Raw genomic sequence first — 525,348 nt, forward strand, 5'->3', positions numbered from 1 at the left:
TATGTAAATGTCCTAGAATTAATATAGTATTTTAGATTTTCATGAATGACTCTTATGTCTTCAGAAATGACTGCCGTTTTTTCAAAGCCTCAGGCTCCCACTAAAAATGAACTCCATAGCATTCAAAACAAACATCTCCATACCCTTTGGCATTCTGAAGAATTATTGCTCTATTGCTAATTAAAAAATGTAGGATTTCAGAGAGGTTGGCTGAAGGGAAGAGAAAAGACTAACCTAAAAATACTCCGGACCCTGACCCTAGACATGTATGTAGATATAGAGATGTACAGATATAGTAAACTCTTCAGTTCCTTGACATATGGAGTAGTTCATTAAATCAGCTAATTGATAATAGATCTATTATTCGTGTTTTCACCTAATGAACCAAATATGTTTTGCATTAATTTACTAGACCTTCCTTATTCTCAGCACAAAGCAACGACATCCAAGCCAATGTTGGATCTAAATATCGTTTAGGGATGTATTTCAGATACATTCCTAAAGTAAGCAAGTTCTTACTAGGTGAGTGTGAATTGTGTTATGAGAAAGAATTTGTGACTGGGAAGAGAGAGGGTGTTAATATAAATAGAACAACAGATTTCTAACAGCTTTTCAGAATTATTTTTTCCATATCTTCAGAATGGTTGAATTCAACAGCAATTCTTACTGGGATACAAGGACAAAACAAATGTGAATTTGGATACTTTATGTTACTATCACTATAGTGATATAAGCTAATATTTGTTTCATACTAATTTCTTATATTTTGGTCATTTTTCTATACATTTTCAAAACCTCGAGTCTAAGTGATTAAAACTTGCTCAGAAAGAACTATTTTTCATTGAATATGTTACATAAATTATAATTCAGAAGTAAAATCACATTTAATTACTCCTTTAAAAAAAACCCACTGGAATAGTTATTTAGATTTTTGCATTAGAGCATTAGGCAATTACACTGAGATCCAATTTTCATGCCTGCAAGGAAAAGAGATTAAAGCCTTCCCTTATTTCTATGTGTATTTCAATAATCAGAGTTCTTAGTGAATCTGTGAAATAGCTAATATAAATATATTAGAAGTGAGTAACTCATGTCCTTTCTTCCAGAATCAGTCATCAGGGGTCACATCATCCTTGTGATCGTAGGAGGCATTGCTTTTGTAGTTTTCAGGTTTTGTCTCTATAGTATTCAGTGAGGCAAAATGCACTCATTCACCCAATATACCTGGAAGAAAACTAATTCATTCTTGCCCCAAAATTTAAGATCAAGAGTGCATGTTCAATATTCCTAGACATTACAGGTACAGGTAGCATTCGTAACAACAGATTTCTGAGTTCCTTCTTCAGCCAATTAGTTTGTTTCTTTATTCTCTGGTACACTTTTGCAGTGCAGAGATGAAACTCAGATTGTATTTTCTGATGATCAAAGCAAAACGTCTACTTTAACATTTTGTATTAGTATCTTTCAAATCCTCATCTTTCAAAAGCTAATTAACACTTTATATTAGTAAAACAATCACAGTTCATTTAGACATGGCAATTTTTATCTTAAAACTGTACCAAAGTTACTTATTAATTCCTTTGACAATCTCTGTTTTGTAGATGCTGGTTCTGCTTTTCCTTAAAATCAGAGAAATTATTCTTTGTTACTGACATCTCTGTTCATTGCATTTTTGTGGTGTCATCCCTTTAACATGTGAGGAGTCATTACTTTTTCTTTTCTCTTTTTTTGGTATAGATGTATGTTTTTAATGAAAACAGACCAAGAACTTTGTGTCACTTCCTTCTTTGGCCATCTTTGTGCAGTTACTTTTTTTTATTATGAAGAAGAGTCAGGCAGGAACAGTAAAGAAATGGAGATCCCTCTAAAACTGTCACTGAGTCCCACCAAGACAATCAATGAGCCAGAACAATTTTTGGAAGAAAGGGAAAGCACTTGGTAGCAATACCATCTTGCAAACATATAAATTTGTTTATCTGTTTTGCACACAATTTTTATACAGTTGAGAAATGAACATCCATGATGTGCTCATCTTAATCTTCAGAATTCAGTCCATCATCAGCTGATATCTGAATGAGACAATATACTGGTAACGCTGAACAGATGGAAAGGATCTTGTATAAACTCCCGAAGAAACGTCAACAAATATACAATACAATTCTAATTGATAGCCATAGCTTTCTGAGGCAGCCTCAACTCATTCAGAACATCTTTTAGCTAAAGACAAAAAGTAGAGATGTTGCTCTACATCTACAGGTTGGCTTTTGGAAGCAAGACTACCAAATTTGCTGCTTGCACAGAGAGTAACACAAAGAAGTCCTGACAAGAGCAAGCTCATTAGCATTAGAGTTACAGACTAATCAACCATTTGTTCCTGATGAGATCTGAAATCTTTGGGAAAAGCTCTCTTTGAGATTTTTTTAAATCAATGTTTATCAATATTAATTCTTTGAAATAAAGAAAACTTTCAAGTCTATTTATATTTGGGAACCTATTTTCACGTTTCTGTCTTTTAAAACCTCTTTCTATATCTACTGTGATGGAGATTTTTTTTGCAAAGCTGCATTTATTAAGATGTTGCAGTTGACTGGAAGGGATGGAAGGAAGTCAAGCAGAACAGAAATGAATCTGACTACCAGGGAACTCTCCCCGTCAGTGAAGGTGAGTAGGGAACTGTGGATAAACAATAGGGCAATGGGGAAGTTTCATTAGAAAACATGGTGAAAAGAGAAATGGGTGAGACCTTGGAACTGTGGAAACCCACCCCATATTTCAAGAGCAAGAGATGACTTAGCTCTTTTTTCTACAGGCCAGACATTGACACCTTTTAGAGCAGATGCTGTGCTACTGTCTGTGGGAGTCTTGTTTGTTAAGGACATCTGGATTTTACCTTACAGTTTTACAGATTCGATTCAGCCTGGGCATGAATGAGCTTAATTACTGTTGACATCAACGAGGTGAGACTTAACATAGTGCATGGCTTAATTGGATGCTGGGATTTGCATTTCCCATGTTAGCAGACACTGCTCAGTGGCACACAAGTGTGCTTAGAATATTTTCAAGCATTAACCTTAGGTTTGTGTGTCTAGTGCCTAGAGTGTCTAGCATAAGTGGTTGTACATTCATAACTAAATTAAGAACCAGCTTGGAAACTGAAGCTTTTTCTTTAGATTTCTACAAGGACAGGAAGCACATTTATCTATTAGAAGTCCTGTACTACAGATAGAACAAGCAGCTCTCCAGTCTATGAATATCCTAAGATACCAAGGAGTATCTTAAAAACCTACAGTCCTCTTCAGTTCTGCCCTGAGTATCTCTGATGATGTGTATTCCCTCAAATCTCAGTAAGAACCATAGAAAGAAACACAAGAAGTTTGCATTGCTCAGCCTTGAAGAGTGTAGCTTAACTGCATAGATGGAAATATTTGCAAGTCATAGTTACCAGCTTCACTGGAAGGCACAGATGTCTGCTTAATGCATCACAGCAGAGATGGCAAGACTCTGTATAAAAAAAGACAACGTAAAAAATAACTATGTGTCTTCTAGCAAAAAAATCACTGTGGCAGAAAAAGCACAGCATAGCCAAAGACATAGATAATTGGTTAGGTCACTGCTTTTCTGCTCATTATAAATCAAAGCCAAAAAGAAAGCCCTGTCTGGCCATTCTGTGCATTCCATGGATATGTTTATTAGGCTTGGTGTCTCTTTTGTGTGGCCTCTCTTCCTTTGCATACAATTTGAGTTCTAACACAGCACAGTCCAGGAAGCACAAGGACAGGAACAGAAGAGCTGGGCTCCTAGCTAGGATGAAATCATAACACATTTCTTTGCAGTTCTTGCTCCATTTGTCAGCCATTGTGAAGATTTACTGCCCATTCACCTTGTGAGCTGCTGTTTCACAACTCAGACACAGCTGTTCATGCTGCCATTATGATATTGCATTTTGTCACATAAATTGGTATGTAAAACTGATAGTGGTAGAGATAGGAATATGAAATGGAAGGACAGACCAACACAGACTGAGTTCTGATTAGCCAGCATATACTTGCAGCCTCTAACAGGACCTCTCAGAGAGGAGATCAGATATGATTGGTGTCCACACATCTTTCCAACATGACATGAAGAATGAGATCAGGCAGCCCCTCAAAACTGTGTGCCTTCCACTCAGTGTCTGGTGGAAGCTAGATTTTTTCTGTCATAGGCACAGGACTGTAGTGTCACTTGCTAATCACAACTTTTCTGAGTGCTCCTTGGCATCTAGAACTTCCCAGATGCCTCCGAGAAATGTGCACATACGAAAGCATGCCCCTTGTTAAGCAAGAAAAAGGAGGAGAAATGCAGATGCTCTCTTCCAGATCCCTAGGATCCTCAGCTGGGATTGTTTCACTTGCATCCAGAGTTTGATGGAGATCAGGTTTATGGTAGAGCCACTCTGAGCTGAGTATACTACAATCCGATGGTGAGAGTCCTAGCCCGGAGAATCAAGAGTCACGTCATAAAGTAATGAAGTGAAGGCTGTGAGTATTTACAGGCATCACAGACATAAGGGATCTGCCCATACTCAGATGGAAAGTTTGGGGCAAAACTGGATGGGATCTGGGACTGCTCCATCTCATCTGGTGTCTCTCCATGTGACTGTGCTTTGCTCTGCTGAATGCACCAAGGCAGGATAATGTTATCCTGATTTCTGGTGTTGTCAATGTCAACAGTAATGCAACAGATAAATGTTGTCCTTTGGGATATCTGCTTTACCTGTCTGTACAGCAGCTGGTCTATGAACTGAGGTTAAAATTCTGGAAAGAGAAGCCTGCTAATTGCAGAGTCATCATCCTTTGGCAGAGTTCTGCATGTCATTGTATGAGTGCTAAGCATAGATAAGAGAAATAGTAGATCTGTATCCTGGTAATGCAGTCAGCCTGCACCTGAAACTCACAAGAATACATTTAATTTCCAGTTTAAATAAGTTTCCTGAATGCTTTTGTATCTCAGTAGTACCCAGAAGAGACCAGTTACCCTCATGGTCCCTAAGAAATAGATCTGTTGCACAGGCTGTTGGCAGACTTTTACAGATACAGGATCACAGAATGGTGGGGGTTGGAAGGGACCTCTAAAGATCATCTAGTCAACCCCTATTAATTGCACCAGCGATTCACTATTTGAGAGAAGGGTTCTCAGGTGCTGGATGAGGACTACTAGCTCTTCTACTGCTATTTCAGAACAGAGTTACGTGCCTAAACAGTCATGAAGTCTGAGATAGAAGCAAATGAACAGCACTGACAAAACAGGGACGTGAAGGGAGAAACCTGGGATCTGTTATAATTATTTTTATGTCTAGGTATCTTTCTGACCCTATGTTTACTTTTACTTAATAAAGACACATTCATGCTCCCATAACTGAAATTATGTCAGTGTTGTTAAAAGAATTTCTCTCATTTTTGTAACAGTCATGTTTGTCAGAAATATTCTTCCTCCTTAGAGATGACAGTCAAGTATTTTGATACCTTTATCATGATGTTTTCTTAACAAGTTTTCAAATAGATTTCTTGTGGATCATTTCAAAAAGTTTAATTTTTTGTTGTCTTTCTTTTCCATGGAGCCAAAAATACCCCTGCAAAATCAAATTTTGCTTCATCATAAAATGCCAGCATCCCTTTCAGATTTTTGAGACACCAATTCTCTGACAATTTCTCTGTTGTAGACCTGATTTCACTTCCTGCTTGGTGTTTATATCAATGTAGTATAAACTGAGCAATGTCTGTAATCAGCGTTTCAGTGTTTTCACCAGAACACAGCAGGTCTCTATGTGGGTGGCAGCAGGGCAAGGAAAGTCTGCAGGAATGCTTTTTTGGGGACTTACTGTTGTCAGCAAAGATTTAGCCTAGGGGCTGTATGGATGGAAAAAGCAGCTGGACACGATAAATTGGAGAGTGAATTGTATTTTCACAAGCTGTTCTCTGTTGGTCACAGAGAATTTCATGCTAAATATCTGCTGTTAGCAGGTCACTGAGCTTGGCAGTACCTGTTATTGCTTATTCTTGTATCCTATTTTAAACCATTGAATGAGAAGCTCCTAGATCCATGGAGGTCATTTAGCCCCTTCTGCAGGAGGTCTCCTCTCAATTATAGATATGTTTCCCCTTACAGTAGTAAAGTTACTTGTCTTTACTGCTTTTGATGTCATTTCAACTCCCACGAACCTGGATGAATATGTTATTTTCACAATTCAGAATTGATATTTTGAACAGACTATGATTCACTGACTAAACAGTACCCAGATACTTCATTTATTTAATAGCGTGTGCAACTCTGCAAGCTCATTTCTTTTCTAACCTGCTAGAGTTCTCCCTGCTAGTTTGAACCCCAGTTTTTTTAAATATATGCAGTAACATGACAGTCTGATACTTTTTAAGCATTCCATGACACTGACAGAAGTCTCGTAATCCCTACATAATACCAAGACTTTGTCCCAGGTTTATGACTAATGACAGAGTGTTTATTTTGCTTGGCATTGGGAGTAAGGTTTTTGCTCCCTCTTTCCAATCTGTGAGAACATTACATACCAATGTGATGGCAGAGTCTCATCTGAGTCCAAGCATGTTCAATGGCCATGTTGCACTTCTCAAGCTCTGGCTTTCATGGATCCATCACCAACAATGCTTTGGCACAGGCATATACATATGCTCAGAGTGCTTTGTACTGCAGGAGGCCAATATTACTGCACAAGCTGTATAGGCAGTGATTATACTAGTAAATTAGACAGAGGGGAGTATTCTTGGACATGGAAATCTGACAGACTGTACTATGAAACTATTTGAACAGTCCCTGGTGCAATTTTAGCCTGTGCATATTACCAGTTTCCCAAAAGCTCCAAAACACAAGTTAGAGTAGCCCAGGGACTATTCCTAAAATGCAATGTGTATGGAGCCATTCTGCTTTGGAGGCAAAGAGAGTCAATTAAAACACAAAACACTTGGCTTCAGTGCCTAAGAATGTTGCCAGGCACACTCAGCTGCAAGTGCAGCACTTGTATAGGGTACCTTCATCCAGGCTGGGTTTACAACTTCCTAGCCTTGCACCTTAGCATCACAGTGGATAAAGTCTGGTAGCAGACCAAACTGGTGCCAGTACAAGAAGCCCCATGGTGACCAGTACCAATGGTTCAATGTGAGTTGCTCAGTCTGATAAAAGAGTGAAGAGGAAACATTTGTATTGTCAAAGGAGTTGCAAAGTCCAACAAGTTGCAACAGCTCAAACAAGAGAAATAAACTTTCTTAAGGAAACCAGAAGCAAAAACTTCTGATTCATTCTGGCAATTAAATCTCATCTGTGAATTTTTGCTATTGTAAATTCTTTTAAAAGCCAGTAGATTTCCCAGTCAAACATAGCATCATTTCCCCTAGTCTTACCTATTTTCTTCCTAATTATTTCTAAAGAAAGAAACTGCAACATCTCTGAAAATAAAGCAGGCAGCAAGTGGTCAGACGTGGTCTGAGGTTAATCCTGCAAGGTGAAAGTGTGAGAAATTGTTTAACACTGCAAGCAATGGAAGAGAAAAAGCAGGTGGCCAGCACCAAACTGGAGTTAAACTAATAAAACAATAACGAAGAACCTAGGGGATAAAAGGTATGAAATGAGTATTAGGAACTCCAGTGAGTGAAAAATATCAAAAACAATGGTACTAGCTTAGCAGCAGTCACTCACAAAGGCCAAGATTATCATACAAAAGCATTAAATCAGCGAGACCAAAGCTCATAGGAAAACAGCAACACAGGGGTGGGCTATTGGGAGGTGAAAAGGTGGTAAAAGTGGAATATAAGGTAGAGGAAGTGATGTGGTCATGGTTGTTTGAGACATCCCTGTTTTGCAGTATGGCTTCTCTTTGTTGCAGTGGAGAAGGGAAATAAGGCTCTATTCTGCCCATTCCATATATGTCTGCCTTGATTCCTCTGTCAGGGACACCGTGGAGAGGATGGAGGACAGACAAAAACCCCAACATCCAGTGACTGAGCAATCTGCCGAGTGCAAAGACTGACAGAAAGTGATGCAGAAATTCTGGGCAGAATTCAGTGCAAAAAGCAGAAGTGAACTGTGGTGCCATGTTATTAACATTATCAGGGATAAATTTGCCCTGGTTTTAACAGTTTGGGTTTTTTGAAACAGTTTTTATTTTCTTTGGGAACAAAAATGTAGTCAAAGTAGGACATCTAGTTCCAGTAAAAAGAGAAGTAAAGCCTAAATGATATGTTCTCCCTTCCAGTAAATAAGATTTTAGTTACAGAGTACACACTTCTTGATGCATCAAAAGCTATTCAAGAATAGAAAGTACACAGGTGCACTGAAGTGAAATCTCTGATTTGAGTTGTTTTTGTGCTGCAGGCTAAGAGATTTGGAGCTGTGCCATGTAATTCAGTGCATAAATACTAAACCTGAGGTATTAGCTCATAGAAACAGAGGCTGGGTTGGACTCAGGCTCTGCAGGTCTGTCTCAGAACAAGTCATTACCCACACTATACTAGGAAGACAGCCTCACTCCACAAAACATCCAGCACCAGTTGTGGTTTAATGCTAGACAGCAGCTAAGCCCCACACAACCACTCACTGCCTTAGTAGGATGAGGGTGTGAATTGGAATAGTAAGAATAAGTAAACTCCTGTAAAGCAAAACATGTAATTCATTCCCCACTTCCCATGGGCAGCCATTCTCCACTTCCCAGGTGTCATGGTTTTAGCAGAAGACCTTTTTGCCTGGTAACAGGGGGAGGGAGTTTCAGTGCAGGCCTGGTAAAGAGTTCTCAGATTTCCCACTGGCTCTGAGGGAGACATATAGAGACCTCGTGCCAGAGGAGGTGAGAGCTGAGGACTCTGGGTCAGAGGGAGGGAGCAGTTTAGACCCCAGTCCAGAGGAGATGAGCTGGGGTTGCAGTGCCCTGTGGAAGTGGCCTGTGCAGGGCTGCCTGGTGTGTGGGAGAAACCAAGCCGGAGCAAGAGAGGGCTGGTGAGGAGCACTTCTGAGGAGTGAGATAAGTGGAAAGAGACATCAGAAAGGAGTGACTGCACCCCTCATTCCCTGCCCCTGGCACTGCATATGGGGTGAGGAGATAATGATAGTGGGTACAGGGCTCTGAGCCCAGGAAGTGAGGAGGGGTAAGGGAAAGGTGATCTTAAAGAGCTGGTTGCACTTCCATCATTCACCCTACTCTGTATTATTTTTCTGATGGATATTTCTGTTTGTTATGGTTTAGTTCAAGGTGGATTAAAAAAGTCTCAAGCTCTCACCTCCTCTGTCACGAGGTCTCTGCTTCTCGTCACAGGCTACAAAGATGTCTCTGGTCCAGCATTGCTCCTTCTGTCTTTTCCTGGCTGCAGGGTCCATGTGGTTGCCTCCATCTTGCCCTTCCCTTCCATCTCCCTCACACACTTGAAATGCCCATGCTTAAATAATGATGGCAGAGGCACCAGATTGGCCCAGTCAGGATGGAGGTAGATCTGAATTCAAGAGCTGGGAAAGACTAAGAACCCTTTACTGGGTCTGCACTGCAGCCCTTTCCCCCTGTTACCAAACAAGAGTGGCTCCTTGTTAAACCATAACACCAAGTGTTCAGCCATCCCCAGGAAAGCAAGGCTCCATAATGTGTAATGGTTGCTTAGGAAGATAAAATACCATATGAATGTTCCCCTCTTCCTCCTTCTCCCAGTTTTATATGCTGAGTATGATGTTGTGTGGCCTACAACATCCCTTGGGTCTGGGGTCAGCTGTGTCTCCTCCCAGTTCCATGTACTCCAGCTCACTTGCTGATATGTTGGGGTGAGGAGCAGAAAATGGCCTGATGCTATGTCAGCACTGCTCATCTGTAATGAAAACACCTCTGTTTTATCAACACTCTTTTCAGGGCAAATACAAAACACATCACCATATTAGCTGCTATGAAGGAAGTTAACTCTATCCCAGCCAAAACCAGCACATGCTCCACTCCTTATTTGATACCATTTATACCACAATCATGTCCTACATTACCCATTATATCCCTAGTAGCCACCACTACCCTTACCATCCTTTGCTGTAATATGCAGATATCCCTCCCTTAGTCTATGACCATCCCTGTGAAATATCTGTAAAAATCCATAAATGTCCACAAAATATCCACTTAGTTATTTAGTCCATGACTTGGTGGTCTCTCAGGACAAGGGTGGTGTGCTGCATGGAGTAACCTGGCACCAAAGCCAGCTCCGGTTGGGTCACTGCTGCACTTTCACTGCTTCTTGTAAGACCTGTCCTCCACTGGTTTGAGTGGCTCCTGCTGTAGTAATTCCTATAACATGCAACCCAAATCATGGGTTACAACATTTTAAAGATATTTTTATTACAATTTCCACCCCTTGTCCCTTTGAACGAGATCATGGAGTTTAACATTAACCACATACTACAGTTGCCTAGGAGTTTACCTGCTCCAAGTGATGCCTATGAGCCACAGTCTTTCCAGGGGTATATCTACTGCAACATAAACTTATCCTTAGACACAGTTGCTTCAGAAGTAAACTTTCTCCAACGTGGCATAACCCATGGCTGCAGTCCCTCAAGGGGTGCACTTGCTCTGGCAGGGGCTTTTCCGTGGCCACGATGCTTTCAGGTGCTTCAACATGACCTCATGGACAGCCACCGATGCTTCAATGTGTGTGTATTGCAGCATGGACTCATCTATGGGCAGAGATGTTTTGGAGTGTCCTGCTGCTGCATGGACTCACCCACAGCTGACAGTACCTTTGACTCAAGCCACACTGGAGTTCCAGCCTATCCATACAGCAGCACAGAGGCAGCAGCAATGCCCTGGCCATCTGCCAGCCCAGTTATCAAAATGTTCTGAAGCGCAGTAAAGGAAGATGACAAGCACCAAGGAGCACTGTCATCCAAGACTCATACACATGTCAAGGAAATTCTTTCCATATTTTTTTCTTTTAACAAGTTTGATATTGGCCCTTAGTCAATTCCACATTACAAGTGAGCCAGAGTCATCATTTTCCACTGTCTGTATCTGACACAAAAGATGGCATTTGATTTGAGATTAACATAACTGGCTTTAGGTACTGGCTTGTAGGTATTTACCCATGTGCTGCTTGAATGTGGTCAGTGAAGATGAAGGAGTCAGTGCCAGATCATAACTTTTCAGTGCCTTTGGAGATGTTGAAGGATATCCTGATGAGCCTTCAGCTATAGGATATCCTGATGAGCCTTCAGCTGTAGAATCAGTATCATGTTTAGCATCTTCTTATGGATGTGCCTGGTAACCTCAGGCCTTTCACAGGTGTCAGCAGAGACATCCTGTTGTATCTAGTAACAGGACAAGGGGTAATGGGATGAAGCTGGAACACAAAAAGTTCCATTTAAATATAAGAAAATACTATTTCACTGTAAGGATGAGGGAGCAGTGGCACAAGCTGCCCAGGGAGGATGTTGAGTCTCCTTCCTTGGAGGTCTTCAAGACCCACCTGGACATTTTCCTATGCAACCTGATCTAGGTGACCCTGCTTCTGCAGGGGAGTTGGACTAGATGATCTCTAAAGGTCCCTTCCAACCCCTACCATTCTATGATATGAAGGGTAGGCAGACTCTGCATCAAATGTCTATCTGAAGATGACCTGAACAGCTTTCAAAGCTCCACCAGCTTTTGGGACTGGCTCTCCATTGGAGCCTAGACCTTGGATCACAGACAGGCACAGATAGGTCTTTTTTTCTTTTTCTTTTTCTTTTTTTTCCCAAACAATAAATACAAAGTAACATCTAAAACCCCCTCAGATAGACAAGGTGTCTACATGGAGATTAGATCTTTCTGAAGACCTGTAGGTGACTCATGCTTTCTTGGAGATGGGAAAACCTACAGAGACCCAAAGAACACAAGAAACTCATATTTAAGCAACTCAGTTGAACCTCTCTACATGATTGCCTACGGTGAGATTTTGCAACTGGAACAAGGAAAGATGTGTTTTTCCCAGATATATTACAGATCTCCTGCAAGATGTTGGTCAAGCAGGTTTAATTTCTACTTTTTCATTTCTCAATTTATAAGGGGCAATAGGAACCCTTCTCAGACTTAGCTGAAGAAAAAGATGAGACAGAAGTTAAATCATGAAAGTTTAGAAAGTTATATGACATTTTCATGTGTTACATTGCCAAGGAAGTAATTGTTAGTCTTGAGAACTTAAGCATATTTAGGGGGTTTATATCCTATTTAGAGACTAGTAACAATTCTCACAATGATCCTCCATTACTGTCTTGACTTGTAGCAACACAATTTCTTAACTCTACCCTGGAAAAAAAGAAAACATAAAAGAAAAATTAAAAAACTAAATGAATGGTGACAACTTCTCATTTATCTTCTGGACACATTTTGATTTTTTTCCTTTGTCTTCCCTTTTATAGTGATATTAATAATCTTTCCCACTATTGGTTCACCTATTTCATCTGTATTGATCCATTGTGTTAAGGAAGATTTGTATAAACACTTCCAAACAATCACTGTGTTTCTTGTTAACCCATCTGTGATTTGGAGGTAGACATAGACATAAAGGCAGTTGTAAAAAGCATTTTTACTGACTTTTAAAATGACTGATCCAGTGACTTTGGATGGAGTTTTTACATTAGGGATATAAATTTGCTTTTTTTTTTTTAGAAAATATGTATTATCTATATCTGAACCAGTGACCAAGGCAAAAAAGATCAGTAAGAACTTCAGCCTCTATCTGTGGGTCAGCTGCTGTTAGGACTGAAAAAGCACAATGTGTTTGTATTCACAGGCTAATTATGAAGATTTGTGTCTGTTTCTAAGGTACTCACAAGAAAAAGTGTCAATCTCAACCTATCTCACTTAAAAAACTTATCTGTATGTACCATAAAGCTTTGAAATACAGTTTCAAGGCCACACTGGACCAGATTTAAATGATCAACCATGCTTCAGGATCAATTTACCTTGTACAATACATGCTCTGTAGGACTCATCAGGTAGTAAAAATTCTACCCTAAAGCAAAACACCAACACCAGAGCACAGGTTGCCATCACAGATCAGGCCTTTTCTCCTTGCATCTTCATGATCACGTGTACAAACCAGCAATCAAATGTGAAGTGGTATACTTTAAATCAGCAACACCAAAACAAAGGAAAAATACAGCTTAGATCTACCAGGCAGCTTAGATCTACCAGCATTAAGAATAAAGCAGAAGTCAACATTGTGGTATGAAGATAAATAACAACAATTCAATGGACTAAAGCAGATAAAATACGAAGATGCTTTCGAAAGCTGAGTAGCTTAAAGTTACTTCTTCAGCATTACTATTTGTTAAAGAGATATATGGAATTTGATATTAAGCTAAAAGGATGGATTTCAAGGAAATCTGGATAAATGGCTGTATCCAATTAAGGGGTTCTGATTGTTCTGCAAGAACAGAGAAAGTGCTTACACAGTACAAGGGATGTGGCATCCAAAACAACATGAGACAAATACAGTGGCATCCTGATAAGAAATACACTGTAAGTTTGATTGAGACTGATTAATGCAGAATCTTAATAGGAACTTTAGAAAGTCACAGCACTGGAGTACAGCCACCCTGACAGAAAGGAACCTTTTCTGCCTTCATATGAGTGTAGCACACTTGGTTTGTGCACACGTGCTTCTGACTAAGACTGTTCTAAATCCTCTCACCTCTCACTCAAGGCTGCTTAAAGCTGCTGTCTCTCAGGACCACGTCCAATGTGAATCCTTGGTCTAAATTACTGCAGCTGCAGAGAGGCAGATGCAGTTCAACAGCCATTTGTTACTGCTCAAGTTAAAGTCAGATATTTGGTTTGTCATCACGATGGCTGCTAATAAAAGGTATTATCCTAGACTAAGGAAAATAAAAACAATACAGGAAACACTGTCTGAGGTCTAAGAGCAGGTCACTGCAGTGCAGTGATACAGACAAAGCAGCAGGTCCTGCCCTTCATCACAACTAATTCTTTCAGACACAGAGACAGGCTGATTAGTTTATACAACTTCCTGGCCTAAATGTAGTGCTGGTATCTCTGCATCATTTTCCACTGCACAGGGAAGACACTGCCTGTAGTGACTTCACTCAAAGAAAACTAGTTCAAGCAAGGGCATTCACACTAGAATATAGCATGAACTCTCATGAAGAGATTAGATTGACATCAAGCAAAATGGGTGGGTGAAGCCAGTGTCTGTCTGTATTTGTGGTGCTGCATCCCATTGACACCCCAGCACATCATCCAGGATGATCTGAGCTTCAGTTCACCAGCAGCAGCTTGGGGAGTCAGACAGCAGCACCCAAGCACATCTACACTATAGTAGTTGTGACTGTGGCATGAAGACAGCTTACTTGAGTTGGGCTCAGTTGCTGACAGCACAGCACTTAAGGCTCTGTTGAGCCCCAGGCAGTGAAGGGCTACAGCATTTATTAATCTTCTTGAGTGTATTTTCAGTTTGTAAAGAAATCCAAGCTCCTACATCCCTTCAGTAGCACCTGATATATCTCACCAAGGACTTCTGTGTATAAATATTCCTAAAAGTCACAACATGCAGGACTTGGATCAAAACCTGAAATACACTCGAAGCTAAAAATATTACAAGTCACTTCTAGAAATTAGCACCCTTCAAGAAAGACCTGAAACAAGCTGCTAATTCTCCCAGACATTAATAAACTATTCTTTTTTTTCTGTAGTGAGACAGACTTGATTTCCTAAAGAATATCAATCCCCATCTGTCTTTAACTATTAGCTGATATAATGGATTTGACAGCAGATGGAATCTGTGCCTAGGAAAAGTGCTGACACTTTCCTGAGAAATGAATAAATCTTCCGTTTACCAAACACATTCTCTACATAAATAGAATGTCAGTCAGTAAAAAGGATGTGCTCTCCTGGGAAGACAAATAGTTGGTTCTGTTCCTGAGAGTAGGAATATAGTTCAGAGAATGGTACATTCATTTATTTCACTTACAACCATGGAAAGCTGTTTTCTCAAGTGATATCTATCTACCTTGGCTTAATCCATTGGAAAATAAAATTCTACAATGAACAATGGCCCAGATAATGTTCATTTGCCCTGTGAGTGCCCCACACAGTTTTCAGAATAGGACCAGACTCATTTCTTATGATGTTGTGCACCTATTTGTAGTGGTTTCCATGGGCTTCATCTTTGTTTTCACCGATTCTAACGGTCACAATCCCTGTAGCATTAGCACTGGTAGAAGCTCAGTACTGAATGTTGAACAGCCCAGATGTTAAACAGTTCTGGCTTGACTTTGTTCTACTTTCTCTCCTTTGTCTAAAGTTTCTTCAGATCAACATAAACTGTCTGAATAGATGGATGTTCTCAAGGTCTTAGATGCAAAATCAAAGTTAAGCCAGTTGGGGCCACACTAACAGCACTCTCAGTTGCAAAAGGATTTAGATGAGCTCCAAGACTTATCTGGCAGCATTCAAATTTGTTTCAAGCATGACTGAATAGTATTGCACTTAAGGCAACCTATTGATAGTTATTCCTCTGAGCTTTCCATGAAAAACAAATGAAATTATGCTATTCTAGGGTATAGTTATAATTTTCTTACACGTCTCTGATGTATTCTCGAGATATTACGTAAACATAGTTCCTTCTCAGTTAATACACCCTTTGCTTTGTCTTTTTCTTATTCCAGGAACATAACTTGAAGGTAAATTAACTGTGAGCTTCTCTCTGTGTCAATCAGTGAATCGAGAGGAAGAATAATTTTGGTCTTCTAGCTATCTCTGTGTGGAATTATTGCTCAATATTCAGATTTTATATTAGCAATTATAATCCCATCTAGCTCAGGGGAATTTCAGTAACTTTCAGTAAATATGAATGCAGTGCAATTACTCAACTAAAAGAGTAAACTGAATCTTGTTTACAAGAGGAGGTTGCATTGGCAAGCTCATCTATGGAAATGAAATTAAATAGGATTTCAGGTTAATTTTTTTGGTACTTCAGTTGCACAATTTTCTAGAACATCTCTTTTAAGAATAAGAATTTTGCTTGACTGGTATTAATAGAACAAAGCTAAGTTTTTTTACATGCCATGTGTAATATGACTAATAACCCAAAAGTGTGATCTTTACTGATAATAGAGAAATTTAGAGCTCAGTAAGAAAAAGGTCTGGGAATTCTGTGTATTTAATCAGCAATTTTCTCCTCTTTTTCATTTTTCTATATTTCATCCTCTTCTTTTCATTAATCTAGGCTTTTATTTAAAACTCCCACTGGTTTCATTAGGAGTATTTCATTGAGAGTATAAAGAGCAGTGATATTTTTAGAAATGAGCTAACTCTTTTCACATCACATGCAGAGTACTGAAACTTAATGTCATCCTAAACTGTTAATAAATTCAGACCATTTCTTAGTACCCCTTTGATTTGCATTTGCTTTCACAGGTCATGCAGTCTAATAACTGAAATACTTTAGCAAACTCTGATAAATGGACATTTCACCCTTTAAAAAAACAGGGCTATGCTATATGTGGTGTAATTCATCTGAGTTCTTGATCATTGCTCTAGTCATAGTTTGCTTTTTCTGGTCTTTCTTTTACTCAGAGGAAGTATGGCTTTGAATTTCACCATTCATGACAACATGTGCCAATTAGCACATTAGACCTGTTAAAGGGGTAGAAAGGGTATGTAGACATAAGCATCTTGTTCTAGTCCAAAGACGAGAGACAGAAGTTGGAGTTTTACAAAATTAAATACCCCAAAAAATGGTAAGAAACAAGTTCTGAAGGTTAAAAATGTGGTTTTTGTCTCTGTTTAATTAGAGTTTCTTCCCATCTAATGCTCTATGACAACCTATGAGGAGGAGATAAAACTGGCCTGATTCCACTCTTTTGATGTATGTGAAGCTCAGATAAGTTCATAATGGGTTGAAGAAAGGCTGCAAGACCTGGGGCTGTTTATCCTGGAGAAGACTTAGGGGTACCTTATCTATGCTTCTAAATACCTAAAGGATGAGTGACGAGAGGATGAGGACAGTCTTTTTTCTGTAGTGCCCCGTGACAGGACAAGGGGTAACAGGCACAAGCTGGAACACAGGAAGTTCTACTTGTACATAAGGAGAAACTTCTTTCCTGTGAGGGTGACAGAGCCCTGGCACAGGCTGCCCAGGAAGGATGTGGATTCTCCTTCTCTGGAGGTTTTCAAAACCCACCAGGACTCGTTCCTGTGTGACCTGATGTAGGTGGACCTGCTTCTGCAGGGGGAGCGGACTAGATGATCTTTAGAGATCCCCTCCAAACCCTACCATTCTATGATTCTGTGACTTTGAAAAAGATAACAAAGAAATTATCCCACTGTTCCTTAAAGAAGGAGGAAGAAAGCAGCAGAACAGCTACCTGCTTCTGTTCCCTCCAGCATGATAGCCTCTAATAGACAGAAGTTTGGAGTGGCTGGCAAACATGGAAGTTGCTCAGTCAGCATTTTGTTGCCTTTTAAGCATTACAAAACAAAGCATAGGTTAGAGAAGAGAGGAAAAGTACAGGAATAATAGTAACCTAAATTAGACCTGACAGATAAGGCACACACTAGATGTGCATGTACAAAGCTTACTCCCTGTTGGTTCTCTTTAGTGATACTTTGTCTGAACTGTTTTGAAAATTCTGAGATTTCACAGAGCTGTTTATGCTATATTGAATCTGCCCTAGGAAGGTCTGCACAACAGCCTATTCTAATTCCTAACAACCCTCTCAAGTGAAGAAGGTTTTCCTAATCTCCAGTCTATAACTCCACTGGTGCAACTTGAGCCCTTTTCCTTGTCTTATAACCCCTTACTGGGGAGAAGAGACCAACACTCACTTCACTACCACCTTCTGTTAGGTAACTGTAGAGAACAGTTTGTGTTCTCTCAGCATGCTCTTCTCTAGGCTAAACAATTAGGCTGAGGCTCCAGACCCTTCACCAGCTTTGTTGCCCATCTCTGGACACACTCCAGCACCGTAGTGTCCTTCTTGTGGTGAGGGACCCAGAAATGGACACAGTATTCAAGGTGCAGCTTCATCACTGCCAAGTACAGGGGAACAATCACTTCCCTGGTCCTGCTAGTCACACTATTTCTGATATAAACCAGGATGCCATTGACCTTCTTGGCCACCTGGGCACACTGCTGGCTCATGTTCAGCTGCTGTCAACCAACACCCCCAGGTCTTTTTCCTTTGGGCAGCTTTCCAGCCACTCTGCCCTAAGCCTATAGCATTACCTGGGGTTGTTGTGGCCCAAGTGCAGGACCCACCACTTGGCCTTGTTGTACCTCATGCAATTCACCTCAGCCCGTTGTTACAGCCTGTCAAAGTAACTCTAAAGTACCTTCCTTCCCTCAAGTAGATCAAGACTCCTACCCAGCTTCATCTATTCCCCAGCTTCTGGTTTTGTTCCTGCTCTAAAAATCATTACAAGACTTCTGCCTGGAAAGATCTCTTTATGTAAGAACTCACTTCATGCTCAGGTAATTTCAGTGAACATCAGTAAATCTATGAGAAAGGGTATGAGTGACCGCCACAAGTAGGCAAGGCATCATCCTTTCACTTGTCACAGGTTAACAGGCACTAAGTGTGCTCATGGATGGTAAACTCATTCTTTCAGCATCTAGGAGAATAACTGAGAGATCTAGATATTAAGCTGAGTTGCTAAGAAACATAAAGAATTTTAAAGTATGCAGAGTTACAAGGCTAGTCTAAAGTTAGACTAATACTGTGTAGCATCTCCATGGCAACCAGGAGTGAACGGCATGTGAGGTGAAAGTAGAGGGGAAGACAGAATAATAATCAGCAATAAATAAACCTGGACAGGGCTTAGTGTGATTGTATTGTCAATGAGTTAAAGACTGCTGCTGCCCTGTTGTAGTTCAGCTAGGCTGCTGGAGGAGACATCTTCTCCTTGCAGGTCCAGAGGAAATGATGAATGGCATTTTAAAAATAAGACTATAACTGTGTCTGTTAACTACTGGAAGGGTCAAATGAAGGAGAGAAGATGACCTGCATGCATGCCACCTATCAAAGCTCTCTCCTTTATTACTTAATATCTAGAAACAAATTTCCACAGCAGATCTAATAATTGTGCCCCCTTGAAGTCCTGATCTGTTTGCTATGTTGTTTCCTCTAAAGCACACTGTACATAATTTTGCCAGTGCTTATAGTATTTTACATATGTGAACTGCCTCTAAAGCATAACTTGGGTACAAAAGTCATCTTCCAATTACTATCTTACAGTATTGCATTTTATCTGTCAAGGTCCCTGACTGAGGAGTTGTCATATAAATACCCTATGGACTAAGGGGTTGGTGACTTAGGCTTTATGGGCCAACATCATGGTCCAGCAGCAGAGCTAGCATTTTCTATCCTCAGATTCAGAGACCAGTGTCCATGAGCTAGTACAATGTCTCCTGACATGCTGAATGTCATGAGCAAAACTGTCCAGAGAAGTCAATAAAAAACCCACCAATGCCCCATTGCTGAGGTTCACTCACTCACAAAAAGTCTGACTTTGTGCTCTTTAAACTCAAGAGAAGTTTATAAATTTATTCTCTTGTACTAAATAGTAAATTAAGGAGCTTTTGAAAAACTCTTCAGTACTAGAAAACACTGACCCTAAGATTTCGCTTGAAGTCTTCCTGATTATCTTCACAAGGACTCCCCGATAACACTAATGAATGATTTGAAGTTAACATTGGGCACTGCAAAAATATTGAGGTGAATATTTACTCAGTCATCTTCAGTCATGTGCTTCTGAAACTTGGATTTACCCAAACAGAAAACTGAGGCTAGCTGACTCTCCCAACTTGACCAGCATGGATGTAAGCATATGCATGAAGTTACCTTCATTTTCTTTGGGTCAAACCAGGTGATGTTTATTTGTGTTTCACAGTTGAATGTCACTATGAAGTAGAGATCTGAGCTCTAGGCTGTCTTCTTATTGCTTCTCACACAATGCAGGCACGAGTCCTGTGTGGCAATCTACATGGAAACACTCTCTAGTCATCCTGAGATGAAGTGCTTAATATGTTCCATCTTTATTTCCTATGCTTTTTTGATGAGCATTATGAAGGCAGACAGAACAGATACAGTATAATCACCATCTGCTCTTAGATGAATAAAACACAGTCTGTTGAGAGCTGTGGGTACCAAAAGCTAGTGCTCCTGAGCATCTGAGGCATTGAGACTCCTACTTTCTGGTTGTGAAACGAGAAAAGGGTCTAGATAAGCTCAGCAAAAGACCCTTTTCAAGTACTTGTTGCAGTCTACAACATTAGGGCACCTTAAATTGAACTCTGATTAAACATGGATGTTTCCAGGACATGTATCTACACCTGACCAAATAACTTTAACTCCCATTCAAAGTCACTACAAGGTGCCAGAGCAGGACCACCTAGAGTAGGTCACACAGGAACTCATTCAGATGGGTTTTGAATGTCTCCAGAGAAGGAGACTCCACAACCCATCTGGGTAGCCTGTTCCAGTGCTCCCTCACTTGAACAGTGAAGAAGTTTTTCCTTATGTTTCTTTGGAACCTCTTATGTTCCAGCTTGTACTCATTGTCCCTTGTCCTACCACTGGACATCACTGACAACAGCCTGGCTCCATCCTTCTGAAATCCCTGACTTCACTGACTATACTCACTATATCTCCACCAAGTGTAATGAGAGGCTCCAAGTACTTCCCTCACGGAGTCAATGTATTTCCTTTCACTGTACCTATTAAAACAATAATGAGATACTATTTTACCTAGAGACTGGGATTTATAGAATGCTCTGTTCTCTGTTCTTTAAAATAGAGAATTTAGCTCCCAACTCCAAATGGGAGTAATCTCCAACATTTTTGGCAACTTGGCACCTAAGCAGGTTCAATAAGGTTTTCCTGCCCTGATTTCATGATATTAGAATTTTAAAAGAGGTGACAAGTCATCCATTTATAGGACAATAAAATCTTTGCTTAATGGTTCACAATAAGACTGAGGCAGATTAGAGATATGACTTCGGTGTCTTGGAGCCTATAGATGTCCTACAACTGCTCTGTCCTCTTCCTTACTGTGTTGTACCCTCTTCAGTTCAGTGACATTGGGAAAGCTGTGCTTGCTGACAGATGAACACTTCACTGGCTCCTTCTTACCTGAGGCCTCAGTAGAAGGAGGAAAAAGGATAATTGTGAAAATATTTAGTTCAACTCAAAGCTCACATAAGTGAACAAAAGTGTTTCAATGAGCTATGGACTGAGCTCACAATGTTCAAGCAATAAAACACTCCAATGTTCACATTAAAAACTAAGTGGTCCATGATGTCACGTGTGAAAGTTCTCTTAACACTGTAGAATTGATCTGTTCTATGAAGACAGTAAAATATTTGTTATAACCAGAAGATCAAGGATGTGTGACTTTTTAATGTTTCAGTCTTAAATACTTTCCCTGAAATGATTTATATTTTCTATGTTATAATCTACGTTTCCCATATTTCCCATTTAACATGTTTAATATGCTATTAATGCTGATTGATACAAATGCTTAAGGAAAAAAAAAATCACCCAGGAATGAAAGTAAAAAGGACAAAAAATTCTTGAATTGAATTATTCAAAAAGCTCTTATTTTAATGTAATGGAGTAATTATGCTAAGTAAATAAATTACTTAGAAAAGTGCCTAATTATGTTTACTGATTAAAAGTTTAAATCCAGAGAAGCTGTCATTATAAAATTACTGCATAATTTCATTATTATTTCAAGACTTGAAAAAAAAAACCAAACCCACCACAAAACTGGAGTTGAAGTGTGAAGAAATAATTCATCGACTTCCATGAGGTTTCAGACAAACCCTAGTGCTCCAGGTTGTGAGGCGAGATGCTCTGGGACTTGTACTACAGGCTAAAAATAGGTGATTTATTACTCTTAAAGGAATTTTCTTAAAAAAAATTGGTGGAAGAGCAGGATGCTATTTTAAAAAGTGGTTAGCTTTTAAGTATTTCCATCCTGGAAGCTTTATCGCCTGAAGATCTTCTATGTGATACACAGAGCTGGCTAATTAGCGGAAGAAACAACCTGCTATTTTAAGCTTGTGAGGATTGTTATCAAAATATTTCAAGCCATTATTTGACTCTCAATATTTTAACCTTGCAATGATTTTCTAACTGAAAAGCATAAGTTATAAAATTCAGTTCCCTTGAAGTATTTTTTCCTGTTTAAAATCTTTACTTTCAATATATTCATTTCTCCAGTGTAATCACAAGCCGTTATCAGGAGAAATGTCGTTCCCTGTGTCTGGTCCTGTCATCTTAGAATCATAGACCCATAGAATGGTAGGGGTTGGAAGGGATCTTTAAAGATCATCTAGTCCAACCCCCCTGCAGAAGCAGGGTCACCGCGATCAGGTCACATAGGAACATGTCCAGGTGGGTTTTGAAGACCTCCAAGGAAGGAGACTCCACACCCTCTGGGCAGCCTGTGCCAGGGCTCCCTCACCTGAACAGGCAAATAGTTTTTTCTTATGTTTAAGTGGAACTTTTTGTGTTCCAGCTTCATCCCATTACCCCTTGTCCTGTTGCTAGCTACTATAGAAAAAAGGGATGTCCCAACCTCCCAAAACCCATCCTTTAAATGTTTATAAATGTTAATAAGATCACCCCTCAGTCTCCTCCAGACTAAACAGCCCCAGTTCCCACAGCCTTTCCTCATATGAAAGATGTTCCAGTCCCCTGATCATCTTGGTGGCCCCGTGCTGGACTCTCTCCAGCACTTCCCTGTCCCTCTTGAGCTGAGGAGCCCAGAACTGGACACAGGACTCCAGATGAGGCCTCACCAGGGCACAGTAGAGAGGGAGAACAACCTCCCTTGACCTGCTGGCCACACTCTTCTTGATGCATCCCAGGATGCCATTGGCCTTCTTGGCACATTGCTGGCTCATATCTAGCTTATTATAAATCAGAACTCCCAGGTCTCTCTCTGCAGAGCTGCTCTTCAGCAAAGCTGCTCTTTGCCTTTGCAAGAGGCTTTATACGGATTAATTATCTGCCCATCACTCTATTTCCATTGTACTTTACTCAATCTGTGTTTAAGGGTTGTTTTTCTCTCTTTTTTTTTTTTTTTAAGAAGTTTCTTCTTAATTTGGAAGCTGCTGCTGCCACAAGCCATTCTTTCACTCAGTTGCATTTCCCAGGTCTGAAATTCATCCTGGCATCTGCTCCCTGAAACCTGAGCAGATGGAAGAGTCCACGAGGGAGTATCTGTGCCAGTATAACGTAGCTTTATCTTTCTGTGGTAAAAGTTCTTCAACACTTAAACTCAACCCCAGATAAACCAGTAAGAAAAATCTCCAGCAGTTAAGGGAAGGTATTTTTAAATGTATACAGTGGGATATATGTCTTGTGAGGGAAAAAAAAAACCAAGATGATAGTGGTTAAACCACAAAGTAGAACTGTATTTTCAAATGCATTTGTGGCAATATTTAAGTAATTTTCTTGTAACTATTTTGCAATTGTCCAGCTAATAACTTTGTTGCAGATGCTCTTGAATCAGGAAGAATGGAGTAGAGTTCCTATACACACTTTCAGGAAAATGCGAGTAAAATAGGCAGTTGTCCTGCATAATCAGGAATATAAGGACAACTCAGTGTAAATGTAGGCAAGGACACAGTACACCCTGTAAACAGAGAGGAAAGAAATTAATTATCTGCTGGTTTGCTCTTTCTTGCAAAGAGAACCTGTGACACTGAAATAAACCCAGAGAAGTATGAATCTTCTTTGCACCAAGGACTTGCATGGTGAATCATGTCTTCTAATGCGTGATAACGTCTGAAGGTCCCTTTGGGATGAGCTAGCCCCATCCTGCCAAACACGTGGGTTTGTTCTTTTTTTTATTCATTAAATATGAATCTGTATTGCCTAAAGACCCAAGTAAAATTCATTAGTTAGGGAGAGAAGCCCAAATGCTGTCTGCTGAGATAAGCAGAGTGAGGGACATCACTTTTGCATGATGGCACTACTAAAGAAAAAATAGCTTTAGTGATTACATTTCAGCTGTTTAAGGTTTCCATTTCTTTTGGATGCAGTACAATACCAGCCTTCACATGGAGACTGATACTGAATCCTGGGAGTGAAAGGCTTGATGAAAGAGATCTGTCTAATTGATAAGAGCATTCCCACTTTAGATTCTCTCAAGACTACTTTTTTTTTAATGGTTATTGTTCCAATTGAGCAAACAGAAAAACAGTATTGATTTTACTTCATGCAAAATACAACATACGAAAACATCAACAAACATCTACAAGTCAAAATGCCTTCACTTCATGACTGAACCATTGGCAGCAGTATTCAAGCCAGGCATTAATTTCCCCATTATGTATTCCTTGAATTTCTTGACTTCTTAACAGCTTGCTTTTACAGCTTTCACTGATTTATTCTATCCTTGCATAATGAAATAAGCATACATGCCATATTTTCATTGACTAAACATCCTTCTGTCTCACTTGACTGGTGGTTAGTGCTTAAACAGTAGTATCCTCGAAAGGAAGAATTGCTGATCTGAACAGCATGTGTTACACTCCACTGTGGAGAAGCCAAAATACCATACAACACTTGAGAAACATTTGTTGATATTCTCTTAGGACCATCCTTCTTCTGCTGCTTCTTGGTAGTCATCTGCAATTTTTTTAACATATAATTGACATATTTTGATCAGGAAGAACTCAATGACTAGAAAAGTTCTGGAAAAGGGAAAAGGAAAAGGGTTTTTAATATTGTCAAAGAATTAAAACATATCCCAGTTCCATGAATAGGGTTTTGTTATTAATCTAAAAACCTATTCATAGATTTTTTGCATTTATAGCTGAGCAATTAGACTGGAACACTGGATGTTGTTCAGCTGTTGTGTTGACTTGCTGTGAGAGTTCAGAAAAAACACCAACATACAGGTGTAGACAAAAGAAGACTAAGAAAAACTTGGTGAAAGCACTAGGATTTCCATATTTCTTGTGAGTATTTAATAGAAATATAATGAATCTATGTTCCTGGGTTTTTTATTGGTCACATTGATGTCATCACAAGTAATTTTCTACCTGGATTTGTCCAGCTATCTGTGTTTATTCTGGCTATGATAAAATGTGTCACATTTTGTTCATCCATACTAAAAAGTGACAGATATGAGAAGATTTAAGAATACAAGGTGTTTACTGTCTGAATAAGGAGACATTATTCTATCCACTGAATTTCATAACCTTTAGTATTCTAAACCAAAGGATGTTATTTATTATTTCCTAAATGACATGCAGAATTCTCACTCAAAAGCTTTATCCAATAAATTGTTGCATATTCTTACATATTAATGATATTCTTACAATGCTCATCTAACAGGAAGATACTATTGCCACACCACCTTCCACTTACCCATCTACTAGTTCATCTATCCTTGGAAAGGTGGAAATATATCTTTTATGGTCATTCACCTAAAGAAGGATGAAAATACCTGTCCACATGGGAAAAATCTTCAGTGGTGTGAAAAATTTTATTCTCATTTCAATACTTGAAGTCACATGAGATGAATTCCACCACAGCTGCCTTCATGCTTCTAGTCTGTTGCTGTATCACAAGATTAGCCATCACAGATTTACCAAAGTCAAATCGTGCCAGACTAACCTGATCACCTTTCACAACAAAATTCTGTCTTCTATTGACATGGGGAGCAGCAATGAAGATAAATTGGATCTTGGGTATATCCACAGGGGCATTGCTAGCAGACATTGAGATATGATCATCTCACATTGTACTTGTCAGTTCTGGAGTACTGTGTTCAGTTCTATTCCCCACAATTCAAAACAGATATGGACAAACTAGAGAGAGTCCAATGATGGACCATGAAGATCATAGAATGGTAGGGTTTGAAAGGACCTTTAGAGATCATCTAGTCCAACCTCCCTGCAGAAGCAGAAGATGATCAAGAGCTGAAGAACTAGCCATATGAGGAAAGATTGAAAGAGTTACATCTTTTCACCTTGGAAAAGAAATGACTGGGGGACATAATCACGGTATTCTAGTAGTTATAAGAGCAACTACGAAGAGGATGGAGGCTCACATGGAGCCACAATGACAACAGGTTGCGCTGAGAGGTTTCATCTCAACGTAAGAAGTGAATGTCTTACAGTGGGAACAATCAGTAGAACAACCGTCCTAGGCATGTGGTAGAGCCCACATCACTAGAAGTTTTCAAGATGTCATTGTAGAGGGTGCTAGATAATCTCATGTAGACTCTTTTTTCCACAAAAGATTGAACCAGATGATCTTTCAAAGTACTGTACTATTCCATGATTCTACAATATGACTTTGCCTCAATCCCTCATAGTCATGATGTGAAACAAAATTCTGACCTACTACTGTCAAATATATGCAATCCAGTTAGGAAGTCACATCTCAGTTGATGACCAACAGTAATATACCATACCTTGACTTTACCTGAAAATTGTGAAGCTGTAGGGCACATCCAAAAATCCTTAATGAATTTTGCCAGATCATTCTTTTGAAAATAGCCAGTGGCTGTTTCCCCAAGTCATTTCATTCAGTGTAATTAATGACTCTAAATTTTTGAAGATGGATTAAAACATTTACTAAGTAAAAAGAGAAGGATCGAATTCTCCTAATCATCCTACAACTGAACAAGCTCTGTAGGGCTGATACTAACAGAAAACAAGCAAAGATAAGTGTAAAACAAGTGAAGTGGTTGGAAAAGGATCCTTATAGTTATTTTCCCACCTGATCCTAATATAAGCAAGAAGCCCATCTGTGTGAGGAACAGCTGAGTGAATCCCACCAGATATAGGCATGGGCAGAGAGGGAAGCTAATCTGTTTTGTGTTACAGATGGCTCTTGCATTTTTTACTATTTGAGGTATCATATTTTCTTATGTCCCTGAGTCTCCAACATCCCAAACCTGTTTGTTTATTGTTGGGGCTTTTTTTTCATTTAACAGACACTTCCCCCTCTATTTAATTGGGGGAATAAGGTCTTAAACCAGGAGCTTTGTGAAGCTGAATGAATTTGTGTCTGTGGAGGACTCTTAGGCACTGTGAGGAAACGTGTCTTAAAACCACAAAGTATTTTTTCTGTTACAGTCAAACTCTCAGCAACGTGACACAAGAAGGAACGGTAAGTGTGAACAAATCTGCAGTTTGTGAATGATGCAGACATTTACTGACTGTGGCAAGCAAGCCCTGGGGTCTGCTTCATCCACTCAGCTACAGAAACAGTCACTCAGTGCTAATTACAGCTTTTCTCCTTGGCAAACAGGTGTGCTGTGCCCTTCTTAAAATTCAGCAAAGACGGTGGCAGTTTATTGCTTTGGTGCCAGCACGTTGCTGCGTTGGATTCCACAATGTAATGACATACTGTGAAATGATTAAGTGGAAATTAGTGTGTTTGCTTCTCCTCTTCCATTTTGTGCTTTGAATAAAGGCAGTTTCCCAGTTTTTACTCAAAGCTTGAAGCCAAACAAAGTGATGCAAGGTTTTATTGGCTTTAGCAGGCTTTGGTTCAGCTTTTTAGCACCAGGTGAGGTACAGCATTGGCTGCAGTGCCTTGTATCTGCTTCCAGAGTTAGGTCAGGATTTGTGGCCAGGTAAGGATTGATGTTTCTTCATAAAAAAAAAAAAACAAAACCAAGAAAAGATGCTGAAAGATATATTCATACAGAGATTGGATAACTGTGAGCAACACCAAAGATACCCCCTGATAACATCAGTGTGACATCACTGGGGACTGGGGATCCAGTCTGCACTCAGACCATTCCAACTTGACCAGTAAGGAAGTGGTAAGTATGCAGGAACCAATCCGTCCTCAGACTTTTGTGTTTACAAGGAAAAGACTCTTATCATTATTAATCCTCTTTGGCACTGGTGACTATAATTGTGTGGTCCCCAAGCCCTTATCATAAGGGAACTGGAGTGGTAGCAGCCCATGACCTGCTCTCACAGGCTCCATATAGAACAACTGAGAAAAACAAGTTTGTTTTTATTTGGATCAGATTTCCTATGTGGAGGTCTACACTGACACATTGTTAGGGCTCAGTGATAACATGAGCTGTAAACACTCCTACCTTTACTTACAGAAGAAATGAGCAGAAGTTGCTCCCTTAAATGAAATCTGTATTAGTTATCTTACTAGATGCTCTCTATGGCTGGACATTTTCCTAGTACACAATAGGGTGGCAAACGTAAGGTTAGCATTCACAGATTTTGTAAGTGGGATGGAAACTGCCACTGAACTAATGACTCATTTTCCCTTGCTGCAGAACATAGACAGGAACAGCAGGTGTTTATTTTTCCCCCCTTCTGCTGCTGTATCATTTAGAAAGAAATATGTGCTGAAAGAATGGGAAAATAATGAAAAGATAAATTCTTTGGACATGACACAGCTAACTTGTGATAAGTTGATGAAGAGCAATGAAAGCATCAAAACTTCTAGAGCAAAAAAAGTTTATAGAGAAGTTTAAAAGAGAAAGCTTTCCTTTCACATTCTTTAACTAAACTAAACATAATCACCCACAACCCTCCCAAAATGATGCTGATATTTACCTTACAGCTGAGAAAAAATAACAGAAATCCCAGATGAGAGAGGGGACAAAAGATTTAGTGACTCATGTAAGATCACTCAGGAAATCTGGTAGAGGTGCCGTGGGGTTGCTAAGTTCTATGCTATCCACGTCAGTGCAGGTGTTACACATGCAAGCAGGGCACTACACAGACCTCTTTGGAAATGTTCTGGCAAAATATTTTATGCTGGAAATCTACCATTTGTTGTAACCTTTCATATGACTACAAGAGTTTTGCTGAAACTTTGGCTAGTAGAGTTTCTTCAGATCCAAGATGGAAACTCCAGTCAAAACCAGAGTGGGAAACAGCTTTTAGCCAGTGTCCCAGAGCCCCACAGTGCCTTAAGACACAGGAAAATCAGACCACATTCCTAATTCAGTTAATATTCCACCACTTACAAAGGATGAAACGGCTGTAAGAGGAGAGTAAGATATGAAGTATGAGTGCAAATTTTCATATCACAGGTCCTTGCACTTAGCCATCAGCTAGAGATTGTCCAGAGAGCTCTTGGTTTTGGTTGCTTTAGCTGATCAGGGCGGGGTTTTTATGTTTTCAGTTTAATATTGTTCTTTATACAGAAAAAAACCCCCAAAACATTGTCCTGAAAGACTGAAATACAATTTTCTTACTTTCAACTTTAAACAAATATTTCCCAAGCAGTGATAGTTGTGTCCTACATTTCTTCTCCAGGTTTAGTGTTAACAACATGCTTAAAGTCACACATGAAGGAAGGTATATTGGACACTAAGCATGTGCATGCTTTGCAAAGTTAAACCTACTGCATATTACAAACAAGCCCTGTTTGGGCAGCTCGCGTTGCAGATGTACTCACTGTGTACAGCTTCTGACCACTCAGCCCTCAGCAAACAGTGCCTGTGCATCTTCGTTGCTCCTGCAGAAAGCTCAGAAGAGCTGAAAGCTTGGATAAATTTCCCTTCCTCCTGAATGTGCTGTGTCATGGGGGTTTATATTGTTTCCAGTCTCTAGATGGTAATTTCTTTTCCTAGGTGGAAAAACTTCCGTGATTAAATCAACAGATGTGTTGTCTGTTGCTATTGTGGTTGCTGTTACCTCTTGTTTATGAGCTGGGATGCCAAAGTTCCAACCTCATTTCTCTCATGCATTTTCCGCATCATTAACTGTTTAAATTTCCTGTGCTTGGATGGCTGCTACTTCTCACTATCAATTCCCTCCCGACGTGGCTGTGTTAAAATGCAGAAACTGTTATACAATCAGAATAGGAAAAAGACCAGATGGCATCAATAACTGCTAATATTCCCCCATGTTTATGCTCCAGCATGTGTCTGATAGATGGGGTAAGTGCTAGCCATTGGTATTTTGTTTGTGTCATCATTTGTTGAGTTTGTTTTTTAATTAACCGTATGCTCCCGAGGAAACCTTGAAAGCATAAGGACATTTCACATAGTTCCCTAAAACACATCTGCAATGCACCTTGTAATTGGAAAGCTTTTTGAAACAGAAACCTTTTTTCTTTGTAAAGAGGAAATATGTCCCATGAAAAGGAACTGAACAGGTTTCTCTTCTGAGTTTCTATTCCTGCTCCTTCCCCAATTGCTTTATAATGAAGAGCCATCACTTCACCTGTTTATTGATTTCCAAGCTGCACAGTCTCTAAAGCTGTGCTTACAATATGCTTTTTTTTTTTAATCCAAACATGAGAAGAATTGTCAATATGATCAAACAACAATGGGAGTCACTTTCACTGTTCAATTTCCTCAGACTCCTAAGACACTTCTTAGATGTTTATGAAAGCAATTCAGGATGCAGACTGTCACACACTGCCTCTCTGTGCAGTCAATGAAGAGAAGCAGTCGCATCCCTGAAATCTGAGATTCACAGTAAATTACTGAATATGCCATCCTAGTTATGCTGCTTCACTATTCATGCAGTCAGCTTCCATCTGGCAGCCTTAGGTAGCAGGTTGCTGCATTTGCCCCATGGTCTCACCACTGTACTCATTGTACTCTTTCACATGTCCTCAGAGCAAAGAGATGACAGTCAGGGTAATGGGATTATTTCTGTGGTTTGTGACTGCTGGCCATTCTTAGAGGGAAGGCAGCAACACTTTGTCATGGCAGAGGGGAAGGCAACTTTATCCAGATTTTACTGGTTTGATTTTAACAAAAGGGTTGGAGCAGCTTAGTTTTAGAGGGCTTAATGGAGACCTGAAAGTACATGGCTTTTAGGGCAGGATTTGTATTTCTTAACTTCCCCAAACTTCACTGACTAAATTTGGTACCCAGCAATGTAATAATTGACATGTGAGCAAGCTTCTTGTGTTCCTATTATAGTTAACAGAAAACAAGTCCACAGAGTCAATGAAGCATGGGGTGAGTCATTTAACCAAATGTAGGTACCTACTTTAGGATGACATGAATCACACCCTACGCTTCATTGGTTATCTATAAATCCAACAACTTATCAAGATGCTGATGCCACCTTACATTGTCTCATATGGTAGCTTAATTAGTGCTCTTTGCCTCCCACCTTAGTTTCCTGACTTGTGAAAGAGAGATCATATAATCAGCCACCTAGTTTGCAAGAGATGAAGATAATGAGTTCATGTTTGCAGAGTGCTAAGGAAATATCAAATTCGACAAGCTGTGCCTTAACGATATAATCTTAACCCATACTGATGCAGACATACTGTTTACTTATAGACAGCAAGAGAGCCATAAGCTCTCATTATGTTAGCAGCCCTTTGGGGTCTCTCCATGGCTTTCAAAGTTAGATATTTTGTAAATAGGAAAGTTAGGGCAGATATGTTGGAAAACTTGCCTACAGTAAAGCAGAAGGTTAGTAGCTGAGCTGGGGCAGTGAATTTTTGCATACAGGTCCTGTGAAAATTGCTAACTGTCAGCTATAAAATAACTCTGCCTTCAGCAATGTGCTATTCCCTCACTTTTTCCTGAGGGAATACAGCTGATTTTTCTGTCTTATTTTCTGTCTTGGCTACCGAATGCCTAAGAAATGTCTTTGAATCTTTCAGGATTCAAAGAGTTAGATAAATATTATTAATTATCATAGCAAGTCAGGTAATTTGTGCCAGAAATTCTGCAGTGTTCACGTATATAATGAGTCAGGATGTTTTGTAACTCATCAATCTTCAGCTGATATTTTATGGCTTTCATGTGTCAGAAGGAATAATTGATTATGGTTGCTAAAAGCATGGCTCAGTACAGAATTATTGCTATAATCTATATATTATACAAACATCTTCAAACAAATTTTGGCTATAGTATTTCATCAAGGCAACTGAGTAAGATAAATCAGTCTCTGCAGTTACAGTTGAAATTCATTGTATCGAGACACCAAAATTGTTCTCTTATTCTCTCTGACAAAATTTTCAACAGCAGATAAATTGCTGTGTCCTTAAAGTTGAGCTAAAATACTGTAGACATGAGATAATCTCTGATGTGATAAAGTCAAATGATAAAACTTTTCATTATGGCCATATATATAAAAGACGACTGGACAGGATAATCCTTTTAGGGGAGTAACGCTACCCTCATAGATTTAATCTGTTCAGTAGGAGCCTGGTTTGCCCTTCTCCTTCCCAAATGAAAATTACAGTCAGAAAGGCTAAATTGCACAGCCACATACATCTTTCATGGAATAAAGAAGGGCAATAAGGATAGATTGTAAAAATACATCAGGAGTAAAAAACAAAAGCCCCAACAACAAGGAAGAATGAGTGAAATAGGAAGAACTACTAATAACAATAAACTTAAATTAGCCTTCATTCTTCAAATACTGGTTAAATTCAATTAGAATCTTCCATCTTTTCTATTTAAGAAGAGGGTAAATGTCTAAGAATAAGAACAGGTTGAAGAATAGTTTGATAAATTAGGTGTATTCAACATAACAAGATATTGAACACTCAGTAACAATGATTGAGTACACCGTCAGCAAGTTTACAGATGACCAAGCAGAGTGTTGTAGTTGATTGGTTTGAGGTAAGGGATGCCATCCAGAGAGATTTTGACAGGCTTGAAGAGTGGGATCATGTGAACCCACGAGGTTCAACAAGGCAAAGTGCATGGATGCTGCACCTGCATTGGAGCAACCCCTGGTATCAATACAACATAGGGGATGATGGGCCTGAGAGCAGTACTGCTGAGGACTTGAGAGTACTGGGGGCTGAAAACCTGGACATAAGCTAACAATGTGCTCTCACAGCCCAGAAAGCCAATGGTATCCTGGACTGCATCCACAGCAGCCTGGGCAGCAGGTCAAGGCCTCCCCAAAGCCTGCCCCTCTGCTCCAATGACACTTCACCTGCAGTCCTGCATCCAGCTTTGCGGCCCTCAGCACAGGAAAGACACAGACCTGTTGGAGCAAGTTCAGAGGAGCAAAGTCTTGTCATTGAACAAGAACAGTCAAGGCTGGCAGACCTCTTCTGCAAAGAGAGGCTGAGAGAGTTGGGGTTGCACATCCTAGAGGAAAGAAGGCTCCAAGCAAACCTTATTGTGGCCTTTCAATATATAAAGGAGCTTACAAGAAAGATCAAGGTAGGCTTTTTACCAAGATCTGTGCTGACAGGACAAGGGACAACAGCTTTAAACTGAAAGACAGTAGGTTTAGATTGGATGTAAAAAGAAACATTTTATGATGAGGATGCAGAGACACTGGAAAAGGTTGCCCAGAGTAGATGCTTCATTGTTGGAAGTGTTCAAGGCCAGGTTGGAAGGGGCTTTGAGCAACCCCGTCTAGTGAAGGATGTTCTTGTAAGAAGGGATTGGAACTGGAAAATCTTTAAAAGTCCCATCCAGCCCAAACCATTCCATGATTCTATGTTTTTAATATTGATTCCTGACACAAAATGCAAATTTGGATTTGAAGTGATCTTCCATGTATAACATATGTACAAAGTCACTCATTATTCCACTGTAATTAGTAGTAGGGAAGCCTGAACTAGAATTCAGTGACCAGCTCTGGGCACCACACATTACAAATGTTTCTGAAAAATCTAACAGTGAAAAAGTTAAAAGAAACAGGATAGCAAGCAATGTGGTAAGCATGACCTATGAAAGAGTCAGAAAGAAGTGAGACTAGGGGAAAGTATGACAACAGTCTGAAATATGTAAAGAACTTATATTTCATGTTCTCTGTGAGAAGAGCAAGAAGAAATCGGGTATAATTTGTGGCTGCAGAATGCCATGTATGAGGATGGTGACATTGAGTGACAAAGCATGCTGTAGGCTCTCCTTCACTTTATGACTCTAAAATCAAATCAGACAGGGTCGGCATATCCAAATGAAGATATTGTCTAAACAGTCACTCAAGGACCCAGATGGGTTACACTTGTGTTCCTCAAACATTCTCACTGTTTTGTGTAGAGGGAGGAGAGAGGGCAAGGGCTAACAAATGGGCTTTACTTATAAGAAGCTATAACTGGATCCTGTACAGCCTTTCTAAGTTATACAAACAGATCATTTCTCAAAGCACTTTTTTGCCCTATTGATAGGGGTCCTAGTATGGAAGTTGTCAAAGGTAGCATTAACAGGTGAAAGGCACTAACAAAGAGAGGTTGGATTAACCCAGGTTTGGACCATCCCTTCAGTTGTCATCCAGAGGCTTTTCCTATAGCACAGAGAACAGGAATGTACTCTGAGTAGATTTTGTCTGTAAATAGGACTAATCAACTGGAGAAGTTTGCTTATTTAGACATTTTTGTAAAGACAGGTTTTCATAGACATTGGTGTACGTTTGGCAGCCAGTTGATGTTCATTTCCAGTGGAACTTGGTGATTTGTCATGGGAATACATTTATTCTGCTTTAATCAAAGGCCACTGGAGAAAGCATATCCTTAGCCAATATCTCAGCACCAGGTTCTTCTCCAAGCGTTTTGCTCTGCCTCGAAACCCACATCTGCCTCCTTGCATCTCCTCAGGAGCTTCTGTGTCACCTGCCAATAGCTTCCCTTCTCTGGAACAGCGCCCTCCTTGCCAGAACCTATTTCTGCTCAGCTCTTCCCCAGTCCAACTCTCTTTCAGGCCACATCACTGCCTTTAATCTCAAACAAACAGAAACCACAGCTATCCTTCTCTCACTATCTTCCAGCCTCCAGAAACCAGGGATTCAGAAGGGGCTAATTGTATTTGGCATCTTACTGGACTTGAGTGGCATTGAGGGAAAGCAAGTGTGATTCAGCTAAGGGCTATTTGGGTATCTCAACAGTTACAAAAAAACTACTTAGCACAGGAGTGTGAAACAACACTTCTTTAGGAAAAGTGTGAGCCCCTTGAGGTTATTTATTTAACTACATGTTCATCAAGTGCACTGTTGCCCAGAAGTTATTTTGCTTTCACACCTCTGATCAGAATGAGGTCAGTCTCTGTATTTCCTTCCTTCTTAAAGGAATTTGTTCATCTTGTAATGTTTATGCTGAGTTTTAACAGTGTTCCTTCTTTTGATGTTGTTTCTTTTGTGACACAATATGATCTTTGGTGTTTTGTATGAGGTGCATCATGACAAACCAGCTGTGGATCTGGCTACTTGGACAGGAGAACACACGGGATCAAAGCCAGTATCTCTGCTTCTCTCATCCCTACAAAGGGCTGTTCCCAGTTTTCCACTCATACTACCTTCTACCTAAAACCATTAATAAAACCTCTTGTCATCTATTTCCTGGCAGAGTATATCTTAAGATTTCAGTAAATTATATTAAACCCTTTATGATGTGAAAAGGACCAGAAGCCTGGTCTACTTTCTTCCTTGTTTTCAACTGAAACAGACCATCCTTTCATTGAGAAAAAAGACAGACTTATACATGAATTTGAAGAAATAAAAGCCAGATTGACAGTAAAATCCTGTCTCATTTATATGGGAGAAGACATGAGAAAAAATACTATTGTGTTCAGTGGCAGCTCCCTGAGGAAGCTGGAGATATGCTTTGTAAGAATTGTGTGGAAATAGACTAAGCCCTTGGAAGACAAGTTTTATGAATAAAACTGGGGATCGAAGTCCATTTTTGACACATCTTCTTAAGTTCAGTAATTTTGTGGGTCTCATAACCCAAGAATAGACTGTCATACTGACAGGCCTCCAATGGTCAACTTGACAAAGTCCTTCAAATCTACCTGCTTACTTCATATTTGTGGTACCAGATCCTTATCAGACCCATCTAGATGATAAAGTCTTTATTAGCAATAAAGCTTTCCATTGACAATCGGTGCAGCAGTTTGGTAATTCTTGCTTTTCCTCCTAGCTGAGGAATTCAGAGTGCTTCACACTCTAACTAATTAAGCTCCCTCTTTGCCTAAAGCAAGGAATATCATTAAATAGACTGGGCAAGAGATCTGCTCAATGCTCTGCAGTACTTTTGTGACAAATTCACAATTTCAACGGCTGGGTAAGGTTTAATCACCAAGCTCAGTGGTAAGACAACTGTAGATCTCAGACAAAACCTTTTTAAAAGCCCTTTAATTAGGATGAAAAGAATGATTGCCCTAATCAAGAGAGACTGTGGACGTCTCTCCTAACATTGTCATCAGCAACTGTCAGATCAGAATGTACTTTCCTTGAACAACGTTTCCTCTTGCAAAGTGTTATTAAGTGAAGAAATTCCTAGGAGCAGAATATGTCTAAGCAGCATCTCCACATTGCTTAATAACATATTCTGCAATAGCACACACTAATATATTCTCTTCTTGTTGGAAATACAGAAGTATAAAGTAAATAAATACCCCTGCCTGAGCAAGCTAACTCATCTCAGGACTGAAACCACTCATGGGGAAATCATCAGAATGACTCCAAAATAGTTCAGACCCCAGTGGTAAAATCCCAACTTGTAAAATCAAGAATAAAATCCACACCATAGTCTGTACCCTGTTGGATTAAAAAGGAAACTTTCAATGGATTTCAGTAGGCTACAATTAAATTGAGAGAACAAGCCTATCAGTCATAACAAAGTGTTTTACCATGGAGCAGCAGCACACAAACGACTGCTTGGCATAGCTGCCCAAATCTCTTCCATGAAATTGTATAGAAGGGAAAAGGTAGAAGTGCCCTCAGGCAGGAAACAAGAGAGAGCTGCTTTCTGTCTTACTGGCTTCAGTTTTCCACAGACAAAGCAGGTGAGTACCTACTGAAAGATTAAACATCTAGAAAACAGTCTGTTCTCTTCATACATGACATTTTGTCTTTTGCCTACTGTTTCTACGACCTGGATAATGAATGTTTGTATAGTGATATGGTCCAAAGCCAGATTATGGAGGCGAATCCTCTGCACCAAGCCTCATCAGAGGCATCTACAGTCCCCTGACAATCAGCTCTGACATGGTTCTATTTCCTCTGGTCTTCTCCAGTTAGTTGTCTCCCATTGCCAGTGACTGAGTGACTGAAATCACTTTCCTGTGCTCCTGTGATGTGACAGGTGGCAGGGGGTATTTCTGCATTCACTGGGCCAGCAATGAGCAATGTACAGTTAACATGATGGAGTTGGGCATAGAACTCATAGGGCATGTAGAGCACTTACCATCTCACAGAAACCTAGAGCACACCAGACACCATTTATCTTGTCCAGGCTAACTGGAGAATATGTTAATATCTAGGCAGTAAGCATCCAAGCACATAGAGGAAAAATTTGAAAAAACCCAACAGCTTCACTAGGAAGGCAGAGTGATTTGACATTTTGCACAGTTTGTGCACAGAAACCAAACAATGAAATTGTTTCTACTTAAATTTTAGAGGAAGAACAAGCCAAAAGCTTTATATTCCTACTAAACTCACCTCTAGCTGATTATTTTTCATCCCCACTCCTTCCTTTGTTTTTTCCACCTTCATGTTTCTTTCCTCACGTGTACTGGAAATGTTCTGGGACCTTCTCCTCAGTTATTCATAGGGTACTGAGCCATGGGGAATAACAGCCTACATAGTATCCATATGGAACTACAGCCTTCATTTCTCTGAGTATTAACTTAGCACACGTTATTAATCTTACTACTCTCATGAATTCTCAAGTGAGTCTAAAAATTGCAGGTTTACATATTAAAAAAAACAAACAAAAACCCCCAACAAAACAAAAAACCCAATATTCACAACTTTTAATGGCTCAGATGAAAAAATGATTGCTCCTGGGGTAACTTCCTATTGAGGAAGCTGAGAATTAGGAACAGACCAGAGGACCACAAGTAACTGTGTTACAGAAAATTAATGAGCTCCCAGTCACCTACCAAATCAAAGTAAGTTTTTTTCTTTTACTATCAGTATGAAATTAACTCATTTAATCTGTGCTTGTGCAAGTTTCATTCTCCTTTCTGCAAATATGCAAGTAACTGCTTTTTACAGGCCAGGGAAAGTGATTTTAGAGATACAGTTTGTTCATGGCTGTATTTATGCTGGTAATAATTGTGCCCATTCAGGATCAGCCTGAGAAAAAGGTGTTACCTGACTCAGCAGCACAGCTCAAGCTTTGAATACACAAAATCAGTCTGTAAAGCTAAATATTGGTAAAAATAGTCATTAATTAAGTTCTCATAGCAAGTTTATTTGAGGAAATGAGAATCTGTTTTTCAATATGCAAAAAAAGCCAGGAAAAGTGGCTAAATTAACACATTATTCATATGCATTTCTCAGATCTAATTGCTGCCCTCTTTACTTGTCTTTTATATGCAGGGAAGTCTAATGACTATGAATAAATAATATACCCTTGGAAGAATGGTTACATAGTTGCAGATTCCACTACCTCCAGTGCAGAAAGAGGTCATAGATTAAACTTTATAGGCTGTTGTTACTCCACTCTCTTTAGGACAACAGTTTAAAGACATTTTCTCATGTGCTGGTGACAAAGGCCTAGAGAACTTGGGAATGAAATCCGCTCCTAGATAATAATTCATGTAAAGTGCAGTGGCATTTCTGAGAGGGGCAAGTCATTTCCCATCCAATATCACACTTTCTAGGTCCCAGGAGAGGTAGTCACTATGGTTTGACAAGGACTATGTGAGAGTTATGCTCAAGTTACATGTGAGCCATTTCAATATGTCACCTCTTCTGCTCATCTCACCTGTTTTCACCAAGTTACACAGCCTGGCAGTTCCTTTGAAGTCCTTTTGCCTGACTAAATACTGAATTCCCTGGACAGCTGTTGACCCATTCATACAAAAAAATAAAAATAACAACAAATTAATTCTGGAAGGATATAATGTCTTAGGGAATGTCATTACAATTTTGTCATTAAGAAATTACTGACCTACACAATTTATACTCTGAAGCGTAAGCGATATTGTAGATGACCTAACTCATATTAGATACCAGCATGGGAGCTTGGCATCTCTTTAACTGATGCATTAGTATGTGTCAGATTCAGACATCCATCTGAAATTACTGGCCATGATTAATATAATTAATTATCTATTATTAGTGGCCCCCATATTTTGGTTGGACCCTTTCAGAGAGGGAGTTAATTAGATCCATTAGCTGAAAAGCATCCAGACAGTTTATATCTAAAATGATTAGGAGGTAATAAGACACATTTCCTGCTTTCACAAATAATTCTGTGTATGAGGTTGTAGAAAAACAATGAAGTCTGCAAGCAATAAATTAGGGCAATATTAAAGCTGTTGACAATTACACAACAAAATAGAAATACAAATAGAACTTGGAAAATTGTCCTGGCAAAGAGTTTGTTATCTCTGAGCAATACAGCTGCTAGACTGATGCTGTTCACCAACTCAGAGAACAGTTTGATCAGAGGAATAGGGGTGGAGACAACATATTACACACTGATTACACAGTGTTTTTATTTCTTAAAATTACTTTTTGTTTCAAAATTAAGTAACTTGAAAAGGATGGCTAAATCCAAATCAAAATGATACCGTTTCCTTGTGATCATTCTCTTCTCCGTGACACAAAAAGGGGACAGAAAGTGGAGTTGATCAAAATCAAATCCAAAATGAAGTATTTTTCTTATTTTTTCTTTCTTAAAAACAAATATACATCTAATCTAAAATTACTACATTCTCCTACCCCTCCTTTTTTTGGCTATTCAGACCAACAACAACAAAAAGTATTTGCTCTGTCTTAGGTGTGACCCCAATAGAAATTTTTCACACTTTGACATAGTCCATATGCTGCATTTTATATTCTAATGAGAAGCATTTCAGACAGAAGATGATTTCTCCAATGTATTATGAATTTCACCAGTTTCTGCTGTGCTGCTCTGAAATGGCACACTGTAACTTATCTGTGAAAAAGAGGAGGCAAGATATGAAGGGGTTACTAGATAAACACAAGCAAGAGTTGCACAAAGGTTATGCTGCCTTTATGAGCAACGTAGTAATGGCAATACACTGATACTGATAATTTTATGATAACAGAATTATGTCAACATGCACATCTTTTTAAAAATCACATTCACACCATGAAATAATGAAGCAATACCTCACTTTGTGATGTCCCAGCTGACATGGCCACACTATATACTGTAGGGCAAGGTATTGGCTCAGGCCTGAAACCTATATACAACATCCACATGACTACTGACAGCTCCAATGTATTTAACTGGTGGGGATCTCAACAAAGGAGACATGAGTTTGTGTGCCTGTGCAGAGCAAAATGTAGGCTTAAGAGAACGGTATTGCACAAAGCAAGATCAGTAAAGGTTATCCTTTGCCAAGATACAACTAACAAGACAATACTATTTCTTATAGATTTGAAAGCTAGAATATGGTTATTACCTATAAAGGACTTTCTGTCTTCCTCCTGCAAACCCTTTTTGTGCCCAGCCCATCTCTGTCTACCTCAGGAGAGCCGGCCAAACCATCTCTGAGGATTATCGTGCTGCCACACGATAATTGCAACACATTAAAGCCTTAAATAAAGATGTGTCAGTATGTAGTTGCATGGACATTTGTCACATGTTCTAACAAGTTCTATGTCTTCATTTGGGGACTTTGCTGTCTCTGTCCAAGCTCACAGAAGATCAGACTAACAGCAGACTGGAGAAAGGTTTTTTTTTTTTCCCAACACATAATAATTAAATATTTTAAATTTGTTACTATTATCTTGAAAATTGGCAGCATCTTCTCTTGCTAGTTTGTACAAAACCATTCTCCTAAACCTTTGTTGTGTTTTGCTACTGTTTCCTGCTACTGTTAAGGCAGTAAATGAGGAAATATTTTTGTGTGGTTTATAAAGTTCCAGTGGAGATGAGCCCAGCCATCACTGAGGCCAGAGCTACCCCTGCATGAGACAACGTGTTGAGGCTAATAATTCCGGGGTTTAATGGCTTACTGTTTGCTAAGGACATGACATCATTGCACAGTTGGGATCAGCACTCAAAGTATGAGACACGCTGCTGCTCTTTTAGACCAAGCTATTCAAGGTCAGATTATCTAGCAGAGTATCCTGTCTCCAACAGGGATCAGCAAGAGGATACAAAGGGAGGAGGATAAGAAAAAGGCAGGCATGCAGTGATTCCTCTCCAGGACGCTTTGACAGCCTCCAAATCACTTATGACTCACACAGTTCTTGGAGAGTTGTGTTTGCTTTTAACAGCCTTCAGTAGATCTGGACTCCATGAAGTTACCCACTCACTGCGTGTAAACTTTTAGCACCCATATCATTCTAAAACAGGGAGTTCCCTGTACCCATGGGCTCCCTCACCAAAGGGCCTGCTGTCACACTCCAAGAAGTTCTTTTCCTTCCTATTGCCATCTAATAGCTCAGACTTTAAGTAATCTGCAATTCTAAATCAAGGGAAACAAGTTCCAGATAACCAATAACTTTTCTTCTGAAAACCAGAGTGCTCAGCATATTTTTCTCTCTGTCTATATCCACATTCATCAGCAGCTCATCCACCCATCTCTTCAGGTTGTGAGACAACTGACTTTTTGTTTCCCAAAGACAATGGACCTGTTTCCTAAAGCAGGATAACAAAATCTGTCAACTCATTTGTCCATCTGCCAATCCTCACCAGCACTATGTTCCTTCTGGCTTCACTAGAAAAGAGCAACTTCATTTTTCCTGCACTTCCACATTGACCAGAAGAGAGGAAAGGTCAAGGCAGGTCCAGCCAAAATTGGGGCTATAACTACCAGTGGGACTGCTTAGATGGTCTCAGCAGTCTCCTTAGTCAGTAGCTGCCTCTTCTGATGCCTGTAGTGAGACCTGTTTACTTTTCCAGAACAGCTAAGACCTCCATCACAGTTTAAATGCCTGCAGAAAGGTTGATTTTAGAGATGTTTTTTCCCACCATTTTCTGCTCCTAAATTTGCAGCATGATAAATATTTGAGTACAAATGATTTTTTTCCTCCTTTGCTAAAAAGTAAACTGGAAACTTCCTGTGAATGAAAAACAATGTAGTGTGGTGATTAAAAATAATTATAACAGATGATTCATGAGTCTACAGCGGTTTTTGCATCAGCAAACAGAATAGGTCAGGATAGATGGAAATAAGTACATTGAAGTTTAACTACCAAATCTTCCAAGCCCTCATTACCAATCCCTTTCAAATGAAGTCTTTTTTATCATAGATTACCCAGCTGTATTTTGCTTTTCCATTTTTTTTTTAATTAAAAAGTGAAAGAAGAAAAATGGAATGAGTACTCAAAGTGACACCTCCCCAGAACAAAGGGCTCTCCAAAATGTAAACAATTAGAGAGGTCTAAGATAAGTACTCACACAGAGAGGAAAAAAAACACTGAAGAAGGAACTACTGTGCCAAGTAAAGACTTTGACAGCTTTTACTTATTAACTGTTTCTCTGAAACTCTTGTAATTCATCAACTTTTTAACTTAGGGACTTATAGTAAGCTTCCATTAATATAGTAAGCTATTGCCTATGTTCTTCTGCTGAGAGTTTCCAGTACTATTTAAGGTAAATATTGAGTGGATGGGAGTGAATTAAATGTTGGCTAGAATACTGGGCTGTTATCTATTGTTTCCTGTTCTCTAGTACTTGTGAACAGGGAGGAAGAAAAGATTTCTTCCTTTGAATGAGATATCTTTTCTTTCATAGTCTTTCCTAGGCCTTTTTCTTTCTTACTTGCTTTTTTATTCATTACAAAATTACTTGCATCCTGGTCAGCTCAGAGAGAAAAAGACATCCTATCCTTGACAAGTCATTGAGGTGGATGTCAAAGAACAAGTGGGAGCACAAACAGAAAGAAGTTAAGTGATTTCCTTAGGATTGTGTCAGTAACAGATTCAAGAATACTTATTGAGGACCAAATCTTGACCTTCCTCTGCTGGGAAACCAATTGATTTGATATAATAACCGAAGAGCAGCTGCCTTATCTGAACCAATTCTCTTTGCTCAAGTGGCCAAGAAGGCCAATGGTGTACTGTCTTGTATTAGAAATAGCCAGTAGGACCAGGGAACTGATTGTCCCCCTATACTCAGCACTGGTGAGGATGCATCTTGAATACTGTATTTACTTCTGGGCTTCTCACTACAAGAAGCTCATGGAGATGCTGGAGTATGTTCAGAGATGGACAATGAAGTTGATGGAGGGTCTGGAGAACAAGTCTGATGAGGAGTAGCTGAGAGAACTCGGGTGGTTTAGTCTGGAGAAAAGGAGGCTGAGAGGAGACAACCTGAAAGGAGGCTGTAGCAAGGTGGAGGTCAGTCTCTTCTCCCAAGTAACAAGTGATAGGATGAGAGTAAATAGTCTCAGCTTGCACCAGGGAAGGTTTAGATTGGCTATTAGGAAAATTTTCTTAACCTAAAGTCTTACAAAGTATTGGAATAGACTGTCCAAGGAGGTGGTTGGGGTCACCAACCCTGAGGTATTTAAAAGATGTGGACATGTGGTGCTGAGGAACATGGTTTAGTGGTGGTTGTGTCAGTACTGAATGAAGGGCTGGACTCAATTATCTTAATGGTTTTTTCACACCTAAACAATTCTATGACTCTAAATAAAGCAACATGCTTGAGTTGGGTACTGAATTCAGTTAATACAGGCCCAAAAGAGTGATCAAGGAGCCACGTAGAAATGACTGAAAGGAAACACAGCTTATCACAGGACAATACAAACCAAGGAAAACTGAACATGCATCCTTCATGGAGCTTGTATGTTTACTTTTCTCCTGAGCACAGATTATTGAGTAGGGCTCACACTGCTGTTGCCTTCACCCATATCCTGGATGCAGCTTGATGCTTACAGTATTCACCCAGCAACTTCCAAGACTGAAGTCCCTCCCTTACAAAGAGGATTCATGGTCTCATTTAGCTTGGAGGAGATTGAGGGGTGACTTCATTAATGTTTACAAATACATAAAGGGTGGGGTGTCAGGAGGATGGAGCCAGGCTTTTCGCAGTGATGTCCAATGACAGGACAAGGGGCAATGGGTACAAGCTGGAAAGTAAAAGGTTCCAAAGAAATATAAGGAAAAACTTCTTCACTGTTCAGGTGAGGGAGCACCGGAACAGGCTGTGCAGGTGAGTCGTTGAGTCTCCTTCTCTGGAGACATTCAGAACCCACCTGGACGAGTTTCTGTGCAACCTACTCTCGGAGGTGTGTGGCAGGTCTGTTGTGGCAGGTCTGCTGTGGCAGGGAGGTTGGACTAGATGATCTTTTAAGGTCTTTTCCAACCTTTATGATTCTGTGTTTTCCCACGTATTTAGCCACCAGGATATACTAAGTGGACAATACTGTCATGGTTCAATTAAAGCTGGGTCACTGTGTTTAGCCCACAGGACGTGGATTACTCAGCTGAGTGGTTCTTAGGGTCATGTCCCTCTTTTTATGGACTGTTTATACACTTTACATTGGACAACTGTTGACTGTCTCACCACTGCAACTGTTCTACAGTCTGCCTATTAAAGTATTTGCTCAGAGTCAGAGCAGGTTGCATGCTAGAAATCTCCCAATTAGATCAGTCAAGCCTTTCTTAGGAGTTAAGATTGCAAAGAGTACACAGCTAATCTCGATACTGAACACAGAGTGGACTGAAAACCATTACTCTATGTTCTCCTAGAACTCAAGGATTCTCTGGTATCTCATTGCACTGCTTTTTTGTGAGTTTTTCTACTGGTGGGTTGATAGAGTGAAAGAAGATTACCTGGAAGCCAGAAGAAACACATTGTTATGGACACGAGTGTCATGATGGTCATTCTGCTTCTGACCTGCTACAGCAGGGTTGTCTAGCTCTGTGCTTATAGGACTGCTCTTCATCCAATAGCTAAGGCTAGCCCAGGCATCTCTGCAGGGAAATACTGCCTATTATAAATACACATATATTGTTGCTTGCATTCAGCCTGGAACCACTCTTACCTTTCTCTATTATATCTTAATGTTCCTATCACAGTTTTCAATGGGAACCTCTAAACAGGAGTCTAAAAATTTCTTTCTGCTTCTGGGCTGTCTCTATTTCTGGGTAGAAAAGCTACAGGAGGGAATTGTAAAATTGTTATTGGTGAACTGCCCATACTCAGTGCCTCTGGTACCTCTAAAGTTCTCAGATGTGGCAGAAGAAATTAGGCCTGGAAGGTGGATCGAGCCAGACTCAGACTTGGGAGTTCAGCAGAACTTGTAGGGTCAAGCTATATGGGCCTCAGGAGATGAGTGTGGGAGATTTATAGTCAGGGTAGTTGTTGGCTCTGGGCATCAGGCCAACCTCATTAACTGAGACACAGTCAAAGAAGATGAACTCAGAGAGTACAAACCTTCCACTGCAAACCATTTATACAGCAGTATTGTACTCATTTTGTTAGTGCTGGTTTCCCATTCCCTTCCAGTGTAAACAATCAGTGCTTCTGTCTCACGCATCGCCTGGATTTCATACTCCTTTTCACCTCTTGCACAAGCCCTGCCATTAGTGACCATTCTCTGTTAACAGCTTCTGTGCTCATGCCAGTAAGAGAGGCATTTTAGTTTGGTGTTGGATGAAGTTATTCCTGGACACAATTTATAAAGGGCTCTGTCATGAAAGACAAGACACTATCATTAATTATTTAGGTCTATCTCTGTACTTTTTCCAGGTTCCATAAATGCCTCTTTTCATAAAGTGCTTGAAAAACAACCAGCTTAATAAATAAATTCAAGTTGAGGGGTCTGCACCAGTTCAGCCTACTCTTGCTACCAAATCTCTGGATCAGTGCACGGGAAGTGCCTCTGGAAATGTCTCTTCTCCCACCAGCTGCTGTCCTGGTTTAAGAGAATAAATCAGGACAATAAGGCTTTATTTCAAGTGCCCACCACATCCCTTTCTCCCTTCCCCAAATAGCCCTGTTTAACTTTCAAGTCACAACATAAAAAAAAACAAATAAATGCTTTCTGTGCTTACCCTACAAGCTTGGGAAGTCTACATAGAAAACAAACACATGAGCATATAAACTCCTTAAGCACGTACATAGATCTATCTTTTTAGAGAAAGGCTCATAAAAAGCATGTATACAGTTATTTTTTGTTGGGCTCAGCACCGTGAAGACAAACTCATGGATTAAGATTCAGAAATCACAAAATTACTGCTTTTATTTTATGTACTGGCACATGCACCTGGAACAATTTTGTCAGAGCCCCATAAGGCCATTATCGTAATGGTGGCTGGGCAAGAAAACACAAATGTTTCCAAGGAAAACCAAATGCTAGATAAAATGTCTTCATGTATATCAGGATGATCAGGGGACTGGAACATCTTTCATACGAGGAAAGGCTGCAGGAACTGGGGCTATTTAGTCTAGGAAAGAGAAGACTGAGGAGGGATCTTATTAATATTTACAAATATCTAAATGGTGAGTGTTGGAACACAAAAAGTTCCATTTAAATATAAGAAAAAACTATTTCACTGTTGAGGTGAGGGAGCCCTGGCACAGGCTGCCCAGAGGGGTTGTGCAGTCTCTTTCCTTGGAGGTCTTCAAGACCCGCCTGGACATGTTCCTATGTGACTGGATCTAGGTGAACCTGCTTCTGCAGGGGAGTTGGACTAGATGATCTCTAAAGTCCCTTCCAACCCCTACCATTCTATGATTCTATGATTAGAGTCAATATCCTGCTTAATCATATAGCATTCATGTTTCTTGCATTCTCTCTGCTTTCTGGTGTTTGTTTTGGGTACAATGACTGCTTCAAATCCCTGCCACGTGAAGTTCAAAAGCAGGTTGTGCGCAGCTGACATTAGTTAAAAGCGGTGCACCATGTTCACTTTTACGTAGGGATCACAGCTAAGTTAGAGGACGGCAGCAAGTTTTCAAGAAAGTGGAGTGTTCTATCTCCATAACGGCAGAGCTCTAGACAGCCTACGTATTCATAACAAAGAAACTTTGAAAGTTGTTTAAAGTAGTGATTATAACCTTCCTGGAACTTAAAATGGATGCTCAGAAATTTTTTATGCTTTGAAGCAAAAATCTTGCTCCATTAACATGGAGCACTCTCACAGGCCACTCTCCCAAGGGCACATAAGCACACCTACACAGTCTAATATTAAAGCATCTGTGCTTTGTTTTGTAATAAATATTGTTGAGAGTAGCAACCACTTCTATTTCAGACTGGAGGCACTCACTAAACAAGGCTGAGGAGCATTGATCTGAGCTACTTAGCTAATCGATACTTCTTTTGTATGCTTCTCTGGAAATCTGTGATCCTCCCCACTCCAGTTTCATTTCACCAATTACACCAAGAAAGGCTAAGCTTCAATTTAGTTTTATAAGCAACTTGATCAATAAAAAATATGTTTTCACCACTTCTTCAGTTCTGGCAAAGTTTAGAAAGCCATCATCTAAGTAGCAGAGTCCATAGTTGCTTCTAAGGACTGCTTCTCTTTTTGATGTCTCCTTAAAACAGCATGTTTGTAATAAGAACTCTTCAAGGAAATGGAGAGGTAATGCAGAGAATATATTCATTACTTTTAGAAGGTGATAGCACACACTGGCATATTTTGCAAAATAGTCTGTTGTGCTGAGTAGAAGGATACAACATTTTGGAGTTTTCCTACTACACACTGCCTGATCAGGAAGAAGTAGAGGGGAGCCTTCCAACAATGGGGAGAAACAAAAAAGGTCACAGGCCTTAGTAGTCACAGGGTACTTCAATGACCTTAATATCAGTTGCTGAGGTGAACAGCTCTGATGTTGGCACAGTCAACAGTGGAGAGCTCTAGTGAGGTGCATAGAGGACTTTCTCCATCGGGGGAACCTCAGAGGAGCGGTGAGTCCTGCCAGGAGCCCACAGCTCATGCCACAGAAGCTGATGAGACCTGGGCTGGGCCAGGAATAACAGTGGGCAAGCGCTCACATCTATAAAAGAAACTCCTGGAGCGTGCCTAAACTTGGGAGTGCTGCAAACAGAGGGAAAATGCAGCAGTCTGCACAGAAGGCCCTGTAGCTCTGCCAGCTCAGCCAGGCAGCAACAGTATCCACTGGGCAGGAGGCCATGGCCTCTCTGAACAATGCACCCATAGCAACTGATACTGCCTGACAGCGAGGGCTGGCAGCAGGGAGCACCTTTCTGGCTGCCATCTGCTCTGTGGGAGCAGGTGAGTAGGTTGAGCAGTATCAGGGAGTCTCAGAGAGGAAACTGTACCCTGCCGTCCCTGGGACAAGCCTGTCAGGCAGAGAGGACACGTGATAAGGAGGATTCTCTGTCCTCTCTCCACCCAGCAAAACATGGTGACTTAAGGGTCAGGGAGCAACAAGTTCCTACCTGGCGCAGAAAGGCACATCTCCTCTGTGACTCTCTCATCTTCCCAGCTGCCCTGGCATGACAGGGACAAGGCTCTGCCAGTGGAAGCAAATAATAATGAGGATGGTTCATGTATGTTGGAAATATTGCCAAGGTTAAGTTGGTCTATGCCTTCCATCAGAACTACTTCCTTAAAGAAAAAACAGACAGGTTACGTAGGAGACTCGCTTCTGAGGGAAGACCTCACTCTCTACAGCTCTCTGAAAGGAGCTTCTGGCTTCTCCTAAGTAACAAGCCTCAGGGAGAAATGGCCTCCAGTTGCACCAGGGGAGGTTCAGTTTGGATATTAGGAAACATTTCTTCACTAAAAGGATTGTCAAACATTGGAACAGGCTACCCAGAGGCCCAGAGAAGAGGTTGAATCCCTGTCACTGGAAGCATTTAAAAGACATGTAGACATGGCACATGGGGATTTAGTTTAGTGGTGGACATGGCAATGCTGCATTATTGGTTGTACTTGGTGATCATAAACATCTTTTCCAACCTAAACAAACCTATGATTCTATGATCCTATGAACAGAATACCACATATGTTGACCTCATCACTTCCTAGGGAAGTTTTCTTCCTCCCTGGGGACTCAGTTAAAGATTGTGACACGTAAACTTCCTACCCCGGTACATCTCCCAGATTTTTACCCTTTATTGCTTTTTTCTGTAGGCAGCACTGCAGTTGTATTTAAAGTCCAAGGTTGATCAAGGGAGACTTGAGGGCCTTGGGATGACTGATTAGGAGACAAGGAGCACAAGTACTCTTCTCCTCTATCCTTCATGTTGCAGGAAACGGTGAGGGAAGAAACAGGAAGGGCCCACAGATCAATAACTGCCTCTGAGCCTGGTGTTACCAGCAGAAGTTTGGGGTTCTTAAACAGGATTCAGTCTACATAACACCAGTATAGCTTTGGATAATCTGGTGTAGCTGACCCTATTTGAGTTAGTCCATTGGACTAGATGATCTTGTAAGGTCAATTCCAAAACCAGCCAGAATCTGTAATTCTGTAAAAAGCCACAGAGCTAGCAAGCAGAAGAACACATGTCCCTTTCCCCAGAGATCAGATCTGTTTCCCAAATGTCCTGTAAGCCACCAGCGGTACATTCTCTGCTCTCTGCATTACTCACCTCAGCTTATGCTCAAGCCACTTGCACAGCCCAGTAACTTGGAAGAACTTGACAATTAATTCTGAGGACTTAAATCTAGGTTATTCTCCAAGGAGAAACTCTAAGACTATTAAAAATGAGACAGCCAATGGATGGATGCTAATATCCTTGCTTCTAGTAAAGGAGATTTTACCACTTTAGCAATGATGCCAGATCCAGTGACCTAGAAGCATTCTTCTTTCTCTAGAATTGAATGTTTAATTCTCAGCCAGCTACCAAGAGCTCTTTTTGAGGATGATACATGGTCTCAATTCAGGTTACTTGAAAGGAACTAAAGACATTGCATTTTGACAAGGGATCTCTGAATTAGAAATTTGGACTTAGCTGTCATAGGGATGCCCTATAGCAAGAAGCTTACCTCATATTTCCAGCCTTGGCATCTTGCCTCCTCAAATGTTTGTACTTTCCACTCCATGATATTTGGTATGGACACCATTCCTGCACTGGCATACAATCCAACCATAGCTTTATATTTATTATTTCTTAGTGTCCTGATACCCATTCTTGTCCACAGCAGTTGCATAAAAAGCCAGATCAACAGTGGAAATGAGACTAAATAAAGGGTCAGAGGATGAGAAGGAAGGCATGAGCCTTCCATCTTCACTTAGTGGACTGCAGATAAAGCTGGTCAATTCCCAGTAAAGCACGAAGCTCAGCCAAATGCAATCAATAGGGCAAAGCAGAGCATACAATATATCCTTGATTTTCAAGTCTTTAAATTTTCCTGTTTTCATGGCACTGAATAGTTTGTGTTGGCAGATTATTTCTTTTGCTTGCTGAAGATGGCAATGTCTTTGGTTGATTATTTTTCCTAATTTCATCCTAAGCCTTTATTCTTTTCAAGCTTATTTCAATACTATTATGAAATTAACAACTCATAAAGAGTTTTAAATAAAGAGAAGGTAAATCAAGTTTTCTGTCTGGCTTTTCCAGGTTGAACTGGGTAGTTGAATAATATTACAGCAATGCCACCTTTGTGAAATTCAGATAAACTGTAAAGAAGACTAAGAAATGCATGCCTAGAAAAAAATATGAGGATAGATGGTTCTGCAAAAAAGAAAGAAAGAATCAATTTTAAATTATATCTCATTATTATTAAAATAATCTATCCTTGGTTGAGTGAAAAGAAAAGAATAATAATATTTTAAGAGCTAACTCTCTAAAAAGAAATTAAGAATTCCAAGTAGTCCAAATATAACTGCCTTTGTTCAATTATATTATGTTTTCCAGGGCATAGAGAGCACTCACCATTCTTATGTCTTACTGTAAGTTTCATCATGAAATATATTTGAGTGATGTTACTATAAAGCTTACAATTTACCTTCATAAAAATTGAAGATAACCTGAATCATAATGAAAAGGAAACAAAACACAAATGTTGCAACTATAGACCAAATATGGAGATACAGACACTGTTTAGTTCCTTATATGTATAGAAATACTTTCCAAAACCCAAAGGGATTCCCTAAATGTAAACTCAAACAATGTCCAATTTTACTAAAATATTAGGATAATTTTTACAGAACTTTAAAGAAAAGTAGAAAGCCCATTCCACAGAACAATGAATGATTCAGACATTTCTTTTTCTTCTGAGGCTAATCCTAAATCTTTGTCTTTTAAACTTTTCCTTAAGAACTAATAAACATGTTTTTTTTAAAAAAAAAAAAAAACAGGAACAACTTTGCTCCAATCATAGAATCATAGGATGGTAGGGGTTGGAAGGGACCTTTAGAGATCATCTAGTCCAACCCCCCTGCAGAAGCAGAGTCACCTAGATCAGGTCACATAGGAACGTGTCCAGGCGGGTCTTGAAGACCTCCAAGGAAGGAGACTCCACACCCTCCCTGGGCAGCCTGTGCCAGGGCTCCCTCACCTGAACAGTGAAATAGTTTTTTCTTATATTTAAGTGGAACTTTTTGTGTTCCAGCTTCATCCCATTACCCCTTGTCCTGTTGCTAGATACCACAGAAGAAAAAGGGATGTCCCAACCTCCTGACACTCACCCTTTAGATATTTGTAAATATTAATGAGATGCCCCCTCAGTCTCCTCTTCTCCAGACTAAACAGCCCCAGTTCCCACAGCCTTTCCTAGTATGAAAGATGTTCTATACCCCTGATCATCTTGATGGCCCTGCGCTGGACTCTTTGCAGAAGTTCTCTGTTCCTCTTGAGCTGAGGAGCCCAGAACTGGACACAGTACTCCAGATGAGGCCTCAGCAGGGCAGAGCAGAGGGGGATGTCTTACATTCTTACATTTTTACATTTTGATTAACAATATGCACATTTGAAATCACTTACTTTGAGGTGAAAAAGTCTGCTATTTTGAAAGCATCAGTACAGAATGAGAAAGTTATGAAAATGTGTTATCTGGGAGACAGCGAATGTCTCCACAAAAATATATATCTTCAAAATACTTCAAAATGGAGCCATTTTCCAATAGTGAATTGCTTCTGTTGATGATATCCAAACTGGCTGAAATTTCTGTCTGTGACAGACTGTTTGCTCACTTTCCTTGTCTCCTTTGTACTTGCAGTCCCCTTTTCAATATACTGCTTGTCAGAATGAGTCAGAAAGTGTTTCCTTCCTGCCTCATGCTTAAAAGACCATCATTGAAAACCCCATGGAAATCCAAATGGTATTACTCTTTTGCTTCTGATCTGAATCTTAAAGGAGGAAAGAGATAATTTACCCATCGTCTTGCCTCAAACTAAAATTAATTATATGTAATTATAGATAAATCAAGAGACATTTGTCATTTTTTAACCTAAAAGCTTCTAGTGATTGAGATATCAAAACTCTTTAGACAACCTGTTTTCTACTTTGTGATTCACCTATTGCATCATTATAAAGTTTTAAAGAGCATCTAATCTTAAATATTGGAAATTTCCTTTAGTTGGAGTTTAAATCCAACAGGTCTTTTGTTGGTCCTAATCATCTCACCCAATAGATTGCTACCGATTCCTCACGATGGCCTTTTATACGTGTGAAAACTCTTACAGTGTATCCAGTCAGTCTTCTTCTTTCAAGAAGCTGTTATTAGTTCAATTATTCCTTGTTATTCATGGTTTGCAGATGTCTGATCATCATATCTAGGCTGTCATCATCTAGTCCAAACTAGTCTACATTTTCTTGAGGTGTAATGCTGTAACTTGGACCTTGAACTTCAGAGTATGTGACTCAGGTTATTTATTCTGAGTATCTATCACAGTATCAGCACAAGACTTTGTTGGGTTTTCTTGGCTGATGGGGTTTTGGGGACAGATTTGTTTTGTTTTGGTTTTTTTTTGTTTTTTGAATAGCATGGCATTGTTGGATCTTAGCAATGCAATCTAACTTATCAGTGAAGAAAAGGAGGGGCTTTTTTGCTCTCCTCAAATTCTCTGAACTTTTCTGAAGTTTGCAAAATGTTGTGAGAGACCAGTGCTTCAAAATCACATCACATGGTCTGATATGACATCTAAAATTTACTCTTTCTTCCTATAGCATTCTCATTTATGCAAATGCATTTGTATTTGCAGTTTTTCCACTCTGGGAAAAAAAAAAAAAAAAACATAATACCACAAGAAATTGCACTAAAACCTTATTAGAAATGCCCAAAGCTATGAATGGGTCTGGTAACAAGGCAGGCAAAAGAAGCATAGACTAGAAGTGACTAGAAGTGTTTTCTGTATAAGAAGGTTTTGAACACTAATAACCTAGAAATCTTTACACACATTATGGGGAATGATGGCAGGGATTCTAACCCCTGTTTGTACATAGGGAATCCAACCATCCAGACGTGTCAACAGCTATGCTGGTTAACCACTGGAACAGCCTGGTAAGCACCATGGAGGTTTCTCCACCACTAAGCAATGCTCATGTGAGATTTTGTTTCTTATTTCCCATGAAAATGATGACTGAATGTGAGGAAAATATAATTCTGGCAATCCTTTGGGCAGTGGTGGGCTGAGGCTATGATGAGGTTATTGCAGTCTCCTTTCTAGTCTTTTCATGTACCATGGAGAAGATGCTGGAGAGGTCTCACTCTGCGGGAGCTGATTTCAGGAGCTGTGAACAGAATCCAGCAATGAACTTAGTCTTCAAATATCTCACCTTGAATGAAAAGGCAGGGTGAGCTAACAGAAAGCAAAAAACTTCATTTCTCAGCATTCTCAGCTCAGCCTGGATTTCAACTCTCATCTTTACCTGTCTTTTTAAAGTAAGCAATTAACTTAGGAAGGGAATGTCGTCTGTAAAGGGCTGGGGGCAATAAGTCTCTGGTCTTGGTGGGACATCCCTAGCACAGGTGTGGACATGGCCCTGTGCTAACCCAGTTATCAACATCATAGATTACAGGAGCTGCATTCACCAACACTGAAACTCTCCCAAAAGGTGCCTTGTAAATCCCTGCCTGTAAAGCAAGCACTAGCTGAATCTCTATAGCTTTTGAGAAAGGAATAGAAGACAAGAAATAATTTAACTACAAACTTAAAAAATTCCCCCTCCCACCACCTCCCTAGGATAATGAAGAATGTTTTTGAGAGGCTTCTCATTTGATTTTTTTCTGTTTTGGCTGCTGTTTGATGTGATATGGTTCATTTGATCAGCATATGAATAAGAACGCAGTAGAAAAACATGACTTCGGAATGAATAAGATTGCCCAGCTCTCCTTGGGCAGGTATGACCCTTGTCTGAGCAGAGGACAGCTCAACCATTTGCTCAGCAGTGCCAAGTCTCTCTCTAAATCATTCAAACACAAACAGAACATTAATTGTTGCTGAGATCTAACAGAAAATTAATTGTTGCTGAGACCTATGTGTAAAACACTGTGGAAAAGAAACCAGAAGAGAGGCTGTGCCATGGAACTGTAAATCAGCTCCCACCCTGCTGGCACATGCACACTAATAGACTATAATGTAGGGATCACCTCTTGGCAGGACTCTGGTCTCATGGACAGAGTGTGATGAAGTGATCCATCATCAGCATATCCTTCTTTGATGGATGGCAGGATGGAGAGAAGTGATTTGTGGATAAGAGAGGGGTGGTGAAGAAGACAAGAACTGCTCCAGAGAGCTTGTTTTTACCTCCATGTCTTTACATTAGCATAGGAATGTGTAACTATTTCCCTTAGAAGATGCTTTGAGAGGTAGTGGGTGACTTGCAGCCTATCTGAAAACTCAGAGCTGCATTTTGTGTCAGTCAGAATTGTGCTGCTGAGAGATGGAGAGACAAGCAAAGGCACAAGATTTGAAAACACAAGCATCAACCATGTCACTCTGGGTATCCCCAAATCAGTCTGTGTTTCTGTATGTGTAATCCTCTGTATCTGTAATCCACTGTCAGAGGGAGTGGTGTCTTAATATCTCAGAAAGGTTTATGAAGGTTAGGTCATTAATATTTGTGAAATGCTCATGCAATCTAGATGAAGAGTTACACAAATATCCTGAAGAAGCCTAAGTAGGGCAGGTTTTGGCTGATATTCATTCCAGAAGTCTGGCACCAGACATTTAAGAATATAGCAAGAATATGCAGGGGAGAAATGAATATATATAAAACTGCTGATCACGTAAGGTACAAGCTGACATCTCTGGAAGTAAACTTGCAAGGCTTTGTTGGTTTGCAGGCAGAAGCCACTACTGCCCCTGCTGCTGCTCATGTTTTTGCCATGCAGTGGGAGCTGATTAAAACAAGTTTCAGAGCTCCAGGTAAGGAATCATCACCTGGTTCTTCAGCAGAACAAGGGAAAACTGTTCATTCTCAAAGGTCTCTGAGTATTCGAAGTCTGTAGACTTCCTGCTGTGGAGGTGAGTGTTTGCACCCTGAACGTACCCAGATGAGCAGCACGGGACAGGGTGTGAGCGAATCACAGATGCCAAGCATCCTGTCCATCTTATGGTGACGGTAACATTCCCATCACCCTTTTTGCAGCTGCATGGACAGAAGAACAGTCAATAATGTCAATATTTCACTGCAGCTGCAAGGAGAACCATTTATTTTCTAAACATAATAAGCTGGTGTGGCAGCATGATATTTTCCTTGGAATTCACAGCTCACAGAAAATTCTGAATATTCCTGTCCACTACAGCCTAATTCAGACTGAACATATTTCTTAGAAGAACTGGGAATGCTGCTCATCCACCAGTTCTTCCAGACAGCACCAGGGAAGCTTTAAAAAACAAACAAAAAAAAAGACAACCCGTCCAAAAAAAAACCCTCCAAGCAAAAACAACTGAAAGAAGAATGTAACAGGATAATTTTCTTGTTTTGCAGCAGCACAAGAGGGAAGCCCAAGGGAATCACATCACCCTCTGTCTGCTGCATGAAAAAGATAGTCACAAGGGTTCAAAACATCAGTGGATGACAGAGACCTGTGACAACTCCAGCACTCTTAACTCTCCTGAAACAATCAAGAAAGTCTAGAGCCACAGGCATGGGCAATGCATGCACACAGGTTACACTTCACAGAAGCCATAATGCTGGAAGCAAGGGAATAAAAAACACATGTATTGCATCAGCACTGAATAGAGACTTTGGGCAGCAAAACACACAGGAAGAAGCAGGGAGGAGGCAAGACTGAATGTTCTCATCCAACAGTCATTGTAGAAACAAGACTGACAAACGGATTGGACATGAAATGTAAGTGGATTTAATTATCTTAAAGTCAGGCTCAGCAATATCAACCAGGTGGACTGATAATTTGCTGACCATTCCCAATGACTGTGAAGGCTGATTTCAAAGATGCCAGCCATCCTGGACATTTTACTGTATAATGCTCTGGGTTAGCAGCTGTCAGAGAAGGAAAATGAACTAGCATCCATTGACTTTTTCAGATCTGCCTATGGCTGTTAATTTTCATCCCCTTGAAAGCAAATGCCTTGTTACTTTTTCAAATTGTTCTGGCTCCAGACAGCTTATATGTGTATGAAAAATATATCCAAGTGATGAGCCAGATATTATGCACAGAGATGCAAGTATAATCTACTAAATCAGATAAAAAAAAGTATTGAAACATAACTTGCCTTTAGAGTAACTGGTGTATGTTTATTAACGAATATAAAACACAATTAACAATTACATAGAATGTAGAAGCCTTTTCTGTTTTGCTTCTTAATTAGTCCAAGGAAATTTTAACCATGAAAGAAATTTACCTTCCAGTCTTATTACACTGGAATTTTCCACTGCTGTGTTGAACACTGAGAAAGAAAAAGCTATGTTGTAATTCTGCAATGATCTTCATCTTAAATAATTCAAAAGGGAAGTTCACTGTATGCCTGCAACTCTGATTACAGTGAAAGACAGTGACACTAGACTGCCCACTGATTTAAAAGCATCTGCAGGCACCTTGTTTATAATTAGGGACTTGAAAAAAACAGTGCAGGAAAAATTGTTCCTCAAATATAAAAAATATTGAGGCTGTAGAGTGACAAATTAGGAGACTTTTAATTCAATCATAGCTATTTAATGACCTCATCGATCAATCATACTTCATGGCAGTGACTCATGATATCATCCGAACCCCATCTATTGAGTTATGGCTTTGTTATAAACCCCACATTATCCATTATCCTTATATTAAATATACACCACCTTATTACAGTAGTGCTCAACAGCACTGCCAGACTTGAGGGGTTATCAGTTTTCTCATTACAAATTCAGGTTTTCAAAGGATTACAGATCAGCTATGACAATATATTCTGAGTTTAGCTCCTCTGTGCAATATTAGGAAGGGGAGGGTGGGATTGAGATCTGGCTGCTAGCCTTGGCCTGGCAAAAAGCTTGTGCAAATCCTTGCTGCATGCAGGTTATACAGACAGCCTTGCCTAAGTGATCAAAAATATGGCTGTAGCGTTGGGTAGATGACAGATCAGAGGGACCTGAACTTGCTCCTGGCACTGGCTAGCAGCATCCATGCAGGGCTTAGTGAGTTATCCAGGATGAGACCCCTGTCATCAGACGGGGAAAAGGTCCAGCTGAGGCACCTCTGCTGCAGAAGCAGTTTCATGCTGCCTGTCTCTATTTATATAGGAAGGATGAATGTTGGTTGTACTGTTTATTTCCTCTTTGGTAAGAAAGTCAGTTGATATTAACAGTCCTTTTGCAGAAGATGAGTTAGTAAAACATTGTGGTATTTTCAGTGTAGCTGAGCCACTTGAGTGCTTTCCACCACTGTGAGGAATTACTGTCAGGTGAGATGCAATTAGTTTAGGAGGAAAAAAAGTGGCTCTTAGTGATTTGGATACCAGAAAATGGCTCTGTGTACTCCAAATGGGTCTAGAAAATAGGGCATAGCTAGGGAGGGCACTCCATGTCTGAGCCACAGCTGGATGACCAGGGAAGAGACTCATGAAACTAATTCCTTTCTCCTTGCAAGAGGGCAGCTGTCAACCAGCTCCAAAAAATCTCATTTCACTGGTGGGTGAGCTCCTAATTCCTCAGGTATCTGTGGTGCTATATAAGACTTGTGTTGACATTAGCTAATGTCAGGGAGCAGTGGGAGAGAGAGGCTGCTCCAGGAGGGACACAAGCCAAGGAGAACATGCACAGGCTGTTGTAGGCACCCAGAAGATCTCGGGCTGTAACGAGAGAGGTGGAGAGTACAGAAGAGGCAGGCATGGGCTGGGGTGAAAGGAGGTGCTCATGTTAGCAGACAAAAGTGCACGGTGTAAACAATTAGTGGGAACAAAGCATCATCCATACTGAGTATGCAGTGATCTTGTCCCCTCAGCAGTGGTGGGCTGAGTGATCCTTGCGGACGGCCTGCTGATGTTGCCACTAGCGGCAACACATGCAGTGATCATGCTCTCAGCATCAGGGAACTGACCCACAGTATCAGAATGGGACTGGGGTAGTGACAATGGCCAGCTCTAATGATAGCCCCAAAGAAGATGAGGTGATAATTCAGGTCAAGTCCATCAGAGCTCAGTCACCAATAGCAGGACATGGGGACAGTGACAAACTACTTTGCCCTCTGTTTCCTTTCTGCCCCGTGAATGCCACCAGTCTTGTTTTCTAATGAACTAATAATACACAGCAACACGGCCAAGAATCTTCTGTTTTCCCTCCTGCCCTAGGTCATATCTTCTGCTCTTGTCTTTGATCACACAGTGTGTGCATGAACATGTTGACAGCATGTTAGTGTTGTTAATCCCCTGTACCAAGGAGTTTTGTCATGGCTAGTGGACTTGAATGAGGCCCCAGTAGTGCAAATTGCTTGACTGAGAACACATGGGCTGTACTGAAATAGCTTCTACCATGCTTTCCAAAAACAAGGGCTGGAAAGAACAGGGTTTACTCTTGCTTAGTACACTGATGTCTTCTGATAACGCCTCTGCACAACCTCCATCTGAACTGTCTCTCCACTTCAATGGAAAAGCACATTACTTTTTTTCCGAAGCAGAGTGATTAATTAAACTTATCTAAATCAATTTAATTCCTCTTTAAGCCTTTCCTCTATTTTTAGAACATATAATTCTGGTACTGTGACATTTTAAAGCTCGCTGGCAGTTCTGGGGTAGTCTGCTCTGAAACATCAAGGTGAATTGGCAGTGAGCAATTTGATGACGTTTCAAAAAATTCTTACCAAGATACTTAAGTCCCAAGCAAAAGAACATTTTAAACTCCTGTCCCTGTCACAGCCATGAAAAGATCAGCCTCATCTGCAGAAATGCCTAGATGCCAACCTCTGTACATGGGATCAAAAAACAGATGTACAAGGAAAATTCTAGTGATGTGTTCATTGCTTTTCATAGAAAAATGTGTGGATGATAAACAGGTAAAATGGATGTCTATATATGTATATATATTTTACCCATAGCTGCAGCCATTCATTTGTCTTTAACCTGAAGTGCTCATTTCATGAAACAGTAATCATTTGCCATCAAAGAGAATCTGTGATTGCCAGTAACATTCAGCATCTTATCCTGATTTTTGAGTTGTCATAAATATGTATCCATGCACCTGGTGCATCTAAGTAGACAGGGTGATGAGTGAGTTACCTGCTCACCTTTACTGATCAACTGGGGAATCCTTCCCAGAGAGTGAGCAGTTTTCTTCCCTGAAGGCATCATTAGTAAAATTCTCAGAACTTTGCTATATTTGAGATCAGACTGAGTGGCTGTATTGTTCTATTTCATCCTAAAAATGTGTTGTGGTTTTTTTTAGTCATTTCTACCACATCCTTCTACTTTTAGTAAAGAAAAAGCCACAGTGTGTACTCATTTGGTTGTGCTATATCTAGTGGAAAAATGTATTAAGGTGAGAAGGAAAGAACAAAGCTTGATTACCTGGGGTCATTTGATATCACCTCTAATTAACAGAAACACCATTAGTTGTTCTCCCTTGTATACTTAGTACATTTGACAATATGGGGAAAAAAAGAAAGCTAAAGCTGTTTCCATGAATCACACCTTAAGGCACGACTTTTCTTTAAGGACACGTTCCAAAAGCCATTACTGAATCTGCATCTACTTTTGTAAACTTTGGTGCAAATCTGAGAATTTTCCAGTTTACTTCCAGCATCTGATTCCAGTATGAATTGGACATCAATGTTCTGGGTAAAGGAATTCGACTCCAACACATACACACCTTTATTAGATGTCTGCCTCCAGAGGTGACTGGTTGGTTTCAGCAGAGGCTATGGCCATTTGAGATGCCCCAGGAGATCTTGTCTGGACTCCAGGTGTTGGGCCAGGAGGGCACAGATAGGCCATAGATCTGCCAACCCCATGTGGTTATCTGACAGGCAGCAGTTTAGGTATCTGAATAAAGCTTTAGATCTCTGCTGACCATGATGGGACGTGAAATGTCTGACTTAGATGGACTAGTCATGAGCTGAAGCCCTACTCAAATTTCTAACTTGGCTCTGGAGAAAGCAACCCTGACACAGTGTGCACAGGTCTCTTCAGACAGTCTTAGGGACATATGAGATGTTCCCCATTCACTATTCCAGTGATGGAAGTAGAAATAGTGAATGTTATAAGCAGCCTGGTGCCACTTTCAGGGGAGCAAAAATACTTAAGGGTGAATGCTGGGCAGGGTTAGAGCCTGGGAGGCATTTCTTTCTCAAGTATAACATGGCTCAGCTAGTTCAGGACATAGAGAGGGAACCTGCTCTCAATACTTTTGATTCCAAATTATTTTGAAGGCAGGAAAACATTCATGATGGACAAGGGATGATGTTAGAAAGAAGCAAGCTTTGTTACCTGACACAGAGTAGGATTAATTTTACAGACCTTCTAGATTACATTTCTTCCCTGAGAAAGCCATTACAAAGAAAAGCTTCTCAGTGATGTATACAGTACAGGAATAAACTGAAATGCATGTTTTACCAAGTAGACCCAGTAGCACTTCCTCTGAACTGCCTTTAAGGATAAAAAGAGATGCTACACTCTTTTCTGGACCTATATAGTCACACTCCGCAATGCAAATTCACCATGACAGCCAGACATGCTTAATCACCATCACAAAAAGCTGTGATTGCCACATATTTATCCCCTGCTGACAAGACAGATTTGGGTCCTCTGGTTACTGAATCCATTGCATAGTCTGCTTCAGCAAGATAAGGAAAATGCAGGCAGGAAGCTTAAAACGTGCTGCTCCAATTATCCATCCACTATCACCCACTGGATAATTGTTACTTCTGTGAGGCTCAGGGCTTGCCAGGGAGCAGAGAAGGGACAACAAGACAGATACTTTTTGGATCTGTACTGAAAGACTTAAGGCTTGCCAGGGAGGGTAAAAGGGACAACCAGACAGATACTTTTTGGATCTGTACTGAAACTCAGATTAATTGCCACGCCAAGGAAAAAGATATGTAAAGCACCCAGTGTGTATGTTTAATTACTCATGAGTATACATTAAAGAGTTTAATTGGTCCTCTAAATAAATATTTGGACAAATACTTCTCATTGTGATAGATTATGTAACTGGCTCATAGGAAGCCAAACTATAAGGATTATTACAAGCCTGAAATCATTCAGCTCCATCCCTGACGTTTCTTTTCAATTGTGGAAGTGGTCATCAAATCTGGAATAGCATGAAGGCATCCCCACAGACAGATATTTTGCACCCATTAGACAGCATATGAAACAAAGATCCATGACTTCTCCTCTAGTAGCAGAAGCAGGCAGAAAATTATGTCAGAAAGTTGCGTTTACTGATCACAGCATCTTCCCTTTGGGGATTCCTGGTGATAGAAACCATGGAGTTGTGTTTCAGTCTGGATCATGTGAACCTAATCTAGGCTATACTATTAGTCCTAGAAGTGAGTTGCATCTAACCTTACTTAATCCTCTACAAGTCAAGCAATCAGTGTTACTTTCTTGCTTCAGCTTCTCCTAGCAATGATAAAGGGGCCCTGTGGGCACAATTAATTCTTTCTGGTTTAGGATGTATTATACCATATCTGTATTCACCTTGGTGCACTTTGGGGCAGCAACTGCAACCCTTTCCAAGGCAAATCAGTAATTTACCCGTCTCTTCAAAGGATGGCATAAATAGGCTTTGTTTGGCTCTATGAATATGAGTTTAGAAGACAAATACAAAATTTTGTATAGTTGAAAGTTTAATGGAGAGGAATGGGCAGAGCTGTTATATAACTTATTTAAGTACCTTCCCTGGTAGATTTTTATGGGAAGTGAGTATTTAAGGATGATGATGATCCTGGTGAAATTTCAGAAGGATCAAAACACCCTAAAGGAAAATTTTGACTTTTCAATATGCAACAACACAGTTATTGTCATCTTTGAAGCCCAATTATGTGTAAAAAACTGGACCAGACTGCAATAAGCAAAAAAAAAAAAGCCTGTCGTGCCTTACTCTCTGTCTCTCTTTCACCTAAACAGAGCTCAACAACTGGACAACTGTGAGTATGCAAAGTATGGTTTGATCTGCTTAGCACCAGAGATTGACTGAAACAGACACAAAAAAAATAAAGGAGAAACAATATCTCTTGTCAGTGTACCCAAAAAAATTACAATTTGTAGCTTTGAGGCATTCAAAGGTTGCCATGGTGATCCTGTGGGGAATTGCAACAGCTATAGGTGTAGTTGAGGTTACAAATTTAATTCCATACCTTTGGATTCTCATATCTTTGCCTTATGAATGCTGTCATTGAACTAGGCATGTATGCTTCATTGTGAAGCCATCAAACTGAAACTCCTTGCACCTCTGTTACAATTGCACGGTACTTGAAAATAAAGCTCATCCACAGGATGAATGTTTTATGATTGATTACAACCAGCTGGTGACTTCCTTATTTTTTTATATTCATACAATCATAAAATCATAGAATGGTAGGGGTTGGAAGGGACCCCCAGAGATCTTCTAGTCCAACCCCCCTGCAGAAGCAGGATCACCTAGATCAGGTCACATAAGAACATGTCCAGGTGGGTCTTGAAGACCTCCAAGGAAGGAGACTCCACAACCTCCCTGGGCAGCCTGTGCCAGGGCTCCCTCACCATCACGGTGAAATAGTTTTTTCTTAGATTTAAGTGGAACTTTTTGTGTTCCAGCTTCATCCCATTACCCCTTGTCCTGTTGCTAGCTACTATAGGAAAAAGGGATGTCCCAACCTCCTGACACTCACCCTTTAGATATCTGTAAATGTTAATAAGATTTCTCCCCAGTCTCCTCTTCTCCAGACTAAACAGCCCCAGTTCCTGCAGCCTTTCCTCGTATGAAAGATTCCCCTGATCATCTTGGTGGCCCTGTGCTGGACTCTCTGCAGCACTTCCCTGTCCCTCTTAAGCTGAGGAGCCCAGAAATGAACACAGGACTCCAGATGAGGCCCCACCAGGGGAGAGTAGAGGGGGAGAAGAACCTCCCTTGACCTGCTGGCCACACTCTTCTTGATGCATCCCAGGATGCCATTGGCCTTCTTGGCCACGAGGGCACATTGCTGGCTCATATTTAGCTTATAGTCAATCAGGACTCCCAGGTCTCTCTCTGCAGAGCTGCTCTTCAGCAGTTTGACCCCCAGCCTGTCCTGGTGCAGGGGGTTGTTCCTTCCCAGATGCAGGACTCTGCACTTGTCCTTGTTGAACCTCATGAGGTTCCTCTCTGCCCAACTCTCAAGCTGGTCGAGATCCTGCTGAATGGCAGCACAGCCTCTGGGGAATCAGCCAGTCCTCCCAGTTTGGTGTCATCAGTGAACTTGCTGAGGGTACAGTCTGTCTCCCCATCCAGGTGGTTGATGAAGATTTTGAACAAGACTGGCCCCAGAACCGATCCCAGTGGAATTCCACTGGCCACAGGCCTCCAACTCGACTCTGTGCCATTGATCACCCCCCCTGGGCTCTGTCATTCAGCCAGCTCTCGATCCACCTCACTGTCCACTCATCCAAGCCACACTGCTCGAGCTTTCTGATGAGGATGTTATGGGAGACAGTGTCAAAAGCCTTGCTGAAGTCAAGGTAGATGACATCTGATGCTCTACCCTCATCTAGCCAGCCAGTTATACACTCATAGAAGATTGGTGTCAATTTGGTCAAACAGGATTTCCCCTTGGTGAAGCCATATTGACTCCCCTTGATAACTTTCTTATCCTTCATATGTTCAGTGATAACATTCAGAATGAGTTGTTCCATCACTTTTCCAGGGATGGAGGTGAGTGTGACAGGCCTGTAGTTTCCTGGGCCATCCTTCCTGCCCTTTTTGAAGACTGGTGTGACATTACCTTTCTCCAGTCTTCAGGCACTTTGCCTGCCCTCCATGATTGTTCAAAAATGATAGAGGCTTAGCAATCATATCAGCCAGCTCTCTCAGCACTCTAGGATATATCCCATCAGGACCCATTGACTTATGAGCCTTAAGCTTGGCCAACAAGTCTTTAACCTCTTCCTCTTCCACCCAGGGCAAGTCCTCTGCTGTCCTGGTCATCCTGTTATCTTTGCCGGACTGGGCTTCCCGAGCGTTGGCCTTGGCCGTAAAAACTGAAGCAAAGAAGGCATTCAGTACTTTGGCCTTTTCTGCATCATCGGTCACCAGGGCACCCTCAGCACTTAGCAGCGGGCCAACATTACCCCTCACCTGCTCCAGACATTTTCCATCTGGATTAGAGGAGTACAAAAATACTGGATTAGACTAGGAAAATACCGTTTTGCTTAAAAACCAATTCAGATGAACCTATAAACAACTTCAAGAAGCACTTGCCTTTAAAAGGTACAATTATACCATCATGTAAGTATAGGGTTGCAAATTTAACTTCTGCATGTATTTGCTAAACTGGGTGTCAGAGCCTATAAATGTCACTTGCATATCATTGAATTCACAGCTGTATACCTTTGCAGCCCCAATGTGCATAAGAAACATTCCCAAAACCACAGAAGACCCAACAAAAACAGAGAATCAGTGGCAAACTAGTGCAGCAGTTACATGTACTTCTGAGCACAAAAAGGCCCCTTTGTGTACATCTATTCCACTGTTTCTATTGTCACAGTACCTGCCAGCTTGGTTTTAGTTGAAATATAAAATTACTCTATCAAGAGTCTGTAACTGTAGCATCAAACACGGGAATGAACCAGGGTTATTTCAGTAAAGTGCTGTCAGTTTACTAGGGGAAAAGCTCCCCTCTCAGGGTCCTGAGAAAACTGTCTCATTACCATGATAACAGAAATCAGTTCAAGGAGAGAAATTACCACAGAGTGGGCTGTTTTCTTTAGTGCTCTCAGTGAAATTTGAGGGAAAGAGAAAAGCAAAAAGAGAGGTGAAAATAGACACAATTAAAGGAAGACTCCATGAAAATCTAATTAGATTACTATTAGCACTAAGCACTGAAAATGCCCAGTGGTGGTTTGATACCGTGATCTGCTTAGAATCATTTCAGGGTGGGTTTTCTCAAAAGATGGGCTAAAATCACAAGACAGTATCAGTACAGGCTATTAGAAAACTCAAATAGCTACCAAACAGCTACCTTAGAGAGTTTGGCTCCTCTATCCACCCTCAGGTAGACCACCTATTGCTCCTAAGTTTGCTTTTCTCTCCATGTGAACAGCTCTATACTCTGCAGTCTTTCTGGTGATCAGTACAGCTAATGAGGACTAAACCAACATGCTAACAGATTATACTGACAGAATAGTTTTTAGAGCCTCATGCTCACGACTCTTATCAGGCTGTGCTGAAGTTTACTCAACTTTCAATGCTCAGAAATTATGGAGAGAGGCAAATGGGAAGCAATAGGTAAGTAAGACGATTTACCACATCAAATTTGTAGTAAATTGGTTTCAGCATAATCACTGTCTCCAGCTCTATTGGATTTACAGCAGCACCAGTGAGAATTAGAGCAGGGTTCAGTCTCACATCCTGGCTGCATTGGATGTGGACGCCCACAAAGCACATACTCATGTCTCTCACATAGTTTCAGACTACTATGACTATACCATGATTTGAGGCATGTTGTTTATAATACCTTTTCAGCAGGTTTCAGAAATTCCTACCCTAAGGTCTGCTCAGTGACAGACATCAGTTGTAATCATTAACTAACATTATACTTTTTTCTTCCAGTTTTGATTAGGTCAAATGAGCAAATTCAACACATGATCTGGTGAGTACAGGTAAAATCTAAAGGTTTATCTCCTCAGAGATATAAACCAATTAGACCCTCAGAACTGGGAACTGGCTATTGCAGTGGCATTGGACATGAGGTCTACTCTTAAATAAAGGTTTGAGCACATAGGACACCAAAATACTTTCCCTGTCTCTCCTCTAGCCTTCTTTTAACAGAGGAAAGAGGACAGTAGGACACATTTCCATCCTGTGCTGTCTCACAATCATATTGCAAATATATTTTTCTTGATGATATGCAGGTGCCAGGCATATGCACAGCTCTGAATATACCTGCCTGTGACAAAGCCAAGACCTTGTTCGTAGACTGTCAGACCTGAATACAGTAGGGCTATCACATCCATTTCCTGATGTGGATGCTGTAATATATGAGCATCTGTGACATTTAAGAACTATTTTAAACCTTACAGTAAGTTCTTTTCTTTAAATTGAATTTTACATTGTGCTTTTTTTTAAATTGATGAAGTTAATTTTCACAAATTTACACGTTCAGTGGAGAATTAAGCTGAGTGCCAAGAACAAGAAGAACTTTACAGAGCTATTCATCACACCGTGCTAGCATCAGCCGCCATACAACATTTTCATGAAACATGAAAATAGAAAGCTTAAGACATTAGTCCACCCTATATGAGTGTGATATCCTGAACTGACACAGAGATCCTTATGGACAGAGATTTGACTGCATGGTCTGTGCATCTAATTGATTTCTTGGAAGATCACAATTGACTAGATCAGAAATTGAAATGATAGTGTAATAAAATACATTTTTTACTTTGCTTTTCAAATATCTTGGAGGAAATTCATTCTGCTTCATGACAGGCATGTGTACAGGTTTTGTAAGAGGCAAGACATTCAAATTACTACCATGCACAGTGCTTAAGAACATTGAACAATTCTTTGACACCAATTTCCAGTCTCGGCTTTCCTAACTGTCCAGCCTCAGCTAAGCCCAGGCTCAGCTCTGGTCAGAGCTGACTTAGCTTTAAATACATCTCTACACTTCTCAGTCTGGCTGGCAGCCAGGCCCAACTTATATAAGGAGAGATACTACTGTTGTTGCATTCTGTTCTTTCCAGAAAGATGAGTCAGTAAGTCCCCTTGTTTTGTGGTTCATTTGCAGAATTTTTGCATAAACGGAAGTTCATCCTCATTACTTTTGGAAAAGGACATTAAACTGACTTTTAATTTCTCTTTAGTTGATTGACCATGACTGTTCCTGCCTTAAACGAAAATTGGGAGTGCGTGCTTCAGGCACCTCGTTTCTTTTCCTGGAGTTCTAACCCACTGAAGCAATCAAATGTATATCTGGATTTGATTTAGGGTTCTCTCCAGGCACACACAGAGGCAGGAAGTCCCTGTTCACTGGAGGATGGAAAATGTGACCCATATCTACAAGCAGGGCCAGAAGGATGATCCTGGGAACTACAGGCCTGTCAGCCTGACTTCAGTGCCAGGGAAGCTCATCCTGAGTGCCATGCTGAGGCACATACAGGATAATCAAGGGTTCAGGCCCAGCCAACATGGCTTTATGAAGGGCAGGTCCTGTTTGACCAATCTGATCTCCTTCTATGGCAAGATGAACCACTTAGTGGATGAGAGAAAGGCTGTGGATGTGGTCTTCCTGGACTTCAGTAAGGCCTTTGACACAGTCCCTCACAGAATCCTCCTGGAGAAACTGGCTGCCCACAGCTTGGATGGACCAACTTTGAGATGGGTGGAAAACTGGCTGCATGGTCAGGCCCAGAGAATCATAGTGAATGGAGTTAAATCCAGTTGACAACCAGTTACCAATGGTGTTCCCCAGGGCTCAGTGCTGGGGCCTGTTCTGTTTAACATCTTTATCAATGATCTAGTTGAGGAGATTGAGTGCATCCTCAGTAAATCTGATGATGACACCAGGCTGGGCGAGTGTATAGACCTGCTTGAGAGCAGAAAGGTCTTTCAGAAGGACCTGGACAGGCCAGGTGAATGCGATGAGGCCAATTGAATAAGGTTCAACAATGCCAAGTGTCAGGTCCCACACTTGGGTCAAAACAACCTCAGGCAATGCTACAGGCTTGGGACAGACTCAGTTGACATTTGTCTTGCAGAAAAGGACCTGGGGGTGTTAATCGGCAGGCACTGAACATGAGCCAGCTGTGTGATCAGGTAGCCAAGAAGGCCAATGGCATTCTGTCTTGTATCATAAATAATGTGACCAGCAGGAGGAAGGAGATGATTGTCCCCTTGTACTCAGTGCTGGTGAGGCTGCACCTGGAATACTGTGTCCAGGTCTGGGCGCCTCACTATAAGAAGGACATGGAGATACTGGAGCATGTCCAGAGACAGGCAATGGAGCTGGTGAAGGGTCTAGAAAACAGGTCTGATGAGGAGTGGCTGAGCGAGGTGGGGATGTTTAGCCTGGAGAAGAGGAGGCTGAAAGGAGATATGATCACTCTCTACAGCTACCTGGAGGGGAAATTTAGTGAAGTGGGTATCGAACTCTTCTCTCCAGTAACAAAGGATAGATCATGAGGAAATGGGCTCACGTTGTGCCAGGAGAGGTTTAGATTGGACATTAGGAAGAACTTTTTCACTGAGAGGGTTATTAAGCATTGGAGTAAGCTGCCCAGGGGAGTAATGGAGTCACCACCCCTAAAGATACTAAAAAGATGTATAAATGAAGGACTGAGGAATATAGTTTAGTTTAGTGATAAGTCTGGCAGTGTGAGGTTAGTGGTTGGACTCAGTGATCATAAAGGTCTTTTATAACTGTAACAATTTGATGATTCTATGATTTGGTCACACACACAAATCCGCTCATTACAAGCTATTGACTGGACACAAATTTATTACCTTGATGATCCTTCAAATCCCACATGATTATGATTTCTTTATTATCAAACAAAATGGTCAAATTTGATGTAATCTTTGTGGTCAAGCACATGTAATCCAAGAATGTTTTTGGCCCTAACTGTTTGCTAGTGTTTGATGCTTTATACCAGAAGGCAGTGATGTTCTTTTGCATCTACAAAAAACAAAGAATAGGTGTACCCATGTGTGTTGATGCTCAGATCCCTGGCTGGAGTCTCTAGACCCTATCCAATTCAAACATGTACTATTTGAAATACAAAAAATACTTATTCATATGGGACAAGAGGTTGGGCACATCTTTAATAACAGTATGAAAACCACCTCTCTAGAATTACCAGCAATGCTTGCAATAAATGGCATACCTATGAACACAGTTATCTCTGTCCTTTGCCCAAGGAACTATAATAGCTTACAATCCTGTCTATAGCTAATGTCTGTGCAGTTGAAGATTATTTTCTTTGGTTTTACCATTTAAAAATATCTTGGCCTCTCTCTGCGTCATCCTGTTCTCCCTTTCATGCTGAAGCTGTCTATATGCAAAGAATTGATCCAGCATTAAGTACAACTGAGAGAAAGAAAATATCTAGGAAAGGAAAAGATTGAAAGACCACCAAAATATTCCCTTGGCTACTCCTAAATCTATGATGTTAAATATTACAAATATACTAACTTTTATCCTATACATTTATAAGAAGGAAAGCTGTGGAAGTTTCAGGGTAAAACATCTTGAACAGAAGGAACGTTATCTGCTGGAGATCAGAGAGGTTTGGCAACTCATACCAGTGTCAGGTATATCAATAATAAAACCCATTTATTCATGATTCTGCTATATTGCTCAGGCGAGAATTGCTTTGCAAATACCCTAAGCTTTGGTTTATCTTGGCTGAGTACCTCTGGAAAAGAAAGGCCTTAATTTTCTTTTGCAAAATCTGTTAACTTTGGTTCATTTTAGTTTTCTTGGCTAAGGCATGTCATCTACTGATGAGACAAGTTTTTGGGCACTAGTGAAAAGTGGACCTGAATGAATCAAGGTGTTAAAAGTCTTCCATGAATCATAATGTTTTAACTAAGAGTGAGTCATGCCAGTATGGAAGCAGCTGTACTGAGTACCACCAGTTTATTTGTCAAAAGAGCTCCCGGGAGGAGAGTGTTATCATTCTGGCATCTCCTTGGCAGGGGCTGGGAGCTTTGGGCAGGAGGGCCATGGCTGGTCCTGCCAGTGCCACACAGGAGGGGCAGCACAAAGGGGCATTTCCAGATCTGGTGGTGGCAAACTGCTGAAAGAAGCTATCCACCATACTTTTTGGATGCAGCTCCTTGTCTAGCATCTAAGAAGGAATCCCAAGACCTGCACTTTTCTGAATTCCGTATCAGCTCAGTTTCTCGCTGCAGCCCTAACTTCTATTAACATTGTTGGAATGCTGGATATCACTCTTGATCCTGACAAGAGGTGCTAGATTGTAGCAGCTTTGCATGGCTCAGGCATTAGAAGTACACTGGAATCTTTCTGATAAAGTCAGATAGTGCTTAACTATTCCTTCATCCTTCTCCTTCAATACAAGCAAGGCACTATGTAACTACTCCAGACAAGATGGATCCCACCTAGCTGCATTTATTCACTCTGTGTGCCTGGGCACAGGCAGCACACAATGCAGACCCAGGAAAAGCATGCTGGCTTTTCATCCCAATTATATCTTCACTTCCAACCTGAAAAGGCTCAAGTATGGATCACAGAGTCCAGAAAGCCCTACGGGCTTTGTCAATGTCTGGCAACAGATCCCATCAACCCTCTGAAGCCAAGCTGCAGTCTTTAAAGACACCTGCCCTGATCACAACTCCAGGGTTTGCTAAAGGGGCTTCATAAGGTAGTCATGTGACTCTCATTTGAAATACTCATCATCACATAATGACTTTCAGATGTTATTTCATTGTTCTAGAGTAAGACTGGAATAGTTAGGATAACCCAACTGATGGTCTTCTGATGTTCAGCCACTGGCCTCAGGACCATCTATGTCCAGAGCTAACTCTATGGACACATCTTTTTTTACCATGTAAGAGCCTACCTCCCATCCCAGGCTGCAGTTTGTGCTTGCTGTGTTTCCACTGACCTGCTCAGTATGAGTAGAGCCACCTTCCACCTAAATGATTGGAACTGGTTAACTGAAGACTCAAAGGAAAGTAGCTCACTAGATATATTATACCAATCTCTCCTGTTTTGTCCAATCCCAAACTGATATGTCTTGAACCACTAAGATTTCTGGTCTAAGCCTTCCTGTAAACCATTGCTGAAATATGTGCAACTTCTCTCTGCTTCCTGGGCCTTTGCCTCTTGTGTGGTAAGCCACAGCCTACTCAGTAAGCAATCCTTTCTGAGTCTGCTTGAGATGGATCCACAATTAATTCTTCCCTTTTTGTCAATGCAGCTCATCCTTGCATCTTGTAGGCTTCTGGTAATCAACCCTGTCATTCTCCACTGACCTCAGTCCAGAATATGATGCTAATTAAGCATCCTTTTATAAGAAGCTTCTGTTTTAAGACTGTGAAAAGAGAATATCTCTAAGCTATTTTTAGCAGCTAGCATCCATTCTACTGTTGGCCTTTACATTGCTTGAGCAGCTTGATCCAAAGCTTGTTCTAACCATGTTACCAGCTGCTCTCTGACATTTCTCTAGTCCCTGTTATTGATTAATATGTCAGTGGCAGTCATGTTTCTTTGATTTCTGTAAGCAGCAAATCTTAAAATGAATGAGCAAAGAAAGCCAGTGCTGTATCTTAGTATTGGAGGTGGTTATACATAAAAGTTTAAGATGTTTTGCTTTAACATCCTTCTGTGTTTCCAAATCTTTCTGCTTTCTGTGCAGCTATAGTTGTTTGTTCCTGATTCTTGTTTTGTAAAGCAGTACGGCCACTAGTAGAATAACCCCAGGATGAAAGCCAAATTTGCCACTGCCATCTCTACCAACAGAGAGGTCACCAAACAAATGGTCTAGAAGCAACTTGAAGAAGTTAACTAGTCTCCTGTCATATAGCTGGCAGTATTGTAGTTCTGATATGATTTGTGACAGATGAAAGAGATTTGTTGTCTCATCTTAAAACCTTTTGGTGAGTTTAACTGTCCAACTCTTAGTATTTCTCCTAAAGTCTAACCCTAACCTCCCTTACTATAATTTAGAATAATCTCTCTTGCCTGTTCCCAGGCAATACAGTTACTATCTCATTGAAGCTGGAACATCTAGATGGTTTTGTGTTTCACAGATAATTCTGCAATTTTACCCTCTCTAACATTAGCCTTCTCTGAAAGGGGATAAACATACAGAATGCATCTATTCTTCTTTGCTCTCCCTCAGCAAGCCCTGGTGAAATCTTATCTGTATATTTCTATTCAGATACATCTTCATACATCTGAGCAGTTAATTTGTGCAGTTGACTGTGCATCTTCCTACTTTTTTATTTCTTCCTGATCTACTGTTAGACATATTTGCTCAGGAGGACAGAACACGTCAACAGAGTTACATGAGGTATGGGAATGGCATAGCAGAGTTTTGGCAGACTTGCATATCTCTTTCTTGGTCTAAAGCAATGAACCAATGATGTGATGCTGCTATCAGACAGACTATTTATGTGCTGCAACAGTGCAGGCAATGGTCTATGTATCTTCCCTTCAAAGCTGACAGGAGGTTTTATGTAAATGACAAGAAATGTTGAGTAACTTCTTGAGGCTTCTTGCACAGTTCTCTGTTCATCTACAAGTGTCCCTAAAATTCTTATTTTTACATCTTCAATGGTTCAGAACAACCTCAAAAACAGTTTCAATAGTCTTCATGTATTCATCCAGCAGAAAGCAGCAGTCAGTGAAGCCCTGCTTTCATGGTACTGTCATTTAGAAGAAGTGGTGTAACCTACTTGCACAATTTCTTCCTTCCTAATCTATCTATGCACAAAGCAGATTCCAGTTTCACATATACATTAATAAACAGAATAAGCCAATGATCATTCTTTGACCCTAAGGCCAAGCAGCACAGCACTGCTGTCATCCAAATGGATAAACTCCCCATCACCAACAGAGGATAAAGAGGATGGCTTTATGGAAAGTGCCAAAGTGACATGGGTCTCTGCTGGGGATATAACAGAACTGTGACAAGGCAGTGCTCATGAGAGAGCTGACTGACACCCATCAAGGCCCAGTCCATGGTAATGATTAAATAGTATAAACCACTCCTGGTCTTTACTTCAGCTAATCCTAATCTCTGACTAACGTATTAGATGCAGTTAGTAAAATCTTTGGGTCTAGCCCAGGCTATGAAGGAGTGATGCATCAGATTTTAATGATGTGCACCACTTTTAGATCAATTGAATTATTTTACAGCACTTGAGCTTAAATATCTGCTTCTATAATCTAAAGGAAGAGAAAGAAGGTAAAAGGTAAAACATCTATCAAATCATGGTTGAATCAGAAGGTCAAAATTGCTTGTTGTGTGACTTAAAAGACTAGCACCATACTCTATCTAAATCCAGTTTCCAAGCCCACTCACTCTCCTCATCCCTTGCAGAAGTTTGCAGTTTAGTTAAATTTAGCTGCAAGAACTTCTCTTGCAGGCTAGTCTTCATAATTATATGAAGTCATTCTTTGATTAGGAGTGTAGAAAAAAATGAGGATGAGTATCACCAGAGTAAAAATAGAAACACAACCTAAATAGTGAAATGAGTCATCCCGGCAGAAGCATGTAAACCAAAAGCAACAGGAAGGAAACCCAGAATAGCTCTTTGTGAGATAAAATATTGTAGTGGCTGAAATCTATCCCTGCAACTATCAGAATAAGCTATAGGAGGATTGACTTACTTCTTACAATATTTGTAACAGGTTTTTTTTTTAAACTGTAGAAAGATTTTAGGAAAAACAAAACTAAAATTTCCAGATTTTCTGCAAAATTAAAACATTATGCAAAGAATAGAAAACAAACAATGGCAACTTTCTTCACTTACTTATAACAAAGATATTACCGATCAAACCACAGTCAATATTTTGTTAGGATTTAACAAGTTATTTTCTCCTCTGATAAAAACCACTGTATGAAATAGCAACAGGTATGATTTTTACAGTGGTTACAAACCCTTTAGCTATTCACCTTCTTGTAATAAGCTTCTTCACTGACTGCTTGACAGGTATGGGTAATTGGTGGATCATTCAGGAAACTCCACACAGGCAGAATGCCATAAGACACATTAATTCCTACTCTTGCTGCTTGGTTTATCTTTCCTGTCACATTCAAAATTTTGGCAATCCTCAGTGGAAATTGTTGATCTTCATATAATTATGTATTTTTCTTTAAATTTAGCATTTGCAACACATAAACAAGCGTCCTAGCTAAGGCATTGCTAATACAGTCCCACTATAGGCTTTCATTTAAAGGCCAGCAGTGTGTAACACTAAGCACAATATTCACACTGCTTTGTCATGAAGTCTTTATTACGCATTTTTGGAAAAGCTCAGGTTAATGTGAAGAAACCCTTTTGTCACCACTCTGGATCATTACTGATCCATTAATTAAACAAAAATTGCAAACAGAGAGTGTCAATATTAGGTATCCGTGTCTGTTTCCAATTTAAATTTAAAAAATAACCCAAGCAGCCTCCCTGTGGTGAGCTCCTAAATTTTCCCTCTACACTGGCACTCTATATTCATTTTCCATCATTTATGACAAGTCATTTCTGTATCCATTCGGGAACTCCTAGCTCAGATTTGTGAACAGTTCCAAAGATCCACCTTCCACAGTACAGAACTGTCTTTAGTCTACAAAAGAGGAGACTGAGGGGGGATCTCATTAATATTTATAAATATCTAAATGGTGGGTGTCAGGATGTTGGGGCATCACTTTTTTCTATTGTATCTAGCAACAGGACAAGGGGTAATGGGATGAAGCTGGAACACAAAAAGTTCCATTTAAATATAAGAAAAAACTGTTTCACTGTTGAAGTGAGGGAGCCCTGGCACAGGCTGCCCAGGGAGGACGTGGAGTCTCCTTCCTTGGAGGTCTTCAAGACCCTCCTGGATGCATTCCTGTATGACCTAATCTAGGATAATCTGCTTCTGCAGGAGATTGGACTAGATGATTTCTAAAGGTCTCTCCCAACTGTACCATTCTATGATTCCATGACTTTGCTACTGCTTTGCTTTTCAGTCAATAGTGTTTCACTCTCCATAAGAACAACTTTCTTCTAACTGTCATACATCAGATCTTTAAAGAAAAATAGCCTACAGTCTAGTTGTGAAGAGAAATCATCAACAAAATCATTGCTGAGCGTTGTCATTTACATCAGAGGAAAAAGGTATATACTTTTCATTGTCCCTCTGGAGGCTGATGCACAAGAGTGATGAATTAGTTCAATAAAACCTCCAGTGGAAAAACCCTGTTCTTTAGCTCAAATGCAAGATCTTGGGGTTTTCAAAGCCTAAAATATAATTCTGACAGTTTAGGTTGGAAAAGTTTCAAACAAATAACTTCAGTTCAAACAAAAAAACCCCCACTACCTCATATGTATTTAACTAATTCCCAAGTCTTTCCTTAGAGTGCAGTTTGTCAGCTTTGGTGTTTTTTAATACATCTGAAGCAGTAGTACAACAGCAACTCCCCATTCCCTCTCTTGCAACAGTGCTCATCTGAGCCTGTCTCTTGGTCACCTTCACTTTGCAACATGTCTCGGTGACTTAGCCTGTACAGATAAATTCAAATCCTTTAGAGCATGTGCTGTCAAGGATTTGAATAGGTCTAAAACATGTCTGATAATGCAGATTCATCTCTGACCTGCAACTGATAACAGTAGATCTAGTTCAGATTCCTGCACCTGCAGATTAGGTTATTAGTCACAAGTATTTGATTATGGGTACCCATGATTAATAATAGATGGAAATTTTTGGCTCATCTGTGTGTGCCTCTGCAAAATTATGATCTGCTTTGGAAAACCTGGTCCTCTGCATTACCTACATGTGCTGCTATTTAGGGCTGCAGGCAGTGCTGTGACAGTATCATGTTGCAGAGGTCAACAGAGCTCACTGTAGCCCTGGGATATGCAGAGGAGGAGAAGGAAGAAGGCTATGGTTAAGCTTCAACAATGGGAAAAAAAAATCATCTTTTGAGAGGGTTTTTAAGATTTTTGAAATTCAGCTTCCCTCCTAGGGAGAACCTTAACCCCACCTTCTGAAACGCTCCATGATTGAGATCTGTGGAGAGGGAAAGGGGTATAAAAAGTCAAAGTATCCATCATTCAGAAATCTAATTGTTCCTTTCAAAATGGATTCATAGCTGTTTCTCTCTTCTGAAATCACTGAACATAAATTTTAATGCTTGTACAGGCTAAAGTTTATGAACATAACAAAGAATAACCTCGATTTTACTAAAAATAGAAAAAATTAGAGGTTTCTTCAATCTTTTAGCTCTACTAAATAGCAAGAATTACAGAAAGATCTACTGGTGTTCACATAAAGTGAAAAGACTGAAACAAAGCCTGTATGTAACACTGCCCTGGGATTTTATCCTTCTTTGGTGAAACCATGATGAGTAAATCAGTGCTGGGGTTAGCTCTCTCTTCTTTGTATTTCTTAACACCTCCAGGGTGGAAAGATACATTCACCAGGAAGACTTAGAGGAAGCATATATTTTTGAGGTTCTAAACAATATTAAATATTATATATGGCATTGCTGTTGTGATACATGAGGCACAAGGTATGCCTGGAGGTGACAGGTTATTGCCTTGTTTTTTCTGCTTTGAAGAATTTCTCATGCATTCTTCCACGTCCAGCCCAGAATATCCACCAGAGACTCATACAAGGCACTTATGGAGTCAAAAATATTTTGTCAAAGATTTCCTTTTATCCCACCTAAGAGACTATAATTAATACCTCTTGAAGACTTCAGCAACAAGGTTCTCTGAATACTAATTCCATAGAATCCCTCACAAAGTGCTTTCCCCCACTGATACTTATCATTGTCTTCATTGTTCACTGTGAGGTGAGGGAGCCCTGGCACAGGCTGCCCAGGGAGGGTGTGGAGTCTCCCTCCTTGGAGGTCTTCAAGAGCCACTTGGACACATTCCTATGCGACCTGATTTAGGTGGACCTTCTTCTGCACGGGGGTTGGACTAGATGATCTCTAAAGATCTCTTCCAACTCCTACCATTCTATGATTCATTTTTGCCTTGGACTATTTTCATCTCCCACTCTTCTGATGCAGTTATGTTCAGGTGCTGTTTAGGTAGCAATAAGAAGATGATGATCGTATTTGATTTCTTAATACAAGAATAAACCTTTGAAGAAACATAGCATTGTGTGATACGAACTATTTTTATGATTTCTGACATGAAGTAATAGAACTTCTTCACTACTTCCACATGCTTCACAATAGTTCCTAAGACACCACACACTGGGTCCTGGTAGCTTGGAACTGACATGAGGTCCATGAATCTAGAAAAAAGTCTTACTCAGGGGCAAAAAGAAGTGCAAATAATAACAAGTAATATATGACCTACTTGATTCATTTCCCTATATCAGGAACTTGAGCTACAATATTTAAATTTTTATTAAATTCATCAGAAAATCAGAGAATTTATAATAAACCTCAGTAATATGAAGTCCCTTCTAGAAAGGCAGACACATAACTAATCAGGAAATGTGAAAATGCTGGACTCTTGGATGTAATTAAATATCAGTCAATTTATTGTCAGTCTGGTATTTCAAATCTAGGAGAAGATTGCTAAGGACAAAATCTCACCTTAGGTGAGATTCTCCATAAGGATGCCACTCCCCTTGACTATCCTTCTCATTATGAAATATCTCTTAATGTCTATCCCAAAGTTTTCTGTTCATAGTTTCAAGCCATTTCTTCTTATCACATCAGCCTCTGAGAATTATCTTCATTGTAGTTATCATTACTCTGAAGCTATATATAAAATATGATCACATCCTTCCAGAACCTTCACTGTAACAGAGTATATAAATGCACCTTCCTCCAATATTTTCTCTAATACTTTTATATTTTTTGTTTCCCTTTATACTTCCTTGCTTCTCTGCTGCCTTACTAAATGATGCCATTCTTTCAGTGACAAAACCTATTTTTCTACCAACATCAGAAGAAAATGAGCAAAGAAAAAGCATTTTTAAAAACTTTCACTTTTTCCTTGACAAAGTCAGAAAGATTAAAGGTAATATTCTCTAGTTTCTTTTTCTACCTGTGGCTGTTCTTATCTTTTGACCACCAGGAAAGATCATAAATTGTCCTGAGTTACAGAGGTTATAACAGTAGTCACTGTCTATAGCAGCCATCTGTTTCATACTCATTAAGTTTTGTTTCACAGAACATTTTTCCAGGGAAAATGGCACAAAATCTAACAAAAATAAAAATCATTGTGGGAAAAACTGAATAGTCCATGGATACTCCTTGCAGTGTATCTTTCAGACACAGGTTCAGCAAAGGTCTGTAGTAACAACGTTGGTGCCATCAAAGATGAAAGGATATCTCTATGTAAGAAATATTCCCTGCAAAGCTACTTTCGTCCATGCAAATGTGTAAATTTGTAGAATGAACTGCAGATGGAATAATGCTTCCCAACATTTCCCATAGAAACTAATTTAGTTCCTAATGACCCTTGACTAAATTAATAAACACTGTGTTTTTGTCTTTATTTTCATTGGCCTACTTGGTGGAATGGGTATCTTTGAATCTTCTCCTTATGCTTTGCGTTTTGATGTGGATTTGGTTACTAGCTTTGCCAGTATTTTTGTGTCCTGATATAATTGATTATGAAACTATTGTTATCTGTCTTCCCTGTTTTTACCAAATGTCACTATGACAAGTATCCATTACTTTTTCCTCTGTAGTCCAGATTACTAGTGTAAATAATACATATTTTAATATGTTTTGTGTGCTCTGGTAATCACGTTGGAGAACTTGTGTAATTTTCTGCTGATTCTGAGACCTCATTGTCTACTGGGGACTGGAATCTGTTATTATGACAGGATTTGGGGGTTTTCTTCTATTGTCAGAGAGGAATGTGTGGATGTGGAGCATGAAGAGAAACAAGAAAGACCAGATAATTTGCCTATAAATCTTGTTCTTTTCTTACCTTCTGATTTCTCAAATCCATAAGAATAAATAAATTTCTGACATCATGTTCATACTCAATTCAAAAAGAAAAAGTCAGGACTGAAAAAAGAACGTTTCTTTTTCCACATCCATAATCCTTTCCCTCCCCTGAGCACTCATGAGGCTTCACAATACATAACAGCTGATGCTGTGTACTCTATTTACTGTACTCTCTTCTGTGGCAACTATCAGTTCATCTGCAGAATTCATAAATGGGAGGCACATAACATTTGTCACTTTGATATATAAATGCTAACTAATCATGAGGTGAGCTGGAAAAAAATATCCCTTCACTTGGATGGCTGTGTACAATACTAAAACTGAGAAAGGGTCTTAGGCTTTGAGGAAACTGACTTTGGTTTGGCTGTATGATGTACTACTTTGCCCCATTATCACAAGTACAAATCTGATATCAGTGAACCCTCACCCAATGCCTGTTGCTACAGCAAAATAGTGTGAAAATGTGTAGAATGAGGAGAGAAATGAGGTTAACACAGCTGCAGTCAGACCTTGATTCAGCACTGCCAAAAGTAGCCCTTTAATTACTTATGGTAGGGTGTTTAGTTTAGATCTTTAAACATTTTGCAATTGTCTAGTACTAGGCTTTATTTGTTGTATTGCTAATACTGATCCTGAACTAGAGTTAACTGATTGCCCCTTAATTAAGTGTCATTAAGACATCCATAAACAGCTTTGATCCTGATTCGAAATAAACCACACAAATTGAGCAGTTTTCTCCCCTTCAGCAGGAATCATAGCTCATTTTATTATTCCAGGAACAATTACTCATTATGAAACAAGTTAGTAAGATAGTCTGGTCTATTGTATGGTGTGGTATGTTGCAGTTAACTCCAGTAGAAGGTAGAGGCAATTTTCTCTAACAAAAAGGGAACAGAATTTCAGCATTTCTGTAATTGAGGGATAAGTAGTGACAGCCACATGGGAGACCTGAGCTCTTCTCAGTTCTCCTGCTCATTTTCTCCAGCATCAATAAGAGGAGAATTTGCTTCTTCAAATCCTGAAATTCTGAGCTTTTGTGTTTAAATACAACCAAGGGAAGGCAGTGCACTTTGCTAAGTGTTGTACAACACCTAACTCAGTGAGGGTCCGGCTGGTTTTGAGGCTGTCCAAATGAATTGAAGCAAAACTACTGAAATTGTACCATTTTCTGACTACCATATGGCTACCTGCAATTCAGACAGATATAAAGCAGTATGATAGAGAGTTCAGAGGAGCTACCTCCATCTTTTCTCTCTCTGGCTTTCTTTGATGTGCACTAGTTAAGGATACATCTATTTATAAATATTTATAGTCTTATAGAGAATATAAATATTCCCTTTTATCTTGCCACTAACTCTTGTCCTGGGGATCTTGGTTGACAGGAAATGTTTCATTAACACTTCCCATTAGTACAGAGACATCAGGCTTCCCAGAAACCCTTTTTTAGGTTTTAAGGAGTTTTATGAGGCATTTCACAGCAGGTGAGAATAAAACAAAAGAATCCAAAATTGGGGTTTTTTTTCCAAACTGTGGCTGTGGGAATTGCTTATTTTATTTTCTTTCACTAAAAGGTTTGTTTTGATATTGCTTGATTGTCAAGAAGATGCTGAGCATGGTCTGTGTGCCCTCAAGAAAGTAAATGGCTTTGTGCTTTGTTCTGAGAAATGCTGTCTTTTGGATTTGAACCAAGCAGCTTCACAGGAAAAACACTGCTTTCTTCTGCCAGGCAAAGATTGCTTTCTTCTGTAAACAAATATCATGGTTGAAATTCATCTGAGTATGGAGAAAGATAATGTCTGTGACTTTGCTCTTCTGAAAGCCTTATACAGAATGCAAAATAACAACTGCACTCTTCTCTCTTATTTAGTTCTGAATGTCCTTTTCACTTCTCAGAAATATTAGTTATGAAGATAGCTTTAATTGTGTCCCTAAGTGCATTTCAGATCCTTACTGTTGAGTTTTGACTTGAAGGATGTAAAGTCTATATGATCCCACAGTGGATTGTGACTCTTGCTGCCTATACATCCATAGACATTGTAAACAGGATGCCAGATGGGAATATGAACCCTGTCATCAGTGTCCTCACAGCCCTGGAACCCAGAGGAGCTAAAATGTTGGAGGATTAATCAATGTTATGCACTGCATGGAGGTGAAGGATGGGAGGATGATCCCACACAGCTCCATGAGCACTTGGCCTGGAGTGGATGTGACTGTCCCAAGAACAAGCTAATGGTTGGTAAGAGTCAGGGGCTAGGGGATGGCACAAGTGGTATCACCAGACTTTCAACCACAGTAGTGAGTTCAGAACATTTAATGATTAGAAGCTTGGAGCAGCTCACAGAAGAGAGCCTTAGACATTGCCTTTCCTCTGTTAAAATCTTTGCATTCACCTTTGATCATCCTACATTCAGAGGACAGTACAGCCCCCAGTGCTCACCCCCCAGACTCAGAGCGTCAGACTGATCATGGGCAAAGCAGTTGTGATGGCAAAGGAGTTGTGAGCCACTCTGTTCTCCTCAGAGACCATGAGGCCTGAGGCAAGGGGGACTCCTTTCACCATTCACTAATGAGTGTGTCCTGCTCTTTAGACACAGGATTCAGCTTTCCATTACTCCCATAAGGCACCTTGTAGTGCATGTTATCAAAGGTCCAACTGGGGAGACAAAGAAGGCAGCAGGTACTGGAGTGTCACATGTAAACCACGGGAAGAATTACAATAAAACTTTTCTCCAGAAAAGGGATGGTAACACAGGTGCTGACCTACTCTGACAAGCCCTTGTCACCTGAAGGAAGCAGTAGGGTTATTTGTAGAAGAGCTTAAGGCCAAGGTTTTGTGGGTTGGTTTCACTCCAGAAAGTTTCACACCACATGTGCAGTGATGATGTTTGGCTCAACTGACTAGACTTTAACCCATAGACATTTCTTTGAACTACTTGTAACATAGATGGTAAAGATCCACCACAACTCACTTCAATTTACTGGTCAACTTCCATTGAGCCAAATTACTCATAAACACAGCTGTAGCTCGCAGTACCTGTGTGCCGAGGTTTTTTCAAGCCAAGAGTCCAGATCTTTCAGATAGCTCAGTGGCCTTTAAGGATTTGGAGCAGGAGGTCATTTGTGCCATTGCCGAGCTCAGAATGACCACATGAAGCCAAGAGTTCAGATATCTGTGATCTGTCACAACACTCAACTTTGTAAGCATTGTTGCCTTTTTATATAGGTCTAATTCTGATCTGGGTTTCAATCATCTCATGTCAACAGAAGTCTTGATTTACATTTACATTGATGTTCAAGACCTAAAAATACACCTTTTACCATATGTTCTGTTGAGTGAGAAAACAGGCTGACTGGCACTTTTATTACTACATTCTCCATGGTCTGACGAATAAATTCAATACACCTGTCATTCATGGAACAGCATGATGGCAAAACACAGTTTCTCCATGAGCATTCTCACAGAAAGGAAAATGTGGATGGAAAGCAAGAAACTTCAATTTTGTAGAATGTCACTACTCTATAACAAATGTGAGCTGGCAAGCATCTGCTTCTTAGTAGAAAAGTATAGTATTTTGTTGGGACTGGGGATAGTTTAATATCTGTGATAAATCATCTGTAGGAGATAGGGAAGAAGGAAAAAATTGCTACAGAGCTCATGCAGAGAAGCAGGATTGGCTGTTCCTGCTTTAGAATTCAGAGCAGAACCTCTGCATTCTTGTTAACATCAGGAGCTTTAAGAGATCACACCTCAGTAGCCAAATTTTGTTCCATTCTGAATCTTCACCTTGATAATTTTTTTTCCTTCTTTAGACAAACAAAATAGATCCAATTAAGCTCTTGCTAAAGGGCTCACATGGATATCTGTAGACCAAAGAACATGGAGCAACATGAAGATGAGACTAGAAGCTAAATGGAGGCAGCTGTGGCAACAAGTCAAATAAACAGAACAACCTTTGACTGCCCAAACTAGAAAAAAGCAGCTCATACCAACACAAGAGACATAGTCTGCTTTGCCATATTCTTAGATGGTACAGTAAGAAGCATAAATAGAAAGACAAGCAAAGGTGACCACAGACCCAGAATAAATATGAGATCAGTGAACCATTCCACACTTAAAAGATCTCACCCAAATGACCTTGGCACATTGAAAGCCAGTAGAATCTATGCCTTGTGTTAAGGACTGACAAAAATAACTACAAAGACTTGAATCTAATGTGGGAATGAAACTGTCCTTTTCCTTATGTACATGTCCTTCACTCATGCTTAGGACCCAGATTACAGACCTAGTGTGGCTTTGTACTGTACAGTCCTGAATCTTGAATATAAGAGGGAGTAAAAGGTGAGGATACCTCTAAAAGAAAACAAGCTATGTCACATTATGCATTCCGGCCATGTAGTGGTTTCTCCCTCACAAAAGCAAGAAACAAGAAACTGAAGCTGGCTGAATCCCTTACTGAATATTAACTATCAAGAGACATTATAAGACTTAAGTATTTCCACAGCTTGGTGAAGGCACAGATCTGGTTCCAGGTCTCTCTGGAGAAAAAAAGCATGCTATCCCATTTTATATTTCAAGAAATCTTTACAGTAGGGCCAAAGGAATACAAGTAAACTTAACTGTTAGGATTTTTTGTTTGTTTCTTTGTTTATTTTAAGAAAATCAATATGTAGGAGTCTGTGGATGTTATGCAACTCCATCAATCTTAGGCAGCTTTTAGGTCATAATTTCCAATCTATGAAAAATTCCCTAAAGGTTGCCCCGAGAATTCTTTGAGTACTTCCAGTTCTGAAAAAATCCTGTATTTCAGAGGAACAAATGCAAGTCTAATAGAGTTACAGTCATGCTGAAGAATTTTATTTGATTATTCTTCAAATTGACAAGAAGAGACTGAATTCTCAGCAGCAGATACCTCATGACAGTTATCACACAGAAACCTTGGCTGAGATTTGTCTGGGCTAAATACTATAACACTTTCATTTTAGGCAATTGTCCCTCAGAATGGGACCCAAAATCCAGAGCTGGAGCTCCTGAAGGGAGGAAGACTCTTTCTACTGCAGCCTGATACAAACTTATCATGTCAGAGCTGGCCTTGAGGACCAGTAGTGTAACTCCTGGGCAGGGGGGAAGAGGTTACTGAGCCCCTCAGTGTGCTAAGGGCCATGGCACCTCTCTGTGGACTCAAGCTTGTGAGCTACTCAAGAGGAGCATTCCTTGAATTTGGTTTCCTCTCCTGACTTTTATCTGCTCTTCTGAGAAATATCTCCTTCTACCCACAGAGGCAAGGGCTTGGCATACTCAGCTGCTGTACTGGTTTGCCTGGGGCAGGTTTTGGTAGGAGTGGGGCTAAAGGGGTGGCTTCTTTAAACAAAGATCTGCCAGAAGCTTCCTCTGTAGCTGACAGGGCTATGGTCAGCCAATTCTGAGGTGGACCTACAGCTGACCAAGGCCTGGGCAATTAGTGTCTGAGGTAACACGTCTGTGAATATCGTATTTGAGAAGGAGAAGAAGTTGCTGGGCAGTTGCTAAACTGCAGCAACGACAGGGAATGAGAATGTGAGGACATCTCTGCAGACACCAAGGTCAGTGGAGAAGGAGGGGGAAGAGGTTCTTAGGCCCTGAAAGAAAGACCCCTCTGTCCTTTTCTCGACACACAAACCTCTCATATTTCTCTCTCCCTGCCCAGTTTAGGAAGAGGGAGTGATATTATGACTTGGTGGGCACCTGACATGCAGCCAAGGCTAAACCACCATAGCTAGAAAATGGGAAAGCCAAGCATTAGTAAGATCACTTCTCAACCTCACGGAATTCAAACCTATGTTCCCTGAGAATATCATAGAACCATAGAATGGTCAGATTGGAAGAGACCTTTAGAGATCATCTAGTCCAACCCCCCTGCAGAAGCAGGTTCACCAAATTGTCAGGTGAATAGGTTGCTGCTGGAGAGTATCTGACCATCCTGTTACATCACCTCCTCATCCAGTGAAGTGACTGCAGGATTTATTGAACCAGAAAGAGAAAGTACAGTCAAAGGTTTAATCAATAAGACCATGTACAGATAATTTTGTTATAATAAAGGAAATCCTAGGGCTCTGGTCTGTGTTTATGTAGGGAATTTTCCTTTTTTTTTTTTCTATTTTTTTTTTAACTTATAACTAATTTCCCTGGTTTCAGCTGGGACAGAGTTAATTCTCTCCCTAGTAGCTGGTATAGTTGTGGTTTGAGTTCAATGTGAGAATAAAGTTCATAATACACTGATGATTTTAGTTGTTGTAAAATAGCTTTTATACTAAGTCAAGGAATTTTTAGGTTTTTTATGCTGGAGGAGCACAAGAATTTGAGAGGAGACACAGACAGGACAGCTGAACCAAACTGGCCAAAGGAATATTCCATACCATAGGACATCATGCCCAGTACACAAACTGGAGAAGCTGTCCAGGATGGCTGGATCACTGCTCAGGGACTGGCTGACCATCAATCAGTGAGTGGTAATTGCATTGTGCATCACTCTTGTTATCTTCCTTTTCATTATTATTATTATTATTATTATTATTTTATTCCAATCATTAAACTGTCTCAACCCATGACTTTTCCTTGGTTTCAGTTCCCCTCCCCAACAGGGTTGAGGGGAGCAAACAAGTGGCCATATGGTGCTTAGTTGCTGGCTGTACCTCATTCAGGAGGTTTGTCCAGCAGATGGGTTGCCCCTGTGAGGATCCATGACCATATGTGTTTATGCTCTATCTCTTCACTAGCTGTGGGCAACAAAGACATCTTCAGAACACCCGACTGAGATCTGGGAAGGCCACTTACACACTTGGGGTGGGTTCCACACTGTGGTCTGGGTCCTGGCCCCAACTGTCCAACCCAAGTACACCATCAAAATTGTACTTTGTCTTTCTTCATCATGTTTCCAGATTCCCTTCTCATAGAATGAGGAAATGTGTGTGGGGTGCCTGTGCCCAGAGAATGTCAGTGGGGCCTCCGGGCAGTCTCTGAGGAGAAGTCGGGGCTATCCAGGTCGGTCACAGCCAGTCTCAGTCGGCCCCAGCGGCCCCTATGCAGGACACAGCTTCTGGTTTTGTTTTGCTGTTACCCAGGGCTGACTCACCACAGCACTGAGGGAAGCAAGCGAGGCACAGCCCTAGTCCATCTTTACATGCAGCTAGGATGTGACCAGGAGATTCATCTGAGCTGAAGAGACTAGAAATATGAATTGCCTCCACATTTTTGAAATCCATCAGTAGGAGAGATGTAGTTCAAACTGGCCCAGAAAAATAATGAACAGCCTTTCTCACATTCACTTTGAGAAGTTTCCTGATAAACACCCTTCGCAGAAGTGCTCTTTTGTCAGAGCATGCTCATCCAAATTCCCCTCTATTCCTATGGTTAGTAAGGTATTTAATTTTTTATACCAGATCATCCTGAAGACACCAAATAAATGCTGAAAAAGCTGCATCAAGGATATTATGAAGTTCCTCCTGCTCACAGCTTCTTGTGGGACTTCAGAGCATTGGAGGATCTTGCTCCATGTTCTCAAGGTCTAGGCCACCAGATGTAGTGGTTTCTGTTTCCTGCTTTGGAATGAAATAGGAAGTTGTCCAAAGCACAGAAAACATGGTGACATTTCTAAGCTAAGAAACAAGCCAATAAATTTTACTGATGCCTTTGGAAATTACTCCACCAGGACCTTTCAAGCTTATGTCACATGTTTTATTAATGGATGTGCATTTCAAAAGCTGATATTACTCCTGCTCCTCAGTAGTTTCCTAACACACTCTCCATTGCACTTCCCCTAGTTCTCAAATGCATTTTGCCTTTTGGGTGTCTTGGGCAGAATATTCCATTAAGGGCTGGCAACTTGGAGCTCTCCTAGGATGGCATCGCTCTTGCCAGTGCCTGGCATATTGCTTAGCAACACCAAGGAACATTTAGTGCACATCCTGCTATTTATGTTTCATGCTTCATATGTTGACTTTCCCTCCTGCCTCCAAGTTCCTTGGATGGAATTGCTGTATGTGCAATGCCCCAGTAGTGATGGACAAACACAAACCCCCTTTCTATCCCTATGAACTAAGGAGGGAAAATATCTCACCTGCTGTGAGAAGCCTGATAGCTCTTCCTACTAACTGTCGTAGAAAATCGCACACCACCTGATTAATATCAACTATATGCACATTGTTAAAGTAAAACTCTATTCACAGCTTCAGGAACTACAATAAGCCTTTAAAATTGGTAATGATTCACCTAGAATGTTTTTAACACAATAAGACACTGCATTTTGTACAAGGTCCTGCCTTCCATTACCCTGCTGGCACACTAGAGAAACCTCCCTGTCTTTTAGTGTTCCTCGGTTTCAGTGGTACAGCTGTACCTCCACACTGGTATTCCTCCCATGCACTTCTTTCAAGAAACATGTTGACTGGGAAACAATCGAAATTGCTGAAGGCAGAAGTGGCTAAAGGTGACCAAAAACACCAACTCCTACAAGCAACTGCTGGCTGGTGTTTGTTAATAATTTTGTTCTTCCAGCTTTTCTACACCTAGAGTGCACACCAACAGAAAGGCCAGACTGGCACCGTAATGCACCATGCTACAATCCAGTAGCTGCAGTATACACAATAATAAGGTATAGGACTTTTTGGCTAAGGGGCTTCACATTTTAAATACATGATTCGTTTACAATTTTTTAGAAGAGCTCAAGTACTCAAGATATGTTCAGAATAGAAATTCACCTGCTGGACCCAATCGAATATTTTTCAGGGAGGAAGGAGAGAGAAAATTCTAGCTAAATTTCTTCATGGTGAATTAAAATGTCTAGTAGAGCACAACACCTATATAGATGGAATATAAATACAATGTGGAAATATAGGGGAAAATAACAATGACAATTGTCTGAAATGTGCTGGGCTAGATTCACAGAGGTGTGTGAAAACCTCTTTTTGATCTCATTTCCTCTAGCATCTCTCAGATTTCACTTTGGGATTTGGGGCTTCAGTCTGGTTTTAAAGAACTATTTCTAAAAGCAGCTGAGCCACATTCTGGGAACCATTCCCAGCATTAAACATGAAAAATAAACTATGACCGTACACCTGATGCACTACTTCAATTTTCCTTATGCATTTGACTGGAAAAAAGATGAGAAAGAGCATCTCATGAAAAATTTTACATGATTTAAGAGAGCCATCTGTAGAATAAATATATAATTTTGGACACTGTGACTTTAACACGATGAATCAATTTGAAACGATGCAATTGGGGATGATATCTGCTAAATATCACATTTCTGGAGAAGAATGGAAAACTTTGTGGGAGAAGAAATAAGCATATTAGTTTAAAAAGTAGTATAATTTGGAATATAGAAAAGTTTAGATTAAAATCATATCAATTACCCTCACATAAAATGTGTCACTGACAGTACAAAATAAATGAAAGCACAATAGTGGTGAGAAATCTATTATGAGTTCAGGAAACAATTTCTCACAGTGTTCAGTGCTGTGAATCAGAGTATATGCACACGAGGCATTTCAGATTTTCTACAGAAATTGCAGTGAAATTAGACATTTTGTCAATGCTTCTTTCTAAGTTTTCAAGGCACAGCTAACTGAAATGGCTTCAGGATGCAGATTAGGTTTTTAGTTGTTTGGACGCTGTCTTGAAAGAATCAACATAGATTTGAAAGCTATGAGAAAAATAAGGGCAAAGGAGAAATTGCCATGTGTATCTACTGTTCATTACTAAATACAGCCATACTCAACAAAACTCTAAACTAGCAGTAACATCCTACTCAGGATACGAAACAAAGTTGGTGAAAACAATGTGAACATATTTATTAGTAAACATCTTTGCTTTAACTTCTGCCAGTGCCTGCAGATACAAATGAGTAGACCAAAGAGGCCAGGGAGATTGGACTAGATGATCTTTCAAGGTCCCTTCCAATCCTTAAGATTCTGTGATTTTGTGATTGTGTTCAAAACTCATTCACTTGTGGAAAGGGGCAGCTCACTCACTATTATCGCCAAGTGCTGCAGTGGGGGCTTGGGAGAAAGGGAAGTCTCCTTGTTTATAGCCCCATGAGTGATGGTGACTTATACACCTCTGGTTTATTTTGCCAATGTTCTACCTTCTGGCAGGATGAGGAGGCCAAAATAGCTGTTTGAGCAACATCATCTTCACAGCAAGGTATTTCATCCTGAGTGAGTGTGTCCAGCAGCTCCCCACAGAGATGTTGCTGCTGATGTGCAAGACTCATGGTAAAACTACCTGACTACTTGTTGGCACTTCTACCTTCTTTAGAAACAAAAGCCTTTGTTCTCAGTTGTACTTTGATGTGGGAGTATCAGTCCTGAACTCACGGTTGTCACACCACATGGGAAACAAGGGGATGTGTTGGCCTTTCTTCTTGAATAACAACTGAGTCAGAAGTCCCATAGTAGTCACAGAGCTCAGAAATCCATGAAGTAGCAGTCATACACAAACAGTGACTAGGAGCAATTCTCATTAAAAAAAAAAAACAAACAGGTAAGAACAGAAGGACATATTCCCAATTACTAGTGCAAGCTCAGTGGAAAAGCCTGAAAAGCTCAGCCCCTGATCCAGCTGGACATTACCATCACATCATCTTTCGGGACAGGAGATTTCTGAGGCTGAAGATATCTGAAAACAGATGAAGTTCAAATTTAAAATTTGAATGCTGCAGGCTACTATCAATGGTACAAATCATGTGCAAGCTACCAGTAAAGTTAATGGGCAAGGATTTTAAGCCAGGTGTGGAGCTCTGGTATTCAGAAAATATGGGTCAAGGTGGTACAAGCCTTCAGGAAATCTTGTGCATCTTCAAGTCTCCTGGACTAATATTTTAAAGAACCTGATTCTGACTTGCTGGTGCACATAATGTTCTTTCCTTCAGAAGACTGCAGAAAGTGCAGATTGTTTTTAAGACAGACTCACTGTTTGCTGGGGTTTTTTTTCCAGAAGAATTCCAAATATCTGCTGACACCCTCAGGCAGAAAGGTAAATTTTCTTGTAATTTTAAAAGAACATGCTTCTCTCTCTCAACAAAAAATAAAAGCTAACCCCAAAATCAAAACAAAACACCCAAAAGAAACTCATCCAAAGCCACTCAGGAGGAGGAGTTTGCTCATTTCACCCAACTCAGCTGCAGAGATATCCAAAAGTATGTCACCTGTAATATCATGTGCTCAGGGCTGTGGATAACTGACCATAGCTCCTGTTCTGAGCAGAGTTTTATATGAACCCATAACTTCTTCTCTCACTAGACCATAAATACTCTCAAGGTAAGCAGAGTTCAGGAGGCCCAGTGAATGCGTTATGAGCTGCTGAAAGCCAAGCAGTAGTTGCCATCATCTCCAGGAGAAAGAGAAGCCAAGAAGCAAAGAAGCAGAACGGCTCCATGTTCAAATAGCTGTGACAGGGTTAATCTGATCCTGCAATTTTGACTCTGGCCCTGGGCACCACAATGGTCTGACCATATATCATGGTGATGACACCCATAGTCCTGTCTTCAGCTTCCTGCTGCTGAAATTGTTCTTTCTAAAGCGCCAGCTCTGTGTGATTAGGTGAGAATTTAAGTACCTGTTTAAAAATAAGTTTCTTCATTTGCAAAATTAAGGGGGGAAAAAAAGCAAGATATTTATTTCAGTCTCATCTCAGATTGGTTTCTTCCTTCTTGGGTGAGAAATCTGGCACTTTTGAGGCTTGTTTGGAGACTTCAGCATCCTCATTTCCGTGCTCTTCAAGGCTAGAAGCAGACAGCAGGTACACTGTGCAGTTGTGACAGGCTTCCTGTGCCATGCCATTTTCTAGGTAAGGAAAGTACATGTTGCCATACACCAAAAGGTTTTCCATTTTGCTGTCATCCTGCATGCAACAGAAATTAATCCAGTAACCAGACACACCAGAGATAGTGTCATACTCTCTTGTTACCACCACGGAAGACAATTTGAAAAGGTCTTTTTAATGAAAACATAACACAGTGTAAATAGTTTTTCCTATCCCTGTTTGATATATATCTCTTAACACTTGCTCTGGCTTGGAATTTTACTCCAAGGGTAGCATCTTGCTCAGAGGAATAAGTGTCAAGTTGCCATGTGCAACAACCATTGACTCGTGAATGACATAATACTTTACAGTAAATGCAGGCTTCAATAGCAAAAGGTGCACAGGAGGTGATGAGGGAATTGTTACAGGACACCAGGAGAAACACTGTTTTTTTGTTCTAGAAGAGCTGTGATTCATGAAAAGGGAAGAAAGAGTCAAATGTGAGGTCAGGAGGATCAAAGAAGAGCTGCAGTGGAGCTAAACCACTGCAGGACAAACAGGAGCATCCAGAGGGAAATTCCAGTGCAGAAATGAGAAATGGAATATGTTTCTACAGATTGAACACTTGCAACCAGCCATTACAGCTGAATATCTCTCCTTATGGATTCCAAAGGCTCTTTGTGGGTTTTTGTAGTTTGTGTTCGTTTTTTTTTTCACAGTGACCACTAGATTTTAAAAGACATCCTCCTCTGAACAATCTTTTGTCTTTCCCACACAAAACCTCCTTTTCCCCACTTGTAAGGAACAACCCAGAGAGAATCATCACAAGCATCAACAACCAGTCTGAGCACCTTGACCGTGTACATCAGGGGATGCGGGAAGACAACACAAAACAGAGGGAGAAACCTTGGATATTTAGGGGAACTTTTTAAAGGACTGAGCTGATTTTCTCCATGGAGTTGCTCACTTGGGGTTAGCTGATGGCAACTCCTTATAGCACACTGCCTTTAAGGAAGAGATGCTCTGAACTAACTCAGTTGCCAGAACCAGTGTAGCTGCTTTCTGTGATACCCATTATCAGCCCAGAGACATGTTTATCCTAAGTGTATGAGCCAGAACTCCTCTACTGAGCTGAGGTTTGCATTGAGACCTTTGTCAGAAGAGCAGCTACAGTGAAGCTGCTCAAAGACAACTGAGACTTCATCTGGGATTAAGAAGTGAGAAACACTTCAAAAGGAAGAAAATCTGAATGTGTGAATGAGAAAAGGGGTAAGACTGAGAGAACCAGGGTCATGAGGCATCATTAAGTATCTACATGAAGTCCAAATGTAATCTTAATGGATTTTCCCTTTGCCAAAGAAACATTCAAACAGGACGGCAAGCACTGCCACATCCCTGCAGCTGTGATTGATGTGAGCCATTCAACTAGATGGGAAAAATTTCTTGAGCTGAACAGATAGAGCTGATAGCAACTGTTGGGGGAGGACACAACATTGAAAGATTAGGTCCAAGCTACAACTGAGACATCATTTTGTGTTGGTCTGAAGAACCCTGCAGTGGTATAAAAATCAGCCTATTCTGCAGTCGGTAGACAAATATGGGACCTGTGGGAAAAGAAAAATGTGGGAACATTGTAAGGGGAGGCTCTGTGGGAAGGTACAACAGTGAAAAGAATTGCTTAATAACATCCACAAAATAAATGAACTAAAAATCACCAGTAGGATGATTTGGAGGGCTCATTTGCAGAGAATTACTTTTTAAAACTTTTGCTCCTTTCAGCCAAACTGTGTTTCTGACTCTCTTTGGTTCAGGAGGAAGGGTAGGGGGGGAGGGAAAGAATCTAACAGAGAAAGAGAAAAGAAAGAGTAAAACCAAAGCTTAGAATCCAAAATGCAGGTTGAAAGGTTAATGAATGCAAATAAACTCAACTGGGGTGCTGCATATTGAAAACTAGCAATCATGTTGAACAAGGGAATAATTAAGGAAGGACGAACAAGGAACATACTGGGCCATGGTAAAAGTACATTTAGACTCACTGATGTAAGTCCAGTGCTTTTTCATGGAGACACAAACAGTGCAAGCATAGTCCACATTGGGAAAATATGATCTGCCACCTTTTTCTTTTTGTAATGAAAACATTTCTGCTGTTCTCATTTTTGTACAAACAGCTGTTGATACAAATATTGCTAATTTTATACAACCAGTTTTAATCCATTATCTTCTTTCCATGTGCACCCAATGCTAAAGATGAAACTGCAATGCTCTACAAAGCCTCATTTCTAATTGCCACAGTGCAAGGTCTAAGGGTGGTAATGGACACAGGACAAAACAATAGCACTCATGGACTGTTGTCTATGTTGACCCTATAAGCCAGACTTATAAATAGATGCCATAAAACACAGAGAGAAGTTTATTGTAATTGAAGAGATTGGTCAGCAGATTTGTGCACAACTGTTTTACATCATAGAGTGAAAAACTTCTCACAGAAAAAGGTTTGAATTTATGCTAAATAAGACAGCCAAGTATATTGCACCTGAATATAAGTATCTGGCAGTGGCTTTCTATGATGCACGTGGGCTGCATTCAGTTTCTAGGTGAAGCTTCATTTGTTCTAACATGTGAAATCATAAAGACAATTTGTTGACAGAAGTGTGTGAGGAAGTTGTAGCCTTCCCCATTACCACCACCTGGGGCACACACTCTGCACCACGCCATGGAGAGTACACACTGCTACAGAGCTCAGCCCTCCTCTTCCCCACTCCTGGTTAAAATGTTTTGGACACTTCCAGCCAGGGCAATTATCTTTATACTCCCCTTGGATATTGCAGTATGACATTCAAGGAATATGAAACCTTTCTTTTTCTTTAGCAATCATGCTAAAAGCACTTAAGTGTAGGTCAAGTTAAGATAAACACTACAACTCCATCACTGAATGGTTCTCATAAAAAAGGATCATTTTCTCAGTAACAGTTAGACAGTATCCCTGACATCTTCCTTCTCACTGCTTCTTTCATTCCATTTTTTCTTACCAGTATAAAAAGAACCGACCCAGACAAACAAAAAACCAAACCACACTTCTGATATTATTGGAGATCCCTGATCTTAGGATTTTATGATAAGGCTTTTTGTTATTTGCCCCTTACAGTCTGTTCACTTCTTAACTGTAGGTTGTGACCTGTCACAGGTGAAGCAGCTTTCATTAGTTTTTAAACTGAAGGAAGCTTCTCAGGTGAGTATTTTTAATCTGAAAAAAAACCAAAAACCAAAAAACTGGACCCCTGTAAAGTTGTTTGGCCTGGGATGTGTTTTGGTGCAAGAGACAATTTGAGACCTCGTGAAAGGCTCAGAGACACAGAGGCTGCCAGGGCTTACATGTCTTCTAAGAGGTCTGGGGTTTATCAGACTGCATGCTGTCGACTTGCCATAATCAAGAAAATGAGATTTTGGTTTCTATTTGTTTATTAATTGAAGTATTTCTAGGAAAGTCTGCTACCTAAAAGAGTATCTACCCAAAAAGTTCAGTGTAAAATGACTCATTTCAGGAAACAGCAAATCCCAGGAAAATTGCATTTTACTCCTTCAGAGCTCAATACTAGTGAGTTTTAGAATCTACCCTGTCATGGCACATGTTTAACACCCAGTTCTGACCTTTGGTAACAGTTTAGGTCTCAGTGCCATGAGATTCCCAATGCATGAGGATACCATATAGTGATACAAGAGAAAAAAACATATAACTTGTTTCCCTTTTTATTTTTAATTACCACAAAGGAAGCAAGAGAGGTATTTGATGATTTGGCATCAGTTGAAAAAGACTGTCAATACAAGGAAAGACAAAGATCCACCTCAGAGCTCAAGATGTGCTTTGTAGCAGGAAAATCTCAGGGCAAAACCCCCGCTAAGAGAAAGGCAAAAAGAACAAAGAAAACAAAGCTATAGTCTGAGGCTGGTAAACAGACTCGTAAATGTGCACATTGCTTCCAAAGCAAGGTGGTTGAGGCAAAAAATATTAGGATCATTGAAAAAAGATTAAAGGCTGCTCTAGGGGAATTGGAGTAAGGAAGGCTGGACAAGTCTTGATGGGTTGAGGGACCTTTACTCATTCCCAGAATGACACTATAGGTCCTTCCTAATAAGCCATTAAATGGCACTGTTGAAATTACATGGTTTCAAGGTCTGAAAGGGGCTATTAGTCTTTTCTCAGTGAGCCCAGTAGTAAGTAGATAGACTTAAAGACACCTGCCTGAAGCAAAGTGTTACTTAACACATTACACAGAGCACCTTTAAGGAGTTTACTTTTTTAAATGGTGAGGAGATGGTAGAATTGCAGTCCACATAAGCAAGAAAAGTCCCAGCATGGTGTGCAACGTCTCCAAGAGTAAGCAGCAAAACAAGCATTTTTTAGTTTATTCTTTCTTGTACAACTCCCACGGCAGTAAAACAACCCTGAAAATGAATCAGCAGTATTACCTCCCAGTATCAGCTATCTACTGCCTTAGCAAGGGAGGGCCACAGGGGGTGGGGAAATTCTCCTTTCTCCTGGAGAGTTAAGAAGTGCATCTGTTTTCCTTTCTTTTGTGCAGAACATACTGCTCTCTGTCCTCACCATGAGGCAAAAAAATACCTTAACTAACTAACAAACAAAAGCAACCTCAAAAGCCCCAATAAAATCAGAATTTAATTCTCTAATAATAAATGAAGATCTCAGACTGTTAAAGAGGCTGGCAGGGGAGACTGTGTGGAGAAAAAAGTCCTTGAAGTCCTAAACTATCAACTAAATGGAACCTTTTTATGTAAGTTCTGGAAAGAAGCTTTATTAAATGATTTGCTTTTACTTCAGACACAGCACTTACCTTAACAGAGTTGGGTAAGAAGCTTTCTACTTCTCCTTCTGAAAACACTGTCTTGTGTAAAACCAGAAGTGCAGGAAGATCCAGAGATTTAGTTCTGTCTTGGCATTTTGACATGGTTTACTTGGTTCAGAATGAGTTTTCAGCTACAGATGCAGTTACTACAAGCACAGTACTGGGTCCAAGTGCAGGAGCAGGACATTGCCAGTCCCCATCACAGCAGTGGTGCAAGAGCTGTGAAATACTGTGTGAATGAGGACCTGTGCATGGCTGACAATTTGCTGTGGATGTGCTACTTTTTACCTAGATCTTGAGATCTCTCCAGTGTTGCCTTAAGTATAATTACTGCTGCAATTATCATCCTGCTTTGCTCTTCTGGGTCTGTCAACTCTTCTCACATCCTCTTTCCCTATAGTAAATCCCAGTTTATCCTCCTAATCTTCAAAAGTTTCCAGTTACTTCTGTCCTATCTGTTTTTCTTATCAGTTAGCAGCTAGGTAGGCTCCTTCCTTTGCTCATTAGGTGGCTGTATTGTTGATTTAAATCCTCCTCCCTGCTCAAATTTCCTTTCTGATACCTTTCTTGTGTGAGATAAATATAATTTCAAAAGTTTTAAGTCTGTCAACCTATCTGCAGCTCAGCCTCACCTCAAAACCCACTTTGGCTTAAAGCAGCAGCTGCCATGAGAAACCAACAGAATTGCTGGGGCATTGTGACCAAATGCAGTCAATTTGTGTTAATTCTTCCCATTATCTCAAACCTTTCCATGACTGCTTGTTGTTCATTTCCTTCTCCTGTTATAATTTTTTAAAAAATGAGGCAAGTTCTCAGTTCCTGAAGAGGAAGATTGCTGTGCAGTGGGATGAGACTTAGCCAACATTCAGTCTGTATAGCAGGAAGGGAAGAGACTTTCATGTTCAGGCTTGTTAGAGGAAAGCTGTGGACTCTGGCATTGAAAAACTTAATAGACATGCAAAGAGGTTTTCACAGCTGTTAAAAAAGCAATGCTGGGACATTTAATATATCTTCCTTGTAAATTATCTCTGGGTTGCAGAAGGGCTAGAGTATTTGTATAAGACTGTGGTCTGTTGCATCCGCCTGGGAAACTGATTTTATAGGTTCCTTGTGAGCCGTACTTTACAGTATCAAAAACCTCACACTTGCCTTTCCCTGTTCTTACAACCTCGGCTTGCTATTTCTTAATGTTCCCCTAGCTCCTACCCCTTCCCTGCCTGCTGTTCTCAAATATGGTTATTAATAGGGGCAAAGGGTGAGCAGAGCAGTGGATCTAGCAGCTGAAGGAGATTGCTCCTCTGACACCATGGTTTTGTATCTGTCTCAGGCTAAGAGCAAGGAAGAGCTCTGGAGATGGATGATCTGCACTCACCCACTCCTGCAGCCCTCACCCTTTTGTAACTGATGCATGTGGGCTGTGGACCTGGAGGGAACAGATCAAATCCCACATGTCAGTATGAGGCAGAGTCACAGTGAGTGTTCCTTAAGAGTAGACACCAAGAGTAATCACATCCTTTCTCAGCCATGAATGGCCACACTGAGAGTTTCTCCTCACTGCTGCTACCTGGATGCCCAGCCTGGCTGTAGGCAGGCTCTGTCAGATATGATCACCCTATATTAGGCAAAGGCACCTGACATGCTGCTCCTTATATAGGCTGCTTCCCTCCTCTGCCTCTTCTGATAAACTCACCTCAAGCAGTGAGGGAGTTTGATGCAGAAGAGGAAACAGGAGACCTGAGATGAGGAACAGCTATAGAAATAGCAGCTCCCTGGGTCTAGGGAAAGCTGAGGGTTTGGGGAAACTGCAAGGTTTGTGCTTTCGTAAGGGTGAAGTGATGAGATGGCCTCACAAAGGCCACCAAAGGAAGGACTGGGGTAGGTGATCATAAGAAGTTTTATACTGTGGTGCTCTTTGATGGAGGAATAGTTTCTAACTTTGTTGACAATACAGATTCTCTCCAATACCCTCCAGAGCGCCCACCCAAGCTGGAGTGCATGGTTCTCTCTACTGAGGCAGATGCCTCTTTGGGCAGTAGTCAGATGGGAAGGGGAGAAGTCACATTTCTGCCAAGCAATAAGATAGTCCCAGTGTAAAGATCTTCTCAGCTATGTACAACAGCCTGAACCTCTTTGAATCTGCATCTTATTCCCTGGGGTTTTTTTGGAGATTTCCAATGTCATCTTTAGAGAACCTCATTTCCCATTTACAAATTGGGATTAATTATTTCTTCTTTCCTTCCTTTCTTATGAAGATCAACTTGTTAAAGTCTAAGTTGCTGAAATCTACAGTATTATAATCATACATACATTGGAAATCAGATAGACTCACATCAATCCTAAATGTTTGGGTTCATATGGATTTTACGTTGCCTTCCAGTTATCATAGAATCATAGAATTTTAAGGGTTGGAAGGGATCTCGAAAGATCATCTAGTCCAACTCCCCTGCCAGAGCAGGACAACCTAGCTTAGGTCACACAGGAACTCATTCAGGTGGGATTTGAATGTCTCCAGAGAAGGAGACTCAACAACCCATCTGGGCAGCTTGTTCCAGTGCTCCCTCACCTGAACAGTGAAGAAATTATTCCTTGTGGTTCTTTGGAACCTCTTGTGTTTCAGTTTGTACTCGTTGCCCCTTATCTTATCATTGGACATCATTGAGAACAGCCTGGCTCCATCCTCCTGACACCCACCCTTTAGGTATTTGTAAATATTCATGAGATCACCCCTCAATCTCCTCCAAGTTGAAGAGCCTCAGCTCCCTCAGCCTTTCATCATAAGAGAGATGCTCCACTCCCTTAATCCTCTTTGTGGCCCTGATCTAAGACACCATTGACTACAGGTGCACTAGGAACCCTCAGGAAATCTCACTGGTCTCTGTGATACCAAATTTTGTCCCATTCTTTTGTTACCATCTCAGAAGTTGAGCTGCGTGTCATTGGAGATCCAAGTTTCAAGCCTCAGAGAAGACTTAGAGACAGGATGGCATCTACTATTGCTAGAAAGTTCCATCTTCTCTTATCAACATTAACTTCTGATATCCCTCTATATAAATGCAAGGGTCTCCCTCAGCAACAGCCACCCAGCCTACATTTTCAGGCTCTAGAATAGGTACTAGATAGCAACAACTTGGCTATCTTTCCTGCCAGTGCTAAAATTTCAAATATTTATGCTGCTCTTCATGTAGGTTTAACATCACTCATTGTGGCCATACTGCTGCCAGTGAAATAACAGCTACATGACTTAGAAACCTCCATTGTGGCTCCTTCAATAACTGTAAAAATGTGCAATTTCTGCATGTGAAAAAAAATTTCCTTTCTAACAAAAGGTTCAAACTGCATCTTCTTAATGTAAGTAATTTGTCTCACGAGAGCCATCTCACTAAGTGAAGGGGACGGCTGATGGAAGTACATTTGTTCATAATTTACTTGTTCTGTTTCACACTGTTCAGCAGTTGTTATTATCTAGTTCTTCAAAATTACACATTTTAAACTGAAGCTCTAGCACAGCTTTAGTTATGCAATTCCCAGTTCTATTTGCACGTTATAATTTTACTGTGGTCTTGTTAGAAGTCCAGCTGGTAAGAGATTAAAAGAAAACTCATATACTTCTGCTCACCAAATCCATTGGCACAAGCATGCTCTGACTCCCCTTCTTAGCCGCCATACCTACCTTTTACTAGAAAACTTTGAATTCAATTTGTGGCAGCAAATAGATTCTACTCTGGAAAACTGATGATTGCTGCCAAGAAGCCACCAACTTGTAATATTTTCAACATCTGCAGAAACTGGGTTATTAGATGTTACATTGATAAATAAGTCTGCTGGCTATTAAGGTCTAGATAGCCTTTAAATGAAGGGTGTCCACAACAGAATGATTGGAATCTGAAAACTGAAGAACATGTTCTCTTTTTTTTTTTTGAGATGTATTTGAAAACATAATTCAGCATGTGCTAAATTAATGATCACAGGCATGGATCAGATGGTTGGTACAGGAAAAAGAATCCACACGCCATGTGCCTGTTTCTGCTGTGATGTGTTGGTAATTAGTTTAAATATATCTGTTACATCTGTTGATTTTTGGTTCTACTTTTGAGTAATAATCCAATCTGCATCATTATTTAAAAAACAATTTAGCTCCATGCTGCAGCAAAATGTATTATAATACTGTAAATAAAACAAAATGAAGATTGCCCAAGTCCCAGGACTTTAACAACATAAATTAATTGGACGGATAGCTCATTTTAACACATATATGAAACATTATTTAAGCTGGCAACCTGTTGGGTTTTTTCATTCTGTCATAAGTAACCTTTAAGATTATGTAACAGCTGTAAATAAAGCACTGAAGCAATTAATGGTTGAGAGGACTGACAAAAGCACTGTCTTAATTATCCAGCTTTGAAACTTAGGAGGGCTTTGTTAATTCAAAATATGGTTTGAAAAAAGGCAAATTTATCTCCATGAGAAAAATAATTTGTTACTCTTTGTCATATGATTGCTTTTTAGTTCATAAACACCAAGTTAAGCATTGTGCCGGAGCCTGGTTGCCCACAGAGACCTCAGATCTGCAGCGTTGGCCATATGTAGAGCAATGCTCAAGCACCTGGGGTTGCGTAATCACACACAGGTGCTTTCCTGAGCTGGAAATAGCTAAATATGTCCATACCCAAGTGATCTTCACCTTTTTGGCAAGATCAGCTTTGAAAATGTTCCACTCTATTTTAGCAGAAGAACTCTTTTGACAGTGCTAAAATGCCTCACAGGCTCAGGCTAATTTCGGAGCTGTTTTAGTAAAGACCTTCAAGCCTTAATGCAAAATTGGTTTTCCACATTCTTTATCTGTGCATCTCACATATTATTAGAGCTACGTCAAAAACCAAAAGCGTGGTAAAGAGTCTAACCAGTCTAGTGTTGATTCTGTGACCTGACCTGTCAGGGATTTGCAGGTTGGGGTATAAAGTGTTGGATTTGATATTTAAATCAGTGTACTGAAGGGTCTCTAAGAGGGCTATCCTCCCCTGCAGGTTCTCCTGCCAGAGGTGAGATCCTCAGAGATGCAGAGTTTCTGTGGAATCACAGAATCTTAGGAGTTGGAAGGGACCTTGAAAGATCATCTAGTCAAACTCCTCTGCCAGAGCAGGACCACCTAGATTAGGTCACACAGTAACTCATCCAAGTGGGTTTTGAATGTCACCAGAGAAGGAGACTCCATAACCCATCTGGGCAGCCTGTTCCAGTGCTCCCTCACCTGAACAGTGAAGAAACTCTTCCTTGTTTTTCTTTAGAACCTCTTGTGTCTTGTGACACTCTTTACATATTTGCAAACTTTAATGAGGTCACCCCTCAGTCTCCTCCAAACTAAACAGCCCCAGCTCCCTCAGCCTTTCATCATAAGGGAGATGCTCCACTCCATTCATCACCTTGGTGGCCCTGCACTGAACTCTCTCCAGCAGCTCCCTGTCCTTCTTCAACCACGGGCCCAAAACTTGACATGATATTCCAGACGTGGTCTCTCAAGGGCATAGTAGAGGGGGAGGAGAACCCCTCCTGACCCTTCTAATACATCCCAGGATGCCATTGGCCTTCTTGGCCACGAGGGCACTTTGTTGGCTCATGGTCATCCTGCTGTTCACCAGGTCCCTTTCCCCTACATTACTCTCTAAGAGTTCATTCCCCAACCTATATTGGCACATAGGACTCTTCTTTCCCAGATGCAAGACTCTACACTTGCCCTTGTTGAATTTCATTAGATTTCTCTCTGCCCAACCCTCCAGCCTGTCCAGGTCTCTGGATGGCAGCACAGCCTTCTAAGGTGTCAGCCACTCCCCCCAGTTTAGTATCATCAGTAAACTTGCTGACAGTGTCTCTGTTCCTTCATCAAGGTCATTAGTGAATAGATTGAACAGTACTGGTCCCAGCACCAACCCCAGAGGGACTCCACTAGATACAGGCCTCCAATTAGACCCTATGCCATTGATCACAACTCTCTGTCTTCTTCCCTTCAACCAGGTAACAATCCACCTCACAAGCTGATCATCCAGCCCACACCTTCAAGGGCACTTCCCTCTCTTGGGGACTGGCTGGCATCAGAGTGCTCTCACCAGGTAGGTCTTCAGCAGTCCAAATATTTTGCCTTTGAACAGTATATTGTGCCTCTCCTTTTTTCTCAGCTAGTCAAAATTGGTGAAGTATTAACAAAAAGGATCATTTAAGTGGAATTGGGCTGGCACATACGCTTTACACCTTAAATGGAGCCAGACCAGAAATTATATGCCTGCCATTAGTTTATGGAGTTGTGGGAGGTATTTTAAAAACACAGTAAAATTCTAGTTGACCTCAGTAGCTCAGAGTTTAAAATAATCAATATGGATTCAAAATGATTTGTTTTAGAAATTGAAGAAATATATCAATTGATACTGTAAGAAAGCCAAGATCTTTTTCCCAAGGAATAAAGGGGAGAAACAAGGGAAACATGTTCAGAGCATAGGGCAGTAGCAGAAATCAGAAATGTTTAAGAATAATCTTTAGGTTGTCATATCCCTGAGGACTGCTGTAGAACTGGTCTCATGTAACTGAGTGGAAATGCCATCTTTCCTGAAATAATCTCAAAAAAAATGTCTGTTTTGAAAAATCTGTTTTCTGAGGGGGGAAGGAAGTGGAGCAAAAATGGAGTTTCACCTTAAACCTTCATAAGCAGCTCTTGTGTAAGAATTCAACCTAAATATAAAAATCTGCAGAGTGTATGAACATGGGTGAATAAAATATTTATTTTTACCTTCCCAATAACAGAGTAGGCTTTTGGTAAATGTGCTCATAAAGCATTACTTCTAAAACTATTGAAAATTTTATATGAGTTTGATACTAGAGGGATTTATATTTCCATCAACATTTCAGAAGCCCAAACTACTAATTTTCTCAATAGATATTTGATAGTCTTCTCTTGGCTGTCTTAAATTAAACATTTCCCTCCGATGTTTAAGAATGTATATCAGGGAAGAACTGCTTTTTTGTGGATAGAGAGGAGCTTGCATCTAACTTTTATGAATTTAGGACAAAACAGCAAGCAATCCAACTTACTGCAATCTCAGCTTGTCAGATTCACAGAAAAAAAAATGAATTCCATTCTGGCTGCTGGATTTATCTTTCCTATAGATTTGAATAATTGGAAAAGAATTCTCAAGATGCAGTTGCTTGCATTGATTTCATGTCATTTTCAGAGCTTCATGGTGTGGAAGTACCTTATTTGATGGGGAGATGGATCACTAGCTCATTAGTTAGGAGTGGGTCTAGAATATTTTGACCCTTGGCAAAATTGCATTGTCACTTCTGGATGTATCAAAAATGGACCTGTGTTATTCTCTGTTATGGCATTACCGCTTCACATTGCTCTATGAAAGTAGAAGCAATCTACCTAAAAAACTCTCCCCTGACAGATTTTTAATTTTGTTCCTATGTAAATAATGCACGTGCACAGGCACTAGTGCTGCTGTCTTTAACTATGAATAAACCTGGAGCTTTCGGCTCTGAAAGTACAAATCCACACAATCTCCGCAAAAGTCGCAGTTCTGTCACACACTATTAAATAACAGGCTGCTATAGTCATTGCTACTCACTACAGGGAGGGCAAATTTGCCTGCCTTAAACACTGTTTACAATATTGAGTATGGAGGTGTTAGCAGACAATGTAGAGCTCTCATTTGATCAGCTTTAAAGGGCAGGAATCAAGCATGGCATGAAGACAGGTTTGCAGGTAGCTTTGCTTGCAAGCCTATCTGCCTCACTGCTGATTTCTCTGGCTTTTCTACAGTTGGTAACTACCATAGCTGTGTTATTCACAGCAAAATGGACAAGAAGGAGCAATTGCAAATGAAATAAAGTCTTCTCTGTTTTGCTGAACATTGAGACTAATTGTTCTACACATGCTGACCGAAAGGCTGTATCTTTTTTGGTGTGTGAAGTACTGAAAGCTTACTTAAATGCTGCACTTGTGCCTCGAGTGATCCAGCTGGAGACACTACGTGCTGCAGTGGGGAAAGCAAAAAAATGCTTTTTACTCAAGTCTCAAAGTGATGAAATCTCAAGTATAGGGGAGGCTGTCTTCAAATGCTTGTGTAATAACCCACTACATTGATATTCTGTCAGAGCCTTCCACATGCAGAAGTAAAACAAATAAATCCTCTCACAAAGGAGCAAGCCAATGTCAATACTATATACAATGTTTGCAAGGTCATCTCCATGCTCTCTCCAGACAGATCTGTTTATAACTGCTCTGTTCAAAACCAAAGCCTGCTGTTGATTTCCATGTGTTGACAGCAGTTACTATCATACCAAAACTCAAATAATAAATTGCACCAAGCATTCTTCAAAGGGAGATCTGTATTCTTCAGGGTTAACTCCAGAGGAGAGGAAAGCAATGTCAGTATGGAGGCAAGCATTAAAACACATGCTAGAGGAGCTTCAAAGATCTCCTTGGCTCTGGGAGGAGAAGAGTTCAGAAGTCTCACTGCTTGTGTTATGCCTGTTCCTTTAGCTGTCATTTATGTTTTCTGTACCTTTTATGGTATTCTTCTGCACCTAAACTGGAATAATCACTTACCATAACCTTTTAGGATCTCTCTGCCCCGTTCTTGTACTTTCAAACTATGTGAAGGGGACAAAATTGAAGTGATGTGCTGCCCAAGGATGAGTAGATCTCCTATCAGTTTCTGGATAACTGTATCTTACTCAAAGAGACAGGTTCACTCAGTGAACATACAGATTAAAATATTTGTCTATTCAGCTAAGCAGAGAGTCATTACTTTCACCATCACCCTGGAGGATGCTAAATGAAATTTCCAGCCTTAGAGGTGTCCATTCCATGGGAAGGGGAGACAGAAACAGAGTATAGGGTCTAGTAATAGGGTATAGTAATTCAAGAAGGCAGTTGATCCCACTACCAATACAGCAATAAGCAAGTGACAGGAATCAGCTTTAAATTCTGAACCATCCCAAGCACATTTTCCTATCAGTGAGAGAATAAGCAGTTCAGACAGAGAGCAGATGTTTAGGCTGTGGTTGCTTAGTTTGAAAGAGAAAAAGTTGTTTTCCTCTGTTGCTGTCGATAAGGTCGAGTTGTTTCATTCTTTCATGTGAGAGAAAATAAAAGCTGTTTGCAAATGCTGCCTCTAACTTGTGGTGGCACCCACCGGTCTGCGGAGGAGAAATGGCCAGCCAACTGCAACATATCAACCAAGTAAGGCAAAATGGGCTAAATTATCAACCTCTGCTATATGGAGGGACTCAGTGTAGCCTTGCCAGTCTTCTTGTCTCATTAAATGAAACTAAATTAAACCAAACACCTCTGAGGTCTAGAAGGTAAAAAGGTGTGCAACAGAGATCTGTTTATGCTTTAAATCTGGCATGAAGTGCAGATAAGAGGAGTGTGCCTTTGCAGCTGAGTTTCATTGATGTGTGAGCTAGTATTCATATCAGGTTTTCTTTTAAGGATACTTGAAGGACTATTTTTAGCTTTTACTGTGATCTTACTTCATCAGATATTGCATGCATAATGCATCATCAGCTACAAAAATTTTAATCATAGCATAAATCAGCTAAAAGATCATGCAAAAATCAAAGTCCAAATGGCTTTGCTTGAGGACTTGAGTAAATGGATTCTAGTTTCTAACTCCTAAATTCAGAGAGGCTCTATGTGGGATGCTTCCCAGATGAGTAAGTGATTGGGGACTGTAAGTTGCAAGGCTCCTCAGGTTCAGTCCAAAAATACGAAACATCATACTTCAATCTGAAAGCAGTTTTTACCCTTACAGTTTTTGCTTAAGAAAAATCAAGATCAGAATTTGGGTCTCTCATCTAAGCAATTCAGACAAAGTACAGCTCCTGATTAATAGCAGAAAACTACTTGCTAATCACTCACAAATTCCAAACCAAGGACAGAAAACTTGCAAAGTCATTTCAGTGCAGTCTCCTATGACCCAGCAAGTAAACCCTTCACAGGCACAGGAGGCTCAAATACTTCCAGTTTCATTTCCAGCAGCAAAAAGTAATTACCTGAGGCTATATCCTGTTATTAATGTGTTAAGGAAATAGAATTAAAATCAGATACCTTACAGAATAGCAAAGAGCACTGAAAGGGAATTAACAGACTTGGTTTTCAGCTGGAAAGACTTTTTCCTCATTGTTGCCGGTTTTGTTACAGACAACCAATTTAATGTCGCTTGACACCTTTAAAAAGTGGGTCAATATATTATTTGTGGGGGCAGATTTGAGGGACAGGACATATTCCTTGTCCTTGCAGGTTATGTGGTTGTGACAGCACCAGCCATTTCAGCTAGATGAGGCTCAACTGTGAAAGCAGATGTCTGCTCCTTGTTTCATCCTCTCTGCTTAGCAGAGACGGGAGCAGCTCATGACATACTCTCTAAAGGGATGACCTGGGCTTAAAAGGAGGGACATAGGGATTAGGGTAGATCTTGCTGCCTAAATATCTACTCTAGCTTGGATGGATGAGCTAGATCCAGACAGCAAATCAGCAGCTGGACCTCTCCATCTTAATGGGACAAAGTCGAGTGAAGGTATCATTTAATGAGGGTCATAACTAGGACAGCAGGAATATTTTTTCCCGACCTCAGACTCTTTCCTTCACCCAATGTTTTCTCTTTTACAGGGAAAAGCTTTCTCCCCCACAACCTCTGCAATCTGGAAGAGCTTTTTGTGTTTCTCTGGTTCATGATTCTGTCACATTTTATCTTCAAGTTATCTCTTTCCTTTGATTAGGCCTTTTATTTCTCTTTCCCCTGGGTTACTCATCTCTGTTTCCATAGTATATAATTGAGCTATTGAATATTCATTATTAGTCCCTAGAGTCACATAAAGATCTCCAGAGCATGATAAAATCCTCTTGGGTGTGTTTTGGTTAGATTAGAGCCAAAGAACTAAATGGAATCGGGAGATACAATACCTCCCATTAGTTTAAAAAGAATTGGAGAGGGAATATTTATCCTTTCATACGGGAAAGGAGGGAAGGAATGGGTTGGGGGGTGAGAGGAAGAGGAAGGGAAGGAGGATGAAGAAAGCAGCCAGGCAGCTAGAAAGAAGGAGGAAGCAGACTATTTCAGTCCAGCAGGGGAGTTGGACTAGGTGATCTTCAGAGGTCCCTTCCAAGCCTTACCATTCTGTGACTCTGTGAAATCCCTGCTGACCTGACATCATCAGGTTTACTGAGGGTATTGCATCACAACATAGATATTTTCAAACCAGCAGGAGTAAAAAATTCAAACTACTAATTTCTTAATCAGCCAAATATACCTGCCAGAAACAAGCTCCACTCTGCAAGCAGGGTAATAGTGCTAGCGCTGCCTCAGACAGTCCAGCCAGTAACATGAGAGGAGATGATTTGTGCCTGAGCAAAGCATCAGTGTCTTATTTCCCTAGTTAGAGGCATGATTTAACTCCTTGGTGATCTCAGCCCCATCAGGGCGTGAACCTCTGGCAAGGGAAAGCTGCATGCAGCCTGCTACCCTGCCTGCTTTGAGTCCTGTACCAGCAGGCTGATTGCTCCAGGCTGGGTACAGAGGCAGCATTCATAGAGGGCAGTTCAGAGCATCTAGAGATTCCATCCTCAGTACTGACTGTTTGATCCATTACTGATGAATTCCCCATCTGACATTGCAGTTTATTAGCTGAATGAACAGATCAGGAATTAGAAAATTAAATTTATAACCTCAATTAGAAAAATCAAACCCATCTCTTTTTTTTTTTTTTTCCCTAATAAAAGGATCTGCATGATAGATAAATTTCAACAGTTTTGGATTTGTCAGGCAGATGCTGTGTTTGCCTGTAGTAAACATTACTGATATTCTCATTTAGCAGGATTTCAATGTGACCTTTTTATACTTTGCACTACATGAAATACTCCCCAGTTAGCAATCGGGACACTAACCTAGATCTACATCCAGGATATAATGAGTATTTAAAAGCATGAATGGGAGAGAATGAATGACTCCAGCCTTTCTAGGAGGGTAGAAGGGCATATTCCTGAGCACTATGCAACTGGACCAAAGCTCCCCCAAGTGCTGGATAAAATTGAACCTGATCTTTCTCTCCACTCTCTATTGCAGCACTGACACCATTGCAACCTTCTGATGTCTTTGCCCAGGCCCTTAGTGCAGGCCATTTATCCCGTCATGGATTTGTGCAGCCAGCTAGTGTGTTACATATGCTACATTTATGTTGAATTCACCAGGAGGATTTGCAGACAGTTTCTTACACATGTATACACAAAGCTGACAGTGAACCTTTGCACTTACCAGCACAGACATGCAGTATTTACGTACTGGGAGGCAGTGATGGGGTGTGTCTATAATCATCTGTCTCTATACATAGTCAAAGTGTTTCCCAACACTTCAAGGCTGCTTCTCATGCTGTAAAAAAAAAATAAAAATGAAGCTTAGGATACATTTTCAATTAAAAAACACATCAGAGTTGTGTTATAAAAGTCATTTTAATTGCAAAACAGTGCCTTGCAGATGATGATCCGTCCGTACAACATTTCATTTGCTGCCTTAGGGAGTTTTCAGAAACATTGTGTTTTAATGAGTCACTGTAATGACTCAAAAATCAAGCAGAAAAATATACTTTATGGAAAAGACTACTTTCAGTAAAAAGCTACTTTTAATTGGGAACATGAGATTCAGGAAATACAAAATATCTGTTGTTTGTGTAAAGGTTTTTTACAAACCTAATGCAAAACTTTTCCTTGGTAACTGCTGTGTTAATGGAAAACATAAACCCTGTCCCAAGAAAATAACTGCTATTCTTGTATTTTGAATTAAAAAGGGAAACCATTTTCAATTAGTTTCTTGACCATGTATGTGCAGCATTTCTCTTTCAAAACAAACAAAATTAAAATTATTAAATGACAGGAACAAGTCTCCTAAACACCGACAATGCACATGGGCTGGTGCTGCTTGGTTTGAGCACCTTTCCCTCATGTCATCATTGGCTGTACTGTGTCTGGTCTCAATTTGAAGCTCATGACAGAATGAATACACTTAATTTAATGAAGCTGTTTAAAATGATTTCTTGTTGAGTCATATGATTTCTACAAAGTGAGCACACGTACTGCTGAGCTTTCAAAAGACTGTAAGAGGAAAAGGCAAACTGGTAAGAAAAGATGTGCAAAGAGCAACATAATGGACCATAAGAAGGGCAGAAGAGAAGGAAATGAAAGGATACAACCACTTGCCTTACTGAGAGATATCACAGTAATCAATTACTGGGACCATGGGACATTGTTTTTACAACATGGACCTTCTCCAGGCTGAGAGAGAAGAAACAGTCAGTAAGCAGGAAAGGGTTTTCTCAAATTAACATATTTCACATGTTCCATGGCATCCTTTTGGATGTAACTGTCTCTCCAAATCTTCTGTAGCAACCCTAATGAAACACTCTAATAAAACTGCATGATACAAAACCCCATTGTGATTATCCTACTACTTGTTTAGCCCTTTCATCTGTAATTTCTCTGACCGAAACTGAACATCTAGACATTTAGCCAGTCTAAATGTCTAGGAAGTAAAGCACAGAGTTTCACAAAATGGCTTTATTGTTATATTTCTGTACTGCACCAGGTGTCACTATTTAGTGAAATTAAAAGTAGCTTGAAAAAAACCTTGGTTTTTGAAATTTTCATTATGAGCATTTTTGCAAAGATCAACTCAGACAACACAGCTTACAGAAGGCAGCAAGGAAAGCACTTAACTGTGTACAAAGTGGCTGGGAAGGAGATCAGGAGTCAGGATTCCTTCCTAACCTAGCAGGATAGCTGAAGCATTCCCCAGTGTTTTTGAATTGAGTTCCATTAACTTACTTTAATGAAAAACTGCATCAGTTTGATCTTTACTTCAAAATAATCTGTGTTAAATTGAAACTAGTAGAGAAAAAGACTATTGATTTAAATGAAAAAAAAAAAATGAGACATCCAGGGAAAATTAAACATTACTTGAAGCAATTTTCTGATTATTTTAAAGAGATAATTAAACCCACAATATTTTTGAATCCATGCATTAGTAGTCACAAGAAAGGGATCATTATGAAAAGTGCTGAACTTGTTACAGAAGAAAACAATAAAGGCACAAAACCTGCAAGTCCTGAAACTTATGAATTGGAATTTCTCACAGCCATCAACTCTCTGAATGAGTTACAATTAGCTTCATTTTTCACCCAAATGAAAATAAGTAAAAGATATGCTGGACTATTATACATAGGGAGTTGTATAGGAATGTATTATGGAAATGTAATGTGTGGTGTTTAAGTAATGTTAAAGCAAATCAGGAAAGACATAGATCCTCCCTAAACAGTTTGGTAGAGGAAGGGTGGATCTGTCTCTCTCTGATCTCACTACACACAAGTGGACCCAGGGAATACTTACTTGTTGATGACAAATATCCAAATATGCAGCACTCAGGGTAGATGCTTCAGAAGGTGGCACTGTGGAGCCGAAGCAGATCTTCCCTGGGAGCTGAGGGAAAAGAGCAATCTGCAACTCTGGCAAGATTTACACATTTTCTGAACCATAAAATATGGTGCATCGTGCAAGACATGAAGAAGGTCAGGAAGGTATGGGAAATTTTATAAAAGGACTAGAAACTCAAACTCTAGTGACTTCTCATCGTTAAACACTACGTAATCGCTGGTCTATTAGCTAAGTGCAAGTCCTAATACCCCAGACATGTTCCAGTTTGGATAATTAAAGCCTGTGTAACTTAAACCTCTTCCTAGCTAAGTGCTCTATGTGTCCTCCTTTGTTAGTACACTTGCTTTCCAGGTTTCCCTCCTGTTTGCATCTCTTTGTTTTGAATTTCTTTCCCTACACATGTGTTAGCCTGAGTCATTTTTTCCATGCTGAGTTTCATTTTGTTATTTTCAGCTGAGCTTTGAATGAGTGCTCATGTGCTCATGCTGTAAAGCATTGCCAATCTTGTCATACCATCTGCTTCAAAAATTAGAAGAGAAGTTGAATCCCTTAATGGGATGAAATAACTGTACTTTAGGAGTTTTCTTTATGGGTTATGTTTTTTGTTCACTTGTTCATAGTTCCATCCTTTATAGCACAGTAATTTAAACACCATTGTGTTCTTTGCTGTTATGTCTTTCTGAAAGTTTCATTTTGCCTAAGACTGCTGACACTATACAATTCAATTTATTTTACACTTAAGCCTTTACAGTTTTTTTCAACAAGACCAAGTGCAAGGCCCTGCATATAGGTCAAGGCAATTCCAAGTAAAAATACAGGTTGGGTAATAAGCGGATTGAGAGCCACCTTGTGGAGAAGGACTTGGGGGTGTTGATGGATGAGAAACAATATAAGCCAGCAATGTGTGCTTGTATCCCAGAAAGCCAACTGCAACCTGGGCTGCATTCAAAGCAGCATGGGCAGCAGGTCAAGGGAGGGGATTCTGCTCCACTCCCCTGAGATCCCACCTACAGTGCTGTGTCCAGCTCTGGGGATCACAACATTAAAAAGACATAGACCTGCTGGACATAGCCCAGAAGAGGCCATAAAGAGGATCAGAGGGTTGAAGCACCTCTCCTGTGAGGAAAGGCTGAGAGTCTTGGGATTGTTCAGCCTGGAGGAAAGAAAGCTCTGGGGAGACCTTAGAGAAGCATTCCAGTCCCTAAAGAGGCTGACAATAAAGCTGGAGGGGCATTTTTTATAAGGGCATGTACTGACAGGACAAGGGGTAATGGCCTCACACTGAAAGTGGGTAGATCTAGATTAGATAGTAGAAAGAAATCCTTTACTGTGAGAATGGTGAGGTACTGGAAGAGGTTGCCCAACGAGGTTGTGGCTGCCCTATCCCTAGAAGTGTTCAAAGCTAGGGTGGATAGGACTTGGAGCAACCTGGTCTAGTGGAAGGTGTCACTGCTCATGGCAGAGGAGTTGGAACGAGATGATCTTTAAGGTCTCTTCCATTCCAAACCATTCTGATTCTAAAAACACAAGTACTAAGGAAGAACGGCATGTTTTATAAGATGATAACTAGGTGGCACTTCTACTGATATTAAGGGTTGCAGAGATTTTTCTGTTATCCCCTAAACAATAAAAGAAAATAATTTTAGTATTCCTCCTTTAAAAATCCTTGCAATTTTTACTTAATCTGAACTTTACCCAGGTTCTTTTGTATATCCAGTCACTCCTGCTTTCAGTAAATTAGATCTGAAGGATTTTGAAGAGTCAGTGAGTATGTGCTCATCTACCTCCATGGCAAACAAACTGAAAGCAAGTTGAAAAAGATCTGAGAGAAAAAAAAAAGAGGCATAGGAGCCTAATTAAAATGTGGCAACAGGAATGAGTAAGAACAGTTTCTCCCATGAGCACATCTGAGCAAGAACTTGTTACACATCAGTTATAGTTCATATTCCTGCTCATCTCAGCAAACTATCGGTACAAGTGAGCACATTGGTCTGTGAGAATTAGACATGATCAGGAAATCTCTTTTTTTTTTGCTAAAGAAATGAGCATGTGTAATACAATTAAAAGTTATACTTCCTGCAGCCCTATGTATGTGTAAGAGTGGAGGTTTTGGAAAAAAGAAAATAATTAATTAATTTTTCTAGTTTTATAGTGACTGCCTTGGACCTGGTTTATCCAGAGGACAGCATTTTCTTCATCTGAGGGAGAATAAGGGAGAGAGCAGAGCTGACAGAATCCTTAATGGCCTGGGTCTTTCAGCAAAAGGGCCACCAGGAAATTGTCAAATCTGTAAATAAACAGAAAACCCTTTTTTTTCCCTCTAAGATTGAGGAAGAGCAGAGCAGTTGCAGGGGATTCAAGAAGAGATGAAGATTTCAACAGTTGTGGGAAGTAGATACAGCAGCTGTTGACAGATTTTTCTGTCTGAACCACAGCTGCAAGCTGCTATTGATGGGGAGCACCACATGTCTTGCAGTCCTCACCATCTGATAACTATGTTTATCTTCAGTACTTTAAGCTTTTTTCCTTTCACTGATTTTTGCCTTCTGCTGGACTTATTGGAGCTGCTCTGGAAAAAAGGAAGATTACTGTAGTTTAAGTGTAGCAATATATACTAGAACAGAGATGGAGAATAGCTAGAAGTGAGAAAGTAGGAGAAGTCTGTGTTGTTTCTCAAGCACATGAGATGTCTTCAATTAGCTGCCACACAAAACACTCCTAGTGAGCACTGCCTTAGCCCATCACCTTTGGACAGCCATGCATTTTTCTATTCCCTGGAGTTGAGATAGAGAAGAAAAAGTGAATCACTAAGCAATTCTTTTCATCCTACCTTCTTACTTTATGAAAACAAAACAAAGATTATAGTTACTCATGGGCACAGATCCATTTTAAAAGAATCTAACAAATGCGGAATAAATATAGCAAGCTCTTATGGCATCACCTTCCTTTGCAAATCACTCTCCTTGTATTTGTTTCAAAGGATAAGGTGGGAAAAACAGGATTAGTAAATAATTGTGTCTATTAGGAAGGATTTGACTACTGCATCAATTCAAGAAACAGGTTTTTGGATTGGGTTCTTTTTAATAAAACACTCATTCTTCCTTGAGCTGATCTCATCTCCTGAGCCCTGAAGTCTTTCTTTCATAGGCAAACTTCTTGTTTCTGTGGGAGTTTTGATTGCATAAGGACTGCACATGTTCACAAGATTTGAGTTACTTTTAATTTTTTATATTCCTCTTTGAGATTAATTATTTATATGCACTTTTCAGAAACTTTCAGGCTTAGTGTTACTAATTTAACATATCTCTTCTTCTCTGAATCCTTTGGATATTACATGGCTATGCAGTTCAATTAAATGAACAACGAAGATACATTTTTTCATTCTAATTAGTCATCATATTTTTTAATAGCCTATAAAATAAAAATACCAAAGTAATTTATTTTTCTGTGATAATGATCAAAAGTTTGGTACATGTACTCTAAGCCATTTTACTTTTAAAACATAGATCAACCTGTGGCACTTTATTATGTTGTCTACACAAGACTATAATGCACAGAGTTTGAATTCCTGCAGTTTCATGTGTTTTGGTAACAGAAAACAAAATCTGATGAGGCCACAGATTTCATGTTAACTAAAAGCACACATTGATGTTTTCCCAATGGTAGGCTCTATACTGACAGAAAATATTACTTAATACTGTTCCTTAAATGAAAGTCAGCATAGAATTCAATGCTCAAAAAAAAAATATGTTGCTGCAAGTATTTTCTCAGAAAAAGAAAGTTATGAGGACATAGTCAGCCAGCAGGATGATTAGCTTCAACATCAGGTCCTCAAAGTTTTGATCTCATGCTTCCTTGCAAAATACGAGCCATACATGAATCAATTTACTTCTGAATTTGAAAATCTGGATTATGTCTATAAATCTATAGATACTATCTCATGATTAAGTTGGGTTTTTTTTTTATTCTGCGTGAGAGCAGTAAATTGCCTGAAAATGACTATTTATGCCAGACAGTCTGTAGCGATACCTGTTAACCTTTGCTGCTAAAAGAGAACCAGCTCTTGACAAAATTACATAAAAATAAACAATAGGTATAAGAGAGCTACAGAGCTGCTGGAGAGCAGTTCTGCAGAGAGAGATCTAGGAGTGCTGGTTGAGAATAAACTAACCATGACCAGCAATGTGCCCTCGTGGCCAAGAAGGACAATGGCATCCTGGGATGCATCAAGAGTGTGGCCAGCAGGTCAAGGGAGGTTCTGCTCCCCCTCTACTCTGTCCTGGTGAGGCCTCATCTGGAGTCCTGTGTCCAGTTCTGGGCTCCTCAGCTCAAGACTGACAGAGAACTTCTGAAGAGAGTCCAGCACAGGGCCACCAAGATGATCAGGGGGCTGGAGCATCTTTCATATGAGGAAAGGCTGCGGGAACTGGGGCTGTTCAGTCTGGAGAAGAGGAGACTGAGGGGGGATCTTATTAATATTTATAGATATCTAAAGGGTGGATGTCAGGAGGTTGGGACATCCCTTTTTTCTATTGTAGCTAGTAACAGGACAAGGAGTAATGGGATGAAGCTGGAACACAAAAAGTTCCACTTAAACATAAGAAAAAATTATTTTACTGTTGGGGTGAGGGAGCCCTGGCACAGGCTGCCCAGGGAGAATGTGGAGTCTCCTTCCTTGGAGGTCTTCAAGACCTGCCTGGACATGTTCCTATGTGACCTCATGTAGGTGACCCTACTTCTTCAGAGGGGTTGGACTGGATGATCTCTCAAGTTCCCTTCCAACCCCTACCATTCTGTGAGTCTGTGATTCTAAGAGATTCTCCTATAGTTTCTACAAACCTCTGATTTTTTTTTTCTAGAGTTGTTTGGTTTTTGTTATTCATATTTTAGGTGCCTGAATAACCAAGAATCCATGTTGGAGTTTTGTGGTTTTTTACTTTTTACATGCAAATAAACTTTACAAGTTCTCTAAAAAGGCTCCTGTTTATTGAGAGAAGTTTTTACTTTAACATCTGTTGAGGAAAAGTTTGGCCCAAGACAAGGATCATTTTTCATACCACAATAGTGAAATTAAAGGAAAATAAAATCATATAAAGTGGGCTAACATCATCAGAATGACTGAATTATATAAAAAATACAGTTCCATGAAAGGCTGATGTAACACATTACTTTTATGATGGCAGTAGATAAAATTTATGAGATTCCTATCCCTGCTACTTCTACCTCCTTAAAGCATCTGAAAATATGAGTTCCTACCTCTCTTTAGAGGAACAGATTCAGTTGCCCAATCCTAGATTCCCTTAAAATGCTGTACTGGTTTTGGCTGGGATAAAAGTTACAGCTCGTATGGAGCCATGTTTTGGATTTGTGACCAAAAGTGTTGTTAACACAGGGATATTTTCATTATTGGTGAGCAGGGCTTGCACAGCGTCAAAGCCTTTTCTGCTCCTCACTCCACCAGTGAGTGGGCTGAGGGTGCACAAGGGGTTGTGAGGGAATACAGCCCAGACAGCTGATGCCAACTGACATCAGGGACATCCAAGACCATAGGACATCATGTCAACACATAAACCGGGGGAAGAAAGAGGAAGGGGTGGATCTTCAGAGTGATGATATTTTGTCTTCCCAGGTAACAGTTACACGTTCTGTAGCTCTGCTTTCTCGGAGATGGCTGAACACCTGCCTGCCCATGAGAAGTGGGGAATGAATTCCTTGTTTTGCTTTGCTTGTGTTTGAAGCTTTTGTTTTACCTATTAAACTGTATTTATCTCAGTCCATGAGTTTTCTCACTTTTACTCTTCTGATTCTCTCTCTCATCACACTGCTGGGGAGAGAGTGAGTAGCTGTGTAAGGCTTAGCTGCTGGCCGGGGTTAAACCATGACAGATGTCCTGGTGTATCTGGAGCACTCCTGGGATGTCAACATGCAGAGGTCTCCAGCAGGCAGTTTGCCCAGAGTGGACAGGTCTAATCTGGGGGCTGTAAATGGCAACATTTTACAGGACTCATAATGGCAGATTGATCCTGTACCCTTCAGGGATGGCAGAATGATTGTACTTTTACACATTCATAATAGCAAAATATTGTGTGTTACTTGTCTCCAATTGTCATTACATTTATCAAGGGGTGTGGAGGAGGGAGGAGAGGAACGTTGTAAGGATCACATTGCAGAAAGCAATCCCATCAAGAGGTGTCACTGCATGTTCACTTTAGAGTTAAGTTTTATCTGATTCGTTCAACATCTGATCACTCAACGATCTGATTTGTTCAACATTTTCATCAATGACCTGGATGAGGGGACAGAGTGTACCCTCAGCAAGTTCCCTGATGACACCAAGCTGGGAGGACTGGCTGATTCACCAGAGGCTGTGCTGCCATTCAGTGGGATCTCGACCAGCTTGAGAGTTGGGCAGAGAGGAACCTCATGAGGTTCAACAAGGACAAGTGCAGAGTCCTGCATCTGGGAAGGAACAACCCCACACACCAGCAGAGGCTGGGGACTGACCTGCTGGAGAGCAGCTCTGCAGAGAGACACACGGGAGTCCTGATTGATAATAAACTAAATATGAGCCAGCAATGTGCCCTCGTGGCCAAGAAGGCCAATGGCATCCTGGGATGCATCAAGAAGAGTGTGGCCAGCAGGTCAAAGGAGGTTCTCCTCCCCTTCTACTCTGCCCTGATGAGGCCTGATCTGGAGTCCTGTGTCCAGTTCTGGGCTCCTCAGCTCAAGAGGGACAGGGAAGTGCTGGAGAGAGTCCAGCACAGGGCCACCAAGATGATCAGGGGACTGGAACATCTTTCATATGAGGAAAGGCTGCGGGAACTGTGGCTGGTTAGTCTGGAGAAGAGGAGACTGAGGGGAGATCTTATTAACATTTACAAATATCTAAAGGGTGGGTGTCAGGAGGTTGGGACATCCCTTTTTTCTATAGTAGCTAGCAACAGGACAAGGGGTAATGGGATGAAGCTGGAACATAAAAAGTTCCACTTCAATATAAGAAAAAACTATTTCACTGTTGAGGTGAGGGAGCCCTGGCACAGGCTGCCCAGGGAGGGTGTGGAGTCTCCTTCCTTGGAGGTCTTCAAGACCTGCCTGGACATGTTCCTATGTGACCTGATGTAGGTGACCCTGCTTCTGCAGGGGGGTTGGACTAGATGATCTCTAAAGGTCCCTTCCAACCCCTACCATTCTATGATTCTATGATTCCCAGTGCTGGTTAGGAAAGAGAAGTGAGAAGTGCTATCCAGTTACAACACAGTTGTTACAATCCAACCACTGTCCTCTTTAGAAGAGCATTACAACATTTTTTGCCCTACAGCTGCTGACAGAATTTATACCCACTATCATTGAGAGATTTGTACAAAATAAAGTGTGCATTGGCTAATTTTCACTTTTATTTCAGTTGTGGTTATAAATTGAAGGTGATTGCCTAAGTTTTCTTTTCAGTTAAAGTGTTCTACAGCTTTAGTGGCAGATATTTTTGCAGTCAGTGATACAAAAATTGGGCTGATACAGATGGGCTGAGAGGAATCACAATAAGAAAGGAAAATGGAAAGTCCTGTGCTTGGGGAGGAATAATTCCATGCATCCGTACAGACTGGGAGACAATTATCTGGAAAGTGGCTTGACAGAATAGGTCCTGGAGATCCAGGTGAACACCAACTTGATCATGACCCATAAATGAGTCCTCACGGTAAATAAAGACAACAGGTTCCTAGTTAGCTTTACAAAAAGAGTTGTTGAGGTTGATGGAGGGAGGTAATCCTCCCCCCACCCCTACTCATCCCCTGTGAGACACATCTGACAACATGGTTCTGGCTCTTATCTCTTCAGTCAAGAGATGCTAAAGTGAGTCCTGTAAAGGGTCACAAAGATGATTAAGTAACTGGAGCATGTCATGTGAGGAGAGGCTGAGAGGGCTATGAGTATTCATCCTCGAACAGAAAAGACTCAGAGGCATGCTACTAACATGTATAAATACTTGATGCATGGAGGAAATGCAGAGTCAGATTCTTCTCAGTGCTGTCCACTGACAAGACAGGAAGAAATAGATACAAATTGAAATGACAGAAAGTCTTTTATTTAAACATAACAAAACTTTTTCACTGTGAGGATAGTCAAACTGTGGAATAGGTTTCTCAGAGAGACTGTGGAGACTCCATCCTGAGAAATATTCAAAACCTGAATGGACACAGTCCTCAGCAATGCGCTCTAGTTGATCCTGCTTTGAAGAGGAAGGTTGGATTAGGTGATCTCAAGAGATCCCTCAGTGACTGTGAAATTTTGATCATTTTTTATCAGTGTATATATAAAGCTGTTTGTTCATCTGTCTGTACCAGTTAAGATTTATCCCAGTGACCTACTCTCTATGGAGTCTCCTTTATTTTAGAATAATGCAGAGCATGATGTCTGCTACAAAACAGCTGTTTCTGGTGTGTAACAGAGAAAGTATTTCACCCTTTTCTCAACAATAAGACTTATTTTTTATGAAAGAGTTACCAGAAGTCAACATATTTCTTTTTTTCTCTTCTTCTTCAATTTGCTTCTCTTTTTTTCAGAAGTTAACATTCACAAGCAGCACGTGCAATATTTGCTTTTCTGTTACACATGCAAAGTTTCAAACCTATGGATGACACTCCTCTTTCTCACACACAATAGGTTACTGAGCAGTATTTTTCCCTTTTTTAATGATTAGCATCTGTGGTGCTATATCCCCACCCAGCCACTCCCTCACTCCCCCTTCTCAGCAAGACAAGGAGAAAAAGGTCATGGATCAAGATAAAGACAGGGAGCTCACTTGACAATCACCATTGCAGGCAAAATAAACTCCACTTAAGGAAAAATAATTTACTGGCAAATAATTTTTCCAAAAAATAAATATGTTTTTTCATAGAAGAAAACAGAAATACTCAACCAACAGATTGCTTTTCCCAAGCTGGAGCCAGCTGGGACAGGCTGTGTCCAGCCTGAGGCAGCCCCAGCCTCTTCCCAGTCTCTGGGCATAGGCACCCCAGGTACTTCTCCACTTTTCCCTGCACAAATGCAAATACACTCTAAATCACTGAGATTCTTCAACATTTAGGTCAAAGCTCTGGAGTTTAAAAACTCCAAACTTCCACTGACTACCCCTGGCAGGAAGATTTACAATGCATGGAATCTGCCAAAAGGAAAATAAGGAACAAGAAATTTCCTTCGCTCCACTTCGTAATGTGATACTGAGAGATAAGTTAAACTTGTCAACAGCATATGAAGTTACATGGAATGGGCTGCAGATCATCTACAGAAAGAAGCTGAAAACATGTAGCTCATTTGATTTTATATGAATTATTTTCATGAGATTAGTCTCCAAAGAACATGCATATAGCATTTATCCTCTGTGTCTCATTTAAGATTGGTTTCTACTCAGGACCTTTATAAGTGTGATTGTCATTTCATTAGCATACTATTTCAAAAAGTACTTTAATTGGTTTATTAAAGTATTCCATTGGGGCAAATTGAAGCACCATGCATTGCAGAGTGTAATTTGTTCTACAAAATATGTTTTCTGCAATTTGTAATTTGCTTCATTTCACAATACATGCTGTTTCTGTAAAAGTGGGTTGTTTTGCTATATTAAGCCTGAGCTGCTGCAATTAATATGTGAATTCTTCTAAGTACCAAGAGAAATGACCAAGACCAAATTTTAAGAAGCAAAATGCTTTTAGTTGTGAGGCAGGCTGACCTTGGTTGGCTGATAGATGTTCAACCAGCTGCTCTGTCACTTTCCTGTGCTCTTGAGGGGAACTAAATTCAGTTTGCAAAAGGAACACGGCAATTCAGGAAATCAGAAGTCAACTGAACTGGGGAGGAGTGGACTTCCACGAAGTAAAATTTTACATGAAATATGAAAAGAGAAATAACGTAATGTAAAATTACACTGTGGTGAAAAGCAGGCTGTGCACCATGTGCTCTGATTTTAGACAACTCATGGTATTTTATTTGTGTGGCAAAGCCTTGACTACTGGATTTTAGAAAAGTTTCATATAAGAAGCTAAGTCTCTGATTGCCATGAATAAAAGCTTGAAATAAGACAAAAAAAATAACTGTAAGTTTCAGACATCTGAAGAAAATAAAAAAAATCTAATTCTTGTTATTATTGCTCAAATTTTATGTCAGTTAAGCCAGTCTCACAGTTTGGGAGGAGCAGAAAGAGAAGCGGAGCAGATTAATGATATCTTTTTAGTGCTCTGATTGCTGATACTGTATATGCCATAATAGGCCAACATAGCAGGTGGGAGGATGGCCAGTTTGCAATGTTATCAGAAAATCTTGCTCCAGTACAAGTGCTTTGCATCAGTGGAAGTGAACGTTCTTCATAGAGAATGCAACAATTATTGATCCCGTTTCAAATATGCGAACAGGAGAAGAGATGAAGTGTCTTGCCGTAAGCATATTGTAGGACTAGGGCAGTCTGAGTCCTGAGTCCCTGCTCATGGAGCATGCTTTTATTTATGACAAGAGTAGTTTACACAGACTATATTTGTTCAAGCAGCCAACAAGTTCAGCAGGAAAGGTAATTTTGCAACAAAATGCTCTGATGCAAACTTTTATTTCCTGCGGATATATTTACTAATTAGAAGTGGAGAACGTATAAAAATGTTTCTGCAATCTGACTGTGCAAAACACATCATGAAGTAATGTAGGAGCTAGCCATCAGTGTCTCAGCATAACCCTAGAGATCTTGAAATTAATAGCTATATTTATAACTGAATTATACTCTGCACCTTAGCAATGTCAAGGGACATTGTGTATGAACTGAACCATATTCTTATTCTAGTGAGATACTGTCTCGTTAAAGGAAGAACAGAACTGGGTCAGCCATAGCAAAGGCAGAATCCATGTCAGGGAAAGGGACAGTGTTATCCCCTAATCATTTTGGAAATTCCAGTTTTCTTCCTTGTGGGTAAAACACTAAGGATTCATTCTGAGCAGTGCAAACATTCAAAGACCAACAACTCTTTCTTGCTTTTTGTGTCCCAGTTCTAAATGTACCTCACAGCCTGTGGGCACAGTCTCCTGTCGGTCCCTTCCTGCACTTTCCTTACTCCCATCAAATGGCAGTCCCTGAAGGGTCAAGTTGGTACTGTGGATAATGGCCTTGCAGTGTTGCTTCAAGTGCAGTTTCCTGCCTACTATATTTCTGACTTGTATGCCTCTTGTCACTCTGAGTATACGGAGTTCCTGTTTTTATTCCTCCTCTTGCTTTAAGAAGTTGTGCCCTATGCAAGAGAGCAAAAAGAGAATCCGTTGCAAGTCAAATGGAAAGGTACAATTTTATGGGTGGAATGGGATTAGTGAGGTGGGAAGCAGTGTGTCCCTCACTCTAGTACTGCATCATAGCTGGAAGTGAAGAGAGCAAGCTTGTCCCTTTAAAAAGGTGAAATAAGGAGACAAAGTCCTTCCTTCAGGATAGCTTTGATTATGTGACAGCAATGCTTTCTACCTACTCTTTAAAGGGTGTACAGGAATACAGAGAATGCTGAAGTATTTTCTGAGTCAAAAATAAGTAGGTACAACACGAAAGTGACTGAGTAATCACATTGGCAGTTTGCAACCAATGACAAACATCTGTCTAAAGGTAGTTAGAGGACAGGCAGGATGGGTTAATCTTTTGTATTTTATACAATACCACAAAAAATATGCAGAGTTTGCCTTTAATCTTGCCATTAAACATTTTATTGTTAATACAATGGAAATGTGTTTCACACAATTGCCTTTCACTAAGCAATCAGGTACACAAGTACCAGTTGTAAACTAAGGGTTGTTCTCTTCTTTGTAAATAGAGAGCGACCCTGAAGCCATAGAAGGATGATGCCTGAGACCACTGCTCACTGGTGGATCAAAACAGATTTAGATCCCTGACAGAAGCCAGATCAGAAATTCAAAGCAATGAATTCCTTGGACTCTACCCAAAATGAGCTCCTGCTTTGGGAGATAGCAGTATTGCTAGTGTAAATCTTACTGAAGATGGCTTAAACAGTAAATGCTACATTAATAAATCTGGTTGGTTATATACATCAACTATGAACAGTAATAATCACCTACTTGATTCCACCTTTGTAGAGGTTAAACCTGGACTGATTTAGTATCTATAGTTGCAATACATCAGAAAATGACCAAATGGATCTGAATTACATCATGGCACAATATTTTTTCATTGTAGCCATGAGTTTCTCTCCAGTACACATGTTGTGGTTTGTTTTAAATGACTTTTTTTAAAAGCATTATTTACACATTAAAAGCAAGTTTTAGTATGTGAGAAACATTTCCTATTAGCAATTTTCTCTTTTTACACTAGAATATAGATAACAAGAACCACTAGCCATAGCATGAAAGGCCAGATGACTGCAAGACAGAATTTCATTTTTTTTAAAGCTTATTCCTTATGAAATCAGTTCTTCTATTTAAAAAAAAAATGTAAGGAGATAGTATTGTCATCCACTGTTAGTCATATTGATGAAACATATGATGGAATTGTTTTCCCACTGCAGAGTGAAAGTCAACACAGCTACCAGAGAAGCTATCCTGAGACACAGAAAAGGGAAGAAGGGAAGAAATGAGGGAGGAAGAAAAAGAGGTGAATCTGACAGATGTGTCCACAGAATTATTTGAGGTTCTGAAGATTTTACTATTATTTGTTAAAGGAAAACAAATGAAAAATCTAATTAATCTCATTTTGGCTTTATTATGCACAACTACCAAGGGAGTGATTATGTGGTAAATTAGAAACCCACTCCTGTATCTTGATGCATTTTAAACAGGCCTTTTCATAACATTATGAAAGATTTTAACAAGATCCTAAAGAAGATACTTTAGCTCCAGATATATTTTTCTTCACAGACTTTTGCCACATCCTATGATTGATATTAAAAGTCTAGTTTTTCTTGGAACTACCTATTTTAATGATGCATACAAAATATTGCACACTAGTGGTAAAACTACAGCACACAAGATTTCCCAGTTAGATACCATTTTCATCAGCCAATTCTATACAATTTTCCAAACAACAAAACTATTTTAGTGGGAGGAAATAGATGACTGCTATTAGAGTAACTCAGTTATAATTCCATAAATTAAAAGTAAGAAACTACATGATAGTAGTCTATACTTAAAAAACTCTCAAACAACAAACACACAAAACCCATTCATGTCACAAACAAGGAATGGTGCTTCCAATTGCCACACTTACTTGCTTACTCTCCACATACCAGCAGGTTGTAAATAATACTCTGCAAAGGAAACAATGAGTTCTTCATCTTTTTCTGTTCTCCCTACCAAAACATCATGATACCCTCTAACCAAGACAATGACAGATTCAGATACTTTAGGAGCATGATGACACCACTACCTTTTACTTGCTGACCCACTTACAATTTAAATAATTATATAACTGTGTGAAAGGCACCCTAGTAATGATTGGAAGGCAAGTAGCTGAGAAGTGAACCTTGCAGAGTCTATATTTGTAAAATCTTGTCTAGCTACTTTAGATAAAAGGCATTAAATATCATAGAATCATAGAATGGCGGGAGTTGCGAGGGACCTTTAGAGATCATCTAGTCCAACCCCCCTGCAGAAGAAGGTTCATCTAGATCAGGTCACACAGAAACACATCCAGGTGGGTCTTGAAGACCTCCAAGGAAGGAGACTCTACAACCTCTCTGGGCAGCCTGTGCCAGGGCTCCCTTATCTGAACAGTAAAATAGGTTTTTTCTTATGTTTAAGTGGAACTTTTTGTGTTCCAGCTTCATCCCATTACCCCTTGTCCTGTTGCTAGCTACAATAGAAAAAAGGGATGTCCCAACCTCCTGACACCCACTATTTATATACTTATAAATAATAATGAGATCCCCTCTTAGCGTCCTCTTCTCTGGACTAAACAGCCCCAGGTCTCAGCCTTTCCTCATAAGGAAGATGATCCAGTTCACTGATCATCTTGGTGGCTCTGTGCTGGACTCCATGCATAAGTATTACCAAAACCATGCATCAATTTTGCATCTTTTTTTGTGGTCCATGAATGAAAGGCTGCAAATAAAAATAATAATTTCCTCTGGGAAACTCAATACGAAACAAAAATTAGCAAATTTGAGGCCTGCTTGTCCTTAGTCCTGTTCACTTCTGCGCTGCAGTAACTTGTAAATTAAGTCATTGTAAATTCAGTCAAAGAATATCTTTCAGTAGGATCACAATTTCTTCCTTTTTACAGTCTTAGAGTATGAGAAGAGAATCTTCAACACTATGGTATCAAGGATTAAAAAAATTAATTGGTGTACTTGCTGCAGGAGTTGGTAACTAGGTTTGAGGATCAGGCACAGCAATTCCTTTCATCAATGATTTTTTTTGCTGGGATAACTATTTTAACTCAAGTGGAATTTTTTATGTGTTTTATTTTCTCGAATACTCTGAGGATTTGAATTTACAAGACCAAAAATCCAAGCAAGCTCTCTTGCTTCAGAAATTTTGAATTGGAAACCAGTTCAAACATTGCAAAGCAAAGTTTTTATTCCTCAGAAACAACAACTTGTTGTTATTCATGAAATGAAAGGCATTTCTTCTGTAAGCTATTTCATAAAAAATAAACCAAACATCTCTTTCATGCTTTCTTTAGAAGGACATTCATAAAGCCAGCAGAAAATAGAAGCAATTGGAATACATAAGCAATTTAGAGACGCTTGTTTAATCTCAGTAATTACCTATTCAGTAGAGATAGGATTGGTTAGAAAGGGCTATAGATATTTTCCTATTTAAAACTTTAAAGAGTTTCCTCAGATGTGCTAATCACAGTATAAATGTCATACCCTTCTGTCAAAATCATACCAAGATAAAGGACAGAATATGGTCAAGCAGCAGATCATATTTCCTACTACAGCAGCTGACCAACTCTGAGCTCAATTTTGTTCCTTCATATCTAGAAAATCTTGCTTACTTCAGTGAACTTCCTAAGGCAAAGCAATGTTAGTAATCAGCCCTGTCAGTGATTTTCTGAATAGCATTTCTTGGAGTGGTTTTAGCAGTCAGCAGTGGCAGAAGGCTGCGTTTTAACACTGTGTTCTCTTTACATTTTCTGTGTGTTTTGGGGTTTTTTTTAGTCAGATTACATACTACTTAAATGCATGCTCAGTCCTTCAGTCTCTCACGGGGCATCAGGTCTATTTGAGAATCTCACCTGCTCCCAGAGAGCAGAGATAGGTTCAGGGGATTAAGAAGGGGCAGGACATGGTGTTTGGCTGTGCAAGTTCTAAATCACTTTGGGCAAAATTCATAAATTTAAGTGCCTATAGAAAAATATGAATTATAGACAACATCAAGCTACATTACTGGCAGCAGTAACCCAGCTTTGGAAATGCTGGTCTTACTGGTTGCCACTTTTTTGATCAGTTTTGGTTTTAAGGAGTTTTGCCTTCAGTGTGACATCTTATGTGAATCCTTCAGGAAGGACACAGGGCCTGCAGAATCAGGCTGTAAGCATGCAGGGCCAGCTGGCATGCTGGAGAGAAACCAGAAACCAGTTTCAGATTTTGAAAGTTACAGATGTCACATCAGGGCATGACCTCTTCCCAGACTGCGGAATCCAACACAAACTACATAAAGCAACACCTTTATCACAGTTTTCCATTTATGAAGTTGGCATATTGACATAACTAAATGCAGGGAAGGGAAGGGAAGGGAAGGGAAGGGAAGGGAAGGGAAGGGAAGGGAAGGGAAGGGAAGGGAAGGGAAGGGAAGGGAAGGGAAGGGAAGGGAAGGGAAGGGAAGGGAAGGGAAGGGAAGGGAAATCACTGATGCTAAAGTTGGAAAATACCCTCTAATGTACCTCTTTAGTGACAGAGGCTTTTATTCAGCTTTTTATCTCTGTAGGCAAAATTCAGCTTGATGGCAGTGTCAATGTGGGTGGCAAATGGGAAAGCTGGCAAGAGATGACTGAAGAAAAACATGAGAAATACATGCAGAGGCTGAGAAGACCAAGGGGCTGTGAGGCAGGTGAATTTGGGTGGGCTTTTTGTGAGGGATAATGAGTGATGCCAGCATGGCTCTGAAGACTCTGAGATAGAGAAGGGCAAAGGATCTTTTCCTCTACCTACCTTTCTCCTCTTACCCCATTGGCCACACTTAGTCTGTCTCCTCTTGCTTTAGTTTCCCTGAGCTATGGACTCCCCATCACTCCAATAACCCACAGACTCTATCTTGCCCTTAGCAACTACTCACATTTTTCATATTTTTCCGTGACAGAAGCACCAATATCCACTCCTCTCCACACATGTAGCTGCAGAGGCATTAAGAAAAGAAAAGATGGATTTTACACCTAGGAGACAGGACCGCAGTGGGAAGCCACTGAAAATATTGAAAGCAAGGGGTAAGTATTGGCAGTGACTGCTTCTGCAAAGGGTCATTTTGTACAGCAGTAGCAATTGCCCTTCCAGACAAACACTCCAGAAAAAAAAACCCTCACAAGTTTTTTGTGTTGCAAACTCTATATTCCAAACATTAATCTCTCTGTGACTCAGTTCAAATGAAATAAAACTGTCCTATCTACTAATCTCAAGAAGGTGCTGTGTAAAGCAAATTAACATGTTACAACTTGTGAGAAACTGAGATATCGATGAGCACTAAAGCAGAACACCACAAGGAAATGAAGTTTCAAAAGCAAAATCTGAAGAGGTAACAAAAGCTCCACTGGGACATATATTAAACTGCAATGAGTAAACAAATTAGAGAACAGTTCCTCATTTGGTAAACACTAATTGGTACGTACCTAAACCATGGCAGAAGTCCAAGTGGAAATAAATGCATATGATCAGGTACCTGCAGTGCAAAACTCTGCTTGAATCTGAGGGAGCAAATGAAGTAGGCACACGCCACCTCCTGGCATTTCTTAAATAGAGCTGGGCAACTTCTTTATGTATTTCCTACATTGTAAATATGCAGCAAAATGGAAATCTGACATACACGTCAAATAATTATGATTGGAAAAAATAGAAAACAATGCTGCATCTCTATTGTTATTTTCCAAATGAAGTCTAATGAGTCTTTTGCTTGCTATGGCATGATTTTAAAATTGACCTAACGACAGAAGGGGTTAAAACGTTATAAAACAGCAGAACAAAAAGTTCTGTACTTATGTGCAGTTGGGGGGAATTTATTTTTAAAAGAAATTAAATTATGTGAATTTATCCAAGTCATTTGTTAGCTATCTCTAAGAGCAGTATTTCCAATTATCCAGTACTTCTTACAAAGATGAGGGGCAGTGGATTCCTTTACCTTAGAGCACAGCACAGCAGAGGAGATACTGCAGTGAGCATAGATGACTGTGTACATTTCAACCAGTGATTCCAGTGATAGGACAAGGGGCAATGGGTATAAGCTGGAACATAAAAAGTTCCGGTGAAATACAGGAAGAACTTCTTCACTGTGAGGGTGATGGAGCACTGGAACAGGCTGCCCAAATGGGTTGTGGAGTCTCCTTTTCTGGAGACACTCAAAACCCTCCTGGACAAGCAGGGAGGACTGGTCAGGAGCCCAACTGCCCTGAGGAGGGATAAACAGCAGAAGCCATCAGGAATAGACTCTCCCCCAGCTCCTGGGTTCAGACCCACCTCCAGCCCGGCTGGGCCAATCTGGCGCCTCTGCCATCACTATTTAGAGTCGAGAATTTGAAGTGCTGGTAGGAGGTGTTAAGAGTGGTCCTGCTCTGGCAGGGGTTGGACTAGATGATCTTTGGAAGTCCCTTCCAGCCCTTGAGATTCCCGGGCTCCTAACTCCTAATGAGAGTGATTCTCCTGGTCTCCTAATGCCACTCCATGTTTCACCCTCCCACTGACTCCTCCTCACAGACCTGGTCTCCTTGTATCCCATTTTTCAGGCTTTTATCTCATTTCAAGTCTTCTTACCAAACTGATAATACTTACTGTAACAGGGTAAAAAACTCTGAGAAATGTTTTGGAATATAAAGGGATGACTATCCTACTTACTTTTGATACTAGACCTTAAAATAGTTAACATTTTACCTCCCTACTATTTCCTACTATAACAGCTTTTTCTATTGTAATTTTATGTCAATTTTCTCTAAACATATTTCTGCTAGAATTTTTTTGTTTATTTTTGCATTTGCTTAGAAATATTTTTACTATTCTAAAACAGTAGCCAATTGGCTTTAAGTCAGCACAATTCAATTTTAGATTAATCCTGCCAGTTCACACAAGCTAAGAATTTGGCCCACTGTGACAGGAAATTAAAGTTTTTTTTTCTCTCAGCAGAGGCTCTCACCCACAGACTTTTCAGAAACTTATTTGGTTATTTCAATGCATGTGACATGTCTTTCTCAGAAGGTTTTAGCAGAAAAAAAACCATAATTTCTTTCTGTGATCAGTGGAACTCATGAAACCTGATTTCTGAGGTGCTTACATCTCACATACCTGTACCTCTGAAATCCCATTGCTTCACTTATTTTCATCATGACCTCACTCTTCCCCTAATACTTTCAGCAGCCCCCCTATACTCCCTCAATGTTATTTGGGAAGAAAGAAGTACTCAACAGCTTAATTTTGTATCTATGAAGTCTGCTGTTTGCTGTGTCTGTAGCTCGTATGCAGGTAATGCCTGAGCAGCATAAAATACCTGGTGAGTTCACGTGATACTTTTTTTGACTCAGCGAGGTCACTAACTCTGTTCACTTTTACCCGACCTTTTACAGATTTTCAGAAAGCCTCCAGAACTGTTTCACCTGTGAGACTTTTGTTTGTGCCTAACTGTAGCTGAATCATACAAAATCACAAAATGATTGGTGTTGGAAGGGATCTCTAGAGATCTAGTCCAACTCCCTGTTAAAGCAGCTTCACCTCTATCAGGTCACACAGGTGGGTTTTGAAAACTTACAGAGAAGGAGACTCTATAATCTCTCTGTGCAACCTATGCCAAGGTTCCCTCACCCTCACAGGAAAGAAGTTTCTCCTCACGTTCAAGTGGAAGTTCCTGTGTTCTAGCTTATGACCTATACCCCCTGTCCTGTCACTGGGTGCTGCAGAAAAAAAGACTGTCCCTATCCTCTTGACACCTGCCCTTTAGATATTCATAAGCACTGATAAGGTCCTCTCTCAGTCTTCTCCAGGCACAATAGTACCAGATCTTGCAGCCTTCCTCCTAAGAGAGATGTTCCCCTCCCCTAATCATCTTGATAGCCCACCAATGGACTCTCCCCACAAGTTCTCTATCTCTCTTGAACTGAAGAATCTAAAACTGGACACAGTACTCCAGATGTAGCCTGAACAGGACAGAGCACAGGAGGAAGATAACTTCCTTTGACCTGCTGGACACAGCACTCCAAGGATGCCATTGGCCTTCTTGGCCACAAGGACACATTGCTGGCTCATGTTCAGTTTATTATCAAACAGAATTCCCAGGTGTCCTCCTCAGAGCCTCTTGGCCTGTCGTTTCCCAAGTTACTAGGCACTGAGCAGTGTGATTGCCAAAGCCTCAGAAGCATAAGGAAAATGAAACATAAATAAATTGCATGGAACATAATGTGCATTATTTGTTATCAGGACTTTAAATGACACAGAATAAACATTCTTTGCAGCAGAACTGGAGCACATTTCTTCTTTTCTAGAGGGTTTTAATTGATTCTAAAAAAAAAAATCTAGCTGAGACTGAAAATGGAACAGAATAATTAGATTCAATTTTTGGAAGCCATAGCAATCAAATATTTTGACATTACTCTCTTATAGAGCAGAAAGAAGAAAATGCTTGAAGTTATATACAATATACTGAGGTACACCAGCAGCTATGTGGAACTGGTTGGGAATTTGACCAATGCATAATGTCACTGATTTGAAGTATGAAAGTCTGTGGTGTGATCAGTTGAGATCCATACACACAGCCAGCTGTCTTTACAGCTAAAGCCTTCAGGAAATCCAAGTTTCACATACAGGATTTCAGACATCACGTTGCCACCTACTCCATAGCACTGAAAGTTCTGTATTTCATTCCCCTTCTGCCCCCAGCTGGAGAAAAAAGTTAAATTTTAATAGCACAGACCTCATTTAAACATAGTATTATAATAAACCCATTTACTTTATAGAAATACTACCAAACCTGAAAATAAAATCTAAATTGCTCCATTCTGACAGAAAAAAAGATTATATATATATATATATATATATAAAACTGTTGACTGATGGAAAGGAGGAAAGGAGACAAAGCATGTAATGCAATGGAATGTCTCTTGCTGTGCTTGAATAAAATTGTTGTACAGTCTCTTTAGGAAAATTAATGACTCCTGCTGTGCTTGAATAAAATTGTTGTACAGTCTCTTTAGGAAAATTAATGACTTAAAAATGAACCATCTTTGAATCATGAACTGTTATTTGTCTTCAAATATATATAAATGTGTATATCTATATCATATGAGAACTTCTGGGTGAGTTCCTGTGTGATCTACTCTAGGTGGTCCTGCTATGGTGGGGAGTTGGACTAGGATGATCTTTCAAGGTCCCTTCCAGCCCTTGAGAGCCTCTGATTCTGTAATATTAGCATCTTTACTTTTGATGTGGAATTAATTATCCAAGTATATATCACCATAGTTTTGAAAAGCATTTGGACATTTTGGATGCAATTTTGCCATTCTTGCTGAGACATCTGCAAGACACAAACTTTTCTGACAGCGGCTGCTCAGCACTTTTTGAGAACTTCTTTCAAAAAAAAAGTCATCATTCCAATCTATTTTTGCTGTCCCTCTGACAGCTGTCTTCCTATAGCTGTCACTGAGATCTCCCACTTGAGAAAAAAATGGAGAAAAAAAACCTACCAGGAAGTACTGGATGGTTTGAGGGGCTGAATTGGCATGAGATCTATGTCCTGCTTTCTGGATTGGTTAATATTGTTGGTTTGCACCCTGCCAGAATGAACAATGACAAAGTAAATGTCTGCAGAGAGGCCCTGAGGATGGGATCTCTGCAGTCTGTCTACACTTGGTAGAAATATTTTCTGTCATCAACTACATTTGGAGGGTCATAAAACATTGTAATTACCTTCCATTTGTAGAATAAACCATAAAAACATGAGGTTGGAAACTATGCCACCAAGTACTAACAAAGTGATTATTTAATTGGCAACCGGTTATGTAGATAAAACATATTTCAATGAAATGCCTGTGAAATGTGTTATTTAGTGGTGGCTGAGCAAGATACAGAGTGGTTGCCATGAAAACCATTGTCTTCTCACTATTGAAAGCTAAAATTAATTGCTACAACCATTTTTACAACGCAGCGGTGAGCAGCTGTAAATCACTCACTAATCCAGCCTTTACCTGTTTCTGTTGATGAGTACTGTATGTTCTCTTATCTATTTTTTTCTCTATTTACATTTTATACTTAACTGTATCTTTTCTACAGAAGTATAAATGTCACATTACTTTGCTATCATCCCTGTATTACCCTGTTCTTGGGGAGTGATTATCCCTAGAGATATTCAAAAGATGCCATAGATGAGGTGCTGAGAGATATGGTTTAGTTTAGTGGTGGGCCTGGCAGTGTGAAGTTGGTGGTTGGCCTCGATGATCCCAAAGGTCTTTTCCAAACATAATGATTCTGTAATTAATAGCTTTGAGATTTTAAAACATCTTTCTTTTTCTTTAAAACTCCTTCAAAAAGCTCATAGTCTTAGACCATTCAAGGCTAACTAACACTTCCTGTTACCCTCTTGAACCTCCACTAGCATTTTAAACTAAGGTACTTTTTGTTGCTTGCTGCAGAAACTGAACATTTGGTGGTACAATTTAGTATTATGTGAATTAGTAATCTAATTAGAAAATAGAACTGCTACTGCCAAATTACTAAAGCATATCACATCTTATTATTTGCCACAGAACAGGGCATTCCTGTCTCGTGCTTTAGATACTTGTACTGTGCAAGCTCTAAAAGCTGTGCCTATGTAATGATTATCACTCTTTAGGCTGCTCACATGGGGGACAGAGGGTTTTGGGAATGTGTAGATTAGTACATTCATGAACTATTGCTTCAGAAGATTTAGATATTCAAGCAAGACTGGCCAATCTACTTTGATGGGCCTGGGATGAAGGAGAGTAAACCCAGACAGTTTGGCTGCAAATTAGCTATGCACCAATTTCATATGTGTGTAATTAGATTTTTTATTAAGTTTACTGAGTAGTTTGATTGTCACCCTTAGTCATCATAGTCAAAGGATCAAGTTCTTCTTTTATTGGCAGTAAATGAAAAATTGGTTTTGGATAGAAATGTGGCTGGATAATCTTCTTGATCTCCTCAACAAAATGAGAAATTCTTGTATTCTACAACTAAATTGGCTACCCATTACACGACACATAAAGAACCTCAAAGAGATCAACACATCCATATTCATACACTACAGCTGTTTGCTCTGTTTTGAAATTGAATTAGGAAAACAGTTGTTTTAAACAACAGCACTGCAATTATGCTAAGGGCTTTACTGACTTTTATTGAATAGTAGATACCACATGGTTTCTATAATGCCACAAAAGAGGCCTGCTTTAAAACATATCATCTTTCTTCCAACAAACCCCAATGCCAACCCTGTATTTATCCTATGATTCAAGCTTTGTAAGTCTATTCCATATTCACAGATGTTTGTACTGCAACAAAAATGGAGGAAAACATTTTAAAAAAACTCTCAGAAAGTATTCATCACAGACAAGGGCTGTCATGTTATTCACAGTGTTACATTTAAATCTGTTGAGTAGTGGCGGTATGAACACCAACCTGGTGTACTTCCTGTCTTGTTCAGACACTGGTAAGAACCAGTGACTGCATTATTTGCCAGCATTCTCCTGAAACCATATAGTATGACAAGTATGCTGCAGCCTGTGCTCCCCTCATGCACAGCTTGTAGGAAAAATGAGACAAATAGCTTAGATGAAACACTTCAATAAAGAGAGCAGGCACTTTAGCTGTCAGAACAACAATCTTTGAACTTGAAGCTGCATCTGATATGATGAGCTGAGATCATGATCATTCACTTGTATTTTTGGCTGATAAAAAATGCATTAAAAATTCATTTTATATTTCAGAGAAGAAATAGGAGGACTTTTATCACCAGCTATACCTAAAGGACAAATGTAGCTATACAGAATATGTCAGTGCTGACTATTGTTGGGTGAAACACTGTCATGGTTTAGTAAGGAGCAGCTTTTGCTTGGTAACAGGGGGAGCAGGTTGCAGTGAAGACCCAGTAAAGAGTTTTTGGACTCTCCCCCAGCTCCTGGGTTCAGACCCACCTCCCACCTCCAGCCCGGCTGGGCCAATCTGGTGCCTCTGCCATCACTATTTAGGGACGAGAATTTGAAGTGCTGGTAGGAGGTGTTAAGAGTGATATAAGATGGTGGTGACCACATGGACCCCACAGAGGTGGAAAGGAGGAGCACTAGACCAGAGACCCCTCTGCAAGCTGTGGCGAGAACGCAGGCTGTACCCTTGCAACCCATGCAGGGCCATGGCAGGACTGAGAGCCAGCAGCTCTGTGTGAGTGCACTCGGACAGGCGAGGGACTGTGTTGGGAGACGGCCATGGCACAGGCTGTGTCGGACTCTTCATTGTTGTATCACTCTGTGTTGTTTTATGTTTGTTATGTTTTGGGGTTTTAAGGTTATGTTTTAGTTGGTATCACATTAAAATATTTTCAGTTTCCTTCCACAAGCCGAGTAGCCTGGTCTGTTCTTTCCTGGACCTTAAGTGGCAATTAAGCTCTCCCTGCCCTTTGGCAATCCTCAGGTCTTTGGCACTTGAGGCCAATCGTGGTCTTTTGTTCCCTGATGGGCCTAAACCATGTCAAACACTAATAAATTGCACTCTGATCCCAGCCAGTTATGCTTTACAGGCAGAGGATCATAATGCACATCTACGGAAGGCAGTCGCTTCACTCTTTGTTATTACTTTCATTATGTTTGGCCCCAAGAATTCAAAAACACAAATTGTATTTCAGAAATCATATAAACAAAGAAGGACTTTACTCTTTTAACACCCTCAGCTGCACCCACATGTGATAGCCTTGCCAGTTTTCCAAATTAACATATATTTCAGATACTGCTGAAAGCTGTGAGACATGGCGACATCTCACCTCCCTAGTTTCCCATTTTTAAGGATTAACATGAGTCAGAAACATTGATCTTGCTTATCCTATTGTGAAAGTAAAGAAAACTGGCTCAGTACAGGAAGATGAAATGCTAGGTTTTCACCAGATATAGCATAAGCAGATCTGAAGTCAGCAAAATATGTAAACTCTTAACAGGGTTGTAGAGAACAACTAAATGTGGAGAATACCCTGGACTCATCTGTCTCGCTTGATAGTTGGACTGGCATTTCTTCCTTCATGAAGTAACTACATACAACAGAAAGCAAGCTTTTCAGATTTCCCTTGCCTATCAGGCATTAAGTATATGAGATTTTGAAGGTGATAGTATTATTTCAAGTAGAACAGACTAAGATATTGTGCTGCCTTGGATGGGTAGATATTTCATGCGATTTTCATTAGGGTTATTCATCCCTGAATAACAGGTGGACTTTAACATCAGTCTCAGCCATGATACCAAGCACAGCTCCTCCAGCCTGGCCCCTTACTTCAGCCCCCGGGTGACTGCAGCCAAGTGCGACTGCAGCTCTGTCCTGCTGTCCCACTCTGATGAAACATAGAAACACACAGCCAAGCCGAAGACTTTCTGCCAACACTTTGTTTTGGGGTCCAGCTTTGACTTTGCGTTGTCTAAAGAAAGAAACGCCTTTTTCCCCCCTCTCCTTCACGGGGCACATCATCTTTCCTCACACACATGGTGCGTGAGGCCTCAGGGCCGCCACCACAGGGAGCCGGAGGTTTCGGCGGCGGCACAGCCGAGCCTCCCTCAGCCAGCGCTCAGCCTTCACAACTCCACTTCGCTCTGACGCCCTCATCGCTACTCCCGCCCGCTGCCATCACAGCCCCGCGCGTGACCCGGGAAGGGCGGGAAGAAGCCCACGAGGCGGGGAGGAGCCGAGGGGTCGGGGCGGGGCGAGGTGCTCCGCCCCTGTCTGCGGGCTCCGGCGGGTCTGCGCCGCAAAGGGTGCTGGGAGCTGTGTCCTCCCGCTGTTCTTCTTCCTCCGTGGCCGCGTTCCGCCCCGCCTCACCGGCTCTTGGCCCGCCCTGCTGAGCCAGCGCTTGCCCCGGGGCTGTCATAGCGAGCCAGAGGGGCTCCTCCTTCCGCCCCGAGCCTTCGTAGTTGCTGTATGTGGAGAGCGATGGGCGGACGGCACGGCTCTGCACAGAACTACAGCTCCCGGCGTGCATTGCGCCCTGGGCAACCTGATAGGGGGGTGGGTGGGGGGCAAGATGGAGGTTACTAAACAGAGTCGGAGAGATGGCTGAGGTGAGTGTGGGGCAACTAGGAAACGGTCTCTTTATTTGTCTTCATTTTCACAGCAGTCTCCATTCCCCGTTCTTCCGCTTCGTTCCGTGCTCTCCACGTTTGAGAGCGAAGGGGACGCGCCAGCTGGGCGAGCGCCGAGGGGGGTCGGTGGGATGCTGGGGCCGAGCCGCTGCAACGGGACCCTGCGGGGGCCGCCGGCGGAGGCAGGCGGGAGAGAAGCCGCGGGGCGTCGCGTCAGCCCGCGACCTGGCAGCCGGCTCCGGGTGCTTCCGTGGGCGCTGCTGAGCTTGGTTCCCGGCAGGCAGGCTCCCCGCCGTCCGTCTGGGCGGGCAGCTTACCACCGCAAATGTGCCAGGAGGCTCGCAGTAACGAGTGGGATTCCCCTGTGCCGTTCCCAGGGGAGGGCTTGAGGTCTTGCCGCTGTTCAGTGGTGCCTGCGTGACGCTTCTCCGGAGGCAGAGGCCTTAGTGAAGCGATCATATGAAGTGGTCATTAACCTTGTCAGCAGTCAGTCGTGGCTGATGTGTTCAGACGTCCCTATGGTATCAGTCTGAAAGCAGCGAGGCAGTGGAGGACCGTGGCTTTGGGATTTCCCTAAGCTGATTTTCTTCAAGCGGACCATAGCACGGCGAGATCTCGCTAAGCATTAACCGAACACAATGCAAATTTGCAAAAGGATTACACTGCGAGCATTTTTTTCTTTTAAAATATCTTCATCTTTAAAGTTATTTGTGCTGCACTGAGCTGTATTTTAGGTAATTGAGGTATAGGTTCACAAATTGAGTTCCTGAGAGCTAATTATAGTACAACTTCTTTTTCATTAAGCTGAATACATCAAGGAAGATGTCCCGTGGTACTTTGAGCTGAGATCCTAGGAAGGAAAAAAATCGTCATGTGAATTGAGAGATTCCTGTGCTCTGTTGGAGAACTTTTGGAAAAGCCTATAACTTAGAACCAGAGTTTTAATTCAAGTTCACTAGCCCAGATGTTATACTTCTTTAAAGCTCCAGCAAGTGTTTGCTGTGGAAATTGGGTAGGTAAGCTAAAACTTGAGTAAGAGCCAAGCCTCTGTAATGCATTCAAAATAGTTTGAAATGTTTTCTTGAGTAACTTTAGTATTCAGGGCATCTTGCTGGAAGATGCAGTTTATGGATGATCTTAAAACTTGTGCTAAAATTTCCCTGAGAAATTGGTGGTTTAGGTTTGAAACCTTGATTGTAGTGCTCTAATATGTGTAAAGACTTAGAAGTTTTGCTTAAGCCTTTTAATAACACTCCTGACATTTGTCTAAAAAAATGTGTTAGAATAGGATTAGTTTCCTATTTAGGGGGTAAAAAAGAAAAAAAATCACAAAAATGGGAGTTAGAATGCAGTTTTTAATTAAGCAACTGGTTTAAAATTATATATTTGACATCCTGTTATGAAAATCTTTGCAGTTAATGATGAACAGTAACTTCTCTCTACTTCTGATCCAAACTTATGCAGGGGAAAAGAAACAAATTTTATATTACCTGCAAGCAGAAAGAGGCATTAGAATGCTAATCAGACTTGGCAACTAAACTTAAATGTAATAAAAGAGGATTGCACTTCTAAGTATGAAACCTAAATTGTAAAGTGTATGGGTTAGAAATAGCTTCAATTAGCATTGATAACATTAAACTACCCAGCCTAACTTTGTAATGAAGTAATTCTTGTAAAATTATTGTGTTATTTTTTAACAGCTTTGAAGTTATTTTTTGGTAAGTAAAAGCAAATAATGTTTTCTATAGTTGGAATACAGCAAAGCCTGTTTATCTAGTGGACGTTTAACCCACTGCTGGCAGCACATGCATCTAGGCATAGGAGCATTGCTTTTAGTTTTGCCAGGGAAACTGCTTTTGGGTTAAACTAGCCTTTGAGATGGTGGGAAGGATTGCTAAGGAACATTTATTTATTGTGCAGGGTTTTTCTTGTCCTAAACCTATGTGCTCAAGACTGAATTGTGTAAGGTGAAACAGGACAAGTGTCCTTTTAGATGTGCCTGGTTAGCTGAGCTCTCTTGGGTGGGAGAACAGGGTAGCCTCTTTGATACAGTCCGGGTCACATGTGGCGTTGCTTATCTACATTGAGAAAGCCAATTCAAAATAAAGTAAGGTGTTTCTACAGGATTGCAGTGTGCTCTGTAAATCCATCTCATATTGCATTTTTTGAATTCTGGGAATTGCAGTTGAAGCTTAAGTGTCTGTTTATAGAATGGGTGTGTAACTTGATTAATCTTGCATTGCAGTGGCCATTTGTCTACCTTCAACACTAAAGACATTGATTAATTTTTCAAGTAGGAAATATGAGTGAGGAATCAAGTGATGTCAAAATTTAATGTGTGGTGTATATTTAATTTTTCAGTTCATGCCAGCCCTGACTGGAGGTACTTAAACCTGTAATCTTCTTTGGCATAATTTGGAGGAGTGGATTGTTGCCCAGCTGGCAATTTCATTTTGAATACTCCAAATCAACGTAATAATTTGTAGTGTTACAGAATAGTGAAAGAAAATCCAAAACCTCAGGTATGCTGACTTCTCAGTTTCTTTGCCTGTAGCACAAGGATATATACATTTTTCCATTTTAGGTCTTTCATAGAGATGTGTGGTTTAGAGCGGATAGGAAATAGATGTCTGCTCTTCTGTTTGGCTTTCAGTGCCATTCATGGAACTTTGTGTTAATAAGAGATAGTTTCTGCTTGTGAGCTGTTATTTAATTTCAGATCCCAGATCAGCTCAAAAAAAAACCCCAAATGACTCCACATGTAGGCATAGAACTGGAGGATGATGATGATCAGAACCAATAAGTCGAACAAAAATTTTTCATTTCTGATACAGCAAGGAGCTGACCCTGCTTTTCTTTATCCTAGCCAAATTGAGTAGAATCTCCTTAAAACTAAACACAGTTTTTGTGAAGAAAAATTACTCTTATGTGTCATACAAGTGTTGATCTGTCTTTTAAAGTACATTCACCAGCATTGCAGTTTGATTATAGTTGTGTTTGGAATTATTATGATATCCTTAGGAAAACAAAATAGCTTTTAATTCTCCATGGAAAAATAGACATGACTCTTATTTACCCTTTCAGTATCCAAAAGTCAGTTAGTTTGGTGGAGGAGGTGTACAACTACATAACATTCTTAACTTGTTTCTGGTGATCTGTCAGAAATCACAGAATGACCTGGAGTATATTAAAGAATAAGTGTTAGACTTTTTGTGAAACTAAATTATATCTTGTTATTTGCCATACCTTTCTTTGAATTATAGCCAAGTTCTACTTCATCAAATTCTGTTAGGTTTTGGGTGGTTTTTCCCTCTTGATATGTAAAATATGTGGCAACAGCAAAGCAGACTCATAGTGGGAAGCTGCTTGTTTTATTTTGGTTCTGTTCTGCTGTAACAGATATCAGCATCTGTGGATTAAACTTTGCCCTAAGCCTAATAAGTGAGTGGCTGAGCACTTTAGGGAGGGAAAATTGTGGAGTCTGTTCTGCGTGGAGAAGCCAGGCCACCTCCATAATGAATTTTTGGTTCTGTTACAGGTTATAAAATGATAAAAAAAATTACAATGGATCATTTGAAAACAGAACCAAGGATCTCCAGTTTGAATGTTTACACAGTTTTCCTAGTAATTCATACATTAATATCTTCTAGAGTTAGTTGACTTTGCTAGCAGCAACAGTGATAACATTCCAGCAAATTGCATTGGAGTCCTGATTGTGATGGTCAATAAAACCCTCCGAATCTGTCACTTGACCCATTTGAACCTCTCATCAGGCTCTTTGCGTTTTTATGTTCTAATATGTCAGTAAATCTGTCTCCTGTAATCTCTCTGCGCTCTTAAATTAGAGATTTCATTGTGTCTGTTGAACAGTAAAATCCACAGCACATGTTTCCTTTTATAAAATTATGATGTTTCTAAGTCTGTCGTTGGAGAGGGACATACAGCCTTCTAATAGGATAGAATATTATAAATAAGTTACTTTGAAACACTATTTTTAATCACAGTTGCTATCAGCAAATTGGAACCTTTAATTGAAATACATGTACAATGAGGACAAAGTTTGTTTTTAGCAACTGTGAATATTGTTTTCGTGTGTGGTCATTAAATATTTTATTTGGTCACCAAATATGTTTTATTCTCACATTATCAGTGTCTGGAATTATAGTTCCTTGCTGTGCATATATAAACAACAGTTAGCTGGATATCCTTTTTTAAGTTTGATCTTTGAAAACAGCAACACTTAATCTCTTTAACTGATTTCTTTTTCATATTTGGGGGAAGATGCATTTGCAGGAAGGATGCATTTGGCAGTTAACAAAACCTGAATATGCTGCTTTTAATATAGACAAATTTTCCAAATTCCTTTTATTTTAATGGTAATTAATTAAACAGTGCATTAGGCTATTACCCAAAAATAAATTGTTACAACTTCAGTTGACTTAATTGTATGCAGACAATTAATTGCATCAAAAATCCTTTGAGCAGCTATTATTTGTAGTAGTTTGCTCTCGGATATGACATCTTCTATCTTTTGATACTGGGAGAAGAATGTCCTACCAAGTGCCACACATTTTATTCAGCATTGTTTTTCTTTGTATATCTAAAAAAAAATCCTTTCACAGACATTATTACAGAGAGGTGCTGGGATTTACATCTGAAGTGGAAGTATCCTGTAAGGCTGTACACCCATTGAGTATCCTAAACAGTGGCAGTTGGAAAAGTCATCCCAGTAAGTACAGAGGAAGATGTTTTCTTGGGCATCAAATGCAAGAACTGAATCACTCAATTTCAAGAACTGGCAAAACTTACGTATCATTTGGTCATATATCTGTGTTTCTGTGGTAACAGCCTCTAATATTGGAGCTGAAGAATCTAACTTTGTCTCCTTCTGCATAAGTTTCTGCACACATTTGGATATGAATTGTCTAAAGCTATTGTCTTGACTTAATTTTTTGTTTTCTTTATAGCTTACTATGTTTTTGCAAAATTGAAGACAGATTGCTGATTAACAATGCCTGCCAGTAAGTATTGTTACCTTAAGTATGTTAAGATGGTATCTAGGGGTGTTTACTGCTGCAATATTTTCTTTGGGGGTTAAAAATTCTACCAAAATAAAAATGGAAAAAAACCCCAGTAATCTGTGATCATTTTAAAGATATTGAAGATGTTAATATTATGTAGCCTCTGCCTTTGTAAATAAATCTCTGCATGTTTTTTCAGAAGAACCAAGTAAGGGCTCTGCATTTTCCTTTTCAATCAGGAATTCAAGTTTAACATCAAATTTTGTGATTTAGAGTATGTTCTGAAACAGTTTCCAATACAGCTATAATCCTGTTTGTGGAAAATCACATAGATTGTTTATAGAGGGTGGAATTATTGTTTAGGATATAAAGTGATAAGACTTTTAAAAATTAAAACAGTCAAAGTTAAGTGAGATTTTTGAGGTAGATGGTTTGAGGAATCATTATTTACCTTGAAGACTAGCATATTTCCCTAAGACAAAGCCTCAAGTTAGGAATTTTGTTCTAATAATGTTCATTCAAACTATTTTGTTTTTCTGTTTACTGTTTAGAAAAATCCTATGTGGTCTCTAGTACAATAGCTAACATAGTCTTTAGATAAAGCACTCTATCCTGAGGGTAAAGAAGTCTTTGTGAAGTTACAGTACCAGTCATACTGAGTATACTTTAATTGCAGATATGTAATCAATTTAATTAATGACTAAAAAATTCTCAAACCTTTGCTCATGAAATTCTTTTTTTTCTGTGACTTGGGATTTGTAATAAGATTTACAATAAGCTGTGACAACTGACTACTAAATGTCTTAGAGTTCTATGTTCTCTTGTGTCAACCACTGTCATGTAAAATGCCTTACTTTAAGTATTTAGGTGTTTTATGGTCAATCGTTCAAGTTATTTCTTTACACAGACATGAGTTTTGGTTTTTTACAAAGTTGCAAATATGTATGTGTCATATTGTATATATGCATGAGAAGCAGCTGACATAAATAATTCTGTATATAGTGTGGGTTCAGCTTTTGTAATATGGTGAACTGCTGTGGTGTTTTGATCTCTGTTTAGTGCTATTAAGACCTTCATCAAGATATTCACTATTGCTGTGAAGGAGTTTGTGGGTTTTAAAATAATTAGATGGGAATGGTGAGACTTTGGGTTTTTTTCTAAACCAGGTATGCTTATGTTCAGGGTCATTATTAATAATATTGACTCCAATGTATGTAGAGCCTGCATTATTACAGGCTTGGGCGGAACTTAAAGGAGCCTCCCAAAAACGGTTTCAATATTTATTCTAAATGAGATATTCAGAACTAAGCAGTCATTAATAAATGACTCACTGTATGTATTTGATGAGTTTTTTCAGTGGGGGTGAAGGGGAGGTAACGTAACAGATGCATATATATTGCAATTTTTATGAAATAACAGTACTTTTGTAATAATTTCCTTCCAAAAAGTGTAGTAATGAGGAATGGTGATTAAATTTCAATGCAAGAAGATATCACTTGTGGCTAGTTGTACTTTATATCAGTGGACGTAGAGAAAATCTTCAAGAGTTCAACTTGGTTGACTATAAACAAATTTAGACTACTTCAGGCTTCTTTGGAGATTCCACAGGATTTTTTGTCAGAGAATATTGACCTAACAAGTTGCTACCATTCAATGTTACTTTGAAATCTTGAACTATTTGTCACTGAAATCTGAGAAGCTTCATGCTTGGTGAAGGGTGGGATTTTTAAAAAGGTTTTTTTTCTGTTTCACATGGAGTTCTTTCACCTCACCCATCAAGAAGGTACGTTGAGCTTGTTTTGGAATAAAACGTAGAAAAAGCTGTTAGAAACATTTTCAAAAAATTATTTCTGTCAAGCTACAATGAGTTCTTTATAAATGAAGTAGAGTAATAATACCTAGTAAAGGCAAGATTGATAGAGTTCCTGGACTGACTTCCCTTTTCATTGTCCTCCTGCTTGCTTTCCTGACCTCCTGGTAATATTTTTACCTCTTCTTTGCAGTATGGTAGGTCTAAGAATGCTGGTTTGGAAGGTGCTAATTAGTCTCTCTGTGGACTTCAGCTGTTCCTAGACACATTTTAGAAGTCAATCTTCAAAGTTGTAGGTGAATGTTCACAGGACAATATACTTTATCTCCCTCATCATTAACTGTCCAAGCAACAGGCCTGTGGTCAGAGCTGGGATGTGGTATTGAGAGGGAAAGAGATGAACATTGGTGACAAATCAAAGGTAATGTTCTCATTTAGCCAAGTGTCAGTCACGTGTGCTGTTCTCTGCAGCAGTCATTCGTTACATACTGGATTCTCAATTTTTCTATTGATGTTGCTGTTTAGTGATCTCACTTAAGGATGAGGAGATAGTGCTGCATTGGGTCTTTAATGAAATAAGATTTTAGTATCAATACAGTAATAGCGCATAAACAGAAAAAATTCGTCTGCACTCTAAATCTTAAGACATAAAAGTGCCTGGATTTGACGAGCTGTGACATGGCATTTGTATTGACATCTGGTCTGTAGTGGAGGTGAAATGCTTTAAAATTGCTGCAGCATTTGTAGCAACTTTGCCAAAGCATAGCTTTTTCCCTGTATTTATTGTAGCAATAATTTTATGTATGGTTCAAAGAATCACTGAATGGTAGGAGTTGGAAGGGACCTTTAGAGATCATCTAGTCCAACCCCCCTGCACAAGCAAAGTCACCTAGATCAGGCTGCATAAAAGCATGTCCAGATGGGTCTTGAAGAGATCCAAGGAAGGAGACTCCACAATCCCCCTGGGCAGCCTGTTCTACTGCTCCGTCACCTCAACAGTGAAATAGTTTGTTCTTATGTTTAAGTGGAACTTTTTGTGTTCCAGCTTCATCCCATCACCCCTTGTCCTGTTGCTAGCTACTATAGAAAAAAGGGATGCCCCAACCTCCTGACACCTACCATTTAGATATTTGTCAATGTTAATAAGATCTCCCCTCAGTCTACTCCAGACTAAACAGCCTCAGTTCCCTCATATGAAAGATGTTCCAGTCCCCTGATCATCTTGGTGGCCCTGCACTGGACTCTCTCCAGCACTTCCCTGTCCCTCTTGAGCTGAGGAGCCCAGAATTGGACACAGGACTCCAGATGGGGCCTCACCAGGACAGAGGAGAGAGGCAGAAGAACCTCCCTTGACCTGCTGGCCACACTCTTCTTGACGCATCCCAGGATGCCATTGGCCTTTTTTGGCCACAAGGGCACATTGCTGGCTCATATTTAGCTTATTATCAATCAGGACTCCCAGGTCTCTCTCTGCAGACTGCTCTTCAGCAGTTCGACCCCCAGCCTCTGCAAGTAACATGGACATTGATGTAAGATATGCTAACAAATATGGTGTCCCTGTAGTTGAAATGTTAAGAAGGGAAATGTATTTTCTCATTGCTATTACAATTCTGTAGATAATTTTGAGCCACAGCTCAAACTGATTAACTGATTTAGCTGTACTTTTTCACAGACTGCATTAAAAAATTCTTTGGTTTTCTTTTTAAATACAAGGACTAATTAACTTATAACTGGAAAGCTTTTACAGTATATTTTTCATTTGTCACAACTGAGCTCTGGATTTCCCTGTTCGATAATTTGTGCATACAGTTTCATTTAAATTACAATTCTGTTATGGAACACGGGTGGTACATTTTTGTTTGTTGGCTGCTTTTGGATTGAAATATTACAAATGCTTCTGCTGGGCAGGGGAAAGGCGTAGCTAAATCATATATGCATAACATCTGTTTAAAATTCTTTGCATTTTGGACATTCTGTTCCAGATATTCACACTTAATCAGATGCTTGAAACACTTTGGTAGATAATGAGTTTTTTGAGAAACAACTAACCTACTTACTGGCTGTGTTCCCTGACTTTAATTAAATGTTTAACAAGGCAGATTTTATTCTAAAATGAAATAGCTTAGACTAGAATACTTTTGGTGTGATACAGGTGAGAACACTTGCTGAATGTATTAATGTCTTTTACTTGTGGTAACTAGGTGTGATTTGGTTTTTTCTTTTCTCTCCTTCTAATGCCATTAACATACTTAACCTTGAAAAGCTAAGAAATATTTGTTAATAAGGATTAACCTGATTTTAGCTGCTGATTAGCAGATCCTTGTGTGACTGACTGTGAGGTGTAAATTAAGAGAACAAATAAAAATCAGGATTTTGACAAATATAACTTCCCCACATTCTTCCTTTGAATTAGTCCTATGAGATTTAGTAGCATGAACATCTCCTATGCTACTCTTTCAAATCGAGAGTGATCTCTTATTAACTGGCAAATATTGAAGAGATACTATGGAGTGACTGTTGGTGACTTCAGAATGCATCTCCAAGTATGCAATAGAACAAGAGAAAATGGCCTCAAGTTGTGCCAGAGGAGATTCAGGCTGGATCTGAAGAGGAATTTCTTTCTGGAAAGGATTGTCAGGCATTGGAATGGGCTGCCCAGGGAGGTGCTAGAGTCACTGTCCCTGGAGGTGTTTAAGAGAAGGTTGTATGTTGCACTGAAGGAAGTGTTCTAGTGGTTGATAGGGCTGGGACAAAAGCTGGACTTGATGATCTTAAAGGTCTCCTCCAGCTGAAACAATTCTATGATTCTATGATTGCTTCCAGTTCTACATAACATTTTATTTCCTCGGCTTTGCAAAATATCATGTGTCTTTTTGCTACTTGTCTCAGCAGAGATGACTAGTCAGCAGTTGGTGTGTATTGGTGGCTCCTCTAGTTTATGTGAAATGAAAATTAATAGAAGATAGAACAATTGAATGATAGTTGTCTTTTTTGTTGTTCTTGGATCTTATTGCTTTCAGTTAAGTTGCTTCATGATGTTAAACAAACAACCCTCACCCCCAAACAGGAAAAACGCAACAAGCTTTTGTATAATTTTGTAATAGTCTTTTTCAATAGATCTTCCTTGCCAAGTGTGGGAAGGAAAACAGCACTTGGAATTTGAAATGAGTGAATTCTTAACACATTTTAAGAGGCAGAGAGTCTTAGTTTGGATTTTTTCTCTCAACTATTTTGGGAAGTTCATTTATTTGTCTTTTGCAGTTCTATTTTTTATTCTGAGTGTAATAACAAGATGGTTAATTAGAAGGGAAGATTTCTTTCCCGGTGACATTCAGTTTCAAAATACCAGTGGTGACTGAAGATGTATTCCTAAATCTATCTATAGAAATATTTCATAAGCTAAGCATTCTAGTGTTTCTAATGAAAAATAAGCCATAGTTGTAATTAACAACTTTTTCCACTCTTTTTATCTAACATAATTTTTCCTCATCTGGAGTATGTTTCTCACATAACCTTGATACTTTAAAACTCTAAATGTGACCTTCCACTTAAATGATTGCTTTTCATAGTTGTTCTAATTTATCTTACGGGCAGTAGAAACTCTATTAGTTTTCTGACAGTATTGTTGACTAATTAGAATAGTGTTACTAATTAGAATCCTATAAAAATTCCCATTAAATTCTAGTAGAATCCTATACAATTTTCATATTTCAACCACTATGGAAGAGTTACTGGGACGAGTATCTCAAATCCTTGCTGCTTAATTATTAGAGGATGAGAAACACAAGCAGCCCTATATTAAGTCCATCATTCAACTGCTAAACTAAACAATATAGGAGGTTAAAAACAGCTGCCAAAGTTATGTCACAGTTTGGGCTTCCTCTGGCAGTTCTGCCATTTTCTAGGTCTAGGCCATTAAAGGAAGATAATGGTATTTCAGAATATCTGTAACTATTATAATACTAAGGTCACAAAATCTACGATGGATTCTTTACATAACACAATAAATGCTAAGTAGAAACACTTAAATACAGACTTTTTTCCAGCTGATTTCTGGGTGATTGTTTTCTCCACTGATAAGAAAAAGTATTAACTTCTCTAAATGTGTCCTTTGATTAAGACAAGAAAAAAACCCAACAGAACAAAAAGGTGGAAAATTGTAGCTGGAAGACTGTGGCTCTTTGTACATCAGTTTATTTCACTGATGGTACCCAGGACAACTTTGTGTGCCAGTGAGGTACTTGCTTCCATATTCTTTAATGAATCTGCATGAATTTGTTTAAGGCACTTTTATTTGTATATTATAAATTTATTTAAGTGTTCATTTTGTTGTTTCCTGTTAGCTCTTAATTCTCTTCATGTGTAGGCATCATCCTAGCCCCATTTGGGAAAGTTAATCTTTAGGAGCAATTCCATAGAAAGTGAGAATCACTCGTGTTAACTCCTTGCAAATAATGTCTAGTAACATTATGAACATTGTTCGTCCTTTCATTCCTTTCATTTGTTTTGGAACACACTTCAGGATAGCTGAGAAATGAGTAATTTTGTGTGATCCATTCCTTGTCAAAATGTGAAGAATTTATTTTTTCAACTGCTGTCATTTATATGTGCACAATCTGGGCATATAACATAGGAAATCAAATGCTTTAGATGAGCTGAATTCTGTCCCTATCGAAGCCTTAGTGTGCCTTTAAACTGTACTTGAACTGCTCATCAAATGTTAAAATGTAGCTCAGTGGGTTTGCTTCAGGCTTTATTAAAATGTGACTATCATTGTTATTTACAGAAATCACTTTTTTGCAACTGGTTTTTCTATCAGTCGATTAATCTTCATGTGCAGCATTGTTTGCAATTGATTTCTCAGTCATGGGACAAAAGGGTAAGAAGGCTCATACTGATTATGCATGCTAGTGACCTAATTTTTTTATGTATGACAAGAAACAAGTTACTTTTTTGGGAGGCAGGATAGGTTTTCCACTGTGTGATTAAGTGCATGTCTCTGTGGAAAGACCAGGGTAAACTACTTTAAAAATATTTTGGCCTTCCCTTTACATAATATACGGATTTCCTTTCTCATCGTAAACCACTGGGATCCCCGGTGGTAGTCTAGAGAATCAGGTACCATGTGATATGCTGGGGATGGAAATTAGTTGTGTATGTGACTCTTAGCTTTCAAAGACTCCTTTTTAATTTCTAGAAAGTTCCAGTTTCATTCCACAGGAATTAGACAAGAATCAGTAGTAAGTTGGAGGTGAGTAGACGAGACTTTTTTATCTAAGAAATTGTAACTTCCAGCTAGTAATCATGTCCAAAGGTGAACAGTTCTGGATTTTGCTGTGTTCCAAGTTTCTTAACTGAGGAACCAAAGTTCTGCTTTATTCTGTGTTCTGGGGTTCATTTCCATGAAGTATACTAGCAAGGTCTATTTGTAGCTGATATGTTTAACGGAATGACCTATAACTCCTCATGCTAACCCACCTGGCTCTAAGAATATGAGCCGATGAGAATATTGAGAATATTTTGGTACCCATGTAGTGGTCACTATGACACTTTCTCAAATAAGGAGTGTGTCATAATTGCATTTCAAAAGTTAAAGCAAAAATGAAATCCATGTCAGTGCAGGTATACTGAAAAATAGAAAGTCATTTATAAGCTAGGAAGCTTCTTAATTTACCTAAGTAAGAAATAAAAAAGACCAATTAGTTAAATCTACTTATGGAGTGCTTCCTTTTTTCTTGAACAGAAGTTAAATCAGTAAATATATTTACGTAGAGTGAATATTGCAATAGCCTGTCCTGCATGCTTTTAATTCAGAGCAAAAAGGTTTTATTGTATTTAAAGAACTCTCTAGCCTTTAGTAATTTATGTGTGCAAAAAACTGAGCTTGTCATATGAACATTATTGCAGTACTGGTATGTTATTTTTCTAAACTAGAAGCATGACAGTAAGAATTAATCTTTTATAACAATGCACAAATCTCCAACAATTATGTGAGAAAATGTAAATATTTTTTTAAAAGATAAACATTTTTTTTCTTCTTTTGACATTTGGTGGATTTTTAAAAATAGATTTATGCTATGTAAAGTCTTAGTAGAATTCTAGACCTCAGGATTTTAAAAAATAGTTGGTGCCTGTATAAGTCAGCCGCCTTCTTATGTATAACTTGAGGTCTGTTTAAGGTCTCAGTCCTTTAATTTTTTCAGTGATGCTTTGAATTTTACTTGGACATGATAGAGTATTTTGCTGATTAAGACCTGGACTTTGTCTTGAAATGGACACCTCAAGTCTTTAGTTGTGCCTTGAGAATGCTTACTCATTCCTTAGTAGGAGAATGAGTAAGAACCTTCAACCTGACATTTAGCTAATCAGTACCTGATATTTACACTAAATCAGTACTCCTTCCTGGTACTTTATGAAGTTGTTAGTATGTAAGGAAATATTTGAAGATAAGCTGTCACTGATATTTTTGATGATGTACTTCTGTAGTTCTAAGAAATACAGAATAATTCGTGTAAATGAAACAGATTCTCACTTTTTCATTAATCTGGAACGTAAGTGTTTAATGATTATGAAAAGATTTCAAGCTGCTGATAACTCTACTTTCAAACTTCATAGGTAAAAAATATGAATAGTTATTAAATTTTAATTGATCATTTTTTTATATGCTTGAGCTAGCAGAGTTCCCTTATAAATGCAGTACAAAATGGATTCAAGGCTCATTCTTGTATGTGGTTTCTTTTTTTCTTAAAGTACTTTATAATCTGTTATTGACATTAGTTTACACATGAGCTTAACGTTCTAAAGAATTGACAGAGTGTTAATTTTACAAGTTGAATCTGATGTTAGACCTGCAGCATGGAGAGAAGTGCTGGTTGTGGGGAAGAATGCTTGGTTTGCTGTAGAAAAAGAATGAGCCTCTATGCCCACAGATATGCTGTTGGTTTTCTACATAAAACTGAGACACTTAAGACTTGGTGATTAACAAATATATGTATATATGACTACTACTTTGTGTATAAATACAAACCTATCTGTTTCCCAGATTGACCATCTTCCAGAGTGAACAGTTCAGTTTGGTGGGAGAGTGGTTAGTAAAGTGGTTAGCCTTTAGGTGCTGAGGATGCACACAAGAGGAAGAAGCAGCATGTATGTTCCTTGCATGCTCTGTGGCTAATTAGAAATTACAGGAGAGGGGAACCTACTTTTTAATTCACTACCAAACAGTGTTCTATATAGGCACATGTTCCACTGTTAATTCTACTTATTTTGGAGAGGAAAAGACGATTCAGAAAATTATAAGAGCTGCTTTTCAGTAATTGTGGGAAACCTGCATCCAAGCTTGATCACTTTTAGAACTAATGTGAAAGGGCCACAAAGATGATCAGGGGACTGGAGTATCTTCCTTATGAGGAAAGGCTGCAGGAACAGGGGCTGTTTAGTCTGGAGAAGAGGAGATTGAGGGGGGAATCTCTTTAATATTTACAAGTATGTAAATGGTGGGTGTCAGGAGGTTGGCACATCCCTTTTTTCTATAGTAGCTAGAAACAGGACGAGGGGTAATGGGATGAAGTTGGAACATGAAAAGTTCCATTTAAACGTAAGAAAAACCTATTTCACTGTTCAGGTGAGGGAGCTCTGGCACAGGCTGCCCAGGGAGGGTGTGGAATCTCCTTCCTTAGAGGTCTTTGAGACCTACCTGCAGATGTTTCTATTTGACCTGATCTAGCTGAACTTGCTTTGGCAGGAGGATTGGACTGGATGATCGCTAAAGGTCTTTTCCAACCCCTACCGTCCTATGATGATTCTATGATCCTATTCTATGATAACAACCACAAAGATATTTTATAATTAACCTAGAAAGAGAGTTTTTAAAGATTTTTAAACTTCTGTCTTTCAAGTCTGTATTTAATACTATTTAATTTTTTAAAGTTGGTGCATATACTTCTGCTCGCTTGTTATAGCACAAAGCAGCTATTCTAGGAGGGCATGGCAAACTAGATAAAGCTGTCTGCAGAGAGGAGAGTGTATAAAATGGAATGTATGGGCAGCTCTGAGGTCCTATTGATAAAATGTGAGGAGATTCTTTTCAAATTTGAGTCCAAATGATTTTAATGTTTTATATATATGTTCACATGTCCAAATTGCAAGATCTCATCTTGTAAATACTATTACGGAAAAGCAAATGGATAGAGACACAGAATACTTAATTGCATACTGGTGACACATGAACAAGAGTTTGAGTTTTTAAGCTTATATATCTTCTATGACTTTTTCGAAGTATCATGACAACTTTTTTTTTTATATTATTGAAAAATAAAATGCTATACAATTTGAATACTCTGTTACTGAACAGGAACAGATGTTTTGTCATGTTTTGAGCTCTGTGTATGTGCCTCAGAAGACATGCTGTACTCACTCTTATCAATATAGATACCACAGTATGGTTGTAGATTCACAGAAAAATTTTCATTTATTATTTTTCTTATATTGTTTCCTACGTACAATGTTTGTGTGTGAAATGAAATTTCTGTAATGGGATGTTGAACTACTTGGATACAGAAGGCTTTGTTTTTAAATTAGGAATTGTTTTTTGCAATTTGTATGTATGTGCTGGACTCTATAGCTGAGCATGCTCAAATGAAGGTAAAACTTGGTTTTGAATCTCTGGCAACATTTAGGTTGGCTGGCTGCCTTGCCCTGGAGCTGGGACTAGGAAGAAGAGGTATGACCAGCTTGAGCAGCTGGGAAGGATTCTGTAGCGTGGCCTTAAGTAACATTCACCAAAGCTCACTGAGACATTTAGCCAAACATATATATTTTTACCTGTGGTTGTCTTGAAGGCTTCAGAGGAAGACTATGACCCTTTTGGAATAGTTTTGCTGCTGGCACACTTCAGGAATTGCTTGTTACCAGCTTCTGGCCACTCTGGAGATACACAAAGTTTACTGCTTGTCCTGTTCTTCTTCAGGCATGCCTTCTGTGGTATCTTTCCTTCAAGAACAGCAACCATCTCCGCTCTGAGGTGCTGCAGCGTCTTCGATAGAATGTTCTTCCATGTTACTTGTTGCTCCCTACTTGCAACAAAATGGGAATAAGGTGGTAGAACAAGCACAGGTGTTGCAGCCTCCACCACAGTGAAATCCATGGAGGGCTGTTAAGCTTATTGGCCTTTTGAGTGTCTGCAAAGGTTACAGAATACTTATATGTCACCTGCAGCTATCCTCTGGAGCTGTGACATGTTCAAGGATACAGTGTTGTGAAAATTGCTCATCTGAGTTACAGTGTAGGTTAGGTTCAAGGTGCAACCAGACTTTGAACAGGATATTCTGCCTGGTACTGAGACCTTCTATGCCAGGACCATTGCTGTGCTGAGGAGACTCTCTTTACCTCTACCCACTGATCTTGAGAGGAGCCAGGCATTTGGACAGGGAGAGAAAGCAGAAAGTATTTATATTAAGTACTGACAGTAGAAAGAGGATGCTGTCATAATGTCAATATCTCTTTTTTTTCCTCCTGAACTAAATAGCAGATAAATTATATCCTCCTGGCTTAATGTGTTACTGGATGAGGACTTTAAGTACAAGGGCTGTTTTTTTTCAGTGCTCTTATGCATGCACTTCAAGCTCTACAAGCTTTTGGATGGAGGAATGGTGCCAGCTCCTGTGCTTCAGAGATTACACAAAGTGTTATGAAGCTTTCTCTTCCACTTTCCTTTAGTCCAGCAGTTTGCTTATGTCACCGTTTTTCACAGATAAATGAAACACCTTGATCTGAAATCAGGATTTATTTAGGAATAGGAGTATTATGATACAACACTCCTCTGGGTTTATGATGTAGAATTTATTTCCTGAACAAACCCAATACTGAATGCAGAAATGAAAGTTAGACTTTACCTATTTTTTTTTTTTACAGTGAACAGATTGTTAATGCCAGCTGTGATGGAGAGGAGTCAAGGAGACTTCTGTAGATGTATATTTCTAGGCATTTTCTGCAGTCAGAGTGACTTCAGAAAAACTTCCTTTTTATATTGCTTCAGAGATAAGAATTGACCTTGTTATGACTAACTTAATAGGAAGATAAATAAGAACTGAGAAGCAAAATTCATAAGCCAGAGAGCTTCTTTGGCTGGAACTAGATTAATTTTAGATATTCCTAATATTGTATTAAAAATAGAGAGTGCTGGTACTACCTCAGAGTAGAAGAGGAGGAGGTGTTGTTGCAGAGCAGAGAAATGAGCAAGTGAAACAAAGTTACTATGTGAAAACAGCAAAGGTGGGAGAAAGAAGAGACAGTATGGAAACACTGCAGACTGTGGAACTTGTGAAAAAGAATGCAACCAGAGAACCTGATGTAATGGAATACTTCCTTCTAATGGATTAGAAGTATTTAAAAGGCACTATACCAAAGATAACATCTTCCTTGGAGATTTGTTTTAATTGCTAATGGTTCTGAAAAGAATTCTTCACAGAAGAAGCTTAGTGATAAGCTTTATTTGACTAGGTTGGGGGTTTTTCCATGTTTTTTTTTCTTTTCCTTAGTAGTTTGGCATGCATGTCACTTCTCATTTTCACAAAAAGCTTCTATTCAAATACTTTTTGCATGCATTTCATTGTAACATGTTGTGCATCTCCAAGTTGGTTCAAATATAGAAGAACACACCTTCAAGTCATATCACACTAGAACTGGCTTTATAATTAGCTTTGCATATTTACTGTCAGAATAAATTCTTGATTGTTGTGGCTTTTTCACTTGTTTCAAATTATCTGAGCACCACAATATTTTTCAAAATAAACACCAAATTGCCAGACCTAGGTAGCAGGTGGATTTTTCCACTTTGCGTGGTACTGAGATTTTGCTGTCATGGGAGTCAGAAGTTGCCATCAAAATGAAGATCGTGTTCTCCAGACAAAAATTTCATTGGCATACTGGATATTTTCTTTGCTGCTTTTTGGTGAAGAAAGGTTAGAAAACCATTTAGAAGTCAAATATAACTAGTGAGAGGTGGACTGGAGGAGAGATTTATCCAGGGGAAGGGATGTCATCCTTTTCTAAATGAGGTGTCCTCTGTTCTCTCTGGGAGTGTGTTGCAGGGACATTGCAATGGCTGGTTAGGATGTCCTTACAGCAGTTCTTTTTATAGCAGGTTGAAGAATATTTTCAATTAACTCCCTGGCCAGAATAATTTTCTTGTTCCAAAATATTTGATCTGTGGATTTGTTTTTTTTTTTTAAGTAGTGGAAGGAGAATGCCCTTGAAAATAGTTTTTGTTCTAAATTAAATGCATCAACTGAAATTAACCATTCAAAACTATGGTTCAGAAACCAAGTATAGTTAGTGTAGTGGTTGAATTGGGTTTTTTATGCACTTTTCTCTGCATGTTTGAAATAAACTTTATTTTGTTTATATTTCTTGTATCATATGTAGGGAAAAAATAAAATGAAAGTTTAATGTATAGAAATACCTAACTTTTATGTGATTATATTTAAATACATTGAAGAAACAAATGTAATTTAATATTGCTTAGTTTCTTTCTTGATATTAATAGAACACATGTTTGTAGATTCAAACTTCTATGTTACGTTATATAAATAATACAATAAACTTGCTTTCTGTTTTGCTTTATTTCAAGGAAGAGGAAAATAGTCTGGCAGTTTTAGGCTTGATGGGCAGAACTCACTGTTCTACATATAAAGCCAACTTGAAGGTTTTGTTTTCTTGTAATTTTATGAGAGTAAGATGTCACAGTGAATATTCAAACTCATTTAAAATGAAGCTTTTTTATAAAGTATTTTTCTGATTCACAGTGCAGGCTTTCTTTAGTAAGTATGTGGTGGCAGTTTCTCTGCAGCTTGGTGTTTTCTCTGAATTTATTTGCAGTAAACACTAGCTTGTTAGCACCCGTCTCTAAATCTAGAATTAGCATGGAATTGTGATTCAGTGAAAATTTGTGTGATATTTATGAAAACCAGTATCTTATAGTTACCATCATGCATATATATTTCTATCGTACCTACATGAAAACTGTGTTTGCATTGCCCAAGTGGAATTAATGTAGGAAGTAAAAAGGTAAAATAATGAAATGTAATAGGAAGCCAGAAGGTAACTTCAGAATTACCTAACTCAAATTTCTTCCTGATGTATCATAATCTTTGTGAGTAAGGATTCCAAGAATTTAAATTCTGTAATCATTGCTGCTTAAATTCTGAGGTATTGATATAAAAATAGTAATTTCATTAAGCTAATAATTTTTAAAATGCCCCTCTAATCTCAAACGATGAATGTTTCTGTCCACAGTGATATGTCTCTGCTCACTGAACACAGTATTTTCTGAAACTATACTGTTCTTTTTGCTTCTAGTTGTAGAAATAATGAACTATGTGTTTCAGGGAAGTTAAAGTAATGAAACTGGCTCTATTTCATTTGATCAGCTGTGAGCCCCACATTATTCTTTCTCTTCTCTTGTGCCTGGCCTTGTTAACAGAATTTGATACTGAGGTTTTTCACGTGTTTGGTGGCTTTATGTAGATGTCACAGAGCTAATCAGATAAGCTTACAGTATTGCTGAGCCCTCCTGGGAAGTAATTGCTTCTATGCTAGTGTGAGAGACCAAATACCTGAAAAAGGAGAGAGTACCCGGGGAGTGAAATCAAATCCAGGATGAGACAGTATGTCCAAGTTCCAACTGTTGAGCAAGAAAAAGCCTATGATTTTAATTCTGCTTTTGAAACAAGACCATGTATGTGTTTGGGTAGGTGAAATTACTATTTTCTGATAACATGGAATGTTACTTCATATTGCTATTGTGTAACATAAATGTGTGTAAAAAGAAGTACCTGTACAGCTGGGAACTATGTACAGTCTTAGCATGTGAAATGTAGTTTACAGGACTCCTTTAGCAGAAGAATCCATGCATGTTTAAACTTGAAAAATCCCACTATTGGAGAAGCAAATAATAAGTGTTGTTTAAACCTTTTATGTTGACTAGTTTATAACAGTGTGAATTTCTTTGTAGATACTACTTTAACCTTTGGATTTACTTGTATTAAATGCCATAAAGGTGTCAAGGGGGTAGACCATTAAAGTACAAATTTTGCCTGACACTGAAAGGGAACAGTCGTAGCATTTTTCGGTAATAAACCTGCATAAAATGGAACAATTTTTTTTTTTTTTTACCTAGCTCAGTGACTGTATTCTGTAGACCTATGAAATAGCTTGTTTGTGTGAAATGAATCTGATTATTTGGATCAGCTTCTTTCTGGTTTAAATTTATATCCAAGAAACAGAGGATCTATTTTCAACTGCTCAGCTTCTCTCTTTTAAAACATTCATTTTTTTTAGTCTATGTTGTGAAATGTTCCTAGACTTTGTTTTATTTTTTTTAAGTTCTATCTATTTTTAATGTATATTGTTAAGGCTTGATTTTTGTGTGGATTTTTTTTCATTCATTTTTAAAAATATCCCATGTTTTTATTAATCTTTTCTGGTTATATCAAAACACTGAGCAGTGATAAATAATTTTCCCACAAATTGTGAGACTCGTGATTGTTAATTGTTTTGGTGTTAGCTTTACTTTTTTTCTTCTGACAATGTTCTACTTAAATTTCTTTACTCAAAACATCTTGGGAAACTGAAAACTCGGATAGGTTAACTATGACTTTCTAAGAGTTGAATATTCAGTTTAATTTAGTATAATCTTTTAATGACATTAATTTTCTTATTAGTTTTTTATTTTAACAATAGAATTGTTCAGAAAGCTAGGATTTGGTTTGGTGTTTTTTTCCCACTTAAACTGTAGTACAATTAAATAGTTATTAATGTAAGTATACTACAGAAAATTTAGATGGAGATAAGACAAAATTTTCAAATCCTATGTACTTATTGTTAGGCCTTTTTTTAATGTCAAAATTCACCATGTGCCATAAATTTGAAGAGCCGTATTTGAACACTATTGAGTTTCAATTCCATCAGAATGAGTTTAGTACTCTTATCTGATATTTAATACTTCTCAAAAGAGTGGCTAAGTCCAGGTTTTCTCTTCAATTTGTCTAGTTACTACACTTCTGAAACAAACACTGTTTGAAAACTTATAATCCTTGCAAAGAACCACGATTTTTTCTTCTGTCACTTGAAAAGGGAGAAACTAATTCAGAAGAGTTCTTAATTGCCTCTGTCTTGAATATAGTGTATTTTTTGTTCTTACTATGTTCTAGATAGCTGTAGTAAATATTTTGTTAGAACTGTTGTAAGAATATTTTGCTCTACTTAGTAGTAATTAAACATAATATTAACTCTGGACCAGTATTAGTGGTCTCTAAGGTAGGTCAAAAACCAAACAGAAAATCACAAGTACAAAGGATGTTGGAGCCAGGTGCAGAGCTGGATGCCTAACTCAAGAAACATTTAAGGATACTAGGGATTGTTTTGGTGGATTTTTATGGTGTTACTTAAGTTCTCTAATGATGACTGATATACTAGACACTAATGAGATACTGCTTTCTTAGAGTGGTTTTACTTCTAAATGATACACAACATTGCTCTCAATAGAATATAGTTGTACAACTATCTGAATTATTTCTGGTTTAATTCAGGTCAGTTTGAATCAGGTCATATGAAATAGCTTTGATTTTAGCTACCTAGGAGCTGCAGCTTTTATATAAATGTAGATTTTTATATTGGTTAGACTTCCCTGAGTAGGAAATGTCAACAAGAGCCATATGAAGAAGGTAACAATAGTAACAAAGTACTATTTCACACAAAAATTCTCAATTTTCCAGCTGTTTATCGAACCTGCTTCTGCGGGGTAGTTGGACTAGATGATCTGTAAAGGTCCCTTCCAATCCCTACCGTTCTATGATTCTATGATTTCTGGCTTTTTGTTTACTTGTTTTCATAGCTGTGTATTGAAGCTGTCTTTAATAATTGTTTCTGGACAAGAATTAACATGTCAGACTATAAGAACAATTCTTTTTTTATCAGAAAACAGGTGGAATAGAGGGGCAATATCTACTCATGTAGAATCTTGTCATAAAAAGTACAGCAGAGTAAGTCTATGTCATGAATCTCTCAGATGTTGTGATAAATACGGTTATAAACAGCTAAGGTTACTTGTATATCTTAGGTAAAGAAATAGAGAACCTGATGTGTCTCTCTTAATACTTCTTCACACTGTGAAAAATTTGCAGATAAATGGTAATCATCAAAGTTACTGCCAAGATATCCTTTATATCCTTTATCCTTTTTCCTATTTTTATTTGCAGTAAAAGCTTTTGCAGCCTTTGCTATTCTTAGCAAAGTGGTTTAGGATTTTTTTGGAAGACATTGACGAATAACTTTAATATGGTATTTGTATGATATTTATCTACTCTGAGTGTTCTTGATACTGAGATTAGAAAGATCTGTATGTATGCTTGCTGTATTATTCAATTATTCAATTAAGTAACTCTTGCACATCAGAGCTGATTTAATGTTAGTCTGAGGCCTGATCGGTGAGTTGTATCCAGTGAAACATTTAAAACCCAATTTTTCAAAGCATTCAAATTACTTGGGAATAAATCTGCACTGATAAAACAGCTGAATATATAGTAGCATTTGTTCAGGATTTCTTTTTTTGTGCTAAGGTTTTACTTCAGATAAACTGGTATTATTCCAAACTTCATCTTTAATGCTAGAGAAAACAAACCATGTTTTGCAGTTTTCTATGTTGTTAGAACAGGCAGTTTGATTCCTTTAAGATTAATACAATTGCAAGTTACATATATTGTCCTGAATATATGAGTCCAGTATTAGTAGTAGAGTAGAAATGAGATCAGAGAAATATCTATCTTCAAGTGAAGGCTTTTGTCTGACACCTAGTGAAGTAGTAGAATAAGGAGAGCTTGTTTTTTGTGTTTTGCTTTATATGGTTGCCTGAAAACAGAAGATTTCGTAGTTCACTTCTTTTTGTAGAAGAGTGAACATAATGCATGTTTATATATGTTTTGAAATGTTCATTCAAAATGAAGATAAACCAGCAAATGAAATAAGCTTCACCTTAATACTAGATTTTGAAATGTCTTGATTTTTCTGCATATTTGGAAGTATGGCTGGATAACAGGTACGTTTCCAGTACCCAGTATTTTCCCATCTGAATTCTGAGTCATTTTCAATTACTTTATTTTACTTTATTGCTGATAGTAACAAGCAGCTGGATTCATGGTATCATTTTCCTCCTTGCTTGTCTGCTATACACTTCAAATGAAAACACTGGAGTTCCTAAAATTTAATACTCGTTTCTGTTGGATAACTCTCTCTGCAGGAGTGTGCTGTTGCTGTGCTGCTTTGCGACCTCGCTACAAGCGTCTGGTAGATAACATATTTCCTGAGGACCCAAAAGTGAGTGAGAATTTAAAATTTTAAGGAGTTGGCATTTGAATATTTTCTGTTAGTAACTAATGCTTAGCAATTTTATTTTCTTTTCCTTTCCATTTTAACTTTTTACAGTACACTCTGCTTTAGCATTTCATAGCATTGGTAGATGTTAGTAGAATGATTTAGATGGGAAGGGACCACTACAGATAATTTGATCTTAATTCCGTTTTCAAAGCAGAGCTGGACATATTGAAGAGTAAGATTAGTGCATTTTGTTCCCAGGAACACATATGAAACTAAAGAGGATGTTCTTCAGCAGAGGTGGCACTTGACTTCATAGCTACTTAGAACCACAAATACTTGTTTTGTGAGGTTGCAGATGAGAACATTGTATGGTCTTCTACAAGACTTTAATTATCTAACTCTTGATATAGAGTTAGTGTGACTGTGGAAATTTTTATAGTTCTGGTGGACTGTTATGAGCCAAAAGAGGATTTTGTTGTTGTTTTTTATTTTCTCTACTTACTAATATACAGTTTCTGTTTTCACTGAAACACTTCACTTGAGGCTATTTTAAAGTCTACGTCTTACTCTCTGTGAAAATAAATAACTTCTCTGCTACCATTTAGTAATGCCTGTATCTATACAGACTCACTTGATGGTTCAGGCTGATCAAAACTTATGTTTCTGTTTGTATATTTTTTCCAATGTGTTCCGGATTTTGTTATCTTGTATTATAGGGTAAGCAAGCAGAACACACAACATTTGGCTTATATCTTGCAAAGTATGTGGGCTTCTCTTTAAAATGTGTTGTTACTGAGTGCTAGTTACTATATATGTTACTGAGTTCAAAGGAAACTTTTTATGTGTTTCCAGTATGTTGAAAGCATGAAACAATATGATTTTATAGATCTGGTTTAGTCTGCTGGTTTGATACAAGTGTAGAAATACCTGGAATTGCTACAGTTGTCATCTTACATCTTTAATCTCACTCAGTAGCTCTGAGTTGGCAAACATTAGTCTCTGCTTTTGTCACTATTTCAGTGGCCCAGTGCAGGACACAAGCAAGTCCATTATGTTTCACTGAGTTACAGGCCTTTTTTAAAGTATGAGAAGACACACTTTATAAAATGTAACAGTTAATACTGACTGTGTTGAAAGTTTGGCAGTCATTTGAAAAAGATAATGTTTTTCTGAACTTCTAGCAAAAAAACCTTCAACCACAGAAAGCCTTTTTCTTCTTAACCCATTGTTACAACCTCACCTGAGGAGATCCATATTGCAGTTCATGTTGAAAATAATATTTTGATCTTTGATCTTTTTCTAACAATTAGCCTTCAGGCACCCTGGATTTCAGCCTTGTCCTGAACGTGACACTGAAGAAATAAAATATTTAAGCTACAATCTTGTTTGTATATAGTGTCAAAATACTACATCAAATACACCGTTGGTGGGGAGTGGGAAAAGAAGAAAATTACATTGTATCAGTAGGGGAAAAGTGCAGCTTAGAACTGATGACATACCTCTTTGAATAAGTTCTTCTGGAATACCTGTTCACCCCTGATAAAAGATGGAGAAAGATGGTAATTTTATTTACTTAAAAATTATTTTCTTTAATTATCTATGTTGCTGATTTTTGCAGCTGTGCTCTTGACAATTTTACTCGAGAGTGTTTTTTTTTCAGTACCTTATTTACGCCTGTATGGGTCAGATCTCTAAATGTTGAATAGACAAAAAGGGGAACACTTCAAAAAGCTTTATACTTTCAATAAACTTCTTGCTTTTACATTTTATGTGTCTGTTTTTAGGATGGTCTTGTTAAAGCTGATATGGAGAAGCTGACTTTCTATGCTGTTTCTGCACCAGAAAAGCTGGATCGAATTGGTGCTTACCTAGCAGAGAGACTAAGCAGAGATGTTGTCAGACATCGCTACGGGTAAAGAAATAAGTCACAGCATTAAAATAGGTGCTAATAGATAGCTGCACTTTATCATATTTATTGTAATTGAATTTAAGAGGTAAGATAGACCCTTTCGTGATGAGTTAACCTTGACTGGCTACCAATTGCCCACCCACCCAGTCCCTCACTACTTCTTCTTGGCAGGACAGGAGGAGAACATAAAGTGGAAAATCTCATGGATTGAGATAGAACAGGGAGGTCACTCAGCAGTTACTGTCTTGGGCAAAACAACCTTGACTTGAGGAAGATTAATTTTATTTATTGTCAATTAATAAAAATACAATAGTGAGAAATCAAAGTTAAAAATATACCCCTGTCCTGTGCCATTTTCCCAGGCTCAGCTTCATTTCGGACTCCTCTATGACCTCTCCACTGAGCAGTGCAGCAGAATGAGGATTGGTGGTTGCAGTTGGCTCGTAACACTTTGTCTCTGCTACTCCTTCCTCCTCACACTCTTCCCTTGCTCAATCATGGAGTCCCTCCTGCAAGATACTTCCTGCAGTTCTTCAGGAATGGACCACTCCAATGTGGGTCTCCTGTCCACAGGTCCTGTCAGAAACATACTCAGGCATGGCCATGTCTCTAGGGGCTGCAGTTTCTGCCAGAAGGCTGCACCAATATAGCCTTTCCATGGGCTGCGACTTCCTTTAGGGCACATCCACTTGCTCTGTTGGGATTCTCCTGGGGCTGCAGGTGGGACTCTGCTCCAGTGTGGTCTATATGGCTGCAGGGGCAGGGCCTCACCAGGAGCTGCACCACAGGCTGCAGGGAAACCTCTGCTCTGGGCTTGGAGTAGCTCTTCCCCTCCTTCACTGACCTTGGTGTCTTCAGGGCTGTTTCTCACTTTTTTTTATCACTCTCTTCTCATAGCTACTGTGCAATGTTTTTCCTTCATTCTTAACTGTGTTATCACAGAGATGCTACCAGCATTGCTAATGGGCTTAACTTTGGGCAGCAGCGGCTCTATCTTGGAGCCAGAAGGAGTTGATGGTGTCTGACGTAGGAGCAGCTCTTGATATCTTCTCATAGAAACCACCCATGCATCCCCTTTGTTACCAAAACCTTGCTGTGTAAACCAAATATACCCTTGAATGTCATTTAGGGTATTTGAAAGTGGGGATATATTTCTTTTCATCTCTTTTGGCTAAATTATATTTAAATGTAAACTTTAAAACTCTATTATTCTCTTAAATCCTACTTGAGATAGAAATGTGAAAGAATGTAGAATAAAAAGAGGGAGAAGATTTTAAAGAATGTGAAAATGGAGTAGGAGACTCTTTGAGTCTAGGAAGTAGCAATATCCATCATATGTCATCATTATTGGCCTTCATGATGTTGAAAGCTGTTTTTATAACTTTATAGAATGTGAAAATAGCCATTTTACAGAGCAATTAATTTTGTGCTTTGCTTTTCTTTACTCTTTTTCATTATACTTAGCATGTTGTCTGACTGTGCAGGAGCATGAATAAATTGTTGGCTTTCCTTCCTGGTGTTTGGATAGACAAAAGAGCTGGAATTTATAGTTGGAAAGAAAACATACTAGAAAAGAAAAGTGAACATATTTACTCTGTATTATGACATCTCTTCTAAAAATACTCCCCCCATCCCAAAAAGGAAGATGATAAATGTAGAAAATACCAGTAACTTTCATTTTCAGATAATGCAAAACTATATACCTTTCACCCTTTCTTTCCTAATTTTTGTAGTAAAAAGTAGCTAATTTAATTAATCGAGGTAATGATAATGTAGCATGTGTTTATGTGAGTCTAATTACTTTTCAGGTATGTTTTAATTGCCATGGAGGCCTTGGACCAACTTCTAATGGCTTGCCATTCTCAAAGCATAAAACCATTTGTGGAAAGTTTCCTTCATATGGTGGCCAAGCTGCTGGAGTCAGGTGAACCAAAGCTCCAAGTTCTTGGAACTAACTCTGTGAGTAAACTCAGATGCTAAATCAAATCAGAATAAATCTTTTATTATTTGCCATAGGAAGATAGTTTCAGAAGTCATGAAGTATCTGTCAACATGAATTGAGAAGAGTTTCTATGTGGCAGGATATACCATTTGGGCCTAATTACAAAGCAGATACTTGCTGGAGACAGAAAAACTTTACTTTAAGTCTCTCAGACTCTTTTGATGGCTGGGCTTGTCCCCTGCAGAAATAACTACTTGTTCTGGAAGGAATGGGAAAGCTAATCTCTGAACTCATTTTTTTTAATCCTTAAACAGACTTCCTGGAGCTGCTGTGTAGGTAAAGACTATTCTGTTGCTCTCCAGGAATGGTGTGAGGAGGAGGAAATGACATCGTTCTCCACAGCACTGACACTACACAGGATTCCTATTAGCTGAAAAGTAGCCAGGACAAAAGCTTTCAGTACTATGTCAACATCTTACTAAGTATTTCAGGATTCAGATCCAGGTTTGAAGGACATAACTAAAAGTGTCAAAATGAACATTTGGAGATCTGGTTTTCCAAAGAGTGATGAATGCCATCAATATTATAGTTCTGCCAGACTTCCCTTCTAACCATTGGGTTTCCCAGCTGGTACAGTAGGAATCTGATGAGTTCCAGGATTGTGGGGTGGACTGTTTCAATTTAGAGTGATTGTTTTTACATGAATAAAGAAGTAGTGCTTGCACTTTGTGTACATTGTCAATTTTAGCCATATAGGGGTTCTTCATGGATTCCGTAAAACTTTTGGGCTTAACTGTTGCCATGATTCCCATTTGGTGGAATTAAATGGAGCTACAACAGTTCAGGGAGACAGGAAGGTGTAGTAGAGCAATACTACTCCTGGAGCAGAATTTCTTATGGTGGAACAGAGAGTTCTTGCTCTGATGTAGGGGAGGAATGTCACCTTGTGCTCCAAACTAACAAGACAGTTTACTGAGGGTACTAATATTTTTTTAAAGTAATATTTCTTTTGTTATCTTTGAGCCAGACTACTCAATCTGGTTTGATTTGTTTGTATAACAATACCTAAGCAAAACCTCCCGAGGAAACAGCTTTGGAACTTATTTCCTGGGCTGCCAAGTGGCAAGATACACATCACTTTTCAGTTATTTAGAATCCTTGGTGGCAAGCAGTTAGTGCTAACCACAACTTTAATCTACAAGACACACAGCAAACCAATGTTATTGAGCACAGCTCCACCTTACAGTAATCTGTTTGACATCCTTGTCAGTTCCTAATGAAGACTTCAATAAGCAAAGCAGATGAATGGACTTCCTAAATTAGGAGATAATTTGTAAAGCCGAGTAACCAAAATCAATTATGTTTTCCTAAATGAGATTTAAAATTCAGTGAGGAGAATGAATGTATATGATTCTTCAACAGCATTCCAAAGACTAATTTTAGACTAATTATGCCTATTTCCCCATGTGACTTCTGTAGTCAATGGAGAGGAAAGATAAAGAGTCTTTTTTGCCGACGTAAGACGTGCAAAGTGTATTGGTACTGGCAGCTTGTCTGTTACCAAGGATACTGTCCTACTGTGTTATTAAATAAATGTTGGCATGTATGGAGAAAGTTTACCATTACCTTTAGCCTATTTTAGTTTTTCCTCCCAGAGGAAATAACAAGAAAAACCTCCCCAAAGATGGGAGATAGTAGAATGAATAATCTTTTGTGTGCTTTAGCTATGGAGTGGAGACTGGTATTGTCTAGCAAAGAATCAGTTGTATATGAAGTAAATATATTTAATCTGGTGAAAAGTCAGGCAATCTTTGGAAAAGAGTTTGTAATATTTTATGTTAAACTCAGTTTTAGGCCAATGCAGATTTATTGTCTGCTTACAGTTAAAAAGAAACGGAATGTGATTGTGGCTTCACTTTTTCCATCCCAAAGCTTCACTGGGATACAACAACAGTGATGTCTTTAAGATTGAACTTTCTTACTTGAGCTGTAGTTTTTTTCTCAGCCTTACAAACAGATTTTGCTTCAGCTGTGAAGACTCTTGTGATTGCTCAGAAGTCAAGGTTTCAAGTGAAACAAATCTACGTACCAAATGATTCTGAACAGTTTCAAGTCTTGGAAAGATCTGGGAGCTCCTATTATCTTCCAAGGTTTTTTTTTTCCACTCCTGACTTCTGAATATCTCCTTTTGGATGCAGAACTGCTACTATTGAAACTTAAGATTTAGTTTTGAAGTTATTTACTTTTAAAAGAAAAACCTGAAGATTATTGCTTTATTAAAATTGTCTGTTCTTCATTTCCCTACTTTTGTATCGAATCTTCAGGTTGTATAAAAAGTCATGGGAATTAATTCTGTGTGTTGCATTTGTAAAGTATATTAGTTTATTTCCTATGGCAGCAATTATTTTTTTTTTTAAATAAAATAATTGTAACTCTATTTCTATAGGCAAATACTTGAAACCAGGTGAAATTCAATAGTAGGTATGTTTATTGGGGGAGAGGAGCATGTGTATATGTGTGGGATGAGACAGACCAGATTGGCAATGTCTGTGAAGTTCAGAATGTCTTTTTCTATCATGGAAGATATTTTTATTAACCATATACTAAGATAGCATATGCTGGTGAGGAAACTGAAAAAATGTGCTGGGAAAAAGTGAGATTTCCTTGGCTTAAGTATTACAGAATCTGAAGGCTGATTGAAATTAAGCTTTTACTTAAAAACGTATAGCAACACTAAATTGCACTCTATTTTGCAGACTTCCTGTAACTATCTTGTAAACATCTCTTTCTCTAATATACAAATAATAATATTAGAGCAAATAATTAATTACTTACAGCCATAGTCATGTTACTAGGAAGAACTAAATTAATGATACCTGTTTTTCCTGTCTAGGAATGAACAGCTTTAAAATCTTTGAACTTGGGGTCACAATTTTTGGGGACAAGATATAATTTTTTTATAACATTTTAAATTTTATGCCACTTTTTTTTCTAGAGAGAGTTGAGAACATTTATTTTGTGAGCAGCTGATCAGAAACAATGGAGTATGTAATTTAGTAAAACTTTTATATTAAACTTTGTTGGCACAGCTTGATTGAATACAAAACACTTTAAGCTGATCTGCAATGTTAACAGAGTGAATTCTTCCTTGTATTTCGTTAGGAGAAGATTAGTTTTTTTAATCCAATATTATCACATTTAAAGTTATATGCCACAAATGCTTTCTTTAGTTGATAGGACACTTCATTTTAGAAGGACAGTTTCTTCATGGAGCAATGAAGTCTTGATACTATCAGTGACAGTGTTGGGCTTCCTGTGCATGAGAGGATGACTCTTACTGCTAGCTGTCATTTGTTGTTTAAAAAACAAGCAGTATCCTATGTACAAAAGTGACCAGTCATTACCTGATACAAGATTTTTGTTTCTGTTATTTTTGTTGTATAAAAAGAGTTGTTGTTTAGACAAATTGAAGTGCATGTATATGTAAAAATAGTATAAAATGTCAAGACTGAGAAATTAAGGAATGTCAGAATTAAACTTCCTAGTAGAGCTTGTTTGTTTTGCTTGTCTGCAGCATGCTAATCTGCAAGTATGTGATGGAAATTTACTTTTATTACAAGATGCTTCTTTCTTTCCATATGTTGTGCATGAGTCCAGTGTTAAAAACTTTTTGGTTCAGAAAAGTTGAAGTATTTGTCCTTTTTGCTTTTGTTTAGTGAAGTGCATACATAGTCACACCCTTGTTATTAATGCTGTACTGTGTAGTTCAGAAGAATCTAATGTTTATTGGATGTCATGTCTTCATATGTGATAGTTTTCTAATGATGAAATACAGTAGCTTTGTCTATAAAAGATGGTAACAGTGGGTATCAGCACCTCCTTTCCCCTGTGTGAAATGTGAGAAAAGTGCAGACTGTAGAAGACAGACTGGGGAGCTCAAATAGAAAGAAAATACTGCTCAGATCCAGCCTACAGTTTTTACAGGGAGATACTTTAAATAACAACTCAAACTTAAATGCACTGCATGACAATTATCTCTTAATGAATTATTGCAGTTACTAAAGACATGCAGGGTGCATTAAAAGTTGCAATATTTTCCTACTGTACTGACTGTAAAAATGATAAGACAGAATAAATATATATAAGAAATTATGTCCATAGGAATGTAAATTGAGAACTTACATGGTGTAATTACAGAACTTGGTCCAGGGGGCTGGACTAGATGATCTTTTGAAGTCCCTTCTAACCCTTAAGATACTATGATTCTGTGACTTGCACAATCTTTTTTTCTCCCTGATCCAAGTTTCTTGACTCAGTCTGGAACAAATATCATCTGAATAGATAATATGTTACTTCCTTATTTTGTGATAGATTTATATACTGATTGAATTTTATTGGATTTAAAATTAATGGAAATAAGGTAATACCAATGGAAATTCCTTTATGTACCTTTTATGTTGTACAAATATAGAAGAAACTTGTACTGGTAAAACTTCCATAAATTACCAGTGGATGATTGCAAGCATTTACCATGATTGAAGGACATATTTACATCTATAAAAACTTCGTAATTATATCCCAGGCGAATGCTTGTAATTTCATAAGAGTTTTGTCTTTCTTTTGAGTTAATAATTTTTATATTTGAAGTATGCTTCAAAATATCTTAGATGCTTAGGAAGAAAATATTATTTATTAATAACAGCCTAAGAGCACTGCTGTTAAGCAAGGAGAAAGTATAGACTAATGCGTACTGCAAAAAAATTAAAATGTCTATAATTAAAAGGTATTTTACATTTTGCTGAATGACAGTGCAACTCAAAACAGCTTTATCACAGTTAGCTTTCCTGTGGCCTAAATGTTCATTCATCCGAATGTTAATCCTGGAATGTGCTTCAGAAATGCTTTATGTTCAGTGGATGAAACTATTCTCCTATACACATGAGGAAATAAAAAGATTTTGCCCTTTTTGGACATTTTACTGTACAGTTTCTATTTTGAGAGAGAAAACTTCTAGGTACTTTCTTCCCTACTGCAAGCTGCATCAGGATGTAGGAGAAATGTCCAGAGCAAGAGAAAGTCGTTGAGTCTTTCCTGGCTTAAATTCATCAATTATTCTTACAAAGTAATTTCTTGATACAATAAATCTTTCTTCTATGAAAGCAACTATTAGAGTTATATTAAGTTTTCATGTTGGACTACCTTGTCAAGACAATAATTTTGTATTCTAGATAATGTTAATCTGCCAGTATTAAGTGCCAGAGGAGTTAATAGTCTCATAGCCATTCCCATATTGTTTTGTGTTCTTTAAATTTTATGCTTCTGTTCTTTTACATGCTCTTATGGAGGTTTGTTGAATGAATCATTTGTAGACTTGAACATGGAAATGTCCAGAAAACATTAAAATCATATTGATCTTTTTGTTTTGTTTTTTACCCTTGGACTTTATGCTTTATCATGACTGGAGTGTTGCTATCAATGACTACAGGCTGTTGGGAAGGATCAGGGGAGGAAGGAGTGGTGTAGAGATTGCTATTTACATCAAGAAATAGATTGTGAAGAACTGTCTGAAAAATAGCCAGTAGCAAGTTGGACAAGGGGTAATGGAAAGAAATTGGAAAATTTCCATTTAAACATAAGGAAAAACTGTTTTACTGTGAGGAGGATGGAGCCCTGGCACAGGCTGTCCAGGGAGAGTGTGGAGTATCTTTGTCTGAAGATCTTCAGAACCCACCTGGACACATTCCTGAGTGACCTGATCTAGGTGGACCTGCTTTTGCAAGGGGTTTGGACTAGATCTCTACAGGTCCCTTCCAGCATCTACTGTACTATGATTCTGTGAAAGCCTATGGATAAGAATCAGAGACTAAAGCAACAAAGGAAACCCTGTAGCTGATGTCTTCTACAGGCTCCCCAAATAAGACTTAGTGAAGCCTTCCTACCACAGCTACGGAAGGCATTACACTTGCAGGCTTTCAGACCAGAAGGACAGAGCACTTCTTGTATGAGGAAAGGCTGAGAGAATTGGAGTGACTCATCGTGGAGAAGGTGGCAGCTCCAGGGAGACCTTCTTGCAGCCTTTTTAGTATTTAAAGGAAGCCTGTAAGAAAGATTGATGACAGACTTTTTAGTAGAGCCTGTTGCAGTAGGAAAGGGATTATGATTTTAATGATTTTAAATAGAGTAGACTGAGACAAAATAGAAGGAAGAATTTTATTACAATAAGGATGGTGAAACAGTGCAGCAGGTTGCCCAGAGAGATGCTAGATGCCCCATGCTTGGAAACATTCAAGGTCAGGTTCGGCAAGACTCTGAGCAGCCTGATAAAGATATCCATGCTCATTGCAGGGAGATTGGACTTGATGACCTTAAATGGTCCCTTCCAACCTGAACAACTCTATGATTCAATGATTTAAAGCATTTTCCAGGGCCTATTAGGAAGGAAATAGTAATTTTTGTCACTCACTGTATTGAAAAAGAAGTATAGTTACGGTTTGTAGATTGTCTTTCAAAGTGTAGCAGTAGGCTGAACAGAATTGGGTTTTGACTGTATGTCACTTTCTTATCACTTGACTATACAGGATATTCTCTATGGAAGATTGTATAAAATAGACTGGTATTGTGATTTTGCTCCTTTTTCAGTAATGGCTGAAAATATAGTTTTGCAAACTGTGTCAGTTTCAGCTGCACTTCTAGCTTTCAGTGAGTGAACTGGTAGTGCAGTTGAAAGAGATTAATGTAGATAAAACAGAAGAAAAACTAAAAACAGAGTAGAAAACAGTGGCAGGGTTTTTATTTCCTGAAAGACAAAGCTTTCACTTTCAGCTTCAAAACTATCTCAAAATCTCCAGAAGCTAGTATGCATAGATTATGCTGAAGTGCTTTGGGCTTGTCTAGTTGTATGTGAGTAACCTGCTGATAAAAGCAGGTTTTCTATCAGAATGGGTACAAGAAATGACTCAGCCTGTGCTTAGCAATGGTCAAGAAGGATGCTGGAGTGGGAAAAGGGAGAGGGATCTTAGTGAGATTGCTTCAGGGCACAACCAGCACATTGTTAAACCTTTCCCAATGACCTTTCCTTTCCCTTTATTCTTCCCTCTGCAGTTTGTTCTTTAAATAGTCATTGACTGAGAATCAGAAAGGTCTTTAGGCAGTCTGCTTGCTTTAGAAAGGAAGATTTTAATGCCTTTGCTTCAATGTAAGACCATTATTGCTTTTCTTATTACCATTGGACAAAGAAAACAATTAATTTTCTTTTTATAGCTGTCTTCTGTACTGTGTAAGATTTAGTATCTTTGGGAAGCTCTAGATTAGGTAATATGTCTCAGTCTTGTTTAACAGGTTGGTATCTAAAACTTTGCTCATCCCCTGAATACCTGCAGGACTATTACCAGTTAATCATCATCTTCAGGTGTGATGCTTCAACTGGATGCAATACTTTATCTAAGGGCTTATTAGTGTCAATTAGATAGCAAAAATTTCTTACTAGGTGTCATGGGTAGTACAGATGTATCACAATATATGGTTTCTTTTTCATGCTAGTAAAGGCCTTGCCTTTTGTTGAATGTGCAGTGTATTATAACCCTTTCAACTGTGTCTGGCTTGTATTTGTACAACTGTCTTAAAAATACTATTTTGCATTTGTCATTCCTAAATTGCTTTCTTGATTTTTCACGTCCCGTTTCCAGTTTGTCAAGAACCAGGCATCATGTGTGCCTACAGCTCTGGCCAGCTTCTTGTTCCTTGCAAATTTGATGAGCCAGCTTTGTCATCTTAGTCTTTAGGGAAACTCTAATACTACTATATTCAAAACAGGCCCCTTCAGAAGTTCACTCAATATGCTGTTGCACTTAGACAATTTGCAAGCGTCCTAAACACTTCTAAGTGTTCTTACACTTCTAAGTGTTCACTATAAGTGTTCCTAAACACTTCTACATCTGTCTTATGGGGAATGTTCTTTTAACAGTGTTTTTCTAGCTTTCCTGGGAGAATTTTCTATGGGTTTTTTTTGTCAATAGCATCACTGAAGATATGACAGATGCTGCTTCATCTGGATTCAGAAAATCTATTTCCTTGTCCCAGGCATAATTTAGGATGGTTTTACATGATTTGTTCTTGACAAATCCATGTTGACTGTTACTTACCCTTGACTGCTTTGTAGATGTTTATGAATTGAAATGTTTTTTTTCAGAGTCTATGCGTGAATGGAATTAAAGCTGACTGTATTATAATTCCCTGACTCCTTCTTTTTCACTCTTGTAAAGCTAGGCTGAATTGAAGGATGCATCCAAGTTTATTTCCCTTGAATATTCATGCATCAGAATATTGTTAGTTAACCTGCCAGTGACAGTGTACCATTTACTTGGACAATTCCCTGAAAGGAGGTTGTGGTGAGGTGGTGATCAGTCTCTTTTCCCAAGTAACAGCTGACAAGACAAGAGGAAACAGCCTGAAATTGTGCCAGATGAGGTTTAGATTGGAGATTAGGGAAAATTCCTTCACTGAAAAAGTTGTTAATAATTGAGACAGGCTGCCCAGGGAAGTAGTGGAGTCACTCTCCCTTGGAGGTAACTAAAGGAAGTGTAGATCTGGTGTTTAGGAAACACAGTTTAGTGATAGACTTGACAATGCTGTGTTAGTGGTTGAACCCCGTGATCTTAAAGGTCTTTTCCAACCTATTCTGTGAATTGCTGAACCTCACTAGTCAAGTGTTAGATGTTTCTGTATGGCATAGTATGTTGTAATTAGTGCAGTTACACTGTTTTATACAGATCTAAATGAAGTTCTAGTGGAAAGGCTTTAAACAGAAAACTCTTCAATTTAACTACTTCTCTAAAATTAAATTTATAAGTATTGTCAAATCTGGATTCTTTCCTAATTCAGTGTTTTATGGTGCTTCTGCAAAGACATTTAATACTAGTAGCAATCTCTCAAAAGAGAAAACAAAAAGCTTTTTAACATATTTCATTTTCCAGTTTGTCAAATTTGCCAACATTGAGGAAGATACACCTTCATATCACAGGCGCTACGACTTCTTTGTGTCTCGATTCAGTGCCATGTGTCATTCATGTGACCACGATCCAGAAATACAAACCGAGTAAGTGCTATTCTGTGTGTGTTAGAGAAAACTGTCTTAACACCTTTAATATAGTCTGTAACAAAGCTTCTATTATGATATTTAGCAAAGTAGTTAATTCCATAGGAAGAAAATTAAGTCTGACTTCTTATACAGCACTGGATATTTCAAGTCTTGGGTGGCTTGAAGTCCTAGAATATTGAAGTGGAATTTTACCTGGGTAGTGATTGCCAGATTGCATGGATTCTCTCCAGAAAGGCACTGCTTATTACCATAAATGTGAGTTGCTTAACTCATTTGAGAAGTTAATGGGGCAACTTGCATAATAGCAAAAACGTGTTTTGAGTCTTCTATTTGAGAATTACTCATTAAAATTGAATTTTCTTATATGTCTGCAGCATGATGCTGTGTGAACCTGAAATGCTTTCATGAATTAGTATTACAAATTTGTACATTATTGTGTAAGCACCGCAGTTTATTTTTTACTTCAGCTCCCCCTAGTGATATCTTCTTTATATGAATTGTTAATCAGTAGTTTAGTCCTGAGCATTTTAGAAAAATTAAGACTTTTCAGATTATAGTTATTTACATCTCTTTTGTACTCATCTTTTCCATTTCCATGCCTTAAATTGTTTAGCCAATGATAAAAATTCCATACATTTATTTGAGCCTTTGAGTGTTCTGTTCTTATATTAGCTGCAGGGCATAAGGATTTTTCTTAAAAAGTCTCCAGTTTCAAAAATCTGAAGTGTATTTTCAAGAAGAATTAAAACTATTAATATTCAAACCCACTTGCATAAGTTCCTGTGTGACCTACTCTAGGTGGTCCTGCTCTGGCAGGGGGGTTGGACTAGATGATCTTTTGAGGTCTCTTCTAACCCTTAAGTTTCTGGGATTCTGTGATCAATTTGAAGAACAAAGTCCCTCAAACCAAAACAAAGAATTAATTCCTCCTTTAGTTTTCTCATTCATTCCTCTTAATTTTTTTGTAATTTCCTGCTATATCTTTAGTTGCCCTATTGCTATGTAGGGTTCTGCTCCAAATTGTGTCTCTAAAAGGGTTAGGATTAAATCTGCCTGCTTCTCCTGTACCTTCCCTTTAGGAAGTTTACTCCAGTGAATGGTTTTTCAGGGTGATGCCGTGAATTGTTTGGGGAAAAAAATAAATTCTGCTTAGGGACTAAAGGGCAAAGAGGATAGAAACTTCTTAAGCAGATGTCACTGGTGAAGCCAGTGTATCAAGCAACTGCGTCATAACTTCAGCTTTAGAATACATTTACCTGAAGCTGATGGTGGCAAATAGTATTCATAAATATTTTAATGAGCTTTTTGCAATTTTGTCTTTTTAGAGTACGTGAAACTAAACCAGAAATGTTAAACTACTTACTGTAAAACATTTCATAAGAGGATAGGATGTGAAGCTCAGCTCAGAAATGTTAGAACTACTTTCACCTTCATTGCCCCTTGAAAATGAGGGGTAATATTACTAATGAACTGGAACACAGAATAAGTTAAGAGACTAGTACCTGCCTGATTTGTCTATCAAATATGATCTACCACTCATAAGGATATTCTAAAGTAAAATACCTTCAAAGATATAATTGCTGTAGAAGTGAGAACTGTTCTAGTCTCTTACTTTTCAAATTGTCAGCCTGTGCTTCAGTTTGCAATGCTGATGTACCCTTAGACAGGGAGGAATATCATCCTAGGGACAGCACTGTATGTGACCTTGATTTGAATGTAATCTCCATTTTAATACCTATCTGAGCCTTGTTTAGAGGAATGAAACCTTTCCCATATGTGATGAAATTTGATGCTGTATCTTCAACCCTCACAGCAGTAAGAACATGAATTTAGTGCTAGTGGCACTCCAGTACACAAAAGTCTGTCCTTCTTTCCTCACATGAATCGTTTTGTTTTTTTTTTCTCATGTTACCCAAATGTGTAGCAATGTGACTTTTCACACATCATCCTAGACAGTTTAAATGTATCTCTTTTGAAAGAGATCTTTAAGAACAGCAGTCATTCTTGGAGTTGCCACACCAGATTTGCCCTAGGTACTGAGGTAATTCAACAAATCAGATGAGCTATGATTGCATATTACAGTTCTAAATGCAGATATCACAGATAGTTAATACCATTCATAGAGCCTAGGGAGTGATTCGGCTGATCCTGAACTAGACATCTGAAGTCTGTTTATCTGCATAGCTTGAGGTTTTGCTGAACTAACTGACTTGAATGGGAGCTTAAACATTGTCTGCACCCATATTAAGGTAATGTACGCTTCAGCATATGAAACTGAATCTCACCTGGTAAATGAGATTTCCCTTTCAGCAGAGCTAGCATTTTATGTCTCTAAAGCCACAATAGCAGCAAAATTTGATTACTGTAAGAATTAATAATTAAGAAGAAAAAAATAAATGGACTAAGACTGAAAACTTAATATTGGATACTGCCCTGTAGTTGTAGTACAGCAATAGCAAATGTTTTTCTAGCAGTTTGGGCATCCTTCTTCCCTAGTTTGTATGTAACAGTATTAAAACTGTCTTGAAAGGTCTTGAGTGGTATTGAATCCCTACTGAATGCACATGACTTTTTCAAAAATAACTGAAAACCAGATTTAAGTATTGACAAAATAAAATGAAAACAAAAATGCTAACTAAAACTAGTAACCATAGAGTTTGGCTAGCTCTCTTGTTTGTTTGGCAAATGTTTTAAATCAGCAGATTTTAAAGGTAGTTACATGTCCATACTGAAATAAAGATTTTAAAAATGAAGGATGAGTTTTAAGAGAAACACTTGCAAATTTTAAAACTCTTGTCCTTACTTCACTTGGTGACTGTACCACCTTTCTTCTGCTTGTTTTCAGTAAACTTCTGTTTCTACCATTTATTATAATGCTTAATTTGCTGTTGCTCCATCATAGAATCATAAAATGGTAGGGGTTGTAAGGGACCTTTATAGATCATCTAGTTCAACCCTCATTATTTATTGAACCCCCCATTTATTGAATTAGCATTTCAATAAAGAATACTTCACCATTCATTTAACTGCACAGATTTTTTGTTTAACCAAATTATGACAATAGTTAACAACTAGAGCAAATCTATTTTTAAACTTTTTCTTTCTTTTTTACAAAAAAATGTTGTTGATCAGTTCCCAGTTTATTTAACTGAAATGGTTTTAGGATAAAAGCAATGGTTCTCTCTGTGCATCAATTTTAATTTGATAGAATTGTCTTTGCTTTCCATCTTGTGACTCTTACACAAATTAATAATGTTTGTTCTAACTGATCAACAGCCTTAAGTACAATTTTTAAGGATATCATCACATGACTGTTCAATATTTCTTCAGCTGTGCTGTTTTAACTCCACTACATTTTTCTTCAGTGCTGGAGCAGATTGAGATTGCACAGCTTCAACTGTTGGGTAGTAAATGATGTAGAATTGGTGGGGTTTTTACCCATGTGACTTTCTTGTTGGAGGAAGGATACAGTTTGCGTATTCTTTGAACAGTGTCATCATTATCCTTCCATATCTTCTGTTCAGTTTTGTCAGCTTCAGTATGAGCTTTAAAGGTCTTTAAAGGCAGTATGGGCAACCTCAATAAATTGGCCAAATGTCCCAGTTACTTCCTACGAGAACCTACACTAGGTAATTACTCCTGTCCAGTATATAAACAAATGTGCTGGGAGGTGCTGTGTTTCTCCTTTTCAGTAATTCCTTTTTTTCCTTCATTAGGATCCGAATTGCTGGAATCAGGGGCATTCAGGGAGTGGTTCGAAAAACAGTTAATGATGAGCTTCGAGCGACTATATGGGAACCCCAACACATGGACAAGATAGTACCATCTTTGCTGTTTAATATGCAGAAAATAGAAGATATTGACAGGTAAGTTTTATTCCTGGTTGTCACCCTGGTTTTTCAGCTATCTTTGGGCTCAGTTTTTATGACAGATACTTTTTTATTTTCTATTTATTGGAAATAACTACTGCTATTTACAGTGGAGTCTTCTGAAAACTGATAGCACACCCCTGCTTAACTGCTCTTAATTTTCTTTTTCTTAAAAATCTTTTCAGCTACCTGCATTTTGCTTATGCTAGATTGCCAATCTAAAAACTGCTCCAAAAATTGTATATCCTTGTTTAGACAGATACATAAGCACAGGATTGTAGATGACTCAAACGATTTTGCTTATCAAGTTTCTTAAAAGTGGAGGTTGTAATTCCCATGTATCCATTAGTAACAACTGTCTGTTCTGTCTACAGTGAGATGTAAAGTGAGGATTCAAAATTTGTTTATATTTAGATACCATTCTCTTTTTTTGCATTCAGTGGCTCTGAAGCATATTATGTTAGTTATGCCTTCAAAAAAAAATCTCTGTGATAACCAATGTTGAGGGTGACAGTCACCTTACAACTGAAAAGTCACCTTCTTTGGTCTATGTCTATATTTGTGGCTAAACACTATGTAGATGTAAAAAGTGTTTATTACTGGCACTGGGAAGTTTCCATAAAACCATCTTCAGCTGTGCAAACAAGCTCAAAGGTTTCTTTCATGTCCAAACCTAGCTAGTTAAAAACTTGCTTGGATAGTTGCCTCAATAGCCTTCCTATAACAACACGCTTTTCATGCTTTCACATGACACTCAGCCTGCTAAATCTGTCAAGTTTCCCTTTTTGGTTTCTTGGGTTTTAGTGGTGTTTATTTTCTATTCCTCAGCCTCTTTTCCTCTTCTATTTCTAACTAGGAGTACTTATCTCTTCAATAAAGCAAATTTTCAGATTATATGTCTCTCTGTTCATATTTACTGAGTATAACTGAGGACCCACACAGTGTGTACAGAAAAATGTGCTGGGTTTATGTCTGAAGAGTGATCTGAATAAGAGACAAAGGTTTCTGAAACTGGTCTTTGAACAAAGACAGCCTAATTAGCTTTGCTTGCTCTTACAGAGCTTCTAGATGCAGGTAGGCCATTTTTTTTACTCTTCCCAGTATCATCAAGCATAAACTTTCCTTTATATAGGAAAATTAAAGTACCGATGGAAAAACTGACTGAAAGAAGATTTGGGTCAACCACTTAAAGCTAATCAGTCTAAATGTACTGCAGGATTGATTTTTATCATTTATTGAGCCATGCGATAGTGGTGGCAGAAAAACAAATCTGTCAAAAAGCAATTGTTAATTAAACATCTGAACTGTCTGCTTGAAACTGTAATGCACATTCAACAGGCAAAAAGACGTAATTTTCAAAGTGGCAAGTTAGGGGGCTTGTATGATGCACATGTGACAGAAAAGCTGAAAACAGTATTTATAAATTGTTGATCTGCCTGGCCTTAAATGATGTTAGAGAGAATTTCTCATCTTGTTTTATATGTGACTTTGTATTTGTGGAGCACAGAGGCATCTTGAAGAGTAGGAGTAAGAAGCATATTGTTCTGGCAGATGGAGTCAAAGTATTATTTGAGAAAGAGCAGAAATCCCAGAAAATACCCCTAGTTTGAATCCATAGAAAATAACAGTTTTTAGTTAAAGCTGAAGTACACTTAGATAAAGCTTACTTTGAGTGTAAGATGACTGTAATTTTTACTTGTGGAACTTTAATAGCTGAATTCAGGATTCTTCTAAGTACATGTCAGATGAGACACATTATTGGAAACAATTTAATTTAAACAATGTTTTAAGAAGATAATTGTCAATGTTGTTATTTGTATGTCTGAATGAGCATTGTAGTTACATGACTATCAAAAATTTGCAAGTGTAACATATTCTAAAAACCAGATTATGTTTTCTGTTAGTTGTACTTCACTACAATTCTGTGATACAAAGTAATTGCCTTGCGTACTTCAGAATAGGACAAGGCAAACTCGTTAAGAGTGCACCTGATCGACTCACCCAAGTCATTGATAAAGATATCAAAAAGAACAGGCCTCAGCACTGAGTGCTGAGGACCACCATTGATGACCAGCCTGGACACCCGGCCAGTTTTCCACCCAACAAAGAGCACATCCGGGGCAGACAGTTTCTCCAGGAGGATGCTTTGGGAAATGGTGTCAAAGGCTTTACTGAAGTCCAGGTAGATCATGTCCACAGCCTTTACCTCATCCGCTAAGCAGGCCACCTTTTTGTAGAAGGGAGATCAGATGAGTCAAGTAGGACCTGCCCTTCATAAAGCCATGTTGACTGGGCCTGATCACCTGGTCTTCACAGGACAGCACTCAAGGTGGTCTTCTCCCAGCACTGAGGTCAGGCTGACAGGCCTGTAGTTCCCAGGGTCCTCCTTCCAACCCTTCTTATAGATAGGGGTCACATTTGCCATCCTCCAGGCCCCTGGAACCTCCCCAGTGAGACAGGACGGCTGGTAGATGGTGGAGAGTGTCTTGGTGAGCACTTCTGCCAGCTCCCTCAGTACCTTCTGATGAATCCCATCTGGCCCCATAGATCCTGTTAAACAACAAATTTACCAGCAAAACTTAGGCAGTTTAACACTCTTCATGGTGTATATATCTGATGGAAAGATTGGCAGTCTATGTTCTTTCATTCTTAATCTTTTCTGACCGAAGAAATCAGAGTACTGCTTTTAGGTAAATAAGAATCTTCCCTTCAACAAGGGCCATGGCTTTTAATACAGTATGGAGAAATTAACTTAGGTATTTGGATCTTAAAAATATATTTCCAAATGTGAAAGGTATTTGTGTGGGTTTTTTTCCCTTCAGTTAACATACTATGTGATAATTACGGCAGTCCAGTTGCCTGATAATATCACAGAGATATAGAATGCTACATAAAATATAACACTTTGTCAGATTCTTTTTGTTAATAAGGCTAAAAATTAGAGGTTTGTATGTACAACTGAAAACATTATAATAGATACTATGCTTATTTTTTCAGTCTTTGCGGTAGGTTAGCCTTGGCTAAAAGCCAAACTCCCACCCATCTGGTCTTTCTACCCCAAGAGGACAGAGGAGAAAGTAGGATGAAGCAATTCATAGGTCAAGATGAAGACAGGGAGATCACTTAACAGTGAGTTTCACCAGGAAAACAGGCCTGACTAGGAGAAAATTAATCTATTGCCAGTAAAAATAAAATGGGATGGTGAGAAACAAAGACAAAACCTGAAACACCTCACCTCGACTTTTCCCCAGTCCCAGTTCACCACTTCTCTCTCAACTCCTCTCCCCTGAAGGATTCAGGGTGGACTGGGTGTTGTGGTGGGTCCATGGCAGCCACTCTGGGTCGCTCCTCTGCCTCTCCTTGCTCCACCACAGACCCTTCCCCGAGCTGCATCCTTCAGGGCCAACCTGCTCCTGCCAGGGTTCTCCTCAGCTGCAGCTCCTGCAGGAAATCTCCCCCCACTGTGGCCTGGAGCCCTCCCTGGGCTGCAAGATGGGTCTGTGCTCCTGCAGGGTCTCTCCAGGGCTGCAGAGATCCCTGCCCTGGGCCTGTACGACCTCCTGCCCACCTTCTTCTCTGTGCTCAGGATCCCTCTACTGCTGCTCCCTCCTCAACTTCTTCCTCTGCTGCTGAGGCCACTTTGGCCCTTTCTCCCCCTGTTTGCACTTGGCACCCCCCCGCTTGGCTGCGTGGCTCAGCTGTGTCCTGTGGTGGGGCCACTGGAGCCAGTGGGATCAGCTGTGTCCAGCCCAGAGAAGCCCTGGCCTCTCCCTGCAGCAGCCACCTGACAGCCCCCTGTCTGAACATGGACACTGGGTACAATGCTCTCCATAGCATTGTTGGAGGATAGTCAGTTAGAAGGTGACTAACTTCTACACTACATTGTTAGAGGTAACTATGTGGCTGATAATGTTCTAATTAGTTCAGTCAGACTTTTTCCTCAACTCACAAGCCATCTGTTTCTGCAGAAGTATCAGATTTTCATTTAACACCCTCCCACACAATGTGGATTCAGTAGTGGGCAGGTGAATGAGATCATTAGTCTGAACAAAATGACTAAGATTCTGCCTAACTTTTTGCTTGATTTCATGACTTTCATTCCTTTTCAGTAATGGGTAAGAGTCTGTCAAAATTCACTGATTAACAAGTAGTATCGATATTAACAGCTATTGGTTCTGCTGCGTATGTTTACTAATAGAGTGGTCAGTACTGAGCTAACAGATGAAGATTCATAATTATGCTATAAGAGAATACAATATTTAATTAAGAATTCAGGTTTGATGCATATTTGAGTTCTATTTCTTGCCTAGATCAAGTGACTTGTGAACATTGTAGAACCAATGATATGTACAGTAAGGAAAATGAATATTAATCAGTAGTAAAATCAATGTATTGTTGTCTTATTTCAGCAGGATAGGACCTCCATCCTCTCCTACAGGAGGAGAGAAAGAGGAAAATCCTGCTTTGCTGGCTGAGAATTGTTTCAGGGAACTACTAGGACGAGCAACCTATGGAAATATGAACAATGCAGTGAGACCAGTTTTTGTGTAAGTTGAAAATTTATGAAAGGTCTTAAGAGATTTTTTTTTTAAACTTTAATTATGTTGTATTATTAAATTCCTTCATCTTTTTAATCCCAGAGGATTCTACTGACAATTATTCATGTTTCTTTAGAAAATTCCAACTCTCTTAATCTCCCTTCTTCACTTCTTTGTAGCCTATCTATTCATTTCAAGACAGTGCAATATAATGATATAATGGGTTGTTGCCTCAGCTGGCCTTTCTTTTGAAATGTTGAACTGTTTGTTTGAGTTATAGATGTCCCATAGATGACTGCTGCAGTTAGTGAAGACAGGCCAAGTAAAATACAGGCAGCACAAAGGAACTGTGTCTAGATTAATATGTAAAGTTAAGATTTCTATTTTCCTCCAGTCTTGCTCCAAGATCTGTTTATTCTGTGAGGAGCATCTTTAGCAGCTCATTTAGTAGTGGATGACAGGTGTGCACATTGTGCACAGTTGTTTGCAGTACAGATTCTTGCTAATGTATTATCCTGTCCAGGGTTTTTGAGTTCTCTGCATTCACCCAATTTCTTCCTTAAAACATATGGTGTGAAAAAAGCTACAAGTATTTCAATCACTTATATCCTATTTCATCTCTGGAAGTGTCTACAAAGTAGGTATGTTCTCAGGAGAAGTCTTTACAGGAAGCTCTAGACTTGGTGATATTACTTTCAAACAACAGTTTTTCCTGGAGAGCTGCTTATTCCTTTGAGATTTTCAAGATACCCACCTGTTATGGGAATATCTTCTCTCAGATGGCCTAGTTCTTCCCACAAAGACTAACAGTTTGCTTCATACACTGAAAGACTGTCAACCTAACAAAAGCTGTTTCAAAGTTACTAATGTTGAGTAAGAACAGAAATACAAAAAGAAGATACTAAGGGCAGAAAACTATTGTAGCCTCTTTGTCTTTCACCCAAAACCATTAAATGTAAAGGAATTTTGCTATAATTTATTTATTACTTTCTATGTGCATCTATCATACTGACCTAATAAGAGTTTAATTGTTGCACACTGGAGTGTTTTACTAAAAAGTTCATCCTTTCCTACATTTAAACTTCACATTACTCCCAAATACCTGCCATTACAGTGAACATTTAGGTACTAAGCAGTCTGGAACATTGTCGCTGCTGCTTTCTTACTGCTTTTAAGTTCCTTTTATGGGAATATCTCAAAACTTTATCAGCATGTTATTTCAATCTTTTGTATCCTTTCATTATCAGGGAGTTTTCCATAAATCCTGATTCTCTGGAATGGATTTGGTGCTTGGTTTTGAATTTGGGAAGGTGTCACCTGCATTTCCTGTAGCAGATCCAAAGCTGTATCTATTTAAAGTGTTATTTCCAGATGAACTTCTTGCTCCCTATAATCATTAGGAGCTGTTTCAGTCTTTGTGTACCTCATGCCCCATGCTTCCTTTGTGCCCTGAAATCAGTAGATAATTGTCATAGTTTAGGCCCATCAGGGAACAAAAGACCACGATTAGCCTTAAGTACCAAAGACCTGAGGATTGCCAAAGGGCAGAGAGAGCTTGATTGCCCCTTAAGGTTCAGGACAAAACAGACCAGGCCACTCGGCTTGGGGAAGGAAACAGAGAATAATTGAATGCAACATCAACTAAAACATAACCTTAAAACCCCAAAACATAACCAAAATAAAATAACACAGAGAGTAACAACAATGAAGATTCTGACCAGCCCTTTAAGACCACCTTCTCTCCACTCCTCCCCTCTTTCCGGGCTCAGAGCCCTGATCCCAGTGTTTTTACCTCCTTCCCCCTGAATGGCTCAGGGGGACAGGGAGTGGGGGTTTCAGTCAGTCTATTCCTGATAGTTTCTACCCTTTGTCTCTCCTCAGGGCCGGTGGGCTCCACACCATTCCTCCCTGCAAGTCCGTGGGGTACCTGCACGGGCTGCTCTGACGCGCATTTATCCCAAAGGCTGCAGCTCCTCTCTGCCTCTCGTGTGGGGCTGCTCTGCGGCGCGCAGGCTCCAGCACGGCCTGTGCCATGGCCGCCTCCTCACACAGTCTGTCACCTGTCTGGGTGCACTCACATGGAGCTGCTGGTTGCTCTCAGTCCTGCCATGGCCCTGCATGGGTTGCAGAGGCACAACTGCATTCTTGCCACGGCTTGCAGAGAGGTCTCTGGTCTTTTGCTTCTTCTTCCTTCCTCCTTCTCTGACTGTGGGGTCTGCGTGGTCTTCTCCATCTTGTATCACTCTTACACCTCCTGCCAAGCACTTCAAATTCCCATCCCTAAATAGTGCTGGCAGAGGCGCCAGATTGGCCCAGCCGGGTCGGAGGTGGGTGTGAACCCAGGAGCTGGGGGAGAGTCCAAAAACTCTTTACCGGTCTTCACTGCAACCCCCTTCCCCCGTTACCAAGCAAAAGCTGCTCCCTACTAAACCATGACAATATTGACCAGTTACTCAGAATATATTATCTCTTCTGTGAGTTGAGAATCTTTGTGGTCACCATTTTTGTGTTCCATTTTGAAGAAGAATTGATAAATAAATTTATCTTTTGATAACTACTGTAAAGGCTTAGTTGTTCTGAAGAGCAAGAGATGCAGAAAAAGCAATTTCCAAGTTATTTTTTCTAAACAAAAAGGGAGTGCCATGGAGCAGAACTGGTAGAATGAAAGGTTGAGATTGTGAATCTTTGCACTCCATGTAATTGAAAAACCTGACTTAGTTTATGTATCTTTGATTAGAAAACAGTTTCTTCTAACAGTTTTTGACAATTTCATAGCTCTGTAGGAAGCTCTGGAAATAAAGAGAAGGCCATTATTTACAGTGCTAACAGTGAAGATGCAGGTTCAGTTCTTCACTTAAGTCTTGCTTCATGTGGAATTGGAAAATCAGTCAACATGCTATCACTTCCTTGGAAAATTTGAGAGAAAAATCATAGAATGGTAGGGGTTGGAAGGGACCTTTAGAGATCATCCAGTTCAACCCCCGTTCAGAAGCAGGTCCACCAAGATCAGGTCACAGAGGAACGCATCCAGGAAGGGCTTGAAGACCTCCGAGGAAGGAGACTCCACCTCCCTGGGCAGCTTGTGCGAGGGCTCCCTCACCTCAGCAGTGAAATAGTTTTTTCTTACATGGAAGTGGAAGTTTTTGTGTTCCAGATTCATCCCATTACCCCTTGTCCTGTTGCTAGATACAATAAAAAAAGTGATGCCCCAACCTCATGATACCCCCTATTTAGATATTTTTAAATGTTAATGAGATCTCCCCTCAGTCTCCTCCAGACTAAACAGCCCCAGTTCTCGCAGCTTTTCCTCATACAGAAGATGTTCCAGTCCCCTGATCATCTTGGTGGCCCTAGTATTGTGAGGCTGAGTACATTCAGAAATTGAGGATTAAAATATAAGAAGGTAGTTGAAATCTGAAGTAATTCTTCTGGTATGGCTTTGGATTGACCTTAATTTTCCTTGTCTTTGGCTGAAAATCTCCATGGTTATTAGTGTCTCAACATTTAGCAGCTATAAACGCTCAAATTCTCATTTTTAATGTAATCTGACAGGTCAACCTGGCAAACTGCTTAACTGAAGTAAAAAACTGTATATTAATAAGAGATGAAAAAAAGAGTATTTTTGTCAACAGTCACAACCTATTTAGACTTACTTGGCACGTATTTGCAATGGTGAATAGATCAGGCAGATCCCTAGGGTTACAGAAATGTAATGAAGACAAACAACTTCCTGAGAATAACAAGTTACACCCTATTCACTTCCATTCTTACAAAATATCACATGACCTGTGCAAGCATTTTGAATATGAAAAGACTGGTGCTTAATATTCTTATTGAAAACATGATACATGAGAACATCATTTTATATATTCTCATACATGCCTCAGTTCTGCTTTCTAATCATCAGCATCAATTTATCATTTTGTACTGTCAGGGTTGCTTGTGTGTGTGACAACGTGAGTGAATTCAGCGACCCTTAGAGGCATTTAATCCATAAAGCAGTAATTGGCACCATTGGTTCTGCTGTCTTAATTGGAAAAACCTAATTGTGCACATTTGCTCCAAATATGCAGCAGATCTTAATGGAAGACAGAGTTTGGCATTTGTTAATCCAGCGATAAAATCTTTTGCAATCTTGCTTGGATATTCTTAATTAAAAGAAATATAATTGGGGAAAAAAAACCCCACAACAGGCAAGACGTGACTTGATTTAAACTAAACCAAATACACCATGCTGAAAATACCATTTACAGTCTTTCACAAAAACAAAACTATATTGAATGTGCTGCCTACATTATGACAAGTAGAAAATATTGCCTGCAGCAATCCTTAGGAGGAAAATTCCAGTATACAAAGTGTGCTGTCCATTGAGCTACTATACAGAACGTTAACCTAAGCTGTTGTTTTCTCCCTGTTCTCTTCCCATCAATTCAGTTACCTGAAGCAGCTAAATCTTTGCCTTTTTGGAAAAGTAAAGCTGCATGTCTTGTTTTGAGAGGAAAAAGCACATGCTACTTTGAAAGATGAAAGGATCAGTACCAATCAGAACATAGCAAAGAGTGTGATTTTGATGAGACAAAAAGAAAATAGGTTAGCTAAAATAAGCTATTGTGTGCAAGACATGATGGACTGTACTGGAATGATATTAGGGAGGAAGAAGACATGAATAAGTATATTGTGGGCCACTAAACCTTGAAGGATTTAAAGGGATAATATTATTTGTCTTTCCATACCAAGGCAGGATTAAATATACCTGTGTGGTTTGAATGTACACCAGAAAGGCAGCTATCACCAACAGGTAGTCCAGTTTAATATTTAGTCATGCAAATGTGCTATTTCCTTGGCAGAAAAACTTAATGCCTTTGAAATTCCTGAAAATCTTTCCTGCAGGGGTTTCCATTAAAGCTATGCAATGTGTTGAAATGGCAGTATGTTTTTGTAGCTCTGCAGTGGACTGCAAGATAATTTAGGGCACGGGAGAGGGTAGCTTTGTGCCAGCTGGTTTAATCAACCTTGAAGGAGACCTGTGTGCGTGGCTGAGTTGCTGGGCTGGTAGCAGCTGGCTGCTGACTTAATTGAGACCTCCAGATTCTAGGTAAGGTATGTTATGGCATTCAGTCAGTCCTCCTGCGTTCAGAATACTGACTTTTTTCAGCAGTATGCTTTCAAGGTTGTTATTTGAAGCATCTTCATCTTGCCACGTTCTTTGGGAAAGGGTAGACCAATAGTGATTCTGTAGCTGAGATACCTGTTTAACAGGAACTGAAGTAGTTTTTTTAAAGTTTTTTGTGATCTAAGTTTCTTTTGTTTGTTGAGTGGGCATTTTTAAATTGTTTGTTTTGATGGTTTGGTTTTCTTTTTGGAAAAAAACTGAAATCATTCGAATTTAAAGGCATCTCAAGTTCCCTTTTTTTCAGTCTCCTACATTTAAAAGTGCTTTTTTTCTGTCATGCTTTTCCAGGTACTCAGAAATACTTTTTGGAAAATTTGATGTGTGCTCTATACATTGCTTAAGCACTATGCTCAAAGCTGAGTTTCTTGGCTTTGATTGAAACTGTGACAAAGCTTTTCATTTGTGGTTCCTATCTCATTTAAAGGCAAACCAATGCTTTTATCTTTCTGATTCTATTTTGATATTAATGCTTACAAATACATAAAGGGTGAGTGGCAGAAGGATGGAGCCAGGCTGTTCTCAATAATGTCCAATGACAGGACAAGGGGCAATGGGTACAAGCTGGAACATAAGAGATTCCAAGGAAACATAAGGAAAAACATTGTCACTGTGAGGGTGAGGGAGCACTGGAACAGGCTGCCCAGATGGGTTGTGGAGTCTCCTTATCTGGGGACATTGAAAACCCACCTGGATGAATTCCTGTGTGACCTACTCTAGGTGGTCCTGCTCTGGCAGGGGCTTGGACTTGGATGATCTTTCGAGGTCCTTTCCAGCCCTTGATATTCTATGGTTCTGTATGTGATTCTGTGATATTTCTTGCAGAAAGTGTGGCAGAAGTGATTCAGAGTGATAAAAGTATGTACACGAAGTGGAGCTATTTTTTGTTTTCTGTAAACCACTGTAAAAACCAAAATAGTTCCTAAAGTCTGTATGCTGGTTGTAACATTCAACCTTAATTGTCTTGTAGCTCCTGGTAACAATTGCTGTGGGTTTTTTTAAAGTAAAAATCTGTCAAGGTATTATAAACATCTTCCTCAATGTCTCATGTAAATAAGCATATAGATTTTATGCCTTCCCTTTGTATGGAAACAGTTTATTCTTGTATGAGAATGTTTGGTGTGACTAGATTCCTTAAAACCTAGAAACTAGAAGATCATGAATTTATCTTACAACCAAATGTTTTGTGATCCTAAACCTTGAAAACAAATGCTTTCAGAAGTTCTGATTTTCTGATCTAGGCAATAAGTCGTGGTTTAGAAGCTGTATGTAAGGAAAAAATGGCTTTGAGGTGAATTTTGGGAGAACTGTAATGTTATTTTTTTCAGATTATTTAATTTTTGATTACAGGCATTTAGACCATCACAGACTATGGGATCCCAATGAATTTGCTGTTTCCTGCTTCAAAATCATCATGTATTCTATACAGGTAGGATTTTCTGTAGGATTTATTTTCCTTATATACATGTTTCAAGCACTTGAGACAAGATAAAGTGCTCATCTCATCGTTATAGTAATAGACAGTAGATGAAGTCAAAAAGTCATCTCCTTCTCTGGGGACATTCCAAACCCACCTGAATGAGTTGCTGTGTGACCTACTCTAGGTGGTCCTGCTCTGTCAGGGAGGTTGGACTGGATGATCTTTTGAGGTCCCTTCCAGCCCTTGAGATTCTGTGAATCCATAAGATCCCTTTCCAGGACTCCTTAGCCATATTCTTTAAACTTTTAAAATAGTAATCTAATCGTGGTTCATGATCAGAGTTTATCTGATGTACTTTCAATTAATGTATGCTTGTAGGAGAAGAAAAGATACTAAGGAATTCTCAATGGAACATAGTGCAGAGATCCCTTAGCAAGCTCCAGACAAGGAACAGGGTAGCCATGCTGATCTGATACTGTGCTTGTTAAATAAATCTCTCTTAAGTTGGTCATGTGGCCTTGCCAGTACAGCTGTACTGTTTTACAACCCAAGAAAACAATTTCACATGGAACTGTGATGTGCTAATCATTTTTTATTAACAGGCAGCCTCTGCTGTCTCATGTAAACATGATCAAAGCCTGATTCTTGTCGCATCCAGCACAGACACTCAAAAAGATAAAGTCATAGAAATCCAGGTTAGCACAAGGACATTGAGGTTCTCAGTAGTTCTATCATGGCCCTTTTTTCTAAGACCACCTGAAGTCCTTGAACTGAATGAAGCTGAATGAACGTTAGCTGAAGGAAGTACCACACCATGCATCCTCCGTTCTTGTAAATGTGCCTGGATATTTTAATACTGTAAGCTTTTGTATACTGTGTTGGATGGACCTGTGTGACTTCATCTGTCATGGCGTTCTTTTAAATCCATATTTAATCCTGAACTGATTGAAATTGAGGTAAATTTCTGAATAAGAATGTTGCAGAATAGGAACATGGCAGTGATTATAGCTGAGTGATGTGTGAGTTTATTCTCGTTAAACACAGATAAAGCTTTTCTGTTTGTTTTTTAAAAGGCACAATATTCTCATCATGTAATACAAGAAATTCTTGGACACCTTGATGTTCGCAAAAGGGACTCACCAAGAGTTCGTGCTGGCATTATTCAGGTTCTTTTGGAAGCAGTTGCCATAGCAGCTAAAGGATCAATAGGTAAGTTGTATGAAGTTAAAGGCATCAGGTCAAGGGATAGATCTGAAGGGTAGTACTCCATTTTACTTTGTTTCAGACTGAACAAAAGCATGTATTTTGCAAAGGTTTTGTATTTCTTATTTATTTTCTACTTTGTGCTGGTAAAATGCTTGAAATCTTACTTTGTTTACAGTTACTCAAATGTACTTACCTGCTTATTTGACTTTTATAATCCTTTACATTGAAAAAAATTAGTTGATATATTTTTCCAACCTTGTGAAAAGCAGTAATTCCAGTTTGGTAAGAAGTTGCAAAGCCCAAGAGAATTGTGTGTGACTACAGACTGTCAGGAGCACTGTCGCTTTGTGATACAGCTGCTGTGAGATGAGTGGCAATATGAGAGTCAAGAGTAGAATGATATTTGAGAAATTTAACCTTAGTAACTATGAAGTAACTGAAATAAGGTGAATTATGTCATTTAAGCTGGTGGAGTTCCTTAAAATAAGAGTACTTAGAAAGCTGTGTACATACATCTACTTTGATCTCCTAGTGAACTGTGTTACTTTGCCTCATTAGCTTGAGTCTGAGTCTTTCACTTCATACAAGACTTTCTTGCATGCATAGGCTGTTGAAGTCTTCTACTGTGTTATGAAAAGAGACTGTTATTTGATCCAATATATAAAACTAGATTTTAGTAGTGGTTTTTTAAATAGCTGAAATTCATATGCTACTACCTAGTTTAACCCAGTGTTGATCCTCAAGTTCGACAGTCACTCATAGTTTCTGTGTAAAACTTGTATGGTAGCTTGACTCTAGTCAAGACTCTAGAATCATAGAATGGTAGGGATTGGGAGGGACTACTAGAGATCATCCAGTCCAACCCTCCTGCTGAAGCAGGTTCACCTAGATCAGGTCACTCAGGAACGTGTCCAGGTGGGTTTTGAAAACCTCCAGAAAAGGAGACTCTACACCCTCCCTGGGCAGCCTGTGTCAGGGCTTCCTCACCCTTACAGTACACAGGTTTTTCCTTAAGTTTAAGTAGAACTTAACATACACCTTTTAAATACTTGTAATTGTGAATTGTTAACCGTCAACAGCTGTTTTTTCACTCCTCCTTCCCACTGGACAGGGAGAAAGTAGAAAAAAGGTGAGAAGACTCATGAATCAAGATAAAGACAATTTAATGGGTGAAGCAAAAGCTTTATGTGCACAATGAAAGCAAAGGAATTTATTCAGTATTTCCCACTGGCACGCAGATGTTTAGCTCCTTCCTGGAAAGCAGTGCCTCAGTGTGCAAAGACAAAAGGCATATGAACAAATATCTGTCCCACTCACTCCTTTCTTCTGTTTTCCTTGAGTTTTTATTGCTGAGCATGACATTTTATGATGTGGAAGAGTCCTTTGGTCAGTTTGGACAGGCTGGCCCAGTCTTTGTCTCCTCCCAGTTTCTTGTACATCCCTCAGTAGGGACAGATTGGAAAAAAGAAAAAGCCTGAACACTTACTGTTCAGCAACAACCAGAACACTGGTATGATTTCAATACTATTTCAGTCACAAATCCAAAGAACAGCACCATCCAGGCTGCTAGGAGAAAGTTAACTGCATTCCAGCCAGACCCAGTACAACCTAATGGTACCAGATTCCACATCTACACCTCATTACATTTCCTGGGTTAGGCATACTTCAAAAGTTGATACCCAGGCTATCTCCCTCAAACAGTGGATTTCACTTGTACTTTCCAGCTTAATCGGCTTTTTCCTGAAAAGAGATTGAAAAGGTTAGTTTTCATTTTCTCAAGGCATTTTCCCTAAGCAGATGTAATCATTGTTACATGTTGTTTCCAGGCCCCACAGTTCTGGAGGTTTTTAATACCTTGTTGAAGCACTTGCGCATCAGTGTGGACTTTGAGCTGGGTGATCGGCGCAGTTCAGCAGGAAGTGCCACTTTCAGCACAAGCTCCAAGGAAAGCGATGAGAGAATTGTGCAGAATGCTATTATTCAGACCATTGGTGAGTAATTACAGTAACATAGGTTTGGTTAAAATTACCCCACTTCTCTTCCTTCCTCAATGAGAAGTTGTTAAAACAGCTTGAATCAAAAAGGAGAAATGGCAAGTGTGATATCTCTGTACTTGCCTCTAAATCTCAGGCTCACATTATATATTTGACTTCTGAAAGACTATTGTTTTGTTAACTGAGCAGAAAGCCAGGAAGCTCAATGAAAATGAAAACAATAAATTTGTTGGTTATATTATTATATGACCCTTGAAATATGGGCATCACTATGTACCTTTGGTCCTTTAATGAAAATCATATTGCAAGCAATCATACACAGTAATACATTTTTGTTGGTACTGCTTGAAAATGTATAGAAGCCAGAGTTAAACATAGTGACAACAATGACACCTAATGGCCAGTTGTGCTTCTGTGTTGTAATGAAAGTGTTTTATAGCACAACACTGAGATGAGAGCAACAGTTTCTGTAAATGATTTCATTAAAATAACCTCTCCTTTTTTTCAGTCTTTCCCTTAGTGGTAATGATACTGTGTAGTGCAATACATTTATAATATGTATTCCTTTAAAGAACAAATGGAATGCAGCTTAAATTTTCTTCACTGATCTCTGCTTTTGCTTATGTCTTTCTAGAATAGTAGCAAATATGTTGTAGATTATTCCTCACTATTACAGAAAAATTCTTAATTTAAAAGGTTAACCCCCTCAGCCCATCTCCTCAAACCCACAATGCAGTCTTTTAAAGTAAAGCTGCTTGCTATCAAAGTTACATTTATAATATAGACTGGACTAGACTAGCTCAACTTGGAAGGGACCCATAAGGATCATAGAGTTCAACTCCTGCTCCTCACAGGACTGAGGAAATTGTAGACTGCAATGAGAGTACCTCTCAGCCTTCTCTGAGCTGAGCTGCACAAACCAAGTGACCTCAGATGCTCATAAATTATTCTCTCAAGGCCTTTCACTGTTTTGGACACCCTTCTATGGACATACTCTTAAGAGTTTCTCCCAATTGAGGAACCCACTCCCTGCTGGAGTGCTCTGCTGCCACTCCTGCCAGCACCAGAGCTGCTCATCTCAGCAGTCTCAAAGTAATAGTCATAGAATACTGAGATTTCTCTTCACACAACTGTAATATTTCATGGTGACTTAAGAACAAGCAAAAGTAACAACATTGTGTTCCATGAGAAACACTTCCAGTTCCTCACTGGTTACAAATGAACAGATGTCACATATTTAACCTTTTAAATGGGTTATTTAGAGGAGATAAAATTAGAAAGTTTTAGGATGCAAAGCAGAAAGTAGGCATCATGGAAAGACTTTGTAAAGCCCATCTGTAGAAATTAACAAGTCATCATTTTATTCTTCATTGATATTTTTGCTTTGTTGATGTACTTATAAAGCATTTCTTTTAAAGAGAAGGTACTATACCTCTTTCATTTCATTAGGATTTTTTGGAAGCAATCTTCCAGATTACCAGAGATCAGAGATTATGATGTTCATTATGGGAAAAGTACCTGTTTTTGGGACAACTTCACAGTCACTGGATACCAGTCACCTTGGGTTTGTATATCCTACATAATTAAATTTATGATTTAAAAATTACATTTTAGAATCCTGAAAAATGAAGATATACAAAACATTAAGAAAAATGTTCCTTTGTGACTTACTCTAGGGTGGTCCTAGAGCAGGGGGATTGGACTGGGTGATCTTTCAAAGTCCCTTTCAGCCCTTAAGATTCTATGATTGTTTAGGGGCTACAGTGTCAGCAGTAAGAAACCAATCTCCAGACATGTTACTGATAGAAAATACCTGATTAGAATGCAGCTTACTTTGCACTAAAATATTTTTCTCCAAACCTGTCCAGATGTTTCTGAAATTACCTACATAATGGTGGTTAATTCCAGAACTCCTTATGTGTGTGTTCTGTGAATGAGGGAAATTGAACTATGACTACACCTTTTCAAATAGCTGCATAATTTCTAAATGGTTTTTGTTCTTTCTTCATTCTATACAAGCTGACTCCAAATTGAAGAATAAACTGCAGAAATTCCATTGAATTTATTTTGGCTTTGATATTCCCTATCTACTTAGAAATAGGAAAAAGCTATAGGTAGGCAGAGCAGGAGGTCTTCAAAACCCACCTGGACATGTTCCTGTGCCACCTGACAGATTGACCTGCTTCTGCAGGGGAATTGGACTAGATGATCTCTAGAGGTCCCTTCCAACCCCTGCCATTCTGTGATTCTGTGATACCTGAATATATACCAATAGGTATGTCACTTCTTTTAGTAGCAGCAGATGAAAAATGAGAACAGATAGAGAACAGAAGTGATATCCACGTACCTTACTGTGATCTGAAAACTGAAGATAACTTTTTTCAGTCTCAGAGTTTTGGGGTATGACGTTCATACAAGAAGCAACCTGGTCTTTTTTAAAAGACTTATATTTGAAATCAGAAAAAATTCTTGAGTGCTAATGCTTGTGAAAATTAAGTCAAGCATGTGGCATATGAAGAGTTCAGATACAAACATGAAGATTTATATCTTGTCACAGATAGAATCATGCACTTCACTTGCAAGACAGAAGCAACAGTATATTGTATGGATATAGGAGAGTTAACAAAATTCAATATTAAGTGTGACAGTGGTTTAACAAATTGATAGCAAGGTACACTTGATTATTTTACTACACAGAGAGCACGGTCAGACAAAACTGTCAGGGACATCTTCCTGTTGAGTCAGAAAGGACTCCCTTGAGTTCTAAAGGACTCTCTTAAGTTCTAAACTCCTCAGAGGGAGTTTCAGTACAATTGAATCCATACTTGGTCACAGACTTGATCAATGGTTTCTCTCTAAGAAGACTATACATGTGCAATCAGTCCTTGATATCACTTAGTTAAGATTTCAAAGTTTAATTACTCTTATTCTCAACTCACTTATTTGACACAATAAGGTTTCTCTCAACCTCAAGGAGTAACTTTGCAAGGTGTCCTTACTCAAGGAGAGATCCTGATGTGTAGCCCACCACTGGGCTGGAGAGCTCAACAGGCCCTGGATTGGCCCATTACTTATAGAGTAAGATGATTAACTTAGTCATATTTGCATACCAGCCTTATTTCAGTTGGCACAAGCTCAGCTAGCCCTCAGCTGTTGAACAGGATCTATAGCCCTTAGCTGTCGGAGTGGACCCTGTCTCCCCCAGGGTCCAACTTAAGCTGGATTCAGCATTACGACCACCTGTGATGGCTATTGCATAAGCAGGAAAGAGAGGCAGGAAGGAACACACTGGCACAGATCCACTTCACATGCATCCTTTACTGTTTTTTCAGTATGCTTCATTTTTTTAAAGCCTTCCTATAAATGTCACTTTCAAAAACATTTAGTTACTGCATCTCATTTGAAGATGTTTGCCCCTGATTTGTAGTTCCAAGACTGCTAAATGCACTTGTCAAAGAAATTTGTTAGAATGATGTCTGCAGTAGAATAAGATTTGGAAGATATGTAGAGAAACTAATTTTCAACCTTTTTCCAATTTTAGAGATTTGGGAACTAGAAGGATTCAAATCATGTTATTGAGATCTTTACTTATGGTAAGCCTTCTGTGTTCAGTATGTGACGTTATAAGCACATAATGGTTCACTTTTTGTATGCATTTGTAGTAAGTACAGTATTACAACTGTATTACAGAATTAAACATATCTTCTTATTACATAGACCTATAGTTCTGCCAGGTAAAACTGTGGCAGCGTTTTCCCACTTACATTACAAGCACCTCAAGGAATATTCCTCCATCTCTTGAGCACTTCAGTGAACATCAGTTCTAATTGGATCTGTAGATCCAAGAGAGAACATCATTGTATAGGTTGACTAGTTCTACCAGAAATGCTGGCAACATCTAAATGAAATCACTTCTACTCTCTAACACCAGAAAGACTGTAGTTAGCAGAATGGATAATATTTTTGAAACTTCAGGGATGAATGCCCATCTCCAAGCCCTTAGAGCCTCTCTCCTTCCTGATATTACAGGTTTCTTGTAAGATACAGTTAACTATTTTCTCTCAAATACATTTTTCAATGTAAAACTGTATTTCTGGAAATACATCCTAATGGTAAAACAACAGAACTGGGTAGTAAAGGAGCTCTTGCTTTGTAGAATCCTGGCCTATTTTGTTGTAGAAGCTGAAAACTGTTTAGTGATTGAAGTAGAGGAAATAGCATAAAGAAGGATTTCGTGACTAAAGCATAAAAAGACCTTGTTGGAAAATGAGTTTCTATCCCTGCTTTGACATGAAATTTGTGTGTGGTATTAGGCAAATCAGTTTAACTGTCATCTGCTTGTCAGATCATGAAATCCTAGATTCTGGCTTGCAGAACAGCTGAGCATTCACAATTGCAATTTAAGGATAGAAAACAACTGCAGGAGGTCATATTGCATATTGTCTTCCTTAAAAGTAGACACAGCTATACCTAAACTGTTCCTGACAGTATTCATCTCACTGGTCTTAAAATTTCAATGGAAGTTGATAAGAATTGTTCCAATTATTTGGGGTGGTGCCTAGCCTTTAAAGTATGCTTTACGACATTCAGAATACCTGAAAGGGGTTTGTATTGAGGTGGGGGGGGGGTCTGTCTGTTCTTTCCAGTAATGAGTGATAGAACAGGAGTAAATGAGCTCAAGTTGCACTAGGGGAGGTTTAGATTGGACACTAGGAAGAACTTTTTCATCAAGGGAGTTATGAAGCATTGGAATGGGCTGCACAGGGAGATGGTGGAGTCACCATCCAGAGATATTCAAAAGACACATAGGTGAGGTGCTGAGGGATAGGAGTTTAGTTTAGTTTAGTGTGGGGCAAGTAGTTGGATGATCTTAAAGGTCTTTTCCAACTGTAACAATTCTGTGATTATGAGTATTAAAGCGTGTCCAAATTCATAGCAAGGTTAGGACTTTTCAAAACTAAAGCAGTACTTCGATTTGAATGCAGCTTTCAGATGCCAAAGCAAGCCCACTAGAAAGTGAGTGACAGCTGCAAGCAGTTCTTACAATGGAGTAATGACACACAAAAATTTTACTTCCAACAATGAACAGGTGACTTCAGGATACAAAGCAACAACGATAAGTAATGCACTTCCTCCCCCATTTCTGGACCCATTGCTGTCTCCTTCACTCATGGAAGACTCTGAGCTGAGGCAGCTGGTCTTGGAAATACTGCATAATCTCATTGATCGGCATGACAACAGAGCAAAGCTCAGAGGGATAAGGTACTTCTTTTTGTTTGCTCTGCCTCCTTGAAATTGTAGGTTAATATCTGAATGAGAAGTACTGTTGATTTTAAACTGTTTTCCTAGTGTGAAATGTTCATGTGCTGTTTTGAAAAATGCACAGTGCTCAATCTCATTTGTTAATGACAGGAGTTGTACAGGTAAGCCTCAGTGCATGACACCTTAAATGACCATTCCAAATATCTGCTGGTTGAACTGTGGAAGGCAGAATATGATATTTTATGTAGAGAAAAAAAAATAGGTAGTTGTTGCAATTCTGTTTGTGGTTCTCCTCCAACTGAAATTTGAATGTCATTGTTAAACATGGATGTAATTAAAATGGAAATTACTTCAAGGTTTGTTTGAATGGTTCATGTATTTCACATGCTCTTCCTTTTCACCTTCTTTCTGCTAAAATGACATTTTTGTTTCCTTTGTAGAATAATACCTGATGTGTCTGATCTAAAGATAAAACGAGATAAAATTTCTAGGCAAGATGTGAGCTTCATGAAAAAGGTAATAAACTGAAAAAGTTAACTTTCCTATCTAGAAACATGATAATCACTGAACCAGTTGCTTTGCTTTTTCTTCTACAACTCAGTCCACTTTCTCAGAACCAGGAGGTTTATTTCTACCTTTTCTTTAAAGGGAAATATTGAACCTCTTGTATTTTTCAGTCTTCTAGAAAGATACTACGTGTCAAGAAAGAAAGCGCACGTAATAATTTAGTCATATCTAAATGCAATTCATTTATCAGTGGGATGAATCCTTTCATTAGATATTTTCCAAATACACTATATCTTTAAACAACGAACCTTCACTGTGCTTATTTCATACTAGCTTCTGTGCTTTTCTGATAGCTCTGTTTGCTCTTTTCTTGGTAAAATATGTGTTTAAACAACTATGTATTTGATTTTGAAAGTAATTAAAAAATCCCAATGTCTTCATTCTTTCTTAACTAACCATGTCCTGCTTGAAAAACAAATGTTAAAACTGAGTTTTCTTTCTCCTCCTAAAGCTGAACTAGTACTTCCAGAGATAAAGCATCAATCCTTAGACCTTGAAAATTAACTGTGTCAGCTGATACAGACCTGTATCCTCTACAGATTAAGAATGCTGGGGCGGTACTGAGTTGTGTGTTGCATGCAAATCCTGCTTCTTATCCCACCTTTCTATGTTTCATTTTTTATGTGTTGGGAGCATAGTTTCTTTACAAAGATTTGGTTAACTGTAGTGTTATGAGGAAGTGACAGTCACTTCTGAAGTAGAAGATCATTCATTACATGACCTATGTTCTTTGCTAGAGCCAGAGCCCCCCCAAGCCCTACTCATCTTCTGAAACACCCTTGTAGAAGAATTTTTTTTCAAGGAGACTTACTTAATGAACAAATTTGATGCCTTCACAAGTTTAACCCTTGAAAGTCCTCAGTTAATTGAAGGTTCTTGAGGATATTTAGAGACCTACTTTCTGTTTTTTCCCTTTCATAAATGGGCTCTTTTTCCCTTGAGTATTTCAATAGCAAACGAAGGTTAATGTCTGACACATAGAGAACTGCTGCACATGAACACTGCACTATCTCCTTCTCTATCTGTACACTTCTACATAAATTGAACAGTTCTGTATTTATAAAGAAGCTGATGTATAAACCAATAGTCTTCTTTAATCATGTACTTGTTTGTGTATGTGTGTGTGTATGTGTAGACATATATTTTATCCTTCTTATTTTTTAAATTCTGTACCTAAAGTGATCTTATATCAAAGCTGTTGCTCCTTGGATTAAAGAGTTGGAGTAGAGGGCCTTTAAACATCCTTTTTAACCTACGTTGTTCTGTGATTTTAATACTCCTTTTCCTTTTTTTATCCTTTATAGCATGGTCAGCAATTGTACAGACACATCTACTTAGGCTGTAAAGAAGAAGACAATGTCCAAAAAAACTTTGAACTTCTTTTTACATCTCTAGCTCTTACCACAATTGAACTAGCCAATGAAGAAGTGGTTATTGACCTCATTCGACTAGCTATTGCTTTGCAGGTATGAATCTGAACCAATGTTGAGTTCATTGATTGACAACTTACATTTTTCATTAGAAATGTGGAGAACTTTTTTTTTTGTTTACATATTAATCTTCAAACTGGAAATCACATCATTCAGTCCTAATTAGATCAATCCATTAAGGAAGTGTACTTTATACATACCACCTTAGGGAAGCTTCAAGTAATCAGATTTGTTACAAACTTCTATAGCATGTTCCCTTCAGAAAATGTGAGAGATGGGGAAATTCAATGGGACATTGCCCTAGAATCACTGATGTATTCATTAGCAGATCAACAAGGTATTCTTACAGCTTGTGATCTTGCATAAATGGTCCATATAAAATGTATGGACTGTCTTCACATTGGAAGAAAGCTTTTGGTTAATTGATTAAAAATACTTGTCAAGCCAGGCTAATTAATCTTACCTTAAAATTCTATCTGTATGTTGACAGGCTTTATTCTGTAATGTTTCCTTTACAGGATCAAACGTTATTTAATGCTTGCGTAGAGTCCTCAGTGAAACTGTATCAATTACTGGTTTATCTCTGTTGAAAATAAAGCATTAAAAGAAAAAAAAAAGTGCTAATATGTGCCATGGAAATTTGATAAAATACTGTCCTGTATTCCCAGATCACTCTGTGTCATTGACCTTATTCCCTAATGTGCACCTGCATTATGAAACCTCTGAAGTACAGAATGCAACCTTACTTTTAAAGTACATCACTGAAGCAAATCCTGACTTGATAGAAGTGACATTAGGAGTTTTACTAGAGCAAAAATAATACAGTCTGAATAAACACAGAAAAACTAATAAGCATTAAATAATTCCCTTTATGACACTATCTGTGACTCACAAGACTGATTTTCATTACTATGCTACAGTTTATAATTTTTCTATAAGGTTATGATCAGTAGATGGTAAGGACAAAAGACTACCAGTCATGATCCTGTACTGTCCATCTGAGAAACAGTAGTTGAGTAGATTTATTTATCTTCATAGGTGTTGAATCCTTCAAGATCTTTAGCTTCAGATCAATACTTAATTCAGGAATGAGTTGAAAGACTGCAATTTTAAGATGAGAAGTGTTAAATGCTAAGTATTATCAGTCATCCTACGTCAGTTACTAATTCTGACTACCATATGTATTTGAGACAGCCTTTTAGCTTTGGAAATCATAATCCTATCCTTTATATTCCAGGATATTGCCATCATCAATGAGGATAATCTGCCAATGTTTAATCGTTGTGGTGTCATGGCATTGGTTGCAGCATATCTGAACTTTCTGAGTCAGATGATTGCAGTTCCTGCCTTTTGTCAGCATGTCAGCAAGGTAACACATGATTAAGTAATTGAAGTCATTTAGAAGAGTACACATTCTACTGTGAAATGGGTAAATAACTTTTGTCAAGTAATTGCTTGTGATGTTAATCTCCAGTATTTGTGTCCACCAACGTTACTCTTTGGTCTCCAACAGCCTTACTTGCTGACTCTTAAAATTATGTACTGTATATTTTCCTCTGAATGTATAGCATTTTTATTTTGTGTATGATATCATATATAATGGGCCAAATCTCCATCTGGTATAAGACTTTACAGCCTCACTGGCTTTGGCAAAACAGTGCTGACACCCACAAGACCACGAGAACAAAATATTTAGTCTAAGGAGTGAGTGCCACAATCTCTTTGGTTAAAAGAAATTGCAATGGCCTCATTTGTTCAGAGGTAGAAAAGAATTGGTAATCTGCAGTAGTAGAACTTTAATTAGTTGTTAGAGAAAATAGCTATGGAACTACTCCATTTGTATCATTTCTCTGGGATTTTTTCAGGTCATTGAAACCAGAAGTCTGGAAGCTTCTTATTTTCTACCAGAAACAATTTTCAAAGACAAATGCAAGTAAGTAGATACAGAATGTGAAATAATGAAAAGGGAAGTACCTATTTTTGCTATTAAAAATCTCACATCACCAAAATATGTTGTGCAGAAAAATGTAGCAGTTTAATATTGTACAGGATAGGCAGAAGAAAGCATTAAGAAAGCATTAAGAGCACATGTGCATATATGAAAAAAAATGTGGGTTTCAGACCTTTTAAACTGTAGTCAGAGGTATTTACATCTGCACAATATGATGCTTAGTCAAAGTGCTAACACAGCAAAATGCCTTGTCGATGAATCACAGAAGGGGTGAGGTTGGGAGGGACCTCTGGAGATCAACGGGTCCAACCCTCCTGCTCAAGCAGAGTCACCTAGAGCTGTCTGTCCAGGAACATATCTAGAAGGGTTTTAGAATATCTCAAAGGATAGAGACTCTGCAACCTCTCTGGGTAACCTGTGCCAATGCCTGGTCACCTTGACAGTAAAAAATGTTTCCTGATGTTCAAACTGAACCATCTACTGTGCCTATTGCTTCTGGTTCTGTCAGTGGTGCCACTGAAAAGGGCCTGGCTCTGTTGTCTTGTCACCCTCTCTCCCATAAGGTAGTTGTACACATTGATAATATCCACCTTCTTAATGCTGAACCCTTTCAGCCCCCTCCTTCACTGGGGAGATACTCCAGTCCCTTAATCTCACCTACTGGCCTTTGATTGAACTCGCTTCTCCTGTCATGGGGAGCCCAGCATTTGACACAGTACTGAAGGTGTGGTCTTATCAGTGCTGCTGTTGTCTTATCTGTGAGCCTGCTGAAAGCACTGCTCCTAATGCAGCCCAGGATACCCTTAGCCTTTCTTTGCCACAAGGGCACGTTGTTGGCAAATGGCAAACACTATTACTCTACAATTATTTCTGATTAGTAGAGGCAATCTTCTCTCAAGAAGTTACAGAATAGGTGAAGAATACTTCAGATAACAAAGGGATGTTAATATAGTTTCAAATACTGCAAATAGGGACTCATTTTGAGGTGTGTATTCATTCCTAAAAATCTAGATGTGTTTTATTTCCAACCATTGACCCTTTTGGGTCGCTTGCAGACATTCAGAAAACTATTTTACTTTTGAATGCTTCTTTGTTGGTAAATAATAATAACTTCAAATATATATTTTGACAGTCTTCCTAAATCCTTAGAGAAGCATGAAAAAAATTTATTCTTCCTGACAAACAAGATTGCAGAATCATTAGGAGGCAGTGGATACAGTGTGGAAAGATTGTCAGTTCCATATGTACCTCAGGTAACAGGTAAGTGGTGATTAGTGGCAAAACTACTAAGTACTGGTTACTAAGAATGTTGTGTGTCTATGAAATGTGACTACTTGGCAACAAAATTTAAGCATAGTATAGTTTTATTTTCTCAATATGGTGGGATTTTCCTTATTTGCCACTGTATTATTGCTAAGAAGTTCCAACTTTGTCTTCTTTTAAGATCTTTTTTCCTTAAATTCAGAAGGTGGGGCAGAAGGTTCTTGAACCTACTTTGAATCTTTTTAATGACAACTTTCCTTTCAAAAGGATAACTAAGAAGATAGTATGGATTCTTCCTCCTTTTCTGTATTACCTTGAATTAGCAAGTGAAGAAAGTTTATACAAGCCAGCATACTTCACCTTTTTATGTAAATACTGGGTAGAACATATTCTGTTCTTTTGCCAGTATGGCCTTGTGCTGAATTCAGTTACTGCCCTTAGTCAAATTCTCAGTGAGCAGATGTTAATTTAATTAAGAATGTTGTTTTCCTCTGATAGATACCTTGTTCTAGCTCTGCAAGGTAACACAGCGAAAATCAAAGATGCCTGGGGAAGGTTTGTGGGAGTTCATGCTCCCCAGAATGCATGATCAGTGTGTGAATGATTAATTAGCAGGTGACGTTGGCTTTTAATATATTTTCAACAGCCAATTGAGCTACTTACTGAAAGAAATGAAGAACTTGTTTTATTAACCGTATGTGTTCTGTGGCTGTACATAACTGATTGCTCTGGTAATAGACTGTGGGACAGCCCAGTCTGAAGTACAACCTTCTTATGAAATACAAGTTCCTAGCAGGGAAATGTGATTCCTAGCTTTTGGAGCTGATGCATAGGGAAAAAACTTGTACATATAGACAGTGAGTGCTTCATCTGTCATACTTATGTGACCTACTCTAGGTGGACCTGCTCTGGCAGGGAGGTTGAACTAGATGATCTTTCGAGGTCCCTTCCAACCCTTAAGATTCTATGATTCAGAGACATTGCTGCTTGCTTTTTTCAATAGTTTTCAATAGTTGCTACAGGAGGCAAACTAGGGATACCTTCTGACAGAGCTGCACCATCTGTGTTTTCTGTTGCTGGTTATCTTCTAAAGAGGAAGATCCAACTCTACCATTCTGTGATTGTGTGATTCTATGTTGCTGTGCTTGACAAGGCTATTTCTTCTGGCATCCAAAAAACAGTTAATATATTTTAGTAGTGGCAGAAGAGATAGATACCAAGGAAATGTTACATTTTCAAATGTTTATGGTCTTTGGATGACTGATAATGGAATGAAATGGTTTGAAATTTGTATTAAGTCTCTTCTAGAGATTGAGATGTATTTGTACCCAAATCACCTTGCTAGGATTTTCTTGGATACTTTGACAAAAATGCGTTCTTACACAAGTAAGATAAGTAAGTTCTGAACTCAAGTTTGAGTTTAGCTGCAAGTATGTGGTTAACTGCCTCTTCAGGTGATGAGAAACAGCCATATTTAGTGCTAAATCTTAGTCTGTGCAAATCAGATTGGGTGTGAAGTTCTTGTGAACTTTCTGTAAAGAGCAGTAACCAGAACTGTTTCCACATCTGTACCGTATCTATGAGGATCGCTAATCCCTGATCCTCTGGGATATTTACCTTCAGAGGTTTCCATTTAACTAAAACAGGACCAAAGTGAATATTTTGAAATTCTGAAATGTCACGTTCCTTTACTTCAATTAAATATTTCATTTCTACTCTGATCTTATGATCTTAGAATATAGTTTTTCAAAATATCTCATCTATTAGATTAGAATCATAGAATCGTTTCATCTGGAAGAGACCTTTCAGATCATCAAGTCCGGCCTTGTCCCAGCCCCATCAACCACTTGGTGGGCTACCAATCTAAGAAAGGATTTGAAGCGTGTCTCAGATGAGAAATAGCTGAGGGATCTGGGACTGTTCAGCCTGAAGAAAAGAGGGGTCAGGGGAGACCCTCTCGCTGTCTACAACTACCTGATAGGAAGCTGTAGCGAGGCAGGGATTGGTCTTTTCTCCCTAATAACATACAATAGAACAAGAGTAAATGGCCTCAAGTTGTTCCAGGGAGGTTCAGGCTGGATATGAGGAGGAATTTTTCCTGAAAGGATTGTCAGGCATTGGAACAGGCTGCCTAGGGAGGTGCTGGAGTCACCATCCCTGCAAGTGTTTAAGAGACAGGTGGATGTGGTACATAGGGAAATAGTCTAGTGGTTGATGGGGCTGGGACAAAGGTTGGACTCAGTGATCTTAAAGGTCTCTTCCAGCTGAAATCATTCTATGAATTTTAGTAAAAGATAGACCTATTTTTTGTATACTCCTGTAAAAGTTACATTTGAACTTAAAAGTAAGTAAAGATTTTTATCTTAATTATTCCTACTGTTTCTGAACATCAATAATATATAATGATTACAATGACTTACAGACATAGACATTATCCTGTCTTCATATCAGATTTTAGTTACTTGTCAGTTTGGAAGACATTCATATTTGCAAACTTGTACCTTTTTCTTTTCTGTACTGGGGGGAGGGAGGGGAAGCTGCTAATTTAAATGTACATTACATCTTTTTTATTTTGTCTATACATGTGTACTTTTTTTACATTTAGCTTTATTTCCATCAGGCAAAAAACCTCATAAGTGCAGACACAAGTCCAAAGGTAACAATGAGCTGTAGGTCAGCCTGCTCTCCTGCTAGCTGTTGTGTGTCTGAATAGGATGTGCACAGGCAAAAAGAAAATGCTTTTAGAAGACCTTTAGACCAGAAATTGTGGTGTACTTAGTGCACTTAGTATTTCCTTCCACTTTTTTTTGTTTATATCCTTGATACACTTGTAGCAATGTTAGCTGCTGCAAGGTTTGCCTTTGTGTTTACTCTTGATTTGAACTCAACAGTATGATAGCTTCCTATTTTGTTTTCCTAAGCAGGTGATGGGGCTGTAGATGTCATTTTTGTGTTAGTACTATTTACCCTTTTGAGTAACGTTACAAGAACTTAGTAGAAAGTTGGAGAACGCTCTCAGCTGTTTACAGAATTGTTGTTCATCATACTCTCTGGCTCTTCGGGATAAAGGTCCATTAGTGGGACATGCATAAATGCACATATTTTTGTGTGTCTCACCAGCTGCTAGGCTTAGGCAACTCTACCCGCCAGCTGTCTTCCTGGTTCCCAGTCTCCCCACTCATCGAGTCCCCAGGACACACAGACCCAGTCCAGCTGCTGGTTCACATCCCTCTTGTGCACAGCAGTGCTACCGTACAGGCTCTGGTCTTTCTGACAGTTGGCCTGGGCCTCCTGGTCCCTTCAGGTGCCTCCCCCTCAGAGACACAGGGAGCCAGGCACACACAGACAACCCCTGCTCCCAGGCCACCTGACCCACTTACCTGCTGGTTTGCGTGTTACTCCCTCGTGACCACTCACTGATACTGTGCACACACACAGGCCTGTGCGCTGCCTCCAGGTGCTGCACTCAAACCCCTGTGCACACATATGCACAAAGGATAGAGTCCCTTACCCAGGACAAGAGAAATGGGATTTAATCAGCAGGTGGGACAGACTGCACTGCTGAGGCCAAGAACACAGCTACCACATACCAATCAGCAACTGCTTTATGTGGGACTGCTACCTTTTTCCCTTGCTTTTTCTGTCTCAAACCGTCTCAGTCCTCCTTTTCCTGTCCCTTGCTTCCTCCCCTAAACATCTCATACAAATTGGCTTGTGCAATTCCAAGATGTTGTTCCCCTGCATCCTCCAATGTGTCCCATACCCCAGGCACTGATCCTGCCTGGGTCAGTGAGGTGACCTAGACAGTTGCTCCCTTTGTACTTAGGTAAATGTTCTAGTGGTTGATAGGGCTGGGACAAAGGCTGAACTTGATCTTAAAGATCTCTTGCAGCCAAAACGATTCTATGATTCTAATCTGTGTTTCTGTGATTCTCATTGCCCCATGAGGTGGGTGCCACTCATGGACTATGGGACCAAGGCTCCTGGGACAGCCCTGGCAGGGCCAGGACAGCAGGTCTTGATACTCCAGCACTGCACTCATGCCACTGGGCTCTTTCATCTGTGTGGAGATAAGCTTTGTATCATAGAATAGGGAAAACTGCAATTTTCACAGTTTTTTTCCCCATTTAATGTGTTTAAATTAACAACAGGCATTTTTATTAGGCCATTACAGAAATAGATTCTATCCAAAGTAGTCCCAAAAATGTATCTTCTGGTGTTTACATTTCAATTCTAGAGAAAGCAGCAAGATGGCAGCAAAGATGCAGTTTTGTCTTGCCTTTACTCTTGAGGGCTAAGGTCCTCAGAAGCTGTTTACTGGGTCATGTACCAGTGAGCCATCAGGGATTAAAAATTAAGTAAATCCTTCAAAAAGACACTTCAAATGCTCAGAATCTCTAAGAACCTGGCAAAGATAGGTAGAAGGCAGGTGTTTTATTCACTAATCTTGTTCTTTCGTTCCCTCTTGAACTTAAAATGGTATTTCGTTTGTATGACTTCTGGAAATTATTTCCTGATTTTTAAAAGCTGAGTGTGTTCAGCTCTGCTGGAATGAATTCTGTTTATTAATGCTCAGTAATTGCACTGCAAAAGCTCTTTGCTAGAAGGGATTTAAACAAAGGTTATGGAAGAACCAGCAAAAATTACCTTGTGATGAGGGAGTTTTGCAGTCATTCTCCTTGTCTTAGTATCAGGTGCTTGTAGGTGCTTCCACCTATGTGCAGTGCAAGTCATCAGAGAATCATGCTTTAGATGACCTTCAGAAGTCCCAACCTAAAAGAATCTATGATTGTGTCAGATAATCATGGCCAGGTCCAAATGGCTTGATCTTGGCTAAAGCCTAAAATGTGACATCAGAATTCATGGGTCTATAAATGAGATAGACGAAAATCAGGCCATTGGAGTCTCTATTTGTCAGAGGATCCTGATGACACATCTCTAAATGTGTTTTTACTGCTTTTTAAACAAGGTTATGTTAATATATTAAATGTCAAAATGAGAAAATATTATTAGTCTATGTTTCGGGAATGCAATCACAAGAGGAATATCCATCAGCTGATGGATTATTTGATCATAACCTCCTTATGCATTAATAAAATTCTGGTGCTCCTTTTAGTATCAGCACAGTTGGTCTTACTCTGACAGCTTTTTAGGCCAGTTGGACTTGGTAAAAGATTTGTAGGGTTAGAAATGGAGAGAATTTTCTTCATCAAGTACATTTTTAAACTCGTTGAATATGGTTATTGTAGCAACAAGGGTAAGGAAGATTGTTCATTTCCATTCAGAAATTTGTATTCCTTCTGTCAGTGAGTCATCTTCCAAGAAGACCTTTTTTGTTTCAGGGTACCTTCAAATTCAGACCTTTATATTTCACAACCAAAGAAATAAGATCAAGCTTTTGTACAGCAATATATCATTGTGTGCTATGTTTGTTATTATGCCTTGAATTCTGGTCTTTCAAGGGAAAGTTGTCAACATCTGGAATGGGAAGAGAAAGGAACAGTTAAAAGAATTCTTTGCCTTCATATGTAATAATTTAGAGCAGTAACAGATCATTTCTCACAACAATCTAAATGATGAAATAGATGATCCTGGGTTAAATAGACACAGAAACTGGTCTGCATCTGATGTGTAGAAATGTGATTGGCCACGTTTCACCCACACAGAAAGTGAGATAAGTTGTTTTTCTTCTAGATGAAGACAGACTTTCCAGGAGGAAGAGCATTGTGGACACAGTATCTATTCAGGTGGATATTCTGCCTGGCAACAACACAGAGGATAAGGTATGAAACTTGGGGTATGTTTTTAAGCAGCATCTTTAGGGGAGCGAACGTGTCAGAAAGTCTAATGTCTATTTATTCCAGTAATGTTGAATGCTTTGGGTAGTTGATTTTTAAAACTCTTATATTTGTAGAAATGTGTAGAAATATCAAAGACACTGATACTGATCTTGCTGAACAAAAATGTCTTTTTTCACTACAGTTTTTACAGATAGGACTGCAGGGTGTGGGGTAGCAATATGTACATGTGCCAAACAACTCATACTTTGAGTAAATGTTCTAAACTATTTCCTTTGCATTTTGAGGCATCAAATTCCTGTATCTGTATCCCTTCATCATTTGAAGGATTTGAGAGTCTTGTTCATCAACATGGGGGTGACATACAAGATTGGTAGGGTGACATGCTGTTTGAGAGGGACAAGTAGACTAGGCAGAAGTTTGGCACACAGCACTTCTAAAGGAATATAGAAGGATAATGTAGCAATGCAAAGTTCATATGTTGGGTACAGAAGCTGATACTAATTATCTCTTAGGAAGACTGCATTATAATTAAAGTTATCCTACGTCTTTTGACACTTCATTTGAAGTATTTCTTAAAATAAATTTGTTTCTACTGAATCTTTTTCAAGGTTCTGCTGATTTTTATTAACCAGATTTCTGCTGGCTGCAATGGAGATGAGCTCTTGAAATTGTTGAATCATTCCTTTAGCATCTACAAGCACAAACCAGCTAGGGACTTGAAACAGAATATGGAGACAGAGTTAAGCTGAATGTTAGTTAAAAATGAAGTGTTAAGCTATTGCAAAGGAGCAAGCTTTGTTTTAGAACTTACTGACAGAAGTGATTCATGCTTTGCATCATTATTGTTATTAGTCTTTTCTGCTTTGTGTTGCTGATACATCAGATGATATTTCGTGTTCATATCTTGCTGTTGTGCTTCAACAAGGATATAGATAAAATGAATAAAAGTTAAGGAGAAAGAAGAAGAAAGTGGTTGAAAAATAAGACGGATTATCACAGCCTTTAGCTTTCTGATTATATGTGATTGAACGTCTCTCTTGAAAGTAGAATTAAATGAGAGAAGTTTCCATTTAGGATTTCAAATGACTATGCTGATGTTATGTTAAGCATTGATATATAGGTGTTTTTTGAAGAGGGTGTAGTAGTTATAGATAAAGTCTTGGAATGGATTCTCAGTTTAACATGGTACAAGACTGTAGTCTTGGATAATGAATTACTCTGTCTCTCTTGAGAAAAAGAGTTTTATTAATGAGAAACACATGAAACAATGTATTCCTCCTTTAATTGCTTTATGATGTTTGTGATACAAAAGGAACACCAGTATTTTCTAGTTTGCTCACTTCACCTTAATATTTGTATCATGAACAACTGAAAGAACTGGTAGATACACCAGAATGAACTTCTTGATCATGGTGAGCCTCCAGTATTATGCTCTTGTGATAGGCTAATCATAGAATTATACAATTATTTGTGTTGGGAAAAGACCCTTAAGTTCAGTAAGTCCAACTGTTAGCCCAGCACTGCCACATCCACCACTAAGCCATGGCCGTGAGCACCAGATCTACATGTCTTTTAAATACCTCTGGGGATGATGACTCCACCACTTCCCTGGGCAGCCTGTTCCTTCAGCAATTCTGCTTTGTCATTTTGCTAATTCCTGTTCCTTCATAATGAGTGCTTTTGGCCACCTGCAACATCAAGTGGTAAACTGGATGTAACTCACAGAGGAAAAAAAAAAGTAGTAAGTCCAGGAGGATATTAAATCTGCTTCTCTTGCTGTGTAGATTAGTAAGTATGACATAATCCATAACTCTCAGCAGACTGAAATTGCAAAAAGCATAAGGCTTTGTCATTGTGAGGATAAACTACTTAATTAATGGAAATTCTAGGATTGATGATGTATGGCATCATTCCTACACTATCTGAGGCAGAAGACAGTTTATCCATAAAATCTATTATTGTATACAATAGGAATGCAATTCTTCTGTTAGCACAACCAGAGTTTTCTGTTGTGGCAAGTCTCTTTGTGAATCCTGTGCAGGAAGATAGTTTATTCCATAGTTACCTCCATTTATGAGATGAAAGCACTTGTAAGAGCAGTTAGTGTTTCTGTGATATTAATAACCATGTATAATGCTGTCTGATATCAGAAACTGCTATGGATGTTAGAAATCTGAAAAGCTGACAGTAATATTTACCAAACATCCAATAAAAGGTGATTATTTCCAAACTTGAATACTCTTAATATCTCTCCTAGATTGCCATATCCACAAATATTTGACATAAAGGGTGTTTTGCTGTTTATTTGTTACCTTTTTGTATATTCAGAGGTAGAGAAATAAAGTCTGTTAGAAAAGTACAGCTCACTGCTCCATCTCCTGAAATAACACTACTTTAAAAGGAAATGGATTCCTTTTCTGTCTTTTCCATTTAATTAAACAAAAGGAAAGAATTCAGTCTTCTGAATAGAGTGAAATAATTTTTCACCTACATTATACAATTTAAGATGAAAGATCTATTAGACCATTCTAAACACTCAGTGTTTATAAGGAAAAATTGAAATGCTGCCTGTTTACAGCAGTAAGCTTTGAAGAGTTAAAGAAAGGCAGTCCAAACAGAAAAACCATGTTATATTCAGGTGAACGCTGTTCTGCCTTCTAAGCATTCTTCTGTAATTCTACCAGTGGTTTCACCATAAATATACTTACTGATATAGATACTCTAGGTCTACAAAGTAAAGCCCTTAAGAAATGTTCACGTATCTTTACTGATTTTGCAGCCTCAAGCAGTTCCTAAGTTGGTATGTGTGCAGCAGCAAATGGATATTGCGAAATGAACAAATTCTCTGATTCTATGAAATTTTGTCAGGCCATGTTACATAGCTTGTTAGTCCTTGACTTCCAATGTTCATGACATATACTTATAAATATTAATGAGGAGAGTGAGAGAGAGAGAGAGAGAGAGGGAGAGAGGGTGGAATCTTATTAATATTTATAAGTATGTGAATGGTGGATTTTATGAGGTTGGGGCATCCTTTTTTTCTATGGTATCTAGTGACAGGACAAGGGGTAATGGGATGAAGCTGGAACACAAAAAGTTCCATTTAAACATAAGAAAAAACTATTTCACTATTCAGGTGAGGGAGCCCTGGCACAGGCTGCCCAAGGAGGGTGTGGAGGCTCCTTCCTTGGAGGTCTTCAAGACCCACCTGGGCACGTTTGTATGTGACCTGATCTAGATGGAGCTGCTTCTGCAGGGGGAGTTAGACTAGATGATCTCTAAAGGTCCCTTCCAACCCCTACCATTCTATGAGAAGCACCAAAGTCTTTGGAGCCCATTTTGGTATCAAGTTAGCCTAAAGCAAAAAACCATATTCCCCTTTACCCTCCACTACCACCTCTTGTTTTAGTATCACACTGCTGGTAACTCAGTCTCAGGAAGCAGTTGCTATTATTCACAACAGCTATCCAAGAACCATACTGAAGCTTAACAGTATAAAAACACCACGGTGTATTCCTGGCCCAAAGGAATGTTCTGCCAAAATCCAAGTCCTTTTCCAGAATATTGTTACCATAGAGCATCTTGACTAGAATTTGGAACGTTTTCCTTCATCTCATTGATAAAAATTACCTCACTGATTGCAGCAGCTTAAAAAGGTGAATTAGTGCTGTTGGCTGTCATAGAAACTCCAGATAAAGCTGTTGGAAACTTGTAAGGCTCAAAAGCTCTGTGACTGTTTTGACCTTCTGAATTTATCACATTCCTTGTTGTTTAGAAGCTTATAGGTAAGGTTTAAAGGTAGTTTTGTTTCTTTGTGTTTAGGTTGATAATACTGAAGAAATCACCTTTGAAGCTTTGAAGAAAGCAATTGGTAAGATATATTACAACTGAGTTTGTGCAGCATGGTTCTAGATGACTGTGGAATTGCCTGAGGAAAAATATGAATAACAATTAAAATACTACATTTGTTTCCTTTCAGTTAGTAAATGTATTTAAAACTTCAGTTACTTATTTCTAAATTTCTACAACAATATCTTGATAATTTTTTGTGAACTCATATTCTGAAGTTGACTGAATGAAAAGCATCTGGAAATACCTGTCATCTATTAAATTTCCTCTCTATTACAACAAATGTGAGATTTTCAAGTTCCATTGAGTGATTATTTATAAAGCAACTTCAGTATTTTGGATGTGTGAAGATTTTTCAGGTCTTCAGTGCATTCTGAAGACAGGTTGCAAGGTACACACTGTGGACTTCAAAAAACCACTCCATTTTTTCAAAGAATATTTTTTTCTGACAAGTGATTCAGCTGCCAGAACTCAGAATTACCCAGTTTCTTTATTTCATATCACTATAAGTGTTTACTAATTAATGCTGTTCAGTCCACCAAAATCCTGTCCTAAATATGGGTTAGACATCAATGTTTTAAACAAATGACACCGACCTTTTAAACAATAATTGAATCTGACAGTGTTCCAAACCTTAGGCAGGTCACTGAGGTACTTCAGTTCATCAGGTGATGGAAAGTTCCAGCTGGTTGTGGGTTCACTCACCCTATGAGGGTGATCTTGAGGCTGATCTTGCTTTTCCCAAATTCTAACAGAAAATTCTACCCACCCATCTGCGTGATATCAAGAGAGAGGATGCTCCCTCCTGTTCTCTTGAAGCTGAACTTGTGTGCAGTGAGTGGTACAATTTTGAGTCCAGATGACAAAGCAAAAGGAATCCTGGATGTACTCAAAGCACAGAGTAAGAAAGGGGCATAACTAGAGTCCTCAAACCAACTCCCTCCAGTTTTGTATGCATTTTGCTTTAGAAGCAGTGATGGGTGACAACTCGATCGTGTATGGCTCCATCACTTCAAATACAGTGCTTATTTGCTTCTGCAGTGCTTGTGTGAAAGTTTATTTTATTTATACTTTATAGGAAAAGATTGATCTGGTTGGGGTGGTGTTTTGGTTCTTTTTTTTAAGATAACAATGGACTTGAAGAACAGGAAAAAGAAAAAAGGCGTCTTGTGATCGAAAAGTTCCAAAAAGCACCATTTGAAGAAATTGCAGCACAATGTGAAACCAAAGTGAGTTTCTGAAAACTTTTACACAGCATTGAAGATATGAGTGTAAGCATTAATGGGAATGTGCTGGCTGAAGGTGATTTACACAGTCATGTCACTGCTGCTGTTACTTCTAAAGAAGTTCAGCTCTTTGTCCTCAGTTCTTGTTTCTACTGTTAATCAGTAGTGGGAGATTCCATTTATTTAAAGTGTGTTTTGATTGTTCCTAAACTATCTGAACAGGAGTGAAAATCTCATATACTCTTTATCTTAGTGTTTTCCTTGCTGTCTTTGAAATCTGGATTCACAACCCATTCCTATTTCATCCTTGATTAACAGGAACGGTATTTAATCCATTTTATATTTTGAATAACTAAATGTATTTGGATTTGTTAAACTACTATCTGCAACAGCAAGATTTGCTATGTAATTCTTTGCACTCCAAAACAGACTTACTCAATCTCTCATGCTTCTTCATGGCTCAGAATCCTTGCAGCAGTGAGAAAAGAAATCAAGACAGGAAGTGCTGCCAAGATTTGCTGTGTGGTGATGTGATACATTAATTTTAGCTCAGTTCAATGTATGGTAGTCAATAATTCAATTGTTTGGGTTGTTTTTTTAGGCAAACTTGCTTCATGATAGACTTGCACAGATCCTGGAACTCACCATTCGGTAAGGCTTTATGCAAGATGAAGATAATGAATGATAACTACATTATAAAGCAATTGTATCGACTTTCACGTGGTCACGTCAGAGTGCTCCTAAACACATGTAATAGATAGAATATAATTGACTTGAATGAATGTTGTGGTTTATACCCTAATAGAAATTTAGTTCCCACACAGCCACTGGCTCACTTCTCCTCAGTGGAATGGGGAAGAGATATGGAAAGGTAAAAGTGAGAAAACTCCTGGATTGGGATAAAGACAGTTTAATAGGTAAAACTAAAGCTGTGCACTCAAGTGAAGCAAAACAAGGAAATCATTCCCAGCTTCCCATGGGCAGGCAGGTGTTCAAGCATCTCCAGGACAGCAGTACTCCAGCACTATGGTAGCTTGGGAATGCAAATGCCATCACTCCAAACATTCTCATACTTCCTGCTTCTTCCCTTAAACGTGTTACTGCTGTACATGACATCATATGGTCTGAGATGTCCCTGGGGTCAGCTATCCCAGTTGTGTCCCCTCCCGACCTCTGTTCATCTAAAATTGTCACTTAGATTTTCTTGTTAGTATTTTGAATCTTTTAGATAGTGGAGAATATCCAGAACCCATGTCCTATTCTTAGAATATTTCTTAGAATATTCTTAGAATATTTCTGTGTATATCAGTAGTGTTGAAGAATGCTGTTGCTTTCCCATTGCTGTATCTGTTGGGAAAATAATTAGATACTGAACACCCAAAATAGTATATGTCATTATTATGGAGTCATGCACATCCATTGTGCAGTATAAATATTATCTGTTAGTCATGAAATGCAATTTCATAGTTCTGTAACATTAGTTACAGAAGCTGCTGATTTAGATCAGAGTACAAAATCCCCAAGGCATGACCATTTCATAAGAATTCCAGGAATAGGATAAAATACTGATGTTTGGGAGGGTAGGTTACTCTTGTTTCTCAGCTATTAGTTTATCAAGTTAAGAAAGCAGACCATGTAATTGTAAATTATGTCTATTGATTGTTCTTCTCACACAGTCCTCCACCTAGCCCCTCGGGAATGGTGACCATTACTGCTGGACATGCTCATTACCAATCTGTTCCAGTCTATGAGATGAAGTTTCCGGATCTTTGTGTGTATTAAGTGTCTTCTGAAGTCTGCTGGACGTTATTTAGATTAGAGTACAGTAGAAAGAACAAGATGAGTTTTCAAATGTTATTGTTTCTTTTATCTAAACTAACTTTAAAGTAATGATGGACATGAGCCAAATACAGGTTACTCAAGCCAAACTCATGAGACTGTCTTGAGTAGTTTATTTCTGTGATGTATTTGAAGTTAGTTTTCTTGTATCTCACGTTTCTTCATTTTTGTATTTGAGTACATGTAAAAGTCAGATTTAAAACTTGCCTTGCCATATAGGTGAATATTTCAGTTACTCTAGGAATTTATATTTCTGTAAATTCCTTAAATTTCAGGCATTGAAACTGACGAATCTGTTAAAGCTGTTTGTTTAGTCATTTGTTCGGGTTTTTTCCTCCTCTCCACCTCACTTATATATCCAAATAGAATGCTTTTGGCTTGCTTCCTCTTATTAAATGTAACCAGTGGAGCAGTACCTTAGCTCCCTTTTGTTCATGCTGTCATAGCTAGTCAACTTGTTTACTTTGAATAAAAGGAATAAAACAATGCCTTACAGGTGTTCAAGTACAGTAAATGAATTAATGGACACTTGTTAAGTATTCTTTTGGTGCATCATGTAACCTGCTTTTGAGATATAGACACTTAGTATATGTCCTACATTCCTCCCTAAAAGTTAACTGCAATGCATAAGAGAGGAGAAATCTCCTGAAGCACTGAATTGTGCAATATTTTTTCATGTCTTAAGGTGTATGGTTTACAAACTGTACTTTTGAAAGATGCAGTAAGATTTTACTGTCTGCTTTAGTATAAATACATAAGATCTATTTAGTATAGCAGAAAATAAACTGAGAGCATTTTAAATCATAAATACAGAAATTACAAATATATTCTATGAGATATTTCTCTGTAGTTTATTACAGCTTTTTAATAGTATTTTAGAAATAGAAAGAAAAAAATGGATGAAACTATTTAAAGATCAAGAATTTATTACATATGTTTTCAAGCAAAAAGCATTTTTAGAGATGCATCTGTGTGTTTGGTTGTGTTCCATTTCTCAAACCTTTCTAGAAATAAGAAAAATATGGTAATTTTCATAGGTTTATGTATCTGAGTATTCTATTCAAATGTAAATAAAGTAAAACTGATCCAGTAAATCACTGACCTTTTGATGCTAATTGTCAAGGCTGTCTTTATGACTCTAAATTCTGCAGGCAAAGAGAAAACAAACAGCTTTCATCGATGCTGTGAATAGAAAGTATGAAGTCCCTTAATCTATTTGAATCTGGCTGGAGCAACATAGAATCATAGAGTGGTGGGGATTGGAGGGGACTTCTAAAGATCATCTAGTCCAACTCCACTGCTACAGCAGGTCCACCTAGATCAGGTCACACAGGAATGTGTCAAGGTGAGTTTTGAAGACCTCCAGAGAAGGAGCCTCCACACCTTCCCTGGGCAGCCTGTGCCAGGGCTCCCTCAGCCTTAGCTGCGTTGAGTACTGAAAAATCCCTCAGTGAATAATATCCCACCTTTCCTGGGTAAGAGAGGAAAGATGTGTTATGAGCAGGACTGAGATGAGATTCTCCAAAGCAGTACCCATGACAAATGTGAATGAATATTCTCAAATATCTTTAATAAAGATATGACTTGGAAGTTAGCCAACACCTTAGGACAGTGATCAGGCCACAGAGAAAGTGATCCAACTCCAGTTGGCCCTGCTGTGAACAGGTGCTTGGTTTAGATGACCTTCAGAAGTCCCAACCTAAATTAATCTATGATTGCATAATTCTAAGCATTTAATAGTTATCAGGACAGCTGATTTGCTGATGAGCATTTGCAAACTCACTGAAAGAAACAAGTTTTTTTGAACTGTAGTATGGCACTGGACTACTTCCAAAAGCCTGATGTGACGTAACATCAGAGAAATATCAGCTACGTAAACCTATGAGATAACATGCTGAGACTTTCAGAAAGCATTCACCAAACTCAAAAGGTAATTGAGACCTTCTTTTCAGTTTAACAGTGCAATCACAGCTGTTAGTGGATGACGAAAACAGCCCCTTATCTACAGCATTCCGTTGTGATTTTTACTGCTGCGGCGTATCAGCCTGATCAGACCACAGTCTACACATAAATAGGACTCTAGCCTTTAGTTTTCACTTTTTGGTTTATTTTTTTCAGGTAAGATGTAATAGTTTTTTTGGCCTATATAAAGAGTGTAATTTTTTAAACAGTAAATCTAACCTAGGGCAACAAAGTAAAGCCACTTACCCACTCTGTCATTTTTTTTAAGAGTAACACTGTGCACTTTTGTACAAAAAGAAAATAAGGAGTCTAAGAAATAAAGAATGTACTTCTGTTTGCACTCTTGCAGTATGGAGACTGTGCTGTAAATACAGGATTGTTTCTGTGATTGAATTCTGTTGCATGAATGCTGCATGTGAAAAGAATTAGATTCAGCCTTTCATTCTTCAGTTCTGTGGATGAAGTATTTTTTCATTTCTGCTAATGGTGGATTTTCATGTTTCCAATGTTCCAATGAGTTTTATTTGGGAAATGCAGGTGTAGTGCAGGTCTTGTGCAGGGAATGAAAAGCTCGTGGCACTCTGTGTGTTCACGTGGTATTTAATTTCTTCCTTTCAGGAAATTCAGGGAGTCTGTAAGTTGATAATTGGTTCGCTCTGACCTTTCTAGACAACTGGGAGAGGGAGTGACTGTGTTATGGTAGCTATTGTTAGATGTAGCTAATGAATGAAACCAAATGAATTAAGAATGCTGTTGTACAGTATAAAGCTGCTTTGTTTCACTTACCTCTTTATGTTCTTAAGCCAAGTCACAGAACTTAAAGCTCCATATGCATATTGGCCCTGTGTTATCTGCAACACTTTTGAATATTGTCACAATGGTTCTAAATTGGCCTTCAGCTGTTTAAATGTGTTCCAGCTTTTGCTTTGGGTTCTCTTCCCTGTTATGTCATTTTGAAAAATTACAGTAGTGGGCCACTTGAAAGTAAATTGAATCCGTGTTCATTTCAAAAGATCGAACTAGCCTGTTGTCCCAGGTCAGACAGAGTAGGGTTAATTCATCTGTTGTTCTGATGGCCATATATTCTGTACTGTACATAACAAACCAGTTTCAATAAATGTAAGAACACACTGTGCAATCTATATTTAAGCAATAAAATAAACCAAAATTTAAAATTAGTCTTTTTTAAGGTGTCAGTTTTTATTGCTCACAACTGAAATGTCAAGGATGTCATTTTTTGGTGTTTAAAACGGGCCTCATTTTCGACACCTTACAGCATTGCAGCATTACATTACCATTGCTTTTACTTATGGTTAAACCATTGCTATTACTAAGACCACCAAAATTTGAGACTGCAACAACACAAAAATCATTTCCTAATAGCAAATAAGCTTCAAGACAATAAAGAAGCCATGCTTTCCAGGCCTGCCTCCCTGGTTAGAAAGCACAGCACGTTTCTAGATTCAGTTTCAAGGAAGAAAGTTGTCAGCATGTGTGAACGTATATGTAGATCTGTACACAGCTCGTCCCTAGGTAGCAGTTCTCAAACACTGATGCCATCTAACAGGGCTGAGGCTTATACTGCTGTTTGTTACTCGTTTTATTGGTAGCATTCATTTATTTAAATGGATTTAATAGTGCACTCTGAAAGAAGTGGGAACAAGTCTGTTTTTATACTTCGAAGATGAGACCTTCTCTAGCTCACATGAGCTATATACTAATATAGAGGAATATATTGTCATTGTCTTTTCACTTGCTTCTCTGTTCCTATTTTTTTCAGATTTATTTAAAAACTTTTAGTGTTGAAATTCTTCCTGAAGTAACAGATCCTGGAAAAAAACCCTGAAGGCAATACTGACAAGATTGCCCAAGTAACAGATTATTTATATTGTTACTTGATCAATGGGCAATGATGCATCTCCATCTCTGCAATCAAAAAATTCAGCATATTTCTGAGTGCCTACATGCCTGTGTTATTTGCATAACTATGAATGCAGTACTAGTTTCTAACAATTGGCAGAAAGGACAGGTATTTATATGAAGTGTGTATTTTAAGTGCAAGCTTCAGAGCAGAAGGCACAGCTGTTGTCAGTCAGAGAAATGAGCTTGTGCTAGTTTTAAGCAGCAATGCACTTAATTCATTTATTTAAAGAGCAATTTTTCCCATTTCGGCTATTTTCTTCCCATTTTTTATTTATAAATGCTGTTAAATATAAAGTAGTTTTTCATCACTATGGTAAAAGGCTGATAAAAGTTCCAATTCTGAAGCAAGTAAAAGTATCAGCATAATCTGATCCTCAGCACTGGACAAAAATGGGCATTTTGCAGAGTTGTAGCATTTTGGTGAAGTGCTGAAATTCCCTCTTTCTATACAGCATCCTGTGGGGTGCTGGGGAAGTTAGTTAAAATCTTGTCTGCAGACAATTTCTCACATCACTTGGCTGTCTTCTCTTCCTTCCCTTAACAAAAGACCTCTTTGTTCTGTTTTTTAGGGTGTTTTTTTACTAATGCTAATGGTGCAGCCACTGTAGGCAATGGGATTCATGGGGCTAAGTACACTTTAGGATTTGGTTTTGATTATGGGGGTTTTTTTGGTGTGTTGTTTTGCTTTTTTCTGCAGTGCTTTAATCCTTGGTAGTTTTAATGGAGGAAAAATACTAAATGGGAAGTACTCCCTGCAGGAGTTTTATATCACGTAAGCTGCTCATCCAAGAAGATTCACTGATCTTTTCACCTGCTGTTCCCACAACATTCAGTTTGTACCAGGAGATCAGATGATATGGTTTAGTGAACTGCTTCATGGTATGGAAAGGCATGGGTAGGATCTCTGTATCCAGCATTAGGATACAGTCATTGACCTGTAAGGAACACTTTTATGACAAGGTGCAACCCTGTAGGTCAGCCTTACAGAGAGAAGAAATCCAGACCTTTCAGAGCAGCTGAATTCCTAGAACGTTTGTAGCAGTGGTCTTTATTCTAAGAAATGCTGGTGAATCATAGAGTAGTTTGAGTTAGAAGAGACTTTGAATGGTCGTCCAGTCCTGCAATGAGCAGAGACATCTTGAACTCAAATCATGTTGCACAGAGCCACATCCAACTTGACCTTGAATGTTTCCAGGTATGGGGCATCTACCAACTCTGTGGGCAACCTGCTTTAGTGTTCACTATCCTCTAGTCTGAATCTGCCCTGGTTTAATTTAAAACCATCACCTCTTGTCCTATCACAACAGGCCTTATTAAAAAGTCTGTTCTGATATTTCTTGTAAACCCCTTTATAAGTCTCCCTGGAGCCTTCTCTTCTTCAGGCTGAACAACCACAACTCTCTCAACTTGTCCTGTAAGAAGTGCTGTTCCAGCCCTCTGACCATTCTTGTGGCCTCCTCTTGACTTGCTCCAACAGGTCCATGTCTTTGCAGTACTGAGGGCCCCAGAGCTTGATGCAGCACTGCAGATGGAGTCTCACTAGAGCAGAGGGGCAGAATCCCCTCCCTTGACCTACTGCCAACACTGCTGTGGATATAGCCCAAGATACAGTTGTCTGTCTGAGAGCACATTGCCAGCTTATGTCCAGCTTTTCATTCACTAGTATTCCCAAATCCCTCTCCACAATGCTACTCTCAGTCCATTTATCCCCCAGCCTGTGCTGATACCAGGAGTTGCCCCAACTCATGTACAGGACCTTGCACTTGGCCTTGTTGAACCTCATGAGGTTCACATGGGTCCACTTCTTGGGCTTGTCCAGGCCTTCCTAGGGAGTGAGATACGGCACTAGGGATCAAAGATGCAGTCAAAAAGTGTAAGGCAAAAGTTAAAGCCAATGTGATTCAACTGAGTAAAAGAGTGGGAATCACCCACTCAAAGATCCCATGAGCCATGTACACACAGCAGTCAGTTGTGGCAGGTCAGCAGATGAAAGGTCAACCAAATTAAAATTATGAGGTTGCTTCTGATCAAGAAGTCATACCTTTACTTGGTGTTAGACATGCTTACAGAGAAGTCCCCTATTAGTATGGGTTTGGTTTTGCTCAGAGAAAACAGGGAAATATCAATAATCCCATTGAATAAGATGTGACATGTCATTTGGGTCAAAGTCACCTTTTGGGTTTCAGCTGTGTGTTTGTACTGTTGTGTGCAACAGCTGAAATTCAATGAGAAAGACATAAAGATTATACCTTTGTGTGCATCTTTTGTATGAAAGCATCAGGTTGTTGCTGTTGACTTTGACCATCATTGAGGGGGTTTTGTTGTTCAGCTTTACCAAGTTCTAGTTAATCTTATTTCTTGTGGCAATATTTTATGATCAAAGCATAGTCTAAATTAGCACCTTACCAAGTAAAAAGATGTACCTATTATCTTATATTGCTGTTGTCTAATAACTGGTGAATCTTAGGAGTGGTGAATTGGAGAAGGAGGGGAAGCAAACAAACTTGGTTTCAGTGAAAAGCTAAAAGTATTATTCCAGCTTTACATTGCATACTTCCAAATACATCAGTTTTAGTGGGCCCCAGGAAGCAGAGCCTTTACATTTATTCCATTTAGCATCCTGAAATCTCTCCAAACTGAAGAGGAGCATGCATAGTACACAGCTTTGGGGCAAGGAATGGGCCTTCTACTGTCATCATCCAATCAACCAGCAGAAAATTGCAATTAGGTAGGATGGGAATTACATTTTCATGTGATTACCTTAGCTTTTCTTCTGGGTGTTTCCTTCTAAGCTCAGTAAAGGAAGAATGTCTGCAAAAGAAGCTGAAGTAGTTGCAGATTGGTTTAATTAAAAACGTGAAGTACTTAGCCACCGTCCACAAGATCCAGCCTGAACCAACTACGCAGTTAGCAAAAATCAGTCTTTGATCAGAACAGGTTTTATATAGAAATCAGATGAAATTACATAGAGTACTGTCAAATAATTCCTTCAGGTAATATCTGACCTAAGCAGATGATCCATTGTGCTAACTTCACTATGGTAAGTAGTTAGAGAGCCTAGCATTTAACACCTAGACTATGATTACATCATTTGTGTGCTGGGGAGTGTAAAGCAGCATGTAGAATGCTAAGAAGCAGTAAGGTACACAATGGCTGGCTGTGAAAGCCTGGATGGGGTGTCTGAAGCTCGTGGTGGTTGGTTATCTGCCTTCACCTTGCACAATTCTGGGGTTTCCAGGCGGACGGTTTGCTCTTGGTCCTGCACCCCGCCGTGCACCTTCCTCCTCGCTACTCTCCTCAGAGCTGGAAATCCCAGGGCCTGCTTCTGGGCCTGTTGAAGGCCTTTCAAAAGGGTCACTCTGACATGAGACTTTCCTCTCTTGGCACTCCTGCCTGTGTGGAAACTTGAGGCTTTCATTGAAGAAGGCAGAGGCCATGCACTCGGCTGCTGCCTTATCACAAGCACATAGCAGTTTCTCACATATGCTCCAACCAATACCTTAAAAAGAAGTTTCAGAGTTAATATCTGAAAGCAGTTAAAAGTAGTCAATATGTAATATGCCATGGGTAGATGAGCTTTTGAAAATAGGCTTTTCAAATCTGCCTTGAGATTTTATCACCAACTTCACCCTTAATCATCTAAATATAAGCCTGACAGCAAGGTGCTGGGCAGCTGAAGGTCCAACTGGCTGCAGTTGAACTTGTGAATGTAAAGACACCAACAGCTGACTTCTGTCTCCATTCATAACTTGAATGTCATTTTCTCAGCCTGACCTGGTCACATCATAACCAAGGTATAATGACCTTTATCTCAACTGGGAAAAAAACTCAGCTTTATAGTAATCATTGCTAACATTCTGCAAACCAAATGCTTCTATCTCCATCCTCAGGTTTAGCAGCTCACAGGCATGGTGGCATTCAGGCTGCAGTGCTTTGAGACTGTCATCAGGACATGAGGAATTGCTTGTTGCACAAACTTACACTGTGGCTTATGATCAGAACATACAACTTCAGATCTTGAACTTCTTTCTGCAGGACATCCAAGTTTCTTAACTTGTTCTATGCAACAGTGATGAGAGAAGCAGCACCTAAGATAAATGGTAGATGTCAATGAAAACACTGACTCTCCCTGCATAGAATCATAGAATGGTAGGGTTGGAAGGGACCTTTAGAGATCATCTAGTCAAACCCCCCTGCAGAAGCATCACAAGGTACTCACAATCATTCCGTCTCTCTCTTTTCAGTGACCGTTAAAACTAAGAAATTTTAGTTTTCATATCATGGGGGGAAAAAAAAAGTCCATAAACAGAAGGAAAACTATTCCTACTCAAACTGTCCCTACTCTCCTCCTATTCCTACTCACACTACCTCCTTCCTCATTTAGTGCCCTATGTTTAACAGTGGTGTATTTTTTAGGTGTTTTAATGCATGCAATTAGAGTTGTAACTGTGACCACTCCTCTGTGAGAAGTATCTTCAACTGTTCAAGTATTATTGGCTGAAAATCTGAAAACTGCATCATGACAGCCAGAGCCTTGACTCACCTTTGTCCAGTCTATAATATGCAGTATGGCTTATTTGTGTGCAAGTGTAGGAAAGCTGTGTGCTAAATTCTGTACTTGGGTCTGATGTGGCCACAGCTATTAAGAACTTCCACATAGGGGGAGATTTTTAGCTGTGAATGCAACACTCTCAGAGGAAATTTCCTTGGTGGAATTCTCTGTGTTGCTTCATCATTCCTTCCCTTTGCCAGCCACGCTGTGACAGCCCACAGTCTCTTGGCAGTAACTCAGTGCTTCACTCAACTTCTCTCTTCTGAGGGACAGGGGGGCACTGGTGTATGTTAAGTCTGCTTGTCATAAATCACTTAGCAAACCACCTCTTAGCAAAGTTTCACAGCAACCCTTAACCTCATCTCTTTGAACATACTCTTCCTTCTGCTCTACTATCTCTTACTGTTCTCTTTTGGGTGTGGTGAATAGGTTGAGAGAGGTTCTCCACTGCCCTTATTCTGCCCTCGTGAGACCACATCTTGACTCTTGTGTCCAGTTCTGGGCCCCTCAGTTCAAGAAGGACAGAGAGCTGCTTGAGAGTGTTCAGCTCAGGGACACAGAGATGATGGAGTGGAGCCTCTCCCTTATGATGAAAGGCTGAGGGAGCTGGGGCTCTTCAGCTTGGAGGAGACTGTGGAGTGACCTCATTAGTGTTTACAAATATGTAAAGGGTGAGTGTTAGGAGGATGGAGCCAGGCTGTTCTTAGTGATGGCCGGTGATAGGAAAAGGGGCAACAGGTACAAGCTGGAACATAAGAGGTTCCAAAGAAACACAAGGAAGAACTTCTTCCCTGGGAGTGTGATGGAGCACTGGAAGGAGCTGCCCAGATGGGTTGTGGAGTCTCCTTCTCTGGAGACATTCCAACCCCACCTGGATGAGTTCCTGTGTGACCTACTCTAGGTTGTCCTGCTCTGGCAGGAGGGTTGGACTAGATGATCTTTTGAGGTCCCTTCCAACACTTAAGATTCTATGATTCTTATTTTAATTAAGTCCGCTTCAAAACATTGATGTTATCCAAGGCCCAACAAAGGCAGTGTTGTCCACAGGCACCCCAATATTATCCGCAGGTACTGGCAGATCACAGAAGAGCCCACACCTGTCCAGTGCATCACTAGGAGAACCTCTTCCTTCTTGGCCACAGTAGCAACCATAAGACTCAAATTCCTCTGGGCATCGCTCAGTTAAACAGAACAACATCTGTCCCAGCTGGGGCAGTTCCCTCTTCACTCTTCCATTTCCTCTCTCTTGCAGGAAGGTTAATCGCTCACATACTATCAGGTAAAAAATAAAAAGTGTTATTTGACACATTTTCAGTGGTTGAAGGGTCTCTTGTGATGACAGAAGTATTTTCAGAGCTATTAGAAAATTTTAAAGACAACATTTTGCTACTTCTAAGTTACTGCTCCAGCCCATTAACTATGGCTTTTAGAACATTCCTGAGCAAGACAACCAAAGTGGGAGGGGAAAATATTTAAAGGGCAGAGAGATCCCTGTGAGGATATAAATTACTAATCAAACTAGATGGCAATGAGAATACTTTACAATTCTTTGTAATCCCACAGTTGATTTGTTTTTCTCTTAGAATACTCAAACCTAGCTGAGTATTAGTAGTTTCTCTCTTGCCTAAATCAGAAAATAGAGTCCTAACCTCTTGTGCTTGCACAGTGATAGCTGGGGAATGGCTATGCTGTGCTGGAAGAAACAACTTTTGTCCATTTGAAATGCAGTTCCATTCAAGCTGTGATGCCCTCAGCCCAAATGTAGGAGCTACTGTCCTGATGATTACTGTCCCACCAAGGTTTTGGCACCACTGTGTCCCAACCCTAATGCCTCTCTATCTTCCCCCACTGAGGAACAACTGATATTATGGAAGATTTGAAAGCAGATTGTGTTCCATATCAGAAAAAACTGTCAAGGGGGCCTATTTGGAGACTTTGTCAGGGAAAGGACTTGGAGGGGCTGATGGCTGGATTGCAGGAGAGAGAGGGAAGGCTTCTGTTCCCTATACAGACTCCTTGCTCCCATGAGTAGTCACATCTTCCCTTCTGCAGCTCTGCTTCTTCCAGGGACAGCCCTGAGTTACTTCCTCCAGTAGGAAATGCTGCCCCTGTGCTTGCTGAGGTATTTTCTTAGTCATATTAAGTCACCAACAATGAACCCCAAGTTCAAGCACTGACACACACTAAAAGGTGATATTTTACTATCAGATTTTCCAGTTTGATGAAGGGTGAGGTGGATTCTTTATATATGGTCTTCTCCAGTTTTGATACTGCTTCTGTCCATTGGGAAGCCTAACAAGATGGATGAGACAGTCCCTAAGTGGAGTTGCATTAGTGACATATCTGAAATGTCTGGGGAACTCTGAAATCTGAGCAGGAGCTGGAACGGAATCGAGCTCAGTAAACATTTCCGCTTGCTTTCCATTTTAGGCAGTAATTTCATCACAGCTTTGAATTAATCTATTTTACAAGCAGCAGAAACATTAAAAGGAACTTCCTTGCTCCTCACTCTGACCTCTTGCCAAAATCTTTTTCTCGCCCTTTCTGATTCTGTTCTGTACGAAAAATGTTACTTATAACTCAATCCTAAATAGTTTTTGAGTTAATGACAGCACATTGGTGGAAGAGGTTAAACAGTTGGAAGCTCTTGCAAATGACTTCATCTCCTGTTGTTCTTAGAAATACCAGTACGTATGTGCTTATCTAAATGGTTTAGAGCAACTATATGTATTACATACATATACCTTTGAAAATAGCTCAACATTTCATTAGATAAAACTGAGAAAAATACCTTCATTTACCTTTTCCTGCAGGTTCACTGGGTCCCCTGTCAGACAGTGCCAGTCCCAGAGCTATTCCAGAAGAAGCTGTACTCTGGCCACCTCTTGCAGGGCTTGTCTCTGGAGGTGACATAGGCATAGGTTAGACCTGCAAAAGTAGAATTAGCTCTTCTTTCAGTAAAGTGTCCAAAAGTGCATTTTCTGAACCATGATCAATTGTCTATCTTCTAACATGTCTTTAATTCATAGTTGGAAGAGTGTTCATTAGTCGTGGGTTAAGCTTTCTCTGGGAGTGTTTGACAGGGAGCTGCCCTTTTCAGAGTACTCAGCATTGTGCACCCTGTATTATACATAATCTGTCTAGATTTAGGGAGAAAATAATGTTATTCTACATATCTATGAGAACTCCTGAAACCTCAGATAGCTGTGAACAGGAGTAGGGAAGTACTATAAGTTAGTAAGTGTAATTCAGTTTTCACTTGCCTTGTTCTTTTGTCCTTGCAGATGTGCCTGCAGGAATCTTCTCAGTGGGGACAGTTTTGACTTGTATTGAGTTAATACCTCCTGGGAGTAAGGCTGGGGAAGTGGTTGTTTCTTCTACTGGGATCACTGCTTCCATTAATTCATCCTTTTCTGAAAAATTAGAAAGAGGAAAACAGAAGACATGGAAAAGAGGAACAGAGGAACCTCATAAGATTCTGGAAGGATAAGTGCAGAGTGCTGCACTTTGGCAGGAACAACCCCACGCACCAGGACAGGCTGGGGATTGACCTGTTGGAAAGCAGCTCTGCAGAGAGAAACCTGGGAGTGCTGGTTGATAATAAACTGACCATGACCAGCAATGTGCCCTCGTGGGCAAGAAGGCCAATGGCATCCTGGGATGCATCAAGAAGAGTGTGGCCAGCAGGTCAAGGGAGGTTCTGCTCCCCCTCTCCTCTGCCCTGGTGAGGCCTCATCTGGAGTCCTGTGTCCAGTTCTGGGCTCCTCAGCTCAAGAGGGACAGGGAAGTGCTGGAGAGAGTCCAGCACAGGGCCACCAAGATGATCAGGGGATTGAAACATCTTTCATATGAAGAAAGGCTGCGGGAACTGGGGCTGTTTAGTCTGGAGAAGAGAAGACTGAGGGGGAATCTCATTGATATTTACAGATATCTAAATGGTGGCTGTCAGGAGGTTGGGACATCACCTTTTTTTTTTTTTTTTTTGCTGTATCTAGCAACAGGACAAGGGGTAATGGGATGAATCTGGAACACAAAAAGTTACATTTAAACATAAGGAAAAACTATTTCACTGTTGAGGTGAGGGAGCCCTGGCACAGGCTGCCCAGGAAGGGTGTGGAGGCTCCTTCCTTGGAGGTCTTCAAGACCTGCCTGGACACATTCCTGTGCAACCTGATCTAGGTTGTCCTGCTTCTGCAGGGGGGTGGGACTAGATGATCTCTAAGGGCCCCTTCCAACCCCTACCATTCTATGATTCTATGAAAGGATTTTAATTTTGAGTATCTGGTGAGATTAATATCCTCAGGGAGAACTGGTGTGAATTGATGAACATAGAGAAAAAACATTCAAGATAAAAACTGCAAAAAGAAAAAGCACTTGCACTGGTCATTATTTTACATCTCTTGCCTTGCAGAAGAAAAGATGCTGGTTAAATATGACCAGGTAATTGCTAATTATTTTTTTTAAACATTACGTGTTGCATACTGAGGTAAGGAGCTGTGCTGGTTGCTGAAAATAACCCAGGCTGCTGGTTCATGAGCCATACTGGGAGATGAAGTGCAGGTGAAATATCATGAGGTATCATTTTCAGAATAAAATGCTTAAGAAAAGGATCAGTTGACATGAGGGTACCGTAACTGAGAGCAACATTAGTGAAGGTAGAAAATGATTTGACTGTTATAGAGCTGGACAACTGAGGGATTGTAATCACAAGGAAACACCAAGGGGAAAATAAGTTGAGGTTGGATGGAAATATAATTTGAAGGTGATTCTTTATCCTAAAAATTAAATTGGTGTTTATTTTTAGATTATCTGAAGCTGTATTGTTGAGCACAAAAGTTTTGTTTAATTTGAAGATTGAATTTGACTTCACTTATTTTTTCTGTCTTTTTTAACTTTTTTTGTATAAGTTAACTTGTAAATGAAAATGCTGTTATCAAATGGAAATCAAATGGTTTCGTTTGCTTTCTAAATGTCAATACGAAGAATGTGCCATTTCACAAACAAAATACCTTGAAAGTAGCAGTGAACGTGTGTTTCCACATTTTCAAAGCCTTTTGAATTCCTTAGCTGAATTTATTAATTGGATGAAAGTTAGATTCATTAAATTTGCCCCTCTGATGTTATGGTTTTAGCAGGTGTTGAAAATAACCTGTCATAAGATATATGAATAGAAAAGAAATGAAAGTACTGCTAAGAACACAAGGGAGCCTGTGAAAGCTTGCAGAAAGGGATCAGTAGCAGTGTTAATAGCTCAGCAAGGTGCACATTTTACACCATTTTGTTTGACAGTGATGTGTTGAAATGAAAGTGATTCCTGCTAGACGTTGAAAATAAAACTGGAGTGGGAAATTGTGCATGTAGCTAAGAATAGATACTACAAATAATCTTCCTGGAGTCATGCAGATCTGCCCACACAGCATACAAATTTTATGATACACTCAAGTTAACAGAGGACAACATTTAGTGATTTCACCAGGTACAGCAACACCAAATTTCTCTATTGGGGTGGGAAACATGGAAAATAACTACTTTGTACTCTCCATATTCATTGTTTGCTGACATTTCTTTCTGGTGCATTTCTATCTGCCTGAACAGTGCTTTCTACAAAAAAAAGGAGGCCACTTGAAAACTTCCAAGTCGACCAAGGTGCTCCCCTTCTAGCTGCTCAAAGCACTAACAACTGTAGAAGCTGAAATAGGTGTTAGACTGGCAAAGAATTCCGTGAAATTCTATATAAGAAAAGAGGAAGCAAAATCAAAATGAACCCTCTGGCAGCAGAATGTCATTTAAAGGACCAACCATTATAAAAGAAAACCTTATGTGAAGAGGTTTTCCTCAATATTTGCGTAGGTGCAGATGAGTGGCTGGAGGCAATGAATAGCTAATACTTCTCAGTCTAGTTTTATTCTTTGTGTGTCTGCTATCTGACCCTGATCTAAACTCCATTCTCCAGCAGCCCTGTTGTTACCATGCATGGATTTTTAACTGAGGTGCTTTTAGATGAAGTATTACTGTGTCAGTCAAAGAAAAAGGAAAGCTTAGAGTCACTGACCTTTCATGGAGAGGATGGGGGGAGTGGGAGCTGTACCTCTCTGGTTCCTTGTGGTAGCTGTACAAAAAGCAGAGTCATCATGGTAGTGATCTACCTCTGTGTTTATGCAATGAATTTCTGGAGTGATTTTCACTGAAAAGATGTTAAAACTTAACAAAACATCACTGTTAGCATTGTTTTGTAAAGAAGGTAACTAAGAGAAACAAAGGGGTTTGTTGAAAAATGTGCAAGTCAGCAGTACTGGGGGTATTATCCAGGAATCCTGTGATGCAGATTCTTGACTATGACTCCACAGAGCTTCATAAACCCAAATGCATTTTCACCTGGAGTTAAGAGTGCCTGATCCATCAACAAAAGTGTAACCAGATTCTCACCTCTGGATTTGGAAATCCCTGGAACCATCTCACCGGGCTCAAAAGAAATCACTGTTGAAAACACAAAATGTAAGATCAGGAAACAAGTTGCCAGCACAGACTGTTAGGAAAAGTCAGGCTGCTGAGAAGAGCTTTTTCAGCAGAGCAGGCAGACCCAGGCATTTCATGTTAGAGAGACTCGTGTACAGGCTCTTGCTTTTCTCAGCAATGCGTTGACCGTTGGAGCCAAAGTGATATTGATAAAATAATCCCATTGCTGATTACACAAAATGGTTTGGGTTGGAAGAGACTTCAGGAGGTCTCCTTTTTCTTTTATCAAGCCTCCCAGAAGCAGCTAGAAAAGCATGAATCAATACTGGAGCTGTAGTTAGGTGCAAGCAAGAAACACTTGGTAAAAATCCCGCCATGATAATACAGGAAATGTATGAAGGAACAGCCAGCAGTTAAACGTGGCATAAAGCATTTTCAGGTACATGTGGCTTGTACATGTGGCCCTTTTTAGAACATCTTTTTAAAAAGAAAAAAAGGAAGATGAAAAGGAAGAAAAGAATAAAAAAACCCAGAAGTAAAATAAATCCCTGTGTGTTTTCATTATTCCAGATTCACACTGAGGGCAATGACTCCCTGAGAAGCACAGAGGAGCGTGCTACAGCTTGAAACCACACTCTTAAGTTCTCAAAAAGTGCAAATTTTTACCTCTCCCCACTCCCACAAAATAACTCCTGAGTTTCTCTGCATTGAGAAGTGGCTTTGTCACACCCATCAGTGCATGTGGCTCTTGTGCTTGACAGATAACAGGACTCTGCGTGTGGCACTATTGGCTTTGCCCTGGATGGAGCCACATTACAAGAGCACATCAACTAAATGGGTGCTCCAAGACTGGACTCCTTCTCTGTTTTACTACTGTATGACTGGGCCTTCACTTGCTAGCTGTGTCCTCTCAGAGCCACCCAGGGCTTTGGATGACTTCTACCCCTGACCTCTTGTGTTGTAGTGCACAGTAAGGTATAAAGAGAATACTTGTCTCATACTACAGCAATGGCATTTTGCAATGGTTCCTGGATATGAAAACCATTGATTGCAGCAGAAAAAAACCCCAGAAGATTGCCAGAGGAAGCACTTGGTCTAGGAACTCACATAGGAGGCACCAGAGTGAGAGGGACTTTAACCTTGATACCTACTTTGCAAGTAAATAAACTGCTGGCTTGTTTGCAACAAACAGTGCTCAATCCCTCCCCATGCTACTGCTTGATCTTGTGCAAATGAATCTCTCTTTAAAGACCAGAGATATGCAATTGGCTATGGGTGCAGTGGTTGTCACAGCACCTCTCTGCCAAACAGCTCACCTGCTGCAACCTGTGTTCCCAAGGCAAAAAAGGCCTGGTTTGGTGAAACTGGGGTTTGTTATTCTCAGCCCTTGGGAAGTTTACTGCAAACACTGGTTAAGCACATTGCATTCATGACTTGAAAAATTGCACCTTCTCATTCAGCCTTGAATTCAATCACCAAAACATAGCTACTTTTATATCAGCCCTTTCAGAAGAGCAGAAAGAAAGTAAGCAGCTTATTCTTGTTTTGTGCTTCTTGCACTGTAAGTTACAAACCTTCTTCCACAGATGCAGTTGCAGCCTGTGTTTTATCAGTCCCAGGGTGAAAGAACTCTGCAGAAATAAAAGCATTAATGAGAGGCTCATTAGGCTGGATCTTGGCAAAACATGATCAGAGTCATCAGAAAGGAACTTACTTCTAAATATTATTATTGTCATCAGAAAGGAACTTACTTCTAATTATTATTATTATTATTGTGCTTTTGTACAGTTATATAACAAATACAAACCTAGTTATTGATAATTATGGTAGTGGTATTGGAATCTTACATTGGAATTTATTCACAGCTGATGCTAAATTCTACTCAGTATCATACAGGATAATAATGATTTTTTAAATCCCTCAGTCTCTATCCCAAAGAGTTTCAACATGAACAGGAGAAACTGGCTAGCAGTCAGCCTCCTTTAAATTGCCATTTCAGCAGGTACTTAAATACATGGCCTGTAGTGAGAGTATCAAGATAAGAATCATAGAATCATTTTGGTTAGAAAAGACTTTTAAGATCATGAAGTCCACCCACTAACCTCACACTGCTGAGCCCAACACTAAGCCATGTCCCTCAGTGCCTCATCTGTGTGTCTTAAATATCTGTAGAGATGGTGACTCCACTACCTACCTGGATAGCTTGTGCCAGTGTCTAACAACAAACCCTCAATGAAAAAGTCCTTCCTAATGTGCAATCTAAAACTCCTCTGGCACAACTTGAGCCCATTTCCTCTTGTCTTATGATTCATTACTAGGGAGAAGAGATTCACCCCCACCTCAGTACAACCTCCTTTCAGGTAGTTGTAGAGAGTGATCTCCTCTCAGCCTCCTCTAGGCTAAATAATTCCAACTCCCTCAGACTCCTGTCATCAGGCTTGTGCTCCAGACCCTTCACCAGCCTCATTGCCCATCATTGGACATGCTCCAGCACCTCCATGTCATTCTTGTACCGGGGGGGCCCAGACCTGACATGGTATTCCAGGAGTGGTCTCACCAGCACCGAGTACAGGGGAACAATCACCTCCTTGGCCCTGCGGGTTACACTATTTCTGATACAAGCCAGGGTCCATTGGCCTTCTTGGCCACCTGGTCACACTACTGGTTCATGTGCAGCCAGCTGTTGATTAACACCCCCAGGTCTTTCTTTTTGTGTCAGACAGCTTTCCAGCCACTCTGCCCCAAGCCTTTAGTGTTGCCAGGGGTTGTTGTGGCCCAAGTGCAAGACGTGGCACTTGGCCTTCTTGAACCTCACACAGTTGGCCTCGGCCCAATGCTCCAGTCTGTCCAGGTCCCTCTGAAGAGCCTGCCCTCAAGTAGATCAACAACTTGGTGGTATCTGTAAACTCACTGAAGGTGCACTCAATCCTCTCATCCAGATCATCGATAAAGATGTTGAACAGAACAGGCCCCAACACTGAGCCCTGAGGAACGCCACTGGTGACAGGCCAAAAAGAAAACTTGCATGTTTAAATCCTTACATGTTTAAAGCCTTAAATGTGCATGCAGATAGAAAGGGATCCATATGAAAATATTTTTGAGCTGTTTTTAATGTGTTTTTTCTTACACTATTTCTAAATGAGAATCAGAGTTCTCTTCTGATAAAGGAGTCATGTGGCTGAAATTCTGGCTTGTCACAAAAATGATGCTTTGGTTTATTAGACTTCCTCTTCCTTTCATATTTTGACATCTTGCTAAAGCTTGTCTTTGCTTCTCAGAAAGGAACTTGTAGCTTCTAAAACACCTAGGATACTTTTTCTGAGTATAAATTGTTCTCAATTTAATATACTCCAGTCAAAGAATGACAGAAATAGGGACATACCCTCTATGTGATGTGTCGGCAGCTCTCTCCTGCTAGTTGTCTCTGAAAAGAGAAAACTCTCTCATAGACTGAAGTGTGAGAAAGGGGTTTTGCCACTGTTTAATCAGAACAGTACAAGTCAGGAGTTCACTAAATTTATTCCTATTAAAGCAAAGATCTAGGCAAATATATCCCCGTTTCATTCCTTTTTTTCTCTACAAGAAAGAATCTACCAAAATCCTTTTTCCTGAAGATATTTCAGATAGGATTTTTTCTTTCAAATCCTGAACAGGACAGAACAGCTACCCAGAAAGACCATAACATGAGTGAACACTACATGAAAATGTTTCATTCAAAGCAATTTTTTTTTCCAGTAAGAAATATAATCAGGAGCTGAAAATTAGCAGAGCTATTCAGTGAGCTAAAATTGAACCTGTCTTTATCAGCAGTGGTACAACCAGCATGATTTTCCTGTTAGCACCTAGCAATTTCCCCTTTATTTGTGATGTGTTGGAACTGCCATACTTTATCTTAGAGCCATCTGATCCCAGTGAAAGATTACTGGCTTACACAAAACAATTTTGTGGCTTTGATTTAGACTTTCCCGTGGCCTTTTCTTCTCCCTTAACCTATTCACAATGGGATGCATGCATCCAGAGCATGATATAGATGTGCATTTCTATACTTAGCACTGGGATTTTGGAACACAAGCCAGAAGATTAGAGAAACTAGCGTTACTTTTTCACGTCTGTCTCATCTTGGGAGTTCAAAAGTCATCCCCTTGCTGTGCTCTGGCTGCAATCCATATGAATTAAGTTTTTAATCTAGCCCTGTTCCCACAGGACAGATGTTCAGTCTTACAAGGCTGGAATTTCAGCATACAATGTATGACCAGAGCAATAAATATCTCCTTCATCTTTAGAGAGGATTTTTCCTTCAAAGATGGAAACCAAGTAACAGAGCAGAGTAGGTCTATTTTATATTTTCCAGTTAGTTTTTGCCTGACTTAAGGGAAGATTAGAGCTAGCAATATTTTGTCAATTTGGCATTCATACTGGAGGCCTCAGTGGGTCACCAATCATCTCAGGTATCACCCATTCACTCAGGTTGGCAAAAACCTCACAAGATTGGCAGGGGCTTCCTAAAAATAACTTTCTTCCTATCTAACTGGAATGTCACTGTTGCAGTTGTGTCTCTTGCCTTTTGTCCTGTTGAGTCTGGCTCCATCACCTCACTAAGTATTGAGGACAGCAAAAATAACCCTCCCCTGAGCATCCACCTCTTTCAGACGTGTGCTCTAGACCTCTCCCTACTTCAGTAAGCTCTCCTGGACTTGCTCCACAATGGCATTTAGTCCATCTTCCTCTTCTCTCATGGTATTCACTTGAGTAGCAGTAAATAGAAAGGACTCATGAAATGGAGAACAGGACAGACTGCCAGATTTAGTGCAGGAAAGCATCCAGCTATTGCTTCATTCTTGTTGAGTCAAATTTAATGCCAGCACTAAAACTGGCAGAAAGAATCGGTGGATCAAGTCCTTATTGTTACCTGTAACCAGAGCTGAGCAGAAGGAGACATCCAGCCTGTTCAAGGAGGAGTTAATATGGACGTTCACAAAACATTCAATAGCATCTTTATCACAGTTGCAGAGAAACAGTTCACAGGGATCCTCAGACTCTGGAAATACAAATTCAGACAAAATGCTATTGAAAACTCTTTTCCATCTCCTTCTTCTTCCTTCCCACAATGTTTGTACCTGTGTTCACTAGTGCAAATCTGTCTGAGCCATTCCTCCTCACATTAAACACAGTCAAATTCCACAATTGGACACATTTTGGTTTTGAAACCCCACCTGATGTAGGCTGGCATGGCTGGCAATAGACTTCTTATCAGCTTTGCTCTGCAGACTACTGAAGATTACAGAGCAGTGCTTTGCAGCTTCTAGTTTTTCATGGAAAACTTAACTCAGCTGATACCAACTTTGATATTTCCCAGGCTTCATTAAAACAGTCCTCCTAACCTCAGGAAGTCATAGTCCACAACCCAAGCCTTTCCTGTAAGATATCTTTTGCTCCTTATAAAGGATATGTAACAGTTTCCCAGGAACTACTATTTTCCCACTTCAAAACAGTCTACCTTTCAGTATTTGAAGAAAAAAACACTGACCTTTTGGAGGTGACATTTAAGTTTCACATTTTTTATCAGGATTATTCTTTTTATCTTCTTCCTATTTTTTATTTTAGTTTGAACAAAATATTTTCCTATTATTAAGTATGGAAAGAGGCAAAAAGCACTATTCATGTTTAAATGCACTTGGACCTTTATAGATTGGCTTGAATAGCAAGAATGGTTTTAATTTAAAACCAGAAAAGGGGATTGGATCAGGTTGTTGCTTAAACAAGCTGTAAGGATGTTGGTTTGGGGATTTTGCTTCTCTTTGTTGGTATTCTCAAATCTTTTTGTAGTATATAGTCCTTTCTGAGAGTTAATACTCACTGAAAAATTCCATTAGAATTGATTAAGCACTAAGGAGCCTCACTCCCAACTTGCCAGGACTACCTGAAGTAACTCCTATTATAAAAGCATGGTCTATGCCCTTGTTGGTGATGCTGTTGTATCTGAGGAGTGTATGTGACTCTATGAAGAAAGAATTTGATCCCTCAAAATATATAAAAATTAGGCCTTGAAGCCTCAGAAAGGAACTGTTTTTCAAGTTTTTCCCCAGCATCCGCTACATTTCTGATGTGTGAAGGTGCCTCAAGAAAGGCTTAGTGGTCCTGCAAAGTCAGGGAAACCTCAGCAAGAGGCTGCCTGTTACAGGAGCCCTGGCAATTTTCTAGTTATTGGGCTTTGATTTTCCTGCCTTGTTGGGCTTTGCTACTCCTGTTTATTCCTGTTTCCATTCACTTCTGAGCGATACATTTAAGCCCTTAAAAATCCACACATGGAGATCGTTTCTGCTTAATTTAAACAGGACTTTTAGTGGATAGACTAAGATATACTCCTTGGTCATGGTGAGGCTCCAGTATAATGCTCTTAATCTTACCACAGGTCAAGTTTTCAGTAGAGCAGCTGATGTCTGTAGAAATCTTTGCTGGGTCCCACACGCACTCCATCTCCATCGCTTCCTCGTAGCATTTACGGTGCTGGAAACAGCAGCTTAAAAAAAAGGAAATGACACAAAGTTCATACAATTTACTTTCAGTTCAAGATCAAGTTGGAGGCCTGTGGCCAATGGGGTTCCACAGAATTGGTTCTGGAGCCAGTCTGATTCAATGTCTTCATCAACGACCTGGATGAGGGGACAGAATGTACCCTCAACAGGTTCACTGATGACACCAGACTGGGAGGACTGGCTGATTCCCCAGAGGCTGTGCTGCCATTCAGTGAAATCTTTGAAGCATCTTTCTTATGAGGAAAGACTGCAGAATCTGGGACTGTTCAGCCTGGAGGAGAGGAGATCTGGTTCTCATTAATACAAGTGTTTAAGAGTTGTATGTCAAGGGGATGAGGCGACACCTTTTTCTGTAGCGTCCAGTGACAAGACAAGGGGTAATGGACAAAAGCTGGAACAAAAAATGTTCCACTTAAACATAAGGAAAGACTATTTCACCATTCAGGTGAGAGAGCCCTGGCACAGGCTGCCCAGGGAAGGTGTGGAGTCTCCTTCTCTGGAAGTTTTCAAAACCCACCTGAACACATTCCTATGTGACCTGATCTATGTGGACCTGCTTCTGCAGGGGTTTTGGACTGGATGGTCTTTCCAGTTCCCTTCCAATCCCTACCATTCTGTGATCAGACTAAAGTGCTTTCATGAAACTCTTACATAAGAATGTAACATATGCCAAAAGAAAAGAAAAAGAATCCCCAGTGTGGTCCCTAGATACAAGAAAGGCTGAGTACTGCTTTTCCCTGAGTCAGTCCAGTGGGATGAGTACAGCTGGATGTAAAACTCAGTGCCAGGAGCAGGCCTGCATGCTGTGGAAGACCACACATTTCTGTCCTTCTGTGGTACCTGAGTTCTTACAGCTCAGCTCTAGACATCTTGGCTCCAACCCTGCCACAGCTTTTCTCACTGCAGATTTGGAGAACTATTCAGAATCTGGCACTCATGGAGTGTTAGTGCCTCTGCAATGCCTTGTGATTCCCTGTGTCTCATTGACATGCAGTGTTATCCTCTGTTTCTCCTCTACACAACAACAGAATTAAAATGCACCATGGGAAGGGGCTACAAAATATTTCTCTTACACTGGAGTTAAGCAGCTTTCTCCTACCACCACACAACAAAGGCACCTAGAAACCTTGTGTTTTCCTACACCCTTGCTGTTATGCAAACCCCAAATTGCCTGCATGACAACTTCAGCTGTGAATAGCAATGAAAAGTCAACTAAAACAACAAGCTCTTCATCAATCCTCTCTTCAGCTGTTTTTGAGTAGGCAAGACATCTAGTGCTATATTATAGAAGCATCTGTGTGCTCTGACATCAGCTATAAATGAAACACTAGTAAAACACTCAGTCATCACTTACCCCATATAAGATTGTTACATAAATTAAGCAGGGGCTTGCTGTTAGATTTAGATTGAAGTATCTTCATTTCAGAGAAACAGAGTCGGAACATGGGTCTGTTATTGAATTGCCTGTTGGTCGTGACCACACCGCATGCAATAGTTACTCAAAACCAGCATCTGCTGCCAGGAAGGATTCACTTGTGATTTCAATAGAAGGAGTTAATTCAGCTCATGTGGGATTTTTGTTAAAGACACAGGTGAATGTGTTACTCCTCATCACCCACAGCCCTGCCTAGGGACTAAACCCACCAGTGGGCAGAAGCACTCCTGCCCTGACCACAGCAAACACATGCCCCTTGCATTCTTCCTTCTAGGTACTACACATCCACTTCCTCACTCCCTATGTTCAGGAAGCATTTTATATTTAATCACTTAGTATTTTGATAAAGAATTTTTACAGTATTGGATTTGTCCTCACAATCAAGGAAGCAGTCCAAGTCCTAACTGTGATCAGACCTTTGACTTAGTGAAAGAGCCAGTGATGAGGTTTGCTCAGCAGCAGAATTAGAGTTCATGAGCAGTCTTATCCCAGCTGATGAAGTTTCAAAGCCCAGTTTCTTGCACTCCAGTGTCTCTGCTGCCTGTTAGCAGTTTTAGTCCCTACTATAACCTGTTCTAGCAGGCTTCAGGAATGTGCTGAGTAAAGGTGAGGGGAAATAGCATTCAGCAGAGAGGTTCCTCCACACCACACAGAGACGGTTCCTCCACACCACAGACACTGCTGTGCCTTCTTTCAGAGGTGAGGCTCAGTTTGTGAGCTCCATCAGGAACAGGGTTTTAAACATATGGCTGATGAAATGCCAAGACCCACTCCTGTGCCTGCCTGAGGCCCAGTGAGCTGTCAGGACTGGAAAGTTCCTCTGACTACATAATTAGTCAAATATAAACTCCCTGCAGTTCTTGTTTGTTTAGAACACCACAGTTACATCAATGCTTACTGCAACAGTTAATCAGAAAAATTCCTTTCCTTCTCTCTGTGAGCAGGGAATTGTAAACCACAGATTATCCTCTGGGCATGCTTCTCTTTCCACATGTGCTATGGAGGTAGACTAGGCTCCTCATTTAGATATGGTAACTAGCTACTCTGGGAAACAGGAACAAACATTTTCTACTGTCTCAAAAACTTACAGTAGGGTGTCCAGACTTTTTCTATGGAACAGAAATGGCAGTGACAAAACCTGAGATATACAGAACTAGTTTCTGAGAAATAAAGCTAGTGAAAAAATGGCAGCTCTGTGGGAATTGTGCCTGGGAAAGACACATAGCAGCCACCTGTTTGGAGGCTCTCTTGAACCAAGGAGTTATCTATTTCAGTGGCAAAACAATAATCTGTCTCCATTTACTGTAAACTGCTGTAAGGTTGCCATGCTGCTAAAGGAAACCTCACTGCAGGACTGATAATCAGTTTGTGAACACAAAGTGACTCTGTGGATGTTTCAGTGGACCAAACTGCTGATAGATCCTTCTGCTGTTTCTGTGTTTCTGCTGCTCTGCATTAAAATGAAGCTGAGTGAAGTAAAAGCCCAGGTGCTCAGCTCTTCAGGTTTCAATCCATTAGACTGAGTCAAGCTCTCATTTCAGCATGTCATCATGATTGTTCAGAAAACCTTTCACAAGAAGTCTCATGGCTTTTTTCCAGTAGCAGGTTTAGATGGTCATTTTTCTCAGCCATCCTATGCTGGAAAGTAGATGGATTCATTTCCACCCAGCTATAGCCCTTTCTGAGCCATTGCTGTCTTCACTCAGGGAATCAATACATTACATTACATTGTTGGAAAAACCTTTTCTCTATTTAGACTTGGATAGATCTTGATTCTCTTTGAATTTCTTTTCACACTTCCCACTGGCATAAGTGAACAATCCTTTGATTGTCCTGGCTTGAGATTCCATTTCTTCTCACTAGCACAGCCAGAGTCTGGAGCAGTACCCCTCCAAACAACACAATGGAGTTTGGATGGTTTTGTTCCTGGTGCATGGTGCTGGGAAGAGCCAATGAGCTACATTGTCCTTTGTGCCTGTATCTTACACCTTCAACATACAAAAACGTATTCAGAATAGGATCAATTTAACCTCCAAACTGCCACTTGAAGTCATACTGAGCTGTAACCTGTCTCTTTTTGATGCTTAAGTTCCCTTGAGGTGCCAACATTTTCAGTAAAGTCTGCTAAGAGCTTACATTGCTGGTGCATTACACATCTCCCAGTACCAAGAGTATATTGACACTGTTAATCCACTCAACTGCTCAGATTAATGCTCTCTCACTCATCTTATTAACAGGACCTCCAGTTTCTGTCACAAATTTGTCAGACAGAAGTGCTCAGTACAAGGGAAAGAATGATGTTTTGTTCACAAAGACACATTCAGAATTGAGAGACCTCTGGCTAAGATACCTCAAGGAGATGGATGTGGGGTTGACATATTCTATTGCATTAGTGGCCATGCTTTGCAACCTACTTAAAGCAACTGTGCTACCAGAGTTTTGGGGGTCTCCGCTTTTATCTGTAGGACAGGAGCATTTCTCCATGTCAAAATGTGGGGAAATAAAGAGAAACTATGAACTACAAGAAACAAGAAGCAAGTGGATCATCACATGCTGTAAATTTTGACCATCTTCACCTGTTTCCAAGTCATGCTGTGAGGCAACTGGTAAAGGGTGTTGGCCCAGCAGGACAGTGCTCACCAGCAGGTAGGAGTAATACAGTGGTAAACCAGAGTTATCTTTTGTAGGTCATATCATATATTTAGGCTGCAAATGATGATTAGATTGAACAGAGCCAGATGGAGTATCAACTGACACTCTCAATAAATCTGTTTTTTACAACTATCTTTAAGTGGTTTGGGCACGTTTTATGCTTTGGATCATCAGAGCATGAGAGCAGTGACAGCCAGCCAGGGTAGAAGAGGACAGCTCAGGGCTAAGACTTACTCATCAGCTTCATCCACAGGGAGCCCTTCCATCTCAAACCGGCAAGAGCAACCGTAGTCTTCAAAATCCCTGGGACAAAACCCAGTAATGCACTTCATTTTGTTTACAAAATTGAGCAGGGCAGGGAAGTTAGTGAAGACGGACTGTAACCAGGTGAAGTGAGAACCCAGGCAGTCTGGAAAGAGAACAGCCATAAGAAGCATGGTAAATGGAGATGAGTCAGGTATGGGTCACTCATGAGTGGCATTCACTTGAACACAGAACCTAAACAAGGCAGTAACACAGGGACACTGAGCAATGCTTGACACTCAGAAGTATTTAGTGTTATAAGAGTCTTAGGGAAAGTCTACAGCCTCAAAAATCTCTGTTCCATTTCAGTATGTATTAAAGCAAACTCCAGAGGATTTCTGTTCAGTGCTCAAGTGCAACTGAAACTCATACTTACCAAAAAATAATGCAACGCTTTCCACATTTTGAAAGACTCCATTGAAGAATGTGGCATTGCCTGAATGAAAACATAAACAAAGCACACTTCTTTTTAAAAAAGTAAATGACAAGAGCTGTCCCCAGGCTGCCTCTCATCTTGCTTCAGATGTTAAATAATCTTGAGATGAGTTATGAGCTACTTGCCACCATCACACTTCCCTGCAATGCTTCTGGAGTACGAGTGATTCCCCACTGCTGGGCAATGTCATAGAAAGGAAAGCTTAAACCATTCTTACTCAGAATTCTTTCAGGTGTGTTAAGAAGCTCTGGTAGGAATGCTGGTGACTCCAATTCCTGGCCACCTACCTCAGCAAACAAATTTGAGAAGAAAAAGGTTTTAAAAGAAAAGAACAAAACCCAACAAACCAACAACATCTATTTCATCATGTTGTAATACAGTGCAAGCATTTTGAACACATTCCTACACTAGCAAGCACATTTACCAAAGCCATGAAGCACTTGCTTAGCAACACCTGAACCCAGGAGGGTTCAAGAGCATAAATTACACTCATTTCAGCTTAAAAAACAGTCCTCTGTTAAACTGAGGTATTGCTGCTGAGGTTGTGCTAACTACTTTCATTGTCCAGAATGTCTCACTTCTTCAGTATCAAGAGGTTTGATTTTTCTGAGTCCCTTTTGCCTGTTTCTGTAATGCCTCCTTTCCTATCAGTATTTCTTAATTATCTCTTTTTCCTTTTGAGGATGCTGTGATATATTTTCCACACTTTTTTTTTCTGTTTGCCTGTCTTGAATTATTTGAAATCTAATACTTGTTCTCTCCTTTCCCATTTTCTTTTTACTTGCTCTTATCTTCTGCATGATTTTAGGAGAGTATGTATTAATTTGGATTCCTTTAAACTTTATTTAAACTCGACTGTTTCTTTTTTTAAGGTAATAAGGCAAGGTTATTTATTGATTCAGGCTTCTAAAAACTGAAGGAAAAAAAAAGTACTGTTAAATTCATGACCTAACTTATGTCTCAGAATAACTGGCATCAGGTAAGCTGTGCATTTTCTCTATGAAAGAGCTGACAGTGATATTACTAATCTGTTACATTTTCCTGCAATAAATACAAGTTTAAAAACAAAAAGTGGTGTACTGGAGGGGGGTAAGATATAAGGCTTAGCTCTGTGTTTTAGATTGTATATAAGGACCTTCTCAGGATGTCTACAACTTCTTGTGGATTGAACGAGATGTTCATGGTAACAGTGATATGCCTCCAGAAATTCATTTCTCAACTTTAGTGGAAGAATATGAATATGGGATTGAAAGAGTAAGGAAGAGATGCTTCTCCTTATTCTCCTTTCTTCTGTTGAAAGGCTTGGTAACAATGAAAAGTTTTTAGATGAACAGAAGTCCATCTGAAGTGTCCTTCATTGCAGCAGCTCTGAATGAAGTGGATTGCTTTCCACAAACCAGGAAAGGTCTCTCAATAGAGGCTGGCCTTTCCATAGGACTGGAATAAAGCTGTTGAAAGCTTGATGACCATGAGGAATTCAGATTCAAGCAAAATGACAGTGTTGCAAAATAAATAACATTGCTCTATGTTTGTACACACGCTTGCTAAAGTAAAATTGCCCCTTATTTTCAGGTTAAAATCTGTATTTCCACTGCAGTGACAAACACCCTTTCCTCAAGCCGTGTTCTATCAAGTACACCCAGAGCCAGGTTCTGACACACTGCATAACACCACAGCTCAAACTCCTGATGAATAGCCATAGATTTCAGCAAAACTTTGGAAAACATGAAAATTCCGTTGAGTTCAAATGAGACAGAGTAGAGAATTGATAAAGACACATTACAGAACTGCTGGAGGTTATGTTTGATCCAGCATCTTTCACTTAGGCTTGACTCTTGTCAGCAATCTTAATTTGCACACACTCAATTAACACAGAAAAATCTCTACCACAGGGTCAGAAGAATGATGTTTCTGATTGTCACTAAGTCAAGATCAATGAACAAGATTACTTAATTTAAGTTGTGGGAGGAGGGACAAAAAGAAAATACTTTCTGGATTAATTATTCCCTTTTCTTCTCTTTCTATCACATCCTTTGGAGTTATTAGTCCTATGTCATTCCCTGTATAGCCAGTGAAAGATTGCACTACAAAAATAAATCCTTTAAACCTCAGAAGGCTCTCTTTCTCTTGCCTTTCTCCAAGACTTGCTAAATGACTTGGCACGTGTCCTGGGGAGACTTGCATGATACCTCAGCTTTCCAGTTGTATGCTTTATGCACAGAACTTCATTCTGCATTTAGATACATGTAAAAGTGTTTCTGGACTGTGTCTGTGATGTTCCTACTCTGACAATGCTTTTCTGAAATGTAATCTGAAAAAAAGGTGCTATGAAGAAAACATCAGTGCACCTCCAGTTGTCTTTTTGCAATTGTGGCTAATTAAAACGTCATCATATAGGGCATGGATGCAGGCATTATAATCCTCAGGGAGCAGAAACCTTGACTGTGCTGGGAAAAGTCAGAGTGCAGCAAATCCAATCTATATGATTTATTCAATGTAAATTACACTAGCTTCTCACAAAAAAATGCTAGTTCATGCACAGATATTTGCTTCAGTCTCAAAGCAGAGATCAGCAGAATAGATCCCACAGAAGTAAACATCAATAATCCTCTCCAAACCTAAAAATAGTAACATTTTAAATCTTGGTGCTCAGATTGTACTTAGGGGAAATGAATCTAAAAACTGCAGCACAGATTTTTGAGGCTTTAAGGGAAATACTGTCAAGCATTATGTCAGTAAAAACCCTCAGTGTCCAGATATGTCTGAGTGCACTAGATGTTAGCAATGCATACAGTCCCCTTCATATCTGGGAATTAGATACCTCTTTAATTTTGTGAATAAATGGTGTAGTTATTTTGGCATTCTGTATTACTGCAGGGGGAAATGCTAATTTTCTTGCTAATTGCTATTCATATAGCAGGAGTCTTAAGGCTCATCAATCTATTTTAGCCTATGTGATCTACGTTAGACCTATTTCTTTACTGATTTCTCATGCATGTAACCCTTCACAAGAGAGGCAGCGGGTGAAGTTGAACAATCTCAGCAAAGAACTTTGTCTGTGCCAAGGTGTTGAGCTTTCTTTTCCCTTTAGAAGTAAACCCATCATGAGAAATGCTGTTAGAGCTTGTTAAGAGTCCTTCATCTCCACTCTGCTGCTTTTAATGACATTCTTACACAGGGCAGGGACTGCAGAAAGGTGAAACGTTTGCCCATCCTTGTCACTGGGAAGCTCGTTCACACATGACAATAAAAGCAAAAGAGTTATATGAAGAAAAGAGCCCCTATTTGTAGTAAAATTTGAAGTAAGAGCTTTATATGAACATGAGTTATATTTCAGACTGCATGAACGGTTTGGAGAATTTAGACAAAACACATGTAATTAATGACTAGAATCTATTGATATGGAACTTGCAACCTTTTTTGAGTCTAAAGGACTTAAATAATGTGCAAATCCTAGCAGAAGGGAAGTGTAATTCTTTGTTTGCTTTATTTTTAAGCCCAGTAAATGTTTCTTGCTTCACTACAAGTTCTAAGAAAAAACCATTTGGTACCCCATAGATAAACTCATTTAAACTACATTTAAATGTTGAACAACTAGGTTTGAGGGGACAGAAGGGGTGTTTCTAAAGGACTGATTCCAAATGCACATGCTTAAAGTAGCATTTAGGCATAAATGTCAAATAATCATATCATTGCATTGCCACTTACCACTGCTCAGCACCATTGACATAGACACCAGCAGAATTGCAATCATTTTTTGTTTATTCCAGAGACAAGAAAAAGTCACACAGCAGCCAGATGAGCCTGTGAGTTAAGTAAAACTTTAGGCAGTTACCTTTTGAATAAGGGAGTGGGAAAACATCACCTTCAGAAGTCATTCTTTTTGTAGGCTGACCATATTCCTGCTTGAAGCTATGCAGTTTTTATCCTTATCATTGTAAATGCACATATTACAGCAATGATGAACCTTGTGTATCCTTTAAATCTTGCCAATATCCCCTATGATCCTAATGATACTTATTTTGCTCTGGCTTTAGGTGAGCCAACAGGCTCTGAAAAAGTGCCACAGACAAGGAAAGCCCACTTAGCAATAAAACAGTGTACCTGAAGTTTCTTTTGTTATCTGTTTTCACAACTTGGTCTAACAGCATGTTTAAACAATGCTCCACCTTATATTTAAATCCAGATATTGTGAAACATTGTTCAAATAAAGAGACATCTGGGGTGCCTCACATCACAAAAATCTCTTCCATTTTGTAATCAAACATCTATTCACATCTGTGTTGAAGCTGATCTAATGTATCATATCTTTCCTAATGATTTACACTACAATATTTGGAGATCAAGCTCTAAATATTTATAGTCTACTATTGCCAATCTCTTACCTATACTTTAGTTTACAACTCCATAGTCATTAATAGCTATTCTACATTATTTTCTTCCTGATTCCTGTGTTACAGAGTGCATCTAGAAAGCCTTACCTTGAGGGATATTGTTCGAAAGCAGTTGGAGGGAGGGCAAACGGATTCCAACAAAGTCAGTGCTAAGTTACTTATACCCACTCAAATATATACCTCACCCACGTGATCACTTCCTTTATCAGACCCACTTCAACATTTATGAATTAATTCTTCCATGAAATTCCTTAGAGTTATTATGTCCACATGTATCTTAGTAATATAGCTCCAGCCATGTAAAGGATCTATACTAAGAAGTCTGTTCTGCAGGTGCATTCACCGTGTAGTAACTTTCTCTAATACTCTTGTCTGTAATTAAATAACAATCATTTCATTGTTATTAATCACTCATGAAATCTCTGGGGCATGTGAATATGGCTTTAATACCTTAGCAAGAGGTAGTGTTCAGTGGTGAAAGATGACTGAAAACTTATACAGCTTTAAACACTGACATTCCTTCAGGTTGAGAAGTCTGCTCTCATCTATCCACAGTGGCTCCGAGCCAAAGCCGAGTGAAATCCAGGGTAAGGTTGAGCCAATTATCTTTGGGAAAGCTTCTGCACATGGGGAAGGTGTGCTTTCTGCCAAGGTCAGACACAGCAACCCTTCAAAGCTGCCATCAATAAAGTTCACTGAGTTGGAGCATGGAGAAGTCTGACAAATTGGGAATCGTACAAATACTTCTGTGAACAGAAGTCTTGGCTACTCAAAGGCCCTGTGAACTATATGGTCATCAGAAAGGTCTTTTACACTGTCTCCCATAAGGTCTTCAGAAAGAAGCTGTTGATACATGAGCTGGATGAGGTCACTTAGGTGGGTTAAAAACTGTCTGAATAGCAGGGCCCAGAGAGTGGTGATCAGGGATGCAAAGTCTAGTTGGAGGCCAGTGACTAGTGGTGTGCCTCAGCAGTCAATACTAGGTCCAGTCTTATTAATTAAGGATCTGGACGTGGTGTCAGAGTGGACTTTCAGCAAATTTGCAGATGACACTGAACAAAGAGGACTGGCTGATATGCCAGAGGGTCATGCTGCCTTCCAAAGGCACCTTGACAGGCTGGTAAAGTGGGCCAACAGGAGCTTCATGAAGTTCAACAAGAAGTTCAAAGTCCTACACCTGGGCAGGTACTACCTTATGCACCAGCATGTGCCGAGGGCCACCCAGCTGGAAACAGCTTGGCAGAAAAAGACCTGGGGTCCTAAAGGACACCAAGCTGAATCGAGTAAGCAGTGTGCCCTTGAAGCAAAGAAGGGTAAGGTAGCAAGAGGGAATGGATTCTTCCCCTCTGCTCAGCACTGGTGAGGCCCTACCTGGAGGACTGTATCCAGTTTTATGCTCCTCAGTGCAAGACAAATATGCACAAACTGGAGACAGTTCAAAGAAGGGCCACAAAGATGATTAAGAGATTAGAGCATCTCTCATATGAGGAGGGCTTGAAAGAGCTGGGACTCTTCAACTTAGAGAAAGAGTTGACATATCGCCAGGAAAAGGCCAAGGGTGGCCAACCCGATCAAGGAATTTTACCAAAGAGTGAAACATAGCAGAAAATATGCTGTAATGATATGAAAATTGATTTTCATGTGAGTCCCGTTGCTTCCTGTTGAAGTCTCCAAGGATTACCCAAAGTGCATTTTTACTGTCTGAACAAACATTTCCAGCCTGAAAAATCAAAATAAGCTTGATTGAGTATAATAATAAACGCAAGTCTTCTTAGGTATTGATTTGCCCATATGCCACATCATTTCTGTACTTCTGCCAAACATGCACAGAGACTTTGCAGGACTGAAATACCGAGGAATATGGAAAAATTCTTTGTGGAGAATGCTCTTTTCATGGAGTCTTGTTTTTTCATTCCTTCTCAAATTTCATAGTTTATCTCAAATTGTCATTATTCTCCTGGGAAAGGCAAACAGCAAGTCTTAAACAACTGTGTAAGGAGGTTGTGATACAGGTACTATTAACCCTTTCTCATCTCCTTTCACAAAACACCTGTAACCATGTGATGCCTTCTAACTCTCTCCCATAAATATGCTCGGGGTGTAGCTCTTGGCCTTTTCCAAGATCTTAGAAGGGGGGATGACTGTGACATACCCCCAGTGCCAGACACAGCCAGGTACAGCCTATCACACCACAGAGAGGTAAGCATTCTGCTCAAGGACATGTATTTCTGCAGCAAGAAACACAGAATGGTTTCTTATAAACATCAAGAGTGTCCTTAAGCATGGAGATGAGTGCTACAACCCAGAGCTGACTAACAGCTCTTCACAGCAGAACCACCCGGCCTTAGGTGAGGAAAGGTGCTGCAGAGCAAGATCTCTCACAACTCTGCAGTATCACAGCTGTGTGAATATTCCCAATTCATACACCAACATTCCTATTTCTTCCACTAATCCAACTTTCAATATCAACTGTAGTTGGTACTGCTCCATTCTACCCTGCTCTTTCATGTGACACATTTCTGTCATGCAACTGGGCACTACAGTGAAATGTACTTTGGAGGAGGGCTGTTGCATCCCATCTCTCCCTGGGGTCAGCATTCCTTACAGTGCACCTTTCTCTTTGGCTTTGTGTTACTTTGAACACATATTTCTTAAGTAGACATCAATGTACACCAGCTGTGGTGCAAATAACCTTTTGTTTTGGAATACAAATCGATGAATAATGTGCTTTGAGTTGACAGTAGTATTGTTTTGCTGCACTGTGGCAAAACACAGGATTGTGCAACTTGTTTAGTTATTAGTTTAGAACTGCCTTTTAGTTCACCAGAGATGCATACAAGGAAGGAGATGAGTCTTGGTGAGCTGAAGCAAATATAGCAGAGTGAGAGTAGAAGAGGTGTGAACATTTCCTTGGTTGAGCTCTGCACTAGATGAGTTTCTGAAGTAATGAGAGACTCTTGATTAGAAATAATATGCACATGTTTAACATCAGGAAAAATCCAACTTGTCTTCAGTATTTCAGGTTGCTTTTAAACGATTTGTTCATTTAGATTACTTTACCTTAATTGAAAATAAAACTAGAATTAACTATTTTCATTCTCTAACCAATCACATAAATATCCTTTATAAAACACATTTTTTAAAGCCTTCCAGTGTTTTTTATTGTAGTTACTTTTTATTGGCAGTCACTTGTATAAAATACATCTGTTTTTACATATTATTTTTATAATGCCTTGGATAAAGACAGATTTCTAGGTTAACATCTGGTTAACAGCTTACCTTGTAACAAATATTTGCAAGTAACAGGTTGCATTCTGATTTTTACACTGAGAAATGAGACAACTAAAACTGCCACCCATCTTCCAATTTGCAGCAAAGTTCTTCAGTGCTCTAGACCACCATACAGATGTTTTTAAGGCATTTTTGTTTTAATGCTGGAAGAACACAAGAAAACTGCCATCAGAAGAGGTTTTACTGGGAAAATATTAAACACACATGCAGGTCAAATAAATTTTTTTGATGTCTTAAGAATTGTTATCAGATAAAATATCCATCTGATGAAAACCAGCAAATATTATGTGGATATCTAAATCTTTTTATTATGCCTTCATAATAAAGTATGCAGAGCTATAAACAGAAAATATACTTACTGTGAGAGTAAGCAACTCTTTTGACTCTTTCACAGACATAAGTTGCATTTTTCAAGAACCAGGAATAATATTCAACACAGTACCTAAAGATGTAGTTAAAGTTAGGACAGTACTGTCTTGTTATCTTCCATAAGCACAGCTGAATGCATATCACACTGCTAACATGAAATATGGGAATTAAAACCTAGATTCTGACCTCAGTGATTCCATTAGACATTTGGAAAAGTTCAACTGGGATTTATTCAATTATTTTGAGTACTAGGAGATAGATCAGGTATTGATCAGAGCACTAGAGACCCATTTGGGTCTCAGCCAGCAGCCACATACTCTCAAAAATAGCGTAAGTGACCAAAAATTGTCATATGAAAAAAGCCCAATGGAATATTTTAGGCAGAGGGAGAGATAAACAAGTGCTAGGCTTTACCTCATGGCTTCTTTTCTGGAATATCTTCTCTGACCAACACAGAGACACAGCTGAAAGAATCTACACAGCTCCATCACACAGGGGTTGATCTTTTGCACTATGAACGTGATGGGAGGAGAGGTAACACGCAGCTCTTTGAAGATTGCCTGTGGGCACCCTAGGAAAAAATGCAACTCTGAACTAATTCAAATACTTACCCCATTAAATTTCTTCCAATGCCTTATCTGGGCTGCAAGAAACATGCAGACAAATAAGCTCATGTAGTTATCTTAAAATCAAATCTGTGTGAGGCAGATAACTGGAAGGAAAACAGCACACAGCCTGGCAGCTGCTTGGCTGAAAGCCCAAACATTCTGCTCAATTTATTGTTATTTATCACTACTGGTTGCTTACCTAAAGCCACTTTACTTTTAATTATCATAAAGGTAAGGAACAAGTCTAAACATGTCATTTATTTATTGTTACCTTTTTAGGTGGAGATTCAGTTGCCACTGTCAGTTTTCCACAGTGCAAAGCAGCAAGGCAAAGGGTAGCCCTGTACACTTATTGTGTTAGGTATTTTCTAGATGCATATGGTGCTTTAATGCAAAAGCCCCTTCCAGTTCCACGTGCTTCCCTGCACCCACTCTCTAAATCTGAATCCTAGATTGAATATGACTGAGCTAATATACAAACAGACTCCTACTGGTCTCTCTTTCACCTTTTATAGCATCATTACCTGGATAAACATAATTTAGGGAGAGGTTATTGTTTGCTCTCTGTCTCTGTCAGTTTTCCCCTTCTTGCTTGTAGTGACTTCAATAATCAGCTAATTTCAGCCCAATCTTTAGAGACAGATGAAGATCCTCTGGATAAATACATTCCTCCAGGTTTCATGAAAAGTGACAAGTAACAGGATGAGAAAAGGTCAGTTTTTGCCTTCACTGAGAGAAAGGCAGGAATAATTTCTCCATTTTACCATTTGTTTACCAGGAGCCAGCTGGTTATCAGTGGATTTTCCTTCAAGTGATGACCATTATATTATTTTAACCTAAGAAACATACAGGGAAGTGATGTACCTGGGGATGGGCTCCCTCTCCCCTTCTCTGAAGCCAGCTGAAAGGAAAATATCTACTTTCCTCCATTCATTGAATCTTCTGCAATTCAGCAGCAAGAGATAAACACTTGCACACCAAACATTTCATCCTGCTAGCAAATGCAACTGTACCAAACTGCAGAAAGAGCATTACTATAGAATAGGTGATGACAACTTATAGCAAAATTCTCAATTGTGATTTTTCAGTGATAAATACAAATCTGTCTTCACACACCCTTTCTGTTATAGGAAACAGAAAAGCAGTCAATGTGAAAAGCAGGGAAACTGAGGAAAACTAAGGCAAAATTGAATCTGTTTTTAGTTTTTCAGGGCTTTTCATCATCATGTTAAGAGAAGAATCTAACATTTGCGTAGTCTTGTCTTCTCTGAACCATTATCTGCAACATAGCATCTTACACTTCAGCTAATAGTTGTGTTGTGGTGGATGAAAATCAAAGGGAAAAACAGCAATGTTTACAATATGCTAAAAGTCTACTGCAGCATTGCTAAAATAGATATGTAACCACTTCTCCTTTCCATATTTAATAACTGTGTTCAGGAGAGGAGATGCTGTGTGTGGGCACACTTTGGGTCGCTACAGGAAAGCTGCCTGCTCTGTAAAGCCTCGTATCTGACCCTGGGGAGCCACAGGCACGCACACCATGTTGTCCCCTGTGTACAGCATTCCCTCCAAAGAGATGTCTTCCCTACACCAGCACTCTGAAAACCAAAGGACATCCCAGCAAACACCATGCCAGGGCTCTGAAAAGATAACCAAGGTCCAAGCTGTGAGAGGGTACATTTTTCATGACGCACGTGTCCCCTCTCACATGCCTCCACTGCAGTGGGAGAGCCTCAATGTGCAGAGCAAAGGCAGCTGCAGTCAGATTGCCAACTGTAACTATCAGCAGGCTTTGGCCTTGTGTAGACAAAATGTCTTACTTGCAGAGTATAATCTCCTTAGACAGTGTAATTGCATTCCCAGGTTCACATCTCACATGTTTTTTAGCTTTGGGCCATTTCACGTTATGTGATAGGAGAGGTTATGGAGGTTAAATTTGGAGTAATGAAGTTCTGTTGAAATAAGCTTGGATTGTCTAGTGCTGACAAGAATTTTGATATCAAATGGTATTCATGAGCAGCAGGAAAAAAAAGGCTCTGCCAACCCGAAAGAGATGACTGCAAAACCATTTCTCTTTTGCCAGCACTCGCCCAAGGTAGCAGGAGTCATAAAGGAGTAATGGGCAGACACTTGCAGCTCCCAAACTCATGGGCCCCTATGAAAACTGGTTGATGTGTCAAAGGCACTGCACAAATATCAAGGGTTATTAGTCAACTATGGGCAAGAAGGAGCCCCATTTCATATTAGTATCTTTGCATAAATATCGTTAGGCTTTGTCCGCTTCATAGCATTTGACACATCTTGATTTCTTCTACTCAGTGGCAATAAAAAATGGTCACTTCCAACGCCTACCATTCTATGATTCTATGACTTCTTGCTTTAATAAACACTCTTCATGTTCATAACCTAACATCAGAACATAAGGCAATGAGATTTTAATATAAGCTGCCCATGAAAAGCAATAATGTTTACTAAAGGCAAACTTTTGATGAATCTCTACTGAAGTGGGTACTCACTGTCCTGTCTAACAGGCATTAAATTCTGTACTCAAGCGATGTGTTTTGGCAGCAGAAACTCAGTTTTAGCTAAATGTAAATGGGAAGACTGCAATTTCAGTTTGGATTCATCTACGTGGGAAAGAGAAGTCAAATAAAAAAGCTGAAAGTTAAACAAATTGCTTCCATTTTCATTTTTTCTGACAATCACTTCATTTTAAATGAATGTTGTATTTACATAACGTGATTTAATGCTGAAATTCTCTTTCAATTACTGTTGTATTTAATTTTACTTGGATTGGATAGTATCCTCATCATAGTGTTGAAATGAATATTTTCAGTGCTTCGTGGTAGTATTTCATATTTCTTCTGCAATAAATATATACTGTGAAATGCTTTCAGGTTTTGTTTTGTTCAGTTCATAAATTCCTACAGATTTGGACTGAAATTTTAAAAAGTAGGAATTTATACCAGAACTTTCTTTCTTAAGAAGTCAAGTCAGTCAAAAAGAGGCCAGAAAATACAGAAACCACAGCTGCCTATGCAGAGCTTTGACCTTGTCTATTTGAAGTTACCACGGTACTGTCACAAGCAGATAAGTGACCAATTCTTGCTGCAGTAAATAGACTTTTCCATTATTAACTCAATATCACATCTCTCTGACACTGAGATTAAATTCTGTGGCCAGTGAAATGTAAATGTATTGCTTCTGTGGATGGCTCAGACTTACAACATCCCTCTCTGCATGCTCTAAAATGCACACTTGTTGGCATTCACTTAATTGCTTTGTGATCCTACTAATTTACTTTCCCAAATGCATGGTTGATATATGTAGGTAGGCAACCTCTGTCGTGGTTTCTGATAGAGAAGCATTTAGTGACTCTGCATTCTCTGATCTCGTTGAAATCCATGTTTCCCAGCCTTTTCAAAATGAACTGGTTCCCCACCCAAGGTTCTCCAGAGTCTACAGCATACAGATGTTCATTCTATCACAACACAATTTATATTTTGAATGTGTGACTGTGTATGATTCACCAACAAATACAGAAGCAGCCCCTGAGACATCTTGAGTGTTTTATGTACCTAGGATATCACATAAATTAAACATGAATGCTGTTTTTGCATGGGGAAATTTACACATTGATATACTTTTGAAGGTACTACTGGCTTTGCTGTGTGAGGTGCAGCTACTTACTGGTAGCTGAGTAAAGCTTCAGCGTCACACCGGGCCTGAAGGGTGGCGTAGACAGTACTGAGGAAGGCAAATCTGAAGGAGGGAAAAGAATATAGCTTGCCTTGGCTTATTTATAAACAATCAAAAAAGAAGGTTGATTGAAAGAATAACAGAAAAGAAACCACAACTGAAGTCACAGTCCACTAATAGCCACTTATATAGACAATCAATTATAAGTACATTTACAATCACCTACATCTCTCTATTATTTTCTATTTTGTAATTATTCCAAAACAAAATATTCCAAAACATTTTGTTACTACCCTAGAAAATCTCACCTGGCTCTGTTTGCATCAGCTTACTGGTTTCTTGAGGAGATGCTGTCTGCATCCAAAATGTGTACATGTCAGCTAGGGGAACAGAAAGACACAGGTGTCATCCAAGATACTTGTTATTACTCTGTCTGCTGAGAAAAATTGCTATATATGAGACAGCTCAACAGCCAGAGTCCCTCACCCAGTACTTCCAGTGGCATATAAAAATGTCAAGATAAAAAAGGAAGGACAAAAGCTGTACTTCGCAAGATCTTGAAAAATTTGTGGCCTGAAGAAAGGTAGGGTTTAAAGAAGGTGTGTCTAGTGGAGACCAAGAGAAGCAGCTTTATATTGATTGTACACAGATCTGCTCAACAAATTTGGAGCTAAATGTGGGGAAGTCTCAGGTGTCAGAAGTGTCCATGGAAGCAAGACATTTTTTCCCCTAAGGAAAAGAAAGTGCAGGATGGACTCTATAACTGATTTTTAGTGCTTTTACAGTCAAGAAATGGGCTCACTAGAGGCCCAGAATGTCTTACTGAAGAGCCTCCCAGCCTTCACCTCAGAGATGTGGTTTCAGCTTTGGGCCAAAGCCCATGTCCAACAAAGTCATACTCACTGGGGCTGGGCTGCAGGGCTGGTGAGGGCGCCCAGCTCCCCACAGCAGTCAGAGCAGGTCCAGCTGTGCCTCGTGGTCTGGAATCACCCAGGTGTGGTGATGGAAATCCCAGTCCTTTGACTCCCACTGTCTTTGTCCACGGTGGGAATCTTGTTGTGGGGATTTCGTTCCCTTTCTGGGCAAGAGGGATCTTGGTAGCTGGAGAAGCAGGAGACACAGGGGGAGGGCATCGGCAACACACTGTGAATGCTGGTGCCCCACAGCAGCACTGAGCTTAACACTCAATGGGGTACAATACCATCTAAAATAGGCTTAGAAAATCCTGAGTGCTTCCCCTGGCAGGTGAGCAGAAACTTCTCAATTTCTTTTCAAATAGAGAAACATGGGGAGTGCCAATACACTTGATTTGAGAACATTTTAATGTGCAAATTTTCATAAACATGAAAAAGAAATGGAAAGATCCCTTAGAGGTGTTTGGGGTTTTTGACTTCTCTTAAACAACTTTTCTAAACTGCTTCACTATAAGAGGTAAGAGATGAAAGCTCTTGTCTATATGAAGGCGAGCAGGCATGTACTGGAGAGCAGATACTGGAATTTGAGATTTGACAACATTTTGTGTCAAGAATGACTCTTGGGTCTAAAAGAGAGAATAAAAGTTGGTATGCAGTTAAGCAGATTTCAAGAGTTTATAAAAAGACAACAGACTGACTAGGGAAAATGTAGAAATTATGTTTTAGAGAGATGCAGCTACAACAACAAGGAGGTATGAAGTCAAGGTCTGAATTCCTCTTGGCTTCTACTGCATGCAAGCAAATGTGAAGCCTTTCTTTTTGCTTTGAAAACGAGGCAGACCAGCAGTTTTCTAGCTTGTAGCCCTCTGGCAAAGCTAAGTGCAATGAAGCTTATGAAATGCTCAGGTACTCACAACTGAACATCTTATAAAGACAAAGACAGAGAAAAATACAGGAAAAAAAGACAATAGAAAAGGAGAGGAAACAGTTTAAACAATCTTTGGTTTAAAACTTACAATCATTTTTTCTTTACTCTTCTACCTCTTTAGAAAACTTCTTTTTCTAACAAAATGGCTTTTTAACAATAGTTTTTCTATCCTTCAGCTGTTGAATGCATTTACTGACCTGATCTACTGCTGCTTCAGACAAACTTTTATCTTACTCTATAACCGTGGTTCCACGTCACAGTGCTATAGAGCCAACATACATTGTCACTCATCAAGATGTTAATCAAGGAGAATATAATTTTGGGTCTGACAGTATTTGCTCACTTATGAATGTCCATACATGTTCTGCTGATGGATCCACTGTTTTATTTGGTTTTCCTGTAATTTCATGAAACCTGATAAAATGGAATCTGGGCCTTTGAGGTATGGAAAGACAGGGTTACAACGCTCACCATCCATCGCATATAGTGTGATAGAAAGGAAAGGAATCAGGTTCTGGTATAATAGAATCAACTGCTATCCCTTTTAATAAAGTCATTTTCAGCAAAGTGTCTTTGACTTTTTTACTTCTTGAACAGGAGAGAAGCATCCCATGGCTTTCAGCACAAGTAAACTTGCTATTGACTTAATTTTCTGCCTGTTCTAATCAATCATTGAAAATGATAAATTGCCATAGGCAGCAAATGAGAGGTGAGCTTATGAAGTGCAGCTCAACCTGGTAAAGCAGTTTTGGGTGGAGGAGTCACACAGAACACTGGCTGAGTATATTCATCTCCTTTCTGAAGGTAAATCATGTAAGGGTAGGAGATTGTGCTGAGTCACCCATTTAGATTAAGATCACTAGGGAGCCTCCTTAGTCTGGTGTTGAAGACTGTAAAAGCTCTCATGCAAATAGATTTGTTCATTCCTCTACTAGAAGACCTTGTAGCTAATAATTTAAAAGTCTGAAATTTTTACTTAGATTTATGGCATAAATATGACATTTATAAAAGTATAAACTATCAATATATTTTAATCAAAATAAAACATACAGTGATGTCCACATATATATAATAACTACAACAGTATATTCAAAATATTTTTACATGATGGAATATTCATTGCAAATGTTACCTGAATGTGGTATTTATTGTTGCTGTTTTCTTTTATACATGATATACTTACCCATGTCAGAAGATGTATTACTGGAAAATGTATAATTAATAACAGGAGACTTCTCCAGCATTTCCCAAAAGTCAGACAGATTTCTCCCTGCAAATAGAAATGGTTCCAAACATCAAGAAAAGATTGTTTCTAGTATAAATCATCACTGAGAATAAATAGGGCAATTTTTTGAGGTGGTATGGTAATTTTTACCTGTCTGGCCTGTCATCACACAGATGTAGATACAGTCTGAATCATTGCTCTGATGCACTGAAAGGCAGAAAAATGTAAACTAGGTCATTGCTACGAGTTTTCATGATATGGTGTTATCTTAAACAGCTGAAAACTCCAACACAAACTGGTGTGTGGCTACTGTGCCTGGCCAAATATTTTCCTTCTGATGTGATTTTTGACAAAAAACTCAAACCAGCATCAAACACAAATGTTAATATTTCAAGGGGAAATGTTTCTATCTAATGAAAATTCTAAATTACAAGTATTTTTACATGGAAAAAAGTTACTTCAGATAATGTAGCTAATAATTACTCTTTGGGAATCATAATTCCTTAAAATATCATTATTTAATAAACATTCATCAAACTTTGAAACAAAACACAGCTATTCATAGAAAGGTGTATGTCTTCATTGCATACACACACATTATATATGTATCTTGTTTCTCTAAGAGGACTTTGTAACTGCAATCCATACTTTACAAGAAAAATGCTGCTGTGTGAAAGCAATAGGCTTTTATACACTTCTCTGAGTTTGTTTCCATGCCAGGACTAAATCAGACAAATAAACAATGACAAATGATAGAAGGAAATGCCAACCTGAGAGAATTGAAGTGGATTTGAAAATTTCTGTGAGATAACTGGTGGAGTTGCCAATAATATCGACAAGTAAAGCTGTGAAATCTAGACAACAAAATAGAGTTTATGATTAAAACCATGTATTCTATCATCTATGCTAGAGTAAAAAAAGTTACTTTTGCATGTGATCATATTTTGCATATATGCTTGGACATGATGTTGTTTAAAATATTTTAAGGTTCATAATGTTGGATGGGAGTTGACTCAAGAAGCCACTGGAATATTCTGCAAAGTATGTTTCAAACATGACATCCAAAATTGCACTAAAGTGCTTAAAAGTAAACTTAAGTGGAATTTATCTGTTCAAGAAAACAATTTAAGCACTCTGATTTGCTGTAGAAGGAGATTCAGAGCCTATACTAACTACTTATCTGCCATGTAGGACCTTCCAGGAGGCATCTGATTGTCTCCTCTGAGATTGTGGCATACAGATGATGCTGTCAGTTCAAAAAACGGACAGTGGTGGTGTGATGTTATGACACAGATTCTAAGCAGTAACAGGACAATGTTCTCATTTAAATGAGTGACAGACATGACCCTTGTTTTGGGACCTGATTTTTTTTCTACTTGGGAGGATGGTCTAATCATCAAGGTATTTTGGATCTGAGGCAGAAAGGTTAAAGTTCCTCCACTATCCTCCAAGATAGACTTGGTCATAATGCAATAAGGCTTGTGAGATGTGTAGAAAAATCCATGAAAACCATTGAATCTCATGTGTGTGGTGGTCATCACATGCACCTTAGAGGGAATGAGTTCTGGTCCCTAGCTACTGAGCTACTCTTGATATCTTACATTAAGCAACTATAGAATTAAAGCACTGAAACCCATCGTTCACTGTTAAATACGATGGGATCAGGGGTGTGAGTGAGGATTATAGGTGAAGGATTTGCCCAGAAAAATTTTACATGCAATTGAACAGCTCTATGAAGAAGTCAACGCTTATTTTTCCCTCCTATTGAGCTCATTGAAGTTGTTGGAGTCTGTTGGTGCAGAGAAGCCCTTGTTCATCTCCTGTGGGTTATCTCAAGAGAGCGAAAGGGGCTGAGGTAATGTATCATACATTACAGCGTTGTCTCTCCTGTGCTGCTCTTTGTATTCCAAGGAGGAAAGGAAGGTCTTTCTGATGGGTAAACCATGCTGCTCCCTTGACTGATGGCTCCATCCCAGACTGGCTGTCTGAGTGAAGCCATGTGAGACTGGGTTCATCGAGTGTCCCCAAGGTTCAAAGCAGCTACTCATGAGTTACAGCTGTTGACCTCAGCATGGAAATGCTGCCTGTGAAGATGAAGTCTGCTGAATGCAGGCTGCAGCTTTCAGCTAGAAAGGAAACAATTCAGCTTATGCACAAACAATTGCCAACATCTCTTGTGTACCCACCTGTCAAGTCGTTTGTCACATTGTTCAAACAATAGCAGTAATGCATGGGAAACTTGCCAGGGTCAACATTTTTCACGTTAGAAACTGTAGGGAGAGACAGTGAATCATCAGTATCTGGAGGCAGAGCTGTGTGAGGGAGAAAGCTCCTGTGCTGAGCGAAGCATTGAGCCACTCACTGTTATAAATGGTGACTGACACTTTGTGGAAGGCAAATGAGCTGTAGGATGTGATGCTCAGCAAAGAGAAGAGGTTTTTGGTACCTGCAGAAACACATAGCCACGCTATTAGCAGCTGGAACAAATTATGAGAACTACATGTTTTGACTCCACTCATTTAATTTCTAAGACTCCTGACATTCTGATACTACCAAGCTGCCTGAGACTCAATCCTTCCTCATTTCTACTGAGACAAGGATCATTTGTATTACTTTAAACAATTTTTTTATTATGCTTTACATTCAAACCTACACTGGATTATAAAGAGCTTTCTCAGGGCATCCCATAAGTAATTATGTTGTGGCTATATATAGACACACACTAATTTCTAAATTCTTTTAGGCAGACAACTCTCTACATTATAAATGTGCAAGGGAAACGTGCTCCTAGAATTGATTCTGGAGGCAGACATCATGTATTTATGTCTTGTCCTGCTAACATCGTCAGTCTTTTGTCTCACTGGCCACAGGGCTGGCAGAGCGATGTCCTGCCTGGCCTTGTGGTGTTACCTCTGAGTGTGGTGTTCAGCATGCTGTTCACCAGTTCTGTCAGGTTCATAGCAGCCAGATCCACAGACTTAGCAGGCAGCTCTGGAAAAGAAAGGGTCTCTGAGCTACATGAGAGTACAATGGCTGTTAATGACCTGCTTATATACAGTAAAAATCAGAGTGGGAAAAATGAAATGACCAGACTACGTATTGGAATGTGATGAAAAAAACTGTGGTGGGAAGATAGAGATGCTAAGAGTGCAGAGAGGAGTCTGGAGAACAGCCAGATAAAGCAGGCAGTACAATGGAAGACCAAAATGTGGGTCAGGCTCTCTGTCACCTCCTCCCCTGAGCACACCCTTAGCAGACTGCCAGGGTGTTGAGCCATTCCTGATGTTTGGTGCCCTCTTGTGATGGCCAAAAAACCAGATTTCTCTTTGCACATCACAGAGAAGAAAGTGCCCAGGAAATGTTTCTCCTTCCTCAAGGTTACATGGAACTGAGAAGAAAATACCAATTTATTTTTTTTAGCTGCTTTATCATAGAATTGTTTTGGTTGGAAAAGACCTTTAAAATCATCGAGTCCAACCATTAGCCTCACACTGCCAAGCCCACCACTAAATCATGTCCCTCAGCACCTCATCTACGAGACATTTAACTATCTACAGGGAAGGGGACTCCACCACCTCCCTGGGCAGCCTCTGCCAGTATCTAACAACCTTCTCAGTGAAAAAATTCTACCTAATCTCCAACGTAAACCTCTCTTTGTGCAAACTGCAGGCCATTTACTCTTGTCTTATCACTCAGTACTTGGGAGAAGAGATTGAATCCCATCTCACTAAAACCTCCTTTCAGGTAGTTAATGGCTATAACAGAGTAAATTGACTGTATCTGAATCATGGTTGTTATTTTAGCATGTTTTCTTTTTGTTGATGTTGCTTATTTGTTTTTCCCAAATCAAAATTGCCAAAGAAGTTATTTTGCTTCCCTCCCACAAAGTCTTGCAGAAGCAGAGCAGTAAAGTATTTGTGTATGTGTGTGTGAGGAGAAAGATCTGTGTGTGCATGTCAGAGAGAGAAAAAACAGAGCAGGATGGAAAAAGAAGCCCAGAAAGCCAAGATGAGAATAAAATTTAATTTGAGGAGAAATACAATTTTCCAATGGAATCAGTATTATTTTTAACCAGTTTGAAACACAGCTGCACCCCAGGGCTTTAAGCAGGGCTTGCTTGCAGGGTAGAATAGAGGAAAAAGAAAACAAAAGGGGACAAAGAGCTGGGAAGGAGAGAAAGGAAAAAGAGAAAGCAATGTTTTAGCTTTCTGGAAGAATGGATGTTAAACTTACCCAGGGAGCTGGGTAAGCCCTGGGTTGGATGAGGAGCCCTTGCAGCAATGGTGGGTAGTGGCTTACAGAATCTCTGTGAGAAGGGCACATCTGCTGACACCTCCATGCCCAGCACAATACCTCCCACTCCCAGTAACATCCCCTCACAGGGGCTCCTGAGGTGCTGCCTGTTACCTGCAGTAGCCAGCACTGCCACTTTCTTCTCTTTCTTATTTTCTCTTCTTATGCATGAAGCTGTGAAGTGAAGACAGAGACTGAGAAAGTGTTTTTCCCTGTTGAGTTACCAGGCAACTCTCTGCCTGGTTTATTTGTTGCTTTCATTCATTCTAGCTCAGAAGCTGATGGACATCATCAGCACTGCAAGGCAGACCAGTGAGGATCCACAACAGCAGCTCATCAAGGGCTTAAGAATAAGGATGTCCTAAAGGACTTGCCAGGTCCTTTAGCTGCCAGATAAAAACCAGAAAACATTAAATATCTGAGCTTGCACACTTCAGGATCAAAAGAGAAAAGTAGTAAAGGTCTGCATTGTGCCTTTACACAACATTGACAGCAAGTGGCATGCTATGGTAAGGCCAAATATAAACAAACCTTCACAGACTGTGTGTGTGTTTGTTATTCAGAGCAGCCATTCAACTGAGTACTGTTCTCAAGAGCTGTGTTGCTGGAGGAATGAACTGGAGCTGGGCTCAGCAGTATGGCCTGGCTTCCAGGGATTCCATTGGTGACCAGCCAGGACAGGGTGCAGAGTGGTAATTTAGACATCACAGAGGGTGAAATGCAGGACTTTGGTGTTTAGGTTCCCAATCCCATCAGTGGAGAGCTGAGTGCCTCCAAAGAGTCATCCAGAAGGCTCTCCAGATGGACCACTGCTAGCAAATGCTAAATTCCCATGCCCCTCTGAAGTTTCAGCTTCTCAGCCCACTCAAGCTCCCCAGAGAAAAGTCCTCTCCTGGGAACTGGTAGTGATGCCCTGCTCTGAGTTCAAACCCAATGGAAAGAGCTCTCACTGAGGAGTAGGGAAGCTGGATTCAGCTTCCTATCTGCGGTAAGACTGTAGGACTGTAACCAGCAGAAAAAATGTGACTGTATAGTCTTACTGTACCTAAATTGGTGAAACCTGGATGCTTGTCCTTATTCATACAAAAATCTGTGTTTTGTATAGAAGATAATCCCTGGATATATTTCTTTCTCATTTTATCTCGATATATATAAAGAAAAATGCACTATAAAAAGTAGAAAAAATACTATAAAAATACTATACCTATAAAATACCATATAAAAGTACTTTATAAATGGTACAAGGCCTGAAAATCATGACTCCTCATACAGCACTAGTCGGCTGTATTAGCAGCCTTCACTCAGTATAAGGTAAATTTGGACTGACAATCTAGCTGTAAGGAGCTCTTCTAACTCTTCTCTCTCTTTCCATACAAACGTTTCTGACTAGATTCACAAGATCCATGGACAGCCATTTGCCATCATCTGCTCTGCTCTGCTGGATGACACCAGCCCTAGAGCTCCAACTCATCTACCTTCCCTACACAGGGAGAAAGAACCAAGTTTGCCACAGATGTGGCAATGGGACTGTGGGTGCAATTGAGAGAGGTACTGGATTATTCCCTGGGAAGCACCAAACCATTGTCCTTACCTGTGCTGAGAATCAGAAACAGACACAGAAATCCCAGACTCATCTTTGCTGCCACATGCCAGCAGAACCACTGCATTATGGACTCTGACTTCCAGCGGGTTTGACTGCTCTAAGAGAAAGAAATGCTATTTTAGTGGTGTCAAAATTTGGACTATTGTACAGTTTTGTTCAACCTTTATCCCAGAACGATGTGACCACAAGAGAAATACTAGTTGCCTAGGTTGCAGAGGAAACATTGGTGATGTACATGGCAAAGAATAAAAAAATCACTATGTGTGTATGTCATGAGCTTAGTATGTAACTCTTGATTTTTGAGTCCTGTATCACTGTGGCTTTGGTGAGTCTTGGCCATCTACACAGTCCTGGTCAGGATGACCTGTGCCCCAAGCACACTGGCATGTCAGACACCTATACTTTTTCTGTTGAAACCAGATAAAATTTACTCATATACAGTCTTGCACCAGATACTAGTTGAGTGCTTTTTCTGCAGAAATGTTGTATGTCCAGTCTTCTCTTGTCTTGTATTTCTACAGTTAATGATTGTTTTCAAGCCATGTCCTGTGCTGCTTTGCCTAGCTGCTTGAGAGGGATTCATGATCCTCTGCCTTTCAGACACCAGGTTTCAATCATTTAATTTGAAGTGGTCAGGAAAAAAGAAAAGTCCTTGCTACTTTATACATTTCCCTCTGTTTTTATAACATCAGAACATGTAAAATAACTCTGTAGTTGGCAGAAAACGAGGGAGTATATGGAAATTAGTAAAAAAAAAGTCAAAACATTTTTTGTATCCTCTTGGAGCAGCTAATCTTACAAATATATAGCCAACCATTATGTTGAAGATAACACTGCTTGATTAACAAATTATTATCACCACATTTAAAACTTTTCTCATATTTAATGCACTAGAGAATGAACATATTCTGAAAATAGCTGCTTTTTACTTAGCAAAGAAATTCTTCTTTGCGTTGATGAGACAGTACTAAGAATTTCTGTGTTTGAGACATCTATGCTTGCTCATCTGATGAGCCAAAAGTGTTTAAGTACCAGCTCTGCTAATTCAAACAAAGTTCTGAGAAGCTTTTTAGGTAGTTCATCCTATCTATTCAGTTCATAGAATCATAGAATGGCAGGGGTTGGAAGGGACCTTTAGAGATCATCTGGTTCAACCCCCCTGCAGAAGCAGGGTCATCTAGATAAGGTCACATAGGAACATGTCCAGTTCATCTGGCTAATCCTTGTAACTCAACCTCAAGCCTATCATCATTCACATTTTCTGCACAGCAGGTGCAGAAGAGCTGGGCTGAGCTAGAGGCAAAGCCATGGTTAAATCTCACCCCGCAGACTTAGTACTCCATCACCTCTCTGTGAGATGGAGTAATTATGTAACAGAGTCCAATGTCCTGTGGATCAGTCTAGCATCAAAAATTTTGTCTCTTAGAATCACAGAATCATAGAATGGTAGGAGTTGGAAGGGACCTTTAGAGATCATCAAGTCCAAGTCCTCTGCAGAAGCAGGTTCACCTAGATCAGGTTGCATAGGAACATGTCCAGGCTGGTTTTGAAGACCTCCAAGGAAGGAGACTCCACAACCCCTCTGGGCAGTCTATTCCACTGCTCCGTCATCCTCACAGTAAAATAGTTTTTTTCTTATGTTTAAGTGGAACTTTTTGTGTTCCAGCTTCATCTCATTACCCCTTGTCCTGTTGCTAGCTACTTGCAAAATTATTTGGAATCTAACCAACAACTAAAGTCCAGGGTATTAATATATTGCTGGTAGGAAAATCACAGGGCAGATTATCCTGCCAAAGTTATCCCTGCTTCCACTATCCAGTATTACGGAGCTTAATGGGACTTATAACAGCTTTTTGCATAGACTTGTGGACTCTGTAGTTAGGGGAGACTGCAACATGTTAGCTCAAGCCTGCTAACCTGCTGACATGATGGAAGCAGTGGTGGTTTGTCTACACTGAAATAGATATAAAACTAATCCCCACTTTTGGATTCTGCTCAATGTTGCCTTCTTTTTAATTTCACCCTCTTTGATTTGGTTATATGAAATGGAGTTAATGAGGGATGTTTCTCAGTAGTGCTGAGTTTGAAGAACTGATGCTTTCATAGAATCATTATGGTTGGATAAGGCCTTTAAGATAATCAAGTCCAACCACTAACCTCACACTGCCAGGCCCATCACTAAATCACATCCCTCAGTGATTCATCTATATGTCTTTTAAATATCTCTAGGGATGGTGACTCCACCATCTCCCTGGGCAAACTGTTCCAATGCTTCGTAATCATCTCAGTAAAAAAGTTCTTTTAATCTGTCCAAGTGTCCATTGTAAACCTCCCCTGGCACAATTTCAGGCCATTGCCTTGTGTCCTGTCATTCATTACTGGAGAGAAGAGATTGACCCCCAGCTCACTACAACTCTCTTTCAGGCAGTTGTAGAGAGTGATCATATCTCCCCTCAGCCTCCTCTTCTCCAGGCTGAACATTCCCAGCTTCCTCAGCCACTCCTCACCAGACTTGTTCTCCAAACCCTTCATCAGCTTTGTTGCCTATTTCTGACATGCTCCAGAACCTCAATGTCCTTCTTGTAGTGAGGGGCCCAGAACTGGCTACAACTGGCACTTGGCCTTGTTGAAACGCATGCAATTGGCCTCGGCCTGTCACTCCAGCTTACGCAGGTCCCTCTGAAGAGGTTTCCTGTCCTCAGGGAGGTCTATGCACCCTCCCAGCTTGGTGAGGTAGTAAATTTACTGAGGGAGCACTTGATCCCCTTCTCCAGATCACTGACAAAGATGTTCAATAGAACAGGCCCCAGCACCAAGCCCTGGGCAACACCACTGGTGACCAGCCAAAAACAAAACTTAAATATTTAAATCCAGGCACTTGGCCCAGAACCTTGTTGAAGCAGAGCCTTAAATGTGCATGTGAAGGTGAAGGGAGGTTACTGTTGAGGAAACCAGGCTCTGGAATTCTGAGATGGAGAGCTGCGTGATCACGTCAAGGGGAGATCTCATTAATAGTTACAAGTATTTAAAAGGTGTATAACCAGAGGATGGGGCAGCACTTTTTTCTATAGTGTCCTTTGACACAACAAAGGGTAATGGACAAAAGCTGGAACACAAAAAGTTCCATTTAAACATAAGGAAAAACTATTTTCCATAAGGATGGGGGAGCCCTGGCACAGGCTACCCAGGAAAGTTGTGCAGTCTCCTTCTCTGGAGGTTTCAAAACTTGCCTGGATGTGCTCCTGTGTGACCTGATTGAGGTGGCTCTGCTTTAGCAAGGGGGTTGGATTAGATGATCTCTAGAGGTCCCTTCTAACCCCTACCAATCTATGATTCTGTGATTCTCATATCTGTAGCTACCTATGTTTTGGAGCATGAGGGCTATAGTGCCTGATGAACCTAGTCAAGTGTCCTGATAGGGGTGAACTGTTGGGTTGTGTGCTTGACTGAGGTCAGCACTGAGGTGATTCCCTGGATTTTTAATGGAACTTCACAAATTTTTATTCTAGTGCTATGGGAAATGACTGTCTCCTTAGCTCTGGATGATTTATGATATGATAAGTTGTGTTTTATGATGACATTTCAATGTTTATGGGCCACAGACTTGTCCTTGAGCAAGCTCCTCATGATACATTCCCTGAGAGCAGAGTTTGACCAGGCTGCACTGACTGTTCTGTCTCTGTGTATTACCTGTCCAAGGGAAATCATCACAAAACATGGCCAAAAGCGGTGGTGTCACCATACTGTCCTTACATCATAATACCACTCTTGCCTGGGGTCTATCTGCTGCCTAGATGGGCAAAAGAGCACCATCTGACTTTCACGTGGGTTTTGGTTGTGTGGCAAGAGTCTGAGATCTAGCAGATGGGAGGAGAGGATATCCTCTCTGAGTGGAGAAACTTGTTCCAGCCTTGAGTAACATGAGCTCTCCTGGATAAGAAGCGACCCACACTTGGACTAACACAGAAATCCTTGGTAAGAGTATTTCAAACACTGATGTGCAAACACAGGTGTTCTTTGCAGGTTCACAAATGGAAGGATTGATAGACTGTAGATCATTTCCTATCAGGGACCTAATTTTGTTTCTGATTTATTTAATCTGTCCCAGAGCTATTCATGGTATTAAATGGGGAAAATCATCTGACAGAGGTCTCAGTGTAGCAGGCTAGGGCAGGGGCTAGGAAGCACATTTCCAAGAGCTAAAGAAGCAAGACTGACACATGAAGGAACTGTCCTACCAAAACACCTTTGAAGAGAGAGAAGAAAAAACCCCAACAACACAGCTGTAAGAGCAGAAACAAAACTGAAAGAGAATGAAATACAAAGTCATGCTTGGAAGCATCCTACACACATTTAGAGATGCTTTCTTGCTCTCCTGAACTTGCAGCTCCCTGCTGTCCTCCCTGCTGAGCTGCTTCTCTGCACTAACCAACACACACAATTTTCTCTGCATGTGATGCTGATTTGCAGTAGGAATTCTGAGCAGGTGTTAGTGTGGCCTGAACACCTAAGTTTAATCGAGGTGTGATTGATTATGCACTGCAAACTCAGTCAGGCAAAATATCTAATGACAGGAATAACATGCATAAGTAACCTGGAAGGAGGGACCTTAATAAGCCAAATCTTGTGCCTCTTGTAGGAAAGAAATAATAATGCTGTTACAAAGTGAATGGAAAAAAATCTCCATTCACGGGAGGACTTGTTTTGCCTGAGGGCCAGATTTAGCACTGTGATGTTCTCTGACCAGTATAAAATGCTGCAAAAGAAATTGTAGAGAAATCTCAATACAAAGAACTCTAGAAAGGATTGCTCTTACTCCTCCATTGGTAGAGATTGATCTAAATTGGAGGTGTTGTGTTTGTCACAGTTTGACATGAAGCCATTCCTGGTAAGGAGGAACGGGCTGTAAATATGGCTTCTGTAAGTAGTTACTCAAAACTGTCTCCATCTTTGAGTCAGACCCATTTCTGGGGCTGAGCCAATTAGATGCCTTCACAACCACTTTTTAAATAGAAGCTGGAAAAGAAGGCTTCTTCTTGTTCCTTCTTTCTCCTTTTTCTTCTATCCTTTCTTATTTTCCAGCTGGTGGTGGTGCAAGGAGTGGGAAGAGAGAGAGAAACAACCATGTGGACCCCAAAGTCAGTGAGAGAAGAGATGAGGAGATGTGCTGGAGCATAGACTCACCTGTGGAGAGGACTGGTGAAGCTGAAGTTTGCTTGCACTTCATAAAAGACCCCATATCAGGAGCAGTGACTATGCCCAGAGGAGGCCATGTCTCATGTTAGGGACCCTGTATTCACAGAAGCTGTAACTGGGGGGAAGAACCCACGCCAGAGAAGTTCATTAAACTTATGCCCAGAAGAGGTTGTGTCCAAGGGAGAGACCCTGTATCTGCAGAAACTGCAACTGTGGGTAAGAACCCACACCAGAGATAATCACCAAGGACTGTGTCCCATGTGATGGACCCTGTATCAGTAGAAGCCGTAGCTACTGGGAACAACCCACACCCGAGAAGTTCGTTAAGGACTGTGTCCCAGGGGAGGGACCCTGTATCAGAGCAGGGGAAGAATGCCAGGAGTCGTCCTTATCTGAGAAGAGAGAAGTGGCAGAGCCCATCTGTGAGAGACTGACCACATCCCCCATTCCCTGCCCCCCTGAGCCGTTGAGGGGGGAGGAGGTAGAGATATTGGGAGTAGTGAGCTGGGCCTGGGAAGAAAGGAGGGATGGGGGAGGGAGATCTTAAAGTGCTGGTTGCATTTTTCTCATCATTTTGCCCTGTTTTTGCTTTTATTCCATTCTGTTTCTTGCAGGTAGAAGAATAAGCTTTCCTACTTTCCTCTCTAAGTCGAGTACTGGAGTCTGTTTTGCCCAGAACTGTAATTGGCAGTGAGCCCTCCCTGCCCTTGTCTCAGTCCACAATAACCTTGCTTATCCTTTTCCTCCCATTTCACTGGGGCCTCTGCCATCCCAACAAGGGCTGGAGTAGATGGGGGGCACTGAGGAAGAGACTGTTGTGGTGCTTCATTGCTGTCCCATCAAAATCACAACAGTGTTTTAGCAGCTTTCTAAAATCTTTTCCCAGCACTAACTCTCTAAACATGTATGCAGTCCAATTAAATTTCAAGGCCTTCTGTGACAAGTGTTCCTAGATTTGGTACCTGAAACATCTCTCTGCAACATGGATACTGGCAATATTGAGTCTTACATTACATGTCATGTTTACTCTAGTTATCTGATATCTAATTGCTGTCTATCGGGGAGAAGTCTTTATTACTTTGTAACTGTATGTCTTTTGTTTGACAGCGTAAGTGACACTACTGTGATGACTAATACACATGTCCAGATTGCAAATATGAAACCCTCATTGTACTCCAGCTCAAACTCACTAATAATTTCCATTTCAAAGCATAGTAAGATTCACAGGCATCAAAGACACAGATATCACACAATCGTTCCATAAACTGACTCTTAGTTAATATTTTCCAAATATTTATCTGATACAGACTGTAGGTCAAGCCTTTAGTTAGAAATCTTCCTTCACTTCTATTGGAAATGATAATCCTCTTATTGTGTTTATTTTAAGCTAAATGATCTAAGTAGAATCCATTTTGCTTAGAACTGCTAGTCTAGAGTTCCCCGAACTGATGAACTGGAGATTTTAATCCAGTTCAGATTACCTTTATATAGTCATGAAGACCTGTTATTAAACACTTCTTTGTTATTCTGGATTAACAACAATTCTAAATCAACATGTTTACTAGTTATTCATTTGAACTAATTTCAATGTGTCAGGTAACTTTGAAGTATAAATTGTCTCCATTTTTCTTGTACAGAGTGGAATCAAATATCAAGTAGTTTTACTGTGTCTTCATGTTAAACAGAGAAGAACAGATGTTAAGAGACCAAGGAAATACAAAAAGGAAAGTCCTTTAGAATTTGTTTCCTTACCTTCATTAACTTTCACCATCTAAAGGTCATCTCTCATTTTAAGCACACCATGGTACATCAACTCTAAAGAAACATTGCATGTTAGTACAAAAATATATCTGTGTTAAAACTGCATGCTTCATTAAACTGCTACATTTGCTTTTTGATTTGAATTTATGATTCTATTTACATGAGGATTTAATAACATGTAATAAACATACATTTAATAGAAATATATCTCATTTGTAACATTTCCACAGGGCACTAGTCACCCAGTTGAAATGGTTTTCTCCAAGTACATGTAAAACCAGTGGGATTTGGAATAGCTGCTATCAACATACCTGATTTTTCTTGACAAAGATGATTGTCTTCAGAGTCTGTATAAAACTGGAGGTTTTTGTCAGCTCTTAATAATAACTTTGTGAAAGACTTTGAGTAGATAGTCTTGATAATCTTGCTTTTAAATCCTGTGAAAAATGTTATCCTAATCCCAGAAGGACTGACTAGTAACAGAGTGATAAGCACACAAAGTGCTTGTTGAATCCCACATGGAAAGGCTCTGTGGCAGGTCAGGTGAGGATTGCAACCTCCTTTTGGCAGCAATGACTGAAACTGCTGAGGAGTTTTTTTTTTCTTTTTAAAGGAACAGCTCATCTTACTGCAATGAGGCCAATGCCACCTTTGATGGTGAGAGGCAGGCCAAGGTAAGTGGCTTTGGTAAAGCTTTCACTACCCTTGGGGCAGTGATTTCAACAAGAGGCACTGTTGAGATGAAGGAGAAGAAACCTGAAGCGTATCTTAAATGTAGAAAATCAAAAGGAATAAAATGTCAGATAAAACAGGAAATTGGCATTGTGATTAAGTGTTGAGGAAGGAAGAGAGATCTGGTCACAATGACATAGGGAAATTTTGGTGATGATGTCATGTTTTGTATTATCAAACAGACAAATCACTATTGGAAGCAGAGGGTGAAATTTTGCTCCCATTTACTCCCATGGACTGCAAGTGATTCCCCTGAAATCCCTGAGTTTAGATGCAGCACTGTTAACAGCAGATAATCACACATTCATTAATTTGATCACAGAACACCTCAATATGTGAATGAATGCAAAACCTTGTAGCAATTAGAGAGAGGCAACCTAAAAGGATTCACACTCATTCCATGGAATAAAAAGTACTTTAAGGATATGCACAAAACCTCAACAGAGAATTATTCTAAACGATTTAGAAGGGAGTGGATAAAGAGGAGCTGGCAGGAGAGATGCACAGGACACCTGCAGACAAGTCATCATTTGGGAACAGTCCCCACAGGGCTCTCCTCATTTTCCAAACATTTCTTGGGGACATTGGAGCTTCTGGTCAGGAGCACTCAGGGATTATCCTTATCCTTTTAGTGTCATGGTCTTACCAATACTATGCACATTTGGAGTTCAGGGCTCCCCAGCACTACCTAATTTACTACTGTAGATACTGCCTGGGTAACAGTGTGTCATCAGGCTCATTTTATTGTCACTTGTTTAATTGTGTTATCCTTGTCTCATACTTCTGCCAGTTAAGGAAAAAAAAGCTTACTACAGTGGCTAAAACACTACAGTCTACAAGCGTGTCAGGTACAGAAAAGTGATTTTGCTTCAGGCATATGTTTTGGGGGGGTCTTGGTTTCCCCACAGAAAAGATGTTTATGGGATCAGGTTATGCATGATATAGGGCTGTGCTTCTGTCTGTCCTATAGCCCTGCCTTCACCAGGAATTCCAGAACTACTTCACTGAAAGGGTTGTTAGACACTGGCACAGGCTGCCCAGTGAAGTGGTGTCATCATCCCTGGAAATATTTAAAAGCCACGTAGATGAGGAGCTGAGGGATATGGTTTAGTGATGGGCCTGGCAGTGTGAGGTTAGTGGTTGGACTCGAGGACCTTGCACCTCTTGTCCAACCAAAATGATTCTATGATCCTACAAACGCAACTGCAGCCACATTTAACAGTTAGAGCTGGTAAATGTGATGCTTACTCATGTGTATGCACACACATGCACAAGCTTGCATTTGCTTTCTCTCACTCTGCCTTTCATGAGAAAGCATTATCCTGTGGAATGTCATTGCATCTAAAATGATCTGTTCCTACATGGAAATTATTGGTGTGATAAAAGGAAAAATTTTGTGACTTGTGACGAAATGCTGCAGCTTGAGGAATATGGAAACACCTTTTCTTTGACAGGACTTACTTTTACTGATTTAATTACCGGTTGCTCAATATCTCATCAGAAAGGCTGGGATGAAAGTCCTCTCTGTACCAGCTGACAAATGCAGGTATAGCCAGGAAAATGTGTGTGCTAGGATCAGTTCCAACCGTTTGATGTTTGGCTATGAGGATAATTTGACTTTCAGCAGGTTTTACCTCATGCTGAGTTTTACCCTGGGACGCTGTAATTTTAACTTTCCTCAGCTGCAGAGCAATGCTCAGGTGACTGAGGAGGAGGCTATTGTTCAGCCCCAACTTTGACTCCTGGGGACAATGCTGTGTTCTCACTCAGAGCATCACTCTGAGCACGTTGCTTTCTCAGGAGTATAGTCTTTACGGGCCCTCCTTTTTCCAGCATCTCTTTGTGTGACATTACTGTGTCCACAACTAGCATCCCAAAATCCAGAACAAGAGAAGTCAAGTTTAGTGTCTTCTGTAACACAGTCTGAGGCAGAGAATTCATATAAATTACTGAGTAAAAGCATTAATTCCCTGAAGGCTGTGCAGGGCAGGTCCTTGCTAATGCAGTTTAAATAAACATACATTCAATCCAGATGCCTGTGATTTGTCTGTAAGAGACAGGGCAGCATGGTGGGAAGTTATGGTAAGGAAGGAGAAAACAACATCTGAAAGTTAGTGCTGAGATCACAACGTGGAAGTGATGCACTTCTTATTCCTTGAGACTTTTTTCTCAGCCATTTTAAACACATGCTTCTAGGTGGCAGTTGAGGTATGTGTGAGCAACTGAAAAGGCTCCAGCCAGATGTTCTTGTAACTTGAGCCAGAGTCAGCAACCAGCATACCCTCCCATCAGCTCTGTCCCAGTCTGATGGTGTCCTCAGGGATGGCTACCAGCCCCCTGGCTGGGGCTACAAACCATCTCTGTCCTAAATAATGATATGTAGCACATGGAATACTCTGGTACCTAACACACCTTGCAAACCTATATGCCTGTTAGGAAAACACATATCCTGCAGTACCTCCCTCTCATCAGATGCTAATATGCAACAGAAAAGGAAGCATCTCTTTTTTAAAAAAAAGAGCAAACAAGCAAACTTACTGCATTCTTGCTCCTGAGGACTGAAGTTTTATCTTCAGTTACACTTTATTACACTAAACACTTCCCTTAAACCACCATGGAGTAATTGTTTAATAAACTTTGTTTGGAAAAGTATCCTTTCTGTAAATTATGTTTGTTTTATTGAAAAAAAAACCCCAACTGATTACAATTCAATATTTCTCCTTTAGTCATTACAAGTTTACAAGAGATTTAGTTTATTTTATTAAGAAAGGTACTAGCTCCATAAAGTCTTTTTAGTCTGAATTTCCTTTCAGATGTTATCAATACTCTTCTAATTATATTTGTTTCTTTTTGCATAAATTTCATTAAGGAGAATGCACTAAATATAAGAATGTTTCTTGTAACTCTTTTGGAACAATAAGACAAATTCAGTCTCTCAACAGGAGAATTGCATATAGAATAATAGAATTATTTCTGTTGGAAAAGACCCTTAAGATCAAGTCCAACTGTTAACTCAGCACTGCTACAGCCACCACTAAACCATGGCCATGTTCAGGTGAAGGAGCCCTAGCACAGGCTGCCCAGGGAGGGTGTGGAGTCTCCTTCTCTGCAGGTTTTCAAAACCTGCCTGGACACATTTCTATGTGGTTTGTTCTAGGTGAACCTGCTTTAGCAGGGGGTTGGACTACATGATCTCTAGAGGTCTCTACCATTCTATGATTCAGTAATTCTGTGACTGTTATTTCAGGAAATTTATTTAGAATTCAAAATGAATCTATCTTTTCCAACTTTTTTTCCTTTAATCTCTCTTATTTTTTGCTAAGGTTTGTACTAATACCACAAAACCTTCTGAAAAGAATGAGCCCCGAGCTTTATAGCCATTCACTTGGACTGTTCCCAGCATGATTGTTTTACACTTTTATTTATCTAAAGTAGCAAACACTTTTCTTTAAAGTGTCTGACATTGTAAAACTTCTGTAAAATCAAACATTCTTAAGGAAGTGAGCAAAAGGAGACAGGAAAGAAAAAGGAAGCATGGAAATTGTGAAACTATGTAGCAACAATAGGCATGAAGTTAACTGAGGTGGAAAAGAACTATGAGATGATTTTGCATATTCCTTGTGAGAAACTCAGCTCAACTGGAAAATTAGGAAAACAATGCTTCTCAAAACCACTTTTCTTTCCTGTCATTAGAATTTTGTTTCTGTTGTTTAAATGGGAAAAAGGTTTCTGCACCAGAGACAGCCAGAATTTTGTCGGTTGAAGATTGACATTGCTTGCCCCATGGGAGACGTGTTAAGTACATGAGAACTAAATGACTGTGTGCTATGCCATTTCTCAACAATGCTGTTGACATGTTGTGATAAAAAAAAATAAAGTAGAGGCAGGTGAGTTGCCTAGGCTGGTAGAGCAAAACATATTTACTGAAACATACTCATTGGATAGTCTTGACCAGAACAAAGCCATTGCAATCATCTCTCTGCAGAGCTGTGCCACCAAACACTCATCCATCATGTAAATACTTCTCCAGAAAAGCAGTGAGCACAGTTGCTGTCACAGTGGCTGTACAGCTCTGTCTTCCTGTCTATAAAGCTAAGTGGGAACTGTAGAGAATATATTGAGTTACAAAATCAGTTGAGATGAACTCCTCAGGGTTTTGTTTTCTTCACTGCATGTTGTATACACCCCATGAGATCTTTACAGATCTGTTTCATAACTTGCACTTCTTCTGGGTTTCCAAAGACAACAGTGACCAAGCACTGTGCAATTGTGAAACTAGAGAGTCATGAAGCTTTGATTAGATACAGAGAAACTTCAGCAGTTCAGAACTTAGACAATATTTGATTTTTCCAGTATCATTATTTCTAGTATGTCACACACATAACCAATCCCTTCAAGCCTGACAAAAACATTAATGAATTCATTCAATCATTCCTCTGATTATCCTACTGACTATCTGTATCTGACACAAGAAAGCAAGAGAGAAGCCGTGGTGATGTCCCAAGCGCCACTGGGCTGCCAGCCAGCAGGACCATATGCCTAAAATACCTCCTTAGAGGGCAATTTCTTTAAAGGTAGTCTAAGTCAGCTGCTATTCTGTGCCATGGGACTTTGCTTTCCTGATTCTTTCCCTTCTCTGTGATCCAAGAGGATGTTCCACATTAATCAAAACACCATTTTATCTGAGCCGTTTTCAAGAGTCTTGGAAAGCCTTGGAAATCAAAGCCTTCTGAGAAGAAAGAGATGGACACACTGAGAAAGTTCCACTTCTGATACGGTTGTTTGTACCATACTTGACACTTTGATATCCAACTTTTTTAAACTGTTTAATCTTAGCCTTAGCCTGCTCAGGCAGGAGACAATCATATACCACCTCAGCAGTCCTGTACAGGCATAAGCAGAGTCTGTAGGGGGGAAAAACCTCCCTGAATATTAGCAGGGAGTGATAGGTACCACATCTTGCTCCCATTTTAGAATCTATTTCTTCAGACCCAGTGCCTTACTGAAATCCAGTGATTAGGGTGCTTATGTATTCTGATGACTGGCAAGGATGAATTCTACTGCAACATAGTTCAGGTGAAGAAAAGCTGAATGGTTCACCTATTGTGTGTGTGAAATAGTCATTTAAACGTCATTGCCGTGTCTGTCAGCTCTTTGCAAAGGAATTCTGCAGGGCAGCTACTGTTCAGTTCAAAGTGGGACATTCACAGCTAAGTTAGTAATGACAGTGAGTAGTAATATTGTCTCTAAAAGGATATGGATACTTCTGAAGTGCCTTTGTGTTTGCCTTGAAAGAAATGTAAAGAATAAAGAAAACATGAGTGTTGTACACAATCTTTGGAGCTGTGTGGAAAATAGATTCAGAATTCCATACTGTGGTACTTTAGTTTAACAAAATATTGTTAATGTTTGGGAAAAAAATGGCAGAACATGGCTGTAAAAGCCTGGTATTGATCCTGTTTGAATTGATCTATAAAAAATCCCTAGAAACCAAACACCACCACCAAACCCCCAAAAACCACAACTGGAGGTCATAGTACTACAGGATTCTTCCTCCAATTTACAGTGACGTAGAAGTGGGATAAGAAACTGAAAAAAGCTGCTGAGTAATTTTTTACCTACCACAAAAATTCAAGAAAGCTTTTTTTTAGGTTCCATTTCAAGGATTGAGAAAAGCTGGTTCCTTGATGACAATCATGGTACTGAAGCCACAGGGAAGGCTTTAAAGATATCTCACTAAGTTCAGCTATATTTTTGGGAGGAGGTGATGTTTCACAGGCTCTCTGCCTGTCTCAGCCAAGACAATTACCCTTCAGCCTCCTCTCCCAATTTATAGGGTGGATTCACCTCATCTTATTTAGCAATATGAAAGATGTTTTTGTCCAAGCTGGTCATGTTCAACTCTGTAGTTGGGAAAGATGCCAGTCAGAGACAGGCTTCATCTGAGAGACGCAACATCTGCATCTTTTGATGTTGGACTCACTAGACCATGCTCTGAAAAGTGCTGATTTCCCTCCATTGCAAAAGGTATCTAATGAGAGTAAAAGCAGGTATCATCTTTGACTTGATGTTGGACTGTTACATGGCTGTTGTTACTGGGGGAAATCAAATCCACTCAGACAGATAAGCTGCACAATGTCCCTTCCACACACCAATTTTCCTGCATTGTCCAAGGAAACATGGAAACTCCCCAAAGAGCAGTTGGGAGAAAAAACCCCTACGTTCTCTATATATATTTAATACTATTCAAATGCTATCCCCAGCCAAAACTGCAAACAGAACCATTTGTAGAAATATGCTTGAGATGATTTTTTCCCAGTAGCATCCTCCTATTTGTGTAAGAGGGCAGACATTTTAAATAGTTCATCTTGTCCCACAGTGTTGCTGGGAGGCAAGCGAGAAGCCTTTGGGTGGTTTTATGCATCAACGAGATGGGCAGACAGATGAAGTTGTGATGTCAAGAACAGACAGCAGCCCAGCAACAGAACCAGGGATAGAATTCAGGCAAGTGGACTCCCAACTAACATTCTTACCAGCTGTTAAATTCCCTGCAGACATTCAGAGCAGCCTTATGCCATTGCTATGTTCTCTACATATTTTGCATGTGATTTAATCATATTTTAGTACATTTATATCTCTAACATGAAATTTTCCCTAGTTACCCTTTTCCCACACACATATGATCAAAGGCATATAAGTCACATGGCCACTAAATCAAAAGAAGTCACAAATAATGGGATCTACTGCATAACTGTGTCTGTGGAAGCCAGATAAAGCTATGAGTTCAGTCCTGGATAAATGAAGTCAGAAGGACCTTCGGCAATGCCTTTGCTGGGGATACATTCAACACTGTCATCTTTGACTGTGTGTGATCATGATTCAAATGAAAATAAATTCCTCCACACATCATATTTGAAATTTTTATTTATTAATAAGTGGTGCAGTTTTTAAAGACAGAACATAAAAAATCAGTTAAGAAGTATTGTTTGCATAATATATTGAAATAAACATATTAAAGTTGTTCAAATATTGGACAGTGCCAGAATATAAATTACACATACAGTTTAAAAATTACAATAAATAATATTATAAAGAGCACTAAAGGCCACTTGTATAAAAGTTGTGTTCCCTTGTCAGCCAGAATCTGAAAAGCATCTTTGTAGCATGGAGAAAATTTCAGTAAGCAAGGCACAAATACTAGTAATAATAAGATGCCATAGCTAGAAAACAAAATGCAGTTGGCTATGTAACCTTCAGCCTCAGCGTATTCTTGAGGATGGAAATAGGATCCCACTTTCCAGTATTTTCCAGTATTTTATCCTACAAGCTGAATTGGAAAGGATCAAGTCTTACAGCCTAAATAATCAGAAGCAATAGTGATACCCAGGATCTTCATTCCCACAGTGCCCAGGTGAAAGCACTTGAAAATGGCCCCTTTTTCCTTTGCACCTCTGAAAATGACCTGTGAAAGTGAACACTTCCATTCATCTGGGCTCCTGAAGACAGGCTATCACACCAAATTCATGAGGTGTTGTAGAAAATTTAGGGTGGCAACTCCCAGGCACCTAAACCTTAGTGTTCTGGGGGTTGGGTATGCAAGGGATCAAATCCAGCTCTTTCTCACGTGCTTTGCACTAAGCAGCACAAATTCAGTTCTTTCATGGGCAGATGTGACACCCCTGCAACAACAGGCTCACAGCAGGGCTGCATTTGCTCCTTCATCTGCATTTTCTGGTTGTTTTAGGCTGTGATCTTGCAAACTGGTTGGACCATGGTGCTCGCCTGAAGGCCACGAGTCAGCAGCCTCACTACATGGGTTCAGGTGGGAATTACTTTCTGGCGCTGCTGGGCCACAATTCAAACCAAAGACATTCAAAACTAGTTCCACTCTGAACCTTGACAATGCAGCAAAGTTACAGATAAAACCAGAGCAAATATATCCAAAAGTTTTTTAGGAAATTTTCAATCAATCTCTCCACCTGCTGAATTCTCTTTTATTTTGGTATGAGTCAGACTGATAAATTCAGTGCAGGGAAAAGCCGAGGCAAGGACAATAGCCATTACCTGCCTAGATTTGTTCTTTTAAAGGACTAACTCCTGAAATGTAGTATAACCCACATTTTCTATACCTGCATACTTGAGCTAAACATTCACTTCTACCTTCATCAGATATTCTCAGTTTGAATCTGAAGTGGGGAAGCTTGGTTGATAATAACGCTGTGAAGAGAGGCACACAATGTAAACACAGATCCACCTTTACAAAAACTGCCAGACGTGTGTAATTTGTTAGTGGCTGAAAAATCAGCATAAAAATGGAGCTAAGAGAAATACCTCCAGATCAATGCTGTCTTTCAGAAGGAAATTCATAACTAAAGGTGGATTAGGACCCAGTCCTGCTCCCAGTGCACTAGTTTGAGAAGATTTCTTACCAAATTCAAGAAAAGCAGAGGAAACTCCACACTTTCTGATTATGAAAAGTACCTCAAACCTGACATGAAAATGTGGAGTCATTCGTAGGAGTTAAGAGTCAGACAAGAGTGTATTGCAATGGTTAATTCTTTCTATTGTTAACTATCTGTAAACAAAGTGTCAGAAGCATGAGGGAAAAATTAATCACTGTGAGAGTGTGGGAGCACTGGAACAGGCTGCCCAGATGGGTTGTTGAGTCTCCTTCCCTGGAGACATTCAAAACCCACCTGGATGAGTTCCTGTGTGACCTACTCTAGGTGGTCCTGCTCTGGCAGGGGGGTTGGACTAGATGATCTTTCAAGGTCCCTTCCAACCCTTAAGATTCTGTGATTCTGTGACAGCCCAGATGGCAAGAAGACCAGACTCAAACAAAATTGGTAGCTGTTAAGCTAAAATGTCACACACAAGTGGAAAAGGGATAAATTCAATCAATTCCTGGTATGAAGAGCACTATTGACCCAGAAACCTCTCTCAAATGAAATTATGAATAATTATTCCTCATATGTGGTGAGCTTATTCTCCAAAACAGATCCTTACCTTTTAAATGTTGCAAGGGTCAGTGATCACTTTATATTGGGTTTTTTTTGAAGTAAGAAGAACCTAATCCTTTAGATGTCTCTTTAAATAGAGAATAAACAACAAAGCGGAAGACAATGTCTACATCTGGAAGAGAACATAAGCTCCCTGGATGGAATGAGTGTTACAAGATGTTAACAATGCTGAGGAAACAACCAGGAAGTTTACTACAGTGGACAAAACCCAACAAGGTATTTTCCATTGAAGCATACTCTATCCAGGCTGTGCAACATCTGGTGAACACTAGGAAGCCCAGTAAAGTGTATCTCATTCTTGTGCTCTGATTGGATGTACCAAGGATGCTCACTTGTGCAGCTGCAATCTAATACAAATAGTCAATACAAGAAATCTTACACAAACCAAATCCTTGTGTCTTTGTTGGTCAGTGCTCTAGCTGTGGTGGCAAAGTCAATACGTGGAGTGACAGGGATGATTCTCAACATAAGGTGGACATGAGCCATGGTACAGAAGCTGCACCTTGAACCAGTTGGATAGGGATGAGAGCCTTCCACAGACTGTGGGTGTTTCTGCCCATCTGAGATCTATGCAAGTCTCCCTCTGCTCCCTCTGAAGTCAGAAGAAGTTGGTAGCGATTTGAAGTTGGTAGAAGTTAAAGATGAGATTCATCTCATTCTAAAGGTGATATGTGCCTTGGTTCTTGTACTCCATGCTCGCTGACTGTACTGATTAGTTTTCCACGAGCTGTAAAGAGTGCATAGATGTTGAACTGGACATCAAACAGATGCTATCTGATGGATACTTGGATTGACATCAGATGAGTCCTGCATAGGATATTTGGACAGACTCGTTTCACTAACTATATAGATACTACATTCTGACTATGGTGGTGAGGTCTTTGATTCATTTCTGCCCTGTTTCCAGTGGGTTGGATGTTTTCCTGCTCTCCCTCAACATAATTTCCGATACCCATGAAGCAGTATTTGGCTGAGGCCTAGAGAGTATACTTGGGGCAGAGTAATTTTCCCCTGTGTTACTTGGGGAAAGGTGATAAAAATGGTTTTTTTTGTACATTGGTCTTAAATATGGCACAACTCATGGATTTGGAGCAGTCCATTTCCAAGAGAAACAGTAAACTGGGAGAAATGGGCCATGGCAGCATCCCACATCATGGAGGAACATCCCAGGGAACAAAATAGAGATATTCTGCACACATGAGGAGCTCAAACAGCTCAACAAATATCAGTGAATTGAGGCTTACAACTTGTGTATATGTATGGAAGTACAACTCCCAAATAACAGCTTGGGAAGCTGAGGCACAGTTACATTACACAGCTTACTTAGCAGCACATAAGTCAATAAAAGAGTAGAGTGTATAAACCTGGAGTTTCCTACACTGAACAACCTTACTTTTGGAACAGGGAAAAAAAAATACATTGGCCTCATAAGAAGCAAAGGGGCTGAGCAGATGATTTTCTACAAAACAGCATTGTAGTCATGCTTTGAGCAATATTCTAAGCACTAGGGAAGATTTCCAAAGTAGTTTGAGAGATTTATGTTTACATTTTACAATAAATAAATAAATACTAATGATCAATCCCAGGAGGTGGCTTTGATAACTTTAAATTACATCCCTTAATTTCATTTCTGCACTATAGTTCATGGGTAGTTGTATAAGAGATCAGATGAGGAACATTTAGTTCACAAAGCCATTTCAGCAAGGTCATTTACTTAGACTCAGCTTTTCCCCTGCTTTGAATATTAGATGTTCTTAGCCAGGCTGGTTAGAGATTAATTTACTTATATTGGAAAATGGATTCAGATGTTACATTTTCAGCAATGGATATTGCTCCTGAAAATGCTTTTACTTTGCTGCTCTGTTTACAAAATGTAGCAAGGACCACCATATCTTGCCTGTTACCAATTCACCATTGTTGTATTGAAGAGTACCAGATAGATATGTATCATAGAAGAAATCAGCTGTACCATTTATATAGGGTAAATTCATGCAAACCATGCTCAAAACTAAGCTCCTTAGTTTTGGTAGCATGAAAAAAACTGCATTAGTAAATTGTATGAAATGGTGCAGAATGACTACCACTAATATCACATGCATCTTATGCAGCCATTGGTGTTTCGAACTAGTAAGCTTTGGGTGTAGAGTAAGGGAGATATACAAAGTATGCTTACATTACATGGAGAAGCCAACCAGTGACTGCCCCCACACGCACTTTTAACCTGGCTTATTTGAAGGGGTCCATATTGAATCTGAAATCCCATCTCCTGTAGAAGACAAAGGCATGGAGCCACTGGGTGTAAAAGGGTCGGTGTCTGTGTCCGTTTCCCCCTCCGCAAGGTACCGTTTCTCTCTCATCCACGCCGAGCCCCCGTTGGGGCCAAACGGGAAGTCGTCTTTGTCTTGGGAGATGCTGAAGCCACTTGGGGACCGCTCCAGTTCCTCGTGGTTGACAGAGAGAAGGGATAATGGAGTATCACTGTCTCTTGTTAAGCTCCTTCTCTGTCTTGGAGACATCTTATCTGAGTAAGGGCTTTGTCGGTCTCCTTGAGAGTGGTAGCTAACCTGGGAGTCCATTAACGTAAATATAGGCAAAACTGTTGGCCTTTCTGCATATGAAGTTGAGGAAGGTGTGGCTTGCAGTTTGCCAGAGTTTTGCCCACCTATTGATAAAGGTTGTGAATGAGTCATGTGACCATGTGCTGAGAAACCATAGGGACTGACTTTGTTGACTGGAACCTGCTGGAAGTTGTAAGGAGTTTCATGAGCACGCTGCTCAGTGTATTTATAGATTATTGTTTTTAACTCGGAATATTTGTTTTCTTCTCTCTTCTCCTTTGCGGGAGAAGCAGCTTCTTTCAATGGACTTATCTCAGCAACTTGTATCTGCAGTTGTTCCATGTGATGCATATGCATGTCAACAAGAAAATCCAGTTTCTTCCCCATGTCATTAACCTGGAAAACACCAATGTTATGATATTGTCTCAAGCCAGTTGTTCAATGAAAGAGGCAATTCTTCCACACATGCACTGTCCCCAGCAAAGGTGTGCTGCCATCTTTTATTGGTCATGAAGGTAATTATAGGGTAGTCATCACTTTCACTTGCAAGCTGGACTGCAGTAGAAGCCAACTTATCCTCTAATTACCTCAGATTAGAGGATTCATTCCTAAAATTTCTTAGCATTGCTGCATAATTGGCAGACCAGCATCCAATAGCAGTCTACAGTGTCATGATACCAGTCCTGATACCATATGGTAAATAGCTATTACAATGCAACAGATACAGTTACCTTTGCACACAAGCCTACTCTCTAATTCTTAATAGTCCCACAATGTTAGGGTTAACTATCAGGCCTAATTTCTTTTCTTAATTGATAGTACTTAGTACCTGAACACTAGCATTCCATGAAAGGAACTGATGTGAATGCATGTCACTTGCCTCCACCTTAGTTATGTATTTAAAAGTGAGAGTGTCTTGATTTGCTAAGAAATAGGTTAGGATGCAGAAAAAGGGCCCAAAAATACATGAAGAGGCAATCTTTTTAAGCGCCAGACCCTGCCAACAAAGTGATGCTCACAGCAAAACACTAGACACGATGAGTATGGAGTTTAAGGGAACAAAAAAGGTCCATCTAAGCATCATGGTCAGGGTCTTGCTATCACATATAATGACATTCATTCAACAGGTTTCAAGATGCACACTTCTCAGCTAATTAAATTCCTTCATGAAAAGCCAACAACATAGTTTAATGATCATTAGTACAAGATCTCTGTGAGTCTTGGTCACCAACAGAACAAATATGTCTGGATCAGACAAAGACCCCTACAGAATTTATGTCAGCTTTATCATTTCAGTACAACCACCTCAGCCTCCAACATTGCCATGAAATCACATACCTGTCGTTCAACTTTAACAAATTTGCCCATCATACTTTGGTCTTCAGTATCTGCTGTAGATGCTTTGGCTACATATGGATCATTTCTATAAAGAATTGATAACTCTATTAGTATTTTGTTTCTCTTTGCAGCACAGTAAGGAATTTATATCAGAAAACAGAATTACCCTATTGGTGGTATTCATGCAACTCCTTGGAGCCTCATTTATGAAAGGATTGAATTATTTATCATGCAAACAGGAGCATGATTCAAATGCATTTTAAAAAAAATGTACTCCTGATTTTTGATTTTAAATTTATTTGATTCAAAATTATGAGAAGGATCAAGAAAAAACACAAGTAAACAAAAAAATCCAAATGAAAGTGAAATTAATCTCAGACTTGGTGGAACCAATTTAGGTTTGTAAAGGTTGTAGTGATAGCCTAGATAGGGGGTTTACAGATGACCATATGTTTTTAAACCTAATTCTTTATAATTAGTGTCTTCAAAGGCTGAATCTCAGTTTCAAGCCTGAGTGGTTGTTTTTCTCCATTTCATTAACCCAAATAGTGATTGTTAGAGATTGGAAATGCTGAAAAGAGACAGCCAGAGTCTGGCCTGGAGATTTAAGGTAGATTCCAGAATATATTTTCTTCTGTGTAATTTCCTACTGCCCATCCATCAGATGGAATAACTTCAGGAAGTAAGAAGATGATCTCTGCTAAACTAAAGAACTTTGATTTATATGAGGAAAGGCTGTGGGAACTGGGGCTGTTTAGTCTGGAGAAGAGGAGACTGAGGGAGAGTCTCATTAATATTTATAAATATCTAAATGGTGGATGTCAAGAGGTTGGGACATCCTTTTTTTCTATGGTATCTAGCAACAGGACAAGGGGTAATGGGATGAAGCTGGAACACCAAAAGTTCCACTTAAACATAAGAAAAAACTATTTCACTGTGAGGATGAGGGAGCAGTGGCACAGGCTGCCCAGAGGGGTTGTGGAGTCTCCTTCCTTAGAGGTCTTCAAGACCCGCCTGGACATGTTCCTATGTGACCTGATCTAGGTGACCCTGCTTCTGCATGGGGGTTGGACTAGATGATCTCTAAAGCACTCTTCCAACCCCTACCATTCTGTGATTCTATGATAACTTGATGGGATCTAGAATGATCATTATCAAATAAAATTTTTATCAGAAGGCTTCTAAACCAACCTCAGAGGAATCTATGTCTTTCCATAACCTCTGATCTAGAAAAACAATTTGTAAACACTTGTTCTTTAGTATGACTTAGAACAAATATACTGTAAAACTTTTGTTTTCACAGGTCCAGTTTGTCTCTTGCTTAAAAAATACAAAATATAGCTGTGAACATATCTTACTAAAGCAGAAACTCTTAACTAAAACATGTCAATTTTGCACATTGGGTTACTGATGCTGTGGGCTCATTCAAATTTTGCAATCTGCTTTGTTTCTCAAATGATCATTGTCTTTCCATAGAAGTAGGTCTCTGTCTTCACATTTACATGTTTTTAGATTTTTCACAGAGTGGGATAAAACAGATGATGCCAAGTAAATTTATTTTTTGTAAGATTGCTTTTGTTCTGAGCAACCATAACAGCTTTGGGGACAGATTGTTGATAGTCTTCTGTGGTTCTTCATGGATATTTATTGACAGATTGATAGTTGTAAATAACAGAAGAAATGTCATTTATTATTGAATTCTTGCTACCAGGGATGCAGCAACACAATAACATGCTGCAACTTTCACACTCAGAAACCTGATACTGCAATTCATTTTCAATAATTCTCACCAATCATTGGTTTAAAAGCAGCATCATTAAAACTCTGTGATTGCCATTTGGTGGAAGCTGTAACAAAACTTTTTTCACTTCAGGAAGATAACTGGTTTACCTTCCAACTATTGTGATTGTTATTGAGTTTTTAAGTTGGTTTACTAGTTGATTGTTAGAAATTTGGCACATCAGGAAGTAAATGTACGTATTTCATATAAAACCACATTTCCAAACCATGGAGAAGCTGAGCTAGACATTTAAGAAACCATTAAGTATAGATTTCCATCCTATATTGTTCTTATGGAAGCTAATGTCTTTCTGGCTCAACATTTACAGATATTTATCTTGCAGCAACATATCCTCTCAGTATTATTAGTATACTGCTGTAGGGGCTGGATGAATGGAGGTCATCCTAACTTTTATGAATGAACTTTTTATTCCTGTTTCAGTCTGTGCAAAATACTAGGCATAAAAAAAATTCACCTGGGAGACTGTTGTGAAGGGTAAGAAAAAGCTCCTCCCTTTTGGGATTTCTTATGCTTGGGAGTAGATGGAGGTCCAGGTGTAAAAATCATATCTACTCTGAAAAAAAGAAAAGTGCAAGTGTATAAGTCCATCTCTAAATGCCCAACACATGATAGAAAATACTATGCATTTCTGCAGCAAACAGTAGCAAAGATTCAAAAAGGATGCACGTTTTGATTTGGTAATACATGGAGGGTCATGATGCTTTTGTTCTGTTCTGGGTCTGCAATCAATACATTGAATTGCAATTACCTGGAAATATCATGGTAACTAAGTCATTATCTAGCTCACTATTCCCAAACTTTGACATTTGAAACAGATAACTTCATTTCCTGAAAAGAAACTCAATAGTGGGTCAAAAAAACTCCAGTAACAGCTGCTCCTAAAACTGTCAGGAGAGACCCATCAGGTTCTGTGCTGGAGAGTGAAAATCAGAATTTAGCAAAAGGTGTCAATTTCTGATACTTTTAATAAACCAACGACTTTCTAACGGTTATGATGCTTAATTATCAGTATTTTTTTATCTTTACTAATTATTATCTTGGTTTGAACAAATACAACTATAGACAAAGTTTTACAAGGAATCCCATTTGACTTTAGTTGGAACAAAACCAAAAGCATTGTTTGGGAAGCTCCAGCACATTGAATTACACTCCTTTACTATACTAATATATTCTTTCATTTGGCATATCCAACTGCTCAGGTACAAGTGCCTGTTCATTTAATCCACACACACACACACACACACCCACCCCCACCCCCACAGAGTAGTTATGTGTACCACACTCCATGCTGGTATGTTGCATGGCTTCATGGGGCCTCATGGAGTTTTGAAAATGGAACTTAAAAAAGCTCAAAGCAAGCCTTAAAAAGCTATCTAAACATTTGCTAGACATCCAGGCATTGCTGGGCCAATCAGTCAATATCTCCTCAAACTCCTATGGCATCTCAGCATTCACAGGCACACTAAGTAGGAATCACCTTGGTTTTGTCAGTGGAGATCTAGTCAACATAAGAAAATTTTGGGAACATTAAGGGAGATTCAACTGATTAAGTGGTTTTAGCAAGGACTGATTGTGCCATAAACTCCATTAATTATGGTGACTAGCTCTCTGTTAACTATAAGAAGACTCTCACATGATGTGCCAGGATTATGCTTTTTCTTCAAAGACCTGTAAAAAGATTTTGCCTGGATACATTCAAAGCAGCTGTTGAAATTTTGTGGTTGTACTACTGGTGATTCTTTCTACTGTGTTATGATTCTTTACATACTGTGATTCTTTCCCTGACTCACCTGGGGTATGTCTTCATCCCCCTCCATCAGGCTCTGCCATAACCAATCTGTGAGATGACCCCAATCATGGCCAACACCTTTACTGCTCATAGGGCTCAAGCAAGTATCTGGGAGGTGCTGTGCTATCAAGGGTATGTTTGAGTGGCATTTTGCTGTTCAGAGGGACTGAGGGGGCTCAGGGAACATGGTCAGTGCTGTGCTAAGACATTTGTAGACATGTCTCAAAAGCACATTGTGATGAAACCCTTCTGTGAGGAAACATAAACGTTAAAAGACATGTAGCTGAGGTGCTGAGGTTGAGTGATGGGCTTGGCAGTATGAGGTTAATGGTTGGAATCAATGATCTTAAAGGTCTTTCCCAACCAAAACAATTCTATGATTCTATGAAATGACTGTGAGGGTATAGTGCACTTAAACAGTCACAAAAGCCTGAAATTCCAATTTACTTATGAGTGAAGGGGATGTTAAACCTTCCCTGCTGATATATTTTTACATTTGCTTAAGAAGTTTCACCAGCCACAGGTCAGCAGAGAATCCAGTCCAAAGAAAAGCTCATGTAGGGCCCTACTGTTTTTATTTAAAGAGGAGACAGTAGAGAAACTTGACCCTGATCAACTAAGGCAATGGGTAAGAAAATTCCTTGTTCTAAATATGAGCCCATGGTCTATTCTGCTTGCAGCTTGAAGCTTCTCACTTGCCTTTTTTCTTTGATGAAAAGGCTTTCTTAGTGTCCAGCTAGCTATCCACAGCCACAGCTTCTGGGTAGCCTTGAACACAAATAGGTCAAATAGGCTTTTACTTTGCCAGCACAGCTATACATTTTCCTCATTTCCCAAAGCATTCTTACCTTGCCTGAAGATATTTTATTCTGGAAAGCATATCAAGATGCCCTGCTGAGTATTGCTCTATCACATCCTTTACATCATAAGGCCTCAAAGTTTCCTTGAATTTTTTTTTATAGAGACGGAACTGGAGTATTCTGCATAATAAACAGAACAATTATTAACTTCCTACATAAATCCCATAATGATAACTTGCAGTTTTGTTGAATAATTGATAAATACTCTGGATGTCTGGAAACTGAGCGTGTTATTTCAAAACGAGGCAATAAAACAGAAGCAGAGAATCTCTACTATCACATCACATATGTAAATGTATAATAGTTGGCTTTTCATAATGTGTAGGCTAAAAGGAAGTATATGCACTAAATGTCTTTTTCAGCACTATCATCAAAACTAGAAATAGTTCAAAGCTACAACATTATATGCGGAATGAACATCACAAGACACAGGAGATTTTGAAGCTGTGAAGCTGAAGCTGCTTTTATTATGTTTCAAACTATTATATGAAGCTTATTTGTAGCATATATAATGCTGAATCATTTTCAGCTTGGTTTTTATTTTGCATCTGGGAAAGTTTCAGATAGGAAATGTTAATTAGATGAAAAAGTAGAAGTTAAGAAGTCAGAGGCATTTCAATCTGTGTAGAAAATAAAAAGTTTTAGAACTGTCTGAAGTATCCTTGAAAAAACAGCAGCAGAGCATTATTGGTGTTGCAATAATACTAACAGTAGTGATAGTAATAATGCTGTTGCTATTATTATACAATGTCCTAGTAATTAATCACAGAATTCTTATAACAGGGACCAGTGCTGGTCAGAACACTTGAAAAGTGTTTGGCATTCATTTATTTTTTTTCTTTCCTCTCTATACATTACTTTACACAAGTTTTTGTCTTGGTAGATTAAACAATTAGACAAGAAACATATGTAAAGATTAAAAAGTATTTTATTTCTTTAATCTGTTTTAGGCTCGGGAACCAAGAATTCACTTTCTCAGTAGAGTCTGTCAAGATTCTGATTGGCTTTTGTTCAATGTTGGTGGGGTTTTTAATCTTTTAAAAATCCCTATATATTTTGATTTAGCAGAGAGAATTTTATTATAACTCTTTAAGAGGTTTTAATTCTTTAACTCTGTTGCTTATAGTTCTTTCAACATTTCAAAATTACACCTACATCTATTTTAGCCAAATTATGTAACATAACAGCAAAATGGTACTTTAAAAAACCAGAAATGAAAAATAGAAATCACACTGCTAGCAATTTCAATTTAAAGCCTCCTTGATTGTGACTCTGAAAATCCATTAGGAGATTTTGTCTGAAGGAATTATTTCCCATTAGCATTCAGAGTAGCAGTCTGGGTAAACTATATAAGAGAAATTGCACAAATCAATTTGATTTGGACAGGATGTGGGAAAGGAAGTTTTGCAAAGGTAATTATGGCATGTCTCATGGAGATAGGGCTGGAAAACAGGGTAGATGTACAGTCTGTGTTTGAAAGCAAGCAGGTATCAGGGAAAGCAGGGCAGTAGGAGGAATTAGGAGTGAAGAAACTTCCAGCAGGAGGGAAGTAGTTATGAGTAGCATGAGCAAGCCTGTGGGACACAGCTTTCAGTAGGGCTAGGAAAGCTTGGAATTTTTAATGACTGGTTCTCCTGAATTCAACTGGAAAAGAACCAGGAGACTGTGTATTATGTTTATTAACATAAAAGTATATGAGTTTATTTTTATAACTGTTTTCCACAAAACTTTTCTAAGAAGGTAATTTTGGGGCACTCTGGACTTGTGGTATTTCACCTGGAGGTAGTAACTTCCTGCCCCTGAACTTGGCAACTTCTGGAATGAAAAGCAATTGCAATGAAAGCAGAGTGCTTTCCTTTGGTGGCCTTTTTTTCAAGAGAAGGGAGCAAAAAATACGGAGTGGAGGAGTAACAGAGCATCAGTGAATGAATTCTATGTGCTTCATGTGCTAAACACATTATCAAGCCTTACTAGGAGTTTTCTAACCCTAGGGAATATCTCTTGTGATATGAAAATAGAAGTGACACATGTCACAACGTGAAGACTGATGAAAAGGAAACCGCAGTGTCTATTAAAAGATGACATCTGAAAAGCATATTGCACACTCATACAAATGTGAATAAAGAGGAGTTGAGTCAGCACAGAGCTGATTGTAAAGTGAAAATGCCAGTTTTACATAAATACTACAGTAATGAAATTGAGGAAGAGACTATATTTACAGTCCATTTTAATGAGGAACTGTATACAATCTTACTTTATAACAAATATATTTAGAGACTATCTCACATAACTGGTATGGTCAATGCTATGGGAAAACATCTTCCTTTCTGTATTTTTCCAAAGAGAACTTTAAACTGAGGCTGCCTTATGCTTTTCTATATGTGCAGAATTATCTAATCCACTGTATTTTCAAAAAAACCCAACAATAACAGCAATAATGAAGCAAAATGCAGCAACATATTCACATGATTTCCTGAAACATAAACATTCAAAGTCAAAGCACCGAGGAGCATTTACCTGACAGCTCGGATGGCTGTCTTGAATGTGGGGATCATATCTTCCATAAGGAAGTCGCTACTCTCACCTCTCTCTTCTGCCATGGGTTCCCCTGTTCCTGCATCTGCAAAGCAGGTAAAAAAAAAATCTATGTGAACATCTGACCACAAATTTTTTAGAGTGAGGTACTACATTAAGTAAATGTGATTTAGTAAAGAAATGTCTCTTGCAGGTTCCTCTTTATCTGGTCACCTCTTGAAAAGGATTTCACAGTTCTGCTGGGACAGTTGTAAGACAAATCATTTGAGGGATCTCCTCTCAGACTCCAGCATTTCTGAAACATTGGGAACTTTTTTTCCTTACCAATGGATTTAGAAAGTCTCACTTCTAGGAGCTTTTACAGTGAAGAATCTTTGCCAAAATTATTTTACATAAAGCTAAAACAGATGTAGAAGCTATAGGTCAAGATCTCCTCCCACTTGCACTGCTTGGACCTCATGGAGGAGAATAACCTCATGGTGGACACCCAGACTACATCCGCAGTAGTATGTCCTGCATGCAATGATGCCAGCTGGCACAAGAAAGGAGAAATAGTTACTTAGAGACCATTTAGACACTATAGGCAAGAAGAGAAAAATGTGTGCTTAAGGGAAGCTGAGAGGCAAAGTGCCCTATGATGTTGCAGGGACATCCCAATGGAAATCTGCTGAGAGGCAGCAGTCTTAGGGAGACTAGGAGGGAAGCAACCATTGACTCTATAAAACAAGACTTTAAGAGATTGCAACAGGGAGATAATTGAGCCTGGACACAGGCCAGTTCAGGGCTGGATGCAGTCTAGGAGGGAGCTACCTTAGCACAGCATCCCTGCTGATAAACCGAGTCATGATAGCATGTGCATTTTGGGGGCCATAGATTCACTGCCCACTGTGCTCTTTTTTTTTCCAGGTCAAATGGGTTGATTCCACCACTGTCTTTATCCCACATCAATTTCTGGTTTTATGGAGTATCAGTGTCTTATTTCATTCACTGTGCTGCCTGGACTCCAGCATTCATTTCCTGAGGCTTCCCCAAACGGGTCATGTAAAACCGAGGACTAGCCATGTTTGGCCCAGACTGTCACAAACCTTCAACAGAAGATGGAAAGGAACAAAGAAAAAAGGGGAGAATAGGGGATGGACAGAAAGAAATCAACACAGATGGGCTACCTTCTGAGCTTTGCCAAAAAGCGTACGCTTTCATTCGGAATGCAGTGCGAAAACGCTCCTTATTATTCAAGACAACATTCTTAGGCTCTTTTGAAGGACTTTCTTCAATGGCATCTACATTCAGAGGGGTAAATAGCTTTCCTTTAGTATTGGTACCACGAACCCGATCCAAGAGACCCAGCTTTTGGCTACAAAATAAGCAAAAGTAATCATTTTCCTCCTTTGTACACTTTTAACTTGTTTTCATGATGCTTTAAGTATATCATGGGCTAAATAAATGTTTTTGTACACAAGGACACTGCTGGGGCTACCATAATACATCAATGTCTTTATAAGCAACAGATAAGCTTCGCTGATAATGAACTGCTTTTTATGAGCACTTTTGATCTCACTGATGAAAATGTTTACCAGTGGGTCTTGCTGTCTTCTCCATGTAATGGATCACAGTGCTTCAGCTCCTGTGGTGTGTCTGAAGCATTGGATTTATTATCAAGAGGAGAAACACCACTACTTAGGCACTTTATTATCAAGAGGAGAAACACCACTACTTAAATATTATCTGTTTATAAGGATGCTTGGCCTTCCCTGTTCAATGCTTTCTTTAACTACTGGGTCTGTGGCAGGCTATTAAATGCACAACTCGTGTGTAGCCAGGAGTAAAAGAAAGTCTAATGTGCTGTGAACCAAATTGACAGCAAAACACTGGGAAGGCATTGCCAAGCAATTAGTAGGTACATTGTATGGCAGGCCAGCCAGTTCTCTCTGCCACTTACTTTCAGTCATCTCTCACTATATTTGAAATTGAGGTGACCTGTACAAATTGTATAAAGTGACATATGTTTTCACTCTGGTGATTCTTTGCACTATCCTCTAAACAGAACCACTGACCAAAGACATTTGTCCTTCAGTGACAATGTATAGCTAGAATTGCATATACCTGCCATCTTACCAGCATCATACTTTCTGACAGCCTGATGACTGTAACAGTCTTAAAGACAATTACTAATACCACTGAAAAAAATAAGACAAAAGGAATTTGCTGATATATGCTCTGAACATTGTAGGTGACAGATTCTATAAATATTTGATTTACTTGACTTTGATGCTTAAATATTTGTTAATTGCACATTTGTTTAAAAAAAAAAAACAATGTGGGGCTAAGCTATGGGAGGAAAGCCTGACTTTTAATCCATTCCTGGATGTTGCAGTGTGGGATAGCTCCAGGGAAAGCTGAAATGTGCACGCATGGTCAAGAGGCAGCTCTGTGCAGGATACCAGGTCAAGCAGGTTGAGCAGGGGGAGAAAAGAAGGCACCAGAGCTGGCAGGTTTCTGAAAGCTGCAGATGGGAGCAGAGCTGAGGGATGAACAGCAGTAGTGACCAGAAGAAAGGGATTTCATTGGTGTGCAGAGAGGTACCTGTGCAGTATGCTCAGCTGAAGCCACTCAACTTGCTGGCAGGAGAGGCAAGCGTGGGGAGGGTCCACCATACAAAGACATAGTGGACAAGGATGGAGACTTGTGTGCAGACCTTGGAAGTGAAGAGTCTCACTCACAGAAATACCTATCCTCTATTTAAGGAGTTATTTTGGCCAGAGGGTAATTTTTGTATTCTATGATCTCTGGTATCATTGGGGTATTTGGAAAAAAAAAAGACCTATTTCTCTCTCAGAGCTCTGTCTGTTGAAGTATCCCACCACAATGGAAGTTCCTAGGACAGGTCTTTTAAAGTTATCAAGGTAAGACCTAAAGACACATGTGATGACACCACAGCCTTCATAAGAGTGCTGACACTAGTAGGAATAGTGTAATTCACAGCATACAAAATTCTTACCTAATCTGAGCATTGAACATATTGCAGGTTTTGTAGGTTTGGGCTTTCTTTTAATGTGAATTAATGAGGCTTTCATCTCTACCCTCAGTTTCTGATTAATATATCTTTGACCCAGGACACAGTAAAAGAAGGGCTTTCTTGTCACAATAGATGGAAGAACTAAACCTTTGTGTAGGATGTTTTTTCAGACTTTCTGAATTTTCTTGTTGACAACATGACAATACTTGTGAATGCAATTTCTGCAGCCTAGTAAATTCAGACACTTGCTCTGGAAGTCTCAATGAAGTAGGACTTGTGTGAGTATGGAGATACACAACCAGTCCTGATATATCAGCATTTCCAGGACTGAAGTAAAAGATGTGAGAAAATAAAAGCATGGATTTGAGTGAAGAATTAGAACTAAGTGTTCTCATTTTAATAATATTTAAATGTTATTAATTATTAATAAGTCTGTTAATATTACTCAGACTTTGTCCTAATGTAATTTCCTGTGATAGGAGGAAGATATACAAAGTACAGGCAAAATTACAGAGCAAAAATCATAGATTCTTTGTGGAAAGATATGAGATGCTACTTGTTGACATCTGTGGCAACAGATGGGATTAACAGATTACCAATGACAGATGAATCTCAAATGAAAGGGGAGACTGTAGTCCACTTATTTTTCAGGACTTCAAAATTGAATATTTTGTGGCAAATTAGTCACCCTAGAATGTTTAGGGCAGGCTCAAGTTCACTCTTACGAACTTGTTTAAAGAATTGTTTCCATAGTGCTTGTTCCTGGGTTGGAATGTTGATCTGATTGATCCATCAAGATACTCTAATGGCTGAACCGATGGTGAGTGCAGAGTTCCGACAAGTGATTTATCTTCTACTAAGATAGGGAGAATCCTGTGGCTCCTTTTCTGCATCACTTACACTTCTCTGTTTTGGGCCAGGTTTCAGAGCAGTAGTGCTTTACAAGACAGATGCCTTAACTCCATGCATTTCTGTGATATTTGGTTTCTTCAAGCACTCAGCTACCATATGCAGGAAAAATACGTACAAGAGAAGAACAGTTAATGAACAAGCTTGGAAAGAGCATGAAAAATAAAAGTGAGGAAGTAAAAGTCAACTGAACGACTTGTATGTAGGAGTTTTTTGGGAGAGGCTAATGTAGGAAAAATAAACCCTCATGTCTCATTAATAATAGAATTAAAGTTTGAAGGAGGAATTAATTTTGAGAAGGATGGTTGAGAAGAGTTTGGAATCATGGCACATCACTGAAAGGCATTTTAACACAGAGAAATGCACCAAAAACCTATCTGAGTGATAACAGAGTCAGACATGCAATATAATCTGATGGACATGAAGATGTTAGAGACAATGAGCTTGTGAGGTCTTCAATATGAAGAAAAAAGAGCAATTATGCACGCTGGGCATGATGGTGATCTTTGTAGACTGAAGAAGCGTGTGAAATAAGTTACTAGAAGGAAGAAACTGAAGAAGCTTTAGGATGAGAAGATCTATTCAGTGATAATAAAATATTTTTTTCCAGATCTGAAAAAAATTGTATGTATGACAGGCTTGTGTAGATCAGCTGTTCCTGGTGAGGGGATTAACAGATTACCAATGACAGAGGAATCTCAAATGAAAGGGGAGACTGTAGTCCACTTATTTTTCAGGACTTAAAGAATATTTTGGTTCAGCAGCTTCTGTAAAAATCTTCCAGTGTGAGATTAAAGCTCTAACATATGAAATCTGCAGTGAACCTTGAATGATTTCAGATGATGAGGTGATTTCCTCTAAGGCAAACAGTGGTCTCATAGTACACATTGGCTTCAAGCAACGTGTTAAATGTGTCAAGATTTGGTTTAGTGAATCTATAGAGACATTCTCAGGAGAATATGTTTAAGGTAGAGAACGTGAAAGATGAAGAAAAAAAGGGGAAACAGAACACTGATATTGTTTATAAAAAGTAGTTTAATACTAGTTTAGAAGAATATAGGTGTCATTACATATGGCCTTTGACCATACATTAGTTTGTGTCTTAAAACTCCTGTAATAACTGTCTTCCTTACCAAAAGACAAGGAGGCATAAAGTGAGCATGAAAAGAGCCAGTGGATAACACAAAACATCCAAAACATTAATCTTCTGTTGTTTGGGTGGTGTTTTTTTAATATGTGACAGATAAATAGGCAATATATGCAGAAAAATCTGCCATGGAGTTATACAAGAATATGAATGATCAAGGTTTTTTAGCCTCCTAGATCAAAACAGATCAAAATATTCTTTTGCATACAGCACAAAAAGCTATTTATTTGCAGTGATATTTTCCACTGCATCTGTATGCACGGTCATTTGTGGGTTGTTATTTCTTCTGTGAGATGGGGTTTAAGGTAGATAATATGTAGTTTCTCAACTCTCCTAATTGATGTGTCAGTTTAGGAACAAACTTGTTCCAAGACTGTTGCTTGAGCATATTAAGTTTAAGAGCTAGAACTCATCTAATTTGTCTTAAGATGTTTAAAAAGTTAAATGTCCTGTCTAAGAGTAACCTTTAAACTCTTTACTGTAACTAGTGGAAAGTTAGCAACCTATGGACTACAGTTCACTTTCATTTCACTTTGGAATGACTTTACAGCTAGGGGAACTTGTCTCTTGTTCTACAGAAAGGTCTATTTGAGAAGTCATTTAAAAAGCAGGTCTTAAGATTACCTGATCTGAAGCCTTCCTCATTAAATGAATCCTAATAATTCACTCTTAAAGTAACATTCAGATTCACAACAATGCAATAAATATAGACAATTGTTTTCATATCCAGGCAGCCAGAGCAGTAGAATCATCAGACAATAATTCATTAGCTTCACATGAGAAAATACAACAGTATGTTGTATATAAAACAATCCCCAACCAAAACCCAAGCTTCGTTCCAGATAACGACTAGGTGTCATCAGATTAATAAAGAAAGGACTTTATTCTCATCTGCAAGGGATGAAATCTGGGTCTGCTGGGGTTTTTGTTTTCATTGTGCTTTTTAAAAAGACTTAGGAAACATTTGTTTTCATGACACAATCTCCTTCATTAAAACAGCATGCGCATGGCTCAGTCTCAGAGTATGAAGCATGCGCAGATCACATCACCCTTCATGAAAATGGCTAGCACAGTGGTTCCCACACACAACTTCATGTACTGCTGCTTGGCTTTCAGACTCTTCCTGCTGATATTAGCTACCTTCCTCCCCTTGGGGCAGCGGTCCCACTTAATTTGGCCTCTTCACATTCCATGAAATGTGATTCCTGACTTCCAGCACACTGGGGGGGAGGTGGATTCAAATGCATCTCAAACATGTTGATAAAAGGGTAGTGGAGTTCATCTGACTATTTTGGACTTCTTGTGATTGCTTGACTTGCATGCTATTGCATCCTTTCCCTTGTAGTGGAATAATAATTTTCCTCTAAGCTTTGTCTTTGGAACTGGAGCATGAGAACTCTGTGGTAGATACAGACCGCCATAGAGGGAGGAAGATAGAAGCAGTTTAGTTTGAAATATTCCTATCTAAAGAAAAAATCAGCTCTCAGATTCTTGCTCCCCAGGAGCAGTGGGGATTATTTTGGACCATCTGAAAGATTAATTTGGTGGCTGGATATAAAAGAGATGGCTGGCTTCAGCAGCAAATATTTTACCCTTGCTCAGAATAAAGAGTGGGAACCACTGAACTAGAAAAAACTTTTCCAAATACAGTCATGCAAGGAAATAATGCAGTTACATCCCATCATGCAAGCCAGATACTCTTCTCTCTGTGCTTGCCTAGCATTGGAGTTACATAAACAAATGGCACATGTATGAGAAGAATAATAATGAATTAATGCTAAAAATGAATCAAACATAACCTTCTTCCATGTATTTACCACTTTCACCTAGCAAGGACTAAGAGTAATTGGGATATTTCCCATACGTTTTGCAGTTTAGCTAATCACTACATTTAGTTGGTCTCATGTAACTAGAAGCAAAAGGCAGTCATGTTTAATATTTTAATACAATATCATCTCTATTTATATAGGTGAACTTAGCTTTGGAAAATCCAACATTCTGAATGAGAGCTCTAAAACTATCCTGCTTTGAACTATTCCCAAAAGAAATTAGCATAAAACTGATGCTATGAGGACAGCCATGAACCCTGCAGTAAATACTTTCAACTGATCTCACAGGGTCCATGAGCTTTTTTAATGTAAAACTAGGGAGCATTCTGAACTTCCAAGCTACTTCTGAACTTTGGCCAATTAGCTTTCCTTTTTATCAAGCAATAGTCTTCTCTGCAGAGAGGGTCTCAAAATATGCTTAGTCTCAAATTAATTGACTGTTCCTGCTCGACAACTAACACCTTCATTTAAAAAGCCACTTTGCACCCTGAATCTTGAGGTCTAAATGTCAAGCTTATAATTTCTGAGAGGGAAATATCCCTTTTTAGTCAATCAATTTCCACACTTTGGTGGTGTACGTCCTGATTGGCATTTAAGTGCAGGTATGACTCTACATCCAAACTCACCTACCATTCACATTATTTGCCTAGAACCACGAACGCAAGTTCTAACTTGAGCTCAACATTGATGCCCTTCAGAAAGAAAAAGAGCCCTTAGGCACACTAGAGTCTGCTGAGCCCATCTTCTCATCCATACTTTCTAAAGTTATTGGAAATGGGTAAAATTAAGTAATGTCACACAAATCCATGGGGAGAATAATCCAAATTCAATTGTTTCCGAAAACAGGATGGATATTTTTCACCAATGGATGCAGACAGCAATGTAGGTAGAAATCGTATGGATGTTGACCCATTCATTACTTTGCAGTGAATATATCTCCATGTATCAACCACTTGAAAGCAAACCAAACTGCAAAATCAATGCCCAGTGCCTGTTTTTCTGTGGGGCCATTCATCCAAGTTAAAAATGGAGTGCTTCACTAGCAGCTCTCCAAAAGCTGAAGAGCTTGGGCTAGGAAAGCTGAGTTGCATATTGATGATTTCATGTCTATGTAGTGAAGCTGGGATGAGAACAATGAGCTAAAGTTGAATGATAACAAGATGCTTGCATGAGGTAGAATAAAATGAGTGCCAATTTTGTGAAAATAATATTATTTCCAACGATGTATCTTTCAGATTCCTGGAACACACAAATTATTTCTATATCTCTTTGCAAGAAGATAAAGTTCTTGCCCCATATCTTAAGTCACAGCTCAGCAAGATATTTAAGCATGTCACTAACTTTATTCAGATGATCAAAAGCACCCACTTGTTTTCCATTTGCTGAACATATCCTGCCAATACACATGCGGGTATGTTGTTCCACTGAACTCAAATGCAAAGTAACTTGCATGATTTTGTGTTGGCAGGATTGAGACAGCATAAGGAATGGTATTTAGCTCTTACAGTATATTTTTCTTACAGTAAGTTTCTAAACAATTTGCAGAGTAAGTTAGTATCATTCCCATTCTGTGGAAACAGAGAAAAGCACTTGTTTCTAAGCAGATCATTGGCAGAGTCAGGATTATATCCCATGTTTTCTGAACAGCAGAACAACGAACTATCTGCAAAGTCATGCAATGTTCTTTATACGCTCATCAAATAACTTTTCAGTCTTATTGCCTTTTTTATTGTGATTAGATGAACTACTGTAGTAAAAACAGAAAGTGCAGGCAGAGAATGGCATGCAAGAAATATGAAAAGAGTAAGGCTCAATTGTTATTTTAATGTATATACCTAAGTTTTCTCGTGAGGCTGGATCCAAAGAATGACTCCCTACTAAACATGACATTACTGTAAAGTGAAGAAAAGTTATTAAGATGAGACGTTAATGATTACCCATGAAAAGCTCTACAAAAAAGAATGGGAACAGCCTTTCATTTGTAGTTAATATAGCCTGCAGTTTGGAGCAGCTTTTCTCCTTTCTCTTTTGGGTAGATGTATTCAGAAGAAATGCTGTCAGTAAAGTTTTCCACCTTGCAAAGTATGATGTATTTTCATTATACCATTACTACTGGAAATACAAAAATGCACCTCATTATATGCATTCTTTCATATTGACATAATAGGAAGGACTAGTACCAATTCTGCCACTTAAAAAAAAGCCAAACCAACTTTCCAAAGGCAGAGAAATATTATTTATCTTGTGGAGACGAGGAAACATGGATAAAGGCTTTTCTGTAATTGTTTGATAATAGATCTAGGAATGGACATGTGCTCTTGATGTCTACTTCTGCAGCTGAACAATGCTGACTAGGAGCAAGTTCAATATCCTTTACTAAAATGCCTATACGTACAAGTGTCAAAGTTTTGACACTAGTCTATATCAGTAGAACTCCTGCTAACAACAGCACTGAAAAATCAAGTCCATAATGCATTCCTTAAACACAGACATAAAAAGTTGGTTCAAAATATACAATCTGTCCATCAAGCAAATGTCCATCTTAAATGTATATCAGACACCCAAACATTTACTGAATTATTTGCTACATTCCAGAAAAAATGAGCATTAATATCCCTTTCTTATAAATCATTGTTCTTGGGAGATGAACAGATAAAAGTGCTTTGCAATATGCAGAAGAGCAATTGCTATCTGAGATTTCATAGGCTAGTAGGTTCAGGCATTGATTAAAGAAGAAAAAGCTAGTGGTACCTTTGGCATGATGTTAGTAAACTCCTCACTAGCGAGCAATAAATAGCACAGCCCCAGTTCCTCCTGGTTTGGGGGACTGTATAGGGCATGTATGGTAAATGCTATTCTTAACAGAGCAGTATCATAGGTACCACTTCCCTTCACTGCTTCCAGGACCCAGCCTACAGTCTAGCTCAAGAGCAGTCTAATCTGGTGTTTATCATAACTCACATCTTCACAGTTTTGGTTTAAAAGGAGCATCAACAAAGACTTGGACGTGGACTGCTGCCAAACTTTAATCAACTTTTTACTATCACAAGTCCTTCTCTGCAGCCCTGCCTTGGGATCCCACACTGAAATGGGCTCCTCCACTCTGTTGTCTCCCCTGTGCTTTTCCCAAATGGTCCAAGAACAAGGAGCTGTATCTAGCTGTGACTTTGTCATGATGCCAGCTCATGCTTCCAAGAAGGCATCCTAGAAGGATCTGTCATAGTGCTCAATTCGACTACTGTGGAACTCCTAAACAACTTTTGTACCACTGAATAGAAATCCTGTCACTTTAAGGCACTATCCATCCTCAAATTTTCACACAGCTGGGCCTCATTTTTAGTTTATTAACCAGTTAAATTTCTAAGTGTTCTTGGAAAGCTTTGGACTTTTACTTCTTTTATCAACCACTGTTTAGACAATGCAGTTTATTACTACAGATTTCCCATTAATTACTTAACTGATGTAAGAACCTGGAGACTGAGAGCACTTATAGGCTGTTCTCTGCAGTAAGACTGTGTTCCCTTATTGCTCATTCATTTCAGTACAGCCTTTAAAATACAAACTGCAGTGGAGTACAAGTAATGCTTTCTATATTTAATCATCGTAGGAGGAAGAGGGTTTTTTTTTTAATCACTTCATCTGTAAATAAGAGTTTTATGAGAGATGGGAGGTGAGACTGTCAAAAGAACCAGGTTTTATGGCTCAGTCCCATGTCTACTGAAGTCAGTGGATGCTCCCACAAGTACCATATTTTTTCTGTTTACCTACAGAGTTTCCAGTCTCTCTTATTGAATGCTTATTTCCATAAGCATTCCACATTCCTGCCTGAAGGAAGGCTCCAATGCAGGTTTACTGATGATTATGCTGAAGAGCATTACATATGTAACAACATAAAAGGAAGATATATACAGCTAGAATCAAGAGCCTTGGCATTACAGATTTAAAGATTTTGAGCTCAAGTTATACTTTTCAGATTTTAATCATGTGGTTAAATATAAAATGCCTTCTTTCCACTGGCCTGAAAGATAGAGTAACTCAAGCTACTCCATGAATTGTTCTGTCATCACAGGTGCAGGAGCTTTGCTGGAGTGCTGTGGCTGACAGCAAACTGCAGCAATCATTCACTTGCCTAATTTTAATCTGCTGCTGCATTTGAATGAGGACATGTTTTGGCTCAAGACATGGAGTTACATACTCAAAAAGTTTTCAGCTCCTAAGCTCTCTTATATATATTAAAGGCCAAAATTCAGCTGATATCAACCCTGGTGATGGCTAAAAACTCCAGACATCTACATTAATGCAGCTGAGTTTGGTCATGACTGTTTATGTAGGGCATTGCCACAGATTTGTAGTACTTAAGTTTAATTAGGGTCCACAAACTAGATAATTCCCACGCAGGTAGTCTTTGAAGAGGAACTAGTTAGCTCATGATGATGGTAGCAGGAGGAAGAAGTCATCTTTTCCCAATAATATAGCACTACAGCACGTCTGTATCATAAGGAACTTGCAAAACATTTTTCTTTTCTGTTAAAGGAAATTTGAAACCCCCAAATTCATAGAACAGCGTGTGATTCTGGTTGATTTTTCAACGTCCTTGACTGAAACTGTCATGTGTTGCATGAATTGTTTAAAAACCTAAACGATAGATCCCGATCAGGGCAGGGTCTAGAACCCAGGCCTGACTTCCAACAGTTTTCAAATTTTGCTACAGTTTTTACTCTTTTATGCTGCACTGCAAAAGGAGATGCAAAGAGAAATAGCTTCAGCACCAGTCTGTGGAACTACTTATCCTTTAATGACTATTGACTTTTATTGTGGGTGATCAATTGATAGCTGTTTAACATGAAATATTCCACATTTTGAACCCAAGAGGTTGATTTTTTTATGCACTTTTGAGTCTGAAACTTAGCTGGTGGAGCAGGAGGTGATAAGTATATTTTTGAGACCTTGCAGGTTGACTGACGATGAATGCACTCTCATGGTCTTCAGTCAGTGACCAGTATGAGGATCGATGATTCCGTCATTATTTTTGCTTGTAAAATTCTCCAAAGTGACTGAGAGCTTTCGAGTTTCAGCAGAGGTAGGATCAAGGCCTCAAACCTAATGTACTTTTTTTATTCCTGACAGAGAGATTGACTATCCTGCTGATCCATCTTAGTATCTGTTGTCAAGAAATCTTTGCACACAGTGAATTGACATAGACTTGATCCCTTACATTGCAACGTTGCTCTGTGCATGACTGTTGAGCAATAACATGAATCAGAACTTTAAATCCTGAACAAGCTGGATGCAAAACCCTGGCTCTATGTCATGGATCAGGAGAAATCTAGGCCATGATTAATCACAACAAACAATAAAGCTGTTTACAGACAATCAGCAAGCAACACTGCATTTGTACAGTTAGCATTTTAGCTGTGTTGTTAAACTGGGGAGAAAAAGCAAGCAATTAGGAAATGGATTGGTTAATAACTTTTTTATGGCTACCTATGGTGTTAGTAGCACGTTTTGGTTAACAGCTCATGAATCCACAAAGAACCATTTAACCTGCATCCTCCAGTACGTGTATTAAAAAAGACTATAATAATGGCAGCTACATACCTGGCAGTACCATCCAATTGCTCTTTCCTTTTATAGAAGAGAGAAAGCAGTAGAAGAAAGCAAGGAGACAGGAATTACAAAATAAATGCAGCAGATTTTTTTAAACAGAAATTTCTAATCTGTTAACAGTTTACACCTCTTGCTCTGTGACTATAACTGACAGCAGAATGAAAGCTATGTTTTCAACTAGCCATAAAGCAAAGAAAGTGATATAGGTTCCTGAAACCAATTTGTGCTGCTTAGGCTGGCAATCTAGTCTTTGTCAAGAAGTGAACTCCCTTGCCCTCTCTCCCAGGACTTTATTTGCAAAGCATCTATTAAATTTCAGGTTGCATTTGAATCACAGAAGGAGTTACACACAATGAACAAGCTTGAAGTCACAGTATTAAGTCTAGACTACAGGTTAACCTGATATTATTCACTGAAAAAAACCTGAGGTCAAGAAACTCTCTAGAAAATATAACGGATAATGTGGGAATATATCCAGAGTGAGAAGGGACAATGAAAAGGAAATAAATATATTAAGCCTTAATTAAACATTTGTGTGTTTTTAATTAAAGATTTCCTTTTTGATCTAGACAAAATCAATTATAAACATATTGTGACTGAAACAAATAAATAGTATTTGCAATTTGCCCTTTGTGGAGGCAGAAGCCTGAAGTGTTTCTTCAAGCCCATTTTGAGCTACCTCTGGACCTGCAGTATTAGCACAGTGAACATAGTGAACAAATATCTAAAGGGTGGGTGTCAGGAGGTTGGGGCATACCTTTTTTTTACTGTATCTAGCAACAGGACAAGGGGTAATGGGTTGAAGCTGGAACACAAAAAGTTCCACTTCAATATAAGGAAAAAACTATTTCACTGTTGAGGTGAGGGAGCCCTGGCACGGGCTGCCCAGGGAGGGTGTGGAGTCTCCTCTGGAGGTCTTCAAGACCTGCCTGGACATGTTCCTGTGTGACCTGATCTAGGTGGATTTGCTTCTGCAGGGGGGTTGGACTGGATGATCACTAAAGGTCCCTTCTAACCCCTAACATTCTATGATTCTATAAATACAATTTAACACGTGGAGACCTCTGTTTGAACTCAGCAGTAGTTTAAGGGCACATTTCATCAGAATGAGGCACAACAGTAGGTCCATAATGAAAGTTTAAAGCATAAACTTGAATAAATAATGCCCATTATTAGTAGCTGATAGTCTATAGCTAAAAGCTTTGACTTTCATACAACCAACATTGTAAAATGCTACATGTCCAAGGTAAGGCAAGAAAAGTGAGGATCAGACAGACTCCTATCCATAAACATATGAGTGTCCATTAAGTCTGAATGTCTTTATGTATGGAATATCCTCCATAGAACTCAGAAGTAGTGATTAAAATAAAACCATGGCCCCAATTCTCCTAAAAAAGTTTCCTGGTGAATCTTCAGTTAATAGTTTCAGTGAGGGACAGTTTTAAACGTGCTTTGGCTGTCCTCCACTGAATTATTCCCTTGAGGAATTGGTATTGTTGAAAGACAAGTATTTAACAAGTATTAATTATGTTTCCACGCCATGGCCACCCCTGTGAAAAGACCAATTCTCAGGCCAGTTGAGCCAAAGAGGAAAAAGCAAGAATTTTCAGCATTGCCCATATCTTAAAACATACAACTGCATCACAGAGGGTGTGAGAAGTACAGGCACCTCAGAAATCCAGGATAAAATGTTATCAGGATCAAAATTACAGAGAGAGAAGTTGAGATCTCTAGGGCAATAAAAAGCCTAACAAAGGGGAGCTGACAGTGAGGAAGCTGCCTTCTTTGTTTAATGCCAATATACTCACAAGAGGAAAGGAGAAGAAATGGATTCAGAAGCCAAAAACATGTTTTTCAGACTCAGCTAGGAAATTAACTGACAACTCTGCTACCTACAAAAGCCTCACTGTTATACAGAAAATATGTTTCCTGTTCTGATTTATACTTCCTAGAAAATAATAGTGGAGAGGTGGACAATGTACTTACCTGAAAAATGGAAATGATACAATTGATTCATAAAACCTCCAGGTAGCAACTAGATCAATTCTGTTGGGATTAGTAGCATAGTATCTCCAAGCCGCCTGAATTACAAATGAGAGGAAGTAATTAGTGTTAGGTAAAGCTATTCCCCAGGCTGACAGCAGCCAAATTGTTTAAAAAAACATAACAATGCACCTGAGTGACTATCTGGAAATGAATTACAAATCAGCCATATCAAATGAGTATCACTGTATGCTGAAATTATTAACACTGGATTATGATGTAGGAGCGTTGTGAAAGGAGACAGGACGTGAGACAGAACCACCATCATCAACAAGACATTGCATCTGATTAAACTGGTTTTATTCTCCTGTCTAGTACATCCAAAAAAGCTTCAAGCACTGCTGGATTTGTGCAATATTTCTGAAAGTGCTTAAGCCAGTTTACTATGTACCATCAAAGGAAATTTCGCTGAGGAATTTTGTGTTTCAACATGTAGCTCAAATCAAAATTCTCCAAGCACATACCTAAAAAGTACTATAGTTAAATTAGCCACCTGTTAAGTGGAGATGCTTTAATTTAACAGGTGAATTCAATCCACCACTCATTCCTGTGACCACTTCTGTTTGCTAAGGAGTGCTTTTAATGAGAATGGCATAATATGGCACTCAGCCTGCTTCTTCTAAGGACCACTTCATCCTGAGCACCAACACTTCCATTTGACATCACAAAAATTTTCTCTGTCCCTCTGTGGAAATGCTGTCATTTACTTCACTGCCATCAGGGTGTGCTCCAAACCTACTGAGAGTAACTCCTGTCAAATTTGTCAGCCCCTAGACTACTAACTTTAAGTTTAATTTTATGGATTTCTAACAGAGGACATAGCTGAAGTTCATGAGAGCTAAGGAGTCTCTTCCTATTGAACCCTTTGAGAGTTAGTGACATAACAGAAAATCCAGGGTGTGTTTCAGTTTTCACAAAACACACATAGCATTTACATCATTTGCTTTGATTGAAACTGTCACTATTGTTTTACTTCTATTGCTGTTTTCACATCAATAATAACATCACTTTGTTTGCATATAAAAGCACTCTCCCAAGGGAACTGACAAAACCTGCATTTTGGAAAGAATATGTTTTCAACAGCTTGTTTTCTGTGATTTTGCGGCACTGATGCAGAAGTTGGTTAGCTTCCAGAAGCAAGCAGATGAGACTCTTTCTTCTAGAGACTGTTCTTCTGAAAGATATTCTGGGAACTGAGATTCCTAAAAATCCTTCAAGGACCACTGAGTTATCCAGTGCAACGTTAAATATCTCCTTTACAAACACAGCTTCTCACCTCCTGCAAATGGAAATGGCAATTTGGGCAGGGGGCAAGTGGTGGCTCTTGTGAACATGATGCAGCAGTTTCCACACACAACACTTTTTCAAGGAGAGGGTAAGTGGTTGCAAACCTGAATGAGTTCGGCTGCTGGCTTTCTTCTTTTCTCAAAATGTTTTTGACGATGTTGTTCCTGGACCTTCAGTGCCAGCCCTGAGCCCAAAATGCCCTGAAAGCATAGAGAGATGCAAGACTTTAGGAATTTCTTATTCAGAAAAAAGAAAAAGAGGATTGATAATGAGAGGAATTAGGTCTGTAGGTGGAGATGGATATAGCTACATAGGACTTTTGAGCAGTAAAAAATGCTTTTCCCATTGCTCTGCTGATGAGACACGAGTTTATCATGATCCTTTCAAGGGCCACAGGATCATAGAATCATAGAATGGTAGGGGTTGGAAGGGACCTTTAGACATCATCCAATCCAACCCCCCTGCAGAAGCAGGTCCACCTAGATCGGATCACACAGGAACGTGTCCAGGTGGATCTTGAAGACCTCCAGAGAAGGAGACTCCACACTCTCCCTGGGCAGCCTGTGCCAGGGCTCCCTCACCTGAACAGACCACATCAGATAATTTTAAAGCCCTCAATATGTTTCTTGAACAGCTATTGCCTTTCCAAGCTGGAGGTGTCCAGGTGGTACATCATTTTCCACCCAGAGTGGAGTGAAATTGTGCTTAAATGATAAAAGATCTATGACAGTCACATTCTGTATTTGGTGTGTGGGACTTCCCATCCTCAGTGAAATTATTTTTTAAGGGGAAAAAACATCCTAAAATCTGAAGTTAGGATGGTTTCCGTTGCCATTCGGCCCATCTTAGATCTTGTCTCATTCTTACTTGGGGATTTTACAGACAAGGCAACAATTTGGCCAATGTAACACAAGAGAACAAATATAATTTCTAGAGCAACTCAGAGATAATTTCTTAAGCAGCCAGACTAGGATTCACTAGGCTGGATCAAAATCACTTGTACTGTCACCTGCCATCTATTCCCTTTGGTCTTAGTGGATGACTTCTGTGGTGGTGTCAGAGATCTCCTCTAGGAAGGAAAGGAAATGGGTGAGATGAAACTTTCTGCAGATATACACTGGATATAAAGGAGGACTACTGGGCTGTGATGATCTCTCCAATGTAGATAGCTAAGACAGGCCCAACTTTAATTAGTAAAACAGTAGCCTATATATATTTTAATAATTTATCTTCTGTAACTATGTCAATACCAGTAAATTACCCCAGTGCCCTGTGGTTTCCCAGACTGTTCATTTTCTGGATTAATTTTGTCCTGTGACAGTGAGCACTGTCTCAGAAAACACTCACACATGGGTCAAGTATTCAGGTGACATATTCTTTCCAATAATTTCTATCCAAAGTTGGGAAGAAAGAGGCTAGGTTCCAGGTGAGATGGGGCTTTGAGCAACCCAGTCCAGGACAAGGTGTTCCTACTCATGGCAGTAGGTTTGGAACTACATGATCTTTAGGGTCCTTTCCAATCCAAACCATTCTATGAATCTATGATTTACTTCTATCGACCAGTTCAAGTGTCTGAATCACTTTGTTAAAAGGCATTTTGATTCCACTGGCAGTTTCAATCACTTTACCTTCTTTTTGAATGTGCACAGTGCTGGGTTGGAGGAGGGAGGAGGTACTTACTGCAGGAAGAGCAAAGAAAGACACTCCAATGAGAGAGAATGTAGCTGCAATCAGCCGTCCCTCCCATGTTTTGGGGGTCTTGTCACCATACCCAATCGTAGCGAGGGTGATCTGTGGGGCAGAATGACCAGGGCCTCCATAAGAAAAACAAAGCCAACATCTCAGCATTAAATGTCACCATGAAACCTGTATAACTCACTTACTCCTTTCCTGCACAATTACAAATTTCCAGTTATTTTTACTCACTAGTGAGTCTCAAATGTCCAGGATATGAAATACTCAGGTGTTCAGGGTGGGACCTTTTGATTTACAATGGTAAGGAGGAATCTTGTCATTTATGAGTGAACTGCAGAAAATAAAATATACGCTGCAGAATTTTAGTCCCAACATCACACACTCCCCTAACTATTAATAGCAAAGCACTGTCAGTGGCAAGAATATTTTGTGATCAAATGAGCAGTGTTGCAAACCAATACTTCTCTCTTCATCTGAAGAGACAGCAACAGATGTATCAGAGGTCTCCCTTGCTCAGTATCCTACCACCAATGGCATTCCCTGAGTTATTCTCTGGGGATGCATTTGAGATGGAAATGTTGAGTTATCCCTTCTGGAGATGTTTTGGATTTGTTACATTTCATCCCATTGACCATTGCCCAGTGCTCCAATCTATCTAGATCTGTCTGCAAGGCCTCTTATCCCTCAAGAGAGTTAACAGCTTGTCCATCTCTGATTTTGCCATTTTCCAAAGGATGTAGCTATCACAGCCAGGATACTGCTGTCATGAGAGACAGGTCTCCCACAAGCATAGGCTCTACCAGTGCAGTTACACCCAGAGACACTCCTCTAAAAGAGAGGTTCCCCAGAAGCCAAGATCACAGACTGATATCTGAAAGGGATTTAAGCACCTAAGAGCCTTTGTCTGACTGAAAATCAACAGGGATACAAGCTCTGTTAATTGGTTGTAGGGACATCCCTAGTTTGGTAATGTTGTAACAGTGAACATTGTCCTCACACAAATTTAGTGGCACTTACACTTAACATCCTAACTTTTATCTTTATCCTTACTTCATGATTGTGATGTAATCCTTAATATCAGTACTTTATCTCTTTTTGGATATAAAGCTATTAAGAAAGGGATAAAGTATTTTTGGAGTCACTTACCAGCCCCCACCATAGTGCATCTGCATATGTTTCAAACTCTTCCTTCATCTCCACCCCATTAGCATCCTTTTCAGGAACATCTTTTTCAACCAGATAAACAAGAAACGAGGATAGGATGAGTGTCAAGAACCCAATGTACCAAGCAGTGATGAGTTCCTGCAAAAGAAACAGATGGACAATGGAGGGGCTGAAAACAATCTTAATACCCAGAGTGGCTCAATAAAAATGTCAGAAGAAGAGAGAAGCCCTGAGGATAACAGCGGAGCTGTCACTGCTGGCTTGGACACAGTCCATGAGCAGCCCACCTCAGCACTTACTAGGAAATAACACAGATTGACAAGTATTAGCCCTTACATGGCATCTTCCTTGGGAACAGCTTGGAGCAATCTGCAGTTGTAGTCCTGCATCAAGCTGGGTTGAGAGTTTAGAGGCACTCGTGACACATGGTGCTGCAGTGTTCTGTCCCTGACCTTGATTATTCCTATTCCTCCAGGCTTGGTCAGTCTTGGCAAACAAATCAACAGCTCTGCCCTCTCTCTATCTCCAGAGGGCAGGATGCAGTTCCTTCTCTTTAGGCATATCAAAGCAGTTTCCACCATGAATAATGTTTTCACCATGAATTGATGCAATAAGGACAGACCTTGAAAACCTTTTGTGTGAAAACAAAAGCTATTTTTCCTTGTTTTAGAGAGAGTGACTAAAGTGGAGTGTGTGGCTAATTCCACTGATACAGCCAAGATACAGAGAGATACAGCCAAGCTAAAATCTCAGTAATGTCTGAAGAAAAACAGAAACACTTTATTCAAAAGTGGATTAAAAAAACCAACCCAATCACTTATTTTTGTTTTCTGAGAACTGCAATTGAAAACCAAAAAAAACCAAAAATGCTGTAGCTGGGAATTTCATAATTGAGTCTTGAGAGAAGTCAACTCTCTCAGCCAATTTCTAGGGTGCATCTACAGAAGGAAATTTGTAGGTTACCACCTTGCTATCAACATTTTTTCTTTAGTATCTCCAGTAAAGCAAAGTTCTCATGACCTCTTCATATCTCCCTTAGCAAGGTGAGGTCAAAAGGTGGTGGTGGGGAATCAAAAAAGGACCATGGGATTTAAATCCCTCACAATGAAGACTATGGAAACGATATATTTGGCATATCTTCTGTGATTCCAGTTTCCTGAGAAACATTTTTGACATAAGTGTTTATGTGCCACCTGCCTTGTAGTAAGATTATATGGGGAAGAAACAGAAGTTGGTATGAAATGAAGCATGGTGGGTATCCCTATCAGCCACTACAAAGAAGCACGGTCTAATTATGCTGTGCCAGCTGGCATTTTAATTTTCAAAACCCTCTAAAATGTCAGGAATGTCATTCATGGATAAGAAAAAGCAGCATGTAGCATGGAATATATGCATTTTTTCTATATCCTGTGCAAATGAGAAATCTCACCTAAAGGATCTTTATGTAGATAGTTTAAACCTTATAATAATGTTTGGTGAAAATACAAGAACACGATGTATCTGTCTGGTGTGAGCCAGGCTGTGTCTGACTATAGCATCAAGTTAGACTGAGCAAAGATGATTTTAGAAATTTTGTGTCTAAGTTCATACTATGTGCATCTTTGTATTGCCTGACCCATGCTTCCAAAGAGAAAATATAGCCATAGCTTCCTCCAAAACCACATTTCTGCTAATCAGCCTTCCCTCATTCCTTCAGAGTCCTGCTCCATCTGTTGTTCACACGAGTCTGAGAAGCCACTACAAACATGTTGCTAGGACAGAGGCATTTCTGACAAAGATTTCAACATACTTCACTCCTAAAGGGATGTCCCTACTCTCATTCAGTGTAAAGGCAAAATTCCTGTTGTAATGAGTGTGGGAATGAACATTCTGTCTTGTCAATTCCCAGCAGGGTAAACTAAGTAGAGCAGGATAAAACAAGGGGCAGAAATGGTTCAGAGAATGGAAGAGAGAATAAAGCTGAAGAGATAAAACTACTGCTTGAACTACTGGACATAACCCCAAGTCATTGCTGTACCTGTGCTTGCCTCGTTTTTCCCTTCAATTTCTTCCTTCCAAACCCTATCTGAGCCCTGCAAGCTCTTTGCTTACTTTGCTATGTGCACAAATGGCTGATCCCAAAAGTTTCCACGTGCCACCCCTCCTGTCCATTCGGAGCATCCGTAGGATCTGAAGGAAGCGGAGGCTTCTGAGAGATGTGGCCAGGACATTGCCCTGGTTCCCAACAGCGACCACGGGCACCGAGGCGATCAGCACAAAGATATCTGCAAGGTGAAAACAGCAAAGCCTGTCAATGAAAGTGGCTCCATCAACTGCTTCCTAATCCCATCTGGTTGCGCTGCAGATTTCCCCAGGTAAATTTTAAAGCTGCCTGAAAATGCCTTCTTTTGACAATTAAACAGATATCTACACCTGCCACACAGCTGGCATCTCACACAGAAGCCACCAGAAAGCCTCGTAATCTGTTTACAGATCGATGCACTGGACTGGTGATACTGCCTGAGCTAGCTCAGGGATGCACAGAAACAGTGTCCTAACGCTGATAGAAAAGCAGTCTTAAATTCATCTGTCTCCCAGGACCACCATAGTGAACAGGTCAGAAATTCAGTGCTTCTAGTATTCTGGTGCTTTGGCTGAGTTTTCCCATTAAAATCTCAAAGCCAGTACTACTATTTTTGTAAACACTCACAGAGCTAATTTGCTGAAGAGGTCTGAAATGCAAATCATTTTGCTTCTTCTTGGTTTATTTTTATTTCTTTCTTTTTCTAGTTTCCTCCCTGCTTTTTGATCTGTGCTAGTTTTGGCTGGGAGAGAGTTAATTTTCTTCACAGTAGCTCATATGAGGCCATGTTTTGAATTTGTGTTGGAAACAGTGTTGTCAAAACAGAGATATTTCATTACTGCTGAGCAGTGCTGACACACAGTCAAGGCCTTTTCTGCTCCTCACTGTATCCCACCAGCAAGAGGGTTGAGGATGCACAAGGAGTTGGGAGGGGACACAGACAGGACAGCTGATGCCAATTGACCCCAGAGATATCTCAGACCACAGGAAGTCATGTCAGCATATAAATTGGGGGAAGAAAGAGGGATAGGTTAGGAGACATGGAGTTTTATCTTCTCAAGTAAGTTAAGTGTGATGGAGTCCTGCTGTCCTGGGGATTCCTGAACACCTGTGGGCCCATGGGAAATGCTGAATGAATTGCTTGTTTGCATTGCCTGCACATGTGTTTTTTCCTTTACCTGTTAAATTGTCTTTATCTCAACCCACAAGTTTTCTCACTTTTACCCTTTCAATTCTCTCCCTTACTCCACTGACAGGAGAGTGAGAGAGTGGCTGTGTGGGGCTTAGATGCAGACTGGGGTTAAACCATATCATGATCCTATATACATACACCAGAAAAAGTGGTACCAAAAGGCTTCAAACATTCTCCAGACACTCAGTCTTTTAAAATTGCTGTTTCCAGCCAAAAAGAGTGGCACCGCATGGGTTTCAGATTCATTCACTTTCAATCATTCTCAAAACAAACTTGTGTCAGTGACAACCAAGAGATGATATGAATAAACCAGTGGGAGATTTTCTGTTCTTTACCCAGATATCAATGAAGATTCATTCTTAGAAAAGGCCACTTTCACCGAGAAGGCATGAGACAGCGTGGACACCATTTGCTCGCACCACGCTCTGCCACCTTCACATCACTACTAGAAGTATCAGAAGTATTTATACCACACTAGTACCCAAAGGTGATTGAATAAATTGAGGATAGCACAGATGAACAAAGATTTGTTTCAATTTTGTCTACCATTTAAGCCCACAAGATGAAGAAAAGGAGGGAGAAGGAAGACAGTAACAGTTATTCACATAACTGCAGCATCATGACTCCCCAGAGTGCTCTGGGCTGTGCAAAGAAAGAACAAAAAGCTGGTGCTTGGCCTGAGGAGTATTTAAACCAAAGAGAAAGTCCTGGAAGCAGTGAACAGATGTGTATGTGCATGACAGGTGCTCAGGGGAGAGTGAGCTCCTAAATGTTGGCTGGTCGATTTGTGGGCATAATAGAAAGGGATTCATACATGAATAATGAGCAATAGGCAACAATAACCAATAGCCAATAACTGATGAAATCACAAAGATACTTGTTTGCAAATGGTGAAACACAACACTTGAATATGAAAGATAGTATGGGGTTGGGATCTGAAGTGGTTTGAAACTCAAGGGAGACAGAATATATGTGGAGATGAGCTTAGGGGAAATGCAGCAAGACTCAGGATAGGGAAAATGTATTTAAAGGATAGAAAGATCCATTTGTGTCTCTCAAATGAATCCTTATTGTTGAGTACTTCAAATAACTACTCCAACCTGGACACAGCTTCTTGTGCAAAAAGTAGATCTGATTTCAGGGCTCTTTGCACTGCCATTCACTGGTTCTTAGACACTTCCTCCCACCCACAAATGGCTTAAGAGGACATGACAGGTAAAACAGTAGTAGAGAGTGTGTTCCTACCCAGCATGCACAAAGGCTTCCTGGCAAATTTGAGTCTCCCCCTCCATCCTTTGTAGCGACAGCAACACCCAGCAGCCCAGATTCTTAACGCAAACTCTGCTCCAAAGATGAAAATGGCAAAAGTTTCCTGTATCAAAGACACAAACTACATTGTCACTCATAACAAGTTTTGCAGTAATTCTGAGCACAAGGATATAGCTGAAGGAAACAGACGAGGTGCAAGTGTTGGGGTATGTGTGTGTGAGAGAGAGAGAGGAGAATACAGGTTGATGAAAGAGGTAAAGCAGAGTGGGACATAGTTTTACAGTCTGCTAAGTACTCTGCAGAAAGGATGTGAGCCTGCTGGGTAGCAGAAGGGCAATTACTTAACATAAAGATCTCCTCTTTCACATAAAATGAGGAGATGTGTGAGTGATGACTGCAAAATCCCCAGTGCACTGTATGCCCACACCCAAGATTATTCACCAGCAGCTCATTCATGCAACCATATCTATAGGTACAGGGGCAGGATACAGTACAGTCACATAGTCATAAATTTAAGGCAATAATAAAGGCAAATAGAAATCAAATTTAAGGCATGTATAATTCCCTTAATTTTTTAACATATGGAAGAATGGGATTTTCCACCTTGCTCAAGAACTCTTCTAAGCATGGGGGGAAATGGGGAGGAGAGAGTTTCTTTCATGGACTGAGCAGAAATGGAATAGCGGGCAACGAAGAAAGGGGGATTTTCCCTGATGTTCATCCCCACAAGTGCTAGGCACTTCTGAAAACTGCTGAGACCCACATAAAAGCAAGCACATGAGAAGGAAAAATAACCTCAGGCTTTTTCAAATGTGAAAAGATAGGTCTAAGCAGGGTAACAGGGAACAAAAGAGAGTTTCAGGTTCCCTGGGGGATGAGGGTGTTTTCAGACAGGTGCTTTTTGAGAAGGAACATGCAAGGGGAATTCACCTTTCATTCCTTCTGGTATTTAGTTCTTCCTTGGATCTACATATCTCTGGGGGTACAGGGTGAAATAGAAATTGAGATCCTGGAACTACTCTTGCTGTGCAGGTTCCCTAGTGATGCTTTTTTACAAGGCCAGGTTAAGTAGAAGGCTGCATTCTCTGTTTCATGACAGCTATGGGAGCAGTGGAAACTCATTGTTAGGGTCATTTTCATAAAATTCTTAATAATATTTATATTTGATGAGAGGTTTTTCTCTGTTTTTTCTGCTTCTGACATATGGGAGGCCTACAGAAATACAGTCTTAGCATGAACTCCAGCATTTCTAAAGCAAGAATGCTGAAAGCACAAAGAAAAGAATATCTTTGTTGCAAATACATTTTCTCTCATAGATGTTCATCACAAGCACTACTTGCAACAATTTCAGCATGAGCATGAGTCTAGTTCTGATGACCTTCCTCAAAAGAAATGCTAGGATTGGTAGAATGCTGTAGAATTAACCAAAATTGTTGAAAGATCCCCCTAAAAATGACTTTTCAAATGTGTTCAGGACTGGCACAGTCAATAGGAAATTTATTGATCCTTTGATGGGAAAATCGTTAGGTAAATGCTGAAAAGTCATTAATTAAAAGTCTCAAAGAGACACTCAAGCTCTTAAAATCTCAGGCTAGTATTTTCCCCCTCTCATTACTTCCCTTTTACTCAGTTGGTATTGACAGTGGATCAAGAACTCTGCAATAGGTAAGTACACAATCACTGCTCCAGGACCAATGGAAGAAATCTTATTGCATGCAGAGCTGAGAGTAAGTTTCCATCACTGCTCATGAGGCTGATTTCAATTCAAGGACATTAGCAGGTGATGCAGCAGCCAATCTACTTACCAACAACAGAAGCCAGTCTCCTGAAACAGTTTCATACTCCTTGAAAGTCGTCAGGACAGCTAAGATCAAACAGCCCAAGACAATTAGAAATCTGGAATGAAATAAAAGGAAATAACAGCATTGATATTCTGCTCTCTATTTGCATTGGAGATGTTGCCTACAAAAAAACTGAGTGGAGACCTCCAGGGCATGTCTACTTGGTAAGCAGTGGGGTGGGCTCCCATGAAGATCAAGCATTACCAACCTGGATGAGGAGGGGCTGGCAGTCAAGAAATCATGTCAAGATCCTAAATCAGAATGGTCCCAGGAAAGACATCCATTAATTAACTCATTTGCATTCTTAAGAAAAGAAATGGATGATATTGTATTTTGGGCAAGCATTGAATTGCACAGCAGAGGACTGTGATGCTCAGGAGGTCTACTCCAAGCTAATGTACTGCACACTTCACAAAATGGCACTGCACTTACAGGGGAATAAATCTGCTTGGCATGTCCTGAGACCTGAGAAACAGTAAACACTTCAATACAATGCAGCACCAGGACAAACCCTCCCTTGAACACTTCACTGCATCTATTTTTCCTTTCCCTTTCTGCACTCATTTCTATGCAGATGAAAAGATAAAAAGTTGTGAGAAAGAAGAAATAGAGAGGGGAAAGCTTTGCTTTCCAGTAAAGGCAACGTGTGATAAATCACCACCCCTGTGTTATTGTCTGTCTATGAGGCTCCAGAACACAGAGCCTTGTCAGAAAATTTAACTCACACTGCTGGTAAATCCATTTCAATCCAATCTAGTCACATTGATCTGCTTTGTAAAACTATTCCCAGGTTCAAGCTATTCCAAATCTTTTATACCTAAAGAGGTAAGAAAAACCAGGAGAGTCTCATAAGTGATTAATGTAAAGCAGAGTGGGGGAAGCTCATACTCTAGTATTTCATGTACCTAAATCATGGGCATTTAATGTGCTCCTAAAACCTGATCCACAAGAACAAAGGGGCAGGTGGCCATGGAAATATTTCAGAGCTTAGTGACTAAATTGGAAGGGTATCTCCATAAAAGCTCTGGATTCCTTGTTTTTATAGCTAGGGTACATCAAGGAAATGACAAGCGTTAGGTACCAAAACCAACCAGGGGATAAAAGCTTGTTAAAAATCAAAATGTGTTTAGTGTGTACTACCTCTTCTGAATTTAATTCTGATACCTAAAGAGCTATTTCATTTCTTATTGAAAAAATTCCCACTTTGTTTCATTGGGTGAAATGAGCAGAGTCCACAGCCTGCAGTGTGGAGGCAAGGAGCAAGGACCACAGGTCAGCTCAAACACGTGTCCTCTAACCTGTCTTGGAGTTTCATGTATAGGGAAATCTAGGGCTAAGGGAGAGTGTTCTGAGAATTTCTGAGAATTTGCAACATTTTTTCAGCTGGAGTAAGAGGAGAGAGGTGAGCTCCACATAGCTCCTGCTGCCTCTTGGGAAGGAATTTCCTATCAGAATCAGTTTGCAACCTCCAAGCAAGGAACAGGCAACAGCAAAACACTTCACAGCAAACCCCGAAGGATTACTTTGCTGTGGCTTCCCTAACAGTAGCTATTCAGACTGAAGTTTCCTATGCCAGGAAAAATTCAGATCAGATATTTTGAGCAAGGTTAGAACAGGAAAAAAAAAAAAAAAGAGAATCATATTTGTCATGTTAAATAATTCTGGATTTCTTTGACAAGTTTCACCCTCTTACATAGAATCATTATGGTATCATAGAATCATGGAATTGTTATGGTTGGAAAAGACCTTTCAGATCAAGTCCAACCACTCACCTCACATTGCCAAGCCCATCACTAAACAAAACCTCATGGTTGGTAGGAAACAGGCTTTGAGGCCAGAATGTGTCTTACCATCTACTTATGACAACCTCATCCCTGATGTTTGAAACACTGGGCAGGTAACTTTGCAATTCTGTAATGTTCCTACCATGCCCTCAGGTTTGCTTTGTCACACCATACCTTGCTGTCCCCAGCTTGCAATGATGAAATCAGTGGCTCACTGGCTTCCCCAAAGCCATGATCCAGCTACCCCACTCCTCTATAAGCAAAGTGGTACAAACACAATCAAGACAATGTTATCCCTTGGATCAGTTATAAACCACCTGTGATCTGCCACCTTAGAGTCATTACAGTGATATCATCACTAATTCTATCTTTAAAGCCTTGAGCTACTGCTGCTTAATGGTTTCCATTACAGTCATTTCTTTATGCTGTGTGAAAACTCAGTGATCCATCAGCTCATATGTATCATTTAAATGATTTAATCAAAGGCGAAACACACTGAAATCAGTACAAGGATATTACATCATCAGGCGTGAATTTATGCTATCATTCATCGGAACGGCACTGTCAGCTAAAGATGAAATGCAGATTTTTGTCCGAGAGAAGATGAAATGGTAATCTTGTGCCTAAAACTGTCTGCGGTTTTACCACTAGAGGGCAGCGCTGCTCCATAGAGACAGGAGATACGGCTCTCGCTCCTGTTTTCCCATGAAACAAACTCGGTGCAGGTGATGTTCAGGTGATCTCGCCCACGGTTTTGATATGCAAGAAAAGGAGCATCACAGTTGTGAAAAGCTTTTCTCTTGGTCGCTAAAAACCCCCAAATGTTGTCATTAAGGGACAAGAGTTGCTTCTATCTCAATCACTCTATGTTACCACCCACTCTGCAAGCCCCAGTGCTCAATGTGAGAGCCCACTCATGGAAACAACACATCATGAGGGACAAAAAAAACCCTAAAAATAGGGTAAGATGGTGAGACTGGAGATAAGAAGTCATCACGAATAATTCTGAGCAGGGAATGTGGTCTGAACCCCCAGCTGGAGGAAGCTCTTGGCTGCAGCCCAGAAGAGTGTCTCAGAAGTGGTGCTGCTAAGCTGGAGCCATAGTCCCCCAAACCACACAACCCACAGAGCCATGCTCCCATTCATTCCTGCAGAGATGTGCAGGAGTGAAAAGCCTGTGTTAGGACCTGTAACCACAATCCATCTTGGAAGGGTCAGCTATCTTCCTACTGCACTGATTCCAAAAGATAAACACCCACTGACAGTTAAAAGAATCACATCTCAGCAACCCTGTCCTAGCATCTAAAATGATGACTGCGTTCAGCACACTTCATGAATTTTAATCCCATTGATGCTATGCAACCCACTGGTTTCCCTGCAGACTCTTTTGTTTCAGATCTTGATGTTTACAATGCCTGCAAGTCTTGTTGTGCCCTCGTTCTATGGAAAAAGCTACACAGGTGTCACATTTGTTTCTTTAATTCCCCTTGTTTAGCAAAGACAGTAACACGAGACATCTTTACCTTGCTGCATAAGTCCATATTTTGGGTATATGTACCACATATGCCCATATTGTGGCCTAGCAAATATAAAGATATTTAACTTGTTTGACAGTTACTGAGTCTATATTGCCCTATGGCAACAGGACAACAGCTGAATTTATGTTGCCTTATTTCATCCTTGAGAGGTAGCAGTGTGGATGCAGTGGTTGAGCTGGCCTGTAAAATCATAACTGGCAAGTCACGGAGAAAGGAATGTCTGAAATCTCATGGACTGAGCAGAGGAGAGACTAACACTGACCTAGGGAATCAAGTGGAAGAGAGGGAGAGAGTCTCAAATTTCTTCACACCTGTAACAATACTAACCATGGGACATTGAGTGCCAAGGGTTAGAAGGAAGAAAGAAACAGGGTAAAAGTTGAGGTTTAGTAATGAAAATTGAGTTTATTACATCAAAGCTTCCTACTGAAGAGTGTTCCAGCAGGTGGCAGTCCAGACTTCAAGACTGTGAAACAGACATGCTAAATGAGGCTCTGAATTTGGTTCTTCAGTTTTTAGAATCATTCTTGCTAATGTTTTACATCATTTTACACAGCCCATTGCTTTGTACCCATTTGCAGTATTACGCCTAAAATCCTGATTAGTTTGTTGTATGTATAAGTTCCAGACCACCAAATGGCAGTGTTCCTTTGTCACTGTCACAGCTAACAGGTTATTCTAGTAGAGAAATGTTTGTGTTATTGGAAATCACATGTTGAACACTCATATTTTCTAATCATACCATTTTTGCATGAAGACAGTATTCAAAAAACAATACATAATCTTTCCAGGAAAGAAGTTATTTATGACTATGCTAGACTTGGAATTGAATTTTTATTGGATGAACATCACAGCCTGTTTTGTTTGATAAATATGAGGATTTTTTTAACACTTCACACTTTTTGAGTTTTTCTTCCACAACTGCTTTAATTTTAAGACAATATAATGCAGATCTCACTGAGAAATTCTACTTTTTCCATACAGAGATCATTATCCTATTCACCAGTTCTTGATTCAAAATTTTAGAAGCAAATCACACAGTAAGTTGTGCATAATCAGTTCTAAAGCACAGCAGGTTTTTTTTGAAGCTGTCATGAGGACTAGGTACAACACAGGCAGGCCAAAGCATTTTTGCATCTGGCACTATTTTGACAAATTTTTGTCCTGTGTGATAAAATTTTAAGTCTCAAGTGGTCTTAAAGTTAATAGAGAAGAACATATGCTTCTGGTGTACAATTCACAGAGTCATAGAATCTTAAGGGTTCGAAGGGACCTCAAAATATCATCTAGTCCATCCTGCCAGAGCAGGACAACCTAGAGTACGTCACATAGCAACTCGTCCAGGTGGGTTTTGAATGTCCACAGAGAAGGAGACTCCACAGTCCATCTGGGCAGCCTGTTCCAATGCTCCTTCACCTGAACAGGGAAGAAATTCTTCTTTGTATTTCTTCGGAACCTCTTGTGTTCCAGCTTGTACCCATTGTCCCTTGTTCTATCACTGGACGTCACTGAGAGCAGCCTGGCTCCATCCTCCTGACACCCATTCTTTACATATTTGTAAACATTAATGGAGTCATCCCTCAGTCTCCTCTTCTCCAAGATGAAGAGCTCCCTCAGCCTTTCCTCATAAGGGAGAGGCTCCAATCCCTTAATCACCTTGGTAAACTCATGTTGTTTATAAGTAGGCAGCTGAAATTGGTCAGAAGCACCTACTAACTGTAAGGAAAGACTCTAGTGACTACCTCTCATGGAGATATTTACTGTGTAAATTAGCTGAATGCCACTTGTTATGTTCAGTCCTGTTTTGGATATAGTTACAAACGCTTCCTTTCAATAGAGTTTATATAGATTCACTACTGAAAGAATTAGCCTGCCAGCCATACCAGCCCACTCCTTATATGACCAAGTTTCTCTGAAATCCCTTGCTGTGAATTTAGGTATCACATCTACACATGCTTACAAAATAATAATCTGGGCAGGAAAGCAGGAAAGCCAAGCAGTTACTAGTAAGAAATCCCCTCTAGTGTGACAGTGCATAGACTTCTGTTTGCTCTCACATCTTCAATACCATTTCTTTCAAGCCATTGGAATTTCCCCTGTCTCCAAATGTTCAAATGAGTCTGAGATTTTTCTGCTTGGCTCCATTTGGTCCTTTCTTGTTTTCATTTAAGACTTATGTTCTAGTTCCATTATGTTCTGCCACCTGGTAAATGCTAATGGAATTCTCTGAGATTATATTAGGAAAATCTGGCAGTGCTTTGCTCAATTTTTTGGTTAAGGTTCCCAGTGCAATCTGGTCCTTATAACCACGATTCCTACATACTTTCCCAAATTTTATGTTGGAACGACCTTATTTTCTTCAGCTCTTGGCTTTTACCCAGAAGGATTAAAACCTCATCTTTTCTAACAGTTCTTTCAGTTGCTCTGTACTCCTACCCACCATCTTTTTCTCTGCATCCAAACTTCAGTTTTCACAGAACATCTGCAGTATCTTGCACCGATCGTTTTATGGTTGCTAATGAGAGAGTTGAGTTGGGATTTTTAACACTAAAAAAAACCCGACGTTACCAAATATTTGAGAATAGCTCTTCAGAGAGAAGAGAATGCATGCCTGATTTTTACAGACTTGGGAATAGTCACTGTTTAATATTTATATTCTTGCATCTTGATTCATCCAAGCAATAGGACGGATTCGTACTGAGATAAGAGTGACAGGAAAGTACCTGAAAACTTTGTAAGGCTACAAAAGTGCAGAGAGCTGCAGGGAAGGGCACTGAGAAACCCAATGGAGGTCTTGGAAGAGTGAAAAAGCAGTAAGTACTGCAGGTAGGGATGTTCAAAGATTCCTCTTTCTCTGTTTCCAGATTCCACTATGTATACACACGCAGCTCCACACAGAAGTCCTTTGCCCAATGCTGTCATAGGGCAAGGACAAGGACAAGATGTCATGATTCGTAAGCTGAATTGCTCTCTTGCTCTGCTGCAGTGGTAGAGACAGAGCAGGATCTTCCACACGATGCTGGAGGAAACTCTAGGAAGTAAGGAAAGATCCCCCAAAGCTCCCTAGTGTCACTGGTATACTAGCTAATCCAGCAGGAGATGAAGTGGTAGCCCTGAATGACATCAGTCCATTGGTGACAGGAGTGCGAGACATCGTCCCTCTCACAGTAGGAAGCTGAGCCAGAAAAGCCTAAATGCTTACTCACGAGAGGTTTTTCATGATCTTGGGTTCTCATTGGCAGAAATGCCTCTGAATGGGCTTTATTGCTGTTTCCTTATGTTTGAAAAGCTTTTAAACCATAAGATATAGGAGAGGAAAGCTGTGTTTCACATCAAGGCATTTAAGGTGCAAAAAGAACAGCTTTTAAATCAGATAGTTCTTCTCTCCTGCCCTCCACAGACAACTCAAGAGCCTCCTTCTCTTGTTACTTTCCCTTCAGCTCCACTTCTAAAAACCTATTGCTTCAGTGCCCTTCCTTAGGGAGTCTGGCGTGCTGGTACAAAATATTTTGGGTGTGCAACGTCAGACATCGTGAACACCATACCCCTCTATTTTCTGCTCTAAGAGACATTTCAAAAGAATAGGTTGATATGTTTCCCAGGTTTGCTGACATCAAGTTCAAAATAGCCTAGAGCACTGCACTTGTGTGCCTGATTTTTCTCAGCTTGGAAGACAAGAGTTACTCACTAAGCTCCCATTTCCATGCTGTCTCTGAGACAAGTTTTAAAGATCCTCAAAAAAGCTTAGCATACATAGGTTACAAGAAGAGACTTAGACATTTTATCATGTGGACAATCGAGACAGATTGAACAAGTGAAGGAGAGGTAATGACAGCATTAGCTACCTAGAAGTTAGATGCTCCCTATCCTCCTGCCACTTGAATGAGGATGGAAAAGCATCTGACTGTTGTAAGTAAATATTCTGACTTGCTCTGTTAGTGGCTTTAAATTCTATTTTTACATTCAGTGAATGACATTGGACTGAACTATTGTTTGGAGTTTTTATCTGTCATGACTAGTATGCTTGTCCATAGGCTTATCTCTGGCTGGCAGCACTCTGCTGATGGAGTTGAGACACATAGACTATGAAACATGGTGAGCCATGCAGCACAGCAAAGCAGGAACAGCACAGAGCCAAATCTCATTACCCAGCAGCCCCAGATGCAATGACTGCAAATCAATTGAGTTTCAGAAATGCTTCAAACAGGACACTGTCCAAAGGATATTAACAAATTTGTGCAAAGACATTTGAAGGTAGATTTTGAGACTCATACATTGGTTTCAGCTAAATTTGGTGAAATACAAGTATAGGACATTTGAAAGTTGGTCTGTAATGCAGCAGTCAGAAGTAAAGTGAATTTAGAGTGTATAAAGATCCTAAGGTAAGAGTATTAATCATCCATATCAATGTTTAAACTTCCTGAGCAGGAATTTCCAGAAAGCTACCTTCCTAAATTCCACTAACACAGTTGTGGCTAGAGAGAGGAAAGATCAAGGAGTCCACTTCCAAACATGACAAAATCTCAGAGTACCAAAGAACTAGGATCTGTCACACAGACATGCACTGATCTACCCACAAACTCTTCCCATTTCTTTAGAAAGAAGGAATGAGATATGTCCTCTGAATGAGTTTTTAGGGAGCTCCAGAGAATGCAAATTGGAGAAACTTTTGAACCCAGTGTCATACCTTTTGACTGTTGGGATAGTTTTGACAGTTTTTGACAGTTGGGATAGTTTGTACCTTTCCCTTTGACATCAATGAAGAACAAAAGACTGTAAAGGACAGGGAAAAAAATGAACAAAACAAAAAACCCCTATTCAAACAACCCACCCATCCTTTTTTCCACCTGACCAAATTCCATTTTCTCACAGGCACTCACATCCAACATATTAGGTCTTCCAAAGGTGATATAGCTGAAAGCAAATTCCTAGTGTCAGGAAGACAGCACTGTCCAGAAATAACCTCTGTAGCCCCTAATACCAGGTTTCTAGGTAGGACAATGACAACATCAATTGAGTGGCCAGACAGATTCTTGCAGTGAGTTGAAAAGAGAATCTTTACTCTTTACCCAAGATTTCAACACCTCGGGAGTTTTGACAGTTTTGGTTAGGGTTTTTTATTCTATTTTTGATCCTACATTGGACAGGAACACACTTTTTTTAAACAGTGCCAATACTTCCAACCTAATCTAGCACTTTCAGACAGTTGGGATTACCAAGTGAAAAACTATTTCTGGTTTGGACTTCTTTGCTTATGTCATCTCAAACTCCATCACACTCTCACTTTTAGGTGTGAACACAAACACTTTATGCAGGAATCTCAGTTTTCACATGGAGTGAGACATTAAAAAGAAAAGTTGCATGGTACTGTTCCCAATGACCTTTTTTGCATGCTTAAAGATTTACAGCTGTTGAAGGAAGAGGTGCATAGTTGCACATGACTTGCACTCCACAATGTTGCCAGCACACTCCAGGTCTGGGTAAGAGTTTAGTGGGTTTTCCATTATGGGCAATGAAGGGTGTCTTGATAATGCAGCTCTGGTGGAGACAGATATATGGCTTAGTTCTCTCAGATTGAGTGGGATCTCTGGATTACAGAAGATAAATTTTACCACTTTAAAAGCCTTTTCCTGATTTTTTTTTTTGGCATTAACTCCACAGAAAGCTCTATCATTTTGCACCTGAGGCAGTCACACTTTTGTCTGTGACACAGAGCACTCGACTCAGGACTTTTCCAGCTAAAAGCATGAGGTATTACAGCTAGAATGGGAGAGAGATCTTTTCCACATAAGGTTTAATCACTGTCTGCATGGGAGAAAATCAGACAAAAATCTCAGATCTTTGCTTTGAACTATCTAGTTGTTGGGTTTTTTTAACCCAAGAGGATCTTTTTTAACTTTGAAACTTTTTACATAAGAGTGAAAAGTCATCACTGCATATGTCATCACACTATATGACAATACTGCACATCAGTTGTCCTTAACAAACTGGTCTGTAGCCTATGACCATTCACAAATCCAGTGGTGCTATAAAACAATCTTACATCAATCAGTCAGGAAAGGATTTCTTACTGTGCAGAATGCAAAGCAGATGAGCTGCTCTCATAGGGAGAGAAAGGGAGAAAGGATCTATACCAAGAGATGCAAGGGCTACACTCATGTTACAGAAGCTGTGGATTAAATGAAGAGTGGTGGTGTGGATGAATACTTTTTCTTGGCATACACAGATAAACACAGACAGATCAAGCTTCCCTGAAAATTAAACCAGATTTTTAGTCTAGTTTGACTTGATGTTGCTTCTATAAACCTTTACATCATAAATCTTCACATTATAAACCTCTACCTTACATTTTTTCTTTGTGCTCCACAGATAAGGAGGTTGTAGTTTTTTATTGACAATCAGTCAGGCAACAAGGATTCACAGATCTGTCTCATTGCCAGTACCCATAAAATGGTATTAGCCAGGGGAAGGCCTTTAAGTGCTGAAGGCAGAAGATTCTTGAATATTTCTTTCTACAAAAGAACTAAGGTTGTCTCAGAAGCTCTAGGTTACCTCAGATATCACCATTTTAAAGCTTATCATAGCAGAGGTCTTATCTGAGTCAGAATCCCACCCAAGATATGGGTTTTTATCAGGTAAAAGTGGACATGTTAGTGCAACTTCACTTGCAGGATGCTTCTCCACAGGGGTGCAGATGTCCCATAGGTTTGCCAGCCCTATATAGATACTGGAGATCCCCCATGGTGTCTCATAGTGCAGCAGGTGCATGTAGCTTGAGCCCTAATGCCTTGCTCTTTTTGAGGAGAAGGCTCCAATATACCAATTGAGAGTATTTACAGAGTCCTGGTGCTGAATGCAGTGTCACATGAATGAAGATGCCTTTTGGATGTGAATCTAAGCAGCATTGTCTCCTAATCACACCTTCTCCAACTGGCCAAATGCTCACTGCCATGGCCTTTCTCACAGTGCTCACAGTTACTCCTTGTAACTCAGCTGCACACCAATCAAACCACTGCCAAGGGTCTTACAAACTTTAGCATCTGCCTTTCAAAATATATTTGAGGACTTCTCTCGTGGTTCTATATGAACACTGAGGTGATTTTTTTAAACAATTTCTTGGGAAGAGAGAAGAGGGACAAAAAGTGGATTTCAATGCTCTAATGTCATCTACTACCTTGATGGTTTAATACAATAAGATATGTGGTCTGGATAGAAATGTGAGTGGGATGATTAATTGCTAGGTGGAAAATCCTTTTATAATAGGACCTGCATCTCCACCAAAAATGCATTAAAGGGTCTGCAGGCCAGGGAGAGCTGCAGCTCCATGATGTGAACACAGATGCTAAGGCCAACATAGGAAACAGCTGATGCACCCAGTACAGAACGGTTCTATGTGCACCTTTTTCACCTCCAGTTCACATTCATTATGAATTGTGTTAGCATGGCAAATGAATCATGTCCTCTGGAAGGTGAACTTTGGAAAAACTCTTTAGAGGTCATTATATCCACAAAACTCTGATTTACACACATAAACAATAACAATAGCACGTGGTACTTGTACCTATGTAAATGTAATGCTGTTTTAAAGTGTTTCTGCTGCTTTGCATTACCATAAGCAATTAATCAGCATTCAGAATGATCATGTGATATTTCATTTGAAGCCTCAAGTCTAAGTCTTTGGAGGAGATTATCAGCCTTTTCCAGACCTGCCCAATTTTATTTCTGAAGTGTTTCACCAGCATCTGCAACAATACTTCTCAACACGATATATGATGGCCTTTTGCTCAACTGACTTGCTAATATCTCAGATGACATTATCCCTGTTTAACCTTGCAGTTTCAAACAAAGACAAATCTATCAAACCTTTGGGAAAAAATGTCAATTTTTCTTTGTGGTTTTTCTTTGAAGAGTTCTATTTAGTTGATTAAGTTGAAACAGCATAAAATTCCATATATATAAATAGCTTTAGAAAAATAAAACTCAGTTTGCAGTAATGAGAAGTTCTGTATGCAGAATACAATCTAGCAAAGCAGTTAAGTCTGTGTTAAGCAGCTCTGTCAGGACTCACATGTTTGTAACCTCAAAGAACATGAGTCTGGTTCTCTCCTGAACCAAGCAGTTGGTTTTACTGAAGGAAGGTCCTCTATAACAGAGTAGTATTGGGCACAGTGAGACAGAGCCTTGACGTAACGTTCCTGTTTTTATTTGACACCCCTGGAAACAAGAATTCCCATTCCTAATTCAATCTTTGCCACCTTCTTCTGTTGTGGCACTAATGAAGAGTGGTTGGAACCTCAGTGTAATAATTAATCTGTAAGAGTGGAGACATATATCCATTTTCAGTTATAACATGACAGATCTGACCAGCCAGCCAGCCGATAAAGCTCATTCGGTGAATTGAACTGCCCTCTGAGCTCCAAGGACTGTACTGACTAGATTCATGTCATAGTAGATACTTAACTCACACGTATAGACACAGATCTTTGGATGCCTGAACTTAATTTCTTAATCATGAGTTCAATCTCATGTCATATAGGTGAACAAAAGCAGAAGGCTTGGAGCAGAAAGTAACAACAGTGATGCTGTGCTGACAGCTTGCAGTGCCTCTGTCAGTCACAAATACTGTGATGACTGGGAAGTTTTAAATCAGACACACAGAACTTCATCCTTTTCCTGTAAAATTCAGACTGCAGCAGAGGGATGAATATCAGGTGTGGGATTTTATATTGACCTCCCAGACAACTTTGATGGTTGCACAGGTATCTAAAGTGTGTGGAAAGACAGAGTTTTCTCCCTCCACATCCCAGCAGCACATCTTCATGGGATGGCACTTGCCACATGACTACAGAAAACATCAGTAAGTGAGCCTTGGGGAGAAACTCTTTCCTGGGTGAAAGATGCACTGGAGACATCAGATGATGTCTCCAGTGCATCTTTCACCCAGGAAAGAGTTTCTCAGATGATGTCTGTTTCATCATCAGATGATGTCTCCAGTGCCTCAATGCTCCAATTATACATGGATATCAGCCCTACTATCTACAGTACTGCCTTTAGATTTATATCTGGTATATAGCATGCCTCGAAGCCATTATTTAGGTGGTAGGTTCTAACTGTTACAGGGATATCATAATGAATTCTGAGTAGTCTTGATCAACATGCTCACAATCAATTGCAGACTGATTTTTCCATTGCTTACCAGTAGCAGTAGTCCTACAAAGGTTCATAAGTTTGGTTTGTAGTCAAAGCAGTCCATATATTTTTAACAGGAAATTAAGGAGAGGAACAAGATTGCTCCTCTAACATCTCTCCTTATTTTTCTGAGGGACTAAACGAAAGTGCCTTTAAATCAATGAGAACATTTTCCTTAGTTTCAAGGAGCACTGGAGCTCAGCCTTACCCTCTGCCAATTAAGATTTCTGCCTGCATTTTGATTCAATATAAATCAGGCCAGATGCATGTGAAACACAGGTGAGGATTCACCTCAGCTTATTACAGCTATTGACAGTGCATGTATCTGCATCTCAGTGTGCTCAGCTCGCTTTAAAGTAGTAGGGAAAACTGAGGACCTTAAAAAGCATGATTCATCTGCTCTATTTGACATACCTACTTTAGGAGGAAATGAAGTGTGTATTAGAAGGGCCGACTTCTCCAGCTGGAAAAAAAGCCCAGGTGACTAGATCAGATGAGTCTCACTGACAGTAAGTCATGAATCACACCTAACATTCTCTCACGACATGGGAAATGACAAAAAAGAAGTAAAAGGGAAGAAAGTTTTCTACTGGACTCTAGGGCACAAATGTCTAAATGCAACCTTTAACAACAGCAAAAAAAAAGAGAATAGACCGACCCGTGCATTGCTACAGCTTCCTTTCAGGTAGTTGTAGAGAGAAAGAAGGTCTCCCCTGAGCCTTCTTTTCTCCAGGCTAAACAGATCCCTCAGCTATTCCTCATATGAAATGTGCTTCAAATCATTCACTAGCTTGGTAACCCACCTCTGCATCCTCTCCAGCATCTGAATGTCCTCCTTGTAGAGAGGGACCCAAAACTGGACACAGTATTTGAGATGTGGCCTCACCAAAGCTGAGTCCAGGGGAATGATCACCTCCCTCCTCCTGCTGACAACACTGTTCCTGATACAGGTCAGGATGCTCTTGGCCAGCTGGGCACACTGCTGGCTCATTTTCAACCGGCTGTTAATCAACATTCCTGTGCCCCTCTCTGCCTGGCAGCTTTCCAGCCACCTGAAGGTAATGTTACAGCTAGAGAAAAGTAGAAAAAAACAAGTATTGCAATCTCACCTCATCTAGTAAAATAATCAGACCTGATAACTATTAGTTTTCAAGGTGTCTGGTAAGTCTGATGATAAAGTTAGTTACTCATGAGAACAAAATTTGAAAGGGTTTCACAGTGAACACTTCACATTAAATTGTTAGCACCATTTCAGTCATTTTAAAAACAAGCACATGTTTACTCTCAGCTTGCCTGTAAGGTTATTAGCTATATCTCAAGGTGCCCACTGTAAGTGCACACTAAACAGCTGTAATGTGGCTACAGATGTTGCTTATATAACGTAAATGATTCAATGTGCCTGTACTAGAAAGCATATAATTAAGTTCCACACACATCATTATTGGAGTTATGGGGCAGACTAAGAAATATTTCATGCTTTAGAGTCTTGAGGGAACTTGTGCTCCTTCTTCCAGCATGGATCAGTCTGTTCTTTCCTTTACAGTGTACCAAAGCATATGAAATCTTTCAAATCTAAATACTTCTAAATCATTCTCCTTACACAAGACATGCCACACCACACACAACAACAGGATCAGCTTTTCCCTTGGGCCTGGACAGCAGAAGTTCTTAATGCAGCAGTCAGCTTGTCCATTCACTTGTATCTTTCTACCTTGCTCCAGTGCTGAAACTCATGTCAGCTTTATTTTTAATGTCCCTTTTTCAATAGGTTGAAATCCTTTATGCTGGAGGATACTGTCATACATAAATTTTTTCTCAGTTCCTGAAAGTTGGTTGGGTTTTTATGTTCCTCTTCAATTTTTTTTTATTTCTAGTACAGCTTTTATTGGTTCCCCAGTTTACAGAGCAGGGAGAAAATTGTACATATCTGCCTATTCATTCTTTATTATGGCATTAACCTTTCCATTATCAGCTCAAAAGCAGGGTTTATATTGCAGGCATTAGATCCAGCAATGACTTCATAGGCTGATTTAGTAGCAGTCCCTATCATTAGTTAGTTGATGTTCCACAGACTCAGACTTCATGATAGATGATAAAAAAAGAAAGAAGAAGCAACAGCTAAAACCAGATCTAATTCTGGGGTTATCGGTTCCTCTCTGCTTGCTTTTACAGTACAGCAAGCTGGATAGATTGGGCTCATGCTGACAGTTGCTTCAGCTAATGTTCCTAATTAATAAGATAGCAGTGCACCAGGCAGGCATCTTTTGCATGCATGAGTTTCCTTTATTCTCCACTTACAGTTAGGAACAAATGAAGTGTGTGTATGTATATATATATATGTGTGTGTGTGTGTGTGTGTATTTTCTAGGATTTGCACATATGTAATCCAGTCCACATTGATTTCAAAAGTATATAGCCTAGAACCTTTTGGGAGTTACCAGTTCTTATATCTCAATGACTTTGGAATTAACAACCATTAGTATAGTTTGTATGCTTCTGCCTGCCCTCTCAGTTCCTTCTCTCCCATTAGTCCACTCCACTACAAGATGGCATTCAGTCTCCTCTATGACAAACATCAGCTTGCTTGCTTGGTGAGGAAATATCAAAATGGAGGAGAAGCAAGTCATCTTTCAAATCCTACATGCTATTTGGTGGCCTTCAGTGCCTTGTGGTCTCTACAGTGACGACAGAACTGGGTTGATGCAGATGTGTCTTGGCTAAAGCAGTTGAATGATCCCTTGAGTTCCATTGCATACGACAGGATGGCGAACACCTCAGTGACTATGAGAGATGGCAAGACCCAGGCTTGTGGCACTCCAGCTACCAGTGTTCAGGAGAACCAGTATCAAATGAAAGGGTATGGCACAATTATCCTGAGTTAACTGCTTGTGTACTGTTGCTCCAGGGTAGCACTGCTGCTTTCAGTGTTATTTCAACTACAGGAGAACAGACACTGAAGCCTTTAGGAGAATTTCTCATTCCTTGATGTCCAATGGCAAATGAGAAAACTTGAAATACCAATGTGGGCAGATTCATATAACTCCACTTCTTCCCTATAGTAGAATTACCCTCAACCTTATATTCTGGATGTTGACATCCCGATAATAGAAAATATTGGGTTTAGAGGTAGTTCAGGGGTGTGAATCTGTTTCTCAGTCTCCACTAAGCACCATAAATTTATACTGCCATCACTCTATTTTTTTTTTCTCTGCAGTGGGATTTCAATCCAGGTTAATTAAAAAAAACCACAAACAAACCAACCAAAGATTACTTCTTGTCCTTGAGAACAAATTTCTGTAGACAGACCCTTACAATCTTAACCTGAAGCTGCACATCCAAGTCCAGTCAAATAACAAGCTGTACTATTACTGACACTTGTTACTACCCAGAACAACTGTAGCATGTTTTATCATGAAAGTGGTAGAATTAACAAAGCTGTTTAGGGCATTAAGGCACATGTAGCTGCAGTAGAATGGGTTAACTTTCCATGCAGAGAATCAATTAATTAATGTGATGAATTAATCTGACAGCACAAAGTCCTATGCTTTCACACTTAATCTACTTTCATTATCATTGTAGCCTGGTTAGAGCTAACTCAGGTATTTCTATACCCCACTGAAACCTGAAAGTAATGACAGCTTGAACAGAAGTGTCGTAAAATCCAGAAAGTCTTTGATATGCAGGATGACACACTTTGTGCATCTTACTTCCATAGTCTAAGCCAAGGACCAGATTTGGCATAGGGGAGGGGTGTATCTTCTCATCACTCTGGCACTGAGTACTGGATTAAGCCTGGATATTTGTTTCATTTTGTTTTGTTTTGTTTTCCCAGGACATAAAGCATTGCCCATTGCTTAGGCTTATCTGGGAATTATTTTTCTATAGCAGGAAATGATTACAGGCTCATTCTTCCTCAGGTACCTTACAGCTGAGACACTGGGTTTTTAGTATAGGCATTTTTCTTTAAATGCTTCAAGCTCATCATAGAAGTGATTTTGTCATTGTTCTGGTAGCTGCAGGCCATAAGTAGATAAGTCTCTGATATCATCTGAAGAAAACAATTTTCTGTGGCTACATGTGACTGAAGCTGTTGTTCCTCATAGCCTTTTCCAATGAAACAGAGTCTGACCCTCCAGTATGGAAGACAATGAGGGGTTGTAACTCCAGCATATGTGGCAGACAGGCCACTGACATGAACCCATAAAGGTGCACATCTGTATCCTCACTCCGTCTTCTCTACTTCCTCTACTTTCCCTGACCCAGTTGTTCTCCCTGGTTCCCAGAATGGTGAAAGAAGCTGACGTGAGAGCACAGGCTGTCAAGCAAAAAGTACTAAATAAAGGAAGCAGACATCAGTATCTTCATTTTCCCTTGTCAGGTTTAAAATATCTTTTGATGAATAGGGAGAACATCTTTTAATATCAACTAAAAATATTACAGGAAATTAAATAGGGCTGTGAAGATGTTAAATCTAGAAAGTATATTCAATCACTATAACATCTTTTATGGCAGTTTTAGTTCTGATTTAAGCTTAAAGGCTCAAAGTAAATCTAACTTTGGAGCTCCTACAGCATCTCTGGAATGGATGTTGGTTGCTGTATTTACAAGCAGGAGTCATGCAGCAAGTCAGTAGATAGTATGGAAGTAGATAGCACTCCAGAATACATTTACTTGCTATACCAGCAGTATGGAGTTAGGAAGGTTTAATTTAACAGCCTTAACTGCATGGGTTGTTCACAGGGCTTAGATGTGAGCAATCAGAAATGATTTAATTATTTTTAACATGGATACCCATTTACTTACAGGCAGGTTTGTACATGGGAGTGAGCATTTGCATGGGTGTCTGAATTTATTTTCTGGCAACTAAACATCTTATAGACATTGGTTTGCTGGAAAATTCAAACTAGCTTGATCATCCTAAAAGAGGATTTCCCAAAATACTTGAAGAAATCTGACAAACCAAACTATTCACTGCTTTTCTGAAGTGTGTCTATGCTTTAGCCAAACAAACAAAGAAAAATAATTAGAGACAGCAGTAAGTTCTGTGCTTGGGGAAGTAAGCCTAGAAAGAAACACCTGGGAAACTTAAGAAAGAGGATGAAAGGAAAGTAAGAGCTTGATCTTATGTTTACAGAAATTACTGGCAAAACTCTCTATGACTTTAATAGCGAAAGATCAGAGCTCAGAGTTGAGCCCAAGAGAGGAAAATAGGTCTGTGATGAAAGACAGTAGGCAGAAAGAAATGGTGACAGTCAGACAGCAAAGCCCATAGCCAAACACTTTCATGTAAAAAGCTCCATGCTTCAATGCCCTACGCATTTCTGACGTCTGGTAATTTCCCTCTTTGGGGAAGATGGCCCCAGATACATTGTCACTATGCACTGAACTCAAGATGTTTGAAGCTGCTGATTATTTTTTCTCTGTTGTTTTCCCATTTTTTCCTTTTTTTTCCCCCTTCAGCCTATCTGCTGTGAGCTCAAGAATTTTTCCCTGATTTACACCAGTTCTGAGTACCTGTGTCTCCTGTGAATGAGAGAAGCCCTTAAAGAGCAATTTAAAGAGAAATCTTACAGCTGTAAAGAAAACCTTTTCATTGTAATAGCTTGGAATACAGATGGCAAATTGAGGTGCCCTTTAGCTAATTCTGTAGTTTCATGTGCTTTCCAACAGACAGGTATGTACAGAATAGGAGAAACCTGCTAGGGCAATGAAAGGCTTGGAAGCAGACGGATTTATCTAAGATTTTATTAGGAGAAAGAATTAGGTTTGAATTTAACCATGGCAGTTTTGAAGGCCTGGGGCTTTAATCCTGCAAAGACTTTACAGTGCAATCTGTGCTGGATATTACAGCACCATACATCATTCCCTGTTCACAACACATTTATTTTCTGATTGAGATTTTCAAAAACTTTGGGGGGGAAAAAAAAGCATATGATTCACCTCCCATTGATCAGCTGAACTGCACTATGCTGCAGAGCTTTTTAGGATGTAATCCTTTGGGGGTGGTAAATTTTAACAGACTGCTGGGGTTATTTTTGGTTTGTCATGTGCAAACTGACTGTAATCTCATTGGTACCCACTGAGAAGGCAGAAAAGATGATGGTCGTGCTACAGTTGGTGGTGAAAGGTTATTCTTAATTTTGATCTGGCAAATGAGTTATCAGCCATCATGAATGACAAGATTCCTTCTCCCACTCAGCCAGTGATGAGCAGACTTTCAAACATACTGTCTTAAGAAAGCACAATTACAAAGCCATTTTAAAGTCAAGGTTAAAAACTTCCGATGTTTTGTTGCCCCTTTATATAAGAATATGAAATTGCATCCCTCTCTTTCCTCCGTGCCATCAGTAACCACGTCTCTTTAACAGACTAAAAATGCAGTTGTTATTCTAGGAGGCAATTGACAGTTAAAGACGAGAAAGAATGTTTTCTCTTAAATTGGAGGAAGAAAAGTGTTAGGAAAAGGAGAGCTCTGGATATTTTTGGGTGTATCAAGCACCACATCAAACTGGCTGGCGAGAGAAGGGAGGTCTTTACTATGACTTAAGAATGAATGAGGCCACTGGCTGCTGAAAAAAGCTGCTTGTGGATGGAAGAGGTTTTATTTTAATTTAGAATGCAGTCATTCAATAAACAAGAAAAGCAGGGATCATTTCATGGGTTTGTCAGATGCACACCACTGCAAACTAATAGACTGAAGTTTTGCCTGAATATCAGAAGTGATTCAAAACTGTGGTTATTTGCAAGGCAAAACCAATCTGAGGGGAAAAAAAATAACAAAAGACTTCCTAAGCAAATCCTTCCATTCACCCTCAAGGAAATGTTAAAGAGAAACATGTAAGAGGATCGTTCAATTTAATTATATAATGTGAGCAAATCTCTGAATAACAGCTGCAGCAGGAAGAGGGCATTAATGTTAACTTTTCAGCATGGGCATCAATGTCTGATGATTATCACTCATTATAAACACTGTTGCACATGCAAAATCCAGTTGCTAAGGGGAGCTGAAAACTGCCAGAAAATGGCAGGCATTTTTATGCACACTCAGTGGTATGGTGTGTCTGTAATCCTATTAACTTGAATGTAAACATTTATGGTGAGACATGAGATAATCACAGAATCTTAGGGGTTGGAAGGGACCTTGAAAGATCATCCAGTTCAACCCCCCTGCCAGAGCAGGACCACCTAGAGTAAGTCACACAGGAACTCGTCCAGGTGGGTTTTGAATGCTTCCAGAGAAGGAGATTCAGCAACCCATCTGGGCAGCTTGTTCCTGTGCTCACTCATCCTCACAGTGAAGAAACTCTTCCTTGTATTTCCTTGGAATCTCTTGTATTCCAGTTTATACCCTTTGCCCCTCGTCTCACTGAGAACAGTCTGGCTCCATCCTACTGACACCCACCCTTTACATTTTTGTAAACATTAATGAGGTCACCCCTCAGTTTCCTCTTCTCCAAGCTCAAGAGTCCCAGCTCCCTCAGCCTTTCACCATAAGACTTCTACTATCTTTGCACATAATGATGCAAGAAAGGAAGAACATTACACAAGAGGGATGTATATTCAGCAGACACGTTGACATTCAGAATGAACCACTGTTTTTTTCCACAATCTGGTGCCAAAATGAAACTATCACATTTATTCTACACGTTAAAATGGACATTTTGTACGTTTTAAAATGTACTGCTGCTGAAGAGCAGCCAAACTTCTGTCTAGTGCATGTCCTGCTGTTTTCTACAGCCTGATATATATGAGACAGAAGGTTAGCTAACCTGCCCAACGTTACAAAGTTTGCCTGATGATGACAAGTAAAAAACCTAAAGGAAGATCTGAAATTGTAGGCAAGTATTATCCCATACAAACACATGCCAGAAGCTTTACAGTTGCACTTTCTTGTCTTATGACATATTGTCCTCACAATTCAAGATAAGGTAATTCAAAGAACCTGCTTGACTCTAATCACATTTCTTAAAATTATGATGTTCTACTTTCTAGTATTAGTCTGATGTCTGTCTGGAAGCATTTTTTAAGCACTAAGTCTCAGTAATTTATTTTTGCAGACAGGGAGCTGAGATATAACTTCATATACAGCCTCTCAGTGCAGTCTTGTGATTCCCACAATTTTGAAACACTCCATAGGGACAGGATCCACAACTGCAGAGAGGAACAATGTCTGTGCTTTACCTTAAGGTGAATATTTCTATCAGGAGGTTTCTATTGGAACTGTGTTAATAAGAACTCAAGAAATGAATTCTGATATCTTCAGAATTCTCCTGGGTGATGCCAGGTCATACCTAACGCTGCTTTGCTTTCCTTGAGTTACATAGGTAAGCCCAGTGTGCAGCACAAATTCATCTGAAAAACAAGACTTCAGGAAGCACAAATTTGCACAGGCTAGAAGGCCAATATCTCCTGGAAATTTCATGGAGCCACTGTGCCAACAAAACTTTAATTAAGGGAGGTGTAGTAGCTTGTCAAGACAGTCCTGAAGCGTGAGACTGGTACTCAAAATTCATGTAAAGAAAACCCAAACGATGTGTGTTCAGTGTTATTAACACACAATGGTTTGGTAATTTCCTTTGCAGGAGACATTATTTATTCTGGAGCCAGGTTACAGCCTTGGAATATTAATTACCTTGCACTAATCCTATCAATACCACACACACACAGGTGGTTTTGCAGAGTAACAGGTCCCTTTATACAGCCTCTATTGAAACTGTCCATTGCTTTCCAGTGCTTATCAACTCAGTGTCTGATTTCAGCCAAACCTGACAGCCGAAAGCAGGTACTGACTAGGAGATGAATGCTATCTCTCAACAAACAACTACAGTGGATTTTCTAATGGTGCTGATAATAACTCATTAATCACAAATGAAGCCCTGCAATAAAACAATCACTCTCTCACAGCATAAGGAGGAGGTGTAAATATGGTGAGAGCAAGAACCTCTCTCCTTCCCAAATGGCATGGCACTCGAGGTGTCTGACAGTACAGTACATTTTGATGACCACAGATACTGTCAACACACCTGTCTCACTTCCAGGGGTACTTATCTTCCTAAGGAATGGGGTAAAAAAATCATCTCTGGTACATGCAACATGGCACACCAGACCATACAGAGAGCTTGGCTTGCACAAAAGTTCATTTCTGCAGTGCTGTGAGCTCCCAGGTTGTGGGTATGTAAAAGGGGGATACTGGCAAAAATCTCACAGGTAATAACATGACATGGGAAGATAAGTTACTTTTGGTTATCTTGGAGGTTAAAGTATTTCCAGTCATGTTTCGCTCCACCACACTGAAGCAAATTATTTTGATGCTGTGAATACAGAGGTAAAGCAGCAGCATCAAGTGCATGGTGGCTGTTGTGACCTTGGTGAAGGAAATCAGAACAGTTTCTGCCTGTCCAAGAGCTGTGACTTGCTTCTCCTCCTTTTTTCCATGAGAGCCTGGGATCTGCTCCTGTCTGTCCTCAATTCCCTCTGAGCCCCAGTCCCTAGCACAGCTTTTGACACAGCAAGGCAGGGTAGACTTTGCAAGGTCATAACCCATATTTTCAACCTTGTCCCTCTGTGCTGTTTTTCTGTTCCTTGGCAATTCCTCATAACTTGCTGTGTATTTTCATAGCAGCCTCCTAGCTTATATCTCTCTGTCAGCTTCTCTAAATCCTTTTAGCCATGTCTTTGTCCAGAAGCTGTAAAGTATAAAATATTACATCCTGTCACAACCCCAACCCAGAAGTGATGGCAGCACTGGAGAGCATCTTAGGCTGTAGACCTGTATCTGCTATTTAGGATTAATTTTATGTTATCTTTACACTGCAGATCAAGGAATAATTTTAATACATGAGCGAATGCACAGATTCAACACACCAAGGGAAAAAACCCTTTTCCTGGGATTTACATGAAAAGTAATTCAGTGGCTTTTGCCTCTAAGGCTTGTCAGGGCCAAAAGATTTTGAAACTTATCTTGTAACTGCCCACTGCTTTTTTTCACCCCCCACCTTGTTGTTGCTTTCTTCTTCCTATCCTTAGGACACACTGTACTTTGCACTAAAGAGTTTGTCCTAGGAAAAAAACAAAAAAAATCAAAAAACAACAACCAAACACATATCTTTACTAGGGAAAAAAAAAGCCCCACCAAGGTATCTCTCTAGCAATTCCTCTCTCATCTTAGCAAAGCAGAGCTGCCATCTTCAAAGCATCAAACTGAATCCTTCCTCGTCAGCTTTAAATATTAATCCATTTACCTTTCATTTTAAAATACAGCCTTCTGGCTCTGAGATATTAAACACTTAAAAGGATGAAGTCTGCCCTCACCTATCAGTTCTCTTGGGATAATCACTGTTCCAATCCTACTGGGAAAGATACACTGTCTGCAGTCTCGGTCAGACTAAGATTCAGACTCTACAATGTGCAACTTCTCTCTTCAGGTTACAGAATTTTATTGACTTTTGGTGAACAGGCTGAATGTCTGTATATCTTATTTCAAGCCAAATCCAAGAATACATGGTGAATGGAGGTCTAATACATTAATAAACAATAGCCACGCAGGGGAAGGCAGGAATTCAACACCTTGTGCAAGTGCTTGCAAGGTTAACAGAAGTGCCACTGGGCAGCTCAGGATGAGCTTCTCAATCTGTCAGACTGGAGGACCAAGGGCACGGTGTAGCCATGAAGAAACAACTAGTGCTCCCCAACGACAGAAATTCTTTCATTTCCAATAAAATTTTGTGACTGCAATAGGTGATTTAAAGGCATTTCAAGACCCCATGTTTCTCTCAGGGAGGCACCAGAAGTGTGTTAATGAGAAAGCAGCAGGAGCCAAGTAAATGTCAATGCAAAATCCTCCAAAGCTGTCACTTGCAGTGGTGGATAGGCTCCAAGAGGTGATACAGCTGGACCTGACTTGGCTTCTCCAGACAATGCACGGTGATACCTGATACCTGGCAGCCAAAGCAGATACCAAACCAGACAACCTAAAATACATTTGCAACTGTGTCCAAAATCCATTCCTGAAACTGAAAAGGCCAAGGGCTTTTAAACTCAGAAACTTGTTTCCCAGTCTCACTTCTATTTTTTGTTTCCACCACCTGTTGCTATCCCAGTTACATCAGGGGGAGTTCAGCTCTGTGGAGCCATGTGAGCTGCCTGTGCCACCATCTGCTCCCTCTGCTCTGCTGTGCTGCAGTGTGAGGTGTGAAGGGTGCCAAGGGGAGAGGATGCACTGACTCAGGGAGGCTGCTGCGGGGAGAGGCTGGAGCTGACCTGGCCAGACACAGCTGGTCCCACCACAGGACACAGCTGAGCTCCTCAGCCAAGTGGGGGGTGCCAGGGGCAAATAGGGGGAGAAAGGGCTGAAGGGGCCCCAGTAGAGAGGGAAGAAGAAGTCAAGGAGGGAGCAGTAGTAGAGGACCCAGCGGGCAAAAAGAGGACAGGAGGTGGTGCAGGCCCTGAGCAGGGATCCCTGCAGCCCTGGGGAGAGCTTGTGGGAGCACAGAACCACCCTGCAGCCCGGGGAGGGCCCCAGGCTGCAGCGGGGGGGAGATTTCCTGCAGGAGCTGCGGCCGGGGAGAGCCCTGGCGGGAGCAGGTTGGCCCTGAAGGATGCAGCCAGGAGAAGGGCCTGTGCTGGAGCAAGGAGAGGCAGAGAAGCAGCCCAGAGGGGCTTCCATGGACCCATCACAGCCCCTAGCCCACCCGGCACCCCTCAGAGAGGGGAGAAAAGCATTTTCGGTCTGTATTTTCCTCTGAAAGTTTGAGACAGGCACCACTGGTGGATCCCATTAGATCACAAAATCAATCACAGAATCATAGAATCACTGAATCATTACAGTTGGAAAAGACCTTTAAGATCATAGAGTCCAACCACTAATCTCATACTGCCAAGACCACCATTAAACTAAATCATACCCCTCAGCATCTCATCTGTATGTCTTTTAAATACCTCAAGGGATTACCCTCAGTGGACCAAATACCAGTTTATACATTCTATATATTTTTCCTCAATATCTTTCTGTAGATAATATCTGAGTGTCAGGAATGTATCTGAGTCTTGATGAAGAATTAGTGTTGTTTACACTCTACTGGACACTGTCAGGAATGTTTGTGTGTCCTTTGTCTTAATAAAAAGATTTCAATGTTGTAACTGTATCCCAATTACATCCCATGTCAGAGTAGAACAAAAGCAAATGTGATTTTGGCTTCCAGCCTGCCAGCATCATTCAGTGCTTCAGTGATTTTATTTCCCCTAAGTCAGCAGTATTTAAATTTCTCTGTAAATTATTCCTGGTAGTTTATTCATATCTTAACAGCTGGATTGTGGCAGTGTGCTCTACAGTATATATCAGCATAGGGTGAGCAACATGGAGCCAATGTGCCACAGAGATGATTTGCTGATTTATGGCTTACTCAGGCAGAATTTAATTTGAGACAAGACACAGGGTGGAAGACCATTCACAGTGCCCATTTGACAGCAGGAAGAAAGTAGCCACTACCTAGTGGAGCAGCAACAAACTCCACTTACAGTGAGGATAAAACTGATAGTTGAAGGATATTTTGATGCAGCTGAAATTCAGAGTAGAAGTCTAAGCAAACCCCTAAGCCAAGGCAATCAATGCATCATTGTATAAACAGGGTCTTGTTGGCTGGGCATGGTAACTGGCCATGCATATATATATATGTAGCCCTCTACAACTGTGAAATCAAGCACTTGAGCAGGAATTCCTGAGCTATGGAACCATCAATGATTTCAGCCATGGCTTTGGTTTGGGTGATAGCTTTGGCTAGGCTGTAATTATGATAACAATCTTTATTGTGCTGCTTTTTAGACACTGACTTTAGTGTCAGTCTCCAGGGTAATGTCTCAGCAGATTCGTTTATAATTGCTCATAATCTTGGAAGTGGCACAGTGACAATCATTTTCTGGATCGATCAGACAAGTGTATTTCAAATGTTTATCTTGTATATATATATATACTATTTTATATATGTACAGATATAAAACTTCCCTGTGGCTGCTAAAGGATGGCTGTCCAGTGTCACTGAAGGATTTTTCGTTCTTACTTCTGCTACAGATGCAATTCCTTAGCCTCAGTTTACTCATATGAGAAATGGAAACCCTATGATTTATCCACATTTCAGACCAATTAAATGTTTTCAATTTCTGAAGTTTAAGATTAAATCAAGAATTATTAAAATATTATCATTGTTGCTCTTGCTACCAATGCAGAATGTATCCAAAATAATCTTAACACCTCTTTCTACTATGGCAACAGAGAAACTTCCCTTAAGAAGCTGCTGGAAATGCACAAAAAAGAGTCCAACAGTTCCTATTCCCCTTTCATATTGAACTTGCACACTGTTTAAACTCATTCTCCACATTCATCAGCCCAGACAAATCCTCTGCACGGCACCTGTAGAAGCTCTTTGGGATGTTCCCAGCAGCTGAGCATATGGGCTGAGAGTATGTGTGTGCTTCAGCTCTTGAGGGCACCATGCACTGAGATAAGGGGCTGTGAGACATGGCACCAGCTGTAGCAAACATTGTTCAGGCAGCTCCCTTTCTGCCTGTTCCTATATATATTCGGTAGCAGCAGCAGCAGAGCTGTTACTCCTGGGTACCACTTTCCAGCTCCCATTGTCACTCACTACCTGACCCTGGACAAGGCAGTTAACCTCCTTTTGCCATTTCATGCCTGAGTGTTAAAAGGATGCAGCAATTACCCCCCTTTTCTGGCTGTTGTAAAGCTTTAGCAATTTATACTTGTCAACTGTTTTGGGATCCTTAGATGAGAGGTGCTAAAGGATCACTATAAATATTTATGAGAAAGCAAAACCTATAACATAACGCACACAAGTTGAACACAGTCACATGCCGTTTGCTGAGCAGTTCTACAGAATTGGGCCACTGGGCTTAATTCTCATCATTTTTGAGACAAGTATGATTGCAACAGCATCCTTGAATGGTTATGTCATTTAACAAGGACTATATTTGACATCAGTTGTATGTTTCACAAAAAAATAATGACCTTGATACCCTTGATACAACAGTATCCCAAATGTTGTCCAAACTGATGCATGCAACACCTTGCAGAAGTACCTGGAGACCTTGAACATCAAGCCCTCTGCTGTCAGATCATGTATGTCCATACACATCCAGAGAGCTGATATATCTTGTCATGTGATAACATCCTAATTAGCTACCTGCAGTTTCGTTGCATGAGGGTAGGTGTCTGTTGATATGATAGGGCTTTCACCTCGTTCGTGACCACTATGTGAACATTCTCTGTGACATAATGAGAACTTTCTGTTACAAAATATGAGACTTTGAAGCAACTACAATGTTTCACAATCCATAATGTAACTCCTATCACTTGACAGTACATTTGATTGCATGTAGGTGACAGGTGACATTGGACCTGAGCTTGGCTGATGTCTCAGCTTCCAGTTACGTAGTCTGCAAGGCTCTTGGCTCTTGGGACACCATCAGGGAGGGCCTTGCTAGGGCAATGTGTATAGTCTGTGGATCAGTCCCAAGACATAAAACCTTCAAAAATGTGACTGCAGGTGACAGTCAGAAGGTCTCTCTCAATCTGTTTCACAGGACACCCCTGCAATACATAATTCCTTAGCTTCTCTCTTATGCTTTACAGTGAGCCTTTCCTTTTTTGATCTGAAACACCATTAGTGTATTTTTTTCGTGTTAACCAGAGTCCTGTTTTCATAAGGCTTTGTATAGAATTCACTCCTTCTTAATGACTGACTGCAAGGTCGGAACTGAGTTACCTAGAGGGCTAATTATGTTCATTGTGATTCCAGCTTTATAGAGCACATTTCTGCATGATTGCAAGAGAACCATGTCTTCCTGAGAGCCTGACTTGGTAACTGAAGCCAGCTGAAACAAGACAGGGATTTGTTTCAATAAATCAGCCAATAAAGAGAGTGAGCTGTAAGCAAGATTTGCTTGCCCAAGTTAGAGGGCAGAGAGAGCTATGCTCCTGTTGGCTTCAGGGAACATCACCTGCCTTGGAGATTTGTCTCTCTGCCCTCCACCACCGCCTGCAGTGCTACAGCTGCTAGGTACATGGCCTGTCTACAAAGACCAGACTATTTGCCTCTGTAGCTCTTCTTTATGCCTAGTCAACCTTCCTTAAACAGAGTAGAAGCAAAGAAGGTGGCAAACATCAAAGTTTTTGTAACTAGGAAAAAAAAAATCTGTGAATCTTTTGGGCTGAGAGATGTGTTGCTGTGGTTTTTGCAGTCTGGTCATGTTCTCTAATTGCTCTGGTGACTTGTACTTAATCACAGCCATTCTCCTTTGTGTCCCATTCCCCTCCCCTGTCTGGCCCCAGGATGAAGTCACAGGCTAAATCTGTGATGATGACAGTCAATGACATAGCTATAGACAGTCTGACTATAACTATGAGAGATCTGCATTTTTGCTGCAAGATCAAGTAGGGTAGAGGAGGGAAATATATTTATTGTTTCAAGGCAACCAGTTCCTTTCCATCATGATGGATGACAAAACATGTAGAAATTGCCCAAAAATAGAGGGGAACATTAAGGAGAGCGACATTTCTGGGATTTATTGGAACCCATAGCCCATTCCCCTACTCTTCCTGGCACTCTCTTTCAATCTAATTAAGCATGAAGAAAATTACACGCAACTTCAGGATGATGTAATGCATCTGTGTAATTGAGCAGTGCATTGTCAAAGAGCATTCAGCATAATGTTATGTATATTTGATGGAACAATTTCCGCTATTAATATTCACTGAGGATTCCTAAAATTAACTGTAATTACTGAGGGAAAGGGCCTAGATATGACCGAGCACAGCTCAAAGAAAACATCTGCTTAGTGCTGTGTACTGGACAAAACCACAAGGATGATGGTAGGCTGCATTAGGAAAGGGCAAAGTAACAAAACATCAAAGCAGATGGTTGAATAAGAGAGATGAAATAATTAATAGCTTCAAATGAAAAACCAGTTATGAATTCTACCGCTGACCTTGAGAAATGGGAAAGCTGCAGGGTATTCACCCTCAATTACCTGCCTCTGGAAGTGTGAGTCTAGAGGCACAGTAAAGCAAGACAAATCTTTGTTTTTATCTAAGAAAAGTTCCCAGGAAACTATGACTTATGGTAATAAGTAGGAAAGGTATCTTATGAACAAAGTCATTTGTCACCATATATCATACTGCAAATCTGAGCCCTTAAAGCAAACACCCCACACAAAGCAGGACCATGAGGGACTGCAGTATGGTCCTTCATTTATTACAAGGAGCCACACAACAACATTTTTTGATTCATCAACAGACCAGGCCAAAACACAACACAGAAAAGCTTGTTGTTGATGTCCTGCAAGCTTGTGCTGATTTTCACTAATGTTTCAAAATTTGACAGCTCTTAATTATTTTTTCAAGCAAACAGATGTTATAAAGTTTCTAAAAAGCATGTATTTGACTAAGTCATACATTCCCACAGCATCCTCCGGGAGAAATTGGCTGCCCCTGGCTTGGATGGACCTTCTCTGAGATGGATGGAAAACTGGCTGGATGTCTGGGCCCAGAGAATCATAGTGAATGGAGTTAAATCCAGTTGGCAGCTGGTCACCAGTGGTGTTCCCCAGGGCCTGGTGCTAGGGCCCGTTCTGTTTAATGTCTTTATCAGTCATCTGGATGAGGGGATTGAATGCACCCTCACTAAATTCACAGATGACACCAAGCTGGGTGGGTGCATACACCTGCTTGAGGACAGGAAACCTCTTCAGAGGGACCTGGACAGGATAGATGGATGGGCCAAGGCCAATTGCATGAGGTTCAACAAGGCTGATTGCTGGGTCCTGCACTTAGGCCACAGCAACCCCAGGCAATACTACAGGCTTGAGACAGAGTGGCTTGAGAGTTGTCTTTCTGAAAATGACGTAGAGGTGTTAATTGACAGCTGTTTGAACATGAGCCAGCAGTGTGCCCAGGTGATCAAGAAGACCAATGGCATCCTGGCTTGTATCAGGAATAGGGTGACCAGTGGGACCCTTGTACTCAGTGCTGATGAGACTGCACCTCAAATACTGTGTCTAATTCTGATCCCCTCACTACAAGAAGGACATGAAGGTCCTGGACCATGTCCAGAGATGGGCAAGAAAGGTGGTGAGGAGTCTGGAGAACAAGTCTTATGAGGAAAGGTTGAGGGAGCTGGGGGTATTTAGCCTAGAGGAGGCTGAGAGGAGATATGATCACTCTCTCCAACTACCTGAAGGGGAGTTGTAGTAGAGGTGGGGGTCAATCTCTCCAGTAATGAATGATAGAACACAAGGAAATGGGTTGAAGTTGCACCAAGGGAGGTTTAGATTGGACATTAGGAAGACAATTTTAACCAAGAGGGTTATGAAGCATTGAAATGGGTTGCCCAGGGAGGTGGTGGAGTCACCATCCCTGGAGATATTTAAGAGACACGTGGATGAAGTACTGAGGGATGTAGTTTAGTGATGGCTTGGCAATGTGATGTGACTGGTTGGACTCGATGACTTTAAAGGTCTTTTCCAACCACAACAATTCTATGATTCCATGAGTCTATGATTATTGTTGCTGTTGTCTTTCTAGCATTAAGTTGTCCCATCTCATTCGTAAAAACTTGGTGCAGGGATTAGCTTTTATGTTATGATTGTGCTACATCCATGCCAGTGGATCCTTGATGTTGTCATCAATACAAAGAATTGCAGGGAGTGAGGCTAGTGAACTGGCCACCATCTAGTCTGCATTTTATTGTCTGCCCTGCACCAAGCTTATCTTTTTTTCTGGACTGGGAGGCAGGTCTGGCAGGTCTGGCTGAAAAACTACATCTTCCCAGCATTTCTGGAGGTATGAATGTACAATAGGTCTAATGGGATCAGGAGGTAAGGTGTCAGCTACACGGTCTGTGACATCTGCCAATGTCTGAGGCATTCCAGAGTGTCACGGACTAGCACTTTCTTCCTATTTTTAAGTTTGGGATAAAGAGGAGGACTTCTCATCAGCTGTGATCAGTCAATAGCCAGGAAGCGCATAGTTTGCTCGTTCTGATGTCTAATCATGAATCTTATAATAGATGGCCTGCCTGTATTCCCCAATCATGGTATGGTCTTGGCACATTTCGCTACTTGTGTGCTTGCATTTTGGAGCTGATAGATCAGATTCACACGTATGGATGGTGTCTACACACTTGTTTATTGAGAACTAAGTTTTAACACATTTACCTCACAGGTGATCTCATTCACTCTACAGGTCCAGTCATGGAGTAAAACAGAACTCATTATGAATGGATTTATAAGGACTTAAAATTTCCAAAGCCATAGGGAATTCTTTCAGCCAAACAATGTTATGTAAGGCTACAATAAGCTGTTATCACAACTGCTGGCACCCAACCAACTGCATCATCTGAACTTTATTCCCTCTTGGACCTCCAGGAGATGTGGTGTTTTGTGAAGGTGTAAAGGCAGCCTTTGAAGCTTTGCATGAAACTTAAAGTCATATACACAGGCAACATTTTTTATCCTGTAGTAGCAAAACATTTGCCTTAACCTCAATGGTACTAAGATCTTTCAACCTGACAGGTTATGGGATTAAAAGACCAGTGTGCAGCGAGGCAAAGTACAGGAGTATAAAACATCTGAGGGAAATCGATCCCTTGGGTCATTACATCCCTGCTATCATGGGACACTACATAAACCTCTGCAAGAGCATGTCAGACTCCATCTCTATTGCTATGTTCACCTCTCCTCTGGTGCTTCTAATAGAACAGTGTCACAGAATCTCACTCCTCAACTAGTCATAACCTTCTTGTTTTCAGCCTAAAGTATTCATAAGCAATATATTCACATTTGGTTCTGCCAACACTGTCCCGTCTGCTTAATAATTGTTTTTGCCTCCCCAGTGATCACACAATGATGTATTGACAGACAGCATATATTTTTGCATCCCCTACTTTCATAAAGTTAAATAAGCTGGCTCAATTTGTTGCTCTTCACAAGAAAATAATCTCTCTGTTTGCTTTATCCCATGGCCCACCTCTTCCATTGACTGAATTTGAACTTCTCTGCTCTGAATATGGGCAGCCAGAATTTTATATAGATTTAGGCTATAGCTTTCTCAGTCTTTGGCCTTCCACAGATTTTTGAATGGAGCTGATGAACCTTTCCAAGTGCCTGAAAACTCTGGAAATCAAGGTTAATTTTCTGATCTGCCTTTTGTTCAATGCCTATAAGTAGTTCATGGATTTCAAATGAAAAACCACAAACTTGCAGTATTTTAGATCTTAATATATTAGCAATAGCTTGCATCAATATTTTGACACCAAACTGGGAAGACTGGCTGATTCCCCAGAGGCTGTGCTGCCATTCAGCAGGATCTTGACTGGCTTGAGAGTTGGGCAGAGAGGAACCTCCTGAAGTTCAACAAGGACAAGTGCAGAGTCATGTATCTGGGAAGGAACAATCCCATGCACCAGTACAGGCTGGGGATTGACCTGCTGAAGAGCAGCTCTGCAGAGAGACACCTGGGAGTCCTGATTGATAATAAGCTAAACCTGAGCCAGCAATGTGCCCTCGTGGCCAAGAAGGCCAATGGCATCTTGGGATACATCAAGAAGAGTGTGGGCAGCAGGTCAAGGGAGGTTCTGCTCTGCCTCTACTCTGCCCTGGTGAGGCCTCATCTGGAGTCCTGTGTCCAGTTCTGGGCTCCTCAGCTCAAGAGGGACAGGGAAGTGCTGCAGAGAGTCCAGCACAGGGCCACCAAGATGATCAGGGGTATGGAACATCTTTCATACGAGGAAAGGCTGCGGGAACTGGGGCTGTTTAGTCTGGAGAAGAGGAGACTGAAGGGAGATCTTATTAACATTTATAAATATCTGAAGGGTGGGTGTCAGGAGGTTGGGACATCCCTCTTTTCTATAGTAGCTAGCAACAGGACAAGGGGTAATGGGATGAAGCTGGAACACAAAAAGTTCCACTTAAACATAAGAAAAAACTATTTCACTGTTCAGGTGAGGGAACCCTGGCACAGGCTACCCAGAGAGGTTGTGGAGTCTCCTTCCTTGGAGGTCTTCAAGACTTGCCTGGACACGTTCCTGTGTGACCTGATGTAGGTGACCCTGCTTCTGCAGGGGGGTTGGACTAGATGATCTCTAAAGGTCCCTTCCAACCCCTACCATTCTATGATTCTATGAATATTTCCCTTTCCCTAGTGGTAAAAATTTCTGATATATCCTAGAAGTATATTTGCTCTTTCAGGGTCACATTGCATTTTTTGTTTACCTCTTTCTTTAAAAAGAAAGAAACTCTTACAGCCCTGCATACTTCTGAGGCCAGACTGCAGGTGGTATCTACACAGATGACCTTCTCAGTATTTGTCTACAGGTAGCATACTGGCTATTCCCCATGCATGTACTGTCACTCTGTTTACTAAAACTACTCATATGACAATCAAGATAATGGATTTTCAGGATTCTGGGACAAAGGCTGTCATGTTCTCCTACTGGGAAAACTGTGTTTTCTTTGAGACTGCTTTCCATAAGGAATATAACTTTATTTCTTATATATTTGGTTTGCACTCTTTGGCTTGTACCCCTGCATTTCTGGTCTTATTGTCTTTTTATTTATACTTCTAGAAAACCTTATGTGCTTGATTTCTATTTCTTTTGCAATGTTTAAATGTTTAAATCAGTTGGTTTTGCAATTAGAACATCATGTCTTGACTTCCTGTAAAGACACTGCTTTTCTTTCTCAATTTCTTATTTTTTCCCTTACTCTTAATATAAACAGAAGCAGTTTATACAGTTTTGAATTTTTTCCTCTTTTTCTTTTTTAACATCTTTTACTTTCTTGTGGTTCAAATTCTTGATATACCAATATACTTCTGGCAAAAGAAATGTGAAGTTTACACTACATTCAGTTCACTGAGGTGTCCAGTCCCAATGGCTTCAGCATCTAGATCTCCTCTTTTCCCAAGGGAAAACTGTATGAGCAGATTTATTTTTCATTTATTTTAAATTTAATCATTGCAAGTCACTTGATTCAATAGTATTTAAAAGAAAAGAAAACAAGAAACCCACAACACAAACACAAACCAAACCAAACCAAATCAAACCAAACCAAAACCCTAGCCTTCTGCTTAGAACCTGATCTCACTGTTTAGAAAATAAAATCTGAAGTGACATTACCTTCTGCTAGTTTAACAGCTCTGGTGAAGAAATATGTCAGCTACATATGCAGAAGTAACCTGAACTGGCTGGTTTTATCTGCAGCTCTTCTCCACACTGCACTGAGGATATTAAAATCTTCTTTATTGATTGACTCTCCTTCCCAAGGAGTTTTCATCTCTTTAATAACTTCACAGAGCTTCGTGTATATAATTAAGATGGACCTACCCACAGTGTCCCATGACACATTCCCAACACTACAACTCTGAAGTCTTACATAGTTATCCTCAGCATGAGGTCAGACAACGACAATTTGAACAATTAGTTTTTTTGTGTTCAATGTAGCAGGAAGTAAAAAGAGAAGTGTAGGATACAGAACAGCTCAGGCAAGTAATTCTGTTGGGTAGACATATGGAGGCAGTAGTTGAAGGATTAGGTTGAGGATTCTTTACTAGAAGTGCACCTGAAGTCAAATGGCTTTAATCAAAGAATAATATTTTGAATATCTAAAAAGAATCATAGAATCATAGAATCATAGAATCATAGAATCATAGAATCATAGAATGGTAGGGGTTGGAAGGGACCTTTAGAGATCATCTAGTCCAATCCCCCCGCAGAAGCAGGGTCACCTACATCAGGGTGCATAGGAACATGTCCAGGCAGGTCTTGAAGACCTCCAAGGAAGGAGACTCCACAACCCCTCTGGGCAGCCTGTGCCAGGGCTCCATCACCTTCACAGTGAAATACCTTTTTCTTATATTTAAGTGGAACTTTTTGTGTTCCAGCTTCATCCCATTACCCCTTGTCCTGTGGCTACATACCCTAGAAAAAAGGAATGTCCCAACCTCCTGACACCCACCCTTTAGATATTTATAAATGTTAATAAGATCACCCCTCAATCTCTTCTTCTCCAGACTAAACAGCCCCAGTTCCCACAGTCCTTCCTCATATGGAAGACGTTCTCTAAGGTCCTCTATTACTATATTGAAATACTCATTATCTTTGTTTTTACACCTGTGACACTTGAACAGGTGATTGACCTCAGTGCCTGTATGTCAATCATTACAGCAATTCCAGTATATTTTTACTTCTATAATTGTCCATTTGCTGTTCCATATCAGCAGTTCTGGTGCCTTCTCTTTAAAGCCTGATTTAATGAACAAACATCTCAGCAGCTTCTCACTCTTTCTGGATCAACTGATCAATAACAATATTTTGCCTAAAACATTTATGACCAATTTGAAATGCCTATTTGCTTTCAGGTAAATAATCAAGACTACAGCTCTTGCACCCTTTTTTAACAGGGCCCAATACATAAATATCACTGTTAGTAGGATTAGCTTTTCCTCTGTGCTGCCTTATATGTTTAAGCCTCTGTTGTGATTAATTCATGAGTAACCAGCTGATAAGCTGCATCACTGATTTCTTTGTCCAATTAAGCATACTGTTCTGGTTGCCATAATACATAACTTGACACATTTCAAAATCTTCTGACCTGAAATTTCAAATGTCATTCTACCTCAGGTCTCTTTTCTTATTTTGATGTCTTTATTTGTTTCTTCATAGCTATGTTCTTAGAGTCTTGGTCATCTTCAGTAAGGTTCTTTATGGCCTGAAAGGTGTCCCCTGCTAGGCAAATTCCACTTGCTTTTGCAAGAACTGGCTTTGATTTGCTGACCTTTACACATTAGATCCCTCTATCAGTCCAGTTTGGTCTTTGAAAGAATTAGCCTCCTTCACCACTTTTTTCTTACTGTGCTAACTTGGGTCTTTAGGCTTAGAGAAAGCATACTTCTCTGAAGTGTTTAGACCATACTTGCTCATGTGTTTCATTTCTACTAAGACTGCTGGTTTCCATATCACATGCTGCCTATTCCAGCACAGCACTAGATGGAAACTACTTAAAAGTATCGAAAGCTTCAGAATTAAATTTGATTCCTTTTTGCTAGTTTCAGTGTCTTTCAGCAGTTGTTTAAAAACTTTCCCTATGGTAATCTGTATCTCCACAGTGTTTCAATATGTTTTTTAATTGTTCCACCTTTTCTTACACAGTGTTCTTTTATTTTATTACACTCCAGGTGCCGCTTTATGTTCAGGATTAACTCAAACCAAGCAGGTTTGCAGAGCTCAATGGTCACTTTATAAAGGATCTGATGGATGTGACTTCACAATGCCAGACCAAATGTGAACTCTAACCAAGGGCTTTGAAGTGAAAGGAGCTATGGTCATGGTAAGCCTCCTGTGTCATGGAAAAAGCAGGACTAATTTTATTTTAGAACCTCTCCCCAGCTGAATGACAAATGAAGGCAAGTCTTTAGCCCACTAATAAACAGCCAGCTCCAAGAGCATGTCAGAATTCAACCTTTAATTGTGTTTTCCTTACTTTTTCTTGACTAATTCACATGTTCCTCTACTTGCAGTAATAGGCTTACCCTTGGGTACCTAATGCTCTTCACATGTCATATAGGGGTTACAGGGCCTCAGCCAAGCTGTGTATTCAGCTGGTGGGTGTTGAAGAGTATATTCTAAGGCTATGCATAAGTTTCTGGGTTGGTGTCTCTGTGCTCACAAATTAGTTAAGTAAGAAATCAGAATTTGGTGCAAGGGGATATCTGCAGAGAAGTGGGACTAGAACTTGGTGGTCTTGGCCAAAAATAATATGTGAAAAGAGAATTTTCTTGTAGCACCTCAAAGCTGGCAGGTTATTTGGAGACTTGTTAAGAAGCATAATTTTCATTTTGTCTCTGTTCCAAATTGGAACAGATCATCAGTAACAATCCAATGATGAAAAGAGCCATAGAATTATGGTCTTAAGAGTGAATTAGAAATTAATTTTAGTTTAAGTTTTCCTTAGGGGCAGTTCTGGTACCCTTGGATTTAATACAGGGTTAAGTATCAGGACTTGTGGACTCTGTTCCAGTTTCTGACAGTGAATCAGGCATTCTTCTCTGAAAATTTACTGAAAGGATCAACTTAGAAGCAAAATAAATTGCCTAAAGTTTTCAGGTTATTAATTTCATTTTGGTTATAGAGGACCAGCAGCTTTATTTCCTACTTGCTTTGCTCATACTGAGAGCATTTTTCCTCCTAGAATTTAAAAAAAATAATCTGATTTCATAGAAATTCTAGAATTTCTTTCTAGAAAAGTTGCTTTGAAAAAAACCAAAATTCACAGAGTTCTTTATGGGTACAGAATGAGATTGTGAGCCTCCCTGTCATTACGAGTTGATGATACTATTTCACCAGAAGGATTCTTTCTTGACTTAAAAGTGAAAGAATTAAACTATGAGAACATATGAGTTTCCATTTGAAGGGTAAACAACAAACAAAACTCACTAGTCCATTTTGCCATATTCAGTAGCATTCTGTGAAGTCTCCTTAATAATATCCAAAAAGAACAAAACATGCTAAAACTGAGAAATGATTGTTGCATATCTTCCCCAGTACATAAAGGACTTCAGCTCCATTCTACTTTAAAAATGAAATGTCTCTCTGTCTAACCCATGTGTTTGATGCTTGCTGACATTTCTTTGAAATGCAGTGTACAAACCTTCCACAGGTAGGAGCATTTCTTCAGGAGGGTCTCCCATTTTCACATCAAAGTTTTCTTCCCACTTCTCTCATTAACATCATTTAACTTTTGTGCAGATCTGAGGATCAAACCAAACTCTGATCCTGCCAGTAACATTCTCCATCACAGCAGTCTTCATCCAATTGATGACATCTACTTCCCTTTTGGGAAGGAAAGTTGAAGGGTGTTAGATTGCTCAGGATAACTGGAATGTCTTTTCTATTGTGGGTCATTTTTACAGAAACAGGTTAGGAAGAGATCATACCACATCTTTGCTGCAAGGGTGGTAGTTCCCAGGTGAAGGTGGGAGGTGAGAACTCAGTTGAGGTGGGTGAAAAGACAGTAACCTCTTTTTCTGATAGATCTTCTCACAAGTCATGTTGTTTACAATTTGACAGGCCAGAAACTTTCTCCTTTACTGTTTTTCAGGTAAGCTTCATGGCCTAACTAAATACACAGTTGTCTGGAAAAAAGATTACAAAGAAATGTGTTGCTAATTCAGGACAGTGGTCCATCCAGGTGCTCTGTTTCCAGAAAAAGCAGTAGGACCAGTATTGAGAGTATAACACATTTTCCAGTCTATTCCTTGCAATATTCCAACACTCATTAATTGCTCTATTAGCAAAGCTAGACCTATCTATTCTTACAGTATTCATCTAAAAATGGAACTCTAATAAGAAATCCTTCCAAAAGATATTCTGCTAGCTCATTCAAGGATGACTTCATTATATACAAGTATGAGCATGAAAACTGGAAAGGTGATCAAATTGAGATTGGAAAGAAAGTGTCACACACAAATGTTTTCTGCAGAGAAAGGTCACTAGATAGTAGGGGAGATGTCATAGTGTCAAGGGAGACAGTAGCTGACCTACAGCATAGACTCATATTTTAGGCCATGGTCCTGATGAAGTCTGATTAAAGAAGAAACAAGTTTTGAGATCCTAGCTGCCACAGGCACAGCAGGGCTGAAGGGTCTCAACTGCGTAAGCTATGGCATAGTGATTGCATGACAGGTAGAAAATGCAGGTAGCATTTGCTACCTGTCAGACAAAGCTGACAAGTCTTTAGGGGTTGACAGCCATAGTTTGGGAGATTACCTATGATGTACACAAGCTAAATTAGCAACATCAAGTGGTTGCAAAATGTTACTGTATGGTCACAGTACACTTCTCCAATATTGTGAAAGAACTCTAACAGCGTTGACAGTGAGAAGAAACCCATGATAGTCACTCAGCACTGTTTGCCTGGCCACAGTTGTAACTCATTTGTAATGTGAGTTGCAAGTATGAAAAAGATCATTCTTTCTTTGAAATAATAATCCCAAACACAGTAAAAGCATCAGGGCAAGGTTAATTCTAAACACGGGTGCATACACCTACATGCTCAATCCACAGGTAGGCTAAATGTTTCCCATTATCATTCATGGAAATCTAGGGCTTGGTTTATTTGCTTAGACGTGGTTATCATTTGAACTGCCATGGGGGATTTTCTCTGTACCCTATTTACTATCCTATACTGATACTGAGGCACCTCAAATGGCACTAGATGCCCATACGTAGAAAATAAACTATTCAAAAATGATATCTCATTTTTCCTTCTCCTACTGCTCCCCAAATGAAAGAAAAGCAAACTGAACCAAATCAAAGCAAACCAAATGAACCCTTAGTCAATTCATTCCCTCATTCATAAAATGAAGACTGCATGTTTACATATTGCACCCATTTTTAATGGCACGTTCAGGAGAACTCAGTCTCCTGAAAGCTGAGATGTTACAGGTTTGGTAGTTGCTCACACAACCTTCACTGAGTGATGCTTTGATAGTGTAGATGTTCTCATTCTGCCTAAGATCTGCACAGGCATGGGCTGTATTCATGTGTATGTGCATGTGCATATGTACGTGCTGTTAATGAAGTTCTGGGATTGTAATTCCTCTATTCTTCCTTCCTCATCCAGAATCTGACCTCTAATTTCTGTTTCTAAAGGATGTTCCAGACTCTAGTTTCTTTACAAGAAAGCTTAAAAAAATATCATCTACCCAGAAGTGCCAGTCTTCTTTCTATAAACAATAATTTAATTTCATTATTTCTTGAGCTTATCATAGCATGCCATTCCACAAAACCCCCTCATGTTATTGTCCTGATATAAATACATCCTCAGCTCATTTGCTCAAATCTGACTGTTGGCAATCACAGCAGGGACTGGAAAAGAATGAATTTGATCACACGGTAGGGCAAAGAGGCCAGCCTAGTTTACAGTAAGACTTTCTAAGTACAATGCTTCCATTAACCCCCTAACAACATCCTCAAATGAATGGTTTTAAGTCAGAACATAAATATAACAGCAGCATGCTGGAAATAGGGTATGTTCACCATATTCAATTAACTTTCCCTATGACACAAGTTAGGGTGCTGTTTTCTGCCCGTGGGCTCCCAAGACCTGCAAACAGAAGAGTTAACACTCAGATAAGGCTCATCAGAGCCCATGGCTAATTCAGTGAAGTGTCTGAGCCAGTTAGCTGAGCTTGGCTTTGGGGAGAAACAGGTGCCTCCACAGGAAGAGTCAGCGGATCTTAGCTATTCCTCACAGGGTGAAATGAATTGCTGTATTGCAGCAATTTTAATTTGGAAGTCTCAAATTAATTCCAACTCACAACAGCCCCCTGGTGTGCAGCTGAGAAGTGGTTTCAGAAACAGAAGAAAAAGAAAGTTAAGCTGCTTGTCTTGGGCATCTAGTGAATCAGCAGCAGCTGGCAACTGATTTGACAAATCTTGGCTGCTCACTGCAGTGATGTAAGTCCTTTTCAGGTCCTAAATCCTTCCCCTTTGGAAACACAGAGGCCCTGGCAGGCAATTAAATGAGTGCCTGCAGATTGACAATGGTCCTCACTTTGGCAGCAGGGACCCACTGGACTTTCTCTGAGTGGTCACTGGGGACCTGGGTGTGGAGGGTGAACAAAGTCTTCATTCAGCTGTGCAGCTGGAAACAGTGCTGGAAGTGCATGAAAAGAGACTGATTTTCCACTACATGAAGGGTGCTTCAGCTGCTCTGACATAAAAGAAGGTTGTTAACACAGTGGAAATGGTCTTGTGTAATGTCCCCTGGCATTGGCCATAGCAGTGTCGGAGGTGTGGCTGAAACATACTCCAAAATTAGGCTCTGCCTAAATTGAGGGTATAGAAAAGAGCCAAAGGTGCTGGTCACTCTATACACCTACTGAGAATCTGCTTCAGAAAATGCAATACTTACTTTATTGCTCACATTTTCATTGCTGAAGGCAACTAAGCATATGCAGCCCCTGGGAGCTGTGAAACCCAGTACATGGCTGGGGGGAATCCCTGTGAAGAAATTAACTGATTGCTGGATAGAGCCAAGTGCTTGCTGCATGGGGGAACAAGGGCAAAGGGGAGGCAAATCCTGCTCCAAGGTTGTCTCAGAATGATAACCATGGAGCTATTCTTCTAGATTCTCAGTCTAGGGAGGATTTATTCTGAGTCATCTAAGATGAACCTCCTTGTAGATCTCAACTACTTGGAGAAGCAATTCTTATGACAAATTGCAATGATATTATAGTCAGTATTTTTCTTAAGCCTCAGCACCTTGAGTTATATGATCACACAAGAATCTCTGGTTTTGGCAAAATAAAGGAAAAAAAAATCTGTTGATTTGAAAGCTATACAAAAAAGTATGAGAGTGTCAGACATGAAAGCTCCAGCTTCAGAAAGCTGGTAACTTTGCATTTAGATTTTAGAATTTTTCAATTTTTATTATGTTGGGAGACCATACTCATCACTTCATTAACACCACTGGGGGATAGTGGACAAATAAGGGCAGGAATCTAACCAGAGGATAGATGGTCACACTGCAGTGCCCATGAATGACTGTATCCTCTTATGTATCAGTATTATTCAGGAGAAACACCAAGTACCAGGAATAAAGCAGATCTTCACACTGTGTCCCAAAAACAACCAATCTCTGGGCCATAATATGTGCTTATATAAATAAAAGAATAAATCCAAAGGCATCTTTGTGATAGAGAGGACTGAGGTACGTCTGCAAGCCTGGAGCAGCTCCATGCTTGGCATTTTGCTCACAAGAATGATGCACTTCAAAAGCTTGTGGCTTGTGTCATGCCCAAGTAACTCACAACCACTGCACAAGCCATGAAATTTATCCTGGGAGCACAGAGGACTGTAACAGGCTGCAAATTGTGAAGAACTTGGAATAGGTCCCCACTATACATGACTGAAAGGAGGAATGCAACTGTGTTCCTTGTCTGTGTAATCACCATTCCTACATGCTCCCGAAACCTCCTCCCTTGCAGGGCAGCCAACTCCTGTGGCTTCTGGGCACAGGGGGGTACTGTTTAGATGCTCCTCAGCGTTTACCACCTCTCCCCAGAATTTACCTCCACTTGCCAGGAGTCTCAGAGATATAACTGCTATCTCTAAGACCAAAAGCTCTTCAGAGACTTTTCTAGCTTGGCTGTAGTTAATATTGTCTGTGAGTTTTGTCACAGTATGCTTCATTTTAAAGAAAGCAAGTTCAGTCATGATGTCAAGTAGCAGCATTGAAGTGGGAACAAGGTTAACAGACAAGAAATGTGTGAAGGCTCTAAACAAGTGAGTGCATAGACAGGGCTGTATTAATGTAAACCAATTCGGTCAGCAATATGACACCAAAGTGTGCTGCCAGATAAGATTTTCTCCTGATGTACCTCAGGAATATGTTTTTGATATGCTTCAAATCTAACAGGATTTAAAATCTGCAGTCCTAAAGCTAGCCCGCATTTAACCCTCTGCTAAGGGTAAGGGCACAAAGGCAGTAAGCAGAGGTTCTGCCATCACCTGCTTTAGCCAAAATTTGCAGCAAAACAATCTGGGGTCTTGTTTTTTGGATTTGGTTTTGGGGTTTCTATTATTATTTTTGTTATTGTTTTAGGGAAGAGAAGAGCCACAATTGCAACTCATTTGGAAAGATGGAACACAAAAAGTTCCTTTCAGGTGAGGGAGCCCTGGCATAGGCTGCCCAGGGAGGGTGTGGAGTCTCCTTCTCTGGTGGTTTTCAAAACCTACCTAGACATGTTCCTGTGTGACCTGATCTAGGTGGACCTGCTTTGGCAGGGGGGTTGGACTAGATGATCTCTAAAGGTCCCTTCACCACTCTGTGTGTTTCTGTGATTCTGTGATTTGCAATCTGATCCAGGAAGTGCTGGATAGTTTTGCATGCACAGGCATACAAAGATTCCTCTGAATTAAACCTATGTAGTTTAATTACATACTGCTGAAGTGTTTCAATTACAAACTATTTGATTCTGCATCCTTATGCCTTTATCTGATGGAGAATTCTTCACTTCCAGACCTGGCATAGTCCTACAGTTTTACTGTGTTTTGTAAACAAATTTCTCACTTGTTTGTAAAGCTCTTAAGAAATTCAACCAAAATGTTTTTGCTAAGTTATTTATGGCTGTGCCAGATACAGCTCTATGAAATATGGCTTCTGATACCACCTGTGCCCTATGAAATGCATGTATATAATTCATTCTGAGATCTACTAGAATGAAAGATCCAACGTAAACAAAGATATGGTGTTTCAGAGCCTTAATGTTCAAGTTCAAAATCATCAATGGCTTTCTGTCATTTTTTCTCAGGAAAAAACTAGGAAAGTTTTTTAAATGACTATAGAAAGTGACAGAAAAATCTTCAAGAGGTTCAAAAGTTTAATTCCACTAACTGTCTACACCTGAGGTACTACATTATTCCTTTGATCTAAAATCATATTAACACTGAACAGATTTCCTCTGAAGTTTACCTCCCCTATATGTTTGCCCATAATGACCTTTCAACCCTCCTGATGTTTTTTCTTCTCCTTCTTTCCCAGTAGCTTCCAATTTTTTTTTTGCTTAGTGAAGGTCCAATTTTATTTTCAGAGGCATAGCTATCATGAAGGGATTTAGTACCTCAATTTGTTGGGTTTTTTTCATGCTTTACCTTCTTACAAGTGGCTCTGAGGGTCTGCAGACCAAGGGAGGGAAGGACAGGAGGAAGAATAAAGGGAATAGAGGGAGGAAGACCAGAAAGGCAGGAGAAGAGGAGCAGAAAGGGAGCAGAGGAGGAGAAGGGCAGGAGGGAAGGAGGATAAGAGGACAGGAGGGAAGAAAGGCAGCCATTGAGGCTGAAGAAGCCCCAGCTTAATATGTTTTACAGGGCAGTGGAACAATATAGTGCTGAATAATGTAATTTTAATTAGATCTTTAATGATTAAGCCTGAAGGAATTTTTTATTAATTTAATTTCACAGTATTTCTGAAGTTAATTTACTTCATTTGAGGTAGACCTTGAAATTCATTTGCTCTTACACTGTGGATAAATTCTGCTTGTGCCTTTCTAACCTCTACACCACCCCTATGAGCTTGACTCTGAATAAGCTTTACTCAAAAACCCAAATAAATAAAAAGGACAAAAGAAGAGGGGAGAACAGGCCTGCAGCACAGGTTTCTGCAAGGTAGACATCCTTCCCTATATAAAAATCCCTTTCAGAACTGGGAAGAAATGCAGAAAAGACAGAAGTACATTGAGATAGCTTTCCTTATGATGGCCTTCACTACAGCTCAAGGAAAGAAACCAACAGGTTATCACCAGTATGTGGGACTGCATTAGATTTGCACACAGGTGCCAACACACGGAGCCTCACTGTGTCACCCATGAGGAGCCATACCTCAATGGATAGCTGCTGACCATTCTTTGTCCTCTTCTCCAGCACAGTCCAGAGGACTCAGGAAAGAAACTTGTCAAACAGAGGGAGTAGATTGTGACATTAAAAAGAAATATCTAGCTTGCTTGTTACTCTGACAAACAGAATTATAGACATTTTTTAGTCATGCCAGGTGATTAGGATGTATTTCAAATGCAAACTCATTCATGCTACACAGATCTAAGGAGCAGCAGAGGGGTGCCATTTGTTTTCCTAGCAGATTGTCTCATTTCATTAAGCACTAGAACAAAATTATTTGGGAAACATCTCTGCCCTTAAGAGCCTGTTATTAAAATGACCCATCTTGGATGGCTTGAATGAGCAACTAATGCTGTGACAACTGTGCAGTGACTTACAACAGATTCTCCAAGGATTAGCTTGTACAATATTAAGATTTTAACTACTCATATATCTGTCCAGATTAAAGGAGCCTGTTAAAGAATCTCAAAGGAATTCAGTTGTACAACACATCATGAAGGACGGTGACAGAACAGTTATATAAAACAGGATGCAAGAATGATATTACCAGTTGGAAATGAAGGTTGAGGCTGGGTTGGTAGATTTTAATGTTCAGAGGAACTTCTGATAATAACTGTATGCTTCTTTGCTTGTGAAAGTATTTGTACAGGTATACAAGGAACACAGGATGATGAGACCAGCTGGACTTCTACGCAGTCCTTGCAATTGCAGGTAACTATGGAGACATTTTGTCTAGAAGTACCCACAAAACCTCAGCTCCACAAGTCATCTTTACACACCAGAACAATGTAAAAGTACAAAGGATCATAAGTCACCAGAACTACACAATACAGAAGAGAATAGGAGAGGCTGAGGACTTAAGTCCTTCAGTTGCAAAAGTATTCAGGGGAAAACTCTTCCTCAGTAGTGTATTATATCCCAAGCTACAGAAGTATCAACAGAGGGAGGGAAAAGCAAAACAAAACAAAAAAAAGCTTTGATCATCCAAAATAGAGAAAACTTCCTCCAAGCAATATGTCTGATAGACAAGTGCATGTATGAAACACTGAAATAAGACTTCTAGGACCTGTAGGAACACCAGCATGGTTCCAGCCATCATCACATCTCTTGTCATAGTCAATCTTTGCTGTTTCACAAAAAGGTGAAAATTACTTTTGCCTATGAAACCAAGTGATTTGCCAGGTTTGGGAGCCCAAGAGTGGAGGATATCCCTACTACCTGTCACAGCCAGCGTAGGGGTTTGGAATAAAAGAGGTGTCATCAAAAAATAAAAGCTGATGGAGACTCACTTGACTGGGGACTATTTGTAGCACTGGGCTGCATTCAGCTACATTGTGTATATCATCAATATATATATGGATGATGGTGATGGTAGGAGCTTTGCCATTACAAGATCTAACTTGTGCCCCTACACTGAGCAGTATGAAGTCAAAAAAAAAAAGAGGGATGAGTTAATCTCCTTCCATGCAGTTTTCCTGCAAGGTCTCAGTAAAGACAAAAACTACCAAGAGGACAGGATAACCCCAACTCTTATTTCCTCATTAAATATTACAGCCCTGTTTCAACTAGCAAATCTGCTTAGTTACAATTATTCTGGTTTGACCTTGGTATGAAGGCTGTTCATTACCACAAAACTTGTGTATTCAAGTAGACAAAATAGATTTCTAAAACCTCTTCAGCTGAAGTGTTTTGCTGTACCAAGAGACAAGGAGCAAGGGTACTGCCAGCTGTCAGAACACCAGAGGACATTGAGCAGTTGTCACTATTAACAATTTGTGTTCTCTCCTGCAGAAACTCAGGCACTCAGAGGTGGAAAAAAGCCAATGATGCTGACCTCCCCACACTTGAAGTGAACTCCAAAAGCCCGGGAAAAACAGAGTCGGCCGTTCTCAGAGTGAAACACAAGGCAGTCAAGTTCAATAAAGTTCAGTGAAGAGAAACAGATTCTCAGAGATATTTCAAGCTTCTACATTTCAAAACACCCTTTACCACAAAGCACTCAGTACTGTGCAGAGAACAATGTGTGAGGGAGATGGAGGAAGCTCACATCCATACAGTAGAACAGGAGAAAAGGAGTGCAGCTTACTTGCTTAGGAAGAGTAGTTTTGTGATTAAAGAAGAAATTCTGCTGCTGTAGGTTCAGCTGTTGGTTTTATCAGAGATACTGGGTGTGTCTTTTGGAAAGTTACATGGCCTGCTTTTGAAGCACTTGCTTAACTTACCTGCTTTCCAGTAGGCATATCCATTAGTTTAACTTCAAGGATATGCTTAGTATTGTACAAGAATTTAAGATCTCTGCTAATTAGGGATAAGCTGAAACACGCAAGTAAGTGCTTTACTGAATCATCTTTAACATGCTCAAATCACCTTGCTGGAAAAAAGCTTTAACAAAATTTTGCTCTCCCATGAGACACATTTAATGGGTAAGGATTTGAGGTACAACAGTGTCCAGTTTTGTGTCCAGTTCTGGGCTCCTCAGCTCAAGAGGGACAGGGAAGTGCTGGAGAGAGTCCAGCTCAGGGCCACCAAGATGATCAGGGGAATGGAGCATCTTTCATATGAGGAAAGGCTGCAGGAACTGGGGCTGTTTAGTCTGGAGAAGAGGAGACTGAGGGGAGATCTTATTAACATTTATAAATATCTAAAAGGTGGGTGTTAGGAGGTTGGGACATCCCTTTTTTCTATAGTAGCTAGCAACAGGACAAAGGGTAATGGGATGAAGCTGGAACAGAAAAAGTTCCACTTAAATATAAGAAAAAAGTGTTTCTCTGTTCAGGTGAGGGAGCCCTGGCACAGGCTGCCCAGAGGGGTTCTGGAGTCTCCTTCCTTGGAAGTCTTCAAGACCCACCTGGACATGTTCCTATGTGACCTGATCTAGGTGACCCTGCTTCTGCAGGGGGGTTGGACTAGATGATCTCTAAAGGTCCCTTCCAACCCCTACCATTCTATGATTCTATGATTCTAACAGCACTGTGGCATACTAGTAAACTGTCCCTATTCTGTTAGGTTGCCTCTAAAATGACTAGTTTTTCTAGACTGTTCTAACCATGAATGAGAGAGAGGTGCTTTGTGAGGAATATTCTTACCATTTACTGAGAAACTTGTCCAGTTTTTGCTCATTCTCGCAAGCTCCGGAGGTGCCTGGATCTCTCCCCTGACTGATATAAGGAGCTCTTGCCATATGGTCCTTATATACTTTAATTTACACAGAATAAATTCCAGTTGAACAGGCAAAGAGATATACGAAGCTATTCACTCTCTCCCATTTTGTCAGATATGATCTGCTTGTGATTGGCAGACCTTCTATTGCTTCTTTTGTTGAACTACTCTGGTGTAATCAACCATCAGTTTAAATTCCTTATTTCTCAGTGCCACTTGATTACTCCCTAATTTCCCCCTTCTCCTGCCTCCCAAATCACTCCCTTTCTTCAGCCTTTTCATACATATGTATACTTTCATAGCTTTCTCCTCATTTACCATAATTTCTGAACTGAGTAAGATAGGAAATCATTTTCAGATCAATTTCTGTAACAAGCCTGTATTTTCCAAAGCAATCTCAATGCAAGTAGTTTACTCCAAAGACCCAACTCCACCTAAAACAACTTAGCAAAGAATGCATCTGCAGGATACAGGTATGTGTGTAGGTAGAGATACATGCAGAATACCTTCAGAGATGTGACTGGGATGGGGAGACAAAACTGGGAGCAGAAAAATTCCACTTCAGAAAAAACTTCATAAGGCTTATGGGGAATATTTGAGAAAAAAGGGAGTTGGTAGAAGGAATAACTCTCACCTTTAAGCCATAAGTAAAGAAACTTATTTGATGTTACATCTGCTGATCCAGGATCCAACAGCAGGAGCAATTCACCTGGTATGTATTCAGCAACATAGTATGTCCCAAAGACACATTCCTTTGCTATTTCATTTTTTCAGCACTTGAATATAAACTTATCCTACAATAGCAGGTGCTAAAAAGTTGCCACTGGCTAATAATCCTGTAAATTGAGCCTTCTGCCATTCTTACTGAATCTAATCAATGCTATTCATACTGATCACAGCATATAAGTCACTGGCATAGTAACCAGATGTGTCATTTCTTGCCTGTATAATACTAAAGGAGAAATTATTTTGGTGGAGATATGTGAATGGTTGATACGAGAGAGAGAATGACAGCAAACAACATCTGCACATCACCAGGGATTCCCAATATCAGGAATATATTAGTAGTTATCTGTTTCACGGGCAGTAACCATCTCCAACATTGGAAGCTTGTACAGGCCAGTCAAAATGAGTTTCTGTGATGCTAAGCATTCCTTCAGGCAAAAGACCATCACGGCAACCTCTCCAGGTCTCTCAGGACTGGTCTTATACCTGTTTTGGATACAGGAAGCTGGAAGCTGGAGGTCTGCCAGTCAGATCTTTTCACAACCTTGAAAGAGCTCAGTAAAATAACTGCAACGAATTCAGTAAAGGAAACATTTTGAAGCTGAAATAGTCAATGCCTAGATGCAAAGAGCCTACATATATCTGCCAAAAGCCCCTGTATTCATTTTGGGAAACCTCATTTCACTTTCTTTCACGGAGATGCTTGATCTTACACTCCATATGCTCTAAGTGAATCAACTTTTGTAGCAATCAGAGAGAAAAGAAAAAAACACAAATTCATGGCTGGACACACAGAGGAAGCATATCTGCTTTGCATCTTCCCAGCTATCACCAGAGATCATGATAATTCACTAGGGAAATGAAAGCCATTCTGAATATTTGGAAAGGGAAGAAGTGATGAAGTACTCAGCAGGACATTAACTACATTAAGAGAGGGAACAGAGAAAACATTGTAAAATGAGACTTCCTAGAAAGGTACCAGTGAAAAAAATGATGTGATAAAGAACGATTCGTGCATGTGAAATATTTATTCTGGAATAAAATGTGATGACTGAACACTCCCTTAGAAAATATCACTGTACTAAATAAGAACAAAAAATACAGATACGCTCCTCTATGTATCACAGCTCTCCAAACATCTGAGTAGTTCATATTCAGTAATGGCTTTTGGCTCTTCTACTAAGGTAGGTAATAAGTTATTAGCCTTATTTTGCAGAGGAGGAATCAAACCATAAAGTGGATTGTGAGCTACATGAGAGTGCACAGAACTCTTGCACGATAGGCTCATTTGGTAGATATCCAGCAAAAGAAATAGCAACAGCTGAACTGAGGATTAATCCCAGATCTCTTGAATCCAATTTGCCAGATTAAATTTTATCAAAACTGTTACTGGGACTTCAGGACTGAGATGTGTATGTGTTCTGCACATTTCATTTGTCCCTATATAAGGCAGATGTATATTCAGGATCATCCTTGGCAATAGAAGAAGTGACTATTGTCATCAGTGATTAAACACAGGAGATGTGACTACCTTGGCCCTGCCCTAAATTCTTTGCAGGAAATGCTGTTAATCAGTAAAGGAACAGTAGCTACTCTCTGTGGCTTAAGAGATTTTTCTCTTTACTTATGGGAAAAACACTTTGGGTATAACTAGAAAAGCTAGATGAATCACTAGAGCAACAAAATAAGCCATAAGCCCCAGGAAAACATAGGCAGAACCTTCCATCCTCCTTGCGTGATACCAGAGCTTGAACTCTAACACTGACTTCTGATAGCCACTCTCAGAGGAAGAAGTCCCAGTCTTCACCCTGAGGAGTGAAATTCCCAATGAAAACCCTTCCTCATTACCTTGGGAGTCTCCTGCAGCAGCCTGGCTCTAATCCAAGCTGCCATTTGAGATACACAGACCTTTTACCAGGGCACAGCAATGAGGGATCCTTCTGGATAACACCAAGGAATGGTCAGGTCTATCTCCTCAGGCTGGGAAGGATAATCCATCCCTAAATCCCACAGTTTAGAGCAGACAACAGACAGATCATATAGCTCAGAGCAAAAGCAGCCTTAGCAACTGCCTAGCAACACTACTTCAGAGAAAGGCAGGAGCTGCAGGTTATCCAGATGCAAACTCACAGGGAAAAGCCAGCACTAGCCAGAGCTCAGTAGCCTCTAATGTGCACATAGAACCTCAGCCCTGTCTCTCTCAGCCCTAAAAAGGCAGGAAGTTTCTGTCAGCAAAGCTGTGGACATTCAAAATAAGTTAAATCTCTTTTCAGTCCCCTGCCTCACCATGTAGATAAACTTGCCAGGTAGACGTATTGCCAGTAATTCAAAGGTTAACAGTCACTTCCAAGGCTGACAGGTTTTTTTTATCTTCAGTACATATCATGATTTGGGTGTATTTTTTTTTCTGCTTATAGAAATGACTGATGGGTTGTGAAACTCCAATGGTCATCTCAAATTCTTCCCTGGAATATTGCACAGTTATAACTTCCACCCTTGCACTTTATAGCTCCCGCTGTTGCTTTATTAACACTGCTACAAAAGAGAAATATTACTTGGGCAGTGTACTGGTGCCCATTAGTATTGCAGGCTGAATGTCATGCATCATATTGTAATGTCCCTGATACCACAGCCTAAATGGTTTCAGGATGAATAAGATTATTAACTCTAGGGATTGTAATTTATATTCAAATGCTGCTCCATCCTTAAAAAACATTCTTGCTGTGGACGTTGAGCTTACAAACCTAAAGTTAGCACTTTCCAGGTAGAAACACATTCACATGAAAAACAGATGAAAGCAGAAGCAAACTGAAAAATGTAAGGAAAGTGTTCATTTTGGCTTGTCCAATTGTGAGATCTTCTTGTGTAATAGCAATTATCTGTGAGAAGGAATAGGATAGGATAGGATAAGATAGGATAGGATAGGATGGGATAGGATGGGATAGGATGGGATAGGATAGGATAGGATGGGATAGGATAGGATGGGATGGGATAGGATGGGATGGGATAGGATGGGATGGGATAGGATAGGATGGGATAGGATAGGATGGGATAGGATAGGATAGGATGGGATAGGATAGGATGGGATAGGATAGGATGGGATAGAATAGAATAGAATAGAATAGAATAGAATAGAATAGAATAGAATAGAATAGAATAGAATATTTCAGTTGGAAAGGATCTATAATGATCATCCAGTCCAACGGCCTGACTAGTTCAGGGCTCCTCAAAACTTAAAGTAGTTAGTAAGGGCAAATGCCTCTTAAACACTGACAGTCTTGGGGCATCAGCCACCTCTCTAGGAAGCTTATTCCAGTGTTTGATTATCCTCTTAGTAAATAAATGTTTCCTAGTATCAAGTCTGAGTCTCCTATGACTCAGCTCTGAGCCATTCCCTCATGTCCTGTCACTGTACATAAGGCAGAAGAGATCAGCACCTTCTCCTCCCCTTTCCCTCCTCAGCAAGTTTTTCTCCAAACTAGACAAACCCAGAGGCTGCTCCTCACGGGACAGGTCTGCCAGCCTTTTCACCAGCTTTGCTGACCTCCTCTGGATGCATTCAAAGACCTTCATACTCTTTTTACGTTGTGGGGCCCAGAAGTGAACACAGTGCTCAAGATGAGGCCCCACCAATGCTGAACAGAGTGGGACAATCTCCTCTTTTGACTGATGGGTTACACGGTGTTTGATGCACGCCAGGACGTGGTTTGACCTCTTGACTGTTGTAGTTTTGGATAACTAAATGCAATGATAAAAAAAAAAAAAATCCATGAGGTAATGACTAATGATTCATCTCCTTTTATCTAATATCCACTTTGAAATGTCAGTTTCAGAACTAAATTGGTAGGATGCCAGTTTGATAGTGAGGCCATACAAATTAGAGATACAAGACTGTAAGATTTCACCTTAAGTTTACTATCTTACTACTGTGAGGGTGATGGAGCACAGGCCCAGGCTGCCCAGGGAGGGCCCACCTGGACACATTCCTGTGTGACCTGATCTAGATGGACCTGCTTTGGCAGGAGGGTTGGACTAGATGATCTCTAAACGTCCCTTCTAAACCCTACCATTCAGTGATTCTATGATTCTATGTCTTTTACCTGTTTTACAGATGCCAAAGAATATAAGTGACATTTATAATTTTTAGATCATCCCTCACTTCTCTCACATTTGGACCTGAGATACTTTTCACCTCCTTAAAACTGCACATATGCTAATAGTCAGCATTTCCAATCCCCACCGGGGTCTCTCTGAATTTGTCTCAGTAATCCCATTCTGATAGAAAATACAAGGTAGTATCAAGGTCCTCACAGGTAGCATAATTCCTTGACTAATTGTGCCTCAAATGGAGCAAAAGAGAGATAGATTTACTGATTACTGGGAGTAGAATTTAGGAATTCCATGATCACTAAATTTTCCTTATAAAATCCCTCATTTAAAATACAATGAATATAGATATTTGCCATAGGACCATTTCTTGGATTCCTTTTCCTACATATCAAAATGCCAGGTAGCTTTTACTGGAGTCTATTTGGAAGCAAGGATAAGGACTAACAAAGCTTACCCAGTATTACAGGTGTGAAAAGGACAGTGGATCCAGCTATGTAAATGCTGCAGTCTTAGACTTTCATTAACTGTTAAACCAAGTTGTTATTTCAGAATCACACAATTTTTTGCTCTCTTTAAGGACTCTGCTATCTACACTGCTGTCATTTTTCACCTCTTCTCATAGGAAAAAGGAGATGAGTTAGAGCACAACCTAAGACCTTCAGATCTGTCTCTTCTGTTAGTCTCAGCATAAAATAGGTCTTAAATCAAGGAAATTACTAAAACAGCTGAAAAGAAAGAACTGAATAACATGACCACTTGCTGCATTCATTGCAGAGAGCAGGAACAGGACTCTGACAGTACCACATGTTTGTAGGGATGAAGGGGTCTGCCTCTGTCATTTCACTTGGAAAATCAGGCTCTGTAGTTGTTGGATAGTCACAAAGTGAAAGAGGAGAGTCAGAGCTTGCTGCTAAAAACTACCTTTATTATCTAACTCCAATGAGGTAAGGACTCAATAGGAAAAAGTGTTAAATCTCTGTGTAGGTCAGACTCTCAGTCCTGTTCTTGGATTGTGCTGGCAAAATCCAGTGTAAATCTAGATTTAACTATAAAGCTGCACCTTACAAAAGTGTCTCTTTTTCTTGTTACCAGTGAAATCAAACAGTAGGACAGGTGATTGAAAAGCCAAAGAAAATAGTATCTAAGAGATACAAAATAATCAATAAAAGACAGGAAAAAGAGTAAGATCAGATGGACTTTCAGAAGTACATTCAGAAGATCAGTGCTTTCAGAACAGGTAAGGTTAGTCCTGACCAGATAAAATACACTAAAGAAGAAAATTGGGAAGAGCATAGAAGTGACTCAGTGATACACCATTTGACTTCAGCTAGCTTTTGATATATGTCACTATGAACTGGCACAGCTACCAGACATACTGATTTCAGACCTTGGTACTCCCAGAACTGCAGAGACAACACGCGTCATCGCTGTCTTCTCTCTGCATCGTGGAAAGGAAATTGGGTTTTTTTAAGCCATCAGAGACTATCAATACTTTTGTCTTAGAAACTTTCCATTTTGGTAAGTTATTTTTATTAAAACAACTGCACTCCCTCTGGCAAAAAAACCCAAAACTCAGAACATTTGTTCATATGAGTGCACTACTTTCAGATCTCGCCCTATTAAAAAACACATATTGCAATACTCAGGGAGAAGGTTGGATTCATAATGATGCAAACTACAGAGAAAAATGATCCTTAATAGTAAAACTCCCAGTTTCTTCTGTAAATTAATATCTGCACTACACCTGACACTGTTCTACCAGCAGCCTCACAGTATATGAAGAAGCATATTCAATCAGCAGACCAGCTCTGCAATACTCAGTTGTTGAGCCTTTGGTTCTGCAGGGGTGAGACTATAAAGATGGGAAACATTTCAATCATCCAGTTTTAGCTCCTTATGTTTATATGCACTTAGCTGACTTCTGCTAACTATAGATGTTTCCATAACTACCTCATTCCTATCTGCTTCACTTTAAAAGCAAAGTACCTGGATACCCAATGTTCATGTAGGTCTCTGTTGGTAACAGTTAAAAAAGTTATGGATAGTTGAAAAAACACACTATTCATAGTGGCCAGAGAAAGATACTTGTAATAAATTCCAGAATTCATGTCCAGTACCAAAATAACAACATGGATCAGCAGCTGCTGAAGACTCAGCTCTTCTCAGTGGGAAAGGTCATGCAGGGAGAAAAATGAGAAGAGCCAAGGCTCAACTAGAAGTTAAGCTGGCCACTACTGTAAAAGACAATAAGAAAAGTTTCTATATTAGCAACAAAGGAGGGCTAGTGGGAATCTTCGTCCTTTAATGGATGAAGGGGCAAACTCGGTGTGTAAGGATGAGGAAAAGGGTGAGGTACTTAATGCCTTCTTTGCCTCAGTCTTCAATACTAAAACCGGCTTTTCTCTGGTCACTTGTCCACCTGAGCCAGAAGACGGGACAGACTGAAGCCTCCTTAGTGCAATAGGAAGTGATGTGTGACCTGCTGCTCCACCTCAACACACACAAGTCCATAGGGCCAGATGGAATCCAACTGAGGGTGCTGAGAGAGCTAGTAGAAATGCTTACCAAGCCACTCTCCATCATCTACCATTAGTCCTGGCTCAATGAGAAGGTCCCAGAGGACTGCAGGATGGCAAATGTGACCCTCATCTACAAGCAGGGCCAGAAGGAGGATTCTGGGAACCACAGGCCTGTCAGCCTGACCTCTGTACCAGGGAAGACTATGGAACACATCATCCTGAGTGCCATCCTGAGACACATACAGGATAACCAAGGGTTCAGGTCCAGCCAACATGACTTTATGAAAGGCAGGTCCTGTTTGACCAACCTCACCTCCTATGACAAGATGACCCACTTAGGGAATGAGGGAAAGGCTGTGGATGTGATCTCCCTGGACTTCAGCTGCTTTAGTTGGCTTGGTTGGACTTGATCTTAAAGGTCTTTCCCAGCTGTAATGATTCTATGATTCTATGATAAGCATCCATTAGGAAGCAGTATTCTAGTTCTCCAGGTCCTTTTTATCAATGAATCTCTATAAAGCTCTGAATGGAGGTTTCCAGAGGCACTGGGATAAATTAGCTCCCCTTGCTTTAATCCCAAACCCACTTCGATAAATAGTAAGAGTCTCATTTGTTCCAGGGAGGTTTGGATCTGACTCTATGTCTATTTAAATATTGTTTTTTCTGCAGAACACTTAAAACATCCTGACATGTCGAGCCAACCACAGGCCTAGGTGGTGGCAAGGCAAGTTGCCAATGCAAAGTGGTTGTCCCGATTTTCTCATTGGGGTGAAAAAGTACAGGAAAATATTGTTCCTGCTCTGATTGCTGAAAAATATTTCCCTATGTTCTGCTTGCTGGGCTGTGAAATGCAGGAGCCATGGCTTTATGTTTTTGTTCTTTCACCTTCGATTGTGTCATTCTCATATGGTTTGTCCCAACTGCAAGACTGAGTCAGAAATGAAGTCATGTCATGCTTTATTTCAAGACTCAGGCCATGTATTGGCATAGATAATGTTCACCTGTTTGGAAATATGAAGTGATCTGTAGAGATTAGCACTAGACCAAAGATTATGTTTCATTCCCAGAATCTCTGTTCTTGGTAGCAAATATCTAGTCAAAAGTAGGGATCCTACAGCAATAAAGCACAATGTCATGAAGGAAAATAACATCCCATACAGCAAAACAAAGGGGTAAGAAGTCTTTTAACTTTATCCATAGTTACAATAACAATCTCTCAGATGACTTGTTTAGCCCATGCTAGACTCACTTTTTTGTCAGTGGTTTGCCTGCTTCTTGTCTCTGTCATTAGCAAATGACATATATCTTTTGAGACTCCATCCACCTTCCAGCTGTACAGTATAGCCTAGCTCTGGCATCAGTCTGTGCAGCACTGCAGCTTCTCAGCTTCCCCCTTGTTCAAAGACCTCCTCACCTTTGCTAGCCCTCTTGCTCCAATTGCTAAGCAAGTCCTTCACACAGCCATGCATTTCACCTTCGACGCTTTGACCTCACACCACTTTTCTTCTTTGTGTAGCATTTAGTTTGATCAATACTTTCACTCTTTGTCTCCTATGGAGATTCCCTAAAAGTAAGTTTGGCTTTTTTGCATTTTTCTTTTGTCTGATCTGCTTTTGGTATTTGTATTGACTGCCTTTAGTCACTTCATCTTACTCAATTTAGTATCAACACTAAAGGCAGTGGTAGTTATTAATTTCTGATGCTCCTGCATCCTGGCATTTAAAATAAAACCTTCTAGCCCTTCTGTGTTGCAAAGGAATGCCTCCAGATACAAATGAGCATGGACATTTCTAGAAATAATGATGCTTAGGAAAATGAGGCTCAAAGGCAAAGCTTACATAGGTATGACCAAGCTCTTGCATACCATGGGAAGGTCACTGACAGCAGGAATATAGTTATTCTAAAGCAGAAAGAGTCACAGTTTTGAGAGTTTCAGAAGGATGTCCTTTCCCATATGGAGTTGAAATCAGCAGGTAGAATAGGTATGTAATGTCCCTCAGTAGAAGAAAAGAAATAGAGAGGAATCTTGATATTGTAAAGCTTATTTCATTCATCAAGGTGAACAGCTTTTGCACTGAAGAAATAATGGTTTTCTCTTCTGTAGCTTGCCTGTCCTCCTGGCCTTGCAATAGCACTTCACGTGCTCTAAATATAAAAGATGACTTAGGCTTATTAAAGAAATAATGTTCAGCTCTCCTTAACAGGATAATTCTGGCCATTTCAATGTCAAGGCTTATATTTTTTGCAGTGATTTGATCTTGAACATCCAGATGATGTTTATCTATTGCAAATGGATTTTGTTGAAAGAATAAGAAAGCTTTAAACAGGCATGTGAGAAGTCAGACAAATTAAGTAGGTGTTTGTGTATTTAAATGTGTCCCCTACTTCTCTTCCCTGTTCTTTCCACTCAGTGTGGGGACAGAAAACTTTCTGCATGAAGGAATATCTCTGTGGAAAAAGAGATGTATGGTGTTTGGAAAATCTTTGAGTAGTAAATGTGAGGAGGCCTCAAGGAGGTCAAGTTTGGATGTATTTATAAAGACAAAACTGGCTGAAATCAGCTCCATTGGCTTCACTTCAAGCTTTTCAGGCAAATTTCTGGTATCACGGAGGCCCTTAGAGAGCCTTGGAATTTAGCTCAGTGGTTTTAATGACAGCTCTATTTTCAGAACCTAAATGTTGGGCCTCATCTGCTTGGGTAGGGTTGGTCCACTGGGCAATCACTGGAGGGCACTGTAGTGATTTTTGTTGTGTTTTCAAGTTGCTACCTCAGCTACCTGTTCTTTGAAAACAGCATGTCTTCCCTCAGCTTGCTAAGAAGCAGAGTGCTGATATCCCTGGTAGCACATTCAAAGGCAGCTCAGGTATTGCCAGTGCTATGCTGTAGGCTGTCTGTCACTCAGTGGACTTTCCCTTGGTGTTCCTGGGTTTAATATCACCTGTGCTGAGGACCATGAAATAATAAGCAACCTTGTGTCTCTAGTGATACTGGCACTGTGGAAACTCATTTCTGATGCTACATTTCCTAGAGAGCTTTCAAAGCTTGAAGAATGCTTCATTTTTAGGGATTCAGCTTCTAAATCATGTTTGCCACTATAAAAGTGATGCACATTTGAGCTCATACTGTTCATGCATTTTTTAATATTCCTATTTAATTATTTGCTTGCTTGTCTGGGCCAATTTCTTTTCTCTTAATAAGTGCAAAATGAAGTTAAAGTGTATGCATTATTAAATTTAATAAGAAGTTACAATTGAATTACAAAGTAGTAGCTATTTCTCTTATTTATTATGATGTACTGGTCTCACTCACAATGGATCTTCTCTTTCTGCATGTAAGATATGGGGGAAATGGTCTAATAAGCTATCTTGAGATTTTCAGAGCAACTTCAGATGTCTGGATGCCCTCAACCCATTTAATTTAATGAGGACTGAGAATCAAATCCCTTAAGCAACTATGAAAACTTCACAAAGGAGGGAGGTTGCTTCAGTACCCAGGGCCTTTGTGTGCCAAGGCTGGCTGGTCTTTTAGGGACTTCCTCTGCGACTTGAAATTTCAACTTGCTTTTCCATCTGCAAAGTGTGGACAACACAATTTGTCAGCTATGGTGAGGACATGAAGGTTGTGTGGGGATGAAGATGTTAAAAGCAGTGAATTTTCAGACTGCTCAGAGACAGGGTTGTGTATCTAATACAGAAGTCCACAGTATTTCAGAACCATTTCCTTGCATTGGCACTGCAGCCCTGTCATTTCATACATATCTGTCTTACTGCAGAAAGCTATAAACATCAACATGTCAGAATCTGATTATTTGGTACAAGAAACCATCAATACCCCTGAACAAGAGACAGGAAAATAAAGATTCTGGTAGAAACACTGAGAAGAAAAAAAGCAACTGCTTAGGATAAGACAGCATCCTGTCCCAAAGATTAAAAAAAAGTAATTATTGGACACAAAAATTTTAGGCTACAAAACAGGTGAAAATTAGATGGCAGTAGCTCTAACATAGTTTTACAGAAGGGAAAAAAATAAGGTTTCTTTCAATCTTTTTGTACTGAAAACTGTGTAAGATTTTTTTCCTTTTAGAGTGAAGGACTCATTTCTAACCCTATTTACCTCTCTTATATAATTCCTTCTAGAACTAACTGAGGGCCATAAAAGAGAAAAGAAAAAGAAACAGGAAAAGTTAATCTATTTAGAAAAAGGCAATAGAAGATAAAAAGTGGGTCAGAAAGTTTTGACTGGAAATAATAAGCAAATGTCTTAATATGAAGGAATGGCACAGATCACTAAGATGGGTGGACTCTCCCTCTTCAATAGGCTTTGGAGGATCCTTTCAGATCTTGAAGTTCATGCCTATGCACATGAGGAAAAATATAGCAATGACAGAATGACTCAGTTAAAGATTTCTCCAAGGAATACAGAGAATTTAAGTGATGTTAGATTAATGGAGGTAGCATTAATTTAATAGTGCCTCATAAATTAGAAAAATTATAAAAAAGAGATTTTAAATGTAACTGCTGTGAATCTGGAATGAAATAATTTTCTCTCTGAACTTGAGAAAAAGAGGAGAGGAGAGGAGAGGAGAGGAGAGGAGAGGAGAGGAGAGGAGAGGAGAGGAGAGGAGAGGAGAGGAGAGGAGAGGAGAGGAGAGGAGACTGTGGATCAGTTACCTAACAGGTGAGAGCAAATACAGTAGGTAGATGATATGACTAGAAATCAACATTAGCTTGTGAGACAGGCCAGACAGGCCACATTTAAGCTTTTGCTAAGATATAAATGGCAAGATTAAACTTTGATACTGCAGTGCATAGTCCTGACAGTCTGTGCCTGGATATCTTGAGATATGGGCCATAAAGTGTTCTGCAGTATTCTGAATTAACTGACGTGTAAAATATCATTCCTGAAAGCTCTGGCTATGGTCCCTTCTCCTTCTCATAGAAACTTCACAACCTTCAAGTACCAGGCTGGTCATAAAACTGATTTTTTGGAATTTTTTTTGAGGGTTAAGGATTACAATTCAACTCAGTAGGGAATATCTGCTCAGATACTCAGCAACAGACATAGATGCTTTCACATGTAGGTTATTAGGCTGAACCTGCTCCAGGTCTGTAGTGGCCAAAGGTAAATGCTACCTCATTACAAAAGTGTAAAGTGGATCCGATCCCATCAACAACTTTAAATAGGCAATTGCTATTTCATCTAATTTCTTATATTAAGTCTAAAAAAATTCTTGCAAATGTCATGACACAGAGGTTATTAGTTTAAAACCCAACTCTCAGTTATCCAGTATAATGATGGGTTCAAATAACTGGATTAACAGAAAGAATTGCTAATATTGATGCAAAGCTCTAAAGACCTCTAAAGATCCATCTCTACATGAACTCAGGCTGGGTCCAGCAAGACTCATGAGCTTTCAGCTCCAGCCCTGGGAGATTTGGATTAATTCTTGTGAAGCCATTGGCCATTTCAGACCCAAAGGACTGTGAAGGTGAATGTGCACCACCATACAAATGTACAAAGCCTGTTCCCTTGCAGTGTCCCAGAGAAAACAGGGGAGGTGCAGTGCAGAGAGTTTATCTCTAAGAGGATCATTAGTTCTTAGCAATTGCCAGGGCTTTCATTGCAGCAGCTCCACACAGAAACACTTCAACAGCCTCTGTACAGATTGAGCTTGGCTCAAGCACTGCAGATCATCATGCTTTTCATCCCATATGTAGATGCCTCCAAGTACACCTCACAAGGAGTGTAGCTGCTCTTGGGCAGGCTGACTAAATAGATCCAGCAAGCAAGGACTGCCATGGGCAACTCCATTAGTCAACAGCTCAGTAGTCTGGCCAAGGAAAGGTGAACTGGCTATGTTACAGCAATGGGATGATTTAATGACTACAGCAAACACATTTGCAATGGAGAAACCCTCATCACACCTCGCCAGAGTTTTCTCCCTAGCTGTGCCATGGAAGAAGTTGGTATGACACAGAGACCTCCAGTTTTGCCAACAGTTGCTGAGCATCGTATTTCCAGAAGCTAACAAGCCTCCCAGCTTCAAAAAGGTGAAAAAGCATGGGGCTGGAAGGGAATGTATATGGTTCAGTGCTCTCTTACTTTAATCCACAGCATCTGACTGCTGACAAGATAGGCTATTACACCTCCTTTAGGGCTCCTCAGCTTGCTCGTGCCAGTTCTTAATCTACAGGTCATTGACATGATGGAAGATAATGGTAGATTCAGAGCCCATTATAACTTCAGTTGTCAGATCGAACACAGAGAGATTCTTATCAGTAGAAAATCACTATAAAGCTACACACAGACATGTTCATGAAGCCTTTAATCTTTCATACCAGAAAGATTTCACTGCAAAGGCCAAATTATCAAGTATAATGAAACAAAACTATTTCATTAGAGATGTTTTTTCCTCATTTCTAAGCTAAATCACTACAATAACAAGACCATCACAAATCCAGAGTACTAGTTTTGTTCCTTTGCTTAGTACTTGATTAGAAAATACATTTTTTAAGGCTACTTAAAATTGTTATGTACCATTACAACTTTCCTGACAGGTCTCATTTATAGGCACGTTACTATTTACAGGTGAAGGGTAAAGAGCTACAAAGTGGGATTCAGAAGTGTGTCTTGACGGAATCCTCACCAAGATGCAACTTAAAAAGGCAGTAGCCAAAGCAATTCACTAAATCATAAGTACTTTTACCTAAAAAGTCTCAGCAGTAAATTTCAGACCTCTGCACTGCCCTTCACATGACTAACAGCGGAGTGGCTAGAAGTTGTCAGTTCTATGGTGAAACCAGTGGCAAATAGAGATTTGATTCATGACCTGTCAGGTAACAATAACAAGTGGGGAAGGGTATAGTTTTTCCTCAGCAGACAGAAGTTGAAATGAAGAACTTGTAGGGAGGTCACGATGACTATAAAAGCTCAGTGACATGAACTCAACCTCTACCATTGCCTGATTCACTTCAGCTCCTTTCTCCTGTCTCTGAGCTTGTCCCTTAAGACGACAGCCTTGATGGCAATATCTTGAAAGTCACTCCAAAGTAATTTCAAGCAATATATAACTACCATGGGGCTGAAAGCTCCCAGCTTACAAAACAAGAGCAGTAGTGGGAGATCTGGCCCATCTGCCAGGATGATAGCTCTGCAAGCTTCTCCATCCCCCTTTGCAAGGAAATAGCTTACCCACTTGACAAAACAACTCATCAAGACTCTGCAGGATCTGTGGCCCAGCTGTGTCTCTACCCTGATCTCTAAGGAACTGCAGCATTTCTCCAAGTCAGCAGTTACTACTATGGCGGTGAACAGTGAAAGGTGCAGGACAAGGACTAGCAGGGTATGTAGGGAGCAACAGAATTCACAGAGTAGCTTCCTCAGACTAAGCATAATCCTGATATTACAAAGATCATCAGTAACTGAGAGCTTACTCAGTTATTTACTTGTTTGCTGAAGGGATCAACAAGTTACAGTGAGTTTTTTCAGACATTCACAGTGGTCCAAGTCAACAGCCAGGTTTAAATATCACTCCTTGCATCTGGAATCATGGCTCATCAACACTGCTGACTATGCTGTATGCTTAACATTTTGGATTCAGATCAGTTTGTATCACATAACCTATTAGAAAACAACAGCCTTTAGTTCTTGCTGTCCTTAGGCTTCAGCTGCCAGGTGAAGTTTGGGGTTCCACTTTGGAATATTTCCTTTGTATTAATGGGAAAAGCATCAGATACTGGAGATGTGTTTTAAACTTACAGAACCATTTTGATTGGAGAAGACCTTTAAGACCACTGAGTTCAACCACTCACCTAACAGTGCCAAGTCCTTTGCTAAATCATGTCTCTAAAGTTTTGAAGTGATGCTGGTAAACAGCAATTACTTTTATGGTCTCTACTTAATTCACCTCAAAAATTACTTTTTTGCTACTTGAATTTCTATATTCTCTCTTTCAAAATTCTCATCCAACACACACTTGATAAACCTCCCTCAATGCAGGTACATTGCTCAAATAAGTGTTTTAACAAGTATTCAATATTGATATGCTAAGAGGTGTCTATTTATTAATAAGTAAATAGATGGCTTTTCTCCAGAAGAAGCTATATCTAGAGTAACCTAACTTAGGAAGAGAAGCAGCTTTAAAGATCAAATGAATTATTATACCTGGAAATCTAATCACTGCAAAAGCCCACTCACTTGTTTAACACTTCAGAAAGCTCATAATGTAAAGCCTTGATCCCATATCCTGTTTCTGCACTCCAACTAAGCTGACTTTCATGTTTTGCTAACATTAATCTGTGATATCTTTGAGCTATGAAACAGAACACCTCCAAGCTCAGGAAGCCATACATGCTGCACTTGCTAAATCTGATTCCCTGCCCTGTTACTGGTTAAAACAATGGGAGTCTAAACCCTGCCCTCGGCAGAAGCAAAGCCATGCTGACCTAGTTTGTCTTACATGAAGAGCAAACTCAAACTATTTGGTCAGCCTCAAAACATATCATGTCCAGCTTGTAGATACAGATATATGTTTCAGATCTTAAAAATCAGAAGACAAAAATAGTAAGATCACATTTTTTACCCTATTTTATGATTTTGACATACAGAGGGCAGGTGCCACACCACCGCAGAGCAGGCTCCCAGCTGTTATCCTCATTGCACAGTGTGGTCTATTTGGGCTGTGGCTACATGGAAGGAAGGGATTGTGCAAGATGATGCTCAGCAACAAACATCAATGCCTGTGGTGTGGATTCCCAGCACTGACAAGACAATCCAGTTCATATCTGTGACCCGTGATTCAGGGGAAAAGTCCCCTAATCCGCTGGTGAGACTGCACACCGATTGAGAAAATGTCAGGGTAAAATAACAGCAAAGTTCTCCAATGCTCTTGAATGAACTGTAATTACTGCATTGCCTAGAAAAGTAGCTCAATTAACAAAGATACATGCATGGGGGATTATTGTGGTAAAGAACACTCTCCTCCTAATGACTTTCTAAAGAAATTTTTACTCAGAGGGGATTTTAAACATATTAAATGCCGGGCAAAGAGAGCACTGCAGGAAAAGCTCAGCTGTGTTATTGAATTTTGAAAGAAAGAACAATTTATATTACTGGAACATTTAGAACCAACTCAAGCAGAGATAATAAATGATTAATGAGTATCAATAAATGGTTGGTCAGTGGTTATGACAGTTAAGAAACTAAGAGGTTGACAGATTTGCTAATGTGATAGGATTGTACCATGTATAACATGCTATCCCTGTTAACAAGATGCTTTTAATACCTTCTTGTATTTATTTAACCCTTTAACTATTTATAAAAATGGACTGAATATTAATTAAAAAATAAAAAGAAAGAATGGATCCTGTTGGATCTACTGTAAAGGTATAATGATTTTGAACTCCTGCCCAGTCACTTTCAGCCACAGACAAAGTCTAGAGGCCAGAGTGAAGAGCAGCAAACATACTGGTCTTGTATGTCAGGAAGAAGGGTAGCTGAAGCAGATGCTGGTTATTTATTCCCCAACAAGTTTTCCAGTTTGCATCTACCTATTTATATTTTTGGTACCCCCAAGTTAGTCCAAGAGAGACTTCTACGTGCCTCTGCAGTACTATGATCCCCTCTCTAATCCACCTTCTCCTCCCTGCATATTCTAGCTTCCTTGTTTCCCCTGCAAAGTTGTAGCTACTGTCCACTATTGAAGAGACGGATTCAGAATCAATCCCTACCAAAGCAATACATCTGGGGCCACCACACTCACTCATGGATGGGAAGTCTCTCTCCATGGTCACTGTCAGTCTTTATTTGGCTATAAAATGATTCACTCTCCCAGCTATGCCGCTGACCTTTTCAGAATTACACCCACAGCTCACCCTGAAGCCAATAAACTCTTAGTGCAAAGGGAAATAAACCCTCTTTAGCTCGTTGCAAGACTCTAATTACGTCTGAAATACCTTTGCACTTATAGCAGATCTTGGAAGGTTGGGGGTAAGGGTGTCACTACACAAGGGTGCTGACACACACAAAAGTTCCTCCTCAAACCTGTGTGACCATCCAAGAACAGGCTGACTATGCCAAGTTTATTTCTGAGGACAGATAGATGCAGATGCATCTCACTAAATGTTCAAGATAAATACCTACTATGATGCTGTTGGGAAATACAGATAGAGCTGCCATAAACCTAGGTGTGCCAGCTTTACACCTGAGCTGTTGCCCAAGTTCCAATACACGATTAAGTATCAAGTCAATAGACTCAATAGGGACCATACGTAAGTGGCTTAGGATAAGTCAAATGACATCCTAAACTTCACTGATTTTACTGCCCAGCTCTTTCCCTGCATAAAATGGGGAGTCAGGGAGACTTCGGCAGACATGGGTGTTTATGTTGCAGATAACCACATTACCCAAGTGAATTTCACTCTTGTTTATTAACCGTCACTGGAAAGGAAATGAGATTTCCCACTGCAATTTCAGTCTGCTTAGTCTATGTTGACTTCTGGGGTTTAATTTCCCTCTGCTGTAGAAAATGTTGCCATTTTGTGAGCTACAAACTGGGGAATGTTTCATAAATGTCTTATACTTGCACAGTCATGCAACTACTGAAGCAAAGGTTTTCCACGGTATTTCTTTTTTCTGCAACCAGGCTGCTCTTGTAACAGAGACTAATTGAGAAAAGACAAGCCACTAGTAAGATTCAATTTTTCACATAAGAAGAACTATACTGATTGACAAGTCAATCAGCAAACCCTGAAGATGCCTAAGGAAGAGGTTGTGTTATTATCTCCCTGCTAGTCACTAATGTAGCTGCACAAGCTTTATGAGGTGACTCCAAATTTACTCCTGTAAATGCACTGATAGTCCTGTGAGACTGGGACAGAAGTGAACATTATTTTGCTCCAAGTTGAATTACCAGCTATATCCATTTTAAACCACAATCTAGTCTGTTTCTTTGTCTCTTGCAGGTCACTGACAAGACTTGAATGAACTACCAAAGCATTTTCTGATAAACTGAGGCAACTGACTTATCTTTCTTTGTTAAAGACCCTACGTTATCGTTTTGGGATGAAAATTGCAGAAATGAGAGGACACGTAATAATTTCATATTCTAATGTGCAATTCCTCATAAGTAGTGCACAATGTATTGCCTGCAATAAACTGGTATTATCTGATGCATACAGGAAAGTCAAAAGTTAAAACAGAGACAAAAACATGTATATAGTTATGCCTACACTGATTTTTATACCCATAGGCAGGAGAGCAAGGATCAGTCCTACAGTAATCAACAATAACCCTCCTCTCTGCATGGATATAGGAGGCAGCTTTTCTATTCTGTAGCAGAAAAGTCTCCCTTTGAAGTGCTTAACTTCTCCTGGGATACTGATGAGAAGGTCTTCAGATATTCACTGCCTCCAACCCCATCTCCCTACCATGGGGGAAGTTGCTTTATCCTCAGTTCCCCCTCAAGGACTTCATTTCCCCAAGGATCCCACTTGGCCTGTCTTGAGATTCCAAGAAATCTGAATGGCATTCCCAGCAGTGTGAGACAGCCTGGGCGTAGCTGGCCACTGCAGGACACAGTTGCTCTGGAGAAAGAAAGGCTCATACCAGTACTTGAAGAAGTGAACACACGGTCTGGGAGCTTGTGGAGAGGGAAGCCTGCAGTAGAGCAGGTTTGCTGTCTGGACTTGTGACCCTGTGGGGGACCCACAATGGGGCAGTTCGCGTGGCCCACAGGAAGATCTATGTTGGAGAAGTTTGTGGAGGATTTTCTCTCATGGAGAGGGCCCCCACGGTGTAGCAGTGGGAAGGGTGAGGAGGCCTCCCTCTGAGAGGAAGCAGTGGCAAAGTCCATCTGTAATGAATTGATTGTAACCCTCATTCCCTGTCCCTCTGGGCTTCTGCAGGGAGGAGGGAGACACCCAGAAAGAAGGGAAGGATGGGGGGACGTGTTTTAAGATTCAGTTTTATTTCTCATCTCTCTGCTTTGTTTTAATTATTCATAAATAAATCAAACCATTTCTCTCCAAGTTTTGCCTGTTTTGCAGGCAGTCTGTTTTGCCCGTGAAGCTAATTGCTGAGTGATCTCCCTGTCCTTGACTCACAAGCCTTTCATTATATTTCTCTCTCCCCTGTCCGGTTTAGGAGGAAGAGTGGTAGAACAGCTTTGGTGGGCACCTGGCACCCAGACAGGGTTAAACCACCACAATCACTCTAATTCTAAATGAGAGATGAATGTAGCCGAGGCAAGGACCCCTGAAAGGTAAGATGAACACCAGATGGAAATGAACTCACCAAAGCTTTTCTGTTAAAAAGCTCTTACTGGCCTGAGCTCAAGATTATGGATATATTTTCCTTGCCAGTCATAAGCTGTCTCTTCAGCACAGTTAAAACTGAGGATATAGGTGATCTGGGGAAATAATTCATGTTATTTCAGATTCAGGCAGCTATTTGGTTTTCCAGCCTTTCCGTCTTATCTCATTAGTAAGTGATTCAAAGGCAGATCCGTGTACACAGCTTCTAATGAAACTGCTGGAGTGACAAGAGATAGCAAGATAATTAAATTCCATGCTGTACTTGAGCTAGAACAGAAGCTTTTTATGCTTCTCAGGTTGTTAAATTGGCCAACACTCAAAGTCTTACATTTGTTAGTTTTAGGTAAATTATAAAGGACCCATAGAGCATGCACAAAATATTCCTTAATGGTCCTTACTCTATCTTTCGTTTCAGAGGATGCATATTCTTTTAGGATTAGGTAAAGGATTCTATAAAATCTTACCAAGCTAATGAGTGCTGAACTCTGAATTGCCAGGTCTTGTTTTCTGTCAAGTCCTTTGTTTTGTTTTTCCATCATGGTCTTGGCTCGTATTCTTCATCTGTCAAAGTATATTTCTTTTCACTAATTGGGGATTCAATAATAACTACATCTCTTAAAATTCAGACATTAACAAGGTGTGAACAACAGAAAACACCTAGCAAACAAGAGCTGCAATCTTCTCTAAAGAATAATCAGTTTTTAGACCAAAGCTCTCTGTTGTGCATAGCAGCCACATCTCCATTTTTTGCTCTTTCCTATCCTTAAGATTTCTTCTTTTGTAGTTACTTTGCCTTAATTCTGTTGTTAAATATTCTACTGACACTTGACTGTCCTGAAGCTACACAGCTTAAAAATATATCTGAGTTTAAAATGGCATATATTGGGGAGAATGAGATATAAAGTAACAGCTAGAAAATCATTATCCTGTCATTGAAAAAAATGTAAACAAGTACTTCTCAAAATGTGGAGTTCTGTTTGTACTGGCTTTCATTTCCTCATGTTTGGCATAACAGGAGCACAATCACTCATTGCTGCATTGGAATGGCTAATCATTGCTGCTTAGGAAAACATACTGCCATTTTTCAGTATTACAGTTCACACATCCCTGTGTAGACACAGAGATCTAAGCCAGACAAATAAAAAGATAAAAAGGAATTTTAAACGCTTTATTTTTTACAATCCAAGATTTTAAATCTGGACATGTAAACCTGGATATTTCAGGAACAAAATCTAAACAAAATAAGATACTTTATGCTCTTAAACACTGAATGGATGCTAAAACCCCTTTGTAATTTATTGCCTAACTTAGCATGGCCCTTATGAGGTAAATTAAGTTATTCCTTTGGTACATACATGCTTCAGATAGCTAGCAATTGATTAAATGTGACTATAGATGCTAAAGTTTAGGCAATTACCATTGATATTTGACTTTGTTTTACACAGCATTAAGAACCCATAGTTATTTTTTATGACAGAGAACATGAAGGATGCAAAAGATGCTGGGATGACATTTGGGAGCAAAGCTGAGTCTATCTACACAACTGATACAGCTCAAGCATCACTCTGTATTTCCTTACATTATCTTCTGGCTATACTCCTGCATGACCTTCAAGGACAAGCTTTCTGATGAAAGACGATGTCTCCAGAATGTCCAGGTCAGCCTTGGTCTCTGTTGGGACAGGCTGTAGGGTTGCTAACTGTCATCAAACATTAAGTCAGTCTCTCCTTTGGAGAACTGTCCATTAGGAAATGGTACAAAGCAAGCCATCTCCATCACTGTTTTCCCTTTTGAAGTTAAAGAAGCAAGCATATGCAAAAGAATGCTCGGATGCTGGAAACATCAACCTCCAGAGGCTGAGACATTCAAGGTGGGAAGTGAAAATGAGTTCAACATAGATACACGTTTCCTCTGAATTATTACAGTAAATGCAAGACAAAATACCATCTTTCATCCTTTAAGGAAACAGACTTTCACTGCATGAGATGAATAAAATTCATCCCGGACCAAAGCCAAGCAGCTCATCAGCTCAAATTCTCCTCTCCAGAGAAGAGCTAGACCATCTAGCTTTGTTATAGTTATTGGCCTTGTAAGAGAAATAGGTAGCAACCCCAACACTCACTGTCATGACACAGCCCCAAACAAGGCCATAATGCCCTGAGATGAAGATATAATGGGTCACAATATGGTGGAGGAAGCCCTGAGAGAAAACACCCTGTCATCTCTCACTTGAAGACTGGCAAAGAGTGGCTGGGGATTGAGTGCCTAACTACTGCCTTTGGCCATCCTACTGCAATGGCCAGAAGAGCTGACCTTGTATAAAATAAAGAAAAGTTAGTACAAATTAGTATAAATTAGTGGTTGGACCTGATGATCTCAAAGGTCTTTTCCAACCAAAATGATTCTGTGAAATTGGTTCCCTAATATAACCTCATTCAGACCTTGCACCACCCCTGCATAACAAGGTCTTCCTCAGTCAAGGCAAATTGGAAACAATACCTATAGTTGTCTACTTTCAGCTCCCTTGGAAAGGATTGACATGACAGCTATAACCAATCAAGAGGCAATTAACCAGTGGGAAACCAGCCTGTGGGCCACAACAGAACTGGTCTGTATGTAGGACTGTGCTTACAAATGGATCAAACAAAAGAAAATAGGAAGTGAAATTTAAAGGGAAACAAATGCAAGTTTCTTGAATCTTTGTGCTCTTTGCAGAATTACCTGCTGTATTTCCTGAATAGAGGCAGCTTGTGCTATTGTGCCAAATTAGTGGGCTGCCAAGTTCAAGCTGTTCTGCCATCCCTCTGTCACAGCACTGTAGAATCAGAGAGAAATGGGGCTGGAAGGTGCATGCAGCTGGCAGTCCCAGGATGGAACATCTATTCTGGACAGATAACTGTCAAACTCAGCATCTTCTGGAAGAGACATTTCTTCACCTCTCACATTCTTTTTGCTTATTTAGCTAGACTCACTACTAAAACTGTTTCTCTAATTTATAAGCCAAAATTTCTCTTTGAGACATTCCTGCATTGTATCATGTCCCAAGTGGAATGAACATGGCGAATAGACTATTTTTGCAGCAATCTGTCCTATATTGATGTGGTGGTACAGCCCTGGCTAGGTGCCAGGTGCCCACCAAGTTGTAATATCACTCCTCCTCCTGACCTGAACCGGGGAGAGAGAAATATTTTGTGTGTCGAGATAAGGACAGGGAGATCGCTCAGCAATTAACATCACAGGTAAAACAGAGTCAACTTGGGGAGAAAAAGGTTTGATTTGTTCATAAACTACAAGAACAGGGAGATGAAAAATAAAATCTAATCTTAAAACACCTCCCCCTACCCCTCCCTTCTTCCTGGGTGTCTCCCTGCTCCCTGCAGAGGTGCAGAGGGAATGAGGGTTACAGTCAGTTCATTACAAATGGACTTTGCTGCTGCTTCCTCTCAGGGAGAGGTCTCCTCACACTTCCCACTGCTATACTGTAGAGTCCCTCCCATAGGAGATAGTGCTTCATGAACTTCTCCATGTGGGCCTTTCCCATGGGCTACAGCTCCTCATGAACTGCTCCAACAGGGGGCCTGCCATGGGGCAGCTCCTCACACCCTGCTCCAACGTGGGTCATCCATAGGGAGAACAGTCCTCCAGGTACCAACTGCTCCAGCCTGAGTCCCTCGCAGGGTCACAAGTCCTGACAGCAAACTTGCCCTGGCATGGGCTCCTCTCTCCCCATGGGCTCCCAGGTCCTGCCAGGAACTTGCTCCAAGGTGATCTTCCCATGGAGTCACAGCCTCCTTCAGGCATCGACCCGCTCCGTGGTGGGCTTCTCCATGGGCTGTGAGTGGGTCTCTGCAACCTGGTGGCCTCCATGGAGGGGCACAGCTGCCCCACCATGGGCTGCACCACAGGGCACAGAGGAGTCTCACTTCCACAGTCTAAGCACCCTCCTCAACCGACCTTGGTGTCAGCAGAGATGTTTTCACATTCTCACTCCCTGAAGCTGCTGCAGTTTAGCAGCTGCACAGCAGCTTCTTCCCCTTCTCCAATACATTATTCATAGAAGTGTTACCTCAATCACTGATTGGCCAGGCCTGGGTCACCTGTGGGGTCCATCTTAGAATTGATTGTCATCTACAGAGGAAGCTTCTGGCAGATCCGTGTTTAAAGAAGCCACCCCTGTAGCCCACACCCTCCAGCCTCCTGCTACCAAAAACCTGCCCCAGGCAAAACCACTACAATTAAACACTGTTACTTGACACCTGGCAGTCTTTCCCAGGCTGAGCCACCCCAGTCCTGCCCATCTTCTGACTCATGTCATTAGTGCAATGTCTCTAATTGGTCTTATTGCTCTCTCCTGGGCTTTCTCCAGCTGGCCCAAAATTTGTTGACATGCAGTGCTCACCAAACTTCAGACTGATGTCTTACTAATAATGAACCACATGGGATGATTATTGTCCTTGTGTTCCTGTCTTTGTAAGACCTTGAGTTTACTTAGTCAAAGTCAGCTTCTCATTCTCTGTAATTTCCAGAACTTCTCCTGCAGATCTATTTTCCTCCATTTTTATTTGTGTAGTTGAGTCTGTCTGCCTAAGGATGACATCTACAACCTTTGCTGCACTGTAATTTGGTCATTTTCTTAAAAAAGTTCCCAGATAACTTCTTTTCGATGTGGCTCTCACTATTGTGTTTAGGCAATCCTCATTTGGCAGTATCTGCAAACTGCTTGAGCAGGTTTCCTGTTCCATCACCTAGGGTATCAGTGAAAACAATAACAGAGCAGATAGCTCTTTAAATCTTACTCAGTACAGACCTTCCTTCATAACACACCATTCTTTCTATGATTTTCCAGGCTATTATGCATATTATGTTCAAGCAGTTTTACTCAAAGCAGCTATCTGTAGGTGGTGCATTATATTCTTGTAGTGCAGATTTAGTGAGATGCTTTGCCTTGTCTTGAAAATCAAAACCTTAACATTTCTTTCCTTACAGCTTCATCTAAAGCTCTCACTTCTCTATTCCCTGTCTTGATTCTTCTTGAAATACTACCTCTGTTCTTCTGGTTTGCTAGACACTCTCCCCAACACTATCTTTTCTTTCCTTCTGTTGTTTGTCTTTGACATGGACTTCAAAGTTTTTTTCAGTGGGTCTTTCAGTTGGTGTTAGTATCTCACCCAGTCTACCAGAAAATCCTTATTCTTTCACTTAACACTTCCAAAATAGTATTTCCAACTAAAGTGTTTGCACTGAAATCAAATGAGGAGCCAGCACATACACACACGAAGTGTTGATTGAAGGAGCTTTTGTTCCTTTTTATATTATAGATAGGACACTGTAGTATAAATCTCTCCTGCAAAGAAAGGTAAGTTCTTGACATGGATTTGCTTTATCTTGGACCCATAGTTAGAATTCTACCCATGGCTTGAGCTCTGTTACTCTGGGAAACAGCCAATGTTACCTTGAATGGGAATCAGTTCAAGAGTAAAGAAATATACATATCCACATAGGTGTCTGTCTGGATGCTGGGTATCTTAAGTTCTTTTTGCAGCAAAGACATTCAATCAATACAGCCAATGGCACCTGAGAAGTGTCATCCTGACATTAGTTGTCTACTCCAGGAGAAGCTGAATTTTTCTCTGGGCTGCACTGACTGACTGCATATCCTTGCACAACAATAGACCCTTACACACAATGGACTCAATTCAGTTATACATGTGGATCTTTACTCAGGGCTGAGACAATCCAGGGTATCTTTCATTTGCTGCAACTTAGGGTGCCTCATATAGCAGGAAGCTAATGCATCATATCTCTATGTGCAGTCATATAAAGGTAAAATCTCTCCACTCTTACTTTAGTCTGAAGGACCTAAGCTGGGCTAGGAAGAGAAAACACTATTTTTGGTAGCCCTTTTCTAGGATATATGTCACATTTGTACACTGACTTAGGGATAGAAAGCCAGGAACAGCTGACGCAGTTGATGAATGTGATGAGCAGAGGCCTCTACTCTGCATCACTCCCTCTTAAAATGGCTGTAACAAGTCTGGAGTAAAGCCCTGAGTTACATCCAGGTCCCAGACTCTTGCCCCAGCAGTTTACCCAGAAACCTGCCTTCCTCTTTGATGTAACCCTTTGGATATCACCCTGCAGTGCAGGTGCACTGGTCTTGCTTCACTACACAATGGGGACAACTGCATGGAGAAACCTTCTGTATATGTCATGAGTCACCAGAAATTATCAAATTTAAAAGGAATATGTCTAAAATGTGTCAAAAATAGAGACCCTTCTCTCCCACTATATAGCAAACTGCACTCATTGGAATTCATTGACCTCATTAGCATAAGTTAATAAGCATTAATACAATGATACTGCGTAGAAATTAATTTTGAGGAGCCCTGGGTTTTTGCCTCACTTTGTTGGTCTGTTCACTAAAATAACTTACCACAGGTTCAAAAAGAATGGAAAATGTTTAAAAGACAGTTTGCAGAAGTACATGTGTTGGGGCTTCTGACTAGGTCTCCTGCAGGGATGCTTCTTCATTTGTCACTTTGCCTTGATTTGCTCTTTTTTTTTTCTGAGATTTGACCTATCTTTTCTGCCAAAAGTCATGTTCTGCATGGTAGCTAAAGACCCTTTTGAATGATATCCATGTACCCATTAACTCCATTAATTTGTATATTAGCAGTGTGAAAGCATGATTGGCTTCGACAAACAACTGGAATGATCCATAGTCTCTGAGGATACTATGTGCTAAATAAACTTCCTCAAATCTTCAGGATTTTTGGAATGAAGACTCAGATCCATAAAGGCATTTCACTGCCTGAGCCCCACTGAAATTAATGGGAGTTTAGAGCAAGAGTGCTTTTGTGGATGTTGGCCAATGTGCCTGAACCCCAGTGCAGCTGCCAACGACGAGAGGCAATGGCAAACTTCCCATAAAGATCGGTGGAACAGGCTTCAAGAGACAATTTGTTGTTAAAATCTAATGTTAAGGCAGATCCTAAAATAAAGCAAATTGTCCCAGGCTTGGAGAAGTCAGTGAACTTTGAACAACTGAAACCAGCAGGGAATTGTCCCATTTCTTTCATCATTTTATCAGCTGCCTCTCATGTTGTCTAATAGGAGACTGCTGGCAGAGATGACAGTAGAAGTCTGGTGGACAATGGGAAGAGTGAGGCAGGCAGAGCATGGTGGAGCAGAAGTCTCTGAGCACCTTCCCCACTGGATGACATTTCCATGGAAGCAGGAGGACAGAGAGACAGAGGTCGAAAATAGCCTCATATTTGCTGAAGTCTCCAAGACATTGTTGGAATATTCCCACAGACACTCTGTAAAAGTGGATCAGTGAGAAGCTAAAAATCCAACTAAAGCCAGTGCTGGGTTATAGTATGCTTTGCCATCTGTTTCCCTGCAGAACATTAGGTAATCAGCTTTTAAATATTTTATTTGCTGTGATTTTCATACACTTCCCCAGCGTGCTGAAATGTGCCAACTATTGTGGCTTTTGATATTTAAGCCAAAACCCAATAATCTGTTGACCTGTCAAATAAGATATTCCTGGTGTTTAATATTTTTTTTTAAACCCTGTAAAATTGGTTCAGAAAATATTCCTATTAAACACACACAGGCTGCTTTAAACCTTTCACTTAAGGCCTACATGGAAGAGAGTAAGAGATAAAACCAAAGCCAGCATATCCGTTGAGTACTCTGATCAAAGTACATAAGAAATACTTCAACAGAACTGCTGTTGCTGTCAAAATGCTCTGGCTATGCTAATGCTCTCATAGTGCACTGCTGGAGAGACTACTGAAGCACTTCTCTCCTTAAAACATACCAACCTCTCGTGATAAGACACACTGGTGAGACCTAAACCCCACAAATGAAACTGGCCAGTTGATATTAAAGGCTCTGGATCAGATTGCTAATGGCCAGATAGGATCATTCATTTTAAATTTTCATAAGGAAGGTATGTGTCACTACTCCCATTGATAAGAATAGACTAATCTTGGCTATTAATCATGTTGATGTGCCTACACAGAATTCCAAAGCAATCAGAAGGTGTCAACAGTGGTGTTCAGATGTACCAGCACTCCTAGGGACTAATCACGATTTTCAGATCTGACTTGCAGGATAGATGAGCTTCAAAAGACTCCTCTAAATTGTTAATCCCATCACTGAAGGTATCTGTAGATATATGCACAAACAATGGGATGGTGACAGACCTTCTCATCTCCCCATGTAAATCACTGATTCACAGAATCTTAAGGGTTGGAAAGGTCCTTGAAAGATCATCTAGTCCAATGCTTATCTGAGATATATTTTTTTAAAAGAGTTAAGTCCATTGAAGCTGAACTTGGGACTGAAGAGACTGAGGTCTTTTGGTCAGAATAACAAGTCCTTTAAAAAGGAGGATGGACATTAGGTAACAGTTCTTATCATTGCTGAAACCACAAACTTGACCATATAATCCTATTGAAAAAGTAATCAGGAAGAGAAATGAAAAATACACAACATGAGCTTGATTAACAGAAAGAGATTGACCAAGTTTTATATTTCAGTTAACAAACAAATTAAAATGACCTTCCTAGTTGGAAGCAAATGGCATCTTAAATTATTTCCACTTTAATTAATCAAGCTGGTAATTAGTAAAACTGGTGTCTCGTGGAATTAGCAGAGATTTAGAATGAGTTACATTTGTACTGGGGAAGTGCTGGTGGTTTGTGTTGTCTGAATAAATAGGAAAAGAAGAGGTTCCTGAGGGATCTAATAATAGCTAAAAATTAATGCCTGTGTACTAGAAATGCAAATCAAGCCCTAAGCCAAGAGCTTGGACCAGTATGTTACTGTCTATTGCCAAAGGCAATAAAGCCTGGACAGGAAAAAATCCTAAAATTGCTCACATTTGAAATAGGGTTATTTCTGAGATGACCAGTGCACACATATGTGTCCAAGAACAGCCTGAGCCGAATGAGGAAGGCAAGCTAAGCCAGAAGAAAGATATTTGAAGTGTGTTCATCTTGTTTGGTTTCCTTGTCTTGTGGGCTGCTCAATATTGGCTGGATGTTGTTTCTCTCTAGGTTAGTTCAGCCTCTCTGCCCACACATGCCACATCACCTCCACGCAGAGGGGACACCAGAGCCTTGTCCCCAGATGCAAAAGACAGTCATGTTGTCATCCACAGGCTCTCAGCAAGAAAAGTGGGTCAGGGTCGGCTGATGTGCATATAGCAACTTTCCCTGAAATAAGGTGCCTAAAGCACGCTCATTTGGTGTCCTAGAAATTATCAGAGCTGTTAGTGTCAGGATGGAAAACAGAGAAGGAGTTTCTTACACTGCAAACCAGTAGAAACTCCAGAGTTTTATCCTTCTTTAACAATCACCTTCTCTCATGCTGTTTTGGTTGCCCAAGAGGAAAGAATGGTGCACATTAGGCAATGCTGATCACTCTTATTTTTGGTGAGGGATGCTCCTTCAAACCCTGTCTTGTTTTTCTAGTGCTTTCAGGTCCCAGTCTCCATATGGGAACCAAGAGGGAGGGAAGGACAGAAAAAGCAGGCTGGATTAATCTCAAGCCCACAGGACAGTAGGAGGCATTAGGAAGGTGACACTGATTAGGTGTGTTGTCTCTGAGGTGGGCAATGTGCAGGGGAAGCAGGGGGGTGTGTATGCTTCTGACCATGTATGTAGCCAGGAGAAACTCAGACAGAAACTTCTAGAAGCTTCTGTGCTTCTAGCTAATTATTATTTTTTTAAAATTACACCTTACACCTGCAGCTACAAGCAAATATAAACAACTGGAAACTCGGATGCTATAGATAGTACAAGGGCAGTAACAGCCATCTGACCTGGTTAAATCACAAGCTAACATGGTGACTTCAGCAGAATCGTAGTGTTATGGAACTATCTCTGTCTGGAGGGGGCATCAGGAGGTCTTTAGATCAAGTTCTGGCTCAAAGCACTGAAATCAGAGCAGGTTTGTTCAGTTGAGGCTTGGAAACATTCAAGCACAGAGTTCACACAAGCTTTCTGCACAACCTGTTCCAGTGCTTAATTTTCCTCACCAGACAAAAAAGTAAAATCCATTTATTCAGTCTGTACTTCCAATTTATTATGACTGTTTGTCTTTCTCTCACTGTGCTCCTCAGTCAAGAGCCTTGCCTCTTCTACTTTTTAACTTCTCTTATGTTCTAGGAGGCTGATAATAGCTCTCTTTAAAGCCATCCCCTCTCCAGGCTGAAGAAGTCCTGTTCTTAGGCTCTCCTCACTAGGCACACGCTCCAAACCTTTGTACCTCTGCGAGTGTCCACAGGGCTTCTTCCAGCATCTTTCTTGTACTGGGTCCCAGACTTGGATAATTGACATGGTACAGTAGACAGGATCAAGGTAAAGGGGAATAATCATTTTCCCTGTTCTACTTTCTGTGCTTCTGTTAACACAGCCCTGTATGCTGCAAACCTCTCCTGCCAGAGCACACTGCTGATGCTTGCTTAGCCTACTGTCCACCAGGACTTCCACTTCTTTGTGGGCGTCTGCTCCTGCTGAAGCCATAAGCTAAATTTGACCAGAAATGTATCCAGCATCCAATTTCACCGCTTTAGGGAGCAGAAGATTAGCTCAATAATTACAACTGGAAACATAATCAGCAATTCTAAATTTTGACAAGTAAAAGAGACCAAAAGACAGACTGAAAGATCCACACCATGAATATCTGCCATCAAAGTTTTGTGTCTGGTCCAGGAGAAACAATTTCATGTGCAGATGTAGTCAGAAATATCCTCACAGAGAAATTCCCTTGGTTCTTGCTCCTGAGCAATGACAGCCTGAACTCCCTCTCATGTCCAGCAACTGAAACTCATCTGAGCACCTCTTTCTGCTGTTCAGCACCTCTTCGTGGGGTATCAGTCACTACAATCTTTGAAACACCTCTCACTTCCAGGCTGCCCCCTGGCAGCAACAAAACATTTGAAGCACTGACAAGTTGCCAATGCAGGGTACCATGCCTTCCAGCTCCCACCCTCAGCAGCCCTTTTTGTGGCATTGGCATCAGGCTGAGTGTCTGGCTCCTCAGTCATGGGCACTGAGCTCAAAGTCACCTCACCTCTTAACTATAGCAAGGGATTGCAAAGCTGCCCTGAAACAAAAGATGGCCCATAAGGATATATGCCAAAACAGTAATTCCTTCACAGGACTATAGAATCTTAAGGGTTGGAAGGGACCTCAAAAGACCACCTGGCCCAATCCTGCTGCCAGAACAGGACCACCTAGAGAAGGTCACAGGAACTCATCCAGGCAGATTTTGAATGTCTGCACGGAAGGAGACTCAACAACCCACCTGGGCAGCTTGTATAAAACAACATTGCAGGCTTTGTAGGTCCTCTTCTGTCTGCAAGTCACAAAGTAGCACCCCTCTGTGACTCAAAAGACATTAATTAGTGTCTCCAGCTCCACAGGAGCCACTTAGGCAGCTCATCTCTGTGCTTTGTCTGCCCTCTCCATTTTTTGTTGCTCTCTCTAGGTTTTCGTTAGAGGTTCAGAGATGCTGCTGCCATCAGACATCTACTGTTTCCAGGCAGTTCCTGAGGATCCACTGGCAACATCTATATCAGTAAATAAAAAGCCAAGGTTCATTCCCACATGGCCAGCTCTCTTACACCCTGACACAAGCTTGTCACCTCCTTACTGGGAATTGTCCTTGTCTCTATTATTCCCAAAAATGTGACCTTTGAGGAACTTGCTAAAGACCATGCTGATGATTGCACAGTCTGGACAGTTAGGACAGTCCTTCCACCCCTTTTTAAGTTTGTTAATGCAGACTGATTACAGCTTAAACCATTAAGGGCATTTTTCTCCAGACTTAATATCTAGGATAAGATTTAAACATGCTTCTACTTAAAAAACAGCTTACTGAAAATGGAGAAATGGTAACATACTATGAGCTTGAAATATGTCTACATATGCTTATATTTCCTGCATAATACATAATTCTGTGTGTGGATATGCTCACAAGAAATAAATATGGGTTGTGCTAATGAATACAGCAGATAACTGGGAAATGCACACTTGTATTTCCATTTCAAAAGAAATGTCCTGCAAGGGGTTTTTTTTTAAGAGGACTAAACTGACACATCAGTATTTGAAAACATCATTCTCTGTGTCAGTAAAGTTGAGAAATTTATTTCTCTATTGCACTGGAATAAAAATTTGCCAGAACAGTAGAATATTCTTCTGCCTATTCAGGATTCATTGGCCTTCTGTGTCCTTGCAATACCTTTAGAAAAAAATATGAAAATAACCAATAAGTACTTGAGGTAAAACAAGAAGTTTGTGTGTGAGAGAGATCTCACATCACCTGAAGGGATGTTTCTCAGTTCTACAATGGCTCATCTGGAAACAACTTCTTCCTGAAAATTCCCCCTGCTGTACACAGTGCTGATACACTGAGTGCATCCAATATAACAGCAATTTTCATGAAAGTTGACTGCTAAGCACACAAAAGCAGACAGTTTCTGTCAGGCTGGTGTTGCCAAGCAAGTTCTTCATTTAATATGTAATAAGAGACCAGTTATACTGGCTGAGAGCACATGTGTAAATAGAGAACAAGAGTTGTATATTGTACTTGCATTTGGTAAGGGCAGAAGGAACATTATATGGCCATATGCAGCTAATGAGATGAGGGACTACATTCAAGATTTGAAAACAATAAAGAATGAGAATGACAGAGTCAATACGATGGGTTAAAGTCAATTTACTAAGGACTTGTTCAGGTCAGATGATCAGGTTCCCAGCATACACTCGTGAAAAATGCTCAAGACAACCAAAATACACAACATGTCATAAAAAGACAGGTGAAAGAATAGAAAAGTGGTTCCTTCTAGCTTAACCAGGGGAAATGCTCCAACTCCAGCTCTGATGTCAGATCAGGTTTTTATTCCTGCTTTGAGTCAGAGGAGAGCAAGCAGACAGGTGCATCTGGCCCACGCTTCTCCTCAAGAACCACCATGAATCACTGCTCAGGATCAACCAACAACACCTTGTGACTCTCAGATTTAAGTAAAAGCTAAACCTATATGTTAAAAACAGCCCCATAAAATTCCCTCATTTTAGATTTCTTTGTGCTCCTTCCTAGGTTTAAGTTTTCTAGTTGTTCCTTCACTTATATCTTCCCCAGAAGATATCAGCCAGGTAGAGGCTGTGGATTTCTATAATGCCAGAAATCACTTACATCTGACCTCCTGTTTTGTTAGATCAGGTTTTTGAATCTCAAAGTTGTAGTGGGAGAGAAGAGCCTGCATGGGTGGTTACCTCAGGATGAAACATACATCACTTTTACCTTTCTGTTTTTAGAGGTAGTTGAACGTGCTTTTTCAATTTGAAATTTGTGTTTTCGACACAGAAACTGGGAGACAGAGTCACCCTTGTACACAATCTAACTAGAACATGCAAGCCTTGGACAGTGACATATGAATCACAAACATTAACATCTCCGTTGGCACAAAAAGCAGTAGGTCTGAAATCTTGGTACTTCTAAGGGAGCAGCAGTCCTTTGCGTTGTGAATCTCTCATGTTTATTCATGTGTTTAGCTTCTGTTTACATCTGGTTTTCTTGTGAGATCTAGTGACTGAAGATGGAAAATCTCAGTTTGTGAAGGTGAGTTTCAAAGTATCTGAGAGACGAGAGCATCAACAAGATGAATTAAACAAGAACTGAGACGGTAAGAAGTCAACACAGTCACAAAACTAAACTTTTTGGGGATATTCTTGACTCCTATGTCACTACTTCTCTAATTCAAGTAGAAGAGAGACAATCATTAACCTTACAGGCTAAAAAATATATATGCCCCATGCATCTGGTGGGCCAGAACTGTGACCAGTTGATTTCTTGCCACCAGCCTGAAGAGATGACAATCACAAGTTTCACACTGTGTGCAGCCACAGTACCTTGTGGGCTGCAATGGAGACAGGAGCTTCCCAGAAATGCCCACTTCTCTCCACAGTCACAGGCACAGTCTGAGTCTTTGTTACCAGACAAATAACTGCCCATCACAGAGGATGAACAGCTTGGGTCACAGCTATGTTGGCTCTCAGGAGAAAGGGGAAGGTAGGGAGGAAGCAAAGAAGGAAAGCATTGCAAACATTTAATAGTAAAGTATTGGCAGATTTGGAAATTTCTTTGGAAAACAGCATCTCTCATTTCATTCTCTTGCAGATAATGCCTACAAAGAGTTTCTGACATTTAATACAACTGCCTTTAGGGAAGAAAAAGTAAGACAACATGAGAATGAGTTCTGTTGCTCTTACAGGAATCCTAAGTAGTTTCCTTGGACCGAGTAACAACAGGCTACACATAGGGGAGAGAAAAGAACAGCAAAGATAGAACTTGCCATTTTGGATTTCGGTGCTGACTCTTAGAAACATGCTCGCTGTAGGAGAAAGACAGACACAACATACTTTCAGGCCACCTGGAGACCTGGCAACCATGTCATTGTGGTGCTCTTTAGAGCTCTGCTATCTAGATGCCTTTTTGGTGATGAGTTCACAGCCAAATGTTCTCTGAGTCTGATCCCTTTTTTAAGCACATGGCAAGAAGAGATGAGAAAGAGAAAAAGAAAGGGAGAAATGAAAAGGAAACGTAAGAAGGGAGACAGTATAATCTCTGTTCCTAGAGCTGTTCAAGATTTAGCAGAAACCAGTTGATTTCTTCACATCCAACTTGCCTAATCATCTCTTAAAGTGAATGTATGAAAGTTCAACATTAGAATGGTTATCAGAGTCTGGTAGATGGAAGGAAGCACGACTGCTTCTTTTTGCTCTACATGCCTTTTCTCCAGTCATCACCCCTATAATTTCCAACAAATGTACCCCAAAACATTACCAATCCCATTGGTTCACTTCCTTCCTTATCAGTTACTCCTTCTTCCCAATACACCAATTTGAGTCCACTGTTTTCCAGCTCTACAGTTTTCTTGTTTACCAAACACAATCTCAGCACTGTCCTTGATTGGCACCCATAGATCCTTTATTTCAATAAAGCTAATTTATCTTTAGCTCTTGCTGACTCATATAAACAATCCTTAGTATCAATCAGAATCAGTCTTTAATTACTTTGGATGATGTAAAGTCTTAACTTCTGTAGAAGGATTCTGTCATTTGCTCTTACTCCTATGGTCTGAGAAATAACACTGTGGTTTCATTTCCTAGCTAAAAAACTAGGATATAGACAGAAGTCCCACCTGCTCTAGGAATTATGTTAGTGAGCAGTGAAGTGATATCAAAAGCACGCTGAAATCTTTTCAGAAGCATATGCTCCTATCAGAGAGCAGATGATGTACAACCTGATTGTGGCTCTTCTTAGACTAGCTTGGTATCTACTTTAGGATACCATGGTGCTATTTCTGAAAAAGCTCACTAGCAATATCTGTTTGACTCAGTGAACTCTGCACTCCTTCCTTGCTGTTTGAAAGAACTAACCTCTGCACAGCAGGGGAATTTTTTGTGATCAAACAGTAATACCCTGCTAAACAATTTGCTAGGTAAGCATGGAGCCATGACTACACACACCTCACATCCTCCAGTGTTACACCTCAGACCAGAGTTCAGCAGCCTCCTCTTACAGTCTGTACAGGACAATCTAGATGCAGTAAACATTCTGAGGAGCTGTTGCTATACTATAATGATGACTGAGGATACCTGGATCCAGATCATACTTCAAACACAAATTGGGGTCAGTTGTCCTATCTAACCAGAGCTTGCCCTTCCTGAGAGTCCTCAGGTCCAAGGCTGATGAGGTGGGGTAGGTCAATACTGATGAAGAGAAAAATGGTGTTTTGTCATTAAAAATAAAATTAATTCTCATTAGTCATTAAAAAATCAGGGAAAGGGCTCACCATTCTTATTCAGAGATGTATTTATTCAGCACTGCATTTTCTTTCATTTTCTGCCACTACAGATTCTTATGACATGTCTCTATTTTAAATAGTCAAACTAGAAGAACATCTCAAGTTATAGTTAAGGTATTTCTGTTAAGTCAGCAACTATATTTACTTTCCAAGTGTGCAGTAAGGAACAATTAGATAATGATAGCAAAGCTTCTTGAAGACAGAAGTGCCATGAAGCACATCAGCATTACTGCTTGACCCCTGATTACTAAAATTTCACTCTCAAAAAAGTTGGTTTATCTTTCCTTAGTTTTTCCTCCTCAGGAGTATAGATTCTTGCTCTGGAAGCTGTTTCAGTACATTATATCAGGTATTACTTCTCAATTATTATTCTGATTGCAAACAAATGACAAGTATCTGGTATGGTTGTGTCTGAAATACTGTGTCTAAGTGAGGCCACTGATGTTCAAGAAAAAGGACTCCATGTAGAGAGAAATAAAGGTCAATGACATGTAGAAGTGAATGGAGGCCTTTCTAACAAGAGAGTACCAGGTAATAATCTTGTCAGGCTGGCTAAGTATAGTTCATCTTTCTTATGAGGAAAGGCTGAGGGAACTGGGGTTGTTTAGCCTGAATAAGAGGAAATGGTGGGAGATCTCATTAATATTTACAAATATCGAAATGGTGGATATCAGGAGGCTTTGGGCATCCCTTTTTTCTTTTGTATCTGGTGACAGGACAAGGGGTAATGGGATGAAGCTGGAACACAAAAAGATCCATTTAAATGTAAGAAAAAAATCCTATTTCACTGTTCAGGTGAGGGAGCCCTGGCACAGGCTGCCCAGAGGGGTTGTGGAGTCTCCTTCCCTGGAGGTCTTCAAGACCCGCCTGGATGCATTCCTGTGTGACCTGATCTAGGTGAACCTTCTTCTTCAGGGACATTGGACTAGATGATCTCTAAATGTCCCTTCCAACCCCTACCATTCTGTGATTCTATGATTCTAAGTGTTTTTGATTCATCAGGACAGTAAACAGTAGTGAAGGAGATGTAGCATTCAAACAATAAGCCAGTACTGGTGAAAGCTAGAGGGATTAAATAGACCCAGAATAACAGCAAAAGGATACTAAGCATCAGATAGTGAAGATCCAAAACTAACATTCATTTTGGAGTTGCAAGGATGAAATAATTCAAATCTTTTCAGATTGAGCTTGATGTCTTCTAGTAAAGGGTTGTATGAAGTGGTAACACTGAAATTTGTCTCAGATAACTCTCTCAGGCCTCTCCAGTCCATAAATATAGTCCTTATTCTGAGAATGAATGGACAAGATGCATGAAAGAAGTAGACATAAGGATATCCCATCAATAAATATGCTCAATTTGCAAGTGAAATGATCCCCAGATACAAGCACCAAGTGCCAGCCTTGCAGATGTAATTGGAGATCTGAAAGTCAAATTGTGACCTTTCTGCCTCCTTCTCCTTCACTAGGAATAAAGATGTTTGTGATTGGAATTTAGCTGATTTGGGGGTTTTTTTTGGTAGTAACCTAATGAGACAGAATATCATCATCTCCCTCATGTAGAGACATATTCACTCTCTGAAAGTCAGATTCAGTGTGTGGAAGACAAGAAACGTGCCTGAATCACACAGAAAAGTCAGATCTAATGACTCACTCCATACTATTTTTACCCAGATGCCTGGGTTCTTCTCTTATTTTTATAGTCACTTTTTGTATGATTTGTGTTCACAGAGAGCTCAGAAAAAGCAATATGGGTCAAATTAGGGACTCAGATGAATTTTCACCCTGTGACTGATTCAAGACAGAGGCACCTGGCAAAGCACAGAAAATAGACAAGTCTGATTAACCTTGCTCTGTTATGCAAATTCACTGCTGAACGCTCTGACACATCCTTGTTAGAGAAATGCCTGTAGTGATGCCTTCATCTATTACCTACACAGAAGCTGTAGTAATGACAAAAGTCATCTTAAATGACCTAATACGTATTCTTCAAATGGAGACTCCATGAGCCTGAGAGGATACTAGCAATCAGAGATGGAGAAAAAAAAATACTGAAAGAAAAGGAGAGCAAAACGGGTTGCAAGAAGTAAATTAAAAGAATGATCTCACTGGTGACTATGGTGTGTTCTAGTAATAAATTAATCAACTGCATGACAAAAATCTATAGGGAAATCTGCTAACATAAACTAGGCAAAATCTGACTTTGAACATCTTCCATAGAGCACTTTCCCAGGTTAGTATGTAGGTCAACTGACACACTGAAGCTCAGCATTCACAAGAATGGCAAAATGAATCATACAGGAACTCTAGGCTCTTTTAGTCAATAATCCATTAATGTTGAGAAACTGTGCTTGATTCATGGCTACAGATATTTGGGGGCATTATTCTTCTGTCATTTGGAAGCATGGCACATAACTCACAAAAAGTTAAAGGACAATACAAAAGCTGACCCCTCTGTGAGCCAATGTCTACAAGGAAGGTAGAAAGCTCTAGTTCTCCCTGCAATTGTTAATTGCACCACCAAAAAAGATGTTTCTAACGCTTATTCATAGGCCATCACACTCTGAAGATCAAATTCTGAAAGCTGACGAATGTCTGGCCACAAAGTTTGGTTTGACAATGACTTCACCCCCAGGAAAACACATGGACTATTTTTCAAAAGCAATAAACCAGAAGGTTTTGATGGGAGGTAGGTAAGGATAGACAGGTTGATTGGCATAGCCATGATGACAAAATTAAGTGTGAAAAGTAATCTTACACCCTTCAACTGAGAAAAAAAAAATCAAAAGATCAACCAAAAAATCTCAACAAAAAAAAATTAACCTAAACAAAAGAATCCCAAGCTTAATATGATTAAATAATGGCATCCAATTTTGCTTTCCACTCTTTAGTGAACTGTAGGAAGTTCTTGTATGAAGTTTGAAGGGATAACAGGGCACATACCTGATGACTCTTAGAATTGTGGAAAACCAACTTTGGCATTTAAGTAGCTAAATTGGGCTATATCCATTCTACCTCACTCACAACTTCAGTGAAATCTGGTTCTAGATTTGGCCTAAATGTCTATGTCTATGCACACAGTCAGGAAATTGAACTTCAGAAAGCTGGGAGGTGTATGAATGTTCAGTCAAATTGCTTACATAGTTTCCAATTCATTCTACAGGGAGAATCTTTAAAAATAGGGCTGGAAAGGTCTTTGTGGAGTCATCTAAACTACACTCATGCACCAAAATCCACTCCTATCTAAACTTCATCCAATTACAGCATTCATCAGTAAAATATACTATTTAGATGTGTCAGCTTCTTGGCTAAATCTAAGTGAAAGAATAAACTTTCTTACGGAGCTCGGGTTCGCAACTGAATCCCTTAATATTCTGCTCATGTTAGACTATTTTATCTTTCTAATGTAGTCCTCCCAAGGTCCTCACCTTCAGCTGAACTTTAAAATACAAAATCAACACATTTACTGAATTTAAAACTTACTGAAATGTTTTTACATGTTCGTTTCTCCTCATTTAGAACCAAGGGCCTTAACCTGATGTACCATTAGACAGACTGTAAAAGCTTTAGACAAGCACAAACTTTGGGAAGACCTAGCAGAAACCAAAGTATGCAGCATTATTGGCACTACTGACCATGAGAAAATGAGCAGAATGTAAAACTGTGCAGCAAGGCTATATATATTAAACTTTTCATCACTATCTTCACTTTCCCACTGAAGGGAAAGACAGATCCTTCTGGAAGAACTCTCTATATGACCTTGCAAAAAAGCACCAAAGCAATGAGTATTCATTCACTGAATTGGCAACCAAATCATGGACTCTCCTTCCTTGGAGGTCTTCAAGACCTGCCTGGACATGTTCCTGTGCAACCTGATCTAAGTGGACCTGCTACTGCAGGAGAGTTGGACTAGATGACCTCTAGTGGTCCCTTCCAACCCTACCATTCTATGATTAACCTGAAATAGGCACCAATACCCACAAAACAGAAAGCTTGAGGATATCTTCTTCAAAGCCCAATAAATAAAGAGAATAAAATAAAAGAAAAATAAACCACTTTTAAAATAAATCTCCTTTTTTTCAATCCAGATTTCCATATTCTCCCTTGTCTCCCTTGTCTGTTTGGATTGACATCAGTGACCATATTTCCTTTCAAACAAAATGGTTGTTGGTAGGTCATATGTCTCCCCACAGTAAGAGTGGCCTATTTTCTGACTACAAAATCTGCTGCTGTTCACTTGTCTAGGGCAGCCAAAAATCTACTGCTAAAGAGTTCTAGCTCCTCCTGCGCCTGCCCTACTTTGTGATAACTGAGTATGTTGTTATCAGTCTAATCTGCCGTGATTCAAAGGAGTAATGTTATTAGCTATCTTGCATTTCTAAGCACAATAGCAGTAGTATCTCTGGAGACTGACTTAACGGTTCTTGGACCATACTTGAATTCTTATATCAAAGGTCCTCCTTCAGTAGTAGCTCCTGATTTTGGGTGATTAAAATGGGTCCTTTTCTTAACTTCTGCATTTCCAGATCCCTGAGTGAAAGTACATTTCATAGGCAGATTTAGATAACTAGTACCTTCAAAATCAAGGTGTAACGATCTAAAAAATGAAAAGGGCTGTATTTTCATCTTCAAGTCTTCATTTTTACGTGCACTCTTTACAATCATTCTGCCTACTGGTGGGGAAATGCTAATACAATCTCCTTCTCCATAGGGTGACCAACAATTTGGGGTTTTTTTATAAAGAACTTCTGATTGGTGACATACAATTCACCTTATTCTATGGACAGATCTATAATTGTAGATCGCATCTGAGCAAGTCATCGAAATCTCCTTTGTAGTCAACAGAGATCTAACCAAGGTGTTCAATGGGATTTAAGGTGCAATCGATCTTAAATGATTCTATTTGTTTATAGTATGAGTCATAGGAATAGTCTTCAATGCTGAGATGACGTCTAGAAGAGTTTGATGAATGGCCCACCTTACTTGCATTGACTATAATTAAAGTCTCAATTAAATCTTAGAAACAGATATCCCCATCATAGAAATGTAAAGATTTTGTCAGGTGAACTTCATTCAGCTTTCTAAAAGTTCACCATACACCATTAATTGCAGCTTACAGAGAAAGGCATCTCCCCAAGTTCAACAGTGTTAGACACTCATTTGTGATAACAGCCCTCCAAAAGCACTAGTCCCTCTCCATGATTATACCATGAACCTAGATGAGTAGTGCAGATTGAGGACCTAATTATCAAAGAGCTATAACAGGGTGAGCTGAGACCTGCATTTATGCTCTGTGACTTTAATGGGCAAGGACACCAGGTAAAAATAAAGCTTTCAATAAATGACCGTGCCCAGTGGATCAGTCATAGTGTGGTTCCACTCTAAGGAATAAGGTGTGCCATATGTTTTTTCCATAGCACTCCCCTTATCTTCTTTGAAAGTCTGTTGGTCACCCTATTTTCAAATGCTAATTGAATCGAACAGTTTCTAACATCAACACAGTGATTTAATGTCTGCCTGCTTAACAGAACAAGAGGGGCATGGCCAGATAGAAAATCTGGAGATAGAGTCATTTGTCTCATATCTTCACAGAAAGAGGCTTCACACTCCTCTCCTTGCCCAACACATATGCAGCTCTCTTCAGGCTTCCTAATATTGCTGTCTGCTCTGGAAGTCTTGTCTGTCTGCCAGTCTGCTCTGATTTTAAACCATGAGGCAACAGTGACAAATCATAGCAACCTCAATCCCACCAAAGGCAGAAGAGTTAGTACACACCTAAAACTGCATTTCTAAAAGTTGCACTTTCGGAAGTTAAGCACTGAAAAGACTGTGTAATGGAATCCTACTGGTTTATATGAAAGAAGATACGGTTTAGTTCTCAAATGTGTATTCCAATATTGCTACTTTTGTTACCTTAATGACAATCAGTGCACTTATCGACCCACAGAGCACACGGTACTTCTACCAAATTATTCCTTAAAGTTTGCACAAGAAACTTGCAGAGATTCTGGTTATGGAAAATAAGGATGTCAAACAACATGGAAGAAATAAGGGTCCTGCTTAACATGTTGTTGATAGTTGCTGGATATTGTTTCCTGATTCTCTAGTCTGAGCTCTGATTAGAGCAACCAACAGACTGTGCTCCTGCTGAGAACAGTCTGAGAGCACAACAGTGTGCTGTGGCAGCTTCTCCCTACCATAGCCTGGCAGTAGAGTGATGAGAGCACTAGCTAGCCTGGCACAGCAGTGATTGGGGTGTTTGGCATCCTTGTTTGGCACACAGACTGTATGGGAGCATCTGCCCCTAAAAGCAGAAGAAAAGAAACAAGAATGAGGATAATGCAGAAGCACTCTTGGACAGACCAGAGAATCCTACTGATGCAAGCACAAGCATGAACAAAGGGTCATTCTGCTCCATCTCCTGTAATCCAATCAGCTAATATCCCCTTTTAATTAGCTACAACCAAGTTAGCATAATGAATGTCTTCTCTATTTACAAGCTTCATCTGTCCTCTTCCACTCTTGCATCCAAATCTGCAGTGCAGTTACGGCTGGTTTTTGATGATATTTACTAAGCAGCTTCACTGAGGGTTGTCCCAGCCCTCCCATTAAACTAGGGGCACTGAAATGCTCCATTCTCTATCTACTAGGCACTGAAAGAGTATCCTGCTACCTACCCAGTCAATGTTCTACCCCCCAGACAACAGCTCTGACCTCTCTGGAGGAGAACTCATGTATTGTCAATAATCTGATCTAATGCACCAGGGATAAGAGCCTTGCAGAGCCCTTGTATCCGCACAAGTAAAAATATGGAGGGCATTGAAGAATGCTTCAGTGGACAAGCAAGAAAAGCATCTGTCCTTGAAATCTAATGTATCAGCTATGTTTATTTGTACACAAAACACAAGACATTTCAGAGACTTAAGGGACATTTGTAGCAATAGTCAAGGATAAAATCTGCTTTGCAAGAATTTGCTATGGATCTTCACACTCCTGCAACAAAATAATTCATTTCACAGTTCGTGATTCTTTGTCAGATTATTGCACAGACTGCTTTTTTTATTGCTCAGTGGTTTTTAATTGGTGTGCATTGCAGGAAAGGAAATATCAATGCAAGAATGACTTAGAAATGCAAAATAACTAGGTTATTATCCTATTTTACAGTAAGCCTTCTTTTAATAGCCACTCATTTCTGCTGTTCAAGCAGCCCCTGTGAAAAGGGATTTTGTCCTTCAGCCAGAATAAAAGACATCTTGATGCTAAAAATAAAAGAAACGGGAATCACTTGCTGGCGCTGGAATCCTCCCCTGCAAGAAGGCTCTGACAGCACTGAGGCTGGCAGAGAGCGTCATGATGGAACAAAGGCAATAACAGCCCTGAGACATCTCCCCTGCACAGCAGGAGGGAAATATTCATAAGGGTCTGTATTTCTTAGAAACCATCAAGTGATGCTGTGTCTACTGATGGGCTCACTTCAATAAGGCAAAGCCTTTCCATAGGCTTCACCAAGTGTAGCCAAAGGTTTGCTAACAACTGCCTGTAAACTGGCACAGTCCAGCTGCAGCAGTGTAAATGGGGCCAAAAATCACATTCTGGGGATTAAAAACTGAAGCTAATTAAAGCAACAAACTGCCAGAGTTTGTCCTTCATTTTGCACTTTCCCTTTTCTCTCTTCCCTCCCCCTCCTCCTTTTTCTAAACTATTACATATCTACCACTGAGATGAGAATCAGAACAATCCATAGTTTCAGCTGAGCAGTACTGATACGAGCTATCTCAAGATCTGGCACATACAAAACAGTGTTTCTCTTGTAAGAAATATTTACCTAAAGATAGTGTGCATCTCCACTCAGGCATAGAAAACAACTAAAATGGGAGATTCCTTCCCATCAAGGATCAGGTTTAAAAATCCAACTCTGAAAACTGCTCAGCCATCAGTGCACAGCAGCTAATTAAAATGCACAGCTCCAGCTACGAAGCTTGTTCTGACTTCTGGCTATAACTGGCAGGTTTCAACCTGCTTAGATGAAGGGTAATGGGAAAATACAATGTCAGAGCTCGCTCTCTTCAGCTTTGTTCCTTTTCTCACATTCACCAGGAGTCAACCTGTAAAAAAAGGTCAGGAGTCTGTATCTGCCCAGTTTTTCTCTTCTCATCTAGCTCACAACCCTCCTGTTCCTCAGAATTCATCCTAACAAGAAAGTCAAGTTCAGATAAGTGCAAATCACTTTATATTAAGTGATATGTGAGAGACTTTATCAACACAACACAATGATTGGCATTCTCAGAGGACAGCTGAAAAGACCAAAGGTCACTTGTCTCCAGACCAGTTCTCTAGCATTTTAGCATAAATCTTAGCTTCATCACTCAGAAAATTACCTCTATCATGCCAATGACATGCTTTAAAAGCAGAATATACCTCTAACTAGGCATTTCTGGAAGCCAATATGACTGCACATGTGATGCATTCAGCTGCCAGGTGTAAACACAGCAGTTGAGTCAAAAGTGGTGCCCAGCAAGCTCTTGCTCCCATTACATGATTGGTGATGGGTAAACAGCATCACCAACCTTGGAGGTATCTCATGCAAAGACACTTCACTTGTATCATCTCTGACCTCTGATCTCTGTAGCCTCTTTCTCTGGGGTAAACCAAAGAACAAATCAGAGTCAGAAAAAGCCTGAAGGAAAGAAGTGTTTCTCTGAGATGTTCGCTTTTGCTATTGCTCTGTTGCATACACAAGAAAGTACATTCCTGCTGGTCCCCTATTCTTTACTTGGAAAGTAGATTCACTAGTGGTTTTACATAACACCTTTTGCACAGAAGAGGTTCAGCTGCCACTGTGCAGAGTTTAACGAAAAGAACTCCATAGCATACTCACACAGCAAGAACAATATAGCCCTTCCTGTCTGTCAAGATTAACTGTAAAACACAGGCAAGCTGTAACTCATCACTAATATAGTGATACTCACAAATATCTTGGCATTAATCCTGAACTGTGTGATGCCAAGATGGTCATTAATACGTCTAGGATGCTTCTTCCTTTTCTCACAGTAACAGCAACCTACAGACTATGGGCTGACTCTTGTCTTCTCGAGATGAGTATCTCCACAAGATTCCAAAATGAAGCTTGACACAAGCACAACTTTCTGTGTTGAGGTTTTTGTTGGGTGTTTTTTTCCCCTCAGCTATAACAGAGATTCCATTTCAGATAAAATGTTGACAAGGTAACTCTAAAAGCATGGAGTGGCTGAAACAGAAATACACCAAGACTGAGAAGAATCACACTGAATGAAGAAAGTTAGAAATTAGCTGAGAGAAGGGAATGATCCACAAGAAAAGCAACTATCTCCATCTTAATGAGTCTGTGGTCTGCCTGTCTGTGTCCCTCTCTAAGGAACTCTGATGTTCCCTAATTCCTTTCTTGGTAATTCTTCCATATACTGGTATGTTGTAAGCACACTGCAGGGACACAGATTTCCATGATGCAAGTTGCTTATTTTTCCTTAGTCTTTCACTTTGGTTTTTTTTAACTGTGTCTATATGTTTCCCATGGCTATCTCAACTTTGATGACAGAGTTATTAACAGCGGTGAGGGCAGAGTAAACACAAACACATACTGGTGTAGTGCAGTGCTTGTTATTGCATGTGTCACGGTAAAGCTTTATGGAAAGTAAAAGAAATGTTCCACTTCTTATAAAGCTAGTCTCATGGGACACAAACTATTCCATCAAGAAGTTCTAACAGGATATTTAAAACAAACTTTTAGCCCTAATGAACTGACTTTATTACCACTCATGTCCAGAAATGTATGTGACACAACAGCAGGTTTTGGGGTTAAAGCATTCAACAGTCAAGAAAACATAAAAAATGGAACAACTTTCCATTCCTTTTTATTCTATAATCATTCTTCATGAGTACTATGATAGGCTTTAACTATATAATCACAGAGTAGTTTTCCCACTGGGCCTCTACTTCATTCATTACCTCATTCATTGCATGCAAGACACAATGTGCACTGACCAGGTAGCTATTCAAAACTCCAAATTAATGCCACCATTTGGTGGTAACTGAGTGATTTTTGTCATGATTCATTCAAACTCTGCATAGTTTGAATTCATTATGCACTTTTTCTGAATGCACCATGATTGTCCTTATGTGCTTCAAGAGAGATTTATCTTCAGAAGACTTCAGTAACGTTAATATGCTCATTTTAAATATGAGGAACTGGGGTTGAAATAGATGTTGTTAGACACACTGTTAAATTCGAAATCCCAGTTTGCCTATGGAATGATCTTTCTGAATATTTGACATTTTTGTAGCACTTCTGTGCACATTTTGTTGCACAGATACTTACTGAGAGAGTGTTTGGAGAAAAGGAGAACTACCTTATTGGGATTTTGGAACAGCATAGTGCTCATGTGAGGAATCACTGAAACAGAGGCAGTTGTTTGTTGCCACTGACGATGGGAGCCTCTGTTGTAAATATCTTTGTGGCAACACCTTCAAATGGATAGAGTAAGGCTCTTGGGCTCAGTTCCGATATTCCAGCTGGCCTGTGGTCCCATATGAACACCCCAGCAAATATAATTTATTGCTACTGATATGATAACTCCATATAAAACACCTCATAAATTACTACAATAAAAAGATTGTCAATTCTGCACCTGCAGGAATAATTTCTATTTACAAGAGTCTTTAGAGCACAATTTGATCACTTCTGAGAATCCCTTGCATGGTCATCCCAACCAGGATGTTATGCAACACATTTAAGGACAACAGAAGCTGCTGAAAGGGATCTTTATAACCCTCTAAATGTTCCACCTGGATGGCTTCTGTGGTCATCAGTCAATACTCAGTTGTGAAGGCTCAGTTAACATGTAGTTTCAAGTCAGTCATAGAATCATAGAATGGTAGGGATTGGAAGGGACCTTTAGAGATCATCTAACCCAACTCCCCTGCAGAAGCAGGTCCACCTAGATCAGGTTGAATAGGAACATGTCCAGGCAGGTCTTGAAGACCTCCAAGGAAGGAGACTCCACAACCCCTCTGGGCAGCCTGTGCCACTGCTCCCTCACTCTCACAGTGAAATAGTTTTTTCCTTATAGTTAAGTAGAACTTTTTGTGTTTCAGCTTCATCCCATTACCCCTTTCTTCATTATTCATTTTGCCATGGGTGAGAAAATAAAGATTCGTTTTGAAGAGCCTGTCAAAGGAAGAAAAGGACTTGCAGTCACCAAGTGAAGACAGACCATAGCTCAAGAGCACAGCCCTACAGAGACTTTGTCTCTGAGAGGGAGAGTTGCTGTGACAGAGCAGATGCCTCATGAACCCAGATCTGAGACTTGCAGGCTGCAAGAGAAGTGAAAGGTAAGCTTCCCTCTTAGCCAAAGGCAACATGATTGCACTACATCAAATTAAAATATTAACAGAGGTTAGCGTGGCATTTAGTATATGGGTCTTTTTCTGTGTTGAACCCTTTCTCCTACAGGTCTAGGTTATCCTCAATATTTCATGATAGGAGCTGTTTTGAGTTCTGGGAACGTACTGTTCCCATGGCAAGTGTTCCTGCTCTCTCACATGAAGTCAGATATTATTTTAATTAACAGCAACAGCAGCTGTCACTGCTAAAAGGAGAGGAGGCCAGTTAAGGGCATAATTTAACATAAAAAGAAATTAAACCTTAGAAAATGTGACCATAAGTATATAATACTTTATGGACAGATGCTGCTAAGCAGACAGCTCCCATGATCTGAAGAGATTCCTTTAATGCATCTATGTCAGACCCCTTTTAAAGCATCCATGTCAGTCCCCTTTTAAAGCATCCCTCACACGTGCACAGTGTTCTTCTCTATTCTTTTGACTTTGTGCCAGTGAGAGAGGACAGTAAAGTTTCCTAACTTTAAGAAAAATAGACCTTCAAACACACTATCACCAGATTTCTGCACTAAGATATTTGTAGCAGGACTGGTAAACCCTAAACCCATAGGCCAATTTGTGTTTTAATTCATGCAGCAAATGGCCTTGAGACAAACTCAGCGTTATACTCATTTATCATATCTTTCTTCTGCTCAGCTCACCAGCTACAGCTCTATTTGCAGCCTAAATGCTCAACTATAGATGGCTTGAGAGGCAGAACTTGAAATGAAAAATGAATGCACCTTAGAAACTTAGCATCTTGAGTGGTGATCTTGTCAAGCTTTACAAACTAAGCAGAATTGGTTTAGGCCTGCACTGAAAGAACAATCAAGCAACAGAGGCAAAAGAAATTAGAAGGTCACTTTCAGCTTCACTTTCACCAGGAGAGCAGAGAGATTATTCCCTCATGTAGCCCTAGGCTGATGCTGAAGAAAAGCCATAGGCCGGAGCACATTAATGTTGTTAACTTTGGTTGCCAAGGCACTAGAGGAGATTTTTGCATCAACTCTTTATATGATTGCAGGTCTTTTTTACCAGCCCCATTCACATTGCATCCTCATTATGCAGCATTTGCAAGTCAGATTTGTAGTTTCTGACCAGTGAGGCAGCAGCACTTACACCTACAGCAAAGTCCAATGCTATCCATCTGAAGCATCTTGTGCACTTGTGTGTGTGTTTCCTACTGAAATAAAGGAACAATGCAACTGCTGCAAAGATAATACATGATGAACTTATTCAGTCTGAAATGAAAATGCACTGGAGGAAAGGAACAATGCAAAAAGAAAGAAAAATAAATGTAAAAATGCTGTGATGATTGCAAGCATATACAAGAGTGAAAAGAAAGAAATATCATTGCTAAGGTGATTCTTTTTCATTTTATTTGCACTTTTTAAGCATATTTAGATGTTGTACAATGAAATCAACCTCTTTGCTGTCATTAGTACAACCCCATGTCTTAGTCTGGTTTCATGTGAAAGCAAAGATTATATCTTTTGTCTTCCAGACACTTCTCCAACCTTTTCTCCCAATGCATTTCAACCTTTTTCCAATCTGCAATAGAGAGAAAACCTTAAAAGGACAGAAATTCCCGCAAGCTTCCTGAGAGACAACGTCCAGGAGGACGAAGGAGAATCAAACAAGTACCTCTAGTCAGGAGAAGCTGTAGTGTGAAATCACCTGCTGAAATCACGTTGCATGAGCATGTACCCACCAGCTGGCCACGCAGCACATGACACAAGCCAATCAGCAGTGCATGCCACGTCCCTACACAGGGCATCAGCTGCCATATGCCCAGCCAGTCGTGAGGAAGCATGAGAGGCGAGTTGAAATGCATATCTATGGTAGAAGGCCCAATATATGTGGGCCTTACCAGGATCAAGGCAGAGGACTCATGGAAAAAAAAAACAAGCCCACACTCCTTGGAAATGTCAAGGTTTAGTTCCACTGGACTGATTTGGTTGAGTAATTGTTTGATATTTGCAAAAGCACAAAATCCCCATGACAGTTTTAAGGTCAAGGTGCCAAAATGCTCAAGTCTGATGATATCTAGCCACCAGACTGGCTGCTGGTGCCAAAAGCTACAAGTAAAAGCTTGGGTCAGTAACTCTGAAAATCAAGCTCCTTACACAGTAGGAACAAGCCCCAGACTTTGAAAACATTTTATCTGGTAGGTACTTTGTTGTGACTGTTTGGGTTTTCTCCACTGATCCCATCAGCCTCAGAATGTGCTCTTCAAAATTGTTTTGAATTTTTATTATTGTTAGGAACTAAAATTCCACCCTGGAGGGAGTTTTATCTCACGTTGGGGATGGACCTTCATGCCTATTAGTGCCACTGCATGAAAGCAGGATTTCCTGTCATTTCCTGGTATTCTTCACAATTAATTTCCATTGCTAGTTAGCAGGAAAAACAACCAAACCTTTTTGTAAGGCTAATATCTCTAATATCCCCAGCTTTCATTTGAAGCTATATGCCTTCCCAGAATCATAGAATCTTAAAGTTTAGAAAGGACTTTGAAAGATCATCTAGTCCAACACCCTTGCCAGAGCAGGGCCACCAGTTTGTTTTCTATTTCCACAAAAGGTATTTAAATAAACTACTGCAGCCTATACAAAGTCAGAGTCCTTGGCTTGAACACTTTTATGAAACAGCCTAACAACAGAATGCTACTGCTTCATAAAATTAAAGAGGATGGATGATCTTGGTCAGAGATAGAACTCCAAATCTTACCAGCTTCCTCAGCAAATCAAGTTATGACACTGAGGTAACTTTTCAGCATTTGTCACTTGTAGGAACAGCAAAGTCCTCTGAGAATTGATCTCACATAATAGCTGACAAGAAACACATGAGACAATTGGCCATGATAAAAACTGCACAGAGATGAATTGCTTTCTCAGAGGTCTTGGAAACAGTCATTAAAATAACACACAACTTAATACAGGAGAGAAAAAAAAAAGAGACTTTGAATTTCTACCTCTCCCAACTCAGAAAATTATAATGGGGCATCTATGAAAGTCTGTAAACACTGAGCCATCTGCATGAAAAGGGAACCTGAGAAAGAAAGGAAATCAATTTTTGCAGGTGCAGTGAGTTAAATGGGACAGAGGTCTGAGCAGTGCTATGGCAAGCAACAAGAGCAGGCATCTGGTTGGCAAGGGCAGGTGGGAGGCTGAGGAAGGGTAACAGAACCCGACTTTCCACAGCAATGAGGCAAGCCCAACTGTACACTTGAGCAGTTTTCCCCCCAGCAGCAAATTCATCCATTATACTTCACAGCTGTTGATGATACAGCGTGTGGTGGGGAGAATCCAAGACAGTGCTATGAACTTCTTTAGAGAACAATGGTGCTGCTGAAGTGCCATACATTTCATCTTGACAAAACCGCTACCCTGTGTAAGAGATGCTGACACCATCACAGGAGGTACAGAAAGGTACCTGATGGCATAACAAGTTCAGAAAGAGAGAGAAGTTATCACTTCATAAGCTGTTAAATAACTCTTTTGCAGAGTGTAGCGTTTTCTTTCTGGATGAGTACATGACATCATTCAGTTTTTATCTTCTAGACATTGGGGAAAAAACTCAAAATAATACACATTTTCATCATTTTGACTTGACAAAACAGGGGGTTCAACTAACACAAATTCTCCTCAATTGTTATTTGTGACTATTTTTTGACTTTTAAGGACCTATTAAAGCCCTCTTGCCTATGGATATCTGTCTTAATAGTGAACTTCTAGAAGAACCCTTAACTGTATAGCAATTCATGCTCAGAGTGCTTTTCTCCATCCCCACCTTAGACTCAAGGCACAAAGAGAGTTGTCAAGGGGCAAGAGCTGTAGTTTTAAGGCAAAGCAGGTCACAAAATGTGTGACCATATCATTGGCTACAAAAAGCATCTTGCTTCTAGTGTTATCTCATCCTTTGTAACGATTTATATCTGTTTTCTCCTATCCTTACATATTCAGCAAATATTTCAGCAACGCATAGTATCTGAGACATGGCTCTGTAAAAGAGCATAAAAAACTAAAAGGTGCAGTGTATGTTTTAAGGATAAAATTTCCAAAATGATCTCAAAGATTCAGATACATATCCACTGAATATGGTGTATATCTAAAATTCTGATTCCACTTGGGATATCTCAGTCTTTTTTTTTCAGTCAGCTTTTCATGGTTACAAATCTTCAATTTTCTTCTGCATCTTTTCTGGACAAAAATCATATTTTCTTACACCTGGGTATCTGCTTAGCACACAAGACATACAATATTTATCTTTTTTAAAAGAATAATTAGTTTAGGACAGGGACCAATTTGGTTTGGTTTTATCTATAGAAAAATAGAAGAGGTTGGGGCATGCCTTTTTTAGTAGGTTGGGGCATCTCTTTTTTTGATAGCATCTAGCAACAGGACAAAGGGTAATGGGATGAAGCTGGAACACAAGAAGTTCCATTTAAACATAAGAAAATACTATTTCACTGTTCAGGTGAGGGAACCCTGGCACAGGATGCCCAGGGAGGGTGTGGAGTCTCCTTCCTTGGAGGTCTTCAAGATCTGCCTGGACACATTCCTATGTGACTGTGATCTAAGTGAACCTGCTTCTACAGGGGGGTTGGACTAGATGATCTCTAAAGGTCCCTTCCAACCCCTACCATTCTATCATAATTCTAAAATCTTTAAAAGAACTATGTGGAGTGATAAATTTGGTTTGAGAAACAGTTTGAGGTGCAGACAAAGGGAGGGGAAATTTGTGACATGTTCAGTCCAGATAATATTTCAAGTCATATGCATTAAAAAAATTTCTTGAAAGTCTGTGTTTGGAGTCACTCCTTTAGCTGGATATTGTTTGGATCTACATGTGAATCTTGACAGATTCACAATGTACTTTCCTAACAATGTCTCCTCCTTGTAAATTGAGCAGGCAAAAGAAAATCTGAAGTGTTTGCTGTGAACAGCTTTATTCAAAACTCCCATCAGTCACTGTTAATAAACCAAAAAAGCTCAATAGATAGAGAAGAGCATGAAGACTCTTGTCCAAACAATCACTGGACCTAGTACAGGAAAAGAAAAAACCACTAGGAAAGCACAATGTGAGCCAAGTATGCATTTGAATCTGGCCACTCCTGCTGTCACTAAGTAGAGGCCATGAGTGAAAGCTGTTGCTAGCAAAAGGACAAATCTCTACTAAGCAACAGTATGTCCTGTAAATATCAGACATTTAACACAACTCAGAGAAGGATTGCAAACCATTTTGCAAAACACAGATGAAACCTCATCATATTCAGAATGGTAATCAGTGCAATTCATAGAAGTAAAAGCTGTTGAGAGAGGAAGTTTCTTGACTGCAGTCATACGTTTCCATCAGTTAGTAGTTCTCTACTATATCATGACTGATACAGTGCAGATTTGTGCACTTACCATACCACATTTTCCCTCTTATGAAGCTTTCCTGAATACACTTTGACTTTGAGGCACACATGGCAGGCTCTTGCATTCACTGTATATCCATCACAAGCTCAGGTTTGCCTTTGCAGACCAATGGGGTGTCCCAAACACCTCCCTAAAAGGTCATGCAGACTTCACTGCTCAACTGCTCCCAGAAGAAAATACCAGTCTAACAGAAGCTATTTAATTTAGTCGCTTAATCAATGTATCAGGAATATAAAATACCATTTAACTAACCAACATAGGAAGGATTTATAGCAGTACTAGGTACTAAAGAGGAATATTAAATAACCAGGCTCTTCCTTGAACCAGAATTTAGACCTTGGCCCCTTAAAGGATGAAATATGTGGTTGTCTGCCTCCTTACTTACTGGAACTGAAGTATGCTGCTGAGTCATTAATAAATCAGGATGAATTTAACTATATTTCTGACAGTTTCATTTTAAAAACCAATGGATAACTATTTTGACAATATATTATATATCTATACTGTCATATTATTCACAGCTATTGTTTACCACAGCATCATAGTTCAATGATGACAGTGTACAAAACACGTACTTTGCTTCTACCAGCCACTTCCTAGGGAGCTGACATGTTCATGCTAGGGGCAGCCAAAAGCACAAACATGACCAGCCACCACAGCACTCATTAAGCTGCACTAATTCACTCCCTACCTCTCCTGTGAGCATGCTTCCAACTCTGTTGTGTGGTTAGCCCAAGATCACATGGAAACTTTGTGGTGGGAAAAAAGGATGGGCTGCAGGACTTCCCTGGCTGGTGAAAGTGTTCTCATTGTGGGATTGTCCTTCAGCTGTAATCGTATCAAAGGAAACCTGGACAAATACAACACTGTCAACTCCAATGAATATAAACATTACAGATAGGTCACCAAGACCTCCATTTTTTACCCTTCTCCCCTAAAGCTGCTACCTCTTCCCTGTAAATCATCTATTCAGTACCCAAACGCTTCCTTGACAGTCTGAATTCAAACTGGGAACGACGCAATAGGTACCAGAATATAAATCTCTAAGTATAGTTGTTCAAACTAATTCATTCTCTTTCTTTTGTGCCCTTGACATTGAGGTAGGGTGGAAGAAAATGTGTCATTTGATGACACATTACTTTTCCCCATCTCAATCCATCTTCCCCAGTGCTTATTCAATAGTTGCATGACTTGAATTCATCATGTCAAGTGTACACTAAAATTGAATTAAAACAATTTGAGTCAGAAAGCATACAGATGCTTATATGTTTCCCATCACTAAGAACATCCTGCTACAGTAGCACAGCTGCAAATTTTATAATATTTAAAAAGAAAATTGCATTACATGGGGGAAGGGAAGGAGAGGAAAGATGTCTGATTTTAAACAATTCATGTTCTTCATTTTGCTGGCTGGTATATTTTTGAAGTTTTAGAAATGGGAATGATGGGTAGGAAGGAAAATTCCATTAGTGTCTCCATAAAGTGTTTTGAAGATGTTCTATAAAGTGTTTCAGCACTGAAGAACATCCTTTTAACCACGTTTTGTAGAGGTAAATTAGACACATTCTTATTCCACTGAAATTTAAAACAGAATTAAAGAACACATGTTTACAGAGGCTTTAAGAAAGGGATTTCTGATCAAATCAAGTAGATAAAAAAATCCCCTAAAACTAGTTCTAGGGCCAGATTCTCAGCTGGTGCAAACTGGTGGTGTAATATAGCTTAGAACCTGATTATGAACTTCTGACAAATTTCAGCTGTCATTGTAACATGTATTTGCACAAGAGCAGGAGGAAGTTACTTAGATTTACTGTTTATTTAATGACATGAAGACCTGATCCAAGGCAGAACTCAGAAGACTATGCTGAGCAAAATTACACCAGGGAAGAAGATCTGATAGTAAATAATATTTGCAATCAGTCCTCCTCCACGTAGGTACATTACTGTACAACAGGCACAGCAGCAGTACTCTGGGAAAATGGGGACCCTACTTTTTTTTCTTTGCATGTTGGCTCTGCATTGTGTCTGTGAGAAAAGGTGTCGTTTACTTCTATCAGGTCTCAAATGCTGACACGTTATAATCATCTACGTATGGCTTCTTATTCATTTAGCATTGCATACATATAAATAGCATACTATCAAGGCATGCTTCTTGCATAATTTCTTATTTGTGCTACACAGAATCACTGTCAGGAGAATGCAGGTGAAAATCTTGGCTTCATCAAAAATAACAGGTCTTTTGTCCTTGTTTTCAGAGGAAGCACAAGAGAAAAAAAATCATTTCAGCTCTCCATAGGATAACTGCTGTGAAGTTATGCCATCTTTCACGATATTTATCAGCATGTTTCCTTTTCACAGGCTGCAAAGGAAGGAAGAGACTGAGAAACCGAAAAGGCTGGAAACCTGTGGGAGTCATCAGCCCTTTTCCCCTTTTTATTCTTCCAGGAGTAAATGGGTACTCAACCAGCCAAGTCTTTTGTCCACATCCTTGTTCTTTCCAGCTAATCAGTAGCAGCTGAGAGAACTGCTCATAAGGTTCATTCATCCATGGCAACCGAAAAATAAAAGTGTCCAAATGACTGCTGTAAGCATCTTCTCACTCCTGCAACCAAAAAATGGGGCACAGCAGCTTCTGTAAGAAAAAATGACATCACACCTGTGCTTTTTAAAAGCAACTTTCTCAAGGATCCAGTTGTTTTAGATGATTATTTGTGCGTGGGGAGTTTCTCATGACCTCTGTAAAGTGCCCTGTAGAACCCATCTAGAACAGATAGTTGTGTGTCCATTTCATCTGGAAGAGTTCCCTTGGTCCCAAAGGATTTGGCCTTGGAAGTGACAAATGAGAGCATGTCCTATTGACAGAGGTATGATTGTAACTCTAGAGATTACAAGACCCTTGGAAATGGACCAGACCATCCAGACCAAAATCTCCTCTTTTAGAAAATGCATCAGAGGATCTTTTCTGTGTGTATATCTCCAGGACAAGGATGCCTGGCACCACATGACAAGAACAAACACAAGGCTCAGTGGTCTTTTACAGCCGATACATATTAAATCATCAGCCTGACCTGCAAATACACCCAGGATTAATCCCTAAAGGCACTTTTATCTAAGTTCTAACTTGGTTTGATATCAATTAATTTGGGACATATAACAAGATCACAGCAGGAGATGAAATGGCTGTATCTTCACATGTCCTAATTCTTAACTATTGAATTTTCTAATTAAAAAATGCATAAATAAAGAAGACATCCAAGAGCTTCTAAGTTCTTTTAATTAGAACATAGAAATAAAGCCACACAAGAACATCCAGAGAAATGACAGCAATGCTAAAAGAATGTGGATTCATTAAACAGTTGCTTACAGCACAGCTGCAGCTCCCTTTTTCTTTGTATAGATCAGGACAAAAGTTATTGTCTGTGGCAGTCATGGCAATTTTCTTAAACTGAAGTACCCGAAAGCCAGCACCTAAATCCTTAGGTGGGTACCTTCGTAAAGAACAACTTTCAATGGTGTAAAGAAAGTGAAAAGGAGGCAATAAATACCACCTACAAGTCCTAGGTTATGTGTTCTGGCCTTGAGAAAGCCCAGGTCAGATTCCAGAAAGTTTAGATCCCCTTCAGATCCTGTCTCGTTTCTGCTACCCTGTGTAGTTATCTTGGATAACCTGTGAACTTCTCATATTAGATATTTGTGTTTAAACAACTGAATCATTTCCTCCAAAGAGCACTGAATCTTCAGGCAATGCTGATAAGTCGAGATTTTTGGAAAGCCAGTATTTGTTCCTAAGCAAAGGATTTGATTACCACAGACAAACCTTTCAAAAGAAAAACGATTATGTATATACTCCAATTAGTGCCAAAGGAAATCTACAACATCCTCAGCAAACACGGTTCAGGGTTATATCTCTCAAAGTACATTTATAGTCTCCATGTGAGGAATTACTTTTTTTTTGCCTGGAAAGGAAACAACTGCTATGGAAAAGATCCGTGGTCTTAAGTAGCATAGAGTCGGTGAAAGGGCTGGACAACTGCCAGCTGTTTTTCTCCAATGAAATAGAGGGAATAACAGCAAACTAGTAAGTGACTGTTTTCAACTGTAAATAGACAAAGAAAGAAAAGAAAAGAAAAATTGAGATCATTCACTATATATTGTGTTTATAGACAACTGTAGCTAGAAGCTGTTATATAACAGAAAAAAACCAGATGGGCATTACAAAGAAAAGAATCCAGAAAGCACCTTTGCCTCCAGAAATTCTGGAACCAGAAGTCTCAGGAAACTGTGAAACTATGCTGGGAAAATATCAGGATATGACTATCCTAGGCTTAATCTCTTTCTTTTCATCCAGTTCAGATAAATATTGGGAAGAAGACTTTGAGCTTGTAGATATTTTCTGATAATGAAGAGTCTTATATCAGCAAAGTTCTTGTGTAATAAATGCTGCAAGTGTTCACTGGGAAGAAAGAAATACTGGTGACAAAAATTATCTAAATGGGTTCGGATTTCCTTTCTTCTTTATTACTCCATTACCTACATCACAGAGTGTAAGATCAGTAAGATCACAAAAGACATAAAACATTTTGGTGGAAGCAAATACCGTCAAAATCAATTTTTTTCCCCTTGACAGATGACTCTGTTGTGGAAAGACTTCAGTATTTTTCTGACCCCACAGGTGAGACTCTACATGTTGTCTCATTTCATAAGTGACAGTAGAAGGATGACAGCAAAGAACTGCAGCTGGAGACATGTATTGAGTGGAACACCTCTGACATTGTTGACCAGACAGACTGCTGTAGAGTTTTCAGCAGACCAGGGAAAATATGGCAAAGAACAGAGATGGGAAAAAATCATGGGTGTCTCCTACCCAGCACCTGGGACTTGGCTGGTCTATGGCTTATTTTCATTTGAATCCCTTTCTTTCTCAAGAAGCCAAACAGAATCACGGGATAGTGGGGGTTGGAAGGGAAGTTAGAAATCATCTAGAGATCATCCAACTCCCCTGTTAAAGTAGGTTCACGTTGATCAGATTGCACATGAACGCATTCTGTCGGGTTTGGAGACCTCTAGGGAAGGAGACTTCATGATCTCTCTGGGCTGCTTCCCTCAACCCTACAGGAAAGAAGTTTCTCCTCACATTCAAGTGAAACTTCCTGTGTTCCAGCTTGGGCTCATTACCCCTTGTCCTGTCAACAAATTCTGTTCTTAAAAACAGAAGATTAGGAACTAGTTACACCATGCAGACACTATGCTGAGTATTTCATAGACTCTGAGACACACAGGAAGCTTCAAGATATTTATCAATTTCCCTTTTTTTTATTCTGAAATAAGCAGTTCTTGCAATAATCCAACCTCTTCACCCAAGGATTATGAACAGTTCAATTTATATGCCTGTTTTACTATCCTGCTTCCCCAATGCAACTTCCACTTCTTCCCTTTCATGTACATCCTCAGCCCTACACTATCCCTCTGCTAGTGCTCAAATGGACAAATCAAATTCCCACAAACTGAAGTGAAAAGCCTACTTGCTGCAACACTGCCAGAACAGGTCTCATCCCCCCAGGAAATGGCTATAGAGAGTGGTGTTTTAACTGCAGGACTCAATCACCTAATTTGTGCTTATGCAGCACCTAGCACATCAGGGGCTCCCATTTCACCTGATTCCTACATGCAGCACTGTAATAGAAATAAATAATACTAAGATTGCAGCAATGATCTTGCTGTTCCCTGCCACTGTTTAATGAACTCTCATTATCATATTAAGGAAATCCAAATGTGTGTTCTGTAATTAGTCTTCTATCTGTCACATACCATAACTAGTCCTTACATTCTACATAATGATACAGATACTAGCTTACAAGCACATTCCCCTTTAAAGAGAGACTCCACATGTTCCATTTCTTTTCATTATCCTCATTTTTATTTATGTGAAACAACAGTACTTTTCACATCTGATCATCCTATAATTTTATCTAACAGCTCCCTGAATCCTCAGAAGGAATATCTTTCATTTTAATTGCATATTAGACTTCATTTTCATAGGGGCAGAGAGCTATTTAATCATTCAGATAATTCCTCTAAAAAGCAAAGCAGTCCAGTATTCACTGAGTCAAGTGTAAACCAGCTGCTAGCACTGTCTGTGACACCTTTAAATTCTCAGGAATCTGTATTGTTCAAATTCCCCTGGCTAAGTCTAGAGCCCCTCTACTAGCCTTAGCAGGAGGTTGGAGAACAGAATCACTGGTATTGAAAAAAACATGTTTGCTCTCTGATTTCCACTCTTGTAGCTCCTGCAGCTACGGTTACCATCACTGGGAATGAGATATATGCCTATTTGTCAGTAAAGAAGCAATGAGACTCTAACAACATTGGAAAATCTGGTGTGCCATAAAATAGCTGGCTATGCAAAGTATGATTATAAATGCAAGCAACTCCTCAAAAAATCATAGCTCTTAACAGAGGGTTCATTACCTAGACAGAGGAAATAGTTTTTCCCCAAGACAATCAACATCTACATTAAAGCAAAGACATTAATTCTGGTTATTTTGACTAAAGGGAAGGGAAGGAAGAGAAAAGTGAAGAACAGACCGGAATACAGACATTAGATTAAAGGAATGAAATCGTCCCTGGTGAGAAAATCATCTCATTAGGTGTCACAGTTTTCTTGGTGCCTGTATGATGCCTGTATCTAAAACGTCTGCCAGTAAGTCTGCAGTTGTCACAGCTTTGTATCTGACTGGCTGATTTCCTGACAGATGGCATTAACCCTCTCTGTCTCTCTTCATGAGGCCCGTCTGTCCAGCTGTGTTTCCCACAGCTCCTTCCAGAGAAATGGATGAACTGTGTCAGTCAGAAGTTCCTGACCTGGAGGAGAAAAATTAAAAGCCAAAAGAATCAGCACAGGTTTATGTGATGGTGCCCAGTGTGGCCAAAGATGTAAACAAGAAGAAGTGTTGCTGTGCACATTGTCACAAGGTTGTGAGTCATTTCCTAAGCAAAGCCAGACACTTGCACACAAAAACCATCTTCATTTTTGAATCCTTTTCTTCTTCACCAGTGGCTTTCCTATGCAATCTGCACTTGCATCTGGGCAGGCTTTGCCATTACAGTGTATTTCCCTTGAGGAATCAAGACCTGTTCTGTTAACAGAAATGAACAGCTGGTCTTCCACAAGGAGGGACTGCCAGCAAACAAGAGGATTTTCTAGCATTTCCCACTAAAATAACTTGGCAGGAGAAAGAGAATAATTCAGAATGGAGTAATTTTTAAGGGATGCCCACACCACTTTCAACTGAAACAAAACAGTTGATTAAAATTAAAAAGGCAGAGAGAGGCAGCACAAAGAGGTTGCTCTATAACCCCTTCAACCAGCCAGGCTCTCCTTGGTCTCTCCAGCTTCCTGTGGGAATTGCTCCACTTTGCACAAGTCATCATTGCTAACACAAAAACAGACATGCTGTGCATCTACAACCATGGCCTCTTTTTGTCTCCCATCAACAGCAGGTGCTGCCACACATACCCTCCACAATATGCCACGGTTCCACATTTCTCACCTTTAGCTTACTGTTATTTTCATCTTGCTTCTGTGGTTCTTCAATCTTAGCTAAGAAAGTAAAGCTGAGAGGTCAGGCCCATGATTTGAACCCAACATAGCAGGAAGCAGAATTTCAGATCCCCTCTTCTATTATTATCCCACCACCTGAGAAGATTTGCTCTCTTAAAAGGCTTTGTTAGTTCTGATGAGAGACAGGGAAGTCTGGTTTCCCACAGGCTTTCCCAATCAGGAAGTAACTTCTGCAACAGCTGTACTTTCTTCTAGAGTTAAACTAGCAATTAGATTCCAGTATAGTCTCACTTCAGATTCAAGACATGCCAATATTTTATAACTTTGAATAAGCACAACCACTTGTTTTACTCTAGTAATAGTCACTAAAATTTTTCTTTATTTAACAAATTTATATGAAATTCACACAGTTTCTTGGTTCATTTTCTACTCATGAAAGCAAAACATCCCAAGGCACAAGCCATAAAGACTTACTTTGAAAAAATTCTAGTGTTGACCATTCTTTACTTTTTTTGTCGACTTTTTTACATGTTGCTCATCAAGTTGCACTGGCATGAAAGGGCTCTAAGCTATAGCTTCTCCTCTAATGGGCAGCTTAGATCTCTGGTATATGGACAACACAGTGAATCTGTTAAATAAATCTAAGGTTTCCCAGAAGAATTGAATTTTCTGGTCATCCAAAGGACATGGTACATGTTATACATGCAACAGTAGTTCTGTTTTGACCTCAGGAGTAAAAGTGATGGTTAACATTATTTTTCAGAGTATTTTGGAGTAAACCAGAAAGGAGTAGGTGAAATTAACTGTTCCAATAGTGGTAACCAGCTTCTCACTTCCTTTTTTCCAGGTTGTCATGCACCTATCACATAGCAAGGATGGAATCAAACAAAAGTGGCTAGATGTACAGATCTACCTTATAAACACAGTACTTTGTTTCTGCACAAACTGTTCTTAACAGGCAACTCTTGTCCTTTAACAAGGTCCTCTGTTATCCATTCCAACAACACTAGCCCAAGCAAGCCAGGGACTCTTCCACAGCTTCATTGTACCAGTGCTCACAGTTATTCCCCTACAGTCTGCCTACATCTTCCCTTCAGTAATTCCAGCCCATTACAGATAATTATAACACCTTGTACCATCCTCTCTAATTCCCCTTCCTTCCTTCTTGCTGTTTACACTTTTCAGAGATGCGTGGGTTGCCCACAGCAAGAACTTCACTCTGGCTCATTAACATTTAAAACCTCCAGCAAAATGTTTACAAGGTTACTTTTCTTTCAAGTCAACCTAATCTATGAGTTTTTCTATGCAGTTACATATTAAGAGAACTCAGAAATAAAACCAGATATTGTGAGGAAAATGGAAGACATATCAAGAGGAATAGCAAGAGTTTCTAGCATTGTTAAAATGCAATACAGGTTTTCAGTATTTTTATCTTCTAATTAGCTGGCTCAATTGCTACCTTTACATTTCATTTTTCCAGCCTCAAACAAGAGGTACATCTGTGCACTCTGTACTGTGTTACAGATTTTCTGCGTTCAAGTTACACTCAGTATGGACAATCCAGTCTAAATTGTGATATATGAGGAGAGATCTTATAGCTCCCTGCAACTCCCTGAAAGGAGGTTATGGCGAGGTGAGGATCGGTCTCTTCTGCCAAGTAATAAGTGACAGGACCAAGAGGCAACTGCCTCAGGCTGCATCAAGGGAGGTTTAGATTGGAGATTAGGAAAAATTTCCTCACTGAAAGGTTTGTTAAACATTGGAATGGGCTGCCCAGGGAAGTGGTGGAGTCATCATCCCTGGAGCTATTTCAAAGTTGTGTAGACGTGGCAGTTAGGGACACGGTTTAGTGGACATTGTAGTGCTGTGTTAATGGTTGGACTTGGTTATTTGTGGGGTCTTTTCCAACCTAAAAATTTCTATGATTTAATGATTCTATAATACACTTATTATTTTATTAAAAGATAACAAGAAATTCCATCCACTTGGTTCTTCATATGTATCTCTGTATTTCATATCCTGCTGCAGTCATAAACTCCTGTTTTACTTATGCAAACAATTAACTAGTAAGGGTGTTCTGGAACAAAAGAAAAGCTCTGCTGAAAAACAAACTCTACATGACACCCAACACCCATCAAAAATTAAAAAGGCCTGAAACCAGAGGGATTTTTCCATATAAATACAGTCCTGCTTGCCATAAATCCTTGAATATCTTATGCCACACAGGTGTTCAGCTCTTACAGGAAAGTGCAATGAAGACATCTGCACAGCAGAGGTCTGTGCCAGCAGCTACAACTGACAGATGAACACAGCTCATCAGATGTTGCTCACTGGGGCAGTAGTAAAAGGAAAGAAAGTTTCCACACATTCCAAGGAAATCAAACTGTGGGAAGCAAATGGAGTCATCCAAAGAAGGAAACAAGCACATGAAGGTCAGTCATGGTCCACAGGATGCTGAAAATGTCTGTGATCTGCACAGCCACAAGCCCAGTCTGCAACAAACAGCTAAAATCCTTCTAGCCTAAACATCTCTCGTCTGCAACTGCATTGCATAAGCTGCTGATTTGCTTGCCAGTTAGAGGAAAAAGAAGCCTTATTTTTGGAGACCACAGTTCAGAAGTTCAGCTTTGATTCTAACATCCTGAATTTGCAGCAGAATCTTGTAAAAATAGATTCTTTCTCTCTTAAAATGTTGACAATTTCCCTATTTCAAACATAAACTCTGCCAAGTGTGGGGAGGAGCACAAATAAATGACACCACGGGCTCAATTCACTTCCCCATATGTGGGTGTCAGGTGCCACTGAAGGTATCCAAGGGCCTTGAAACATCTGCAGGACTAGCTGATATGGCATAGAATTGGAGCCTTCTGGGGGGCAACTGTGGGAAGCTGCAAGGCTCTGGAGTATCTCACATGGTCCATATGGCCGAACCTGATGCTGATGGATGAGATCACCTCATCTATAAATGTCTGTGTCTGAGCAAATTGCCTTGGCTTATTTTGCAGACCATGAAGAGAAGCAGGTGCACGTAGATCACAGCTTTCACAGCTTCTCTGCCCTATTTTAGGGTGAGAGGAAGCTTCTCCAAAAGTCCTGTTCCTTTTCATTGGTTAGATGGGAAGCTCTGATGTGGGAATGGCCTAACTGAAGGTGGAGTTTCTAAACTGAAAGCACATAACATCAACTGAGCATTGTTTGCTATTGATGGTTACTAAAGGTGAAGGCTCATCTCTACATTCCCATTCTAGCTAAAGAAAGGTTGTACACGTTTAACACGTTGTTCATGTTAAACCAGGTGCTTGCCTTTGCTAAGATGAATCACACTTTTGGATTCACCTAAATGGATATTGCCTAAAGCTTGGTCTAAGCCTGAGGCAAGAAAAAAAGTACTAAGAGAAAAGCACTAAGAAGTGTAAAGACTTGCCACTGTGGGAAAATGAGAGGTGCTGCTGGAGTGTTTGAGGTCCAGCATTATAAATTGAAGGGCTGAGTGTTCACACACTATAGCCCTCCTTTAGGTTAGGAAAAGGTTGGGTTAGGTTAGGAAAAGCCAATCTCTGCCCATTCCCACCCCTGAAAGTGCTCATGTTCTGAGTTAAGTTCTACTGCTGCATCTCTGCATTCTCACCCCAGAAAAGGTTGGGTCAAAGTCCAAAGTAAATCAACTTTTTTAATGAATCATTTAGTACTTAAAAAATAGTAAAACATCCCACAGCATTAAGTTTGCAGTGATTAATGTTCCATAAAAGATTTCTGCATATATGGGTATCTCATGCAATATTTATCACAGCCCCACAAGTGGCTGGGTCAGCACTTTTATGATGAATCTCTAGAGCTTCTAATCTCAGATGCATGTAAATCAGGAATAACGTGGAAAGGAGGATCAGAATCTATTCCTCCCCTGTGTGGGAGGGTTACAACGTTACAAAAATATTAAGTGTGTAACGTTTCACAGCTGGAAACTTAGAACATTAGTTTTGAGGTTGCTTTTTATTCTTCCTCAAGACTTTAGTAGAGAGGAGAGTGAGCGTCCACTTTATTTCACTCACTGAGTAAAGGAATGCATTTCTATTCATTAAGGCTCCTAATCCAGAAGGTTCCTACATTCTCACTATGGAGATTTAGTTGGAGAAGTTTAAAATGAGATTCAGTAATGAACTGCACACATTGCTCTGGGTGCATTTCAGGGTTTACTAAAGAAGCATGTTATAACACTGCTTCAAACTCCCTCCCAGACAAAATAGATGGGGGTTAAGACACATGTGATGCTCACATCAGCATCTTTTGCTGTGGGCCTCCAGGGAAAACTTGTACTGTGCCTCAGTTTGCCTACCTGTTGCATGAGAAAACACAGAAAATAACAGTGATCTGGAGCTCCATTACACAGCTTTTCAAGTTTTTCTGTCAGACCCAGATGCCCAGCTGATTGTTTTTTTCTCCTTGCAAATAGAAGAATGGTTATGTTTTCTAGGACAAATGCTTCTGAGATGCTTCAAGATCAACTTTTTTCCACATTTCACCCAAAAAGCTTCTTATACCTAGGAAAAGTGATCCTGAAACTACCAGCCTTGATACAGTTCAGAGATTCAGGTAAGTATCTCTACATGTATATATTTGCCCAGTGCAGTCTTCCTTCAGTGCAATTTGGAGAATGATGCAGATTTACTCATTCACCATCCCAAAACGTAGGCTGGGAGCAGGTATTGAAAATTTGCCTTGTACTCCTAGTTACATACAAGCTGAACTGAGTTGCATAAGGATTTCCTGTGACCTCTTCCCTTATAAATCATTATGAATTGTGCCTGCCAAGCTCAGAGCAGCAGCTGCACTGCTGTTACTAGTCATCAGGTTCCCTCCTTGCAATACAGCAAGACCATCTATTGTGGCTTTGTAATTTCTCAAAAACAGTTATTAAACCAGAGAACAAGACTATCATTTTATCAGGTTGCCACTGGGGCAGTTAGGGTCTGGTTTGCAGGAAGTGCCCTGGGAGCACTTTCCCCATCTGTTCTGGACTGAGCATGTGGAGTAAGAGCATGGCTGCCAGCTGGGGCTGCCACCTCCAGACTGAGGCTCCTCACTGGAAACATGTACAGTAGAGATGTCTGTCTGGGAGCAGAGTGTGGAAATCTCATCTCATCATTCTCATCCTGAATGTTATCACTGAACATATGAAGGATAAGATGGTTATCAAGGGGAGTCAACGTAGCTTCACCAAGGGGAAATCCTGTTTGACCAACCTGATTTCCTTCTATGAGTACACAACCAGCTGGCTAGATGAGGAGAGAGCAGTGGATGTCATCTCCCTTGACATCAGCAAGGCTTTTGACACTGTTTCCCATAACATCCTCATCAGAAAGCTCGAGCAGTGTGGCTTGGATGAGTGGACAGTGAGGTGGATGGAGAGCTGGCTGAATGACAGAGCCCAGAGGGGGGTGAGCAATGGCACAGAGTCGAGTTGGAGGCCTGTGGCCAGTGGAGTTCCACAGGGATCGGTTCTGGGGCAAGTCTTGTTCAACATCTTCATCAACGACCTGGATGAGGAGACAGAGTGTACCCTCAGCAAGTTCCCTGATGGCACCACACTGGGAGGACTGGCTGATTGCCCAGAAGGCTGTGCTGCCATTCAGTGGGATCTCGACCAGCTTGAGAGTTGGGCAGAGAGGAACCTCATGAGGTTCAACGAGGACAAGTGCAGAGTCCTGCAACTGGGAAGGAACAACCCCATGCACCAGTACAGGCTGGGGGTCAAACTGCTGAAGAGCAGCTCTGCAGAGAGAGACTTGGGAGTCCTGATTGATAATAAGCTAAATATGAGCCAGCAATATGCCCTCATGGCCAAGAAGGCCAATGGCATCCTGGGATGCATCAAGAAGAGTGTGGCCAGCAGGTGTGGGCAGAAGGGAGGTTCTTCTCCCCCTCTGCCCTCGTGAAGCCTCATCTGGAGTCCTGTGTCCATTTCTGGGCTCCTCAGCTCAAGAGGGACAGGGAAGTGCTGGAGAGAGTCCAGAACAGGGCCAACAAGATGATCAGGGGAATGGAACATCTTTCATATGAGGAAAGGCTGCAGGAACTGGGGCTGTTTAGTCTGGAGAAGAGGAGACTGAGGGAAGATCTTATAAATAATCATCTAAAGGGTGGGTGTCAGGAGGTTGGGACATCCCTTTTTCTATAGTAGCTAGCAACAGGACAAGGGGTAATGGGATGAAGCTGGAACACAAAAAGTTCCATTGAAACATAAGAAAAAATTATTTCACTGTTCAGGCGAGGGAGCCCTGGCACAGGCTGCCCAGAATACTATCTGCCAGCCCATAGAGAGGCTTTCAATACCCAAAGGCATTTCACATAACATGAGATGTTTGCTTGTAGACAAATTCAGATCTGGATCTTTATTCAGTATGAGTGTAGACACGCAGAGTACACTATAGACATCCAAAGGTCTGAATCTCAATGTGAATCATACCCCTGGAGCTCAGTTCAGGTGTCTAAATACAGGCTGCTAGTGTCATCTAGATGCTTTGAAGTGTCTGAGGGCCTTTGAGTGTGACACATCCTTATGGACAAGCAGCTGGAGGCTGAGCAGCATACCCCGAGACAGCTCTGACAGCTCAGACAGCTGGACAATGCTTATAGCATTTCTGGTCAGTGCAGTCAGCATTGAGGCCAGATGTAGAGCTACTCAAAAGCTCTCTAGTTTCAAAAGTTTGTGTCCCTTCATCTTATAAACCTAAGCACTGTGAATTTATTTCTGTGTATTTGCATATTAAGGAGGTACTTTAGTTTCACTTATTTTTCACAGGAAAAGTTGAAAGCAATAGTCTGTGAACTACATGTTGTTAAAACTGAAGTATTTCCTTTGGGTGTCCAAAAAAAAACCTCATTAGAAATGAAAAGGTTTCCAACAAAATGTTAAATTAATAACAACTTTTCCTCTTCATGTCTTTTCTCTTTGTCTCTTTCTTTCTCAGTGGTGAAATGGAACCAGAAAGAAGAGGAAACAGAAGCTGAGATCACAGGAGAAAACAGAGCCCCTGATAAAATGAGAGAGAAAATTGTAGAAAGCAAATGCTTTTCTAAGCTCTTCAGACCAGTCACAACAACAAAAGTTTCATTCCAGAGCCCACTAAACAGCAGTGATTTCAGCTTTCTGCTTAGTTTGTGAAAAGATTTTTTTAAACAATTTTCAGCTACTTCAGACTCAACTGAAACAACACTCAGACAAGCTGATCTGCACCAACCACCCAAATGTTATTTCCAGTGTCAAAGGCAGCTCCATCATTTTCTATAGAAGCCTTATACATTACTACTACTATTTATGAACATTACAACAAACCAAACAGGGACTGCCCATTAAATGGGTAGTTCTCAAATGAGCTTCACATCCCTGGCAGCACAGATACCAATTAGAAGTTGTCTGCCACTAGTCACCAAAACACTCCCAATTTTGTAGTGCAATGAGCTGTATCAGGCTGCTCTTTTCAGCCTAGTAACATGATTTGTCTCTCTCAGTTTGGTACCTGCAGAGAAAAACATGTCCTTGGATACATCACAGATATGGTAGTAAGCTGCACTCATCTAAAAATGCATAATACTAATTGCCAAAAAGAAAAGTTTCCAACCATTGATCAAGCTTTCCATCAACTGGTAAGTCCCAAAACAGTGCCTTTCCTACTGAGCAAATATCCAAACACAGTACATTCACACCCTAACTACAAACTCCGTTCTCTTCTAGTTTGATAGCTTTAAGCTTCCATACTCCATCTCAGTATTGCAAATGGACAAGGCCTATGGCAAAATGCCCCCTCTGTGATCTTAAGGAATATGGATGTGACAAAGGTCAAGGACCTGGTGACACATCATGTGGTTTCTCAGCGTCCTCTGACAGCAGAACCTGGAGTCTCAAACCTTGGTCTCTGTTTACAGCCTTTTTACAAATGCATGTGATCAGAGGCCACTATATGCTCCATTATTCACTTAAAAAGGGGAAAATACCTTAACTTATGCTGAAACATAAAAGGTTCAACACACATGAGGACCCTAATATAAACTGAATGTGGCAGTACCAGCAAATAGCAAAACAAACTCTGAACCTAAATCCACATGGGCAAATAACACAAGCCCAGAAAGAAATACATAACGGAAATAGTTGGCTATTTTTTAGTTCAGAAAAACTTTTAATGCAACATTCCCTCATAGAGATTTCTCAGAAGGTGGGGGAGGCAGAGATATCGGGAGCAGTGAGATGAGCCCAGGAAGAAAGGGAGGATGGGGGAAGGAGATGTTAGAGTGCTGGTTGTATTTTTTTCTCATCATCCTGCTCTGGTTTTGCTTTTTGGCTTTTCTTTTTTGTAGACAGTAGAATAAACCTTCCTACTTTCCTAAGTCGAGTACTGGAGTCTGTTTTGCCTGGAACCGTAAATGGCAGTGAGCTCTCCATGCCCTTTTCTCAATTCACAGGGCCCTTGGTTATCTTTTTTCCTCCTCCCATCTCACTGGGGACTCCATCATTCTAATGAAGATGGGGATGGATGGGTGGACATTGAGACTGCATGGTGCTTCATTGCTGGCTGGGCCTAAACCACAACACTAATATATGCTGAAGTCTCCAGAAACTGTGTTCACTTCTTTCGCTGTGTCTTGGTCCACAAACAGAAGTGTTGCTGTTGGGTGGAGTGCACTTAGTATTGACTTCTCAACATTCAGTTCTTCTGATTTGTTTTAAAAACTGATCCTTTAACTAGGCTTAAAATGTGTTTGAAATCCACTTCCTTTGGGAATGAGTTAGTTCACAGGTTATTAGTATTTAGTGGATAAGTTACAGTGCCATTCAGAAAACGTGATTTGTCTCAAACATGCAAAGAGTTTGCAACTCAGATCTACCATTCCTTCTTCTGACCTCTCGTGGTCAAAAAATTCCTTTTACAACATTTAGGTGGTCCTGGAGTTAAAAAAATCCCAAGATTAAAAACACCACTGCAGAGGACTTATTTCCATGCTATGAAAAAACACCAAACTTTCCCAAGAAAAGGCACCATTACACAGAGGCAATGAATCTAAAGCCAAACACCATATCTGGAACTCTGCATATTGAATAATAGATTTGGTTTTTGTTCAAAAAGTTTCTGTCCTGCAATGATGGAGCTGAGTTTACATTATATTGAATTTAAAAGCTATAAAGTCAGATGTTCCCTGATGTACTTCTGTATTTTATCTCAAATCATGTTATAGTGGCATTGAGTAGAGGTGTATGACAAAACCTGTACTGTATTATGCCATATTAATCCCTCTGTGAGAAAATAAATATTCTGCTCCCATTAAAGTGGATCTTATTCATAGAAATAAAACAACAAATAGAATATTCTCAGCCATGCACACAACTTAAGATCTCCTTGAATTTATGAATGAAATAGAGGAAGTATAATATCATAATACAAATAATGCTTTGATTTCATCAGATCATTTAAAGAAATCTATAGAGTGAGCTCAATAGGGTTTTCAAAAGTCTGATAGCTCAGAAGTAATTTATCTTTCTGGTCTCAGTGTACAAGTACATGCCTCAGGATACTCCCGCTAGCCAAGAGAAGGAGAGGAGCACAAAGCTGGCAGGAATTCCTTCAGGCAGCACAGCACATGAAGTCCACAGATGATTGTGTCCTCGCTACTGTTTCCTGCCCTTACATCTGTTCTCAGGAACTACCTGTCTCTTCCAATGAGACTGAGGTACAGCTGGTAGAAACTTCATGAACACTTTTCTTTGATGTCAAAGCAAGCAGAAGTGATCTGTGAAAAAAATAATTTTTCATCTGAAAACTCAAGTCTCACAAAGAGCTCTTTCCTCTCAGTTTCTGCTACTTTGAGGGTGAATATTTCAGGTTTGGATAAAAATGCTTCTCTTGGTTGGTACAAGTCACTATCCTGCTAATGTCCATACAATACAGAGTGTCTTGTGCCATTTTACTCGGGAGCTTTTGGTGACAGTGTTATCTTGTCTGGACCACAACTACTCTCATGAGTCTCCACATCCTGACTGGGGCCCAAAGACATGATGACTAAATTATAATACTCAACAAATCCTTTAAAGGCTCGGTAGATAGAAACCAGGTTTCTGGATTCCTGTTCAGTGCCCTCTTTATTACAGTGAGAATATGTAATTACTTAAGTCCTAACAATCTGCTGGATGATTCTCTGATAAACAGAGCAGTGCTATGAATGCATGGACATTCGAAGATCCTGCTGTCTAAATAGCCATTAGCATTTAATCTCACAGTTGGAACATGGATACTTTCAATTAGCTTTACAAAAATAAGCCTCATCTGCAGCAAGCCCATTTGCATGGTTTAAGGACAGGCTCTCTCTAATGAGTCCACCATCCACAGTTGCATAGACTGAAAACTTGCTTTTGATATTGTGTTTTCTCAAAGATCATAACCCTAATAATTCTAATAAATATTATTTGTGCTCAGATCATCTACTTGTTTTCCTGCAGGATATTTCTTCTTCTTTTAAGCTGGCCTGTTTACTTTACTGAGAACTGATCTTATTTGTTGAAGTTACTTCGAATCTGAGGCCCAACATAAATAAATAACATTCAATGCAGTGTTCCTCTCTTATTAGATTTTGGGCCTCTGGAACTCAAGAAATAACATTATGTTATTATTACATTTCTTATCTTTCTAATGGTTTATTAGGCCAAGGAAGGGAATACACTGGAACAAACTTAAGCCAATGTTTTGACATGTCCTTCACCTAAGAAAAACCTAGCATCCAATGATACATTGTGAAGACTCTTAAAATAACCTCTGCTGAACTGCCTGCCTCCATAAGCTAGGACAGCAGTCAAAGTTCCACTTAGTTTCTCATATTCTCCTCACCTTCCAGGTAACTGCTTTGCCTGTTGGTCATGTTTGTTTTGTGAGATCCCCTGGACAGAGACTGGTATACATTTAGCACTGTTTGCAGAGCGCCCAGTAGATAAGGTCTTCATGCTTGAGAAAGTTTACTATACACTACTGCAATGAACCTAAGAAGTATTGCTAGGCATTCAAACATTATTTTCCTCTTCACCATATGCTGTGCTTCCTGTCTCTAATTTGAAAATAGGAACAGACATTAACGTAATACAAATGCCTGTATAAAACATCTTACATGTGTCAGAAGGGCTGAGGAAAAGCGAGTCCAAATTTCTACATTCTTTTACGTGGGTCTCAAGACAATACTGGAAATTGTAAAATACCTGCATGGTGTACCAAGAACCTGCCCATGTGGTTCACCTTTCCAGCAGCATTTTCCCAGGCTTCTGTCTCTGCTGCTTTGTAAAAGAACCTGACAGGTGCAAGTTGTCAAGGCTGCACTTGGGTTCCTGCAACACTGAAGATAATTTTTTATAAGGTATGGGCATTTGCACCCAATTCACCTATGCTGAACCAGAGGCTTTAGCATGGTGATTTCCTCTTAAAGCTCAGGAAAGGTCATTGCAGAAAAACACAAAACTGTTTGTGCTGATATAACCGTGCCCAGGGCTCTTAAATGGTCCAGAAAACCAGTAGTGTTTCATACTCATACAGTCTGACTTCTCCAATGTCCACTGAGAGCAGTGGAAGGCAGTAACTGGTTTTACAGTGTGCTCTGAACGAATGGCAATTATAAAGAATTAGAGGGAATTAAATGCCCAGCTCCCTCCACTGTGTTTGGATGTACTTTCTTAATTAATTTATCCTTTCAGGATATTAGAAATGAGATCTCTATATCTCATCCTTATAGAGGTTTCTGTGCATGAAAGGTGGAAGGCACATACTGCTTTTGCACAAGGGCACCAACTCCAGAAGCCAGAGATAAGAAAAGACTAAAAATATCTATATGAACCTTCTCTAGAGATTGAAATGTAGCAAAGGGATAATGTTTACAGCTACATGCTCTTTCCTACACTTAAGACAAAATTTCAATTTCATTAAAAGCTGTGGAGAAATCTAATTTGTTTGGAATCAAGATTTCACCTCTACTGCTTCTCCATTTCTTCACGCAAAAGTGGAAATCAAATCCAAATGGCCCTTATCTGACGTAAAGAAATATTTTCAGCTTCTGAGACTTTAGAAAGGCCTCACTATTAAAGTTTGAAAAAATAAAAAAAGGATGTTACAAATTTCCACAGAAAAATAAGAAGGAAGATATTTTACATTTCACTGTGACCAAGGTTAACAGAATAAACTGTAGTAAAGGGCTCTTTAAAACACACGTGTTCATAAATATCCATAAATGTACAATCCCACAGCAATCTGGATTAGAACATTTAGTACATTTGATAGGGCTGGACAAAAAGGCTACCAAGAATGGTGCCCCTGCTGCCAGGCACTGTATAAACACAAGGCAGGAAATGGTCTTTGCCTTGAAGAACAACGAAGAATTATTCTCACATTCTCTTTCTTGAACTCAGAAAATTAAAAAATGAAGTAAATACACCAAGCTTTGATAAAGAGCAGTAAATTATGCTGCAAGGAGTAGGAACAGTCTTGCACAGAATGGTATTACAGACTTTTTCCATCACTCACTAAATTAGCCTGATTCTTGAGCTGCTTTAGCAAGATGGTGTAATTTAGAAGCTTATTCAATAATTGCACACGCACAGATCTTCATTTGCCTCCCCTGTGCTCATGCATTGTGATAAAGCCTTTAATTACAAATGAACATATATTATTACCTTTGCAGGTTTCACAACTCACTCCATGCACAGAGAGAATGGGACACACTAGGCAAACCTCTAAACAGAATTTCTGTGTATCTGCACTCTGTATCTGCTCTGTCTATAACCTTGCTGCACGCTTCAAAACCCTGCTAGGAAAATAAGACTATTAGTTTCCTCACACCCAACGCTAGAGACCCCTGCAAGCTTCATAGCCACACACAGATTTCCAACCATAAATCTGCTGTGATATCAGAGTGGTCCCAGATTTATTTTATCGAAGAGGAACTGAGGCCCAGAGGACTTGGATCAAAAGACCAATTTAATTTCTGACATCTCAGACTAAGGACATCATATTTCATTTTTCTATTCTCACAGGTTTTATCAGTCCACAGCACAGCTCTCACTGACTGGCTGCAGCTAGAAGCAATGAGCACTTCTGGAAGTTAGATGTGCTGTCCCTTTTCCTCCCACGTACACATCCAGCCCTCCTCTTCCCTAGGCATCAAGGAAGAATCATAGAATCATTACAGCTGGAAAAGACCTTTAAGATCATCAAATCCAACCAGTCAGCCTGCTCTCCTCCTCTAGCCTCCTGATGCTCCTTGGGAAGAAGTTGTCTCTAGTGAAGTACAGCTGAGGCTTTCTAGCTCGACCACAATCAGAGCTGCCAAAATCTGGGAAGAAGCCAGTTGCCAAATGTCAATGAGCTTCTTGTAAAAGACCAGAGTTTTCCAAAACTCATAGGTTTTTTTTTGCAAATAGACACTTCTAGAGAGACAGCAAGTGGAATATCCCAGACATAAAAGCAATAGTGCTTACCAGTACTAAACACATGCCCATAAAGATGCTGTATTTTTTAACATGCAGAACACATATTTCCTCATTTCATTTTCTGAAATGACTTGTTGTTTTCACTGAACATTTTTAAAGGTCTGATGGCAGATTTTCAGCTGGGGTCAGTAGTTAAAAGTTTGCCAGTATTGTCTAATCAGCATTAATGACAGACATCAGACCTACTTATAACTGATACAAAAGGACCTACATACTCACTGTCACTGGGGAATACACAAGTGCAGCAATATTTAGGGGGAAAAAGTATCAGATTCCTGTATTTATTGATTCTTATGTTTCTTTTACTACCCAACTTTTAGGAGGCAGGAAAGCAGCTGAGATCTAACACTTCAAGGCAGCAGAGCCTTAAGGAGGATTTTGTACCCCAGATGAGAGGACAGTGTGAGCTCCACATCCCCGTCAGCTGTTCCTGTCTCATGCTGATGCAATCACCTCAAAATATAACAGGTGAATTTTTCTTCAGGCATTCAGGAGTCAGCTCATTAATTAACAGTTGTAGCATTGCTTCCAGCTGCCACTTCAGTCAAACACTGGAGCCCTGGCACAGGCTGCCCAGGGAGGATGTGGAGTCTTCTCTGGAGGCTTTCAAAATTCACCTGGATGTGTTCCTGAGTGACCTGATCTAAGTGGACCTGCTTTAGCAGGGGATTAGACTAGATGATCTGTAGACGTCACTTCCAATCCTCACCATTTTGTGATTCTATGATTCTGTGAAACCAATTCTCCTCAAGTTGAGTCTTTTTCGCCCGTGATGGTAATTGCTGAGTGATCTCCCTGTCCTTACCCTGACTCATGAGCCTATTGTTATATTTCTCTCTCACCTGTACAATTTAGGAGGAGAAGTGATAGAGCATTTTTGGTGGGCACCTGACACTCAGGGTTAAACCACTACAGAGTTTAGATAATTGGTAGTTTGCAGGATGCTGAGTATTCGTAATGTGCTAGGCAAAGGCAATATGGAGAGGACTGTGAACCAAAGGAGCTATGGGTTTGTCAGTAGTTTTTCCAGGTAGGTATAACATTGTTCTGCTCACTCAGAGGCAAGCAGAAGCTGACTAGCAGTACCTAGTAGCAGCTAGCACAGCATCAAACCTGAGGCAAAGAGCCCACTGAGATGGGTGTATTAACAAGGACTGATGCACAGTCAGCATGGGATGAGCAAACTCCTCCCACCTTCCTGCAGGAGACCAAGGTTTACTCAAGTGTAGGCTTTCACACTGCTTTTCACATCAGCACATCTGAAGCATTTGTGAAAGGAAGGCTCAATATCCCACCTACTGTGGGATGCCAAGACATGCTCTGTGTGAGCCAGCAGGTCAGTAGCAAAGTTGAACAATCAAAGCTGTTCTTCCTGGCTGAGGTCACTCTACAGCCACAGTGCTTGGCTGGCAATATTTTTAAAGATTTTTTTTGGTAGTGTGCCCAAAGACCTCTGGGTTTGCATTAAGGGCTACTCTGTATGAGTACTTAAACATCAACGTTCAATTGTACAGGATAGCTTAGTAAGAATGAACCCATGCCAAATCTGTGCAGTGTTCTTCAGTGCCCAACCTTCAAAGTACGTCCTTCTCACCTCTCATGAACTACAAGTCATTTCCATCTGCATCCCTTTCCACTATAACTAGCCCCATATCAATGTTTCAAAGGTTTGCCACCACACATTTGTGTCCATCTTTCACATGAGGAGGCAAATGGCGTTGGGTAGATCTAGCAAAGGATGGCAGAAATATTCAGGAAAACAACATTTCCCAAATATTGATGGGTAAAAAATATGGTGGAAGAAGTCTCACTTAAAATAGAGTGGCTTAGTTTATTAGATTTCCCTGTACTCTGGTTGATATCAGCAAGAGCCTTCTGTTTACACTACTCATCTCTATTTGTATAAAGATTTGGGGATTTTCCTGGGCAGTGAAGAGAGGGGACCCAAACAGAAAGGGAAAAAAGGTGCCTGTGTAATATCCCAGACTTACTTACTCCTCCATTTTGTAAACTAAGGTTTTTATCTCCATCACCTCAGAGCTTACTGTTAGAGCTAAGAGTCAATCATCATGAGGAGGTGGGATGAAAAGTCTAATCTGCTGATTTATTAAAATATGTTAACGTTTTATGTTTTAAATCTTGTACAGGATGTGTGTGTAGGCTGTTGTTTGCATTTACACAATGTCCTATTCATGGCTGAACAGAGTAGGAACGTAGGCACTGGGTAGCGGGGAGGTGGATATTACTTTCACCCAAGTGGCATGCAAAAAGCAGCTTGTACTTCCAAAAATTTCAATGTTCTTGTTCTGGCCACTTTCAGTACATTTATATTGCCAGATTAGTACCATACTTCATGCCCAAATGTCCACTACCCAGAACAGTAGCATAGATGTAGCTGTTAAGGTTGGCTCAACTTTGGTCTCTGAGGATTTCTTTGGGGTTTGCTTCTCCAAAGCAGAACTTCTGTGTCCTGTCTGTGGGCTGCTGCTTCTCTTAGAGAAAAAAATATTAGTGTTGCTCTCTCAGCTACAGTTATTTGGGGATGCCAAAATGAGATATTAAATGCTGTACATTATATTTTTTGACATAGGCAATCGATATGACAGTGTATGTGAGCAAAAACTCAGACATAAATAAAGTCATTCCACCCTCCACATCTCTGTCAGGCTCATTCAAGTCACACAGAAATAATCTAATATCAGTAAACTGGTTCACACTGGGAAAGTTCCCTTCCTGACAGCAAAAAAAACCCCCACAGACAAGGTGTTTCAATTATTTTCTGTGACTGGCTTTTTTTCAGCCAAAGATCAGATTTTAGAGATCTTGACCACAGCATGAAACCCAGTAAGAGTGGTGATGTATCAGTTGGCATCTCTAACTTCAGCTGTGGTTTGGTTAATTTTGGGATGTCTCAGCAGGACACTGGTGTGACTCTGCATGACTTGTTTTTAAGGTCTTAAGAGGAAATTTAAGACACAACCTTTGCTTTGAGAACACTGACACAAGCAAAATCAGATTGATATGGCAGCAGTTTATTCCTCCCTCCAATGTTCTTCCCTCAAGTTATCCAAAGAAAATTAAATTCAGGAATGTCAGTTCCAACTAAAAATGATTCAAAGCAGTATCTGAAATGCTCAGTGATGAGTCAACAATCTTTTTTGGTCTGGTCCAAGAACTTGGTACTTCTTGTTTTGATGTTTCCCATTTAAAATAGTCTTCAATACTTTCTAAAATAAAAAAAAAAAAAAAAGTAATTTAAACTTTTTATTCCAGTTACAGACAAATACACAAAAACACTGAAACCTATCAAAGTGGTTGGGTCTTTTTTACAGCTCAACTGGTGATATCATCTGGTATAAGACCAGTGAGGATTTGGAGTTTTCTTGAACAGGTAAATGAACTTTATTCATTGACTGAGGATCAGTTAACAAGCCTAGAAAAAGAATTACCAATTGGCAGAGAAAAATCTGATGGAGAATTTAACAATCTTTGAACATACCAAACAATTTGTATTTTCGAATTCTCTCCTCATAATACTCCTGCTGACATTCAGCTGTGATTAAGGATGCACTTACTCCCTCTCCCAACAATTGTCACCTAGTAATGACTCAGCTCCAAGTATTCAATGTGAAGCTTTCAAACAGTGGAGAGGAAGTGGGGCAGATGTTCCATTAAGACTATTTCATTCCTCCACAGTCCATTTTTGTGCAAGCAACTTGCAGACAGCTGCTGTTTTCACCTACAACTGGGACAGGTTCTAAACAGATTTGATTCCTAAAATGACCTTCAATATGAAACACTCCCTGAAACAATCCTTCTGCAGCATGAATATTGCTCCTTTTAGAAATGAGTGGAGTTCCATAGGGATCGGTTCTGGGGCCAGTCTTGTTCAATATCTTCATCGACAACCTGGATGAGGGGACAGAGTGTACCCTCAGCAAGTTCCCCAGTGACACCAAACTGGGAGGACTGGCTGATTCCCCAGAGGCTGTGCTGCCATTCAGCAGGATCTCGACCGGCTTGAGACTTGAGCAGAGAGGAACCTCATGAGGTTCAACAAGGACAAGTGCAGAGTCCTGCATCTGGGAAGGAACAATCCCATGCACCAGGACAGGCTGGGGGTCAAACTGCTGGAGAGCAGCTCTGCAGAGAGAGACCTGGGAGTGCTGGTTGATAATAAACTAACCATGAGCCAGCAATGTGCCCTCGTGGCCAAGAAGGCCAATGGCAGCCTGGGATGCATCAAGAAGAGTGTGGCCAGCAGGTCAAGGGAGATTCTTTTCCTTCTCTACTCTGCCCTGGTGAGGCCCCATCTGGAGTCCTGTGTCCATTTCTGGGCTCCTCAGCTCAAGAGGGACAGGGAAGTGCTGGAGAGAGTCCAGCTCAGGGCCACCAAGATGATCAGGGGACCGGAGCATCTTCCATATGAGGAAAGGCTGCAGGAACTGGGGCTGTTTAGTCTGAGGAAAGGGAGACTGAGGGCAGATCTTATTAACATTTATCAATATCTAAAGGGTGGGTGTCAGGAGGTTGGGACATCCCCTTTTTTCTATTGTATCTAACAACAGGACAAGGGGTAATAGGATGAAGGTGGAACACAAAAAGTTCCACTTAAACATAAGAAAAAACTATTTCAGGTGAGGGAGCCCTGGCACAGGCTGCCCAGGGGGGTTGTGGAGTCTCCTTCCTTGGAGGTCTTCAAGACCCGCCTGGACATGTTCCTATGTGACCTGATCTAGGTGACCCTGCTTCTGCAGGGGGGTTGGATTAGATGATCTCTAAAGGTCCCTTCCAACCTCTACCATTCTATGATTCTATGAAATATCCCCACAAGCTCTATCAGTGCCACAAAACCTAATAAAGAGTATTCAGGGTTATACTATTAAATGCAATACATGTCCAAAATGGAAAAATGTCTCTGTGACTTAAAATTGCAACTAAAGAGTCTGTTCCTGCAGCACAGTTACTTACCCATGCCAAAGAGGTGACATTAGCACCTTCCATTACATTTTATAATTTCTGATTGCAAGGAAAATATATGGGGATGAACCTTGTTCTGAGATTAATCTGCACTGTGCTGCTACTGTCACAGCTTCTGGAAAACACGCAGTCAGTAGAGCCTGATGGCTCAAACACTGGTGGAGAATAACTACATATTTTATTATCTCCTGATTTTTGAGAGTCTTGTGATGTTTCTGCACTTGAGACATGGCTTCTCAAAGCCTGAGATGTTCTCTCTGAGCCCTTAATGACAGTCCTGACACATTTTACTCTGCTGAGACTATTGAAGTAATGATGTTAAGATATTTGAATACATTTGAACACCTGCATAATGTTTGAAAAAAAAGGCTGAAAGGTGGACAATGCTTGCTTGTGTTCTCCTGTCATGAGCTGTGAAAGATTTTGGGGTTGAGAAGCCAAAGTGAGAGTACTGAGATGCTCTTCCCAACTGCAAGGCATTTGGACGATGACCCACAACTGAAAGGGATCCCACAAGTTTCCTGGCTCCATCACTCCCTTCTCTTTGGACTCATCAACCCCAGGTTTAATCAATACAAATGATGCAAATTCATGAGTCATATAACCACACACAAAACCATTGTCTCAGCCTGAGCAAACCCACCCCCTGCCCTTTCTTGTGGTCAGTAGTCATCTGCTGTGGGGTGAGCTGAATCACACTCTGGATTTCATTGACTACACTGTGTTCACATCTAATCATTCAATACCCTTTGAGCTGCCCCAGCATCCCCCTTGGCATCCAGCTTCTAGTCCAGAAGGCTCTGGCTTTCCTGCAGGTCCTGTATTGATCCCAAAACCTGCACCTGCCCACTCCATGGGGATGTCTCATATGCTGAGATTCCCATATACAGGCATCTGAATCAAGCCCCAGATAACCACTGACTAAAATGAGAGGTGAGACTAGTTAGACATCTCCATGTAGGTGTCTTAAATTTAAACTGAACTCCATCCTTATGTTTTGACCCTTTTGTTTGTGCATCAGGCATGGAAAATAGGAGCCAGTGCAACTTAAACAGTACAATCCAACCCACATTCTGGAAGACACACTATCTTGTTTTAGATACATGGAGTTCTGAAGCCTTGAGGAACCCTCATGGTCACATAGGGAAGTCTAACATCCTGTATCACACAGGCCACAGCTCCACCTCACAGAGAGAGGGGCTTCTTCATGCACAGAACTTTTTTTTTTGGTTATTTTGTGTATCAAAACAATTACTTTTAAACTGACTTTAAAACAAGCAGAGAACCTACCAGTATTACATCCATTAAGTTGCTTTGTGCCAAGATAGCCTTTCTGGGTGTTTTTTTAATGAGTTGTCTCAGTGTTTAACCACTGACTCTTTTTTTTTTTGCTTTTCCTGCTACAGCAATCTATTCTGAGCAATGTCTTCCCAATGTAGTTTTCCATAAACTCCTCTTAAATGAACTTCAGAGTTTAAGAGAACCTTTCCCTGGATAAATTAAAAATTTCCATCTTCTGAGGTCTCTTTCTCACAAGGACATTCTAAAAACATCAGATATGTCTTGTTACACATCTCCAAAACCTTTTTTTTTTCTCAATAGCCTCTTTTAAGGTTGGACATGGCACAATGTCCACCAAATTAAGCTGCATCCTTGATATTCTACTCCTACAGTCAGGCTTCTATTTTCCCTGTTATCAACCAATTAACTAAGAATCCTCAGCAAATGGCTTTGAAAGTAAACCACTAGAGGAAGCCCTGTAAGTATTTTACTACATTCTGCAGATGTAATTACCATCATCGTATTGCTGAGAAGGGAAAGTGTTGTTTCATTAATTCATAGTATTTACCATACTGTATTCACCAAATTAATATTAAATGAGAAAATACCACATCTAAAATTCCTTTTGCTCCTCTTTTTCCTCTATGCTTTAAGCCTTCTAACACAAAATAGAAATGGGTCCAGAAAGCAAACCAGCAGATATTCAAGGCTGTGTTAATTGGGCTCCCTGTCTCTCATAGCTAGACATAACACTACTTACAGCCAGATGCTAAGAATTAGTTGTATTTCTGGCTGAATGGAAACCAGTACACAGCTTCAAATGTGAACAGAAGAAATGAGATACAGAGGTTGTCCCGTTCATACATCACATGACAATAGACTGGGAAATCTTCTGCATTGCCCACCAAGAATCTAATTAAAAAGAGGGGAAGAGGGAAAAACATTTCTCAAAATAAGTGCTGGAATTCTGTAAATAAAGACAGAAAACAAACCTCTGTGTTTTAACTGGTGAAAATAACAAAAAGCTATTTACTGCCAGCTCCTCTGGCCTCAGATGCTCTGTGCAAAGACTGCTGCTGGCCCAGCTCTCATCACAGTTTACACCCAGTTCATGCAAGCTTAACATCACTAATGGCAATGGTGTCACTCCGACTGGAAAGGCAAATCCTCCATGACTAACAACCAAATATTTCTCCAAGTGCCTGATCTTCAGGTAGGAAATGTTCATTATGAAACAAACAGCCTTCATTATACGACGGAGCTTCACTGCTGGTCTTTTCCCACTCATTCCACCATCCCATTCGTTCATCACGACAACTTACCCCTATTTGTGATGAAGTGACAAGGCAACACCCACCACTGGACTGCAGCCTGTGGTAAAACAGCTCTTTGGTGAACTGAGCAGTCCTGTTATAAAGTTGTTGAGTAGGAAAACAGAAGAAAGTCAGCTGACTAAGTGATTGCATAAAATGATGATCAACGACAATATTTGGGCTATTTTCGTGCAAATGAGGTTATTGGGAAGGACACATTGAAATTAACTTTCTTTACTTACTTACTCCATCTTAAGGAATTAATCACAGCTCTAGAAAGCAAGATAAAAGCCTGTGGAAACTACAGATCTTAAGAGAGTGGCCATGAGCCCAAGCCACATGCTATGATGGAAGCTCTTAAGTTACATGATAGGGTGAAAAAACAAGGTGAAAAGTAACTATAAAAATGGCAAAGCTTGAAAGATCGCTGGATTCCTGCTCCTGAGGCAATGTCCTTGGGGATATGCTAAAGGAATGGATTCCTCTAGACTAACAAGGGAATTTGGGAACTGTCACTGTTAGGAGCTTAACACAGTGCAGCAAAGGTAGCAACAGCAAGGGGAGCACCAGTATGGATCTCCATCAAGAATTACATTGCTCAAAGCAAGCCCTGAAGGAGTCTGTAAGGGGTACATGCACCAGCAGAGTGCCATGCTGGAACAGGTCTCATTGCATTATTCATTTTTATGCTTCAGGTTTGAGAGTCTGTCATGGTTTAGCAAGGAGCTGTAACAGGGGGAGTGGGTTGCAGTGAAGACCCGGTAAAGAGTTTGTGGACTCTCCCCCAGCTCCTGGGTTCACACCCACCTCCGGCCCGGCTGGGCCAATCTGGCGCCTCTGCCATCACTATTTAGGGACAGGAATTTGAAGTGGTGGCAGGAGGTGTCAGAGTGATACAAGATGGAGGCGACCACGCGGACCCTTCAGTCAGAGAAGGAGGAAGGAAGGAGGAGGAATAGACTAGAGACCCCTCTGCAAGCTGTGGTGAGAGCACAGGCTGTACTCCTGTAACCCATGGAGGACAATGGCAGGACTGAGAGTTACCAGCAGCTTCGTGTGAGTGCACCCGCATGGGCAGAGACTGTGTGAGGAGGCGGCCATGGCACAGGCCATGCTGGAATCTGGGGGCCCAGAGCAGCCCCACATGAGAGGCAGAGAGGAGCTGCGGCCCTTGGGATAAACGCGCGTCAGAGCAGCCCGTGCAGGGCTGTGTGTGTGTGAGGTACCCCACGGACTTGCAGGGAGGACTGGTGTGGAGCCCACTTGCCCTGAGGAGAGAGAAAAGGCAGAAGCTATCAGGAACAGACTGACTGAAACCCCCACTCCCTGTCCCCCTGAGCTGTTCAGGGGAGGAGGAGGTAAAAACACCAGGATCAGGGCTCTGAGCCCAGGAAGAGGGGAGAGGTGGGGAGAAGGTGGTCTTAAAGGGCTGGTCGTACTCTTCATCATTGTACGACTCTGTGTTGTTTTGTGTTTGTTATGTTTTGGGCTTTTATGGTCATGTTTTAGTTGATGTTGCATTAAATTATTTTCTGTTTCCTTCCCCAAGCTGAGTAGCCTGCTCTGTTTTGTCCTGAACCTTAAGCAGCAATTAAGCTCTCCCTGCCCTTTGGCAATCCTCAGGTCTCTGGTACTTAAGTCTAATCATGGTTTTTTGTTCCCTGATGGGCCTAAACCATGACAGGGTCTGAGCAGAAAATGAAGAACATTTGTCTCACAGCACCCCTAGAGCCATGAGAGGGCTCACATGACTCTTCTCTAACCAATGCCTGTCCCATAACCCTTTGCAATGCATTGTTAGGACCTCTCTTCTGTCCACAGATACCATAGAATAAGCAAAAGTGCTTTGCTCATTTGCATGCCAGCATGTAAGCGGGAAGATTTCAAGAGGACTGATGTGGCAGGAGGACAGCATGGCACATAACAGCACCTCATGTTCAGAAGATGCATCCAAGGTGGACCATTTCTCCCACTTTGGTGTTACCTCCCAGTGACAGCTTAGTGCTGTCGACACTCCCACATCTTCTGACCAGACATGAGTCTCACATAGAGACCAGTGCAGTCTGATCCGCTGATGAAGAATATCCTTCAGAGATCCCAATATGTGTAGGGAGAGGAAAATTCAGATATATTGTGCAGTGTCTGAAAGAGAAGAAGGATAACACAAGTAGGAGACAGATAAAGAGGCTCCAGCTATGGTCATCAATGAGCACAGATATTATCAATGCACAGCAGGTCTGAAACTATTTGTGAATGCAGGAATGACTCAGACAGTCCCATAGCAGAGGCTGTGCAGCTGATATATCCTTTGCATGGAAGATAAAAGCTTAGAAAAAAAAAATCCTACAGACCCAATGACAAAGGCACAATCCAATACAGAATCTGACTGTAAAAGCAGAAAGGACTCAGAGGAAATTTCTTCATTTGCTGGATGTAAAAAAAAAACCCAAACCCCAGTAATCCACTCTTTTTAGAGCCATTTTCAAAAAGATTCAAAGAAACATAGAATCACAGACTCATAGAATGGTAGGGGTTGGAGATCATCCAGTCCAACGCCCCTGCAGAAGCAGGTCCACCTAGATCAGGTCACAGAGGAACGTGCCCAGGCGGGCCTTGAAGACCTCCAAGGAAGGAGACTCCACAACCGCTCTGGGCAGCCTGTGTCAGGGCTCCCTCTCTCACAGTAAGATACTATTTTCATATGTTTAAATAGAACTTTTTGTGTTCCAGCTTTGGAAAGGCTTTGGAAAAGGAGAGTAGATAAAATGAATATCCAGGACTGACAAACTAAAAAGATCATTAAGCTGGACCTACACTTCGGGTGCTTGGAGAAGAGATTGCAAGTCATTCTTTTATTATGAAAAGGGGAACTTTTGATGTGAACAGCCATGCTCCTTGCATACCTGAGAAACGTATCATCTCACACTACCTGCATCAGTAGAGATTTTAAAGCCATGGTGAATCAAATCTCAAACTTAGGAAACTGAATCCTTCCACAGGCAAAGGAGTAACAGGAAATGTGAGGTCAGGATGAAAACATCAATGAGGTGGATGCTTCTCAGTTTTATTGGCAGATAAGCCTGGAAAATAAGAGATGCCAGCAGAAGCACTCACAAAGTCCCTATCTAAACAGCATTGGAATTTGAAATATTCCATTGACTTCAACATAATCCCTGCTCAAATGTCTTTACTCAATCCAGTCCCAGTTCAAGCAGGTACTTAAACACAGGCTTAATATTAAAGCATTAAAGTTCAAATATCTATAAGCATTCCTTTAGCTAACAAATACATGCCTGACTGTGCTATTTGGATACTATAAGCCTTTTAAGGAGCCACCCAAGGTCAGCAAGGCTTAAAGACATCCTCATTTCTATTGTGGGCTGTATCTAGGCACATTACATGCATTTAAGAGTTTTGTTAATCTAAAACTTGAACCTCCCTGTAATTTCCTCTCCATCTCAAGACTAGAGAAAATATTGTTTTCCTCTCTTCAATCATTTGTCTATTTTGTTAACTGCAGTTTCTTTGGCTGCAAAGTCTTCAGTTGTGAGGGCTGAAAATTCCCCAGAGCAAGAATTGTATCTCATTATCTGTATTAATAATGCATAACAAAAGACTGGCAATATCCTCGTACAAAAAGCAAGATCAAACAAACAAAAGTATTCTTTAACAAAATTAAACCTTTCTCAAATGTACATTCCCTGCTCCTTCAAAAGATCAGATCCAAATCAGATCCATGCTGCTTTAAAATAATATATTCAATCTCTCAGAAACTATTTCATCTTTTGTTCTAAAAGAGATCTGGCATGTGTGACTTGCTATTGAATGGAAAAAAAATCTCTAAGATACTAGCTCTAAACTCTTTATCTTCCCAATAAGTTACAGTTCTCAAATCTACTTCTCTTCTTTTCCTCTGTGAGCAGCCAGAAATGTATCTCACCAGAATGTGCTACTCAAGGAATAAGCAACAGCTCTTAAAAAAAACAGAGCTTCACATAAATTCTCCAATATATCTATTGGTAATGCTGACTCACGATGCATTTACCAGCCATGTACACAGCATTTAATATGCAACATTCAGAGTACCAAAGTATATGTTGAATAAAGGGGAAAAATCCAGAAGATTAGACTGTAAATGGAATTCAGATGTTCTTCTCAAAATATGTCCAGCATGAAAATCCCTAAAAGAATTTCATTATCTCAGTCTAAGCACAGGGAAGTCAGTCCTGTTTCTTTTCAGCAATACACTTCTGCAAGAGACTTAACTTGCTTAACTTTGATTCATGTCCAGAAGGTCCCAATTCTCTTCCAGAGTCATCAGGTCCTTTGGACCAAACATTAGGATACTGTAAGAGCCCAAGTAAGGTACAGTCCACTCTTCTTGTGCTTGCCTATATGTGTCCCCTCTTCCCTTGCCTGCTGCCACTCTTCTTACCTACAAAGATCCTTCTTTTCCTGTAACTCAAACCAGCAATTTATCTCTGCTGGGCCATGATAAGTGAAAAACTATCATCTCCCCAAAGAAGATTGACAATTTCTCTTTTTAAATTAAAACAAAATAGGCACCATCTAAGGCCCTGGAAGGGAACCTCACTAGATATGATATAGGGAACTTTGCCACCAGAGTCATAGTTGTGGTTTCAAGGTTCCTAATAATTTTGTGCAGAGTCTCTTTTTCGAACCTCAAGGAATGGAGATCTTTTACTCATGGTCTGTGCTTTGAAGGTACTTTGTCTCTGGGATAAAGCTTTTAGCCCTGGGTTGAGGATTAGGCTTGATTCTTTCTCTGATTTTTTTTTTATTTTGTCAGTCTGTAAATGTTCCTGAACTGTACTGGGCTTTGCAGTCCAGGAGCACTGAACCCTCTGCATGCTCAGCCCTCTCCTTGTACTGGTGAGGAGGTGGTCTCACAGTTAATCTCGCTTAAAACTAACTTTGGCTAAGAATATATTATTTCCCAATGAAAATACACCATTTCCTGACACTCAGTGCCAAACTGAGTCAGGCATCAGAGTCATTATTGCTCTACTTAATGCCTCCCACCCAGGATGCTAATGACTCAAGCTATGGAAGTACCCATGCAATAAGGAAGGAAACTGGGACACAGAAACTAAGTGCAAAGAGACATCAGAAAGGCTGCTGCTCTTTTCACAAAAGCCACAGTCCTGCAGGTAAGGCATCTATAACCCTTTTCCTCATCTCAAAACTGTAGCCTCCTGAAACTGCCCAAATCCATTGCTGAAGCAATTCAGATACCCAGTTCCTAGAGCTAACCTTAGTAGTTGGTGTCCTGAGAGGTGGCTCCTGCCAGAATACAGAACTTGAAAAGTTCACTTTCACTCCTACCTGCATCACAAAGGCTTGGAGGGACATGAGGAAAATCATTTTCTCTTTCTGTTATACACTAACCTCTTTTGAAAAGCACTTTGGGAAAGGAGGGTTTATGTATGAGCCAGAAATTATTATTATTATCACTATTATTACTACTACTAGAAGTCCTCCAGACAAGCTTGACAGTCAAAAAGAACCTTAACACCAAGAAACAGCTTTAAAACAACCTCAGTGATGACACACCTAACTGCCACATTTTGCTTTACAATTGCATGATTGTACATAGAACAAAAAATATTAATTAATTCCCACAACTGCAGGAGGGGAGAAACTGCCTGTTCAGATCAGCCCTTAGGTCTCCGTAGTTACAGCATCTCCACTCATCTCCCACTGGAGAGTTCAGAGAAAGGTGTAAGATATCTCACAGCTACTCAGAACAGAGGAATCTAACCTCAAAGAAATTCTCTTTCTAACCTCATGTCATTTGGAAGCTGAAGCTAAAAAGATGAGGCATTGTTCCTCATGTAAAGCAGACAGGTAGCACCTTGTCAATCTGACAGCTAAATGAGATAAGGGATGCTAAATGATTTGCCTACAGCATTATGGACATATTTTTATTGAGGAAACTCCTTACAATCTGACCATATCAGAGGAAAATCCATAATGCAGTCATCTGCATTGACTCAGAGCAGGGCTTAAACTGCTGTAAACCTCACTAGATTCTATTTTTAGATTAAAAAACAACGTCTGCATATGCAAACTGCCTTAGGGGTGGCACAAGGGACAGCTGCCAGTGCCAACACCTTTCACTTAGGAACACAGCAGACCACAAGCCTGCACTTGATGGTCTGGAATCTCAGCAAAATTCTGGTCTGTGTCAGACTTTAATTTGGCTGGAGCTCATGTTGGGATACATCCTGTTGTAACAGCAATCCAAAGCAAATCATTTGTACAGGGAGAGCATTCCCTTTCTTACGGCTCCCGTAGCTCAGCCTGTGCAGCATTGCAGCAGTCAGCAACAGCCTGGTCTGTGTCACAGGGAAACCCCTCTGCTATCGTCACAGATTTATCACTGCCCATGACAAGTAGATGTATCTGTAGCTTTGGCTAGAAGATGCTTGTGAGGCTGCCTAAATAATTCACCTTTAAGAGCTGATGTCAGCCTTTCCAAGGGCACGCTCCAGCAGGAGCTGCCTCCTGCAGCCAGCAGCCACAAGTCCCCACAGAGCAGCCACAAGCTCCTATGGAAACGTGTGCTGGGACTGAGGCAGCTCGTCACACTGCACTGCAAACACCAGGCACAGGGAATAAATTCAGATGCCTGAGACAGATCGTTGTCTCGTTTTGCCCCTGCTGTCTGCAGTGCTGCTGCTGTGTTGCTATTTGCACAACAAAGCAAGCCCTGATCTGCTCGATACTCTGGAATCAATACTGCTCTTTGGAAGGCTACACAGTTATGCACAGTAGTGAAAGCTAGAGGAAGATAACTGGGGCTTCCCAGGAAAACAGAAAGCTATTTTACTACCATTAGAACCCCACTGGTAAATGATTTTTAACAAAATGATAATAATTTCTTCATCAAGACCATAAATGAAGCTACAGCACATTTTTTTTTGAGAAGGCACTAGACTGGATGTAAAGATTTCAAATGACAAAGAATCTTCCACACTTACTAAGCCCCACACTTCCAGCCAGACCAGCTACATTGTGCCCATTCCAAAAATGACTAAGTTTGGAGTCAAAGAAATGCCCTTCAAGGGTCACGAAGATATTCTCAAGCTTGACCTTGTTTCTAACTGAGCATTTAAACATGGTCAGCAACTCTGTATGTGACACTGAAGCCTCTGCCCTCTTCAAAAACACCCAGATCTCTTCAGCGTATTTTAATGATGCAAAGATGGAGGGGCTGGTAAGTACCACTGGTTAATAAAATCCTGGGCACTGTCCTAGCCCTTTCCATGGTATGTTGCAAAGCCATTACCAGCAAATCCCACAAAGGAAAACAGTTTGACAATAATAATCATTCCAAGCGAAAATAAATAAGTAAGCAAGTTGAATGAATTGATGAGGATGTTGCCTCCTAGCTGATGAAACCTAGACTGGGTTCACAAGACAACAAAGTCCCACTGGTAAACTCTGAGGGTTGATTTTGAAAAACTGAGCTGCAGCCACATTTTCCTTTGTGGAGGTTTTGCCTGCCTCATCCCAGGCAGTCCATCCTCATGCACATACTGCCTGTATAGCTACATGGCAGGGAAATCCCCATCTGCTCCCCTTGGATTTACACTCAGCCGTGACAAATGACTTTAGCTTTAACTTTCTGCTAGGAGATGCATATAGAGAATGAGGTCAAAAAAGCTCACTTTAAATTATTCATTGCAAAAAAAATGCCCTGGCTTTTCTAAGCCTGTGCAGCTCAAGAGGAACCACCAGCTCCTCGGAGCAAGAAAAGCTGATCTGTGCATTTGCTTCGCTGCCTATAGCTCTGCTCTATATGAGGGACAGCAAGTGCAGCACCACAGCAGGGGTGTGGGAGTGGGGAGATCAGGATTACTCTGTTCCAGGCACCAACTGTCTCCATGTGTCAGCCTAGCAGAGTCAGAGGCATCGATCTGGAGATCAGAAGGGACTGGGTTGATGCTGGAAAATCTCTGCGGTGAAAACCCCGATCCATGTGATGTGAGAGGTCAGAGTAATTGATTGCAATGGAGGGAATGCAGGAAAGTCTCTGAGGGACTATTAGGATCACCTGCCCTGATTTTGTGGTGTCATGCAGAAATTATGCACGAATTTTCTGGAATGCATTACGGATTTTTTTGGTAAAATGAAATAGAAAGCAAGCTATTCCCAGTGTAAAGGCTTGCACAGCAGATAGCATTTGGATGCACCTCCTCAGCTCATCTGTCCTAACAGCCAATCACCCACATTTTAAATGCCTAGACCTTTCCTTCAGATCCAACTGTGTTGACATGACTTTGCCTGTCCCTGCATATAAGGGTCTCACTCCCCACATCTATTCTAATTGTACTATAGCATAGTACTGCTCTTTTTACTGGTGGAGATGACACACCAGCTGTTGAGACAGAAGAAAAACTGCAACTGAAAAAAACCCTCAAATCACAGGAAAAGGCAGCTAAAAGGTTATGCCAGTTAGTATCATTGCTTCATTTTTGTTGCAACATGGTGAAAGGCAGAGGGCATCCTCATAAAAGGATATGCTAAGCTGGCAAATACTGGGGCCATTAAATCATGTACCTAAACTACAGCAGAGATGCTGATCATGCTGTCATGTATCTGGTTTGTTGGCTATTTATGTAGGCTCACTCTCCTTCCAGCTGTCTTCCTCTTTCCAGAGGGATTGATTCATTCTTTTTTCCTCAGGCTTCACACATTCTTTTACAAGCACCTTACGTGACACAACCACCTAATTTCAGTTTATTTGTCCAAGCAAATGGTGTGTCTGAAGTTTAGTACTCAGCACCTCTAAACTGAGCAATTGCTTTGGTATAAGCTAGTAAAGTACTGGTCTCCACTGGGAAACTGCAAAGGGTCATTCCAAAGGGCCAGCAACTGCCAGGGTTCCCTTAGCTCCACAAACCTTCCACATCTTAGTGTCAGTCTCTTATAATTTCACTATTAAGTGACATTACTAATCTAATTTATTGAATTTTAGTACATATATATGCCTACATCATCTTATCTTATCAAGACAGATGAAGTCCTTAATAATAAAAGTTAGGGTTTCTCTAAACAGATGGACTTAATTTTCTTGGGAACCACCTCTTGCTCACTTTTTTGCCTGAGTTCACTTTTTGGAGAGCCAGAACTAGAATACATTGATTACAGGGATGTGCTTAATTCTAGACCTATCTAAAAGTTCTGATGAGGTCCATTCATGCATCTTAAGATGCTAAAACTGATGCAAGCCCAAAAGTTTTGCCAGTTAGTAACACTGCTGCACTTTTAGTGGACAAGCACAAGTGGAGTGCTTTACAGAGGTGGCATTCAAACACCAACATCAACAAACACAAAAACTTGTCTTATAGGAATTATAGAGGGGTGTAGTCACCTTTTTAATGACTTCAAAATGAGTAGTTCCTGTAGAAAGCTGCTCTGTAAATGAGTTACAAGATAAAGCATATAGAATCGGAAAAATTATTCCAAAGATAAATGTTAGAAGAAAAAGAAGTGGAATCTTGACTTTGCCCAGCATTCAAAAATGCTCCACTGCATTAATTTATGAGTCAGATAATGAGTGGCTTCAGTAGAGTTTACAAAAAGGGCTGAACAGTCAAAGGTACTATTAGTCCTGCACTGAACAGCATCAGTCTCGATAGGAACAAACATTAGAAATGGTCTCATAACCTTTTAGGCTTATACTTTGGGATCTGGAGCCTGGTTTTGGAGGGCAAGGAATGTCCCCAGTGCCATTCATTTCAGTAGCAGCTGATGAAATGTAACAGCCTCTGGGAGGCATGACTGGGCTTTGGCATCGAATTGAGAGCAAAGGAAGGAGGAAGAGAAAATAATGCTGAAATGATGGCCACCAAATAGGCTTTATTTACTCTCCTGGAACTACATAAATACCAGTCTGCAGTCAGCTAAATGCATTGCCTGCTCAAACAATTTTATAAGCATGAAATTTACTCAGCTGTACCCATAACTTAATAGGCCAATTATTGATAAGAACACACCGTGTGCACTGGGATTAAGGACTAAACATAGGTTTTCTTAAAAACGAGAAATTAAAAAGCTATGTGATCAGAAACAAGCATGCCAGGAGCTATCTAAGGAGGGAAAAGGGCAATGTACACCAGAACAGGCCAAGAATATCAGAAGATGCAGAAAAATACAGGCAGGGACAGCATGTAGAAGGAGAGCTGCCAGGAGGGATGCAAGTGTCATCCAAGTGCCGTCAGTTGTCTAATCATGGGGTTTTCTATGGGGTGAATTAAACACAGAGAGTGTGGATGCCACTGGGAAGGCAAAGGGGAGCCCAAAGGCTAGAGGAAAAAATGATGAGTTAGAAAAGACCAGACAGTGGGATTATTGTCAAATAGAAAAACTGAAGCTAACTGTTAGTTGAACAGTCAGAAGCTGAGATAAGGACAGTCCAGAGGGCCTAAAAGGAGGAGCACAAACAGCCAGGCAGATATCAAATTTCTCACCAGCCCACAGACTGAATGTCCTGGGAGCTTGGGGAGGGTCTGCAGAGAGTCACTTCTGTTAAGATCCCACAGGCTCTCACACACTCCCAGGTGCTTCATTCCCATTGCCTTTTTTAAGCTCTCCAAGTCTCTGAGCGTGGTAATGCTTCTGCTTACTTAGCAGTTGCTTTTCCACCCTCAGCTGTCACACTCCTTTTGTACCTTCCCAAGGGTACTTTCCTCAGCTTTCCTTATGTCCTTTCTGTTCTGTTCAGCGAGTCCTACATTTCACAGTGAAGCTTCTCTTCTCATCATGGAGAGGTGTGAAGTTCATCAGAAGTTACACACGTTGCCTTCTGCTCCTGGCAGAGGGAGGGTGCTTGAGGTACAGGATACATCGTGTCTGGGATACAAACAGGCTCCCACTACCAGTGTCTCAAACCTCAAATGGACAACTGTTTGGAGGGAAAATTAGGAATCTGACTTAATATGTGACACTGTGTAAATGCTGGATGCTAAGCAGATCATTTCTCCAGCTTTGCCATTGCTGCTCTGCAGAGGCAACCTGCATCCATATTTGCTGCCCATCCACACTTTGCACATGCTCCTGGCTGATTGCCTGGTATTCTTGGAAGACAAAATATAAGTGTACCTTCCTCAAACAATCCACAGCAGCACAGTTTCCTCAATGGGGTGCAAGTGTGGTGCTCAGCTCGTCTTTCAGAAGAATCGTCTGTCCCATCCACTTTTATAGCATTGTCCCCTAACTGATGTTTGACAGAAACAAGGGCTCCCTAAAACTACCCTCAGATTTGCCTGCCACAGAGTTGCTAGGATTTGGACACAGGCTAACATAAGGGTTAGTTTAGGCTGTCCATAGAATTAGGAACACGAGGTGAGGTTGATGGGAGCTCAAGTACAGCACATTGACTCAGTCACTGTGTCTCTGATCTGCAACCAGTAAAACAAAGACGGATTTTTTACTGATTGTTCTCCCTTTGTCTTAGTTGGGACTGTGTTGGGGTTTTTTTTTGGCACAAGAGTGTACATAACTATGTGCAGCACTAGCTTCAGATAGTCTAAGCTTGTTCCCTGCTGCATTATAGGATTCACACTAGAACCTGCTACATTAGGGACCATCTCCTCATACATCTCTTGGCTCATGTCATCTCTCATCTCCCATTTGGAGACAAATATCAATCTTAAAGGACTTTTAGGGAACACAAGGAGGGATGACTGATTGTCCTTTTTAAGGGAGTCCTAAGATGTAAGGCACTGGGCAGATAATTATGCATGAATGCAGCTATTTAATTTATTCATTTGCATATGCATTAATCCACATTATGTATGAAGAAGTGGCACTTGCAGAGACAAATTAAGCATTCAATACAATGGATAAATTGTTTAAATAACATGAATGTTTATCATTTGGTTTCCTGTGTGCAAGACAGGGCTGTTAATAATTAGTTGCCTACCTCCAAAAGAGCATGCATGTTAATTAATTAATAGTTGCAAAGCACTTTGAAGTTGCAAAGCACCATAAGAAAGCTGTCCATTATTATGTATGGTAAATGTACTTTTAAATGAAACAATTTGCCTATTTATAATCATCTCCCTCCCCAAATCCCCTAGAATTGCTTAACCATAATATAAATTAGCACCTTATAAAAATATGTGTGTTTAAATATTCATTTCGAGTTCAAGATCAGAACTGTTTTTCCATCCCCAGTGTGCTAAGGACGAGATAGGGCAGCATATTCAAGTACACATACAAATACAGTTGTATGAGTCAGGTACCAGAGACAGTGCAAAGAAAAAGGCCTACAAGAGGAAACAGACTCCAGGTTTTTATTGTGTTAATGTAGATCAAGAGATCCAGACTTAACTAGAAGCTCTGCAGTGAATCTTATTATTAAGGGAGATCTTATTAACATTTACAAATATCTAAAGGGTGAGTGTCAGGAGGTTGGGACATCCCTTTTTTCTATAGTAGCTAGCAACAGGACAAAGGGTAATGGGATGAAGCTGGAACACAAAAGTTCCACTTAAACATAAGAAAAAACTATTTCACTGTTGAGGTGAGGGAGCCCTGGCACAGGCTGCCCAGAAGGGTTGTGGAGTCTCCTTCCTTGGAGGTCTTCAAGACCCACCTGGACACGTTCCTTTGCAACCTGATCTAGGTGGCCCTGCTTCTGCAGGGGGGTTGGACTGGATGATCTCTAAAGGTCCCTTCTAATCCCTACCATTCTATGATTCTGTGAATTTCTGAGTGACCTTGGACATGTCTCTTGCCCTACAGGTTGGGATGCATCAGCTGTCTCACTAAGATGGAGCTCCTAAAACAAAAAGGTGTCTTGGTTGTCAACAGAGAGTCTGATACTTCCACAGTGTCATCCAGCTTAGCATCTCATGCGTGTGGTGTCCTTTGAGATGTCAATCTCTCTCCTGGGAGCTGCTCCTAATACCATCAACATGAAACTAAGTCTGGAGCTCCATCTTTCCTGTTTTCCTCAAACACAGTCTCAAGCTATATCATACAAAAGCTCTGGAGCTTTATTTCATGGCATGGCATGGCATGTGCCAGCTTTTATCATGGCTATATTGTCCCTTGTCTTTGGACTTCAGGCCTCAAAAGCTCACGGTGTACAATACTTCAGTGGTTTGCTGTTTTCTTATATTTAAGTGGAACTTTTTGTGTTCCAGCTTCATCCCATTACCCCTTGTCCTGTTGCCTCACAGGGAAGAGTGTCTTCTTAGAAATCACATGCTAGATGAATATTTACCTAACATAGGAGAAATTGCATCAAATGTGAAGAGTCACCCAGGCTGCTGAAATAGCTCAGCAGGCTCTCAAGAGCCTGCAGTAGCTCTAATTTGCTGCTGCAGGACCACTCTGCAGGGCAAACTAGCACCACCACAATGCTTTTGTGCTGTCTGAAAGAGGTATTTGATGTTCAGGAGGCTGAAAAGAAGACTTTTAGATTAGAAGCTTATGAAGTTCACCTGGTTAGGATTTCCTGTGCCTTACAGGCACCGAGAAAGACCTAAAGAGCTATGTGCTGCAATGAGAAATGATGACCTAAAATCTTTTGAAACCTGAAGTCTTTCAGCCTGCTGAGCCTCATTTGAGGACAAAGGTGAGGGTTATCCTACTGAAACCAGAGGCACTCACAGCCTCTGGATTCCGTGCTCTGATATTTTCCAGCTGTAGTATGGTAACAGGGTAGGAGTAAACTCTCCTAAATCTGCCATCATCTTACTGATTGACAACAAAGCATCCACCCATTTGGATCATACTTCCACATGAAGAAGGAAAAATGAGTACTACCTCTTATCAGTTTTTAAATCTCACTGAAGAACTAAGTGACCTGACCCACAGGCATCATACAAATTATAGGTGATCTCACTTGAGATCTCATTTTTTGGAGAGTGCAATCAAAACTTCCCCAGATATTCTAAAAACAATAGGTAATTTATTGAAAGGGGAAAGCTTCCAACTAGCACAGTGTAACTTAATACTAGGTCTCCTTTTGGTGGCCAAAGAAAAATCAATTTATGACCTAAAAATGAGTGGTTGCTGAGATACTGATGATTATGATGACAATCCATTCACATTTACTGTGTGTCCCGAGAACACACCAGTGACCAGCAGTATAAGAATTTTTGAAAGGGATTATTTTTGTCACCCTACTGAAAATGTCAGCATCACTGGCAGGAATGTAAAGTTAAAGCAAGGAATCCATGTAGAAGACTGTAGTGGGAATTGCTCTCAAATTTACTATTGGAGGCTCCAAAAGCCAGAATCCCCCAGTCATGGCAGTGCTTGGCTGGGAAAAAAGAATAAATCTTCTTAAATATAGAAAGAGGATATGGAAGTGGCAGTAAGGCATTAATTTTTATATATTTGTAGAGTCAGGCAGAAAATGGAAAGGAAATGGCAATTAATATAATTTACAAAACACATGCCTGATAATGGGGATATGAAGGGACCAATGAAATGACCGATACAGCTTGAAATAATATGGCATGTTTTCCAATGTGAGTTATTGCTAAAGGCACACAGCAAAACTGTTCTTAGGCAAGTAGAAAAGTAGAAATTTTCAAAGGATAGATATTTTTATCTGTATATCATACTGAGCAGGAATTTTATACCGAGGGTGGAACAGAAAGATTGCCATCTGTGATGAAAAGGGGATGTGAGGTAGCATTTGCTAAAATTAAACAGTTTTTAAAAACAACAGACATATATCTTGCAGCAAGAGCCTTTAAGGGATGAGGAACTCTCAGTAAAGTTAATTGCAACAAATTTTGGGAAGCAAAGACAATCTCAAATGACTGCAGGACTACCAACGCCATTTCAATATTGAGAAGTATAAAAGGGATGAACTAGGGAAATAGAAACCAACTGGGTTGATGTTGATCCTGAGTAAATAATCTACTGCTGAATTCTAGATTATATCAACAAAAAATCTGAAGCAAAAATGTAATTAAACCTTCCAGCATGATCTCATGGCAAGTGGGTTTTTCAAACTACCTCTTTTTTGGATTAAAGAACAATTGATCAATTAATCATAGTGCTTGTATTTAAAACCATGAGACTTAGTACCACACAGCATTTTGACTTTAAAAACTTGCAGTACCATACAACAAATGGGTTACAACTGGCTTACTGACAGATTTCAAAAGATAATGTTAATGAGGGTAACTTTCTAGAAGATCCCAAGAACTGTTCCTTGGTCTAGCATTGTTCTTATTTCTGTCATTATGGTCACTGATAGACTGCCTTTACCAGTAAAGTCTGCAGTGATACACAGATCAGCAGGTAGAAAGTAATGAGAACAAGGCACTACTACAAAATACATCAATTGCCACGGTTACAAATATAAAAATATAAAATCATCAAAAATACATCAACTGCCAGAGCTACAAAACCAACCATGAACCCAGATAAAGGGATTCAGATGGAAATGTTTTACGGATTATAGTCACAACATGAACTCTTGCTGCAGTAATAAAAAGGAGCAGGGGATCTGGGATTTGTAAGAACAGAAATATATAAAAAAATGAGTGCATATATTAAAAAAAATGTTGAGTGAGTATATAGACAGAAAAAAAGGTCAGAAGAAATACAGGAAAGGTAATGAAAAAAAAGATAATAAAAGGCAATGAAATGGAGCTTCGTGGTCTAAGGTATTATTCACTCAACATGATTGCAGATTTTTAAGCCAAAATACCTTTCCCAAATGACACAGATATGTTGATATGATTTGGTTTCTTGTTTAGGATTGGACTAGATAACCAGATAAGGTCTCAGCCAATCTTACATTCTGAATATATGCGAGACTGTTTGTATTCTCTAGAATACATCTACTCCCGGTGTTCAGAACACAAAAAAAGAATGGAAGGAGTTCAAGGAAGTGCTATAAAAAGATAAAACACTCAGGGGTTTTACAAAGTCTCCCTCCTCAAGTCCATTTCCTTACAAACTGAAAAAAATTACCCTCCAAGCTGTTTTAATAAAACTGGATTCCCAGATGACAGAAAAGGTTACTTTTCATATGTTTTTCTCAGCCTCACATCACTACAGTGTTTTTTTTCAATGTTCTTCAACTCCACATGATGTCTAGTGAAGCTTGTTAATAACCCAGGATAATCATCCACTGGATTCTAATGACATTTGAGAAGCTATTTTTAGAAACAAAAAAAAAAAAGATTAAAATATCCTGGATGGCTATTTGTTGGGGTTTCTTCCTCCTCTTTCTCCAATGGCTCCAAATTTAACACAAAAGAGCTAGTCAATCACAGTAATTTTAATCTGATCTCTTTTCTATTATGTCATTTATATGCACAGCTTTAAAAACAAAAGTTGTATGTGGCAGCATCAGATGTTTCCCCTTTGTGTGTTGCTCTCATCACCTGTCGCACTTCTCTTGTTAAATCTTTGATGGGAGTCTTCAGCACTCCTGCAAAATAATGTATGCATTTTCCCCACCTCTGCAACTACCTTGTGACAAGAACAAGAAGAAATCAAGGAGGAGGCTAAAATGACTGCATTTCCACTGTCTGAAATTAATGCCGTAAAATCAGCGCCCAGCTTTGGCACAAACATGCAGCAACTTTGTATCTACTGACAGGGCAGCACAGTTACACCGATTGCTCTGACCATGAATCATCAGTTACACCTTAGCCCATGCTAAGATTAATTCAGCAGTTTACAGCAAAGGGAGACTATAAATCTGACATCTGTATAGAGATAACCTGTTTGACTGATCCATCCCTACCTTAAGCTGAGGTGTAGCTTCACTGAACAACCCCATGTACTGAATCCTTCAGATGTGGAGATAAATTTTTAAAAAGTGAATTTGCTCCATTAAGGTTATTGCTTAGAGGAAATACTAAAGAGCTATTTAAAGAGTAAATGTTAAAGGAAATTGAGGTTGACCTGCTGGAGAGCAGCTTTGCAAAGAGAGACCTGGGAGTTCTGGTTGATAGCAAACTAACTATGAGCCAGCAAAGTGCCCTCATGGCCAAGAAAGCCAATGGTATCCTCGGATGCATCACAAAGAGTGTGTCCAGCAGGTCAAGTCACCCTGGTGAGGCCTCATCTGGAGTCCTGTGTCCAGTTCTGAGCTCCCCAGCTCAAAAGGGACAGAGAACTTCTGGAGAGAGTCCAGCACAGAGATACAAAGATCATCAGTGAACTGGAGCATCTTCCTTATGAGGAAAGGCTGCAGAGTCTGGGGCTGTTCAGCCTGGAGAAGATGATACTGAAGGGGGATCTCATTAATACTTACAAGTACTTAAAAGGTGTATGTCAAGAGGACGGGGTAACACTTTTTTCTGTAGTATCCAGTGATAGGACAAGGGGTAATGGACAAAAGCTGGAACAAAAAAGTTACACTTAAGGAAAATGTCTTTACTGTAAGGATGAGGGAGCCCTGGCACGGGCTGCCCAGGGAGATTGTGGAATCTCATTCTCTGGAGGTCTTCAAAACCCATCTGGACGTGTTCCTGTGTGACCTAATCTAGGTGAACCTGCTTAAGCAGGAGGGTTGGACTAGATGATGTCTAAAAGTCCCTTCCAGCCCCTACCATTCTATGATTCTGTGATTAAGCAAAGAGCAAAACAATGCCAATTATACCTGGCACATCTTCAGACAGTTTGGAGGTGTTCAAAAAGGAAATTTTGGGAATTCATAGAAGGCATTATGGACATTCCTAAAAAGTTCATAGGCAACTGCTAATCGAAGAGATAATGAGTGTTGTAGCCTGTTTTTGTGAAGCGAGTGAATGGAGACATATAGGCTTTAGTGGAGATGCAGATGAGGTCTCAGTGAGACTCTGGCCACTGAGGGACTCTTTAGTGCCACTGGCTCTCCTTCCCAGCACTCAGGTAAGAGAGCTCGGTGGAGATCTCAGGAGTTTCCAGAAGCTGAGCTCCAACACATGCCAGAGCCTCCTCCAGAGGAGCAAAGATTAGCTTTGACATTTTCAATATTCTAAGGTATAAAGTAAGAAAAAAAGCAATTTGCATATTTTTAGGCACTCTTCCTTCCTATATTACTTTTCCTGTAATAAATCATAAGGGAACAAAAAGAACCCAAGTTTAAATTTAACTGTTTTCAAGAAACTTTTAAGAGGAGCAAGTACATCCATTAACAAGATCTCTCATGCCCCATATTTCTGTTGTTTCCCTCATTTGATATCACAAAGGGGGCAGGTGGAAGGATAGTCCTTATGCTGTGTGCTCATGCAGTACCTAGGGAAAATAGAAGCCTGGTCTTTATTGAGGACTTAGAAACATCAGTGTCAATAAATCACAAGACAGAGTCTCTCTGAGTTAACTTTTGCCTTATGTATTATAGAACACAGTGACAAAAATTGCGAAGAGGTCTAAAAAAGTCACGAGGTTGTTCTTTGTCTCTTTTCCTCTTAGATCCACAAACATTATCTTTTAAGTAAGCTGTTGAGATAGAAGATAACTGCTTCCTTTAATTATGCTGGGAAAGTGAGGAATGGGGGAAGCAGAAGAGCTGTTTGAACTGAAAACCAGCATTGGCAAAAGACAGAAATGAATATACACAGGCTGAGCATAAATATAGATATGGAATTGAAAGGTTTTGAGACACTAAAATAGCAAAAGCCTTCAACAGCCTTCAAATAGCAGCTGTGGGAGCAAACCAGCAGGATCCATGTTTCCAGTGATGTGCAGATGTGCCCAGGCTCTCTGTGCACTGTTCGCTCTTGAGAACTGCCTGGCTACAGAAGCACGGACCTCAGCTCAGGTTAATTTGCTGAGTATTTCAGCCTTTTTTCCTTCTTTCTCAGCCTTCTTCATGTCTCCTGTCGAGCTCCATTCTTAGCTGCTGCTACTGACACCTGAGCTCATCATTCAAAACTAGTGCCAGTCCAGTACTGCACTGCAGTCCTGTTCTCAGTCCGATGTGGACAGCCTCTAATTAGCTTTCACAAAGACTTTATTCATTTAGGGAAAAGATCACATTGTGTTCCTGCCTCAGATGGAAGAGGACAGAACTCAGTCCCTGCAAAGGTTTCCTTCCTGTCCTGGTTTCTTACATCGCTGGCTGTTTCTTTTCAGAGGACCGAATTAAAACCTCCTTCATCCCAATATTTTTGTCATTAGCTTGCCAAGGGAGTCTCAGAGCTATACAGTCCCTCCTGATGTCCAAACGAAGGCAGAGTTTTCTCAGCACTTGAAGGAAGGATCCAATTTTACCCTGTGGCGATGCAATGTACAGCCCAATGTAATCCTTATTCAACAAGACATTTGCAGATGCTCCTTTAATATCACACAAGTAAATGGGATATTGTCTCACACAATATCTACTGAACAGACTTGACACTTTTTCCACTTACCTACGTCAGCTATTTCTCCTCCTGCCCTCATAGTCTCACCCACATCATTTTTTTTAGACTATGAACCTGTTACATTTCAATAAACTTCTGCATTTTTCCTCTACTGGAAAGATGCAATAGCAGCAGCCCTTCACAGGAAAATTCAGAGCTGAGTCCCCAGCAGAAATGTAATGTTTTGGGTTTTGGGGTTTTTTAATCAAAGCTTTTTGTAAAAAAAATCAAAGCATATTTGAGAGAGCTGGAAGTATTCGTTTCCCAGTTTGTGTCTTAGAAAGCTTATACATACACATACATCTCTGTGACTGCTTGGTAACAAAAACCTTCCAAGGGGTCCAAAAAGAATAAATAAAGAAGATTAACATACATGTAAAAAGCTGCTATTATTATCACAAGAGGGCTCTTGTGGTTAGGGCTGCAAGAAACACTGCAACAGTCATGGGATCTGTGCTGAAACTGTGACACACCACTACTAAGAGACATTTTTTAAAAGATAGCCAGGTCATATGTAATGCAAACTTCAATACACAAATGTGAAATATCTTTTAAAGTGTGTTTGTCCAATGGTGATACAATAGAGACACTGTAGGTCTAAAGAGCTTGGAGGTTTTGGGGTGCTTTTTTTCTAATTATAAGCACATACAAAAATATATTTGTTTAGAAATGGCTTTGCAACTTTTAAGTCCTAAGTAAGTATAAATATATGTTTAAACATATACGTTAAAAACTGTCCTTTTCTATTGCTAACACAGGCTGTTTTATAACCTAGTGAAAAATTGGGATATTTAACTGATCTTTATATAATCTGCTTGTATTCAATACCTACCTTTTCATCTTTCCTGGCTATAAATAGTCCTCTCTCACATGACACAGCATACCCACAGATCCCTTCTATCTCTACACACTGTAGATACTCCAAGCAGTCTGCAGGAGGGGCTTACAAATAATTCCTGAGCTATCTGAATTTCAAGAAGAATCTGGGCATGGCCATGGCCATGGTCAAGAAGAAACCATGGAGCAACTGTGTTCTCCAAAGGGCACTGATCTCACAGGCACAGGGCTGACTAGGGCAGGTCTCCTCTGAGAGCAGAGCAGACCACGCTGAGAGCACTTGCTGCAAAGAGACGCTTCACAAAACCATAATTAACATTTAAAACAGCAGTTACAGTTAAGACTTCCCTAGAAAAGATGCCCAAATCTGTTTTCAATAAAAGCATTTTAATTGCTTTAAAGGTTTTATTAAAACCCCAACAGACCAATTACAGTCAATTGTTTCCAGCCTCTACCTGCCTAGTAATCACTCAGTTCACAGCAGTGAAAGATATGTGCTCCATTACACATTCTCCTCTCCCTCTCTGAGGTAACCACATTTTTTATTCACTACTGTTCCCCAGGCAGTCTAGAAAATTTGGAGTATCAACCTCCTTTGTTAACAATATTCTAAATTATATTGAATTTAGGTGCTCACATATCAAAGGATTTAAACCACCTAAAACAACAAGGAAAGATCCCTTCCAAACAAAGACCAAGAAAACATTGCATCCAGAAAAAACAATACAGAAAATATTGTGTTTGAAAAAGCACTGATAACTTTAAGCAGAAAACAAAAATTCTGGGTAAAATATTCTTTGCACTGGAGGCTTATATCACCTCTGATGGAAAATGCTGGCAAATCCTAACCATCACATAACCACCCATTCAGCTCTTTGTGCCATGGCAACAATGTCATTGAACTAACCATTCTCTCAAACTGAGGAAGCTTATAAGGGAGCACAACCCTAGGTCGTGTCAGAACCCCATGGCAGGAAGGTAGGGATAGGAGCCACAGCAAAGTGCTCAGAGGGACCATCCCCCTGCTTTGGCTCAGCCATCTTATTTCTTGTACCTACCACAGACAGAAAATGGGGTTAAGAGGTGACTGTCATAGAATCATAGAATTGTTTGGTTGGAAAAGACTTTTAAGGTCATCGAGCCCAAACACGAACCTCACACTGTCAAGCCCACCACTGAACCCTGTCCCTCAGCACCTCAGCTACACAGCTTTTCAGTATCTCCAGGGAGTGTGTCTTCACCACCTCTCTGCGCAGTCTGTGCCAGTGTCTAACAACCCTCTCAGTGATAAGTTCTGCCTAATGTCTAATCTAAACTTCCCCTGGTGCAACTTGAGGCCATTTTCTCTTGTCCTTTAACTCATTACTTGGGAAAAGAGACTCACTTCCACCTGACTATAGTCTCCTTTCAGATAGTTGTAGAGAGTGATCATGTCTCTTCTCAGCCTCCTCTTCTCCAGGTTAAATATCCCCAGTTCCTTCAGCCATCAGACCCTTCACCAGCTTTGTTGCCCATCTCTGGACACATTCCAGCACCTCCACGTCCTTGTAGTGTGGGGCCCAGAACTGAACACAGAATTAGAGGTGTGGCCTCCCTAATGCCGAGTACAGAGGGACAATCACTGGCCTGGCCCTGCTGGTCACACTATTTCTTATACAGGATGTCATTGGCCTTCTTGGCAACCTGGGCACACTGCTGGCTCATGTTCAGACAGATGTCATGCAGTCAGAGTTGTGGGGAGATGACACCCTGGAAACACTTCTCCCTCCTGAGATGTAAAAAGCTGAATTGGTGCCTTGCAAGTCTGTGAGCTTGCAGGAGCACCCCTGTTTCTATTAGTGACAGTGCCTATACATTACACACCAGGAAACAAATTAGGTAGTTGCTATTCATGGCGAGATATTAGCATTGTGTTATAGTCCTGGAACCTTCTACCTATATCATGTTTAGTAGTGGAGAGTAATGTCTGCTTTAATGACATTGTCTTAATGCACCAAATTGGAGAGGAAAAAAAAAATCAGACTTTTCTTGCTTACAATATATGTGTTACCCAGCCACCTTGTTTGCTTGTGAAATCAATGGTGACATTTAAAATGGTTGCACTTCCAAGTTAAAGCTGTATGTAGATATACTGAGTAGCTTCCCCTGGTACCTCTTCAGTTTGCTGAGGTAGAAGTGTGATATAAAAGCTTTCTGTACCTAAGAAATCTTTTGCTTTGTTTTTTTTTTAAAGGGAGTTATTTGGGATTTGTAATAGCTGGCTACTAGAAGAAATGATAGAAACCCAAAAGACATTTTACCCAGCTCACTTTTAATGTTTTCAACTGTTGTCTAGAGAATAAGCTCTCTTTATCCGTTCCTCCACAACCATCAATTTCCTAGCCAGAGATTTAAATAAAGCAGTGAGCGGTGCTGTGCCATATCAGCAGTTCTAAAATTAGTTGCACATTTATAATTCTCATATCCAACCTCTGCTCCTCCCTGTGGCAGTCAGACTACAATGACAAAAGACACAACATCGAAAGATGCTGGGAGGCAGAATGTCTTATGGCTTTGCCAGAGACATGGTGTTGGCACTTACGCACTACAGCCTGTCTGAAGCAAGTTTATTTCTTAGTTCACCTCATCTTCACCAGAAGATCCAGCCAACTTGCAGCTCAGCCTATGATACAAGGAAATGCCACTGTTGCTTCTGAGAGCCCTTCACCGTGCTACTCAGAGCTGCTAACTCATTTTTCTCTCCAATCATGTTGTGAATGATAACCCTCAATGCATTAACAGACTAGACAAGGATCCTACAGCTGAATCAAGAAAGGTATTTGGGCTCATAGTTTTTTTCCTGAGGCACAACAAACATCTCACAGAAAAAGTGCTAATTTGTATGCTACTGAAACAAGCTCTTCAGAGCCCTGCACGGCTCATCCAGGACCTCCCCATATTTCACAGCTGAGGCTCTGAAGCGGACAACGAGCAGAAGTGCCCCATTAGGAGCACTCTACCATGTTTCACAAAGTACAGCACTTGTCCTTAGGAGAGATATACATTCAGGGCTGGGCTTCAGCTCTGATGCTGGAGCCCAGACACTTGGAGACCATCTTGACTGAGAAATGTACCTCTGAGTCATGACTCCTCCTGTGCTGCCTCTCGCTTCTCACTGGGAACAACCGTTTCTGCCAGATCCATGACAGCTCTTATTGCTCACATGCCAGATCTGTATTGCATACACTGCAAAGGCAGTAGTCACACTGACATAAGCTGGAAGAGGCAAAGATTCATGAAGCTACTTCACTGACTTAGCTCTCCTTCAAATCATCCATTCCTGTGGTATTTACATTATTAACACTGTACTGAGGACAAACTGAGAGTATTGCCGATGGTTCTTGCTTCACCTTTCTTCCTCTGAATCCACCTGTTAATTCCTCTATTACACTTAAATTGTAACATCTTTGGGGCAAAGATCAGTTTGTTATTCTGAGTTTGAACAGCTTTTTAGTCCAGTGAGATCCCAGACTGTAATTAGGTCCTTGCTACTGCTGCAACACAAAGTCCTGCTTCTAAGGAACTGGACTTAAATTTTCCTTGCTTGCTTCCACTTCCCTAATTACTGAAATTGTCTGCATACAGCAGCACCATGTACGCAATCCAAACACATGAAAACCAGCTTTGCTTCCAGAGTTGCCAAAAACAATGCCAATAGCAGCTTATCTGCATAAACCAACAACAAAAACAACATACATGAGCTGAGCACTTGCCAACAGGAGATTCACAGCCACCTTGAAATTGTGCTTAGGATTCTTCCCAGACATCTCTCAAAATGCAGCAGCAGCTGCCATAAAATGGTGTTGCTCATCATCTTATGGTAGCCCAGAAGAGGAAAGAAATCTCAGTGTTATTCTATTCTCAGTTGCCTCCCTAAATCCTCTGCAATTCCAACAAAGATGGGCCACTGCCATCCAGGAAGAGCAGAGATGCGATAGATCATAGGTAGCATCGGGGAATGCACATAGGCTGCACCTCCTAAATTCTTCAGTCTCGTGGTGCCAGTAGGCCCAGGGAAACATAAGGAAACAGCAGAGTTCTGTGAATTAAATACATCTGCCTAATTCACCTGGAGCTTACACATGAGAATTTGAGTGAGATGTGGCTAAAAAACATGATTTGAGAATGCAGATGAATGTGAGCTCTATATTGGTCAGAAACACAAACCCAATTGCCCCCAGCAAGCAGTCACACTAGGTGCAAACACTCCACACAACACATGCTGTGTGTGACCAGTTGTCTGTGTAGGAGATGCCAGTGACATGACAATGTCTGTGAGACACCAGCCATAAAGTAATTTATGCTCTTAGGTGAATGTTATCACTTTTTTACCCCATGCTTTTTTACCCAGCACCTAACGATGGAATAACTCCCAAATCAAGAAATCGGTTTCTCCTTGGTTCCATGAGAGCTGAATTGGGATAAAAGAAGGTGAATTAGCAGCCTTAAAACGCAACAGCCTTCAGTTGATTTGCCTTCTGTCCCTGAGAGTGAATAAAGCATAAGCAACAAGTGTGTGTGTCCGTGTGCTCTGAAACAATGACAAAGTAGATACCCTTGGAAAGTCATTTAATCTGTGCATAAATGAAGATGCTGTCAGTGAGGATATCAGCTTTGGAGATGGCTTTTGTGTATTAAGACTAATTGGAGGGATCAGTCTCTCTAGTGATTCCAAACCTTTAATTCCCAATGTCTTCCCTGAAAACACCATGAAGGACTGAAACCCTAGTTCTTTTACTAATATTTAACCATTATTATCCCTGGAATGACACACTGTCTTTTCTACCAACGATACTATATTCTACTACTTACTAGTCCACTTTCTTCCACACTCCTTTCACTGTCCCCTGAGAAAGGAAGCAGCAGTCTGTGAGAATCAGCAAACCCAGCACTATGCTCCTTCCAGCCTTCCCTTCCAAGAAGCTTGACTCTGTGCCATGCATGCAAAACACTAATAATACTGGAGCACCGAGACTACTGATTATTACAGTAATCATAAGTGCTTTCTTATTAAATTATACCTGCCCCAGGTGGTAATTGTAGTCATTTTCCTTGTTGTGTGTGAACTTGGACACATCTTGGGGCAAAGATGCCCTGTGCACAAAAGACAGAGCTGGGCAGGGTGGAATGTGTCTCACCGAGGGGGTCAGGTGTGGCTGCATCTTACCAGCTTCTCAGGAAAAGATTGGAGGTTTTATGGAAGCAATGTGATGGGACCTAAAAGTGCTGGAGGAAGTGTGGGGTACTCTGGAAGGGACCTGGCAGTTCTAGTGGACAGCAAATTAAACATAAACCAGCAGTGTGTCTTCATGGCCAATGGCATCAAGAAGAGTGTGGCAAGCAGGTTGAGGGAGGTTCTCTTCCCCCTCTACTCTTCCCTGAAGAGGCCTCATATGAAGTCCTGTGTCCAGTTCTGGGCTCCTCAGCTCAAGAGGGACAGAACTTCTGGAGAGTCCAGTGGAATACTACCAACATGATCAGCGGACTAGAACATCTCTCTTAGGAGGAAAGGCTGCAAGACCTGGGATTATTTAGCCTGGAGAAGAAAAGACTGAAAGGGGACCTTATTAGTAATAAATACCTAAATAAATACCTAAAGGACAGGTGTAAAGAGGATGGATGAGTCTTTGTTTCTGTAGTGCCCAGTGACAGGACAAAGTGTAACGGGCACAAGCAACACACAGGAAATTCCACTTGAACATGAGTTAAAACTCCTTTCCTGAGAAGGTGAAGGAGCTCTGGCACAGGCTGCCCAGGGAGGGTGTGGAGTCCCCTTCTCTGGAGGTTTTCAAAACCCACCTGGACCCATTCCTTTGTGACCTAATTGAGGGGAACCTGCTTTAGCAGGGGTTTGGACTGAGTGATCTTTTCCAACTCCTGCCATTCTGTGTTTCTGTTCAAGGATGCTTAGCCTAAATAGCTTTCATCTCTGCCTGTCCCTAAAGGCACTTCTGTAGTGTGTATAAATACATTATAAATAATCTCTGGGTTAGTAAAAAGGCACTTGCTCCAGCCAAGCAGGAATATGAGCCATGGTGACTGTGTGATACTATGCTATTTCAAACACACTTTCATAGGTATATGTCAGACATAACCTTTGCCATCACATTCACCTTCCATCCATTACAATTTATCACATGACCACACACTGCTAATAATGTCCTTATCTCCACTAAAAAATGATCCAGGAGCTTAAAAAAGATGCCATGACATGAAGATTAATGTCCAACTAAAAGCCTGATTTTATGTTAGATTCGCTGACTCGGAACAAGGCCAGTGACTCCTCTGCCTCATCTTGAAAAAAACCCAACAAACCACCAATCTGCAGGAAACATCCTGTAGATGATATAAAACCATAAACAGAGAATTACAAAAGGTCTTGCACCTTGATACTAAGTTACAGAGTAGGGCATTAGATGAGTCACAGAAGTAAAGAAACTTATTGAAGAGAAGCACTGCCAGGCAATGAGAACAGAGAGAGCAGCTAAAATCATCACTCCACTTACGTGCCTTTCACAGTGCTGCACACTCTTGGGTTTATTGTTTCTCCTAATCCTCAGCTTGTGAAGTCAGGATATGTCATGGGGCTGACACAGCTTCTGGTTCTCTTTTTTTTGGAAAAAAAAAAAACCCAAAAGGTAGATTTTTTTGCTTCATTGTTACAAAGCAAGTCTGGAAAACCTGACCACAGGATAATCTTTATCAACTGGTAAAGAAAACCTCCTCAAAGGCAGTCATTTTGACCAGCAGACATATTTTCAGGCCTGATTTTGAGGATGCTTTCCCTTGCAGGAATGTTTGCTGTCTCTCTAGGGCTACACCAGAGAAGCCCAGGGCTCTAGTGTCAGGGAGAAAGGAGATGAACTGGCAGTTGCTTGTTAACCTTTGCTAAACCATTGCACTGCTGCACAGTGATGGTTAACCACGATGCCTCTTGGCTTACTTCTGGATCAAGGGCTTGAAGCTCTAAACTTGCTTTCCCTTTACAGATATTCCCATGTGGTTGTTATTTATGGTAACAAGGAGACTTAAACACTCCTAAGAGTGTTTAAGCAGAAGTGCAAGCTGCCTCGTGTCTCACTGGCATCCCTTTTTATAGCTTAAGACTAGATGAAGCTATTCCTCTTTTCTCACCATTGAAGTCACATTTAAGGTGCCTTGAATACGCTGCTCCTTTAGTTTCTTTAGACCTCCTTTGGGGTTTGCAGCTAAGCTTGAAGGGAAGAGAGTAAGATCCACTGTCCTGGGATCAGCCCCAAATTGCCACAATGCACACTGTCCTTGGATTTCAGCTGAGGGCTGTGCTCTGCACTAAAACAACAAATGAATTTTAACTCTCCTGCTGTTTAGGTACTAGCAGATAACTCATAGCTCTGTGCTGCCACGTGAAGATGACAACCGTGACATGTACGAAGAAGATGGAAACACCTCAGAAATCACAGTCCCCTGGCTGCATGCAGAGCAGGAACCCTTCATGTAACAAACAACTACCACTACCTGGACAAGACATCTCACTGATGATCAGGTCTTGGGTTTCTCATCAGTCCACACAAAATGCACGGGGTCTCTCATGTAGGCCAACAGCAACAACAGGTTTTACACTGAAGACACTTTGCAATTAGAGGAAATAGGCACCTTGCCTGAAATAGGCACCTAAGCACCAGGAAGGCAATTAAGTTGTTTTCTCTATACAAGCAGCACCTTCATTAAGTTGCACCTAACATGCTCACCTGTAAGAGTGGCCTAAATTTCCTTCCTTCCTTCTTTTGTTTAACCTTTCATAGCACAGTTACTCCTCTTCCTTCTCTTTTTTGCAGCTTTATTTCCAACATCTCCCTTGCCTCCTTGTTCAGCTCAGCAGCTGTTTTGTCATTATCATTGGAACTGCATTCACAGCTGTCAGCTTCTTCCCTGAACCATTGCTACTGTTACCTCACTTTACAAAAAACACTGCCTTTTTCTTCCTGCCCAGTTTCTTTTTTTAAAAAAAAATAACCCACAAAAACTAAATGGTCTGAAAACCATTTGTTTTTTTCCTCTGGACAAGGCAGAACCAGACAGGTCCATCTGTTCCCCTTGCAGGATCGGTGGCAAAGAGGCTGCATGGACACCCAGAAATTACATCTCACTCTTCAACTGAGCTGACAGCTCTGAAGGAATGAACATATTGAAATCAATTAAAAAAAATATCTCAGAGATATAGGTAGATATTTGTGCTCTGGATACGATGACATTGGTCTGAGGCTCTTTCCAGACCAAAAATCCCACATTCTGGCAATTATTATTTGGCTTTCAAGATAGAGGTCAGCTCAGAGGGACCAGCAACAGTTTCTGACCCCAGTCTTTCAAAGCTGTGCTAGATGAGTTTTCATTTCTGCATGTATGTGGAGCCTGGGGGACATCAATAAAGTCCCACAAGATTTAAGTACAAGACTGAATGAGAACCCAGTGCTGCAGAAAGTGGATGATCTTGGGTCGTTGTATTTACCTGCTCTGAGAAAGGTCTTGCAGATTTTAATGAGATTTTAATATTTGAGGTAGTCAAAAAGGCCAAAAAAGGATGGCTCTGTTTTAACCTCTAGTCCACAGTACTTTCTAAAGTCATTATCTTCACAAGGCCTTCAACAATGTGATTAAGGTAAGACTCATCTCATTTAAAGTCAGTGTTCCTAGCGTGGGTCTCTACACCTAAGCCCCATATTAAAGCTCCTGTTATAGTCAAGTGATATCTATTTATTTGCTATCACCTCTAGTTATCAGGATGTGACTTATCAGTGCCATCATTTACTTCAAGATGAGTTGAGCAATCACCATCGCTCCTATAGCAGTGGTTTATACTGGCAACTGAGGAGACTGAAATGACTCAGCCACTTTTAGACATTTACAGGGAAAACACCTACATTTAGTCCTAAGAATCCCAGATCACTTACTATTACCACTACCTACTTATGCTGTGTTATATGCAGATGTTAACAATACAGCTAAGAAACAAATGAATCTTTTTTCCTGAGTTACTTCATCACTCATTTTCTTATCTGCTGCTAAATTTAAAAAATCCAAACCCAACATATTCCTAGTTATAACTTGAAGACCTGCTTAATCACCAACCAAGAATATTCAGAATTATTGATTTAATCCCATATTTTGCAGCTAAACTACAGCCTACATCTGTCTTGTGGAAACTTCTCCAAGTTTGGTTTAAAAATTAAATGTGGAAAATTGATAAATTCTAGTGTAAATTCTGCCATCAGATATGTGCTCCCCTATTAGACTTTATCTATAGCCTGAATTTATCTTGCATAATCTTCTAACCATTGCTACATCATCACTTATGCAATTAAAAAGCTATCTACTATAGCAGAAACTTCCAGTCTTCATAGCCTGGAACAAACATTGCTGAAGCACTCAGAATAATGCTTATAAACACATTATCTACTTTAAGTTGCCTCAAAATTAACTCATGGTAGAATAAGTGAAAACAAGCACTGATAATGAAGATGAGCACTGACACATTTCCAGCTGCTCAGAATCTCTTTTCCTCATTCACCCTGATGGTATTTTCTCTAGAGTTACTGTTTCCAGAAAATTATAAGATATTACTCTGTAACAGAAGAGCTTCAGCAAAATGTTGCTTTGGAGGTGATTATGTCCTGCTTTGGTCACTGGGAGCAATGCTGTGTTTGCTTGGAAGTGTGGTGATTCAGGCAGCAAGACACAGCATTTGGTCCTGCCTACATGCTCACTCGCTAGAGAAGTTGCTTTCCACTTCTTGTTATACCAGCAGCTCATATCCTTTTTTTTTCTTGGTTATTAACACTGGCAGAAAATGGTGCTGCAAATCTGAATCTTGTATTATCATCTTGACACTGGGAGCAAAGCTGCAGATGTGGTACAGGCTGTGGATGAAGTAGCATGCAGATCTTGGACTAGCCTGTATCTGGTGCTCCTGATCATCTTCCTCCTGACACTGAGACCAGGAATGTGGATAACCTCAAGGGGCAGACATTAGTTCAGTTTGTAACCTTTCTTGGAAGAGAGATGGGTGTCCACCTCCACTTCAAGTTTCCCCTTTCTGGAAGGAACAGTTGAGTCACATCAAAAAATCTGTTACTTACACAGGACATCAATAAATCACTTTTTTCCTACCACCACCATTACCCCTAGAGCAAAGAGTGATCAGGAGCAGTGACTCAGAAGCGTGGGGGTCTGAATCACAACAATTCTAGGAGCTTCTACCGCGATGCACTTTGCATAGGGGCTGTAACTTTGGGCTGTGCCCAAAGTCATGGGCTGGTCAAGCAGGAATAAATACCTTGCCACCAGATGCTAAATCCAGCATCAGGGAGATAATCAACCAAAACTGAAACACGAATAATGATGAAACACAAGGTGATTCACAGGTAATTCCTGTACTTAACCTACCTCACACCAGATGGACACAGTAATCCTTATTGAGTCCCTAATCTGAGAGAATTAGAGGCACAATATTACTCCTGACATAGGTATACTCAATGCCAAAGTCCAGTAAGTTAGAAAAAGTATAAAATAGCAAAAAACCAAATATAGCTGTATGCAGGTAAGAGATAAATAGTTAAGAGAAATGCATAGAACAACATACTCCATTAAGTGCAACAAAATCTATTGCTCCTCACAATATAAAGTGGCTCAAACTTTGGAGATGCACAAAACAACTGAATACAGCCCTGAGCAACCTGATCTGGCTTTGAAGTTAGCCCTACTCTTCAAATGGGACTGGAGACCTCTAAATCCTTCCAAACTAAAAGGTTGCAATTGTCACTTCCCTCCTATAGCCCCAACATCAGACAGGACTGACACCAAGAAATGGCCAGAAAGATGGTGCTCATCTGCACTGTATTTAATAACTAAATAACTGCATTTCTGAAGGAGGAAAAATCCCCACTTTGAGGAGCAGAGAGAGAAGGAAAGACTCCACACTTGCATAAGCCAGTGCCCAACATGAGGGAAACAACCTGCAAACATCATGATGTTAGTACTGACAACTCTGGAACAGGTTGGTGCTCACTTGTTATCTCACATTGGGATCTCCATCTCTCTCTATTTACCCTATTCCCCAAACTTTTTTACGTTAATGGGAGGGCAAGTTTGTTGTGGCAGAGAAGTACCTCACTAGAGGAGTAAGACATTAACTATGGCCTTTGGCATCAGCAGAATATCAGTAAAACAAAATGAGAATATTTTGTAGTGGGTCCAGAACAAGACTGTGGTGCAGCAGCCAAATCCAATTGTTGTTCTAACTGTAATAGATTTACTCTACATTTTCACTGACATGACTAAAAGAGGTTGCTGGCTCAGTATTTCTGCAAAAACAAGCAAAACATGAAGCAGCAGCTGCTAAAAGAAAACACCACCTCACAAAACCACTTCCTTATGTCAAGGCATTTTCATGCATTCAGATTTTGTACAGTTCTCCAATGATTTCGGTATTAGGTTCAATTATGCTCATTTACTGATTCAGCTGGTGGATGGAAGTGAGCACGCCCTCTAAAATGCTGAATGGTGCTTACATACCTACAAAGTCTCCAGCTTTACAGAGAAAATCATAGAACTTAAAGAACAGTCTAAGCTTAAGAATGACTATCACAATCATAATCATTCATCCCAGGACATTCAAATTGACTCCCTACATATTTTACCGGCTCCAAAAGGAAAATATCGAAACCTTTGACAAATTGTTTTCTGATCCTTAAATGACACCTTCTAGAAAGCAATGTTGTCTCTTCATTGATTGAGGAAGCTAATTTTGAGTGATGGAGACAAGAGGAGCAATGCAAATGGATAGCAACTGAGGAACAGCAAGAAGCAGGTCTGCTGCAAGCAGTAACTGCTATGCCCAGGTAAATCTCGAATAGGCACAAGAAGATGCAAGGAGAACTGAGACAGTCTGATTTGAAGCTCAGTACAAGAGGTAGCTAAGTCTGGGTTTGGGCATGCCCTCAAGATGAACAGCAACTGTAATAACACATCATGGGCTCAGGGACATAGAACCCATAGCAAACCAGAGAACAAAGGGAAGGTGGAAAGGCAAACTCGACTCCCATGTAAGGAAATATCTGAAAAGTACTGAAATTAACAGCATAAATAAGATGATAAAACTGAAGAGATTGACTGCACCATCATATTTTTCCTTGGCCTAATGTCAGCGATGACCATAGGCCTGGGATAATGACCAGTCACATATGTACAGCTCTTGAGGAGAAGCAATTAGAATTTTATGTTGACCCTAATATTAATTATGGTACAGTAAGATTCATATTCCATTTGCCTTTAGAGATGGGACTTGTCTGTCTGAAAGTGGCTTTTACTGCAGACATTTACCAGATATCAAGTCACTTCAGCCCCTGCTACAACAAAGAATTGCTAAATGGAGCTGTGATTTATTTCCATGTAAAGCAGATCCCTACACCTGGTTGGATGAATTGCACTGTAAAATCTATTGACTGTATTGACTACATCTCTACTGATTATAAAGAGAACTGAAAAACCTATTGCACACACAGAACTCTACATGAACATATCTAAATTTAGTTATCTTAACCTGACTTGGTAAAAAGTTTCTTGTTCCTCACATGGTTTTGGTGTAAATACTTAAATTCAAGTTAGTCACCTAAAGTTTCCTCTGTAGCCAGTGGAAAGTTCCAGGCACTGCAAGAGTTGATTAATCTCACCTATTTTAGAATCATCTTTAGGATGAGATTAATTGCACTCCAGAAGCTTCTATTTTCTGGTTTTCTTTCATTCAGCAGCTCTAAAAGGAGTTCAGACAGCTATCTCAGACAAGGCACTAGATGGATGGACCCCAGTGTGAATGTTGAGGGACAGCCTCTCAAACCTTGAGGAAAAGTAGGGAAATACAGTTGCTTTAAGTGATTTAGCACTGAAGAGAATAGCATATTTGAGAATCTAGTATGTGATAAAGCCACATTGTGAGAGTAGAAATTGCCATGAGCATGCAGCTGCCAGATCCCAGACCCAGGGCCTAACAAGGTAATGGAGCAACATCTACAATAATAAATGAGACAAAATCAGGAGAAATGTCTAAATATCAGCAACAATGTGACTGGAAATACATTCTTCTGCATTTTACACAAATCATTAAAAAAATGGTAATGAATGATCAATGGAGTCTTTTCTACTCTTTTCTTAATATGCCAAGATGTGAGGGTGAAGTGTTTAATGTCCATGGGAGTCTGAACAGCACAAGAAGTGTTGAAACAGAAATGGCAAAACCATTGTCAAAGTCAACGCACAGAAATGAAAGGATATGGAAAATAAAACATGTTCTTGGATCTACACGTAGGGTGGAACCTGTATTATTTCAGTGGGGTAGGATTTCTTCTAAAACCCTGGCATGGGGTATCCAGTAACATGGTATTGTTGGCCATTGTGTGCCACTGCTCAGAAACATCCCCAGCACGCCTTTGACAATTAGTCTAGACATAGTTAATGACTAGTCTAGGCCTGAGAAAAGCTGCTGCCATATCTGCAATGCAAGGACAGTCCTGAGCCACGGCCCATGCATCTGGTGTCACTGCACAGTGTCTGAGGGCTCATCAGGGAGCCCCAGCCAGTTGCGTGCATTGAAATTCTTCCAGCACGTCTCAGAAGAGCAGCAGTGTTAGCAAAGGTAGAAGAGCAAATTCCAGCTCTTGTAATTACCTCCCTAAACTAATTCCCCTGCAATTTCAATCAGTTGCTCTTGACATCCCTTCCTCAGGGTATAATCCCTTCTCATAAACGCTCTGAGCGGTGCATGGAGAGGCATGAAGGGAGCAAAGATAAGCTGAGCTGATGCTGCATTGCTGAGAGTCTGGTGGGCAGCTCCCCATCGTGTGCTTTGGGGATTTCACTATCAGTCCCTCAACAGCTGCACTGGCTTCTCCTCCATCCCCACTGAAAACAGAATATCTTAGACTCTCTGTCAGTGGGGTACGCCCTGTAAAGAGTCTTCTGGTTTCAGATTAACACTCTGTCATTCATCTAAGGTTAAGTATAACCCAAATCTAATGGCTCCCATAAAATAACAAAGAACTAGGGCTTGGATGGATCAGGGCATTTAAGCTTTCAACATTGCTTTAGCACTACTATAGTGGTGGACAGTACTGGGGACACTGGGAGAGAAACCATGTCAAAAGCATGAAAATTCTGAGACAGGAAGATAAGAAATGCACATCATTGAACTAAATAGATAAATAAAGTCCAACAATCAGGTTTGAGCAAAAAAAAAAGTAGGATATATTTGCTGTTTTGACACAGGTGCAATGCCTCATAAAATCTTACAGTTCTACTATTAACTCAGACGAGGAGAAACTACATGAGATTAAAAACTGGCTTCAGAGCTATAAATAACACCATAACAAATGACACTGTATTAACTAGGAAGGGGGGAAGTCGTTATTTAGTGAAATGCTGAATGGATTTTCTTAGTTCTGCTCTTATTAAGTGCTTCCTTAATGTTCTATAAAAAGAATTAAATTGAACATTAACAAAGTTATGAGGTACTAATCTGGAAGGTGATCAAAACACTAGAGAGGACAGAAGAAAGTAAGGATGAAAAGCATCTGACATTGAAAAACACCACTGGAGAGTCAACATGGCAATCACAAACTAATAGAGGTTGGCAAAGGAAAGCAAAACACATCCACATAGCTCAGAAACAACTCTGAAAACAGGGAGGACAAGTGAGATGCTTCGTAAAATGAAGTAGTCTGTAAAGTCAAAGGAAGTAAAATACAACAGACAGTCCAGAGAGGATTAGGATTTCTCCAGTGCTGCTGCCATTCAATGGACTTGTAATGCTTCACCATCATGTACCAGCATCCAGAAAAAACAAAGTATGACAGACTTTGGAAGATGAATGCATGTAGGAGAAGGGAGTGAAAGCGCATGCCACCTCAAGAGACACTGGATGATTCTCATATCAGGATCTTGGCATCTCTCCAAACAGATTCAGCAGTGCTGGAGACATGCAACTGCACTCCAGCACGGTTTTTAAACCCCACACAAACAAGCAAAAGGCAGCATCTCTAAGGAGGGCAAAGTGTTACCTTTGTGACTATAACCAGAGGTGTCTGTTGAGGCACAGTGGGAATGAAGGCCTGTGATGAATCCTGTGGAGAACTGTGGCTTAGGTGGATCTCAACAGGGCCCAAGTAGAGCAGAGAGATGGTTGTGCAGAGGAAGATGATCCCTGGTGCTGCTTTCCACTAAATCTCAGAAACACTCTTCTGCTTTAGGTGACCTCAGTGTCACCTTGGATGGGTTCCTGCTGACATCAGTGGCACCTTTCACTTGCTCCAAGTCAAATATGCTCTTAAGCAGTTTGCTTGCTTAAGGCTGGGTACAGATTTCCAGCCTGAAAGTTCTCCCAAAGTGCCTTTTTCCAAAGTAGGTTACCGTGAACCTAAATATCCCCAGGCATATCCCTCTCTTCACAGAAAATGCTAAGTTTCCCAGCTATCACCCTAAAACAGAAGGTAGTGTATACTTAACAGCTCTCGTGGACCATATTCCTTGTAAAGCTATTAATATTTAAGCTATCCCATTTAATACAGTATCTGCCAGAAGCAACAACAGAAGCAATGTTTCTATGGCTCCATTCCTTCTGTAAAGTTCCATGCACAAGAAAGGAATATAGCATTATTAAATACAAGAATAAACATTATCATTTATTCATAACATGCAAGGCCCAACAACACAGTAGTGCCCAATCACCCAGCTGCTTCGCTGTATCTAAGGTCACCAATCTATTATGTCTTTAAACAAGATAAAAATCATCTTAACACTCACTTGACCGATTTTGTTTGGAAAGTTTCTTACAGCTGATAAATTAGATCCAAATTACTCAAGTTCAGCCCTTGTCTTTGAATATGCATGCCATCATCTGAACTTGCACATACATCTCAATGCTGGAAAGGACTTTTTACTGACCAAGAGGTAGGGAATCGTGCTCTACATACACGCACAGATTTGTATGTTGGATAAGCTATAAATAAAGAGCATTTAATCAAGTGATACTTGAAGACAGGGACACTCAAAGACAGAAGAGAAAGATGTCAGGTGAATAGTCTTTGGGGTGATGTTAGGGAGAAAAAGGAAATGGGAAGAGCACCTGGGGCACCTTCATCTTCACTTGCAGACACACAATCAATCACACATAACTGGTGTTATATGTGAGGACTTTTTAACCCAGCTGTTAAAATGCATGGTCTTGAGTTGTTTCCATTAACTTTGCTTTGAAAGTTTCTACAATCTGTACCAAAATGAGCAAAACTAGTGTGGAAAGCCTCTCCCTGATAACTTTTGAAATGTTTCCCTAATCTCCATCTCAAAACAAGAAGTAGAGCCCATGTGGCCTGTCTGCTCAGCAGCTGGCCCAGACGTGCCCAGCCCCTGCTGTGCCCCATCATGATTTGGTGTTTTCTGTAAGGAGAAGAAACTTCTTCACAAGAAAAAATTGAGATGGTTTTGATGAACCAAATGGTATCTCCAACCAGACTCACAGCTGCTGTGCTGGAGATATTGTGGTTGTTGAGTCTCCTTCTCTGGAGACACTGAAAACCCACCTGGATGAGTTCCTGCGTGACCTACTCTAGGTGGTCCTGCTCTGGCAGGGGGGGTGGACTAGATGATCTTTTGAGGTCCCTTCCAACCCTTAAGATTCTGTGATTCTGTGTAAGTCTGATCCTGGTCTTTATTGCTGATAGGGCTTCCCAGACTGCTGGAGGAGCGTTGAGATGGCGCTACTCTTCACTAGCAAGTTGCTCAAAAGAGAAGAAAAACACTGCACCACCTCTCCCGAAAATGATGACATTTGGGACTGTTTAGTTTCAAAGAAATTACACAAGGTGCTGTGACGCCTTTCTGAAGGGCTTGTTCCTGAGCTGGGCTGCCAGCACTGGAAGAGCAGCTGCTGAGCGTTGGCTGTAGCTGGGGGAGCAGATGCTCCTCCATCATGTCAGACCCTCCCTCACCATGGGCGGCACATGGGATCCCACATCTGCCTGAAGAGGCTGTGTCAGGTGGGGTGAGCAGTGCAGAAGGGTGATTAGAGACCCATATCCCCAGTGCTTCATGGGGAGATCGAGGTGCATGCCTGTGCCACAGGCAGCCGTGTGCCTGCAGCTCCCATCAGCTCACCGAGCAGGCATGAAAGCACCAAAACTCGGCAAGTTATCAGTGTAGCCATGGCAACGCTGAGCACGAGGGCTGACCGACCCAACCTGTCAGTACCCGTTCTGGGAGTGGGTCTTGCTGTCAGCACCAATACCGAGGCAAGGAGATATGAGTCTTTAGGCTATAAAAACCCACTTACTTCTACCAAAGGGCCAGGTTTGTAATTTCAGAGGTACTTTGTGTGCTTAAACAAGCGTTGGGCATCTACGAGCTACTGAAGGGACATCAAAGCTACAGCTGGGCATCACAAGCCACTCGCTTCACACACCCTTCAGCCTCCCCAGGCTCTGCAGCCCCTTCCTGTTCCTACCAGCTTTGGGCAGACAGTGAGCACAGCCTGTGATGGTGGCTGATCCCAGGGGCTGAGATGCAGTCGCATCTCACTGAACTGCATGCAAAGCCGGGGCAGACTTCACCAGCCTCGGCAGAGATGCAATGGCAGAGGTGTGTGGTGAGGTCTCCAATGACTAAGACTTCATTATTTTTTACAAAGTATACTGCAGAATATTTATCCATGCATTACGATGAATTAGCATAAATAATTAAAACAGAACTTGTATTGGTGAACACATAAGCAAAAGGCACTTGCTAATGGACCAGGCTCGCTCTGCTGCTCTGGGGACTCACTTAGAGGCAAGTCCATGCCAGACAGTCCAAGGAAGGATATGTATTTGTCCTTCTTTTTACCCCAAGACTATTCCCATCTCACCCCAGATGGCTGACACAGCCTGGTGGATCAGCACATCTTATGGATCATCTCCCAAAGGGCAAAGCGGAAAATAGCAGAAAGTCCCCAGAGCTTCAACCTGTTTCCCAAGCCTCACGACAGTTTCCTCTGCAAAAAATCCACCTACAATCAGTCATGCAAGAGGTACTCAGCGGTGCTCCCCCGAAATACTGACAATGTAATGAATTGCATGACTGCCTTCTCTTTTTATTCCAGATCTGAAGTGATACTGAGAGAAGACTGCATGGAAAATAGGGTAGGGTTTTCAAGTGTTGCCCATGGTTTCCCTCTCTCACCAGCAGGTATACCATGGTGATCTGCACCAGCAGAATGCAGCCAATATTGCACACTTTCCCAAAAAGGAAAATCTAATCCCCAGCATTTTCATAGCTTTATTTTTCCATGAAAGTGAAGGCTGAGCTGTCTCAGAGGATAGTATGAAAATAAGAATATCTCCTAGCTACCTCTCTTTTCTTTCTAGCTGCATCTCTTTTCTTTAAGTTGGGTTGAAAATTTTCCACAAATTGCAACTGCAACTTCATCTGTATTTTGTTGCCTTTTTGGATTCTGTCCATTATCCACCAAATATTTTGTGCTTACAACATAAACTGGAAAATCAAAACCGTATTTGTTTTCAATTTTTAATTTGATTCATTTATGCTTCTATGCATAAATAAAGCATTTGGATCATTCTTGGAGACAAACAGGTCTCAAGTCGGTCTCCCTGGACAAAGCACGCATCCCACAAGGCACAACTGCAGAGGTTTCCTGCAAGATATTGTGCTGCTCAACACAAAGGAAAATACAAAAGATCAAGGGAACAGCAGTTACACCTACAGGGAAAGTAGCTTGGGCTAAAGCAGGGATACTTTTAAGCCTAACATGAAACCCCCAAGAGGCTTTTCCAAATTAAAATCTTCAAAGATTAAACCAGAGATTTTATTTGATTTTATATTTTTTACTGCAAATGTTCAGTAATACTTTAGAGGTGACATTTTTCATGGGAAAATCAATTTTGTCTTACCAACTACACCATTAGGATATTACCATATTGCCCAGAGGTCTGTGAACCCTGGTGAACTAACAAAGGGAAACTTTACCAGTGTTATATAAAGCTCCTGTTTAGCAGAGCTGCCAGGGAATAAATGTTTTCCAATGGTGAAGGAAACACAGTCAGCTTCCTTAGGATCAAATCACCTTCCTCTTCACTATCAGTATAAGCTTAGACAAACTCACTTGCACTGAACAAAGAAAGAGGAAGAATCACGAGGAAAATATTTGATGACTCTTTCCATAAATCACTGCCAGTGAAAGCTGAACACTAAAATTGCCATTGGGAATTTCCCCCTTTCTCCCCTGCATCTTTGTCCCAGGGGTTTGGTAGGGCCTGATCACATTTACACATTCTCACTGAATTATTTTGATAGTTTAAATAATTTCACTAGGTCTAACCCCAACTAAACTAAAGTGTTTACAACAGGCACTGTGTTGAACTTTATGTGCACATTATAGCAGTGAGATGCACGAAGGATCATGCCCCTTTTGCAGTCATATGGGCATCACTGCAAGATTCAACAAGATCCCATCTGCACCACCCTTTTAAAAGTTCTGGCATCCAAAGCTTTCGCAAAGACCTTTGCAAAGCCCCTTCCTGCCCCTACACAACACCCTCAGCTTGTCCTTAAAGTTGTAACCCACTTCCATCAGCAGCTTTCCACCTCCTAAGTCCTGGGATGTTCACAGCAATGGAGTCCTCTGCATAATTTCTTCATTAATCACCTTTGAACACTTGGATCTCTAAGGAATTTGTCACATCCACATGTGCTGCAGTCCCTTTTGGCCCTCAGAAGTTTACCCTCTGGGGTGTTTTGTATATGAGAGCAACCTTCTTACTCTTAATTTTGATTGCAAGGTATTTATTGCAAAATTACTCAGAAGATTGAGACAAAGTGTAACATGTCATTAAGATAAATGGTACTTTTCTTGAACATTCAAACAGCATCAAATATGTAGATTTTACAGAAAGGCTAGTAATCTCTCACCTACCCAAGGGAAAGGGGAAACTGTTCTAGTGTGAATAGAAGTACAAGGGGACTGCCACAATGGCCTTACAGCAGCACCTCAAATATGAGAGAGACTCCTCTTCAGAAGGAAAAAGGTTAAGACAATTCATATGAAAGCAAGAATAAAGACTCTGGATATCAACTTAGGCACTGCTTCCCCACTGCATCACTCCTGCTCTTATGCAGGTCACTATTTTCCACGGCTGGAACAAACTCTGAAGCCTGTCAGCAAGATCTCAGCACACCTCCACTGCTTTCAGCAGATTCCTTTTGTAGGGTTTGATCTTACAGTGAGGTAAGAGCCCACAGCTTCTACTGAGTTCAGAAGGAGTTGAGGCTGAAAAGAAACACAGTGCAGTCAACAGCAGCCTTGGACTGCTGAGGCCTCCTGGGTGTCCTGGGAAGGGATGTGATGTTTGTGCTGGGCTGTCAGAACAGCACTTGTGTATTTTATTTCCTTTAACGATAAGGAGTGATAAAAGTGAGAGGGTTTTTTTCATTAATATTGAACTTGGCACCGATTGTCTTAACAAGAATGTTACTGACTCCTGTGAGAGCAGGTCAGACTCACGTCTCAGTTTTGTAGGATGCAGGATGAACAATCACCAAAGAGAAGTTGGCCACACAGTGTCAGGTCCACTCCTAAGAAGGATCAAACCTTACAAACATATTGATTTTTTTTCCCATTCTGTGATTCATATTGAACATAGATCTTCAGGTTAACCACACACTTAGAATGCTGTAACTTGGAAAGCCTCACACCACTGCAAATAAATGCAAATCTTGGCTCACCTGAGCCTCTCTAGACTCATCCACTGCCCGACTGCTTATATCCAGACTTGAACCTGAGCACAGATTTGCCAGCAGAGAGAAGCCAGCTGCTCACAACGCCCTAGGGTGTGCTACAGCCTCCCTTCTGCAGTGTGCAGGGGCTGAACAAGGCTGGATCAAGCAGGTGCTCCTCCATCCAGACATGACTCTCCCCAACAAGAGGCAGCATTATGCAGTACTGGGCACGCTAGAACAGCAAGCTCTGGACCAAAGAGTCTTCCCAGCATAGCACACCCCAAAAGCTGTTTCTCCCTGCCTGCTAGCACAAGCTTTCCAATAGCAAAAAGGGACAAAAGAACTGAGAAAGTGTCATGGCATACAGTGTCCACAGTCACAGAAATGAAGCTGGGAAGCAGCAACCTATGTCCCAAGATGCACCTAATGAAAACCCTGACAAGTGGGGAGCAGCAGTGGGTGAGTAGTACACAGCAGCAAGCCGACAAGGAGCACTGCCTTTTACTCTTCACCAGGACTAACATCAACGGAAAACTTGCCAGAAGGTAAAATTCACAGCCCTAGCTCAAGGTGTTTACTAGCAAGTGCAAAGACTACAGTGATGATCAGGACTTCCCGAGGTCCAGCTCCAGGCTCACACACAGCCCATGCAGCCTGGAGCACTTTTTTTGTCTTTGGCAAATAAACCAGTTTCAGAAATTGCTGCTTAAATCCTCTGTCATGCAGAGCTCAGTGCACGTTACAGCATCAGAGAAAAACAGTAACACCGTGATCACCGACAATCCCGTGGGTTTTCAAACACATTCACAACCACTAAAAGCCACATTTATTTTAACAGGACTCTGCCAACTCCATTCTATGCTGTAAAGCCAATTTATTTTTTCCATCTCCCAGATGAAAAGTGAAAGGAATGCATTTTTAGGAATACAACACAGCGGTCATTCACTTGACTTGTCACCTGTGGGCCACAAAGGGAGTTTGTTTCGTCTCAGTTCGCTTGCGGTCAGAGTAACTTTCCGGTTGTCAGTGCTGCAATGCTCGGGGTTCCGTGCACTGCAGGGAGATGCTTCTCGGATCAAAATCCGACGGTTTGCATTTGACACTTTCAGCTACTGAAAGAGTCTGTTCATTCGGGGTTTATTACTGCAAGTTTAACCGCACGCACTGCTCTAGGCTGAACTGAAGCCGGCAGCGTCCCCCCTTAAGCACTTGGAGGCTTAAAGCTGCTCAGCGCTCGGTCTTTCTAGCAATCCCCTTCCCAGGGTCTGAGGCATGCCGCTCCGAAACAACGTTACGGGAGAGAGACACACACTTCACAGACGCTGCTCATTACGAAAAATCCAACGCCAGGAGAAAGAATAACTAACCCCCCACCCTCCGCAGCACACCTCATCACGAGAGCCTTGCCACCCCTCCCTCGGCGGCCCTGGAGCAAGTCCCCCGGAGCGCCTAACGCCGAGAATGATAAAGCAAAACGGTGGCCCCGGGCGCGTCGCCGCGGGGGAGCCCCCGGGCAAGCCCCCGCGCCCCGGGACGCGCCCCCGCGCCGCGTACTCACACGAAGGCGTGATAGAGCAGCGCCCAGCCGCGGGGCCGCTCCAGGGCGTCGTAGATCAAAGTTTGGATGCGGCGGTACTTGGCGTGGTTCCGCTTCACCGGCCGGCTCAGGGGGGTCTTCGCCAGCAGCCCCAGCCCCGGCGGGCTCCGCTTGCCTCCCTCCTCCTTCCCGCCGCCCTCCAGCAGCAGCGTGCCGTCGCGATCGGTGCCGGTGCCCAGGGCCAGCGAGCCCTGCTCGGGGTCGCCGAGGCCGCCCGCCGCCGCTCGCCGCCCCGCCGCCGCCGCCGCCCCGCCGGCCGCGCTACCGCCCGCCGCGCCGCGCCGCGCCTTCAGCCCCATGGTGGCCGCCGGGCCCCGGAGGCGAGCTGCAGATCGGCGGCGGCAGCCCCGGGAGCCCCAGGGCCATGATCCGAGCTCCCCGCCCCTCCCCCACAAGGATTTCCTTATATATTTATATATATATATACGTGTGTGTGTGTGTATATATATATATATGTATATGGAGGGAGGGGGGAAAGGTGGAGTGGGGGAAAGCAGTCACATCCCCGTCAGGTCACCCCCGCCGGCAGGCAGCGGGGAGGCAGGAGAGCGGCAGGTACCTGGGCCAGCGCAAGAGAGGGAAATCATCGCGGAGTTTATTTACCAGCCCGATGCCCGAGCCCCTTCCTCCCCCCCACCCCCCCGCCTCCTCTTCCTCCTCCTCCTCCTCCCAGCTCCTGCCTCCCCCCAAGCCCTCACGTTAGGGAGTGGCCCATTGTATGCAGCCAGCAAATAGCCGGGCGCCCGCCCCCCCGCTCCCCCAGCCCCGGGTGTCTAGTCATCTACGGTGCACGGGGCACCGGCGCCGGCCCTCCGACACGGGGCTGCCCCCCACTCGCCCGCCGCCGCGTCCTCCCGGTTGCCAGCCCCCAGCAGCCGCCGCTGGGGCCGCCGGCGCCGAGCGGGGAGATCCCGGCAGCCGGCGGAAGGGGAGACCCCGCTCGGCAACCGGGGATCCCCCTGCAGCATCACAGCCCCCCTCCCCCGCTGCGGCTGGAGGGGAGGGAGAGGAGGGGGAGGGCATCCCCGGCCCCTGGCGGGGGTTTGCTTCCACCGCCGGAGCAGGAAGGAGCGGAGGATGGGGATGAAGGATGCCGGGAGAGGCGGCGGGTGGGCGGCTGGAGGCGCTGGCTGCCGGTATGGTTCCTTCGGAGCCGAACCGAACCGAGCCGAGCCGGAGCCGCCGCCCGCGGAGTGCGGGGGATGGGGGTCAGCACGCCCTTGTAACACTCTAGCCCTGCCAGGGAGCAGCTTTTTGCACTGGGCTGTCAGAAGATGTAGCTTCTGCCCCAGCCCGGGCTGCGGTACCCTGCCCGGGTGGCTTCTCGAGGGAGCAGCGTCGGAGCTGAAGCCCAGCTGCACCCCCGGGGGGGTCTACCCTGACCCGCCGCACCTGAGCTGCCATTGCTCCGTTTTAGCATCTGTACCAGCACCTCGGACCAAAATCCTGAAGGGGTGTGATTGACAGCGCTGTACCTTTTTCCTTTCATTTTTAGTGGGGTGGAAGGAAGATAGGAAGAGACAGCTTTTGTGTGCCCCGCACCCTTGGTGCCCCGGGATTTCTGCCACAACATACTAGAAGCACTCCCTCTCCTCTTAGAGCTGCTCTTGAGTGAAAATCTGCATGCAGGGCTGAGCATTCGCCTAGCTACACCTTGGGAGGATACAAAAGGTCTAATCGAGCCTTTCTTTCTTGCCAGATAAGAATTAACATAATTTAAAACAAAAGACAAAACCTTATGGTTTCTGGTTGTTTTCATGAGAGGTCCTCCTCCTCCAGATGGGAGAGTTTTCCTGGTATCTCCTGAAGAGACGCCAAGACACCCAACAGCCCTTCCAGACTAATAACAGAAGCAGATTTGCCACCTACTCTAGCTGCTCCTGCTCCATTCCTCAAGGCATTTATAATCTGAGCTGTCTTTCTTGTGTTTTACAAGTCAGGAAGGACAACAGATGGAAAGGGAGCTCCTGGATTTGATTTTTGGACCCACCACAAGTCTACAGAGGCCATCGTACCAGACAATAGGCTGTTATTGGAGACACCCCAGATCACTCTAAAAATGGCACTTGTCATTGCATTGCTGGCTGGAAGAAGGGCTGTTTCACCTCTGATTTTAGACACTCTGAAGGTTCAAAATTAGAAGATTCTATGCCAAAAGAGAAAAAGCACCTCTGCCTTCAGCTCTGCAAGTTTCAGCATTGTTATGTCTCAACTCACCATCCCATTTTGAACCTTTGCAACCCCACAGCATTTGTCCACAGGCAGATGTGAGCAGACAGCACAGGGTCTCACCCACAGGGCTGTGGCATCACAGCCCATGTCAGGTCAGCTGAGATCTCTGTGGCACTATCAGCAAGAAGCGCACGTGTTCTGCTCCCCGCTCAGCTAACATCTATCAGCATCATTTGAATGTCATTTATAATTGTATTCCCAAGGAGGGCTGTGGGAGGCTAGGAAGTTTTGATAACTAGGCCATTTATCTCTCTACAGCTCCTGTTCTACCTCAGTACAACAGCGATGATACTTCCAAACACCACAAGGGAGCTATAAGCATTAGCGAGGATGTATGGGGCACAGAGAATAGAGCACTTACTTCAGATAACACCCTATGCCTTAACCTTCATCCCAGCCTCACATAGGAAGAGGTGGGAGGGGAAGGGGGAAGGAAAGAGAATTTATAGCTAACCAATTCATCACAGTCTTGAACCGCAACAGTAAATGTTCAAACCAAAATGAGGATGGTAAATAGTCTGGGCAGGGGGGCAGTAAATTATTCTCATGTGCAAAGGATTGTACCAATGTCCAATAGCAATAGCTGACTGATAGGCAGGCATACCAGCTTGTTTGGCTTTTAAAGCCCTTACAACAGGCACATGGGACTTTTCAGTATCAATTACATGTTTCTTTCAGTTGTATCCTCCAAACACAGGATTTTGGGACATTTTCAAGTCTCAAATCGTACCTGTAGAAACCATCTTTTAAGATGCAACAGGAAGTATTTCCATCTCCTCCCTAAATTTAAAATCCCTCTGCTTGGTGTGAGGAATTCTCCTCCTCCATGCTCCATCTGGGATAACTATTGCACAGATGTAGCTGTACTGGCTGGGGAGGAGTGTAATGCAAAGGGAGTGAGCTAAAGTCCTCTAAATCAGTGCAGAGTCACCCAGCAGTTGCAAGGGGATCTGAACCAGCCCCTCACAGTGGTGCTACAGAACCTCGTTGCCAGTGCTGCTGCTGGAGACCCCAATCACACACCTGCTGGTGAAGCTCCTGCTGACGTCCCAGGGCATTTGGCCAGATGGAGCACTCCAGGCCACGATTTGGTTTGATGAGCAATTACGCACCATTACTATTATTTATGATGTGTTGCTGGCAGCACCCAACATGCACAGGTTTGACATCCACCTCCTTGGCTGAAACTGAAGATCTCTGTAATCAAAAGCAAGTGCTTCTGCCGAGCTGGAGTTTGCAGCCAGGAGGCTGTAACAGGCTCTGTTGGGAGCACACAGAGGGAGCAGTGATGAGCATTTTGCAGTAAGCTATGCAGTCCCTTTTCAAACAGAAAATTGGCTCAGCCAGAGGTTATAGTCAAAAATCAGAGAAAAACAGGAAGGAAATATATATATTGGTCAAGATGATACAGTTTTTTCATAGATCAGCTTGATATTTGTGAATGACAAAGCACAGGAGTGCTTGGTAAACCACACACAAGCATGCAGAGTGTGTTCCAGTGGAGTCACATGAGCACTTGGCTGGAACATCTGTATCATGTTTACAAGAAAGGAAACTGGGATGCAGAAAACCAGTTACTCTGCAGAAGACTTTAGGAGCAAAATGGACAAAGAGCTGTTCATGAGCTTCAGTGACAGAGGAACAGAGATTTGGTACTTGAAAAAATGGTCAGGGTGATATCTAGCTACTGGGAACAGAAAGTAACAGTCTACAGTGTGAGAGAAACTGTCATTGAAATGCCTTGAGAAAGGTAGAGTAGAGCCTCAGGGATCATTTCCTGGCATGCAGGACTTGAAGCTTGAGGACCTCTTGACCTAGCAGTCTTATACTTAATGAGACTCAGCTCATGGAGAGTGATGCTATGTAACCACAGATGTAAGTGAGATCTCAGTTGCAGTGCCAGCATGCAAGTGGTGTTGAATTTTGTTGCCCTTCTCTTTCTATCCTTCTGCTGGCTCTTGTATCTTATCAAACACAATTTTTGCACTGCTTCAGGGGTTCTCATTTCCCATTTGAGGTGACAAGATTTGATCCCATTTTTAACTGGTCTCTAACACCAACCTCCACTTAACCTTTGGTAGAAGCTCTGGTAGAGCACCCTCATGCTGTCTGCTCCAAAGCTCCAAACACTTTGAGGAGGACTCCATCCATACACAAACCTACTTCATGACTGCTTTCAATCTTTTGTTAAAGCTCACTACTGGGATGCTCACAAAATTTCCCAGTGCACCTGCACAGTCTGGAAGTACCTATTGGTGAATGCCAAATGAGAGACATGTACAGAGTGCAGCACTGACACTCCAGCTAATTCAGGCAGTAGGAGCAGTGTAGCTGTGTTAGACACCTGACACCAAAACGTGGGTGTTGGTTTAGGGGATTGCTGTCCCAGGAACAGCATTGCTAACCTGTCTTGTGTGCTGTGGCTTCAGTATTTGGCAGCATAGATGTGCTCACACATTTCTTTTCTTCTCTATGTGCATCCATGTCCTCCTTCTTCCTTGTAGTTACACATCAAGCTCTGTTTTTTCAGGCTTATTTCACAGGGCTTAGCATTAAGGATATTTAAGCTGTGGCTATCGCTCCTGCCTACTAAACTAACACAAAAGGAAGCCAAACAGTTGATCAGTGGAACAGCCTAGTCAAGCATGAATCATTCTCAGACTTGGTCTTAAGTCAGAGTTGCAGGTTTGATCTTTACTTTTAAAAGCTATGGCCTAGTTTCACTTCAGGTTATGGTCTGTGATCTACAGATGGTCAGAGTGATCAAAATGTCACCTTCTGGCTTTTATATCTTTACATGAATTGAATGAAACCAGGGACAGAAAGGCACAAAACAGCCTTGTTGGAGAGACTGAAATCAGTTCCTACTCCTTAAATGTGCTGATGAAAGAGGGGTGGAGATGTCCCTGAAATCTCAAAGCCATGCAGAAAATAAAAGATAGTTATGACAGCCGGCTATTTCTTCTCTAAACAGCAGATGAGCCTGATGAAAAGTATCTGCTGCCTCAAGCTGTTTTCCTTTTCCCTACATCGACAAGGTGCAGCTGGAAACCAGAGCCCCTGTATTAGTTGCTGTTCATGGTTAAAACAACTGTGGGGCTGGTTCTGCTGGTCCCAAAGTGGGGGAAAAAAATCATTAAAAGAAAAAAAAACACGAAAACCAAAAACCAAATAAAACAGCAACTGTGCAACACCTTCATAGAAACTGCTCACTTGAGGGGAAGACTTATCATGATGGGTCCCTGATCTGGGAGCTGGCAGATCAAATGTTCCTTGGATTGCAGCTGCAACAGCTTTGACCTAGCAGACAATATCACTGTCTAACAGTGGTGGAAGTGAATCCACAGAAATCACCCATGCCAACTCGGTTCTCCCTAGACATTGAGTCCTCTGGCACTCAGTGATTCTCCGAGCACAAGAAGTGGCTGCCTGTGCCAACCATAGAAATGAGAGACCAGCTTCTAGCTGCCATTGGCCCCACAGCCTGCTTGCTTCATGGAAAACATAAAGAGGAAAATAAATCTCCACCACTACAAATTACCACATGGACAAAAGAAAATCAATACACTGTAACTTCACACCATCTCAGTGCCATTAAAAGATCGTTGCAAACCAATCAAAAGGGCATCCATAATTCACTCATGCTCACCTTACTGAATTCATGGCACAGTGCAGAATGTATGTGTCCATAGTCTTGTCCCATCATTTTGCACAATCCTTGTCTTTGAGACGGGAGGAGGGATTTCAGCCAGCAAGGTTCATGTATTGTGTCAGCAGCTCTGACTTCTAGCTCTGTAGAGCCCTGATCACTCTAGTCCTTAACTTTCTTGAAAAAAAAAATGTCATAAAGTTTGTAATTCCTCTAATCCACTGAGCAGAGTGTGCTTAACCTTTTCAGGTTGTTGGATCTGCATTATCATGATTCATTTTTAGGCATACCCCTTTAGCACACAAAGCATGGAAGCACTGTAATGTTAAAAGTCAAAGGGCTGCCTGAAAGAATGACATGATTCTTTGGGGAAGGAAAGCAAGCAAATAAAGATGGATCTTCATGGTTCTTTCACTTTCTCTCATTTAGTCTCCTGGTTTTCAACTTTTTCTGAGGTCCCTCAAATTTCTCACTTCCCTTTTTGACTGTAAGTGAATTGAAGTGAGAGTCTCACTTCCAGGTGTTGGGACGTCAAAGGATCAACCTAAAATCCTGGCATTTGAACCCTCATCACTACAGCTGCCAGCTCTGAGGAATGTGTAGTGGAATCATTACTGACTGAAACCAGTTTTCCATTTCTTTTCAGATAATTTTTAAGTTTCCAGATTGGACCTAGTATAACAATAGTCTCTTTTTTCAAGTGAGTCTATCAGTTGGATATTTTCCCTTTACATCAGAATAATTAAATGTCACCAGAGGAAATCTGATCATGCTATGAATTCAACAATGAACAAGTTCTCTCTGGAGTTTCGAGGAGAGGCAGCCTTTGATTCTGCTTTCATAGAAGGCTCTCACCAATTTCCTCTTTGCCTTCAAACCTGAAGAAGGTGTGTTTACAATGGTGTGTCTTGCAGGGAACCTACCCACTGTTTTTCGTTATCCTCTCTACTTTTAAGGAAGCAGCCTGGCTTAGCAAATCAATGTCTCCTTTGGGTTATTTTGGGAAATATTTATCCAGTACTTCTAATATTATACAGAATAGGAATGGCCACAAGGCACAATTTGAAATAGAAAAGAGTTGGGAAGGGTGGCTACGTATGGGAGAAATCTTTGAATGTCAGTTTATAACTGCTACAAACTGATGCTACAAACTGATCCATCATAAATTCTGTAGTCACATCCCTTCAAGTGGGGCAACAAAAGCGAGGCCTTTGCTTTGAGTGTCTTGGGTGCCAGAATTGCATTTCCCCATGACATGGGCTCTATTACTGTTGATAAAATATGGGGATAACCGAATACTGGTACAGCTTCACCACCAGCTCTGTGTAGGACCATAACTGGTTGTGAGAAGCATCATACAAACCAAAATGGTGATGTTGGCTGTCAAGCCATCATGGTACAGTCTGCTTTACAGCACCTAGTGGTCCTGTTCCAGAAAAGTCCTAAATTATTAGGAGCTCTCTTTTATGGATAGGAAGCAGTCCTCAGATATTCACAGAATCACAGACTGATGGAGGCTGGACAGAACCTTTGGAGTTCATCTGGTATAATCCACCTGTTCCTGCAAGACCACCTAGAGCCAGTTAACCAGGACTGTGTCCAGATTGCTTTTGAATACCTCCAATGCTGGAGATGCCACAATTAAACATTACCTCATTTCTGACTTCTGAAGGATTGATTGAAGCATCTGACACATATTTTATTTTCAAGAAAGTTAACCCAGAACTGCACTACAATTAACAGCTATCAAACCTTCACATTTGGAACCCAGCTCTGGTTTGCAAAGCTGTACCATCCCTGTTTCACATTCAGTCCTTGAGAGGAGAGCATCCTTTGGAAGAACCTGTGAGCTGCCAATGGTTCTATGGGCAAAATTTCCCATCCACTGTCTTTAGTAGCAGTGAGATTTCACCTCAGTCTTCCCAGGCAGTCACTTACAACTTCCCTAAGCCCAGGAAGAAATTGCCTTGTGCTAGGACAGCTTCTGTCTTTGCAAATGTAGAACTGAAAATCTGTTTCCAGCCTTTATTTCCTTGCCCAGTTGTCTCTAAGGTGTCACAAACCCCATTGCCAACTTCCCTCTCTCAGTTTCTGACAAGAAGCTCCTTGAGGGATTTCTGAATGTTGCAGTTTTGAAGGACTAGCAAAAGCCTTCAACTCCACACCACACACATACTCCTATTTCCAGATGGCTTCTTTTGAGACAGACATTTATCTGCACAGACGTGTACAGCTCTCCAGCCCATGCAGTCTCCTCATGCTGAAAACAACACTGAGCTGCACAATGCTGGGAGCTCACCATTTCTTTTTCTACTTGGTTTGCAGCTGAACAGACCCACCCTAATACACATGTTCCCTTTGAATTATGCTCCCAAAGCTGTGGCTTCTGTTGTTCTCAGATGTTGTCTTCCTATTTCATAACTTGTCCCCTTCTCTGTGCTAGTTTGCAGTAGGAGAAACAAGTTGCCATTGATTATAGCAAACTGCACAGAGGAGTCAATATACCTGCACAGTACCAAAGGCAACTTCAGGAAGAAACTCTGGTGTGCCTACACCCTTTTTGTAGCTCTCAGGTATGGCATAATGCAGGGGTGCCCTGGAAATCTGCTAAAGTGAATATTTATTCCACTCTTCTGGATAGTAAATGTCCACACTTCCCACTGTAAATGATGTGGAACCCTGCACTATCAGAGCATCTTTTTTTCTACTACTGTTATTGTTGCTATTCTTAAAAAGAGCTGATTAGGAAGAATTCATGAGGCCAAGGTCACAAGTCTCTGCTGGAGCAACATTCTGCCTGCCCATCAAGTCATGCCTTGGTATCTGGGTGAATCCAGGATACCTGTCCAGCCACAATAGAGTTGTGCTTCTTAAATCATAGTATTGCTTAACTTGATTTCATAATGGATGATCCAGAGAAACTGTGATCAGGACAGTGTGTCTAGAAGACACAGCAGGAAGGAATAAAATTTGTTCTCATCTCTTCTGGAGGTGAGCTGATTTGGCATTAATAAGTAGGAGCAGCACTTAACAGATCTAGCTTTCTCTTTCTCCAATTATTTATTCCCTGTGTGGCTGTGATCAATATTATTCTGTGTCCCATTCAGGGGCAGTTGTTTGTCTCAGTTAACTTAAGACTTCATCCTGCACTTCATTTTTATTTCCAAGGCCGGTGCACAGAGTTCACTGGAGCATTATGGCTTCAGTGCTTTGAGACTACAAAGTCTGTCACTATGCAGGGCCCAGCATGATGAATGGGATCCCTCAGTGCTGCACCAACAGAAATGCTACATTATTAATAAGCAGGTGAACAAGGAGGTATATAGCAGTGCATGTGGATTGAGGTACCAAAAGTGAAAGCACATCTGTTAGTCTCATCTCCACCAGATGGTTCCTTTCAATGTTCAGAGTTACCATCATTTATTTCATCAGTAATTTAGCTCAGGGCTTGCTGAGAAGTGGACACATCCCAGATACAAAAATACCTGAAAACTTTGCCAGGAACATAAATCCAATGAAATTCTTCATCAACACCTTAGAGATTCTCTCAGAGATTTCTTTTGAATGGTATGAACTGGTTAAAATAAGAGAAAACATTTTTTTAACAATGTATGATAAGTCTTTGTAATTACTCTTTCTAGAAAACAAGCTTTGGAACAGAAGGCAAATTACTTCTTGTTCACTAAAAATAGCTTAAAAGCTGATTCTTTTTTCAGGTTAACAAAACAAAAACAACAAAGAGGAAAGTTTTGGTAAGAAGTTGTTAAAAGGCTGAGCACACAATAATTCAAAGTTTCAAAGTCTGAGCAGCTCCTCATGCTCAAAGCTTCAGTGAGGTTTTAAACCACATTTCTTTCTCCTTGGTGTGGATGCTGAGGACACTCATGGCTGGCCAGGGCAGCACCACCAAGCAGGAGCAACAGAAAAGGCTGTTCCCAGTCAGTCAAATGTGTCTTTGCTGATCTACAGACCTTGAAAACTGGGAAGATTTTAACTGAGGTCTAGTATCAAGGCCACATATCCCCATATCTGTCTGAATATTCAGACAGCCTAAAATGTCACTCAGTGTTGTAGAGCTTCAGATTTCAAAAAGAATGTCCAACCTCCTGATCTCCCAAGATAAACATCGTTTTTATTCACTGTCTGTTTGATGAAAAACAAAATTTTTCTTCCCTGCATGCTTATGTCTTCATTTAGCTGTCCCATCTCATTTTCACAGCAGCAGATGCTTGGGCTTTGACTGTGACTGGAGATTGATTTCTAGGAGGCTAAAGCCAAGCTGAAGAGCATTCAATTCCAGCTTGATCCTCTACATTAGGCAGAAGATCATTTGTGATATCCGAGTTCATTACAAACTCTGATCCTGAAGTCTTCAGCAGATGTTTCTTGCAAGCTATAAGAACAAAAGCATTGTGAGATGAATGGATTCAGACTCTTGAGTTCATGATGGGGCTTCAAACCGAGCTTAGAGGAAAGTATGTTTTTGTTCAGACTCAAGACATAACAAGCAAATGATGACAAGGATGAAATTGTGCAGAGGACTTTATACCTATTTTACAGTAGCTTAGACAGAGCTGAAAGAATTCATTTCAAGGTTTAGTTGACATGTATCATTTACCATTTCAAAATTCTCTTTTAGATGTTCAAACCAGTAGTAATAAAATTTGAAATTTGGCCAAAGCCAAAATGCAGCATTTTGAACAGACAGAAACCAATTGCTGCCACTGTCCTTTGCAAGCCTTGAGGTTGCTTGCAGCACTGTTGAAGTTGCATGAGGTTCTCCAACAAAGTGGAATTTGCATGATTTTTTTTACAGGGTTACTCTGCATTCAGGAACCCAACAGCAGCCAGAACTCAGTTTTTGTTCCTTTCCTATGCAGCATCTCTTTCTCCCTGTGTTTATAATGGAATCTGTCAATGTAGTTGTAACACCTTAAGAACCTCAGACACCCAAAAGCCAACCCACCAAGGACTGATGATGATGAGGGGAATTGCTTGAGCAGCTGGAATTCAGAGTGCTATGGTTTCCTCCTTAGTGCACAGGCAAGCTTAATTCTTCCTACAGAGAAATGAATTCTGCCTGCTGTAGCCATGGCTCTTGGCCACCTAAACTGGTCATTTCTCTTTTAAGGTAAAAATATGTCTTTTTCTTTGGTTATGAAACATGCAAGAAAAGTTAAAAGCCTGGAGGCTGTGATGGCGTTTTTTTTCTGCTTGGGGGTTTACCATTCCAGATGTGTGATCCCAGTGAGGACACTTTCCTGGAGCAAGGGTCAGGCATCTTGATGTAGTATCCAAAGGGCACTGCAAACCCGCTTTTCCAATTGCACAGTGAAAAAAAGCTAAAAAGAAAAAAGGTTTAGTCCATTTGGGAGAACCTGCTTTCAGGTTGCCTTGGAAAGGACCATTTTCTGTCAATGCCACAATGTGAAGTCTGGGAAATTATAATCCCTTGCAGGATAGAGGCTTTGGACAGTGCAAGAACCAGAGTCCACTCCAAGACTTTGCTATTGCTTGCAGAGGAGCATGCTGCAGCCTCCAGCTCATCAAACTCTTGCAGCCTGTATTTGAGTCCCACCAACCTGAGAGATTTCAATGTGTTAAAATGTCTTCCTGGGATTTTTTTTTTGTTTGTTTCTTGAGGTCCTGGAGACACTGTGAATACATCAGAGTTCTGCACAGGGGCCTGATAGTGGACATAGGAGGATTTACTACAGGAAAAAGAGCTAAAGGACAGAGTTGCAGATGAAGATCCATTTTGCCACGTTACTGCCTACTTTCAGGCCAAATTACAGCTGGCCAGCTCATACCTTGATGCAATCTGTCCTTAAAAGAACGATCTGCCAAAGAAAGACTGAACATATCTAGCCTTGGAGATAGAGTTCCCAGCAATTCATCATGGAGGCAAGTGACAGAGCAGTTTAAAGTTGTTCTCAGTGCAGCCTCTTCACCTGTAGCTGACCTTTCTGCTTGAAAAGAGACTTAATTCTTTTAGACTCTCCAGAACTCATTCTTGGGAGGCATCTCAATGCACTAAAAGGGAAAATGCCTGCACCACGAGATATTTTTGCTCTAACCAGGAAGCTACAAGGGCATTAATTTCAATGCATTAGCGAGACGTTACGTATTTGTGCACATTGGAGAGAAGCCCATGTTCCTCCTCACTGCCCCGGCTGCCTTTTGGCATTTCCATCTGCAGCATAGCTATACTGGACCAGAAATGTGAGTCGCTGCTACTGGAGACTGACAGATAGAAGGGAAGGAGGTCTGGGAGGCTGAATCTGGAATTCCCAGGTGTTACTCCAGTAGTTCACAGCATGGCAGGGAGCCACTTGCTTGATCCACACTTTCCAATGTTTGCCCTTAAAGCACCTAGGCAAAAACTGTATTAACTACCAGAACTGATTGAAAGCTAAGAGCAAGGATGACTTAGCCAAATCAGAAGGCTTCATTCAGATCACAGAATCAGAATCACAGCTACCTCCCTGGGCAGCCCATTCCAGTGTCCAACAACCCTCTCAGTGAAAGAGTTCTTCCTTATCTCCAATTTAAACCTCCCCTGTTGCAAGTTGAGATGAAGCCATTTCCTCTCCTCCTATCACTCGTTTTACTTGGGAGTTACTGCACATTTTAATTGTTATTACTGGGGAGAAGAGACTGATCCCCAACTCACGACAACCTCTTTTCAGGTAGTTGCAGGGAGTGATCATGTCTCCCTTCAGCCTCCTCTTCTCCATAATAGAGAAAACGATTCCAGATCTTTGGAATACCTCTGTATTTCCCCAACAAATTTCCATCAAACTTGAAAGAGCAAACAATTAAATTTAGTTGGAAATTTTCGTTGTGGATTTCAGTGTCTAGACTGGGATTTGTCATGCTTGAAAGCCACAATGCTTACTGATCCATGCTTTAACTTCCCAACCTTCAAACAGGAATGATGTGGCAATAATTAGCATCTGGAAAGCACTTCAGATACTCATACAATGCATTCCCTAGAGTCAACTACCTACAATCAATGGGTTATAATGGCCTCATGTTATCACAATAATTAAATACTTCCACCTCTCACTTAACCAATGTTTACAGTGCACTATTGAGATAGAGGAAATCTTAATTTAGCAGGTTGACAGATCACACATGTCAAAGAAAAATAAATACAGTATTCAGAATATCCCTATAACATGCAAACCCCCCTCATGTGCTTCTGAGCAGGGATGTGCTGCCATTCAGTGAGACCTGGACAGACTGGAGAGTTGGGCAGAGAGAAATCTAATTAAATTCAACAAGGGCAAGTGTAGAGTCTTCATCTGGGAAAGAACAACCCCATGTACCAGTACAGGCTGGGGAATGAACTTGTAGAGACTAGTGTAGGGGAAAAGGACCTGAATGTCTTGGTGGGCAGCAGGATGAGCATGAGCCAGCAATGTGCCCTCATGGCCATGAAGGCCAATGGCATCCTGGGTTGTATTAGAAGGGCTGTGGGCAGTAGTTTGAGAGAGCTTCTCCTCCCTCTCTACTCTGTCCTCGTGAGACCACATCTGTAGTGTGTTCGGTTCTCAGCCCTTCAGTTCAAGAAGGACAGGGAGCTGATGGAGAGAGTTCAGTGCAGAGCCACAGACAAGATTGAGTGGAGCATCTCCCTTATGATGAAAGGCTGAGGGAGCTGGGGCTCTTTAGCTTGGAGGAAACAAATACATAAAGGGTGGGTGTCAGGAGGATGGAGCCAGGCTGTTCTCAAAGATGTCCAGTGATAGGACACAGGGCAATGGGTACAAGCTGGAACATAAGAGGTTCCAAAAAAATACAAGGAAGAATTTCTTCCCTGTGAGGGTGAGGGAGCACTGAAACAGGCGGCCCAGATGGGTTGTTGAGTCTCCTTCTCTGGAGACATTAAAAACCCACCTCTATGAGTTCCTGTTTGACCTACTCTAGGTGATCCTGCTCTTGCAGGGGGTTTGGACTCTTTTGAGGTCCCTTCCAACCATTAAGATTCCATGATTCTGTGAAGTATTAGGCATCTTAGACTGCTTAATTTGAGGACTGCAGGAGTCTACCCTGAAGCTCAAAGAATTGCACTTCTGGTATTGCACTTCTGTTAATAGGCAGCGATTTAATCTACTCTTGCATCAAATATCACAGTCTGCAGTGTTTAGATCAAGACAGCTGATAGAGGCATTTTGTAAATAAAGATATTTAAGATTTCATGAAAAAAAAAAAGATTTCTAGCATTTTCTGTCTGAATGTCTGAGTTCAGTTCTGCCTCCCTTTTCCTTCCTCCTGCAACCTGGGAATGAAAGGATAAATCTGGAGCAGGCAGGCCTATAGCGCAGCTATATATACATGTATTCCTTTTACTATAAGCAAACACACAGTCTAGAACCATAATCACAAATGTTATCTCACCAAAAGCTGAACTTCTGTTGACCTACCCCTGTGTTTTCTGTACTTGAAAGAAAACAGAGACTGAAATAAGATGGAGCTGAATAAGACAAGGCGTTCTGTGCATAGCATGGCGCAAAGGGCGTCTCCAATGCGATCACCGGGAACCAAGTGGGACGGTGTTATTTCCAACCCATTCTGAGTCATACAACCTATCCCTCAGAGAATTTACTGCAACATAAGTAAGAGCAGACGGACCATTCTGTGTTTAGAAAACATGATCCGTTTGATGCATCTTCAGAGTAATACTGAATAATAGAAGATACTGTGTGTCATCATATATTTTTTATGATGCAGCACTACAACACAGGTCAAATAGAAGCATTCACTCTTAAAAACATGTAAAACTGTAGGAAATCGGTGAGGAACTTTGCTTTGACTTCTGTGGACTTTGCTAGAAAAAGGTGCTCATATCCTTATTTGCTCAGAGTCCTTTAAATTTGGCATCTGATACCATTTTCTGGTCTTGAGATGAAGAAAGCAGCCTTTTCTGGCAGTTTCTGAATGAAAAAAAATGAAAAGTACTTCTGCTGTCCATTTGTTTCTATTCCTTCGTGTTACTCTAATGTATAAAATTACTCATAAGCATCCACAGAGAAATTATAGTTCAACGTCAAGTAACTACAAAGATCTCTTTATTAGGTCTGATCTGAAAGCCACCTAATAATTCCTACTGGATTTTCCCATCACACGCCTGACAAAAGTTTCACTGAAACCTACAGTAAACTTGGTGCAGTGTCAACAGGAACAAATTTTAGTAGTGTGTGGCAGAGACCCTTTGGACTTTTGTAAGATACCCTTGCCCTAATCTTGTGATCCATTCATTAAATCTCTACTTTTGGTTCAGGTGGGTAAACCATAGAAGCATAGAATCATAAAATGGTAGGGTTGGAAGGGACCTTTAGAGATCATCCAGTCCAACCCCCTGCAGGAGCAGGTTCACCTAGATCAAGTCACACAGGAACATGTCCAGGCTGGTCTTGAAGACCTCCAAGGAAGGAGCCTCCACACCCTCCCTGGGCAGCCTGTGTCAGTGCTCTGAAAACCACTTTGCCATCAATAAACATGAGCCAAACTCTGCCTGATGTGAGTAACCACATCAGCAGATAGCTTCTCATTGGCTTAAAGGGACACCAGAAGAAGGGCAAAAGATATAAAGACTTCTACTTGGACAATATCCCCTATATCTGTGCACTATGGGTGATTTGAGAAGCATTAGTGTTTTGTTTTGATCTTGTAATTAGGAAGATTGTGCTTCATTATCCTGCTGCAGCTCCCACTGAGACATGGTCCTGGTTATCTTTCTGAAAGAAAAATTCCATAGAGAGTATCCAATTTCATGAAATGATTACAAAAGCTTTGGAAGATTTTCCATCTCTTTTTTTCAAGACATTATTTAAAGGAAGGAGAAAAAAACCCAACCCCAAAACGAAACCACAAGCATTTATTCCTAGGGAGTATTTATATTCAGGGAGTGATAGAGGGATGCACTTCAGAGAAGGTAGTTCATTTCCAGTAGAATTGAATCCTTGGAATATTGGAGGGGAAAGAGAAATTTTGGTGGTTTGATTTTCCCCCTTCTTTGCAGAATAGCTCTCATTAGAAAGGTGAAAAAAACCAGTCCATATTAATTAACTAATATAAATGTGAATGGGAAGGAGAAGGTTGGGTCATTGTTTTTTTTCTCCCAAAAGATCTTGTTCTATATACTGCACAGAAATAGGCAGTTTTTGGTATAAGAAGCCTCTAGGAATTGCATCCAAAAAAACTCCATCTCTTTCTTCTTCTCCTCACCTCATCTGCCAGTATTCTGCCCTTCCTTGAACAATCAGAGCCTCTCCTTGTACAAAACATATGTTTGTAGCTAATAAGGTGATGTTGCCAATGATACATATAATCTTATGTTCTGTGTGCATATGTTAACTACAGAATTCATATTGAGTATTCTTATATTCAGAAGGAAAAAGGTCTTTCCTATATTTATGCTAATTAACATAACATACTCTACCCAGAATCCATCATATTCTGCTAAGCTCTGCCAGAGAAAATGTATTAATAGCTGAACTGTTGCAACCCTTTATTAATATCAGCATTTCAAGCTTTTTAAGGCTTACCAAGAAGCCAGGATTTTTGTCCTCATTCTTTAAATCTCTATAACTGAGTAATCAGAGATAATGAAAAACTGCTCCAGGGGAAACAGCTTGGGTGTAAAGGCAAACAGTATTTAACTCCACATTGGATTCTATCTTGTAGCTGTTGGGCATGTCTCTAGGTCCTGCCTTAAAAGATGACCTAATTGTGCTTCATCAGCTCCCAAACCTTTATGAAAGAAGAATTCCTAAAGACAGTGAATACTTCCAAGAATTGCTTGATGGGACAGAAAACTGTATATGCAAAGTGGAGGCAGGCCTGCAGGTTGCATGGTGTTGGCTGTCTGTCACAGAATGACAGAATCACTGAATGGTAGGGGTTGGAAAGGACCTCAAGAGATCATCAAGTCCAATCCTCCTGCTAAAGTAGGCTCACAAAACTCTGTGTTGTGTCCAGGTTTAGGAGGAATAAAAAATCAAACATACAAACATCCAGAGGCCTTGAATAAAAACCATAGAAGCACACTGGATTCTTTTCTCCAGGTAGATGAACAAGAAAACTACAGGTTTATAAATAAGATATCACTTCAGCTCCAACTCACAGGAACATCATGTGCTTCCTCATCCCAGATGATACAATACCTACACCTTCAATCCTTGTTGTGCAGGCTTGGAAAGGCTCATCAAATAGGATCATCTCCCAGAGAGTCCAAAGAGGATGATATCTGTCTCTTTGGAAAGCTCTCTCTGACACTGGTTTCTTCTCACTACAACTCACTGCATCCTTCTCCTTCCCCTCACCTAAGCTTCACTCTTATTACTCTTATGTTTTAAACAGCTTCTCTGCCTCCCTCACTGTTTTTCTTTGAAGTCTCACCTTCTTATTAGCTGGTCTTCTCTGAACTGTGTGCCTGGACTTAGGATGTGATTTTTGCAGTGAAATGGAAAGCAGAGAGAAGGGTAACACACCATGTGTGATCAACACATTGTCTAACATGTCATGTACCCTTTCTATCTGGGGATTCTCCTCTGATGAATATTTTTAGCAAAGGAATTGCTTTGCCTGCATACCAAAAGGATTTATTCTTCATGGGTTCTTGGGTACAGACACAAGTGTGGTTATTATAAATCTCCAATAATTACCACTGTTTAAAAACCCACCACTTTCCAAGCCACATTAGGAAAACATGGAAACACGGAGAGAAGAAGAAAGGAGAAGGAGGTGCATTAGAATTTGTACAAGAACAGGTGTTTGGCTATAGAGCAGAAAGGCAAACAATATGAGACAACTGCAAAACATCATGGTATGTGAGCTAATGCCTCTGTACTGGCAAAAGAAATCATTGTGGCAGGGTCTCTGGATGAGCACCACATCAAATCAACCACTTTAGGTAGAAGTTTCATCAGTTGGTTACACTGATGAAGAACATGGAAAGATAGTAATAACCACATAGCTCCATTTGGCACAGTTTATACAAGCCAGTTCCTGAAACAGTAGTCCTAGAAAACAAAACCCCTACATCTGATGGATAACACCAGAGCAGACAAATGCTTTTGTTTCCCAAGCCCTAAGATGAGGGCTATGAGATACTGTGAAACACAGGCAGACCAACCTGCCCCATTACTAGGTATAAAAAGGCTTTCACATATTCTTTGGTTGAAAATCAGTTGCTGTATAACTTACATCCAAAGACATATAAAAGAAGGAGTGACAGGAGAGTGGTGCTTTAATAACACAAATTCTCTTAAGTCACACTTCAAGGTCACTGTCTCCATCTCAGCTGTGACCTGATGACCTCTACTACAGATTTGAGGTGCTCAAATCTTTAGCACAAATAACAGTGTTACTTAATTCTTAAACATGTGACTTTTCACAAGTTTCATAGGGTTGGGGGGCAAGACAAGAGAGACAATGAGTCAATAGTTGACCTAGAAATTAAAGCCAGCACTCAAATGAATCTTCACATTTTTCTGCATCCTCATGATACAGTTTAGGAAGAAGAGTATCTTCTAGAATTTAAATTTCTTCTACTTCAGTCTAATGATTTCCTGATTGGCCCCATCAGGGATTCAGACTTCCTAGTAGCTTATATATAGTAGCAATAAACCAATAAATATGTTTTGATTACTGCAGTGGTGCTCAGCTATACTTCCTGATATAGAAACAAAGAGGAGGTGCTGTCTAGGATCATCTTGAGATGGTAAAGGAAGGGCTTAGGAATTGAGAACCAAAGTGGTAAGAGTCCTGTGACTAATGAAAGGGAAAGCTTTTTGCAGTCAGCAGACTAAAGGTAGATGAAGATGACTTTGAACATCTCAGAGCAGCTGCAAATGGCTTTATGCAGGGCCTTGCACATGTGGAACCATAACTAAAGGGTCTGGGAGAGACACGCTGGAGGTTGCATTGGATCTCATGTCATTTGGGAGTAACTTGAATTGGTACAACTTGTCTCCTGGCAAGCCATGAAATGTGTTGCAAGTCCCTGAGCTCTTGGCAGCATTCTCTGACCTGCAGGGAGCAAACCTGAAGCCCCACAAAAGCCTGTCCAGAAAGAGCTGAGAAGGAATCTGAGTCTGTTGTGAGAGTTATTGAGTAGAGAGTCTTGATTCAAATGATGTGGCATTTGATCCCTGAACAGGAAACCTTGGCAATGTTTAGAGGAAAATATGAGTCAGGCTTTCTCTTGCAATACAAAAGAGACAGGGGCCACATCAGGAGAACTATATACTGCTATTAATTAACAAGGAAGCAAACAGAAATATTGCTGCATTGTGAGATCCAGCCACTAAGCATGAAGAGGAAGATAGAAGAGCGTTGCTTTGCTGCCCACTAGCTTAGCCCTATATGTCACTGGGTTAAATCCATCCCTAGTTTTACACAACTGTGCTCATTGGAGTCAACAGCAGAAGGAAATTTAGTCTTTCCCTTCTCTAGAAGCAAGCTGTGATGTCCAAGTTCAAATACCTACTTTATAAAGCAAAACTGCAGATCACAGAGGTGCCGTGTTATTAAAGCAGGTGAGTTAATTAAAGCTCGACGATTGTGTCCAGCTCCTAACAGTAGTTACATGTGAGCTCTAAGGGTCAGGCATCTTTTCTCCTTTCTGTCACACAAGTACTTTTTCAGTGGGTTTATGGAGCAAAGATGACACTCAGTGGCTGGTTTCCAGCAGTTTCCCAAAGGTGCTGCTCTCAAATGCTGTTGGAAAAGGCTGTTCACAGTAAGCCTGCAGTGCCATGTTGGGTACAATACCATCTTCAGGTTTCCAGTGAAGAACAGTACTCCTCCACTCCAGTCACATGCAGTCGTTAATTTTTCATGTACAATTTTATCAAATACATTTCTTAGCAGGATTTCCCATGGTTTGTAGGAGATGAAAGGAAAAAGATTTAAGGAACATGTCCATGCATTTTTTCTTCTTTATATTCTTTGTAGAAACTAGAATTACCTGATTTTTGTATTCACAGCCACAGCTTTCCCTGTGTTGTTAGGAAGAGCCTACAGTGCATAAGCCCAAAGCCCTTTGCAAGCACTGTAGACATCAGCTTTCCCAATACACAGCTGAGATGGACATCTACATCAGTACCACAGTAATGAAGCAAGGCAAAGGTAAAGTTCATAGCACAAAAGAAAGATCCCAGCAAACATTTACTTAGTATGGAGGAGAATTGGGTTTTGGGAGGTATAAGTTTTCCCCCAGCACCCTCCCACTAGCACAGCTGATGCAGGACAATGGTGTGGGAATAGAAAATGTCTAACTTGGCCTTGCCAAAGGGTCAGCATCTGTATGGTATGTACCACATACATTGTATATATGCTGATTATATCTGCAGTCTGTGTTCCTCTGTGTCAACTCTTTCTGATTACCCTGGTCCCTTTTGCAGTCAGGGAGTTGTACACAGGCTTTCCTGTCAATTAATGTTGTCACATAGCTTTCCCTCCCTCCTGGTAAACCTCCCAGAGGAAGGCTGCAAGCAACGTGGAGGTTCAGTCACAACTGTGATTGTCTTCACTGATTAGTTACCCAAACAAAATGAGCTGTGCTCTCAGTTCTATTTCTCAAAAAATAGATACCTGTGTCCCAGAATGAATGTGGCCATGAGCCCCTTTCATTAGAAGCATAAATACAGAGAGGCAGAAATTCAGTTCCTTCTGCTCCCTGCAGCTCCCTGGTATTAGGGAACAAGGTATATCAGCAGAAGAGTAGAGAGAAGCTGCACCACTGTTGCCTGTGGTCTTTCTGGGTTAATAAAGGAGACTCAGAGCCATCAAGACTGGTCTGGCGACATTTGCTGTCATTCGTTATGCTGATGTACCAATAAAGGAGGAAAAGTGGATGGACAGAAAGAGCACATTTCTAAGTAGAGTAACTCTCATTTGGATAGTGACTGACATTGGGAAGTGATTGGGAAGCAATGGTCCTCAGACTGATGGAGACAAGAGGATCTCGCACTGACATCAAGCAGAAATTTGCACCAAGACCAAGGAGAGAATAAAGCACTCCCCTAGGGAGTAAGCTCTGAAAATATTGCCATGATTTCTTATGTGTTCCACTTGCTGGGACAAAGAATATCCTTTCCAGTACATCATTCTGCTTTTGCCTTCTTTTCAATCTGACTTAGATTCACTTGCCTCATTCTGGGGTTTTTATGCCTCACCATGCAGAGCCTCCCTGGCTGCCCCACCTGGCAATGCAGTCAATAGCACGACTTTCATTAAAGTTACCTTCTAGATTTGACATTAGGCTTTACAATTATTAATCAGCTCCAGGCCTCAAGTAAGAAACACGTCTGTGATTACACTTAGACTCTTTCAATGCTCTTCAGCACAGAAACCACGTTTTTGCCCTGTGATAGCAAGTCATATCACAACTACCCTAACGGAAAACAGTGCAGCTATTATCAACAAGGGTAATAATGACTGGCAGGTATAGATGTCATTCAGAGGAGGTATTTTGGGCTGCTTGCTTGCAGAAGAAATGGGTAATGCTGCAATAGTGTTTATATTTGGCAAGTTTTATTGGCAGACATGTCACTGATTTAAAATATATACATGCATGCATTTATATGCTTATATGTGTAGAAGCTTATATATACTTGCCTATTCATACAATGCAGGCTGTCAAAAGATACATTCATTCATTCATACACTCATTCATACCTCTTGTCAAACATACAGATAGACTGAACACCCCAATCTGAACAAATTCTGTTGCTACATTTAGGTTTTGATTTATTATATCATTAGGGTTTATCATTTGCTTTTACTACTCAGTCTTGGATCAAAATAGCAATGACACATTCTTCTCATCCCTTCAAAACAGATTGTGTAAGGTGATGTTTCTGAACTGTGTTCCTTCACATCTGTCTGGGATGACCCTCCTCAAGCTACAGGCTTTTTGCAGAGAATCATCTCCCACAAAAACAAAAGTGTTTTCTTAAACCCATCTTTCTAAAACCAGTTTGAGGGTCTGAAACTACTGAAATCAAAGCAAACTGATTTTCTAAATATTTCTGAGTGCTCATTTTTTAAATAGTTACCTGTGAGACCACTGGAGGTTTTTCTACAGGGGTAAGGACTGGATAGATTGATTTAGGATTTGCCTTATTGTTTCACATTTTTTGCCTTTAAGTCACCAATTTCAATATATTCCTACCATGATTGCTTTCTCCTCCCAAATTCACTTCTCTCTGCCAAAATCTTTCTAGCATTATGTTATTACTTGTTTTCAACTCTCCTAAAATTTCTGAAGTTTAACTGGATGCAGTTCAGTTTGAGAGTTAAGGCAATACAAGAACAAAACCAATGAGAAAGATAAAGCAATGTTGTCCATCTGCAGTGTGCAACACGCTGCAGAGTCAAGCTAGATCAAGCTCAACCCACAATTACACATACTCATGTCGGTACACCCACAAGAACTCCATTAAGGCTGACACCAAACACTTTCTGAGAGTGTTTTGAAAATGGTTTGAGAACATGAAAGTTCTTTCAAACTTCAGCTAAAATTTCTAAACATGACTTAAGTAAGCTTCATAAAAGCTTGCCTTGCATGCTAGCAGAACATTCAAAGAGGCTTTTTATCCTTATACTTGAATATATTGGAACAAAAATGCCTAAAGAATCCTGAAATCAATGTATCATTAGCTTTCGATAGAGGGATGTAAGCTTACATTTGATGATACAAATAGACTCATAAGCCCAGAAATGTGTAAAGAGGAGGAACATTATAGAAAGCAAAATTTGCAAATATTACAGTTGCAGAGCTACCATTTTATATCTGCTACCTGAGCAATCTGGAGTGGGACAAACCTGGGTCCCCAGTCCAAAGTTATACTGGCTTCTTTAAAAAAAATGTAGCTTCACTACAGGTTCACAGGGTCCTATCTAATTCACTACTTATGGTTTCTGAACACCTCCTTCTTCAGTATTGCTTTCTCAAGTGTCTTTCTCCTGTTCAGCGTTTCACTTGATTTCTTTCTCCTAATATGGATGCACTTGCATTATCACCAAGTCACATTTTGTTATTTCCTGCTTTTATTGTTAACTCCTGAGAAGGCTTTAATCAGTAAAAGGTCTGTCCTTCGTGCCTATTGTATGCCTGTTGTCATTACAGAGATCAACAAGGCCCAGAATGCCTCCTTGTACTCCAATTTTCCCTGTAATTCCATCAGTACTTGCAATTTCCCAAACTGGCTACAACAAAAGCAGAGCATCCTAATTGACACTTTTTTCTTATACTCTTCTGTGTACTAAAAAGACATTTCCAAAGCAGGACAGTCCTTTTCAGTCTGGATCTTTATCGTTGGAAAAGCTGACTATTAAAACATCGCTGTCTTCACATGGTGCTCTTCTCTCTGTACTGCCTGTCAAGTAGTTGGGATGTCTACAGAATCCTCCTTAGTCCTATGGTTTTGGAAATCTCTGTTTCCAACACAGTGATTCAATACTAGCAACGACAATAAACCACTCTACTCCTGGTTTCATCTCCTTTAATATAGCAATTCCTTTACTCGTGTTCCTGGTACCATTTCAAAAGAAGGCTTAGTGAAAGGCAGAGCAAAAACATAAGTGGATGCACGTAGCTGAATTCAGCTGCTGAGATGAGATGACCTTCCACAAGCATTAGCACAGCCTTTAGGAAAAACAATCTCAAATTAAAATTCAGATCAGGTTTAGTTCCAACACAAGCTTTTAGAAAGAGGAAGAGTAGCTAGATCAAGATGCCCAAAGAAGGGCAGTGTTTTGGAGAAAGCATTGATTGGGAAGCAGTGGGCAAGTTTAGCTGAGCTGTTTAGGAACCATTGCATACAGGCAATGTTGTTGTGGAAGAGATAAGCAGAATATTCTGCACACTGAGGACAGAACATATGGTTATGCCTTAACCTACAGCAAGGAAACAATATAACAATGGATACTGATTTTAAAGGCAGGTTAGGCAAATGTCTGAGAAAAGTTTGGTTACAGCTCTTCTGACCTTGAAGAACTAAAACTATGTGCTCTCAGTTCTCTGATTCTTATGGCTCTGAGGGATCCCACAGAGGTGCTGGGAACCAAGCATCAGGCTCATCCAGTGGTGTGTGGGTGGGCACAGGAAGGTCTCGGCAGTGGGGCCACACTGGGATACAGCCTTAAAACCACATCAGCTATGAAGGGCAAAAGATCTTTATGGCTGTTCATGTCTCACTCCTTAGGGAGTAGCTGCTGCACAAGGGAAGTGGAAAGGGGGCCTCAGAGCCAGTGGCAGCTTTGCTGAGGCACATTCTGCTGGCGTAGACTCTGAGAGTCATCAGTGATGGTGGTTTAATTGCATTTACATACTGTGCTATTTCCGAACACCATGCACAACAACCCTAATTTTGCTCTCAACAAGATGAGATGCCTCTGAGCTTCACTGATAGTCTAAGTTTTAACTCACAAGTGACACATGGTCCTGGCTTGAAATCACACTACTCAGTACTGATCCCATTTCTTCTTCACACTAGATCTCCATCTTTAAATAATCCAAGATGAACCTAGTAGGAGGACTCAATGGCCCTCAGAGATTCATAACATGACTGACCTGACCTCCATCCACAGATCCCAATTGTCTCTTTTTAAGTGGAAGTGATTCCCTCTCCTGCTCTGCCAGTAGAAGGGACATCTTCAACAGACCACAGAAGAGCTGTGGGCCTGTCTGCACCCAAGGCAGTAAAGTTCACAGTGGTCTTCAAGAGGAATCATAGGTAGGATAAGCAACTTATAAATCATCTCTGTCAAAAAAAGAAGCAAGTACTTCAATGTCTAGATAGGGAAGGCGTCAATCATCTTGTTAATAGCGTATCACAAGATACAGCATGCACCATAACTTCAAGTTGCTCTGCAATTTTTATACTGAAAAGCATTCAACCATGGTTCCAAGGCCTGAAATGATGAAGACTTTATCTGATTTCTCACAAAGTCATGATGGTTAATTGCCCTCTTAGTTGAACAGTAGCTTCATTTTTCCATTCCTGGCAGTGCAGTTTCAATTTACACTCCCCGAGTGTCGATGCACTTTTACTCATTGGATTAGAGGGTCCGTGGCTGTCTGTCAGCTCTTTGAGGAGCTCTTGCAGATTGCCAGCGAGCATTTCAGCAGTGCCTGTGCATTCCCCACGCAGAGGCTGTGCCCAGGGCGTTCTCTACAGTGTGGGATTTTCAGATCTCAAACTGTCTGTGCTCGGTCTGTGCTGCCAGCTCTTACAGAAGAGTCACTGGCTACACTTCTTTTCCCTGAATGACCATATGCATCTCTCACTAAAGCCCAATTCAATGACTTGTGAATCTAACACATGCATTTCATTCTTCCACTTTGACTGGTGTCATATTATCTATTATTTGCAAACATGGAAGAAACCACTAGTTAGTTATGAAATATTCACAAATCTCATCATTTTCAGTCATTGTGTTAGTGCCAATCTATATTTTTAATTTAAATTTTACCCTCTATTCCTTTTTATTATTATTTAGTTCTGGAATAAGAAACATTTGTGACATCATTTGATAGCTGAACACTGAACATCTAGCTCTGTTAATGGACTGAAGTGTTCCTGTTGCTGAGGAAGATTAGTACAACCCTGTTTGCCGAATGAAAAGCAAAATAAAAAGAAAACATTAGCTTTGAATGTGAATGTTTTGTTTGTTTGCTACTGTAGTCATTGGTAATGAAATATAAGGTGAAGCTATGGAAATAATATGATCTTGATGAAATTGCAGTAAATTTGATTAATTTTGTGTGTGTGTGTAATTAATACCAGGGATAGTTTCTTGGCATTTTCCCCAGGGAAGTGTTCCTAGATAATATGTGATCCTCATTAATGCAGAAGATGTCAGTCTAAATACAGTTCATACCTCCTTTAATTCAATCATAACATCTATGACTCTATCTCTTCCTTCTAGTCAAAATGAATCCAGAACATCTTGCAATAATTCTAATACATCGAAACTTAAACTAACGAAGTTGGCAAATGTTAACAGAGTTTTGATTAACCACCAAGAGCACCATCAATAATACTTAACAGAAAAGTACCTTTTGTTTTGCTTTAAAATGAAAAGTAAGATACTCACATTTACAAATATCTAAATGGTAGGTAACAGGAGGTTGGGAGATCCCTTTTTTCCTTTTTTATCTAGTGACAGGAAAAGTGGTAACAGAAAGAAGCTGCAAAACAAAAAGTTCCATTTAAACATAAGGAAAAATTATTTCACTGCTGAGGTGAGGGAGCCCTGGCACAGGTTGCTCAGGGAGGGTGTGGAGACTCCTTCTCTGGAGCTCTTCAAAACCCACCTGGACACATTCCTGTGCAACCTGATCTAGGTGGACCTGCTTTAGCAGGGGGGTTGGACTGGATGATCTCTAAAGGTCCCTTCCAACCCCTACCATTCTATGATTCTATAATTATATACTTTCATTACACATCATAAAGATAGTTTAAAGATGTGGAAGTATCTTTCCCAACTGATTCCCAGTGAAAGGTGACATAGGTAACAAATAATAACATGCAATTTAACAAAAATTCTTAAATAGTCCTGGTGATGTGAAGCCCTGTCAGTTTTAGTTTGAGTGGCACTGCAACTATGATCTCTTGGCTGATTCTGATAGCATCTCCTCTATAATTGTTGTTTGGATGGTCAAAATGTTCTCCTTATGCTTTATATAGCATATCTACTCAGAGTCTAGAAAATCACACTCTTCTAAACCAATCTGGGATTGGCATAACTGAAACTGACTTTCTCCATGGCCTTAGGTAAACTAATATATCTCTATTCTATGTCAAACTGAATTTCACACATACACAGTCACAAGTGTTTCAAGATTAGCTTTCTTCTAAATAAATCTTGGAAGAAAAATACTCAAGCAGCAAAAGGCATAAAGTGATGAAATCTGAGAAATGTTCAGAAATGTTCACCACGTGACAGCTCAGTATCTATTTAGCTTTAACTCTCCTTCCTTCTATATGGTTGGCAAAATACTAATGATATTGCTATTGTATAAAAGCCAGACATCATAAAATTAGAAGTTCTCATACAAAGATCACTGGGCACAGTTCCCCTTTTCTTTAGAAGTAATGCAGATGAAGGTTTGCACAGTAGCTGAATGTGGAACGTGTTTCTCAGACTTACAAGTTTCCCATCAGCCAGGCCAGGCTCAGAGAGAGAGAATATTGCATCCAAACTGCAAGGAAATTGGGTTCTGTTGTTGCTGACTGTACTTTCTCATTAATCTCACTTTTACACACAATGCTATTTGCTTGATAGCCATGTTTGCCTTTTCCATCATAGAAATTTTATGCCATAGAATAATTTTCATATGAGGGCAAAAACCCCTCAACATTTCAGCTACTGTGAGATGTACAAAAGCCATTCATGTGGCTGAAAGGAGACATCTCCAAAGCTAACCTGTAAACTGGGCCTAAACTGGGCCAAGTCTCAGTTTATGTGTATGTCTCTGCTCTCTGACACAAAGGGCAGCTGCACATTTCTGTATGACCAAACTCTTTCCCATGTGAAATAGAAGAGCTGCATCCACAGTGCCCAAGTAGAATGCCCCTGGCTTGTGTTAGCTTCTCAGCTGTATCTGGGGACTACTTGGGAAAACATTAGCTAGCCCTAGGCAGAAAATGCACCAGGAACAACTACTACAACCTGTATGGAAGTTCAACACCTTTAACTTACTAGCATAGATGCAGCCCCAGAGGCCTTTTCTAGTTAATCTGGAGAAATAGGCAGCTTTGTCATAAACACTAAAAGTAGATTACTCACATCTTTAAGCTGCTCCATGTGAAGAGTGACAAGGAGAGAGTCTGTCAAATACATGGCAGGAATCTAAAGATGACTGAGATGAATCTCCCTGAAGTGTCTGACAGTTAATTCTTCCAACAGAATGTCCCATATTAAAGTCAGCAGGACTTAATTAATAGCTTAGTTCTAAGCTTATGCTTCAAAAGTCCTTCTTACTCATCAATGATTTCTAAAATCAAGGCCAATTCTTTTAATCCTGGTTTCACTGAAGTTGATGGCAAACTCCCATTTCCTTCACTGGTGTCTGAATTTCCTTGTTAGAGTTCAAGTCTCCAAATAAGAGATGTTTGTTTTAATTGAATTACTTGCCAGTCTCTCTGCTGATAGGCAGCAGAGACTGACAAAAACAATTATAATTCTGATATTCTGGACAGCTTTGCTACTCTAGTTCTCCCCCAGCATCTGAAGAATTGGCAGTTCTTAGAAGAAAGTCCATACTAAATTAGGAAACGTTCCTCTCGGTTCTATATTAACAGCTTGCAAGCAGCAGGAGACCAAGGAGTTTTGCTCTATGAATTAATTTTTAAATGGAGAGGATTAGTTCTTTTCTTGTCCTCTATTTTTATTGCAACACTTTTGCCAGGATTCCATATGCCAAGATGTAATTAGTTTTCAGAGAAGACATTTGGAGCTCTGGCACAGACCATGGATACTTTTAACAGCTTCTTTTCTCTTTCATCTGAATATTAAGCAGGAGCATGTAATTGTCTGTGACTTCTTTCAAGGCATCTCTGGAGTTTAAATATTTTTTCAGAATTAAATAAATTAAAAATAAAAGTGAGATTCATGCAAATATAATTCAAAGAAGATATTTTAGGCACATAAACTAGGAATTCCTACAGTTACGATGGTTCATTTCAGTGCAAATTCAGCCCTATCTTATACATATATTCATTCTCTCTTCTATATAAAGACATGACAGACTAAAAACACATTGCCAGGTGTGTGCACTAGAGAAGAGCTGATTTTCTGAGGGCAACCATGTCTTTTGATATTCCTCGTCTCTGAAGTGCTCGATATTCCATTCATTTCTCTTTATATTTTGTGGTTTTTTATTTGCTCAGCAATTTGGTGCTAACCAGACAACTGGAGCTGGCACAATATTCCCAGTGAGCTGGAGGATCAGTGGAGTCATTGAAAATTTTGACTGATATTTCTAGTTGAAGTGTTACCTCTGACTTTCACATCACCCCAAAACTGTGCCTGCTCTACATGGTATCAGCCATAACCACACTACTGCTGAGATCATTCAGGTTTGCTGATTTTTGTCAGTCTATTTCCCTCCATCTTCTGATCCAAAGGAAGCAAAACCTCGTGGTCATGGTAATATTCTGCTCAATTTTGCAATAGAAAAGCATATAGACAGGAATGAAGTAAATTAGCCTTGCATCTAGAGAGTCTGCGAATGTTATTTGCCTGCACCTACAGACCCACAGATGGAAGCTGATGGAAGGTATGCTAGCAGTGATATGCTGGCTGGGGAATCTCCTATGTCCTGTTTGAAAAGTGCCCCTCCTTGATATGTAATGTCTTCTCTGACTATAGCAGCTCTATGATTAACTTCTGCAAGCATGTCTGGGTCTTCGTGATGAGTTTTCCATGGTACGTTTTCACCCTTCAGTGACTTTCATCTCTGTCCTCAGCGGTGACTGGCATTTTGAAGTGACTTTTTTCACACTCCCAAACTGGTTCCTCTGTAAACTCCTCCCCTGGCTCCTGTGCAAATGCAGCTATAAGTGGGACTTGCAATAGCTGCTCTCCACGGCACCGAACTCCCTTTACAGTTTCTCAGCAGAGAAGAGATTGCAAAATCTTTTACTTCTGTAAGACTGTCAGTTATGGTAATGCACATATCAGCCAGTCCATCATTAGAAGATGCTGAGACATGGGAACAAATGATGGAAAAACTGGCATGACATGAGACTGCACTGTGCATGGCAGTTCTGCAGGAGAGCTCTTGGCATGTGCTGCAGTCTGTGCAAAAAGATGATTGTTAAGAGTACTTCTCATGTAAGTAAAATTTGGCCAAGGTAGGAAGAAGGGCTTGAAAAACACAGATCTTCGATTAAAAAGGAATGCTTATACATGTCTGATTTAAAGACTGGTTAGGATTTTAAACTAACAATTGTGAATTGGGTTGAATACAGGGAAGATATAACCAAACTCAAATTCTTTTATAAAATACCTGACTGAAATGCTTTGTTGCTTGATTGCACCGTCAGTGCATCCAGAAAAGTGAAAGAAAAAAAGAAGAAAAGAGCTCTCAGTTTGCTCAGCAACTAAATATGCAGAGCTATCAAAGAAAAAAATGGCAGTGTTCACTCAGCTGGTAACAGAGACTAATCCATTACAAGGCTGGAAGAAATGTATCTTGGGTCTTACATAATCTGGACAGCTTAGTTTCAAAGGGATATATTTTTGCACGTCAGAAAGTCAGGCTCTGGCTAATAAGGCATTTAACAGAGATGACATGGTTTTGACAAAGAAAAAGTGACAAACAAGCAGAATGTGATGCCTTCCCTACCCTCTGGCTCCCCCCAGAGACATCTTCAAATCCTGTGCTAATTAGATGCATGTACAAACAACTGATGTGTCATGCATTTAACAAGCAAAGGTTTGCTATCCATGAGCTAATTTCACTACAAAGTTGTGCAAATCCCTCCTTCTTATCAAAGAGCAAGGGATGCAAAACATGACTGAGTACTATATACTGCTCATCACTTGTCTCCAGCCTTCTGGTGTCAATCACCAGCTGACTCCCATTGCCTGAAGAGCTCAAGCTGAGGCACCTGCTGTCAGATTCCCTCCATCACTGCCAGACAAAAGTCTTCAAACAGGGGTCTGGGATGCTGCAGAGTTTCTTCACCTTTCCAAAATGAAGAAGCCCCGAAGCAGAAGGCTAGCTGTAATCAGTGGGGGGTGATGCGATGGCTACTGGAGAGAGAGGCTTGTGAGAAGCCATGAATGTTTGATCAAAACTGTATCCTACTTAGGAAACACAGCATAAGCCAGCTGGCGGTTGCTAACACATCCAACTCCCCACAAGTCCCCTCCTCCTGCTTACCTTCAACCTTTCTATGCATCCTCATCTTCTGCATGTCCAAAAGAGGGGCTTCCTACAATTGCCCCAACTATCCTCCAGACTGTCAGAATCATCCCTAGTAAGATACTCCTTGCTCGTCTAATTTTGTTCTCTGCACTCTTGTAGAAGATTCCAATTTTTTTCCTCCAAGGATGACCCAATTCAGTCTTTCCAACAAGGTACTGTCTATTCTTTGAACTCACAATCCCAAAATAAAGGTAGTATTGGAACAAAACAGGACATGGAGGTCTTTCTTCTTTTGTTTGTTTTGTAAATGTTTTTATGTTTATGTCCCTTAAACCACTTGGCTATGTCTCAAACAGCAAAGCTCTCATAGTGAAGGTTAGCCTGGAATTATATTCTTAAATATAGAGGTAAATGGGCAGATGTACAGAAATATCACAGAATCACAGGATCTTAAGGGTTGGAAGAGACTTTGAAAGACCATCTAGTCCAACCCATGTGCCAGAGCAGGACCACCTAGAGTAGGTCACACAGCAACTCGTCCAGGTGAGTTTTGAATGTCTCCAGAGAAGAAGACTCCACAACCCATCCGGGCAGCCTGTTCCAATGCTCCCTCACCCTCACAGTGAAGAAACTCTTCTTTGTGTTTCTTTGGAACCTCTTGTGTTCCAGTTTATACCCTTTGTCCTATCATTGGCCATCATTGGGAACAGTCTGGTTCCATCTTCCTGATACCCACCCTTTACATATTTGCAAACATTAATGAGGTCACCCCTCGGTCTCCTCTTCTCCAAGCTAAAGAGCCCCAGCTCCCTCAGCCTTTCATCAGAAGGGAGATGCTCCACTCCCCTAATGATCTTGGTGGCCTTGCACTGAACTCCTTCCAGCAGCTCCCTCTCCATCTTGAACTGAGGGGCCCAGAACTGGACATAATATTCCAGATGTGGACTCATAACTGTGTTGATTATAAAACCTTTATTTGCTGGACCAATACATAGAAATAAATGTTTCCTAGGTCATGTTCCAATATTGGCTCATCTTTCCTCCTGGTGCAAGGTTATGAGATCATGGATGGGGAAGACTAATAATCAGCATTTCTCTGCATTAGAAACCTTGCTGAACATGGGACTGCCAGGAGGAGGTGCAAAAAGTTAATGCATCTCTCTTCATCTTGTGTTTGTAACGAGATCTTGGAAAATTTGTTTCCTTCAAAACTCTTACATTTTTTTCCCACAGGGTCTCACAGCATGGGGGGCTCCAGGTATTTTCATATCAACATTTGTGTGGTGGGAAAGATTGCATGAATATATCAGAAAAAAAACATTAATTACCCAATATTTGGGTTTGTATGCATAAGAGGTTAGGCATATATTCCCAGTAAAGTATTTAGGTTAGGAGACTGCTCACTCTACAGAGAAACCTTCTGGAAGTTCCTTTGTCTTTCCATGGACTGTCAGGAACCCCAGTCTGTCATTTAAATTCAGGTGAGGTAAGTTACACTCATTTGTTCTCTGAAAGCCATGATTTGATCTGCAGCTGGACATGGGGTGGTGATTGATGCTGACCCTCTGAAAAAAAGTGATATTCTGACTGTATTTCATCCTTTAGATCTCTTTTTCCCTGTCTTGCCTCTATAAAAAGAGTTACTTTCCAGTAATTTATGCAGTGAGTTCTGTAACTACTCTATGCTGACTATCAAGCAATATGTCTCAGATGTAGCCTACATTCAGCTCTCTAGATGACATTTTGCTTGGAGTAATGAGGGTGACATCAATTTGCAGGTTACATGCAGTCACTTTTCCTGAGTAACAGTCTTTAGATGACATGATCCCCAGGGTAGGAGCCAACATTTCCTGGACCATTACTTTTACGTGCTTTGGCACTCTGCTGATACTTTTTGGTGTCAAACTGTCTCTTAGCACATACGACACTCTCTTTTCATCCCCGACTCAACGCTATCTGTAAAGAGCATGACTTTTCATCCCAGAAATAGCAAAAAATACAAAGAAAATAAATGAATTTTCAAAAAGTGCTTCTGCCGATCAAACACAAAACTCTACAAGCAGGAAAAAGAGGAGCAAGATCATCCCTTTGCAAATTCAGTTTCAGAAGCTACATTTTATCTAAAAGCAAAATGGGAAAACTTTCCAGTGGAAGCCATGAACTTGTCAGACAGCTGTAGTATGGGTGCTACAGTGCTCTCTTTTATCACCACTGCAGGCAGGAATTTTGTTGCCTTACAAATCACATGTTGCCACTGTGACACAGAAAGTAGAGGGAGTGCGGACCATGACCAGATAATTCCATCAGCTTTGTTGGGATTATAGAAGTCCCTGATGGGAAAGAGGCAGATATTAGTTATCTCTGTGAGCTACAGAATGCATGTAAACTGAAAAACAGTAAGGCAGAGGGCTGAGTCTCCATTCTGCAGTGAACTCTGCATGGGTTCCTTCTTGCACAGCACCTGGAGCTCTGCAAGCAGCGCCATCCTGCACAGGCCTGAAGGATGCCTACAAGGGTGATGGTTACAGGAACAGGGCTTCCAGCAACACTACTAGTTGCGTAGATAAGGCAGAAGGAAAGAGTATCCTGTAGGAGAAAGAGAAGTCAACCGTGTCCTCTTTCCTAGCCCATATTAAGGGTTAAATTCATAACTTGGTGGGCAAAGTGAGGACTGAGGCAAGAGAAGTGACATAGCATAGTCATAGCTCTACTGGCCATTGGGGTGTTGCTTGTTTGAAATATAGTGGAGAAAAATGCATTTGTCATCACATCATGGATGGGAAGGACTACATATGAAGACTGGAGGAAAGACACTGGCTGGCATTGTATATGTTGAGTTGTGCAACTTTTGAGATATGACAGCAAACACAGGCCAAGATGGCAGAGTCTCATCAACCTCATAGAAGAAATGAATTCTCTTCCCCAGACTGGGCTCTGTTTCACTAAACTGGCACAGAGTAAAGCTGTTGTCCTCAATTAAACTCTAAGCAAACCTGTGAAACAGAGCAGGTCTTCCTGCATCCAGAGGAGGCCAATACAGTTGGTGAGAAGGCTGACAGGCCTGTCCTGTGAGGAGCAGCTGAGGACTTGCCCAGTTTGGAGAAAAGGAAGCTGAGAGGCCACCTCATTGCTCTCTACAGCTTCCTGAGGAGTCAAAGCGGAGGAGGAGGTGCTGATCTCTTCTCCCTGCTATCCAGCAACAGAACATGTGAGAATAGTTCAGAGTTGCACCAGCGGAGGTTTAGACTAGACATTAAGAGACATTTCTTTACCAAGATGATAGTCAAACTTTGTAACAGGTTCCTTAAAGAGGTGGTCAATGCCCCAAGCCCGTTGGTGTTTAAGAGGCATTTGAATAATGTCCTTAATAACATACTAAAGCGTGTTGTCACTTGTCAGCCCAGAATTGGTCAGGCAGTTGGATCAGGTTCCTTGGAACTGAAATTATTCCATTCCACTCCATTCCATTCCATTCCATTCCATTCCATTCCATTCCATTCTTATTGTCCCACTTGTGTGTGGTTTGACACATACAGCCTTAATACCAATTAGTGGTGCATTGGACTTCTAACACAAAGGTGCTTCAGGAATCTGTATTACACCTTGTTTCCAAGGAGTCAAAACCTATGCATGGAGATGCAATTGGATCCTTCACTGCATAGCCTTTTTTGTCTTGAAATGCCAGAATGAAAGCAATAAAATCTATCCAAGTTCATGAGGATTTAATGAACTAACACCTGTTTGCAAATCCTGTATTCAGAACACAGCTCTTTCTCCTGAATGATGTTTTCAGGTTCATTGATGTATTTGCTACTGCCATTCCAAAGGCTATATTTAGACTCTCAAATCATGCATCTCTCCAAAATTCTTTACCATGGAATTCACAATGAATTCTTTGACTAAGGTCTAAAAAACTCTTGCATTTTTAATGGTCTGCCATATTTCTATATAACACTATCAGAATATCCAAGGGTAAACTGTCAAGGTCTGAATCCTCTGATGGAGTGGGGTAATAAATTTAAATTTACAGTGAAACCACTGTAATTGCTTCTCCCTGAAATGCCAATGAGTATGATGAATATGATAAAGCTTCTCATCAACCTCTTCCATTTTCCCAGAAAGATGCATCATATGTAGGTACTAATTTGTTAATTGTCATACAGTCAAAGGCATACATATGATGTAAAAAGTAGATCTACTAAAGGCTATTGACATGCAAATGAACTGTTCTTTCAAGTCTGAAGGGAACAAGAACATCCGGCTCTTTCCAGTTCTAGTGCAGAACAAGAGTTCATTACCTTTGAAAGAAAAATTTAAAAGGAATTTAAAATGAATGTCTAAAGGTAAAAGTGAAAACTTGCACTGATAGCTGTTGGAGAATGTTTCTGCTAGAATGACCTTCTAATTGTAAATGACATTTTGAAAAACATTTTACAGCCAGTATGCTGCTGAAACAAAGACAGCAGGTGCCTGGCACCAGCCTGCAAAGGTCCCAACAACTCACTGTCAGGGACTGACATGGACAAAAGTGCTCAAAGGGATTTTGCACTTTGGTGCCTTTGGCATATTTTGTCTCCTCCTCAAATCCAGTCCAGAAGCAAGGAGAATCAGAATCATAGAATGGTAGGGGTTGGAAGGGACCTTTAGAGATCATCTAGTCCAACCTCCCTGCAGAAGCAGGTTCACCTAGATCAGGTCACATAGGAACGTGTCCAGGCGCATCTTGAAGACCTCCAAGGAAGAAGAACTCTAGATCTCTCCTTTGCTTTCTCTGCAAGTGGTACGAACTTTTTTCACCCTATCTGCCTGCATGGAGGAAAAAAAAACTTGTGCATTTAACTTACTTAACACGAAAAAGCTGTATGGGAAGTAAAATTTGTTTATTTTGTGCTTTTGGGGAGACAAGTGTTTTTGAAATTCCTTACTATTTTGTTTTGTGAACATCTTTTGTCCTCAGCATAATCAGAAAGGCCACAGCATTCTACTTCCTGTTTGTGTATTTCCATACAGCCAAAATAAGTTTATAAGCAGCAACTGGTGATTCCATAGATTCGTTTATCCTCCAAGGGTGTAACTAAAGGCAGGGTCTCAGGACTTACTGAAAAAAGTGAAAAATCACAGCTCTCTAAAGAGATCTCAAATTAGATCTCAAAAATGCAAACAACAGAACTCACTAGTCACTTGAAAGTCTTCCTGCTAATAATTTTAGTGAGCATGTGGGAAAGGATGTTCTGTTTGATATCATCAGTTCAGCTTTTTAAAAAAGCTGAAAGATTATGAAGGGAACTAAGCTGTCATGACATACAAAGGAAGGTCACCTCAAGGATCAAGAATTTCATAAGGACAGGTAACAGCAGGAATGAATGGTCAGTTTTCACAATGGAGGATTAACTGTGGATCCTCAGAGACACCTGTACTCCAAGTTGAGCTGCTCAACATCTTCTCAGTCCAGAAAAAGAGATGAATAATGAGATGATAGTAGTCCCTAAAATAAATTTTGAGGTGTTAAAAGGATTTAGAGTAATAATATCTGAGAAAAGTGCAAACATTTCTGAAAATCCAAAGCGTCTGGATGATTGAATGAAACAATATTTCAACATCTCTAAATACAAAGGGGAAAATAACCCTACCTAAACCAGCTTGATCTGTCAGTACATAGTGGCAGGTCCTTGTCTAGCTATTGAAACTCAGGAAACAAAACTTTAGAACCCTGTAGACAGTTTTATAAATATGTGGGCTGGGTGTTTAGCAATATTCAAGAGAAGAGGCCATTAAAAACCTGTAGCAAAGTCAAAGATAACAAAGTTGCTGTGTAAAACCACAAAGCAAATGCTTCTTATACATTGTTCTGCTCATTCCTGGATGTAATAGTAGTAGAAATGGTTCTGAGAAACACAACAGGAGGAGTCAAAGGAACCAGGAATCCCCAAGGAAATGCTGATAGGCTTAAAATAAACAAAAGCCAATATTTACAAAATGCATAATTAAAGCATGAAGCTTATAGCCACAGCATACAGAATGAGGGTTTATAAGCATAGTTAGTGTGATACGATGACAACACAGATTCATGGAGGAGTGTTCCATCACAGGTAATTGCATGTCAGCCCCTAGCTCAGGATATCCTACAGCTGCTGGCTGTCTGAGATTCTGTCAGGGAAGGATCACTATTTGCAACATTTCTGGTACAGAACAGGGTCAATACTTCCCAGCAAGATATGCAAAATGGAATCTTCCCTATCTCAGAATGACGGGGGAAGGGAGGTGAGGTTGGAGTGTGCCAGAGAACCACAGTTTCAGTCCTGCCTCCCCAGAGGGTTAGGAGGCATGGAGGAGCAGTCACACACAACCATCCAGGCTGATGGGGATGTTACTATTTGCTGCATTTTGCTCAACTATGAAATGTCCCTCTTGGTATTGAGCCATATCTTGGGCTAAACAGACTTCTGATTTGGCTTCATCTTCCCTTCCTTACAACTATGTGCAATAGCAGAAGAAATTTATCAGTGCATTTCTGCCTCCCTTCTTCAAGTGATGTGCCTCTGAAAGATATGCTCAGTTTATCATCGAGTGACTGAGGTACGACACTTGATGAAGAATTCTTCATATACTCACCCAGAAGATGAGGTTCTGTTTTCCCACCCTTGTCTCTTGGCTCACCAATCATTTCAGTATGAATGAAGTTGAGCTATGTGTGGGAAGCTTCCAGGCCTCTTCAGGAACCTAGTAGAGACTAGCTAAAGCAGTAAAACTCTGACCCTTCTGGGAAACTGCAAGGTATGATGTTTGGAGTCCTGGAACAAAGGACCCGTGGATCTGAATGCTGAGTATTTCTTATTGTAAAGGTACTTTGCCTGAAGTGCCTCTGATCCTAACAACAAACTATGCTGTATGCAGGATTTAAGTTGTTTTGCACATCAAGCTGTTTTCTCAGGTTCGTTTCACAAAAGCAAATGGCAAGTTCACATGAACATAAAACAAGAATTCTGAAATCAGTATGAAAGATACAAATCAGCATCATATTTACATTGTTAGCCTGGAAATAGACTGGTGGAGTCTCTTTTAGTCCAGAAGTGGCCAACAGTTTTGAAGTGAGTATCCTGCTTGTTTCTATTTGCCATGTCTTTGTCACAATGTCAGGCAATACATTAATAGAACCACCAGAAAAACCAACTGTCATACCCCAACATGCACAAGGAAGTACAGAGCAATGAGACCATTTTGCAGCAGATGCAGAGGGGAGAACATTTATACTTGCGCTCATATGCAGGTATTCATTCCTTGCATAGACTGACCAATACTTTGGATCCTCTTTCCCACTCTGAGAAAAGCTTCAGGACAAGGAATAACACACCAAATCTTTACATACAAGGAGAGACACCTGTAATCTCAGGCTGTCTGACCAAAGTATGTGTTTTATCCTGATTAAGAGCCCAGTGCTAAATATAAGGTGTGATATCTCAAGAGCTAACAGGTGCTGAAACTAATTCAGTATCTCATATAAAAGGTGGACATCTCTGCCTCTAACTGCACACTAATTTGCTTTAATTTTTTTATTCAGATATTATATACTGCTTATTCTCAATAAATCATCTCTTTCATTTCAGTCCCAAGCTATTTAAATGGCTATTGTTGCCAACTATCCTTGAATCCTCTGCACTGAATCTTGAATGAACACAACAAGAAAGAAGAAAGATCTTTTTTGTCTATCAAAAGAAGATGAACTAGATGTAAGACTTTCAGTTATATCAGGGTTGGGTTGACCCAGGGAAATTCATTTGTCTGAATAACTATGACTTCCATGACAAACATTTCTTTACTCCTTATGAGCAAATATGAAACTAAGTAATCTCTTTGAAACAGGCTTTATAAAGCTTCTATTAGTCATCAAACTTTTTCAATGCCTCATTAATCCTAGCACTATAATCTGGTTTTGATTAGCCAGGTTGTTAAGCGTCCGCTGTAAAACACTGATAAAGAGGGAGCATTTGCTTTACACATCACAGGCATGTAATTATGTGTCTCATCACAGCTGATAAAGTGTGAGAAATTACCTTTAGCCCCACAGAAAGCACCCTAGCACAGTTAGCACAAAGTACTCAGACTACATGTTCCCATGTATAAGGTACACATTAACATGTCTCAGCAGTCCTTGACACTTCAATATCACTTTGAAAATGTTCAGGCTGAATCTCAAGATTTGTGGGAAGGAAACTGAAGAAGTTGAATTGATAGATCTAAAATGCTATGGGCCTGTGCTGGAGACATGGGAAAAGTTTTAAGAATGTTTGACAGTGACTTTCATGCATGAATTCCCAGTTTGAGCTACACTAAAATCTGAAGTTCTAACTAGATGCTGAGCATAAGCACATGGGAAGTTCTGAAAATGATGCAGAATATCAGCATCTGTAAGTGTTCAGAAGTCCAATACAAAGTCTCAGGTTCATGGAAATTAAAACAAAGTGAGAGGAAAAAAACCCACACTTGATTCCCTTAGAGGATTCTCACTGCAGAATGGAAAGCTGTGCAGGAAAATCAGACAGCTTGGGTTTCTTTCATAGCTGATGTCAAGCTTCACTTCAGCTATACTCCATAGGTGACTGATAAATCTCTGGATGCTTTCCCTTTGAACATTTTATACTGTTGGTGAACTTTTATTTAAATATGAAAGCATATTGGAACTTTATTACCAATCTCAGTGAAATCCTTAATTTAAAAGTCAGATGGCTGCCTGCCTGGTTGCAAAACCACAGGAGCCAACACTAATTTATGTACACTGTAAAACAGGCATAATTATGCTGCCAGTAGGCTTGCAGATGGTTAGCACTGAGAGAACAAAACCAAGGGTCAAAGCATAGCCACAGCTCACATCTTTCTAACCAAATGTTCACCACTTTCCTCTTCTATACATATCTTTTCTGCGAAGTTGCTGAGGAGAAAGATGTTTACAGTTTAGGGCTGTGGAGCTTTTAAGTGCTTCTGTATATATGATACTGCTATAACTTCAGAGATTTTTTTTCCCCAGACACTAAGGCTGTGCAACACTGAAAGTTGTGTTTCCCATATGACTCTCAGTGTGGACTTGATTATTATGATTTTCCTGTGCTTCATACTAGAAAAGCTTTTGCCAAATAGGAAAAAAAAAGTATTTTATAGGTTGAGATACCTCTTTATAGTCCCCAGATGGAAAAATAGCCACTGTGTGCAGATCTGAACTCATCCAAGGGCAAACTAGGACAAAGTAGAGGGCTGGTGCTGTACTATACTGTCCTCTTAAATGAATAAACTCTTTGATCAATTCCCACCATCAGGGCTTTTCTGTGGAGAGGCTGTAGGGGTATAGGGTTACTTTAAATCCAATTGTGGCTTTCATGGAAGCTTTCTGTTAAGAGTTTCTGCTTTGTAGAAGGGTTTGTTTGTACTGACCGTAGGAAGGGCTTGTAAGGTAGAAGAGACTGTTTCCAGTCTGTCTAACTGACTTTATGTTCAAAGAAACAAGGAACAGAGTGACATCTCTAATGGGTACTTTTTTGAGGGACCTTATTTCCCTTTCTTCCCTGCTCCTTCTAATTTCAATGTTTTAAAAACAGTTCAGCTAATTCATGGTGATTCTGAAATCAACACAGTAAACAGTCTGATGTATTCAATGGCTCTCATGTTTGTACTGTGATGGGTTTGATGCAAGAACAATTTGTATAAAACCTATCCCAGAGACATCCTGGTTGATTATTAAATAGTTCTATGCAATCAACAGCAACATTAATGCTACTGATCATCTGATAATTTCTGCAGTATAGCTTTTTTGGAGTGGGGGTTGACCCAGCTAAATCTTATTGGAGATCTTATTAACATTTACAAATATGTAAAAGGTGGGTGTCAGAAGGTTGGGACATCCCTTTTTTCTATAGTAGCTAGCAACAGGACAAGGGGCAATGGGATGAAGCTGGAACACAAAAAGTTCCACTTAAACATAAGAAAAAACTATTTCACTATGAGGGTGAGGGAGCCCTGGCACAGGCTGCCCAGAGTGGTTGTCGAGTCTCCTTTCTTTGAAGGTCTTCAAGACCCACCTGGACATGTTCCTATGTGACCTGATCTAGGTGACCCTGCTCCTGCAGGGGGGTTGGACTAGATGATCTCTAAAGGTCCCTTCCAACCCCTACCATTCTATAATTCTATGATAAATCAGCTTAGCTCTAGGAGGAACTGTACTCCTTTTGTCTTGTGCACCAACAACAAAACTTTCTTGTTCTCACTATGCAAGTCCAAAACTTTCATCCTATTGCCCAGTTTTAGAGCAAGGGGAAGATTTTGTGGCAAATGCAAGGGCTTTCCTGAACCATTACACACTCTCCTTCCTCTCCGTATTGTTAGAATTTGCCATTAACTCCATCCATCACAAATCCATTGGATGATGAATAGATCCATCCACAGCATACAGCTTCAGTTCCTGCAGTCATCTAGTTAAAGGTGACATTGCAAAAAACAAACACAGTGCTCTCTGACATGTTAATCTACTTAACCCAATTCCATAGTAAGAGATAATGCTGTAC

The 525,348-nt window shown here is 40.2% G+C and overlaps 3 protein-coding genes across 12 annotated transcripts; 1 reads left to right on the plus strand and 2 right to left on the minus strand.

Annotated features, from left to right (window-relative positions):
- The first annotated feature begins 135,196 nt into the window (after positions 1–135,196).
- On the plus strand, positions 135,197–216,151 carry EFR3A (EFR3 homolog A). Of its 8 annotated transcripts, XM_061995249.1 has the most exons (28): positions 135,197–135,455; positions 136,281–136,488; positions 137,838–137,998; positions 140,099–140,205; positions 140,444–140,497; positions 158,602–158,678; positions 160,463–160,590; positions 162,396–162,546; positions 171,502–171,623; positions 175,343–175,492; positions 179,905–180,042; positions 186,554–186,632; positions 187,697–187,832; positions 189,656–189,820; positions 191,273–191,387; positions 193,365–193,416; positions 194,913–195,085; positions 195,526–195,601; positions 196,957–197,118; positions 198,320–198,451; positions 198,948–199,015; positions 200,166–200,293; positions 205,991–206,079; positions 209,920–209,968; positions 211,072–211,175; positions 211,774–211,823; positions 212,849–212,943; positions 214,964–216,151. In XM_061995249.1, exons 5-28 carry the CDS (start codon positions 140,488–140,490, stop codon positions 214,966–214,968), a joined length of 2,454 nt encoding a protein of 817 aa, XP_061851233.1. In that variant the 5' UTR covers positions 135,197–135,455; positions 136,281–136,488; positions 137,838–137,998; positions 140,099–140,205; positions 140,444–140,487; the 3' UTR covers positions 214,969–216,151. The 8 variants fall into 8 exon arrangements, with proteins under 8 accessions (XP_061851233.1, XP_061851228.1, XP_061851232.1 ...); XM_061995244.1 differs by lacking the exon at positions 214,964–216,151 and having other exon boundaries at positions 212,849–213,104; XM_061995248.1 differs by lacking the exon at positions 214,964–216,151 and having other exon boundaries at positions 179,908–180,042; positions 212,849–213,104.
- A 30,899-nt stretch (positions 216,152–247,050) lies between these two features.
- HHLA1 (HHLA1 neighbor of OC90) lies at positions 247,051–267,566 on the minus strand. Its single transcript, XM_061996062.1, is given in 17 exon segments — positions 247,051–247,094; positions 247,311–247,393; positions 247,735–247,891; positions 251,622–251,693; positions 251,939–252,010; positions 252,534–252,731; positions 253,816–253,863; positions 253,866–253,907; positions 254,656–254,742; positions 254,848–254,904; positions 255,468–255,551; positions 256,884–256,967; positions 257,060–257,143; positions 257,608–257,688; positions 259,105–259,164; positions 260,582–260,690; positions 267,542–267,566. Coding segments are annotated over 17 exon segments (1,368 nt in total). The 5' UTR covers positions 267,548–267,566.
- Positions 267,567–275,322: 7,756 nt separating this feature from the next.
- Positions 275,323–484,318, minus strand: KCNQ3 (potassium voltage-gated channel subfamily Q member 3). 3 transcript variants are annotated; one of them, XM_061995811.1, is made up of 15 exons: positions 483,981–484,318; positions 313,209–313,299; positions 311,380–311,506; positions 308,972–309,144; positions 306,863–307,018; positions 305,702–305,812; positions 304,126–304,221; positions 302,678–302,772; positions 300,683–300,709; positions 289,350–289,537; positions 288,166–288,268; positions 285,637–285,768; positions 283,454–283,552; positions 281,199–281,283; positions 275,323–280,256 (listed from the first exon to the last, which is right to left on the minus strand). In XM_061995811.1, exons 1-15 carry the CDS (start codon positions 484,316–484,318, stop codon positions 279,519–279,521), a joined length of 2,559 nt encoding a protein of 852 aa, XP_061851795.1. In that variant the 3' UTR covers positions 275,323–279,518. The 3 variants fall into 3 exon arrangements, with proteins under 3 accessions (XP_061851795.1, XP_061851796.1, XP_061851797.1); XM_061995812.1 differs by lacking the exon at positions 300,683–300,709; XM_061995813.1 differs by lacking the exon at positions 281,199–281,283 and having other exon boundaries at positions 280,092–280,256.
- Between the last annotated feature and the right edge of the window lie 41,030 nt (positions 484,319–525,348).

Source organism: Colius striatus, chromosome 4 (genome assembly GCF_028858725.1).
Source record: "Colius striatus isolate bColStr4 chromosome 4, bColStr4.1.hap1, whole genome shotgun sequence".
NCBI classification, from domain to species: domain Eukaryota; kingdom Metazoa; phylum Chordata; class Aves; order Coliiformes; family Coliidae; genus Colius; species Colius striatus.

Coding starts and splice junctions, on each gene's coding strand:
- EFR3A (XM_061995244.1), top strand. Junction 162,547..171,501: donor AAGTTCTTGGAACTAACTCT/GTGAGTAAACTC, acceptor TTCATTTTCCAG/TTTGTCAAATTTGCCAACAT. Junction 206,080..209,919: donor GCAACAACACAGAGGATAAG/GTATGAAACTTG, acceptor CTTTGTGTTTAG/GTTGATAATACTGAAGAAAT.
- KCNQ3 (XM_061995811.1), bottom strand. CDS start 484,318: ATGGGGCTGAAGGCGCGGCGCGGCGCGGCGGGCGGTAGCGCGGCCGGC. Junction 305,813..306,862: donor ATGCACTATGGTGGGGGCTG/GTAAGTGACTCC, acceptor TCTGCCCCACAG/ATCACCCTCGCTACGATTGG. Junction 302,773..304,125: donor CAGCAGCCGAACTCATTCAG/GTTTGCAACCAC, acceptor TTTGTAATTCAG/GCGGCTTGGAGATACTATGC.